The sequence below is a fragment of the Schistocerca serialis genome, chromosome 3 (assembly GCF_023864345.2).
Source record: "Schistocerca serialis cubense isolate TAMUIC-IGC-003099 chromosome 3, iqSchSeri2.2, whole genome shotgun sequence".
Taxonomy (NCBI): Eukaryota; Metazoa; Arthropoda; class Insecta; order Orthoptera; family Acrididae; genus Schistocerca; species Schistocerca serialis.
The window spans coordinates 109196904-109718216 of record NC_064640.1 but is presented as its reverse complement, the minus strand read 5'-3'; the positions used below and the strand labels follow the sequence as shown (position 1 = coordinate 109718216).

The 521313-nt window shown below is 43.5% G+C and overlaps 1 protein-coding gene and 1 pseudogene across 3 annotated transcripts; both read left to right on the top strand.

Annotated features, from left to right (window-relative positions):
- Positions 1 to 77737: 77737 nt before the first annotated feature.
- On the top strand, positions 77738 to 77855 carry LOC126471966 (5S ribosomal RNA; annotated as a pseudogene).
- Positions 77856 to 101249: 23394 nt separating this feature from the next.
- LOC126471539 (UNC93-like protein) lies at positions 101250 to 519130 on the top strand. 3 transcript variants are annotated; one of them, XM_050099764.1, is made up of 7 exons: positions 101250 to 101397; positions 349180 to 349415; positions 402424 to 402710; positions 424052 to 424265; positions 424770 to 424905; positions 437069 to 437336; positions 518378 to 519130. In XM_050099764.1, the coding sequence occupies exons 2-7, from the start codon at positions 349204 to 349206 to the stop codon at positions 518596 to 518598; spliced, it is 1338 nt and encodes a 445-aa protein (XP_049955721.1). In that variant the 5' UTR covers positions 101250 to 101397; positions 349180 to 349203; the 3' UTR covers positions 518599 to 519130. The 3 variants fall into 3 exon arrangements, with proteins under 3 accessions (XP_049955721.1, XP_049955723.1, XP_049955722.1); XM_050099765.1 differs by lacking the exon at positions 101250 to 101397 and adding an exon at positions 204062 to 204140; XM_050099766.1 differs by lacking the exon at positions 349180 to 349415.
- Positions 519131 to 521313: the final 2183 nt, after the last annotated feature.

The following is a 521313-nucleotide window of genomic DNA, read 5'->3' as shown; positions in this document are numbered from 1 at the left end:
CATGAGCTGCATCTAAAATGTTTAGTTACCAAACTATTATTAGGGCATCGAGGTCATCGTCAGTGGCATCTGATGCAGAGGACAAACAAACGTATGTACTCTTATCGACATCCCATCGGCCCTGATACCTTTGTTCCATTTCTTTAATCTCTTGATGAAATCTTTCCCCCTATTTCTCATTCACAACATCTAGATTTTCTGGAGAATAACTGGTGTAATAGTCGAGGAAATGCAGATTCCAGCTCTTTGAGGCATCCAGTACTTTGATGTTATACAGCATCTTTTTTTACTACATTATCGAAATCACGATGTTTGTAGTTGTCATGAAACTTTTTAATAACCTCATTAAAGGATATTCCAGCTGATATTTAAACGTCTTTAATTTTATCTGCAAATGAATCATCGTCTCTCGTTAGACTCCGAATGTCATGGGTGACGAAAACTTCCAGTTTGACTCCTGATAGCCTCGGAAACCTACTTGTCAGGTACCTGTATGGGTCAGCATTTTTCAGTAAGACTTCAAGAAATTGTTTTATAATTTCAGGTGTTATGTAAAGCGGAGGCTAGTTTTTTTGTGCGTGTGGGATCACCGAAAGTGTCGGATAGTGCATTTTTCCTTCATCTTTTGGCGTTCTACTTGGCCAGATTTTCTGGATCCAGTGCTCGTCTCTTGCACGACTGTTCCGTAGCGTGGTAGTTGTATTACAGACTATAAAATAGAACACATTTTTGTAGCGGGTAACACTGCAAAACACCGCAAAAGGATTCTGACGTTGTTATGATGATAACGTAGCTACGTTTTGCATACCTCAAAGAAATTCTAAGTTTCTGTAAAAACTGCATGTAACTGAATGTTTTACGTACTTTACCTGAAATCAACAAACAAAAAGACACCAGAATGACTTTTTAGCTTTAAGGAATAAATCTATTGCTAACCAGTGTATCCAGTCGTGAAAGATGATGACAGTGGTGCATCTGTGCATGAGTATTTAATAGTGAGCGAAATGGCGAAGTGGTTGGCACCTTTTACTCGTTTTATGGAGGATCTGGGCTTAAAACCCCATACCGCCATCGAGATTGAGGTTTACGATGCTTTCCCTAAATCTATTATGGCGAGTGTTAGGATAGATGCTTCGCAAAGAAGATACTAGAGTCCTTTCCTTATCATTAACTTATTCGAGCTTGTACAGGGTGGGGCAAACAAAAGTGGCCAGGAGAACAGAGTTCCAGGGTATAAGGAAACACAGCAGAGGAAAGTAATACAGTACTAACATGACTATGCGCCCTGGTCAGCAAGTTCCTGAAGGCGGATCGTAGCTGCACTGTTGGAGTTGCTCTAATCTCATTCGAAATGTTCTGCTGCAATTCTTGAAGACTGTTAGGACTGTTGCGATACACCTTAGATTTCCGGGCTTCCCACAGAAAGTAATCGCACACAAGAGATCAGGTGACCTTCTAAAATCTCTGTCATGCGTGAAGATTGTGTAAATGTGCTCCAAGGTTCGGCCGTTGTACGGGCAGTTGCTCCATCCTGTTGGGAGTAACTGTAGGTCTTTTCCTCCTTCGTTAATGCTGCCACAAATCGTATCCACTCGTCCGGGCCACATTTATTTGCCCCACACTGTACTTCATCTCTAATAACCTTTTTGTTGTACGGGACGTTAAACCGTAGCCTTCCTTCTTTTTTCATTTGCGTTTAACAGGACATGAAATACGATAGTAGGCTCTAGCGTAAGCTACTGTGGTGGCACACGATCCGGGTGAGACCAGTTCGAATCTGGTTGGAGGAGGAAACTTTAATGACAAGTATTTGACCTGTAGGGCGAGGTGAAGTGTTGCCGAAATTAAATTTTCTAATATCTAAATTTCCCACTGTTGGCCAGGATTATATCCCAAATCTAATGGCCGTGTCGAGAACGTGTGACGCTTTTGAGGAAACCTATACAGAAATCTTATTCCTATTGGGAGACTTACGAGGGGAAGTCATAGAGTTTCAATTATCACCTCGAACAAAAAAAAATGGTTCAAATGGCTCTGAGCACTATGGGACTCAACTGCTGTGGTCATCAGTCCCCTAGAACTTAGAACTAATTAAACCTAACTAACCTAAGGACATCACACACATCCACGCCCGAGGCAGGATTCGAACCTGCGGCCGTAGCAGCAGCGCGGCTCCGGACTGGAGCGCCTAGAGCCGCACGACCACAGCGGCCGGCACCTCGAACAAATCAAGTTACTAATTAATTGTTTGCTTGTATTCAGTCCTCCAGAGTTCTACCACTCTCCAAATCTCTGGAAGCCATTCACTTCGTTTTACTTACGGCATATGCGTATCCTCAACCACCATCAATCGCCGACCAACTTATTAAATTCTTATCCATCCTCGACAACTGTGAACACTTAGGAATTCTGGAGACTTAACACAAATCGTTCTCTGTATAATTTACGATACGGGTGTTATACTCCACCTATGCAAATACTCACCCCTTCAAATTTACGTTAACACCACTCTTCCTTTTCTAATAACCTGCTCTCCCCCATTAAATTTACAACGTAGGTGCAGCAACTCACCTAAACAAACACTCCCCCTTTCAGCTATGGACACTGAGGTTACAGAAGTCATGGGATACATCCTATTATCGTGTTGGACCTTCTTTCACCCAGTGTAGTACAGTAGCTCGACCTCGCATAGACTGTACAAGTAGTTGGAAATACCCTGCGGAGATACTGAGCCATGCTGCCCTATGGCCATCTATAATCGCGACAATGTTGCCGCTGCAGGATTTTGTCCCATAAATGTTCGATGGGATTCATGTCGGACGATTTAGGTGGCCAGATCTTTCGTCCGAATTGTCCAGAATATTCTCCATACCAATGGCGAACAATTGTGGCCTGGTGACACGGCGCATCTGTACGAGGTGCATTCAAGTTCTAAGGCCTCCGATTTTTTTTCTAATTAACTACTCACCCAAAATCGATGAAACTGGCGTTACTTCTCGACGTAATCGCCCTGCAGACGTACACATTTTTCACAACGCTGACGCCATGAATCCATGGCAGCGGCGAAGGCTTCTTTAGGAGTCTGTTTTGACCACTGGAAAATCGCTGAGGCAATAGCAGCACGGCTGGTGAATGTGCGGCCACGGAGAGTGTCTTTCATTGTTGGAAAAAGCCAAAAGTCACCAGGAGCCAGGTCAGGTGAGTAGGGAGCATGAGGAATCACTTCAAAGTTGTTATCACGAAGAAAATGTTGCGTAACGTTAGCTCGATGTGCGGGTGCGTTGTCTTGGTGAAACAGCACACGCGCAGCTCTTCCCGGACGTTTTTGTTGCAGTGCAGGAAGGAATTTGTTCTTCAGAACATTTTCGTAGGATGCACCTGTTACCGTAGTGCCCTTTGGAACGCAATGGGTAAGAATTACGCCCTCGCTGTCCCAGAACATGGACACCATCATTTTTTCAGCACTGGCGGTTACCGAAATTTTTTTGGTGGCGGTGAATCTGTGTGCTTCCATTGAGCTGACTGGCGCTTTGTTTCTGGATTGAGAAATGGCATCCACGTCTCATCCATTGTCACAATGGACGAAAAGAAAGTCCCATTCATGCTGTCGTTGCGCGTCAACATTGCTTGGCAACATGCCACACGGGCAGCCATGTGGTCGTCATTCGTAGCACCCACCTGGATGACACTTTTTGCATTTTCACGTAGTCATGCAGGATTGTGTGCACAGAACCCACAGAAATGCCAACTATGGAGGCGATTTGTTCAACAGTCATTCGGCGATCCCCCAAAACAATTCTCTCCACTTTCTCGATCATGTCGTCAGACCGGCTTGTGCGAGCCCGAGATTGTATCGGTTTGTTGTCACACGATGTTCTGCCCTCATTAAACTGTCGCACTTACGAACGCACTTTCGACACATCCATAACTCCATCACCACATGTCTCCTTCAACTGTCGATGAATTCCAATTGGTTTCACACCACGCAAATTCAGAAAACGAATGATTGCACGCTGTTCAAGTAAGGAAAACGTCGCCATTTTAAGTTTTTAAAACAGTTCTCATTCTCGCCACTGGCGGTAAAATTCCATCTGCCGTATGGTGCTGCCATCTCTGGGACGTATTGACAATGAACGCGGCCTCATTTTAAAACAATGTGCATGTTTCTATCTCTTTCCAGTCCGGAGAAAAAAAATCGGAGGCCTTAGAACTTGAATGCGCCTCGTATAAGTTCATTTCGCTATACCACGACATTTGTCACCTCAGTGTATCTACACCGTTCTTTCTCTTCTAATACCCCCACCCACCACATGTAAATGTTCCTTACATCCATATTGGCTCCTCTAGATCTTAAGTAACCCTCCTATTCCTTATGCTTATGTTGTAAAACATCAACAAAATCACCTCTTTTAACTTTAAAATTAAAGTCATCAGATTCTTATGCAGAGAACTGCACACTCTTGAATCATTTTCAAATTTCGATATTGAATCCTTTTACATTTCTAATCTCTCGAGCCAAAGAACCTGTACTGCTAACTGCCTTCACTCCCTCCCCCATCACCCCATTTCCCCTTCTCCTACTAAGAGAGAAGTGGATAGTATTGATTATATTTTGTATTCTTTTTTCTGGCGACGCATGTGATCAGATATTTTTCTTTTGGTTTAATTTTTTATGTGCTTTAATCCTGTTTCATTAATTATAAAATGATGAAGAAGGTAGTGTGCCAAGAACCAGAGAAGTCCCTTTTAACAATTTACAAGACCGAACTCCAGTCTCTAGCTCGGTGCTGTTAGAACATAGCCAGTAACGCGATTTTACCCTGATAAATTATGACCACCTGTTTAATAGCTTGTTTTTCCGTCTTTGGAATGAAATACATCATTGATTCTGCGTATCACGGATCCGACAGTTCGTTGGTAGGTTTGTTGAAGTGTGTGGAACTACAGTAGATGTCTACGCACAGGTCACGTAATTCGCGTAAATAACGGGACGCTGATTTGCGTACACGGTGATGGTGCCCGATAGCGACCCATATGGTTTCTATAGGATTTACGTCAGGTGAATTTTGTCGCCAAGACATCAATGTGAGTTCTCTGAAATGCTTCTCAAAATCACTGTAACACGGTTCTGGCTCCGAGAAACGGATAATTATATTGTTGAAAGATGACATCGCCGTCGGGCAAGACATAAGCATGAAACGATGCAGATGGCTCGCAGCTGTCAGCGTGTCTTCGATTACTACCACAGGTGCCATACAAGCGCAGGAGAATGTCTCCCCCAGCATAGTACTGCTCCCATTAGCTTACATCCGCGGTGCGCTGCACGTTTCGAGCCGTCGGTCATCTCGATGACGGCGCTTGTGGAGACGACCATCATCTACATCTACATCTACATCTAAATCTACATCCATATTCCGCAAGCCACCCGACGGTGTGTGGTGGAGGGTACCTTGAGTACCTCTGTCGGTTCTCTCTTCTATTCCAGTCCCATATTGTTCGTGGAAAGAAAGATTGTAGGTATACCTCTGTGTGGGCTCTAATCTCTCTGATTTCATCCTCATGGTCCCTTCGCGAGATATACATAGGAGGGAGCAATATACTGCTTCACTCCTCGGTGAAGGTATGTCCTCGAAACTTCAACAAAAGCCCGTACCGAACTACTGAGCGTCTCTCTTGCAGAGTCTTCCACTGGGGTTTATCTGTCATCTCCGTAACGTTTTCGCGATTACTAAATGATCCTGTAACGAAGCGCGCTGCTCTCCGTTGGATCTTCTCTATCTCTCGTGTCAACCCTATGTGGTACAGATCCCACACTGGTGAGCAGTATTCAAACAGTGGGTGAACAAGTGTACTGTAACCTACGTCCTTTGTTTTCGGATTGTATTTCCTTAGGATTCTTCCAATGAAACTCAGTCTGGCATCTGCTTTACCGACGATCAACTTTATATGATCATTCCATTTTAAATCACTCCTAATGCCTACTCCCAGATAATTTATGGAATTAACTGCTTCCAGCTGCTGACCTGCTATATTGTAGCTGAATGATAAGGGATCTTTCTTTCTATGTATTCGCAGCACATTACAATTGTCTACACCATGCGTGAATTCGCTGCAGATCCTCTTGCAATTCAGTACAATTTTCCATTGTTACAACCTCTCGACATACCACAGCATCATCCGCAAAAAGCCCCAGTGAACTTCCGATGTCATCCACAAGGTCATTTATGTATATTGTGAGTAGCAACGGTCCTACGACACTCCCCTGCGGCACATCTGAAATCACTCTTACTTCGGAAGACTTCTCTCCATTGAGAATGACATGCTGCGTTCTGTTATCTAGGAACCGAGTGTAGCAAAAATGTGATTCACCCGGAGAGCCGACACGTCTCCATTGATCGACGGTCGAATCCCGATTGTCTCGTCCCCACTGCAATCGTAATTGACGATGTCTTTGTGTCAATATGTGAACACGTAGGGGCGGTCTGCTGCGGAGCTCCATTTTCAACAATGTAGGATGATGGTGCTCTCAAAAGCACTTGTGCGTGCATCAACACAGTGTTCTTTCGGCAGAGATACCACAGATCACCATCTTTTCTACTTTACAGAGTAGAGAGGCCTCCGAACTCCACGTTCTGTGAAGGCACGTGGACGTTCAACCATTTTGCGCGTATGCTAGTTTCACTGTCTTTCTACCTCTTTCCGTAGATGCTGACAACAGTAGCACGTGAACATTCGACTAGCTTCGCCATTTTCGAGACACTCTGCGCAGTACTAATCTGCCCTTTGCGAAAGTCGCTTATCTCAATATATTTCCCCATTTGCAGTCCATATCTTTGCTAGGGTGATCCCCCGTCCGTGCCCGCTCCGCTTACACACTTTTGTTAACGCGTCACATGCCCGCAACGCCACCACGCGACATCCAACGTCGCAGTGGGTAGTGGTCATAATGTTTCGGCTTATCAGTGTACTTAAGCATTAATTGCAGTCTGTATACAATTTTCACCGCGTCATCATGGCAACTGGGCGATTACTCCGATTGACTACAAGCACGAAATGTGTTTTAAGTACATTGTTAATAGGGGACAAAGGAAAGATTGAATAGTAAAATATACTAGTGTCAGAACAAACTAAGAAAACGTGCGCAGTTTCTAACAACCCTGCCACAACAAAGGTCAAAAATTAATTATGATTTGTAGTGTTGTTCACGCTGCTAAATATTGCATTTTCGGGCAACAACAAAGCTATATTATATGGCAGGTGTCATTAGAGCAGAGTTAATAAAGTCATTTCATGAAATAATGGATAAACTAGGCACTCGTCTTTTCGTGTTTCCCACGCTGGTCTCGTTGTGAATTCGTGGCTCTATCGTCGAAAATCTAGGTAGTGATGATTCCAAGCTCGGATGCAAAGAGGCCTAGGTGTTATTCTGCGATATTCAAAAGTTTTATGGATGTGTTTCACAAACCACTCTTGAAGATTAAAGTTGAAAACATCTTCCTCACTGTTAAAGTTCACATATTATAAACTGACTACAATTTGCGTCTTTCCAACATGACGTCCAAGACTTGACTTTCCTTCTAATAACCGCTTAAGCGCCCAAAAATCAGAGTTACAAGTACGACAAAGGTCATAGTGACAAAAAGAAAAAATACACATAAGAATAACATCATTGCAACATAAACATATCGATGTATCAAAGTACCTCTACATTAATGAAATCAGATCTGAATGTTGTCTCAGAAATATGTCAACTACTTTATAGAAACAAAGTAGAATATTGCTGGTATCGAGAGGTTGAGGTGAGCTGCCGTAATGGTTACGTAATTCAAGTACGATTTCAAGTTGAAGACTTGGCGATACCGCTAGAACTACCAATGACGTGGAAACAGACAGTCAAGGATATGTATTGGACAAACCCACACAAGGTAATTCACTATCAGTGAACACGGTCGCAGGTTCGAATCCTGCCTCGGGCATGGATGTGTGTGATGTCCTTAGGTTAGTTAGGTTTAATTAGTTCTAAGTTCTAGGCGACTGATGACCTCAGAAGTTAAGTCGCGTAGTGCTCAGACCCATTTGAAATATAACAGCTATGACGCCTTGCATATTATTTGTTCCAATAACAGAAGTACGAGAATGTCCACCCGCGGTAGCTGAGTGGTCAGCGCGTCAGAATGTCAATCCTAATGGCCAGGGTTCGATTCCCGCCTGGGTCGGAGATTTTCTTCGCTCAGGGACTGCGTGTTGTATTGTACTAATCATCGTCATTTCACCCCATCGACGCGCAAGTCGCCGAAGTGGCGTCAAATCGAAAGACTTGCACCCGGCGAACGGTCTACCCGACGGGAGGCCCTAGTCACACGGCTATATAGTACGAAAATGGAAGATATCGGTTTAGGGATGGGTGTAGACCAAAATAGATAGCAGAAATAAAGTTACAAAGAAGTAAAAACGAGTTCGCACTGTGTTAAAAAAGATTTAGAAGACTCTTACGCAAGAAGTAATTATGAACATAAAATAAGTAAAATAGAGCACATCGAAGCTACAGTAGTGACTGATGGTGAAGCAAACAGGTCTAACAATAAACATACTACCTCGAAACAAAAGAACTAGATCGCTCACATAACTGAGGAACTATTTATCGTCGTCTATTAGTGCGCCATTCTTTATCGATCTTCAACTGCATGATCACGCAGTGACAAGTTTCATCAGAGTCAATAAATTCAGTAGCAGTGGTTGAGCAGCTTACTACAGACATGTTCGTCATGTTAGTGCGCTCTGCCAGGAAATGTCGGGAGTGGGAATTAATATCAAATAAACGAGACCGATTCAGCACATTTGTGAACTTAGCAAATACCGGGTGGTCATAATTAAATTGCAGCTACTCACAAAGGTTCATTGTGGACTGTAATTATCGCATGGCAGCGATACTTTGTAGATATTCTATTGGGTTAATGCGGAACCGATTTACTCTGAAAAAAAAAAGGATGTGTGCCAGTTCTGGCCTCCAGGTGCAAATATGGCACTATGAATGTCAGATAGATATATAGAAATGTCCCCATATGTAATGGATTAGAATCGGGCCATGGGCAGAAAATGTCAAACAAGTGAGAAATACATAATGTTGATTTTATTATTAACTACCGATTGCACAATTTGTTGAATATGAGTATCTGAGACGTCCACGAGATGCTGCATCTGTGAAAAGACGCAATAAACAGTTGCTCGCAGCTGAGCAACATGTTTCGTATATTGGCCTTCACATCAGGTAGAGCGAAAGTGTCCCTGGTAAACGTTTTCTTTTAGATATCCCCAAAAGGTCACATGGATTCACATCAAGTGATCTTGCAGCCTATGCGTCTGACAAACCTCTGGAGACAACACGTTCGTGGAAAGTTGCATTAAACAGATTTTTCACTGGACAGGCGACTTGATGTAGTCTACATCTACATCTACATCCATACTCCGCACGCCACCTGACGGTGTGTGGCGGAGAGTACCTTGAGTACCTCTATCTGTTCGCCCTTCTATTCCAGTCTCGTACTGTTCGTGGAAACAAGGATTGTCGGTTTGCCTCTGTGTGGGCTCTAATCTCTCTGATTTTATCCTCATGGTCTCTTCGCGAGATATACGTAGGAAGGAGCAATATACCGCTTAACTCCTCGGTGAAAGTATGTTCTCGAAACTTCAACAAAAGCCCGTACCGAGCTACTGAGCGTTTCTCCTACAGTCTTCCACTGGAGTTTATCTATCATCTCCGTATCGCTTTCACGATTACTAAATGATCCTGTAACGAAGCGCGCTGCTCTCCGTTGGATCTTCTCTATCTCTTCTATCAACCCTATCTGGTACGGATCCCACACTGCTGAGCAGTATTCAAGCAGTGGGCGAACAAGTGTACTGTAACCTACTTCCTTTATTTTCGGATTGCATTTCCTTAGGATTCTTCCAATGAATCTCAGTCTGGCATCTGCTTTACCGATGATCAACTTTATATGATCATTCCATTTTAAATCACTCCTAATGCGTACTCCCAGATAATTTATGGAATTAACTGCTTCCAGTTGCTAACCTGCTATATTGTAGCTAAATGATGAGGGATCTTTCTTTCTATGTATTTGCAGCACATTACACTTGTCTACATTGAGATTCAATTGCCATTACCTGCACCATGCGTCAATTCGCTGCAGATCCTCCTGCATTTCAGTACAATCTCCCATTGTTACAACTTCTCGATATACCACAGCATCATCCGCAAAAAGCCTCAGTGATCTTCCGATGTTATCCACAAGGTCATTTATGTATATTGCGAATAGCAACGGTCCTACGACACTCCCCTGCGGCACATCTGAAATCACTCTTCCTTCGGAAGACTTCTTTCCATTGAGGATGACATAATGCGTTCTGTTATCTAGGAACTCTTCAATCCAATTACACAATTTGTCTGATAGTCCATATGCTCTTGCTTTGTTCGTCTTGCCCCATCTTTCATGAAAACAGTGGTCTCCACACAGTTGAGCTCTTCCAAAACAGGAATCACATGCTGTACAAGGGTGTCTCGATAACGTGTAGACGTCACGGTGCATCTGATAGACCATCTAGGTGTATTCTTTTCAAACAAGAACGGACCGAGAGTAAACTTGCTTGTGAATCCACACCACACAGCCTAATACGGCGAGTTCAATGGCTTTTCGTCCACAACACGCGATTTAACAGTACTCCAAATTCGGCGGTTTTGTGTATTCACTACCCCCTGCAGTGTAAAATGCGCCTCGTCACTCCATAGAATTTTGCCCCGCCACATGCCATCAGCTTCGATATGTGCCAAAAACCAAAGAGCAAATTCAGGACGTAGCTGCCGGTCACGAGGTTCCAGTTGCTGCATCGTCTGGATCTTGTACGGGTACCAGTGTAAAATAAACCGCAAATCTTTTCATTCTGTTTACCATGGGAGGGACATGCTGCACGGTCAGTTACGGCAACTGCATTCTCATCAATAATTTCCACCGCGATAGGACGCTTTCCTCTTCCAGGTGCCACACCAAGCTCACCCGTGTTTTCGAATTTCATTCTCATCTTCTTTAAACCATTTAATGACGTCGGGCTCCCCTCAGACCTTTCTCGCAGTACAGCACGGTAAATGCTGCCGTTCGCATAAAACAGTTGCACTAACAGCGCATGGTCTCTCCTCTCGATTGTCATACGGTCCACTCATGTTATGGTCTGTCAAATGACAGCGTGGATGTCATACCGTCATACAAGCGGTGTACAGCGCCAGATCTGCACCTGGTGGCCACAGTAGGAACTAATTTTTTTCCAGCGTAAATCGGTTCCGCATTAACGCATTAGCATAAAAAAATGGTTCAAATGGCTCTGAGCAATATGGGACTTAACTTCTAAGGTCATCAGTCCCCTAGAACTTAGAACTACTTAAACCTAACTAACCTAAGGACATCACACACATCCATGCCCGAGGCAGGATTCGAACCTGCGAGCGTAACGGTCGCGCGGTTCCAGACTGTAGCGTCTAGAACCGCTCGGCCACCTCGGCATATCTGTCCAGTTTCGCTGCCATACGATAATTACAGCACATACTAGAACCCCGTGCACTTTAATTATAACCACGCCGTATGTTCAGTTCATGGTGATTGCATTCAAAGTTGTCTCACACACGTCCTCATTACTTTATTATATCGCTCAAAACATTTCATAAAGTAGATACGTCATTTCTGCCTTGACAAATCTGCGTTCGCCATAGTAATCTGCTCTTCCTCTATCGCTGAGATGACCATTTTGACGGAGATTGTTCCACCTTACTAATGTCCTAAAAAGGTCTAGCATTAATACAGTATGACAAACAGTTCCTTAAAAATTTGAGCATTCTCGTTTTTTTTTATGCTAAGGCAGTATACATTGACAATAGAATGGACCCTGACATTACAGGTAGAATTCGAGATCATGAATCTTGTAGTACCTGTCATCTCGCAATTAATGCTGGTAATCGCTCATCTGCTTGATACTGAAGGTGTTAGCGAATCTGAAAAGTAACTTTACGAACGAGTAATCTGCATGAATAAAATAAGTGATCGGCACGATTGTTATCTGGTCTTTTTTTTTTTTGTATACGCCAGAAATATGCCTCAACTTCAATTCCAAGCGTAGCGATGGCCGAATGTATCTAATATCGGAAGCCAAATTACTCAGTGATGACGTATCTGAAGTCATAGGTCCATCATCAAAATATTCACAAAAGGCAAAAAACTGTGAATAGACTAAGATCAAATTATCACTGTGGATGGTCAGTATATGAGCAATTGGAAGCAAACCTCTTTAGTGTTTCACATAGAGCCATTATGTGTGAGCAAGAAAAGTACTGATTCGAAACATAGATGCCAATCTAACCGATAAAGAGCAGGCAGGGGAAATGGGAGCAGAAGTATAAACTACTGACCTACGTTGTGTCTTTAGAAAGGACTCACGAAATGTGATGATTAAATATTTCCTGAGACAGCTGACTAGAATTGCTTTCGTTGGCCACAGTCTTTCCGTGAAACACAGATTTTGGGTACGAGGTTCGTTGTAGCACCGTGTGTTCAGAAAGTCATTCATCGCACTATCCACAACAAGATAAATACAATGAAGCACCAAAGAAACTGGAGTGGGGATACGTATTCAAATAAAGAGATACGTAGACAGGCAGAATATGGCACTGCGGTCGGCAACACCTATATGAGGCAACAAGTGTCTGGCGCACTTGTTAGATCGCTTACTGCTTCTACAATGCCAGGTTATCGGATTTAAGTGAGTTTCAGCGTGGTGTTATAGTCGGTGCACGAGCGATGGGACACAGCATATCCGAGGTAGAGATGAAGTGGGGATTTTCCCCTTACGACCATTTCACAAGCTCACCGTGAATATCAGGAATCCGGTAAAACATCAAATCTCCGACATCGCTGCGGTTGGAAAAGGATCCTGCAAGAACGGTACCAACGACGACTGAAGAGAACCGTTCAACGAAACAACCGAGCGAGGTGGCGCTGTGGCTAACACACTAGACTCGCATTAGGGGGGACGATGGTTCAATCTCGTGTCCTGCCATCCTGATTTATGTTTTCCGTGATTTCCCTAAATCGCTCCAGGCAAATGCCGGGATGGTTTCTTCAAAAGTGCACGGCCGACTTCCTTCCCCGTCCTTTCCTAATCCGATGAGACTGATGACCTCGCTGTCTGGTCTCCTCCCACAAAACAACCCAACCCTCAACGACACAGAAGTACAAACCTTCCGATAAATTCTGCAGATTTCAGTGTTGGGCCATCAACAAGTGTCACCGTGCGAAACATTCAACGAAACATCAATGATATAGGCTTTCGAAGCCGAATGTCCACTCGTGTACCCTTAATGACTGCAGGACACAAAGCTTTACGTCTCGCCTGGGCCTGATAACTCCGACAGTGGTCTGTTGTTGACTGGAAACATGTTGCTGTCGTTTCTGCTTGTCAGCAGGGTCAGCATGAGACCCCTGATACGTTTAGATACGACTCTGACAAGTGACACGTACGTAAACATCCTGTCTGATCACCAGAATCCATTCGTGTCCATTGTGCATTCCGACGGACATGGGCAATTCTAGCAGGACATTGCGACAACCCACACGTCCAGAATTGCTATAGAGTGGCTCCAGGAACGCTCTTCTGAGTTTCAAAAAATGGCTCTGAGCACTATGGGACTTAACATCTGTGGTCATCAGTCCCCTAGAACTTAGAACTACTTAAACCTAACTAACCTAAGGACATCACACACATCCATGCCCGAGGCAGGATTCGAACCTGCGACCGTAGCAGTCTTCTGAGTTTAAACACTTCCGCTAGCCACCAAGCTCCCCAGACATGAACATTATTGAGCATATCTGGAATGCCTGGCAAATGCTGTTCAGAAGAGATCTCCATCCCCTCATGCTCTTACGGATTTATGGACAGCCCCGCAGGATTCATGGTCTCAGTTTCCTCCAGCACTACTTCAGACATTAGTCGAGTCCATGCCACAACGTGTTGCGGCACTTCTGTGTGCTCGCAGTAGCCCTACACGATATTAGGCACGTGAGCCAGTTTCTTTGGCTCTTCAGTGTAACAATATGACCAGTTTTTGTTACCGTCGCCTTTCAGCATTGGTGGCTAGGAACGCCACCATTAGTCGTTCCACCTTTCGTCACGTCGCCAGAAAATCTCTAAACGACTATACTTCCTGCACATAATTCACTGATCTGTATCCAATGATCGAAATGCTGCTGTCTAAGCGTGGCGGCCTCAAATCATCGGCTTTTATTTCTTCTATAACTAAAGGATGGAGGCCAGAAAGTGACACTAGAAAATGCACTGTCTGATTCAAAGTGGACATTAATTAACGGTGTGTACAGCCTTCGCCTTCATAACGTCTTTAATTCTGTTGAGGAAACTTTGAATGAGGTGTCTGAATGTCTGTGGAGAAATGGTAGCTCATTCTTCCTCAGTAGCCGAAACTAGAGAAGGTAGTGATGTTGGGCGCTGAGGCCTGGACCGAAGTCGGCGTACTAACTCATCCCAAAGATGTTCCATTTGGTTCAGGTCGAGGCTCTGGACAGGCCATTCCATCTCAGAAACGTTACTGTCCACAAACTACTACATCACAGATGCTAATTAACAACAGTGTGCATTGTCATAAACAATCATCGCCCCTGAACAGTTCCTCTACTGTACACAAGGCACAACACTGTAAAATGTGTTCATATACTTCCGAATTTAGCGTTTTCTGAAGCTAATTGATGGCACCACACCAAAACCACGAGAAACACCCCCAATACCTAACACCGCCTCCTCCGTATTTCCCTGTTGGCACCCCTTGATCGCATTGCCACAGCGCATGGTGTGAGTCATTGCTCCGAATCACTCGTTTCCAGTCATCCACTGTCCAGTGGCATCGATCTTTACACCGCCTCAATCGTCGCTCAGCATTGACTACAGAGGATTGGGTTGGGGTTGGGTTGTTTGGGGGAAGAGACCAAAAAGCGAGGTCATCGGTCTCATCGGATTAGGGAAGTATGGGGAACCATCCCGGCATTTGCCTGGAGCGATTTAGGGAAATCACGGGAAACCTAAATCAGGATGGCCAGACGCGGGTTTGAACCGTCGTCCTCCAGAATGCGAGTCCAGTGTGCTAACGAGTGTGCCACCTCGCTCCGTCATTGACTACAGAAACGTGGGGTTTATGAGGAGCTGCTCGAATATTGTACCCCACTCATTTTAACACCGTACGCACAGTCATTGTGCTAACTGGATTGCTGGTAGTACTTTAGAACTCAAGAGTGGTTCCTTCAGATACTTTCATGTGATTTTTTAGAATCAAGCTCAGCAATCCTCGGTTGTTCCTGCCTGTCATGAGGTCTGCCTGTTGTTGATTTAGCTGTGGTTGTTCGTTCGCACCTCCACTTCACAATCAGGTCACCAACAGCAGACTTGGGCAGCTTCAGAAGGGTTGAAATGTTCCATATGGATCAGTCGCTCATGTGACATCCAACGACTAGGCTACGTTCGAAGACACTGAGCTCTCCTGACCGACCTATTCTGTTTCTGCTTCTCGAGTGACACCACATCTACATCTACAAATATACTCCACTAGCCACCAAGCGGTGTGTGGCGGAGGGCACAATTCGCGTCAAAGTCGTATTTCCCACCTCTGGTCCTCTCGCGGATCGCGCGAGGGAAAAACGACTGTCTGAACGCCTCAGTACGAGCTCTAATTTCCCTTATCTTTGAATGGTGATCGTTGCGCGATTTGAAAGTTGGTGGTAATAATATATGCTCTACATCCTCGGTGAAGATCGGATTTCGGAATTTAGTGAGCAGCCCCTTCTGTTTAGCGCGCCGTCTATCTGCAACTGTGTCGCACTTCAGACTTTCTACGATGTTTGTAACGCTTTCGCGATAACTAAATGTACCAGTCACGATTCTTGCCGCTCTTCTTTGGACCTTTTCAATCTCTTGAATCAGACCCAACTGGCAAGGGTCCCATACAGAGGAACAATACTTGAGGACTGGACGAACTAACGTGTTGAAGCTATTTTCTTTGTTGAAGGACTGCATCGCTTCAGGATTCTACCAATAAACCGCAATCTAGAGTTTTCCTTGCGCGTTACTTGTGTAATCTGATCATTCCATTTGAGATCATTTCGAATAGTAACACCCAGATACTCGACGGATGTTACCGCTTCCGAAGACTGGGCGTTTATTTTGTACTCGTACATTAATGCGGATTTTCGCCTTGTAACACGCAGTTGGTTACACTTACTAATATTGAGAGACAACTGCCAGTCATTACACCACCCATTTATTTTTTGCAAATCCCCATTGATTTGTTCACAACTTTCGTGTGATACTACTTTCCTGTAGACTATAATCGTCAAACAGTCTAATGCCGCCGTCAGTACCATCAACCAGATCGTTTATGTAAATCGTAAAAAGCAGCGGACCTATTATGCTGCCCTGGGGCACATCTGAAGTTACACTTGTTTCTGTTGGAGTCACCCCGTTCAGGACGACATACTGCTGCCTGTCTGTTAGAAAACACTAAATACTACGTCAGCCATCCTTGCGTTTGTTCGGTAATTGAAAGGGGGAATGCCGGCCGGAGTGGCCGTGCGGTTCAAGGCGCTGCAGTCTGGAGCCGAGCGACCGCTACTATCGCAGATTCGAATCCTGCCTCGGGCATGAATGTGTGTAATGTCCTAAGGTTAGTTAGGTTTAATTAGTTCTAAGTTCTAGGCGACTGATGACCTCAGAAGTTAAGTCGCATAGTGCTCAGAGCCATTTGAACCATCTTTGAAAGGGGGAATGGTGCTGCAGTCCTCTAACTTAACGCGTTTTTGAAAGCTAGGTTTAGAATTTCGGCCTTCTGTTTATCATCATCACTTACATTACCCGTACTGTCAGCAAGAGACGGTATTGAATTATTTGTAGCGTTCATAGATTTTACGTATGGCCAAAATGTTTTGAGGTTATTTTTAGAATCTGCAGATAAGATATTGCTTTCAAATTCGTTAAAAGAATCTCTCATAGTCCTTCTGACAGCTGCTTTCATTTCGCATAATTTCTGATTGTCAGTGGGACAGTGACTACGTTTAAAACGACTGTGCAAAATTCTCTGTTTCCTCAGCAACTTCCTAATATGTTTGTTGTACCAAAGTGGATCCTTTCCCTCCCCGGTATTTTTGCTAATCACATACTTCTCTAGCACATGGTGGACAATATCTTTAAATTCTGACTAAAGATGCTCAATATCTTTGTGTCCCGCGGTGAATGCTTGGAGCTGACTATGAAGATATTCATTAATGACACTTTTATTTGCTTTCCCAAACAAGAAAACTCTACGCTGTTTCTTTGGTTTTTTTGCAACTTCCACTGACATAGAAGCCACAACGACATTGTGGTCGCTAATACCTCCAATACTCGCGTCCTCAATTTATACTGTCAGATTCGCCTCTCATGACATAGAGTGGTCAATTCAGCATAACATACAGGTGCCTAGATAACTCTGATTAGATGGTGTACTCTCTGACTCTGCACCGGCGCGAGCCTATTTCAGCGAATTTTCGAAATTTTTATGGAAGAACAAAATAAAATGGGAACACGTAGGGATCATCTGTGGCGGAGATTCAGTTCCAACAATGTGCGCTGAATGGTGTTCCAAAACATTTGTGTCTGCACCAGCATTGTACTCTGCCGTCAGATATGCCAGATATCGCCACCTACATTGCTTTACAGAAAAGGCAAACTTCTGACCTCCATGATCTCTGATTCGGCTCGGACGTCTAACTATTGTAAACTACGTGGTTACACCGTGCTTCAACAAGTTTCGAAACAGTAGCATGCCAACAGCTAAACAGCTTCACCGTTTCGGTTCGCCGGCACGTTGTGACAATCTGCTGACTGCTGTCCATCGGCAAAGGCAGGAATTTGCCCACCCGTACCGCAACTGCACGTCCAAAGAGTGGCGACGGATGGCCTTTTCATATGAGACACGTTTTTATGCTCCAACTGACAGATGGCCGTTGGCGGGTAAGGCGCGAAACGTCTGAAAGCGAAGGAGGGAGCGTTGTGTCCTGGGAAATGTTTTTGTAGCATTCTCTGATTGGTCTCTATTCTCAAAGGCACAATGGATCAACGCAAGTATGCATCTGTTGCTGGGGACCATGTACACCCCTACAAGCAGTTTGTTTTTCCTCGGTACGATGGCATCTACCAGCAGGACAAAGCAACGTGTCACACTGCTCGCAGTGTACGTGCGTGGTTCGAAGAGCATCAGGATGAGTTTGCCGTTCTCCGCTGGCCACCATACTCCTCGGATTAAAACCAATCGAGACGCTATGGACCTCTATCCGTCTTCTGTTCACGCCATGTATTCTCAACCGAGAAACCTAACACATATGGCCACGGCAGTGGAGTCGGCATGGCTCCAGATCCCTGTCGGTACCTTGCGGAACCTCACTGACTCTCTTTCTGCAAGTCTCACAGTGGTCTGCGTGAAAAAGTTGGTTATTAACTGTTTTGACAGGTTATCACCAGACAGTGTACTTTCCTTGATGTGTCACGTGCTTGCATCATCATTAAGCGGCAATTAATCTCGCTGTGGGCCGTGGTCATAACCTTTTGACTCATTAGTGTAGTTCCTTACTATTTCCAAAGTAGTTTTGCGGCAGCCCTTCACCTGCGGCATCTAGTGCTGAGAAAAAAATATCATTATTGTGATCGTTTCATAGCTTTGGTTACTGATAATAACTTGACACCAGTGCCTATGAGTTTAATTTGTACACTACAGCACTGAAGATGATCACTGTATGATTGAAAATCGATTTTGCTGTCAATAAACCATCAAAATTACGCCCAACGCTGACCTTCCTTTTAATTTCACGTATATGGTCGTTGTGCACACAGCACTCTATGGAGTCGTCGATCAATAAAAATATCATTAAAACACGTGCCTTACATCCAATAACAAGAAATCGTCAAATAATGGACTGCTTCATGTAATTATCTCAGATAAAAAATGTGACTTCATGACATGTGCTTCATAATTGCTATGAAGACCCGACTGAGGTTAGGGTGGTTTTGTGTATTAATAAGCTCAACAAAGCAGCTGCCGCGTTCGGTTCTTGCGGTAATGATCGAGAAACTGTCCGCAGATAATATTCTATTATCTGATGCAATTATGTTATGTGGATAAAGTTTAGTTTTATCTGTTTTGTGCTATGTATTTTAGTAATCTCCTCCTGGATGCCTTATTATCATCTGTAATATGTAGTTTTATCTCAAGATTGTTCGGATTTGTTATTGTTTTCTTTTTATTCATATGTTTCGTAATTCATGTTCACAAAATGTGATCAGTTTTGTATATTGTGTACTCTGCTCACTATAAATTCACACAAGATCTGTGTGATAGCCTACATGTTGATATTTTGTTACTGTATGTGATGTATAGTTTGCAACTGCATTTGTTCTCTTCATTTGGTACATCAGCAGCCAAAAGAAAAGAATTATAATTTTCAGTTTTGGTTGAACTTATACGTACGTAATTTTTCACTGTAATTTTTTTTCATTTTAGCAGCTCTACTGAACGCTGTTAGCATTGAACATCTTTTTTTTAAATTGAGTAATAAGATCACATATCCATTAATTACCACGTACGACTTTAGAGTGCTGTGTGGAAGTTCTAAAACAGACTGGCAAGGTGGTCTCCTGCTCACGGCTGTATAAGAACACAATCTGATAATTCTGAATGACGGATACTCTACTACAACATCAGGATCGGGGCAAGTTCAGTCGGCAGTGGGGAGGTTTTGCAAGACAGATTGCTCCAGTGACTTACCTATGTATTTTCAGTATTGATGCTTAGGGAATTGTCAATACCTAGGGACTAGTCCTTAACTTTAGAATATTAAGAATTTGAATAGCCTCATGAGGCGAAAAATGTGAAAAGTCCTCATGTAATGAATCGAGTATATTGAGAAATATTTTAGAGGACTGGTGGAGATCATTGAAGAGGCCGCGGCTGCGTCAGTACCACGTATACCATATCAGAATGATGGCTGCTTTCGTCAAAACTTGTAGTATTTTCCGTCGCAGCTGAGTCAAGGTGGCGGAACCTTGCGGCGAGCTCGGTCACGCTGGTCTCTATTCGAGAATCCGAGGATATCTTCAAATTTTCTGTATCCTTTACAGAGCTTGAACTTGCGATATCTCGATTACTCAGTGAGTCCTTCGCGTATGACTGAAGATGCAGTCTTATGATTACTACAATTTTCAAAAAGACTGTCAACTGCTGCTTAGCTGTGGCCATCTGTGGCTGGAAGGAAGTGTTATACGCAAGGGATGACAGGGTCTTGCGGTCATAACCAAGTGGTGCTGTGGAGCGAATTAGCGAGGCGCGCACATTTGACGCTTGTGGAGATAGGAGTACGTCTAACGCACTTTCATGATCAAAGTTCCGACGTTACAATCGACAGCAAAAGGTGTTTGTCAGTCAGTTATCCGCAGTCTGTTTCAATGTCTCTCTCACTATCTAGGGATCATTTTCAGTTTGAATCAAGCTTATGTGGGGCAGACTAAGTCTTCTGTTCTGCAGAGTCGAACCAAAGCCCCCTCCAGTCTACAACTGTAGAACATCGAGCCCGCTGTGCCCTCTGTACAACCTGACGCTTTGTCAGCAGAACAAGTCAAATCGTTCGTGAAGGCAATCAGAATATGTAAAAAATTGTTATCCATCGCCAAAAATATACAGAGCATTACGAACGCTTGAGGCAAATGACTGGAAAAATCCTCGTCTAGAAAAGGACAAAAAGCCGAAACAAATTACAAGAGTTCACTAGTGTTAGAAAGGGAAACACGATGCAGAATTGCGTGGACATAGCTTCTATCATAAAACAACAACAGAACACAAATGATTAACCGGCTGAGCTCCACCAAACGTAACACAATTTCTTCAAGCACTACACGGAACCCTCGACAATACATTACCTATATGCAAGTAACTCTGCAGCATTTTCGAGCGCCTACAAACAATGTTATGCGACTTGTCTTGCAGCACAATTTAGTTCGCGGCAATATTTTTCCGAGAACCTTACTGTTTAAAAAATTATGTCGTTGGAATAGGAAGAAACTAGTATTTAGGGTACAAAATTCGAGGTACAGAGCATCAATGATCGTTTCCAACAAATTAATAGATGTCATAATCTGCATTAACTTTCAGATGAAGACACGGTGGTCTTAGATCTCACCGAAGGGTCTTATAAATTTCAACCAGCCAGTAAGTATTTGAACATAACATGAGATATAAATATTGACTTCGAGAAATTAGACATAGTTTTAAGATTTCAGTCAAAAATGTGATACGATAAAATTGCTGTATCAGGGGGAGCATATCTTAGTGTTAATAATTTTTTAACATGAACCAACAGTGTAACATTACTACATTTGAGAGCAGTACTGGAAAACTAAATACGGATTACTTACTGACTGTCTCGCACGATCATTGAATGATTGGAAACACTGAGACAAAGAAAGTTGCTCGGATTGTAGATTTATGACTTTTATTATAGGATCACCGTCACTACATCACAGCGTCAGTGATTCAGACGGTATTAAGTGCATAGTCAATGAGAAAAGTTTAACCATTTTGAAGAACATATTTAAACAAAAATTTAAATCCAATTGCAAAATGACTTTAAAATCATAGACACAGGACTGAATAGGTTGGTGGAACAAGAAACTGACATTGAGAGATTCGTGACAGACTACGAAACAATTGTTGGTATGGCATGCATGAAGACCTTCGTAGCAAAAGAACCATTACGAACTGAGCCTGAAAGGTGGTCAATTCCACGGTGAACAGCCTATTTCTCAATCAAGAGAAAAAAAGGCAATGCTGGGAGGCGGTTTTAACAAAGAACTAACCGTAGACAGCTATATCTTAAGTGGAAGAAAGAATATATAGAAACAGTTCGTGAAGAAAAACTACAATACTCGAGGAAATATTGTAGTTTCAAGTCTGGAAAGGTGAAGTAAGGAATAGCTCTTCCATGACGACTCTACAAAAACAAGCCGCTACGGGGCCATTAAACTTAGAAAATATGTTGAACTGCATGGTAGACTACATCATACCAGTAGGTAAAGGAGGAGAAGATAACGAATACCACAGATCGGTTTGCCAATTTACTGCTAAAGCTGGAAGAACATATGACGATGAGGATTTCATGCGACTCGAAATTCCTGAGCCGTCCGAAGTGGCCGTGCGGTTAAAGGCGCTGCAGTCTGGAACCGCAAGACCGCTACGGTCGCAGGTTCGAATCCTGCCTCGGGCATGGATGTTTGTGATGTCCTTAGGTTAGTTAGGTTTAACTAGTTCTAAGTTCTAGGGGACTAATGACCACAGCAGTTGAGTCCCATAGTGCTCAGAGCCATTTTTTTGAAATTCCTGAAGTACTTAGACATATGAATCCCAAAGGACGCCATGAGAAAATGACATTCATAGTATAATTTTACTTAGAATATTCAGCATCTTTCCTCAGTTTGTTACAACAGTCCACAATCGTTGCCTTAAAACCCAATCTTTCTGTAGCTGTGGAAACGCGCTTAAATAATAACGATAGCATAGAAACCAACACGTTCCGCCCAATAAGTGTTCTACACCTAGAAAAGATACTGAAAAAGCTGTTAATAAATCAAATAAAGCAGTTCATCTACTCCAAGGATCTACTACATAAAAATGAATACGTTGCCACGCCACAAGAAAGCACGACTGATGAGTTAACGGTAGTAAAAAAAAAAAAAAAGTAGACAACAATCTCACAGTCAATATTTGTGCAATCATGGTGGGTCTAGATGTACAAGGGACCCTCGACGGATCTTGGTAGTCTAGCATTTTAAAAATGTTGCGTGAATCCGAACGTCCTGGGAGTATGTAAAACTTGACTTCAGACACAGTACCGCAACGTTAACTATTAGCAACCCTAAGAGGAACAAAAACCAACAGATATCCACAAGTGTCTATTTGTGGTCCAGATCTATGGAATATGCTGTAAAATTGATTACTTTGCTAGGGTTACTCAAGGCACTCTCTTGTAATTGCTTCTGCGGACGATGTAATTCCAGATCTATGGAATATGTTATACAACTGATTACTTAGACTGACTTACACAAAGCACTCTCTTGTAATTGCTTTTGCGGACCATCGAATTCTACTAACTAAAGAAAGGAAAACTCTGGAAACTGAGAACATCTACAACACAATTGCGCAACTAATCGCGTGGTGGGTCGATAACACAAACTCCGATTCAACGAACAGAAATCAAAAGCTATACTCATCATAAGAGAAGGAGCATTTACCTTAAGTCGAAGAACTTCAGCACGTAATATCTGCGTTTCATAATAAACAGTAAGTTTACATTCACTAAAGTATTCGACACACAACAGGTAGATGCACTGCTTTCATTAAAGCTTTCTCAAGATCAGTTGAGGACGACAGGGGTGTGCGCCCTGAACCACTACGAACTACACTACTGGCCATTACAATTGCTACACCACAAAGATGACGTGCTATAGACGCGAAATTTAACGGAAAGAAAGAAGAAGCTGTGACATGCAAATGATTAGCTACTCAGAGCATCCACCTAAAGTTGGCGCCGGTGGCGACACCTACAACGTGCTGATATGAGGAAAGTTTCCAACCGATTTCACATACACAAAAAGCAGTTGACCAGCGTTGCCTGGTGAAACGTTGCTGTGATACCTCCTGTAAGGAGGAGAAATGCGTACCATCACGTTCCGACTTTGATAAAGGTTGCATTGTAACCTATCGCGATTGCGGTTTATCGTATCGCGACACTGCTGCTCGCGTTTCTCGAGATCCTATGACTGTTAGCAGAATATGGAATCGGTAGGTTCAGGAGGGTAATATGGAACGCCGTGCTGGATCCCAACGGCCTCGTATGACTAGCAGTCGAGATGACAGGCAACTTATCCGCATGGCTGTAACGAATCGTGCAGCCACGTCTCGATCCCTGAATCAACAGATGGGGATGTTTGCAAGACAACAACCATCTGCACGAACAGTTCGACGATGTTTGCAGCACCATGGATTATCAGCTCGGAGACCATGGCTGCGGTTACCCTTGATGCTGCATCACAGACTGGAGCGCCTGCGATGGTGTACTCAACGACGAATGGCAAAACGTCATTTTTTCGGATGAATCCAGGGTCTGTTTACAGCATCATGATGGTCGCATCCGTGTTTGGCGACATCGCGGTGAACGCACATTGGAAGCGTGTATTCGTCATCGCCATACTGGCGTATCACCCGGCATGATGGTATGAGGTGCCATTGGTTACACGTCTCGGTCACCTCTTGCTCGCACTGACGGCACTTTGAACAGTGGACGTTACATTTCACATGTGTTACGACCTGTGGCTCTACTCTTCATTCGATCCCTGCGAAACCGTACATTTCAACAGGTTAATGCACGACCACATGTTACAGGTCCTGTACGGGCCTTTCTGGATACAGAAAATGTTCGATAGGTGCCCTGGCCAGCACATTCTCCAGATCTCTCACCAATTGAAAACATCTGGTCAATGGTGGCCGAGCAACTGTCTCGTCACAATACGCCAGTCATTACTCTTGATGAACTGTGGTATCGTGTTGAAGCTGCATGGGCAGCTGTACCTGTACGCGCCATCCAAGCTCTGTTTGACTCAATGTCCAGACATATCATGGCCGTTATTACGGCCAGAGGTGGTTGTTCTGGGTACTGATTTCTCAGGATCTATGCACCCAAATGGCGTGAAAATGTAATCACAGGTCAGTTCTAGTATAATATATTTGTCCAATGAGTACCCGTTTATCATCTGCATTTCTTCTAGGTGTAGCAATTTTAATGGCCAGTAGTGTAGAACCCCCTGTAGTTAAGTCTAAATTACGAGAAATCCGCAGGTTCTTGCGACTTCACAAGTGTTTGTTTCTAATTTCTATGAATATCCTGCTTACTAACTGTGGTTGTACACCAAAAAACAAATAGGTCGAAAACAAAAGTCACTCACTGATGTACTGTACGCTGCGGATGAATGTACGGTCCTTGACCCAATGACCATTTCTGCAACCAGCTGCAATCGTACCAGATGCCAACACTTCTGTCACCAGATTTAACGAATGGGAAGGGGGGTTAGCAGACGTTACGTTGAACGTTGAGTGGTTTCTGCGGCAGGCCGAGAGTAGGATGCTAATGGACTACCACTCCTTGGCGTGGCTTGGCTTGGTGAACATGTCTGACGAACAATGGGCAGTAGCAAACAAAATATTTGTTGTACAACAATTCACAGATTACGCAGCGACCTTCCAGACTGTCTGTGGCAACAGGTACTAGCAGCGAATGGCCAGCCAGGAAGGTGCTGGCAGCATACCTAGGCAACTAGTCAAATCCGCTGAGGTGGCAGGTCATTCACCATACGTCAGCTACTCTGCATGGTGGCGGCTGCACAGTCCTGCACAGGGTATTCCGTGGCGTGCCGATTCAGGCTGCTGCTTTAGACAGGAGAGGCAGCTAGTAGCAACGGAGTCTGCTTACACCAGCAGAGGCGAGCAGCAAGGAGGCTGTTCACCCTTACTATGCTGGAAGACTGGCTGCACATCCAGGCTCGTGCCGGAGGCCACCAAATGGACCGCTGGTCGCAGGTGCATAAGTTCTCCACATCAGACTCAGCATGAAAGGGTGGCGCTGCGGCCAATAGCGTCCAAGCCCCCAGGGTACGACGTGCAGCGACATGGAAGCATGTAAATTGCTATGTGAGTAGACACCAGAACGACATAGGCCCCTCCTCGAGTCTGGTCGTCAGCGAACGGTGCGTACCTCCACTGAAAACGAGCAATATTTATACGGAATTGGCCTACGCTTGTTACGCTACCGTACTTGCTTTTTCACCTCACCCCATAACAGAGCTGCAGACTGGACATGGTCAAATCAGGCGATCTGAGTCGTAGACGCTCCGTCTTTCTGCTGTGTCCGTATTTTCCCATCTTGGATTGCCTGGTCTGACCATAGTGTGAAGTAACCAGCTCACTGGTGCGGCTGTAGTACTGCGATATCAGCGAACCTCCTTTATTGAAATTCCTCCCGTCTGTTATGGCTTGGCCCGCTTTCCTCGCCTTCTTGCGTTGCCAGGGAAGGCATCTGAATTCTACTCTGCTGCACGAAGCACATTATCTCGCAGTGAGACAGCGCTGTATTAAAAGACAGTTATGCTTTCCACATTTGTAGTTATACAATCATTGTCATTTAAATAACGATCAGTTGATTCCAGCGATGAGTCATTCCTCTTATTGTTTTAAAATTACACCATTACCCCTGTGGGTGTACACAAATGTGTGTTCGTCATTTAAATATATAGTTGTTCTAGTAGTAAATGTGAATGAATACTATGCTCCATACTTTCCAACGATTTGAAATAACTTTAATGCCGTAAGAGCATATATATGTAAACATAAAAATTCATATTCCATTGAGCAGAACATTTCTCTGCGCAGGTTTATTCGACAGGTTGTTACCGCGCTACGGCATAGGCAATCTCGGGAAACCCATCAAGTGAGTTTTTCAAGTCTGTGTCTAACTTGAAACACATCATTTACTGATTATCAAAATCCGGGGTTGAATCTATTGTCGATTTTATATTGCATCATTATCAGTAAACTTACTAATTATTCTATACTACATTTTATAAATATAATCGTTTACAAATACTGCACGTTCCTATAGTCTTCAAGTACTTTTATATCAATGGAAAAAATTTGTTGGATCAGAAAGCAGTAAGCGTTCATGATCCGTGACTAAACTGAATTTTGTACCCTGCAAAAGACATAGAGCTTCTTCAACCTGTAAATTATGTTTTAATCCAGTCAATTTGAGTGTAATTAGCGTTTCTGAGGTATAAGCGATGGGTCAAAAAGTGGTTCAAATGGCTCTTAGCACTATGGGACTCAACATCTGAGGTCATCAGTCCCCTAGAACTTAGAACTACTTAAACCTAACTAACCTAAGGACATCACACACATCCATGCCGAGGCAGGATTCGAACCTGCGACCGTAGCGGTCGCGCGGTTCCCGACTGAAGCGCCTAGAACCACTCGGCCACTCCGGCCGGCTATAAGCGATGGGTTTTAGCTCTTGTATAAACTCTTCTGGGAAGTTTACCATTTAGAGACGTGTCCTTTTCTAAGGTTAATTGAGCCACTGTCGGATCTAATGCTGAATCTAGTACTGAAAGCAAACCAAGCCTCAAAACTTGGTAAAAAAAAAAATTCGTTTTTGACAACCGTTTTCGACAAATATGCCTGTCTTCTTCTGGTTAGTAACATAATGCATATACATGGAAGACATCTCCTGTCATGATATATGACGTAATATTTCAGAAAATAGTTTTGTGTGGCATTAAAACAATTGAAAATTGGAACTGAGGTGCACAAAATACAGCACATTATGCAAAAGCTTGTCAGAAATAAAACAGTTACAGTTAAAAAGCACATTGCGCACACGGCCATGTCCGTATACGTAGCGCTCACAGATGACGGTAAATTATTAAAAATCACAATATACAGTAAAATGCAGATTTGCACATCCGTTTACATTTGCACAACATGTTTCATACATTATGGATCCACCTTAAACGAGGTATATAGTGCAACTGGGTGGCAGTGTAGCAAAGTTTTGGTATTTACTTTTTTACAGTATACTTCCGTGTTGTGTCATGTTCATGCCAGCAACAACGAAACCACACAATTCAAGACGTCCGTTGCATCCGCAAGCCACCATGCACGACAGGCATCTTGAAAGAAGGGGGTTGGAACGGGGGACCAGATGATACGGCCCGAACATGATACGAACATAAACAACCGCATGTTATAGCCTCCTGGCCTAGTGGATAAGGTAAGTTTGCAGTATAACTTTTACAGTAGGTATAAGTTTTTTTTTACAGTATAACTTTTACAGTATAACTTTTGGAATAATGAAGTAATGAAACACAGGGAGGATTGTCCACATTATCATGAACATTGGTAAACTGTAACTTGCAGATTATTGGTTCAGTACATTGCATCAATCTGAAAAGTATGTATAAAGCATTCATTGCAGAATATTAAAAAAAAAAAATGGCTCTGAGCACTATGGGACTTAACATCTGTGGTCATCAGTCCCCTAGAACTTAGAACTACTTAATCCTAACTAACCTAAGGACAGCACACAACACCCAGCCATCACGAGGCAGAGAAAATCCCTGACCCGGCCGGGAATCGAACCCGGGAACCCGGGCGTGGGGCAGAATATTAAAGCATTGGGGTATAAATATTCATGACTATGATGTGTAATAGTGTAGAATGAATATATTATGTAGTGGCACTGGTGAAACAACGAAGAAGAGCAATTCAACGTGATAAGTATAAATCCCCCTTTTCCGCAGACGGATTCGAACTCACAAGAATTACAAGTGATATTCTGCTGTGGAGGACTGTGCCTACATAGATGTGAACCAGGTTATACCTCAGCACTGTAAATGTATAGATATGCACTTTAGAGTAACTGTCATATAAGGAGGAGTATTTGACACGTAACCCCAAAAACATGGAGTGGATATTTTTTATGTAATGCAGATGACAACAGGGCTGATTTCATCGTAAGAACATACAAGAGCAAATACCTAAGATAAAAGGTCTCAGTAAAGCAACAGTCTGGAGTGCAAATAATTTTTTTAAACTCGTTAACTGGAGGAGTGCAATTAAAAGTAAAAACATACAAGTGTAATCCATTAAGAACAAAAATCTCAACAAATTAAAAACATAAAAGTGCAGTGATGTAAATAAAGAAGAGTCTCAGCAACATCTACACTGGGAAATATGTGGGGTAATTGCTATATCAGAATACGTATAATAATATTACAGAATACATGAACGAGTGCATAATATAACATGATGACATAGCTCTACGTATATCTGAGCAAAAACGTTATAGCAAGGCACAGCAAAGTCAGAAAGGTGTATTAGTATAACACCAAGGATATCAACACACTTCTCAATAGAAAGCTATGTTAAGTACATATTGTATTGAAATGCAAATAAAGATTAACTTCACGCTCAAATGAGAATAATGTAAGTAGGTTATCATGAAGTAAAGCACCATAAACACAAGTGTAAACTATATCGTATCATATAAGGCAAGGAAATGTAAACTACTGGTCATTAAAGTTGCTGCACCACGAAGATGACGTGCTACAGCCGCGAAATTTAACCGACAGGAAGAAGATGCTGTGATATGCAAATGATTAGCTTTTCAGAAGATTCACATAAGGTTGGCGCCGGTGGCGACACCTACAACGTGCTGACATGAGGAAAATTTCCAACCTATTTCTCATACACAAACAGCAGTTGACCAGCGTTGCCTGGTGAAACGTTGTTGTGATGCCTCGTGTAAGGAGGAGAAATGCGTACCATCACGTTTCCGACTTTGATAAAGGTCGCATTGTAGCCTATCGCGATTGCAGTTTATCGTATCGCGACATTGCTGCCCGCGTTGGTCGAGATCCAATGACTGTTAGCAGAATATGGAATCAGTGGGTTGAGGAGGGTAATACGGAACGCTGTGCTGGATCCCAACGCCCTCGTATCACTAGCAGTCGAGATGACAGGCATCTTATCCGCATGGCTGTAATGTATCGTGCAGCCACGTCTCGATCCCTGAGTCAACAGATGGGGACGTGTACAAGACAACAACCATCTGCAAGAACAGTTCGACGAATATTGCAGCACCATGGACTATCAGCTCGGAGACCATGGCTGCGGTTACTCTTGACGCTGCATCACAGACAGGAGCGCCTGTGATGGTGTACTCAACGACGAACCTGGGTGCACCAATGGCAAAACGTCATTTTTTCGGATGAATCCTGGTTTTGTTTACAGCAGGGCTTAACAACTGGCCGGTTTTGAGCGCGAGTACCCGCGTCTGCTCAGGCACGTGCTCGCGAGCAGCTGCAAGGTCGCGGAGTAGGGAGGGAGGGAAGGGAGGGGAAATGCGCGCGCACGTTTGAATGTGATCTCGCGTTCTTAGCAGATTTAACTAGCCATCTGAATGCTTTGAACATTTTACTACAAGGTAAAGATCTGCTAATTACTCATTTCATAGATCGAATATGAGCTTTTAAAATGAAATTGACACTTTGGGTGAGTCAGCTGGAAACAGGAAACCTAGCTCATTTTCCTAAATTATCATCCATGCAAGATGTTCACAAAGACTATGAACGTTATTCACATAGTTTAGTTGATCAGTCGCTTTCAAGATCTGACAGCACTAGACAGTGATTTTGATCTGTTCTCTCCATATTCAGCGAATATTTACGAGATTCGTCCTGAGCTGCAGCAAGAAATTATTGACCTGCAGTGTGACAGAGAATACAGAGACAAATTTCAGAACAAGAAAAACATTTTGGAATTCTACAGACACTTCCCTCAGGATAGATTTCCTCGTTTGCACAAACTGGAGGCTACAATAATATCAATGTTCGGTTCCACGTATGTTTGTGAACAACTGTTCTCTGCAATGAAATGTAACAAGACGCGCCTGAGAAACGCATTGGCTGATCGAAATTTAAGCTGCACGCTGAGCCTAAAATGCACAAGAACAATTACTCCGAACATAGACGCAATTGTAAAGGGCAAAAAGTACAAGATAACCGAGAATCCCACACTTCAGTGACACCTTTTATTGTGTAACAGTTCAGAAATTAATGCGAATGTAGAGGCATACACTAAGCTAATAAAATGATGTGGCATGTGTACATTCTCCTTTATTTGTTTCATTTGTCGCAGTAATAATTCGTGAGTGATATCCCTGCAGGTGGCCGCGGATTTACATTGACTGGCGGCAGCTGTTGTGTGCCCCACGTGACTTTCCCCACTCTCCGCTCTGGTCCGGTAGTGGGGGTAGCGTGCTCCTGTTCGCGCTACTCCATGCTCGCGCCTTGCTGCTCACAGCTTGCTCCGCGAGCACGTATGTTGTGAAGCCCTGGTTTACAGCATCACGATGATCGCATCCGTGTTTGGCGACATCGCGGTGAACACACATTGGAAGCGTGTATTCGTCATCGTCATACTGGCGTTTCACCTGGCGTGATGGTATGGGGTGCCATTGGTTACACGTCTCGGTCACCTCTTGTTCGCACTGACGGCACTTTGAACAGTGGACGTTACATTTCAGATGTGTTACGACCTGTGGCTCTACCCTTCATTCGATCCCTGCGAAACCTACACTTCAGCAGGATAATGCACGACCGCACGTTGCAGGTCCTGTACGGGCCTTTCTGGATACAGAAAATGTTCGATTGGTGCCCTGGTTAGCACATTCTCCAGATCTCTCACCAATTGAAAACGTCTGGTCAAGGGTGCCGAGCAACTGGCTCGTCAAAATACGTCAGTCACTACTCTTGATGAGCTGTGGTATCATGTTGAAGCTGCATGGGCAGCTGTACCTGTACACGCCATCCAAGCTCTGTTTGACTCAATGCCCAGTTGTATCAAGGCCGTTATTACGGCCAGAGGTGGTTGTTCTGGGTACTGATTTCTCAGGATCTATGCACCCAAATTGCGTGAAAATGTAATCACATGTCAGTTCTAGTATAATATATTTGTCCAATGAATACCCGTTTATCATCTGCATTTCTTCTTGGTGTAGTAATTTTAATGGGCAGTAGTGTATAAGACATAAAGTGCATCCAATACGATATAGTAGAAGAACATAAGCCAATCCACTTCAAAGCAACAGGTCACTTGTGTCGGTATTTGCGACAAAACCTAACATAGCAAAAGGATTTTTCCATCAGGAAATGCGTGCTCCTCGAACATTTTAATACGTATCCAAGGTGGGATCAAGGGCAGCATCACCCGTAATGTCTGTTTAATGCAGATCGATGTCAGCTACCTCCAGTGCAAATAAATCCAAGTCGTGATGTTATGTGTAACGGCAACATTTTCCATGTGTGGTTTTATTCACGATGAGCCTTCATGACTTGGATATAACTACAGTGAAATAGATACACAGTAGCTGAAATCAATATGCTTAAACAGATTAAAAATTTACGACCGGTACTCACCGGCCTCCCGTCGTGGATGAGCAAAAGTAGTGGGAAATAAGACATGGAGAAGAAAAGTACACACCGCTTACAACACGCTGATCGTATGAGATCTTGTGGTATAAAACATATAAGCGTAAGCTACCTGAAAATATATGCGTGTCATATTATGCTTCCAAAATTTGTAGGGTATGAGCACAAAATTACACTTTGTGTGAATAATACAGTATATACTTTGGAATGTCATATTCTATTACAAAGGTACTTGTGACAGAAAGTCCTACAAGGATAAAGATACTGTCGCTAAGTAAGATAAGTCTGTCTTTTAGAGAATTGTGTAATACAGACTTGAACAAATTGCGAGATACAGCGATAAATACTTAGGTGAAAACCACACATAGGATAAAGCTATTTAAGTTAATCTTACTTTATAGTAGTTCACACAGTCATAAGATTATATGGCAATTGTGAGCCAGTTACAAAGACGAACATAAGATGTACAATTTTAAGGGGGTATCATATAAGTAAGCTCATGTGAAATAATCACAGACCATAAAAAACGTAAGATGTGGTGGGTGGTGAACAAAAAACTCCTTCCGAACAGGCCTCGCAAGGCCCAACGCCACTGACCGACCGCCGTGTCACCCTCAATCTATGAGCCGTGCGGGATTAGCCGAGCGGTCTCAGGCGCTGCAGTTATGGACTGTGCGGCTGGTCCCGGCGGAGGTTCGAGTCCTCCCTCGGACATGGGTGTGTGTTTTTGTCCTTAGGATAATTTAGTTAAGTAGTGTGTAAGCTTAGGGGTCGATGACCTTAGCCATTAAGTCCCATAAGATTTCACACACATTTGAACCCTCAGCCTATAGGCGTCACTGGATGCGGATATGGAAGGGCATGTGTTCAGCACATCACTCTCCTGGCAGTTGTCAGTTTTCGTGACCGAAGCCGCTATATCTCAATCAATTAGTTACTCAGTTGGCCTCACAAGGGCTGAGTGCACCACACTTGCCAACAGCGTACGGAAGACCCAGACGGCGACCCATCCAAGTGCTAGTCAAGTCCGAGAGCGCTCAGCTTCGGTGATCTGACGGGAACCAGGGTTACCACTGTGTCAAGACCGTGACACTGGTGGACAAAACCTGATTTACAATTCAGTGTGAAGGTCAAATAAGGGGGATCATGTACTACATTCGTATTAGCACCAGAAGTATTACTTACAATATACATATGTTACATCTAGCTTCAGTGGCATGCAGAGTACATGTAAACATGGATATATTATAGTAAAATTATGTAAGTTTATACGTAAGTTATAGCCTGTTTCTGCGTGTCATGTGACATAATATAAGACAAAAGAAAATACTTTGAGGATGGAGGGGAAGATGGTACTGTATTCAGTATGGCAAATACAAAAAGAACATGAGTACACAAAATAAGGCCCCTTTTTAAAACGGCATATGTATCTCACTCTATTAAGACTGCCATGTATGAACATAAATGCCTAAGAAAATGGATCCAATACATCACCAATATTATAAAATGATAAGGTAGAGATATATATGTCACAGTCTGTTCCTTCTGAAATTGTTATAAATGTAAACTTTACACAAATATTTATAGTTTATAGGCGATCCTTGCAGGACAATAGCGTAAAATTTCCATGTTGTGCTGCGTATTGACTATACTATGTCAGGATTGCCTTAAGCTATCACCAGAGGTAACGGTGTTATGATTTCCAATATGACCTCTACGCCTTGTATAAAATAACGGCCTCTCCGTCCAATATAAAACCTTTTGCATTTCCCTCATTCTAATTTGTAAACACCTGTGCAATTATATTTATTCGCACAGTCATTTATTTCATGTTTTAGTCTGAATCCTAATTTATTGGAGGGGTTGAGTGAAGATAAGATATTTGATTTTCGAAAATATCTCTCAACATTATTTGACACTGTTCCTGATATGTCATCCAGATATATTTTTTTTATTTTTTACATTATTTTGCTTGTGTCTGCGTTTTTCTTATTTACTATCTTTTTTTTATTTTCTGGTATAAGTTATTACCTAGATGCGGTTGCTAACCATTTTTGTAGCTACATGTTTCAAAGTTAGTAATTTATTTTCCAAACCATCTGCATGTAACGGAAGTCTTAAGAGTCTATTTATTGTAGAGACAAAACAGGAATATTTATACATTACAGGCTGGCAACAATTTTCATTTGTTACTATATCTGTACAAGTTGGTTTTCTGTATTATAAACTTATGTTTCCTATTAACTTTTTGACAGTGAGATTGAATCTTGTATTATTTGCTCATCTCCAGATGTAAGAGCTATGATATCGTCAACATATCTTTTGAAGTATATTGCTTCACTTTCAAGATTTATATTTTCATTAAAGAATTTTTTGTAAATTCTTAACATAATAAATAATAATAATATAGTAAATATTTCTGCCATGGTCCTGCTAAGCAGTTCCCCATGGCTAGGGCATCCTGCTGGTAGTAGATCTTATTACTGATTTGCAAAGACACTTACGGAAAAAATCACAACACTAAGAAGGAGTTGTGCAACATAAACGAAAGCTGATAAGCGTGTTTCTACATCTGAAAGATGATGATTACTTAAATTTCTCGCCAGACGTGTAAGAGTGGCGCTAGGAGCGCCACTACGAGGATACAATTCAGGTTTGCTTTAAACGCACGCTTTAACGGTCGCGATCGTTAGTTACCTTTGAGATTGGACGTGGTGAGTTGATTTTAGTCAAGATCTCCCAACCACACACAACACAACGATGGCAACTACGCGGATGACACAGCCATCCTCGCACAAGACTGGAAACCATCAAACATTACGTCACGATTTCAGACCTCACTCAGAGTTGCCGTGCCTTGGTTAGAGAATTGGCGTGTTAGAGTAAACATCGACAAATGCGAAGCCATTCTGTTCACTCGAAGACCGAAGCAACTGCGCAAACACCGAGACTGCAGACCAATAACACTACATGCGCGCCCAATACGTTTGCGCGAGAAAGTCAAATACCTTGGTGTCTGGCTCCACCGGAAATTACTCTGGGGGGACCACATACAACAGAAGACCAACAGAGCAAGCGCGAGGCTCAAACAGCTCTACCTTATGCTCAACAAGCATAGCACACTGAACAGACTGGTGTCGAGGTCCATGTACGTGACACTTATTCGATCCCTGATGACGTATCAGACAAAACAACGTACTCAAAATCATAAGCAATGCTCCACGATACACACGCATCACGGATCTTCACCGGGAACACCGACTTGAGACTCTCACGGAGGTAATCCACAAACTCACCACAAGACTATACAGAAACTCCAGACATCCGCAGAACCCGTTCATTCTGAATCTTGTGAACTACGACCACAACCATAGATGGAAACATAATAGAGCAAAAAAACATACTTGCAAGGACCTAACATCTATGGCCAAGTGCACGCAAACAGATCGCTACAGGTGAGCCCCTATTTATCAGCCACCATTATCGGATTTCCAGTTGGAACACACTTGCCGAAAAACTGGCACCACCCAGCCGTACCGTACACTACATGCAGACAAGCTATACTCACCCCCCACACAGTGAGATGATCTATGGCCGATCTCCCACTAATATATAACGATCCTGATTGTTTCAGGAATGCAGCGGCAGCAGCAAACCGGGATACAGCGCCATCGCCTGCCACGGTAATGATGCGTGATACCCACACTAACAAACCTAACCTTGCATGAACTATCGCAGCTAGTAAGCCACTACTGCTCTTACTAACCATCCCACTGTCGCAGAGGTTTTTATCCCTCGGCACGAGCCTTGGCACTTTTTTCTCTCTGCTCTTCAAATCGCTACCCTCATTCGCGTTTCGTCCACAATCTATCACCTGATGGACCGTGTTAATGCGTAGTCTTACCCAGACGCACGGATAACATCACAGCCCAGCATCCTGTGGTCCACTTATTAGACAACTAAGATGTTGACGGAGGTGAGAGTAGAACTTTTGGTTTGGTCACCACGTTGGTGCGGGCGTGGAGGGGCCTCATCTCCTATTAAAAAGTCAAGAGTGCCTTTAAGGTGCCAGAGACGCCATTATCAACACCTCACTGAGTTTGAACGAAGTCGTGTAATGGGGCTACGGGAAGCTAGATGTTCCTTCTGCGCTACTGCAGAAGACTAGGCTGGAATGCAGCCGCTGAACGTGGTTACTGGTAGCATTGGTCACGGATAAGTTCGGTCACCAGAAGACCCGGCTCTGGACGGCCACATGGCACTACCGAGGGGATAGATCATCGTCTTGGACATGTGGCTCTGGCGCATCGTACTGCATCTGCAGCAGCAATCTGAGCAGCATTTGGCAGCACAAGGACACAAGGAACTGTCACAAATCGGTTACTTCATTGACAGCTCCGAGCCAGACACCCTGTAGCGTGCATTCCACCGATCCCAAACCACCGCTATTTGCTAATTCAGTGGTGTCAAGTGACAGCTCATTGCGGGGCTGTTGCGTTTTCTGATGAAAGCTGGTTCTCCCTCGGTGCCGGTGATGGCTGTGTCTTGGTTAGAAGGAGGCCAGTTGAGGGCCTCCAACCAATCTGTCCTTGCGCTGGATACATTGGACCTACACCTGGAGTTATGGTCTGGTTACACCTGGAGTTATGGTCTGGGGTGCGATGTCGTTTGACAGCAGGAGCAATTTCTCACGCACCCTGGATTCAAATCTGTGCGTCAGTCTGCCATTCATGAACAGCATTCTGGGGGGTGTTTTCCAACAGGATAACGCCCTCCCACGTACCACTCCTGTAACTCACCACGCTCTGCAAAATTTTGACATGTTACCTTGGCCTGCTCGATCACCAGATCTGTCTTCACTGAAGCACACATTGGACGTCAAAGGACGACAACTCCAAAATCATCCACAAACAGCATTAACTGTCCCTGTATTGACCGACAGGCGTGGAGCTCAAGCCCACAGACTGACATCCGGCACCCGTACAACACTGGGCATGCGCGTTTGTCTGCTCACATTTACATTCTGGCGGTCACACCGGTTATTAATGTTCCAGCATTTCACATTTGCGTTGACTTACCTCGCGCTCGCATTAACCTGTGATCTTGCAACGTTGTTCACTTAAAGATTTTACGCAGACAAGTTTATTCCAGGAAATTTCGTTACTGTACATTAAATTCATACATTCATAAAAACTTTGAACATAGCTGCTAAGGTTCAGTGACCGTGTCAGAATTATATTAGAACAAATAAGCCCTCGGTCACAAATATTAAGTCAAAATGGACCCGGTTTCGACGCTACTATGAGCGTCGTCTTCAGAATTAAACTAACTGTTATAAAGCATATTAGGTATATAATACATTAATAACATTAAAGTTTGTACTAACTGGAAAGAGATGCAGTACTTACAAATCACATTTTAAAAAATCGAAGCCGGAAAGGCGACGTCATGAATAGTTGTAAATAAGATGACGAGCCGCTAAGGGCTGCTCGTACTTGAGTGAACAAAGGTTGCAACCATTTTATTAATGTATTATATACCTAATATATTTTGTAACAGTTAGTTTAATTCTGAAGACGATGCTCATAGTAGCGTCGAAACCTGGTCAATTTTGACTTAATATTTGTGACCGAGGGCTTATTTGTTCTAATATATAATGATTCAGTTTTCTCTTCAGACCATTATTAAATTTGGTTGGTTCAAATGGCTCTGAGCACTATGGGACTCAACTGCTGTGGTCATAAGTCCCCTAGAACTTAGAACTACTTAAACCTAACTAACCTAAGGACAGCACACAACACCCAGCCATCACGAGGCAGAGAAAATCCCTGACCCCGCCGGGAATCGAACCCGGGAACCCCGGCGTGGGAAGCGAGAACGCTACCGCGCGACCACGAGATGCGGGCTATTAAATTTGGTATTTCTCAACAGTGACAACATTATTTTCAATGAAAAACTGTTCTGTTTTGGCTCTGTTTTTCTTTGCTCTGTTTTTTGGCTGTTTTTTGCCAAGTAAAACATATCGCTCCTTCTAATTTCTCAACATGAGAAAATTCATTCCCTTAAAACTCTGTAACATCTCTGTGATAATTGGAAGCTGTATGAAATAAGTGCAATATGTCTGACTACTGACTAATAGTACTTTTCAACTGCAAGCCCTACTTATAACTACAAAGTAGAACATCTGTAACTTTAAGAACAGAATGTCTATAGGTCATTGGTTGTATATAACTAACTGCCGATAGCAAAAATGAATTACCATCTGTAGGTAGTAGATGGTTTAGTATCTGCAATAATAAATGGTTAACTATCCGGTAATGTAAGTAGGTAGTCACTGAAAATGCTTCACTACTTGCAACAGTAGATGCCTAACAACCCGCATTTATACCGTTTCGTGCCATACTGTTTGGTACATTTGTTACATACAGTTAGTTTTTTATCTTTTTTACACAGCTTTTTTACTAAGTTGATAATTTATAGCAGTTCTTTCCAACCTTTTTGATTACGCAACCACTTCCCAAGTACAAAAATTCTGGCGACCCACCAGAACGGTAATAAAACTGCGCCAGTGATTTCAAAGGCAACGAATTTAATTTTCTTGCTGTTGATGCTAGACTGATCGAGAAATCAAGTGCACTGTGCATTTAGTTGCAGCGCTCTGCGGGCAGTGTTTCAATCTTTGCCGCAGTGGATACGTGGGGGTAGGAAGGGGTCAGCAGGCGCGTAGGCGCTCGCTTTCGCCCGCTTCGATCAGTTGTCAGAGTACGTCAGCGAGAATGGGCGTGATTATTGTGTCTCTGCGCTTCGTTCCGACAAAATGGAAAAGTTTTTCAGAAGGTCTGCGCCACCATCCACGTCTGATACAAGCGGCAGTGGCGGAAGTGAATCAATACCTAGAATTTATGACGACAGTTATTTGAAGTATAGTCTTACTGTCATGAATAATAAACCTCAATGTGTAATTTGCCGCGAAGTACTGTCACGTGAGAGAATGAAACCATAAAGCTTATGCGTCACCTCCCAACTAAATATTCCAAGGAATCTGATAAACCTTTGGATTTCTTCGAAAGGAGACTGATAACCCTTAAACATCTGCAAACTGCTATGATTCCGCCAATAAAATACTTTTGTTACTTCTTGATAAAAAATAATATGATATTGACTCTTTAGTTGTTTTTCTGGTTTAACAATATTTTTATCTTATTTTAGGTATCCAGTGTCAACAGGCAAACGTTATTAGCTAGCTACAGAATCACATACTCAGTCGCTAAGGTCGGAAAACCGCTTCATATTGTAGTGGTACTTGAACTACGTAACCATTACGGCAGCTCACCTCAACTTCTCGATATCAGCATATTCTACTGTGTTTCTGTGAAGTTCAAATGGTTCAAATGGCTCTGAGCACTATGGGACTCAACTGCTGAGGTCATTAGTCCCCTAGAACTTAGAACTAGTTAAACCTAACTAACCTAAGGACATCACAAACATCCATGCCCGAGGCAGGATTCGAACCTGCGACCGTAGCGGTCTTGCGGTTCCAGACTGCAGCGCCTTTAACCGCACGGCCACTTCGGCCGGCTTTCTGTGAAGTAGTTAACATATTTCTGAGATAACATTCAGATTTGATTTCATTAATGTAGAGGTACTTTGATACATCGATATATTTATGTCGCAATGATATTATTCTTATGTGTATTCTTTCTTTTGTCACTATGATCTTTGTCGTATTTGTAACTCTGAGTTTTGGACGCGTATGTGGTTATTAGAGACTAGAGAGTCAAGTCTTCGTCGTCATGTTGAAAAGACGCAAATTGTAGTCAGTTTATGAAAAAATGGTTCAAATGGCTCTGAGCACTATGGAACACCCAATCATCACGAGGCAGAGAAAATCCCTGACCCGGCCGGGAATCGAACCCGTGAACCCGGGCGCGGGAAGCGAGAACGCTACCGTACGACCACGAGCTGCGGACAGTCAGTTTATGAAATGGGAACTTTAACAGTGAGGAAGATATTTTCAAGTATGTTTTATATTGTGAAGTGATGTTGCAACAAAAGTAATAAAAAGAGAAGGGTAACTTAAATTCGGAGTGCTGGTTACTTCTTATGTCACAATTGTCTTAACTTGCAAAAGTTTAATTTTCAAGAATGGTTTATGAAACACATCTATAAAACTTTTGAATATCGCAGAATAACACCTTGGCCTCTTTGCATCCGAGCTTGGAATCATCACCACCTAGATTTTCGACGATTGAGCCATGTTTTTACAACGAGACCAGCGTGGAAACACGAAAAGATGAGTGCCTAGTTTATCCATTATTTCATGAAATGACTTTATTAACTGTGCTCTATTGACACCTGCCACATAATATAACTTTGTTGTTGCCCGAAAATGAAGTATTTAGCAGCGTGATCAACACCACAAGCATAATTGATTTTTGACCTTTGTTGTGGTAGAGTTGTTAGAATATGTTGAGAATTTTATTTTGCCAGCAGCCCTGGATACGGTAGAAGTTATGTTAGATAAGCAGGAGACAAACCAGCTAAAAAGCATGCCACTTTCTGATAATACCACTGAACGCAGAACAAACGATAAGGCCGATGACGTACGAGAACAGTTAGTCGAAAAGTTAAGGAAGAGCCCACATTTTGCTTTGCAGTTTGATGAATCTACTGATGTTTCAGATTGTGGACAATTTATGGCTTTTGTGCGCTTTGAAGCAAATGAAAGTATCATGGAAGACATTTTATTTTCCAAAGCACTTCCTGCGAACACTACTGGTCGGTGTTGGTACAACATATTTTCAGAAAGCACTCGCAACTACGATACTGATTGGGCAAAACGTATCACCATTTGTAGTGATGGTGCTCAAGCTATGACTGACAATAAAAGTGAGCTCGTTGCGAAATTAAAATCAATAATTTCACATGTTGCACACACACACTACTTTCTTCGTTGACAAGCTCTGGCAGTCGCCGTTTAACCTTCTGATTTAAATGATGTGCTTAAAGAGGAGATCAAAGTTGTGAACTCTATTAGACAAAGCATTGCCAATCGGACTGTTTAGAATCACTTACGAAGGCGTGGCTTTGTTTCATCAATATCTCCTTTACCACACAGAGGTCAGGTGGCTCTCCGAAGGAAAGGTGTTGACACAACTTCTAGAACTAAAAGTTGGATTGTTAATGTTTCTACAGTATTCTAAACGTGAATGTGCGAATTTTATTCGTGACTCTATTTTGCTACTAAAATTAGCATTTCTCGTTCGTCTTTTTAACGAGCTAAACATTTTAAAAGATAATCTTCAAGTGACAGCAGAAAACATTATAACGGTCAAGTACAAAATCCAGAGATTCCTCGCAAAACTTCGTTTGTGGTCAGTGGCTTTACAAAAGTTGATGTTTGAATCTTTCCCTTCCGTTGAGAAGATTGTAGAAGAAATTGCAATGGGCCAGTGAGTGGTACTTAAGTCCTCATATCCTTGCGTGATACAGAGCTTCCATAATTTGCAGGAGGAAATATTAAGTTACACTGCTGGCTACTAAAATTGCTACACCAAGAAGAAATGCAGATGATAAACGGGTATCATTGGACAAATATATTATACTAGAACTTACATGTGATTACATTTTCACGCAATTTGGGTGCATAGATCCTGAGAAATCAGTACCCAGAACAACCACCTCCGGCCGTAATAACGGCCTTGATACACCTGGGCATTGAGTCAAACAGAGCTTGGATGGCGTGTACAGGTACAGCTGCCAATGCAGCTTCAACACGATACCACAGTTCATCAAGAGTAGTGACTGGAGTATTCTGACGAGCCAGTTGCTCGCCCACCATTGACCAGGCGTTTTCAGTTGGTGAGAGATCTGGAGAATTTGCGGGCCAGGGCAGCAGCCGAACATTTTCTGTATCCAGAAAGGCCCGTACAGGACCTGTAACATGTGGTCGTGCATTATCCTGCTGAAATGTAGGTTTCGCAGGGATTGAATGAAGGGTAGAGCCACGGGTCGTAACACATCTGAAATGTAACGTTCACTGTTCAAAGTGCCGTCAATGCGAACAAGAGGTGACAGACACGTGTAACCAATGGCACCCCATACCACCACGGCGGGTGATACGCCAGTATGACGATGACGAATACACGCTTCCAATGTGCGTTCACCGCGATATCGCCAAACACGGATGCGACCATCATGATGCGGTAAACAGAAACTGCATTCATCCGAAAAAATGACGTTTTGCCACTCATGCACCCAGATTCGTCGTTGAGTACACCATCGCAGGCACTCCTGTCTGTGATGCAGCGTCAAGGGTAACCGAGCTGATAGTCAATGCTGTTGCAAACGTCGTCGAACTGTTCGTGCAGATGGTTCCACAACTGGCAATGGAAGCTTTGAAATCGTTATTCCATTCGCCACTTCTCACCTATGTGAATTGGCCAATGATGAACGTAAAAACTGAGAAGAGAATTAGGCTTCGATTGGAAAATGGGTTGTTTATTTGTGCCTCAAAAACAGAACCATGATTTGGTAAATTATTAACAAATAAACAGGCACAGCCCTCTCGCTGAAACTGTATTTTTATTGTAGTATAGCACATCAACTCTTTTAACTAGCTAAGTGGCACCCGTGACAGCCATCGCTGATGTTGTGCTACGAATAAAAACTGTTACAAACAGTGAAATTGTGATAAAAGTCAAGTATAATTTTAAATAATACAGATGGGAGACATTAGTTACTTGTCATCAAATTTCAGTTGTACAGGTAAACCACTGTACATTTGTGTACATTTGCTGAATCGTACCATTATTGTTATTGACTTTGATCTTGGTGGTATGACTTATATGCTCGGCGGGAAAGAAATGACAGTGAGATAACAGAAAACGTGAAAGAATAAATAGCGTAAAGGAAAGTCAGACCTCGCTTAAGAGCACCTTGTGTAGAAAATGAGTCGCATGGCGAGCAATACACAATGTAATTCTGTAAAAGGACCTCTTCAGCTGCTACACTTAGGCAATAACTCTCTTGCTGTTCTACGATCTTCCACCTTGTGGAGTAGAAACTCCGACAAATGTCAATGCCGGCCATTTCGACAAAGCTCAATTATTTGTGACGATGTTGCAAGCTCTCCCAACTTAGAAGACTCATGTTAATTCATGGCCTTGAAATATCTGTTTTGAATTCCATTTTTTTATTTGTCGTAGTTAACCAAGACGAATTCAATAAAGTTGTCCATTAACCATTTCGTATAGAGTTGTTTCATCCAACTAGCCGCCTTCGGTGTTTAGCACTGATTTTGAGGCCAGACAAAAATAAATGTCGTTAGACAACTTTCTTGTAGAAAAGGGTGTAGAGCATGGGTACCCAAACTGGGGGTCGCGCCCCCCTGTGGGGGGGGGGGGGGGGGGCGTGATGATGTTGCAAAGGGGGGCACGGGTGGAGTTTGCGTAGCGGTATAAACCTAATATTTCTTTTTAATATCGATATTTTAATAAAAATGAATGTGCAGGTATTCATGATAGATTATGGTGCTAAATGCAATCGTTTGGCGTCCCACTTCCCGCAACCCTATCTCAATAACCTATGCTAGAACATACAGCTTTTGAAGATCACGTTTAGAATGAACGTTTGGAATGAAACTCTCAAAATTACGAAGGCGATATGCGTTAATTCTAATGTATCAGATTTGTAAACAACTTACTTCTGACAATTGGAAAACAGGAAAGTCAGATATTAACTATTCCGTACATTTGTACACATGAACTGAACGTAATCATGTTATAACTTTTAGCCGTAGTAGGCTATGTTCATCAGAGTAATAATCACTTATACTGCGTAACTGCAAAAATGCCGTTTTATTACCCTGTCAACCCGCGGATCCCCATGTGATGCCATTACAGTGACTTTAATAGACTGTATACGATTCAAATGAACTGGCGGGTTCGTAATTTGGACGCGAGGGTTATGCCCTTTGTCACCAGAAAAATGTGCATGACGTGAATGCGAAACTAGTACAAGTGTTCGTTCTGAGCAGAGTACTTCACGTCGTTCTGGAAACATTGTCATGACTGCTAACAATGAAACATAACCCAGCTAGGTAGACAATGAAGTCCATTAGTGAGGCTATTTTTTTTTTCGAACAGTCAGTACTACAGCTCTTTCATTCGGATTACTTATCTGACAAAACAGTTTTTTTTCTTCTGCCTTTTTGAAATACGGCATAATTTCGTTTGAAATTAGTGTACGTTCTTTGCTGCGACAGTGGCTTCTTTTGGTACAAGTACAGAGACAACTGCTTGGCACTGTGCACAGTTTCCAGCTCTGTATGAGGTGTATCCATGACCTTACTTAATTACTGTGAAATTGGACAACTTATAACGTTTCGTTTATAAGTATGGGGCACGAAAACGATTTTCGCATAAAATCCTAGGCTACACTGCTCAGAACAGCACCGCAGAACAGGTAGCAAATTCTTAGGGTGCCTGTGGGCTGTTTCCGCCCTAAACCGGGAAAAGCCCGTTTCTCCCAGCAAGAGCCCTGCTCGGCCACTTGCAGACAGACAGTGCACTGACTACGTGCGCTGCGGCTGGGCTTCCCCGTTCTTCGCCCCACTCCTCACAGGCAGTCATCTGAGATGCTGACAGACGACAGTAGCTTTCCTTTATTTCAGTTGGTTGCTTGCAGTTCTTGACACATCTGATGTATTGGATTTTGCTGAAATCGCGTTGAATCTTTCGCAGTTGTACCTCAGTAAAATCAGAGTTAGTGAGAAATTATACTGTTAACTTCTTGTTTTCTTTTTACTTCACCGTGAGTATCGTGAAAAAACGTAAACACAATGATGATTATATCAAATACTGTTTGCTTCTATACAAAAAAAAAAATGGTGTTGACCAGCCGCAATGTGTTATTTGCTATGAGGTATTGAGCAATGATTCCATGAGACCACCTCGTCTGGAACGCCATTTGTGGGCAAAGACTGGTGCTTTGAAAGAGAAGCCGACGGAATTTTTTGCTGCAAAATGTGATAATTTGAAACGAATGAAGTTGGACACTGCTGGATCCTTCGCTCAGACAGCATAAAAGGTACTGGAAGCCTCGTATGAGTTATCGCTACTTATTTCAAAGACCAAGAAAAGTCATATTATCGGAGAGACACTAGTCAAATCCTGTTTGTTGAAAGCTGCTGATATTGTTCTTGTGTCAGAAAGTAAACAAAAACATTCACAAATACCGCTTTCTGATAATACTGTGAAACGTCGGATTGATGATATGGTCGAAGACATACAAAATCAATTAGTTACGGCCGTCAAACATCGCAGTTTTTCGCAATACAGTTAGACGAGAATACCGATGTTGCGAATTGTTGCCAACTGCTAGCTTTCGTTCGCTATATAGAAAATGAAGCAATTAAAGAAGAGTTAAAGTCGACTTCAAAAGCAATTCATATAATGGCAGCCGTCTCTGAATTCTTATGTAAAAATGAGTTATCATGGCAGAAACTGATAGGCGTATGCACAGACAGCGTCCCATCAATGCTTGGATGTCGCTCAGGATTCGTGCAGATGGTCAGAGAAAAAAACCCTAGTGTTACTGCTATCCACTGTGTAATACACCGACAAGCATTGGCAGCTAAGACACTTCCAAAGGAACACAATGATGTCTTGAAATTGTGCATCAGAAACGTGAATCATATTAAAAAGAGTGCGTTAAATTCCAGGTTATTTACGGCTCTTTGTGAAGACTTGAGAGCAGAGTATAAAACAGTTATTTCATACAGAAGTACGCTGGCTCTCAAAAGGAAATATACTTGGAAGATTATTTGAACTTCGAGACGAAGTGTTGCAGTTTTTGGAAAATAACAAACTGAATTGTATGTGGAATTTAGAAAGCTCGGTGTTCATGTTGCATTGGCTTATCTTTCAGATATTTTCGAATCTTTAAACACATCGAATTTGAAATTACAAGGTGGACAGTCAAACATAATTTTTCATCGGGATGCCATCAAAGCGTTTACTGAAAAGTTGCAACTATGGAAACGTAAAATTTTAGCCTGCAGTTATTCCTGCTTTTCCAAATTGTTTGGAATCCTGGAAGAAGCCCGCTTTCAAAACGATTTTAAGGATACTAAGAGTAAAATATCGAACCATTTGCAGCACCTCATTGATGAATTCGAACGATACTTCCCTAACAGTTGTGATGATAAAATTTATTATAGGTTAGCGACGGATCCATTTCACGTTGACTACAAAAGGAAGTCTTACAAATTAAAAATGATTCTGCAGCGAAGTATGACTTTGAGAAAATGGATAAGCCTTTATTTTGGGTGAAATATCTCACGGTGTATCCCAGCACAGCAGAACAAGCACTGAAACTGTATTTACCATTTTCAAGCACTTATTTGTGAGAAAGAGCATTTTCAGCGGTAATGGCGATAAAAAATAAGCTTAGAAGCAAACTCAGTACTGCCAGTGATTTACGTTGCGCAGTTTCTACTATTCAGCCAAGAATTCAAAACCTTGTAAAAAATATGCAAGATCATCCTTCACATTGATTTATTTGTTTGTTTCTTGCCACATGTGTGTGTAAATAATATTTTTATAATAAATACGTCAAATTATAAGAGAACTTGTAATTTTCCTCCTAACTATCCTTACATGTAGGTAATACTGTAAAATTACGAAAAACTATTTCGAAGAAACAATATAAAATAAACATAGTGAATCTGATTTAAATATAAATACTGCGTGTGATCCTTATGGATTCTGATGTTACGTGTGGTATGTTATTTCAACTAATAATAGTATTTCTTCTGGATGAAGACACAGCGAAAGTTTATCCTAGATATGGCAAGCGAAGAGTAGTCCTAAACTCGTATACTGCTGAAGAAATGGTGTGCAGCAAGGGAATGTAATCAAGGTAAGGAAGTTGTTTTATTCATATTTTTTAAAGTTCTGTGTAGTCTGCAAAATTATTTCGTAAAACTTATTTTTTATTTTTTGTCTGGTTCCGGGAACTGGGCCTTTGTCGCCGTTCGGTAACTGTTGTCGTTGACATAAATGCCAACCTATGCGCAATGACAATGGGGAGCGCTATAGGCGTACAAATCAGTGATGTTCGTTAACACCGTGAGTGAGTGACTATTTTTGATGATGAGTGAAAGTAATAAGCTACACTCAACTTAAAATAATGGCCCGCATCCACTAATCTGCAAAGTCGCAACTATTTTTCCTTATTTACCAAGGACTTTCTTTACTTTAGGAGTGGATTATAATCACTAGACTAGACTAATGACGTAATAACTGCGACTCGATACATTAACAGGCCACCGTGTTACATGACGTCACCATCACAAATTTTTCAATAGTTTCTTGATAATTAATAAAAATCTCTATCTTTTTTTAGGGGGGGCACGGAAGCTTTCTTTTCGGCAGAAGGGGGGCGTGACAAACAAAAGTTTGGGAACCTCTGGTGTAGAGCATTGTACATCATATTACTATTTTTTCCGAACGGAATGCATTACCCTATTTTTACGCAAATTTCTGCAGAAAATTATGTTTCGCATAAAGAGTGTTTCGCATTGCGAATTATGCTCGATCAGCGAGGTCCCACTGTATAGTCATATTTGTAAATAAGTACATCCTTTTTCCAATTTCTCATAGTTACTTACTGGATTTAGTTCATTTAGCTGTCGATCGGTTCCTGAAAACAGTTTTCAGACTTTGCGTTTATTGGTCGTTAATACGATGTATTTATTACAACACTCTCTACCTTCTATTCACACAGAACCAGTTTTAAACAAGGAATTACGTAATTTTAATAAAAAATGAATTAAGTTGTTTTAGTCTATGATTTCGTATTACAGAAACCCTAGTATTCATGCATGTGCTGGGCTGGTTGTTTCATTTACTATCATCTACTTTCGAACGACGTCAACATTTATTCTTAATTAATTACGACAGTATTTGGTGCATTTTACTACATATTATTATACTAGTTTCTTATAAGGTATTGTAAACCCTTACATATAGCGCTATCAAAATAACAATAATTCACTTTGTTGTGTTGGGAGAAGAGCCAACACCGTGATACAACTGGAGGCCCAAATGCACGTGTTTTAGCTCACGCAGGCTGGCGTGAGGAGGGAAGGACTATACTGACGTGAGGTCTGGAACATGACAAGGAATTAGACTTCAGAAAGCGGACGTAATTAGTTTCATATTCAACTTTAATCCATTAATGATGAACGTCGCTCTTGACGGTACATGATTTACAATATTATCTGTTCAGAATAGTAACTGAATATGGCGCCTTGCTAGGTCGTAGCAAATGACGTAGCTGAAGGCTATGCTAAACTGTCGTCTCGGCAAATGAGAGCGTATGTAGACAGTGAACCATCGCTAGCAAAGTCGGCTGTACAACTGGGGCGAGTGTTAGGGAGTTTCTCTAGACCTGCCGTGTGGCGGCGCTCGGTCTGCAATCGCTGATAGTGGCGACGCGCGGATCCGACGTATACTAACGGACCGCGGCCGATTTAAAGGCTACCACCTAGCACAGGGCCGGCCAAACGCTGCACAGTGTGCAGACGTGCGGAAGTGCTGCACATGTGCGCACGTGTGCGACAGCGAGCGACAGCGACATCTGTTATTAGACATGTGTCCCAAATGAACGGCGCCAGCTCGACTTCCCTTTTTATGTGGTGCAAGCAAGAGCGCAACATACCCAGTCTCGTTTACCCCTGGTAACCGTAACCTTAACAGAGAAGTACCGAGAAATGCCAGGCGCTGTGAAAAAGCAAAGGACGGGAGATCTGTGTTCTCAGTCGTTTAAAAATGACTGGGAACTGCAATTCTTTTTTGTATCCGTTGGTGAAAACTCACTATGTTTGCTGTAACCGAATAATAGGCGGCCAGCGTAAGTTTTCAATTGAAAGACACTACAATAAATATCACAAAGACGAATATAGTGTACTCAACAGTGAAGAACGGCAAGCAAAATTAAATGTCCTTCAGAAAATGGATGAGACACATCAACTCGATTATCAATTCTCATGACCAGTGATAAACGTGTTTGGATTTATTCCTTTCATAATTAAAAATTATTGTTTACTAACTGTGCATTATTGCCTCATTCTGCTCAATGTTACATTATTATCGGGAAAGTTGGTCATTAAATCGATTGTTCCAATATATACTTACATTCAGCGATTTTTTTTTTAATGTGTGAAGGGCTACGCTCAGCTGAAGTCGATAAAACATAACATTCATCTAATTGTTGGTTATTATGCAGATTTCAGACGTAACTGATGAAAGATATAGCAATAATGGTATTGAAATAACAGGTGATCATCGAGAGGTCTGCGGTTATTCTGTTCAGAGGTCAGTGAGACACAAATTATGTGGGTGTAACTGAGGGCACCGAGAATTAGTTATAGGACACCTTGCCTTAGTTTAATGTTATTTGAAATCATGAATAAGGTTCGTTGGAAGTCGGTAAGTGCTCTCTTTCTTAAATACTATATCAAAAACATTACGCGTATTTACGTGCCGTCAGTCAAGCTGCAATAAAAAAAAAACCACGGTTGTTAACTGGGGGTTAAACTGTTAACATAAAAGTAGACGTCTCAATGAGTAGACTGTGACAGTATTTTAAATGTTTAATACGCGAAATACCTTCCCATGGTTGGCTTGCAAGCTGTGGAAAGAGCACCAGAATGCGCCGGTACAGAGTATCCCAGCGAGTGGATAAAGCGACATCTGTGCGTAGAAACATGCACTACATGAACGTTGACGGCTGCGGCGTGCACGCTGTGACCCGGAAGTTGCACATGTGCAGGAGCACCGCACGGTGCAGAATTTCTGGCCGGCCCTGACCTAGCAAGTGTGGTGTCTGGCGGTGTCACCACACACTTCATGGCAATCGCAATTAACAACACGAAGAAAACGAGACATTAACCCCATGACAGGAAATGACGGTTTTGTGGGAATCCAGAACCAGCCACAGAGCTATGGAAATAGTAACAACGTCAACACTCGGTGTGTCGATTACAATATGAGGTGAGCCCACTCGTCCTAGATTCGCTCAGTTAAAATTGGTGTATTTCGTGCCTTCTGCCACTGCTGCCATGAAATTCTTTCAGATAAGCTTAAGCATTGTGGTATGAGTGGGACAGTGCACAAATGGTTCAATTCATATTTAACTGGAAGAATGCAGAAGGTTGTAACTAACAGTACAGATAGTCTGCAAAAATCAAGAGAGTCTTCTGACTGGGGAGGAATCAAGAACAGTGTCCCACCGGGTTCAGTCTTGGTTCCCTAATTGTTCTCAATATACAAATATAGACTTGCCACTCTATATTCATGAAGATGCAAAGCTAGTTCCTTTAGCTGATGATACAAGTATAGTAATCACACCCAGGAAACAAGAATTAGCTGAGGCAATTGTACATAATGGCTTCAGGAAATTATTAAGTGCTTCTCTGCAAATTGACTCTCACTAGATTTTGAGAGAACAGTATATGCAGTTCTGTTCATTAAATGGCAAAGCATCATTGATAAATATAGACTCTGAACAGAAATGTGTTGCTAGGGCAGAGTATTCAAAATTTCTGGGTGTGTGCACTGACGAGAAATTGAACTGGAGGACACACATTGATGACCTGCTGGAACGTTTAAGTTCAGCTGCTTATGCTATTAGGGTTATTGCGAATTTCAGTCACGAACACATCAGTAAATTAGCTACTATGCTTATTTTCATTCATTCCTTTCATATGGCGTCATGTTTTGGGGTAATTCATCATTAAGAGAAAAAGTATTCATTGCATAATCACAATAATAGCTGGAATCCACCCAAGATCATCTTGCAGACATTTATTTAAGAAACTAGATATATTCACAGCACCTTCACTATACATATCTTCACTTACGAAATTTGTTATTAATAACCCATCTGAGTTCAAAAATAATAGCAAAGTGCGTAGCTACAGCACTAGAAGAAAAGATGATCTTCATTATTGTAGGTTAAATCTGACTTTGGCACAGAAAGGTGTGAATTATGCTGTCACAAAGGTCTTTGGTCATTTACCAAATAGCATCAAAAATCTTATACACAGCCAACCAGCATTTAAATAAATTAAAGGAATTTCTGAATGACAACTACTTCTACGCAGTAGATGAATTTTTAGATTGAAGTTGTACAAAAATTATACTTAAATAAAATGACACAAAAATTTAATTATATTGTATAATGAAACCTTATGTTAAACTGTCACGTTTCACATCATTACGAAATGTTGTGTTCATAATTTATGGAACAAGTATTAATACAATGTAATGTAATCCTAGCGATCTACTGCTTGGTTCGAAGCACGGTTACTGAAATGCACTCTAGTATCCCTAGTGCGAAGCCTTGCACGTGAACTACTTGTGTATTATTGCAACCATTGTGTATCACATTTCAACGCGAACATCTTTTCAATGCGCTTTCACGAATGATTCTAGTTCCGTGTGATATTTTTATCACAGTCGACGACTGGCATGAAACATGCATTGTCAGTGGTGCACACGACGCTGGCCCCGCACCGCCGTTCCTACTTGGAAGATAATGCGGTCCTTCCCTTCTCCCATCAAACTTCTCAGAGGTGAACTGTTGAATACAGTCTGTACATGACTTAGTTACCCTCCACGCCCTAGTTCCGTTCCGCACATATCGGAAGAGTTCGATATACATCGTGTCACTTCTCGCCGCTGCAAGTCTGCGTGTTTAAATTGTTCAATGGGTTCAAATTAAATTCATATTCGTTACTACAAATAAATACCACATCTGAACCTGAGCGACATTTATAGTGTGTTTTCACGAAACCTTGTCACCCCCTTGTGACATTTCTATCAAAAAAATTGGTTCAAATAGCTCTGTGCACTATGGGACTCAACTGCTGTGGTCATGAGTCCCCTAGAACTTAGAACTACTTAAACCTAACTAACCTAAGGACAGCACACAACACCCAGCCATCACCAGGTAGAGAAAATCCCTGATGCCGCCGGGAATCGAACCCGGGAATCCGGGCGTGGGAAGCGAGAACGCTACCGCACGACCACGAGATGCGGGCGACATTTGTATCATTAAAATCGTTCCGGTGACCACGATCCTACAAGTAAGACTTTGCGACTCCCCTGGGGATCGCGACACACAAGTTGAAAAATACTCATCTATAGTGATGGGTTGTTAGGCACTTACAGCTGTAAGTAGTCAAACATTCTCAGTTCTAAGTGGTTAGCCACTTACATTATCAGGCACTTAACCATTTATCATTGCAGATACTAAGCTAACTACAATCTACAGGTAGTGATTCACTTTTGCGACAAGTGGTTCGCTATATATGTGTGGACGTTAATAAAACTGACCGACTGCAGGGAGGGATTCCTGGCTAGAAAGGGAGGAGAAAAGGTCCTGTGAACATGTGTCTGCAAATGTATCGTTGCCGTGGTAGATGGCACTGACGAATGAAAGGTCCTCTGATCACATGCCGTGTGTTCCTTGTGTATTGCAGGCTGTGTGAGTGACGCATCGTACTATGAACAGCAGAACAGTCCGGTATCCCTGTTGGGAACAAGTCGAGATGGTGTTTGTGTACGGGCAAGCAGATGGAAGCGATGGAGAGGAAGCACGGCTATGCCCAAACAAGTATCCTCATAGATACCAATCACATCACACAATATTTCAAGCCATTTTGGGCGTTTGTTTGATCGTGTATCCTTTCAGACAGGCGAACGTGCCGAGAGGCGACGGACTGTGCGTACACAGACCGGGTTCTACGGGCTATTGAGGCGAACCTTAGTAGAAGCTCCAGGAAAGTGGCCCGCCAACATGATGTAAGCCAAAGTATGATTATGCGTATCCTGTATGGCGGACGCTACTATCCCTATCACTTTCACCAAGTGAAAGGATTATCAGCAGCGGATTTCCGTCTACAGGAAGGATTTTATTGATGCCTTTTGCACCGGACGATCACAATTATGGGGTTTTGTGACACCAGTCTTCTTTACCGACGTAGCAAACTCTACCAGAACTGGCATCATCAATCTGCATAATCGTCATCTTTGGTTTGTAGACAATCATCGGGGAATGGTTGAGGCGCCTCATCAGCATTGGTTCAGCATGGTTGTGTGGGCAGGGATTCTTGATGACCACATACTTGGACCCGTTATTATTGCACAACGCCTCGACGGAGGAACGTACCGGACTCCCTACGGGGCATGGGCTGTTGAGAATGTGCCTTTGCCAATACGACAGGTTATTTGGTTTCTGCATGAAGGAGCACAGCACCACGTCCGCATTACAGTTTGCCGACACCTCTATATCATCTTCCCCACACGTTTGATAGGACACGGAGGCCCCGGATTTTTATCTCTGGGGGCATCTGCAAAGCGTTGTGTATGCTGAATCAGTTTCTGATCTGCAGACCCTTCAACAGAGTGTCCACGACGTCTATGACAATTCGGAGGGTAGCTGGGACGTGAGAAAGATTGTGGCAATCCGTGATGCGACGTGTGAACGCGTGCATTGCATCCCACGAAGGCCACTCTGAACAACTGCTGTGGCGTGGATGCGATGCAGCTCTGTATTGTGTTCCGGGGCGATCTGTTGTCGTTGCACGCTGTCCACTTCGGGACACATGTTCGTAGGACCTTTTTCCTTCATTTCCAGATTTCCAATCAGGAATACGTACTTGTGGTTTGTCGGTCTTGTTAATGCTCACTCTGTATTAAAAATGATCTACAGACATTCTATTCTTCTTGTTACAGATGCTCTACTTTATAGTTACAATTAGTGTTTACGGTTAATAAGATGGCTGGCTCTGAGCACTATGGGACTCAACTGCTGAACTCATAAGTCCCTTAGAACTTATAACTACTTAAAACTAAATAACCTAAGGACATCACACACATCCATGCCCGAGGCAGGATTCGAACCTGCGACCGTAGCGGCCACGCGGTTCCAGACTGTAGCGCCTAGAACCGCTCGGCCACTCTGACCGGCGGTTAATAAGAACTTTTGTAAGTAGGCTGTTTAGATTTTTACGTTGGTAACGCCACGTAGCGCTCTGTATGAAAATCACTGACTGTGCTGTGTGCAGTCTGTGGCTGGTTGGACTCATTTTGGAATATTCGCTTGTGTAGTGTTGGGCAGTTGGATGTGAACAGCGCGTAGCGTTGCGCAGTTGGAAGTGAGCCGCCAGCAGTGGTGGAAATGGGGAGAGAGATGCCAGAGTTTTGAGAGCGGACGATATGATGGACGTATGTCCGTCAGAAAGAGGACATTTGTAACACTGGATATCATGAAATGGTTCAAATGGCTCTGAGCACTATGCGACTTAACTTCTGAGGTCATCAGTCACCTAGAGCTTAGAACTATTTAAACCTAACTAACCTAAGGACATCACACACATCCGTGCCTGAGGCAGGATTCGAACATGGGACCGTAGCAGTCACGCAGTTCCAGACTGAAGCGCCTAGAACTGCACGGCCACACCGGCCGGCTGGATATCATGAGCTGATATATATATGATGACATCAAAATCTTTCATTTGCTAACTATGCCTATCAGTAGTTAGTGCCTTCAGTAGTTTGAATCTTTTATTTAGTTGGTGGTATTGAAGCTCACTGAATTGCAGTAATTCGAGTAACGAAGATTTTTGTGAGGTAAGTGATTCATGAAAGGTATAGGTTATTGTTAGTCAGGACCATTCTTTTGTAGGGATTATTGAAAATCAGACTGGGTTGCGCTAAAAATATTGTGTGTCAGTTTAGTGATGATCAGAATAAGTAAAGAGAGAAATGTCAGAGTACGTTCAGTTTTGCTCAGCTGCTCGAAAATCAAATAACGTAAGAGGTTTACCAGCACAGTCATTCGTAATTTTTCAAAGGGGGTGTTTCACTTTTAGTCATTCAGGGCAGGTAGCCAAACCTATTGTACTTATTTCATACAACTAATATGAAGGTCGCTTCTTATATTTACTTCACGAAGCATATTTATGACTTCCTATAAATTTCTGAACTAGTTATTCCACTGTTACGGAAGTATACAATGATGCCCACGTTTCCGTTTGGCTACTGACAAATAGAAGTCCACTGATAACCCAAGACATTATGAACACTGCTCACCGCGACGTTGCGGGCACGTGACGCGTTAGCAAAAGTGTGTAAGCGAAGCAGACATGGACGGGGGTCACCCTAGCGAAGATATGGTCTGCGAATGGGGAAATCCATTGAGATAAATGACTTTGACAAAGGATAAGGAAGAGGGAGGAAGAGAGTAGTGTTTAACGTCCCGACGACAACGAGGTCATAAGAGACGGAGCACAAGCTCGGATTAGGGAAGGATGGGGAAGGAAATTGGCCGTACCTTTTCAAAGGAACCATCCCGGCATTTGCCTGAAGCGATTTAGGGAAATCACAGAAAAATTAAATCACGATGGCTGGACGAGGGTTTGAACCGTTGTCCTGCCGAATGTGCGTCCAGTGTGCTAACCACTGTGCAACAGCGCTCGCTATTGACAAAGGGCAGGTTAATATAACGTAGAGCCTGTGAACGAGTATCTCGAAAATGGCGAGGCTGGTCGAATGTTCACGTGCTACTGTCGTGAGCATTACGGAAAGACGTAGAAGGACAGTGAAATTACCACTAGGCGCTGAATGGTTAGACGTCCACGACTCTTCACAGAACGAGGAGCTCGGAGGCTTACCTGCTGTGTAAAGTAGCACAGAGTGTGATCAGTGCCACTTTTATCGAAAGAGCACAATGCTGGTGCACGCACAAGTGTTTAGGAGCACACCATTCGCCGTACACTGTCGAACATGGAGCTCCGCAGCAGATCACATATTGACCAACGACATCATCAGTTACGATTGCAGTGGACACGGGACTATCGGGATGCGACCGTTGATCAATGGAAATGTGTCGGCTCTTCGGGTCAATCACATTTTTGCTACGCTAGGTCGATGGTCGTCACCCCAAACGCCGTCATCGAGGTGAACGGCGGCTCGAAACGTGCAGCTCGCCTCTGGCGCAGGCTGGTGGAAGCTGTATTACACTATAGGAGACATTATCCTGCGCTTGCAAGGGACCTGTGGTAGTAATCGAAGACATGCTGACAGCTGCGAACCATCTGCATCCGTTAATGCTCGATGTCTTCCCCGACGACTATGTCGTCCTTCAGCAGTATTGTCCGTGTCTCGGAGCTATAACCTGTGCTACAGCGGTTCGAGGAGCACTATAATGAACTCTTGCTGATGTCTCGGCGACCAAATTTACCCCATGTAAACCCTAAAGACCCCTCATGGGTCGCTATCAGGCGCCATCACAGCGTACGCAAATCAGCGGCCCGTTATTTACGCGAATTACTGACCTGTGCATAGACATCTAGTGCCGCATACGTCCACAAACCTACCAACGAACTGTCGGATTCCTGACACGCAGAATCAGTGATGTATATGGTTCCAAAGAGTTAAGTAAGTGGTCATAATGTTTTGGCTCATTAGTGTATAAAATTATGCCGACGCTTCCCTTACTCTGTAGTTATTTGTTGACACTTTATGAAGCTAATCATTGAGAACTGTCTCTCCACTTACTCCAGGTACAGTTTCCAGCCCCATCATGCACTTCGCGCTTAGTTTTTGCCGACAGCTTACCTGCTAGCACGCTGCTGACCTCTCTACAGCTGTTTCGGAGATTAGTTCCCAAATTTCCCATCGTTGTCGTTGACATTAAATTGTTTTATTTATAATTATGGTTTTATATATTATTTATTACACTGCTTATGCACACTTACGTTTTTTGTTTATGCCTTATTGCAGCTACAGTTGTGTAAGGTTTTGTTTTATTTCATTATTCTACTTTTCCTCCCCATGAACCATGGACCTTGCCGTTGGTGGGGAGGCTTGCGTGCCTCAGCGATACAGATGGCCGTACCGTAGGTGGAACCACAACGGAGGGGTATTTGTTGAGAGGCCAGACAAACGTGTGGTTCCTGAAGAGGGGCAGCAGCCTTTTCAGTAGTTGCAGGGGCAACAGTCTGGATGATTGACTGATCTGGCCTTGTAACAATAACCAAAACGGCCTTGCTGTGCTGGTACTGCGAACGGCTGAAAGCAAGGGGAAACTACAGCCGTAATTTTTCCCGAGGGCATGCAGCTTTACTGTATGGTTAAATGATGATGGCGTCCTCTTGGGTAAAATATTCCGGAGGTAAAATAGTCCCCCATTCGGATCTCAGGGCGGATCTACTCAAGAGGACGTTGTTATCAGGAGAAAGAAAACTGGCGTTCTACGGATCGGAGCGTGGAATGTTAGATCCCTTAATCGAGCAAGTAGGTTAGAAAATTTAAAAACGGAAATAGATAGGTTAAAGTTAGATATAGTGGAAATGAGTGAAGTTCGGTGGCAGGAGGAACAAGACTTTTGGTCAGGTGAATACAGGGTTATAAATACAAAATCAAATAGAGGTAATGCAGGAGTAGGTTTAATAATGAACAAAAAATTTGGCGTGCGGGTAAGCTACTACAAACAGCATAGTGAACGCATTATTGTGGCCAAGATAGACACGAAGCCCACGCCTACTACAGTAGTACAAGTTTATATGCCAACTAGCTCTGCATATGATGAAGAAATTGATGAAGTGTATGATGAGATAAAAGAAATTATTCAGATAGTGAAGGGAGACGAAAATTTAATAGTCATGGGTGACTGGAATTCGAGTGTAGGAAAAGGGAGAGAAGGAAACATAGTAGGTGAATATGGATTGGGGCTAAGAAATGAAAGAGGAAGCCGTCTGGTAGAATTTTGCACAGAGAATAACTTAATCATAGCTAGCACTTGGTTCAAGAGTCATAAAAGAAGGTTGTACACATGGAAGAATCCCGGAGATACTAAAAGGTATCAGATAGATTATATAATGGTAAGACAGAGATTTAGGAACCAGGTTTTAAATTGTAAGCCATTTCCAGGGGCAGATTTGGACTCTGACCACAATCTATTGGTTATGAACTGCAGATTAGAATTGAAGAAACTGCAAAAAGGTGGAAATTTAAGGAGATGGGACCTGGATAAACTGAAAGAACCAGAGGTTGTACAGAGTTTCAGGGAGAGCATAACGGAACAATTGACAGGAATGGGGGAAAGAAATACAGTAGAAGAAGAATGGGTAGCTCTGAGGAATGAAATAGTGAAGGCAGCAGTGGATCAAGCAGGTAAAAAGACGAGGGCTAGTAGAAATCCTTGGGTAACAGAAGAAATATTTAATTGATGAAAGGAGAAAATATAAAAATGCAGTAAATGAAGCAGGCAAAAAGGAATACTAACGTCTCAAAAATGAGATCGACAGGAAGTGCAAAATGGCTAAGCATGGATGGCTAGAGGACAAATGTAAGGATGTAGAGGCTAATATCACTAGGGGTAAGATAGATACTGCCTACAGGAAAATTAAAGAGACCTTTGGAGAAAAGACAACCACTTGTATGAATATCAAGAGCTCAGATGGAAACCCAGTTCTAACCAAAGAAGGGAAAGCAGAAAGATGGAAGGAGTATATAGTGGGTCTATACAAGGGCGATGTACTCGAGGACAATATTATAGAAATGGAAGAGAATGTAGATGAAGATGAAATGGGAGATACGATACTGCGTGAAGAGTTTGACAGAGCACTGAAAGACCCTAGCCGAAACAATATTCCATTGGAACTACTGACGGCCTTGGAAGAGCGAGTCCTGACAAAACTCTACCATCTGGTGAGGAAGATGTATGAGACAGGTGAAGTACCCTCAGACTTCAAGAAGAATTAATAATTCCAATCCCAAAGAAAGCAGGTGTTGACAGATGTGAAAATTACCGAACTATCAGTGTAATACGTCACAGCTGCAAAATACTAACGCGAATTCTTTACAGACGAATGGAAAAACTGGTAGAAGCCGACATCGGGAAAGATCAGTTTGGATTCCGTAGAAATATTGGAACACGTGAGGCAATACTGACCTTACGACTTATCTTAGAAGAAAGATTAAGGAAAGGCAAACCTACGTTTCTAGCATTTGTAGACTTAGAGAAAGCTTTTGACAATGTTGACTGGAATACTCTCTTCCAAATTCTAAAGGTGGCAGGGGTAAAATACAAGGAGCGAAAGGCTATTTACAATTTGTACAGAAACCAGATGGCAGTTATAAGAGTCGAGGGGCATGAAAGGGAAGCAGTGGTTGGGAAGGGAGTAAGACAGGGTTGTAGCCTCTCCCCGATGTTATTCAATCTGTATATTGAGCAAGCAGTAAAGGAAACAAAAGAAAGATTCGGAGTAGGTATTAAAATCCATGGAAAAGAAATAAAAACTTTGAGGTTCGCCGATGACATTGTAATTCTGTCAGAGATAGCAAAGGACTTGGAAGAGCAGTTGAACGGAATGGACAGTGTCTTGAAAGGAGGATACATGACGAACATCAACAAAAGCAAAACGAGGACAATCGAATGTAGTAGCATTAAGTCGGGTGATGCTGAGGGAATTAGATTAGGAAATGAGACACTTAAAGTAGTGAAGGAGTTTTGCTATTTGGGGAACAAAATAACTAATGATGATCGAAGTAGAGAAGATATAAAATGTAGGCTGGCAATGGCAAGGAAAGCGTTTCGGAAGAAGAGAAATTTGTTAACATCGAGTATAAATTTAAGTGTCAGGAAGTCGTTTCTGAAAGTATTTGTATGGAGTGTAGCCATGTATGGAAGTGAAACATGGACGATTAATAGTTCGGACAGGAGGAGAATAGAAACTTTCGAAATGTGGCGCTACAGAAGAATGCTGAAGATTAGATGGGTAGATCACATAACTAATGAGGAGGTATTGAATAGAACTGGGGAGAAGAGGAGTTGTGGCATAACTTGACGAGAAGAAGGGACCGGTTGGTAGGACATGTTCTGAGGCATCAAGGGATCACAAATTTAGCATTGGAGGGCAGCGTGGAGGGTAAAAATCGTAGAGGGAGACCTAGAGATGAATATACTAAGCAGATTCAGAAGGATGTAGGTTGCAGTAGGAACTGGGAGATGAAGAAACTTGCACAGGATAGGGTAGGATGGAGAGCTGCATCAACCAGTCTCAGGACTGAAGACCACAACATCAATTCTACTTTTAATCCCCTCCTCCTGAAACCAACATCAAGATATTCGTGTCATTATCTAATTGGCTCCCGTTCTGACACGATGACTACACTTGTTGTTTGGTTTACTTACACAATTTTTGTGCGTTCACTATGAACAACATGTAAACACTTACGATATCTTTTTGCATTAAGTCATTCATTAACGTATTATACATTGTTCTTGTATTTCTTTAGGACGACAGCAATGTACTGCATACATCTTATCTTTGACACTCGCAAATAATGCGGTAATTGTAAGTATGTACTATTGTTTTATCCTTAAATTTTTAAAATGTTTAGTCCTTATATTTTAATATTCTTACCTAACTTACGCTTATGCGTGGTATATTTTTCTGTATAGCCTTCTGAAGGAGGGCACTATGTGTCTGAAACCGGTAAAGGAAATAAAATTTATTTGTGTAGCTGGTTGCTAATTATTTCAACAAATAGAAATATAGTTGCTCAAGATGGATAAAATATTAAATGTTTAAGAAATGTATCAAATCTTTTATCTTCGTCACCTGAAGATCTCGTGTCTTACAGGTTTCACTAATCGATTAAAACAAATACCATAATGATTCCGTTGATAAGTACATTGCTGATTTCGTTCCACATCCTTCCTCAGTTTGAATTGTACTGCGTATTTGATGACCTCGTGATCAACAGACCGCTAAATCCCAATCCTCTTTCCATTTCCAGAATATTCAAATCATTATTTAGAAAAGTAATACCTGTTTAAGTTGCCATATGCGAAGTTGGCACAAAGATGGCGGTTTCACAAATACGACAGTGCTGCCATCTTTGTGTCAACTCCACATGTGGCAAATACTTTTCGGTGTGTGTGTGTGTGTGTGTGTGTGTGTGTGTGTGTGTGTGTGATGCTTTGCACAACATCGTGATATACAAATTATTTAAGTGATGCATGTATTTTGCAATATTTCAAAAATACAATCCTGAAACTTTGCAACAAAATTTCGTGGAATTTCGATGTAAGTACTATAACCACTTAACGTCACATATTTGTTTAGTCTGTATTACATCGTTTGGAGGTTAGTTGTGTTCACATAGGGCGCTTCTAACATTGTTTCCTACCGTAGGGAACCAACACACCAAGAACATTTCGCTACAGTGGGACAATAAAAATCGAAAACTGACGATTATGTAAAGTGTATCTTGTGAATCTTGTGAACAGCCGTCTGGTGATGAACTTGTCAGTTCGAAACCGGTTACGGCGCTATTTACTTAAATAAATAGCACTGTTAACAGTGGCTGGTTGCTGTCTTCTTCTTTGTAAGAATCAACCTACATTAGTTGTACACAGCCACGGTCTCACCATGTCAACTTTAGACAAAATAGCAACCACAGTTATGGCCATACGAAAGTAGCTTCATCTGGTCACAACAGTAATCAGCATTCACTTTGGGGTTTATCAGTATAGTTGTCTTCCTTTTGGAGTTGCTAGTCTGACAGCTATCTATCAGTGCGTAATTTGGATCAATCCATTTACCACATCCCTCAGTTCATTGATTGCCTTCATGACATCATTACATTGGGTCCATGTGTACACTGCAAGCTAATGGACTTAAATGTTCGATAGATAGTAAGATAGTTGGCAGGCTAGCAACTCCAAAAGGAAGACAACTATTCTGATAAACCCCAAAGTGCATGTTGGTTACTGTCGTGACCAGATGAAGCTACATTCGTCGGGCCATAACTGTGGTTTCTTTGATTGCTTGGTGAAGTGACACAAAGCAATTGTAATTCATGAAATATTAGTTCACTTTATTACATTACTGAATAAAAGATTTACTTAATTGACACACTTCTTTGCCCCAGAATAATGAATAATTTACAACTGTCACTGGCTAGCAAAGCATCAGTTGGTGGAGTAATATCTGTGCACTAGGAGGAATTTCCTTCATACAGTTCAGGAGGAATTTCTCAGTTATCTGTAGTGGCGAACAGCATACTTTACTGTATGCTTTGACATTAATTACGGAATACGATGCACCAGTATCTATAAGCAGAATTTCAAAGGTGTGCATGCATGTAAAGCGTAAGAAGCAGTTTTTGTTACAACGTTGTCTCCGGATAAATACTGGGTTCATCGAAACTGACAACTGGTTTCCAGCTTGGCTGAACATGTAGGCGTGCTTTCTTTGGCAAAAAACAGCGAAGTGGACCCGCTTCTAACAATGCACACACATTGATTGTGACGGTACCTACCAGTTACTGTTAGTATAGGGTGTTTCAAAAGGGACTTTACAACTTTGAAAATTCATATAAATTAATTCATAGTACCTACAGAGGTGATTGTAGTGTCAATTTGTAGGAAAATACATCAAGTTTTGTCTCACATAGCTCGCTAGTGCCGAATCGCACCGTAAGGAGCGCTAGCGGTAGTTGTGTTAAACATGGCTGCCTGCACTGGACCCGAGCGTGCTAGCTGTATGTTTTGGTTTGAAGAATCGAACTCGGCGACAACAGTTCAGCAGTGAAAATCCATATCAAACATTGCAACATGTTCGTGATAGCCAGAAACTGAACTTTTTTGTGCACTGAGCAAGAACAAAGTGTACGGCCCCTTTTTTTCCATGAGACAACCATCAATGGGATAGTGTTTCTGGATATGTTACAACTATTTTTGATACAATAGATCGATGACGGTGACCAAGAATGAAATGTTTACTTCATACAAGATGGTGCACCAACTACCTGGCTGATATCTGGGATTTTCTCAGTGACTGCTTTCCAGGTCAATGGGACCGAGCGAGGTGGCGCAGTGGTAGCACACTGGACTCGCATTCGGGAGGACGACGGTTCAATCCCGTCTCCAGCCATCCTGATTTAGGTTTTCCGTGATTTCCCTAAATCGTTTCAGGCAAATGCCGGGATGGTTCCTTTGAAAGGGCACGGCCGATTTCCTTCCCAATCCTTCCCCAACCCGAGCTTGCGCTCCGTCTCTAATGACCCCGTTGTCGACGGGACGTTAAACACTAACCTAACCTAACCAGGTCAATGGATTGTCCGAGATGCTCCAACTGCATGGCCCCCACGTTCCCCGGATCTGACACCACTCGATTTTTTTTTTACGGGAATTCATCAAAGATATCATGTTTGTACCCGAACTTAGAGCAAGTATTTACGCCGCCATTGAGCAAGTTACACTTGCTACGCTACAGTGAGTTTGGGAAGAAACTGACTTCCGATGGGATGTGTGTAGGATAACTAACGGAAGCCATATACAACATCTTTAGTTTAAGGTAAAAAAGATTTGATGTGTTTTCCTACTAAATAACACTAAACCCAGCTCTATATCTTATTTCAATTAATTTATACGAATTTTTGAAGTTGTGAAGTGCTGTTTGACACACCCGGTATAGTTGCTCTTCCAAACAGCAGACCTTACGAGCAAACCAGTGGCGTCCTTACTTAAAGTTACTCGTACATTAGGTACTGAAGCTATGCACGTCCGTGTGATCCCGCAGTCAAATATTCTATGCATTGATAGAATTGCGAGTTCATAAAATACACAGAAACATAAAGAAAAGAAAAAACGAATAATTTAATGAAATGGGTTCTATTCTAACGTCTGTAATTGATGAAGAAGACAGAAAATTATGTTGAATAATGTTTTTTTTAAGAAAGGACATCCTACATAAACGGGTAGTGGTCCTACGCTATTTAGTTAAAATGCAGACAGTAAATAGCCTTAACAAATGCAGCAAAGTTACGTTGAGAGCGATACGAGAATGGTAGCAAAATTCCCAAACTAAATAGTCATCAAAGGCTCACGAAAATTAAGTCAATTTCGTGATCACAATACACAAAAGATTCACCAGCTCAAAATATTTCAGAGTTCAACATCCTGATTCACAAATTAGCACAAGCATTATGAAGATTAGTAACCTATACTCTGCCTATTCTCAATTCCGTAAATCAAACGGCAAAAGCAATAGTCCCTTCCGAAGTTAAAGTATGGCAGCGGTCGTTCACCGCATGGAAACACTCACCAATACAACTGAATCATGTGCAGTACTACAGACAAGTCTTCCTTCTTCCAGAACTCGCTATAAAGTGTCCAGAATCGCTCCCTCGAGCTCTTCCCTCGAGGAGTTCTAGTCGCCACTTGACTCTCTTAGTGCTCCGCTACTAAATGTTTTTCTACTGAGTGAAGGCCATCCCATCAAAAAGACATCGTCGTTAACATGACATGACTTGATTCAAGCTGACCACATCCCGGACTAATGTAATATATTACAACACTGTTTAAATAAATAAATATCATAAACTTTCGGTTGCATTTGGATCATTTGCAATCAGTATAAGTAGTAGTCGATCCACAAATAAATAAGCCAGCACTCTCGCGCAACTGAGCTCACGATGAATGGCAACAGATTGTCTTTAAGTATTGTTCAAACCGTTATTTATGCGTTCTTGACAGAAGCGTCATTTGGTTCTCTTTTCAATTGTGGTGTCCGTTAACACATATGAGTCACCACTTTTAAATTAGCACAGTTTTTTAATAGTACTTAGACTCAATATCTGAATAAAGTTTTTGATAAAATATTAAACTGTTCATTAAATAAATACACAAGTATGACAAAATATGAGGTAATGGTGCTGTGTTCATTTGCTGTGTTAATGTGGAGAGGACGATGTTCTGACAAACATTTGCATAATGGAACAGGTATAAAAGACGTCGTAAATAAATAAATAAAATATATGCAGATATGTAGCTTCCAGAGATGGTAACTATACTGGAATGGTATCACCTGAGATATCGTCTTGAAATCGGATGAAGCGATTAAAAGTTGTTAATTCAGATTTTCATTGTGTAAATGTTCAAGCAGTGCGATTATTAACTTCTGCAGTTTTAAGGATATTGTCCGCAGCTCGTGGTCGTGCGGTGGCGTTCTCGCTTCCCACGCCCGGGTTCGATTCCCGGCGGGGTCAGGGATTTTCTCTACCTCGTGATGACTGGGTGTTGTGTGATGTCCTTAGGTTAGTTAGGTTTAAGTAGTTCTAAGTTCTAGGGGACTGATGACCATAGATGTTTAGTCCCATAGTGCTCAGAGCCATTTTTAAGGATATTGAAATACTATTATGTCACTGGATGCGCCTCATTTTTCTAAGAGTGCAGTGTAATCAGATTTGCATTGATATTTGATGTGAGTTGTTGTCGAAACTCAAAGAGTCGTAACTTGGCCATCGTTAAGGGCGTCTGACCATGGAGGTAGAATAAGGGGAGAGGGCGCTACATACTTACGCTGTACCCTGTTTTGAAGCCAGTGGGCGGGGAGTGCCGCCATCTTGGATCCCCCAAAACATTGGCAGACCATTGTTTACAATTTCTTTTTGTTCGTTATTTCTGTCGTGTGCACGTGATATTTATTTTATGTAGTAAATGTTGCACTATTTTAGTAAACAACACAGCATAAGGAAGGCAACTTCAAACGTTTTTCTGGTCTTAAATGCGTATTCGATACAGTAATACGACACGAAAATATGACGCTTATGGACTCAGTACTGTAATTCCTTTCTGTTTATGCACTTCGAATAACCGAGAAGAGAAGTATGTGCTATCAAAAGCGTGCTTTCATAATCCATTTCTATTCACTTTCATTGTGTTTGTGTCGATAATTGATAAAGCCAGAACTCCAAAAGCAATGATTGATAGTTTAGAGGCACCGATTTGTATTTGTTGCATTTCAAGTAAAATGCAAATTTAAAATGTTCAAGTTTGCAAGAAACTTGCCTTACTTCCTTTGGTGTCCCATAATTGTATGCAGATATGATATAAACAAGCCAGCTGTCATGTCAACAAAGTGAAAGATTCGTTAAATTACGAAGGAAAAGTATGGAATTTAAGATTGTCAGGACCATTGTAGTTTACATATCTGCTTTGTTTTCAAATTAAATCTACCAAGTGACATTCAGTGTGGCAAATAACAGCAATTTACAGCGTAAGACAGTGATTAATGTAATTCAGTGTGGCAAATAACAGCAATTTACAGCGTAAGACAGTGATTAATGTAATGATCTAAATAGCCTGGACATAGATAGGGAACTTTGCTTTAACAAATATGTAACCCTTTAAGTACTTATATTTTAACCACTATAACAGGTCTTCCACACATTTTACTTAAGATTTAATTGACTACATGAAGTTACATGACTTTTATATTAAATTATCGCATTTTAAAACATTGGTCCCCATTTCCAGAATATTTCTTACCAGGACTTTTCAGTTACTTGGGAATAACCAAACAATGAAAACCAAGTGTATTGCTCACCTCAAGAGAGCTCTTCGCGTTGGATTGATACGAAATCTAAAGTCAAATCACAGAAATAAAACCATACTGTAAAACTTTACAGTGCATCAGAATTTCAAGTATATATAAGAAAATAGTGCTTAAATAAGTCCACTTACGAATGAAATGTGATTTGTTTAATCATTACACTGCAATCAGAAAGATTAGTACAGCAGTAAGCGACGCAAGCTGCCATTTTTTTAATCAAAACGCTTCACGACTACACGGAATCAAACTACCAGAAGCGAATGTTTTGGGGTAGCTAACATGGCGGGTCTTCGCTTGGGTCGGCTTCAAGTTTGTGACGTCATGACAACTCCTCTTATTTTTACCTCCATGCGTCTGACACTCTTCCATTTCCTGGAGCATGGCCTGCACAAAGGCAATGCGAGCTTCAGCCGTCCATATTTCCCGCTCTGGGATTTATTGGTTTCCGGTGACGTGCTCATTGTCCCTGCACCTGGATGGCCGGAAATGAGCTGGCCACGGCGCGCCCTGTGCACTGGCCCTACTACCTTTCAGCCACGCAACAAATTCGCCTTACTCGTACAGATTCTAAGCGGCCGACTAGCTCGCCTGCAGACGCGTAACGTTACTTGGTCTCGGTGTGGACAGGTCCTACTGCTGTGTGTTTTACGACTGTCTAGAAAAGCCAAAAAGATTGGACCGCCCTTCCTGATGGAGCTATTTACACGCTTACCAGAATATGAGTAGGCTGACGGCGAGGGAAAAACGATAGTTATTAGAATGAGGAAATAACGCTAGGTTTCTGCAGCTATTTTGGCTTCCTAATCTATATGAGAACGATTAGAATGTTGGCAACGCCAGTTTATTGAGCATTCTGCTGTGTTATTGAGGTGCCTCTGTAACTTTTGTGACTTCAGGTTCAGCATGTATGAATTTCGTGTTACCTTAATGATTTTATACGACTGTACAATCGGCAAAACCGCATATAATGATGGATCCAATAATTACAGTGCTTACGACCATACCGAAGTGCCCCCAAACGTACTAAGATATAATAAAGTAACGATTATTCATACGAACACTTGTAATTCACATTTTCACCTTGACACTGGAAACGTCAGCTCAACCCTTTGAGGTCTGATGGGCAAGAGCTGTCTGGCTTGGTATATTGCATGAAGTCTAAGTCTCTGCTTAGAGAAGTGATCAGACAATCTACTGCAGATATCTGCCCAATCTTACCATCTTGATTATTTTCTGATTACTGGCATCCACAGGCCTGCAATAAGGAGTGTTATTAAATATATTTATTCACAGTCGTGTTTTCAGCCTATTACGCCATTCTTAAGTGACGATTGTAACAACATAAATTCCCCAAGACCCAGCTCAACTTTAAGACCACATTCTCTGATCAAAATTCCTTATAGAAACCAAATTAACGTTTTAAAAAATTCTGTCTCTTCCTACCTCATTATAAACTGCATCAAAGCATAATTGTCTCTTTTTAAAGGGCACTGACCTCATGTCAAGCGCGTTTACATATTACATAAGCACAGCAACACACGAGTTTCATCAGATATACACTCTAAGACAAGAAAAAACGATGCACTACTCATAAAATTATCGGAATGGCACGTAAATCGGCAGATATAATCTACATTAACAGACAAACAAATGATTAAAATTTCATAAAAAACGGATGATTTATTCAAAAGAAAGAGATTCACAAATTGAGCAAATCAATAACGCGTTGGTCCATCTCTGTCCCATGTGGAAGTTTTATTCAGCTTAGCATTAATTGACAGAGTTGACGGATGTCGTCCTGAGGGATATCGTGCCAAATTCTGTCCAATTGATGCGTTAGACCGTGAAAATCCCGAAAGGGTTGGAGGGCCCCGCCCTTAATGTTCCAAACGCTCTCAACTGGGAGAGATCCGACGACCTTGCTGGCCAAGTTAGGGTCTGGCAAGCAGCAGAAACTGTGGCCGTGTGCGGACGGCCATTATCTTGCTGAAATGTAAGCCCAGCACGGTTTGCCACGAAGGGCAACAATATGGGGCGTAGAATATCGTCGACTTACCGCTGTGTTGTAAGGGTGCCCCAATGACAACCAGAGGGGTCCTGCTATGAAATGAAGTGGCGTCTCAGACCATCGCTCCTGGCTGTCGGGTCGCATAGCGGGTAACAGTCAGGTTGGTGTCCCACCGCTGTCCAGGCCGTTTTCAGACACGTCTTCCACCTGGAATCTCATTCACTGGGGAAGAACTGTCTTCAGCGATGAGTCCCGCTTCGAAATGAGAGCGATGACCAGCGAAGAAGTGTATGGAGACACTAAGGGACTAAACGGCGAGGTCATCAGTCCCTCGGTCAAGAGTTATTTCATCTGGAGTTATGACGTCAATCAGAAAAGCGATCGGATGATGGGAGTACGTAGGAGTGGTAAAATTGAGATACTGAAGGAACTGCTGATGCCAAACCTTAGAAATAATTTGTGGAGGAGTAAAAGTATACAGATCAGGCCGATACGTAGGCCAGAGCAGACGAGAGGCCTCCAAGGGCTCGTCTGTGGAAATGGAAAGAAAGGAAGGAAGATTAGAGTTTAACGTCCCGTCGACAACAACGCCAGTAGAGATGGAGTAGGAGCTCGCATTAGGGAGGGATGCGGAAGGAAACTGACCCGTTTGCAAAGAAACCGACCGTTCTACCATTTGCCTTGAATGATTTAGGGAAATCACGGAAAACTCTGCCGCAAACGAACCGCTGCCGAAACAATTAAGGACGAAGATACACTCCTGGAAATGGAAAAAAGAACACATTGACACCGGTGTGTCAGACCCACCATACTTGCTCCGGACACTGCGAGAGGGCTGTACAAGCAATGATCACATGCACGGCACAGCGGACACACCAGGAACCGCGGTGTTGGCCGTCGAATGGCGCTAGCTGCGCAGCATTTGTGCACCGCCGCCGTCAGTGTCAGCCAGTTTGCCGTGGCATACGGAGCTCCATCGCAGTCTTTAACACTGGTAGCATGCCACCCATTGAGCATGTTTGGGACTGGATGAAGCGTCGTCTCACGCGGTCTGCACGTCCAGCACGAACGCTGGTCCAACTGAGGCGCCAGGTGGAAATGGCGTGGCAAGCCGTTCCACAGGACTACATCCAGCATCTCTACGATCGTCTCCATGGGAGAATAGCAGCCTGCATTGCTGCGAAAGGTAGATATACACTGTACTAGTGCCGACATTGTGCATGCTCTGTTGCCTGTGTCTATGTGCCTGTGGTTCTGTCAGTGTGATCATGTGATGTATCTGACCCCAGGAATGTGTCAATAAAGTTTCCCCTTCCTGGGACAATGAATTCACGGTGTTCTTATTTCAATTTCCAGGAGTGTAGTTAGAGAATAAAGGATGCTTTCTAGTCGGGAGATTCATACTAGTAAAAGAAGGGTAAAAATGTAATGGGAACCGGTTCTAGGCGCTACAGTCTGGAGCCGTGCGACCAGTACGGTCACAGGTTCGAATCCTGCCTCGGGCATGGATGTGTGTGATGTCCTTAGGTTAGTTAGGTTTAAATGGTTCTAAGTTCTAGGGGACTGATGACCTCAGAAGTTAAGTCCCATAGTGCACAGAGCCATTTGAACCATTTTGTAATGGGCACCAGTTGTTTCGCGGGAGAAATAATGAATGCAGCAGGAGTCTGTGGGTCAGGCGAGTGTCCCTTGGGGCTCTGCACGAGATGGGAGTCATCCCTCCATCAGCCACCCCATCCCCGACGGAGGGGAGGGGGGGGGGAGGATGTCATGAATTAGAGTTCTAAAACTCGATTTTACAACAATTAATTTTTTAAATCCATAGACTTTAAACTAGGCCTTATATGCATTTTATCCTGACAATGGGACTCAAAATGGCTTTAAAATGCATTCTGCACTCGTAGTCACACCCACATTTGGGGTACCGCTTGCTTCAGCGGAATTATTGTGTCTGTAAAGAGCCTTTCATCCAGATATCTTTCACTGACAGCTTTATTTTTGGATGAAATCTCTAACTTAGGCTGCTAACTTCAGTACATAGGAGGTAGCAAAACTGTGTATAAGAAACGTAGACTTCATGGGAACAATGTAGAGGCAATCAGGCAGATTGTGTAGGCAATTTTCGCAAACTATCAACCGACCAAACAGCAGTACATTGTATTAGCATGCAGGACGATTCAAGTAAATACAACATTATGACTGAAACTTGTCTACTTTTATAGTTTACACCTTTAGTTAGTCTTGCTGGGATGGGTAGGGTTTTTACAAGCTGTGTGCGGTCGCATGAAGAGCTGGCCGCAGTTTGCGAACAACTGAATGCGCTTTTGGCTATAATCACTCACCTTCAGGCAGCTGCCTCGGAGTGTAGCGCTGGCGGAGAATCTGGTGCGTCGCGTGGGACAGCTCAGATATCGCTTGTTACACATGGGCTCTGCCACCGAGGCGCTCGCTAGTGTAGCCGACGTGGTGGATCCGCCCTCACAGCAGAGAGAGTGGCGGGTGATAAAAAGTTCGCTTGGTTCGAGACGGTGGGCCAGTGTGGAGACTGTTCGTCTCAATCTGTGAGTGGACAGGAGACTTCTCCTTTAGCAGGGTCCGAGCAGGCACATGGTGGAGGACTTTACTAGTTATCGGGGGCTCCAAAATTAGGCATGTTATGGAGCCCCTTAGGCAGATAACGTTCGGGGCTTTGAAGAAAGCCAATGTGCACTCTGAATGTTCACCGAGGGGCCTCATCCGAGATGTGGAGGCTGCCTTGCCTGAGGCTATCGAGCGCGCAGGGTGCAGTCGTCTTCAAGTTGTGGCTCACTTCGGCACCAACGACACCTGTCGCATGGGTTCTGAGGTGATCCTCAGTTCTCGAAGGCGGCTGGCAGAAAAAGGTAAAGGGTGCCGCTCTCTCGTGTGGGGTGCAAGAAGAGCTCGCAATTAGCATCATTGTTCCCAAAGTTCAACATCTACATCTACATGGATACTCTGCAAATTACATTTAAGTGCTGGCAGAGGGTTCATCGAACCATCTTCACAATTCTCTATTATTCAAATCTCGCATAGCGCGCGGAAAGAATGAACATCTACACTACTGGCCATTAAAATTGCGCGCAGTCCGGAACCGCGCGGCTGCTACGGTCGCAGGTTCGAGTCCTGCCTCGGGCATGGCTGTGTGTGATATCCTTAGGTTAGTTCGGTTTAAGTAGTTCTAAGTTCTCGGGGACTGATGACCACAGATGTTAAGTCCCATAGTGCTCAGAGCCATTTCAACCACTGAAGTTGCTACACCAAGAAGAAATGCAGATGATAAACAGGTATTCATTGGACAATTATATTATACTAGAAATGACATGTAATTACATTTTCACAAAATTTGGGTGCATAGACCCTGAGAAATCAGTACACAGAACAACCACCTCCGCCCGTCATAACGGCCTTGATACGCCTGGGCATTGAGTCAAACAGAGCTTGGATAGTGTGTTCAGGTACAGCTGCCCATGCAGCCTCAACACGATACCACAGTTCATCAAGAGTAGTGACTGGCGTATTGTGACGAGCCAGTTGCTCGGCCACCATTGACCAGACGTTTTCAGTTGGTGAGATATCTGGAGAATGTACTGGCTAGGGCAGCAGTCGAAATTTTTTCTGTATCCAGAAAGGCCCGTACAGGACCTGCAACATGCGGTCGTGCATTATCCTGCTGAACTGTAGGGTTTCGCAGGGATCGAATGAAGGGTGGAGCCACGGGTCGTAACACATATGAAATGTAACGTCCACTGTTCAAAGTGCCGTCAATGCGAACAAGAAGCGACCGAGACGTATAACCAATGGCACCCCATACCATCACGCCGGGTGATACGCCAGCATGGCGATGACGAATACGCGCTTCCAATGTGCGTTCACCGCGATGTTGCCAAACACGGATGCGACCATCGTGATGCTGTAAACAGAACCTGGATTCATCCGAGAAAACGACGTTTTGACATTCGTGCACCCAGTTTCGTCGTTGAGCACACCATCGCAGGCGCTCCTGTCTGTGATGCAGCATCCAGGGTAACCGCAGCCATGGTCTCCGAGCTGATAGTCCATGCTGCTGGGAAACGTCGTCGAACTGTTAGTGCAGACGGTTTTTTTTCTTGCAAACGTCCCCATCTGTTGACTCAGGGATCGAGACGTGGCTGCACGATCCGTTACAGCCATGCGGATAAGATGCCTGACATTTCGAGTGGTAGTGATACGAGGCCGTTGGGATCCAGTACGTCATTCCGTATTACCCTCCTGAACCCACCGATTCCATATTCTGCTAACAGTCATTGGATCTCGACCAACGCGAGCAGCAATGTCGCGATACGATAAACTGCAATCGCGATAGGCTACAATCCGACTTTTATCAAAGTCGGAAACGTGATGGTACGCATTTCTCCTCCTTACACGAGGCATCACAACAACGTTTCACAAGGTAACGCCGGTCAACTGCTACTTGTGTATCGGTAGGAAACTTTCCTCATGTCTGCGCGTTGTAGGCGTCGCCACCGGCGCCAACCTTGTGTGAATCCTCTGAAAAGCTAATCATTTGCGTATCAAAGCATCTTCTTCCTGTCGGTTAACTTTCGCGTCATCTTCGAGGCGTAGCAATTTTAAAGGCCAGTAGTGTATATCTTTCCGTAAGAGCTCTGATTTCCCTTATTTTATCGTGGTGATCGTTCCTCCCTATGTAGGTCGGTGTCAACAAAGTATTTCCGCATTCGGAGGAGAAAGCCGCTCGGTATTAGCCGAGCGGTCTGGAGTGCTGCAGTCGTGGACTGTGTGGCTGGAGGTTCGAATTCTCCCTCGAGCATGGGTGTGTGTGTTTGTCCGTAGGATAATTTAGGTTAAGTACTGTGTAAGCTTAGGCACTGATGACCTTAGCAGTTAAGTGCCATAAGGTTTCACACACATTTGAACATTTTCGGAGGAGAAAGTTGGTGATTGGAATTTCGTGAGAAGATTCCGTCGCAACGAAAAACGACTTTCTTTTAACGATTTCCAACCCAAATCCTGTATCATTTCTGTGACAGTCTCTCCCATATTTCGCGATAATACAAAACGTGTTGACTTTCGTTGAACTTTTTCGATGTACTCCGTCAGTCCTATCGAGTAAGCATCCCACACCGCGCAGCAGTATTCGAAAAGAGGACGGACAAGCGTAGTGTAGGCAGTCTCCTTAGTAGATCTGTTACATTTTCTCAGTGTCCTGCCAATAAGACGCAGTCTTTGGTTAGACTTCCAAACAACATTTTCTATGTGTTCTACATCTACATCCATACTCCCCAAGCCACCTGACGGTGTGTTGCGGAGGGTACCTTGAGTACCTCTATCGGTTCTCCCTGCTACTCCAGTCTCGTATTGTTCGTGGAAAGAAGGATTGTCGGTATGCCTCTGTGTGGGCTCTAATCTCTCTGATTTTATCCTCGTGGTCTCTTCGCGAGAATTACGTAGGAGGGAGCAATATACTGCTTGACTCCTCGGTGAAGGTATGTTCTCGAAACTTCAACAAAAGCCCGTACCGAGCTACTGAGCGTCTCTCCTGCAGAGTCTTCCACTGGAGTTTACCTATCATCTCCGTAACGCTTTCGCGATTACTAAATGATCCTGTAACGAAGCGCGCTGATCTCCGTTGGATCTTCTCTATCTCTTCTATCAACCCTATCTGGTACGGGTCCCACACTGCTGAGCAGTTTTCAAGCAGTGGGCGAACAAGCGTACTGTAACCTATTTCCATTGTATTCGGGTTGCATTTCCTTAGGATTCTTCCATTGGATCTCAGTCTGGCATCTGCTTTGCCGACGATTAATTTTATACGGGCATTCCATTTTAAATCACTCCTAATGCGTACTCCCAGGTACCTTGTGGAATTAACTGCTTCCAGTTGCTGACCTTCTACATTGTAGCTAAATGATATGGGATCTTTCTTTATATGTATTCGCAGCACATTACACTAGTCTACATTGAGATTCAATTGCCATTCCCTACACCTTGCGTCAATTTGCTGCAGATCCTCCAGCATTTCAGTACAATTTTCCGTTGTTACAACCTCTCGATGTACCACAACATCATCCCCAAAAAGCCTCAGTGAACTTCCGATGTCATCCACAAGGTCATTTATGTATATTGTGTCCTACGACACTCCCCTGCGGCACACCAGAAATCACTCTTACTTCGGAAGACTTCTCTCCATTGAGAATGACATGCTGCGTTCTGTTATCTATCTTCAATCCAATTAAAGTTGTTTGTAATTGTAGTATCTAGATATTTAGTTGAATTTACGGCCCTTGGATTTGACTGATTTATCGTGTAACAGAAGTTTAACGGATTCCTTTCAGCACTCATGTGGATGACCTCACACTTTTCGTTATTTAAGATCAACTGCCACTTTTCGCACCATTCAGATATCTTTCCTATATCGTTTTGCAATTTGTTTTGATCTGCTGACGACTTTATTAGTCGATAAACGACAGCGTCATCTGCATACAATGTAAGACGGTTGCTCAGATTGTCTCCCAAATCGTCTATATAGATAAGAAACAGCAAAGAGCCTATAACACTACCTTGGGGAACGCCAGATATCACTTCTGTTTTGCTCGATGACTTTCCGTCAGTTACTACGAACTGTGACCTCTCTGACAGGAAATCACAAATCCAGTCACGTAACTGAGACGATATTCCATAAGCACGCAATTTTAATACGAACCGCTTGTGTGGTACAGTGTCAAAAGCCTTCCGGAAATCCAGAAATACGGAATCGATCTGTAATCCCTTGTCAATAGCACTCAACACTTCATGTGAATAAAGAGCTAGTTGTGTTTCACAGGAACGATGTTTTCTAAACCCATGTTGACTGTCTGTCAATAGACAGTTTTCTTCGAGGTAATTCGTAATGTTCGAATACAATATATGTTCTAAAATCCTGCTACATATCGACGTTAACCATAAGGGCCTGTAATTTAGTGGATTACTCATACTTTCTTTCTTGCATATTGGTGTGACCTGTGCAACTTTCCAGTCTTTGAGTACGGATCTTTCGTCGAGCGAACGGTTGTATATGATTGTTAAATATGGAGCTAATGCATCATCATACTCCGAAAGGAATCTAATTGGTATATAGACTGGACCAGAAGACTTGCTTTTATTAAGTGATTTAAGTTGCTTCACTACCCCGAGGACATTTACTTCTGTTACTCATGTTGGCAGCTGTTCTTGATTCGAATTCTGGAATATTTACTTCGTCTTCTTTTGTGAAGGCATTTCGGAAGACTGTGTTTAGTAACTCTGCTTTTACAGCACTGTCTTCGATAGTATCTCCATTGCTATCGCGCAGGGAGTGCATTGATTCTTTCTTGCCGTTAACATACTTCACATACGACAAGAGTCTCTTTGGATTTTCTGGGTCGTTTAATTTGGAGCTGAGTGTAGGGTCTCAACCAAAGGATTTGCCGATTTGTGACAGTCTTGGATGCAGATTTCTAGACCTGGGTTATCATGTAGCGATTTTTAGGGCTGTCCTTTGATAGGACAGGGGCGCACTACACAAGGGAAGCAGCTACTCAGGTAGCAGAGAACTTGTGGAGTGCACATGAGGATTTTTCAGGCTAAGCAGTAGTTTGAGGTACTATGATGCATACTCGGCAGTCAGTATGCAGCAAGGGAAGTCAAACCACTTCAGAGTAAAGACACTTCGTCTGTCAAAATTTTATCAGTAAATTGTTGAAATATTCGCAACAAAGTTTCCGAATGTACTGCCGTTCAAGAAAGTTCCCGTGCTCAGATTATTCTCAGAACCAAGAGCTGGCTGAAACCCGCAGTGGAGAACTCAGAGATATTTGGCCTAGTAATGGAACGTATATCGGAAAGAAAGACTAGAGGCCATAGGAGGTGGAGTGTTCATTGTAGTTGATAAAAATATTGTCTCTGTTGAGGTCGAAGTTGAGCGAGACAGTGAAGTTATCTGGTCGCGTATAACAGATCTAGGTGAAACTAAGTTAACTGTTGGATGTTTTTTGTGGTGTCACCGCCAGACACCACACTTGCTAGGTGCTAGCCTTTAAATCGGCCGCGGTCCATTAGTATACGTCGGACCCGCGTGTCGCCACTGTCAGTGATAGCAGACCGAGCGCCACCACACGGCAGGTCTAGAGAGACGTACTGGCACTCGCCCCAGTTGGACAGCCGACTTTGCTAGCGATGCTACACTGACGAAGACTCTCTCATTTGTCGAGAAGATAGTTAGCATAGCCTTCAGCTAAGTCAATTGCTACGACCTAGCAAGGCGCCGTATTCAATTGATAAGTAATATTGTGAAGCATGTATCATCAAGAGCGATGTTCTACAAATGTGGATTAAAGTTAAGTATTCCAGAAGCTACGTACTTTTCTTTATAGCATTCAGTACGTATCCTGTTTCAGACCTCACGCCAGCCTGCGTGAGTTTAAGCGCGTGCCTTTCGGCTTCCTCTCATTGTGTCTAGGCTGTCTTGTCTAGACACAACATTTTTACCGGCCACCTGACTCTGCTGTGACAGTTGTAGAGTCATTCAAGGACTGTCTGTCGTCAGTAGCCCGTAAATACCCAGATCATGCATTACTAGCCGGAGGCGACTTTAACCTACCGAGTATAGGCTGGATTCATTGCTGGGGGCACAGACACAGAGTCTTGCGAAGTACTTTTGAAAACGGTCTTGAGAAGCTATTTCGGCAGCCCACACTCAGTGGAGAGATCTTCGACCTTATAGCTACAAATAGACCGGATCTTACGGATAACGTCATTATAGATATGGGGATTAGCGATCATGATGTCGTTATAGGAACTATTGTAACGAAAGTTAATAAATCAGTTAAGAAGGCTAGGGTAGTATTTCTGCTAGAAAGGGCAGGTAAGCAGTTGTTAGCATATGAGAAAAGAAATCACTTAGCTCCATTAAGGTGGAATAGAGGAATAATGGGCAAAGTTTAAGCAGATTGCAAATCGTCGTCTGGAGGGTTAAGTGTCTAGTGAGTAGACTAAGGGCCAACGGCCTTGCCGCAGTGGTAACACCGGTTCCCGTCAGATCACCGAAGTTAAGCGCTGTCGGGCTGGGCTAGCACTTGGATGGGTGACCATCCAGTCTGACGAGCGCTGTGGGCAAGCGGGGTGCACTCAGTTCTTGTGAGGCAAATTGAGGAGCTACTTGATTGAGAAGTAGCGGCTCCGGTCTCGGAAACTGACATACGGCCGGGAGGGCGGTGTGCTGACCACATGCCCCTCAATATCCGCATACAGTGACGCCTGTGGGTGAGGATGACACGGCGGCCGGTCGGTACCTTTGGGCCTTCATGGCCTGTTCGGGAGGAGTTAGTTGGTTAAGTAGATTAAGGACGGAAAAGACTCACCACTGATTAATAACGAGATGTGGAAAATGTTGAGGAAGCAGTGGCTGTTGAACTGTCTATTCAAAAGAGAACACACAAATGGCGACAGGCAAAGATTAGTAAACAATCGTGCGTCAGCGAAAAGGTCTATGCGCGAAGCACACAACTACTATCACCTCACCAAGAGATCTGTCAGAGACTCCGAGAAAATTCTAGAACAATGTAAAATCGCTGAGTGGGTCTGAGGCTTCCATCCAGCCACTTGTTAACCAGTCCGGTGTGGCAGTCGAAGACAGCAGAACGAAAGCCGAAGTTTTAAATTTCACGTTCAAGAAATAGTTCACGCTGGAGAATCGTACAAACATACCGTCGTTTGACCATCGAAAAGACTGCCGTATGGACGGCATAGTAATAAGCACCCCTGGTGTGGTGAAACAACTGAAGAAATTGAAAACAAATAATTCACCAGGTGCGGATGGACTCCCAGTTCAGGTTTTCAAAGAGTATTCTGCGGCATTGGCCCCTTACTTAGCTTGCAATCATCGCAAATTTCTCGCCCAGCGCAAAGTCCCAAGCGGGTGGAAAAAAGAGCAGGAGACTCCTGCGTATAAGAAGGGCAAAAGAATGGACGCGAAAAATTACAGACCAATATCCCTAACATCGATTTGCTGCAGAATCCTTCAACATATTTTTAGTTCGAATGTACTAAACTTTGTTGAGACTGAGAAGCTTATGTCCACACATCAGTATGGTTTTAGAAAGCATCGCTCGTGTGAAAATCAGCTTGCCCTTTCCTCACATGATATACTGCGAACTGTCGATCAAGGGCAACAGACAGGTTCCATATTTCTAGATCTACATCTACATGGATACTCTGCAAATCACATTTAAGTGCCTGGCAGAGGGTTCATCGAACCACCTTCACTATTCTCTATTATTCCAATCTCGTATACCGCGCGGAAAGAACGAACACCTTTATCTTTCCGTATGATCCCTTATTTTATCGTGGTGATCGTTTCTCCCTACAAAATATTTCCGCATGCTGAGGAGAAAGTTGGTGATTGGAATTTCGTGAGAAGATTCCGTCGCAACGAAGAACGACTTTCTTTTAATGATGTCTAGCCCAAATCCTGTATCACTTCTGTGACACTCTCTCCCATATTTCCCGATAATGCAAAACGTGCTTCCCTTCTTTGAACTTTTGACGTACTCCGTCAGTCCTATCTGGTAAGGATCCCACACCGCGCAGCAGTATTCTAAAAGCGGACAGACAAGCGTAGTGTAGGCAGTCTCCTTAGTAGATCTGTTACATTTTCTAACTGCCCTGCCAATAAAACGCAGTCTTTGGTTTGCCTTCTCCACAACGTTTTCTGTGTGTTCCTTCCAATTTAAGTTGTTCAGAAAGCGTTTGACACGGTGCCCCATTGCAGGGTGTTAAAGAAGGTACACCGAAGGAGGTGGCGTAGTGGTTAGCACACCGGACTCGCATCCCGCGTCCAGCCATCCTGATTTAGGTTTTCCGTGATTTCCCTAAATCGCTCCAGGCAATGCCGGGACGGTTCCTTTGAAAGGGCACGGCCGACTTCGTTCCCCGTCCTTCGCTAATCCGATGAGACTGATGACCTCGCTGTCTGGTCTCCTCCCTCAGAACAACCCCCCCCCCCCCAAAGAAGGTATGAATATACTCAATAATCTCACAGATAAATGAGTGGCTCGAAGACTCCTTAAGTTACAGAACCCAGCACGTTGTTCTCGACAGCGAGTGTTCATCAGAGACAGAGAAGTAAGACAGGACCGTTGTTGTTCTCTGTATGCAAAAATGATTTGGCGGACGGGGTGGACAGCAATCTGCGGTTGGTTGCTGATGATGCTGTGGTGTGCGGTAAGGTGTCGAAGTTGAGTGACTGGAGGAGGATATGAGATGACTTAGATAAAATTTCTAGTTGGTGTGATGAATGGCAGCTAGCTCTAAATGAAGAAAAAGGAAGATTGATGCGGGTTATGAAAAACAAACCAGTATTGTTCGGATACAGCATTAGTAGTGTCCTGTTTGACAGTCACTCGTTTAAATATCTGGGCGTAACATTGCAAAGCGTCATGAAATGTATCGAGCACGCGAGGACTGTAGTAATCGAGTGGTCGACTTCCGTTTGTTGGAAGAATCCTAGGAAAGTGTGATTCATCTAGAAAGGAGACCGCTTATAAGACACAAGTGCGATCTATTCTTGAGAACTGCTGGAGTGTTTGGGATCGGTACCAGGTCGGATTAAAGTAAGACATCGAAGCAATTCAGCGACTATCTGCTAGATTTGTTACTGGTAGGTACGAACAACACGCAAGATGCTTCGGGAACTCAAATTGGAATCCCTGCAAGGAAGGCGACGTTATTTCCGACAAAGACTACTGAGGAAATTAAGAGAACTGGCGTTTGTAGGTGGCCACATAAGAATTCTGTAGCTTTCAACATACACTACTCGCCATTAAAATTGATACACCACGAAGGTGACGTGCTACAGACGTGAAATTTAACCGACAGGAAGAAGATGCTGTGATATGCAAATCATTAGCTTTCAGAGCATTCACACAAGGTTGGCGCCGGTAGCGACACCTACAACGTGCTGACATGAGGAAAGTTTCCAACGGATTTCTCATACACAAACAGCAGTTGACCGGCGTTGCCTGGTGCCTCGTGTAAGGAGGAGAAATGCGTACCATCACGTTTCCGACTATCACGATTGCGGTTTATCGTATCGCGACATTGCTGCTCGCGTTGGTCGAGATCCAATGATTGTTAGCAGAATATGTAATCGGTGGGTTCAGGAGGGTAATACGGAACGCCGTGCTGGATCCCAACGGCCTCGTATCACTAGCAGTCGAGATGACAGGCATCTTATCCGCATGGCTGTAACAGATCGTGCAGTCACGTTTCGATCCCTGAGTCAACAGATGGGGACGTTTCCAAGACAACAACCATCTGCACGAACAGTTCGACGACGTTTGTAGCAGCATGGACTATCAGCTCGGAGACTATGGCTGCGGTTACTTTCGACGCTGCATCACAGACAGGAGAGCCTGCGATGGTGTGCTCAACGACGAACCTGGGTGCACGAATAGCGAAACGTGATTTTCTCGGAAGAATCCAGGTTCTGTTTACAGCGTCATGATGGTCGCATCCATGTTTGGCGACATCGCGATGAACGCACATTGGAAGCGTGTATTCGTCATCGACATACTGGTGTATCACCCGGCGTGATGGTATGGGGAGCCATTGGTTATACGTCACGGTCACCTCTTGTTCGCATTGACGGCACTTTGAACAGTGGACGTTACATTTCAGATGTGTTACGACCCGTGTCTCTGCCCTTCATTCGATCCCTGCGAAACCCTACATTTCAGCAGGATAATGCCCGACCGCATGTAGGTGCTGTACGGGCCTTTCTGGATACAGAAAATGTTCGCCTGCTGCCCTGGCCAGCACATTGTCCAGATCACTCACCAATTGAAAAAGTCTGGTCAATGGTGGACGAGCAACTGGCTCGTCACAATACGCCAATCACTACTCCTGATGAGCTGTGGTATCGTGTTGAAGCTGCCTGGGCAGCTGTACCTGTACACGCCATCCAAGCTCTGTTTGACTCAATACCCAGGCGTATGAAGGCCGTTATTACGGCCAGAGGTGGTTGTTCTGGGTACTGATTTCTCAGGATCTATGCACCCAAACTGCATGAAAATGTAATCACATGTCAGTTCTAGTATAACATATTTGTCCAACGAATACCCGTTTATCATCTGCATTTCTTCTTGGTGTAGCAATTTTAGTGGTCAGTAGTGTATATTGCGCCTAAGGATCACGAAGAAAAGATACGAGAAGTTAGGGCTCGTACGGAGGCATATCGACTGTCATTTCTCCCACGTTCTGTTTGCGAATTGAACAGGAAAGGAAATAACCGGTAGTGGTAGGGGGTACACTCCTTCATGTGCCGTAAAATGGACTGCCGAGTATTGACGTAGACCTGTCTACATAAGCAATCACTGCCAGAACGTGCTACGAATACAATTAAGCCTACAGTCAGATTTCTTGCAAACCATGATTTACTGTGGAAGTGTCTTGCTGGGAAAACTGAGAGTGCCAATGAAAGCCTAAATAATTGAACTTGGATTAGATGCTCGTATGGGACGTTATGTGGGCTAAATATACTATAAATTGATGTCTAAGGTGCATTTTTATATTCGAATCTGGTAAATTATGGCAGAATTGACGTGTTGCAGGGAGTTGGTGCAAATGCAGGTGTGTTTACTGCAAAAGCCTTTTATGTCATCGATCAGAGCAGGATCAACATTTTCGTCTACGTCCCCCTTTAAGAGGGGCATAGCACCCACTGTTCAACAGAGCGCTGCATTGAAAACGGAAAATAGGTTGCGGCAGAGAAAGAGGCAAACCGAATCTAAAAGCAATTAAAACAGAGTAAAAGAGGGATGAAAAAGGCAGCCGACAAAAGAGGTAGCCAGGTCGTCCAGTGGGGTCGTATCGTCGTTCATTTTGGCCAACCGTTAAGCTCGTCCACAGCAGCCGAGTAACATCCCACAGACGGCAGGCCGTTAATCAGTCGCGAGGCAACTTAACTGCTGGACTGGACAACGGACACTGATTAGTACTTTCTAGAAAATGCGTACCTAAACGACACAAAGAACGACGCTAAAGCAAAATGAATTCTGGGTCAGTCCTATACCAAGCAAACGAATCCGTCTAGGAGAATTTAATCAGTTACGTGAATAACTGAGGAGGGACACAGGAAAAGCTTTTGAACTACCACAGGATGAATATGGATACATTTCAGTATATCCTTACAGCTACTCAGCATGTAATTTCAGGGAAACTATACAAACTGTGGAAGATTTCTCTTTAACATTTATTTAACTTGCATACGCATTTAACGGTTACAAATGAAAAAAATACTGTACAACAGTAGTCTTGTAATAATATTCCGAAAGTGTATTACAAAATAGTTCACGAAAAATATATAACAAAGGAGAGCTCTTTGTGGTACCTGCAACCGCAACAGATAAAGCATTTCGTTTATGAATCTGTACTGTTGCCTGCTAAATTCGACAGGTAGAGGACCCAAGTCGGTATAGAGACCGTTTCATTTGCGTCAGTGTAATGAACGTTTGCAGCATTTTTATCGCGTTGTCTTGGAGTAAATTGTTCCTTCTGACGAAACAATGCCCCCAGGAGATGTGGTAGGGGTGGTGGTTAGTGTTTAACGTCCCGTCGACAACGAGGTCATTAGAGACGGAGCGCAAGCTCGGGTTAGGGAAGGATTGGGAAGGAAATCGGCCGTGCCCTTTCAAAGGAACCATCCAGGCATTTGCCTGAAACGATTTAGGGAAATCACGGAAAACCTAAATCAGGATGGCCGGAGACGGGATTGAACCGTCGTCCTCCCGAATGCGAGTCCAGTGTGCTAACCACTGCGCCACCTCGCTCGGTACCCCCAGGAGATGTGTATACAGAACATTCACTGCTTAATAACAGAAGAAAAATGATGTAAACATAGAACGCTGGTAAACACAACACGCTGTTCTTCATCAAGAAGAGCCTGATGCAGTTTATGACGAACTGCAAGCTTTTGTAGGTAGGTATATTGTTTAAAATAGTTGCTGGCTCATCAAAAACATGTTACCGCTGTCGTCCTTCAAAGCAGCGCTGCTGGCAAACAATTCTCACGCCCGGGTTCCCGGGTTCGATTCCCGGCGGGGTCAGGGATTTTCTCTGCCTCGTGATGGCTGGGTGTTGTGTGATGTCCTTAGGTTAGTTAGGTTTAAGTAGTTCTAAGTTCTAGGGGACTGATGACCTAAGATGTTAAGTCCTATAGTGCTCAGAACCATTTGGCCCATTTTTTGGCTGGCAAACAATTTCAAATTTTCCTGCTTTATTGCAAGGAATAGGTCATCACATGTATCTAGCTGTGGTCTGCGTCTGCTGCTGCTATTTCGTGTCGGACGATTAGGTGGAGCTTCCATAGTTCTCGGCGCCGAAATTGATGGCCGAGGACAATCTGTTGGCGACGGGCTGTTGGACCGAACCTTCAAATGACGTAGACGGATTGCTCATTGGAGATGCATATGGCGTACCAGGCACAAGTTCTCCTTCTTTTGGTATATCAGGTATAAAATGGTTTTCTAGTTTAGTCAGCAGTTCGTGATATTGCTTTCATGGAAGCCACCGAGCCTTTTGTGTTCAATAGTGTCCTTTAAATAGCGTGAAAGTGTGGCCATGATGAAATTTCCTATAGCGGAGTCTCGTCTCCACCCCTTCGTCGGATTCTCTACGAAAAAGTCCCTTGTGCTGTACCATTTCTTCTTTACCACATCAACTGAAATAAAAGAAAATGAAATAAGTTCATAACTAGACAAGAGCAGTTGTTGATCTTTGTAGGCCACAAGTCTACAGAGCTGGTTCCACACCTGGGATGCAAAGGCATGCGTTCCCACGGAGGGCACGTAGCGCTCCCAGCGTTCGTTCTTACTGCACTTATTTTGTGTAGCGAGCCTTTGCGTGAATTCGGTTAAAAGTGAGGTGAGTGGTCCGTGAAGCAAGTCGCTTGAGACAATGCACGTCTCTTCGACGAACCTCGATCCTGAAAACGTGTTGCTTTGATTCAACGGCCGGAAGGGGGGGGGGGGGGGGGGGGATGCAATCTGACAGAGAAAGAAGGTGGCAGCTGAGGAGAACTATTGCCAGTTGGTTCTTCGAGGTGCCCAGTGTGATAATTGGTCCAGCAGGCGGTAACAAGGAAGTGACAGGATCACAGGAAAATGGTCAGTGTCACAAGGGATCAATTATCGGCCTTAATTTAAGGAAGAGATTTCAGAAGATGTGCGTTTAGAGCTTAGCATTACATGGAAGTATATAAAAGACTGTGGGAAAACCGGAAAATAAGGGACTCGAAGTATTTAAGATGTGGTTTGGACCGATATTGAAAATTAGGGCCGGCCGAAGTGGCTGTGCTGTTCTAGGCGCTGCAGTCTGGAACCGCGAGACCGCTACGGTCGCGGGCATGGATGTGTGTGATGTCCTTAGGTTACTTAGGTTTAAGTAGTTCTAAGTTCTAGGGGACTAATGACCTCAGAAGTTGAGTCCCATAGTGCTCAGAGCCATTTGAAAATTATGTGAAATGATAAGATAAGAAATGAGAAGCTTCTCTGCAGAATCGGCGAGGTGTGAAGCAAGTGGAAAACATTCACAAGAAGAAGGGACAGGATGATAGGACATGTGTTGACACATCAGTGGTACTTAAAGAACTATAGTGCAAGACAGAGATTACATTATATACAAAAAAAAAAAATAATTGAGGAAATCGGACGCAGCAGGTTGGTACTGGAGCTGAATTCGTGTCGAGCCGCATAAAACAAGTAAGATGACTCCACTGATGACAATAAAGGTTCTGTCAACGAGTACTTTCTCAACAAAAATACACTCCTGGACATTGAAATAAGAACACCGTGAATTCATTGTCCCAGGAAGGGGAAACTTTATTGACACATTCCTGGGGTCAGATACATCACATGATCACACTGACAGAACCACAGGCACATAGACACAGGCAACAGAGCATGCACAATGTCGGCACTAGTACAGTGTATATCCACCTTTCGCAGCAATGCAGGCTGCTATTCTCCCATGGAGACGATCGTAGAGATGCTGGATGTAGTCCTGTGGAACGGCTTGCCATGCCATTTCCACCTGGCGCCTCAGATGGACCAGCGTTCGTGCTGGACGTGCAGACCGCGTGAGACGACGCTTCATCCAGTTCCAAACATGCTCAATGGGGGACAGATCCGGAGATCTTGCTGGCCAGGGTAGTTGACTTACACCTTCTAGAGCACGTTGGGTGGCACGGGATACATGCGGACGTGCATTGTCCTGTTGGAACAGCAAGTTCCCTTGCCGGTCTAGGAATGGTAGAACGATGGGTTCGATGGCGGTTTGGATGTACCCTGCACTATTCAGTGTCCCCTCGACGATCACCAGTGGTGTACGGCCGGTGTAGGAGATCGCTCCCCACACCATGATGCCGGGTGTTGGCCCTGTGTGCCTCGGTCGTATGCAGTCCTGATTGTGGCGCTCACCTGCATGACGCCAAACACGCATACGACCATCATTGGCACCAAGGCAGAAGCGACCCTCATCGCTGAAGACGACACGTCTCCATTCGTCCCTCCATTCACGCCTGTCGCGACACCACTGGAGGCGGGCTGCACGATGTTGGGGCGTGAGCGGAAGACGGCCTAACGGTGTGCGGGACCGTAGGCCAGCTTCATGGAGACGGTTGCGAATGGTCCTCGCCGATACCCCAGGAGCAACAGTGTCCCTAATTTGCTGGGAAGTGGCGGTGCGGTCCCCTACGGCACTGCGTAGGATCCTACGGTCTTGGCGTGCATCCGTGCGTCGCTGCGCTCCGGTCCCAGGTCGACGGGCACGTGCACCTTCCGCCGACCACTGGCGACAACATCGATGTACTGTGGAGACCTCACGCCCCACGTGTTGAGCAATTCGGCGGTACGTCCACCCGGCCTCCCGCATGCCCACTATACGCCCTCGCTCAAAGTCCGTCAACTGCACATACGGTTCACGTCCACGCTGTCGCGGCATGCTACCAGTGTTAAAGACTGCGATGGAGCTCCGTATGCCACGGCAAACTGGCTGACACTGACGGCGGCGGTGCACAAATGCTGCGCAGCTAGCGCCATTCGACGGCCAACACCGCGGTTCCTGGTGTGTCCGCTGTGCCGTGCGTGTGATCATTGCTTGTACAGCCCTCTCGCAGTGTCCGGAGCAAGTATGGTGGGACTGACACACCGGTGTCAATGTGTTCTTTTTTCCATTTCCAGGAGTGTATATGTAACTGCTATTGCTACTTTAGCTGGATGTATGCAGAACTTGTTGTATATCTTCCTCCTGCCACGTTGATAACAACTATTAAATACGGAAGTTAAAATGATGATGAGACTGCGTAAGAGAAAATAATATACAACTCTGTTATGTGGAATGCGTCCTGTGCCTCACAAACTATCAAATGGCTCTGAGCACTATGGGACTCAACTGCTGAGGTCATTAGTCCCCTAGAACTTAGAACTAGTTAAACCTAACTAACCTAAGGACATCACAAACAGCCATGCCCGAGGCAGGATTCGAACCTGCGACCGTAGCGGTCTTGCGGTTCCAGACTGGAGCGCCTTTAACCACACGGCCTCACAAACTATCCATACTGCCGAGTCTGTTCGCGTGGATAATGATTACGGTGGGTTAGATAATATTGTCACGTAGAAGAAGTTATAATTAAATGAATGACGAACACTAACTTCGCTTAACGAAAGTTTATTCAGCACTTGCACATACAAGAGCGCGGAGCGAACTGCCTCCGGCCAAAACACATACAGTATATATACAGCTACGGAACATTCCAGTACGATGATTCTTGGCATTTGTGGATACTTCTAAATGCACTCGAACCGAATACAGAAATTAAAGTGGTATACTCGAGGTGAGTTTTGAAATCACGACCCTCCATTCAACAGTTTAGTATCATAACCACTACACCGCGGTACTACTCAGCATCTTCTACGACAACATATACTTCTTTGAAATAGATACATAGTGAGTATATACTCAAGGATGTAAAACATATCATAAACAAGAATATGAAATAAATATTTACAAGGAAAGCGATATACTAATATCACTTCACAGGTCTTAAGTTAAAGGGCCTACATGTATGTGGAATAAGTAGAAAACATAACTAACTAAAAATAAATAAAAAGAGAATCTGAAACATATTTTCATTTAAGAAGAACTAAAAAACTTGTCACTAAAATTGTAAATTTACAATACACTAAGGTCCATATGATAACTGTAATGCTATTGTAGCCATGCATCATCAAACAGGAAATCAGCTTGTAACATGTATTTACATTCATCACTTTACTGCACTGAACGTATGCAGAAGTTAGATTTGAGGTAGCATTCTCGTTATTTGGTATTATTAATAACATATAAACAAATGGTTCACTAAGAAATTGGTTAATGAAGTACAAGGTTATTACAAATGATTGAAGCGATTTCACAGCTCTACAATAACTTTATTATTTGAGATATTTTCACAATGCTTTGCACACACATACAAAAACTCAAAAAGTTTTTTTGGGCATTCACAAGTGTTCGATATGTGCCCCTTTAGTGATTCGGCAGACATCAAGCTGATAATCAAGTTCCTCCTACACTCGGCGCAGCATGTCCCCATCAATGAGTTCGAAAGCATCGTTGATGCGAGCTCGCAGTTCTGGCACGTTTCTTGGTAGAGGAGGTTTAAACACTGAATCTTTCACATAACCCCACAGAAAAAAAACCGCATGGGGTTAAGTCGGGAAGCGTGGAGGCCATGACATGAATTGCTGATCATGATCTCCACCACGACCGATCCATCGGTTTTCCAATCTCCTGTTTAAGAAATGCCGAACATCATGATGGAAGTGCGGTGGAGCACCATCCTGTTGAAAGATGAAGTCGGCGCTGTCGGTCTTCAGTTGTAGCATGAGCCAATTTTCCAGCATGTCCAGATGCACATGTCCTGTAACGTTTTTTTCGCAGAAGAAAAAGGGGCCATAAACTTTAAACCGTGAGATTGCACAAAACACGTTAACTTTTGGTGAATTACGAATTTGCTGCACGAATGCGTGAGGATTCTCTACCGCCCAGATTCGCACATTGTGTCTGTTCACTTCACCATTAAGAAAAAATGTTGCTTCATCACTGAAAACAAGTTTCGCACTGAACGCATCCTCTTCCATGAGCTGTTGCAACCGCGCCGAAAATTCAAAGCATTTGACTTTGTCATCGGGTGTCAGGGCTTGTAGCAATTGTAAACGGTAAGGCTTCTGCTTTAGCCTTTTCCGTAAGATTTGCCAAACTGTCAGCTGTGGTACGTTTAGCTCCCTGCTTGCTTTATTCGACGACTTCCGCGGGCTACGCGTGAAACTTGCCCGCGCGCGTTCAACCGTTCCTTCGCTCACTGCAGGCCGACCCGTTGATTTCCCCTTACAGAGGCATCCAGAAGCTTTAAACTGCGCATAACATCGCCGAATGGAGTTAGCAGTTGGTGGATCTTTGTTGAACTTCGTCCTGAAGTGTCGTTGCACTGTTATGACTGACTGGTGTGAGTGCATTTCAAGCACGACATACGCTTTCTCGGCTCCTGTCGCCATTTTGTCTCACTGCGCTCTCGAGCGCTCTGGCAGCAGAAACCTGAAGTGCGGCTTCAGCCGAACAAAACTTTATGAGTTTTTCTACGTATCTGTAGTGTGTCGTGACCGTATGTCAATGAATGGAGCTACAGCGAATTTATGAAATCGCTTCAATCATTTGTAATAGCCCTGTAGGTGTTGACCAGCAATAAATCCTTAACACTCCTTTTTAAACGGAACTTCTTTAGCAGCTAAACTTTTTATGACTGCTTGCGGGTTATGAAAATGTGTGTTTCTGAATAATTTACACCTTTCTGGACCAAAGTTCTTAATTAACAGAACTCAGTATGTTGTCTTCAATTCCTCAATGGTGAGTGTTCATTGGAGGACAGGGTATCGTCAGGAGTGTCCCAGGGAGGTGTGATAGGAGCGCTGTTGTTCGCTACATAAATAATTCATTTGACGGGCAGGGTGGGCAGCAATCTGCGGTTGTTTGCTGATGATGCTGTGGTGTACGGTAAGGTGTCGAAGTTGAGTAACTGTAGGAAGATACAAGTCGACTTAGACAAAATTTACAGTTGTTGTCATGAAAGGCAGGTAGCCCTAAATGTGGAAAAATGTAAGTTAATGCGGATGAATAAGAACAAACCTGTAATGTTTGGATACAGTGTTGCTACTGTCCTGCATGACACAGTCAAGTCGTTTAAATATTTGGACTCAACATCGCAAAGTGATATGAAATGGAACGAGCGTGTGAGGATTGTAGTAGGAAAAGCGAATGGTCGAATTCGGTTTATTTGGAGAAATTTAGGAAAGAGTGGTTCACCTGTAAAGGAGACAGCATACAGGACGCTGGTACGACCTGTTCTTAAGTACTGCTCGAGTGTTTGGGATCCGCACCAGGTCGGATTGAAGGAAAACATCGAAGCAATGCGGAGGCGGATTGCTAGATTTGTTACCTGTAGTTTGAACAACACATAAGTATTACGGAGAAGCTTCGGGAACCTAAATGGGAATTCCTGGAGGGAAGACGACGTTTTTTTTCGAGAAACGCTGTTGAACTGACTGCCGATTGCCGCCAACATATATTGCGCGTAAGGACCACGAAGGTAAGATACGAGAAATTTGGGCCCATACAGAGGCATACGGAAGTTTCTGAAGGTGTACGTTTGTAACACAGAATTGTATGTTAATGAAACATGGACTATGGGAAAACCGGAACAGAAGAGAATCGAAGCATTTGAGACGTGGTGCTGCAAACGAAGAGGGCCGGAGTGGCCGTGCGGTTCTAGGCGCTACAGTCTGGAACCGAGCGACCGCTACGGTCGCAGGTTCGAATCATGCCTCGGGCATGGATGTGTGTGATGTCCTTAGGTTAGTTAGGTTTAATTAGTTCTAAGTTCTAGGCGACTGATGACCTCAGAAGTTAAGTCACATAGTGCTCAGAGCCATTTGAACCATTTTTTGCTGCAAACGAATGTTGAAAATTAGGTGGACTGATAAGGTAAGGAATGAGGAGATTCTGCATATGCGTAGAATCGGAGAGGAAGGGAATATGTGGAAAAGACAGATAAGGAGAAGGGACAGGACGATAGGACATCTTTTAAGATATCAGGGAATGACTTCCATGGTACTAGAGGGAGCTGTAGAGGGCAAAAACTGTAGAGGAAGACAAAGATTGAAATACATCCAGCAAATAATTGAGGACGTAGGCTACAAATGCTACTCTAAGAGATGAAGAGGTTGAAACAGGAGAGAAATTCGTGGCGGGCCGCATCAAACGAGTCAGAAGACTGATGACTAAAAAGTGGATCAGGAAAGGAAATGACAAGTACAGGTGCAGGGTACCCTCCGCCACGCACCATATGGTGGCTTGCGGAGTATCTATGTATATGTAGATTATTGGTTTTGTCTTAAGCTTATTGCAAATAATTAAAGATTATTTTTCAGCAGACGTGTTTCACTTTTTTTTAAAGCATCTTCTGTGGTCATACGTAACATGGTTTTGTTCATAGTTGCAGTTCAGCAGCTGCAGTGCGCATTCTTTCAACAAAGATAAAAATCCGTCGTCATCTGCTCAAATATTTTATTGGATTCACTTTACCGGTTTCAACAGTTTAAACTGTCATTTTCCGAAGTTTGAAACGGGCTCAACTCACAGGTAAGTCGACGTCAAATAGGGATCAGACGATAGTGTTCTTTGTTATCGAATCAAGAAACAGAGTCAAATCCAGAAGACCATTACATATACGACGCATAACAAGCAAAGACTGTCAAATCGCAAATCTCACATAACATATGCGACGAGTATCAACCAACATACAAATGATTTGCACCTATTTCAAACTTGTGAAGGCGACAGTTTAAAATGTTGAAATCGCTAAAGTGAATCTAATAAGATTTCTTGTGCACCTAAATACTGATTTTCATCTTTCTTGAAAGAATACATAATATGTGTATACATTTTGGTTCAAAAATGGTTCAAATGGCTCTGAGCACTATGGGACTCAACATCTGAGGTCATCAGTCCCCTAGAACTTAGAACTACTTAAACCTAACTAACCTAAGGACATCACACACATCCATGCCCAAGACAGGATTCGAAGCTGCGACCGTAGCAGTCACGCGGTTCCGGACTGAAGTGCCTAGAACCGCACGGCCACCGCGGCCGGCTACGTTTTGGTATTTATATATTCAAAACAGTATTTCCTTATAAAATTGGCGTACAATTTAATCACAGTGTTTTTGCTTTATGTTTGCATATTCAGCAAACCACTGCTTTTTCCTTTTGTTGTTAGCGGAGGTTAAGGCCGAAAAAGTGGTTTCACAATAACTTTTGACAAGTTTTCGCCGCTTTTTCACCAACTTTTTTTTACACTGCATTGATGGTTTTTTTGTTTTGCTACATCACCTCACTCTCATAAATGTGCACTTTGTACTTCCTGCTAATCTCATTTTTATACGTTTTTCGAAGGCGAGTGCCAAGAGCTGTTGCGTATTTCTAAAAATGTGTGACGCGCAACTGTTTAGTTCTCTTTTATTGTATGTTTTGGGTTACTCTATCATCATGGTATCTCTATACGAGGGCCTGCACAAACGTAATGCCTCCGAATTTTTAGGGTGAAAACTCTTAAAACTTTTAAACAAAACAAACTTCTTGGACGTTCTACATCTCTATTCTTCACGTTTACATGTTTATTTCTCAACATAGTCTCTCTGGCGACGAACACACTTCTCCCGAAAACACACCAGTTTGTTCATACCGTCACTTTAGAACGTTCGACATTGTTGACTAAGTCACAATCTCAGCTCTACTTGTACCGCTTCATCAACATCAAAGTGAAGTCCTCGAAGGTGTTGTTTAAGTTTTGGAAACAGATGAAAATCAGACGCGGCCAAATGGGAGGATGATCGGATTGTTGCAGAGGACACAGCGCTCGTATGTGGTCCGGCGTTGTCATGCTGAAGGAGAGGACTTTTTCCTCTGTTTGAAACTCGATTAAAGCACGTTGTTTCTCAAGCACCGACATAGCTACGCTACACACCGCCATGTTACACGCTACAATTCGGAGCCGCACAGCGGCACAGTGTTGCCGTTCGCATCAGCGAAGCGGAGAAGTCGACTAAGTAATATGAGTGACACGAATACCTCAACCGATATTGAGAACAGAATAAAAAGTTCGGAGGCATTACTTTTCACCACTCCTTCGTACATCCAAACAATCAATGAAACACCTAAAAAGGCATAAATTTCAATCACTTATACATAGGTGGTATAAATTAGTATTTACAAAAGATCAAATGCTAATCATACGTCATAGCATATCATATCAATGTGGCAGTCCATATCTGAACTGCTAAACAGGAACAGATATCATTCTGCAAGAGATGGTGTGGCCAGTTTGAAATCACGGCTGTAATCGATCGACATTAGGGAGTAGCCAACCATAGATTTTTGTTATGAAGAACAAATAGAAGCAAATACATGAGTATTGCTTCTTTATGAAATTAGTGGTAAGAGTTATCATCGTATGTTATTATTAAAGAGGAAAACACTCCATCATATTCTGCAAAGAACATTAGGAAGTGTTTTGCTTTTTAAAATTATTGTCATGTTCCGTCAGGTATCGACAGAAAATTCAGTTAATGTTATACAGCATGTTATATAAAACGTTGACTCTAGACTTAAAAAGAGAATACATTTTTTTCTGAAAAATTACGTCACTTCTACAAGATCGTAATGAAAAGATAAGTAGTAACATTTCAGAACCAATAGCATACGAGGTGGTGGTGATGTATTCAGAAACCGCTAGTTATAACGGAAGACGGTCAAGAAAGTGGACGTCATGCTTTAACAAATGGTTTTTATTCATTTGTGTTCAATTTTACGTGCTCGATTTTCTACATTTTTATATTTCCTCCTGTTGTGAATTGAACATATCTCGAGTCTTACTCAAGGATTTCTGTTGAGCATTGTCTTTTTGCCTAGTTGTTCCTCTGCTGCCTTCACTATTTCATCTCTCAAAGCTGCACATTCATCTCTCATTATTTATATTTCGCCTATGCCAGCCAATCGTTGCCTAATGCTCTCTTTCAAACTTTGAACAACTCTTGCTGTCTCACCGTCTTAATTTTCCACTTTTATTCGATTTGTTCACTGTTTGTCTGAATTAACACTCTGCCGTCCGGCGACAACACAGTGGTGTCGTGCGCAAGATAGTGGTCAACGGCCGGCGACACAACAGTGGTGTCGTGTGCATAGTGTCCCTCAATGGTCGGCGACACCACAGTGGTGTCGTGAGCATAGTACCGCGCAGTGGCAGGCGACAGCACTTTAGTATCTTTTGCATTCTGTTTGATGTATTGTTTAGGTAACAATAAGTTACACACGTCAACAAGTTATTTGTTTCTATAAGTACTTGTGCTCTTTCATCCTGGCAGACGAAAGAGACAATACGATTGTTTACGGTGAAAACGTGGACGTCTTGTCTGACGTCCCGGACGACTTGGACGATTGGGAAGAAGACACTGGATATCAAAGAAATGAAAGTGAAGCAGAATCGTCGGAAGATATTGAAATACGTCCGAGAAGAATTCGGCGAACGCTGCGGTTGCCAACTGGTTCGGATGAATCAGAAGAAGAAGACAGTGCACAGTGGTCAGACTTTGATTTACCGACGACCAATAATAAATTTGAAGGATATCCGGGTCCAAACATATTTCCCAAAGATACACAGAGCGTCGGGGATATCGTAGAATTATATATTGGGAATGATCTATTTGAATATATTAGCAACGAGACGAACAAGTACTACAGTCAAAATTGCAATAGAAGGAAACTGGAGAAAAAAGATGCGAAATTTGTTGATATTATGGCACCCGAACTTAGAAAATGGTTTGGGCTTGCTATCCTTATGGGAACTGTAAGAAAAAGCAAGGTTCGATGATTATTGGTCAACGAATCCATTGATAGACACACCGATATTTCGCAAAACGATGTCCCACAACCGATTCAGACAAATATTATCATTTTTACATTTTTCCGAAAACAACAATAAACCGGATAATGCCAACCGGCTTTTCAAAGTGGATTTCGTGATTGATTATTTTTCCAAAAAGCTTAAGAAACGTTTAATCCAAGTCAAAACATCTCGATTGATGAAGGAATAATACTATGGCGCGGACGGTTAAATTTTAAAGTTTAGAATCCGTCGAAAATTACGAAACATGGCAAACTCATTCCAACGGTGTGTGATTGGAGTACGGGATGCATTTCCTCATTCAAGATATATTCCGGCGCTGGACAGCCTTTGGCAAAAGCAGTGATGGAACTATTGACACCTTCTTACGAAAAGTGACATCACCTCTACATGGATAATTATTATAACAGTGTAGAACTTGCAGAAACGTTACTTTAAAAGAAAATTCGAGTTTGTGGAACGATACCGCAAAGTAGAGGATTTCAGAAGAAATTAAAGCGTAGAAAAGTCAATGTGATTGAAGCTTGTCATCAACGGAAAGGTGACAAGCGGCCGGCGACAAGCCAAGTAATACAAATTAGCGCTGCCGGCGCCAAGCGAATAAATTTGTACGAGGTGTGCGGACGGCAAAGTGTTAAGTAACTTGTCTACAGAGTGTAAACGCCACCTGCAGTTACCGACACAATACTGTATCTGCATGCACGAACTGCAAATCGCATTGAAACTAGAGGTGTCAGTCTGGAACAACTACAAAGAGAAATTGATAGCAAAACACAAGTACCGATCTGTGCTCTGCCTTTCATCGCACATTCCCGGAATCGTCACAGAGACCATTTGGAACAGAGAACAAGTTTGCTGACGCTTTTCTTTCCATGATGCATACATGCAGACTAAGGCGACGAATGGAAATTTGTACCAAGGCTGGGATCCGAACCCAGGTGTCCTGCTAATTATACAGATGAGCTAACCACTACGCCACGCTGGCACAATGGTTTTGCACAACTGCACGGACTGCCCTAGCACGCCTCAGCCCACCTGGGATTCCCCATAAACTGGAACAGCACTCCAGAGGTTCTGGAACTGTATTAGAATAGTACCTCAGCATCGGACGAAACGGGGGATCCCGCCTGGTTTAATCAAATGAAAGCACAGATGGGTCAAGAAAAATCTAGGTACTCTTTGATAGTCAATATTAATGGAATAAAATGACATACCGTTACAATTCTTACGTGGGCGAGATGTTATTTTGTGTGTTTCAAAGCGAACCCCCCTTAGCAGCCAAACAACATCGATGCCGCTGAACTGTTGACAGAAATACGACTGTCAGTGTTGGTGGCCGTGCGGTTCTAGGCGCTGCAGTCTGGAACCGCGGGACTGCTACGGTCGCAGGTTCGAATCCTGCCTCGGGCATGGATGTGTCTGATGCCCTTAGGTTAGTTAGGTTTAAGTAGCTCTAAGTTCTAGGGGACTGATGACCTAAGATGTTAAGTCCCATAGTGCTCAGAGCCATTTGAACCATTTTTTTGTCAGTGTTGCCAGTGTGATAGCTGCACAAGATAGTCAATATTAATGGAATAAAATGACATACCGTTACAATTCTTACATGGGCGAGATGTTATTTTGTGTGTTTCAAAGCGAACCCCCCTTAGCAGCCAAACAACATCGATGCCGCTGAACTGTTGACAGAAATACGACTGTCAGTGTTGGTGGCCGTGCGGTTCTAGGCGCTGCAGTCTAGAACCGCGGGACTGCTACGGTCACAGATTCGAATCCTGCCTCGGGCATGGATGTGTGTGATGCCCTTAGGTTAGTTAGGTTTAAGTAGTTCTAAGTTCTAAGGGACTGACGACCTAAGATGTTAAGTCCCATAGTGCTCAGAGCCATTTGAACCATTTTTTTTTGGCAGTGTTGCCAGTGTGATAGCTGCACAAGATGCCTCGATGGTTTCTCCTAGCTCTTCAGTGTAGCTGGCTTCTGTTGATAAACTACATTTTTAAAGGCCTCCCATTGGTAGAAGCCAAGAGGTGTAAGGTCTAGAGACCGTGGTTGGTGCTCGACAGCTCCTCTTCGATCTATCCATTATCCAGATAGATTTTATCAAAGTAGGCTCTGACAAAAATGAAATGAGCTTATGGCATCTTTGTTGGTTGTTGTTGTTGGTTGTTTTTTGGGGAAGGAGACCAGACAGCGAGCCGGCCGCGGTGGCCGTGCGGTTCTGGCGCTGCAGTCCGGAACCGTGGGACTGCTACGGTCGCAGGTTCGAATCCTGCCTCGGGCATGGGTGTGTGTGATGTCCTTAGGTTAGTTAGGTTTAAGTAGTTCTACGTTCTAGGGGACTTATGACCTAAGATGTTGAGTCCCATAGCGCTCAGAGCTATTTGAACCAGACAGCGAGGTCATCGGTCTCATCGGATTAGTGAAGGACGGGGAAGGAAGTCGGCCGTGCCCTTTGAAAGGAACCATCCCGGCATTTGCTATGGCATCTTTGGACGGGACGCCTCATCAGGGGAAGTTCGGCCGCCAAGTGCAAGTCTTATTGCAGACGACGCCACTTTGGTTGACTTACGCGCCGGTGATGAGGATGAAATGGTGATGAGGACAACACAACACATCTACATCTACATCTACATCTACATTTATACTCCGCAAGCCACCCAAAGGTGTGTGGCGGAGGGCATTTTACGTGCCACTGTCATTACCTCCCTTTCCTGTTCCAGTCACGTATGGTTCGCGGGAAGAACGACTGTCTGAAAGCCTCCGTGCGCGCTCTAATCTCTCTAATTTTACATTCGTGATCTCCTCGGGAGGTATAAGTAGGGGGAAGCAAGCAGTTCCCAAGCGGAGAAAATCTCCAACCCGGCCGGGAATCAAACCTGGGCTCGCTTACATGGGAGGCGAGCACGTTACCACCCAGCTAAGCAGGCGGACGTAGGCTCTGACATCTCTGTTGTAGTGAGGCGGAGTGTCATCTTTTTGTAGGTAAAATCTTTTATTTCCAAACACCTCTCGGATGGCAAGTAAAGCCGGTGTCTGCAGCATATTAAGATACACCTCACCATTTACGGTAGCTTCAAAAACGAACGGTCCAATCAAACGACGCGATGGCTGACTACACCACTCATTAACGCCCGGTTGGTTAACATGTTTGTCCACGTGAGCGTGAGGATTTTCAGGAGCCCAGCACACGCAGTTGTGACGGCTTGCAGTACCGTTCAGTTTGAATTACGCCTCATTACAGCAGATAACCATCCCAGAAAACCGTTCATCCTCGCGAAGCATGCCTTCAAACCACTCACAGAGCTACATCCTTCGAACCGAGTCGTCCTCGGTTCATAGCGCGCAGGGATCTTGGAATGTACACTTTCCACTTTGTAGCCTTCACAACTCGTCGTACGCTCGATTAGCTTACCCCGCTTTCACGTGCACCTTGCTTCAAAGATTTTTGAGGTTACCTCGTAAAATGTCGCAATACAGCAGCACTTGAAGCTTGAGTTGCTGATGTTTTTGATCGGCCAAATCTTACTTTATGCACATCCTGAACAGTACCGTCGGCTTCAAATTCGTCCGAACATGATAAATTGTTGAATGTGTTGGTGGTTGAGTTCCGTACACACTATGCCATTGCCGTTGTACCTTCATCATATTTCCATACTTCCAGTAGCACTTCAATAGGGCCTTGCGTTGCTCAAGCGAATATCGGACGTCATTAATTGCTGCACTGTCGTCTGCTGGAAAACGATCGCCAAGACCTGTTGAAGAACTAATGGGCCACGCTACCACGCATAACTGCAACGATATGTCATTTTGTTCCAAAGATATTAACTACTAAAGAGTGTCTACATTTTTCTGGGCCGGCCGCGGTGGTCTAGCGGTTCTAGGCGCTCAGTCCGGAACCGCGTGACTGCTACGGTCGCAGGTTCGAATCCTGCCTCGGGCATGGATGTGTGTGATGTCCTTAGGTTAGTTAGGTTTAAGTAGTTCTAAGTTCTAGGGGACTGATGACCACAGATGTTAAGTCCCACAGTGCTCAGAGCCATTTGAACCATTTGAGCCATTTTTCTGGACCCCCCTGTATACGGTTCCAGGGATCTTTTCAAGTATCAAACATCTGTAATGTATACAGGGTGGTCCATTGATCGTGACCGGGCCAAATATCTCACGAAATAAACGTCAAACAAAAAACTACAAAGAACGAAACTCGTCTAGCTTGAAGGGGGAAACCAGATTGCGCTATGGTTGGCCCGCTAGATGGCGCTGCCATAGGTCAAACGGATATCAACTGCGTTTTTTAAAATAGGAGCCCCCATTTTTAATTATATATTCGTGTAGTACCTAAAGAAATATCAATGTTTTAGTTGGACCACTTTTTTCGTTTTGTGATAGATGGTGCTGTGATAGTTACAAACATATGGCTCACAATTTTAGACGAACAGTTCGTAACAAGTAGCTTTTTAAATTACAATACAGAACGTACGTACGTTTGAATATTTTATTTCGGTTGTTCCAATGTGATACATGTACCTTTGTGAACTTGTCATTTCTGAGAACGCATGCTGTTACAGCGTGATTACCTGTAAATACCACATTAATACAATAAATGCGCAAAATGATGTCCGTCAACCTCAATGCATTTGGCAATACGTGTAACGACATTCCTCTCAACAGCGAGTAGTTCGCCTTCCGTAATGTTCGCACATGCACTGACAATGCGCTGACGCATGTTGTCAGGCGTTGTCGGTGGATCACGATAGCGAATATCCTTAAACTTTTCTCACGGGAAGAAATCTGGGGACGTCAGATCCGGTGAAAGTGCGGACCGTGCTATGGTGCTTCGACGACAAATCCACCTGTCATGAAACATGCTATTCAGTACCGCTTCAACCGCATGCGAGCTATGTGCCGGACATCCATCATGTTGGAGGTACATAGCCATTCTGTCATACAGTGAAACATCTTGTACTAACATCGGTAGAACATTAAGTAGGAAATCAGCATACATTGCACCATTTAGATTGCTATCGATAAAAAGGGGGCCAATTATCCTTCTTCCCATAATGCCGCACCAAACATTAACCCGCCAAGGTCGCTGATGTTCCACTTGTCGCAGCCATTGCGGATTTTCCGTTGCCCAATAGTGCATATTATGCCGGTTTACGTTACAGTTGTTGGTAAATGACGCTTCGTCGCTAAACAGAACGCGTGCAAAAAATCTGTCATCGTCCCATAATTTCCTTGTGCCCAGTGGCAGAACTGCACACGACGTCTCCGCCGGCCGGAGTGGCCGAGCGGTTCTAGGCGCTACAGTCTGGAACCGCGCGACGGCTACGGTCGCAGGTTCGAATCCTGCCTCGGGCACGGATGTGTGTGACGTTCTTAGGTTAGTTAGGTTTAAGTAGTTCTAAGATCTTGGGGACTGATGACCTCAGAAGTTAAGTCCCATAGTACTCAGAGCCATTTGAACCATTTTTGTACACGACGTTCAAAGTCGTCGCCATGCAATTCCTGGTGCATAGAAATATGGTACGGATGCAATCGATGTTGATGTAGCATTCTCAACACCGACGTTTTTGAGATTCCCGATTCTCGCGCAATTTGTCTGCTACTGATGAGCGGATTAGCCGCGAAAGCAGCTAAATCACCTACTTGGGTATCATCATTTGTTGCAGGTCGTGGTTGACGTTTCACATGTGGCTGAATACTTCCTTTTTCCTTAAACAACGTAACTATTCGGCGAACGGTCCGGACACTTGGATGATGTCCAGGATACCGAGCAGCATACATAGCACACGCCAGTTGGGCATTTTGATCACAATAGCCATACATCAACACGATATTGACCTTTTCCGCAATTGGTAAACGGTCCATTTTAAGACGGGTAATGTATCACGAAGCAAATACCGTCCGCACTGGCGGAATGTTGCGTGAAACCACTTACTTACACGTTTGTGACTACTACAGCGCCGTCTATCAGAAAGCGAAGAAGGTGGTCCAACTAAAACATTGATATTTCTTTACGTACTACACGAATATGTAATAAAAATGGGGGTTCCTATTTTAAAAAAACGCAGTTGATATCCGTGTGACCTATGGCAGCGCCATCTAGCGGGCCAACCATAGCGTCGTCTGGTTTCCCCTTTCAAGGCAGACAAGTTTCGCACTTTGTAGTTTTTTCGTTTGTCGCTTATTTCGTGAGATATTTGGCCCGGTCACGATCAATGGACCACCCTGTGTATGCAGACTGAAGCGACGAATGAGAATTGGCTTCTGTCAAGGTATATAGCCTTTTCCTCTTGTAAGGTAGACAGATGCTGGTGACAGCGATGAGCGCCGGCGCGTCCTTCGTGAAACGTGCGGCAGGTGGCGTTTACTCGTGTGCAGAAGGAGGACGAGGCCCGCGAAGGTCAGTGGGCTCCCGCCTGCGCCGCGCCAGTCACAGTTGGGCTCAGTTCCTGCTGCTGGTGAGCACGTCTCCCGCGCCTACCTGAACATCGTCTCCTCCGACAGATGGTACGCCCCCCCTGTGTCCCGAGCACAACTAACAACTGTCGCGCATCTTGACCGAGTATTGGAACAACAAACGAATACTCACAGTTGGTGAGTGTTTCTATGACTTTTCATAACTGATACACATTACATTATACCATATGTCTGTCTAGTGATGCGCGCCAGAGTTGCTTGCTCATTAGACGAGGACGTTTTTCTGGTATTAGTATGACAATCTTTTTCTCGATCTGAACTTCAGTGTGTGTACTGTATGAGGATTACGCCTTCCGAAAAAATCGGAAACATCTAGAGATTCGATTAAATATTCCTATACAGTACGGGAATTTCAAACATTCAGCACACACGCTTACACACTGATCTTGAGAATGAGTAATACACCACCTGAAAAACGATAATTACTGCAATTTTAAAACGTATTTTAATGTAAGCCACTCTGTAAAACTTCTGTCGACAGTAATTGCGAATCACAGTTTGTAATTTTCAGAATGTTTCAGAACACTGTTATCGTATGAAAGTTTCAGACACTACGTATTCGCTGACATCTGCATCCATTTGATTTTCAAGTCTTGTTGCTGTTGTTGTTGTCTACTTGTCAGGTGGAATTCTTCACGTTAGTTTAGCCTATGCAAATCTCTTCGTATATGTATAACTACGGCAGACTACATCCAGTTGAACCCGCGTACTGCAAACAAGCTGTGGCCTCCTAAAATCTTAACATACCACTCTTCTCCCCATCGCCAAATTAACTGCTCCTTGATTCCTCAGGATGTATTCTATTAACCGATCCCGTTTTCTAGTCATGTTGTGTAATAAATTTTTCTCCCCATTTCGGTTCAGTACCTCCTCTTAAGTTACCCGAGAGACTCATCTAATTTTCGGTATTCTTCAGTAATACCACATTTTAAAACCTGCTACTCCGTTCTTGACTGCACAGTTTGCCGGCCACTTCCGTACAATGTTACAAGTCGGACAAAAATTATCAGACTGTCTTCTAACAGTTGGAGTTGTATGTATTGTTAACATATTTGTATTTTTCGAGGAAAGCTTTTCCTACTACTGCCAGACTCCATCTTTCATCCTGTTTACTTCGGCCGTCGAGAGCTACTTTGCTGCACAAATTAGAAAAATCGCAATAAACGTTATTGATACTAAAATACGACAGCACTGTCATAATTCCTTAACGGAACCCTCCAATCACGAGAAAAGAGGGACAAATAGTAAATATCGTTACAATAATCAAGCAAATGCAACAGTCTTTATAATAAAAGCTGCTGAAAGAATAAGTGAAAAAACATGTTACGGATCAAACTGTAATGGTGTGTATCTTCATATTTTCGCTGCTTATTGATTGATGCATTAGATTTCCGGCGTGATGCCGCAGAAATTCAACTGACATTTCAGCCGTATTCATTTCGGACACGTTCAGAGTGACCTGACAAACTGAACGGAAGCGGTCTTTGTGGCATCAGAGAGTCAGCTCATTGGGAAGATGAGAGAAAGGAATCCGACCGAAATGTCAGTTGAAGAAACGCGATTTCTGCGGCTGTACACTCGAAATGTGATGGATCGGCAAGGAAAGGGACTCGAACGTGGCTGCTCGCCACTCACGGGCCACTGCCACTCGAGTAGGCCACACGGCCGACTTCAAGCTCTGGTCTGCAGTGGAAGTATCCGTCAGCATTTTGCTGTCAGGAAACTCCTACAATATTTAATTAATGCTACGACTGGGATCAGATACCAGACGAGATGTCTTGGTTTAAGTTTTTCATGGACAGCCTGACTCAGTTCACACGAATGCTGGGATAGTTCTTTGAACAAAGTTACAATTTATTTTCTCTACGACTTTCACCTAATTATGCTGGTGATCTGTTTCGAATGACGCCACCTATGTTATAAAATACTGATTTTCTACTCCATTGAGTACCTATATTCCGAAGATCTATGTTGTTCTTAACAGTAGAACAATCTTACCTTTTCCTTGTGAGACATTTCATTCTACGTGAAACTTTCTTTGTGTTAAGCTCCATCAGTATCTTTAGCTGCACTATGTTCATTTTGATCAGTTCCTGTTTATAAGTTCCCCAGGTGACATCCAGATAAGACCGTTTGGCATACATGTTGGTATTGTGTTATATGGACATTGCATCTGTTATTATTCAGTCAGTTACTTTATTCTTTTGCAGTTTACAAGAATATCCGTGTTAATTAAGAAATGTATTCTCTGAGCACAAGGAAAATAATAGCTATTACGTGAGAAACTTTTTACGTTTTTATAAGGACTGTCTAAAGTTATGAAACTTTACAATAGCTTGACCAGCATGACGTAATCATATGGACAAGACTGGCAACCTGTTTGTACTACTTTCCGATAATGCTTCTCAGAACCGCTGCACCGTGTTAGCATTGTCACAACAGTTCACCTACGTCTTCTTTCTGTGTGCCAAGACGAATACTAAACTATAACTACTGCATAATATTGTGTTACTGACAAAAGAAAAATACGCCATCCATGGAAAGGTAGCACGTGGACCTTCAGCCATGATGAAACTACGTAGCTAGTAATCATTACAACGATAATACCGGCTGCCGATAAGAACTGAGGTACAAACAGCTGTTTTCAAAATATTGGCAGTTATCCAGTGTTCACTGCACTAAACTATTGTCTGAATGATTTTGCGGCAATATTTTAACATTTTTCCGGTCCTAGAGCAAGTTTTAATAGTAAACCCTGCGTGCAGTTGACACAGACATTTAGACACTTTCAGAAAACGTTCGGTTTGATGTTAGAGGACCGAGGAGATCAGGAACTGCTGTTTCACTATTGAGTATGTACCAAAAAGCTGTCTTCGTGACTTGGGATTTGGGCACTTCACAGGAAATTTAATAAAAAGAGGAAGTAGCTGACGCTTTGATTTACAACTAAATGCGTCATTCACATGTTTCCCTGTATTAAATGCGTTCATAAGACAATGAATGTACGTGAACTAAGCGAGGACGAATACTAACCTTTGAGAAGACTTCGTGTGTATTTGCAAACACACTTTAGACGGTTGAGAATCAGTGAGAAGAGAGAGTATCAGTTCACGATAAGAAGTTATTAAATCTTTCCTGACAAAGTCGATACAAATGTGATTTCATGGCAAGAGTGAACAGCGTTCGGATACCAAGTGTAGACGAAACCATTCTCCAGTCGACGATGTCGGCAGGACGGCGACATCGGACAGCCAGACAAGGCTACTCATTTATATCTGGATAAAATCGTTTGAAAACGACTGTAGACAGGAAATAGTAGTCATACATATTATTCAATACAAAGTATGGCATCGTCAACTTATTTACTTTCCAAAACCCGATGGGCTAACGTGGTACGTTATATATCCGGTAGGGTAACGTCTTAGAAAAAGGGGCCGGCCGGAGTGGCCGTGCGGTTCTAGGCGCTACAGTCTGGAACCGAGCGACCGTTACGGTCGCAGGTTCGAATCCTGCCTCGGGCATGGATGTGTGTGATGTCCTTAGGTTAGTTAGGTTTAAGTAGTTCTAAGTTCTAGGGGACTGATGACCATAGATGTTAAGTCCCATAGTGCTCAGAGCCATTCGTTCCTTACATACCACGTTCTGGGGGTATTTAGTCATGTTGTGCTTTTCCGATTAATTTTCACGGTAATCTGAAGTTTCCGCTCTTGCATCCGGTGTAATCAGAGGTCATTTTTAAGGTGAAACATTTTTCTTGTTGTTATTTAAGAATCGTTTGAGAAAATCATAATAGACGGACCATCAGTTCATCCAGAAAGACATTAAAACAATCGACCATACTTTTACTCTAGTATTTATTCCGATGTTAATATCAAGTGATCTTTCAAACCCGTGACTCATATTTCCAACGTCGAACTTGTTTTCATATGCTGCCGAAACATGTAGATACGATAAACTCTTCGATGAAAATGAGGGATGTCGCATAAGAACTGCGGTATAGCATATTAGCAAAGAAAAAAAAAAGGTAGGTTAAAGCCGTGTTGTAATAGTTCAGACTATTACGTTAGAATACAGGAGGAACCGCTCACAGTTTGCTCCAATTAACGAGCTTGAAATTAAAAGGAACCATTATTTAATATACCTTTCATCTACAGAGAAGCATACTTCGCTGCAACGTATTTACACACTTACTTATTATTATTTACTAAGTTAGAGGACTAGTGCTGTAAAATCGTGACATACACGATTGAGACAGTACATTAGTAATTTTGTAAGTAGAACACGTTCTTGCTGCAGTGATTTATCAGAAGACACAGGGCTCTGAACAAGCGTCCTCATTTAGTGAAGTCGTAAACGCCTGATCTCTGGCTTTGAGTTGGTGGCAGGTGTTGGCAAGGCCGCTAGTCTTTAGCCGCGATTACTGCTGGCTCTATACCGGTCTTGTCACTTCGTGCAGATAACTGCCGCTGAGCCATTCCCTCGCTCTCAATTAACAAGCGTGAAGCCGTTGGAAAATCTAAAAGGAATAAGGCACCGCGAAAACAAGGAAGCGGCATCTGTTCTTTCCTAGACGCGGGAAATGTTGTGGGGTATTTCCACCAAATTAAACGAGCAGTGGCCTAACAAACTTCGTATTTAGGAAATCAAAAGTTCTAGTGGGCTCCCGTCGTTACTGATATTGTATCTCAGGAGACTACTAGTTTTATCTACCACACAGAAGCAAATATCGAGTTTTGAACGTCTTCAAGCATATACGATGCCTGATAAAAACAATGGAGCACCCAGAAGGGTAGGAGGGAACGAAATGAAACTTCACGGGTTAAGAGTGTACGTGACGTTATTTCGGAGATTAAAAAATCGAGTCAAATTAAAAAAAAACTTGACAACATTAGCCCACTTATCAGTATGATGTTTCTGCTCACCTTCTAGCAAGGATGCATGCTCTCATTCTGTCGGGAAACATTTTTATCCTCTCTGGACGTAAGCCGTCCCACAACTATTGTATCTGGACCGATATCCTGGATACTGCCACGGGGTGTAGTTGACGTCTCATCTGATTCCACGCCTATTCTATCTGGGGGTCTTGCGAACAGCGTGAGTTCATCATCATCACGCACACAGCTCATAGAGAGATGTGCTATGGGTGGACAAGCATTATCGTGTTGGAAAGCGGTACCATGATACTGTCGCATATGGAGAGGTAACACTGTGAACGCAGTGCCAGTTCTTTCGATCACTACCAGTCGTGACCCGAAGTCATACCCGCTGGTTTTACACCCCATGACGCCAAGGGTAACACGATGTGCTTGTCCGAAACATTGGAAGAATGGGACACATCTTCAGGTAACCATGATACTCACTGACCATAGTCATACGGGATATTTTTTGTATATAATTTATTAATTAACCATTTAGCCAGATAAGTGAGTAATTACAGATCAGGTGTACTATATCACATATACAGCATACACATTAAAAATTACATTAATTCCAGGTAAACTTCATGATACATTCTGTACATTCAAGGATTCAAAACGGTTCACCTATCGTAACATCTTACGCAGGAACTTTTGAGTCTGACTCATATGCTTCTTGCAGAAACTGGGCAACACTGACATAGTCCATTGTGGTCGGCTGTCAAAACAGGTCCGTCACAGATTTAGCTTGAGGAATTCCTGCTCTCATCATGGTCTTAAGAAACCTGCGGCGTTGTCTCTCATAGCGTGGAAAAAATGGTGCAAATGGCTCTGAGCACTATGGGACTTAACTTCTGAGGTCATGAGTCCCCTAGAACTATTTAAACCTATCTAATCTACTAATCTAAGGACATCACACACATCCATGTCCCAGGCAGCGGTCGCGCAGTTCCAGACTGTAGCGCCTAGAACCGCTCGGCCACTCCGGCCGGCTCAGCGTGAACATTCTTGTATCATATGGTTGAGGTCTGTAGTTTGTTGGGTTGTCTTCGCAGTATGGAGATGCCTGAACTTTCATCCTATAAACATGTAAAGGGTAACAGCCGTGATCATGCGGATGCACGTTATGGTTGTGGTATGACGTCTAGATAGCTTGATTTGGGAAAATCAGGTTTTTTCATGGAATATTCGGCCGTATATGGCATAGTGTCTTTCTTTGGACTATTGTGAGATCTCCCATGTATGTGACCATTCTTGACAAGCTTTTTCTTCACGCCAGCAACAAAATCTGTATGTCGAAGGCAGGTGTAATAAGGCTGGCCATCAGTCACACTTTGTTTTGCCAGGTGGTCCTCCATCTCTTTACGTGAGATACCAGTGTGTCCCTTGGTCCATAATAAATGGACACGTTTATGTTGACTTTCATACTGATAGAGAAACTTAATTACATCGAGTACATGGCCATTGGTGTTGGAGCATCACTGCTGCTTTTCCAAGGTTTTCCAGTGCACTCCTCAAATCTGAGACAATGAGGATGTCGTTGAACTGATTTGCCGCATATTAAGAAGCCTCCTTAACTGTAAGGACTTCGGCAGTAAGATGCTGGTTTCTGTCAGTAGCTTAAACATAGCTCAACATAGTGGATCTCCGCCGAAGTATGCAAAGCCGGTGCCCTCTCTTGTTTTGGAGCCGGCAGTGAATATTTTGACCGATGAGGGACAGGCTGATGCAGTCAAATGGAGAGCGCCAGTAGAAGTGATGAAAGTTCGATTTGACCCTTTGGGCTGATACAAGATTGTGGACTGGTAGTTTAATAGGTCATATTCCACACTAAATGCAGGAGGCAGAGATTCTTTCAGGACGAGGGCTATCACATATTTTTGCTGCCTGAAGCTTTGAGCTAGGAGGGGTACCCTCCTCCTTTGAACTCTATCGTCGTACCAGTTGTCCTCAATGAAGAAGATAACATTTTGCAGAAGAGGATGAACTGTTTGTGCTGCTCTACGAAGGATGAATTTCTGAGCCAAGATAGTCCTCCGGAATTGAAGAGGCGTCTCCCTTGCTTCCACCAAAAGCGCATTCGCAGGTGTAGAATTCATTGCCCCAAGACAGATGCGTATGGCACAGTACTGCAGAGTATCGATCTTTCCTAGCAGAGATGTCACCAATAATCCAGTATAGACCGAATCATGCCATTGTAAAGAGTGAGTAGGATTGTAACATCATACGCGAGATACCGATCGTAGGATATTGAGTGATCGACCAACCTTGGAAATCAAATATCCCACATAGCTTGCCCATTTGTCTGTCGACAAATAGCTGCTTACTGAAAAAGTAAAAGGACCTAATCGCATCAAGGGCGTTGTTGCCGTCCATCTCTGCCATGTAAAGACAAGCACCCCGTCTTCAGGCCACGAGTGGCCATAGGGACCATCCGACTGCCGCGTCATCCTCGGTGGAGGATGCGGATAGGAGGGGCGTGGGGTCAGCACACCGCTCTCCCGGTCGTTATGATGGTATTCTTGACCGAAGCCGCTACTAATCTGTCGAGTAGCTCCTCAATTGGCATCACCAGGCTGAGTTCACCCAGAAAAACGGTAATTGGGCATGGCGGCCTGGGTGGTCACCCATCCAAGTGCCGACCACGCCCGACAGCGCTTAACTTCGGTGATCCCACGGGAACCGGTGTCGTGTAAAGACAACCGCCGAAGATTTACCATCTGCAAGATTCAGTCCACTTCTGTAAGTCTACGAATAGAGTACGTACGCCGCTCGATCCAACCACCTTAGTGCCATCCTCAAGCTGAGAGAAAACGTGTACGTGCAGACGTCATCGGCGTACAATAGGACTTTTATTGAAGGGCCAAAAACTGTGCTAAAGGCCGACGAGTACAGTCATATGGGATAGTGCAGAACCACGATTCGTTGCTGAACAAAGTGTGACGCCTTTCATCAGTAGTGCATGCTTCTCGGTCATGGCACCACTCTGAACAAAGCCATTTGCGTTGTGTTAACGACTGCCCACGCAAGAGACGGTAATTCCCTAGTTCGGATGCTGCTAGTCTTCGACCAATGGTGCGGGAAGGCCATTACTTGTTCTCTGGCCGGCCGGGATGGTCGAGCGGTTCTAGGCGCTAGTCTGGAACCGCGCGACCGCTATGGTCGCAGGTTCGAATCCTGCCTCGGGCATGGATGTGAGTGATGTCCTTAGGTTAGTTAGGTTTAAGTAGTTCTAGGGGACTGATGACCTCAGAAGTTAAGTCCCATAGTGCTCAGAGCCATTTGAACCACTTGTTCTCTGATGGCAGGCGCTCATGTGAAGGGGTTACAAAGTGTTTGGTGTACAATATGGCGATTCTACCGTCCTGTAGTCAACATCGGCGACCGAAATCTTGACGACGATTATGCCTGACCTTACGATCCCGTGCGATGGAATACTGGGCCACTGCCGAACCCGAACGCTCCAAAACTCTTAGATATTGCAAAATTTGACCAATCAGCCAAATGGAGAGCCACAATGAAGCCCTTTTCAAATCCTCTCAGGCCACTGTCTCACACGAGTACGCCTCATCTCCCTGCCCTTCACTGCGATCACTCATCATCTGACGCTGTTCATGCTTATCATATACCTGACCAAGTCTGATAAGAATAATAAACAGAAACAACACTAATAAACTCTGGTGGTCGATATGTCCCAGAAAATTGGAATTCTAATAATTTACATACACCCCAACGGTGTGTACCTGTATGAAGTTATCTACGTCTACATACATACTGTGCAAACCCCCTTAGGCTTCATGGCATAGGTACCTTGTACCACTACTGTTCATTTCCTCTCCTATTCCACTCGCATACAGATCGAGGGAAAAACGACTGTCTAAAAGCCTCTTTGTGTTGCTGGTTTGATTCAGCTATCCATGCCACTCTATCCTATGCAAGCCTCTTCATCTCTGAATAACTACCACAAACTAAATCCTACTGAATCTGCTTACCGTACTCCTCTCTTGGTCTTCCTCTAGGATTTTTACTCCCTCCCACCACACAAAAAAAAAATGGTTCAAATGACTCTGAGCACTATTGGACTCAACATCTTAGGTCATAAGTCCCCTAGAACTTAGAACTACTTAAACCTAACTAACCTAAGGACATCACACACACGCATGCCCGAGGCAGGATTCGAACCTGCGGCCGTAGCAGTCCCGCGGTTCCGGACTGCAGCGCCAGAACCGCACGTCCACCCAGGCCGGCCCCACCACACACAACACACTTCCATCCAATACTACGTTGGTCATGCGTTGATATCTCGGAAAGTGTCCTATCAACTGATCCCTTCTTTTAGTCAAGTTGTGTCGGAAATTTCACGTTTCCCGAATTATGTTCAGTACCTCCTCATTAGTTACGTGATCTATACAGCTAATCTTCAACATTCTTCTGTAGCACCACATTTCAAAAACTTTTATTCTCTTATTGTCTAAATTGTTTATCGTCCGTGCTTTACTACCATACATGGATAAACACCAAATGCTTTCAGAAAAGACTTCCCGGCATTTAAATCTATGTTCGGTGCCATTGCCAGTTTACATTTTATATATTATCTTTCTTGATTATCGTTAAGTATTTTGCTGCCCAAATAGGAAAACTCATCTACTATTTTAAGTGTGTCGTTTCCTAATCTAATTCCCTCAGCATCATCTGATTTAATTCGACTACATTCCATTATCCTTATTTTGCTTTTTTAATGTTCATCTTATACCCTCCTTTCAAGGCACTGTCCATTCTGTTCAACTGCTCTGCCAAGTCCTTTGCTATGTCTGAAAGAATTACAATTTCATCGGAGACCTCAGTTTTTATTCCTTCTCTCTGAACTTTAATTCCCACTCTAAATTTTGTCCTTGTTCCTTTACTGCTTGTTCAATGTGCAAATTCAGTAACATTGGGGTTGTGTTACAGCACTGTCTCACTCCCTCCTCTACCATTGCTTCACTTTCATGCCCTTCGACTCTCGTAAATGCCATCTGATTTCTGTACAAGTTGTAAATAGCCTTTCGCTCCCTGTATTTTACCCCTTCTACCCTCAACATTTCAAACAGAGTATTCCAGAGAACTTTGTCGAAAGCTATTTCTAAGTCTACAAATGCTATCAACGTAGCTTTGATTTTCCTTACCCTATCTTCTAAGATACGTCGTACGGTCAGTATTGTCGCGCGTGTTCCTACATTTCTCCGACATCCAGTCAGATCATCCCCGAGGTCGGGTTCGACCAGTTTTTCCATTCTTCTCTAAATAATTCGTCTTAATATTTTGCAACCGTGACTCATTAAACTGATAGTTAGGTAACATTCAGAAATGTCAGTCTGCACACGAATCCTAGTTTTCCGCATCTTGTCTTACGGTCCTTAGGCGACATGTTCGTTGACGACAATAGAATCGTTCTGAAGTCGCCCTCAACTGCTGCCTTGCCGAATAAGCACCGTCTTGTCTCCGGGGAGACATTGGAGTTCACTAAGCATCTCAGTAATACTTGTGCGCTGATCGTACCTACTGGTCACAAATCTAGCAACCCGCCTCTGAATTGCTTCGACGTTTTCTTTTAATCCGACTTGTTTGGGATCCCAAACACTCGAACAGCATTCAAGAATGGGTCGCTCTACCGATCTATGCACCATCTCCTTTATGGATGGGTACACTTTCCCAAAATTCTCCCACTCATTCCATTTCATTTCGCTTTGCAACGTTACTCGTAGATATTTAATCGAGGTGACTATGCCAAACTACCCTACTACTGCTGTATTCCAAAATTACACGATTGTTTTCTTATTCATCCGCATTAACTTGCGTTTTTCTACGTTTAGAGCAAAGTGCAATTCATCACACCAAGTAAAAATTTTGTCTAAGTCATCTTGCATATTCCTACAGTCCTTCAACGAAGACAGCGCCCCGTACTCCACCGCGTCATCAGCAAACTGCCGTAAATTGCTGCTCACCCTGTCAGTCAGGTCATGTACGTATATAGGGAATAAAATCGGTCCTATTGCACTTCCCTGTGTCACTCCTGGCGATAACCTTGTCTCTGATGAATACTCGCCGTCGAGGACCACGTACTGGGTTCTGTTATGTAAAAGGACTTCGAGCCACTCGCATAGCTGGGAGCCTAAACCGTATACTTGGATCTTCAGTCTGCTGTGAGTCTCCGTGTCAAATGCTTTCACGAAATGTGGAAGTATGGAATCTGCCTATTACCTTTCAAAAAAATGGTTCAAATGGCTCTGAGCACTATGGGACTTAACATCTGAGATCATCAGTCCCCTAGAACTTAGAACTACTTAAACCTAACTAACCTAAGGACATCACACACATCCATGCCCGAGGTAGGATTCGAACCTGAGACCGTAGCGGTCACGCGGTTCCAGACTGAAGCGCCTAGAACAGCACGGCCACACCGGCCGGCAAACCGAAAGTGCAACAGCCTTTGCTTCCTCAGTACTTCCAGAATTTCGTTGATTATCCCGTGGTGACTCTTTTCCGTCCTTAATCCACTTACTCGGCGCATACTTCTCCATAGTATGAGTTACAATCTGTTTAAACTTTCCCCATTATTCCTTTCCGTCCATCTTACTAGAACTAAATAATGTCAGTTAATTACCTAAGTGAAGTGGCAACAACTGCTTATCTGTTCTTTCTTGCAGAAACACTCACCTAGACTTTCTCACTGGTTTATTACCTTTGGTAACCATGGTCGCTATGATGACATCGTGAGCACTAATCACTTTCTCTATACTCACACTTTTGATAAGGTCTGGCCTATCTGTAGCAACAATGTCTAAGGTAGGAGACGAGGTACTGGCGGAATTAAAGCTGTGAGGACGGGGCGTGAGTCGTGCTTGGGTAGCTCAGTTGGTAGAGCACTTTCCCGCGAAAGGCAAAGGTCCCGAGTTCGAGTCTCGGTCCGGCACACAGTTTTAATCTGCCAGAACGTTTAATGTCTAAGATATTTATATTGCATGTGGGCTGCCGAACTTGCTGCAAGACGGTTTTCGGTAAACGTGTTCAAAAGTACTTCGCAGGACTATCTGTAACCCCTGCAATGGATGTCCTTTTTTTAGATTTCCTCCTAACTGTGTAGAACAATTATAGAGATTTTATCCACATTCGTTTGTTTTCACAAGGGTAAGGGCACTGATAATCTCGCCCTTGAGCGCCCATCATCTCCAAAAACAGACACACACTCACCCACTCACTCACAGTCACTGTACCCCCTGCAATGAATCCACAGACGTCTCAGTCTATACTCGGTAGATTAAAGTCGTCTCCAACAAGTATTGAATTATCTGGATATTTACGCTCTATTGAACGTGAATTACTTCGAATGACTCTAGGACTGTCACTGTGTAATCCGGTGGCCGACAAAAACATTCAACAGTTAACTTGGTTTTACCTAGGCCTGTTACACGCGACCAGACAACTTCGCTGTCACGCTCAACTTCGACCTAAATAGAGACCATATTTTTGTCAACTGCAACGAACACTCTCCCTCCTACGACATCTAATATGTCATTACGACACACGTTCCATGAATCACTGAATATTTCAGAGCATGTTACTTCGAATTTGCGCCAGCTCTCGGTCAAGAGTGTCAAGAAAGTGTCTCCACTTTTATACGCGATCGGAATTCGCTGTCTGGTTCATCAGTGGACGTCAAACTACCGATTAGCCAAACACAAAAAAAAACAAAAAAACAAAAAAAAGTGCGCTCCTCAAGTGCTCCACTACCCAAGTAGCTGCTTCCTTTGTGTAGTGCACCCCTGACCTTTCACGAGGAGTCCTACAAGTCTGCGCCTTATAACACAGGTCCACAAATATGGAGCCATGACCGTCACAGAATCGACGGAGCCTCCACTCGGCTCTAACCCAAAGGTTCCCGATCGACTCTAGGTACGATGCTGCAAACTGTGAGCTCTGCCTGCACCGCACGAGAGAGTCCAGAAGCCGTCACCATTTCTGTCAGCTGCCTGTAGAATCTGAGGTGGTCCGCAGAAACCAGACGTCATGCGTCATTGATGCTGACATGTGCAATAACTTGCAGACCACTGCACCATGCGCCCTCGATAGACGGAGGCAGGACCTCCTCCAGGTCTCGGGTGAGGCCTTCCAGAAGATACAGAGTGCACATTGGGGTTCTTGCTGGCCCTCGACATTATTTCCCTAAGGGGCTCCATTTCGTACCAGACGCTGGAGCTCCGGATAACTTGTAAACCTCTCCCCCAATGTGCCTGTTTGGATCCTGCTGAAGAGCGATCACCTTTCCACTCTTTAAGTGAATGGTTGAGATCAGGCGGTCCGCCGCCACATTCACTCTCCGATTCGAGCAACCAGCAGCCACTCTCACTGCAGTCAGCGCGAATTTTGTACTATCGCGAAATATGGGAGAGAGTGTCACAGAAATGATACAGGATCCGGGCTGGAAATCTTTAAAAGAAAGGCGTTTTTCGTTGCGACGGATTCTTCTCACGAGATTCCAATCACCAACTTTCTCCTCTGAATGCGAAAATTTTTTTTTGACGCCGACCTACATAGGGAGGAACGATCACCACGATCAAATAAGGGAAATCAGAGCTCGTACGGAAAGATACAGGTGTTCAATCTTTCCATGCGCTATACGAGATTGGAATAACAGAGAATTGTGAAGGTGGTGCGATGAACCCTCTGCCAGGCACTTAAATGTGATCTGCAGAGTATCCACGCAAATGTAGATCTGTGTCGGTTAGACGGGAAGCTGCGTCGGCAGCAGAGCCCGTGGGCGAAACAAGGGACACCCGAGGTGTCCTATGCGCTTCGCCAGTTTCTCATCTGTCGCCACACCCCAAGACAGCAGCTTGCGGACGGTTGACCGTGGCCATAAGCGCCTTCAGCTATTCACGAACTGTGACTCGCTCCTCCTGCATGCACAACCCTATCCATCGTACTGCTAGTAACCTGAGAATTAAAGTATGAAAACAAACAGAAAAAGCTAAATATGCTACTTTCTAGCCTGCTGGTGTTTCGCTCTCGAAGGGAAACGGCTGATTGTCTGTGATCGTCGGTTACTGCCCGTCCAAAGCAATAAACAAATGGAGATTGCGTGAATGTGGACGTGGCCGTTACTTAAAATGCATGCGCGCGCGCGCGCGCGCGCGCGCGCGCGCGCGCGCGCGTGCGCAAAACCACACAAACCATACACCACTGACGCCAAATACAATTCAAACTCGCGCACCTCACCCAGCCACACACGCTACGAAACAAATGAACACCACCCCCCCCCAGGGGGTCCACAACTCTTTTGTGGACACGTGCGTAGCGAGCACGGGACCCCGAGCTAATGTGGCCCTCCTTCCTTTCCGGGCTGCATACCTTCCCTTTCCGCATCCTTCCCCGTCCCCCATCTTCACCCCCCCCCCCCCTCACCTCTGGCTCTTTCCTTCCCTTTCTCCCCCTCTGGGAGTATGGTTTGTGCCTACGTCCGGAGATGGACGCTCGAAACTGTTACAAATTCCTTGCTTTCTACACTTGCAAGTCTTCGTCCTTCCTCTGTCCTTCTCTTTTCCTTCCCTCTTCTCTTTGCCCTTTTCTCCGCTGTGGCCTTTGAGACCCCTCTTCTTTCCTTTCCCTTTCTCTTTTTTTTCCTCCCTGTGCATGTCTGAAGGCCGACCCATGCATTTCCATGTGTAGCCGGTGACGGGGTAACGCGTAATTCCCCGCCCCGGGTAGACAGGTAGGACACGTATGTGCCCCCTGGTAACGGCCAGGCCCAGGGAGGGGTGATTACCCGAGCTGATACCTTCCGAAAGTGCCGATTGGTCCCTCCATCCCTTTGTCGGGAGGTGTGACCTGAGGTGTGAACAATCACCTAAGGCGGGAGTGCCCTCAGAGAGGGCCCCCACAAGGGAGGAGCGCGCCATCGGAGACGCCGGTAATCATGGGGGATTCTTCCGCAATGGTTTCCTCACCTTCCACTATGTCTGCTCACAAACGGAAGTTCACTGAGTCTCAGCCACAGACGGTTCTTCCATCGTTGCCACAGTTCCTTGTTGTTTCTCGGTCTGACGAAGGTCACGACTTCTCCATGGTCAACCCTTTCATTATTCAGAAAGGTGTCGACGCAATTGCAGGTCCTGTAAAGTCTTGTTCCAGATTACGGAATGGCACCCTGTTGTTAGAAACAGTCAGTGCCCTCCAGGCACAAAAATTGCTGCATACTTCTCTGCTCCACACCTTCCCTGTCTGGGTTGAAGCGCACCGCACTTTAAATTCCTAGCTTGGAGTCGTTTATACACGCTCCCTCGATGGATTGTCTGACGAAGAAATTCAGCACTACCTGTCTGACCAGGGGGTAACGGCTGTTCATAGTTATGAAAAGGGTTGACACGAACATCATTCCAACCCGCACTATCTTCTTGACATTTGACAAAGTTCATCTCCCATCGAAAATCAAAGCAGGCTATGAGATAATTTCCGTTCGCCCTTACGTCCCAAACCCTAAGCGTTGCTATCGGTGTCAGCGGTTCAATCACACCAGCCAGTCCTGTTTCAATCCGGCCAAATGTGTTACGTGTGGCAAGGATGCCCATGAGGGTGCTTGTCCACCTCCATCCCCTCGCTGCATCAACTGTATGGGTGACCACGCTGCTTCCTCTCAAGATTGCCCCATTTTTAAAGACGAAAAGCTCATCCAGGAAATCAGAGTGAAGAAAAAGGTGTGGACCTTTGCTGCTCGAAAATTATTCGTCAGTCGACAGCCCACCGTGCCTCAGACAGGAAAATACAGCACTGTCCTTGCTTCTCCTCGGCCAACAAAGGAGGCGGCCACGCAGACTTGCGACCTCACCTTTAGTGCCACGGTCGTCAGATCGGCTAGCGCAAAGATCGCCCGTTCAACCTCACCACTTTCGCCTGCCCACTCTATGGCTCTCCCTTCGTCGGGTTCTGCTAAATCTCGAGCCCAAAAGTCAGACACCAAGACATCGAAAAAAGAGCACACTCGTGAAGGGTTTTTACTTACCGCAACCTCCCAACCATCGGTTCCTCCTTCATCTAAACATCATACTTCCAAGAAGGCTACGAAGAAACACAGTTCCTCTCCTTCTCCGCCAAGGCGTGTCCCATCTACAGCACCACCTGCCGGAAATCGCCCTCGGCCATCTTCTGTGTCGCCGAGGCGCACTGCTGGTGGCCGATCAACCGGCCGATCGCTGGTGGCAGGAGCTGCTCCTGACCAACCTATGGATCAGGATCTTCTGCCTTCGGCTGAATGCCATTCCATGCTGTCGGTCGCAAGCTCTGAGCAGTCGTTGAGTTGACAGCACCCTTGGTCACATTCCTCCATTTTCTGTTCACCCTCTGTACATTATCCACTGGAATATCCGCGGTATTCGAGCCAATTGGGATGAATTGTCGATTCTCTTACGATCCTACTCGCCGGTCATCTTCTGTCTTCAGGAAACAAAGCTGCGTCCCCATGACCGCTTTGTTCTCCCTCATTTTCAGTCCGTCCGATATGATCTCCCCTCTGTTGAAGGCACTCCAGCACATGGAAGACTCATGATTCTTCTCCATGAAACTCTCCATTATTTCCCAATCCATTTAAACTCTTCCTTCCAAGCTATCGCCGTCCGTCTTTGCCTTTCTGGATGCACGTTCTCTCTTTGTACTGTATACATTCCATCGTTCACACTAATGGCACGAGCTGATCTCCTTCATCTTCTTGGTCACCTTCCACCCCCCTATTTGCTGGTTTGGGACTTAAATGCCCACCACCCGCTTTGGGGATCTCCACATCCTTGTCCACGTGGCTCACTATTGCTAGACGTCTTCCACCAAGCGGATCTAGTTTGCCTCAACACTGGGGTCCCTACATTTTTGTCTGCCTCCACGACAAATTTATCTCATTTGGACCTTGCGGTCGGTACTGTTCCGCTAGCTCGGCGCTTCGAATGGTTCGCCCTTGATGATACACACTCGAGTGACCACTTTCCATGTGTCCTTAGGCTGCAGCCTCAACTGCCATACATGCACCCGCGACACTGGAAGTTTGCCCAAGCTGATTGGACACTTTTTTCGTCTCTAGCGACATTCGATGACCGTCACTTTCCCAGCGTCGACGATGAGGTCACACATATTACCGACGTTATTCTTACAGCTGCGGAACATTCCGTACCACGCACCTCCGAATTGCCCCGGCGCCCCCCATTTCCTTGGTGGAACTAGGTATGCCGTGACGCAATACGTGAGCGGCGACGTGCTCTCCGCGTTTTCCGCCACCATCCTACTTTGGCCAACTGTATCCGCTATAAGCAGTTCCGTGCGCGATGCCGTCGTGTCATCCGCGATAGCAAGAAGGCAAGCTGGAAATTCTTTATTAGCTCATTTAACACCTTCACTCCCTCCTCGGAAGTTTGGAGTCGGCTTCGACGGTTCTCAGGCGCGCCTAGTTTCTCCCCGGTCTCTGGGCTCACTGTCGCGCATGATACATTAGTGGACCCCGTCGCAATTTCTAACTCGTTGGGTCAGCACTTTGCTGAGAGTTCGAGCTCTTCAAATTACCCGCCAGCGTTTCTCCCGAAGAAACGTGCAGCGGAAGTGCGACCTCTTGCTTTCTCCTCTCAAAATCACGAAAGCTACGATACTGTTTTCTCCATGCGGGAACTCCAACATGCACTCTCTTCTTCTCGCTCCTCCGCCCCAGGACCGGATGGTATCCACGTCCAAATGTTGCTGCATTTATCAACCCATAGTCTGCGTTACCTCCTGCGCTTTTATAATCGAATTTGGACCGACAGTTCTTTTCCCAGACGATGGCGGGAAGCTATCGTCGTTCCTGTTCCGAAACCTGGAAAGGACAAACATCTCCCCTCTAGCTATCGCCCCATTTCTCTCACGAGTAGTGTCTGTAAGGTTTTGGAGCGTATGGTGAATTACCGTTTAGCGTGGTGGCTTGAATCCCGCAGTCTTTTAACACCTGCCCAATGCGGATTCCGAAAGCATCGTTCTGCAGTTGACCATCATGTTGCTCTCTCCACTTATATCATGAACAATTTTCTCCGGAAACGCCAAACAGTAGCAATATTTTTTGATCTGGAGAGAGCATACGATACCTGTTGGAGGACAGGCATACTCCGCACACTATTCTCTTGGGGCTTTCGAGGTCGGCTGTCCCTTTTTCTTCGCGAATTTATGGCAGAGCGCACATTTAGGGTGCGGGTGAACACTACTCTCTCCCGTCCTTTCTCCCAAGAAAACGGGGTACCCCAGGGCTCCGTGCTGAGTGTTGTACTGTTTGCCATTGCCATCAATCCAATTATGGATTGTCTCCTTCCTGATGTCTCGGGCTCCCTCTTTGTGGACTATTTTGCGATCTACTACAGCTCTCAACGGACCAGCCTTCTTGAACGACGTCTTCAAGGATGTCTCGATCGCCTCCACTCTTGGAGCATCGAAACCGGCTTCCGTTTCTCTCCCAGTAAGACCGTTTGTGTTAATTTTTGGCGACGTAAGGAGTTTCTTCCGCCCTCCTTACATTTAGGTCCTGTCAACCTTCCGTTTTCAGACGTCGCTAAATTCTTGGGTCTTATGTTTGACAGAAAACTGTGCTGGTCCTCCCATGTTTCCTATCTTTCGGCTCGCTGTCTGCGATCCCTTAACACCCTCCGTGTCCTGAATGGTACCTCCTGGTGAGCAGACCGAGTGGTACTTCTCCGCCTCTATCGCACCTTAGTGCGCTCGAAATTGGATTATGGAAGCATAGTCTACTCCTCTGCTCGGCCGTCTATTCTTCGGCGTCTCGACTCTATCCACCACCGTGGATTACGTTTAGTGTCTGGAGCCCTGTGGAAAGCCTTTATGCTGAGACTGCTGAACCTCCGCTGTCCAATCGGCGAGCAGTCCTTCTGAGTCGTTATGCTAGCCATCTGTCTTCCATGCCTGCTAATCCAGCCCATGACCTTTTTTTGGACGCCTCCTTTGATGTAGGGTATGCAGGCCGCCCCTCCTCCCTACTACCACCGGGAGTCCGCTTCCGTCAACTGCTCCATTCTCTTTCCTTCCGCTTTCCTAAAACCTTCTTGACAACCTGGGGTACAGCAGCGCCTTGGCTCCGTCCCCGGATCTGCCAGCTCCGTGACCTTTGTCGATTTCCCAAGAATGGTACCCCTTCACTTGTTTATCGTCGGGCATTTGCTGCTCTATGTGCACAAATGACGGACGCCACATTTATTTACACCGACGGCTCGAAAACATCGTTAGGTGTAGGGAGTGCCTATTTTGTTGGCGACACCCCAAATCACTTTCGGCTTCCCGACCAGTGTTCGGTTTATACTGCGGAGCTTTACGCTGTTCTCCAGGCTGTCCACTACATCCGCCGCCATCAGCGGATACAGTACGTTATCTGCTCAGATTCTGTCAGCTCTCTCCTCAGTCTCCAAGCTCTTTATCCTGTGCACCCTCTGGTCCACCGGATTCAGGACTGTCTGCGCTTGCTCCACCTGGGGGGCGTCTCGGTGGCGTTCCTCTGGCTCCCGGGATACGTTGGTATCTGTGGAAATGAGGCGGCCGATATTGCAGCCAAGGCTGCAGTCTCTCTTCTTCATCCAGCTATTAAATCGATTCCCATCGCCGATCTACGGAGCGTTTTATGTCGTCGTGTTGTTCATTTATGGCACGCGCATTGGTCGACACTTCCCCATAATAAATTGCGGGACGTGAAACGTCTTCCTTGTGCTTGGACCTCTTCCTCCCGAACGCGTCGTCGGGAGGAGGTAATTTTAACTCGACTCCGGATAGGGCACTGTCTTTTTAGCCATTGACATCTTTTAAGCGGCGATCCTCCCCCACTATGTCCCCACTGCTCTCAGCTGTGGACGGTAAGACACCTTTTAATTGAGTGCCCCTATTTTAATCCGTTACGCTCCCGTCTACAGCTATCGCCTGATATATCGTCGATTTTAGCAGATGACACGCGCTCAGCCGACCGCGTTCTCCAGTTTATTAGTGCCAGTGAAATGACGTCAGTCATTTGAAGCTTTTTTTGGGGACAACCAACCCCTTTCTGTAGTGGATTTTTAAGCCTTCCTTCTGCTTTTAGTTTCTCCAATTTTATGACTTTCGTTGCCATTGCTGATGGTTTTCAGTTTCGGTTTTTTAATGTTTCCTAAGTGACGGACCGGGCGCTAATGACCATAGCAGTTTTGCGCCCCAAAACCAAAACAAAAAAAACAAAATGAACACCACACAGCCACAACAAAACGTAATGGCAGCGAAAACTCCGCCTGTGTTTTGAGAAATCGAAAACGCGCAGTGCCAAGCGACCATAGGTCACAAAGTAAGCCTATTTACTTCGCCAACAGCACAGGAGAACGCACCTCTACTTCAAAACTGTAAGTTACAGACGATAAACATGATATAGACTGATTTACGTTCGTAAATGCATAACAAGCAGAAAAATAAATTAAGTTTTGCTGTTTGTAGATGACAAATTGTATATTGTGTGGCAGAATAGGTACCAAAATAAATGGACAATAACAGCATGTATGGTATGTTAACGAATGCATACATCCAGTTTTTGCCGTTTAGGCTATAAATGGAACGTTGACATAATGTTATAAACAACACAAGTGTTAATATGTAACAACAATTTCACAGTTAAAAATAAAAAAGAAATTAAACCCACTGATGATAGCACAAAAGTGCTGAAACATGTATGGGTGAAACAAAACAGAAAAAAGGTGTCTCGCATAAGGCGAAACTTCTCATCCCATTTTCTAGCAAGCACGGACACAACAAGAATAACTGCACCACAAGATGATAAACTTAAACTAACTTACGCTATGGACAACACACACCCCCCGACGGGGGAAGCCGTACGGACCGTGACAAGGCGCCCAAGACGCGTTACTATACCTCCCAAATATAAAAACACGCAATGAATTTAAGAATCAAACTTTGCAAGCTCACAAAAACACTGAAGGAATTTAAGAATTAACTGAGAACCTAAACAGAAGGTAAATGTGTTATTTGGTAGCCTTCTGTTAGTGCTTCATTTACGTTGCCTTTCGAACATGTTTTCTGGGTACTTCACTTTTTCCTTCAGGGAGTCTTCTTAAGGTATTCGTAGATCATAACACTCTCCGCCGTTATATTTGTCCAAACTGAGTCAGAAATATGTCGATAAACTTAGGTCATGTGTTCAGGCCTGTTTACTGACAAGGGGAGGCCGCCAATTGTGAAATTCAGATTCGATTCATACTGCGCATAATAAAAGCTCATGGCCAGAGGTGTAATGTGGCAAAGCACCAAGATGCACTTCTCAGCCGTTGTCGAGAAAATCGACAGTTAAAAGAAACCGTTGCGGTGAAATACTCTCTACGATTAATAATTTTCTGCAGCATAGTGGCGCACCGGTAAGCGCTTGGGTTCGTAATCTGAAGGTCACCGGATCGAATCTCGCGCCATGCAGCTTTTTTTTATTATTTGTTTTTTTTGTAATTCAAATATATATATATATATATATATGTATATATATATAATCTGTGTGTGTGTGTGTGTGTGTGTGTGTGTGTGTGTGTGTGTGTGTGTACATTTGAATTACAAAAAACAAAATAAAAAAAAGGTTGCATGGCGCGAGATTCGATCCGGTGACCTTCAGATTACGAACCCGAGCGCTTACCGCTGCGCCACGACGCTGCAGAAAATTATCAATCGTAGAGGGTATTTCACCGCAACGGTTTCTTTTAACTGTCGATTTTCTCGACAACGGCTGAGAAGTGCATCTTGGTGCTTTGCCACATTACACCTCTGGCCATGAGCTTTTATTATGCACAGTATGAATCGAATCTGAATTTCACAATTGGCGGCCTCCCCTTGTGAGCGGTAAACTACTTGTGTCCATAAATTAAGGGAGATTGCAGGGTAAAGAAAATGTTACTCGTTGCGACGACTAAGCATTGGCGGTGTAACACAGGAACATAACACACGGCATACCAGGTCGACACTAATTAATGTGCATACAGCAGTGCGTGTTGGATAGTATTTGTCATAATTGTTCTGACTGCTTCTCGTGTATTTACTATCATAAACAGTCTTCATCACAAATTATTTATTCCAGTGACCGGTTTCGACCACAACTGTGGTCATCTTCAGACCAATGAGTAAGAACCCCCTTCTGGTGGTAAATCACTAGTGATTGACACTGGTGGTAAACAACAAGTGATTTACCACCAGAAGGAGTTTCTTACTCGTTGGTCTGAAGATGACCACAGTTGTGGTCGAAACCGGTCACTGGAATAAATAATTTGTGATCAAGACTGTTTATGATAGTAAATATTTGTAGTAAATATTGATCACTGTAGACTCCCACAATGTATTCAAAAGTAATTGCTTATCGTGTGTTGGAAAGCGGGTTGTCACAGCTAGCACATGAGCATAACATTACGCTGGCAAATTGTCGGTAGATCAGAGGTTGACCACAGTCGACGCGAGTGTGGGTCAGGTGCTAAAGAAATACCCACAGAAAAAAAAAAAAAATGCCTGCAGAAGCCGACCTCGGGGAAGTTCAGTTTGGATTCCATAAAAATGTAGGAACACGTGAGACAATAATGACATTAAAAACTATCTTAGAAAAAATATAAACCCGCATTTACACTAACTGCACCCGCCGAGGCCGCTGACGCACGCCTTTGTGGTAGCGTTCGATTCGGAGGTAAGCTGGTTCGAATGCTGGTGATGAATGAAATTTTCATTACCAGTATTTGGCCAGCAAAGGGAGTAGAGTTGGTGGCGTAAGGTTTCTGACCACCAGTCCGCGCCAACGTCCCGTAATAAATTCCAAACCTCTCCGTAGCGTCTCATTAAATGGGGGCATTTGACACTGTTGATGATGATCCATCGTTAAGCTCGGCATCCTCGTTGGTGTTTTTCGAGAGGAGTAGGCTATGTGCGGACACCGGTATTACCCTCTCGTTTTCCTTGACCAATAATAACACAAAGCCAACACTACATTGTACAGGTACTCATCAGTCATCCACACGACACAGATGTACACTTGATACTTTATAACGGGTCGGAGGAAGACAATGGTGAACCTTCTCCACTAGGACCGTGCCATGAGCGGCGTTGTAAGATTCCTGCATCTTCTTCCTCCACACTCATTCACTGAATATGAAACCATTTATTATTATTTCAGTATTAGAAGATTTAGAGAAAGCCCTTGGCAGTGTTCATTGCAATTAACTATTTGAAATTCTACGGTTATCAGGGAAAAACACAGGAAACGAATGTTTATCTGCAATTTGTATAGAAACGGGATGTCGTGAAAAGGAGACCGTTGCTAAGTGGAGAAAGAGACAATGTTGAAGCCTATTCCTCGTGTTTATTAATCTACACCTAGAGCAAGCAGTAATGGAAACTGAGAAGACAATTGGAAAAGGCCTGAAAGTTCAGGGAGAAGAAATGAGATCTTCGATGTTTAACAAACACATTGTAATTCCGTCAGATATGGCAAAGTACAGAGTGGTCATAATTTAACTTTCGTTACATGAGCCAGTGTAGACGAAGAACTATTTACCGCGTGGGTCTCAAACGTTACGGGAATGACGATCAGACTGTCCGCTGCAGGGTTTGCATAGTTGTTAGTTAGTTTGTTTGTTTGTTTGTTCTTGGGGGAGGAGATCAGACAGCGAGGTCATCGGTCTCATCGGATTAGGGCAGGAAGAGGAAGTCGGCCGTGCCCTTTCAAAGGAACCATCCCGGCATTTGCCTGGAGCGATTTAGGGAAATCACGGAAAACCTAAATCAGGATGGCCGGACGCGGGATTGAACCGTCGTCCTCCCGAATGCGAGTCCAGTGTGCTAGCCACTGCGCCACCTCGCTCGGTCATAGTTGTTAGTGTCATTTTCAAATGGCTCTGAGCACTATGGGACTTAACTTCTGAGGTCATCAGTCCCCTAGAACTTAGAACTACACTCCTGGAAATTGAAATAAGAACACCGTGAATTCATTGTCCCAGGAAAGGGAAACTTTATTGACACATTCCTGGGGTCAGATACATCACATGATCACACTGACAGAACCACAGGCACATAGACACAGGCAACAGAGCATGCACAATGTCGGCACTAGTACAGTGTATATCCACCTTTCGCAGCAATGCGGGCTGCTATTCTCCCATGGAGACGATCGTAGAGATGCTGGATGTAGTCCTGTGGAACGGCTTGCCATGCCATTTCCACCTGGCGCCTCAGTTGGACCAGCGTTCGTGCTGGACGTGCAGACCGCGTGAGATGACGCTTCATCCAGTCCCAAACATGCTCAATGGGGGACAGATCCGGAGATCTTGCTGGCCAGGGTAGGTGACTTACACATTCTAGAGCACGTTGGGAGGCACGGGATACATGCGGACATGCATTGTCCTGTTGGAACAGCAAGTTCCCTTGCCGGTCTAGGAATGGTAGAACGATGGGTTCGATGACGGTTTGGATGTACCGTGCACTATTCAGTGTCCCCTCGACGATCACCAGTGGTGTACGGCCAGTGTAGGAGATCGCTCCCCACACCATGATGCCGGGTGTTGGCCCTGTGTGCCTCGGTCGTATGCAGTCCTGATTGTGGCGCTCACCTGCACGGCGCCCAACACGCATACGACCATCATTGGCACCAAGGCAGAAGCGACCCTCATCGCTGAAGACGACACGTCTCCATTCGTCCCTCCATTCACGCCTGTCGCGACACCACTGGAGGCGGGCTGCACGATGTTGGGGCGTGAGCGGAAGACGGCCTAACGGTGTGCGGGACCGTAGCCAAGCTTCATGGAGACGGTTGCGAATGGTCCTCGCCGATACCACAGGAGCAACAGCGTCCCTAATTTGCTGGGAAATGGCGGTGCGGTCCCCTACGGCACTGCGTAGGATCCTACGGTCTTGGCGTGCATCCGTGCGTCACTGCGGTCCGGTCCCAGGTCGACGGGCACGTGCACCTTCCGCCAACCACTGGCGACAACATCGATGTACTGTGGAGACCTCACGCCCCACGTGTTGAGCAATTCGGCGGTACGTCCACCCGGCCTCCCGCATGCCCACTAAACGCCCTCGCTCAAAGTCCGTCAACTGCACATACGGTTCACGTCCACGCTGTCGCGGCATGCTACCAGTGTTAAAGACTGCGATGGAGCTCCGTATGCCACGGCAAACTGGCTGACACTGACGGCGGCGGTGCACAAATGCTGCGCAGCTAGCGCCATTCGACGGCCAACACCGCGGTTCCTGGTGTGTCCGCTGTGCCGTGCGTGTGATCATTGCTTGTACAGCCCTCTCGCAGTGTCCGGAGCAAGTATGGTGGGTCTGACACACCGGTGTCAGTGTGTTCTTTTTTCCATTTCCAGGAGTGTACTTAAACCTAACTAACCTAAGAACATCACACACATCCGTGCCCGAGGCAGGATTCGAACCTGCGACCGCAGCGGTCGCGCGGTTCCAGACTGTAGCGCCTAGAACCGCTCGGCCACTCCGGCCGGCCGTGTTAGTGTCATGACATGCCGTTAGGCGAGGATACCAGCGCGGCGACGTAGGGTTGAAACAGAAGCAGTGTGCATTACGATTGCAGACAGTCACATGGATCTGGACAAGGTGAGCAGGGATTCACTCGTAAAACTGTTTCATCCAAGCAACAGCAACAGTACTGCTCTTCTTCGCGAATATCGACGTCTTTCCGCACCGAGGTTGAAAAATATGATTCCGAATTTCGAATTAACTGGCGATTTGGGAGTTGCTCCTGGGAGACGCCGACCACCAATTGCGCCACAAACTGTTGAAGGAGTCACTGTTGGCATGACTGAGAATGCTGGACTCAATGTGCGATCTTCAAGCAGTGTAGTAGCTGTGTCCACGACAGCTGAACATTCCCCGTTGTTCCGGGCAGTACGATTCCAAGCTGTCGTGGATGCGTATGGTCGTCATACTGAGCAACTTATGTGAACTGAAACGCTGGCCAGTGTGCCAAGCGGTTCTAGGCGCTTCAGTCTGGAACCGCGCAACCGCTACGGTCGCTGGTTTGAATCCTGCCTCGAGCATGAATGTGTGTGATGTCCTTAGGTTAGTTAGGTTTAAGTAGTTCTTTCCAGAGGACTAATGACCTCAGATGATAAGTTCCATAGTGCTCAGAGCCATTTGAACTATTTTTTGACCTGAAACATAAACATGGTACACAGTTAACAAATGTTACCATCTCATATGGAAATCAAAATGTGTACCTTTCAACGAATTATTCGTTGTTTCTCTTCCGCCTGTCCTTACAAATGTTTCCACGAAGTTTCATTGTCCCACGATTGGGGCCCTCTCAAGCAGAAAATGTTTAATTATAGCCAACCTGTACATTGGAGATCAGTTGAACCGAATCAGTACTCATTTAAAAAGAGGTAATAAGATGAACAGCAACAAAAGTAAAACAAGTTAATGGACTGTAGTCGAATTAAATCAGGCGATGCTGAGGGAATAATCTAGCAAATGACACTAAAATGTATCCACGAGTTTTTCAGTGTTGACAGCAAAATAACTGATGATTGCCGAAGCAGAAAGGATATAAAATGCAAACAGGCAGTACCGAGGGAACAGTTTATGAAGCAGATGAATGTTTTAACAAGTCGAAAGTCCTTCTGAAAGTATTTTTACGCAGTATATCCTTATACGAAAGGAAAACGTGAGTGATAACCATTACAAATAAAACAGAATAGGTGGTTTGATGTATGACATTAGGTAAGAAGGCTGAAAATGGCTCTTAGCAATATGCGATTTAACTTCTGAGGTCATCAGTCGCCTAGAACTTAGAACTAATTAAACCTCACTAACATAAGGACATCACACACATCCATGCCCGAGGCAGGATTCGAACCTGCGACCGGAGCGGTCGCTCGGCTCCAGACTGTAGCGCCTAGAACCGCACGGCCACTCCCGCCGGCAAGAAGGCTAAAGATTAGATGAATAACTAATAATAGGGTACTGAACAGAAATGGATAGAAAAGGAATTTATGGCACAACGTCATGAAAAACAAAGGATCGGTTGGTAGAACACATCTTATCATGGCATCAAGGAACAGTCAGTTTGTTAATGGGGAGTGTGTGTGTGTGTGTGGTGTGTGTGTGTGTATGTGTGTGTGTGGGGGGGGGGGGGGGTGTAAGCAAGTTCAAGAAAAGTTGCAGTTGTACAAAGATGAACAGGCTTGCACTGGGAGGACTAGCATGTAGAGTGCGGCATCAAACCGGTCTTTGAACTAAAGACCACAACAGCAGTGTCATATCGCAGCTGCGGAGAATATTCCAGAAGGGAGAGAATGTTCAACGGTAAAGTGGGTTATGTCAACCATATGTTGCAACCTAGTGCCAGGGTCTTGCCTCAGAGGTAGGATATCCAATCAACAACGCACCTGCTCCGCCTGGAGACCTCGCATCGCGCTGTTGTTCATACATCTCCTTGCCAGAATGGGAATCGTTGACCTCTAACTACGCTTTAAGTTCACTGCAGTCTGCCCAATGTATTTCGTTCACGCGGAGGCACTGCGTGGCTACGCGAATGTGGCGTTTTGTCCGTTGTGAGGGGGCAAATATACAGTGCGGTAGTGTTGAGTTGGCAAAGGAGGCGAGGATGAGCCTCGATATTGTTTCCGTCTGTTTGTTTGGCGCGCCGCTGGCACTCGTTGCAATCCAGACAGTATTTTAATTAGAGACTCAAGTGTAGGTGCTAGATAGTGTCGTGAGTGGCTTTATGTGGACGAGTCTCCGGAACTCATCATATAAGCTAGCACGTTCACAGGAAAGAAAGGAGCAAGATTAAAATTTAACGTCCCGTCGACTGCGCGGTCATTAGAGATAGAGCACAAGCTCGCATTACGAAAGGATGAGGAAGTAAACTAATTGCGACTTTACCTGATGTTGCTCGCACCTTAGGTAATAGGGCTATGCACCGCTCTGTTTAAAAACAATACCTCGATAATCTCATAGGGTCTCCTCTCATACCCGGCAGCTAACCCGCTGTAAATATTAACCTGTAGCTATGATTAAGCAGTCTAATAGTGTATGCATTGGCTAGAATTGCGAATTAACAAAATAAACAGAAATATTGGATAAAAGGCAAATTAATAATTAATAAATAGGTACTATTCTAACGTCAGTAACTGATATATGTCATAAGCGAATTCTGTTCAATAATGTTTTCGAGAAAGTAAATCTCAAATGTACGGAAAGTGGACCTACGATAACCATTTATGATACACACAGAAAATAACCTTATTAAATGCAGTAATGCTGCGTTGAGACCGCTAGCCGGCCGCGGTGGTCTCGCGGTTCTAGGCGCTCAGTCCGGAACCGCGCGACTGCTACGGTCGCAGGTTCGAATCCTGCCTCGGGCATGGATATGTGTGATGTCCTTAGGTTAGTTAGGTTTAAGTAGTTGTAAGTTCTAGGGGACTGATGTCCACCGATGTTAAGTCCTATAGTGCTCAGAGACATTTTTTTTGAGACCGCTATGAGAAGGGTAACAAACTTCCCAAACTAAAATGCCATTAAAGATACGCAAAAAAACTAAGCCCATTTCGTGATGACCGTTCACTAAATATTCACCAGCTCAAAATAATTCAGAGTTCAATATGACAATACGTATAATACCACACGATAGACAACGAATGGAAACTCACTGTCTATTCTCAGTCGAACAATACAATCAGAAAAAGTTAAAGTCCTGCACCGGAGTACATTCAGATCTCGCTCTATTACCTACACGACTGAATACAGCGCTATGCTACAGGTAGGTCTGCCTTTTACAAGAACTCGTGTAACTAAAAAAAGAGTCCACCAAAATTACGTCGTTCTTGTGTCCTAAAGACATTATTTTGACTCGGCATGACCACTTTCCCCACTAAACTAATATACACCGAAGTGAAAAAAGTCATGGGATACCTGACAATATCGTGTTGGACCTCCTCTTTCCCTGCGTGATGCAGCAAGTGGACGTGGCAAAGAGTCAGCATGTCGGCGGAAGTCCTCCGCATAAATATTGAGCCTTGCTTCCTCTGTAGCCGTCCGTAGTTGCGAAAGTGTTGCTGGTGCAGAATTTAGTGCAAGAACTGACCTCTCTATTATGTCCCACAAATGTTAGATGGAATTCTGTTGGGTGACCTGAGTCGCCAAATCATCCTCTCAAATTGTCCAGAATGTTCTTCAAACCAATTGCGAACAATTGGTATCCAATGACACGGTGCACTGTCATCCATAAAAATTCAATCGTTGTTTGGGAACATGAAGTCCATGAATGGCTGTAGTCGGTCTCAAAGTGGCCGAACATAACCATTTCCAGTCAATGATCGGTTCATTTGGACGACAGAATCAAGTCTATTCCATGTAAACACAGCCCACACCAATATCGAGTCATCACCAGCTTGCACAGTGCCTTCTTGACAGCTTGGGTCCATGGTGTCGTGCAGTCTGCGCTACACTCGGATCCTACCATCAGCTCTTACCAGCTGAAATGGGGGGCGCATCTGACCAAGTCACAAGACCAGAAGAAGAATTACAGGCAATGTAATGCTGTTAGCAAAGGCACTCTCATCGGTCGTGTACTGCTGTAGCCCATCAACGCCACAGTCATAACGTATACAGTCGTAGTACCGTCCGCCGGCCGGAGTGGCCGAGCGGTTCTAGGCGCTACAGTCTGGAACCGCGCGACTGCTACGTCGCAGGTTCGAATCCTGCCTCGGGCATGGATGTGCGTGATGTCCTTAGGTTAGTTAGGTTTAAGTAGTTCTAAGTTCTAGGGGACTGATGACCACAGCAGTTAAATCCTATAGTGTCTCGGAGCCATTTTCGTAGTATCGTCCCACATTTATTTCTGCGGTTACTTCACGCAATGTTGCTTGTCTGTTAGCACTGATAACTCGGCGCAAATGACACTGTTCTCGGTCGTTAAGCGAAGTCCGTGGTAAGAGGTAATCCCTGAAATTTCGTATTCTCGGCACACTAATGACACTGTGGAACTCACGCTATTGAATTCCCTGACGGTTCCCGAAATGCAGTATGTTAGTTCCTGTCATGCGCCCAGAACAGCGGAAGAAACGTTTTCAAATTTTATACCTTGTGTTCTCGGCACTACTGCAATCTGTATAAGTGCATATCGCTATTCCATGACTTCTCAGTGTGTTATAACTATAATTAAAGAAATGTTATAATCAGACAATTCACATACACACACCAAAAAAGTTTTGCATCACCTAGGTTGCGAGAGTTCCGGAGCCTGTACAGAAAATTGGAATAGAGAACAACATAATCATCATTTCCGCCCTTTTTATTGCTCATGAAAACTACACATTGCATGTTGTACCACCATACAGCGAGACCTTCAGAGGTGGTGGTCTAGATTGCTGTACACACCGGTACCTCTAATACCCAGTAGCACATCCTCTTGCATTGATACATGCCTGTATTCGTCGTGGCATACTATCCACAAGTTCATCAAGGCACCGTTGGTCCAGATTATCCCACTACTCAACGGCGATTCGGCGTAGATCACTCACAGTGGTTGGTGGGTCACGTCGTCCATAAACAGCCCTTTTCAATCTATCCCAGTCATGTCCGATAGGGTTAATGTCTGGATAACATGCTGGCCACTCTAGTCGAGCGATGTGGTTATCCTCATTCACAAGATGTGCACGATGGGGGCGCGAATTGTCGTCTATGAAGACGAATTGCTCGCCAATATGCTGCCGATATGGTTGCACTATCGGTCGGAGGATGGCATTGACGTATCGTAGAGCCGTTACGGCGTCTTCCATAACCACCAGCGGTGTATGTCGGCTCCATTAATGCCACCCCGAAACATCAAGGAATCTCCACCTTGCTGCACTCGCTGGACAGTTTGTCTAAGGCGTTCAGCCTGACCGGGTTGCCTCCAAACACGTCTCCGACGATTGTCTGGTTGAAGGCATATGCGACACTCATCGGTGAAGAGAACGTGATGCCAAACCTGAGCGGTCCATTCGGCATGTTGTTGGCCCATCGTCACCGCGCTGCATGGTGTCGTGGTTGCAAAGATGTACCTCGCCATGGACGTCGGGAATGAAGTTGCGCATCATGCACCCTATTGCGCTCAATTTGAGTCATCCACTGCAGTAGTAGTCTTTGGGCGGCCTGAGCGAGGCGTGTCATCGACAGTTCCTGTCTCCCTGTATCTCCTCCATGTTCGAACAAATCGCTTTGGTTCACTCAGAGACCCCTGGACACTCCCCTTGTTGAGAGCCCTTCCTGGCACAAAGTAGCAATGCGGACGCGATCGAACCGCGGTATTGATCATCTAAGTATGGTTGAACTACAGACAACACGAGCCGTGTACCTCCTTCCTGGTGGAATGAATGGAACTGATCGGCTGTCGAACCCACTCCGTCTAACAGGCGCTGCTCATGCATGGTTGTTTACATCTTTGGGCGGGTTGTGACATCTCTGAACAGTCAAAGGGAGTGTGTCTGTGATGCAACATCCACAGTCAACGTCTATCTTTAGGAGTTCTGGGAACCGGGGTGATGGAAAACTACTTTTGATGTGTCCAGATAAGGATTTGTTCATAAATTCAACGTTCTGGCAAACATTTGCATAATGAAAGGAATATAGTAACGTAATTAATAACTAAAATATACATAACTTTCATTGGTGATAACTATGGTGCAATTATGAGATATCGTTTGGTCAAATCGCACGAAGGTTTTAAAAGTAGTTAATTTTAAGGTCCATTGTCAGAATATTTAATCTCTGTAAAAAATTAATTAATTTACTTTTTTAAGATAATGAACACATTGTTTCACTGAATGTGCCTCATATTTATGAGATCGCCGGTGCATTCATATTTGCTTTATTACGTAATTATGATTTGCTATAGAGTTTCGAAGAGTTGTAAGCAGCCATATTTCCATCAGCCATTTCTGGTGTATCGCCTGTTCTTCAGCTGAGCGACCAACTACTGTCCGAATTCTCTGTACTGGGAATTTTCCCATTTCCGGCCACACTAACTGTCATCATACTTGGAGAGGGGCCCTACCAGTTGGTTTGTTGGGTCGGCCGTGGCGCGCCATGGGGACCGGGGACACCGGCTTGCGTTCAATTGCACAATCTCATCTTACGTTGTACCAATTCTAGTGGTCGAATAGGTCACCTACAAATGTGTGACGTTACAGAAGGAAATTTTCCATGCCCTTTTCATAGGAACGAATCCAGACATTATTTAGGAAAATCACAGAAGACCAAAAGACCCCGATTTGAAAAGTCGTCCTCCTGAATGTCGCTCACTTGATTTAAATTCCACTGAACATGAATGTGATGCTCTAAGCTAGCCTTTCTTAAATTGTGTTCTGCGGAACCCTGGGGTTCTGTCGAGATCGCTCGAATGTACCGCGAAAAGTACTTGCCCTTTTTCACAACATTCGAGAAAGTAACTTAAAAAAACAGTAAAAATTAACGCCTCTGCAAAATTAAAAAGAAATGTAACAAATAAATCTCGCTTTTACAGACTAGTTTAGGTGGCTGTTAAGAATGTGACAACAACATAAAATATAACTGTATTTATCGGAGTCCAGAAGGCAAACCCAGAAATGAGTAAACGACTGCACAAAATAATGTGCGGGTGTGGGAAGTGTAGACACAGCTCTTCTTTCGCAAACTGTGATCAGAAAGTTATCTCAAGGAAAGTTAATAACTCGTATCTCGGAGCCGAAGGACGAGGTTTGTACTCCCTTTTGAGAAAACAATTTAGACTTGAAAGGACAGTTATTTGACAGAAATTGAATGTCTCAAATTGCTTGTATAAGTGACGTTTCTACAAAGCTCAATGCACCCTTAGGGGCAAACAAATAAAAGTATAAAGTGCTCATGAAAAAATTTTAGTACTGAACAAAAAGAATTTTGGAAAACTTTTCAACGATAAAAGCCTTTATAGAAGAGGAAGGGATTTAAGTAGGAGACAATTTTATTGAAGAAATTATTCAGCATTTGAATGGTTTGTACGAAGTTCTGAAGGGGACCTGGGGTCATGGCTTGTAGTTTTCACTAGTATTCTGAAATTTAATAACTCAAAACTTTAATAGATATTGGAATGAAACTTTAACTAAATAATTAGTATGTTGTGATCCTTACGTGAAAACAGTAATCTGTGGAATACATAGCGGAGTGAATACTGATTTTTATCTTACTTACTGAATTACATGTAATTTTTGTTTTAGGTACACTTTAGTTCTGTACTGTCAAAAATAGGTCAAAACAAATTCTATTCTTTTAATTATTAACTTGTTGACACAGTAAACCAGGAATATGTACCAGTTTGTTGTTTTGTTTACTTTCAAAATGTTTCTTAGAAGCCAGTTTATTCTCTTAATAATTTAAAAACATATTACACACTTCAGCTCAAAATATTTAATACATTCTTGAATAAGGTGGTTCGCTGTGTAGGCCAGCACTACATTATTATTCATGCAAAATTTTGTTTTTGTAGCTTTAATATTGGATGAGATAATAATACCTAAGTACGCAGAACGTTGATTACAGGAAACTGAAACTAAAGATTTGAATGTAATTTTCTTCTCAATGATAACGTGTCAAAACATTGAGCTCCATAGTCTTTGATTTTAAGTGTTCTTTCATCTTCATTAGTTTTTTTCTTGTATTTGTTGTTCCGGCCTCATTTGTCAAGGTTTCAACAGCTTTTTAAGATTCAGCAACACGTGGCCTGTCCATTCGGAGCAGCTCACTTTTCATATTGTCCCCAGTTTTGGTGCCTATCATTTAAAACATATTATGGCGTCCACCCCACCAATCTGGAAAGTTGACATGCCAACAAAAACAGTTTCTGGCAAGCATTCCCAAATGCAGCTATTGTAGCTTTCATTCGGATTCTGTGTTTTACCGTGCTTACATTCTTCCAGGAGTTTAGAATCAGAAGGATCTCTATACGGTATACTGACTTTAGTTCTGCCACATCAGTTTCCAGTGTAGGGCGTGCATGTGTGTTTTTGTCCATTTGCTTCACACCTGCTATACCTGCTCCTTGAACTGTTTCCTTTTGGACAGAGACCATGCTTTGGATGCTCATCAGTGAATATTCTGTGAAATAGTCGCCGAAATTGCTGTTCTCGTGTCACTGACATTTTCGCTGTTTCTCCTGAAGGCTGGACTGTAATATCCTGTGAAGTTTTCTATTTCTGATTTGGTGAGTCTGCCTTGTCCACCAATTGCTTTCTACCAGAGTTTTTTCCCTGTCCGTCCATGCAGAATTTTTTAAGTCTTGCCTCCGTTCCCTTCTGTACATATATTATACATTCCTTTTTTTTAAATTTCAGTTTCACCATATGCTTAAGCAGCCACAACTCTATTGAAGACTTTAGAGTCACCAACACTAAGGTATCGAGTGTACCACACACCACATCTAGCAATTGACATACTAAAGATAGAGACTGACCATTTGCTTTCCATACCACCACTGAAACCTTCAAAGTTTTTGTCACATTTGTTTTCATTTACCTTACTGGCACAACCTTGACAGTGTTTTGTCAGACATTCATAGTCCAGCACCTTCCCTGTATCTACAGAGGTAAGTATGACAACTCCAATCATCGATGTATGGTCTCTCTTGTGCCAGGAATCGTCCAGTGCAGCAACATAGTCAGTAGATTGACAAGTATCTAAAATTTCTTTCGCTGCCCTCTGCATATATATTTCACTAATTTTGTTAGGGTATTATAGAAACGTTTATAACACCTCTCAAATTTGGCATGTGGCGGTGGGAGATCCATTATAGCACAGAATGTCTGGGCTGCCATTCTTCCCTTCCCAATACACCTCATGGCATAAGCAAGGCGAATATTCGCATCACTCATTTCGCTACTTTACACGCTTCACATTCCATTACAATTTGGCTGGATAAGTATCTTCGCTTACCTCCTTAATAAACATGAGGGACTTTTCACTCTTACAGTATTTACATTTAGACAAAAGCAGTTACGAAATCTTGCACTTGCTAATTATAATTTTCACTATTTACAACACAAACATTTTGTTCATTTTCGGTAAGACGTTTCAACGTGCGTTTTGAAGTACTGGCTGGCGATCTCTTAGGTCTAACCTCACTTCGCTGCAACGAAACATTTTCTTCACTTTGATTGCCAACAACAAACTTGTGTTGATTACCGTAAAATTTGCGGTTTTTGGCATTTAACGATGTAAAATAGTTGAAACACGAACTCACAACAACAAGTTTACAACATGAACACACGAAAATCGTAAGTAAACACAAGTAATCTACTTGTATCGACAGAAAATTGACTGCAATAAATCACTGCTCGTAGTACAATAGATCTGTTCTTGAAGGATATTACACAAACGATTTGCTATGCAAACAACCGCGCAAAAATTAAACAGTCAGACATTGTAGGTAAAGTATTGTGTTTGACAGTACTGTGACAGCTAGGCATTCACGCGCCACATCCGCTTTAGAAATGCATTTAAACACGAAAATGATGCCGTGCTATACGTAAAGTATATATTTTTAGAATCAGGAATACTCACAGAATTTTATTAAATAAAGTGTTTCCATTTTTTGGACCTTAGGACTTCCATATTCCCTTAAGCAATATTTTCAAATGAGCAGCAGGTTAAATATCAAAATAAATCGAGTTGTGACTTAACCTATTTGTCAATATACGAACTTAGATCATGTCAGCACACACCTGATTCAACGTAAAAAAAGTTAATGCAGTTAGCAGAATTCTGCTTCAGTTCAAAAGATTAATATCCTCAACTGTAGTACATCTACATGCATACTCCACAAGCCACCGTGCTGTACATGGTGGAGGGTGCGATATATATGTTAGTTAATGTGTTATGAAACGTTTCTTTAAATACCGCACACCCATTTATGCAAATTTAATCCCGCCTAAAGCAGTAATTCAATGATTTTCCGCCTTATCATCGAATGCTCGACAAGCCTGTAAAAGTATTATTCATCTCTTTTAACACAAAATACCTCATTGTGCACTGAAATATTTTAGTATTAAGTTAGGTTCAACGTCCTATGTCCTTAAAGACGCAAACACATTACAGTAAATAAGAATGCATGCTATCTGAACTTTTTTCAGGCAAAACCGATAGTGGCACTCTCAAATGTTATTGGGAATTGTTGATTCCCGTTCTTATTAATCATTTTATTTACTGAAGTGATTGTGTTTATCATCCGATTAATTATAGATAGAATTGAGACAGATACGTGGAAAGTACGTGTTTTATCTGAGGCTATTTATATGTATTAATCATTTAATGTCTTGTGCAAGTTTTGGGTATTTCTTTCTGGAAACATATCACATAATGTGCAGCTGATTTACTTTTAATATAGAAATCCATCCATCCGGATCAGAGATATTAGGTTTCCAGTACATCACTATCAACTCATTTGTTAACAAGCCATTGGCAACCATGGTTTTCTTGTATCAAACAACTCATAAAGCCCCACTGAGCCGTATCTTTTAATATCCTCTCTGTATTTTACTCGCTAGATACCCTCTATTTACCTAGTCAGTGACATTTTCTTTGGTAAATAACAATCACGCGTATCCAAACATGATACTGAAGCTTGTTGGAGTTGCAACAGGTCCATAGTACCAGCGAGGTTTCTCACAGCGTGTCTCACAGTTTAACGTATTTGCAGCGATTACAGAAGATTTCTCGGTTATCAGCTGTGACGTGTCCTAAAAACCGCTGCAGGAGCTTTGGTGATAGCAACCCACGCCTCTCGCTTATCAGTGGGATAATTCCTAAGCTGCGTGTTGTGTGGTAGCACTTGTATGGAGCTAATGACACAGTGGAGGGAGATACAATAGAATACAGTGGCCTTTTTGGTGATAAGTACTTGGTCTATTTGTCCAGAATGTTCCTGGTGGAGTGTATACAGTATAAATTTGCTGGTATGACCAGTTCGGGAATTTCTCATAGCCAATGTGTAGAGACTAGATGTTGCTAAAGGGTTAGCTACTGTTGGTGATCGTACTGCAAACTGTCGTGTTTAGTGCTGTTTCATAAACAATATGGATTTTTGTATTCCGTAACTTGCGTCGAGTTTTCTGATCGAGACATTATTGGCAAGATATAATATACAGGACAGAAAAGTCTGTCATACAGTGCTCTCAGGAGTCCTGCAGGACGCCTAATGGAATTGTAAGTCCAAGAATTAGTAGTCGAAAGAAGTAAAGTTGTGTGGTCTGAGCTGTATAGGATAGTTGGTATGAATGGAAGGTAAAGCATTTTCGAAGTTGGTAAAATGGGAAACAGCACAATTTACTTGCGAGCGTGTGGCTGCATACTCGATCAGAATTCGAAGTGACGGCATATGCAAAGCAATAGAAGCTATTGAAGGACCACAGCGTTATTAATAAGATTCAAACAGATACGAAGCAATCTCAAAAAATATTAAATGGTTCCATAATAAGCTTCTTGTGTTTTAGTTTAAATACGTAATCTCTGTAATAAGCAGTTTTATTTATAGTACCGCAACACGTTCGAATAATTATACCCCTATGATATGTTTCCAAACAGAGATATCACATAACTGTGACGCTGTATGGCACTACGAAGCAGAAACATGGCGTTTTAGTATGCGAACGCGTGTACTAAATTTTTAAGTTTTCGATTACTGCTTCAGTACAGATGACAGTCTGATCAGAAATTCGCATAAACAAATATATACTGGAGCAATAAATAAAATAATTATTCAATGAAATTTCTATCGTCTGCGATATCATTAAAGACCAAATCGGGTCTCAATATTCACGTATATAGTGGAAAGATGCAGTGTCAGCTTCGCAAACTTACACATGTAGGGTTTCACAGAAAATTCGAGATGTTTTCATAATTTAAGGTAGAAAAGAGCAGCTGCTATGACAAATCTCACCACAGAGCAAGGAAATTCTCAGGTAACGAAAATTAAAAGCCGTCTGAAACATCTACTCTTATGTTTAAGAAAATAAATGTTCAGTCACTGACTGCATTTAAGTATAAATTGGACATTTGTGGTAAGGACTATGGGACCAAACTGCTGAGGTCATCGGTCCCTATGCTTACACACCAATTAAACTAACTTTAACTTACGCTAAGGACAACACACAAAAACCCATGCCCGAGGCAGGACTCGAACCTCCGACGGGGTTATTTAAGTATAAGGGGCGTTCAAAAAGAAACGAGCCGGAAGCATAATTGCAGAAACCAGTACCTGTGTGTTAGAAGTATTGACCCTGGCTGTTGAGACAATCGTCCCACTGTGACACAAGGCGGTGAATGGCTGTCTCATAAAATGCCCGGGGCAGCGATGTTAACCAGTTCCGCACGTACAGCTGAACGTCGTCGTCCACATGAGTGCAGGAACGGTTATGCTGATGTTCTTCTTTGACCAAGATGGCCCCCTTCTGATTCACTTCCTGCAGCACGGGACAACTGTGAATGCCAGCGTTATTCGGAAACCTTGACGACCCTTCGTCAAGTGACCAAATCAAAACGACCAGGCAATCTAACCCGTGGGTCATTTTGCTCCACGTCAATGCACAGCTTTATACGGCTAACATAGACGCAGCACTCCTGCAGAAATTCAAATGGTAGATTCTCTGCCACCCTCCATATAGTCCGGACCTCTCTCCCTGTGATTGCGTCATTTTTGGTCCCCTTAAAAAGGCTCTGAGGGGCAAACGATTCACCTCGGACGACGACGTGCAGCTGTACGTGTGGAACTGGTTAACATCGCAGCTCTGGGAATTTTATGAGGCAGCCATTCACCGCCTTGTCACAGTGGCACATGTGTCTCAACAGCCAGGGTCAATACTTCTAACATACAGGTACTGGTTTCTGTAATTATGCCTCCGGCTCGTTTCTTTTTGAACGCCCCCTTATACTAAAAACAAATATGACGTTCCGATGCAACTGGGACTACCCGGAAACCAACTGAACCTCCCTGCTACGGCGCTAACTATAGGAAATACACCATCTGATCAAAAGAATCCGGACATCTATTAGTGGACATTAATACGGGACATGTTCACCATTCGCGTTTATTGCAGCTTGGACTCTGTTGCGGACACTGCTAGTTCAAATGGTTCAAATGGCTCTGAGCACTATGGAACTTAACATCCGAGGTCATCAGTCCCCTAGAACTTAGAACTACTTAAACCTAACTAACCTAAGGACATCACACACACCCATGCCCGAGGCAGGACTCGAACCTGCGACCGTAGCGGTAGCGCGGTTCCACACTGTAGCGCCTAGAACCGCTCGTCCACCCCGGCCGGCACACTGCTAGTGAGGTGTCAGAATGTCTGTGGAGGAGTGCCAGCCCATTCTTCCTCAAGAATCGAAAACATAGAGGGTCGTGAATTTGGACGCTGGAGTCTAGAGCCAAGTCGACGTTCTAACTCATCCCAAAGGTGTTCCATTGAGTTCGTCGGAACTCTCGGCACGCCGGCCAGCATCAGTAATGTTGCTATCCCATGTCATTGCTTCACAGATGCTGCTCTATGACAAGTGTGCATTGTCATGCTGATACAACCGATCATCGTCTGTCCTTCCAAATTAACGTTTTCTTAAGCGCAGTAAGAAGACTACACCTTAACCAAGAAAAACCACCCCCATATCGTAACAACACCCCTAGTCCGTTGTTCACTGTTGGCAATGCACATGATGGAAGGTAACGTTCTCCAAGCATTCGCCAAATCCAAACCCTTCCATCGGTATTCCACAGGATATAGCGTGATCCGTCACCCCAAATTACTCGTTTCCAGTCGTCCACTGTCTTTCTTTATACCGTCTCAAGCTTTGATTGGCTCTGACTACAGAAATGGGTGGCTTATTAGGTGCTGCTCGACGATTATACCCCACTAATTTCAGCTCCCTATGCACATTGGACTGCACGTAGCACACTGGAACTCACGAGTGACTCCTTGTACTGATTTCACGAGATTTTATGCAAACACCCTCCGCAACAATCGACGGTACCTATCAGTCAATACATAAGATCTGCCTTGTCTTTGTCTAGCTGTGGTCGTTCCATTGCGTTGCTTCTTCACAGTCACATCAACAACAGTCAACTTCGGTACCTTTGAAGGGGGTTGAAATGTCCCTGATGGAATTGTTCAAAAATGTGTGTGAAATCTTATGGGACTTAACTGCTAAGGCCATCAGTCCCTAAGCTTACACACTACTTAACCTAAATTATCCTAAGGACAAACACACGCACCCATGCCCGAGGGAAGACTCGAACCTCCGCCGGGACCAGCCGCACAGTCCATGACTGCAGCGCCTAAGACCGCTCGGCTAATCCCGCGCGGCGATGGAATTGTTACTCGGGTGATATCCAATGAGTAGTGCACGTTCGAAGTCGCTGAAATCTCCTGACCGAACCATTCTGCTGCTATTCCTTCTCCACTGACAACACAATGCTCTCCGTTACCTTTTATAATGGGTGTCCGCCTCTTGTGACATCTAGTGGTCAGTTCCACATTACGTAGATCTTTCTGGCCACGTTTGATCAGATAATGTAACTCCAAGGGGGTGATCGGTGAACTGTGTTGCGTCTTGCACGGAAAAATCAAACAAATTACTCTACCGTGATCGCTTAATCCTCAACAAACCACCATCATTATCGTGGAGATGATTAGCTTTCGGGACATGACAAAAAAAGTCCATAGAATCCGTAGAGTGAGTAAAAGTGATGACTGTGCCAGTATCTTCAGATATCTATGACATCCTAATCTATATTTCAACAAAGAGTGTATTACAAGAAATTTTTTAAAAGTTATTTAAATGTATAAAAGAAGGTAAAGAAAAACTGTTGTTCGTTGAGAAAGGTAAATCAGGACGACACACATTAAAATCCACTTCGTACGAATCACAAATAACCTCAACTGGAACGATCCCATAGATAATGTTGTGGCTAGCGCAAACCAAAGACTGCGATTCATTGGCAGAACACTTAGAAGGAGCAGCAGGTCTACTAAGGAGACTGTTTACACCACGTTTGTCCACCCTATCCTGGAGTATTGTTGTGCGGTGTGGGATCCGCATCATGTAAGACTAACGGATGACATCGTAAAAGTTCCAAGAACGGCGAAATAGAGGAGATAGTGACACAGACATGATACGTGAATTGGAGTAGCAATCATTAAAACAAAGGCGTTTTTCGTTGTGACAGGATTTTCTCATGAAATTTCAATCACAAGTTTTCTTCTCTGGTTGCGAAAACATCCTGTTGGCACCCACCTTCGTAGGGAGAAATGGTCATCACGATAAAATAAGAGAAATCAGGGCTCGCACAGAAAAATTTAAGTGCTCGTTTTTCCCGCACGCCTTTAGAGAGTAGAATGGTAGAGTGACAGCTTGAAGGTTGTTCACTGAACCCTCTGCCAGGCACTTTATTGTGAATAGCAGAGTACCCACGTAGATGTAGATGTGAATCTGGGTAGTAGCTTTAAGAACATACAAAATTTGAAAACTCTTTTCAGCGACGCTACTTTGTCACCTTCTGACGGAGTACTTACTATCTTTCATCCCTTTCCTCTATAAAATGACCCCTTCTGTCAGCTAAGGACTCAATGTACCCCCTACCATCTTTCTCTAGCTGTAACTCTCGTAAACTGCGTGACAATTCAGAGTTTGTTACAGTCCACTGATTTCATGTATTCTTTGAGGCATGCCTTACGTTGCTATTTATCTATTTATTTCAAGCTTTTACTGACACTTATAACACTAGCACTGCGCCGTTTAGTATACTGATATAATATTTATAACCAATTTTAGTATTTAGATGCAGTTAATGTTACCCTCTCGGAGTATTTTTACAGATTTAACAGTGAAATGCTTAAATGATTTTGCTTATCGGACGTAAAATTAAAGTTACGTAAAACACAGAAAGTGTCAGATGTGATTTAGATAGTGTAACTAATCAAATTTACTCAAACGAAAAGAAAAAGTAAACGGTTTTGTGAAAAAAACACCTATACTCCTTTCTTACGAAAGTGCAGTGAACCCTATCACAAGCAGAAAAACGTTATAGTGGATAAAAGCAGTTATTGTAAGATATTCAAGTTTTCACAAACACAAATGACACTTTAACACTCATCAACAGTAAATACTTTGCCAAACCTGAGTTATTTCATCATCACAGCAATTACAATTCATTAATAGCAAGGGGAGGCCGCCAATTGTGAAATTCAGAATCAATTCATACTGCGCATAATAAAAGCTCATGGCCAGAGGTGTAGTGTGGCAAAGCACCAAGATGCACTTCTCAGTCGTTGTCGAGAAAATCGACAGTTAAAAGAAACCGTTGCGGTGAAATGCTCTCTACGATTAATAGTTTTCTACAGCGTCGTGGCGCAGCGGTAAGCGCTCGGGTTCGTAATCCGGAGGTTGCCGGATCGAATCTCGCGCCATGCAACCTTTTTTTTTTAGTATTTGTTTTTTGTAATTCCAATGTGTGTACACACACACACACACACACACACACACACACACACACACACACACACACACACACACATAAAATATATATATATAATTCCCGGCAATCAGTTGCAACAATTATGCATATAGTAAGTTGTTGAAAGTCGTTTGTCGTGGAAAAAACTGGCGACTTCGAACATCATTATGTTTTCCGCAAACAAAGTTGTATTTCACAAATATTATTAATTGTCTTCATAATGTTAACCACGTATAGTTAACGGAAGACGCAGAAACTATATTCCGAGACGAATACGTATAGCCTAGAAAATAGAAACCCCACGAACACAAATTTGCTGTGGCAGGTATGAAATATAAACTCCGTTACTCGCTCGTTACACTTGAAGGACAGATGTTGAATGGGCCGAAACGACCCGCCGCATAACAGCGTAGTTGCCTGCTAACTTCGAAAGAAGGTAGATGCGGTCCCTAGCCCAACTTACAACATCGTCGAAAATCAGTGCGGACGTGAGAGCTTTGGTACACCCTGTTAAACAAACGGAAAAATGGAGGCGGTACAATTGGAGAGCGATCCGCCTTCACCAACATGCATAAGCAATTTATTAATAGTTTATTTTTTTATCATATATATATATATATATATATATATATATATATATATATATATATATATATATAATAAAAAAATTTTGCATGGCGCGAGATTCGATCCGGCGACTTTCGGATTACGAACCCCAGCGCTTACCGCTGTGCCACGACGCTGTAGAAAATTGTTAGTCGTAGAGAGTATTTCACCGCAATGGTTTCTTTTAACTGTCGATTTTCTCGACAACGGCTGAGAAGTGCATCTTGGTGCTTTGCCACATTACACCTCTGGCCATGAGCTTCTATTATGCACGGTATGAATCGAATCTGAATTTCACAATTGGCGGCCTCCCCTTGTAAACTAGAAATGGACATGGACCTAGTTTTATTTCATCAGATACTTTCTACACAGCACAAATTTAATTAAAATTCACTTGCATTAAGATGCACACATTCTTTAGTAAGCAATGTTGTAACTGTTTTTGTAAATAAGGGGACTCATAGTAGCTTTACCTTCAGTAGTAAAAACAGTAAGTAGGCGGCTACCAATCTGATATTACACTTTTTATCACACAATGTGCACAAAACTCAACATAAACTTTAAAAGCAGTTGGTATATTCATTAGTCATGTAACTTTATGCATTTTGAACAACTTACAATAGGGGGCCCCTTAATCTTGTCTGCTATTATAAAGCAAACTGGATACACTTTTCTGGAGCAAATTAAAATCAGTAAACTTTGGTAACACTCTTTCATAAATTTGACTCACCTTATATGCCTTTTCAACAGTTAGTGCAGCGGATATTTTTAGCAGATATTGTATTTCAAATCTACCTTTGAAAACATTTACTGTAACTAACCTCAACATAACTTGTTAACTATTCGTCATCAGCACAATCATTTACTTTTATATACAGAATTTAAGCAAGTAATCTTTAAAACCACAAAAATTTTAAACTGAAGCAATTCAATTACTGGGAGGCTTTCATAAAAAGCAACATTTACTTCGTCCCTCAACTCCAACAAAATCCACAGTAATTTTAGGCAACTTCTTAGTACTCAGGTTTCAGCAAAAGTAATTAAACACTTGTTTTTTCACCAGTTCTCATAATCAGGGTACTCGGAAATCACTGTTTAAGAGGAGTGGATCCTAAGACATACCTTATATTTGCACATACTTTAGTAAATGTGCTGATCCATAAACTTTACAAAGATCTGACTTCTCCTCTCTGCTGAAGTGATTGCGCAATGTTGGTGTCGAGTACATAACAACAGATGGACTTCCCGTTGTAAGTAATTTGCTCTGTTATTTTCCTCTTGGCGACGATCATCAGCTATGGTATTTTCCAGCAACAGAGCAATGTATTAGAGCCATTCATCCACCCGAGACTTTTCCGTAATATCTCCAAGCACTGAAAGCCTCATTCGGCACCTGCACAATGCACCTTCCAATTAATATCTGCCGACTGTACGGTTGCTAGTCTCCGACTGACTATCGTTTCCACCTTTTCCTTCGCATCAACCACGTTTTGCGTGCGCTAACTCACTTTCGTTTCAGAGGGAAGTACACCAGGTTTCAACTCGATATAAACCAAAAGCCCTAAGTGTGGATCAGCGTGTACATAGTTACATATTCATATCTTTCGCAAAATCCTTTCATATATACATATTAGCAATTTAAAAAAATTATTGAAGTCATCCTTCTCCAAATGAGGTAAAGTATTTAAATGGTGAAGAGAAAACATATTATAGATCTTTCTATGTCTTTCAAGCATATCAAAGATTACGTATCAAAGAAAACCTACTTCATACAAAGCATAATTAATCATAAAAAATATTTGGGTTGATAACTATGGTGTTACACACTGACTTGACAGAGTACACGAAATTATGAAATACTGTTAGTTAATATATGAACGAAGATATTTTAGGCATATGTTGTACAATCTCATAATCTATCAGACGCTATTGAAGATTGATTAGTAGTATCAGGTAATCTACTTGTAACTCCTGCACCTGTTACAACAGCAGTATTGGAGGTTTGTTTTCTGCTTATTTTATAGCTGAACATTGTACATCCTAATAGCACCAGTTTCCTTTCCTGTTCCAATCGTAAATGGAGTGAAGGAAAAACGACTTTCCACTTACTTGTGTACGATCTCTGATCTGTCTTCTTTTCGCGGTCCATACGACTGATCTGTGTTGGTTGCGGAAGGATCGTTCTGCAGTCATTAGCAAATGCCACTTCTCTAAATGGTCTCAATAGAGTTTCACGATAAGAAAGTATTCTTCACTCTGGGGTTCCCATTTGAGTTTACGGAGCATTTCCCTAATAACTGCCTGGTGATCGAATCAAACAATAAAAAATCTAGCAGCACGCCTCTGAATTACTTCGATGTCTTCCTTTAATCCGGTCTGGTGGAGATTCCAAACACTCTAGCAGTACTCAAGAATGGGTCGCACAAGTGTTCTGTATTCAGGATCCTTTATACAGGGTTAGACTTCCCTAGAATCATCCCAGTAACCCAGAGTCCACCATTCGTCTTCAGTACAACCGACATTATGTGATCGTTCCATTTAATGCCACTCTGAGACATTGCACCTAGTTATTTAATCTACGTGACTGGGTGAAGAAGCGTACCACTAATACTGTATTCGAACATCACATGACTGTTTTCATACTCATCTGCATATGAGGCAGTTTTAGAATATCAGCAGTTAGTACCGTCTGTCATACGCGAATAATACAAAAAATCAAATATTAGCGAGAAAACCACAACAATTAACATATCAACAATGCCTATAAGTGTTTAAAGTTATTGCTCTATTAGGTAACGTAATTACCGTTGTAATCTGATATATCAGAACAAATTCGTCCGCCACTGTTAGCTGACTGGTCAGCGTGACGGATTGTCAATCCTCTGGGCCTGGGTTCGATTCCCGGCTGGGTTGCAGCTCCGCATTGGCCATACGTGGCTAACGCATGGTTACCTAATCCGTCGCGAGGACCCACCTCAGTGTCGCTGTGGCTCCCGAATGACAGTCGTCCACCTCTTGCTGGACTGCCCACTTTTAGCCGCTCTGCGGCAGACTTTTAACTTTCCCAGCACCCTGTCTTCGGTGTTGGGCGACAATGCCTCCACAGCAGCTTTAGTTTTACGTTTTATCCATGAGAGTGGGTTTTATACTTCTATGTAGGTTTTAGCGCATGTCCTTTGTCCCTCGGTGTCCTCCACCCTAGTGCTTTTAGGGTGGAGGTTTAAATGTGTTGCAGAGTGGCTGGCTTTCCCTTTTTATTCTCGTGGTTGATCAGCCACTGAAATCTACTCTTATGTTTTACTCTCTTCTGTTTCTAGCGTCTCTGTTGTTTTCTTGTCCTCTTTTGTTCCTTTTAGTGTTCGTTGCCTTCCCTTCGTTCTTGTGGCTTTTCCTTTCTTTCCGTTTTGTGTTGTATATTTCGTCCGTTTTATTCTCACACTTGTGGCATTGTTTTATTAGGAACAAGGGACCGATGGCCTCGTAGTTTGGTCCCTTCTCCCGCCTTTAAACCAACCAACCAACCAACCAACCAACCCGGCTCGGTCGGGGAATTTTCTCCGCCCAGGGACTGGATGTTGTGCTGTCCTCATCATCATCCTTTCATCCTCATCGATTGCAGGTCACCGAAGTGGCGTCAAATTGAAAGACTGGCACCCAGCGAACGGTCAGTTCGACGGGGGGCCCTAGCCATACGACAAAATAAAATAAAAAAGAACAAATTCGACATAAGACTTAAATTAGGCTATTTATGGGGCTCGAAGTAGTGTTAGGTAAAGCAAGCAGCATTAAATCGACCGCTGGAAGTATTTCAGTAATCACGACGGTGTTCTGATGCCACTGAACGATAACCGTTGCGGCTTATCAATAAATATACTGAGGTGACTGAAATCATGGAATACCTCCTAATTCTGTGCTGGGACTCGTTTTCTCCGGCGTGGTGGAGCATCTTGATGGGTCATTGACTAAACAAGTCGTTGGAAGTCCCTTGCAGAGCCATGCTGCCTCTATAGTTGTCCACAGTTGCGAAAGTGTTTCTGGTGCAGGATATTTTGTGGCCAAATCATTCACTCGAATTGTCCAGAATGTTCTTCAAACCAATCGCGAACAACTGTGACCCAGTCATATGGCGCATTGTCATCCATGAAAATTCCATCGTTATTTGGGAACATGAATTCCATGAGTGGCTGGAAATGGTCAACGATCGGTTCAGTTGGACCAGAGGAGCCAGTCCATTCCATGTAAACACAGCCTACATCATTATCGTGTCACCTAGTGCTTGCGCGACCGCTACGTTTGCAGGTTCAAATCCTGCCTCGGGCATGGACGTGTGTGATGTCCTTAGGTTTAAGTAGTTCTAAGTCTAGGGGACTGATAACCTCAGATGTTAAGTCCCATAGTGTTCAGAGCCATTTGAATCACCTGCTTGCGCAGGTCTTACTGAACACTTGGGTCCATGGCTTCGTGAGGTCTGCGCCGCACTCGAAACCTACCATCAGCTCTTACCAACTGAAATCAGGACTCATCTGACCAGACCACGGTGATCCAGTTGTCTAGGGTGCAACCGATATGGTGAGGGGCCCAGGAGAGGCGCTGCAGGCAACGTCGTGCTATTAGCAAAGGCACTCGCGTCCATCGTCTGCTGCCACAGGCTATTAACGCCATATTTCGCCATACTGTCCTAACGGATACGTCGTATGTTCCACGTTTATTTCTGCGGTTATTCCGCACAGTGTTGTTTGTCTGTTAGCACTGACAACTCTCGATAACGCCGCTGCTCTTGGTCGTTCAGTGTGTTGGCCGTGGTGAGAGGTAATGGCTAAAACTGAGTATTCTCGGGACAGTCTTGACACTGTGAATTTCTGAATACTGAAGTTCCTAACGATTTCCGAAATTGAATGTCCTATGCGTCTACCTCCAACTCCCCGTTCAAAGTCTATTAATTCCTGTTGTGTGGTTACAATCTTGTCGGAAACCTTTCCACATCAATCACCTGTCTACAAATCACAGCTCCCCTAATTTGCTACCGTTTCATACCTTCTGTAAGCGATACCACATCCATTTGAAAAATTTGTATATGTACATATCACTATCCTTCGACTTTCGTCACCTCAATGTGGTTCTGCTGTTTCCATTATCCTTACCAGCATATTCGTAACAAGTTTTATGTTCTGTGTCTTGTTTGCTCCACTTTTTGATGCCGATCACTTATTTCGGTTTGTGCTTACATCCTGTGTGCAGATCGTCAAAGATCTGAGATCTCTTCCGTCATTGTCTTTTCTTATCCTCCACATATCCTTCGAAAACAGTTTCTTAGAATTCCTTCACGCATTATTAGTACATTTCTAATCCTCTGAGCTCTCCGGGAGCGTTAACGCTCGACGAAAATAACGGCAGCAGCTTTCCATCATTCGGACTGTGTGCATGTGATACTGTGATCTTATTTGTGTTGTTTTGATCTTTGTTTTGAGTGAGAAAATGGCACGCCATTTAGAATGTACGAGGGCTATTCGGAAAGTAATATCCAATCGGGCACGGAATGGAAACCACAAAAAAAAAAAGTGAAGCTTTGCACAGATTTGATGGACTGTGTCTCTAATATGCCCGTCGATCGCGTCAGGTGGCCATTCTCAATTCTGAGCGTACAGTGAGCGCGTAAAGATACTTAGAAAATAGTGTCTACCGCCAAGTATGAGCGCCTGAGAGAGATTTCGCCCGATTTCAGGCAGCCCGCACAATGTACCTGTTATGCATTTACTTCATGACAATTCTCGGCCGATGGGAAGTGTTTGATTGCCTACCGTACAGCCTGGACTTGGCTCTCTCTAATTTTCATCTCTGCTCACAGGAATCGCTGGCTATGAAGACAACATTTTGGCACAGACAAGAAGCTACAGATCGGGATAGAAAATTGACGGAAAGCACAGGCAGCTAGCTGCCTTGTATGGCGAGGGTATTGGAAAGTTGGAACAATGTTATGACAAATGTTTCAGTTGTAGCGGCGACTGTGTAGAGAAGTAGCTGGAAGGTATACCTAACTGTTGCAAATAAAATCTTTGTTGTTTACATTTCGCGACCGATAGGTCCTTGCTTTCGGAATAGTCTTTGTACAAAGGAAGAAGTGATCAAGATGGTGACAGGGAATTATACCAGGTACTTGGCGTCACTGGACAAAAGGAACAGAAGTAGAGTATGAAATGCCCGTTATAAGGACCATTGCAGTATTCGTGATTGAGAGACAAGCTACAAGCTCATATCATTGCATATACCTATAATCAATTCTCCAGGTTATAAATAAACAAAAGGTCTCGAAGGAAATTGAAATAATTAAACTTTTACACTCCTGGAAATGGAAAAAAGAACACATTGACACCGGTGTGTCAGACCCACCATACTTGCTCCGGACACTGCGAGAGGGCTGTACAAGCAATGATCACACGCACGGAGCAGCGGACACACCAGGAACCGCGGTGTTGGCCGTCGAATGGCGCTAGCTGCGCAGCATTTGTGCACCGCCGCCGTCAGTGTCAGCCAGTTTGCCGTGGCATACGGAGCTCCATCGCAGTCTTTAACACTGGTAGCATGCCGCGACAGCGTGGACGTGAACCGTATGTGCAGTTGACGGACTTTGAGCGAGGGCGTATAGTGGGCATGCGGGAGGCCGGGTGGACGTACTGCCAAATTGCTCAACACGTGGGGCGTGAGGTCTCCACAGTACATCGATGTTGTCGCCAGTGGTCGGCGGAAGGTGCACGTGCTCGTCGACCTGGGACCGGACCGCAGTGACGCACGGATGCATGCCAAGACCGTAGGATCCTACGCAGTGCCGTAGGGGACCGCACCGCCACTTCCCAGCAAATTAGGGACACTGTTGCTCCTGGGGTATCGGTGAGGACCATTCGCAACCGTCTCCATGAAGCTGGGCTACGGTCCCGCACACCGTTAGGCCGTCTTCCGCTCACGCCCCAACATCGTGCACCCCGCCTCCAGTGGTGTCGCGACGGGCGTGAATGGAGGGACGAATGGAGACGTGTCGTCTTCAGCGATGAGAGTCGCTTCTGCCTTGGTGCCAATGATGGTCGTATGCGTGTTTGGCGCCGTGCAGGTGAGCGCCACAATCAGGACTGCATACGACCGAGGCACACAGGGCCAACACCCGGCATCATGGTGTGGGGAGCGATCTCCTACACTGGCCGTACACCACTGGTGATCATCGAGGGGACACTGAACAGTGCACGGTACATCCAAACCGTCATCGAACCCATCGTTCTACCATTCCTAGACCGGCAAGGGAACTTGCTGTTCCAACAGGACAATGCACGTCCGCATGTATCCCGTGCCACCCAACGTGCTCTAGAAGGTGTAAGTCAACTACCCTGGCCAGCAAGATCTCCGGATCTGTCCCCCATTGAGCATGTTTGGGACTGGATGAAGCGTCGTCTCACGCGGTCTGCACGTCCAGCACGAACGCCGGTCCAACTGAGGCACCAGGTGGAAATGGCATGGCAAGCCGTTCCACAGGACTACATCCAGCATCTCTACGATCGTCTCCATGGGAGAATAGCAGCCTGCATTGCTGCGAAAGGTGGATATACACTGTACTAGTGCCGATATTGTGCATGCTCTGTTGCCTGTGTCTATGTTCCTGTGGTTCTGTCAGTGTGATCATGTGATGTATCTGACCCCAGGAATGTGTCAATAAAGTTTCCCCTTCCTGGGACAATGAATTCACGGTGTTCTTATTTCAATTTCCAGGAGTGTAGTTACTCACAATTACGTCTTGTGATATAACAACAAACGGATTTCGATTAAAGCATAGAATATATTACATATAAATGTCTGCAATGCTACAGTATTTTTTTTTTACGAGATATTAAATGCAGTTAAAAGAAAGACATCTTTCCATCGAAAAAGTCATAGTTATATCCGTATTTAGACAGGCAGGAAAGCTTAGAGTAATAACCATAACGAAAATATACGCAACTCTTTGCGTGCTATCATTTCCAAGAATCATTTTTCCCGTGTACGGAACCGTTTATAAAATGATTACATGATTTACGTTGTGCATCGCCAGAACGCTGGACGCAACACACGTAACCCTCCCATAGATATAAAAACCAATATCTTGAGAATGGTATACATATAGCTCTGACTCAGCTTTAAAAACAATTTCAATATGTTCCTCCACTCACTTTCCGACCTGTTTCAGCAACAGTAATTAAGTTGTCAAATAAAAATGCAGCCTCTGCCTTTTATTTGACACTTTCGATATGTTAACTACATTTCATACATGGAGATCACTGACGTAAAAGGAACCATACGGAAAGTCTACGCATTGTGTTTCTACCTCTGCGAAAATCTTAAACTTCGTTAAATGTTTGATTTAGTTGGATGCACTACAGTAACTACACGTAACGAGCCAAAGAAACTGGTACACCTGCCTAATATCGTGTAGGGCCCCCGGGAGCACGTAGAAGTGCCGCAACACCCCATGACATGGACTCGACTAACGTCTGAAGTAGTGCTGGAGGGAATCGACATCACGAATCCTGCAGGGCTGTCCATAAATCCGCAAGAGTGTGGGGGGTGGAGAACTCGTCTGAGCAGCACGTTGCAAGGCATCCCAGGTATGCTCAATAATGTTCATTTCTGGGGATTCTGGTGGCCAGCGAAGTGTTTAAACTCAGAAGAGTGAGCCTGGAGCCACTCCGTAGAAATTTTGGACGTATCGGGTGTCGCATTGTCCTGCTGGAATTGCTGAAGTCCGTCGGAATGCACAATGGACATGAATGGATGTAGGTGATCAGACAGGATGCTTACGTACATGTCACCTGCAAGAGTCTTATCTAGACGTATCAGGGGTCCCAAATCACTCCAACTGCACTCGCCCCACACCATTACAGAATGTCCACCAGTTTGAATGACATGGAGCGTCCATGTATTCATGAGGTTGTCTCCATACCAGTGCATGTCAAACCACTCGATACAATTTTAAACGAGAGTCGTCCAACCAGGCAACATGTTTCCAGTCATCAACAGTCCAATGTCGGTGTTACAGGCCCGGGCGAGGAGTAAAGCTTCGTCTCGTGCAATCATCAAGGGTACACGAGTGGACCTTCGGCTCCGAAAGCCCATATCGATGATGTTTCGTTGAATGGTTTGCAAGATGACACTTGTTGATGGCCCAGCACTGGAAGCAGTTTGTGGAAGGGTTGCACTTCTGTCGCGTTGAACGATTCTCTTCAGTCGTTGTTGGTCCCGTTCTTGCAGGATATTTTTCCGCCAGCAGCGATGTCGGAGACTTGATGTTTTACGGAATTCCTGATATTCACGGTACACTCGTGAAATGGTCGTACGGGAATATTCCCGCTTCATTGCTAACTCGGAAATGCTGTGTTCCATCGCTCGTGCGCCGACTATAACGCCACGTTCAAATTCAATTAAATCTTGACAACCTGCCGTTGTAGCAGCAGTAACCAATCTAACAACTGCGGTAGACACTTGTTGTCTTGTATAGGCGTTGACGACCGCAGTGTCGTATTCTGTCTGTTTACATATCTTTGTATTTGAATACGCATGCCTAGACCTGTTTCTTTGGCGTTTCAGTGTTACTCAAATAACGAAAAGAAATACAGTTCTTTAACGAGAGAAGGTATCATACTGTAAAATGTGAAAGAACCAAATTTTTTCACATAATAGTTTTATGATAAGTATTTCATTAGTGGCCTGCATGTCTGCTCAACCGCGTCGCTGAAAATTCGTGAACCGAATCAACAAACGTGGAACAGAAATGTTATTACTATGGTTCTCAAACCTGTCGATGTGTTACAGTGATATCACTGATAGGTTCATCTTTTCCGAGAGTTATTACAGTTATGAATATACACTACTGGACATTAAAATTGCTACAACACGAAGATTGCGTGCTACAGACGCGAAATTTAACCGACAGGAAGAAGATGCTGTGATATGCAAATGATTAGCTTTTCAGAGCGTTCACACAAGGTTGGCGCCGGTGGCAACACCTACAACGTGCTGACATGAGGAACGTTTCCTACCGATTTCTCATACACAAACAGCAGTTCACCGGCGTTGCCTGGTGAAACGTTGTTGCGATGCCTCGTGTAAGGGGGAGAAATGCGTACCATCACGTTTCCGACTTTGATAAAGGTCGGATTGTAGCCTATCGCGATTGCGGCTAATCGTATCGCAACGTTGATGCTCGCGTTGGTCGAGATCCAATGACTGTTAGCAGAATATGGAATCGGTAGGTTCAGGAGTACACCGCCTGCGATGGTGTACTCAGCGACGAACCTGGGTGCACGAATGGCAAAACGTCGCTCTTTCGGATGAATCAAAGTTCTGTTTACAGCATCATGATGGTCGCACCCGTGTTTGGTGACATCGCGGTGAACGCACATTGGAAGCGTGTATTCGTCATCACCATACTGGCGTATCACCCGGCGTGATGGTATGGGGTGCCATTGGTTACACGTGTCGGTCACCTCTTGTTCTCCCCCTGCGGGTCCGGGGTAAGAATAGGCCCGAGGTATTCCTGCCTGTCGTAAGAGGCGACTAAAAGGAGTTTCAACCATTTCGGCCTTCTATGTGATGGTCCCCCTTGGGGTTTGACCTCCATTTTTCAAAATTCTACAGAAGTACGAGCCTTTTGGGGAAGGACACCTTACATGGTGTACCACTGGTCCTAAGTGCACTAAGACCTTGGCACTCAGCATTGCACTGGCGTTGTAACCATACCCACTATTCCTCAAATTGGGCCTAAACGCCTGATGGGTTGTCCAAGTTATGCCCATAGTGCATCTCCATCTGCACCAGCGATCATGATGGACTTTCCATGGCACCAGAAATCCAGCACGGTAGCCAGCCCGTTGTGGTGGGGTCGTCATGTACCCTCTAGGTTGTAGCCCCCTGACAACACAGGGATCGTACTGCCGATACCTGAGCTGCACCCTCCCCACGTCGGCCAAGGAGTAGATGCCCGTCTCCTTGGGGCATCAGGACTCCTGGCAATGGTCATCCTGCCAGGTGGCCCTTGCTGCAGCTGGGTGGCGCCTGTGGGGAGAGCCCCTGGTCGGAGTGGGTGGTATCGGGGCGGACGTTTCGCAGATGAAACGTCAACATGTATCAGGTCGCTCTGCGGCCGAGTCTTTGAAAAGAAAAGGTACCGTTTCTAGTTCTGGTTCTCCTGCCCTTTCCCCCTTGGCCACTCCATGGGAGGAGGGACAGGCCTGCCGGCTTGGGGCGAAGTACTTCCCCCGCTATTTGGTCTGTTCTCGAACCGATGGGGGGACGTTTGCCACCTCCAAGCCCATGTTCTTTGTTCAGCAGCCGGCCGAAGTGGCCGTGCGGTTAAAGGCGCTGCAGTCTGGAACCGCAAGACCGCTACAGTCGCAGGTTCGAATCCTGCCTCGGGCGTGGATGTTTGTGATGTCCTTGGGTTAGTTGGGTTTAATTAGTTCTAAGTTCTAGGGGACTAATGACCTCAGCAGTTGAGTCCCATAGTGCTCAGAGCCATTTGAACCATTTTTTTTGTTCAGCACATTGAGGACGTCTTCGGGGAAATCGAGTCTCTCAGCAAGATGCGTTCAGGGTCCGTTCTTATCAAGACCACCTCCGCCACAGTCGGGGGCGCTCCAGGCGTGCGACCGCCTAGGGGACATCCCAGTATCCATTGTCCCACATCTGGCACTAAATAGGACGCAGGGGGTTATATTTCATCGTGACCTCCTGCTACAATCTGATGAGGAGCTCAGGGCCAACCTGGAGCGCCGAGGCGTGCATTTCGTCCAACGAGTCCAGCGCGGCCCCAAAGACCGTCGCATCGGCACCGGGGCCTTTATCCTCGCCTTCGAGGGGGACGTTCTCCCAGAGAAGGTAAAGGTGATGTGCTACCGGTGTGACGTGCGACCTTACGTCCCACCTCCTATGCGCTGTTTTAGGTGTTTGCGCTTTGGGCACATGTCGTCACGGTGTGAGGCTGAGCCCCTTTGTGGCGATTGTGGACGTCCTCTTCATGAGGAACATACATGCACCCCACCACCTCGGTGCGTTAATTGTCCTGGCGTCCACTCGCCTAGATCCTCAGACTGCCCCGCATATCAGAAGGAGAAGAAGATACAAGAAATCAAAACTTTGGATCGGCTCTCTTATTCTGAGCCCCAGAAGAAGTACGACCGCCTCCATCCCATGCCATTGACCACTTCGTTTGCCTCAGTTGTGTCACTCCTTCCGCGGTATCCTCACCCCTATCCTGTCCCCCCTCCGCCTCCTCCGCCCATCAGGGGGCTCTGCCTCCGCCTCCCAAATCCCTCCCTTCCAAATCCTACTCCCCCATGGCCCCCACCCCCTCTGCCCCAGGGGCCACCCTTCCTCCTCCTCCTCCTCCCCCCACGTCACCTGAGAAGCGATCCTCTTCTCAGGCGTCCATCGGGGAAACGTTCCGGACCCCAGCTTCTGAGGTCTGGTGTTCCAAAACGGACCCCGCGCTTGAGGACCTTCTTCGGGTCCAGCCCACCATCCCTGTGCCTCCACGGCCTTCCAAGAAGGCCTCCAAGAAGTAGTCTCTATCCCCCTCTCCACCCCGGCGCGTTTCGTCTGACTCTCCATCCGTGAGTCGCTGCTCCCGGCCGTCCTCAGTTTCGCCGGGACGCTCTGCTGCCAGGCGCTCCGCCGGCCTTTCGTCGGCAAATGATGCGGCCCCTCCTACACAACCAGGGACAGCGGCCGCGGCTGGCGACGAGTCGATGGAACCGGATCCGCCTCCCGTCGGTTGTAGCGTTGTCCCCTCGCAACCTGGCCCTCCGCGGCCGTCGAGGTGACCAGCTCTTCCCCCGTCTCGTTCCCCCAACCTTTTGATTAGCGATGGCGTTGTTTCATTGGAACATAAGAGGTATTCGATCTAATCGGGAGGAATTACAACTGCTACTCCGCCTGCACTGCCCGCTCGTCCTAGGTCTCCAGGAAACCAAGTTGCGCCCGACTGACCGTATTGCCTTTACCCATTATACCTCGGAGCGGTATGACCTCACCCCTGTGGACGGTATCCCAGCTCATGGTGGGGTCATGTTGCTCGTTCGGGACGATGTTTTTTAATACCATCCCATCCCATTGACCACCCCACTCCAAGCAATAGCTGTCCTCATTACTCTTTCTGCTTTTACTTTTTCAGTTTGTACCATGTACACTCCACCGTCATCTGCTGTTAGTCGGGCTGACATGATGCACCTGATCGTTCAGCTTCCCCCGCCATTCTTATTGTTTGGCGACTTCAATGCCCATCATCCCCTTTGGGGGTCTCCTGCATCCTGTCCAAGAGGCTCACTCTTGGCGGATGTCTTCAACCATCTCAATCTTGTCTACCTCAATACCGGCGCCCCGACTTTCCTCTCGGACTCTACTCATACCTACTCCCGCTTGGACCTCTCGATCTGTTCTACCACTCTTGCCCGTCTGTTCGAGTGGTATGTCCTTTCTGACACGTATTCGAGTGACCACTTCCCCTGTGTCGTTCGTCTCCTGCACCACACCCCATCCCCACGTCCTTCGAGCTGGAACATACTGAAAGCTGACTGGGGACTTTACTCCTCCCTGGCGACCTTTCGGACCACGATTTTCCCAGTTGTGACAGTCAGGTCGAATACCTCACGGCTGCTATCATCAATGCTGCCGAACGTTCCATTCCTCGTACTACTTCTTCTTCACGTCGCGTTTCCGTCCCTTGGTGGAACGAGGCTTGTAGGGACGCTATCCGTGCTCGACGACGTGCTTTACGCACCTTTCGCCGCCATCCTACGTTGGCGAATTGTATTGAATACAAACGACTCCGAGCGCAATGCCGTAGAGTCATCAAAGACAGCAAAAAAGCTTGTTGGGCCTCTTTCACCAGCTCCTTTAACAGTTTTACTCCCTCTTCCGTCGTTTGGGGTAGCCTGCGCCGGCTGTCGGGCATTAAGGCCCACTCCTCAGTACCTGGCCTGACCTCAGGTAATGAGGTCCTTGTTGATCCTGTGGCTGTCTCCAACGCCTTTGGCCGCTTTTTCGCGGAGGTTTCAAGCTCCGCCCATTACCATCCTGCCTTCCTTCCCAGGAAAGAGGGAGAAGAGGCTCGGCGACCTTCCTTCCACTCGCTGAATCTGGAAACTTACAATGCCCCCTTTACTATGCGGGAACTCGAACGTGCACTTGCACTGTCCCGGTCCTCTGCTCCGGGGCCAGATGCCATTCACGTTCAGATGCAGGCACACCTTTCTCCAGCGGGCAAAAGCTTCCTTCTTCGTACCTACAATCGCATCTGGACCGAAGGTCAAGTCCCCATGCGTTGGCGTGACGCCGTTGTTGTTCCTATACCCAAACCCGGGAAGGATAGACACCTTCCTTCTAGTTACCGCCCCATTTCTCTTACAAGCTGTGTCTGTAAGGTGATGGAGCGCATGGTTAATGCTCGGTTAGTCTGGATTCTTGAATCTCGACGACTACTTACTAATGTCCAATGCGGCTTTCGTCGCCGCCGCTCCGCTGTTGACCACCTTGTGACGTTGTCGACATTCACCATGAACAACTTTTTGCGAAGGCGCCAAACGGTAGCCGTGTTCTTCGACTTGGAGAAGGCTTATGATACCTGTTGGAGAGGAGGTATCCTCCGCACTATGCACAGGTGGGGCCTACGCGGTCGCCTGCCCCTTTTTATTGATTCCTTTTTAACGGATCGAAAGTTTAGGGTACGTGTGGGTTCCGTATTGTCCGACGTCTTCCTCCAGGAGAACGGAGTGCCTCAGGGCTGCGTCTTGAGTGTAGCCCTTTTTGCCATCGCGATCAATCCAATTATGGATTGCATTCCACCTAATGTCTCAGGCTCTCTCTTCGTCGATGACTTCGCGATCTACTGCAGTGCCCAGAGAACGTGCCTCCTGGAGCGCTGCATTCAGCGTTGTCTAGACAGCCTCTCCTCATGGAGCGTGGAAACTTCCGGTTCTCTGAAGAGAAGACGGTTTGTATCAACTTTTGGCGATATAAAGCGTTCCTTCCGCCATCCTTACATCTCGACCCCGTTGTTCTGCCATTCGTGGACACAACTAAGTTTCTAGGGCTCACGTTGGACAGGAAACTGTGTTGGTCTCCACATGTCTCTTATTTGGCGGCCCGTTGTACACGTTCCCTTAATGTCCTCAGAGTTCTTAGCGGTTCATCTTGGGGAGCGGATCGCACTGTCCTGCTTCGCTTGTATCGGTCCATAGTCCGATCGAAGCTGGATTATGGGAGCTTCGTCTACTCGTCCGCTCGGCCATCCCTCTTACGCCGGCTCAACTCCATCCACCATCGGGGGATACGTCTTGCGACCGGAGCCTTCTACACTAGTCCTGTCGAGAGTCTTTATGCTGAAGCTGCCGAGTTACCATTGACCTACCGGCGCGACGTACTGCTGTGTCGGTATGCCTGCTGGCTGTTGTCTATGCCCGACCACCCCTCTTACCAGTCCTTCTTCGCCGATTCTCTCGACCGTCAGTACGGGTTGTATGTGTCTGCCCTGCTGCCCCCGGAGTCCGCTTCCGTCGCCTGCTTCGACAATTGGATTTTGCCCTCCCTACCACCTTCAGAGAGGGTGAGAGCCCGACACCACCTTGGCTCCAGGCTCCGGTTCCTATTTATCTCGACCTCAGCTCACTCCCGAAGGAGGGAACTCCGGCTGCAGTGTATTGCTCACGGTTTGTCGAACTTTGTGCTCTACTTGCCGGTCACACCTTTATTTACACCGATGGCTCCAAAACTGACGACGGTGTCGGCTGTGCCTTTGTTGTCGGGGCCGCCACCTTTAAATACCGGCTCCAGCTTTACGGCCGAGCTTTTTGCTCTCCATCAGGCCGTTCAGTATGCCCGCCGCCACCGCCATTCATCGTATGTACTCTGCTCTGACTCACTCAGTGCTCTTCAGAGCCTTGGAGCTCCCTATCCGGTCCATCCCTTGATTCAACGGATACAGCAGTCCCTCCATTCTTTCGCGGATAATGGTGGTTCTGTCAGCTTTCTGTAGGTTCCCGGACATGTAGGAGTGCCTGGGAATGAGGCTGCGGATGCTGCAGCCAAGGCTGCGGTCCTCCTGCCTCGGCCAGCCTCCCATTGTGTCCCGTCATCTGACGTTCGTGGGGATGTATGTAAGAGGCTTGTGTCGTTGTGGTGGGATGCTTGGTCATCCCTCCAAGGAAACAAGCTCCGAGCAGTAAAACCGCTCCCAACTGCTTGGACAACATCCTCCCGACCATCTCGGCGCGAGGAGGTCCTTCTGACCAGGTTGCGGATTGGGCATTGCCGGTTTAGCCACCGCTACCTGCTCTCCGGTGGCCCAGCCCCGCAGTGCCCTTGTGGTCAGGCATTAACAGTGCGCCATGTTTTATTGTCGTGTCCCCGTTTTAGTCAATTTCGTGTTATCCTGTCCCTGCCATCTACTTTACCGGATGTTTTAGCTGATGACGCTCGAGCAGCTGCTCGTATTGTGCGTTTTATAGCTTTAACTGGCTTGTCCAAAGACATTTAACCTTTTTACTTATTTTATCCGCATCTTTGTCAGGTCCTTCTGATGTCCCCCCATCCCCTTGAGTTTTAGCAGGTTCCATGTGCTCTAACACCAGTGACTGGGCGCTAATGACCTCAGCAGTTGAGCGCCCTTAAACCCTACCAAAAAAAAAAAAAAAAAACCTCCTCTTGTTCGCATTGACGGCACTTTGAACAGTGCACGTTACATTTCAGATGTGTTACGACCCGTGGCTCTACCCTTCATTCGATCCCTGCGAAACCCTACATTTCAGCAGGATAATGCACGACCGCATGTTGCAGGTCCTGTACGGGCCTTCCTGGTTACAGAAAATGTTAGACTGCTGCCCTGGAAAGCACATTTTCCATATCTCTCACCAAATGAAAACGTCTGATCAATAGTGGCCTAGCAACTGGCTCGTCACAATACGCCAGTCACTACTCTTGATGATCTGTGGTATCGTGTTGATAATGCATGGGCAGCTGTACCTGTACACGCCATTCAAGCGCTGTTTGACTCAATGCCCAAGCGTATCAAGGCCGTTATTACGGCCAGATGTGGTTGTGCTGGGTACTGATTTCTCAGGATCTATGAACCCAAATTGCGTGAAAATGTAATCACATGTCAGTTCTAGTATAATATATTTTTCGAACGAATACCTGTTTATCATCTGCATTTCTTCTTGGTGTAGCAATTTTAATGGCCGGTAGTGTATGCATGACAATAGGTTAATGAAAGAGAAACTACGAAAAAACGCTAGGTTACAGGGAGGAATCGAAAGTGACACTTCGCTTTCGTCATAGTCTTCTAGCATGTTACTAATAACTCTAGGAAAGATGCAGTTCTGAGGCGTGAAACAATATTGACGTACCTGTGTGTTTCTCTAGGCAGTGATTCGCTTTTAGAGGAGTTTTAAAGTGAAAAACTTAAGTTTTTACGGTAACAGTATTTATTCTGAATCGGGTGCAGTGAAACACAGAGCGACAGACGAAATTACGCCCAGGCTTTCTGGAATGTTGAGCATAAAGGAAGCGGGCCTCGTGGCAGAAACAGTTCACAGGTAGCGGCCCAAACGTGGTCTCTCGGTACCGGCAGCAGTGTAGGACGACAACAAAGCGGCGCTCTCTACGGAATGTAGCGAGCACGTTTGCCGCAGTCAAAGGGCTAATCAAATCTCTGTACGGGTGATGTATTTCAAGCTTTTCGAAGCAGTAAATCACAGACGCTAGCCAACTGTAGCCACAGCTTTTGACCGTGTATCCTGGTGAAATAGACGACACACGTGCAGTAACACTTAGCGTGCGGCTGACGTAATACTGTGGCGTTTGCTGGAAATGAGAATGTGCGGCGTATACATTGTATGCGATGATTTTCCGCGATTTCGAATGTACTTTTTACGGCTCCCAGAATCACCGGTGAGGTTTGGAGGCTTCGTAGATGACAGTAGCGGTATCGTTCGAACAATTCGTCCTTTTGAAACATTTGTTACTGTCTCTTGCTTCGTAGGCATTAGGTGATGTTAGAGTTCTCTCTGTTTCGTCCGTCTTTGTGCTTTTCTGTTGATGTTGCGTTCAAAATGTGCAGTGAAGAGGAGAAACGTTTGGGGAAAATGATTTAAAAGCTCTTGGTGAGTTTACAGATGATGGAAACGAACTTTTTGATGACGATTCAGATAGCACATCATCTGAAAATTGTAGTTTTGGGTTGCTGCATAATTATGAAGAAATATCCTTCAGCTGCGCCTGCCGGAGTGGCCGTGCGGTTCTGGGCGCTACAGTCTGGAACCGAGCGACCGCTACGGTCGCAGGTTCGAATCCTGCCTCGGGCATGGATGTGTGTGATGTCCTTAGGTTAGTTAGGTTTAATTAGTTCTAAGTTCTAGGCGACTGATGACCTCAGGAGTTAAGTCGCATAGTGCTCAGAGCCATCCTTCAGCTGCATCAGGAAATGAATGCGAGCATAGGAGTCCAGCGAATGTAATGTCTGAATATGTATATCTCTGTTTCAACTTGCGTCGCACTGTACTCCACTATTAATGCAATCTTTTGCTTTGATATTGTGTTTTGTATTTTTATTTAGATGTAAATTGGCTGTAAAAGAAGTATAAAGAAAAGATCACGTCCTTGTTTACATATTTGAATACTAGAATTCGCTTTCAAATTTTCCTGTGATTACTGTCAAATTGAAGTTTTATTGGCTATTTCGGTTTTAATATTAGCAGTACCAAGATACGTGTATTTAAAGTAGAAAGTCTAATAAACCCAAAAATGATCTGAAATTCCAACTACATATTTGTACACACGTATTATAATTTTAAAATCAATGTTTCAGCCGGTCCACAAATAATAGCAGCTACCCACGAAATGTTCAAATGTGTGTGAAATCTTATAGGACTTAACTGCTAAGATCATCAGTCCTTGTGACCGAGCGGTTCTAGGCGCTTCAGTCCGGAACCGCGCTGCTGCTACGGTCGCAGGCTCGAATCCTGCCTCGGGCATGGATGTGTGTGATGTCCTTAGGTTAGTTAGGTTTAACTAGTTCTAAGTCTAGGGGACTGATGACCTCAGATGTTAAGTCCCATAGTGTTTAGAGCCATTTGAACCATTTGAACCATCATCAGTCCCTAAGCTTACACACTACTTAACCTAAATTATCCTAAGGACAAACACATACACCCATGCCCGATAGAGGACTCGAACCTTCGCCGTGACCAGCCGCACAGTCCATGACTGCATCGCCTAAGACCTCGCGGCTAATCCTGTGCACGAAAGCAACACCGTAAGTCTTAAGTTACGTACTAAAATTTCAGAAACCGTGTGTCACAAAATAATTAAATTCTGGCAGTGAAAGCCTGGAGGGCGCGATCAATTAATTTTCTATGATATTTTCGAGTTGTACTCGATTTTGTTAATGTCGTGGTACGAGAGATGTGACGCAGGAATAACGTGGCTGAGGAAGCATGGCGGCGTGTCTCAGTATTCCTTGTACAACCGCGTTACGTGCTGTGGCTTGGAAATGTGCTGATACCGACGCATGCCAAGGGCGGCCGCAGTTGCGAAACTGAAGGACATTGCACGGTGTTGTTCTTTGATAGTTTCTTTTCATATAAAGGATGTTGACACGATGCAGACTACTTCCAAAGTCCACAAAAAAGAGAACTGAGTTTAGCAAACAAACCTTGTTTGAAAAAGAATTGACACTGACCCTTACCTGCTAATATTCAGATTACAGATTTACTATCTAATGGTATTTATACTTATTAAAACTGTATTGTATTGGTATCAACTTTCTAGTCAGTTTTGACTATTACAGGACGCCTACACTGTAAATTGCAGGACATCCTAAATTATGTCGGAATGGAACATAACAACGCTTTTCCTTGTCGTAGTCAGATATAACTGAATGATCTGTCTTTCACAGTTTGTGTCAACCGAAATATAAACCCTGAAATAAGCTCAATTTTTACGGTTAAATATAATGAGTTGGTATTAATACAGCACTTAGTCTCCGAAAACTCAAAGAAAGAACTAAAGCCACTATATACTCAGGGTAATGTAGTGTATTAGTAAAAGATATCCAGTATTGTTGCACGTCATTTGGCTCCATCGTTATGAGCTCTAGATCCCTTTGAGCAGTTGTCAGACGAAGATTGTGGGATAAAGATGACCAGCTTTCAAATTGGCTATGGAAAGTTTTGCACATTCGACATATTAAATTTCTACAATTCCTGCATATTTTGAGTCCTACGAAGCAAAGCTAAGCGAGAAAACTTGTAGACGTCGCTGCCAACTGAGCTTCATACGTATTAGGTGCAGGTATTCCAGATTGACAGCAATGTTAACTCTCTCAAAGAAGGGCTTTTTCCGTAGTTACTAACCACTGAGTATTAAACAGTGCATCTGCCTATACAGGGTGCCAAAAAAAATTATTCGGTATCTTGAGAGGTAGCAGTATGGACCAAAAAACACAAAAACGTCCAGTAAACGTGGGCTCTTAAATGTGAACCTTACGAGCAATGTGTACTTTCTCATCTTCGATACGGTGAAATACAGGTCTTCTACTGTAGTCTCTTTACTATTACAACTGACCTATAGAATGCATGCAATAGGCAAATCAAGACACATTCCTCTGTTACTGTCCATGGATACAGTATGCAGGAAACGTGTGTTTCTGTTGTTACTGTAAATCTTCACAGATTCGCGTATTAGTCGATTACAATATTACAGGAACTGGTAGCGTGGTCGTTCCAGTTCCCTTATCGTGAGTTTTTATCGTGTTATTTCACGACAAGACGCTGAACCACTTGATAGGATTGCACAACAGTCTTCAAATCATTCACTGTGTAACGCGTTTTCCTGTTCATCACTGTACTTTTTCACTGTAATGTCACGGCATGTTTCCGGTAACGACCGCTGGAGACCACGTACAGTATTGTCGTGGTTGAGGAGTAAGTGCAGCACAACTTCAGGATCTAACCGACTACCAAACACGTTGACTGGTGCAAGGTATCTTCAGTTAATACGAACGACTTGCCTGTCTACTAAAAGAGGTACCATTTTAACGACGAATGGCGATATCTTTCATGCATGATGGAGCATCAATCCATTTTCTGAGGGTCCGCAGCTCGTGGTCGTGCGGTAGCGTTCTCGCTTCTCGCTTCCCGCGCCCGGGTTCCCGGCTTCGATTCCCGGCGGGGTCAGGGATTTTCTCTGCCTCGTGATGACTGGGTGTTGTGTGATGTCCTTAGGTTAGTTAGGTTTAAGTAGTTCTAAGTTCTAGGGGACTGATGACCATAGATGTTAAGTCCCATAGTGCTCAGAGCCATTTGAACCATTTTCTGAGGAATGTCCTAGAACTCCTCAGACATTCGTTTAATGGCCAATGGATTGGACGGACGTACGTTGTACAACTGGTACGTTGAACAGCTCGTTTCTCCGATTTTAATTCGTTAGATTTTTGGTTGTGGGTACACTTAAAATCTTGGTATATGCAGTCCCAATTAATCACGTACAAACACTACAGTACAGTAAACGCGTCATCAATGTTTTCCAGCGTATCCGTGACCAACCTGACGTTTTTCAGAGAATGTGTCATTCCCCAAGGAACTGTACAGAAACATACCATACAGTGAATGAATTTGGCGATGCCTCACAAGTGCAGGTAGTATGTGATAGCAAGCAGATTACATTACCTCTTGTTTCACGGTAATAGAATGTGCTTACAGCATTCCGTTGGTCGTTAGTGATTGCAAAGAGCTTGCAGTAGAAGAGATATTTAGATTCACAAGCGACATTGTCGCGAATAAAACAGTGACCCGTATATACAACAAGTTTTCTTTAATTTACATCTGTTTTGTTAACAGATTACCGGTTTCGGTCTATAATGACCATGACATCTGTTTATAAAAACAAAGTCCTAATGTACTGCAGCCACAGTGGCATCGTCAAATGCAGCCACTGTGGCTGCAGTACATTAGGACTTTGTTTTTATAAACAGATGTGATGGTCATTATAGACCGAAACCGGTAATCTGTTAACAAGAAGTTTGTGACCATAGACGTAAATTAAAGGAATCTTAAGATATTTAGATGTTTCACAGTAGCGAAGATGAACAATTGCTCATAGCTAAAAGTAGCTTTGGTCAGTTAAGTTCGTATCGGCGTTTCCTGTACGTTGGGTGTGTTGCATATCTATCGAGCGTTACCTCATAACGAGAAGGAGATTAGTTTTTAACGTTCCATCGACAACGAGGTCATGAGAGACGGAGCATAATCTCGAATTAGGGAAGGACGGGGAGGAAATTGGCCATGGCCTTTCAAAGAAACTATCTCGGAGTTGGCCTGAAGCGATTTAAGGAAATCACGGAAAACCTAAATCAGGATGGCCGGACGCGGGTTTGAACCGTCGTCCTCCAGAATGCGAGCCCAGTGTGCTAACCACTGCGCTATATCGCTCGGTACTTCATAACGATCGCTTTCTTTATTTATGCGATGAGTGTCTTACTAGCTTCCCTAAAAACCGGAAGCGATGGACCATCTTGAACCTATGGAACGTTTTTGGTCTACATAGATATCATCCTGTCTGTTACTTAATAATAAACAGTATTTGTAGCAGAAGTGAAATTGTCAATGTTTAATTTAGGTTTCATGCACATGTTGTTTTGTGATGGGAAACAGAGGGACGTAGTAAAAATTAAAAAAATACGAATCCATCACATAGCACTAGAAAACGTAATTTCATCAACAAAAAGGTGGAATAAAAAATAAGTAAAACAAAAATGTCAAACATCGCTTCGATACTTAATTGAACTTATATAAAACATGTCTCTGTTAATCACAATCAATTTCCGATTTATCAATAATGATCGGAAACTCTTACCTTCAATCATGATGAAGTACGTTCTCCTGACTACAAAATAACACCAGTAATTATATATATTTTTTATGATTGTGCATGGAAACTGTGCTTGCATAAAGAGTAATTGCTTTGGTTACATAAAAGCGCAGAAGTTGAGAGATCAGCTAATTTTTCTTACTTGTTAAACGCAGTTTATATTCTGTAACGATAGTAAATACGTAATAGACTAACGCTGAATGATCTGCGGCTCTAATTATGTGCAAAACGAACAATCGAAGAAGAAGAAGTAGAAGAAGAAGAAACAAAAGAGAAGTTGTCGGCTGCTAGTTTTGTCTCGTACACAGTCCTACCATTTGCTAGGTCATTTATGTAGTGCACCAAAACTACCAAACCGTAGCTTTGGTTGATCGCAACTCTTACGGTATGCATTTGACAGCTAATTTTTACTGGACATTTTTCCTTGTTGTGGTCAGTACTACCATCTCTCAAAATATCTAATACATTCTTTTAACATCCTGCATAATGGCATCGAATTGAGAAGGAAAGGGGAAGGGGAGAAATAAGTCACCTGACAACATGTGCATCAGGAAGTTCAGCCAGAGCCTCGTGACAAAAAGATGAAAGGAAGATTAGGGCTTAGCATCTCGTACTCGACGAGAGAAGTAGAAACTCGTTTCGAGAAATGAGAATGCCACGAATATGATTCGCTAGGGATTGTAATCATTAAGGGCCATCTCCATAGGATCCGACGCAAGTATATGGCTGAATGGAGAGATTTGATTCCAAATAGCAGACAACATATCTACCAAAATGCTAATACTAAAAATCTGATTTGGCAGTGTATTGATCACAAGATTTTGAACATTTCTTTCGACTTCAATTTGGCGTTGTATTTTTAAGGGATTGCTCACATAGCATATCATGATATGTGATCATTCTCAATCAACTACCATCCTCCCTAGCTTATGATGAAGTGGATATGTCCCAGTACTTCTGACATGTCACTCAGACAGCATATGTTACAAACACCGTTAGTTAGCGTGAGAAATATCTAGTGGCGGCATGAGGGAGTTGCAAATATCAGCTTAGTACCACGTTCCTTAGACGAATCACTTCGTAAATTCGATGAAAATGGCGATTTTATTACGAGCTTTCACCGCCAGTGGCGTACAACCGCGCTTTCTGTCTGGTAGTACACAACACAGCGATCACTGTCTACATTCAAAGGCGCGGTATTTGTGTGGAAGACTACTTCAGGCCGGCCAGAGTGGCCGAGCGGTTCTAGGCGCTTCAGTCTGGAACCGCGCGACCGCTACGGCGCAGGTTCGAATCCTGCCTCGGACATGGATGTGTGTGGTGTCCTTAGGTTAGTTAGGTTTAAGTAGTTCTAAGTTCTAGGGGACTTATGACCTAAGATGTTGAGTCCCACAGTGCTCAGAGCCATTTGAACCATTTTTTTGGCAAGAAAAACAAATGAGACATGTCCATCCATCGCTGATTTTCGCTCAGTATTGTTTGGTGTCAGCAACATTCAGTTATTGGCCAAGTATTGTTCTTAGTAGGTGATGTGTTATAGACTCCCTGTGATCAGCAGGCTTATAAGGTATGTGTTGGAAGTGTAGAAATTTATATTTCCAGAGCCACAACTGTCAGTAGGGGGTATTTCTGATACACTGCTCATTGTCGAATGTCGCCATATTGGCGCTACCATCGTAATATTTAATTGTAATTACACTGTTAAATATGTGGCTGCTCTCCTAGGACGATTCTGCCTGGCATAGGAGGCACGTCGCGGAGGTGGGCGGAACGACTCGGAGTTTCCAGCGTAAGTTATGAGCCGTCATTATTGAATCGCCTGAACTGAGCAGGCTGGGGCACATCGTGTAGCTGGCCTAACCATGTCGCCCTCTAGGGGGGTGAATAGCAAACTAATACTCAGTATTTATTGGACACACCTTCTCATCCCGTGTGTTCAATGAATTGGAAAGTAAAGTTCTATGTACTGACTTGGCAGAAAATCCTAAGAAATTTTGGTCTTATGTAGGTGGATCAAAACAAAATGTCCAGACACTCTGTGACCAAAATGGTGCTGAAACAGAGGATGACAGACTAAAGGCCGAAATACTAAATGTATTTTTCCAAAGCTGTTTCACAGAGGAAGACGGCACTGTAGTTCCTTCTCTAGATTGTCGCACAGATGACAAAATAGTAGATATCGAAATAACGACAGAGGAATAGAGAAACAATTAACATCGCTCAAAAGAGGAAAGGCCACTGGACCTGATGGGATACCAGTTCGATTTTACACAGAGTACGCGAAGGAACTTGCCCCCCTTCTTGCAGCGGTGTACCGTAGGTCTCTAGAAGAGCGTAGCGTTCCAAAGGATTGGAAAAGGGCACAGGTCATCCCCGTTTTCAAGAAGGGACGTCGAACAGATGTACAGAACTATAGACCTATATCTCTAACGTCGATCGGTTGTAGAATTTTGGAACACGTATTATGTTCGAGTATAATGACTTTTCTGGAGACTAGAAATCTACTCTGTAGGAATCACCACGGGTTTCGAAAAAGACGGTCGTGTGAAACCCAGCTCGTGCTATTCATCCACGAGACTCAGAGGGCCATAGACACGGGTTCCAGGTAGATGCCGTGTTTCTTGACTTCCGCAAGGCGTTCGATACAGTTCCCCACAGTCGTTTAATGAACAAAGTAAGAGCGTATGGGCTATCAGACCAATTGTGTGATTGGATTGAAGAGTTCCTAGATAACAGAACACAGCATGTCATTCTCAATGGAGAGAAGTCTTCCGAAGTGAGAGTGATTTCATGTGTGCCGCAGGGGAGTGTCATAGAACCGTTGCTATTCACAATGTACATAAATGACCTTTTGGATGACATCGGAAGTTCACTGAGGCTTTTTGCAGATGATGCTGTGGTATATCGAGAGGTTGTAACATTGGAAAATTGTACTGAAATGCAGGAGGATCTGCAGCGAATTGACGCATGGTGCAGGGAATGGCGATTGAATCTCAATGTAGCCAAGTGTAATGTGCTGCGAATACATAGAAAGGTAGATCCCTTATCATTTAGCTACAATATAGCAGGTCAGCAACTGGAAGCAATTAATTCCATATATTATCTGGGAGTAGGCATTATGAATGATTTAAAATTGAATGATCATATAAAGTTGATCGTCGGTAAAGCAGATGCCAGACAGATTCATTGGAAGAATCCTAAGGAAATGCAATCCGAAAACAAAGGAAGTAGGAAACAGTACGCTTGTTCGCCCACTGCTTGAATACTGCTCAGCAGTGTGGAATCCCAACCAGATAGGGTTGATAGAAGAGATAGAGAAGATCCAACGGAGAGCAGCGCGCTTCGTTACAGGATGATTTAGTAATCGCGAAAGCGTTACGGAGATGATAGATAAACTCCAGTGGAAGACTCTGCAGGAGAGACGCTCCGTAGCTCGGTACGGGCTTTTGTTGAAGTTTCGAGAACATACCTTCACGGAGGAGTCAAGCAGTGTATTGCTCCCTCCTACGTATATCTCGCGAAGAGACCATGAGGATAAAATCAGAGAGATTAGAGCCCACACAGAGGCATACCGACAATCCTTCTTTCCACGAACAATAAGAGACTGGAATAGAAGGGAGAACCGATAGAGGTACTCAAGGTACCCTCCGCCACACACCGTCAGGTGGCTTGCGGAGTATGGATGTAGATGTAGATGTAGATTGTGAGTATCCTCTGTGGAAATTTGAGAAGATTCAATATGGACAAGTGTTTAAGCTTGACAATTATTCCCTCCCGTGTAAATTGACTGGTTGATTGCTTGTACTGCCCTTCTGCACATTTCCTGTCTATTTGGTTGAGTGAACATGGAATGTGATGTTTGTCGTGTGCATGTAGATGGTGAATAACAGGTGGAAGAGACATACGATTGTAAGTATTACGAGGGTAATCCCATAAGTAAGGTCTCCTATTTTTTTATAAGTACAGAACTCTGTGTGGCAGTTGGTCACACTGTTATGTAGAGTGCTTCACGCGCTGTGTGTAAATATGCACACGCCGCGCTGAGGCGCTCAGTCGTGGCTTGGCAGCCGTTGAGAATGGAGCTCCTGTTGGATGTTACCGCCTAGTGCCAATTGCGCGCAGTTATTCGGTTTTTGAATGCCAGGGGCACTGCGCCGATTGATATCCATCGCCAATTGATGGGAGTGTATGGTGAGGCGTGCATGGATGTCAAACATGTTCGTAAGTGGTGTATAGAGTTTGCAGCTAGTCGGGCCGAAATTCACGACGAATAAAGGAGCGGGAGACCGTCAATTTCTGAGGACCACAATTAACGCTGACAGGTACTGTGAGACTGTGAAAACACTCAAACGGGCAATTCAGAACCGGAGAAGAGGATTGTTGAGCAAGGGCGTACACATTCTCCATGACAATGCTCGCCCACACATCGCTCGGCAACCCGTGGCTCTCCTGCAACATTTTCAATAGAACATAATCACCCACTCACCCTATAATCCGGTTCGAATCCTGCCTCGGGCATGGATGTGTGTGATGTCCTTAGGTTAGTTAGGTTTAAGTAGTTCTGAGTTCTAGGGGACTGATGACCTAAGATGTTAAGTCCCATAGTTCTCAGAGCCATTTGAACCCTATAGTCCTGACTTGGCGCCCAGTGACTATCATCTGTTCCCTAGGTTAAAAGTACATTTTGCCGGAAAGCGATTCAGCTCCGCCGATGTGGTGAAAGAGAAGGTTCGTAACTTTCTGAACAGCATGGTGGTGAGTTGGTATGACATGGGCATACAAAAACTGCCACAGCGTCTACAAAAATGCATCGACAGAAATGGTGATTATGTCGAAAAATAGCTAAATGTTCAAGTTGTAAACTGATGTAAACCATTGTAGAAATAAACAGGTCTATGTACTTACAAAAAAAATAGGAAACCTTACTTTTGGGGTTACCCTCGTAGAACCGTAGTTGACTTTGTAAAGTACAAGGGTGATTTAGAATCTGTTAAATCATTGACATCGTTATTCATTAAAAAATATGAGAAGTACCATTTTCCCCTATTTTCGAGTTTTCGTGTAAGGATCTTCACAGATGAGTTAAGTTTCTAGTTACTCAGCGATTTTTAGCACATCACATATAATGACGTTGCTAAAGTTTCGGATTTCTAGAGATACACTCCTGGAAATTGAAATAAGAACACCGTGAATTCATTGTCCCAGGAAAGGGAAACTTTATTGACACATTCCTGGGGTCAGATACATCACATGATCACACTGACAGAACCACAGGCACATAGACACAGGCAACAGAGCATGCACAATGTCGGCACTAGTACAGTGTATATCCACCTTTCGCAGCAATGCAGGCTGCTATTCTCCCATGGAGACGATCGTAGAGATGCTGGATGTAGTCCTGTGGAACGGCTTGCCATGCCATTTCCACCTGGCGCCTCAGTTGGACCAGCGTTCGTGCTGGACGTGCAGACCGCGTGAGACGACGCTTCATCCAGTCCCAAACATGCTCAAGGGGGACAGATCCGGAGATCTTGCTGGCCAGGGTAGTTGACTTACACCTTCTAGAGCACGTTGGGTGGCACGGGATACATGCGGACGTGCATTGTCCTGTTGGAACAGCAAGTTCCCTTGCCGGTCTAGGAATGGTAGAACGATGGGTTCGATGACGGTTTGGATGTACCGTGCCCTATTCAGTGTCCCCTCGACGATCACCAGTGGTGTACGGCCAGTGTAGGAGATCGCTCCCCACACCATGATGCCGGGTGTTGGCCCTGTGTGCCTCGGTCGTATGCAGTCCTGATTGTGGCGCTCACCTGCACGGCGCCAAACACGCATACGACCATCATTGGCACCAAGGCAGAAGCGACTCTCATCGCTGAAGACGACACGTCTCCATTCGTCCCTCCATTCACGCCTGTCGCGACACCACTGGAGGCGGGCTGCACGATGTTGGGGCGTGAGCGGAAGACGGCCTAACGGTGTACGGGACCGTAGCCCAGCTTCATGGAGACGGTTGCGAATGGTGCTCGCCGATACCCCAGGAGCAACAGTGTCCCTAATTTGCTGGGAGGTGGCGGTGCGGTCCCCTACGGCACTGCGTAGGATCCTACGGTCTTGGCGTGCATCCGTGCGTCGCTGCGGTCCGGTCCCAGGTCGACGGGCACGTGCACCTTCCGCCGACCACTGGCGACAACATCGATGTTCTGTGGAGACCTCACGCCCCACGTGTTGAGCAATTCGGCGGTGCGTCCACCCGGCCTCCCGCATGCCCACTATACGCCCTCGCTCAAAGTCCGTCAACTGCACATACGGTTCACGTCCACGCTGTCGCGGCATGCTACCAGTGTTAAAGACTGCGATGGAGCTCCGTATGCCACGGCAAACTGGCTGACACTGACGGGGCCGGGCCACAAATGCTGCGCAGCTAGCGCCATTCGACGGCCAACACCGCGGTTCCTGGTGTGTCCGTTGAGCCGTGCGTGTGATCATTGCTTGTACAGCCCTCTCGCAGTGTCCGGAGCAAGTATGGTGGGTCTGACACACCGGTGTCAATGTGTTCTTTTTTCCATTTCCAGGAGTGTATAATTTTCACTCTTTATCTTCGGATTTATAGTGAGCAAGCGCTTGGAAACATACTGCTACGTGCTTGATATGGAGAGCTGTCGCGTTAATGGTATGATATTCTGACAAATCACGTGAAAATACATATGATCCTGTAATCCCAGTGTCTGGAGATGATGATAACACGTTGCAGGAACCATGGTATCAAGCAGGCCATATCGGAAAAAGTACCAGTAGCAGACGCCTTTGTGCTGGGGGACCAGCCCAGCCCTTGTACACCAGTTCAGAGGGTGGCTGCTGTTTGTGGAGGACGCTCTGATCACTCACCAGGACAGCATGTGCAGGGGGGGGGGGCAACTGACTCGTGACCGTTGGCCACAGTGGGTGACCGCTCAACCTCATGGGAAGTATCTGGTGCTATATACGGTGCATGTGCTTCCGATTTTTTGGGATCTGTCTGTCTTCGCGGTATATTTATGAGCGTCTGGTGGTCGATCACTATATGCAGGATGCAGAAGTGATGATTTTGTATGGTGCAGGATACGGATTGTGCATAGTACATCGATGTGATAGGGTGGTACAATCGTTTGTGGTGATATATCCTGGTTGGAGATCGCTTTCACGCCGAAAAACTCAAGCCATCCTAGACAGCAGCAGAACAGTGTAACAGAGGAAGTGCCTGTGGAGATTGGGTTGGGTTGTTTAGGGCAGGAGACCAGACAGCGAGGTCATCGGTCTCATCGGATTAGGGAAGGACGGTGAAGGAAGTCGGCCGTGCCCTTTCAAAAGGAAACATATCGGCATTTGCCTGAAGCCATTTAGGGAAATCACGGAAAACCTAAATCAGGACGGCCGGACGCGGGATTGAACCGTCGTCCTCCGAATGCGAGTCCAGTGTGCTAGCCACTGCGTCACCTCGCTCGGTTTTCGCGGTATTTTCCGTATTTCATAACCCGTAGACCTTTTTTAGAGGGTTTAACTATCAGTGACATATGACTACTGTACGTTCTTCGATCTGTAAAAAATAGTTTTCTGCTGAAAGTCTCGTTTTTTGCCCAACTGCAGAAAGTGGTGGACAGTGCTTCCACACCGGTAGCAGCAATTTGGTGAGTAAGTTCAGTAAGAACCAATCGGAATGGTCCATTCCCAGGAGGTTCCATGAGATCGGAGAGTCACAAGACATTCTTTGTGCAGTCTTCTTCGTTCTAGCGTTCAGACAAAAGTCCAAGTAGATCACTCTCTTCTGGTTTGGACAGGTGGGAAGCTGTCCCCCACCCGCCATTGTGACTTGAGAGCATCTCCAGAACAGCAGTTGTAGGGCACCGAAAATTCCAAAAATATAGTTCAAATGTCTCTGAGCACTATGGGACTTAACATCTGAGGTCACCAGTCCCCTAGAACCTAAAATTACTTAAACCTAACTAACCTAAGGACATCACACACATCCATGCCCGAGGCAGGATTCGAACCTGCAAACGTAGCGGTCGCGCGGTTCCTGACTGTAGTGCCTAGAACCGCTCAGCCACTCCAGCCGGCTGAACACACTGGATGGAACTACTAGATAGTACTCGATCAACGGCTACTCAGATTATTTAAATAAGCAATATACCTCTCTGCAGCTGGCCGTAGTGGCCGTGCGGTTCTAGGCGCTACAGTCTGGTACCGGGCGACCGCTACGGTCGCAAGTTCGAATCCTGCCTCGGGCATGGATGTGTGTGATGTCCTTAGGTTAGTTAGGTTTAATTAGTTCTAGGCGACTGATGACCTTAGAAGTTCAGTCGCATAGTGCTCAGAGCCATTTGAACCATTTTGAAGCCATACCTCTCTGCATACAAAGTAAAGACTTACGTCCAGCAGCCCAGCACAGTCTGAGTCCTTTTCCTGCCAATTTCCAGATGGGTTGGGGGGGGGAGGGGATGGAGGAGAGGGGGAGGAGTGGGGAGGGGTGGGGGTGCGGATGGGGGTGGAGTGGAGTGGAGTGAGGTTAGTGGAGGTAGCCCAGTTGACCTATTTCACCCACCTCCCAAAATTTGCATTTCCCACAATGACGTCAGTGCAACAATGTGACATCTATGGCCGCCATCTTGGATCCGCCACCTTGAATAAATTTGTCAGCAACGCAGAGTGGGGTGATGGTGCCTTTGCCCCACTACTATCATTGGTTTGTATGTACATATACAGCAAACTCTATGATTTGCGTCCCGTTCAGATAATTCCTTCGTGGTGCGTCATTTATTTATTTAGTCATTTATATTTTTTCTTTGAGTGTATGTAGATATAGATGAACTGAAAAGTAGGATGATAAAGGTAATCTCTCATTGACCTGAATGTCGTCTTAAACGGAACACAAGCCCTGAAACAATTACATTAGGGAAGGAGTTTCGTCGTGTCCGTTTTCAAAAGAACACTCCCGGCCAACGCCTTAATTAATTGAGGGGAAACTACAGAGAGATAAAGTTTGCTTCCTAGACAGGGATTTCTACACCATTCCTACAATGGCATAATCACCTCGCTGCTTCCTTCGTTAGGCTCGAAAACGCCTGTTGCAGAGGACCGTATTCCGCCGTACTGGCTTAGCTGCCTCAATTACTCTCACAGTGGTTGCAAAACCGTAGTGTTAGCAGCGAGGCCGCAGGAAGCGAGAGAATGAGAGGAGAAGAGAGAGAGCGGCCAACTGGGTCGCCTTAACAGCCGCTTCCCCCACCTACACGCCGGCTGCCGCAGCACAGGTCGCGAAGAGCTAGCCCCAAGCTTTTATACTTGCTAGTGCCTGACCCAAGTTAGTGGCCCCTGGCAAGCGGGGCACGAGTAGTCTGTAGTCCGACAGATATCATTTTCAAAATGCTTGATTTCTGCATGTTGCTCTGAAATGATGAGAGACAACGGATTTAACTTTTCTGTACAAAGTTGGCGATGTACCTAATCAGAAAAAAGTAGGACCGGTGATTTTTTTGCCCAAACATCTCTATTCGCGGCACGATTTAGCAGAATATGCAACATATTTCTTAGGATTTTTATCTGAGGTTTTCTTTTATTTCTTCTTTCCTCTTTCTCTATTATTATTTTTTTTACTTTTACCTAGTTTTTGTTTGGTAGGGATTGAAAAGTGGATTAATTACAGAATGAGCTTAGACCTTGGGCTGTGCTACAGTCCAGGCTTCTTATGGTACTCACATTCGTCGTCTTCATCAACTCGCAACCATGTTTTCACCTAAACTAACCTGCAGCTGGGGCTACGCCAACGGCGAATTCTGTATCAGGTTTATGTATCGTGCATTTGTCTTGTGTTTATATAGCCTACTCGACGTCATTAAAATCTTGCTGTACAGAAAAACGGTGTGCCTATTGCGAAGGGCATTCCCAGACGGTGTTTTCTGAGCAGTGCCCCCTGTAGTTACACAGCTGGAACTCAGGTCACATTAAAAACCAAATTATTAGTATGATCTACATCAGTCCGTGTTATCATCATCTTCAGACTAGATATAAAATAGAATAAATGACAAAGACCCTCTAGGTACATCGCATATCCATTAGTTTCCATGCGTTTCACTGTTGTTCCTGGTAGACATCGTTAATCGAATTACTAACAGCGAATCTAGCGAAGTGAGTTGAAAGGATCACGCCACATCACACAGATACGGTCAACAGTGTTGATTTCATACTGTGAACTCCGAATAAAAACGGAAGGCACCCTAGCAGCTACAGCTGCGTCAGGCTATATCGTTACGGAGATTATCGGTTGGTCTAGAGGTGTAATATCTAACTCGTGGTCTAATCCTTACAGAGAATTTAATTAGACGTAAAGCGACAGATATCTCCAGCAGTCCTTAAGTGATGTTTTAATTATCGCTCTGTCAAGCATTTAAATCGTATGGGAAGTATACACACAGAATTTTAAAAGCGGAACATCACTGAATTGGTACTAAATTCTTTGTAGTGCCCGATAATTCCAGTAAGCCTTACAAAATATGTTGTCCAGAAATCTATGTGAAGATTTAAAGAAATCGTTCAAAAAAATGGTTCAAATGGCTCTGAGCACTATGGGACTCAACTGCTGAGGTCATTAGTCCCCTAGAACTTAGAACTAGTTAAACCTAACTAACCTAAGGACATCACAAACATCCATGCCCGAGGCAGGATTCGAACCTGCGACCGTAGCGGTCTTGCGGTTCCAGACTGCAGCGCCTTTAACCGCACGGCCACTTCGGCCGGCTAAAGAAATCGTTGTTTTAATTAAGAACTTGTAAATGTATTCGGTTCTAGGCGCTTCAGTCCGGAACCGCGTTGCTGCTACGGTCGCAGGTTCGAATCTTACCTCAGGCATGGATGTGTGTGATGTCCTTGGGTTAGTTAGGTTTAAGTAGTTCTAAGTCTAGGGGACTGATGGCCTCACATGTTAAGTCCTATAGTGCTTAGAGCCATTTGTACCAATTTTAAATGTTTTCTGGCTACTTTGTCAACAAGAGATAAACATTATGCTGAGGTTTAACTGATTTTGCAATGTTTAAGTTACCTACAACGAGATTTTCACTCCGCAGCGGAGTGTACCCTGATATGAAACTTCCTGGCAAATTAAAACGGTGTGCTGGACCGAGACTCGAACTCGGGACTTGCCCGCAAAAGGCAAAGGTTCCAAGTTAGTCTCGTTCCGTCACACAGTTTTAATCTGCCAGGAAGTTTCATTTCCGTTATCTGAATAAAATATCTTACTTCATCGCATCCGTTGTCAGAATAAGGCTTTATAACGCGACTGCCTATCCATTTCAAATAATAAAGTTCGTGCATCATTTGGTCTAAAGACTATCTTACTGAGATGAGGCAACCCAAAAAGAACTCTAACACGTACTTCATATTCTTAATTTCTGGGCTGACTATCCCATCTGTGACAACTTGAACATTTTGCCTTCAGTCATCCTGTAGCTATCTTTCTATCGACTGAATAAGTGCGCCTATTTCTGTTTTCAAGTAGTCATTGAGATAACAGCTGAGAAGAAGAAAAAGTGAACAGTGTTTTGTCCTTTGGCACAGAGCAGAATCAACGGACATTCCTGAGAGACATACGAACTGGCGACGAGTGTTTTATAGCTCTGCTTATATAAGGAGTAACTGTCTGATGCAACTTCCATTTTTATTTCGTGCTTGCAAGCCACTCCTCACTCCGCTGTATATCTGACTTGTGGATGCTCGTGCAACTGGAGGTTCCGTTTTAAATTTGTTTTCCGCAATCACAAAAACAATTAATCAATAATGTATAAGAAGGGCAGCACAACAAATGGGCAGTGCTATAGATCAGTGACGTTACTTTCTATCTGTTTCAGCATACTAAAACACAGTATGCTATGTACAGAGGTTGGATAAAAATATGGAATTACCATAAACGCCTATCAAGGCATTTAGAACAACTTCCAGTCGTCTCTGAATGAATAAATATAGGACTTGCATGGTTTTCAAGGGAATCTTATATCATTGTTGCTGCAAAACAGCGGCATGTCCATGTAATGATGGTAGAGGTGGATAACGATCACACAACCATAATATTGAGATCTGGTGACTGTGGTGGTCAGGGGAGATGCGTCCGCAGCTCGTGGTCTTGTGGTAGCGTTCTCGCTTCCCGCGCACGGAGTTCCGGGTTCGATTCTCGGCGGGGTCAGGGATTTTCTCTGCCTCGGGATGACTGGATATTGTGTGTCTTTCATCATCATTTCATCATCATTGACTCGCAAGTCGCCAAAGTGGCGTCAGCTAATAAGGACTTGCAATTTCGGCGGCCGAATACCTCGCATGGGGTCTCCTGGCCAACAATGCCGTACTATCATTTCATTTCAGGGGAGATGCGATAATTCATTCTCGTCTTCATAAAAACAGTCCTGGTCGATGCGAACTGTGTGAACGCGTTCCCTATCGTTCGGAGCGAAGCGTCACCATTAAGGAACAAACATTGTACATAGGACGGATCTGATCAGCTAAAATGGTCGCATAATCCATTGCAGTATTGTGACCCTGAAGAGTAACAATGCTACCAATGAAATACTACAATATGGCTGCCCAAGCCCCCACCATATTTCACTCTCGGGACTTAAAATCGGCCAGAAGTAGGGAAATGTGTAACAAGACTCATCCGACCAAACGATTTCCTTCTATTGATCCATAGTAGAGGTTTTTGGCTTCCGCACAACATTTCCCTGTTACTGGAATTTGCATCACTGAAGAGTGATTTCAGAATTCCAGCCCGCCCTGCAATTCCCTCGTTCGGAGCTCGTATGGTGTGTTTTTGCTGCTGACGGGGTTCGCGAATGCAACATTGAGCTCTGCAGTGTCTTCTGCAGCTACTGTCCTTTTATTTTTCGTCACAATCTTCTTCAATGACTACCTGCTAAGATCACTCAACATACACTTTTGTCCGCGTTATCATTAGCGGATATGTTTTTCCTATTTCTCTGTATGCAGCATAGATCTTCGATACACTGTTTCTTAAACCACGAATCACTTCGACTCCTGTAGTTACGGAAGCATACACCATACGAGCACCAACAACTTGCCCGCCTTAGAATTCATTGATATCCGATATAATGCAGTCGTAACTACAAAGAACACTATTCTGGTCACCACCGACAGTTGCAACACTTTGAGGACATTGCACAGATGCTGTTCGTTGTTAAGTAAAACAGCACAAACTGCAAACTTGGCTAACGTCCTCATTTATGTTCAAGCATGCATTCAGCGCGATGTTTCCTTATTTTTGCCCAGCACCTGTACGGTGAGGACAACATCTCTCCAAATATCAAAACAGGTAATGAACGTGTCGTCAGTGCGCAACGAAGCTTGCGTTTTTCGTGCAGAATTGAACGAGAGTGGTGGAGTGATGAAGCTACTATTTGGACTTGCATTCAGAGGAGTATGATTAAAATACAAATCTTCATATACATATATACCCTGAAAGCTGCTCTACGGTGCATGGCAGAGAGCACATTATACAACCACTAGTCATTCACATTCCTATTCCACTCACAAATGAAGCGAGGGAGAAACGACTGCCTATGTGCTTCCATATGAACCATAATTTCACTATCTTATCTTCGCGTCCTTTACGCGAGATGTACGTTGGTGGCAGTGGAATTGTTTTGTATTCACCAGGAAATGCTGGTTCTCTAAGCTTTCTCAAAAGTGGTTCGCAAAAAAGAACGTCGTCTTCGCTCCATGGATTCCCATTTGAGTTCACGGAGCATTTCCGTAATAGTCGAGTGTTGATCCAACTTACCGGTAAATACAGCAGTCCACCTATGAATTGCTTCCATGACTTTCTTTAACACTACCCAATGAGCATCCCAAACTCGGGAGCAGTACTCACGAATGGGTCGCACAAATGAGATATACACTGAAGAGCCAAAGAAACTGGTACAGCTGCCTAATATCGTTTAGGGCCCCCGGGAGCATCCAGAAGTGCCGCAACACCACGTGACATGGACTCGACTGATGTCTGAAGTAGTGCTAGAGGGAATCGACACCATGAATCCTGCAGGGCTGTCCATTAATCCGCAAGAGTATGAGGGGGTGGAGATCTCTTCTGAACAGCACGTTGCAAGGCATCAAACATATGCTCAATAATCTTCATTTCTGGGGATTCTGGTGGACAGCGAAGTGCTTAAACTAAGAAAAATGTTCCTGGAGCCCCTCTGTAGCAAATCTGGACGTGAGGGGTGTCGCATTTTGCTCCTGGAATCACCCAAGTCCGTCGGAATGCACAATGGACATGAATGGATGCAGGCGATCAGACAGATTGTTTACGTACATGTCACCTGTAAGAGTCGTATCTAGACATACCAGGGGTCCCATATCACTCCAACTGCACACGCCCCACATCATTACAGAATCTCCACCAGTTTGAATGACATGCAGTGTCCATGGATTCATGTGGTTGTCTCCATACCCGTACACGTCAATCAGCTCGATACAATTTTAAACAAGAGTCGTCCGACCAGGCAACATGTTTCCAGTCATCAACAGTCCAATGTCGGTATTGACGGGCCCAGGCGAGACGTAAAGCTTCGTTTCGTGCAATCAAGGGTACACGAGTGGACCTTCGGCTCCGAAAGCCAATATCGATGATGTGTCGTTGAATGGTTCGCACGCTGACACTTTTTGATGGCCCAGCACTGGAATCTGCAGCAGTTTGTGGAAGGGTTGCACTTCTGTCGCGTTGAACGATTCTCTTCAGTCGTCGTTGGTCCTGTTCTTGCAGGATATTTTTCCGGCCGCAGCGATGTAGATTTGATGTTTTACAGGATCCTGATGTTCGCGGAACAAACGTGAAATGGTCGTACTGGAAAATCCCCACTTCATCGCTACCTCGAAGATGATGTGTCCCATCGCTTTTGCGCTGACTATAACACTACGCTGACAGTCACTTAAATCTTGAGACTTGCCATTGTAGCAGCAGTAACCGATCCAACAACTGCGCCAGACACTTGTTGCCTTATACAGGGTGTTACAAAAAGGTACGGCCAAACTTTCAGGAAACATTCCTCACACACAAATAAAGAAAAGATGTTATGTGAACATGTGTCCGGAAACGCTTAATTTCCATTTTAGAGCTCATTTTAGTTTCTTCCACCTACGCTCAATGGAGCGCGTTATCATGATTTCATACGGGATACTCTACCTGTGCTGCTAGAACATGTGCCTTTACAAGTATGACACAACATGTGGTTCATGCACGATGGAGCTCCTGCACATTTCAGTCGAAGTGTTCGTACGTTTCTCAACAACAAATTCGGTGACCGATGGATTGGTAGAGGCGGACCAATTCCATGGCCTCCACGCTCTCCTGACCTCAACCCTCTTGACTTTTTTATGGGGGCATTTGAAAGCTCTTGTCTACGCAACCCCGGTAGCAAATGTGAGGCTCTTCGTGCTCGTATTGTGGACGGCTGTGATACAATACACCATTCTCCAGGGCTGCATCAGCGCATCAGGGATTCCATGCGACGGAGGGTGGATGCATGTATCCTCGCTAACGGACGACATTTTGAACATTTCCTGTAACAAAGTGTTTGAAGTCACGCTGGTACGTTCTGTTGCTGTGTGTTTCCATTCCATGATTAATGTGATTTGAAGAGAAATAATAAAACGAGCTCTAACATGGAAAGTAAGCGTTTGTGAACACATGTCCACATAACATATTTTCTTTCTTTGTGTGTGAGAGATGTTTCCTGAAAGTTTGGCCGTACCTTTTTGTAACACCCTGTATAGGCGTTGCCGACCGCAGCGCCGTATTCTGCCTGTTTACATATCTCTGTGTTTGAATACGCGTGATTATATCAGTTCTTTGGCGCTTCAGTGTATACGCGGTCTCCTTTGTGGAGACCGTAAGTACTCGTTCCATTTCATATCACTGCCGTTCACAGCTCCCAATACCAAACAGAAACTCTATTCAAGTTATCCCGTAAGGTTGGTTGGATGATTTGGTGGAGGGGACCAAACAGTGAGGTCATCGGTCGCATCACATTGGGGAAGGATTGGGAAGGAAGTCGGCCGTGCCCTTTCATAGGAACCATCCCCGTATTTGCCTGAAGCGATTTAGGGAAATCACGGAAAACCTAAATCGCCCTCCCGACTGCGAGTCCAGTGTGCTAACCACTGAGCCACGTCTCTTTCATCCGGTAAGTAGATATTCAGTGGGAAGTCGGCCATGATTTTCAGGCGTGGAGATAACGTCATCGATTAGTCTCAAGATTTTTCCAACCGTCGCTCCTCCCCCTATCTGACTAAGGGCAATTGTCGTATGGAAAAAGTGTCGTAAAATTCAAATTTTAGCGGGAAATTTACATTTCGGTGGAAATTTAAAAAAATGCTGAATTGCGCTAGTGTGTTGCCTGTTGAAATAGGACTGTTTTGCTAAGTATGAGTTTTCGGGAAAGGCAGGATCGCGCATCGTGATACTGGCTGACTTGAAATACTGGAACAGGCTCTATGACGTCAGAGACAAAAAATATTTGTGTAGGTCTAGATTTGTGTGCTGACCTACCTGACGTGGTTTTCCCTCCAAGTTACTATTTTCTCAGAGGTGTATGGTGTATGTCACTGCTCCTAAATCTAAGTTTGGATCTGTCCTCTTGCGTGTTTATTTAAACAAACGCCGGTGAGAGAAGGGGAGTGCTCTCTATCCCCGCGCTGATGCCACTGCTCCCTCACCGTCCCCGGCCGTCCGTGAACATTGACGCCGCTCCTCATCGATTCGGGCCGCTTCCCACCAAATCTACACCACTGGACATTAAAATTTCTCCACCAAGAATACATGCAGATTATAAACGGGTACTCTTTGGATAAATATATCATACAAGAACTGACATGTGATTACATTTTGACGCAGTTTGGGTGCACAGATCCTGAGAAATCAGTACCCAGAACAACCACCTCTGGCAGTAATAACGGCCTTGATACGTCTGGGCATTGAGTCAAACAGCGCTTTGATGGCGTGTACAGGTACAGCTGCCCATGCAGCTTCAACAAGATACCATAGTTCATCAAGAGTAGTGACTGGCGTATTGTGACGAGCCAGTTGCTCGGCCACCATTGACCAGACGTTTTCAATTGGTGAGAGATGTGGAGAATGTGCTGGCCAGGGCAGCAGTTGAACATTTTCTGTATCCAGAAAGGCTCGTACAGGACATGCAACATGCGGTCGTGCATTATCCTGCTGAAATGTAGGGTTCCGCAGGGATCGAATCAAGGGTAGAGCGCCGGCCGCAGTGGCCGTGCGGTTCTAGGCGCTACAGTCTGTAGCCGAGAGACCGCTACGGTCGCAGGTCCGAATCCCACCTCGGGCATGGATGTGTGTGATGTCCTTAGGTTAGTTAGGTTTAATTAGTTCTAAGTTCTAGGCGATTGATGACCTCAGAAGTTAAGTCGCGTAGTGCTCAGAACCATTTGATCCAAGGGCAGAGCCACGGGTCGTAACACATCTGAAATGTAACGTCTACTGTTAAAAGTGCCGTCAATGCGAACAAGAGGTGACCGAGGCGTGTAACGAATGGCACTCCATACCATCACGCAGGGTGATACGCCGGTATGGCGATGACGAATACACGCTAATAATGTGGGTTCATCGCGATGTCACCAAACACGCATACGACCATCATGATGCTGTAAACGGAACCTGGATTCATCCGAGAAAATTAAGTTATGCCATTCGTGCACCCAGGTTTGTCGTTGAGTACACCATCGCAGGCGCTCCTGTCTGTGGTGCATTGTCAAGGGTAACCGCAGCCATGGTCTCCGAGCTGATAGTCCGTGCTGCTGCAAACGTCGTCGAACTGTTCGTGCAGATGGTTGTTGTCTTACAAACGTCCCCATCTGTTGACTCAGGGATCGAGACGTGGCTGTTCGATCCGTTACAGCCATGCGGATAAGATGCCTGTCATCTCGACTCCTAGTGATAAGAGGCTGTTGGGATCCAGCACGGCGTTCCGTATTACCCTCCTGAACCCACCGATTCCATATTCTGCTAACAGTCATTGGATCTCGACCAACACGAGCAGAAATGTCGCGATATGATAAACCGAAATCGCGATAGGCTACAATCCGACCATTATCAAAGTCGGAAACGTGATGGCACGCATTTCTCCTCCTTACACGAGGCATCACAACAACGTTTCACCAGGCAACGTCGGTCAACTGCTGTTCGTGCATGAGAAATCGGTTGGTAACTTTCCTCATGTCAGCACGTTGTAGGTGTCGCCACCGGCGCGAACCTTGTGTGAATGCTCTGAAAAGCTAATCATTTGCATATCACAGCATCTTCTTCCTGTCGGTTAAATTTCGCGTCTGTAGCACGTCATCTTCGTGGTGCAGCTATTTTAATGGCCAGTAGTGTATTTGTGCTACGCTTAAACAACCCGCCCACCTCTTCTGACATTACAGTTTAAACAGTTCACTCCCCCGCAACAGTTATAATAAGTTCGAAATGGTGAGAAAATCCACTTTCCCGAAGCTAGAAATGATGGGGAGTCTGCCGGGTGTTAAACTACAGCGCTCTGACAGTAACTTTAGAAATGACTAGCCCACTGATGCTGTCTGTATGGTTGTCAAACACTCGCAACCGTCGTATGTAGTTAGCGGGGAGGGGTGGGGTGGGGTTGCGAGGGGAGGGGTGGGGGAGGAATGGGAGAGTTATTCACTTGCATCTTTACTTAGGCACCGCTGTACCCACGCCGCGCTGCGCTGAAAAGCGATCGAGTCGCGGGCAGCGGAAAGCTACTCGGAGGCACCTTTGTGCTGCGGCGTGCCGGATCAGCTCACGCTCCGCAGGCATTCTCCCAGGTTGACAGACCGCATGTAACTCTGTACCGGTGTTGCTCGGAATGCTCCACATGACGTCACACGGCCCTCGAATTCACTGTTACAGAGATGCTTGTTTCACCTGCGGTAGATACGTATGAGAACTGGCCGGCGCCGCCTCATGCAGTTGGGAGTGCAGGCACGTGCTCGCCAAAAGTTGTGACATTCCATAGCTGGAGAATTCCATTGCTTGACGACTGCTACATGCCGCGAGTGCCTTCACTCCTCTGCGTCCCCTTGTCTGCTCGTATCAGTACCGTCACTGTGTATTTATCCCGGGCTCTCCGGCGTTTTGCGGCATGCAGTACCTTTCAATAGTAGACGTCACTTTGCAGACGTTACACAGACACGTTCCTACATTAATCTGGTCTTAATTTTGAAACTGCACAGTGGCTTATTGTGTAGGCAAACGCCCAGACCGAGCACAGGCACACGAGCGGACAGCTCTGCGAACACTGCACCTATTTTAGAAGCAGAAGCCATACTCTCTTCTTCTTCCGTGTCAGGATGCACCAATTATATCTTCCCTTCCCAGTAATTAGCAACGTAGATTGCTTTGTCATTGACTTTCAAAATATCATCTTTAGTGCATGTCATAGACATGTCTGGGCAGATCAGTAGGTGGTCCAAGTCCTGTATTGCTCCGCATTCACACCTATCGCTATCACTGTAACCCCATTTAAATAGGTTTGATATGCACCCAGTTACTCCAGTGCGCAGCCGGTTTAATGACCTCCAAGTTGTAAAAGGTAGTTGAAATCCTGCAGATCCCTCCTCAAGTAGTTCCATTGTGGAGTGTGGCACCATTTCTTCCCAGAGAGATAGTCGCCTTGCGACGGGCTTGGTGGCGAGCTCTTCAGTAGTTTCCATGAAACTCCTGCGGGATTTCAGCCGGACACGTTGTTTTCGGTGCATATACATCGGGTGTCGAGGATCATTCTTTTGTTTTGATCTTTCGATCTCGGCGGCTACTTGTCTGCGGATAGTGGGTGGTGCTATGCCTATGATGGGGTAAATGATGTCTGTGGGAGTTGGTTTGAGGCATCCTGTGGCGATACGTACAGTTTCGTTTACGGCGACGTCAACTTGCTTAGCGTGGGCAGAGTTCCTCCAAACTGGCGCCGCATATTCCGCAGCTGAGATACTCAGCACCAGACCTGTGGTGCGCAAAACATGTGGTTGAGCTCCCCACGATGAACCTGTTAGCTTCCGCAGTATGTTGTTCCTGGCACAGACCTTTTTTTTAGTGTTGTGACAGTGCTGCTTAAAAGTAAGTGCTCTGTCCAATGTTATTCCCAGGTATTTTGGGCTGTTTGTATGTTTCAGCTCTTCCCCTTGGCACATGACTCGGAGTTTCCGTTTGGCTTGGTGGCTCCTAAGATGGAAGGCGGATACTTGTGATTTACTGGGGTTTGGTTTGAGATTATTGCCGTCGTAATAGCTAGCAAGTTCTGTTAAGGCTCCTGTGAGATTCTCCTCCACTTGTTCAAAGGTTTTATCCTGTGTGGCCACTGCTGCATCATCAGCATATATGAACATTCGTGTCTGGTGGCTGATGGGAAGATCATTGGTATAGATGTTAAATAATATTGGAGCCAAAACACTGCCCTGTGCAAGTCCATTTTTCTGTGTCCTCCATCGGCTGTTTTTAGATTGTAAGGTTACATAGTAGAATTTGCATTGTTGTAATACAGTTATTCATTAGCTCTAGGATCCATGCTTGTACTTCCGGTCCAAAATGTTTAATTTGCTCAGATCTCAGATCGTCGAGGCCAGCGGCCTTATTGTTTTTCAAATCTTTGATGGCATCTTGTAGCTCCTGAATGGAGAACGGGTGAGCTAGGAAGCTAATCTCCTCGTTCAATTTTCTTTTAATTTTGCCATTCCTGACCTTCCTTTTAGTTTTTCCGTTCATGAGTAGTTGGTGAGCTATCTGATCAGGTGTAACTTCACTGTAATTTGGTTGTGGTTCTGTTGGGTCGTTGTTGAGACTTTTGACCAGTTTCCATGCCTTCCTACTGCTGTGCTTCATGTCCGTCTCTTGTAGGAGGTTGCACCACTTTTCCTTTCTCGCTTCGGAGATACCAGACATCAGTACCTCACCTGCCTGGATCGTTTCCTCTGAGAAGGGGTCCTTATTGTACAGTTCTTCGTACTTTTTCAGAGCTTCCTTGCTGCTACCATTGAGTCCAGCGATATACTGGGTGCAGCACCCTTTAGGTATGCGCCGACGAGAGATTTTCTTGACAAGGTCTATAAAAGTTTCATATGTTTGTATCTCTGGTTTAATTTCCAGGATCTCCTTATCAAGGTCCTATGTGAAAAGTTCCCAATGAGCTTTTTTGAAATTGAAGCGTCTCTTGAAGGGCATTACATCTGATTTGATTACTGCAGTAATGCAGCAAGTTATTGCTCTGTGTTACGATCTTGGAATTGGGTCCTCGATTTGCTTTACAGTTTGCAGGGATACCTTTTTGGAGACAAAGATGTTATCTGGATTATATCCTCGTTTCCATCTTCCGCTGTTAAATGATGCAGGCAACTTTGGGTCATGTATCAATTTCAGTTTAGTCTGGTCTGCCCAGGTCTCCAGCATTTCGCCATCGTCATTTGTCTCTTTATAACCCCATGCGAGACCGTGACAGTTAAAATCTCCTAGTACAACTTTCATGTTTTTTGAATGGAAATTTCCAGGCTCCGTAAATTTTAACCTCGCACCGGGTGGTTTGTACACGGATGTTACAGTACATGAATGTAGCTCAATAGTTAAAATTTCTATGTTTTCTTCGCGGGTCAGAGCACAGGAGCGTACGTCTAAGTTCGGTTTCACAAATATAGCGCTTCCGTACCTTTCGTGTGGTCTCTCAAGAACTAATTTCATGCCCTGTATTTTTGGTCTATGGCTAGTTGGTGCTCTGTGTGTTTTTTGTAACACTAAAACATCAGTTGTTTCGTTTGCACATGTCAGATAATAAAATTTCTTTATTTACAGATAAGCCTTCAATATTGCAGGAAGTTGTCACTAGTGATGGTCTTGATAAAGGCCTTTTTTGAGTCCTTTCGGAGAGTTTGTCATCTTCGGTTTTGGTGCCATATTCTCTGAAGCTAGGCATGTAACTACATTTTGAACAACTATTTGCTAGTAACTTTCTAACCAACTAGCAAATATTGTTTGATATTCCATTCTCTATTCATGCAGGTACGAAACGAGGGTTACTATACTTTCAGGTACCTAGTTTCAGCCAGTTGTCTAGATCACCCAACAACCAACTATTCCCATCCATCCCCCTGCGGGTCCGGGGTAAGAATAGGCCCGAGGTATTCCCGCCTGTCATAAGAGGCGACTAAAAGGAGTTTCAACCGTTTCAGCATTCCATGTGATGGTCCCCCTTGGGGTTTGACCTCCTTTTTTCAAAATTCTACAGAAGTACGAGCCTTTTGGGGAAGGACGCCTTACGTGGTGTATCACTAGTCCTCAGTGCACTAAGACCTTGGCACTCAGCATTGTAAAGGCGTTGTAACCACACCCTCTATTCCTCCAATTGGGCCTAAACGCCTGATGGGTGGCACACGTTCCGCCCATAGTGCGTCCCCATCTGCACCTACGATCATGATGGACTTTCCATGGCACCCGAAATCCAGCACGGTAGCCAGCCCATTGTGGTGGGGTCGTCATGTACCCTCTAGGTTGTAGCCCCCTGACAACACAGGGATCGTACTGCCGATACCTGAGCTGCACCCTCCCCACGTCAGCCAAGGAGTAGATGCCCGTCTCCTTGGGGCATCAGGAATCCTGGCAACGGTCATCCTGCCAGGTGGCCCCTGCTGAGGCTGGGTGGCGCCCGTGAGGAGAGCCCCTGGTCGGAGTGGGTGGTATCGGGGCGGACGTTTCGCAGATGAAACATCAACGTGTATCAGGTCGCTCTGCAGCCGAGTCTTTTAAAAGGAAAGGTACTGTCTCTGGTTCTGGTTCTCCTGCCCTTTCCCCCTTGGCCACTCCCTGGGAGGAAGGACAGGCCCGCAGGCTTGGGGCGAAGTACTTCCCCCGCTATTTAGTCTGTTCTCGGACCGATGGGGGGACGTTCGCCACCTCCAAGCCCATGTTCTTTGTCCAGCACATAGAGGACATCTTTGGGGAAATTGAGGCTCTCAGTAAAATGCGTTCAGGGTCCGTTCTTATAAAGACCACCTCCGCCACACAGTCGGCGGCGCTCCAGGCGTGCGACCGACTAGGGGACATCCCAGTGTCCATTGTCCTGCATCTGGCACTGAATAGGACGCAGGGGGTTATTTTTCATCAGGACCTCCTGCTGCAATCTGATGAGGAGCTCAGGGCCAACCTGGAGCGCCGAGGCGTGCATTTCGTCCGGCGAGTTCAGTGCGGCCCCAAAGACCGTCGCATTGACACCAGCGCCTTTATCCTTGCCTTCGAGGGGGACATTCTTCCGGAGAAGGTAAAGGTGATGTGCAACCGATGCGATGTGCGACCTTACGTCCCGCCTCCTATGTGCTGCTTTCGGTGTATGCGCTTTGGGCACATGTCGTCACGGTGTGAGGCTGAGCCCCTTTGTGGCGATTGTGGACGTCCTCTTCGTGAGGAACATACATGCACCCCACCACCTCGGTGCGTCAATTGTCCTGGCATCCACTCGCCTAAATCTTTAGACTGCCCCGCGTATCAGAAGGAGAAGAAGATTCACGAATTAAAAACTTTGGATCGTCTCTCATATTCTGAGGCCAGGAAGAAGTATGACCGCCTTGATCCCGTGATGTTGACAACTTCGTTTGCCTCAGTCGTGTCCACTCCTTCCCCAGTATCCTCACCCCTATCCTGTCCCCCCTCCACCTCCTCACCCCATCCGGGGTCTCTGCCTCCGGCTCTCAAATCCCTCCCTTCCAAATCCTCCTCCCTCACGGCCCCTGCCCCCTCTGCCCCAGGGGCCACCCTTCCTCCTCCTCCTCCCCCTCCGCTGCCTGAGAAGCGATCCTCTTCTCAGGCGTCCATCGGGGAAACGTTCCGGACCCCGGCTTCTGAGGTCCGGCATTCCAAATCGGACCCCGCGCGTGAGGACCTTCTTCGGGTCCAGCCCACCATCCCCGTGTCTCATCGGACTTCCAAGAAGGCCTCCAAGAAGAAATCTTTATCCCCCTCTCCACCCCGGCGCGTTTCGTCTGACGCTCCATCCGCGAGTCGCTACTCCCGGCCGTCCTCAGTTTCGCCGGGACGCTCTGCTGCCAGGCGCTCAGCTGGCCTCTCGTCGGCGAATGATGCTGCCCCTCCTACGCAACCCGGGAAAGCGGCCGCAGCTGGCGACGACTCGATGGAACAGGATCCGCCTCCCGCTGGTGGTAGCATTGTTCCCTCGAAACCTGGCCCTCCGCGGCCGTCGAGGTGACCAGCTCTTCACCTGTTTCGTCCCCCCTGTTTTCTGCCTAGCGATGGCTTTGTTACATTGGAACATAAGAGGTATTCGATCTAATCGGGAGGAATTACAACTGCTCCTCCACCTGCACTGTCCTCTCGTCCTTGGTCTCCAGGAAACCAAGTTGCGCCCAACTGACCGTATTGCTTTTACCCACTATACCTCGCAGCGGACTGACCTCACCCCTGCGGACGGTATTCCAGCTCATTGTGGGGTCATGTTGCTCGTTCGGGACGATGTCTATTACCATCCCATCGACCACCCCACTCCAAGCAATAGCTGTCCGTATTACTCTTTCTGCCTTTACCTTTTCTGTTTGTACTGTCTACACTCCATCGTCATCCGCAGATAGTTGGGCTGACATGATGCACCTGACTGTTCAGCTTCCTCCGCCGTTTTTATTGTTTGGCGACTTCAATGCCCATCATCCCCTTTGGGGCTCTCCTGCATCCTGTCAGAGAGGCTCCCTCTTGGCGGATGTCTTCAACCATCTCAATCTTGTGTGCCTCAATACTGGCTCTTCCTCTCGGACTCCACTCATACCTACTCCCACTTGGACCTCTCGATCTGTTCTACCATTCTTGCCCGCCGGTTCGAGTGGTATGTCCTTTCTGACACCTATTCGAGCGACCACTTCCCCTGTGTCGTTCGTCTCCTACACCACACCCCATCCCCACGTCCTTCGAGCTGGAATATACCGAAAGCTGACTGGGAACTTTACTCCTCCCTGGCGACCTTTCCGGACCACGATTTTCTCAGTTGTGACAGTCAGGTTGAATACCTCACGGCTGTTATCATCAATGCTGCCGAACGTTCCATTCCTCGTACTACCTCTTCTTCACATCGCTTTTCCGTCCCCTGGTGGAATGAGGCTTGTAGAGAAGCTATCCGTGTTCGACGACGTGCTTTACGCACCTTTCGCCGCCATCCTACGTCGGCGAATTGTATTGGATACAAAAGAATCCGAGCGCAATGCCGTAGAGTCATCAAAGACAGCAAAAAAGCTTGTTGGGCGTCTTTAACCAACTCCTTTAACAGTTTTACTCTCTCTTCTGTCGTCTGGGGTGGCCTGCGCTGGCTGTCGGGCATTAAGGCCCACTCCTCGGTACCTGGCCTGACTTCAGGTACTGAGGTCATTGTTGACCATGTGGATGTCTCCAACGCCTTCGGCCGCTTTTTCGTGGAGGTTTCAAGCTCCGCCCATTACCACCCTGCCTTCCTTCCCAGGAAAGAGGCAGAAGAGGCTCGTCGACCTTCCTTCCACTCGCTGAATCTGGAAAATTATAATGCCCCCTTTACTATGCGGGAACTCGAACGTGCACTTGCACTGTCCCAGTCCTCTGCTCCGGGGCCAGATGCCATTCACGTTCAGATGCTGGCACACCTTTCTCTGGCAGGCAAAAGCTTCCTTCTTCGTACCTACAATCGCATCTGGACCGAAGGTCAAGTCCCCATGCGTTGGCGTGACGCCGTCGTTGTTCCTATACCCAAACCCGGGAAGGATAGACACCTTCCTTCTAGTTACCGCCCCATTTCTCTTACAAGCTGTGTCTGTAAGGTGATGGAGCGCATGGTTAACGGTCGGTTAGTTTGGATTCTTGAATCTCGACGGCTACTAACCAATGTTCAATGTGGCTTTCGTCGCCGCCGCTCCGCTGTTGACCACCTTGTGACCCTGTCGACATTCATCATGAACAACTTTTTGCGAAGGCGCCAAATGGTAGCCAGGGTCTTCGATTTGGAGAAGGCTTATGATATCTGTTGGAGAGGAGGTATCCTCCGCACTATGCACAGGTGGGGCCTACGCGGTCACCTGCCCCTTTTTATTGATTCCTTTTTAACGGATCGAAAGTTTAGGGTACGTGTGGGTTCCGTATTGTCCGACGTCTTCCTCCAGGAGAACAGAGTGCCTCAGGGCTCCATCTTGAGCGTAGCCCTTTTTGCCATAGCGATCAATCCTATTATGGATTGTATTCCACCTAATGTCTCCGGCTCTCTTTTTGTTGATGACTTTGCGATCTACTGCAGTGCCCAGAGAATATGCCTCCTGGAGCGCTGCCTTCAGCGTTGTCTTGACAGCCTATACTCATGGAGTGTGGCAAATGGCTTCCGGTTCTCTGAAGAGAAGACGGTTTGCATCAAATTCTGGCGATATAAAGCGTTCCTTCCGCCAACCTTACATCTCGGTCTCGTTGTTCTCCCATTCGTGGAAACAACTAAGTTTCTAGGGCTCTCACTGGACAGGAAACTTTGTTGGTCTCCGCACGTCTCTTATTTGGTGGCCCATTGTACACATTCCCTTAATGTCCTCAGAGTTCTTAGTGGTTCATCTTGGGGAGCGGATCGCACTGTCCTGCTTCGCTTGTATCGGTCCATAGTCCGATCGAAGCTGGATTATGGGAGCCTCGTCTATTCGTCTGCTCGGCCATCTCTCTTACGCCGTCTCAACTCCATCCACCATAGGGGGTTATGTCTTGCGACCGGAGCCTTCTACACGAGTCCCATCGAGAGTGTTTATGCTGAAGCTGCCGAATTACCATTGACCTACCGGCGCGACGTACTGCTTTGTCGGTATGCCTGCCGGCTGTTGTCAATGCCCGACCACCCCTCTTATCAGTCCTTCTTCGCCGATTCTCTCGACCGTCAGTATGGGTTGTATGTGTCTGCCCTGCTGCCCCTTCGAGTCCGCTTTCGTCGCCTGCTTCGACAGTTGGATTTTGCCCTCCCTACCACCTTCAGAGAGGGTGAGAGTCCGGCTCTACCTTGGCTCCGGGCTCCGGTTCATATTTATCTCGACCTCAGCTCGCTCCCGAAGGAGGGTACTCCGGCTGCAGTGTATTGCTCATGGTTTGTCGAACTTCGTGCGGGACTTGTCACACCTTTATTTACACTGATGGCTCCAAAACTGACGATGGTGTCGGCTGTGCCTTTGTCGTCAGGGCCGTCACCTTTAAATACCGGCTCCTCGACCACTGTTCCAGCTTTACGGCCGAGCTTTTTGCTCTCCATCAGGCCGTTCAGTATGCCCGCCGCCACCGCCATTCATCGTATGTACTCTGCTCTGACTCGCTCAGTGCTCTTCAGAGCCTTGGAGCTCCTTATCCGGCCCATCCCTTGGTGCAACGGATCCAGCAGTCCCTCCATTCTTTTGCTGATGGTGGCTCTCCTGTCAGCTTTCTGTGGGTTCCCAGCCATGTAGGAGTGCCTGGGAATGAGGCTGCTGATGCTGCAGCCAAGGCTGCAGTCCTCCTGCCTCGGCCCGCCTCCCATTGTGTCCTGTCATCTGACATTAGTGGGGTTGTTTGTAAGAGGCTTGTGCCGTTGTGGTGGGACGCTTGGTCCTCAATTCAAGGAAACAAGCTCTGGGAAGTAAAACCGTTCCCAACTGCTTGGACAACCTCCTCCCGACCATCTCGGCGAGAAGAGGTTCTTCTGACCAGGTTGCGGATTGGGCATTGCCGGTTTAGCCACCGCTACCTGCTCTCTGGTGACGCAGCCCAGCAGTGCCCTTGTGGTCATGTATTAACAGTGCGCCATGTTTTATTGTCGTGTCCCCGTTTTAGTCAATCTCGTGTTGTCCTGTCTCTGGCATCTACTTTACAGGATATTTTAGCTGATGACGCTTGAGCAGCTGCTCGTGTTCTTCGTTTTATTACTTTGACTGGCTTATCCAAAGACATCCAACTCCTTCACTTATTTTATCTGCATCTTTGTAAGAACTATCTGGTGTCCCCCCCCCCCCCCTTGAGTTTTACTAGATTCTATGTGCTGTAACAATTGTGACTGGGCGCTAATGACCTCAGTAGTTGAGCGCCCTTAAACCCTCCCCCCCCCCCAAAAAAAAAAAAAAAAATTCTCATCCAAAATACATGCACGTAGGTCGTATATAGAGAAATTCTTAGGTTTTTTACTAGGTTGGCGAATAAGAGAAGCAGATATACTCGTACAAAATATTTATTAATTTCTGCATACATAAACAGTTACACACAGAAGGGAAACCGTTAAATATGTCTATTTGGTGTGGTTTTAATGACATCCAGCTTAATTTTTCATTTACAATTTAAATCAACATTGGAATCTTCTAATTCTTTCCCCATCCAGTACTTCCACAGGTACAAGAAAGTATGTTCTCGAATGCCAATATGTATCTAATTTTTTCCCGAAAATATCTGTTCTATGGATTTGTCAAGCAGTTCCATTCCTTGTTGCAAATCTTAAAGAAATGAGGACTCGGGGAGCTTAATTTTACCTTTTATTTCCTGCACAATTCTATTGTCATAACAGCCAACATCTTTCTGTGTGTGCTCTACCAACTCTTCTGCTGCACATTCTTGTGAAATTTCAGCGTAGAACTTTAAGTGTACAGCTTTTTCAAACGAATTACAAAAAATAGTTGATGATCCGTTGCTTTTGAGCTCTGCAAACGGATGTTCTGTTGGTAGATGAACAACATCCAGCGCAGTGCATTTAGGTACTAAGTAACCACCCTTTTTAAGCAGATACAGGTGGGAATGGAACTTCATAAACAGATTTTTCGTGTTTCCTTTAATGGAATAAATATGCTCCAATCAACCAGTTTGACCAGGAATCCAACATATGGACAGTTGCCATTGCTATTAACAGTAAACATGGATGTGTGTGATGTCGTTAGGTTAGTTAGGTTTAAGTAGTTCTAAGTTATAGGGAACTGATAACCTCAGAAGCTAAGTCCCATTGTGCTCCGAGCCATTTGAACCATTTTTTGAAAGAAAAGAGTGTGTGTGTGTGTGTGTGTGGGGGGGGGGGGGGGGTGCTGTGTGTGTGTGTGTGTGTGTGTGTGTGTGTGTGTGTGTGTGTGTGTGTGTGTGTGTGTGTGTGTGTGTGTGAGGGTGAGTGTTAGTGTTAGTGGAGACGTCATTTTGAGAGAGAGAGAGAGAGAGAGAGAGAGAGAGGGTGTGGGTGTGAGCGGAGACGTCAATGCAATGGATGTATACAGGGTATAAGAGCATGTATTTTTATATGTTGTACCTTAATATTTACGCACATCCTGTATTGGTCGTCTTTTCTCTGTGTCCAACAGTATTCCCACAAACACATCACAAACTTTGCCACCCGATGGTTTCTGCACAGTCGTACTGCAACGCAAAGCGGATTGCTCCTGTTAGTATAGACTCGCCGTTTTGCGTCCTCGCGTCCACGCTTCAAACGCCTGACATGATGCCCAGGCGAAATAAGCAGTAATGGCTTGCTGTTTCCACATGTACTTGAAGGTACTAACCAACCTAAAAACATAATTATTAGTCTGCAGAAGAAGTAAATACCTATGTAATGTTGTTCAGTACACCGTCCTCGGTGTACTGCACTGATTCATGTTACACCATGTATAGGCTAATAAGAAATACAAGTCATTTCATACATTACCACAAAAATCACACACCACAACACAGTAATCAAGTTTGAAATATTGTTTGCAAGCGAGACATTTAACACTCCATGCGGAAAACATACTGAAGGAAGAACGAAAAACTCCTGAGAAATTCTCGGCCCAACTCTGACAGAAGGGGGATACAGATTACAGTCTAGAAAAACCACGGAGAAAATTTCAAAGCTAGCAGCAGTTGAAACAAAAGGTTACAATTCTACAAGCACATCAGAAAGCTGCCAGCAACAATACTCACCAGCAGAATTCTGACATAGGGGTCAAGTCAAAAATACCATGGATCACACAGGTCAAACTTGACCTAGAAAAAGCTCAAATTGATCCACTAGAAAGTGAAGACAGAAATATATACAGCGACAAGGTATACAAGTGGAATGTGATGTCAGAGAACGAAGTTCCAAAGAAACCAGGGGCGGACTAAAAGCAGAAAGTGACTCCACGGGAAAAAAGAAAGAATCGTATAAGATCAGAAAGAATACTGAAATGAGACAGAACACGGCGCGTGATCCTATAGGATCTTGACGAAAATAATAATAATAATAATAATAATAATAATAATAATAATAATAACAACAACAAATAGAAACAGTAGATAACATCACAAGCGGATGTACAATACTAGCAAATACAGAATATCCCAAAAGACATGACAATGTAGCAAAAATAATACATCAACAGCATGCCTTACAACATAAACTTATAAAACAACACGTTCCCACATACAAGTATGCACCACAAAGTGTACTGGAGAATGATGAATTCAAATTATACTGGAACAGAACCATTATAACAGATAAAACAACGCCACATAACAAACCTGACATCATACTCACCAATAAAAAGAAGAAATTAACACAACTAATAGAAATATCCATACCCAATACAACAAATATACAAAAGATAACAGGAGAAAAAAATGAAAAATACATCCAACTGGCTGAGGAAGTCAAGGATATGTGGCATCAGGATAAAGTTGACATTATACCAATTATACTATCAACTACAGGAGTCATACCACACAATATCCACCAGTACATCAATGCAATACAGCTACATCCAAACTTATATATACAACTACAGAAATCTGTAATTATTGATACATGTTCAACTACCCGAAAGTTCCTAAATGCAATATAACACATACCATACAGTTAAAAGGAAGTGACGCTTGATCAAGGTCCGCGTCACTTTCCATTTTTAACCAGACTTAACGTCTGAGAAAGTAAAGAAATAATAATAATAATAATCCTGGATAAGTAGTAGGTAAATTCAGACCGAATATCACAAAAAATGTCGGGGAGAAGATAGTGAAGATAGGGGAAAATTGTCCATACGCTTTTGAGTACAATATCAATGCTATATCACTTGACTCCTTATTGATCAGTGACAGTCTAACGATTTGGAGCGACATGAAAAAACGTCAAGGCGGATTCTGCAAGCACCGACTGCGTAAAATGTAGTTTTCTGTTCGTTCACGAGATCCAAAAGGCTGTAGACAGCGGAGCCTAGATTAATTCTATGTGTTGTTGATTTTGGGAAAGCCTTAGCTACAACATAGTTTCTTCCAGTATATAAAATGTTCATGTGACTTACTGAAATGCAGTTGACTGTCTTCTAGAAGCGCCGATATTTCGACATGCTGCACGCTGCATTTGGTCTACTAGGGGGCGCCAGCTAATAAGTTTTGCGCAGACCGCAGTGCTCCACTCAGTCCACTTAGCCGGAACCAACAACCCCCACAGCGCAGCTCTTATGCTACGTGGCTGAGGCCGCGGTCTCTGTTGCCCTTGCAGCACAACGTGGAAGGGGGTCTAGTGGATATCTTTTGTCCTCTTTCTTTGTGCACATGGGAACTGTGTAATACTTTAAAAACTATTATACATGAGATTATAAATGAGATATTATAAAAGGGAAAAAGAAGGGACAAAAGAAGATAGGACAGATTGAGTAGTAGAGATCCCTTCAGCTGCGCTGTCCAGGGAAGAGATCTAGAAGTGTTACCTCGAGTCCGACAAACCCCTGCAGTGCCTCCCAAGATTACTTACTGAGGTATGTTGGTACGCTAGTCTACTTCATTCTAGGTTCTACATGGTGTTTGCATACTATGTGATAAATGATTACTATTGATGTATGTTGTGTATGCTGTACTCTTATTGATTGGTTAATTTGGGGAAGAGGACCAAACAGCAAGGCCATCGGTCCATAGGAATAGAAAAAGATGGAGAAGAAAGTCGGCCGTGCACTTTCAAAGGGCCCATCCCGGCATTTGTCTTAAGCGATTTAGGTGAATCACGGAAAACCTAAATCAGGACGGCCGGACGTGGATTTGAGCCGTCGTCCTCCCGAATGCGAGTCTAGTGTGCTAACCACTGCGCCACCTCGCTCGGTTGTACTCTAACTACGCTATGCGCTAAAAATATGTTTCATTACAGTAACAGGTTTGACGTGGTGCCTGATACAATAATCGCCAACGGTTAAAAAATTGTTCAAATGGCTCTGAGCACTATGGGACTTAACATCTGAGGTCATCAGTCCCATAGACTCAGAGCTACTTAAACCTGACCAACCTAAGTACATCACACACATCCATGCCCCAGGCAGGATTCAAACCTACGACCGTAGCAGCAGCGCGGTTCCGGACTGAAGCGTCTAGAAGTGCTCGGCCACACCGGCAACGGTTATATGAAAACATATAACTAATTTAGCAAGGTTTTCGTCATCCACGTTTATGATGATCAACTACTTCACGGCGACAACTACAACTTGACCTTGCCGTGGCCGTGAAGTGACAAAATATCGGCCGCACTAAATACGGCCATCACTGTAGCCGTCAGCGGGAGCACTGTTAGCACTGTCCTTTACATTCCTAGAACAATATCCTAAAACCCGTCGGCGGTATAGCGGGCCGGTCACGGCACTGCTGCGTCACTGATGTGTGTGAAGCGACCTTAATGCGGTATACGCAGAAACCTCCCGCCCCTGCCCCCAGCACACACGCAAGCTTTAACTCTGTCTCACTGCTGTTTGACGAGGGAGAGAACAGGATTCCAAGTAGAATTTAAGCAAAACCTACATTTCCTTTAATAAGGTCAGTTGCTAATTTAGTCTCAACAGCTTTGTTAATAACACCACCCCAACAGCTGGAAGTGCAAGCAAGAATGTCCGATACCAAGGCAATGTTCTGCGGTACCAGTTTTGCCCGGCTGTTGGAAGCGTGTGTAATGTTTATGCTCTGTACACTGCTCGCCCAAGGTCCTGATGGTCTGACCAGTGTGACGGGATAGGGAAGACAGTCGCATTACGCAAACTAAAATCATCCTTCATATGACATAAATGGGCAATAATCTGAGATGGAACATACTTCACACCGTGTTTTATTAGAATACGGTAATTTCGGTTGGTAATGCTGCAAATCTAGCTGTTGGAGAGTCATATAAAAAGTTCGAATTTATCGGAAAAATCCAAGAGACGAGCAACACATCGCGTGAGGAGGTCACTTAGTAAATCTTCTTTCGACCACTTCTTGAGAACTGTATGTCGTTCTGGGATCATTACCTAGCTGTATTAAGGGAGGGGGAAAGAAACGGGTATTATATCCTCCAATTTACATCACGAGTAATGGTCAGAGACAAATATTAAAGAAATTTTGGCGAGGAGTACTGAGATAGGTGGAGTAGGCGGTAAATAAAATAATGCAATTACAGTGTTTAATCTAGGGAGGTGGTTCAGTGGTAAGATTCTGCTTCTCGAATTCGAAAAGACTGTTGTTGCATTTACCACATGGCCACCAAGTGACTAGCTAAACTGTCTGCCAGACCGGGACACGAACCCAGAACTTTAGCTTCTCGCGTGTAAGACCGCAGTACTAATCACGTAAGGTGTGCGAGAGGAATTATGTGAAGTCTGGAAGGTAGGAGAGACGTACAGTAAAGGTATGGGAATCCTGCTTGCCGGCCGGAGTGGCCGAGCGGTTCTAGGCGCTACAGTCTGGAACCGCGCAACCGCTACGATCGCAGGTTCGAATCATGCCTCGGGCATATATGTGAGTGATGTCCTTACATTAGTTAGGTTTAAGTAGTTCTAAGTTCTAGGGGACTGATGACCTCAGAAGTTAAGTCCCATAGTGCTCAGAGCCATTTGATTTGAATTCTGCTTGGACAACTCAGCTGGTAGGGCATTTGCTCACGAAAGGCAAAGGTTCCAGGTTATAGTAACGTAACTTCTAAGAGAATCAACAAAAAAGGTAAATGAATTAAGAGTGAGTTACGTTTGCACCGATAATTTGTAAGCTATTGTACGGCGACATTTCATTTACTCCCCCTTTGCGGCAAAATGGTTCAAATGGCTCTAAGCACCATGGGACTTAACATCTGAGGTCATCAGCCCCTAGACTTACAACTACTTAAACCTAACTAACCTAAGGAGATCACACACACCCATGCCCGAGGCAGGATTCGAACCTGCGACCGTAGTAGCAGCGCGGTTCCGGACTGAAGCGCCTAGAACCGCTCGGCCACAGCGGCCGGCTTCGCGGCAATATTAGTGTTAGAATAATGTCCCGTTGATTGGGAGATCATTAGAGACGGAGCATAAAACTGGAACGGATAAGGACGAACTGCAATTTGAGTCCTACTGCTCCAGTATTAGTCTAATCTCTTCACCCTTAAGTACTTCACTCGTTTGCAGTAATTGGAAACTTATTTGCCATATCATTGCTTTCTGAATATCTAAAATTGACAATCGTTCTCTGACAGGACCAGAATATTATGATCATACAAATAGCAGTATGTTTGTCACAAGTTGGGAGACAAAACTGTGATAATTCGTCGAGGCACTGATTCTGCAAGTCCTTGCTACATTCGCGAAGGTAAGTGCCACAGATAATTTTTCGCTAGATTAGAAGAGTTTTTATAGGATATGTACTGGCGCTCGATAGCATCCCATTAGTGTGAGATAGGAATGACATCCAGCAAATTTTGTTCTACGAAATAGCCTGGGTTTCAGCGCTATGTATGCTCAGCAGTAGCGTAGAAATAATAGTTTACGTCGGTCTTCTGTAGCAGTTACAGGTAACAAATGAGAGGCCGGATGTACGGTACTTTTCTTTCTCCATTTCTATCGACGTGAAGCATTTTTCCATCTGAAAAAGGAAGATAATGGTACAATCGCCTCGGAGTTTCCTTCTACCGCATCCATAAGTGCTAATCAGATGATTGGGGCAACCGAGACGACTCAACACCGTAATAGGAGTGAAGTGCGACGTTTCATATTACAAAAGGTGTCCCCGATTTACTGATTAGTATAAAACTTACATTAAGGATTTTCATTTATTTATTTTTTGACGGGGGAGGAGATTTACGTAACTACCATAGAGACGACTGTTCGGAGAAGTACCAAGTGAGATGGCGCAGTGGTTAGCACACTGGACTCGCATTCGGGAGGACGACGGTTCATCTACATCTACATTTATACTCCGCAAACCACCCAATGGTGTGTGGCGGAGGGCACTTTACGTGCCACTGTCATTACCTCCCTTTCCTGTTCCAGTCGCGTATGGTTCGCGGGAAGAAAGACTGCCAGAAAGCCTCCGTGCGCGCTCGAAGCTCACTAATTTTACATTCGTGATCTCCTCGGGAGGTATAAGTAGGGGGAAGCAATATATTCGATACCTCAACCAGATTCGCACCCTCTCGAAACTTGGACAGCAAGCTACACCGCGACGCAGAGCGCCTCTCTTGCAGAGTCTGCCACTTGAGTTTGCTAAACATCTCCGTAATGCTATCACGCTTACCAAATAACCCTGTGACGAAACGCGCCGCTCTTCTTTGGATCTTCTCTATCTCCTCTGTCAACCCGACCTGGTACGGATCCCACACTGATGAGCAATACTCAAGTATGGGTCGAACGAGTGTTTTGTAAGTCAACTCCTCTGTTGATGGACTACATTTTCTAGGGACTCTCCCAATGAATCTCAACCTGGCACCCGCCTTACCAACAATTAATTTTATATGATCATTCCACTTCAAATCGTTCCGCACGCATACTCAGAGATATTTTACAGAAGTAACTGCTACCAGTGTTTGTTCCGCTATCATATAATCATACAATAAAGGATCCTTCTTTCTATGTATTCGCAATACATTGCATTTGTCTATGTTAAGGGTCAGTTGCCACTCTCTGCACCAAGTGCCTATCTGCTGCAGATCTTCCTGCATTTCGCTACAGTTTTCTAATGCTGCAACTTCTCTGTATACTAGAGCATCATCCGCGAAAACTCGCGTCCGGCTATCTTGATTTATGTTTTCCGTGATTACCCTAGGACACTTCAGGCAAATGCCGGGATGCTTCTTTTGAAAGGGCACACCCGATTTCCTCGCCCAGCTTTCCCTAATCCGAGCTTCTACTCCAATAATCACGTTGTCGGCGAGACCTTAAACACTAATCTCCTCTCTTCCTCTGCTCGGAAAATGTCTAATGTGGCGATGATACCTGAAAAACGCATGAGAAACACTAGGTTCTAGTAGAGACGCTTATTTTAGTCCTTTACTGAGTGCCGCCACTGCGCCGTTTTCTTACTGACTGCCTGTCGCTTGTCTCTTCATGCGTTACCTGAAACTGAGTGGAATGTTGTACGGCAGGTCACGTGCTTTCGTGGGTGTAAGAGGCACGCAATAAGTGCGAGGCTTGCAACAGACTCCAAGCACGACAAAGGAACGGCACATACGTTGTTTTTTTGTGTCTCAGCCTGCCTTGATATGTTTTTCGACCTTTGTGGTTACGACAAAACTCGTTAATTTTTTTGTGCTGTCCCAAATACACCAATTTTCTCGTTCGAACGAAGGGTAGGAGAAGTATAATTATGTTAGAAATAAGCATCATACAAAGTCTGCTTTGTGGCTTCATGTCCTGAAGGAAACGAGTAAATGTTGCGTGTCTCACATTCTCTTGGAAGACTTTCCATTCAACGTCACTATTCGATTTGCGTATCAAATTCACTGTATATTTACGCGAGCAGTTGCTCACTTGGGCCCAGTAGCCTGAGTGGACTTGTGTCACGCATTTCCAGCACACTCTGCCCAGGGGCGACCACCAACGATCCAACCCGGGACCTACACGTAAGTAACCAGTAGCGCTAACCACGAGACCAAGAGTTTTCGTGTCGTAATCAACACTGTGTGCTTAATGCTCGCCAGGCTACTGTAGTCTCACCTTTTTTCATCCATTTCTTAAAAAATAAACACAGACTCTTCTCCAACCACCTTCTGCTATCAGGAGAATGTTATCCATGTCTGGTTTTACCGCTGTAGTTACTTTCTACATCATTCTTTCCCTATCTCATTGCTGTACGAATTGTGTTTCGTATTCCGCCAGTTCCACTAATATAAGGATACACGCATTCGCTACGATGATGTCTTCAGCAATCTGTAATATTCCTACCACTCTACAGTCTGTTGAAGCTTTCGAACAAACTTTAGCCGCGCGGTCTTAGGCGCCTTGTCACGGTCCGTGAGGCTACCCCCGTCGGCGGTTCGAGTCTTTACCCCCCCCCCCCCCCCCCCAAGTTAGTCAGGGTAAGTAGTGTGTAGGCTTAGGGGCCGATGACCTCAGCAGTTTGGTCCCATAAGACCTTACCACAGATTTCCAATTTTCTAATGTTCTTCTCTTTCGTTTCTTACCCCGCATAGGGGTCATTAACGTGACCTACAATGCTCATGGACTGCTACGCTGTATTTCTGAGAGACTTTATTTTGTTTTACTGAGAGTATAGGTGATTTAAAATTTCTAGCGGAACTTAGAGCACAGTAATGGGTTCAAATGGCTCTGAGCACTACGGGACTTAACTGCTGTGGTCATCAGTCCCCTAGAACTTAGAACTACTTAAACCTAGCTAACCTAAGGAGGCAACACACATCCATGCCCGAGGCAGGATTCGAACCTGCGACCGTAGCGGTCGCGCGGTTCCAGACTGTAGCGCCTAGAACCGCTCGGCCACCCAGGCCGGCGCACAGTAATATATACTTGGCTTTTCTTATGATATTTCTATCTACAACTCGCGTTATAAGTAAATCACCGTATATCCTCCACACGCCTCTGTACATTGCGTGGCAGGTTAAACTCTCCCAGTATTATCGATTTTCTTTCCTATTCCATTCGCGTATGGAGCAAGGGAAAAATGACTATACAGCGCACCCCAGGAAAAATGGTCAATATACAGGGCTATGACAGGAAACACTATTCAAAGCAAAATAGTCTAGTAAACATGAGCTCTAAAATGCATACATGAACAACTATGGGCTCTTGGCCATCTTCGCTACTGTGAAACATCTCTTTTAATGAGCAGATGCTTATAGCTCTTAAGGTATGCGTTTTAGAGCCCATGTTTACTAGACATTATTGCTTCGAATGATCGTTCCTGTCATATTCTGGAATACTTATCATTCCTCCTGGGACACCCTGTATACAATGTGACAAAAGTCGTGGGATACCTCCTAATGTCGTGTCGGACCTCCTTTTGCCAGCCATAGTGCAGCAGCTCGACGTGGCACGGACTCGACATGTCAGTGGGAGTCCCCAGCAGAAATGCTGATCCATGCTGCCTCTACAGCCTTCCATAATTATGGAAGTGTTGCTGGTTCAGGATTTTGTCCACTAGCTGACATCTAGATTATATACCATAAATATTAGATGAGATTAATGTCGGACGATCTGGGCGCCCAAATCATTCACTCGAACTGTCCAAAATGTTCTTCAAAACATTCTCGAACAGTTGTGGCTTGGTGACATCGCACACTGTCATCCATAAAAATTCCGTCGTTGTTTTTGAACTTGAAGTCCATGAATGGCTGCAAATGGTCTCCAAGTAGCCGAACATAACCATTTGCAGTCAATGATCGGTTCAGTTGTACCAGAAAGCTCAGTCCCTTCCACGTAAACACAGCCCACAACATTATGGAGCCACCGCCAGTTGACAACTTGGGTCCACGGCTTCGTTGGGTGTGCACCACATTCGAACCCTACCATCAGCTCTAACAAACTGAAATCGGGACTCGTGTGACCAGGCCACGGTCGTCCAGTCTCTAGGGTCCAACCGACATGGTCATGATCTCAGGAGAGGCGCTGCAGGCAATGTCGTGCTATTAGCTAAGGAACTCACATCGCTCGTCTACTGCCATAACCCATTAACGCCAAATTCGCAGTACGTCCCACATTGATTTCTGCAGTTATTCCGCGCAGAACTGCCCTACCTGTTAGCACTGACAACTCTACGCCAATGCTGCTGTTCTCGGTCGTTAAGTGCAGGCAGTCGGTCACTGCGTTGTTCGTTGTGACAGGTAATGCCTGAAATCTGGTATTCTCGGCACACTCTTGACAATGTGGATTTCGAAATATTGAATTCCCCAGCGATTTCCGAAATGGAATTCCCCGTGCTTCCAACTACCATTCCGCGTTCAGAGTTTGTTAATTCCCGTTGAGGGGCCATAATCATGACGGAAACCTTTTCACATGAGTCACCTGAGTAAAAATGACAGCTCCGCCAATACTGCCCTTCTGTACCTTGCATACGCGATACTATCGCCATCTGTATATGTGCATATCGCTAACCCATGACTGCTTGTCACTTCAATGTATGCTCCTGTAACCGTCCTAATCTCTTACCTTTTCCTCATGATCACTATACGAGATACACGGTGACGACAGGAAGATGTTCGCACAGTCAGCTTCTAATACAGGTTCTATAAATTTCTCGAGGGGAATCATTGTACTGCGTAGGCTCCTTTTATTTTTAAAATAAACACTTTATTTCATGATTTTTCGCTATTAGCAGCTTACGCTTAGTTTGGCATTTTCTGGCTACCTCCGTCACAGTGAAACGTATCTTATCTTCAACACATTAGTGGCAGGAAGCTCCGTCTAATGGTATCTCTAATGAAGGTACTTGTACTTGTGAAAGTGATGGTAACGGTCGCAACACATTTGTGAATTCCGTATGTAAACTGATTTTTAGACTTTTTTGTTTCAAATATGAAATACTGATTTTAATATTCGCAGACACAGTGACAAAGACTTGCGTTATGGTTCCATTTGATCATTTTACATATGGAATTAACGTGTATGTTGTGTCCGTTGTCACTATGTCTTAAGTAGCATTTATTAGAGACATCATTAGAGGAAGTTCTCTCCACACTAATGTGTTGGATACGTGACTGCAGTGTTTCAGTTTGACAGAGGTAGCTTGAAAATGCCAAACTGGGCAAAATCAGCTAATAGCAAAAAAGGATGAAATAAAATGTTTAGTTCAAAAGTAAAAACAGCCTACACACGACAATGAATTCCCTCAAGAAATTTGTAGCGACTGTGCAGTCATGTGCGTAAAAGACGATTCTCTAAATTTCGCCAGCAGGGTTTCGTGAGAATTAGGACTTTTTTCTTCCAAGGATTCCCTTACAAGTTCCACGAGCATTTCTGTTAGATTTTTCGTATTGTCCATGCCAGCAGCGCCCCTCTGAATTCATTCGACGTTTTTTGTGATGCGCCGGTCGCGGTGGTCTAGCGGTTCTAGGCGCTCAGTCCGGAACCGCGGGATTGCTACGGTCGCAGGTTCGAATCCTGCCTCGGGCATGGATGTGTGTGATGTCTTAGGTGAGTTAGGCTTAAGTAGTTCTAAGTTCTAGGGGACTGATGACCTCAAATGTTAAGTCCCATGGTGCTCAGAGCCATTTGAACCATTTTTTTTTTTTTTTGTGATGCCTACTTGATAAGGACTCCACGCACTGGAATAATACTTTTAGAATTGGTCACACTAGCGTCTTTCATGAGATTTCCTTAACAGGTGTGTTGCATTTTCCCAGAACCTTTCCAATAAATCGAAGTCTTTCCTTCATCTTTTTTAATATTGACTTGTGCGATCGTCCCGTTTCGTATCACTTATTAATATTACCCTCTTACAACGTAATGTGAGCGAGATTTTCAGTACCTACCTTGGAATCAGATTTATTGTGTTCTTGTCTTTGTCACATGCATTATCTTCGATTTAAAGAGAGCTGCCATTCTTTAAACGAAGTGGAATATTTGTCGAAGCAATCCTGCAATTCCTCACAGTCGTCTAAAGACGCTACTTTTTCTGTAGATCACAGCATTTACAGCGAATAATCTTATAGTACTGCTGATCCTATCTAATAAGGCGTTTGTCTAAGCTGAAAATATTGTAGATTATGCTACACGTACCTGGGGGACAACCAAGGTTATATTCCTTTCTGTGGTGCATTCGCTGTCCAATATAGTGTATCTGGCTCTGTTAATCAAATATTCTTCGAGATAATCAGATATTTGTGAAGCTACTCCGTAGTCGGCGTTGTTGCACAGTGTCGAACGTCTCTCGAAAATATAGGAGGACAGAATCTGTGTACGTGTAGTTTGGAAGATGTCGTGTGTAAACAAAGCAAGCTGTTTTTCACACGAGTCGATTTTTCTAAATGCATGCCGATTCTATGAGAGAAACTTGATTTGCTTCAAGTTTGTTATAACTTTTGAGCTTAGAATACGCCCTACGATTATGCAGCAGACGGACATCAGGTATAATTCTATATATTCTACCTAGTAGCCTTTTTGTGAACAGGAGTCACTCTGTCTCATTTTCAATCACACGAGACGATTCGCTAAGCAAAAGGTTCTTGATAAATATTAGCCAGAAGAAAGGACCTAATTCCGTGGTGTATTCAATGTAAAATTTGACTGGAATTAGGACAGAGCCTAGTGCGTTGTTCATTTTATGTAGTCCTACTTGTTTTATGTAGTCCTACTTGTTGTTCAATGCCGCGGATGCTAATAGCGCTATCTATCATTTGTGAGTTTGTGTGTGTGTGTGTGTGTGTGTGTGTGTGTGTGTGTGTGTGTGTGTGTGTGTGTGTGTGCACGCCCGCGCGCGTTTGTGCGATTAGCTTCGAAACCTGGTCTTAATAGAAAAAATGGGTATTTAACTCTACAAAAACTGTGTTCTTTTAGATTTTTGGGGTCGCTGATTATGAATCTGATGTTACAATTACAAAACTCAAAATGACTGAACTAATATGGCGGATCAAAAATTATAAGTTTAGCCGACCTGAGTAAAACATCGAGATAATGTGTTCTGAGGTCGCTAACAACGAATTAAAAGTCTGTTTTGCCGTGTTGAAATGTTTTATTCAATATTTAACATTTTTCTATATTATTAGATTTCCAGAAGGCTTTCGACACCGTTCCTCACAAGCATCTTCTAACCAAGATGCGTGCCTATGGAATATCGCCTCAGTTGTACAACTGGATTCGTGATATCCTGTCCCAAAGGTCACAGTTAGTAGTAATAGACGGGAAGTCATGGAGTAAAACAGAAATAATATCTGGGGTTCCCCAAGGAAGTGTCATAGGCCCTCTATTGTTCCTGATCTATATTAACGACATAGGAGACAATCTCAGTAGCCATCTTAGATTGTTTGCAGATGATGCTGTCATTTACCGTCTTGTAAAGTCATCAGATCACCAAAACGAATGGCAAAATGATTTAGATAAGATATCTGTATGGTACTAAAAGTGGCAGTTGACCCTGAATAAAGAAACGTGTGAAGTTATTCACGTGAGTACTAAAAGAAATCCGCTAAATTTCGATTGCGCGATAAGTCTCACAAATCTGAAGGCTGTAAATTCGAGTAAATACTTAGGGATTACAGTTACAAATACTCTAAATTGGAACGATCAGATAGATAATGTTGTGGGTAGAGCCAACTAAACATTGCGATTCATTGGCAGAACACTTAGAAGGTGCAACAAGTCTGCTAAAGAGACCGCTTACACCACGCTTGTCCGCCCTATTCTGCAGTATTGCTGTGCGGTGTGCGATCCGCATCAGATGGGACTGACCGATGTCATCGAAAAAGTACAAAAAAGGGCAGCTCGTTTTGTATTATCGCGAAGTAGGGGAGATGGTGCCACAGACATGATACGTGAATTGGAGTGGCAATCATTAAAACAAAGGCGTTTTTCGTTGCGACGGGATCTTCTAATGAAATCTCAATCAAAAATGTTCTTCTCCGAGTGCGAAAACATTCTGTTGGCACCCACCTACACAGGGAGAAATGATCATCATGATAAAATAAGAGAAATCTGGGCTCGCAAAGTAAAATTTAAGTGCTCGTTTTTCCCGCGTGCCGTTCGAGAGTGGAACGGTAGAGAGACAGCTTGAAGGTGGTTCATTGAACCCTCTGCCAGGCACTTTATTGTGAATAGCAGAGAAATCATGTAGATGTAGAAGTCGTAATCACATTTGTAACTATTTGTCGCTATGAGAAGGGTCACTTTCAGGTTTACATTGAGGGATGGTTCGAAACGCGGGTATTTTACCTTAGGTGGCATCTGTTATCTTCTTCAATTGTCATTTTCTGCAAGTTCAAGACGATTAGATCCGAAGATGCCAGAAGTCAATAGAATACGTCATGCATCGTTTTTTCACTGGAGTATTTGCTCGTAAAATTTTCTCGGCAACATCGCATATTCTTAATCAGAGCCATTCTCAAATGCACAATTAATATTACCACACAAACATAAAGCACAAGGTGTTGAAATGGACGATAATACGAACACGGGTGATGTGTGTATTGCGTATTGTGTGTATTGAACCGGGGACCTAGAAACGACTGAGAGGCTTCGTCCCGCCGTAGCCCTCAGTGGTTCACAACCCTACAACAGGCCACAGCAGTCCACCCACCCCACCGCCGCCCCACACTGAAGCCAGGGTTATTGTGTGGTTCGGCCCCCAGAGAACCTCCCCCCCCCCCCCCACCACGTCCCAAGGGAACGTCTCATACCAGACGAGTGTAACCCCAAATATTTGCATGGTAGAGTAATGATGGTGTATTCATACTGGGGGCACTGTTTGCGCAGCAATCGCCGACATAGTGAAACTGAGGCGGAATAGGGGAACCAGCCCGTATACGCCGAGGCAGATGGAAAACCGCCTTAAGGGGGTAGGACGTCAAACGGGCCGTCTTGGAGCGGGAGAGACACCACAGGACATTTTAATTTCCACTGTCTATACTTTTACGAATAAATTCATAAAACTTTGTCAGCATGACCAGGAAGGATTAAGGATTCACAATCATAGCAGTGGAAGTTAAAAAAATAACAAAAGAAATTTTTTTACATGTGAAAGATCATCATTTTTTTCACTTCTGTTGTCTGCGTTTGTTGCTATAGGTACACGTTTCTTCATAAGTAAGAGAGATTCTTCGATGAATTTAGCACAGCATACAAACCATACTTACAGGTGTCTGAAACTCTAGAAATTATTTAATTTATGAAAAAAATGAGTGTGCTGTTATATTTTAAACTTCATGTTTAGAAAAAAACTCAAATTTTATAGTTAATTATCTCAATTTTTACCACAGTTTTTAATAGATCTGAAAAATTCTAGAGTTTCATACACCTGTAAGTATGGTTTGTATGTTGTGCAAAATTCATCGAAGAATCTCCCTTACTTATGAAGAAAAGTGTACCTATAGCAATAAATGCAGCCAATGGTAAGTGAAAAAAAAGGTGAAATACATGTGTCAAAAACATAAATTATTTTCTTATATTTTTGAACTTCCACCACTATAAGTGTAAATCCTGGATCCTCTCTGGTCATTCTGACATAGTTTTATGAATTTATTTTTAAAAGTACAGACAGTGGAAATTAAAATGTCCTGTGGTGTCTCTCCTGCTCCAAGTCTTCCCGTTTGACGTCCTACCCCCACTTAAAAACGATCCATAGGCTGGCGGCACTCCGCACCTCGACACTAATCCGCCTGGCGGGTTTGTGCCGGAGATCGGCACGCCTTCCTACTCGGGAAGCAGCGTGTGAGACCGCGCGGCTAGCCAGGTGGGCAACTCGGGTGGTACTCTCCATACATGTAATTCTTTCGTCCAATCACTTTTTATTTCCAATGTGAGATACGTCGCATTTCGGTTGGGCCTTCTTCCACGTCATCCACAAATCCGACAAATTTAATCGCACTTGTTTTTCATTAGCAGCAGTCAGCTGAAACGGATTGCCTACGTCCTCAGACAATTTTGATCGTACAGCTGCGACTTGGCTGTATTCACCTGAAGCCCGTGCATGTCGCACAAAGTCAAATATTTGTCTAAGTGTGTGTAGGTTTTTGAATGGGAAGTGCCGGCCGATGTGGCCGAGCGATTCTAAGCGCTACAGTCTGGTTACCGCGCGACCGCTACGGTCGCAGGTTTGAATCCTGCCTCCGGCATGGATGTGTGTGATGTCCTTAGGTTAGTTAGGTTAAGTAGTTCTAAGTTCTAGGGGACTGATGACCTCAGAAGTTAAGTCCCATAGTGCTCAGAACCATTTGAATGGGAAGTAGATACTGAACTAGACATCATCCAAAATGTTCACCAGTGAGCTATCGACAATACAGTGTTCACTGATTAAATTTCAATTCTGTACTTAAGCAAATGTTTGATTGTTAATTTACTAACTGTTGTGCATTATTGCAGAAAAACTTCCACAACATCATGCAGTATTGCTGAATATTGTGCATTACTGCACAATAATTGTCTACCGCTTGGCACTGCCGCAGGGTAGAAAAATTGTCGTCAGCTAAAAACGAGCAAATCTGCTCACGCAAATACATTTGAACTCTTGAACTATACTATCATGGTAGTGGGAGAGCCAGTTACAAACGTGGAGTTTTAAGTCGACATATGTGACTACACTGGTTAAAAATTTCATAAACAGACCTTCTGGCGTGCCCCCTATGTACTTTTATCTGGAAAACCGGGAAATCATTCTGTCATATGTTAAACAGGCCACACAATCAGTATCTGTAAAATGTGTCGTCAGATTCATTGTTTACCAGCAACTGCCACGAGACGTACCATACCGACTTGTGACTGAAATGCCACCACAGCGTTCGGTAAGTGTGCATCAATACCATGGATTTGATGGGACTGAAGTCGGAACACACACCTTTGGCTATTTGTATTTTTCCCATGTTTTAATCGACTTGGCCCTCTGGTCAACCTGTCACCAGGATCTGACTATGCTACACTCCTTCCTACGGAAGAACGAGTTACTATTAATTTTTCTCTATCAGTATCTGTACAACCTGTTTTGTAGTGGGAGTGTAATAGTTTCTGTTCCTGCAGTATTGTACAAACGGTACCATTAAATCGGGGTGGACTTTTATTTTCTTCTATTACTTTACTTGGGTTATAACGTCTTTCAGTTTTAAATTGCTAGATCTGAAGTTAATGTCCTCAGTTCATTCTTTAAATAAGCTGATAATGGCACTATCAATTCAAATAAATTTTACAGCGCCTAAATTTCTAGAGTTTTAATAATAAATCAAGTACAACTTTCCCATAGGGCAATCATCTGGGTTACATAATGCAAGCTGGATCCTTTCAGGAAAGTATTGCTTGTTGTACCAGTTCAGCATAACGAAGTCTAACGCGATCATATTTTTATGTATCCTGTGGCAACCACCTCAGTTTTTTTTTTTTTTTTTTTTTTTTTTTTTTTTTTTTTTTTTTTTTTTTTTTAAGGAAAAGAATCTGCGCATCGCAGTATTGTACAAAAATCGGAAAGACATACATCCCCAACAGCCTTTTCCGTTCATATAATGTCTGCATATAACGGTGGTTGGTCAATAAAGACTTTACTGGCAGCTTCACATTTATCTTCTACGTCATCGTTATTTTGTATCTCCTGAGTATCAGCGTATTGACTGGGCCTACAACAAATTGTAATCTCAAATTAATTGCTCCGATACAAACGCTTAGACCTTCCATGATCTTAGACATGTCGAATCAAAAGCACGACATGAAAGTGGTGGATACTTCTTACTAAACACTACTTTTGGTTTCTTCCTTTATCTCTGTCAGTTTCGCCGGTTAAATGTGCGAAACAAAGGTTTGCATTGCGTATAATTGACTTCGTCGTACTGATTATTTCATTTTAACAATTATCTGGAAAAATCTCGATTCAATGCCGATAGTAAGGAAGTACTATAAGAAAAGCCTTTGCAGTATCTTTGTAGCCGGCCAAGAGGCAGAGCGGTTCTAGGCGACTCAGTCCGGAACCGCGCGACTGTTACAGTCGCAGGTTCGAATCCTGCCTCGGGCATGGATGTGTGTGATGTCCTTAGGTTAGTTAGGTTTAAGTAGTTCTACGTTCTAGGGGACTGATGACATCAGATGTTAAGTTCCATAGTGCTCAGAGCCATTTGAACCACTTTGTTTTAGTAGTTCTGTAGTCGTCAATTACCAATTCCACTGCATTTACTCAGTACTGGTAAATGGGAAAAATCACTTGTTCATTGACAAATAATATGGAACAGGCATAATATTTCGATGAGTTCTTCTAATCCATCTTCAATCTCGTCATCTCCTATATTTCTAGTTCCATTTAATACAGGTATTCATCATTTGACGACGTTCAAAAATGGTTCAAATGGCTGTGAGCACTATTGGGCTTAACATCGGAGGTCATCAGTCCCCTAGAACTTAGAACTACTAAAAACCTAACTAACCTAAGGACATCACACACATCCTTACAATCAATGTATAGTATGACAATTTCCAAGACTACAGAAGGAGAACAGACGCGTCAATGACCTGACGGATAGTTCATAAGTTTGTGAAAGAAAATGGGGCACGAGAGAGATAGGAACACGCATCTCTCGCTTTGCAGTCCAACACCGTGACCACAGAACCACGGCGCCGTGATTCTGCTGTTGTCTCGATGTTGCAAATCTTGAGTTTGAACCGTTCACTGTGGCGATTTTGCTTTTTTCACAGTCCAGTACACCTTCTTCCTGTTTTCAAGCTTGATCTGTGTTCAGTTTTTGACGGACTGTCCACAAGGCCATTTTACCTCAAAATCTGAGGGGGATGGGATGAGGAGTTTCCCTTGCGAGTTGTTGTCTGCTTTTCATCAGAAGATAGGTAGCACTGATAATTTTTCGCTTGTTGCTGTTATTTTCTCACACTTTAATTACAGAATCGCAGTCGTCAGATGTTGAAAGTTAGTTCTCTGGGAATTTCTCACGATACGTCGTTAATAATGCAAGTTTATTTTTTGAAGACTTCCTATTCTCTTGCGAGTAGCTTACTGCAAAGTGCTCCCTACTGCTGATCGGGATCCTCGTAACATGATGCTTCTAAAATTCTATGATCGCTTGTATACCGATGTGTAGTTAAACCATAAGGGAAAGCCGGCCGAAGTGGCCGTGCGGTTAAAGGCGCTGCAGTCTGGAACCGCAAGACCGCTACGGTCGCACGTTCGAATCCTGCCTCGGGCATGGATGTTTGTGTTGTCCTTAGGTTAGTTAGGTTTAACTAGTTCTAAGTTCTAGGGGACTAATGACCTCAGCAGTTGAGTCCCATAGTGCTCAGAGCCATAAGAGAAAGAAGGATGTATGAAACGAGCCATTTCAAGATAAACTGACAGTGACACTGAAACTTCCTGGCAGATTAAAACTGTGTGCCGGACCGAGACTCGAATTCGGGACCTTTACCTTTCGGGGGCAAGTGCTCTATCAACTGAGCTACCCAAGCACGACTCACGCCCCGTCCTCACAGCTTTACTTCTGCCAGTATCTCGTCTCCTACCTACCAAACTTTGAGGACAGGGTGTGAGTCGTGCTTAGGTAGCTCAGTTGGTAGAACACTTTCCCGCGAAAGGCAAAGGTATCGAGTTCGAGTCACGGTCCGGCGCACAGTTTTAATCTGACAGGAAGTTTCATATCAGCGCACACTCCGCTGCAGAGTGAAAATCTCATTCTGGCACTGACACTGTTAGGGAACAGTTTAAATACAGTATAATAAGCAGGTCTAAGGAAGATGGGGTTTAATGACTCAGTGACTTAGAGATCATCAGAGACGAAGCACAAGGTCAGATAAAACAAATAGGGGAGAAAAAAATATTTCAAGGGCGCAAGTATAGAATTTTTCTGTATCGGAACCCAAATCTCGATGGCTGGATCAGGATTTGAACCCTGACCCTCCGGAACCCGTGGACCATCATCTCGCTCGGATTGTTCAGAACCGTTGAGAATAAATTCCTGCAGTGGTGTTACAGTGTGTATATCTTTGTCTACCAGTTATTTATTACAAATTGGAGAAAAATTTCTTCAGGTACATAAGTTGCGTGATAAGTCTTTCACCGAGAGACAACACAACAGCACAGCTTAGAAACTGCACCAAAATATGTAGGAGAGTTGTACATTGAATGACATATTAAGTTTGGAAGCCCCTTGAAATTAAATATATTTAGTTCAATATTCATTAAATTGTGGCTGGTAATGGTTTACGAGTGGCTATTACCCTAAATAAGGATCTTCCCGAAAGTATGTGGATTTATACTTGGCATTTTACTGAATTGCACCGCAACTTTCGATCAGTTGAGTCACTTAAAACAGCTGCAGTACTTGGTCTGATCATTGCGCTTAGCTTGGATACTGCTTTACGTACCGGTACTTAACGTGTTTTGATGAAGAGGAACTAGCTCCTGAGTAAGTCCAGTATCACTATTAATTTCGTTTCGTATTTGTGTATTTTCAAGAGTTAAGATCACATGTAACTATCTCCAGTACATGTGGATGAAGATTCTGACCGCTGACGGAAATTGTTGAAAGTTAGTTGTTGTCTGGTTGCTGAGTGAAAAGTGTCTAGAGACTTCATATGGCTGTTGCGCATTGCGCCGGTGGTGAAATTGTAAGGTAACCTTTGGATGCCACATAAGCGTTTGATGACGTGATATATTATACAAAACCCCAAACTGGCACCACACTGTCACCTGTGGACGACTGATGGTTCATATCAAAATGTGACAGGATAAAAACGTACGTGGACTGCGGCCTAAATGTTACCCGCAATACATTTAATGAACGGGTTTGAGGCATTGCCTCCCGTTGTTAATAATGAATCAGAGCCAGCGGGCGTTCTCTCCCCTGTCCGACCAATGGTCGAGATCTGGGTAGTATGCAGCTCTAACGCCACGGTCCGCAGCTCGTGGTCTACTGTTTAGCGTTGATACCTCTGGATCACGGGGTCCCGGGTTCGATTCCCGACCCGGTTGTGGATTTTTCTCTGCCCGGGGACTGGGTGTTTGTGTTGTCCTCATCATTCCATCATCATTCACGAAAGTGGCTAAATTGGATTGTGTACCGATTGGGAACGTGTACGGGCGCTGATGACCGCGCAGTTGAGCGCCCCACAAACCACTCATCATCATCATCATCATCATCATGTAACGCTAGGCGGGTGACAACCTCCTCAGGGAAACAGTACCACATGTGGAGAAACAACGAAATTTGTGTTGGTCGTGTATCCGTAGAGAAATCGTCCATCAGTCAAGAGGCCACCGCGGAATCAAAGGAAAGAACGGGTTGCAGTCAGGTGAAGATCATGGTGAACAGAGCAAGTGGGGTTTCAGCACAGAAACAGGGAAAATTGCTTGGAAAATTGGACTCGCATTCGGGGGAGCGGGTTTCAGAACCGGTTCCGCCTACCTGATCTAGAATTTCCATGGTTGCTTTACATCAATTAAGATGAATGCCGCAATGGATTCTCTGAAAAGGAGGACACGTCCAGTTTTCTTCCCCATCCGCTCCTCTCGAGCTTGGGTTCCATTGCCGCCGGCCGCGGTGGCCGAGCGGTTATAGGCGCTTGAGTCCGGAACCATGTGGCTGCTACGGTCGCAGGTTCGAATCCTGTGTCGGGCTTGGATGTGTGTGATGTTGTTAGGTTAGTTAGGTTTACGTAGTTCTAAGTCTAGGTGACTGATGACCTCAGATGTTAAGTCCATAGTGCTTAGAGCCATTTGAACCATTTGTTCCATTGCCTAGTGGCCTTATCATCGGGGGTACATTTAACACTTAATTTCCTTCTCCCTTGAGCATGACTGTCGATATGCAGTATCATCTCGGAGACTGACAGCAGTCCTCTGCTCTGCAGTAAAGCTGATGGTTCTGAATCATGGGCTGTATCAGTCCTGTGCCGAGCTCGGGTGTGATCCCCCGACTTACACTACAGATGGAAACTTGTTGAGTCATCCTTGACATATCAAGTGTGCACTACATACCCGAAGCAAACACTTGATTAGAGAGTATGTGTGTAACGCACAGGAAATTGAAGGGGGAGGGGATAGTTACTGGATTAGCCAAACCCAGAAATCCAAAGACGAAACCCACCACCTAAGAAACAATTTATTACTACTGGTCGGATAACAAATGAGGAGACTGAGAATATTGATAGACTAGTTCTTAACAGCTGAAAAGTTCACAGTAAAATTTCGAACACAATCCTCTCAAAAAAAAAAAAGAAAAAAGAAAAAAAAACTGCAGTCCTTTTCACGTAGTACTAAGAACTTAGAGCTAGTCGAATCCGACTGTAGAGACGTAAATTGTCAGTGTTCGGAATACTCATGAAAAAGAAAGATGACGCAGGAGATGTACTTGAAACAATAACCGAGAGATTAGGTCTAGCGAGGTACAAAATAAACCAGACTTTGAAATGTTTTGGCAAAAAAACAAAGAATAGAAAGTTGTGGAGTAATCCTGAATAATTGTGTATTTGTACTGACCGCCAGTGTCACACATTAGTCGGAGAGTAACTCAATAGAGCATAATTTCGATGTTACAGAAATATCTCGATCATATGACAATGATAACGTATGAGACAGGCGAAATACCCTCAGACTTCAAGAAGAATATAATAATTCCAATCCCAAAGAAAGCAGGTGTTGACATATGTGAAAATTACCAAACTATCAGTTTAGTAAGTCACGGCTGCAAAATACTAACGCGAATTCTTTACAGACGAGTGGAAAAACTGGTAGAAGCCGGCCTCGGGAAAGATCAGTTTGGATTCCTTAGAAATATTGGAACACGTGAGGCAATACTGACCCTACGACTTACCTTAGAAGCTAGATTAAGAAAAGGCAACCTACTTTTCTAGCATTTGTAGACTTAGAGAAAGCTTTTGACAATGTTGACTGGAATAGTCTCTTTCAAATTCTGAAGGTGGCAGGGGTAAAATACAGGGAGCGAAAGGCTATTTACAATAAGTACACAAACCAGATGGCAGTTAGAGTCGAGGGGCATTAAAGGGTTCAAATGGTTCAAATGGCTCTGAGCACTATGGGACTCAACTGCTGAGGTCATTAGTCCCCTAGAACTTAGAACTAGTTAAACCTAACTAACCTAAGGACATCACAAACATCCATGCCCGAGGCAGGATTCGAACCTGCGACCCATTAAAGGGAAGCAGTGGTTGGGAAGGGAGTGAGACAGGGTTGTACCCTCTCCCCGATGTTATTCAATCTGTATATTGAGCAAGCAATAAAGGAAACAAAAGAAAAGTTCGGAGTAGGTATTAAAATCCGTGGAGAATAAATAAAAACTTTAAGATTCGCCGATGACATTGTAATTCTGTCAGAGACAGAAAAGGACTTGGAAGAGCAGTTGAACGCAATGGACAGTGTCTTGAAAGGAGGATATAAGATGAACAGCAATAAAAGCAAAACAAGGATAATGGAATGTAGTCGAGTTAACTCGGGTGATGCTGAGGGAATTAGATTAGGAAATGAGACGCTTAAAGTAGTAAAGGAGTTTTGCTATTTGGGGAGCAAAATAACTGATGATGGTCGAAGTAGAGAGGATATAAAAAGTAGACTGGCAATGGCAAGGAAAGCGTTTCTGAAGAAGAGAAATTTGTTAACATCGAGTATGGATTTAAGTGTCAGGAAGTCGTTTCTGAAAGCATTTGTATGGAGTGTAGCCATGTATGGAAGTGAAACATGGACGATAAATAGTTTGGGCAAGAAGAGAATAGAAGGTATACTTGAAAAAAGAGACAGGATTGGTCGTGTATTTTTTACTATTACAAAATCGATTTTCTGTCACTGAGTGACCATCTTCAGTGCTATATTGTATAACTTAAATTGGGATGCACTGTTGTCACTAAGCTTACGGCAATCACATCTATGTGATTGCCGTAAGCTTAGTGACAACAGTGCATCCCAATTTAAGTTATACAATATAGCACTGAAGATGGTCACTCAGTGACAGAAAATCGATTTTGTAATAGTAAAAAATACACGACCAATGCTGTCTCTTTTTTCAAGTATACCTGTTATCTGGTCGTAGTGCACAAGACAACATGGAGTCGCCAATCAAGAGAATAGAAGCTTTCGAAATGTGGTGCTACAGAAGAATGCTGAAGATTAGATGGGTAGATCACATAACTAATGAGGAGGTATTGAATAGAATTGGGGAGAAGAGGAGTTTGTGGCACAACTTGACTAGAAGAAGGGATCGGTTGGTAGGACATGTTCTGAGGCATCAACGGATCACAAATTTAGCATTGGAGGGCAGCATGGAGGGTAAAAATCGTAGAGGGAGACGAAGAGATGAATAAACTAAGCAATTTCAGAAGGATGTAGGCTGAAGTACGTACTGGGAGATGAAGTAACTTACACAGGATAGAGTAGCATGGAGAGCTGCATAAAACCAGTCTCAGGACTGAAGACCACAACAACAACTGTGGGGGGGTTACTTAAACCCGCCTGGTAAAGACTGGGAGAACAACTCATACATGACCACGTCTAAAAACAAAAGATCCTATGAAGTAATACTGAGCACGTTAACAGATTACTATCTCCAGTAATTAGTCCGTTAGTTCACACATGCGAGAAATACTTTAGATTTCCTGACCTATAAAGAGACCGGATATCTTCGAAAGTTTCTGGGGGTGGTGTCAATGCTCTCAAAGTTCGTGTTATTTTCGATAAAGCCACACGCGAACCCACGGGTTTTTCTAAATGGTGAACCCCTCAGGGAACTCAGGATTTGTTTGCTGGTTATCTGCTTGGCAAACCAGGGTTTCCTGACCTGGGGCCGGTGAGCGCAGCTAGTCCTCTGTAACGCTGGACATTGACACAGGGCATGCTTCAGCGACCATCGTGCTCTGCGGCGATGGACCATTGTATGTCACAGAGAACGAGGATGGTAAAAACCTCTAAAAATCCTCCAATCTGTTCTGCATGCGCATGAGATGCATGTCAAGGCAAAACAATCATTAGTGGCCAACCTCTGGAGGATCTGTAGCACCTCAGCTGTATAAGGCTTACACAGGTAAGTCGACGCTTACTTCCCAAGCTCTTCGTGGAACTTCCATGAAGCCTAAATCATTTTTTCCCTTTTCCCAACGGTTTGAGTGATCCGTTAGTCAGTATTAGTACGCAAACCCCAAAGAGACCCCATGTGGCAAGTCCACCAGAGACGTCTGTGGATATGGGTGACAGCGGTAGTCGTAACGAACCACAATGTGCGGTAAATAAGGTGTTTATTGTTATTAAACGTACTGAAGGGTCTTTACAAAAACTGGCGCCTTTCTACGTCCATAAAGCTATTGAGGGACTTGCAGGGCATCTTAATTATATTGAGAAGATGCAGGTTGCTAAACTCCTCACCAAGACACTGAAAGATGCCGAAGTAAACAAATTGTTAAATGTCAAACAACCGGGTGGTTATAATTCAAGTACAGCTACTCACTGAGGTCTGATGTAGACTGTAATTATCGTACGGCAGCGGAACTTGATAGATATTCTAATGCGTTAATGAGGAGCCGATTTACGCTGGCAAAAACTAGTTCCAGTTGTGGCTTCAGGTGCAAATCTGGTGCTTTATAGTATTTGTGTGACGGTCTGGCATCTACATTGTCATTTGACAAATTATAATGGGAGTGAATAGTATGTCTATCGGGAAGAGAGACCGTGCGCCTTTAGTGAAACTGTTTTGTGCGAACGTCAGAAATTACAGAGCTGCATTGAGAGAGTATCGCCGAATGAAAGGTCTGTGGAGAGGCTCGATGCCATAAAATGGTTTAAAGAAGACGATAATGAAATTCGAAAACACTGGTGAGCTTGGTGTGGTACCCGAAAGAGGAAGGCGTCCTATTCAGTGGAAGTTATTGACGAGGTAGCTGTTGCTGTAACTGACGGTGCCACGAGAATAGCCCATTCCTTGGTCAGCAGTACTGGAAAGTTTTGCTGTCTGTTTTACACTGGTATCTGTGAAAGATCCAGACGGTGTAGCAGCTGAAACATCGCAACGTTCTCAAGTTGCTCTTAGGTTTCTGGCACGGATCGAAGTTGATTATATGGTGCCGGGCAATATGTTGTGGAGTGGTGAGGCACATTGTTACAGCCGCGCCGAGAGGCCGCGTGATAGAGGAGCCATGTCACGGATTGCGTGGTCTCTCCCGCCTGAGGTTAGAGTCCTCCCTTGGGCATGTGTGTGTGTGTGTGTGTGTGTGTGTGTGTGTGTGTGTGTGTGTGTGTGTGTGTGTTCTTTTTCGCATAAGTTAGTTTAAGTAGTGTGTAAGACTAGGGGCCGATGACCTCAGCAGTTTGATCCCTTAGGAATTCGCACACATTTTGAACATTCGCATATTTTACACTACAGGGTGCAGTGAATACACAGAACTGTCGAATCTGGGTGTGAGGCGGCGAGTAAAAATTATTAATACCATCTCACTCACGTAAGCCTGGCAACTAATTTTGTGGTCAGTCAGAAAGCGAAGGGAAACATCCTGACCTTAGTTTCCAGTCTGCACGGCCACATTCTGGTCCAGCTCACTGAAAGAAAAGTTTCTATTCCCTTATTTCTTTGCGGGATCAAGGCTATGCTCTTAAATAAAAGTATAAAGTTCCAATCAAAATTTATATTACGTAAAGTTTCTCCCACACAACACTTAGAAATTCACTATTGTCAACTGAAAGCAAGTCTTTCTATTCTAACAGCGCATTCTAACAGCGCATTTTAGCAGTTCAGAGGCGACCTCTACGGTACGTTCCTACCAGATTGTTTCTCACCCTGACTAAAATTACTCAATGAAAGTTTGCAATAAATGTTCCAAATCAATGCTCGCGATGAAAGTGGAAATAGTCAGCGCTTGCCACGCGGAATTGTAATTCTCACGGATGGCACACTAAAAGTTACTTTAGCGAATTCTAAGCGATCCAGGGCGGTGTAAAGTCCTCACGACTTCACTATCCGTTTTCACCGCAAAATACGAGCTTTGACACAGTTCGGCTCTGACGTCATCCGAGGCAGAGCGAGATCCGACGTTTGACAGACGTGGATCTTACCGTAGCCGAGTGCAAAGTGAACCTTCCTACTGCCTCTCGGGCTGCATTAATATAGGTGCCGGAGCGGACGGCCGAGGAAACATCTGTTGTCCACGGCTATCTGCATACTGCAGCAGCCTCCGAACGACCGCTCTCTCGGGCACATAAACTTCCATAACATGGTTTCAAATTATTCAGAAACTTCTTCATTTTTATTTGTATTCAGTTAAGTTGTTTGAAATCATCGAAAACGTTTCAGCTCGCTAGAATGAAAACTTTGCCTTCTAGAATAATTATAGTGGAACTAACGGTAGATCGTTACCTCTGAACCATACCTTTACTAGAACTTAAGTCAGCAGTTATTTATACTACAACTCTCAAATTTTGTATAGCCCCATCACTTGGTATATTTTATCATCCACTTTAACCAAAATTCTCTATCATTAAAATCACAGGTACATTTTAGTTACAAAATTGGTTTTTTACTTAATTACTCAAAAACTATAAGAGGCAGCTTAACGTGGAATTTCAGTTATTATTTTTGGGGTGAACTAAAGCATAAAACACATTTTCATGTTTCTAAGTCCATTATTTAGCGCCTCTGATTTTTCCTAAAAATGTGGATTCCGGTGTTCATTTTTGTTATATGGGTTTGGAAACCACTTATTTATGAGCACTAATTGCACATTCTGACCAAATTCTGGCTTTCTAGTTTCATTATTTAGCGCCAATTATTTTTCTCTTAAAACGGTATTTCTACGAAAATTGTTTAGTTTAGAACTTAACGACTTGGTATTTGGAACATTATAGCACTAAACTCTATTTTAACAAAGTTTTAAACATAAATTTTGCATTTTAATTTCATACTTAATTGTGGTGCAACACTTGCGCGCTACGCGCAGACGCGTAAAGGTGGTGTGGCGCTACTAGCAGTGAACCGGGGCAAGTCCCGGTCGCTCGCCCCTGTATCTCACACACGATACAGCGCTTGGCTTGCTTCATGGGGTACCGTTAAACCGAGTTTTATGCACGAAGAGCCATTGCAATCGCCGTACGTGACCCCGTGTTGTGGATCATAAGCACCTTTATTCTCCGTCCAGTCTTCCTTAAAGGGAATACATCCACAGGGTCTGTCAGGTGTACTGTGATGTGTCAATGTTATCGGGACCTATATGTACAGCACATGATTTCTGCTTTGGAAGGGCACAACTGCGTGGAGACAACTGTTTTCGTGCAAGATGGGACAACACTTAATGTCGCTTGTCCAGTGAAAAATCTGCTTAATACAACCTTCCGTGAGCGTGCTATCTCCAGAGGTTTTCCAGATGCATGGCCTAAAAGATCACTTGATCTGAATCCATGTAACTTTTGGCTCTGGGGATATCTAAAAGAATACGTTTACCAGGGACTTGTTCGGTCTCTACCTAATCTGCAGGCTGGTATACAGGAACAAGTCGCTCATATTCCACCGGAACTGCTGCGAGCGACTATTGACTACGTAGTTTTACGGATGAAGCATCTCGTCGACGTCTCTGGTTCTCGTATTGAACGAATTGTGTAAGCGGCGGTTAGTAATAAAATCAACATTGTGGTTTTCGCAGTTGTTTGACCTTTTCTGCCGCGACCGTTCCTCATCCAATACATATGGAAACATTGCTACACGTTTTTCTTGCATTCATAGCCCTAAATTTGCACCAGGTGACCAAAATTGGAACTAATTTTTTTCCAGCGTAAATCGGTTCCACGTAGACGCATTACAATATATACCAAGTTTCGCTGCCATACGATAGTTGCTGCCCACACTGGGCCCGTGTGAGTAGCGGAACTTTAATTATGAACACCCGGCACTTGGAGAATTTGCTGTCAACAGTGAGTTCCACATTAGGCTAAATTACTGTAAAAGACACATCTGAATAATAACCGCATGGCTGCTCTTTTAAGTCACTTATTTTACGACCTGTGTCGTAGCTTGGAGTACATACCAGCAGGTTGCATGTTTTAAGTCATAACATTAAACTTTAAACACTGACAGGACTGACCATTCTTTGAATAAATGACGCAATTAACGATTCGTCAGGTAATCAGAAACATGGGTCCACGGTTGATCAAGCATTCAATGAATCCGGAAAGGTTGATAGCAGGCCGCACATAACTGGTTAATAATTAGAGAGGTCACAATCCATCAACAGTGCCATAAATATAGCAGACCGCAATACATGAAGATGCGGGCAAGTGTGTTTCTAGAGTCCATAGCTGAACATCTCCATACATCGCTGTCTGCTGTACCTATAGCACTTTTGATGGATTGTAACTCTCAGTCTAATAGTTAACGGTTATGTGGGCCTATTGTCGTCCTTTCCAGATTATGGCATGCTTGAGAAATCGCGTACCCATGCTCTGTGCTTACCTAACGAATCGCTAATTGCGTCATTTTTACATGGACACGGAATGTTCGGTCCATCAATGTCGCAAGTTTGTCATTACTTAACATATGTAACCTGATGACGTGGCTTCTAGGCTACGAAACCGGGTTAAATAAATTATTTACTAGAGGAGCCAAGCGTTTATTATACAATATGTCTACTTATGGCTGCGGTTGTCCTTCGTACAAGATAGTTTGTATTGTAAAAGAGTTATAACATGCCAGGACGTTATAGATATAGACACCAAAAAATTCAGATAGGCATGGGAAAGCGAAAGGGTCACTGAAGTTACGAATTCCATGAAAAAGGTTGATGGTGTGCTACAGAAGTCAACCTCTTTTGTCCAAACATTACATTTACCAAAGTTGCCTGAATATACTGTGGCAGACTTTATCCACATTTAAGTTAGACCCTATGTGCCTAATCCAATGCACTGCTTTAATTTTCAACACTTAAGTCATACCACCATGGTTTGCAACGGTCAGGTTACATGTGCCAGACGCGGCTTCCTTACCCACGAACCTGGTATTCAATGCACTGCCCCCCGCCCCTCCCCCTCCCCCCCCCCCCCCATGTCTGTCAACTGCCTCCAAGCCCATCGAGTTTAAAGCAAAGAATGTCATGTCTTCGCAGAAGAAAAGAAAATCGAGGAGATTAAAATGATACGACGCATCTCATACTCTGGTCCGAAGATGATGTTTAAGGCCTCACAGCCACCCACTTTCGTGCAGTTGTTTGCCTCAGCGTTTAAGCAGCCTGTACAGAAGACAGGTGCTGGCACCCAGACGCTGACAGCTAAGCAGAACTCGTGTACCTTGTGAAGCTAACGAATCAGTGGTATAACAAAATATGGCTGTATCATCTCGAGCAATAACACCTCAAACATCGACTGAGCTAGAACCGACTGTGTTCAACTACTTGGACTGACAATACACCGATCTATCTCCTTCACTTTCTCCCGGAAATTTTAAGCCAACTGAAACCAGTAATAGTCTACTTTTTTCTCAATTTAACTTAACAGACACTCACGCAGACAAGTAATTAACGAAAAACCATAACTTTGAGTGGTCAACCATTATTCCATATTAAACAGATTGTCACTGATAAGATATTCTCTTAAACAAACTGAACAATTCGTGATGTGCTACTGCCTGCTAATATAATGGCGGATATTGGATAGCGGGAATACTCCATCGCCACTTTACATTAATCGACACGAGATTAAATGCAAAATAGCAAAACATGAAAATGTAAATAAACACTTAGAAACTATAAAAACAAAGATGCATAGGTAATTAAAACCAAATGAAAAGGAATAAAACTATTTATCTCATTAGTATCGATAGCAACTGTTTGCAATAATGACTGCCGGAAATTAATGGGTATGCAAAACTACTAGGATTATGGAAAGAAATAATTAATGGATGAAACCAGATTTTAACTATTATTATGAACGTCATTATTGAAAAGAAACCAACATATCGTTGCAACATGACAGTTTACAGTTACGTAAGATTGACCATGAAAAGTTACTGTTCCTTAGGCATATTGAGCTTTTACATCACTAATTAAAACAGTATAAATCGCGGTGTCTCTTAGGCAATGTTCCCCTAGAAAAGACTCCACTTATCTCATGCTTCCCGGAGTCGTCGATGGCGGCATCGTTAGTCAGAGATCCTTGAGCGTACATTCGCATAACAAGTGTCATCTTGCGGATCTCCTTTATTTTGGGCGCTAAATGCGCATGTAACATTAACGCTCGTTGCCTGCAGAATCATTTCCAATTTGTGTGTCTGCATGCAACGACGATTATAAGACACGCTTCCTTCTATTAACGCGTGACATAACCCGACGTTATAATGTTTCTTAGACAGCTTAGTCACAGTTTCCAGATTTTTTTTGTTACTGTTAGACCGCGGTGCGGCACTTTCCACAGTGTAACCGTCTGCTCTACGGAAGTATATCACGTTAATTGTATCATGAATCATTAGTCCGCGGTTTATACCGAACAATCCGTGTCGTGCACAATTGTTTACGTAATCACTTCAATCACGCGGCGATCAGCACACCGTACAAGCAGCTAGTTCTTTGTATCAGTATACAACATGAAAATGCGTTACCGTATTTTCGATTTCATTTCACAGTCCGTGGTAAGCAAAAACAGTCTGTACTGTCTACACGGCGTACACACAACTTACCGGTCTGTACATCAAAGCTTTAAACTTAATGAAACAAAGCGTAGTTCCGGGCTAATGAGCAACGCGACACGTAAAGTCACTAGTTCTTTAAACGCAGTATACATCGAAATCATCTGTTCAGACACTGATATTTTTTAACAGCCACAAACAGGCTCTTTGTTAGTGTCTTCCTCTGTCGACCTATCGATATAGTTCCACATCGCTTATGCATCTCACTTCACATAACAATTCCAACGTTTCTAATTACATCGATTTACAGTTTTATACAAAAACTACAATTTCATATTACTCTGTCCATAGAAAAAGGGTTCTAAATACGTGTTAAGAAATAAGGAAGGATACAACATCAGAACAAATGAAAATTACAATCATAATAACTGTATTACGTAAGCAGAAACAATTGTGCCAAGAACTAAATTTACAAATTTATATCTTACTGTAGAGTTACGTTCTTCACAATCTGCAGTTGTCAGTGTACGTGCAAATCTGCAGAGCAAGTGGAACAATCAAGCATTCGGAAATCTGAAATAATGGTGGCAGCAGAAACCAATGTCCGAAAGAATAAGACTCTCACAACAGTGAGAAGGGAACCAAAAATATATTTGTTAAAATGGCCCTACAACTGTCACAAAAATCCAAGATGGGGACGAAAACTGATAGGCCAAAAGAATGAGGCCCGAAGCCATCTGACGTCTGATGGATCAATATGACCATACATTAGATGTTATGGACGTCGACGTCTACCTGAAGGAACCGGCGAGCATCCCCCGGCCCCCTTCAGCTACGATCTCGCCACCACGGAGGAACGACAGGAGGAAGGAGAGAACCTCACCGTTAAGATGGCTTCCTCACTTCAGTGGAACTTGAATGAGAGCAGAACACATTTGGAAGAACTACGTTCATTAGCTCAGGGTAGACCAACGTATCTCTGTCTTCAAGAGACACATTTTTATTTCTCTGACGTCCGTGAACTTCGTGGCTACATTCTGTACAAAAAGAAGAGAGAGTTAAAGGAGGACTGGCTAGTTGCGTAAACAACGCCTACCACTCCTCACTTCTCTCCCTCACAACCAGCCTACAGGCAGTTGCTGTATCGGTGCAGACAATGTGTTCGATCTACCTTCCCCGACGCGAAGCGCTACACGAAGAAGCTCTTCGTGTATTCCTTATTCAACTACCCCAATGGTACCTCCTCTGGGGTGATTTTAGGACACGCAATGTGCTTCGGGGTTCTGCAACCAACTGGCGCAGGGTTAGAGCAACTGAAAGCCTACTCATGTCCTCATGAGCACGTTTGTTGATCATGGGGCAGAACATGTATTTCAGCACTGCAGCCGGATCGTTCACTACTATCGGCCATCGCACACCCTGCTCCGTGGGAAGTGGTCGATGACCTACACTCAAGTGATCACCTTCCGATCTGGATTCACCTGCCCAAAAGAAAGCCGCCGCTATGGGTACTCGGTAGGGCAGACTGGATGCTTTACAGTCAACTTGCTGCGTTTGAACACCGTAACACCTAACAGCGTTCATGAGTAGGTGGATCGCATTTCCAAAATGATCGGAGATGCCACTGAAGCATTTATCCTGCTGTCTTCAGGCCAGCTGAAAAGGCAGCCTGTCCCTTGGTGGAGCCACGAACGCTGCTATGCAGTCAATACTAGGTGGAAAGTTCTGCATAGGTTTAAGACCCAGCCAATTGCAGAGAACCCCGCAGCTCTTTGGGTAGGGTAGGGGGGGGGGGGGGGACGAAATGCCGCAGAAATATTAGAGACAGGAAGAACAGATAGTGGCAACAGTTCCTGGCCATCATAAACCGTTCCACTAAAAGTACAGTCGGATGGAAGATCATCAGAAGGCTATCTGGCAAAGGGAAAGGGGGGGGGGGGGTAGGGGAGGTGCTCAGTGGCTGCTGTATTGGGGAACAGAAGAAAAGAAGTTTACAGACCAACCTGCAAAACACTGTCCAGACCATGGCGGCCTATTTTCCCCACAGTTACAGCCACAGTCAGTCGGGATTTACCTTCCCGTCGCTATGGAGTGGCTACTGAGAGGACATTGGGACCGACGATCCGCTACTGATGGAGAATACAACTGCCTAATCTCCATGTGGGAATTCGATTCTGCTTCATCTACAGCACGTGTAACCTGGTAACGACAGGGTTCATAGTGTCTATAGTACGTTACAGCACCTCACAGGGCAAAGGGAAGAAACCCTTATCGTCCCTTTTAACTTCCTTTTGGCTTCAGGACACTTTCCCAACTCGTGGCGAGAGACAGTTTTAATTTTACTTAAAAGACCGGGAAAGACCGCACATATCAGAGTAGTTACCGTAGTGTTTCCCTCACTGGCTGGGTGGGAAAGATGTTGGAGCATGGAGCGGATGGTAAACTGCCGCCTTGTCTGGATCTTAGAATCCAGGCAGCGCCTTAGTTGCAGTCACTGTGGGCTCAGAAAATATCGCTCCACGTCTGATAAACTAGTCCTCCTGGAAGTGGCCACACAACAGGCTTTTTGCGCTGGCATCACATAGTGGGTATAATTTTTAACATTGAGAAGGCCTAAGATAGTACTTGGAGGCATATTATCCTTGGACAGCTCCATAAATGGGGTGTCAAAGATGTCTTCCCATCTTTGCACGATCCTTATCGAGTCCGTGTCATTGTATCTGACCGCTTTTGATACGAGAACGGTGTCTCTCAAGGTAATGTTTCACTTGCTAAAGGTATTAATTGTATCATGTGAACCGTTAAATGTCCTGTCCAGACGACGACGTCGTCGTCTTTTCCTCCTCGAGGCTTGTAACAACAACTCGTCAGTGGCATCTGACTATTCAACGATTGAAGGAACAGGCGGAAGAGAATTTTTAATTTCTCCACCGAGGAATTTTTTAAAACTTTCACGTTATGTTTTAAACTTTCCCGATTTGGGGATCGGCGACACTGCTCTTAATTTTAAAGACAGGGTGAGGTTTCTGGGCCTAACGTTTGACTCTAAACTTACATAGTTGCCACATCCTAGGGACCTGAAAGTGGGTCCCTGAAATCACTCAATATTTTAAAATGTCTTACTCACAACTAGTAGAGAACTGATCGACTTTGTGCGCTCCAGTTTCACAGATGCTTTGTGCAACATCGTCTTGATTGTGGGTGCATGGTGTGTAGGACTGCATGGTCCTCTTCTTTGAAAATGTTGGACGTCTTGCGCCATGAAGAATTGGGCTGACCACTGGGACCTTCAGGACCAACCCCATACCGAGCCTTTGCGCTGAGGCTAGTCAGCTGCCACTTCACATCTGTTGATTCTTAACAGGACTATAAAACTCTATCAATGCCCTACACACTTGCATCTTACTCGGCACCCAATGGAAAGACTTTTACATAATCGACAAGGTGCGATGAGTCCCTATAGAATTCGCTTGACAGGTTGCTTGCTAGAAATGTGTGTAGCTTGTTCGAAAGTTTTTTACCAAGACTGGAGCAGATCCCCACCCTGACTCCTATAGAGGCCATAATTTTTTAGACTTGACGAACTATGAGGATTGAACTCCAGATTTTAGGTTTCAATCTCTCTTTTTTTAACATCTTAGATGTATATCACAGTTTCACAGTTGTATACACTGACTGACCGAAACAAGGGGACTCCCTCGGCTATACAGTTGTGTACCTCGAACTTGTCTTCAGGATTCACCATCACCGTGAATATATTGTATTTATCTCAAAGCTCTGTGTTCCTGAAGGTACTCGAGCTTCTGAGAGGTCTTCAAGGATAACAGTTCGTCATTTGCTCTGATTGCCTTAGTGCCTTGCAAAGCATGTATCCAGCAGGGAAGCTGGTCCAGCTAATACATAACGTACTGTACTTCCTTCAACGGTGGGGGAAGCAGGTGTCATTCTGAAGGTACTGAGGCATGAACAGACAAAGCAGCCAAGGAGGCCTGTAGGGAACGTGACGTGACACAAAGGGCCATTCCCCACAGGCTGTCATTTTACTGTTGTCAGAGATCCAAGCAACTATGGGGTAAGGAGGGGTTGGCAGTGACCGACAATAAGCTGCACTTGGTGAAGCCAACTACACAGCCGTGGCGGACCTCATGCCTGTCACTCAGGTGAGATGAAATGACATTGATCCGCCTCCGAATTTGGCACCATCCACTAACACATAGCTTCCTACTCTGTGATGCCTGAGGCGGAAAAATCACTGTACGCCACATTTTAACCGAGTGCATTTCCTATTGTGATGAGAGAACAGTAGTGAATTTCGGTGGGGATCTGCCTTCTATGTTACCTGATGACGAGACGAGTGTGGTGAAGGTCTTAAAGTTCTGTGGTATGACTGGACTTCGGCATAAGCTTTTTGGGTGGAGATTTTAGTATGTTGCGGAGTGGCTGCTCCATCACTTTTTTTTCAGCTATCGTCGAGAGATAACCGTCTGCTGTATCCTTTTTCTTTTCTCTTTTGCTTTTGCGTCTTATTGTACGTTTTCAATCTAAAGATTTGCGTGATTTTTGTATTCTTGTCTGTCTGTGTGCGCACACGCGTGTGTGTGCGTGTAAGTGTGTGCGCACTAGTACGCAAATGTTCTTAGAGCGTTATTAATTAAAAGTGTCATAAAAAAGTCATGAGCGTCATGCTACTAGCCTGAAGAGCCAAAGAAACAGGTATACCTGCCTAATATCGTGTAGGGCCCCGCGAGCATGCAAAAGTGCCGTAACACGATGTGGCATCGACTCAACTAATGTCTGATTGGTGCTGGAGGGAACTGACACCATGAATCCTGCAGGGCTGTGCATAAATCCGCAAGAGTACGAGGGAGTGGAGATCTCTTCTGAACAGCACGTTGCAAGGCATCCCAGATATTCTCAATAATATTCATGTCCGGGAGTTTGGTGGCCAGCGAAATATTTAAACTTAGAAGAGTGTTCCTGGAGCCACTCTGTAGCAATTCTGGACGTGTGGGGTGTCACATTGTCCTGCTGGAATTGCCCAAGTCCGCCGGAATGCACAGTGGACATGAATGAATGCAGGTGATCAGACAGGATGCTTACGTACGTCACCTGTCAGAGTCGTATCTAGACGTATCAGGGGTCCCATATCACCCCAACTGCACACGCCCCACACCGTTACAGAGCCTCCACCAGCTTCAATAGACCCTCGCTGACATGCAGGGATTCATGAGGTTGTCTCCATACACGCACAAGTTCATCCGCTCAATACAATTTGAAACGAGACTCGTCCGACCAGGCAACGTGTTTCCAGTCGTCAACACCCCAATGTCTGTGTTGACGGGCCCAGGAGAGGCGTAAAGCTTTTGTGTCGTGCAGTCATCAAGGGTACATGAGTGAGCCTTCGGCTCCGATGTTGTTTCGTTGAATGGTTCGAACGCTGACATTTGCTGATGGCCAAGCGTTGAAATCTGCAGCAATATGTGGAAGAGTTGAACTTCTGTCACGTTGAACGATTCTGTTCAGTCGTCGTTGGTCCCCTTCTTGCAGGATCTTTCGCCGGTCGTAGCGATGTCGGAGATTTGATGTTTTACCGGATTCCTGATATTCAAGGTACAGTCGTGAAATGGGCGTACGGGAAAATCCACACTTCATCGCTACCTCGGAGATGGCCGGCCCGAGTGGCCGTGCGGTTCTGGGCGCTACAGTCTGGAACCGAGCGACCGCTAGGGTCGCAGGTTCGAATCCTGCCTCGGGCATGGATGTGTGTGATGTCCTTAGGTTAGTTGGGTTTAATTAGTTCTAAGTTCTAGGCGACTGATGACCTGAGAAGTTAAGTCGCGTAGTACTCAGAGCCAAACCTCGGAGATGCTGTCTCTCACCGCACGTGCGACAACTATAACACCATGTTAAAACTCACTTCCATCTTGGTGACCTACCATTGTAGCGGCAGTAACCGATCGAACAACTGCGCCATTACTTGTCTTATATGCCGACCGCAGTGCCGTATTCTGCCTGTTTACATATCTCTGTATTTGAATACGCATGCCTATACCAGTTTCCTTGGCACTTTAGAGTATAACAATGGTTGTCAGTAACATTCACTAAGATAGCTAGGAAAGTAGATTATAATCAAGTGATCTGTAACACTCACTCCAATCCTAATAGATAAAGAAACTGAGAAAACTCATTTAAAATCCGAGTAACATAGAAGATTCGTAGTTAAGACCCAAATACGTTATCTCGCGGTAGATTAGGACAGTAACAAATCAAAGCCAACTTAGTTCAATGCTTTCGGACAATGTTGCAATTAAAGGGATTGTTATATTCCCATTAAGAATGATAATGCAGGGAAACAGACGATAAAAAAAAACTTGAAGGTAACTCGTGTTTCCATAAGACCGGCTATACGTGAAAAATGCAATAACTTCCACAGCCAGTCCCGGCGAAAGATTTATTAGAAATTCCTACAAGTTCTTCTTCTGGCTTTTACATTGAACTCACAACGAAATATTCCCTTTCCTAGCTCATATGTCACCGAGCGAGGTGGCGCAATTCTTAGCACACTGGATTCGCAATCGGGCGAACGATGATACGAATTCCCGTCCAGCCATCCAGAGCTGAGTGTTCCGTGGTTTCCCTAAATCACTGGAAGAAATAACGGGATGGTTCTTCGAAGAGGCATGCTCGATTTCCTTCACCATCCTTCCGTTATCCGATATTGTGCTACGTCTCTGATGACCATGCTGTCAACGGGACGTTAAATTCCAATCTTCCTTCTTGTCTCAGTCTGTCAGGAGGCAAACAGCCTCGCACAGGCTACTCCGGTTTATGAGAATAAATTCGCAGAATTCCGTACTATTGTGCGCGTCGCCCGCCTCCTGAAGGATCCTATACCGTATTATAAGTCAAATGGTTCAAATGGCTCTGAGCACTATGGGACTGAACATCTATGGTCATCAGTCCCCTAGAACTTAGAACTACTTAAACCTAACTAACCTAAGGACATCACACAACACCCAGTCATCACGAGGCAGAGAAAATCCCTGACCCCGCCGGGAATCGAACCCGGGACCCCGTTATTATAAGTCCAAACATTACTAAGCACCTGATAAAGGATCCACATGGGACGGTGATCACCCACGCTTATGGAACACTGCCAGCTTTTTCTCATACACTGTATTTTGTACGATATATATGCAGGTGAACGGGTAGATGCCGCCTTTCCAGATTCCGAAAGACACATACACTATAACACATCGTCCGTATTTACTGTGGTGTCACCGCCAGACACCACACTTGCTAGGTGGTAGCCTTTAAATCGGCCGCGGTCCGTAGTATACGTCGGACCCGCATGTCGCCACTATCAGTGATTGCAGACCGAGCGCCGCCACACGGCAGGTCTAGAGAGACTTCCTAGCACTCGCCCCAGTTGTACAGCCGACTTTGCTAGCGATGGTTCACTGACAAATTACGCTCTCATTTGCCGAGACGATAGTTAGCATAGCCTTCAGCTACGTCATTTGCTACGACCTAGCAAGGCGCCATTACCAGTTACTATTGATGCTGTAAAACATGTGCCGTCAAGAGCTATGTTCACCAATTATGGATTAAAGTTAAGTATTCCAGCAGCTACGTACGTTTTTTTGTTAGTCTCATTTCCTTGACCTGTTCCAGACCTCACGCCAGCCTGCGTGAGCTAAAACGCGTGCCTTTCGGCTTCCTCTCATAGTGGGTTGGCTGTCTTGCCAATCCACAACATTTACCATGTTATTGGCAGAGGGCAACAGTGAGCAAATTACTCTTACGCTGAAAGTTCTTAGTCTGATAGTTAAATTGTGAGTTAATGCGAGCTCACGACCAACTTATAATTATAGGAGAAATAGACTTAATTCTCTCTAGTTAATAAAACCAAATCGTAGTAATACAAGACGAGCGACTGTAATGCTCGTTGCTTTCACAAAACAATAAATGAATTATCCTCGTACGTTGCCACTTTGCACAGTGACAACGCCGACACAGTGAAGTTAACTAACTGGGTATGCAACAGGATATATTTATTTTTAATTGTGTCGTCTAACGAAGAAAAGTTGCAGGAAAAGTTAAAGGATTTTGAAGCTTGAGTCTGAGTAGAACGGGAGTTTACTTGCTGTGTATGCTTCAAGAAATTGTCAACAAATTGTCAGAGAGCAAAGTTAACTGAATATTAAATGAAATTGACACAACATGACCCTAACTGTTGGGAAGTACCAAAATCTACGTGGAAGGCAGCATGAAGAATAAAGCGCCAAGATCCTTAAACGACGCAAAAATACAGAAAATATATCAGTACCACAAGTTGCGTATTAGAAAAACACACAACTATGTGAGCAGCGTAGAATACGGATCAAGCTGCCGCAGATTCCAAACTTACCTTTCGTCAAGGACAGGAAAGTTGGCCGAATAGCACCAGACAGCTGCTAGGATGCGATCCCTGCAAATTACGGAAGCCAGTCGCCGATTCCCACCAACTTACTTGCTCCTTCCCAACTTCCCATTTCAAAAACTCTACATGCAGGAGGTGACTATCCTGCTATCAGTGTGATGGAAGAGAATTGTTGTCAAATTCATGAAAAAGTAGAGGAAAGCTCACGTAACTTTCGTGTACAATACGTACATTTTTAAACACAAAGTTGACACTGGGCGGAAGCAGTGTCTTCCCGATTGGTCAGTCCTCCATCCCACGAACACGGTCTAAAGCAACGTGATTCTACTGTAATTACCTGACATTTGTAGGAGGAGAGCGATCTCTATATCAGCGTATTTTGTAGACTGGCTTCTTATCCATTAATCTGTTGCGTATAAGGTTTTACTATTACCTTGGTTATGTACGGTACTTGGCCCTCTTATTATGTAAGCAACAAGTTTTACATCAATTTTATAAAGTGTAATAACTATTTTATATTCAGCACTTTAGGTAAATTCGCACATTAGCATAGCCCAGTTCAGACTTTCATGAAACATATCCTGCTTTACTACAGCTTATGTTATAATTCTGTTAAGAGCCTTAATACATTTTTAAAAATCTTTTCTCGTCGTCTAACGCTGGTTTGTAGTCACTATTACAACGTGATGCAGCTGGTATAAAATGTTTGCCACCAAATCATGGATTTAGCCTCTGTGCATATTGTCAGTATTGTAATATACATGGTCATACTCATACTGTTCTATCATCCTGAAGATTTTGTAATTTAACGACGTCATGTACCTTAACATGCTTTAATTTAGTACTATATATATAAAATTGACAAAAAGTGTATATGTATATATTTGTATCACTGTGTTTCATCTTCAGATTGTGCTATTCCTTGATGCTGGCACATTTTTTTCAAGCGCCACGAAAACATAAATTATTTTCTCTAAATATTTTTTGATCGGTACGACTGCAAAAATTACTGAATGCTCTATAGTTCTGCAATAATTTTGTAAGCTTGGTGTTAATGTGAACAAATTTATATTCTTTGTATACAGCTTGACTTTGTTCCTACATTATATGGTTTGTCGAGACTGCTGCCACTTGGTGGGGCTCTGTAGTATTATGTAGTTCGTTTGGCAAAATTTCGGCAGTACAGAGCCGGTTATCAACATGCACTCATGTGACAGTGGTGCGTGTGCTCTATTTGATGTATTTGACGCCCCTGTGCCTTGCTGATGCAGTTATGGCTTTCCATTTCTACATCTACATGACTACTCTGCAATTCACATTTAAGTGCTTGGCAGAGGGTTCATCGAACCACAATCATACTATGTCTCTACCATTCCACTCCCGAACGGCGCGCGGGAAAAACGAACACGTAAACCTTTCTGTTCGAGCTCTGATTTCTCTTATTTTATTTTGATGATCATTCCTACCTATGTAGGCTGGGTTCAACAAAATATTTTCGCATTCGGAAGAGAAAGTTGGTGACTGAAATTTCGTAAATAGATCTCGCCGTGACGAAAAACGTCTTTGCTTTAATGACTTCCATCCCAACTCGCGTATTATATCTGCCACACTCTCTCACCTATTACGTGATAATACAAAACGAGCTGCTCGTTTTTGCACCCTTTCGATGTCCTCCGTCGATCCCACCTGGTAAGGATCCCACACCGCGCAGCAATATTCTAACAGAGAACGAACGAGTGTAGTGTAAGCTGTCTCTTTAGTGGACTTGTTGCATCTTCTAAGTGTCCTGCCAATGAAACACAACCTTTGGCTCGCCTTCCCCACAATATTATCTACGTGGTCTTTCCAACTGAAGTTGTTCGTAATTTTAACACCCAGGTACTTAGTTGAATTGACAGCCTTGAGAATTGTACTATTTATCGATTAATCGAATTCCAACTGATTTCTTTTGGAACTCATGTGGATCACCTCACACTTTTCGTTATTTAACGTCAACTGCCACCTGCCACACCATACAGCAATCTTTTCTAAATCGCTTTGCAACTGATACTGGTCTTCGGATGACCTTACTAGACGGTAAATTACAGCATCATCTGCGAACAACCTAAGAGAGATGCTCATATTGTCACCCAGGTCATTTATATAGATCAGGAACAGAAGAGGTCTCAGGACGCTTCCCTGGTGAACACCTGATATCACTTCAGTTTTACTCGATGATATGCCGTCTATTACTACGAACTGTGACATTCCTGACAGGAAATCACGAATCCAGTCGCACAACTGAGACGATACCCCATAGGCCCGCAGCTTGATTAGAAGTCTCTTGTGAGGAACTGTGTCAAAAGCTTTCTAGAAATACGGAATCAACTTGAGATCCCCTGTCGATAGCGGCCATTACTTCGTGCGAATAGAGAGTTAGTGGATTACTCCTACTACCCTTCTTAAACACTGGTGCGACCTGCGCAATTTTCCAATCTGTAGGTACAGATCTATCGGTGAGCGAGCGGTTGTATATGATTGCTAAGTAGGGAGCTATTGTATCAGCGTAATCTGAAAGGAACCTAATCGGTATACAACCTGGACCTTAAGACTTGCCCGTATCAAGCGATTTGAGTTGCTTCGCAACCCCTAAGGTATCTATTTCTAAGAAACTCATGTTAGCAGCTGTTCGTGTTTCAAACTCTGGAATATTCCATTAGTCTTCCCTGGTGAAGAAATTTCGGAAAACTGCGTTCAATAACTCCGCTTTAGCGGCACAGTCGTCTGTAACAGTACCATCGGCACTGCGCAGCGAAGGTATTGACTGCGTCTTGCCGCTTGTGTACTTTACATACGACCAGAATTTCTTCGGATTTTCTACCAAATTTCGAGACAATGTTTCGTTGTGGAACCTATTAAAGGCATCTCGCATTTAGTGTACTTGGTATTGCATGGGAGCGTATTTTCTGTGAGGTAAATATTATTTTAGTCGATGACGTTGGAGTTATCATATTTTTTTCTTTAGGGCTTTCATTTACGTAATATTTTTAATTTCACAGTTTACCTCCATGTTTCCAACGGCCAGATGGCATTGTCACATGTGGTGGCTTTAAATTCACGTATCATATGGTACGTAAAACTGAATTAACGTTTTTTTTCTAAGTTACGTGTGAAATTTATAAACTTTGTAACGTATTTGCAATATTTACAGATCTGAAGATGGAAATATAGTGTTGCTGAAACTAGTAGCCGCGCAGGATTAGCCGAGTGATCTAAGGCGCTGCAGTCATGGACTGTGCGACTGGTCCCGGCGGAGGTTCGAGTCCGCACAGCACCTCGCAGCAACTGAACATGAGGTCTCAAGATCTTGTCACAATACCTGACAGCAGTTAAACCTTTCCTATTCACCCGTAGAATTTCATGAATAGGTGTTCGAGTGGTCAACATAATTCCTGCCCACACCATTAACAATCTTCCTCAATATCGGCCTCTTTCCACAATGTTCGGGTCTCGAAATCGTGTTCCACATTCCCTTCAGATGCGAATCCGTCGAGAATCGCTCTTCGGGCTAAATCGGGACTTACCTGTGAAAAGAACATTGGCTCACTGTTGGACTGTCCAGTTGACATGTTGACGACTCCGCTCTAGACGTTCTCTTCTTTGGAGACGCGTCTCCGACAATACAGGCTACTCTGGCGAAGCCTTCTTACACCATTTGCCTCGATACAACACGTCCAGTGGATGCTGCGACGTCAGATCCCAGTTGTTGCGCAGTACTAAACCGGTACCGTCGTGCACTTACAGCCAAATAACGGTCCACTCTTTCTGCCTGGTCTTCGGGATACAGTTTCGGTCTCTCTAAACTGTCGCCACATCCGAGAAACAACAGAACGACTCTCGTTAAGCCATCGGGCCACATGAGTTTGCGACTGTCCCATTTTTCATATGCCCCCCCCCCCTGCTCAGCCCCACCACCCACCACAGAGTGTCTGGTAGGCATCTTCCCTGTCCTATACTGCACCGTCTGTGACACTGTACACAGCGATTGTGGATGTCGGACTAAATGGCAAACACTAGTCCGTTTGATATGTGCCCTGACATCATTGTTGGCGTGGTTTTCCGTTGGCCGAAATGCCATCTTCCGTGCAGAACACGATCGTACGAACATTTGTTGACAGTTTGTACGATTATATCGTGAATTAGACACAGGATAGAAAATAGCGGTTTGTTGCTTTAATTTTTGACACCAGTGTAGATAAATACAAGGCAGTGCTGTCTGAATGAGAAAGAATTCAACAGTATCCGATTACAGGAAAAAAGGTAAAATTTTTAGTACTGTCCTATAGAGTGTAGGTAGGAGTCTGGTTCTCTGCAGAGAGAACCACATGCTAGACTAAAGCGACCAGCGGCAGATCATCGTGAAATGTCGGTACAGCTCATAAGAGAATGATCAGAGAAGGGAAATGGGAATCGCAGAGAGAAAAATGACGTTATCACGAATACTGTTGGATTACCTTAGAGAAACTATGTTACTTCAAACGTTTTGTACAATGAAGCTTTGTAAGTTAACAGTAAATTACACTCGTACGAAGTCTCGGGTGAAGCAATAAATAAATACCAGAGAAACGCTGGAATTCTCAGCTAGTCTGAATTAAACTCTTTCATCGGAGGGCTCTTCTTACGCAGCTGAGCACGTGGCGGAGTCGTTAGAATTACTGTCACACTAGGGTGTTCTCTGATTAAAGTTCCAGCAGTCGTAACTTTCACAATTGCTCACAATCCCTACGTCAGAAACGCGCTGGTGGCAGCATAATAGTAACACAGTCTCCTTCGAAAACGGAGAACTTCTGTTGCACTTTCGTATAGGTTTCACCGACCTGTCGCGATCCTAATGGCGCGCCTGCGAATTCATTCCATGTCTGCCGTCATTAATTTTTAATAACTCATCCAAACAGTAAAACAATATTCTAGAATTTTTCGTACCAGCGTATTGTATGCGATTTCATCAACACATGCGTTGCATTTACCTAGAACGTTTCCAGCTCGAAATCTTCAAAATGGTTCAAATGGCTCTGAGCACTATGGGACTCAACATCTGAGGTCATCAGTCCCCTAGAACTTAGAACTACTTAAACCTAACTAACCTAAGGACATCACACACATCCATGCCCGAGGCAGGATTCGAACCTGCGACCGTAGCGGTCGGGAGGTTCCAGACTGAAGCGCCTAGAAACGCTCGGCCACACTGGCCGGCTCGGAATCTTCAATTTGCCTTCCCTAATACTGATTTTACGTCCTAGTCCTGCTTCATATCGCCTTTTAATATTACCGTTAAATACAATCTAACAAGGGAACCTCAGATTTAGTTATAAGTTGGCACAGTGGGTAGGCCTTGAAAAACTGAACACAGATTAATCGAGAAAACAGGAAGAAATTGTGTGGAACTATGAAAAAATAAGCAAAATATACAAACTGAGTAGTCCATGTGCAAGATAGGCAACATCAAGGATAGTGTGCGAAGGAGCGCCGTGGTCCCGTGGTTAGCGTGAGCACCTGCGGAACGAGAGGTCCTTGGTTCAAGTCTTCCCTTGAATGAAAAGTTTCATTCTTCATTTTCAGTTTATGTGACAAACTCTTATGTTTTCATCACTTTTTGTGAGTGATTATCACATCCACAAGAAAACCTAAATCGGGCAAGGTAGAAGAATCTTTTTACCCATTCGCCAAGTGTACAAGTTAGGTGGGACGACAACATATTGCTGTCATATGACACACATGCCGTCACCAGTCTCGTATAGAATGTATCAGACGTGCTTTCCTGTGGAGGAATCTGTTGACATATGACCTTGCGATCAAATGTTTTCGATTCCCATTGGAGGGGCACGTCCTTTCGTCTACTAATCGCACGGTCGCACGAGTTTGCGGTGCGGTCTCAAAGCACAGACACTAAACTTATTACAGTGAACAGAGACGCCAATGAACGAACGGACAGATCATAACTTTGCGAAAATAAATAAAGTAAAATTTTCACTCGAGCGAAGACTTGAACTAAGGACCTCTCGTTCCGCAGCTCCTCACGCTAACCACGGCACCACGGGGCTCTAGAGCCTACGTTATCCTTTATATTGCCTATCTTGCACATGGACTACTCAGTTTGTATATTTTGCTTATTTTTTCATAGTTCCACACAACTTCTTCCTGTTTTCTCGATTGATCTGTGTTCAGTTTTTCAAGGCCTATCCACTGTGCCAACTTATAACTAAATCTGAAGGGGTTGCGATGGGGAGGTTCCCTTGTAAGACTCTCTGCCAAAATTTCAGCTTTTAGGCGAAGCCCGGGCTCGAGTGCCCTAGTGCTCCGCCTCGCTTTTCCCCCACCGCCACGCCGCGCTCGGGCTGTCTGAGCGCTAGGAGAGGGAATCAGGGAAAACAGCGAATGCACCGCATTTAAATAAATGGCAGTACAGTACAACTTGGTTTAATATTCCGCATTTATCAACAACACAGATCACAAGCAAAAGAAGTTTTCAGTATCAATTAATTATTTTTGTAGTTCTAGAACATAATATAATTTTTATATGTCAGCATGTGGATATACGCAGACAGTTTTATAGGGTTTTGCATCCAAGTTGCGACGTAATTGGGACATATTAAGTTTCATAATCGAAGAAAGGTCTTCCACATAAATATGTCTATCGAAATATTGCAGCACCATTGCAACTTCATTATGGAAGAAATGTAGATATCATGGACAATTTCAAGGCAAAATGATTGATAATTAAAACTGGGATTGCCGGCCGGAGTGGCCGAGCGGTTCTAGGAGCTACAATCTGGAACCGAGCGACCGCTACAGTCGCAGGCTCAAATCCTGCCTCGGGCATGGATGTGTGTGATGTCCTTAGGTTAGTTAGGTTTAATTAGTTCTAAGTTCTAGGCGACTGATGACCTCAGATGTTAAGTCCCATAGTGCTCAGAGCCATTTGAACCGTTTGAAAACTGGGATTGATCTGCAAGATAAGTTACATTAGCATATGTACAGGGACGCTTTCAACTGAAACAGCAAACGGTCTGAGCACATCTCAAAATCAGATGTAAGATTGGCAGTGTCCTCTAAACCTTTATAAAACTATCGTTGTAACTCTTGCAAGGCAACAATGAATTGCTCAAACCTTGCGCTTTCTTTAACACCAGTGAACTAAGGAAACTGGGTTGCCTTTGTCATGCGAAGGTACCTTTCAGTTACTGCTGAGTAGTTGCTCTTCCTAACAGCATCCCATACGAGCAAACCAGTTGCGACTCTACCTGTGATTACTCGCTCCTAAGGTACTGGGGCTATGTACGGCTCTGTTTCAAAATAATAGCTCGATGTAGTTACAGGTTCGAACCGTGCAAGTCTGCTTTCATGCCTCGAATGTACACTACTGGCCATTAAAATTGCTACACCACGAAGATGATTTGCTACAGACGCGAAATTTAAACGCCAGGAAGAAGATGTGATATGCACATGATTAGCTTTTCAGAGCGTTCACATAAGGTTGGCGCCGGTGGTGACACCTACAACGTGCTAACACGAGGAAAGTTTCCAACCGATTTCTCATACACAAACAGCAGTTGACCGGCGTTGCCTGGTAAAACGTTGTTGTGATGCCTCGTGTAAGGAGGAGAAATGCGTACCATCACGTTTCCGATTTTGATAAAGCCCGGATTGTAGCCTATCGCGATTGCGGTTTATCGTATCGCGACATTGCTGCTCGCGTTGGTCGAGGTCCAATGACTGTTAGCAGAGTATGGAATCGGTGGGTTCAGGAGGGTAATACGGAACGCCGTGTTGGGTCCCAACGGCCTCGTATCACTAGCAGTCGAGATGACAGGCATCTTATCCGCATGGCTGTAACGGATCGTGCAGCCACTTCTCGATCCCTGAGTCAACAGATGAGGACGGTAGGAAGACAACAACCATCTGCACGAACAGTTCGACGACGTTTGCAGCAGCATGGACTATCAGCTCGGAGACCATGGCTGTGGTTACCCTTCACGCTGCATCACAGACAGGAGCGCCTGCGATGGTGTACTCAAAGACGAAACTGGTTGCACGAATGGCAAAACGTCATTTTCTCGGATGAATCCAGGTTCTGTTTACAGCATCATGATGGTCGCATCCGTGTTTGGCGACATCGCGGTGAATGCACATTGGAAGCGTGTATTCGTCATCGCCATACCGGCGTATCACCCCGCTTGATGGTATGGGGTGCCATTGGTTACGGGTCTCGGTCACATCTTGTTCTCATTGACGGCACTTTGAACAGTGGACGCTACATTTCAGATGTGTTACGACCCGTGGCTCCACCCTTCATTCGATCCCTGCGAAACCCTACATTTCAGCAGGATAATGCACGACAGCATGTTGCAGGTCTTGTACGGGCCTTTCTGGATACAGAAAATGTTCGACTGCTGCCCTGGCCAGCACATTGTCCAGGTCTCTCACCAATTGAAAATGTCTGGTCAATGGTGGCCGAGCAACTGTCTCGTCACAATACGCCAGTCACTACTCTTGATGAACTGTGGTATCGTGTTGAAGTTGCATGGGCAGCTGTGCCTGTACACGCCATCCAAGCTCTGTTTGACTCAATGCCCAGGCATATCAAGTCCGTTATTACGGCCAGAAGTTGATGTTCTGGGTACTGATTTCTGAGGATCTATGCACCCAAATTGCGTGAAAATGTAATCACATGTCAGTTCTAGTATAATATATTTGTCCAAAGAATACCCGTTTATCATCTGCATTTGTTCTTGGTGCAGCAATTTTAATGGCCAGTAGTGTAATTCGCTGCAAGTAATAACGTGTAACTGCGATCATGCAATCAAACAGTCTATGCATTGGCTAGAATTGCGAGTTAATAAAAACACAGAATAACACAGAAATACAAAGTAAAAGTTAAAGGAATAATTTAATAATTCTAATGTCTGTAATTGATGTGGTCCAGAGAGAATTATGTTGAATTATGTTTGTTCAAGGAAGACAGCTCAAATAAATCGGAAGTGGTAGTAAGATATTCAGTTAAAATACAGACAAAAATATCCTTATGAAATGTAGTTAAGTTATGTTGAGGATGTTACGAGAATGGTAGCAAAATCCCCACACTAAATTATCATCAAAGGCACGCGAAGACTGTATCCATTTTGTGATCACAATTCATGAAATATTCATGAGCTCAAAAAATTTCAGAGTTAAACATAATGGTTCACACAGTGACCCATGTCATTCAAAGAACAGTGACTCATTCTCTGTCTGTCTTCAGTTCTTTAATACAGACGGAGTAAGTTAGAGTACTACTCTGGAGCACAGTCAGACATGTCGAAATATAAAGTCCCCTCAAAAATTAAAGTATTGTAGTGGTAGTTCATTGCTCAGAATCAATCATCTATATGACTGAATCACACATGTTACCATATGCAGGTCTTCCTTCTTCCAGCACTTGACACAAAATGCCCAGAAGCGCTCCGTTCAGCTCTTCACTCGAAAAGTCCCAGTCTCCACTTGACTCCCATAGTGTTCCACTAATTTGTGCTGGCCTTTGTGACCGAGCGGTTCTAGGCGCTACAGTCCGGAACCGCGCAGCTGCTACTGTCACAGGTTCGAATCCTGTCTCTGGAACGGATGAGTGTGATGTCCTTAGGTTAGTTAGGGTTAAGTAGTTCTAACAAGGAACCTCCCCATCGCACCCCCCTCAGATTTAGTTATAAGTTGGCACAGCGGATAGGCCTTGAAAAACTGAACACACATCACTCGAGAAAACAGGAAGAAGTTGTGTGGAACTATGAAAAAAATAAGCAAAATATACAAACTGAGTAGTCCATGCTGAACACAAGCAACACTAAGGAGAGCTCGAGCTCAGGAGCGCAGTGGTCCTGTGGTTAACATGAGCAGCTGTGGAACGATAGGTCCTTGGTTCAAGTCTTCCCTCGAGTGAAAATTTTAATTTTTTATTTTCAGACAATTATCAAAGTTCAGGCACTCACACACAATCAACTTCGCTCTCCAAAATTCCAGGACATGTTCAGATTTGCTTGGACATATGCAGGATTTGACGGTCTACACACGGAAAAATTTGAAAACGTAAAAAACATATGTTTTGACAGAGAACAGGGAAAACTGTGCGACTGTGAAACTGTTGCATTCATTTGTTGCAGTTTATGTGACACTCTTATGTTTTCATCACTTTCTTTGGAGTGATTATCACATACACAAGAAAACCTAAATCGGGCAAGGTAGAAGAATCTTTTTACCCATTCGCCAAGTGTACAAGTTAGGTGGGTCGATAACATATTCCTGTCATGTGACGCACATGCCGTCACCAGTGTCATATAGAATACATCAAACCTGTTTTCCTGTGGAGGAATCGGTTGACCTATGACCTTGCGATCAAATGTTTTCGGTTCCCATTGGAGAGGGTCTACTAATCGCACGGTTTTGCGGTGCGGTCGCAAAACACAGACACTAAGCTTATTACAGTGAACAGAGACGTCAATGAACGAACGGACAGATCATAACTTTGCGAAAATAAAGAAATTAAACTTTTCACTCGTGGGAGACTTGAACCAAGGACCTCTCGTTCCAGAGGTGCTCACGCTAACCACGAGACAACGGCGCTCCTGATCTCACACTGTCCTTGTGTTGCCTGTCTTGCACGTAGACTACTCAGTTTGTATATTTTGCTTATTTTTTCGTAGTTCCACACAACTTCTTCCTGTTTTCTTGATTGATCTGTGTTCAATTTTTCAAGGCCTATCCACTGTGCCAACTTATAACTAAATCTGAGGGGGAGTGCGATGGGGAGGTTCCCTTGTAAGTTCTAGGGGCCTGATGACCTCAGATGTTAAGTCCCATAGTGCTCAGAGCCATTTGAACTACTGTCTGCTTTTCCATTGCCTGAAGGCCATCATCACCAAGAATACCTTATTCTTAAGCTCTACAGACATGACATGGCTCGACATGGCCACTTCCCAGACTAAACTAATATATTAAAACAATATTTAAATAAACAAATGACCGAAACGTACAGTTATTCAGATTATATATTGCAAATAAAAGTAATACTTCAAAACATGGCCCAAATGGCGCTGAGCACTATAGGACTTAATATCTGAGGAAATCAGTCCCGTAGAACTTAGAACTATTTAAACGTAACTAACCTATGGACATCACACACATCCATGCCCGAGGCAGGATTCGAACCTGCGACGTAGCGGTCGCGTGGTTCTAGGCTGAAGCGCCTAGAACAGCTTTTTTTTTTTTTTTTTAATCTCATTTTGTTCGTTTCTGTTCGTTGCATCTGCTCGGGGTGGACGTCGTAAGACATCCTTTTATGTTCGTTGTTGGTCGATTGACTCAGTTTTTTTTTATTACAGAGGGCAGCTAACCCTCTGACCGAGCACGCTGAGCTACCGTGCCGGCGACTGGCAAGTAATAGTTGGTTTATTAATAAATAAGCTAGCATTCTTGCGAAAATGTGCTCACGCTAATTACAACAGATTATCTTCGCACATTGTTTAAACAGTTATTTATGCCTCCTTGAAAGAAGTGTTTTTTCGTTCTCTTTCCAATTGTGGTGTCCACTAACACATGCGACTGACTGCTTATAAATTGGAACAGTTTTTTAATAGCACTTGCAGTCAACATTTAAATAAAGTTACTGGCAAAATAGTAAACTGTTTTGTAATAGCTGCACATGTATGACAATGGGGTATTGATGCTACTATGTAATTGTGGTGGATACGATGTCCTGATGAACATTTGCATAATGAAACAGATATGAAAGATTCCATAAATCCATAAATAAAATAGATACAGATATGCAGCTTTCAACGATGATAGCTATAATGCAATGATATCATCTGAGATGTTGTTTGCCGAAATCGCATGAAGCGTTTGAAAGTTGTTAATTCAGACGTTCATTGTGAAAATATTAGGCATGTAAATTAATAACTTTGGTTGTTTTAAAAATATTGAAGTTACTATCGTGTCACTGGATGTGCCTCATTTATCTGAGATCTCAGATGTATTCAGATTTATTTTAGTACTCGATGTGAATTATTATAGACTCTTGGAGAGCTGTAAGAAGTCATCTTTCAGTTTGTCTCAAAGCCCACCGTTGCTGGCAGGACAGCCGGCTGTCTGAGCGATCGACGCGTCATCCAAATTCCGCATATCGGGATCTTCCCGTTTCGGGTGACGCTGCTCGTCTCTGCACTTGGCTGGCCGGAAATTGTCAACTAGTCGGGTTGGCCGCAGCGCGCCTGTGCCATGGGCGCGCTAGTGTTCAGCCGTGCAACAAATTCATCGTACCTCGTACCAATACTGGGCTGCCAATTAGCTCGCCTAAATATACGTGACGTTAGTCAGAATGTGTACCTTCTAGTACGCAATTTTTCTTTTAAATGCTTCTTCATCAAATGAGAAAGAAGTTACCTTGCAATGTCTAACTGTGGGTAGTGTGCAGTCAACTCCCCTTGAAATGCCAAGTCAACAATCCAATCCAGATGTTCTAATTTTCGTTTCTGCACTCCTTCTTCCCTCATAAATTCAACAATAGCAAGATAATACACGAACAGTCATTAGAGGCATGCCCGTTGACTTAAGCAATGCACTCTGCAATAATATTGTATACGAAGTCTCCTTACTTTTTTCATTCATTTCCTCTGAAAACTGTTACAGCTGAAAATGGAGTAATGTGTGCGTTTTCAGAAATTTTACTATTCGTACTAATAGTTTCTTCAGCTGCTCCATGCCTGAAAATTAAGTGTTTTTCGATGCAGAGAACAATGAACCCTGTCTGTCACTGCTCTTTCATTGTCTAAAAGTTTAAATTCTTTCTCCATTATACCTTAATGTCGCATCATAGCAAATAAGCAGTACCCGATGCTTATGCAGACTGAGACTCTCATCCCTCTCTTCTGCCATTCCCATTCATTTTTAAAGGATTGTGACGCCAGACTGCCTCTTTTTGTGCAAACAGCCACTGGACCTGTGAACGTCCTTGATGCTACGCACAAATAGCTAAGAGTAAACAGCGCTGACACCACGACTCTGCCCAACCCTGAGTTGTGGAGACCGCAAAATGCCACACAACAATGATAAATGGTTCAAATTGCTCTGAGCACTATGCGACTTAACTTCTGAGGTCATCAGTCGCCTAGAACTTAGAACTAATTAAACCTAACTAACCTAAGGACATCACACACATCCATGCCCGAGGCAAGATTCGAACCAGCGACCGTAGCGGTCGCTCGGCTCCAGGCTGCAGCGCCTAGAACCGCACGGCCACTCCGGCCGGCCCAATGATAAATGAAATGTCACTTTGTTCCAGGTATTTCCGAGAACGACCGAGCAAATCCGAATGATAGGCCGAGTCTTGGCCAGGAAATGGCCCGCACACGCTTTACCTGTGAAGTATGGCACGCCGTGGCCTGGCCTGCTCCAAGACAAAAGAAAACGACACGTCACGAAGGAATTATCCGAATGGGATGTAAATCGGTTGATGTCATGTACATATACAGAAAAAAAGATGATTACTTTTGTATCCCGCCTGGGAGGCGGCGCGTAGGTAGGAACGAGAAAAAAGTAATAAAAGTCGCCGGGTTCCCGGGTTCGATTCCCGGCGGGGTCAGGGATTTTCTCTGCCTCGTGATGACTGGGTGTTGTGTGATGTCCTTAGGTTAGTTAGGTTTAAGTAGTTCTAATTTCTAGGGGACTGATGACCATAGATGTTAAGTCCCGTAGTGCTCAGAGCCAATACAAGTCGGCACTCCAAGAAAATGGTTTACTGGTGCAAAAACAAGGTGATAAACGATTACATAACTTTGTACGTAGGTGCGTTGCTGAAGCGAAGTGTCCTGGCTGGCCGCACCTGATGAAATGGGGTGAAGCAGTCGCGGAGCTCGTAGACCTCGACAGCACCGGCTAAAGGGCGCTGTCGCCTGTCTCTCTCTCGTAGTGCCAACTTCAGAAACTATTCCGTGGCATCGTTGCTATCGATACCAAAATTACAATTTCAGAAAAAATTGGATGATTCATTGAAGAGGAAGAGCTTCACGAATTGAGCAAGACAATAACACATAGGTCCACTATTGATTCTTATGCAAGCAGTTATTCGGCTTGGCATTGATTGATACAGTTGTTGGGTGCCCTCCTGAGGGATATCGTGCCAGCTCTGTCCAATTCGCGTGTTAGATCGTCAAAAACCCGTGCTTGTGGGAGGGCCCTGCGTGTAGTGCTCCAAACGCTCTCAAACGGGGATAGATCTGGAGACCTTGCTGTCCAAAGTAGCGTTTGGCAAGCACGAAGACACGCAGTATAAACTCTCGTCATGCGCGTGTAGGCGTTATCTTGCTGACATGCAAGCCTAGTATGGCATGCCACGAAGGGCAACGAAACGGGGCACAGAATATCGTTAACGAGCGGCTGTGCTGTAAGGGTGTAGCGGATGACAACCAAAGGAGTCCTGCTATGAAAAGAAAAGGCGCCCCAGTCCATCACTCCTCACTGTCAGGCCGAATGGCGGGCGACACACAGGTTGGTATACCGCGCGATCCAGGCCGTCTCCACACACATCTTTGCTGATCATCGGGCCTCATTTGGAAGCGGGACTCACCACTAAACACAGTTCAGCTCCAGTCAATGAGATTGAGTGGAAGACGTCATAACACTGCAACCGTGTTTACGTAGCTTGTTCAATCAAATAGCAAGTTTGGTTTATTACGCACTATTCCCGAACAGATCAAATACTCCTGTCACGGAAAAGCCACAGCTATACCATAACCCTAAAGTTGGAAGCAGATCGTAAAAAGGAACCATCTTGTTAAAGTAATTATGGTATAAAGCAACAGAGCAGTGTCACCCTCTGAGAGGAATTTTGTTATGTAGACCGTGTTGTACCTAACGGAGGTGGCTTATCGGAAGTGAAAGTCAGAATTACGTAAATATTTAAACAGTAGTAAACAATATTTTACCTATCTACACTGTTCAAAGAATAAAGAAAACGGTCGCCAGCCTAATTAGGCATAATAATGAGTAACATTCTTGTTCAAGAAAATAGATGTGAGCAATTTAAATGGACAAACACTGCCTATACTTTTGTCACTCTTGAGTGCAATGAACTCTGACACCTGCATATGTTCACGGTAAGGTTGGAGCTGACAGAGCAGAACTAACTATTTGCATAAATATAACAGATAACAATACACACTATTACTTTCAGGGCTTATTCAAACTGAATGGTGTTTATAACATTACTATAAATATTCACTGTAGAATCATAAATTAGACATAGATTCAGTAGTACTTTTCAAACATTTTCCTACCTGACAAAAAATTGTAAATGATGTTCACTGCAAAATTATGAACTGGTCATAGGTTAAGTCTCTCTCAGCTAAATATTTTTTTTAGAATTAAAATTAAATGGAATTCACTAACAGATTACTTCTCACTGTCTTTTGAATAAAGAAATTATTGTTTTCATAGATAGTGGTCTTTCTATTAATCGTTATCTAGCATGAGCACAATAGACAAACTGTTGATCCTGTTACACCATTAATATGCACTTTTAATACACAAGGGGAGTCCAATATTGTACAGAAGTTCACTTGAATAGGAAGAGTAATTGAAACTTGCTATAATTAAGTAACTTTGTGCATTTGAACTACTTTCAGTGGAGGGGGCCCTTAATCTTGACCACTGTAGCAGAGCATAATAAACACATTTTCAATACACTAAAGAAACAAGCCCTTAACAAGTATGAACATGTACCCTTCAACAGTATTAGTTTTCAACTGTTACAGCAGTAGAACACAACTTGATGTGGTTATAAGACAATAGCTCACCTTTGGTTGATTTTCAACAGACTGCACTGTGATCACTTACTAAGCAAAACTTTGTAAGCCTCAGTTTTGAGAACTTTCACTTTAGAAGTTGTCAACAAAATTTTAATAAGCAGTTTTAATAGAAGATTTATTTTCAGCAAGCATTATTCACTATATTACTCAGTTCTGCTAAAACACTGAGCTTTAATGTTCAAAAATGGTTCAAATGGCTCTGAGCACTATGGGACTTAACTTCGGAGGTCATCAGTCCCCTAGAACTTAGAACTACTTAAACCTAACTAACCTAAGGACATCACACACATCCATGCCCGAGGCAGCATTCGAACCTGCGACCGTAGCGGTCGCGCGGTTCCATACTGTAGTGCCTAGAACCGCTCGGCCACCTCGACCGGCGAGCTTTAATGTTCTTTCAATAAGGACACTCGGTAATCACTTTAGCATGGGAAGGGCCCTAAGTGGTTGTGTGACTAGGGATAAAAAAATCAAGGTAGGTATAAGATTTCGAGTATAAGTTACCTTATATTTGTGCACACTAAAACATCCAATGGGCTGATCCTTCACTGTATATTACTATAGTGTTCCATTACAGTGATTGCGCAATGTGGTGGCGATTGCATGTTGGTAGGTGTATTTGCAGGTCGAGCTGCTGGACTCTGTCATTTCTTGGTGGCGATGATAGATACCAATTCCAGAATAGTTCCAGCTCTTTATCCATCCATCCGAGGCATTGGAAAGCGTCAGGAAAAGCCTCTCTCGGAACCAGCACAATACACAACTTTTACATGAGCAGTTGATAGTTTGGTAGCTCATCCCCGACTGACTCTTAATCCACCTAGTCTACCTAGGGCAACGACAATTTGCGCGCGCTACACAGTTCCGTTCCCGAGGGGAGCCACAACACCATTTACATACAAAATAAGTAAGAACCCTAAGTGAAGGTCAGCAGTTTACATAACAGCAACCAAACATATTAAATAAGACAGAACATTTGCACATATTGACATTTCTACAAAAAATTATTCACGCAGAGATTACAATTATATACAGTAAGTTTTGTCTCCCTCCAACTGAGACAAAGAATTTAAACGACAGATATACTACCTTGCATAGAATCAAATGGTGACATCAAAGTTTTTACAGAGAAAGGAGTATACAATTTTGTGTTATCTATTCAATCACACATTTACAGAAGCTCAACGATGTAACATTAAATAAAACAAAAGGCAAAAGAAATCAGTAGAGCATTAGAGCTATGATGTTACAACGTGTCTGGAGACACCACCGACAGCGGAGGGATACCAAGCTGACTGTCGCTCGCCATACGATCCGACAACGGGGGAGTGATGGTCTAGAATGCCATTCGCTTTCATAGCAGGACGCCTTCGGTTGTCATCCAGGGCACCCTTACAGTACAGAGATGCGTCGACTTTATTGTACACTCTGCTTTGTTGCCCGTCATGGCAAGATAAGGCTCACCTCCACGCGATGAAAATTTCTACTGCTTGTCTTCGGCTTGTCAAATCCTGTCTTGGCCAGTGAGTTCGCCAGATCTCTTTCCCATTGAGAAAATTTGGAGCATTTTGGGTAGTGTCCTCCAACCAGTTCGGGATTCTGACGATTTAACCCACCGATTGGATAGAATTCGGCACGATATGCCTCCCCAAGGAGAACATTCGACAACTCTACCAATCAATACCAAGCCGAATAACTGGTTTCATAAGGGCCAGAGCTGCAGCAACATGTTAGTGACTTGCTCAATTTGAGAAGCTCTTTCTCTTGAACAAATGACCTAATTTTTCTGAAACTATAATCACTTTTGGCCTTTACATGTACATAAAATCTACCAATTTCCGTCCCATTCGAATAATTACTTCGTGGTGCGTGTTTGTTAGTTCTAATGACTCGCCGGCCGAAGTGGCCGTGCGGTTAAAGGCGCTGCAGTCTGGAACCGCAAGACCGCTACGGTCGCAGGTTCGAATCCTGCCGCTGGCATGGATGTTTGTGATGTCCTTAGGTTAGTTAGGTTTAACTAGTTCTAAGTTCTAGGGGACTAATGACCTCAGCAGTTGAGTCCCTTAGTGCTCAGAGCCATTTTGAGTTCTAATGACTCGAAGCACTATGGGACTTAACATCTGAGGTCATCAGTCCACGAGACTTAGAACTATTTAAACCTAACTAACCGAAGGACATCACACACATCCATGCCCGAGCCAGGATTCGAAACTGCGACCGTAGCAGCAGCGCGGTTCCAGACTGAAGCGCCTAGAACCGCTCGGCCACAGCGGCCAGCTTGTTTGTTAGTGCTTTTCTTTAGGTGTGTTAATACGATGTTCACCACTAATCTTTTAATCAGATCATGTCGGGTACGTTCTCGTCTTCTCATTATCTGTTAAAGTCAATTGCCATTCATTACAACAAGTGAAAATTCTGTCAAAATCTTTCTGCAGTTCCTTATGATCGTCCGACGTCTATACTCTCCTGTACACAATGGCATCGACAGCAAATAATCTTATACTGCTGCTGATCCTATCTGTTACATCATTAATGGAAACTGAAAACATTAGAGGTCCTATTAGACTTCTTTGGGCGCACCCGATAATAATTTAATATCTGCGAAATATGCAATACTATATGCTAATAAAACTAAGACAGCCGTTCATATGCTACTTTTCGGCCGTTCTATGCATTATTGCCTTTGTATAGGCCCTTTAAACGTTCCACGTTGCTTTCACTGTCCTTCAACTTCCATACATCAGCACGATTGCTTCTTGGTAATAAGCGTATAACGAAAAGCATGGAGGAAGAAATATGTGTGTTTGTGTAGGGGTAGACGAGCTGGAATACTTTTCGGCACTGTACACATTGACAACTTTTTCTCTAGCTTTGTCAAGTTGTAAAGAGGCTAGCTGTTATTTGTTTTAAGTGTGTAGCTGAATTCCCCAAGTGCTGCCACGGTATTCAGTTAAACTATGCAAGTAAAGTAGTGTTTTGTTTTTCAGGAACGCTCCATAGAAAGTCATGTTCTGTCTGTTTCTGAATCGTATTCTGTGTGTTGTTGTATTTCAAACATATTTAATAGTATTATAACTATTTGTATGTTGTTTTCTGAGGTAGAAATTGGGAACCAGCTCGACATTTTTCTAACACAGCTGGACTGGCCGGTACAGCAGAGCTCTGGTCATTAATCTGGGTCTGGCTCACCTCTTTCTCTCTCGAAAGCTAACCCGGTGGGCGCTGAGCTGTGCGATTAGGTCATTTGTATCCGCTGACAGCGAGTTTTGTATTTCGCGACTGACGGATACCTACAGCACCAGAGACCTCACTCATGATCGATGAGGCGGCATCGCAAGTCATGTAGTTGGGTGTTACGTTGTCCTTCGTACAGCGTCGTGGCCGACTGCTGTCACGGCCATTACCGAACCTGAACGAATTATCCGTCTATAAGAAAAGGTCTTGCGGTTGCGAAGTCAACCGCTAATGTACAATAAAAACAGCGGTCTTCTGCTCGTTGTGTGAACAGTTTGCGGTTATCCTAATAACCAATCTTTCGTCTCTTAACAATTCTGATTTAAAGAAGGAAAAAGACCAGTACGACACGTATGTATAGAAATCAACTACACGTATTTACATGCACAAAAGATTTAAGGATGAGATCGTATCAAGTATTGTGTAAAGTCAGCTAAATATTTTTCCCTGTACGTACTGAAGAACAAATACTTTTAAAGTATAACATACTGAGTATACTGGCGTAGTATGTCTGTCATTCTTCTCTTCCCAACTCAGCACGATGGATCAAAAATTAGCAAACATACCGCAACTGACCCCCTCCGCTAAAGCCATGGCTAACACTACGTCTTACTTGCGAGGCCTGAAACGAAGGAATTTTGTTATCCGTTTCTGAGGGAAATTTTGTCATTCTGTAAGGAAAGCTACCTCCAGCCCCAGAAGCGACATGCTAACCTTGCCCTTAACTGTAATGTCTTTAGGTCGAGCTCTATATTTATTCAATATGATTCATACCTGGGAATTAAATCAGTCAGAATGTTCGAATAAAACCTCACCTAGAAGCATTTCATCTCCTGCAGAGCTCCCTGAGAGTAATAGATCGTTTATGATTACGAATATTTACCAGTGGTATCAGCATATTCCAGAACAAAAAATTGTCCAGATACCTGAGAATCTTCAAGAAGCTGTATGAAGTATATGGTGGACTGTGCGTGCACCATTGATGATGCCTGGCCTTGACACGAGTTTTGGTGGTTCCCGCGCACAAATAAGTCTGTTCCAGGCTCGACGATGATTCATGACTCGTCAGAAAAAAAACTAGCTCCATTTGATGCGCCGCCATCTGGGACACTTTTCCGCCAGTCTTCGTACACTACGCTGTCACATTAAACATTAATTAGTGCACATGGAGCCCTCCTTCCGGAAGAGGACTACGAACAGAAAGATATGTGTCATCGTGTTGCTGCTCATAATGCTCACATTCTGCAAATTATTCTGACGGATCGTGGATTATGGACTACGAAAGTACCATTCGACTGGGTGAAAAATTTAACGACTTTTTGTTTGAATAATAAATATGGCTATCATCTACGTGTAGCCAAACAGTCGTCGCAGTATCCAGTCAGTTCTAGCTCACGATACTGGAATGAACTGAATGAATTGATTTCTACACACATAAGTTAAGTTTTCACTAAAGTTGTTGGCGTCTGGATATTAATGCTCGACACACAAGTTAAATATCCTTGGAAGCTCAAATAAAATCGCTCACGGCGCACACAATATTTCAAGAAATATTCTAAACCTGCCAAAGGACCTGAATATTCAGAGTTAAAGTCCACAAAAGCGACAGCCATATTACTTCTAGGTTCGTAACACAATCGAAAACGAGCCCTAATCGAGTCGTAGCCAAGATTTCTTTTAACTTTATCAGAACGCGACAAGGCCGCTCTTTGACGAAATCCCACAACCACTGATCAGCCACACCGGTTGACCAACCTCGGTTCAAAATTGCTGCCCTCTTTTATACCCTGTGATCACAGTGTCTATCGTCATAATGAATATCATTTTTTTTTACAGTGCAGTTAAATTTATGTTCCTGAATACTGCTCAAATATGAATTCTCGTCAGACCAATAGACTGGTAATAAAATTCTAATTGGACGTTTTACAATATGCCCTCCCAATTACAATTAGAGAGAAACAGACTGAATATCGTCCGAATGATATATGGCCTTTAACAAACATAAAAATTACGCTAAAAGCTGTATACATTCCTGAGAAAGAGGGTAATGGCTCCTCGACCTTTGTTTCAGTGCGAATACACAAATATCGTCCGAACTCATACGAGAATCAGAATTTGCGAATGGAAGAGGGACGCTGCATGGCAACTTGTGATGGTTTGGAAATTTGAGTCAGTTAGGGATCGTGTCCGTATGCAGCAGCGGTTAAGGCAACAGCTCACGAGAATCGATAAATCCGGGTTCGAGTCCTGGTTCGGCACAAATTTTCAACTTTCGCCATTGCATTACCACAATGCTTTGTGCAACTAGCAGTCAGGTTATCCCGCTCAGCCGTTTACTTTCCTTCCCCTTTGCTACCTTTCATGTTTACATTCTAAGGCTCTAAGAACTGTGGGACTTAACATCTGAGGTCACCAGTCCCCTAGAACTTAGAACTACTTAAACCTAACTAACCTAAGGACATCACACACATCGATTCCCGAGGCAGGGTTCGAGCCTGCGACCGTAGCAGTGGCGCGGTTCCGGACTGAAGCGCCTAGAACCGCTCGGCCACCACGGCCGGCTACATTCTAAGACCTATTGTTAATTTACAGCGACCAACCCAAACATTGACCATTGCCCACCGAGAGATTGAACGCTACCTAGTAGCACTGGGGGCACGTGACGCGATGAGGAAGGAAAGTATATAAGTGTAGCTGAGACGAATGGGAAAACAGAAATGATTGGAGACCCCCAACTTTATCATCAAAGTGCTGAAAGCTTCTGTACTGGATTCGAAATCTGATAGTTAAAATCCACTCTCAAGTGCAATGGAGTATCATCGCCGTCAGTACATCTATCCCCAGCAGTCATCGCCACGCCGACATAGAGAGGTTAGCTTCTGCCATAGACGGATGCTACCTCCATCGGCAGACCGCTTGCGACGACCAGACCACTAGGGTGAAGACACCGTCCGGACAGTTGCTACGACGACAGCAGTCGCATTCTCCACTACACCGCCTGCTATTTGAACAACAGCAAGGACGACGATTTCCTGCGACATGTTCGCAGGACCTCTCCACAACACTCTAGCATCACCTACAGTGCTACCGACCGCCCAGGCAACAACACCGTCACCACTAGGAATTACAGCATCAACCGCAACATCGCCAGTTACGACATGAGCCGCAGAGTCGCCAGCAACAGCAGCAGTCACGTCATCACCAGCAGCTACCAGCCACAACGCCGCCAGCAACAACATCAGCTACAACGCATGCAACGGTGCCTACACTTAAACTCTCCCTATCCACAGTCATCCCACAACCTCCCTTTGACACTCAGCCTAAACCTATTAAAAAATTTAACAAAAGGTCACAAGAAAAGTGAGCGTCAGGGTGAAACCAAAAGGACTCAGCTAACCTTGCTAGACACTGATGACATGCAGGTCGAAATAATTTCTGAACCTCAAAACCCAGTACCTTCCTCTTCCTTTCATTAAGCAGATGTGATCCAATATTTCTAAACCCCAAGATGTTCTTGAATCATATTTAACGATATACACCCTCTAAGACAAAAAAAGGCCTTTCACGAAGGAGTTACCTGAATGGCCTGGAATCTCGTAACATGTAGAACTGTCTTCAGCGATGAGTCCTGCTTCAAAATGACCCCCAATGGCCAGCAAAGACGTCTCTGGAGGCGCCCCGGATGCTGGTGTGATACCATCTGGCTGTCACCTGCCATATGGCCCGGCGACCAGGACGGATGGTCTAGGGTGCCTTTCATTTCATAGCAGGATACCTTTGGGTGCCATCCTTTGCACTCTTACAACACAGCGGTACGTAGTCGATGCTATACGCCTCGTTTAGTTGCCGTTCATAACAAGCCATCCTGAGCTTGCATTTCAGCAAGATAATGGCCGGCTGCACTCGGGAAAAGTTTATACTGCTTGTCTTCGTGCTTTCCAAACCCTACCTCGACCAGCGAGGTCGCTGGATCTCTCTTCAGTTGAGAACATATCCAGCGTTCTCCAACCAGCGCGGTATTTTGAAGATCTGACGCACCAACTGGACAAGATTTCCCACGATATCTGGCAAGAGGACATCCAACAACTCTGTCAATCAATGCCAAGTCAGATAACTGCTTGCATAAGAACCCCAGGCGAACCAATTTGTTATTGACTCGCTCAGTTTGTCAAGCTCTTTCCCTTGAATAAGTCATCTGTTTTTCCTGAATTTGTAATCATTTGATAGTTTTTATGTGTACACCACTTCTACCGATTTCTGTCACATTTGGATAATTACTTAGTGGTGCGTCTTTTTCTTCTATTTTTGTCTTAGATGGTACCAGCATTGGAAATCTACACTACTGGCCATTAAAATTGCTACACCAAGAGGAAATGCAGATGATAAACGGGTATTCATTGGACAAATATATTATACTAGAATTGGCATGTGATTACATTTTCAATCAATTTGGGTGCAGAGATCCTGAGAAATCAGTACCCAGAATAACCACCTCTGGCCGTAATTACGGCCTTCATACGCCTGGGCATTGAGACAAACAGAGCTTGGATGGCGTGTACAGGTATAGCTGCCCATGCAGTTTCAACACGATACCACAGTTCATCAAGAGTAGTGACTGTCGTAGCCAGTTGTTCGGCCACCATTGACCAGACGTTTTCAGTTGGTGACAGATCTGGAGAATGTACTGGCCAGGGCAGCAGTCGAACATTTTCTGTATCCAGAAAGGCCCGTACAGTACCTGCAACATGCAGTCGTGCATTATCCTGCTGAAATGTAGGGTTTCGCAGGGATCGAATGAAGGGCAGACCCACGGGTCGTAACACATCTGAAATGTAACGTCCACTGTTCAAAGTGCCGTCAATGCGAATATGAGATGACCGAGACGTGTAACCAATGCCACCCCATAACATCACGCGGGGTGATAAGCCACTATGGCGATGAAGAATACACACTTCCAATGTGCATTCACCGCGATGTTCCCAAACACGGATGCGACCATCATGATGCTGTAAACAGAACCTGGATTCATCCGAAAAAATGACGTTTTGCCATTCGTGCACCCAGGTTCGTCGTTGAGTACACCATCGCAGGCGCTCCTGTCCGTGATGCAGCGTCAAGGGTAATCGCAGTCATGGTCTCCGAGCTGATAGTCCATGCTGCTGCAAACGTCGTCGAACTGTTCGTGAAGATGGTTGTTGTCTTCCAAATGTCTCCATCTGTTGACTCAGGGATCGAGAAGTGGCTGCACGATCCGTTACAGCCATGCGGATAAGATGCCTGTCATCTCGACTGCTAGTGATACGAGGCCGTTGGGATCCAGCACGGCGTTCCGTATTACCCACCTGAACCCACCGATTCCATATTCTGCTAACAGTCATTGGACCTTGACCAACGCGAGCAGCAATGTTGCGATACGATAAACGGCAATAACGATAGGCTACAATCCGACCTTTATCAAAGTCGGAAGCCTTGTGTGCATGCTCTGAAAAGCTAATAATTTGCATATCACTGCATCTTCTTCCTGTCGGTTAAATTTCGCGTCTGTAGCACGTCATCTTCGTGGTGTAGCAATTTTAATGGCCACTTGTATAGCATGTCATCCCCAGAAGAGACTCTATCGTTAGCATCAAAATTGACTCATACTTCGATTTATCCCCTCTTTTGGAGAAATTGCGTTTATAGCACCCCTCAAAAATGATCCGTCGTAACAACCACAGACTCCACGCCGACCCCTCGAATTCACAGCAGTAATTAAAAAGTTTGATTTAGAATACACAACCGAAGAAATCGAAAGTGAACTGAACTCGCTACCAGGAATTAGGGCTAATATAAGCAATGTACTACGCATTTGAAATAATCGACCTTATCTCCCTACTCAGGAAGAATGTTTTCGGAATCACCCGACACCATAAACTTATGTAATAAAAAAACGGGCTTTGATTTACTGCAGAAAGTATTCTATAGAAGTGCTGTGTGAGGGTGCCACAGTCTAGCCAGTCTCAGCGAGGCATCGCACATAGAATGGTCAGTCGCCTCCTAGATGGCGCACATACCAGGAACTGGTGAAACCACGAGTAGGCGGCAAAGTGTTGGATGGCCTCACCTAATTACAGATCGTGAAGTTCGGAGGTTTTTCCTCACTGTAAAGCAAGATAGGCGCCGACCTGTTGTAGATCTGACTACAAAGTACAACGGTGGTGGAAGCAGAAGTGGTTTCGGACCACACCGTTGGCACACCGGGGCCTCGGCATCTGACGACCCCTCCGTGTCCCATGTTGACACATCGTCAATTATGATTACAGGCGGCATGGCATGGTCGATATTGGACCGTAAATCAGTGGCATCTTGCTGCCTGTTACGATGAATCACGTTACTTGTTGCACCAGGCCGATGCTCATGTCTGGATACGCAGTGGTCCAGGCTGACTGCTGCGCAAAACATGCACTGCGCCACGAGTTCGGAATGGAGGGAGCAGTATTGTGCTACGGGGATAATCACATGGGCTTCCTTGAGACTTGTAGTAATCGAAGGTACCATGACAGCTGTGGACTACGTGACCATCAATATGGACCACTGGAAAACCCTTCACCCTTCATGTCTTCCACGACGGTTATGGGATTTTCCAGCAGGATAACTGCCCCAGTAATGACGTCAGAATCGTGATACAGTGGTTTGGGGAGGATGTTAGTGAAGTCACGTTGATTCTTGGCCACCAAATTCGCCTGATTTGAACGTAATGGAACACATCTGGGACATTACTGGGCGCCAGCTCCACGCCCACAAACCGCTGGCCCGTAATTTACGGAAGTCAGTGCCCGGTGCTCAGACGTATAGTGCCACATATCTTCATAAACCTACCAAGGATTTGTCAGATCCATGCCACTGAGAACTGAATAGGTGGACCTCGTTTTTACACGTGGCACTTTCTTTTTCTTTCTGCCTTTCTTTTGAGACACTTGGTTTGGAAGTTATTAACTAGGTATCAGATTCATTAAGCAAGATTATCAGTATGTAAGTTATTAGTATTGTACTGATAGTGAAAGCAAGTTTTAGGTCTACAGATGCCTAGTCTTATATTCTATCCCATGCCTTCGTCATAAATACTTTACACTCTAGTTAGATGAGTCTTAATTACTCAGTTATTAATCAGAATGTCTTGGCTTTTTAGTAGTCGAGTATGAGTTCAAAGAAAATATTACCGCAGCCGTGCAATGATTAACGATTACTGCAACTTTCCTGCCTCTCTCAACTCTGATAAGGTGGCCGACCAACAGTCACTGTTGACTGGGAGGTCACTGTAATTCTTTCGCCTACTTACTAAGTTACACTCTTCGGCTTAATTAATGCGTTTTCTTTTCCATCAATGGTCTGCGACCCCATAAGTATGCCACCAGCATGTAAACTGATGGCTATTACTGAAAGTGCCTCTCCACGTCACGCTTGCGCAGATCCTGCATGTTCAAAAATGGCCGTCTGATAGTGCATTCTAATGGACGACCTCCTCCTAAACGCCATAGTTTGCCTACTTTTTGGAATTGAATCCGAAGTTGTGAAATCACATTTTGTGGCGCTTCATCGGTGTTTGTTACGTCACATGTGACTACCTTCCGTCTCAATGGAAATGCCGTGTGGCTAGGGCCTCCCGTCGGGTAGACCGTTCGCCTGGTGCAAGTATTTCTAGTTGACGCCACTTCAGCGACTTGCGTGTCGATGGGAATGAAATGATGATGATAAGGACAACACCCAGTCCACTAGCGGAGAAAATCTCAGACTCAGCCGGGAATCGAACCCGGGCCGTTAGGTATTACATGCCATCGCGCTGACCACTCAGCTACCGGGGGTGGACTCCGTCTTAATATTAGGTTGCTACGACACAGATTAGGATATAATATATTGTCAAGGAATTGTATTATTATTGAAATCAAGCACCGAACACAGATTACTACCGAAACTCAAACCGTTAAGAAAACTCAGTCAGTCACACTCGACGTATCCGATATCACTAAGACACACTAGTTTGAATGCACCACCGGTCCGAATACTGAAGATGAAACGAATTTTTATAAATAGTAGGTGGCCAGTAAGCGGAGGAGAGGTGGTGGTGTTACGTCTCAGATCACCAGAAACTGTATCAGTGACTTGGTAAAATCTCGTACCTCTCCGTAGAGTCTTGTGGGGCAAGTCATGATTCATTGGTGATTTTATTACACGGTCCAGTCGAATTCATGAGTCCATCGCCTATGTTCGACATCAACTTGCGCCCGCGGGCGACAGGTGGCAGCACTAGCAGTGGACGGTATATAAAGCCGGTCGGGGGACACGAAAATACTGCAGTCGTTGTAAAGCGGAATCGGAGCGATTCATCAGACGTCCGAAAGGGCATGACCATTGGCTTTCAGGTCACTGGTGGAAGCATTTCCGTAACCACTAAGTTTGTAAACTGTTCGCATGTCACCGTGGTTAAAGTATACCATGCATGGCATCAAAAACCGGCGCCGAGGCAACTATTGTGCACTACGGGCCGTAGATGACAGGGACGAATGGCTGCCGCGGAGATGTACAACTGATGAGCTACCAGGGTTCTTCGAGAAGTATCTCTTCAACGACCGTTCAGCGAACGTTGCTGCCTATGGGCCTCTGCAACAGGCGCCTGGTTCATGCATCCATTCTGACTGCTATTCGTCGGTGACAAAGGTTGGAACTTGCACGCAATTTCGCAGCTGGACGTCCACAGAGTGGCGATAGGGGGTCTTTTCAGGTGAATCAAGCTTTATGCTCCATCGGGCAGATGACCGTTGGCGTGTACAACGTGAAACGTCTGAAAGCAAATACCCTGCAACAATCGTCGTAAGGCGGATATTTTCGTGAGGTTCCCTAGCTGATCTTGTCATTCTGGAAGGTGCAATGGATCAGCACAAGCATTCATGTATCTTTGGGGAACAAGTTCATACCTACTTGCAGTTTGTTTTTCCTCGGCACGATGGCATCTACCAGCAGGACAGTGCAACGTGTAACACAGCTCGCACTGTTCGTGCGTGGATCGAAGATAACGCCGATGAGTTTACCGCACTTCCCTGGCCACCAAACTCTCCAGATTAAAACCCAGTCGAGAATCTATGGGACCACCTTGCTCGGAATGTTTGCACCATGGACCCTCAACCGAGCGCCGCTGACAATGGCACTGCCGGCCGGTGTGGCCAAGCGGTTCTAGGCGCTTCTGTTTGGAACCGCGCGACCGCTACGGTCGCAGGTTCGAATCCTGCCACCGGCATGGATGTGTGTGATGTCCTTACGTTAGTTAGGTTTAAGTAGTTCTAAGTTCTAGGGGACTGATGACCTCAGATGTTAAGTCCCATAGTTCTCAGAGCCATTTGAACCATTTGAACAATGGCACTGGAGTCGTCATGACTCCACATCCCTGTTGGTACCTTCTAGAACCTCTCTGTCTCCCTTCCTGTACATCTCGCAGCGGTACGCGCTGCAAAAGGTAGTTATTATGATTTTGACAGATGGTCACATTAATGTCAATGGACAACATATCTGCCCGTCAGACACGTATGTCAGGCTCTGCGACCGACTCAGTGCTATTCGAGAGTATAACTTTATGATCATACTGGGGTTCACACTCTCTTATGTGAGCCGTGCACGGCTCGTGTTCATCCCATTAATTATTTGTCATCTTCTATTACGGTAGTGCCGCCTCGTTTTCTTATTCCGTTTACTGGTGTCGCTAACTTCCTGCCTTACTTGCCCGTGAGTGTCAGCAGCAGCGCGTATCGATAAGGGCACTGTCGTACCATCTCTGGAGCGACCAATAGTATTTCCGGGTCGTCGTGTGTCGGGTAGTCAGTGAGTGGAAGACGCACCAGGGGTGCAGTCACGGACGGACCAGTGGTCCAGTTAGTTGGTTGGCGTGGAGCAGCAAGTGTGGAGTCAGGCTGGAGCCGCTGGCGGCGTGCACGCGTGGTTAGTGTGTGAGGTGAGGTGCTGCTTGCGAGTGCTACAAAGTTCGTCGCCCACCAATCTTGGACATGAAAGTTGAGACCTCACTTAACTTACTATCGAGCCTCAACTGTTTACTTTTCTTCGTTTGATCCTGGTTGTCGCTCTTGGGACATTCCCGCGAGCAACAATGTGTGTGTATTTATGTCGGCTAAGATTCCAGCCATCTTCCTGTGAAATTTAACTTAACTAAATTTGAAACTTCCTGGCAGATTAAAACTGTGTGCCGGACCGAGACTCGAACTCGGGACCTTTGCCTTTTGGAAGGTAGGAGACGAGGTACTGGCAGAAGTAAAGCTGTGAGGACGGGGCGTGAGTCGTGCTTGGGTAGATGAGTTGGTAGAGCACTTGCCGGCGAAAGGCATAGGTCCCGAGTTCGAGTCTCGGTTCGGCACACAGTTTTAATCTGCCAGGAAGTGTCATATCAGCGCACACTCCGCTGCAGAGTGAAAATTTCATTCTGCTAACTTAATTTATTCCCTGTTATGGAAGTTCACCAGCGGTAACTTCTGCCTTGTGGCCATTGACGTTCCGGTTACCTACCCTGGTCGTTGACGTAATTTTGGGTGGTTAATTTTCCTCGTCGTGTTGTTGCTGTTCAGCGCGTCGTGTAGTTCGACAGCTGAGGTGTTGGTCATCGTGGGCGCCAATATTGTGTGTGTCGTGTATTGAAGTCTTCTGGTCTCTTTTCTGGTTGCGTGGAGCGGAACTGATTTGGTTGATTGGTCGGTCGGCTGTCTGTCGGTTGGGTTGCCTCCAGATTAAGAAGTCGTTGGTCCTTGCGTGTTACGTAGTACTTTCCCTTTTATTTTAGTTATTTGGTTGATGTGTGGCTTTCAGCCGAGTATCAATATCTCATAAATTAATCTTCTTCTCTTGCCCTTAAGGCATAAGATTGTTATGCTTTTGAATGGCGCCTTCAGCCCAATTGCATGCAATGCTTTAAGATAAGGCCTTCTGCCTTTTGATTGAAACTCTTCTCATTGCTTAATATGCGACCTCCAGCCTAGTTCCATTAAAATTAAATTGCTAAATACTTCACCCGATTAAATTGAAGATTTAGAAAATATTCTTGGGTGAAAACTCTAGAAGAACCTTGTATTTCAATTTTGCTTAAGCCTTGTGTCTTGGATTTTGAATGTGGCCTTCAGCCGATCTAAAGTGAATCAATGGACGTTGACCAAAGTTTTGAGTGTTTTGCATCCTTGTTGTAATATTGTGTGTTGATAAATAAAGTTTGAATGTTGAGTGCAACTGACAGGAACTCATTTTGGCCCCTTTCCACAACTTAATCGACTCAGTCCTACTATCCGAGGCATTTCAATATGCTTTCCATCGTCATCAATACCATTTAGACCATGTCATAACTCATTTACAAGATAAAGGTCGCAATATAACGAAGATAGAGCAAATAAAAAACCTCTTTCCAATTTGGTTGGCCTAAAATGAAATGATCGTATGGTACTATTCGCGGCAGTTGTTTGCCCGTCTGGAGCAAGTATGTCTGTTTGATGCTACTTGCGCAACTTGAGCGTCTTTGTGATAAAGATGATACGAAATCATGAGGACAGCATAACTATCCAGTCGCCGAGTGAAGAATAACTCAAACACAGTCAGGTATCAAATTCGGGACCCTGAAATCTAGAGACGTGACGCTATTTGCAAGACTGCAAGCTGCGGACTAGTCCGCCTAACTCCAGTGGAAGATGCCAGTTAACATCACTATGTCATTTATATTTCTACCACACTATATGTGAAGTGTTTAGGTATGTAGGACGACCATTTTTCTCATCTTGTATTTATGCTGAGCGACTGTACGAAAAGTTGTTCCTAACGGGAAGTTCCATCCAGTTTGTCGCAGCCTATCCTGGCGTACACGCGCACTACTAGGATCAATGTACATAAGCGAAATGCAGCAGCACAGAGGACACTGCTCATCCAACCCAAGTAATTTTACTATGCACACAGGACAAAAAATGAGTCATCCCCCAGGAGACATCACACTAATACCGCCCTTAACGTTGGTGATGACCTCAGTTAGGCGAGGCACAGGGTCTACAACTTTCTTCAGGTATCATTGGTTATTTGATTCGGTAGAGCTAGTAAGTTGCGGGTATATTGATTGCTACGATCCAGTCGTTGCTCCGAATAGCCCAGACATTTTCTATAAGATTAAGATCGCGTGATCTAGCTGGTCAGTCGAGATGTGGTAGGGTAGCTAAGTGTTGGGCAAACCAGGAACGTATGCGTGCTGCCCTGTGAGCACGGCTGTGACCATCTTGGAAGACGGCAGTGTTCACCGCATGGTCATCATGAAGATATAGAAGAAAGGGCGACACGTGACCACTGGCAATATTGAAATAAAACACCCTGGTGGATATTCACAGTGACTTAAATGGATGGGCGAAAGTCATGCTACAAAGAATGCCTCAAACACACAAAAATCCACCTCTAGCCTGAGCTACAACCTACACTCACTAAGAGTAAAAACACTCCACTGGGCCATTGGTGCATTCGAAACCTTGCGTAATTTGAAAACGGGCAAAATGACGACTCGTCGGCCTGCGCTACACGTCTCTAGTCAGCTACTACCCGCTGAAGACGTTCTGCTTTAGGTACCCAGTACGAAATGGTCTCTTGTCAGGTACTCCACTCGTAATGCCCTTGATGTACAGTTGTCTATGCAATGTTCGTTAGTTAACTTTTTGAGATGGATCTGCAGCCACTGACAACAGGAATTCCAGTTGACTTTGAAGCCGAATGCCACTGACAAGGCTTGAAACTCTGCTTCCATCCTTATCCTTAGGATCTTTCTACGGCCACTGTGCTTACTTACTCCGTGTTACATGGCTGCGAGGGGTGCACCATTCCTTGTAGACACGTATACAGTCTACGGTGAAACACCAACAAATCAGGCCACTCCGCGTAAGATGTGGTCATTGGGAACGTCCAGACACAATAGTTCCTTTCTGCCACGTTGTCACGACTCCACACAGTCTCATTTTACTGCCCATATTCCACAAAACTCAGAGGCACATAGACATCAGTTCACTGCTATATCTTACGTCAGTGGTGGGTGGCCACATGGCCGCATGACATCAGTTCTACATCAACAGCAGCGCTCCAGTTCGATCAGGGTACTGTTTGAATGAGGCGCCTAATATTTTACCCACTGGGCTTACTTATTGTTACATATCACAGTCTGATTTGATTGACTTATAAATTTCATACAGTTAGTGTGGTGCCTTAGTGCTTTCTCAGTTTCATCTAGTCGGTGATACGAACACGTCGTAAATTAGAAGAAATGTTAGAGACATTTATTTAGTGAAATGGGAACATAACACGTCTGGGTTTGAGCTGTGTTTCCATTGCCTATCTTGTGTTTGGTATTTCACAACTGTTGGCGTTATCGTGTGGGCGTCGTTACATGTCAGAGTTAATGAGTCGATGTCCTTGAAATGCGGTTACGGCTAACTGCTTCTACGACTCTTGTTGAATCTGAGTAAGTACCTTGTCTATAAAAGGTGCTTGTGGTTAAAATGTGAAGTGGTGATGTGAAGAAAAAGAAGGAAAGATAGAATTACGACTTTTTCTCCTTGTAAATAGTTTGTGGTTTGTTTAATAACCAGTCTGAATGACTGGCCTTAAAAGAGTGGAAAGGACACTAGAAAGCATTTACCTGAACTCGAAATAAGATATTTTATTCTTCTTTTCATTAACACTTGAAGAACAATGCAGTGAAGAGATGGGTGCATGCTGCTTATAAGAAAGTTTTTGATTGTGAAAATTTAGATATGTATTTCAAGATTTGAGCCCGTGCAGTGAGTCTACCGAAGCTGAAAACAGGAGCGTGGGAAGTGTGAAGGGAAACAAGTGACAATACTAAACTTTGAGCTAGTTGGGAAGACGTGTACAGCTAGCGCAATTTTTGTGCGCTTCCTGTTAAATACACGCCGACAACTGACGCTCTAAACTTGTCGCAGATGTTCAAAGCACAAACTGCAAATGTTTCCTAGTCCCCCAGATATAAATCTTCTACACATACAGCTGAGTTTCAGAGCTTCCTATTTAGATTGTGTTGCCCTCTACGCTAGCTCTCATGGTGGTTCACAACTCTTGTGAATACGTGAACGATAGACATGCGGCCCCGAACCATTGCAGCACTTCTTACTTTTCTGTTAAGTAATTTTACGTTCTGACTGTAACTTCCATCGGACGTTTTTTCTCTAGAACAAATTCCCTGCCGATAACCCAACTCGCTCGTAGGACGTAGATTCTAACGTCTCCAACTTCGTTTCTTTATTTTACATCACATATTTCGGCTAATTTATACTTGCTCTCACATGCTGGATTGCTCCACACCTTTTTCAAAAAGATTTATAAAATATGTGGCCCGTGCAGCGAAGGTCGCCAAGCCAGTCCATGTGCGCACTGGAGAGGGGAGAGGGGGTAGATCGTCAGGCAATGGTTCGGAAGTAGCCCCCTGACCATGCGGGGATCGTACTAAAGTCCAGCATACACAGTCGCGACACTCACTACTGTGAAAGTTATCGTCTGATTGTTGTAACGACACTAAAATATAGTGCCCTTATCAGCGATAAGGCCAACCATAATATTGTTTGTTTATTACTGTATTTCTACTTAGTTGACGAAATAGTTGTTACGCTTTTGTCTTCCAAGCATCAGTAAATTATCGAGATACATGAATGATCGTGAAACAAATGTGAAAAGAGCCAAAAGTCACTGATTCAGTGACACGAGGAACAATTTATTCATGAAGAAATACTTTCGAATATGTATGTAATTGCAGCTTACTTCACTGAAAGCAGTCAAATATAAATACAGTACTTCATTGGTGAGAAGCATAGTTTCCTTCTGTTCTCTGTTCTTATTATGACAATCATTTTTCTTGCCACGTAACAATTTTGTATAGAGTCAAATGATTCACACTTTCTTACACTTCGATCGAATTTCTAATACACGAATATTTTTGTAAATGTAACTACTTTATCTTAAAAATACGACTGAAATGAAGATCCTTCCCGTTTGTGGTTCTGTGGTAGCAAAAATTTCAGAATTGGTTTCTTCTCTGTCTGGAAACAGTTTTATTACCACGTGGATGTGGTTTATTTTACAGCTACAGTTGTGATGGCTTATTTCAGACGTATTATGTAACGTATTATGTAGGTATTGCCTTTCGTACGATATTCCTACATTCGACATTTGCTATACTTTTTTCTTATTGAGGGAAAGAACATTCTACAGTAAATATCTGTACCTTAAAAGACAATCGTAAATACTCTGAGGTGACAGAAGGTATGGGACAGCGATATGAAGATATACAAATGGCGGTACTATCGTGTATACAAGGTATAAAAAGGGCAGTGCGCTGGCGAAACTCTCATTTGTACTCAGGTGACTCACGTGAAAAGGTTTCGGACGTGATTGTGGCCGCACGACGGGAATAAGACTTTCAACGCAGAATGGGAGTTGGAGCTAGACGCATAGAACATAGCTTTTCAGAAATCGTTAGGGACTTCAGTATTCCGAGATCCACAGCGTCAAGAGAATGCTGAGAATACTCAATTTCAGCCATTACTTCTCACCACGGCCAACACACTTAACGACCAAGAACAGCGGCGTTTGCAGAGAGTTGTCAGTGCTAACAGACAAGCAACTCTGCGTGAAATAACCGCAGAAATCAACGTGAAACGTACGGCAAACGTATATGTTAGGATAGTGCGGCGAAATCTAGAGTTAATAGACTACAGCAGTAGACTACCTACGCGAGTGCCCTTGTTAGCAGCACGATATCGCCTACAGCGCCTCTCCTGGGGTCATGACCATATCATTTGGATCCTAGACGACTTGAAAACCGTGGCCTGGTCAGATGAGTCTCGATTTCAGTTGGTAGGAGGTGATGGTAGGGTTCGGGCCTGGTGCAGACCCCACAAAACCATGGAGGCAAGTTGTCAGGCCACAGTGCAAGCTAGTGGCGGCTCCATAATGCTGTGGGTTGAGTTGACATGGAATGGACTGGGTCCTCTGGCCCAGCTGAATCGATCATTGACTGGAAACTGTTCGGCTACTTCGAGACCATTGTCATTCATGGATTTCATATTCCCAAACCACGATGGATTTTTTATGGATGACAGTGTGCTATGTCATCCTGCCACAGCTGTTCGCGATTTGTTTGAAGGATATTCTGGACAATTCGGGGGAATGATTTGGTCATCCAGATTGCCCGACATGAATCTCATCAAACATTTATGGGACATAACAGAGAGGTCAGTTCGTGCACAAAATCCTGCAACGTCAACATTTTCTCAATTATGGACGGCTATAGAGGCAGTATGGCTCAGTATTTCTGCAGGGGACTTCCAATGACGAGTCCATGCCACGTCGAGTTGCTGCATATTAGGAGGCATCCCGTGACTTGCGTCACCTCGGTGTAGACTGTTCTGTAACGCACCGTTTAATATCTCCCAGGTTCCTTAGGAAACTACAGAAAGACAAGTCTGGTGTAATTCTTTAATTGTTGTCGATTTTTATTTCACTTCGTACGACACCTTTCCTAAAAACTATGTTACAATTCCACGTAAGTGATACAACTCTCACTCGTCCAATATCGTATTCAGAAGTGTAGTTGACAGTTCGCTTGGAGCGCAACTGTCGCAGTGTATCATAAAAATGAACAGGAGTGTCGTGACTATGTGCTAGACTGTGATACTGTTGCCATCTCGCGCGTACCTAAGTTTAGATCCCTGTCCATTTGGGGGCACAGAGACCCCGGGCACTGACCACCACGCCAGGTGGTTTTTGCTTTGGCTGGGTGGCGTCTGTGGAGAGATCCCTCGTTCGGAACAGACGGTATTAGGCAGATATTTGACGTCACGAAACTATCAAAGTCATCAGCTGGTACCCGCGAGGCCCCAGCATTCTCTTTACGCAGAGCGTAATTCAATGCCCTTCGTTATGATTCTAGGAATTTTCCCTACTTGGCTGGGCTATGAAAAGAACTCACAACCAAGCTACTTGCGGACCGTTACTTCCCCCATTTCCTGGTTTGGAGTCCTTTCTATCTACGAAATCAATGTTTTGTGTAGAATATTCAAAACGCATTTGGCGACATCTCTTCCATTAGCTAATTTCGAAGCAGTTCGATCTTAATTAAGACCGCAAATTCTACCAAATCCAAAGCATTACTATCTTGTAAATACCTCGGTGATGTAAATTTTAACATCACATCCCATAATAACCTCGACGTTCCACAGGGATTAATTTTTCATCGGCACCCAATCTTGCAAACAGACGAATAACTACACGAACATATGCAGAGGTTAGGGATCCACTTCATACGTCGAGGTCCACTGGACAGGAAGGTACATACTGGTATATTCATCCTCGCTTTTGAGGGGAACTCGAATTCAGAAAAGGTCAAAATCATATGTTACGCAGCTATGTGAGACCGTATTTTCCACCTCCCCCTACCCCATCCCATACAGTGTTTTGAATGCCAGCACTTTGGGCATGTCTTCCCAGTCTACATGCTACCCGATTTCTGGAAACTGTGGCCACCTACTTCAAGAAAACTCACGGTGTACCTTACCAACTGCCTGTGTCAATTGTGGAAATCCTCCGTGTCAAAAATTGAGAAAGAGGAGACGATGAAACTCTCTGGAGAAGTTTACTTAGGTGAATCCGAAGGTGCCATCTCCCCCTATACTGTCAAACTCGGAACCAATGTTTGCTGACAGTGGCAGGCACTGATGCTGTGGAGTTGCCTACCCTCCTGACCCCTTCACACCTAACCAGGCCACCCTCAACGTGATGTTCCAATAGGACTGAAATGGTTATTACAGTCACCTACCGCAACAACAACTAATTACCTTTTGTTCTGTTATCTATGTTACTCTCCAGCAGACAAACTTTCACTTATGACCATTCCCCAACCCCTCGAGGTTACCGTAAATTCTGTTGGAATCAAAATGACCCAGAGAGACCATCTGGTTCACACAGACGGCTTCAGTGAATGGATTAAACTCGATACCGTATTGGAAGGAATAGCAGTGCGAGTGTACATGACCTCAGCGATCACCATTTGCAACGTTTGTTTGCCCCCAGGTATGTCCCTTACCCTCAGATGATTACCTTTGCCGGCCGGTGTGGCCGAGCGGTTCTAGGCGCTTCAGTATGGAACCGCGCGACCGCTACGGTCGCAGGTTCGAATCCTGTCTCGGGCATGGATGTGTGATGTCCTTAGGTTAGTTAGGTTTAAGTAGTGTTAAGTTCTAGGGGACTGATGAACTCAGAAGTTGTCCCATAGTGCTCAGAGCCATTTGAACCATTTGATTACCTTTATAAAACTACTCCACCCCCGCCCCCTCCTTTTCTACTACTGGTGCATTACCCTTATTGGGGAGTGCCATTTCCTCTGGTGGGGCCTTCTAATTGTCCAGTTTCTTTCTGATCTTTATCTGTCTCTCCTCAATGACGGTACTCCTACCACTTTATAGCTGTCCTTGGTACCTCTGTGGCTATCGACCTTACGATCTTTTTCCCTAATCCAGTGACTATGCTACAATGGCCATTATACAACGATCTTTGTGACTGTGACCACTTCCTGGTGATTCTGTCACTTCTGTCATAGCCTGATGGACCTATTATGACGCTGGCCTCTTGGACGACCCAACTGACAGTTATATAACTCATCTTCGTCCCCTCTGTCAGATTGCGTCGTCGAGGCTGTGTGAGACGTCTCTGATGCGATTACCCAACCCTCCAGGACCGCTATTCGACTTCCTGCAGGCCCGCTCTGCCACCACCCTGTTCCCTGGTGGATCAAAGACTCTGTAACAGCTATTCAGGATAGTCGAAGGACCTTGCAGTGTTTCGAGTGACATCGTCAACAGACCGCCTGTCACGCTATTAAACGACTTACCCTTAAGACTCATTATCTAAATAAACACTCTAGGAAAGAATGCTGGGAGCTCTACATCCACTCCTTAGGAACGTATGCCTCTTCATCCCACATGTGGGGTAAAGCTCCATAGTCTTCTGGGCCACCAAACATCATCAATTGTTCTTGGTCTTTCCATGGTGGTATTTGTACCTATGTGATGGATCTCGGTGAACACCTCGCGACACATTTTGCTACAGCATCTGGGTGTTCTTCTTACCTGGCTACCTTTCTCTCTCACCCAAATTTTATAACGAACCATTCACTGACTGGGCACTGCTTCGTACTCTTGATTCGTCACATGATACGACCCCAGGTTCCTATTCGATTCATAATCAGATGATCCAACATTTGGATGTTATTCAAAGAATCCATCTTTTCAGGCTCTTCAACCGTATTTGACTAGAAGGTGTTTTCCCTTCGCAACAGCGAGATAGTTATCAACGTCCCAATCCTTAAGCCAGGAAGAACCGAATGTCCATCTATAGCTACTGACAAATTAAGCTCGCCAACGTGTTCTACAAACTCCCGGAAAGGACGGCAGTACGACGATTATGCTGGATTATCGTATTACGGGGTCTATTGTAAGTAAGTCAGTAAGGTGTCCAGGAGGAACGATACGCAACTGACCATCTGGTTAAGTTGGAGACGGCAATCTGACATGCTTTTCTAAGCCCCAACATGTCACTGCTGATATTTTTGACCTGCATAATGGACCCCTAAGCCACCCCCCCCCCCAACCCCCCTCCCCGCGCCATCCCAAGGGGCTCACACAGTTTTTTTTTAGAACGTCAATGGGCAACGCCGGGCCCCAGCCCATACACTGCTACTTCCCTTTCCGCATTGCAAGTTACGATGTAATTGTGGTAATAATTGCGGTGAAAATGTTTGTTTAAATGTTTTGCTCAATTTGGACGATCCCAGACGACACCAACGATACGCTATAGTACGGAAATTTTTGGGGATGTGGAATGTTAATGCAATGTTCACAATGCTCTTCTTGCTGTGTGCTGTCAGAAGAACAAATGACTGATGGAGAAGTTAATCATTGTTGTTTCCACCAGAGATCGACTCGTGGACCGCCAGGTGCATCTGCACGAATAAAAAATTGAGTAATGCAAGAAACTCACTGTTCATATGACCTCCAAACGCGTGGTTCCATTTTAAAATAGTGACTGTTTCATTTTTCAGGGACCAACCAACTCATACGTCGCATTAACTCAAATGAAATCAGTCACAGCTTTAATAAATTAATCCTGTGGCTGATTTCATTTGGGTTAATGCGATGTATGCATTGGTTGGTCCCTGGGCATTGACGTAGTGAGTATTTTAAAATCCAGTCTCGCGTTAGGAGACCCTATGAACAGTGATTTTCTTGCGTTGTTCAACTTTTTATTCGTGCAGATGCGCCTGGGAGCTCACGAGTTGATCTCTGGTGGAAACAACAGTGGTTAACTCCACCATCGGTCATTTAGTCTTCCGAAAGCCGGCAACAAGAACAACAGCGTGAACATTGTATTAACATGTCATTTCCCCAAATATTTCCTTACCGTAGCATATCGTTGGTGTCGTCTGGGATCATCCAAAGTCAGCAGAACATGTTACCAAATATTTTTCCCTAAATGAAGGCAGGTAGGAATTTGCGGTGAAATAATGTTCACTTCTCAGCTTTCGCAGACTGAATTTATTGGAGAAAATTTAAAAGCAATACCTTTTCGCATTATTCACATTAGTTTATCATTAAGATAATGTTTGCTTTTCATTACTGCTCGTAGTTTTTGTGCAGCTTTAATTTTTTTTCACAAATAGTGTTTTTGCTCATACGGATTCTATTTTTCTTCGTTATGTCACTAGTAAATAATAAACAATTAAACTAATCACAATTGTGCATCTCTAATTACCTCTCTTTTCTAATTCTGTCGCTACTTTCACTGTTCCATCTTTCATTTACTAAAAAATTCACTGTTTTATGTATGGAATATGCAGCACGGCCTTTAATTTGAAATAGGAAATATTTAAAAAAATATCTATTAGAAGTGTTCGATAGGACTCACTGAACCTTAACCATTGACACTGCGTTTGTCTGAATCGCTCAAGGCGTTAATGAGCTATTAACTTTTAAAGATCATTTTATATCCAAATTATTTAACATTTAATAACTTGTAAAATAAATCTCGAGCCAAGTCTTGTCTTCATTCACTCAATCACCTAATTTTTGTCTTTGAAATCATGTGACTTGTTTCTGTGACAGGTTTGGTTTGGTTTTTATTTAGTTTCCCGTAATTCGTATTTTCTTTATTCATTTGGTTTGGCCATGGCAGCTACCTCCCCTGCTCAACTCAAACGGTCGGTTTTTTCCCACCACGCGGTGTGTGTCTCCGGCTAGCTGACCTGCAGTCAGGATTTCGTATATGTAAACATAGGCTTCCGCGCCTGTTATCACAGTCAATAAAATTGTCCATAGTATATAAGTAATCAAACTAGCGCCCATTCAGCAGTTAGCAATACACCCTGAGGAAGGCATCTAGCAACAGTCGCCGAAACGTCGGAATTTTATAGTTGACAATGTGGTCACAAACCCAGAAGAATTTTATTGACAGGATTTCTTATACTTTGGGCTCTGCCAGTCACCGCCCTCAGTCTGAAGGTGTGCTGTGCGACGAGTAGACGTATGGCTGTTGAGGTGGAGCAGTCGTTAGCGGGCAACCTCTGGGGAACCTGCAGCACCTCAGTTGTATAAGGCTTACCCAGTCAAGAGACTCTCTGTCTGAGTTGAAGTTACATCCATAGTTGCACACTGGAACGCCGTGAAACGATTCAAACTTTCTTCTGCCAGTGGACGCAAGGCCTCAGCATGCTCTGCAGATGGAAAAAATTTCTACAATGCAGAGAGATACGACCCCACAACTTTTCTTCCCTAGCTATGCCAAGGGAAGGAGGACAAGCCAGACATTCTGGAGTGCAACACTTCACCCAGTACTTGACATGTACTCAGACTTATGTGGACACTTTTACTGCAACAAAACTACTGTTTTTTGTCGAAAGCTTTGGAGACCAATTTGGCGAAGCTGGATCTCTGAGAAAAATGCAGAATGGTTCGTTATTAATTAAAACTACTTCTACTACCCAGTCTTCAGCTCTTCAAGGATGTGATTGTCTAGGTGACATACTTGTGACCGTTTCCTCTCGCAAAACGTTTAACATGGTCCAAAGAATCATCTTCCGTAAAGATATTATGTTTCAAACAGATGTGGAGCTCCAGGCTAATCTCCAGCAGATGCATACCAAAAGGGTCCAAGGAGAATCATACGGATACGGGCGCCTTTATCTTAGGCTTTGAAGGGAATGTCCTTCTGGAGAAGGTTAAAGTCATGGTGTACAGGTGTGATGTGAAACTGTATGTCCCACCGTCTATGTGGTGCTTCGAATGTTTACGCTTTAGCCATATGTCATTCTATGTACAGTGGTCCCAAAATGCGGCAACTGTGGACGATCACTCCATGAAGGTAGTCCTTGTGAACATACACTTTGTGCATCAACAGCATGGATCCTCGTCCTACGCATTCGCCTATTTGAACAGTTTTCGAGAAAGAACGGAAGTTCCAAGAATACAAATTTCTTGGCCGCCTGTCGTATACTGAGACACAGAGGAAATATGAACGTCTAAGCCCTGTGGACATGACGTTCAGTTACCCAATAAAATCATGTCAATCGCACCCTAACCTCAAGTTTCCTCAAACCAGAACTCCCACCACCCTCCTTTCCCATAGTTCTCATGGTACCTTCGTTGGGAACTGCTTCCTGCACCAAGGTGGGATAGCATTCTTCTTTGGTGTCCACCAGTGACAGACCCCCGTCTTGGGTCCTCTCTTCCTGGCTATTCCCAGACCAGAGGGCCAATGCTAAGAAATGGCTGAATGAGTCACAGCTTGTGGTGCCCAGGACTGCCTGCTCTTCATCTGTCCCTGTGCTCATTGCATATCTCTCCTTGAACGAAACCGACCCACAAAAGGTTGCAAAGGGAAAAAAAGAAGAGGAAGAAGAATACAAATTGGGACAAGGTTCCTCCAGCGTCTCTAGAGCCACCAGATTCCCCCCCCCCGCCTCCCCCCTCCATACAGTTGGATTTTGAGATGATGATTGTGGATGTTCTTCCACTCCCAATGGTGACACGCAGTGATCCTGCGATGTGACTGGTCTTCATGCCCCCTTCACGTCTAACCTAGCTATCAGTCACGTGATCATTCAGTGGAATTGTAATGAGTATTACTGTTACCCACAGGAACTGCAACACTTTATTTCCTCCTCTTCTGCAGTTTGCATTCCTCTCCAAGAAATGCGCTTCACTGGTGACCATTCTCCAGCATTGTGCGTCTATCATGCATTGTGTTGGAACTGTGCTGGTCCCAATGGGGCATATGGAAGGGTCTGTCTATTAGTTCACGCAGATGTCGTCAGTAAACTGATTTCATTTCATACCACATTGGAAGCAGTAGCAGTGGAAGTGCAAACGACCTTGCAATAATAATTTACAACGTTTACCTACCTCCAGGCAAGCCATTTATGTTGAATTTGCCGCCTTAATCCCACTACTTCCCTCCTTCCTTTTCTCATACTTTGGGACTTCAGTGCACACCACCCCCCTGTGGGGGGAGTACCACTTCGCCTGGTAGGAGCCTTTGGTTGACCAGTTTTCACAGACCATGATTTATGCCTCCTGAATGATGGTTCTCTTACTCACTTAAGTGCTTCCCATGGCATCATTTGGGCTATGAATCTAATGATCTGTTCCCCTAATCTTGTGGTTTCACTATATTGGTCACTACACGACGACCTTTGTGATAGTGACCACTTTACAGTGATCCTGTCGTTTCCTTGCCGCTGTCAGACAAACCAACTACCATGCTGGCCGCTTCAAAGAGCCAACTGGCCTTCGTATGCCTCTGCTGTTACATTCGCCAGCTCTGTGGTGTGGTATTGATGAGAGTGTGCAAGACGCCTCAGATGTAATCATCCATGCTGCCCCTAATCGTTGGCCAGTGCTGTGGTTCACCAAAGACTTTGCAATAGCTATACAATCAGGATCGCCTATGAGCCCTGCAACGATTCAAAAGACATCCTTTGCAGACCAACCTTTGCACTTTTAAGCGACATTGTGCTAAGGCTCGCTATCTAATCAAGCGCAGTAGCTGGTTGTGCTATGTCTCCTTCCTCAAGATGTATGCCTCGTCTCAGATTTGAGACAAGCTCCGTAGTCTCCTGGGCGCCGTCGATCCACAGTTGTTCTGGGTCATGTCCTACAGGGTGGTTTCGTACCGATTCATCGGTTCTCGCAGAACGCCTTGTGACCCAATTTGCAACAGTCAGCGTCTTCTTCCTATCCAGCTGCCTTTCTATTGCAGAAACGACAAGTTGAAGGCACACTTTTTGCTTCACTCCCCACCAAGCTGATTCCTATAATGAGCCCTTTACTGAGTGAGAATTACTCCAGGTTCTTCTCTCATTCCACTACACAGCTCCAAGCCCTGATTCAGTTCACAATCAGATGACGCAACACCTTAACATTCCCCAAAGCCAACATCTAGCCAGGGTATTCAACAGCATTGATGTCTTCCCCTCACAATGGCGAGATAGCGTAGTTGTCCCAATCTTTAAACGAAGCAAGAATCTAACGTCTCTCGACAACCACCAGACGATTAGCCTGATGAAAGTGCTCTGAAAGCTGCTTAAAAGAATGATTGCCCAATAGATTATGGTGTATTCTCGAATCTCGAGGCCTTTTGTCCCCTGATCAATGTGGTTTCTGGGAGGGGCAATCTATAATTGAACATTTGCTTAGGTTGGAAGCAGAAATCCGAAAGACTTCTTCTAAAAGTGAACACGTTCTCTCAGTTTTTTTTTGACCTACATAAGATGTATGACACAGCTTGACGTGATCACATTTTACTTACCCCCCCTCCCCCATAACTGGTGTTTTCGAGACCCCCCCTGCCGATCTTTATTAATTAGTTATCTCACCAGCTGTTTCCAGTGATGGTCGGCAATTCGCTCAGCTCCCCATGAGTCCACGAAGGCGGCATCTCACAGGGCTCTGTGATGAGTGTCACTCTCTTCCTCATCGCCATCAGTGAGCTAGTGATGTTGTCGATGATTTTTGCATATGTTACAGCTCCCACTGGGTAGCCTCTGCTGTATACCAGCTCCAGGGTGCCATACAGCCAGCCTCTGCATAGGCTGTTTCCCACGGTTTCCAATCCTCTCAAAAAGAAAAAAAAAGGTGGCTCACGCATTTATGCATTTCTGTCATCGTACCACGGTCCATCCTGATCTAGAACTCGGGCAGCAAGGACTTGGACGTTGTAGCACAGTCCCGTTTCTTGAGCTCCCGTTTTGATAAAAAGCTGACTTGGCTGCCTCATATTCGTCACCTGAAGCCTAGTTGCGTGTGGAAGCTTAACGCTCTCCGCTTCCTTGTCCACACGTCTGGGGATGCGGATCATGCTACTCTTACCTGAATTTTCCAGGCTCTGGTTTTATCCCCACTGGACGATGAGTGTCAGTTTTATGGCTCAGTGGCTCCTTCAGCTTTGACTGTTGGACGCAGTCCACCACTGTAGCATGTGTCTGGCCATAGGTGCCATTTGGACTAGTTCCGTAGACAGTCTCTTTTCCCAAGAGGGGATCTTCTTTCTTCAAATTCGATGGCACCAGCTATTGACCTCATGTGCAGTCACCATTTGACAATTCCCTGATCATCCCACGTATCCCATTCTCTTTGCCTATGAGAGGTGTCATCCTCCTGACACCTTCTCTCGGCTTCCCTCTGTCAAGATCTCCGTCTCCCCTCCCTGGGCTGTGCCTTTCGTGCTTTCTCGCGAACTCAACCTTGGATGGTACTGTGATGCCCAGGTCACGGATTAGGACCGATCTCTTCCATAGTCCTAAAATCTCGGTCGTTCCTATGACCTTTCGGTGCCTTCCATTTCTTAAAGCTTTCCAGCGTACTACCACCTTTTAAACCGATGCCTCTCAAAATATGGATAAAATGGAATGTGGTATTGCATCTACTGCAGGTATTGAGCCCCATTCACTGCTGCGAACATTTAACGTGTTTACAGGAGGGCTTACGGCCGTTAGCACAGGCCTAAATTTTATTACACGGGCCTCCTTCTACTATGTTTTAATATGCACGGAGTCAAAGAGCAGTATGCGGCAAGATGGCCGCCGTGTCTGTAGTGGGTTAATGTCCACTCCGTTAGTATTACGTATTTGCTGTGGAGAGCGGAATTCACTAACGTTCGAGTTCGGTTAGTGAGTGCATATAATGACATCATTGTCGCTGTGAGTGTTTGTAATCCTTGCGGGCGTTACTGTGATAATAAGACGTATGAATACTCTTCGTGTATTCGTCTGCGTGTAACAGTCGTTGTTCGCTGCCCGTGCCGCGTCGCACCACGTCAGATGGCGAAGCGTCAGCGTTCAGGCCAAGTGGGGCGCAGCTTACATAAGCAGCGACGGCGGAGGCGGCGTGTGACGTCGGCGACTGCGGACACTGCAGAGGCGTCGGCGACAACGGCATCTGTACGTATACACGAGTGCCAACACAGCAAGGCCTAGCTATCTCATCCACACATTATGAAATATGGATGAGACAAAGTGACACAGAGAGTGCAACAAAGCCTTCCACAAAACCCCCGAGCACCCAGAAACGAGTAATTCACAGTCGGACGAACTTCAGGACATAATACACTACATTGTTGAGGAATTCCGCGTAACCACCATGGTTACTGCCGCAACTAGAGTTGGAATACAGACTCACTGAATGTACAATATAACACGCAAAACTGACTGCGGGCATAGAACAATTAGAAAAAGGAACTGCAAGGCTTAGAGAAGAAAACAAAAACATGACCGTCCGTTCGTTCGCTAGTGTGGCTGCCACTGCTCCACTCGTTCAGGCGGTCGCCACAAAATCAAGGACGAGAAAGATGAAAAGGAAATACAGACACGTCTGACAGAGCTAATTGGCCCTAAGAAAGAAAAGACGAGATTCAAGGAAATAGAGAGATCAAACTATGTAGTCATAATTGAACCTGACACAGAAGAGGAAATCAGGAAGCTGAAACAGAATTCGGAGCTAAATAGAGAAATGATATTCGAGGCACCTAGGAAGTGTAGGCCGAAAGTGATAATGCCTGACGTCCCAGTTACCGTGCCAGGAACAGAATTACTTGAGTCACTATACTAACAGAACTTGGAGGGCACGACAGATTGGAAGCAATTGTTAGAAGAATTAAGAGTCAGATTTAAAACAGGCCCACGGGAGGAGCTGACAATAAATTATGTAGTAGAGGTGAATCCAAAAGTCAGAGCACAAATGGTTACGCAGAAAAGTATGTGCATTGGATTTCGATCACCCACTGTCAAGGAGTACGTTGCAAACACCAAATTCTATGACTGCCACGATTGTAGGCACTTTGCAAAGTACTGTAAAGGACATGCTCGCACTGTGGAGAGTGTGACTACACTACGTGTTCAGAAGTCTCCGGACACCCCAAAAAACATGAGTTTTTCGTATTAGGTGCGTTGTGCTGCCACCTACTGCCAGGTGCTCCATATCAGCGAGCTCAGTAGTCATTAGACATCGTGAGAGAGCAGAATTGGGCGCTCCGCGAAACTCGCGGACCTCGAACGTGGTCAGGTGATTGGGTGGCACATGTGTTATACGTTTGTACGCGAGATTTCCATATTCCTAAACATCCCTAGGCCCACTGTTTCCGACGTGATAGTGAAGTGGAAACGTGAAGGGACACGTACAGCACAAAAGCGTACAGGCCGACCTCGTCTGTTGACTGACAGAGACCGCCGGCAGTTGAAGGGGTCGTAAAGTGTAATAGGCAGACATCTATCCAGAACATCACACAGGAATTGCAAACGGCATCGCGATCCAATGCAAGTACTATGACAGTTGGGTGGGAGGTGAGAAAACTGGGATTTCATGCTCGAGCAGCTGCTCATAAGCCACACATCACGCCGGTAAATGCCAAATGACGCCTCGCTTGGTGTAAGGAGCGTAAACATTGGATGAATGAACAGAGGAGAAACGTTGTGTGGAGTGACGAATCACGGTACACAATGTGGCGATTCGTTGTCAGGGTGTGAGTATGGCGAATGCCCGGCGAACGTCATCTGCCAGCGTGTGTAGTGCCAACAGTAAAATTCTGAGGCGCTGGTGTTATGGTGTGGTCGTGTTCCTCATGGAGGGGGCTTTCACCCCTTGTTGTTTAGCTTGGCATTATCGCAGCTCAGGCCTACATTGATGTTTTAAGCACCTTCTTGCTTTCCACTGTTGAAGAGCAATTCGAGGATGGCGATTGCATCTTTCAACACGATCAAGCACGTGTTCATAATGCACGGCATGTGGTGGAGTGGTTATATGACACCTTTGGGACGTTTTTGGAACGCCGAATTCGTGCCAAGCCTCACCGACCGACATCGATACCTCTCCTCAGTGCAGCACTCTGTGAAAAATGGGTTGCTATTCCCCAAGAAACCTTCCAGTACCTGATTGAACGTATGCCTGTGAGAGTGGAAGCTGTCATCAAGGCTAAGGGTGGGCCAACATCATGTTGAATTCCAGCATTCCCGGCCGGGGTGGCCGAACGGTTCTAGGCGCTACGGTCTGGAACCGCGAGACCGCTACGGTCGCAGGCTCTAATCCTGCCTAGGGCATGGATGTGTGTGATGTCCTTAGGTTAGTTAGGTTTAAGTAGTTCTAAGTTCTAGGGGACTGATGACCTCAGAAGTTAAGTCCCATGGTGCTCAGAGCCAACCAATTCCAGCATCCGGTGGAGGGCGCTACGAACTTGTAAGTCATTTTCAGCCAAGTGTACGGACACTTTTGACCGTGCAGCTAAGGGAGTAAAACTGTGCGACATGCCAAATGTTCTTGGAGAGGGAAATTCAAAGAACCGAATATCGATTCTGAACCACTGTGTAATGCACTGGCGAATATCACAGGAAACCACAGAGAAAATACAAACGCTGACAAAACAATGTCGACAGTCAAAGAATATGAAACACTGTCCAGGAAAAAAACTATTAAACTCGAGCCCACTGATCAAACGGATTAGAAAATTACCTGTCATCCTTTAAGAAAAGGAAGCGAGATGCAGAAATAGCCAAAATATCCTGGTCACTGTGAAGGGCAGAACTAGAAGAGACTTAGCGACACACATGACTTACCATGTAGACAAGGGCTATGGACCATGAAAAGGTCAATAGTAAGAACAATGGAGAGGAGGAGTGGAGTTTCTGAAAGTTGCTAAGAAGAAAGGAAAACAAGGAACGGACAGCATGCCTAACTCTAGACAAGAGAGATGTTGTAGTAGCGGAGTGTTACAGCACGCAACAGCTAATAGAGGAATATTACGAAAATACACAGATCATAAAACCTACAGGAATTACGAAAAGGATACAAAAAGTGATGGGCATGAAATGAAAAATAGAATAGGTTTATGGCCGGACCCGCGACCTGTTTACGAAAAGTGTGAAAATGCAATCAGAATGGCTAAATTAAATGATATGCATGTGTTAACCATAGGAATCAGACATCTGGTTAGCCACAGTCATCCAAAAGGCTGTACCACACATTTTTCTGTCATGGAGAGAGTTGATCGTATTCAGCTCAGTGTCAACGACTTGCAACAAATATGAAGAATGGTTCAAATGGTTCTGAGCACTATGGGACTCAACTGCTGAGGTCATTAGTCCCCTAGAACTTAGAACTAGTTAAACCTAACTACCCTAAGGACATCACAAACATCCATGCCCGAGGCAGGATTCGAACCTGCGACCGTAGCGGTCTTGCGGTCCCAGACTGCAGCGCCTTTAACCGCACGGCCACTTCGGCCGGCCAAATATGAAGAAACCGTAGACTCTACATGACGTCGTCTTGAAGAGGTAACGGAAGACACTTGGTATTAAAGGCAATTAATGTTGACACATGACAAATTATATATGATTACAAGTTACACTGGCCCCATAACTGTGTGTCCACTAACTTCTCGTAGCATTCACGTGCAATCAAATCGCACCCCAACGACAATCGAATAGACACAAATGATTAAAATCGGTCAGATAAATGTGATGCGCAGTGCCATGGTGATGCAAGAACTCGGGAAAGTGTTAGAGGAGTTGGACCTACACATACTATGTGTACTGGAGGCGTATTGCAGAAACGGGGCATTACCCCACATACCAGTTGCAGCACGGATCGTAACTTCAGGCCAACACCAAGGGGCTGCGATTGTGATGCCAGAAAAACATAACAGTGACAACGATATATCAACTCTGTGAGGACACACGCGGTGACAACAGAAATAATGACTGCTTTAGGACAATTTTACATAACTAATAAATATTCTCGGTACATTCAGGGGATACAACCACACAAAGAACTTAAAAACAGCAAAAATACTGAGTCGACACGACAAACACAATTTCGTAATGGACGCAAATGCGAAATAAACATTAAGGCATAGCAGAGTAATGGACGAAAGAGGATTCAGCCTTTAGGAAACTGTACAAGAACATGACCTTCATGTCATGAATAGGCCACTCAACTCACTTGCTTTCCAAATTGGTGTAGTTGCGACAACAAATATGGATAACACACTCGCAAACTCGAAAGTCAGTGATTGTGTAGGTGGGGCAAAAAAATACAGAAAACACCCTTGCAAACTCGAAAGTCAGTGACTGCATTGCTAACTGGATGGTCTGTGATGGACTTAATACAAGTGACCATGATCTCATTTATTTCACAATTACAAACGCAGATAATGTCTCAGACACTAACATCAAGCCTGAACCACTATTCATTCTACGCAAAGCGAATTAGGAACTTTTAAAGACAAAATTCAAGATTCAACCACTGCGAGGAAGCGGATTTGATATTGACGCCAGAGCGGACGAATTGGTGCGAGCGCTGCAAATGGCGCAAGACAAGGTGATCCCGACATTAGTTAGGAAGTCAAAAGGGTTTAAAATTCTCTAGTCCCTCCCCAGAGTCCTTAAGATGTAGAGCAAGGCAGGCAAGGAGATACTACCTAAGATCTCTAGGGGAATAACAAAGAAGGCTGATTTTCTGTCGAACAGTCAAACAACAAAATACGAACTACTACACCAAACTAGCATAGAAAAGTGGGAGACGAACATTAACGATCAAATGGTAACAGATGTTTGGGGTTTCCCATACAAACTTGCAAGAAATTATTTTCGATCACCCACTGAAGCATCAGTTCAGTACCTACTCAAAACTTTGTTGGCAGACGATACAACGATGGAAGAGCAGAGTTCCATCAGCATCTTCGATCTGAATTACTAGAGCAGCATGTGAATAACAGTGTTGTGAATCCATTTTCCCAGAAGGAAGTGAGACTGGCAATAACGAAGTTAAAGAAGAAGAAAGCACGAGAACCTGATAGTATACTGGCAAAAATGCTGCATCTGCAAGTGTACCAAATTGTGCCATACATAAGTGTTATTAAATGAATGTCTTTCGCAGGGTCGAGTGCCCAGAATCTGGAAAATCTCGAATATCATTGTAGTAAAAAAAGTGGAAGACAAAGACCCGAAATCTTACAGGACGATTTGCTTGGTAAATGTTCTAGGCAAAGTACAGGAAAAGCTTCTATGCCAAAGCCTGAGGGACCATAGACAGCTGGTAGGCACGAGACCCCTGCAGGACGGTTTCAGGAAAGGGAAATCCACCGAGGATGCGATAGATCACGCAATGATTATTGTGAACACCTCAGATAACATAATTATTGATATTGCTGGGGCGTTTGATAATTTGTGGTGGCCTTCCCTCTTCAAAAGACTGAAATAGATGGGCTGTCCAAGGTGTCTCTCTAACAGTCTACGAGATTATTGGACAGGCAGACAGGTACAGTTAGAATGTCCTGGGAAGAAAATTGTAAAAGACATCAACTAAAGCTGCCCACAGGGCTCTGTTCGTGGTCCACAGTTCTGAGCTTCTAAATTCTAAATAAAATAGCAACAACTGTCCAAAAAGTTGTCAGCTGTCACTAAGTACCAGAAGAACGTACCACAACGCAAACGTCCTTGTTACTGTGGGCTACGGGTCGAGCGTTTGAACTCGTAGAGCTAGGAAGGTAAGGACAGCACAGGCTCTACAGCGAGCACAGAGCAGTATACTCCAGCGCCTGACAGGCACGTATAGAAAAACACCGACTGAGGCGCTGCTGGTGATATTAAGCTTGCTACCACTAGAGCGAGCAGTAACAAAGAGAGGTGCGCAATATTGGCTCAAGAAGCACGAATATGGTAAGGTAAAGGAGACACTGGGCACAAAAGCCGTATCGAATAAGGAAATATAAGAAAGTCATGGCAAGAAATCTGGGGTAGGGCAGAAACAGGGAGGAGAACCTACCAATTCCTTCCTAACGTAAAACAAAGAATTAGAATGACACACCTTCTTCCCACCAAGGCGCTGTGCACTATCTGTCGGCACATGGTCCGTATCCCGGCTACATACAAAAGATACGACAGCACACCACAGACACTTGTGAATGTGCATCAATCGGAACCCCGGATCACGTCACAAACCAGAAGAGGAATGCATCTGGAAACGCAACAGTATATAATATAACAAGGAATGAGGAACTTTGGCATAAGATGAACTCGCTCACAGTTAAGATACCACCTTATGAACTTCAAGCCTACATGGCTGAAAGACAACCAAGAAGACACAGAACATGATGATAACGAGACGCGCCACGGCAGAACATCCATCTACACCAACCCTCTGGAAGCAGTGATGACATGAGCCTTGGGGAGGACCAGGACGGACTGCCTGAGATGCTGACAGCCATCATCCAATTTGTGGCACAGAAGCACAACCCCATGAATCCTGAGTTGCACCTCAGTGGGCTGGGGGCTACCCATCCAGACAAATGAGAGATCCAGCTTGATTCTAATACCAAGTACCGTAATGAAGTGTTGTGCCGTGTAGTGCTGTGGAGTATCGTGTTGAAGTAGTGTAGTCCAGAATTATAAATTACAAAATTTGTGATGTACGAGCGGCGTGGTGTAATAAACCAGTAGCGTGTGTCTTCGGTATTCCGGATGAACAGATATCTGCGCGCCAGATGACCAAATGGGAGAATGCAGGCTTTTTAGTTATTAAAATTATTTTTGTTTTAATGCAGTTATTCTATATAGATTTCCCCCACCTTTAAACAGCATGATGCTTAATTATTACTAACAAATTTGAAATTACGTTAATTTATGACACTACTGGCCATTAAAATTGCTACACCACGAAGATGATGTGCTACAGACGCGAAATTTAACCGACAGGAAGAAGATGCTGTGATATGCAAATGATAAGCTTTTCAGAGCATTCACACAAGGTTGGCGCCGGTGGCGACACCTACAACGTGCTGACATCAGGAAAGTTTCCAACCGATTTCTCATTCACGAACAGCAGTTGACCGGCTCTGAGCACTATGGGACTTAACATATGTGGTCATCAGTCCCCTAGAACTTAGAACTACTTAAACCTAAGTAACCTAAGGACATCACACACATCCATGCCCGAGGGAGGATTCGAACCTGCGACCGTAGCGGTCGCGCGGTTCCAGACTGTAGCGCCTAGAACCGCTCGGCCACTCCTGCCGGCCGAGAGGACGGCCAAATTCAAGGTGAACAGATGACATTAGAAAACATGTAGGAACAGCAAGGGTATCTAGATAAAGACCGTAAGGTAGACGAGGTCTTTAATCAGCACTCAGTGTTAAATGGAAAGAAGACAAACTGCTACGCAACACGAATAACGACTGTGGTGAGCTGTTACGACGTCCATTTCGCGGGTATCACCGTAAATGCAACCTTATACAAATGGAAAAGAATTTTTAGATTACTTCAGACTCTACTGGACAGTCAAACTCAGTCCTTGAGTCAAATACTTATATGCTATTTGATGCGTGAAATATGGGTTTTTCTCGATAAATACAGCCAAGACAGGATGAAACTTTCACTCTGCAGTGGAATGGGTTCGTTCAATGAAATGACAGGTAGCGGAAGTCGAACACTTTTTATTTTGAGCTGACTTTTCTTTATTTTTCAATTTTATATTATCTTTTTTCTTTTCTCAAATTCCATAAAGTGTTCCCAGGATGCGACGCCTATTTGGGACGGCCGACGTCCCTTGAATGAGCCAGGCTTCACAAGTGTGGCTCCTTACAGGCCGGACAAAAGTGGCGTCTATAGCAATGACGTCTCGCACCTCATCGACTGCCGGGAGAGGGTTGTTGGGGTTGTCCGGGGGAGGAGACCAAACAGGGAGGTCATCGGTCTCATCGGATTAGGGAAGTACGGGGAAGGAAGTCGGCCGTGCCCTTTCAGAGGAACCATCCCAGCATTTGCCTGAAGCGATTTAGGGAAATTATGGAAAACCGAAATCAGGATGGCCGGACGCGGGATTGAGCCGTCGTCCTCCCGAATGCAAGTCCAATGTGCTAACCACTGCGCCACCTCGCTCGGTCTGACGGGAGAGCAAGAAAGCGAAATGCTCTTCCTCTGCAACAGAAATCTGAGTAATCGACCAGGTCCCACTGCAAGCGACAACATCACTGTTCGACGACACTTAAAAGCAGACAAAAAAAGAAGAATAAAAACAGCCGGTTGAGCCCTATCATAAAATAATCCCTAGAAAATTAATAAGGGTCTGACCTAAATAAGTATCAATTATGAAAACAACGGTCACAGTGGGTAAGAAGCGAGTATCCATCGCCAATTAGCGGCATAGTTGCTAGACATTAGTAGACGCAGTAGCAGCTACTGCCAAGCTACTTAAACTGGAGCGCTCACAATTAGTCCACCTTAACGAGCCAGGCGTCGCTTATAACCTTGCCAGGGGGTCCTTATGATGAACTATGAGTACGCTAATGGATACTAGCCGTAACGTGAGCTTGCAGTTTAAGGAGGGCTCTAGCCTGACTGACAGTAAAAATCGCCTTAGGCTAATTAAACACTACAGAATGAGAACATTTCTCGGTGTAGAACTTGCAGATAAAACATTAAGAGGAGGTTTACTATCTTTCGCCCGAAAACAGCATGAAATTTGAGAATTTTTTTCTCGGGATGTCTTATAGGTTTCAATGTCAAATTTGGTCAAAATGTTTGATATTTCCTCTACAAACTGGAATTTCTTCGACCGGAAATGTCGAAGAGCAAAGGCGGAAGTGCCGTCGGAACGAAATAAAATGTCGATACAGACCTCCACGCGCGGTATGTCACAGGTCAGCCGACTAATCTGAAATCAAAATTGAGTTGACGTTAGCGAAGTATATAAGATTCTTTAGGAGTTGTACCTCACTTAAGTTATTTGGACCATAGGAAACAAAATGGCCGCCATTTGAAAAAATTAGGATTTTTTCATCGATTTTTCGATTTCGCCGTCCATATAAAAAAATTGTAGTTGATGGATCGGAATAAAAGTGGTACAACTCCTAGACAATTAAGTTAGCTTCGTCGGAAACAAAGAATCATGCCAATCGGTTTAGTTTATTTGAAGTTACCCTACCGCGCGATAAAAAAAAATGTCATTTCGAGAAAAACGCGTTTGAAGTTTTGACTACATACAAATTCAATATTATGCAACTTACGTTCAATCTGCTATTCCGGGTGCATAAACTAGTCCTTCCTTTTCCTCATAGAGGGCGTTCTGCTCGATCTGGGCCATCCTGCGCTGCTCCAGAGCCGCTCGTACGGCCGGTGACAAGCGGTTTTCGGCCGCTTGAATCCGGTGGTCGTCCGCATGCTTGGTGAACTGCGTCGAATAGAGTCCTAGGGTGACGTCCATCGTTGTCATGGTCTTCAGAATTGCTGAATACCCTTCGTTGAAGCTGCTCACTGCCAGGGAAGTCGCAATCTCCACAGTCAAAAATGGCTCTGAGCACTATGGGACTTAACATCGATGGTCATCAGACCCCTAGAACTTAGAACTACTTAAACCTAACTAACCTAAGGACATCACACACATCCATGCCCGAGGCAGGATTCGAACCTGCGACCGTAGCAGTCGCGCGGTTCCGGACTGAGCGCCTAGAACCGCTAGACCACCGCGGCCGGCCACGTATTATATGGCAAAGTTTAAATATGGACACGTCCGTAAAATAAGTTGACGAACAAATACAGAACATGTTCATAAATCGTGGAAGGCAAAGGTTCCGAGTTCAAGTCTCCGGCATACAGTTTTAATTTGTCAGGAAGTTTAGAAAACTAATATACACGACCTGTTTTAAAATATCTGGTGAAAGGTCTTTAAATTTTCAGTGAATAAATAAATATATAAATAATAAATATGTCACGGAACGGGTAAAATAGCTTGTATTAGGAATCTTTGATGGTCGGAAAAAGCTACATTTTGTTCTCTTATTTCACTACTTTTCTAAACATTTACCTTACCATACCGATAGAATGAACACAATCCACCACACAGCAGAATAGTGGAGTATAAGTAGAGAGATTCGGATCTATCTTGTAACGAGCTACCGTTAGTTACCAGCACGTCCTCGCCTGTACAGAATACATGTTGTCGCCACGTGTGGGTGTGCATTGGGGAGTCATAGGTGATCTTTGAGCTGTGCTGTGATACTCAGGTCAGTTCTGAAACTCTTGCTTATGAGTTTTCTCATATAACATGATTTAATGGAGGAATTTCATGTTTATATTATTACAAAATGTCTGAGGGTTCTGAGGGATAGCCAGTTAACCAGTTCAGAATTCATTTCATCGCATGTGGAGGAGGTGCTTAGGAGGAGGGTAACGCAATAACACCTCAATGAAGGTAGTCAGAGCCTCTCACTTAACACTCAGGGATTAGGCCTTAATATGGGAATACAAAGAAAGTTAGTAGTCAGCTGACATTTTACAGTGTCAATCGCACTCAGTTGCGCCTACAGGTGCATACAGACAGTCTTGGCTGACCCGCCAGTCAGTACAGCAGTTTTGTAGCACCAGCAATGTGTCGAGTGCGTTCCACCTGCTTTGTATTAGTTTTCAAACAACTGTACAGAAAACAGTCGCTAAAAAATAGATTCCTCCGTTACTTACAGCCTTAGGTCAGCTTCATGGTGCACTGCCTGTCTTTTTTATAATGGTTATCGTCGTTGCAATACTTAATAATTAATCAAGGCACAGGACGATATTCCATGAGTTTGGAGTGAAAAATAGGGATCACTACGATTGTAGGTTTGGTGCGAATTAGAACATACACTCCTGGAAATTGAAATAAGAACACCGTGAATTCATTGTCCCAGGAAGGGGAAACTTTATTGACACATTCCTGGGGTCAGATACATCACATGATCACACTGACAGACCCACAGGCACATAGACACAGGCAACAGAGCATGCACAATGTCGGCACTAGTACAGTGTATATCCACCATTCGCAGCAATACAGGCTGCTATTCTCCCATGGAGACGATCGTAGAGATGCTGGATGTAGTCCTGTGGAACGGCTTGCCATGCCATTTCCACCTGGCGCCTCAGTTGGACCAGCGTTCGTGCTGGACGTGCAGACCGCGTGAGACGACGCTTCATCCAGTCCCAAACATGCTCAATGGGGGGACAGATCCGGAGATCTTGCTGGCCAGGGTAGTTGACTTACACCTTCTAGAGCACGTTGGGTGGCACGGGATACATGCGGACGTGCATTGTCCTGTTGGAACAGCAAGTTCCCTTGCCGGTCTAGGAATGGTAGAACGATGGGTTCGATGACGGTTTGGATGTACCGTGCACTATTCAGTGTCCCCTCGACGATCACCAGTGGTGTACGGCCAGTGTAGGAGATCGCTCCCCACACCATGATGCCGGGTGTTGGCCCTGTGTGCCTCGGTCGTATGCAGTCCTGATTGTGGAGCTCACCTGCACGGCGCCAAACACGCATACGACCATCATTGGCACCAAGGCAGAAGCGACTCTCATCGCTGAAGACGACACGTCTCCATTCGTCCCTCCATTCACGTCTGTCGCGACACCACTGGAGGCGGGCTGCACGATGTTGGAGCGTGAGCGGAAGACGGCCTAACGGTGTGCGGGACCGTAGCCCAGCTTCATGGAGACGGTTGCGAATGGTCCTCGCCGATACCCCAGGAGCAACAGTGTCCCTAATTTGCTGGGAAGTGGCGGTGCGGTCCCCTACGGCACTGCGTAGGATCCTACGGTCTTGGCGTGCATCCGTGCGTCGCTGCGCTCCGGTCCCAGGTCGATGGGCACGTGCACCTTCCGCCGACCACTGGCGACAACATCGATGTACTGTGGAGACCCCACGCCCCACGTGTTGAGCAATTCGGCGGTACGTCCACCCGGCCTCCCGCATGCCCACTATACGCCCTCGCTCAAAGTCCGTCAACTGCACATACGGTTCACGTCCACGCTGTCGCGGCATGCTACCAGTGTTACAGACTGCGATGGAGCTCCGTATGCCACGGCAAACTGGCTGACACTGACGGCGGCGGTGCACAAATGCTGCGCAGCTAGCGCCATTCGACGGCCAACACCGCGGTTCCTGGTGTGTCCGCTGTGCCGTGCGTGTGATCATTGCTTGTACAGCCCTCTCGCAGTGTCCGGAGCAAGTATGGTGGGTCTAACACACCGGTGTCAATGTGTTCTTTTTTCCATTTCCAGGAGTGTATGTCGCTACGTATGAAATGTAGCTAACATATTGAATTTTTCTTTAAGTTTGGGAGAAGGTCTAAATTTATGTCCATATTTCCAGAAAATGGACTCACGTCAACCCACCCACATGCATTGCAATACAGCATGAGTAAGTAATTCTTAGAATCAATTATACTCCATTAACGGTTCAAGAAATCGAAACAAGTTTTTACCAAAAGGTAGTGTAGAAAGGAGAGAATATTATGGTATTTGTAATTTTGGAAAGTTTATATAAATCACAATAGAAGTAACTACAGTTTTTTTTTGAAAGCAGTAATTTTTTAAAGGACTGTCCATAGCTGGCAAGAGGCGAAATTGTGTGGGTGCGCAAAAACATACGCGAAGAGATTACACGTTCGTTATTTTTCATACAAAAAAAGAGCTGTTTCATAATATATTGAACTGTATTGCCTTCTTTCACTTATTTACAAACAGACAGAGATCTGGGTTCCGTTGCATTTACAGCTGCATTAGCACTTTGATGAAGTTACGTTGTGTAAACTGTACTGTTTTGGTAAAAGAAGCCTAATTTTACATGGCAATAAGAGAACTGTAAATCAGAACTCGCTACTGATGACACTTCTTTCACTAGAAGAAAGAAAGGCTAAAAAGTCTGATGAAAATAGATCACCACTTCTGTTGCAATTTTTGTGGAATCACGTAAATATACACAGGTTGTCTCTCTTACAAGTCATCAGATGCAATTTTTCTGGTACTTCGGCAGATATGTTCAATTTCGTTTGTTGCAGCGTGTGACTAGAATCAGCTCAAACACATTCTGCTCATCATGTCTTTCATTAAACTTACAGCATCAACGGGAAACTGTTTTGCATTACAAATAAAATATTTTCAAAGTGGAATTTTACCCGCCCATTTGATAGAGCGGTCCCAAATAATGTAGTGGATTATTCGGCTTAGGGATGTGTATTAACAGGGGCAGTAAAACACAAGGAATAACCAGTACTCCAACAGCGACAAAGTAGAGCTGCTGCATGGCGGCAGCAGACAGTAAGAAGCAGGCCGCCATTCTCCGTCGTTGCTGGAGTACTGGTTATTCTTCTTGTTTAGCTCTCCCTGTTAATACAAATCGCTAAACCGTCCAGCCCACTGCACTAATTTGGGCACTAAACTAATTTGGGACCGCTATATCGAATAGAAACCTAAAATCCCACTTTCAAAATAATTTTATTTCTAACAGGAAAGTGCAGAAACAAAGACGAAAATATCTGCCGAAACACCAGAGAATTGCACTTGATGACGTAGGAGAAACACTCGGTGTGTGTGTGTGTGTGTGTGTGTGTGTGTGTGTGTGTGTGTAAAAAGCACTATACTGCTTTTAAGCTCCAAAACAGAAATTATCATTTACGAACTATATGATATTTGAAGTGGAGAAGCTGTCCTTCACTCTGCACAGGCACGTAAATAAAAAGTTGGTACGTGTTTGCTTTGTGTGTGTGTGTGTGTGTGTATGTTTTTTTTTTTTTTTTTTTTTTTTTTTGCTGTAAGTTATTTACCCTTTTCACAATTGAAAGTGACTTTCGTATAACTAATTTATAAACACTCTGTATTTCACAGATCATTGAGGTGCCGAGAGAAACTTTTTTTTTGTAAGTTTCAGTTCCAGGTGTTCATTATCACAAATCATTGGGCTACAGGATTTCCCCGCAATTATAACAAAAGTGATAAATTGGTATTGCTTGACTTGTTAACACATTTTTCTTCTTACCATGATAAATACGGATTGTTTTGCCAAAACATAGTGGAGTTCACACAGTTTAGCTTCACTAAGATACTCATGCAGTTGTAATTGCAACGATATCTTGATCATGGTCTATTAGAAAACAAACAACTTTGTTAGTATAAAAACAAACGTCTAATCTCTTCACTTATGTTCTTTCACACCCGCACAATTTTCCGTTTCACTCGATATCGACTGTCAAAAATATTGCATTGAAAAACTCTGTAGTTACCTTTATTGTGATAGATATGAAAGTTCTTCATATTAATCACGTGCGAAAACACTCTTACTTTTGTGTACTACAATTTATCAAGGACTCGTTTCGATATCTTGAACCATTTATGAAATATGACAGATGTTAAGAATAATTCACTATTATTGCACACCTGGGCGGATATGAGGGCGATACATAACATTCATTTTCTCGCGACTGGAGACAGATACAGGCTTTATCCCAAGCTTAAAGGAAAATTTAATATGTTAGTTACATTTCCTTTGCAGAATTGTGTGGTCTACCATACACCAAACGCAAACTCATACCACCCACTAATTTTCATTTCAAACTATTCGAATTTCGCACCGTGGCGTACTTAATTTAAAAGTATCACAATACCCGTGAATATTAAAAAACAGCCATTTCAGCATGAAGCTGACAAGGCTTTAAGTTACGAAACAATCAATTTTTTTTATCGAATAGTTTCTATAAAGTCGTTTGAGACATATTCTACCTTTACATACATACTCTACAAGCCACCAAATGGTGCGTGGCAGAGGGTACCCTTTATTACTACTAGTCACTTCCTCTAGTGAGGAATCTTAAAGAGGCAGTTCAGAGGTCATGTCTACTGTCGGTTCCGTTCTAAAAATTCTAGCCGTAAAAGTTTAAATACAGTGGAGTTAAAACTTTTTCTATAACTAAAGCCAACTTAACTTAATTCATATAAAAGTAAGAAATTTGTGAGCTATTAAACGACAGAGTTATTAATTAATACATGTCCGAGAAAGGGTCTATTTACATGCTGCTACCTGAGCCTAGAGTGGTTGATACCAAACTTTCCATTTGGTCGTCTGCCGCACCCATGTATAGATAAGGCCAGAGACGCAGTGAGAAGAGACGCTTCACACTAAGATAACGACGTGTCCGCATCAGTTAAACGTCTGCATATGCTGTGCCTCGGATGACGCCATAGCCAGATAGATACCAAGAGCGTTTTCGGTAAAAGTAAGAAGTGAAATCGAGAGGACTGTACACCATCCGGGATTGCTTAGGTTTCACGGAAGTAACTGTTTTTGCGCCGCCCGTTATGTTAACAAAACTAGGTTTCAAGCGTTGAGATTATATACACTTATAAGGCGAAAAATTACCTTAGATGACTAGAAGTTATGGCGATAGACCATTTTACCTGGAACTTCCCGTAGAGGTTGACTATGAACTGCAAATAGTGCAGGTTCCATTAGGGACATTATTATTGTACAGTGTGCTTGTGAACTTTTACGGGATATATCAATCAGTTGAAACTCTAAACTTTTATTTATAGTCATAGTTCCTAATCCTGCTGAGTAAATAACAAGTACGAATATTTTCATTCAGTGAATATAATGAGTAATGTGGACTTTCAGACTGGAGATTATGGTCAGGCTGCCCCCAGAAATGGTTTTCAGGCTCCTGCAAAACGGCAAAGATAAATTTACCCACCGCCTCGCATATAGTTTCAATCGGCCAGGAAACTGGACTGTGAAAGTGAGTGCAAAACATGTAACTCGGTAGGCACTAACAGCATACCGAAGTGAACAATGTTAAGATTTGCTCGTGAGTGAGGGAACTAAATTGTGAATGGTGGCACAGTAACCTTGAATGTGACAGAGGGGAGCGTTAGAAGAGGACGGTGCATCATCACAGAGCTGCAATGACCTGCAAGTTAACTGCAAACTACTGAGCACGCTCAACAGTGCTCCCAACCCCCCCCCCCCCCCCCCCCCCCCCTCCGCCCCCGCATCCGCTCACTGGACGTCGTGCCACGTTTGCTGCTACACCGCATCGGCATCGCTCGTTGAGGTTAAGTTAATCCAAGAGTGTTTAAAGGCTATTAAAAATGGAATCTAATGCTAAGAATGATGTGAACGTTAAGATGGAACCAGTCTCTGACGATGAATCATCAGAATTCGAAATTGAAATTAACAAGGATTGTTCGTCAAAGTAATAAATCCAAGATCTGAGGTGATTTGTCCGAAGTAGAATCGGAGGTAAATTTCAATGTTACTGCGAAATTAGAACTAGTTTCTGCTTACAAAGTAATTGAAGCTGAAGTCAAAAAAGCAAAAGTAGAATTAAGAGTTATCAAATAGTAAAACTGAGTTCAATATGTCTGAAATTCAGCTAAGTTAGGGAATGCTAGAAACTCCTTTAAAACTGGTTGAAATACCAAGTGGCAGGGTAGAGGCACCAAATTAGATTCAGTTACTGTTTTTTAACCTTGAATCGCATCATAAAGAACTGAACAAGAAGATGGAACCCAAGAGTAAACAATTGAGTGATAAGATTGAGTCTAGTAATAAAGAACTGAATAATAAGATTGATTCTAATCGCCAAGATCTGCAAGTCAATGTCAGGCAACAGCAAACTAAATTGCATAGTATATTCAAAACCGAAACTGGTGAAGTTCGCAGTGATTTTAAGGACGTAGATGACCTTATGGAAGGGAGGTCGTCAGAAAAAATAGGCAACGAATCCGAACTTTGCTCTAACCGATTTAAGGACGTATATCATAAAGTAAATGCTTGTCAAAAGGAGATTAAGAAAGTGAAATTTGACTGTGTGAAATAATGTGAGGACGTTGATAACAAACTCTCTGACAGAGTGGAGGGAGTAGAACTAAAAGTAGAGGAGCTTAATACTAATATTACTAACGTAGAAAATAGAGTAACCTCTCGTGGCTCTTGTAATACTACTGTACAACCATGTTGCTTCACTTGACGCCGCTTTCAACGGATGTCGTCAATTATTACGTTTTGATCCATACAAACAAATTCACCCCCTAGAATTCTGGAATGATTTTGTGTATGTTTGCCAAATACATGGTCAGAGCGTGAGAGAATTTCTTTCATAAGAAGACATTTGTCAGGAGATGCTTTGCGATGGTCAACTGAATTTTAAACTACATTTCGTAATGAGTAGTGGTCACACAGCAAACAAAACGATATTTTGAGAGAATTTTGGAGTAGTAAAACGTTTACTCATGAATCATTTGAAGAGGTCTATACGAAGCAGATTTCACGGCTGTACATGTGACAGAAAAGATGAAACCGGAAATGATGATAATGGGACTAGAAGGTAAGCTGCCACGGTAGTGGCAGAGAGGAATCATTTCCGCACCTGGAGATAAGGCAATAGGTTCACTGAGTATCTGGAGCAAGTGAAAAGAGTACCTGCTGTTGAGGAAAAGATGCAGGATAATAATCGGTCTTCTAACGGTCCTGTAAACAACCGAAATAATTACAGCGGGAAAGTGAAGTTAGAAGCATGGAGGTTCGGAATACACGATCTAATTATCATGTTGGAGGCTGTGGTAGACGAAGAGAAGGGAGACAGCGACCGCACTTCCGCAATAATTACTATGACTAAGGCAGAAATATAAGCAATGTACTGTTGAGACAAGACTGAGAGCCGAATGCTTCCCGACCGATACTAAATCGAATGACCACAACAGGCCGCATGTGGGAAACTAAGTCCCGTATATGAGCAAAATGGCGCTGACAAAGCGGAAACAGTAACACAGCCAGCAACGAAAACACAGACCACAGTTAGTCAGCAAACCAATAACAGGGATGATGAAATAGGAACAGGCCGTAGTATTGATGTGCTAAACCACTCATTATATAGCTAACAGCATTTTGGACACGTTAGAAGAATGGGTCAAGAAGTAAATAGAAAACCGCTACAGATAATAGAGAGGAACAAATTAACTGGTTTGAATCAGATGAGGACGAAGATGAATTAAAGGTTTACATCCTAAACGATGATGGCAATCTGAAGACTAAAGTTTCGGTGGAGGAAGTAGTCAGTTTTGCAAGGTTCTGAGGTGGAGGAGTCGTTAGGTGAAGTAGGTAACAATAATAATGAGGTCAGGGAACCTATTAGGTGTACTGACTTGCTACAAACTGTAGAAGCAGACAGGTTATAGATAGCAATCTTGTCCAGGCACGCAGTTGCGCAGAGGTATGGAATAGATTAGCTGGTGTGCAGCAAACGAAAGTAGAGGAAGTAGTCCTGTGTTTCAATTTAAAATTGGTGGACTGGTTTGAAAAGGCAGCTGCGGATGTAGAGGTTGATGATCCCGTGAATTTAATTGAAAATGTTCTGGAAACTGAACAAAATTACTTTAACTGGAAACAGATTGAAAAGGATTTATTAGAAGACTTTTATGAGGAACCTGTCCAGACTAGAATAACTCACCCTATTATAAAAACTTACATCTCAGGAGTAACAGTACGTTGTCTTTCTGATAGTGTCAGTGAAGCTAGTGCTTCGTCCCGAGCATTTTTTTGATTCTATTCCTATTAAGAAGGAGCTAACTGTCATGAAAGTAAGTGCTACTGGAAAAGTTTCTAGACCAGTACAGCACGAAGCTTTGGTGCCGATTAGTATAGGTAACATAATAATAGAGCATCCTTTTTTAATCGTGCTTGGTTTGAGTACTGAAATCTTAATTGGTACAGATGTTTTAAAGAAATATCAAGGAAAGGTTGACTTTGATCAGAACCACTTAGTATTAACTTTACAAGATTCTCGAGTGATTACAGAGCCTTTCATTGAAAATTATGTAGGCAGTAATAATGAAGTATGGGAACTGCCCGTTAGAGTAATGAGGAATAAGGGATACTTTCAGGAAGATACTGAATTCGAGAATAATATACAAGATGCCAATGCGGGAAAGAACTGTATCTTGGAAGAGATAGTCTAAGGTACAGTCAACAAATCAAGTTACTGATAAAAGACCTCTGGACAGAAAAACGTGGCATGACGCAAAATCTACCCCCACTAGTTTTAACATTGGTGAAGTAGTGTTAGTCAAAACTAAGGAAAAATCTAAGAAAATTTCAGCAGACAAAGAAGTTTATGTATGTTTATCAAGGACTATTCAGGATAATAGGTAACGCATTTTGTCTGGAATACCCGGAAAGTAAGAAAGAACTGAGTCTACGAAACATTGTAGATATGAAGCTTTTCAAAACTGACAGTAACTAAGTTCTGTAGGCAAACAGCAACTCTTTGGCAGATACACAGTTTGGCGTACTGTGCAGACCCAACGGGATGAAACTTTATTTTTCTTTAAAGTTTCATTCTCTTCTTCTGTTCTATCCATAGCAAGTCACTAATATATGCCTTCATCCTGTACATATGCTCTTATTTGTAATGTCTTTCTACTAAATAAGAATGATTCCCAAAAACTACTATACCTGAATTATAGCCTACAAGAGGATATGAGCGGTAGTTTGCGGTAGTAGATTCAAAATGTTAAAATAATGATGGGTAACTTATGAGCACCAATGACAGAAAAATAATGGCTAAAATAAATAAATAAGAAATGAGATCCACAAAAATGATTATTAACAGTAAAATACAGATACTTCGCATTAAGGGAAGTAATTGACGCTGGAAATTCCTAAAGTCTGAAAGAATAAACTTTGCATAAATTAATAATTTTCACTAGGTAGTACGATTGTCTGTAGGTAAGAGAGGGTAATAAAATGGTGCCACTATAGGCAAGCCGAAGCGTTTTGATATTAATTAAAGGAGGTATGTGAAAGTGGTGCGAACATCACATAAAAAATGTAGCTAAATACTGAGATCCGTAGGCTGACGAAGATAAAAGGGAGAAAGAAGCGTAGAAATATGTAGGACAGTGAAATACATGAATAAATAAAAATAGGGAGAAATAGAAGAAATGAAGTCAGTGGACTGACGTATAAAGCAAAATGGTGGAAAATTGGTGTGTGATTCCCTCACGTATAGTAAAAAGTGTTGAGAAACGCATAATCTTGCTTAAGGCAGATGGTCAATTAACAGATAGATATTGCCACATACAGACAACACAGATAAACGAAGAGGTTAAGAAATGCAGTTTGTAGAGTATTGGTATGTTACAATAATAATAACAACAAGAAGTTTTAAATTGTGTGTGTAGCAAAGCAAAGTAACTGTTGTCGAACAAATGACCACTTTAGCATACTGATCTGTACAGTGACTGAGCCGTATGAAAATAGAACTTAGAAAGGTTACTCGATTTTCTGTGTAAAGAAACACCTAAGGTAATGAAATAAATTGTAAACGAGCCCAAAATGTGACTATTTAAAAAACGTATGTTGATATTCAGAGCATAATAGCTATGGCGAAGAAAAATTGCAAAGTTTGTGATTCAAGCTTAATAATGAAGTGGCTATCAAAAGTGGATTAGAGTAAAGTCACGAGTTTTTGAATGTACATATTGCTATTAATCATTTAGAAAAAGTTAATAGATGTTTTCCAAATAATAAAATTTTAAGAAAAAAAGAAACATTCTTTCTGGTAACATCAACTGTTTACTTAAATTGTAGAAGGAAAATAAAATATAGAATGTGTTTCGCCCTCCCTTAGATATAAGTAGAGAACAGAAGCTTAGGCTATGTTACTCAGGGATATAGAGGCTTCATGAAAGGCAGCCTACAAGCTCATGGAGAAGGAAGAGAGGACGACACGTGGCACAGTGACCTCTGACCTTTCCCTTTTTGTAATAGTGCCGTGAAGAACGCTATGGATAGTAACTTCCCACCCTCTACCTTAAATGTCTTAGTGAAAGTGGTTCATAAGGACAAACACAGCAGTGTCTACGCTTGTGATTAAATGAGTTGAGCGCTGAAAAGCGAACTGTTTTTGTGTGTTTCTCTTTCAGGTAAAGACTGAAAATTCTAAATCAGTAAAACCATTTTGTGATAATCGAAAACCGGTACTAAGAAAAATTTAGCTAAAATCACTTACATTTGAAAGATGTCACCTGTAGTAACATCACTTGTTTCTAATATTTAATTATGCTCAAAAAAATTTTTTTCGCAAAATAAATTGGGGGTGATGTGGCCAAACAAGCTCTGTATCATTGTGAGAAATACAGAGGCGAGTGAGTGTGCTGGGACTTACCCCAGTTCACTACTACTACCGACACCTCATCATAACAAGCCTGTGCTTAGCATACAGAAGATTGCACCATAATCTAAGCGTGAAGCTAAAAATTAAAATAACTTTTCCAGACTTTATCAGCTTTTCTTTCAGTATATTAATGTTAACATTGCGAAGTCTCAGAATGATCTACTGAATATATTTCGCTAAATATATTATTTTAATAAAAAATGTGGCTCTAAATTACGAAGCTAGAAACCTAAAACTTGTGCAGAATGTGAAAATGTACGTTGCAATCCAAAGTTACAGGTCTCAATCCTATCGGGGCAATATTTTGTTTTAACACAGCTTTTTGACGAAAATTTGAAGGCGCTAAATATTAGAAAGATGATTACTACAAACCAAATTTGAAACAAAAACATCCTTACCCATGATAAAGTAGCATTTGTATTTGTTATAGAAATTTCTAATTACTGCACTTGATTACATTTATGAAATAATATGGCTGTATCAAGTTTCAAGACTTTATTATAAATAACAACTATTACAAGGAACTTCGAAAAGGCAGTTCATAGGTCATGTTCTACAGTCTGTTCCATTCTAAAAATTATAGGCAGAGAAATTTAAATGCAGCGAGCTAAGACTTTTTCAGTAACTAAAGCCAACTTAGCTCCATTCATATAAAAATTAAGACAATTGTGAACTATCAAACGGCAGAGTTATTAATGAATACATGTCCGAGAATGCGGTGATTTAGATGCTGCTACCTGTGCCTAGAGCGGTTGATACCAGATGTTCCGTTCGGCAGTCTGCTGCGTCCGTATATACACTCCTGGAAATGGAAAAAAGAACACATTGACACCGGTGTGTCAGACCCACCATACTTGCTCCGGACACTGCGAGAGGGCTGTACAAGCAATGATCACACGCACGGCACAGCGGACACACCAGGAACCGCGGTGTTGGCCGTCGAATGGCGCTAGCTGCGCAGCATTTGTGCACCGCCGCCGTCAGTGTCAGCCAGTTTGCCGTGGCATACAGAGCTCCATCGCAGTCTTTAACACTGGTAGCATGCCGCGACAGCGTGGACGTGAACCGTATGTGCAGTTGACGGACTTTGAGCGAGGGCGTATAGTGGGCATGCGGGAGGCCGGGTGGACGTACCGCCGAATTGCTCAACACGTGGGGCGTGAGGTCTCCACAGTACATCGATGTTGTCGCCAGTGGTCGGCGGAAGGTGCACGTGCCCGTCGACCTGGGACCGGACCGCAGCGACGCACGGATGCACGCCAAGACCGTAGGATCCTACGCAGTGCCGTAGGGGACCGCACCGCCACTTCCCAGCAAATTAGGGACACTGTTGCTCCTGGGGTATCGGCGAGGACCATTCGCAACCGTCTCCATGAAGCTGGGCTACGGTCCCGCACACCGTTAGGCCGTCTTCCGCTCACGCCCCAACATCGTGCAGCCCGCCTCCAGTGGTATCGCTACAGGCGTGAATGGAGGGACGAATGGAGACGTGTCGTCTTCAGCGATGAGAGTCGCTTCTGCCTTGGTGCCAATGATGGTCGTATGCGTGTTTGGCGCCGTGCAGGTGAGCGCCACAATCAGGACTGCATACGACCGAGGCACACAGGGCCAACACCCGGCATCATGGTGTGGGGAGCGATCTCCTACACTGGCCGTACACCACTGGTGATCGTCGAGGGGACACTGAATAGTGCACGGTACATCCAAACCGTCATCGAACCCATCGTTCTACCATTCCTAGACCGGCAAGGGAACTTGCTGTTCCAACAGGACAATGCACGTCCGCATGTATCCCGTGCCACCCAACGTGCTCTAGAAGGTGTAAGTCAACTACCCTGGCCAGCAAGATCTCCGGATCTGTACCCCATTGAGCATGTTTGGGACTGGATGAAGCGTCGTCTCACGCGGTCTGCACGTCCAGCACGAACGCTGGTCCAACTGAGGCGCCAGGTGGAAATGGCATGGCAAGCCGTTCCACAGGACTACATCCAGCATCTCTACGATCGTCTCCATGGGAGAATAGCAGCCTGTATTGCTGCGAATGGTGGATATACACTGTACTAGTGCCGACATTGTGCATGCTCTGTTGCCTGTGTCTATGTGCCTGTGGTTCTGTCAGTGTGATCATGTGATGTATCTGACCCCAGGAATGTGTCAATAACGTTACCCCTTCCTGGGACAATGAATTCACGGTGTTCTTATTTCAATTTCCAGGAGTGTAAATACGGCCAGAGAGGGAGTGAGAAGATACTCTTCGCATCGAGATATCAACCTATCCGCGTCAGTGAAATGGCAGCGTACGCTGTGCCTCGGATGACATCACAGCCGGATAGCTACCATAAGCGTTTTCTGTAAAAGGAAGTGAACTCACGAGGACGTACGCCATACTGGAACGCTTAGATTTCACAAAAGTAACTGTTTGTGTGCCAACTGTAAGGTTAACAGAAGTGCGTAGCAAGTGGAGAGATTATTTTACACTTTTAAGGCGAGCAATTAACTTTGATGATTAGAAGTCAGGGCGAAAGACCATTTTACCCGGAACTTCCCGTAGAGGTCGACTCTGAGCTGTTGATGACGCCGGTTCCTATAGGGACATTATTATTATTATTGGCTCTGAGCACTATGGGACTCAACTTCTGAGGTCGTTAGTCCCCTATAACTTAGAACTAGTTAAACCTAACTAACCTAAGGACATCACAAACATCCATGACCGAGGCAGGATTCGAACCTGCGACCGTAGCGGTCTTGCGGTTCCAGACTGCAGCGCCTTTAACCGCACGGCCACTTCGGCCGGCCTATTATTATTATTATTATTATTATTATTATTATTCCTATTACTATTACTGTTGTTATTATTATTAGGGATATTATTAGATATTGTGTGTGTGATATTTTACTGAATATATTAACCAATTAAAACTCTAAACTTTTATTTATAGCCATAATTCCTGATCCCAATGAGTAAATAGGAAGTAGGAACATTTTCTTTCAGTCAAACAATGAGTAATGTCGACTTGCAGACTGGAATTTATAGTCAGTATATTCTCCATCGCTTCCTGGCGTACCGCAAAAATCATTTTCAGGCTCTTGTAGCCGTCGAAGGTAATTTACCCGCCGCCCCACAAGCTTCCTCTTAAAAAAGTAAATATCTGGAAACTTCGCACTGCAAAGTAAACAGAATCAAATTTAAGTTCACTTATCCATTACGAATTTCGTACAACACATGACTGTGTATTAACAGGATGTAAATATAAATAACTGCGATCGGCCACTTACGAACTATTTCTAATTTATTAAGGTTTCCGTCACAGTTGCATATAATATTTTTATTTGTGACTAGTTTCGAACATTTTCGCTCGTTATCCCACCATTACCTACGTTAGGAGGTACAACGATATTAACAAAAGGTGAAATACAAAATTTTCAGACCTTTTTTATGTACAGATTATGGTAGTACAATAAATCTTTTATGAGACACCTGCGTTTGTAATGTTTTACTCTACATAAGAGATTCGTTTTTACAGCAGATCAATGCAACAAATGCTATTTGACCGCACTATGATTGTCTTGGTTCATTCAAAACTTCGTGGGCGTTTCGCTGTTTAAACATTAAAATTTGACTGTCACCTCCTATTTTCTGTGTGTTCACGTGCTCTGTCTCTCCAGAGACCATAATGTTCAAACTAAATACGCAGATACTGTACTGATGAAAGTCTCAGACACTATCGCATTGTTTATAAATCACTGATATGTCATCGGCTGACGATTTTTCTAACCTCTTAAGATTCGTCTTCAGATGGATCATGTCGAAGCTTTTCATTTTATTGACTTCCCACGCAGTCAGCTCTCAGTGGAATGACAAATATGACGAGGTGAACATAAGGAAAACACTCAGTCTCCGAGCGCACAATAGCTCCGACCCGGCCGGGAATCGAAGGGCTCCTTCGTTTGGTAATCCACTGCGCCGACGGTGTAGGTACCTAGGCGGACACGTGGAAGGTTGTTATTTTCGTAGCGTCATCATGGATTTCCCCCCCCCCCCCCCCTGAACCATGGACCTTGCCGTTGGTGGGGAGGCTTGCGTGCCTCAGCGATACAGATGGCCGTACCGTAGGTGCAACCACAACGGAGGGGTATCTGTTGAGAGGCCAGACAAACATGTGGTTCCTGAAGAGGGGCAGCAGCCTTTTCAGTAGTTGCAGGGGCAACAGTCTGGGTGATTGACTGATCTGGCCTTGTAACATTAACCAAAACGGCCTTGCTGTGCTGGTACTGCGAACGGCTGAAAGCAAGGGGAAACTACAGCCGTAATTTTTCCCGAGGACATGCAGCTTTACTGTATGATTAAATGATGATGGCGTCCTCTTGGGTAAAATATTCTGGAGGTAAAATAGTCCCCCATTCGGATCTCCGGGCGGGGACTACTCAAGAGGACGTCGTTATCAGGAGAAAGAAAACTGGCGTTCTACGGATCGGAGCGTGGAATGTCAGATCCCTTAATCGGGCAGGTAGGTTAGAAAATTTAAAAAGGGAAATAGATATGTTAAAGTTAGATATAGTGGGAATTAGTGAAGTTCGGTGGCAGGAGGAACAAGACTTTTGGTCAGGTGATTACAGGGTTATAAATACAAAATCAAATAGGGGTAATGCAGGAGTGGGTTTAATAACGAATAAAAAAATAGGAGTGCGGGTTAGCTACTACAAACAGCATAGTGAACGCATTATTGTGGCCAAGATAGACACAAAGCCCATGCCTACTACAGTAGTAAAAGTTTATATGCCAACTACCTCTGCAGATGATGAAGAAATTCATGAAATGTATGACGAGATAAAAGAAATTATTCAGGTAGTGAAGGGAGACGAAAATTTAATAGTCATGGGTGACTGGAATTCGAGTGTAGGAAAAGGGAGGGAAGGAAACATAGTAGGCGAATATGGATTGGGGGGAAGAAATGAAAGAGGAAGCCGTCTGGTAGAATTTTGCACAGAGCATAACTTAATCATAGCTAACACTTGGTTCAAGAATCATAAAAGAAGGTTGTATACATGGAAGAATCTTGGAGATACTAAAAGGTATCAGATAGATTATATAATGGTAAGACAGAGATTTAGGAACCAGTTTTAAATTGTAAGACATTTCCAGGGGCAGATGTGGATTCTGACCACAATCTATTGGTTATGATCTGCAGATTGAAACTGAAGAAACTGCAAAAAGGTGGGAATTTAAGGAGATGGGACCTGGATAAACTGAAAGAGCGAGAGGTTGTAGAGAGTTCCAGGGAGAGCATAAGGGAACAATTGACAGGAATGGGGGAAAGAAATACAGTAGAAGTAGAATGGGTAGCTCTGAGGGATGAAGTAGTGAAGGCAGCAGAGGATCAAGTAGGTAAAAAGACGAGGGCTTATAGAAATCCTTGGGTAACAGAAGAAATATTGAATTTCATTGATGAAAGGAGAAAATATAAAAATGCAGTAAATCAAGCAGGCAAAAATGAAATCGACAGGAAGTGCAAAATGGCTAAGAAGGGATGGCTAAAGGACAAATGTAAGGATGTAGAGGCTTGTCTCACTAGTGGTAAGATAGATACTACCTACAGGAAAATTAAGGAGACCTTTGGAGAGAAGAGAACCACTTGTATGAATATCAAGAGCTCAGATGGCAACCCAGTTCTAAGCAAAGAAGGGAAGGCAGAAAGGTGGAAGGAGCATACAGAGGGTTTATACAAGGGCGAAGTACTTGAGGACAATATTATGGAAATGGAAGGGGATGTTGATGAAGACGAAGTGGGAGATAGGATACTGCGTGAAGAGTTTGACAGAGCACTGAAAGACCTGAGTCGATACAAGGCCCCGGGAGTAGACAACATTCCATTAGAACTACTGACAGCCTTGGGAGAGCCAGTCATGACAAAACTCTACCATCTGGTGAGCAAGATGTATGACACAGGCGAAATACCCTCAGACTTCAAGAAGAATATAACAATTCCAATCCCAAAGAAAGCAGGTGTTGACAGACGTGAATCTTACCGAACTATCAGTTTAATAAGTCACAGCTGCAAAATACTGACTCGAATTCTTTACAGACGAATGGAAAAACTGGTAGAAGCGGACCTCGGGGAAGATCAGTTTGGATTCCGTAGAAATGTTGGAACACGTGAGGCAATACTAACCTTACGACTTATCTTAGAAGAAAGATTAAGAAAAGGCAAACCTACGTTTCTAGCATTTGTAGACTTGGAGAAAGCTTTTGACAATGTTGACTGGAATACTCTGTTTCAAATTCTAAAAGTGGCAGGGGTGAAATACAGGGAGCGAAAGGCTATTTACAATTTGTACAGAAACCAGATGGCAGTTATAAGACTCGAGGGGCATGAAATGGAAGCAGTGGTTGGGAAAGGAGTGAGACAGGGTTGTAGCCTCTCCCCGATGTTATTCAATCTGTATATTGAGCAAGCAGTAATGGAAGCAAAAGAAAAATTCGGAGTAGGTATTAAAATTCATGGAGAAGAAGTAAAAACTTTGAGGTTCGCCGATGACATTGTAATTCTGTCAGAGACAGCAAAAGACTTGGAAGAGCACTTGAACGGAATGGACAGTGTCTTGAAAGGAGGATATAAGATGAACATCAACAAAAGCAAAACGAGGATAATGGAATGTAGTCAAATTAATCGGGTGATGCTGAGGGAATTAGGTTAGGAAATGGGACACTTAAAGTAGTAAAGGAGTTTTGCTATTTAGGGAGTAAAATAACTGATGATGATCGAAGTAGAGAGGATATAAAATGTAGACTGGCAATGGCAAGGAAATTGTTTCTGAAGAAGAGAAATTTGTTAACATCGAGTATAGATTTAAGTGTCAGGAAGTCGTTTCTGAAAGTATTTGTATGGAATGTAGCCATGTATGGAAGTGAAACATAACTAGTGTGGACAAGAAGAAAATAGAAGCTTTCGAAGTGCGGTGCTTCAGAAGAATGCTGAAGATAAGGTGGGTAGATCACGTAACTAATGAGGAGGTATTGAATAGGGTTGGGGAGAAGAGACGTTTGTGGCACAACTTGACTAGAAGAAGGGATCGGTTGGTAGGACATGTTTTGAGGCATCAAGGGATCACAAATTTAGCATTGGAGGGCAGCGTGGAGGGTAAAAATCGTAGAGGGAGACCAAGAGATGAATACACTAAGCAGATTCAGAAGGATGTAGGTTGCAGTAGGTACTGGGAGATGAAGAAGCTTGCACAGGATAGAGTAGCATGGAGAGCTGGATCAAACCAGTCTCAGGACTGAAGACCACAACGACAACAACAATGATGGATTCTGGCGTTAAGTCAAAATAAGATTTCCTTTCTATACTTCAGCATGACGGCGGTATAGTTGCTGATATTCACTTGGCAGCAGTCGAAGTGGAAGCTGACGTGTGGATATTAACAATAATAACTGCCACGATAACTAAACAATACAATAATCTACCACCTTCTGAAATCTTAATTCGTCGGACGAAGCAGCAGCAAGGAAATCGTCGGCCGAGCGGTTCTAGGCGCTTCAGTCTGGAACCGCGTGACCGCTACGGTCGCAGGTTCGAATCCTGCCTCGGGCATGGATGTGTGTGATGTCCTTAGGTTAGTTAGGTTTAAGTAGTTCTAAGTTCTAGGGCACTGATGACCTCAGAAGTTAAGTCCCATAGTGCTCAGAGCCTTTTTTTAGGATATTGTCGATCCGATGCATACTGGATTGTACTGCTGCTACAGTATCCACGAAATCTAGGAATGAGGCCACAAAAGATTCCACTACTCGACACTTGGTGAAGTTCCGATGCATTCGAAGTACCTTAAAGACGGATCCGACTGATTCGAGCTCTCAGTAAAGATAATTAGCAGGAATGAAAATGCAAGCTTCAAGGTGAATATTAACAACACCGCCCGCTCTCCCGCAGTAATGAAAGAAATTCTGCTTTCGTCACAGCTTCCCATATGACTATCACCCATGGCGATACCGTACATAAATGTGTTTTCTATCTTATTGTCAACAGTCTCAGTATCCAGGATTACACTGCGAACATAAATTTCTAGCTTCTGCATGACCCATCTGAAGATGAACCTGAAAAGTCTTGACAACAGGTTAATTGAAATAAATTAATATTTCTCTGAGTGGCTGCAGTTATCAGTATTTATATTCCATAATCACGTTTGTATTTAGCACTCTGTATTTAAAATGCTGAAGAGCATACGTTTTTAAAAGTTGTTAATTTATTCGGGATGAGACGTGACCTGCACTGCAGCACTCTGCGTGTAATGAACGTTCCGTCGTCAATTTGTTTGAAAATCTGACCTTATAAAGTTTCTAAACTCTATCGGGTTTACAGTGACGTTGTTATCCCGCTCGATATACCAAATTTTCCACCGACAGTACTGAAATATCTCGATTAATCAAGCACAATATGTTTTCCTGCCACAGAAGACTCGTATGGCCCTGCCGGGCCTGTAAACGCTTTTAAAAGCCTCGCTCTCGTTCGTATGACGTCACTGACATCGGCCGCTGTTTAACTAAGTTACGTCTGTCGGCTGTAGAGCATGGGATTAATAATTTTTCGATAGATTGGCTACATGTGCGAGATAATTGCATTATTTGGTGTGACTGCGTTCATAACACAAGTTCCGGAGCATCCGAGCGACGTGCCTTGCTTCACTGGCGTACTGCACTGCGTCCTACATAGTAAAACAAAAGAATTTTCAGTTTTTTTGTTCACATACGGCGTATGTTAGATAAAATAAATTAAGTGTCCGTTGATGTAGTTGTATTGAAATATCTTAGTTTTACTAATGCTCGTACTGAAATCAATCCAAAGGATTTTTCAGAGGATTGTGGAAGACTCTAATAGTACGAATTCCCTTAAAGAATACTGAATCCTCAGGCGTTCACCTTTTTTCCTTGTAATTCAAGACAACATTTTCGAGGAAAGTAGTTACTAGAGAACTGCGTCCAAATTCAACAAAAATTTACACAGAGCACTATTTAGTTTCGTATCTTAGAGTGGCATAACAACTTCGTGTTTGTGAGTGTAATTCATATTTGTAGGTGAAACACACACAACGTCAACTACTTCTGATAGCCGACATTATAGCAAGGTAAAAGAATTTTTAAACAACTAATGTAAATCATTTCTACAAACGTGGCTTTCACGCGCAGATACAACGTCCAAAAAGGAATGATGTCTCTCAAATGTGATCAGTCTGGCCTGGCAACGGAAGACAGCAAAACGAAAGCTGAAATTTTAAATTTAGCACTTGAGAAATCTTTCACGCGGGAGGATCGTACAAACATACCACCGTTTGAGTCTCGTACAGATTCCCGTATGGAGGACATAGTGATACACATCCCAGGGGTTGTGAAGTAGCTGAATGGGTTGAAAATAAATAAATAAATCGCCAGTTCCTTATGGGATTCCAATTCGGTTTTACAGAGAGTACTCTACCGCATTGGCTCCTTACTTAGCTTACATTTGTCGCGAATCTCTTGCCCAATGTAAAGTCCCGAGCGACTGGAAGAAAGCGCAAGTGACGCCTGTAGATCAGAAGGGTAGAAGGACGGATCCTCAAAATTACAGACCAATATCCTTAACATCGGTTTGTTGCAAGATTCTCGAACATATTCTCAGTTCGAATATAATGAATTTCCTTGAGACAGAGAAGTTGCTGTCCATGCATCAGCACGGCTCTAGAAAGCATCGCTCCTGCGAAACGCAACTCGCCCTTTTTTCACATATCTTGCCAACCATGGATGAAGGGTATCAGACGGATGCCATATTCCATGACTTCCGGAAAGTGTTTGACTCGGTGCCCCACTGCAGACTCCTAACTAAGGTACGAGGATATGGGACTGGTTCCCAAGTATGTGAGTGGCTCGAAGACTTCTTAAGTAATAGAACCCAGTACGTTGTCCTCGATGGTGAATGTCCCAGGGAAGTGTGGTAGGTCCGCTGTTGTTTTCTATCTACATAAATGATCTTTTGATAGGGTGGATAGCAATGTGCGGCTGTTTGCTGATGATGCTGTGGTGTACGGGGAGGTGTCGTCGTTGAGTGACTGCAGGAGGATACAAGATGACTTGGAGAGGATTTGTGATTGGTGTAAAGAATGGCAGCTATCTCTAAATATAGATAAATGTAAATTAATGCAGATGAATACGAAAAAGAATCCCGTAATGTTTCAATACTCCATTAGTAGTGTAGCGCTTGACACAGTCACGTCGATTAAATATTTGGGCGTAACATTGCAGAGCGATATGAAGTGGGACAAGCATGTAATGGCAGTTATGGGGAAGGCGGATACTCGTCTTCGGTTTGTTGGTAGAATTTTGGGAAGACGTAGTTCATCTGTGAGGGAGACCGCTTATAAAACACTAATACGACCTATTCTTGAGTACTGCTCGAGCGTTTGGGATCCCTATCAGGTCGGATTGAGGGAGGACATAGAAGTCATTCAGAGGCGGGCTGCTAGATCTGTTACTGGTAGGTTTGATCATCACGCGAGTGTTACGGAAATGCTTCAGGAACTCGGGTGGGAGTCTCTGGAGGAAAGGGTGCGTTCTTTTCTCGAATCGCTACTGAGGAAATTTAGAGAACCAGCATTTGAGACTGACTGCAGTACAATTTTACTGCCGCCAACTTACATTTCGCGGAAAGACCACAAAGATAAGAGAGATTAGGGCTATTACAGAGGCATATAGGCAGTCATTCTTCCCTCGTTCTGTTTGGGAGTGGAACAGGGAGAGAAGATGCTAGTTGTGGTATGAGCTGCCCTCCGCCAGGCACCGTATGGTGGATTGCGGAGTATGTATGTAGATGTAGATGTAGGTGGTCGTTTAGCCTGAAAAACATGACATGGTCTATACCACTCGTCAGGTGTACAAAGAATCTACATCTACATCTGCACTATACTCTGCAAGCCACCTAACTGTGTGGCTGTGGGTACTTCTGGAACCACTTACTGAATCTCCTCTCCCCCTCCCCCCCCCTCAAAAAAAAAAAAATAGTCCGTATTCCACTCGCGAATGTCTGGTGGGCACAATGATTGTCGGTAGGCCTCTACATTAGCTCTAATTTCTCGAATTTTCTCGTCGTGGTCATTTCGCTTGATGTATGTGGGAGGAAGTAATAAGTTGTCCGACTACTCCCGGAAAATGCTCTTCCGAAAATGCGTTGGTAAACCTCTCCGTGATGCACAACGCCTCTCTTGTAGCGCCTGCCACCGGAGTTTGTTGAGCATCTCTGTAACGCTCTTGGATGGAATAAACGATCTTGTAACGAAACGCGCTGCTCTTTGTTGGATCTTCTCTATCCCTATAAGGCCCACTAGGTAAGGATCCCAGACTGATAAATAACACCCAAAACCGATCGAACAAGCGTCTAGTAAGTCACTTCCTTAAGATTCTTCCTATGAATCTCAGTCTGACATCTGATTTTCCTACTATTTGTTTTACATGGTCATTCCGTTTAAAGTTGATCTGGATAGTTACTCCTAGATATTTTGCGGTGTACACTGTTTCCAGCAATTTGTCATTAACAGTTTAGTTGAAGAGTTGTGGACTATTTTTCCTATGTATAAGCAATATGTTAAATTTATTTATATTGAGGTTCAACTGCCATTGACTGCACCATTTATCAGTCCTTTGCCGGTCAAATTGCAAATTGATATTGTCTTCTGGCGTTGCTAATTTGTTACAGACAACCACATCAGCTGCGAAAAGTCTTAAAGAGCTTCCGATGCTTTTTACTAGATTATTTATACACACTGTAAAGAGTAACCGTCCTATAACACTTACTCGGGGTACCCCGGAAATTATCTTTACATATGTCGATTTTGTTCCATTAAGAGTAACGTATTGAGTTCTATGCGTACGGAAGTCTTGTCTACAGTCGCAAATCTGGTCCGATACTCGGTAACCAATTACTTTTTTTCACTAAACGGCAGTACGGGACAGTGTCAAATGTCTCCCTGAAGGGGTAAGGAATCACCTATCCCCGAAATGTTAAATTATCCCTACTATAGGGAACATTTTCTCACAAGTTACTGGTGCTAGAGAGATAAGATTTTTACTGTACGTACATTGACATGTTGTAACAATACTGAAACAATAGTTTTTCGTCAAAGTAATTATTTCCACAGGTACTTCACATTTACCTTACAGTAAATTTTTTCCATCACTTTTCACTACATTATTACCTCTAAATCTTTTTTAAATCAACTAATTCCAAAAATTCTTCTTCCAGTATGTACAAATAAGCCATGTGACTATGTCATAAAGATTTCAGACTTTTAGGTTCAACAGTAGCTGAGATAATGTTCCTAGAAGAAGTAAAAAGTAAACTGACGGGAAGCGGAGAAAGAAGTTTAAAACATTGCCGATTCATAGTTAATATCCTCTTCACAGACTTCATAATCATCTTCAAGTCCTCATTTGGCACCCCTTTGCACCTGTCCTCTTTTTTCACTAACGTCTTGATTATATTGTCTGCATGCCTTAGTCTGTGCCGATATAAAGTCAACATAGCACGTACTGTGTGGGAACCAACACGCAAACCCAACTTTTCAACGACCTGGTATTTAGGAATATTGCCAAGATTCAAGGTTGTCACAGCGTCATACACTCCAAAATGCAGTGTCTTAATTTCAACAAATTTGGGGGTCTATGCCATATCACACTATTCAAGAACTCGCTGGGGTACAACGTTCTTCCATGAAGACATTTCATCAGAAGGCTTCTGTCAGCCAAAATTCTGAAGATGGGCTTTATTATATCCATTGTGGGTGCTGATAGACTCTGGTTATGACTGTATTTCTCCCCATTTATTAGTCCCCTATTGTATTTACACCAAATCTTTTCATCTTTGGGGCACAAACCGTGTTCCAGGTGCTCATTTGTGGATGTGATGTAGAAATACAAAACCCATATAGCTTTCCTCATTTCTTCAAGATTGCATATATTTTGCCTGATTGCTAGGCTATAGCAACTTTGAATGTCGTCTGTCATGGAATCAGTCAATGTTCCTTTCCCGTCCAAGGTCTACATCTACTTGGATACTCTGCAAATCACATTTAAGTGCCTGGCAGAGGGTTCATCGAACCACCTTCACAATTCCCTATTATTCCAATCTTGTATAGCGCGCGGAAAGAACGACACCTATATCTTTCCATACGATGTCTGATTTCCCTTATCTTATCATGGTATCATTTCTCCCTATGTAGATCGGACCTACAAAATATTTTCGCATTCAGAGAAGTAAGTTGGTGAGTGGAATTTCGTGAGAAGATTCCTACGCAACGAAAAACATCTTTGTTTTAATGATGTCCATCCCAAATCCTGCATCTTCAGTGACACTCTCTCCCATATTTCGTGGTAATACAAAATGTGATGTCCTTCTTTGAACTTTTTCGATTTGCTCCACCAATCCTATCTGGTAAGGATCCCACACCGCGCAGCAGTATTCTAAAAGAGGACGGACAAGCGTAGTGTAGGCAGTCTGCTTAGTAGGTCTGTTACATTTTCTAAGTGTTCTGCCAATAAAACGCAGTCTTTGTTTAGCCGTCCCCACAATATTTTCTGTGTGTTCCTTCTAATTTAAGTTGTTCGTAATTGTGATTCCTAGGTATTTAGTTGAAATTACGGCCTTTAGATTTGACTGATTTATCGTGTAACCGAAGTTTAACGGATTGCTTTTAGCACTTATGTGGATGACCTCACACTTTTCGTTATTTAGGGTCAATTGCCAATTTTCGCATCATACATATATCTTTTTTAAATTATTTCGCAATTTGTTTTGATCTTCTGACGACTTCACTTGTCGATAAACGACAGCGTCATCTGCAAGCAACCTAAGACGGCTGCTCAGATTGTGTCCCAAATTGTTTATATAGATAAGGAACAGCAAAGGGTCTATAACACTGCCGTGGGGAACGCCAGAAATCACTTCCGTTTTACTCGATGACTTTTCGTCAATTAGTACGAACTGCGACCTCTCTGACAGGAAATCACAAATCCAGTCACATAACAGAGACGATATTCCATAGACACGGAATTTCAGTACAAGCCGCTTGTATGGTACAGTGTCAAAAGCCTTCCGGAAATTCACAAGTACAGAATCAATTTGAAATCCCTTGTCGATAGCACTCAACACTTAGTGCGAGTAAAGCGGTGGTTGTGTTTCACAAGAACGATGTTTTCTAAATCCGTGTTGACTGTGTGTCAGTAGAATGATAGGTATGGAGCTACTGCATCAGCATACTCTGAAAGGAACCTAATTCATATACAGTCTGGGCCAGAAGACTTGCTTTTATTAACACCGTTGTCCGGCGACACCACAGTGGCGTCGTGCGCGAAATAGCGGTCAACCATTCTGTTGGTGTTTTGTTTAGGTAACAATAAGTTACACACGTCAACAAGTTTTTTTGTTTATATAGGTACTTGTGCCCTTTCATCATGGCGGATGACAGAGACAATAGGATTATTTACGATGAATGCGCGGATTGCTTGTCTGACGTTCCGGACGACATGGACGATTGGGAAGAAGACATTGGATATAAAAAAAAATGAAAGTGAAGCAGAATCGTAGGAAGATAGTGAAATACGTCCAAGAAGACCTCTGCGAACGCAACGGTTGCCACTGATTCGGATGAATCAGAGGAAGATAGACAGAACGTCGAGGATATCGTAGAATTATATATTGGGAACGATCTAATTGAATATATTAGCAGCGAAACCAACAAGTACTACAGTCAAAATTGCAAAAGAAGGAAACTGGATTTAAAAAATGCCAAATTTCCGACGTTACGGGACCCGAACTTAGAAAATGGTATGGGCTTGCTATACTTATAGGAATTATAAAAAAAAGGCAAGGATCGATGATTATTGGTCAACGAATCCGTTGATAGACACACCGATATTTCGCAAAACGGTGTCCCGCAACCGATTCAGACAAATATTGTCATTTTTACATTTTTCCAACAGCAACAATAAACCGCATAATGCCGACCGGCTTGTCAAAGTGCAATTCGTAATATTTTATTTTTCCAAAAAGTTTAAAGAAACATTTAATCTAAGTCAAAACATCTCAATTGATGAAGGAATGATGCCATGGTGTGGACGCTTAAATTTTACAGTTCGTCGAAAATTACGAAGTACGGCATACTCATTCTGATGCTATGTGATTAGAGTACGGGATACATTTCCTCATTCAAGATATATTCCGGCGATAGACAGCCTTTAGCAAAACGGAAAGTGGCATCACCTCTGCATGGAGAATTATAATAACAGTGTAGAACTTGCAGAGAAGTTACTTCAAAAGAAAATTTGAGTTTGTGGAACGATACGGCAAAATAGAGGATTTCCGGAAAATTAAAGCGGACAAAAGTCAATGTGTTTGAAGTTTGTCATCATCGGAAAGGTGAAAAGCGGCCGGCGACAAGCCAAGTAATACGAATAAGCGCTGCCGGCGCCAAGCGAATAATTTTGTAGGGGATGTGCGGACGGCAAAGTGTTAAGTGATTTAAGTTGCTTCACTACTCCGAAGATACCTACTTTTACGTTACTCACGTTGGCAGCTGTTCTTGATTCGAATTCAGGAATATTTACTTCGTCCTCTTTTGTGAAGGAATTTCTGAAGGCTGTGTTTAGTAACTCTGCTTTGGTAGCACTGTCATCGATAGTATTTCCGTTGCTATCGCTCTGAGAAGGCATTGATTGTTTCTTGCCGCTAGCATACTTTACATACAACCAGGTTTCGAGAGGAAGTTTCATTGTGGAAACTATAAGCATCTCGCATTGAAATCTGCGCTAAATTTTCCCATCTTTTTTTTTCCCTTTTATAATTGATATCAACCTTCTCAGCCTGGCATCGATTCTCTTCTGCACATGTTCTATACATTCAAGCATTCAAGTTTGCTTATATTTACACTCTTTCTATATGTTTTGCATTCCAGAAACTTCTTTGAAAGCTTCAAGGTCACCATCTCCCAGATACTGGACATAGCGGACATTATATCACTCAGAAGAGTGATGGAAACTTCTTTTCACCCCAGTAACTTCCATGCCACCATTATTATTATAATAATTAGCAGAAAAGTCATCACCATGTTCATTTTTCAGATTGTTTATCAGAATATAGTATTTGGACGTTATTGCAACGTCAATAACCTTACCAATGTCAACACTAGTTGCTGTGACAACAACATTGTTGGAGGTGTGACACCTTTTTCGCCATGTGCCATCAAAAGCTACTGTGCGGTCACGGTTCTAGTCATTTTCTTTCACTGCTTCTTCCATTGCTTCCTACATTGACTTCTGTGTTAAAGCATCAACTGCAGATCCTAGTTCATAGCTGTAAGCATCAAATTTTGAAGGTACATCGGATAGATTTAGAATACCACGTAGCATATCACCTGCTGCTTTGCCGTTACCAACTGCTCGCAAACCATGGGATAACCTAATATTTACACTACAAAGCTCAGTTTTCTTGTATCCATTATTTACAGTTACTGAAACAGAAATTTACAGCTGTATTTACAAATACTGCATATTAATTTAAACTGGGAAGCAAGGCCAACGTGGGACTCTGCTTTCAGAGAAACATTTCCTTGACATTTTTTGCAGCACACACTGTTTTCAAGAGCTTCGCGCAATATACTCGTTTCAATGAGTTCAAAAACTTCTTTTCTTTATCAAATCAATTACATTGCTCTTCCAAATCTCTGAGTTTTTATGAATAGCACTGTTTTCATTTGGAGCAAGTTCGTTCTCTAAATCAGAAGTGGACTCACATTTTCCAACAACAACGATGGTGATGAAATGCTTCGGTTTGCTGGTGAATAATCGTTTCTTTTCTTTTGCCAGTTCACTCGCTTTTTACACACTATTGCCGTAGCTGTAGGCGTCTCCACTGCGGAAAATGAAGCACTAAATACGAAAAAACTCGACACAGCTACTATCGTATTGCACACTGTTTACAAACAATCCAAAGTCAAAAAGAAAGATTAACTTCATGAAACCAGAATCAAACATTTTCGGAGAAGTAGTGGATAAAGATATCGCTGGAAAGTGGGATATTTGAATTCATGTCACATGGATATACTACCAAAAAGTTTATGGGCAGCCATGACAGAAGTGTATCACAAAAGCGGAATACCAGATTTCACAAATCTATAAAAATTAAATAGTTATGAATCTAGTAGAGCCATGTATGATACGTAATTTTAAGCAGAAAACCTGAAGGAATCTAATAAGCCAATAAAACGAATATCGATTTTTTTTCACCCAAAATCCGATTTCGTATCCCCTGAAATGAAGGAACACGGCATCAACTAGGGCGCCGTTGTCTGCAGCGCTATGAATCTTGTGGAGAAATAGAGTGAGCTGCGTTTCTCAAGACCTCTATTACAGGAGTTTTATGGCGGTTATTTTCGTTCTCTAAAACAACATAATCCTTGAGCATAAAACATGCACATAATTCTACAGCAGATTGACCTCACCGATATAGGCCTATGATTGTGTGTATCCGTCCTACGACACTTCTTGAAAAAGAAAATGACCTGCGCTTTCGCCAGTCGCTAGCTACCCTTTGTTTGCTCCAGTGACCTGCGATAAACTGCTGCTAGAAGGGGAGCAAGTTCTTTCGCATAATCTCTGCAGTATCTTACAGTTACCTCAGCTGCTCCTGACGCCTTCCCCCTACTAAGTTACTGTAATTGCTTTTCTATTCTGCGATCGATTTTCTCAAGATACGCCATTTCGAAATAAGTACGATAATTAAAATGACGGATCGCTTTACGATCTTCCACGGTGAAACAGTTTCGGAAGACCGAATTCAGTATTTCGGCCTTCTCTCCGTTGTCTTCCACTTCGTTGCCAGTATGGTCATAGTGAATGATTTCGAACCGCTTACTGATTTTATGTAAGACCAGAGTCTCTTAGGGTTTTTACTCAGGTTGACCGGCAAAATTTTACTTCCAGAATCAATGAACGTTTTTCTCATAGCTCTCCTTATGCTCATTTTCGCTCCGTTCATCTTTCGTTTGTCTGCTGGGTTTTGACTTCCCTCGAATCTGTGATAAAGCTCTCTTTGTTTACGTAGCATTTTTCTAACGCGGTTATTAAACCGCGGTGGGTTTTTCCCATCCCTTAAGACCTTGCTCGGAACATACTTGTGTGTCCAACAGTGGTCCCTCTATTGAAAGTTCGAACGTAGTTTCTGCAGTTGGAGGAACTTAAGGACAAATGACTCGTTCTAGAATATTCCACAGATCTTACTGTGGTATCGATAGCTACGATGCCACGGCGTAGTTGCAAGTTCATTAAGTTGGCACTACGAGATACCGACGACAGCGCCCTCTAGCAGGTGCTGTCCAGATCTACGAACTCCGCTCCAGATTCACCCCATTTCCTCAAGAGCAGACGGCCGGGACACTTCGCTTCAGCAAGAGACTTTGCTCTACCTACGTCGGGTCTAAGGCTTCGCACCTACGTACAAAGTTATGTATTCAGTTATTATTGTGATATAGTAAAACCATTTCTAAGAGCGGTACCGAGAGATTTTCACCTTTTCCTGCTCCTACTCACTTCCTACATTCGGCCTACCCATTTAGTTTACAGGAGAAGACCCACGCGCCGCCTTCCAGGCGGGATACAAAAGTTACGACGGGACATAAAAAGTAAGTTACACATTACTATCGCAGACCCAGTAACTTTTACTGAATAGTGCAGTACACTTCAAACCTGAACAGCTAGACGAAACTATTTTTCTACCGAGTCGCAAAGTCCCTCGAAACAACGACCGGCGCATTATACTTGTGGTATATGCAGGGCTGGTGGGCCCCTGTATGGTCGACCACCATATTTTAGCATATGTTTCGCGGGCCGGGCACGGCCCCTGCCGGACCTCGGAGGTCGTTCGTAAACAGTCACGCTACTGCGCATAATCAAGCTAGCTGAAGCCCCCACAGCGTCCGCGGGCGCCAGCCTCGTCACTACGTGGCGTGTAAGTGGTAGGGCACACAGCTTCGGTCGCGTGTCCTCCACCGTCATGTGACCACGTGGGTGTGTCCTTCCGCAGGCATCTGCTTACAAGGGAAACTCCCCATCGCTCCCCAAGGTAGTGTTACAGGCCCTATGCTGTTCCTTATCTATATAAACAATTTGGGAGACAATCTGAGCAGCCGTCTTCGGTTGTTTGTAGATGACGCTGTCATTTATCGACTAATAAAGTCATCAGAAGATCAAAACAAACTGAAAAACGATTTAGAAAATATGTCTGATGGTGCGAAAAGTGGCAGTTGACCCTAAATAACGAAAAGTGTGAGGTCATCCACATCAGTGCTAAAAGCAATCCGTTAAACTTCGGTTGCATGATAAATCAGTCTAATCTAAAAGCCGTAAATCTTACTAAATACCTAGGTATTACAATTACGTACAACTTAAATTGGAACGAACACACAGAAAATGTTGTGGGGAAGGCTAACCAAAGACTGCGTTTTATTGGCAGGACACTTAGAAAATGTAACAGGCCTACTAAGGAGACTGCTTACACTACGCTTGTCCGTCCTCTTTTAGAATACTGCTGCGCAGTGTGGGATCCTTACCTGATAGGACTGACTGGGAACATCGAAAAAGTTCAAAGAAGGGCAGCACGTTTTGTATTATCGCGAAATATCGGAGATAGTGTCACAAAAATGATACATGATTTGGGCTAGACATCATTAAAAGAAAGGCGTTTTTCGTTGCGACTGAATCTTCTCACGAAATTCCAATCACCAACTTTTTCCTCCGAATGCGAAAATATTTTGTTGACACCGACCTACATAGGGACGAACGATCACCACGGTAAAATAAGGGAAATCAGAGCTCGCACGGAAAGATACATGTGTTCGTTCTTTCCGCGCGTTATACGCGATTGGAATAATAGAGAATTGTGAAGGTGGTTCGATGAACCCCTCTGCCAGGCACTTAAATGTGATTTGCAGAGTATCCATGTAGATGCAGATGTAGGTTAGTGGTAAGAGAGCCCAGTGGGCAACCCGTCAAAAATTGAATACAGATCAAGCATGAAAACAGAAAGAAAGTGTACTGGACTGTGGAAAAAAAAGAAGCAAAATAGAAAGTGAACGGTCCAAGAACAAGAAGTTCAATATAGAGCATCCGGGAAGAGAGATAGCGTCGTGGTTATGTGGTAGCGGACGAGCAGTGAACAAACCTCCGTCGTGCCCTTCTTTTTCTCCCGTGTTCAAATTTGTGTCTGTGTCGTGCTGTAACGTCCGTTTGCAACAGCAAGCTGTAAGGTAAGGACCTTTAATGAAGTTGATTCTGTAAAACTGCTCTATTAGCAGCTGAAAGGAAGTGGCTTTCGAATGGGAACTGTAAATGTTTGTCAACAAGGCGACAAGTCAACCAAATCCTCCACCAAAAAACACTCGTGGCATTAGTGACAGTACGTGTGTAATATGACAGAAATCTCTCAACGACGCACCTAACTTGTACGACAGGTAATTGAGTGAAATATGCCTCCTTACCCGACATTGATACTCGTATAAACGTGAATGTTATCACTCTCAAGGAAATGATGAAAACATAATAGTTTATCTCACAAATTGCAACAAATGAACGCAATAGTTTCACAGTCACGCAGTTTCTCTGTGGCCTATCAAAACAGACGTTGCCAACGTTTTTGAAGTCTTGGCTCTTGAGTTCCATTATTGTAGCATAGTTCACACCCATTTATTTGTGGTTTTCATTTCTGTGACACGTCTGTGTGGTATCTTGCCTGCCCTCACTATTCATCACATTTACTTGCGACGGTAAAGTATTCTTAAAACATGACTACAGAAAGAGACGAAACATTTCAGAAACCGGACGGCCAGTTGATAATGATGTGAAAAAAATTAAAATAAAGCGCAGGAGGGAGGTTCGAACCCGGCTCGCTTTCTTGGTAGTTCAACACGATGACCACCTACCCACGTCCGGCCCTGGCAGCTGAATGGACGCCGGCACGGCAGCTCAGTGTGTTTGGCCAAGAGCTGGTTGGCCTTTGTAATATAAAAAAAAAACTGAGTGCAAGTATCAACAAACGAACTTAAACGGATGTCATGTGACGTCCGCAACGACCAAACACAACGATCAGCAACGAAAAAAAAGGGGGGTCAGCGTGACGGATAGTCAATCCTCTGGGCCCGCGTTCGATTCCCGGCTGGGTCGGAGAATTTTCTCCACCCAGGAACTGGGTGTTGTGCTGTCCTCATCATCATCCTAACATCATCATCGACTGCAGGTCGCCGAAGTGGCGTTAAATTGAAAGGCCGGCACCCGGCGAACGGCCTGCCCGACGGGGGGCCCTAGCCATACGATTAAATAAGTAAACCAATTACTCACGACGCCGTCGCTGATCTGTTCTGCTTTTTCTTGCACTTCCTGTTCTTGGACGTTCACTATTTCTATTTTTCTTCTTTTTTTCACAGTCCACTACACCTTCAATCTGTTTTAATGCTTGATCTGTGTTCCGATTTTAACGGGATATCCAGGTGCGATGTGGAGTTCCCCTTGTTGGGAGAAGATCAAGGCAATTACCATAAACTGATTTCATTCGCTAACAAGGGTACTGTACGAACTTCCCCTCACCGACTTCATTGGTATGGACAGTGTGTAGAGCACAACAGGGCTTCAACATATGTAAACAGCAAGACGCAAATCTCAACAGTTTTGGAGAAAATCGAGTTTGAATATTTTGGACATGCTTATGCATTTCGCGCCGGCACGGCAGCTCAGCGTGTTCGGTCAGAGGGTTAGCTGCTCTCTGTAACAAAAAAACTGATCAACGATGGACCTGAACAGGTGTCATGGGAAATCTTCCCTTTCAAATGCAACGAACAATAACGTACAAAATGAGATAAAACAGAGAGTAAGCGCTTAGTTTCGTAACTGCGAGGTCCCTGGAACGAATGTCATCGCCGGTATCTTTTTTTATTTCCACGTTATTCTATCACTTTCATTATGAGTGTGAAAATTATCAGTATTTAATTACTGAATTATTATTTTTGTAATCTTTATCCTCAAAGAAGGAAAAAAAATTTCTACTGCTGGAGATTCGAAATAAAAAAGAATATACTAGAACTTTCAAATCAGTATGGCCATTTCAATTACATTTATTGTATCTACATTTGTAACAAATGTAGAACATAACCTATAAAGAACAGCACGAATCAGGGTGATACTGATAGAAACATGGAAAAGGATAATTATTGCGATGTATACACTCCTGGAAATTGAAATAAGAACACCGTGAATTCATTGTCCCAGGAAGGGGAAACTTTATTGACACATTCCTGGGGTCAGATACATCACATGATCACACTGACAGAACCACAGGCACATAGACACAGGCAACAGAGCATGCACAATGTCGGCACTAGTACAGTGTATATCCACCTTTCGCAGCAATGCAGGCTGCTATTCTCCCATGGAGACGATCGTAGAGATGCTGGATGTAGTCCTGTGGAACGGCTTGCCATGCCATTTCCACCTGGCGCCTCAGTTGGACCAGCGTTCGTGCTGGACGTGCAGACCGCGTGAGACGACGCTTCATTCAGTCCCAAACATGCTCAATGGGGGACAGATCCGGAGATCTTGCTGGCCAGGGTAGTTGACTTACACCTTCTAGAGCACGTTGGGTGGTACGGGATACATGCAGACGTGCATTGTCCTGTTGGAACAGCAAGTTCCCTTGCCGGTCTAGGAATGGTAGAACGATGGGTTTGATGACGGTTTGGATGTACCGTGCACTATTCAGTGTCCCCTCGACGATCACCAGTGGTGTACGGCCAGTGTAGGAGATCGCTCCCCACACCATGATGCCGGGTGTTGGCCCTGTGTGCCTCGGTCGTATGCAGTCCTGATTGTGGCGCTCACCTGCACGGCGCCAAACACGCATACGACCATCATTGGCACCAAGGCAGAAGCGACTCTCATCGCTGAAGACGACACGTCTCCATTCGTCCCTCCATTCACGCCTGTCGCGACACCACTGGAGGCGGGCTGCACGATGTTGGGGCGTGAGCGGAAGACGGCCTAACGGTGTGCGGGACCGTAGCCCAGCTTCATGGAGACGGTTGCGAATGGTCCTCGCCGATACCCCAGGAGCAACAGTGTCCCTAATTTGCTGGGAAGTGGCGGTGCGGTCCCCTACGGCACTGCGTAGGATCCTACGGTCTTGGCGTGCATCCGTGCGTCGCTGCGGTCCGGTCCCAGGTCGACGGGCACGTGCACCTTCCGCCGACCACTGGCGACAACATCGATGTACTGTGGAGACCTCACGCCCCACGTGTTGAGCAAGTCGGCGGTACGTCCACCCGGCCTCCCGCATGCCCACTATACGCCCTCGCTCAAAGTCCGTCAACTGCACATACGGTTCACGTCCACGCTGTCGCGGCATGCTACCAGTGTTAAAGATTGCGATGGAGCTCTGTATGCCACGGCAAACTGGCTGACACTGACGGCGGCGGTGCACAAATGCTGCGCAGCTAGCGCCATTCGACGGCCAACACCGCGGTTCCTGGTGTGTCCGCTGTGCCGTGCGTGTGATCATTGCTTGTACAGCCCTCTCGCAGTGTCCGGAGCAAGTATGGTGGGTCTGACACACCGGTGTCAATGTGTTCTTTTTTCCATTTCCAGGAGTGTAGCACATATAATGAACATCGAAGTTTTCCATGTGCATGATTTTTTCCCAATGTGTCTATTGCAAAATAAATGTGGATTACGTTATTAACAGTTATCAGTCGTCATGCAATTTCGTAGCATGCCACGCATATCGAGGCAGAAAACAGAATGTTGGTGCAGATAGCTTACAAAAAGCGTAGTACCGGTAGCGAGATTCTATTCAGCGACCTCGCACTTACGAAACTAAGCGCTTAATCTCGCGAGTGCGGATCACTTGAATACTAGCGATCCTACAACGTATGTGAAGACGTGCATAATTTTCAAACTCGGTTTTCTTGAAAACGGTAGAGAGTTATATTTAAATTGAAGGTGGGGGGAGGGGGTAGTAAAGGAAAGGAAAGAACTATCGATGTCACCTGCAGAGGGACTTTACACAGAAGCAGTGGCGACGAGCGAAAATGTGTGCTCGACTGGGATTTCAATCACCGGATTTCCTGTTTACTAGACAGTTGCGATAACCAGTGCGCCACCCGGACACAGTGTTTATCGCAATCGCGAGGACTACCTCGACACGCCTCTCGGCCGACCCACATTATCACCCAGCGCCACCTACCCACAGTCCCTGTCCATGTCTTCCATGCTCGCTACTGTGAGATTCCTGCAAGAGGTCAGGCGTAACTGTGCATCCGCACTGAAGAAGGTGGATTCGAGCTCATCGAGGCGAATCGATTATATGAAAGCGTGGTGTCTGTACTTTCGGACAAGACACAATCACCCGATTGAGTGTTGCGCCTTCCTGTTAACATATGTTGACGTCCTAGTCGTACCGTACACACCCAGGCAATATGAATCAAATATGTGAGGGGCTGTTCAAATGTGTGTGTATTCCTAAGGGACCAAACTGCTGAGGTCATCGGACCCTAGACTTACACACTACTTAAACTAACTTACGCTAAGGACAACACACACAACCATGCCCGAGGGAGGACTCGAACCTCTGGCGGGAGGAGCTACGCAGTCCGTGACATGGCGCCTCAAACCGCGCGGCAGGGGAAGTACGTATGATCTCCTTGTAAGTGGAAGAGTGTCAAAATAAGTGAAGATTTGTCTCTGCTCCTACATAGATACTTTCAGACAAGAAAAACTCCCCATCGCACCCCCGTCAGGTTTACTGGTGAAATGACCGAGTGGTTAGCCCGTCAAAAACTAAACACAGAGCAAGCGTGAAAACAGGAACAAGGTGTACTGAAATCTGAGAAAAAAAGCAAAATAGAAACAGGAACGGTCCAAGCTCAAGATGCGCAACATCCAGCGACTTTGGTTAAGTATGGCGTCTTGGTTTTGTGGTCACGGTGTTGGACTGCAAAGTGCGAGATACGTGTTGAAGTCTCTCTCGTGTCCCCTTTTCTTCTCACAAAGTTATGAAGTTTCCGACCTGTCATTGACGTGTCTGCTACCATTATGCAGTCTTGGCAATTATCGTACTATACATTGGTTATAGAATATCAGTCATATGCCCGGCAGTGGGTGGCCGAGCGGTTCTAGGCGCTTCAGTCTGGAACCGCGCGACCGTTACGCTCGCAGGTCCGAATCCTGCCTCTGGCATGGATGTGTGTAATGTCTTTAGGTTAGTTAGGTTACGTAGTTCTATGTTATAGGGGACTGATGACCTCAGATGGTAAGTCCCATAGTGATCAGAGCCATTTGTACCATTTTTCAGTCACATGGTAAGAATACACTACTGGCCATTAAAATTGCTACACCACGAACATGACGTGCTACAGACGCTAAATTTAACCGACAGGAAGGAGATGCTGTGATATGCAAATGAGTAGCTTTCAGAGCATTCACACAAGGTTGTCACCAGTGGCGACACCTACAACGTGCTGACATGAGGAAAGTTTCCAACCGATTTCTCATATACAAACATGCGTTTACCGGCGTTGACTGGTGAAACATTGTTGTGATGCCTCGTGTAAGGAGGAAAAATGCGTACCATCACGTTTCCGACTTTGATAAAGGTCGGATTGTAGCCTATCGCGATTGCGGTTTATCGTATCGTGACATTGCTGTTCGCGTTGGTCGAGATCCAATGACTGTTAGCAGAATATGGAATCGGTGGGTTCAGGAGGGTAAGACGGAACGCCGTGCTGGATCCCAACGGCTTCGTATCACTAGCAGCCGAGATGACAGGCATCTTATCCGCATGGCTGTAACGGATCGTGCAGCCACGTCTCGATCCCTGAGTCAACAGATGGGGACGTTTGCAAGACAACAACCAGCTGCACGAACAGTTCGACGACGTTTGCAACAGCATGGACTATCAGCTCGGAGACCATGGCTGCGGTTACCCTTGACGCTGCGTCACAGACAGGAGAGCCTGCGATGGTGTGCTCAACGACGAACCTGGGTGCACGAATGGCAAAACGTCATTTTTTCGGATGAATCCAGGTTCTGTTTACAGCATCATGATGGTCGCATCCGTATTTGGCGTCATCGCGGTGAACGCACATTGGAAGCGTGTATTCGTCATCGCCATACTGGCGTATCACCCGGCGTGGTGGTATGGGGTGCCATTGGTTACACGTCTCGGTCACCTGTTGTTCGCATTGACGGCACTTTGAACAGTGGACGTTACATTTCAGATGTGTTACGACCCGTGGCTCTACCCGTCATTCGATCTTTGCGAAACCCGACATATCAGCAGAATAACGCACAACCGCATCCCGCATGTCCTGTATTGGTCTTTCTCGATAACAGCACATTCTCCAAATCTCTCACCAATTGAAAACGTCTGGTCAACGGTGGCCGAGCAACTGGCTCATCACAATACGCCAGTCTCTACTCTTGATGAACTGTGGTATCACGTAGAATGTGCATGGGCAGCTGTACCTGTACACGCCATCCAAGCTCTGTTTGACTCAATGCCCAGGCGTATCAAGGCCGTTATTACGGCCAGAGGTGGTTGTTCTGGGTTCTGATTTCTCAGGATCTATGCACTCAAATTGCGTGAAAATGTAATCATATGTCAGTTCTAGTATAATATATTTGTCCAATGAATACCCGTTTATCATCTGCATTTCTTCTTGGTGTAGCAATTTTAATGGCCAGTAGTGTACTATGCAATTTATTTTGCTGTTGCCTGACATTGAATTGCAGATCTTCGTTACACCACGACACAGACACCAATTTGCATACAGCGAACAGACGCGTCAGAGACCTGACGGACAGTCTATAATTTTGTTGAAAAAAAGACATAAAAAATTGGGGCACGAATCAGATTTAAACACGGATTTCCCACTTCACATTCCAATACCATGACTACATAATCACGACGCCATGGCTGCCCAAACTCGCAGGATTTTCCTCATATTGAGTGTCGACGGTTCACTGTTTCTATTTTGCTTCTTTCTTCACAGTTCAGTACACCTTCTTCCTGTTTTCATGCTTGATTTATCCCCTGTTTTTGGCAGGCTGTGCTCTGGGACATCTTACCACTAAATCTGTGGTGGTGGGTTGCAATGGTGTGTGGGGAGGGGGCTATCCCTTGCAAACAAACGACGGTCAAAGTTTTTCAGCTACGTCATGTGCCTTTTGTCGAGTAAGCTGTTAAACCGAAGCAATGGCATAGTGGCTGGTATCGCGGCGTGGTGGTGGTAAGTTCTATGGGACCAAACCGCTAAGGTCATCAGTCCCATTGCGGCGTCATAGTTTGGCGCCCCATATTCGAAACCCTATTATTATTGTAAGTTTTATTTTTCATTTATCGATCTATGTCCATAGAAGATTACAGCACAAATGTTTTCCACTGGCTTTTGGAATAACGTTGTCCTTATTGTTCTATTAACTGTGTGTCTGGTGCATGAATTAAAAAAAAACAGTAAATGAATGACGAAATTATATGAAATTGTTTTGGGCCAAATTTCTGTAGCGTGTCTTGATTAGTATTCAGTTTCAAGCCCCAGTTTTCGAAAAAGTGATCCGTTAGAGTGGTTTATCGCGAAATTACTGACAACGCGTGAACTCATCAGCAATTTTAACGATATTTCTTTCCTGATGGAGATTCTTAGCCGGCCGGAGTGGCCGAGCTGTTCTAGGCGCTACAGTCTGGAACCGCGCGACCGCTACGGTCGCACGTTCGAATCCTGCCTCGGGCATGGATGTGTGTGATGATCTTAGGTTAGATAGGTTTGAGTAGTTTTAAGTTCTAGGGGACTGATGACCTCAGCAGTTGAGTCCCATAGTGCTCAGAGCCATTTTTGGAGATTGTTAAGAAGAAACACCACAGTTGGAAACCTGCCTTCGCGCAGTGCTCCTGGTGTTCGGAATTTCTGTGTTTCGAATGTGTCTACGATCGGTGTCATCCAAGGGAACTCACCAAATATTCCTGAAGAATAAACGTAAGAATAAAATGAGAGAATTGATATAGGAATGTAATATGAGAATACGCAAATTTAAAATGATTGTAGCCCCTGAAAACTTCCGTACATACGCATATATAGGGTGAAGAAAAATTCGCGCACTCCGAGTTTGTAGCGCGACTCCTCACATACTAGCAATACAAAAATGTGTGTCTCAAAATAAGTCCTGCGCATTTTTCCGGCAGTTCAAATGGCTTCAAATGGCTCTGAGCACAATGGGACTTAACATCTGAGGTCATCAGTCCCCTATAACGTAGAGCTATTTAAACCTAACTAACCTAAGGACATCACACACATCCATGCCCGAGGCAGGATTCGAACCTGCGACCGTAGCGGTCGCGCGGTTCCAGACTGAAGCGCCTAGAACCGCTCGGCCACCACGGCCGGCTTTCCGGCAGTAATTGGATGTTAGACTGGCAATCTGGCAACACTGTATGCTAACCTAAAACGCTGTCCACTGCACCAACTGTACAGTACTACTCGCATATGCTGACAGAGGTAGTTGCGGTATGTGTGATTACAGTGTTGCCAGCTTGCCAATCTTTGACGTCTGTTTACTGCCAGAAATATGCTCAGGATCAAATTTTGTGAGAGATATTTTTGTATTGGTAGTATGTGAGGAATCGCGTTGCGAAGTCAGACTACAAGAAGTTTTCTTCACCCTGCATACCATAATAAATGTATGCTTCTTATTCTGAAATCCAGTTGTAGTTTTACACTTAGTATAAGGCCTTGCATCCGCTAATCTGATAGGAAACACTTATGTAGTAACCTTCTACGGACTTGGATAGATAAATGAAACAAATCAAAATAAAATAAAGTGAAGTAAAAACAATTATCGTTTTTCAAACACGGTACACAGAAGTGAGAAGCCACGACGCTAGTCACTGTGCCACCATTTCGGCTGAGATAATTGCGCGCTAAAAGGCACATAAAGTACTTTGAAAACTTTGACCGTCGCTTTACCTGAAACGGTCGAATATCTACGGTTAAGCCGGGACACGTGTTCGCTTTTTTCACTCCCCTTCCACCGAGCGAAGTTTCTGGGAAATCGGATTGTTGCACGCGCCGTGTTCTCCTCGTTAGGTCGGCGCTCCACGCTTCGAAAGCCAGTTACGAACCGGGCTCCGAGCAACCAACAGGCGCCCTAAGTCTCCCTACGAATCCCCGATGCGGATCCCTGCCTGCCACTGCCCGCCGAGGTGTCGCCTCGGACTCGCCGTGAGCCGCGTCCGCCGCTGCACTTTCGCAGCCGCTCCGAGGGCCCCGCATCGCAGGATTTGCCAACGAGCTCAGCGCCTCCTAGGACTGTGTCGTAGTTAGTCTTACTTGCTTTTCGAGGCAATGCTGTTCTCAAGTTGTGAACCCATTATTGTCAGAAGTTGTATTTAGTCTGGCTCTTGTCATAAACAGTTGTTATTTCAAGTAGCGCAAAAAAAAGTGTGTGAAATCTTATGGGACTTAACTGCTACGGTCCTCAGTCCCTAAGCTTACACACTACTTAACCTAAATTATCCTAAGGACAAACACACACATCCATGCCCGAGGGAGGACTCGAACATCCGCAGGGACCAGCCGCACAGTCCATGACTGCAGCGCCGAAGACCACTCGGCTAATCTCGCGCGGCAAGTAGTGCATTTCAATGCTCCAGTCACTCAGTAATTTGATAATTCGCAACCAGTCGCTGAATTCCTCGAAGGTAGAAGTCCGCATCTTGGTCACGGAGCCAATCTAGAACCGCTGTGTGAACGTCTTCCTGGTTAGAAAATCTCGTTCCGCCCAGAGTTTCCTTCAGTTTGCTGAAAAAATTATCTAGACATTGTCGTCAGAGGTCGATGTCAGTAGCCTTCCTTCTCGATCAGCCAATCAGCGGCCGTGGTCAAATCGTTGGCACAATTTCATACGGCTAGACTCGACAATAGGCAACGGCCACCGAGCGAGGTGGCGCAGTGGTTAGCACACTGGACTCGCATTTGGGAGGACGACGGTTCAATCCCGTCTCCGGCCATCCTGATTTAGGTTTTCCGTGATTTCCCTAAATCGTTTCAGGCAAATGCCGGGATGGTTCTTTTGAAAGGGCACGGCCGGTTTCCTTCCCAATCCTTCCCTAACCCGAGCTTGCGCTCCGTCTCTAATGACCTCGTTGTCGACGGGACGTTAAACACTAACCACCACCACCACCACCACCACCACCCCAACGGCCTTGTCGCCGTGGATACACCGGTTCCCGTGAGATCATCGAAGTTAAGCGCTGCCGGACGTGGTCGGCACTTGGATGGGTGACCAACCAGGCCGCCATGCGCTGTTGCCATTTTTCGGGTTGCACTCAGCCTCGTGATGCCAATTGAGGAGCTACTCGACCGAATAGTAGCGGCTTCGGTCAAGAATACCATCATAACGACCGGAAGAGCAGTGTGCTGATAACACGCCCCTCCTATCTGCATCCTCCACTGAGGATGACACGGCGGTCGGATGGTCCCGGTAGGCCACTCGTGGCCTGACGACGGAGTGCTTTTTTAGACTCGACAATGCACTTGGGCCGGCCGGGGTGGCCGAGCGGTTCTAGGCGCTTCAGTTGGAACCGAGCGACCGCTACGGTCGCAGGTTCGAATCCTGCCTCGGGCATGGATGTGTGTGATGTTCTTAGGTTAGTTAGGTTTAAGTTCTAGGGGACTGATGACCTCAGATGTTAAGTCCCATAATGCTCAGAGCCATTTGAATATTATCAGTAAAATTAAAATAAAGTGTTCTTCTAAGGAACGGCAGTCAGGAAATAAAATCGGTAGAACGATGGGGTCGACCACTCCAAGTCCTATAATTAATATATTATGGAACGTTCTTCATCACGACCAAAAGCAAGAGTTTCCTGTTACCATTGGTAAGAGCGAAAGTTAGTCATAAGAAAAACACAATCATTGTTTGTACAAGCTCGGCGAAGTATTGCAGCGATGTTTGATAGGCTTTTGTTTTGTTTCTTTTTTTAATTTTACCTTCTTTTTGCGGAAATAATCTTTTCTAGCGTTACATGAGAAATCTGTATTGCTTTTTATAATTTTGCTGCAACAACCCTCTGTTTCACAATCAAAATCATTTTTTAATAAAACCTGAATTAATGTTGTAAATACTGTTTATTTTTAAATAACAGACAAGAGGATAACTATGTAGAATACAAATGTTCCGTACGTTAGGCGGCCGTTTATATATATTGTCACTCAGTTTCTAGACGGTTCACCGCTTCCGGTCTCTAGGGGAATCTGCTAAGACGTAAACAAAGCGATCGCAGTGAGGTAACGCCCGATACGCAAGCAACACAGCTAACGTACAAGTAACGTGGTTATGATCTTAACAGACCAAGGCTGCTAGGAAATCTAGCTTAGTTACGCTCATTTCTGGTAGCTTCTGGTAGTTTTGCAACTCTACAGGTAGTGCAAAGGCTTACCGACAGTCATTCCTCCAATGTTCCATTTGCGAGAGAAACGGGGCTGGGGGGCGGGGGGGGGGGGGGGGGGGGCAGTTGTTGGTAGCTGAAGTACCCTCCGGCACACACCAGCAAGTGGTTTGCGGAATATTGATGTAGATGTAGAAGGCACATGCATACAGTGCTACTGCAGTGACGTCTAGAGCAAAACGTCGACAGCTCCCTTAATAAAAAACGCAATCGAAATCAACGCTGCTGACGGGCTTCTGAACATTCAGTTGGACCGCATGTGACATGATGTTTGAAATTTCATTTGCTGCTCTAAAATGTCATCCACCACCTCTGTAATGATAGCAAATTGTAGGAAATACACAGTTACGTGATTTTCAAGCATGAGAAAAGACACAGTTACGGGTTTAACTTTGCAGAATATTCTGGCATCTGACCTAGATGTTTTCGTCAGATAATGCGATCAGAAATGTCAGACGTGCTCGTTGTCTGGATTTCGACAAGTATAAAGCAAAAACAAGGAGATTACCGTCTGACGTCCCGTCGACGACGATATCGTTAGAGACAGGTTGTGAAGCAGAAGAACTTGGATACTCGTCGTCAGCAGCAACACCACAGAGTTCGACAACTTGGCTTCCGGCTAATTCTTAAGGATCTGTGAGTCGAATCCCACTCAAATGCTTTGTGAGATGACGCAGCTATTTTTAATGGACTCAAAACTGGTTTAGTCCTGGCCACTGTACTTACTGATTCTGTACTACTTAACGCGTTTCAGTGTTACGCCATTCTCTAAGGCTCTACAAGAGAAATACATGAAAGGGCGTCAGTGAAAAAAGCATTTGTACAGTTTCATAAAACGTACTTAGAATTACTTAAACCTAACTAACCTAAGGACATCATACACATTCATGCTCGAGGCAGGATTCGAATCTGCGACCGTAGCAACAGCGTGGTTTCGGACTGAAGAGCCTAGAACCGCTCAGCCACAGCGGCCGGCTTAACAATATTGCGTCGTCCATTTAACCCTGGTCTGGATTTTACATCACTTGATCGTGAACACTCTTGTCCGTTATTTACTACGTCTTTTTTTTACTTGGGCAGTAAACAGTATCTATTTTTATTTTTCCCCCATTTTTCTACTCACATGTATACGTGAGAATGCAGCTCTAAGCTGCGAAACTGGTCGTTTCAATAGAGGATCATTGAACAGTTGTTGCGGTTCTTTTTGTATTAAGATCATTTAATAAGGCTTCGACCTGACAGCGTCAACGGTCTGTGTAGGACAAGTCTGGTTAAGATGTGAGTGAGCACTATAAGCAGATGTGACCAATGCGTTGTATATGATACTGAGCGATGCTTTCAAGATCTGGCATTCTCTTCTCACTGTAGGTAGAGAAAACTTCCTTCCAACTTAGCAAAGTGAGACACATCGCTGAAAACATTATTCCATTGTAGTAAGATAATTAAATGGACCCCTCGAGAATCCATATGGTTCGGGGAGCCACTCAGCTCTTGAAATTCACTTTGATTGATGAAGCTGGGTCTGAGGTACCCGCATGTACGTCAGCGGCGTCTTACATGTGGTTAACAGGATTAATTAAGGTCAGATAACCTGGCAACTTACATAAGCAAACTTATGTGCGCGGAGTGTTTCTCAATTTGACTGTGATGAGAACGTGGGCACATATTGGGTACTGACTGAGTTATTCAGTCTTTCAAGTGAAAACCAGTCTTCAGTTTTTCTGTTGGTTGACTCATGTATTCACTCGATCTTTCCACTGAAACCATTCTTGAGTGGTTTAGTTGACTGGGGTACTCAGTTATTCTTCTGAGTGGAACCAGTCTGTGTAGTACAAACTGGGTATATATACCCCAGAGGTGCCCCCCCCCCCCCACTTCCCCCTCCACCCGCACCCCAGCTATAACCGAAGCAATGAATGACATGGGTACGCCAAAGTTAAAATAAGCAATAATATATATATATCATTCTTTTCACCAATTAAAATTGATAAATACATTGCTGTGTATTAAACTGTTCCAGGTGCAGTTACCACATACATAACTAATAAAGAAAGAGCTCCATCCAGCTCACTGGGAGTACAGAGTTGCGCAAGCGTAGTGGTCTTAGGGGGTAAATGAAGATGAAAGGAACATTGCTAAATTTTGCGACTGTTTGCAATCCGTTTTACTGACAAGGTGTGAGTGACGTCCATTAATTAATTATAAATAAAAATTAAAAAGTGCCCGACGCCTGCGTCGCACACGCTCCATTTCGGCGTCCTGCAGGGCCAGGGCGACAGACAGCGGGAGGAGATAGTACGTCCCAGCATACTCCCCTCGCCCCGGCAACCGCGCCACCTTCTCGCACCGGCTGTTTTCCTATGCTTGGCCCCAGCAGGGGGCGCGCACCGACCCGCCGCTCCCCACACAGAGGTTAAAAAAGTAAATCACTCAAACCCTTAAGGCTGAGTGGAAAACATTCATATAACTGACGTAACCCATAGAGTATGTATATCTATGGAGTGAGCGATGTCTGCTGCACGTGTTCTCAACATCAAACTGGACTAGTCACATGATGTTGGGACGACGCTGCTTGGCTACAATTTGCGATAACAGCAAAACTTGAATAATAGACTTACTCGTTTTATGTATCGTTTTATACACTTTTCTACTCGTTATAGTAACAGCTCTTGTGAAATACTGGCGTTGCTACGGATGTAAAGAGAAGTATGTCAAAGGAGGACCAGTTAGTTACTTTTCATAGTGCAACAAATGTCATATTGATATGAGGAACTTTGTATGTCGAAAAATATATGGACACGGATGTATGAAGTCCTGTATTGCAGAGATAACTGTTGTGATTTTATGGCCATATGTTAATGAGACAAGTGCTAGATAAATTTGCAAGTGTGTTTAAGTAAACTTCCAGTCAGTTATACATATTGATGCTATGCTTATACGCAGATGACGTATGTACATGATAGTCTGATTAATTTCCTTCAATTTATGCAGGTTCTCAAACTCTAGTGTGTATCTCAAAATACGTACTTCTGCATCAGTTTATATATATATATATATATATATATATATATATATATAGTTGTCTGTCACTTCTTTTAATACACCAAAATTTGTTGATTGATCTTTTATTTTTTTACTTTTTTATTTTATTTTATTTATTTTCTTTTTAGTGAGTAGCGTATGGTTCTGCTTTTCTAGTGAGATGAGGAAAAATGTAATAAATATTTTACTTGTCTATAAAGCAGGATGTAAGTAAAGAAAAACTGAAATAATAATGGACAAGCAGATGGTGAAATTGCTTACCATATTTTCTGTAACAGTTTCATGGTTCCAAATGAGTTCTTTTTTCATTACACTTCGACATCGTTTACAGTGTCATTGTAACGTAGTTAATTAGAACAGAGATTCTATAATATGAATAAGTGAAATGGAAAACGTAAAAAAATTATTGTTGTCTGTCACTTCTTATCCCGTTACCGAAAGCACACAAATAAAATGAAATTGGAGCTATGATACTGTGGCAAAAAGCACAATACCGCTGCTCCTCGCATCTTTAAGCCAACTTCATCAATTCCTGGTGTGAAATTGTTAAGATGTCTGTAAAATGCGAATACGAAGTTTCACGGTACTTCTAAATGTGATCTATCTGTAGCAGCGAAGTAATAACAATCAAAATGCGCTAAGCGCTAAACCGGTTGAAACGCACCGTTGCAAAATCACGTGACTTGAGCTGCAGGAGGTGTTGCGGGGACAGTTCTCGTTCCGTGCATCCAAATGCTCACTCCATACATATTATACTCTTTGACATAGCCGACAGATGCTTGCGACAATCGGTTGCCCCACATTAAGTTAAACCACTCAAACCTGGACAGGGACGAGGCCGTACACTACTTTTATTCTGTTGTTTCATTCGACCGAAGGAAAAAAAAAAAACTGAACGAAAAAAAAAAACCGAATGTCCAATCGCTTGTTGAAAATATTCGGTTGTACGATCTCTAAGCGTCGACTCATTAAATCGATTAGAATGATCTTCACGTTTCTTTGCAACCTCACTGGATCTTCTGAAATCGTGCTTTGATTTTGTTTCTCATTGATTAAGTGACGTCATTATTTGCGCAGCTTCTGTTTTGATACGTCCTCTGTATACATGCGAGACCGTTTTTACCTTACTTTCTAACAGATACCGCAGTTTGACCTTGACATTTTCTTTGGTAACGCGAGTTAACAGGCGTCAGCTTGGTAACCTCGTTCTTGTGACACTACACAATAGGAAAGGCGTGCCTGTGTGAACTGATGTAAATTACTGCGTGATACAATATCTGACATTCTCTTTTATACTAAACAAATGATCTCTCTCTCTCTCTCTCTCTCTCTCTCTCTCTCTCTCTCTCTCTCTCCCCCTCCCCCCCCTCTCCCCACTCCTCTCTCTCTTCCCCCCCCCCCCCTCCCTCTCCCTGTGTGTCTTTTGTGCGCGCGTACGCCGACTGCACAGCGACTTTTATGTTTCTAAGTGCTTGTGACAATCTTATTCTCTACGAATTACGAGTAACTTAGATTGCAATGGTCACACAGATAATGTTGTCGGGAAAGCAAACCAAAGACTACGATTTATTGGCAGAACGCTGAGAAAATGCAACAGGTCTACCAAAGAGAACCACATCACTCTTGTTCGCTATCTTGGGAGTGACGGAGGACATCAAAACAGTTCAAACAAGGGCAGCTCGTTTTGTATTATTTGAAATAGAGGACAGAGTGCTATGGACATGACACGTGAATTGGGCTGGCAACAAAGGCGTTTTTGGGTGAGGCAGAATCTCCTCGTGTAATACCAATCACCAACTTTCTTAGATTGTGAAAATATTCTGTTGGCGCCCATATACATAGGGAGAAATGATTATCACGATAAAATAAGACAAATCAGAGTTCGCACAGAAAGGTTTAAGTGCTCGTTTTTCCCGCGCGCCGTTTGAGAGGGAACGGTAGAGAAATAGCTTGAAGGTGGTTCGATGATGCCTCCTCAAGGTACTTAATAGTGAATTGCAGACTAATCATGTAGAATTTAGATTAAGGGTACTGGTTCGTGAACACAAGGGGAAATCTTGAAAAATTGGTCAGTTATCTAAACGGTGTAAGTCAAAGAATAAGAGTTGTAAGCCCACTTAATGCTGAACACCTTTTATGAGATATTTTGGGAACTATTTGACATATGAGTCATAGAATTTAGTCAAACACTTTTTTCTGCATTGTATTTTGTGTAACAATTGAAATAAATCGTGTTAATTATTTATGTAAGGGATAGATGCGCATTTCTCGTAATAAAATCAAAGTAGAAGCTTTATATTTTTTTCTGGAAATTCCTTTCACTTTTAAGCTTAAAGTAGAGATTTCAAAAGGATGTTGCTGTCATAAATTAGAGTTCAAAATTTTTTACATAATGAACGTCTATAATTTCAGTAATTAACTCTGTATTTTCTTAAAAAGGTCTTTAATTTTCAAACCTAAGTCATATGAATCGTCTGCTTTTTATTTAAGGGGGAACGTATGCGAAGCTGCAATACTTGGAAGAAAACCTATAACATCCTACGTTTTCAAGGCAATGTGACTAAATTTGGCACAGTTGTTGAGGAATGTTATATGGATACATACATAAGTTTTCATGCTTATTGAAGTTGTGTGTTTTTAATTATAAACAATTATCGTTTTTTCAAGAGAGTGAGTACAAATATTCGTCTTTTTAAAAATCTGGTACAACGAAATTCATGTATTTTTGTACAAAGTTTGATATACCATTTTTACAAATATCTGTGGAACAGAATATCTATATCTTCTTTTCCTAGATTTTTACAGCTATCCTAATTTCTTTGAAAAAAAATATACTCAATCTTAGGGCCATTCTCTTACAGAAATTTCTCACTATTGCAGTAAATGAAACTTCCTTCCACAGAATGTTTCACTATAGTAGTAGCTAATTGCATGCTAAATTTAAGTACTATAATGTCAGTGATTTGTGTGGAAAAGGTACACAAAGTTGGCAAAATGTAAGTTATGAGAAACCTGAAACAAAGATTTGACAGTGTTTCTTTTACGCCTCACCTTATCTATGTGAACTAATGCAAATCATATGCATTGTCCTCCTCTTCCTCCTCAAGCAGTCTTTTCTTTACATGCCCTGATAGGTTAACCTGATTTTCAAATTGAGTAACAATAATGCTCAACTGCATCAATTCTCCTGTTATCGATTTCCTTCAATATCGACAGTGTGAAAGCATCTAGTTCAAGTGCTAGTCTATGTGAACAAGTGCTGTCCTGGGGGAATGGTTTTCCTATCAGAAAGTTGTGATTTTCATTATGATTTTGAATTTTTGCATTCACACACTTTTGTAGAAGTTATGGGTCTGATAAACACTGAAATATTCCCCACATTGCATAAAATTAGAAGAAAACACCGCAGGAATAAATGTGAGGAAATACAGAAAAACAAAGGGTGTGGTCTCGTGCAAGCTTTTGTTAGTTAATATTTTTATCACTCTTAGAAGTGGAATTGGAATGTGAAATTTCAATACCATGTAGTAAATGAAGATCCAATAAAGGTTTTCACAATTTTGGTAGCTTTCTTCGTAAGTCACCCCCTAAGTATGTTTTACGACAGTATACAAAATTTCAGTCCTCTGTCCCTAGTAGTTTTTAATCTGCGTGTACCAAAACATCAAAAAATGAACTTCTGGGAAATTCAAGTTAAAATTTAAAGCATTTCTCACTACCTGCCCTGCGTAACATTGCGTCCCACGTCCATAGTCATCTAGTTTCTGATGTTCCCTCGATTTTATTTTCCAGAGTTCTTCTTATTCTTACTTCCAACACTGATCTCTCCGCTTGGAAGAGTCTCCTGCGGTCGATGACAATTAAAATTATTTGCATATTTAGTGCACTAGTCCCATCAGTTCCATAAACTTAACCTTGACACTTCACCATCACTGAAACATAGCAGGGCATCCAGCATACCTGTTTTCAATGTATGAAGTCCTACCAGAGAAATTTTTGGTGTACATTCCAATATAGAGTTGTTAAAACTCTCACTTTGGTTTTGAGTCCTAACATGTAATTACTTCTTTCACTAGGGATGGCCTGCAGCTCAACAGGTATGGGAAGGGGAGGCTGGCAGAGCTTATAGGTGACAGTTACTGGGTGGTGGTAGGATCACTCATGGAAAAATTCCTGTAGTAGTTGGCGTTAGAGCTGCACCTTTTTTAAATTGAAGTCAGCAGATAGGTATACCAGCTTAAAGGAATCCCCTCTAACTAAGAACTCACCTTCAGAGGATATCATGTTTCCAAGTAGAGAAGGAATTAGCACGTTTCATCAAAATGTAAGAGATATTAGAGATAAAGTTAGTGAACTGCTTACAGATATTGACTCTGGAATTATAGATATGTCGGAGCACAACTTAAATAATTAGACAATTCAGAGGCTTCCTTTACCGGGATACAGATTAGCTGGCTGTTTTTCAAGGAGTTCCTTGCGTGGTGGGATAGTGGCTATGTACATAAAAAACATTATTCCATTTGAGTCCATAGACGTATCATAGCACTATGCTGAACAGATATTTGAAAGCTGTGCAGGGGCAGTTGAATTTAGCGAAACTAACCTACTAATTGTTGTTGTTTATAGGACCCCTAACGCTGACTTCAGTGAATTTCTGCCCAAGTTAGAGATGGGTCTTGATTCACTTTGTAGGAAGTACCAGAAATTGCTTATATGTGGTGACTTCAGTATAAATTTTGTATATGATGGTGGAAGAAAAAGGATGTTAGTAAATCTCCTAAATTCATGTGATCTGATGCAGACTGTGTTTTTTTCCAACTAGGGTGCATGGTAACAGTAACACAGCCATAGACAATATTTTTATTCATTTCTCATTACTAGATGGACATTCTGTTAGTAAAAGGGTGAAAGGACTTTCAGACCATGATACACAAATTTTAACACTAAAATGCTTTTGTACTCAAACAAATGTCACATGTTATTACAAACTATGTAGGGAAGTTAATCCAACAGCAATAGAGAGTTTTTTTAAACCTTCTCAAGCAATAAGAGTGGCAGGATGTTTATAGTGCCAATAAGATAGATGACAAATATAATGCTTATCTTAACAGATTTCTCATGGTCTTTGAGAGTTGCTTTCCATTAGAACGTTCTAAACGGGCTACTAGCAGTAAAAGGCAGCACGGGTGGCTGACTAGTGGGATAAGGATATCACTTAGAACAAAGAAGGAATTATATCAAAATGTTAGTAGTCACAATCACGCTACAGTATCCCAATACAAACAGTACTGTTAGGTGCTTAAAAATGTTATTAGGAAGGCAAAGAGTATGTGGTATGCAAATAGAATAGCTAATTCACAGGATAAAATTAAAACCATATGGTCAGTTGTGCAGGAAGTGTCAGGTCAACAGCACAAGGTCGACGATATAAAGTCAGTTCGTAGTAAAAATATTTCTGTTACTGATAAATCGGATATATGTACTGTATTTAACAATCATTTTCTGAGCATTGCTGGTGAATTAAATAAAAATTTAGCTTCTACAGGGAATCATATAACTTTCTTGGCAAATGCCTTTCGAGATTGATGTCTGAAATACTCCTCTGTGACACAGAGAAGGGGGAGGCTGAGTCAATAATTGAATCATTGAAGACTAAGGACTTTCATGGTTATGATGGAATGGCTTGCAGAATATTTAAGTACTGGGCTGCACATATTAGCCCTTTATTTACCCATATTTGTAATTTTTCCTGTAGGAATGGTCAGTTTCCTGAACGATTAAAGTACTCAGTAGTAAATCTACATATAAAAAAGGAAGAAAGGGATAATGTAGACAATATTAGATCTATTTCTATGCCATCAGTATTTCTAAAGTTATTGAAAAGGCTTTGTATGTAAGGATAATTGATCATTTTATATAACACGATTTGCTATCAAATATACAGTTTGGCTTTAGAAGTCGTTTAACAACTGAAAATGCTATATTTTCTTTTCTCTGTTAGGTACTGGATGGGTCAAACAAAAGTTTCCGAACGCTAGGCACATTTTTTGATTAACTAAAGCGTTTGATTGTGATGATCACAAAATATTGCTCCAGACGTTGGACCATTATGGAATATGGGGAGTAGTTCACAACTGGTTCACCTCCTACTTTAACAACAGACAATGTTGAGAATGGCTGTGATGTGGGGTCTGAGTGAGATACGGTCAAGTGGGGGGTGCCCCAGGGATCAGTGTCGGGAGCACTCCTGTTCCTTATTTATATAAATGATATGCCCTCTAGTATTATGAGTAACTCTAAAATATTTCTGTTTGCTGATGACACTAGTCTGGTAGTAAAGGATGTTGTGGTGTGCAAAATTGGCTCGGTTTCAAATAGTGCGTTTCATGACCTAAGTTCATGGCTTGAAGAAAATAATCTAACGCCAAATCACAATAAGACTCAGTTTTTACAGTTTCTACCATACAATTCAACAAAACCTGACGTTTTAATTTCACAGAAATGGGTATATGATTAGGGAAACTGAACAGTTCAAATTTCTAAGTGTTCAGATAGATAGTAAACTGTCGTGGAGAGCCCACGTTCAAGATCTTGTTGAAAGACTTAATGCTGCCATTTTTACTATTCGAACGGTATCTGACGTGAGTGATAGTTCGACACGAAAATTAGTCTATTTTGCTTACTTTCATACGCTTATGTCGTATGGTATTATACTTTGGGGTAACTCTTCCCATTCTAAAAGGATATATTTGGCTCAGAAACGGGTGGTTCAGGGAATAAGTGGTGTAAGTTCATGAACCTCTTGCCGGCCCCTTTTCGCGAGTCTGCGTATTTTGACATTGACCTCTCAATATATATATTCCTTAGTGTCATTTCTTGTTAACAATATTAGCTTATTCCCAAGAATAAGTAGCTTTCACTCAGTTAATACGCTGCAGAAATCAAACCTACATTTGGATCGGACTTCCTTAACTCTCGTGCAGAAAGATGTGCAGCATACCGCTGCATCCGTTTTCAATAAGCTACCACTCGATTACTTAGCAGTAATCCATGCGCTTTTAAATCGCAACTGAAGTGTTTCCTCATGGGTCACTCCTACTATTCAGTCGAGGAGTTCCTTGAAGAATTAAGCTGATTCTTGTTGTAGTTTTGAATAAGTTTATTTAAACTTATGGATTGACTTTTTTCGGGTTCATAAACATTTTATTTTTATCGGTTATTACTTTTATGTTGTAATTTCATGTACTAACGCGTTCCATGACCTAGGAGATTTGCTCCTCAATTTGGTCCTACGGAACTTGATTTGTAAATAAAAAATAAAAATAATCTTGTCACTAAGACATTAGAGACTAAAAAGTCATAAAAATAACAAACAAGTGAGAAGAAAATTATTTTTTTAGCAGATCTGTCTGCGTGACATGAAGGCGTCGTTATGTGCCCAGACGGTTTTAAATTCCTCTAATTTATGGGATTTCTTCGGTGCGATTTTCTCGAAGTAAACTTATTTTGGTTAGAAAATTATAAAGAATTTTTTAAGACAAAAATTAAAAAGGCGATATTTTGGCAGTTACTAATGCACAGCCGGCCGCGGTGGCCGTGCGGTTCTAGGCGCTGCAGTCCGGAACCGCGGGACTGCTACGGTCGCAGGTTCGAATCCTGCCTCGGGCATGCATGTGTGTGATGTCCTTAGGTTAGTTAGGTTTAACTAGTTCTAAGTTCTAGGGGACTGATGACCTAAGATGTTAAGTCCCATAGTGCTCAGAGCCATTTGAACTAATGCACGTAACTCAGTAAGGTACTGAAATAACACTGAAATTATCGTTTATATGTTCCACAGCGTTGAAAAATTTTCATTTTTTCTTCATTTGCGTGGCCATAGTGTCCGTAGTTGCTTTACAGTTCTTGATGGTATTTTTGTTCTGTCGTTGCAGCTACAAAAATGCATGATTTTTTTCGCCAGACGTGTTTCGCTTTGAGGTAAAGCATCATCATCATCAGTGGTGGGGATTTTCGGTTTATTTCTCGCTTACATCGGGAAATGCCGCTTGCTATCACAACGTTGTTCTTGTTCGTTACACACTATGATTTTGGTCTAATGTTTAGTTGTTCTGCAGCACTATGCACTTCTTGTGTTTTTCGCAACCCACTTTTATGCACACCACTGTATTCTGTGTACAGAAACGAACAGAATGCAGTGGTGTGCATCAACGTGTGTCGTAAAAATAATAAGAAATGCATAGTGCTACAAAGCAATTAAAAATTAGACCAAAATTATCAGTGTCTAACGTAGAAAAACAGCGATGTGCTAGCAGACGGCATTTTCCGATGTAAGAGAGACATCAACCGAAAATCACCACCACTCATGATGCTTTACCTCAACAAAGCGAAACGCGTCTGGTGAAAAAACTCACTAATTTTTGTAGTTGCAACGACAGAACAAAAATACCCTCAAGAATTTTAACTTTTTGTGTTTTGAGCTAGTTTGAAATATCTTGTCCTATATTTTTAGTGGAAGGTAGATATTTTTCGTTGAGTATATGTTTCCTATCCACGAATGCTGTTTATTGCACACATACCTCAATACCGTGAGGGTTAACCATTCGCTTATAGCCCTGATAATAAAAGTGTAATTTTGTTAAGAAACCCAAGAATTACGTACTAACCGACACAAGTTGCTGTGGGCCCGGTAAGTGTAGCAGTAAATCCATGTTTACATCTAACAAGGAGACGAAGACAGAAACTAGGTACAATGCGATATTCTCAAAAGTGGAGCGTTGGCGCAGGCTATCGGATGAACTGACTGCCAGTTTTCCTCAAGAGCATAAAAGAAAGCTAAAGTTATTTCCCCGATCCGACTTAATGGCCATTGTAGCAATGTGGCGATGTGATCTGCGACAGTGAAACTTTCTTCTGACTTTTCATTCACGGATGATGGAGATGATTTTTCCCAACGTACCGTCTTATATTTCTGTATTGTTAGCTTCAGTGCCCTTCAAAGCTCATACCGAACAATTTGGGACAGTGTTTTCTCTACCACTGCAAGTCCCAGCTCGCCCAACCCACACTTCCCTTTATTACCAGACCGCCGACTCGTTCAAGCCTCAGTATGTGCTCTATCATCCGATCTCTTCTTTTAATCAAGTTGCGCCATGAATTTCGTTTTTGCTCAGTGTGATTCAGTACCTCTCACATGTTATTCGATGTGGCTGTCTGATCTTCGTCATTCTTCTGTAGTACCGCATTTCAAAACATTCTGTTCTCTTCCTGTCTGCGCCACTCATCGTTCTCGTTTCAGTTCCGTATCAGGCTACACCCCAGACAAATACTTTCAGGAAACACTAGAGAATAACTCCTTGTAAACTCTCTTCCCTTAGCAATACTATCGAAACATTTTAAACATGTTAAAAATTTCACAGTAATATCCACAAGTCACGTAAATTTCAGTTTGTGGAAGTGTCCTTCTAGGAGCACGTTAAAAACTATTACAGCACGTAATGATCTTAGCAGGTAAGGTAAGTTTACAAAAAGTAAATATTTTATGCTCATACTTTCTTGGGGGTAAGAGTAGAAGACTAGGACGTCGTCGTCTAGTACGTCCCATGAACTATCCTCCATTTAAATGAAACAAATAGCTGTTTATTTCTCGATATTTATTCTTCATGTTTTTTTTGTACAGTATCCTCACAAAGCCTTACAAACTCATTTCAGTTACTTTGCTGACTTCTGAACATGACAAAATACGATCTTTAGATGGGCTAGCCAGAATTTACTCAAAATGCCCCTGGACTTACGAGAACTGAAGTCAGAGTAATCACAATAACATCTGAGAACCAGTTGGCTCGCTTTTCGCGTATTTATAATTTCTATATTTACGCCAGAAGCTTCTCGAAGGTTACAGTCTCTTAATTACAATAGTTTAGCCCGCATCTCGTGGTCGTGCGGTAGCGTTCTCGCTTCCCACGCCCGGGTTCCCGGGTTCGATTCCCGGCGGGGTCAGGGATTTTCCCTGCCTCGTGATGGCTGGGTGTTGTGTGCTGTCCTTAGGTTAGTTAGGTTTAAGTAGTTCTAAGTTCTAGGGGACTTATGACCATAGCAGTTGAGTCCCATAGTGCTCAGAGCCAATTACAATAGTTTCATAATCGGAGTATATATTTAAATAAAAGTGCGTATTTTCTTGTGCAGAAAACTTAGGTTTTCAAATTAATTGCATTTTTTGATCAGAAAAGCTGGATTAAAAGCCACATACCCCCGAACATACGAGTTTTTTTGACAGAACAAAATTTTTGCTTGCTTGCAAGCAGATATGAATTTTCAAAGTTGGTGTGTGACAATGTCCATAGTTTTTATCCTGATGCGTAGTTGCGACACACACGACTGCTTGCTGACGCAACTACATACATTTGAAGATGACCCAGGAAGATCGAAAGTAGTCATACATTTAAAAAATGTGCAACTGGAACTGAAAAATGAGATGCGAGTATAACAGGATAAAATTTTTCTTTGTAAACGTTACGTAATACGATCTGCTTATTTTGTAATTTTATTTTATATTTGTTTCAGTAAATTGTTTTTAATAAAGCTGTTTATGTAATTCCAATCGGGAAGTTGAAAAAACTGTCGAATAACAAATTTCTACTTAATACTGTTTAAATTACGATTTTCCACAAGATCGTTAAACACCAAGTGCCTAATGATATATTTAACAGAATGTATGAATAAAGAAACCCATTACTAACTGCAGAGACATTTACTATTGTTTCCTTTTAGTGTGTGTGTTTATTTCATAATTAATAATAGGGTGACGAGCTTCGCTAAAAAAAAAAGTACTGTGTTTACGTATTACTAACTGAAAGGAATGCTCACATTAATTGCTGAAATCTTTAGATATAGTTTTTACTGTCGGGTGGTTATAATTAAAGTGCAGTTATTCACAGAAGTCCAATGTGGGCCGTAATTATCGTGTGGCAGTGGAACTTGGTAGATATTTTAATGCGTTATTGTGGAACCAAATTAAGTTGCAAAATAATTAGTTGCAATTTCGGTCACCAGGTGCAAACCTGGCGCTGTGGTTGCAAGAAGGACGTACAGAAATGTTCCCATATGTAATGGGTTAGGAACGGGATGTGGGCGGAAAAGATCAAACAAGTGAGAAAGTCATAGTGTTCATTTTTATTATTAATCTCCGCTAACACAATTTGTTCAGTAAGAAGACCAGGGACATCGAGGAGACACTGTACAGCGCAAGATTTGCACCTGGTGGCCAAAATAGGAACTATCTTTTTTCCAACGCAAATCAGTTCCTTATTAACGCATTAAAATATATACCAAGTTTCGGTATCATACGATAATTAAAGCTCACACTGAACCTCCGTGAGTAGCTGAACTTTAATTAGAACCACCCGGTATATCTGTCCAAAAGTATTGCGTTATTCTATCAACGTGTATCTAAAGATACGCACGAAACCAGTATGCAACACTTCGTAATTGAAATTTAGTATTTCCCCTGATGCCTTACAACCTTGATAAATATAACAGCTAATGACGGTACAAATGTGCCGAAACATGTTTAAGCATAAAATCGTATAGTTGCTTGTTTGTAGACGGACGTGAATTCCCGTAAGAAAGCGAATGTAGTTCATACTGTATCATTTGGTAAATTACGTTTCTTGGCGTTGCAGAAGCGACAGTGAGAGACGGCGAAAATGTTGCGGCTGAAGCTGAGCGACTCTGCGCGGATGCTGAAGAACATGGTGATGCTGGGCGTGTCGTTCATGGTGCACTTCACGGCGGTGCTGGGCGCCACGCACCTGCAGAGTTCGATCAACAAGGCGGGCGGCGTGGGCACGGCCGCACTTGCAGCCCAGTACGCCGCGCTCGTCGCTTCCAGCCTCTTCCTCTCCGTCTTCCTCATACGGTGCGTCTGCTTCTCTCTCATTCGCCTTTACAGCGTTTGAGTACTTATGTACACTGACGACCCAGAACATTACGACCACTGCCCGCCGCGACGTTGGATGACGACTGGTGCCGTTGCGGGCACGCGGCACACTAACAAAAGTACACTACTGGCCATTAAAATTGCTACACCAAGAAGAAATGCAGATGATAAACGGGTATTCATTGGACAAATATATTATACTAGAACTGACATGTGATCACATTGTCATGCAATTTGGGTGCATAGATGCTGACAAGCGAACCTCCCCATCGCACCCCCCTCAGATTTAGTTATAAGTTGGCACAGTGGATAGGCCTTGAAAAACTGAACACAGATCAATCGAGAAAACAGGAAGAAGCTGTGTGGAACTATGAAAAAATATGCAAAATATACAAACTGAGTAGTCCATGGGCAAGATAGGCAACATTGAGGACCATGTTAGCTCGGGAGCGCCGTGGTCCCGTGGTTAGAGTGAGCAGCTGCGGAACGAAGGGTCCTTGGTTCAAGTCTTCCCTCAAGTGAAAATTTAATTTTTTTATTTTCGCGAAGTTATGATCTGTCCGTTCGTTCATTGACGTCTCTGTTCACTGTAATAAGTTTAGTGTCTGCGTTTTGTGACCGCACCGCAAAACCGTGCGATTAGTAGACGAAAGGACGTGCCTCTCCAATGGGAACCGAAAACATTTGATCGCAAGGTCATAGGTCAACCGATTCCTCCACAGGAAAACACGTCTGATATATTCTATACGACACTGGTGACGGCATGTGCATCACATGACAGGAATATGTTGTTGACCCACCTAGCTTGCACACTTGGCGAATGTGTAAAAAGATTCTTCTACTTTGCCTGATTTAGGTTTTATTGTGTATGTGATAATCACTCCCAAAAAGTGATTAAAAACATAAGTTTGTCAGATAATAATTGTCTGAAAATAAAAAATTAAACTTTTCTCTCGAGGGAAGACTTGAACCGAGGACCTCTCGCTTCGCAGCTGTTCACGCTAACCACGGGACCACGGCACTCCTAAGCTCACAATGTCGTTAAAGTTGCCTATCTTGCCATGGACTACTCAGTATGTACATTTTACTTATTTTTTTCATAGTTCCACACAACTTCTTCCTGTTTTCTCGATTGATCTGTGTTCAGTTTTTCAAGGCCAATCCACTGTGCCAACTTATAACCAAATCTGAGGGGAATGCGATGGGGAGGTTCCCTTGTGAGTAATCAGAACCCAGAACAACCACCTGTGGCCGTAATAACGGCCTTGATACGTCTGGCCATTGAGTCAAATAGTGTCTGGATGGCGTGTACAGGCACAGCTGCCCATGCAGCTTCAACACGATACGACAGTTCGTCAAGAGTAGTGACTGGCGTATCGTGACGAGCCAGTTGCTCGGTCACCATTGACCACACGCTTTCAGTTGGTGAGAGATGTGGAGAATGTGCTCGCCAGGGCAGCAGTCGAACATTTTCTGTATCCAGAAAGGCCCGTACAGGACCTGCAACATGCGGTCGTGCATTATCCTGCTGAAATGTAGGGTTTCGCAGGGATCGAATGAAAGGTAGGGCCACGAGTCGTAACACATCTGAAATGTAACGTCCACTGTTCAAAGTGCCGTCAATGCGAACAAGAGATGACCGAGACGTGTAACCAATGCCACCCCGGATTATCACGCCAGGTGATACGCCAGTATGGCGATGACGAATATACGCTTCCAATGTGCGTTCACCGCGATGTCGCCAAACACGGATGCGACCATCATGATGCTGTAAACAGAACCTGGATTCATCCGAAAAAATTACGTTTTGACATTCGTGCACCCAAGTTCGTCGTTGAGTACACCATCGCAGGCGCTCCTGTCTGTAATGCAGCGTCAAAGGTAACCGCAGCCATGGTCTCCGAGCTGATGGTCAATGCTGCTGCAAACGTCGTCGAACTGTTCATGCAGATGGTTGTTGTCTTGCAGAGGTCCCCATCTATTGACTCAGGGATCGAGAGTGGCATAAGAACAGTGGTCGTAAGAAGATCCGAACCGGAGACAGAAAACGGAAACGAGTGGTCACGCCGTAAGTGACGGTCGGTTTAAAATCCGACAGGAATTGGTATTGTCAATTAATGCAGGTTCTGTTCAACAAGTTTCCGAGCGAACGTTGCGAAGGAAACCTCTGGCAATGGTCATTTGGAGTCGGGTGCCTCGCAAAAGGCCATTGATAACAGCCGCCACATTAAACTGCACGTCTTCCATGTGTCAGCCATCACAGAAGCTGGACAGTGACTGATTCCAGGTGTGTAACGCGGTCCGAATCGTCGTGGTTTTGCCTCTTTGTAATTGATGGCAGGCGCAGAGTGCATCGAAGTCCGATTGAGGTGTTTAACCCGCAGTGTGTGGACGTTGTTGTACAAGCCGGAAGTAGTTTTGTGATGTTTTTGGATGCTTTTCGCAGCATGACTTCGGCCGTTTGTGAACATGAACCGGGATGTTTATTTCAATGTTCGCGGTTATCAAGAATGTCCCTTTCTTCTACATTTTCTCGACGAGTATGCTGTAGACATTTATGTATTATAAAAAACAGTGTTGTTCACGTTCTTGTTTTGTAGAATATTCGTGTACCGCATCGCACCTGGACCGGCCGGATAAAACCCAACCTAAATTAATAATGTTTGAGACTATTTGTAGCACCAAGTGAATAGTACGTAGAAAATCAGCATCCCTGCATTTTAGTAGCACTAAGGTATGTAACTATCAGTGAGTTGCTTCAAATGGTTATAGCATACCTAAAGATACAAAATAAATGTCTTCTTGTCCATTATCAAGGATAGAGGCGGTGTTGCATGGTCCTCGTGTCCCCTGGGTGGACTTTTTGGTCTGGCCTGCGTATTTGAGAGTTGCAGACCTTGGAAAAGACATTGGACAAATACAAAGCAAAATAAAACGCCCAGACCTTCAGATGTGTAGGGTCACACTAACTTCAGAAGGAGCAGATGAAAAGATGTATTCTATAATGTGCGACTAGGAAAGGCCATGTGCAAACAGTTGAACTGTAATTTGTGCATTAGACCTACTATCATCAGGGGAAAGACGAGATTCCTTATGTTAGTCGTTCACAGAGTTTTTTCAGTATGGGTTTACGAAAACGAAAAAAAACTGAATTCAAGAAGAAGCAACTTAGATAATATTTATGGAGTGTGGGAATTGAAAAACAAAGGGAGACGCAATTATCACGGAATGCTCAAGTGACGCAGTTACTGGAGGGAAGGCTTAACCTGGAAATGGATCCCTGAGAAGAGAAAAACAAGGTAAACCTAGGAAAAGATGGACGGAGGGAACAACAGCTGCTCGGCAAGAGGCAGCTTACAGGAGGAGCGGTGGCAAAATAAGAAGGGGCTTAAGGTGCGACAGATGGCGTTTGATGCCGTCAAGATGGTCGCCTCATAGCTAGATAACGTAGCTGCACAGCAGAATGCTAGATAAACTGCAAGGAAGTCTAATTATTTTAAAAGCAATTTTCATTAGAATAATAAACAGCTATGAATTTTTCCTCGCAATATTTAACCCGAGGCACAAATGAGTTGAAAGGGAGGATTAATCAATTTAATGGAAGTGAATGTCATACTATTTTAGTTGGGGGAGAGAGAGAGAGAGAGAGAGAGAGAGAGAGAGAGGGAGTGAGTTTGTCTGTGTGTGGGCGGGCGCGTGGACGCACACGTGCGCCCGCCATCATGGACGTTTGATGCAACTAAGAAACACACAGTGTAGCAATCTGTAATACTGTTCATACACTTCAGAGTAATACTAGCTGACAAACGCAGTATTGCCCGGGTATCCTTTGTGCCAATTTTCTATCAGAAACAAAAAAAAATTAAACTGTAGTGAAGTATCGAAAAAATTTCATTTCCATGTTTTCATGAAAACACCTTTGTGGCTATGAAACAGTCGTAGAAGCAAATACGTATACTGTATGAGCATAAAATCCAAATACCATGATCCCGCCCAGATTCTGTACGCTGGGCGCAGCTTCGCGTGTCTACAACGCGGTTTTGTAAATGTCTCTATGGCAACGCCTCTTTATAGCTCTATAGACAGCTGTCGTTTTCGCCCACAGCCGTTTGCGCTACGCAGTTGAAAGCTGTCAAAAGCGCTGCCAGATGTTATGGATTTCCGTAAGTTGGCTCACCTGTAGAAGTGTCTTAGTAGTAAAGAACAAATGTATTAAAACTCCACACATAATGCGGCAGTTTTTCACAGTTCTCAGTGTTTATGACGTCATGTCACCTGAACTATGATAGGTAGGTGGATCTTGACCCCCTCCCCCTCAACAGCGATTGTTGTCTGACAAGAAGACGTATGCCGGAGTGGCCGTTCGGTTCTAGGCGCTACAGTCTGAAGCCGACCGTCCGCTACGGTCGCAGGTTCGAATCCTGCCTCGGGCATGGATGTGTGTGATGTCATTAGGTTAGTTAGGTTTAATTAGTTCTAAGTTCTAGGCGACTGATGACCTCAGAAGTTAAGTCGCATAGTGCTCAGAGCCATTCAAGAAGACGTACGTGTACGATGTTTGGTTGAAATCGGTCCAGTTTTTTAGGGGAAGATGTGGATCACACACACACACACACACACACACACACACACACACACACACACAAACACACACACGTTTTTATAATATCTATAGGTGCCATTGTCATGTTGTATGCCACAACCACAGACACCGGCACTGGATTTATCCTGAAACTACATTATGCTGTTCTTTCATTCTTAGTTACCCATGATTCAAATTAACAAATGTTGCAGACAACTAAAAATCTTATTACGTGCAGGCCTCATCAGTTTTTTTACATGTGATTAGGAGCCACAACTAGTCTCATCTTTCACATTGCGATCTATCTGTCTTAGGCATAACTGACTCAGAGAGAGAGAGAGAGAGAGAGATAGACAGAGAGAGAGAGAGAGAGAGAGAGAGAGAGAGAGAGAGAGATAATTGCATGTTCTGGTTATTCTGGTTGTTCCGTAGCTCAGTGGTAATGTCACAATGTAATGTGGAGGCCGCGTTACCTATTGGTTCGAAACCAGCTGAAGACAAGATGTTTGTTTCTCCGTTGTAGCAGAGGAACAGGCAGAGACGGATATTCAGTAAGAAAATGTTAAGAAAAATTGTGCATTATGTTTAATTTCGCTATCTTGATTCAGTGTCCCATTGATCTAATGGTGAAAAGTGTGTGATATTGGAGCATTGTGCACATGTTAATGGTTGCAGTTTTCTCCTTCTGTTCGGATAATTTTTAGTTTATTGTGAATACATAATTGTATTGATCAAACTGTGGTACATTATTTTGTTAGTTAGGTACTGTAATATGCCTGGTCTCACTGCCACATTTCCATATTGCCGTGGAAGTACTATAATGCTAACAGAATACGATACAGAATTTCACATAGAGGCAGACCATTTCTGAATCCAAATTGTTAATATATCATAAATTCGTGATGGTTTGGGAACGCTTATGTTATGCGACAGTAACTTCTTACCTTAGACACGGCATTACCGATACTCAAGAGAAAGTTACTTGTGCACGAAATTACATCGCAAACTTGTCATTAATCTACTGTGCTTTGTGGCATACAGTTGTTACTACCTGTCATGTGGGACCTCTTACCGCAGCACCAGGATATCCTACAAACTGCTGCAGTTGTCTCAAAACCAAAATTACATAATCTCCCTGTCGCAGCAAAGTGGTTATCAGCGACGATACAGTCACAACACTGAGGCAATAGCAACTTACCGATAATGAACTGAAGTGATGTCATTGCGCCTGGCATATACAATGCGCATTGTCTGACGTCATCGAAATCTACGTAAGTCACAAATCAAAATATGTTTTGGCAACACCAGACAAATTCACTTCGTACGTGACTACTTGCTGAGACATTACTGACCTAACATGCACAAAAACAAAGCTGTTTGAGCCGTAGCTGTGCAGCTGACATTCGCAACGTGTCAGTGTGTTCCAAGTGTCAGCCGCGTTCTTTCTCACCACGGCGCGTCTCCTCCGCTGCTGCCGGTTCTGGGAAACAATGATGTCACACCATCTATTTTAAGGATGGTTAATGATTTTAATGTTATAATAACTTACACTGATTGCTTCATCGTAGACACTCTCAGAATGCGATCCGACAGAATTTCTGGTTCAAAATGGTTCAAATGGCTCTGAGCACTATGAGACTTAACTTCTGAGGTCATCAGTCGCCTAGAACTTAGAACTAATTCAACCTAACTAACCTAAGGACATCACACACATCCATGCCCGAGGCAGGATTCGAACCTGCGACCGTAGCGGCCGCTCGAATTTCTGGTACCTCCTAACTATAACAATACGTAACTCTATAATGGATTATTTTTCCTCTAGCCTTCTACGCTCCCCTGGACTCGTCCACCCGGTCGTACCGAAAGGGTGTCCGTTTCTGTAAACTGTGCCGTATTTTTGCTTCGGAACAGTCAGTGTAACTCGAGCAACATTGAACATCTCCCGACGGCGTGGGCTTAGAGCACGTCACCAGTTCTTGCGGCCTACATCGCCCTTCTGCGAGACCGTGCTGGTCCACAGTCACCTCTGGTTCGCGTGAATTGAGATCAATAATCAGTTTCTAAGCAAACTTATTCTAATGAAATTTTCTATACCTCTAAATACACTCCTGGAAATTGAAATAAGAACACCGTGAATTCATTGTCCCAGGAAGGGGAAACTTTATTGACACATTCCTGGGGTCAGATACATCACATGATCACACTGACAGAACCACAGGCACATAGACACAGGCAACAGAGCATGCACAATGTCGGCACTAGTACAGTGTATATCCACCTTTCGCAGCAATGCAGGCTGCTATTCTTCCATGGAGACGATCGTAGAGATGCTGGATGTAGTCCTGTGGAACGGCTTGCCATGCCATTTCCACCTGGCGCCTCAGTTGGACCAGCGTTCGTGCTGGACGTGCAGACCGCGTGAGACGACGCTTCATCCAGTCCCAAACATGCTCAATGGGGGACAGATCCGGAGATCTTGCTGGCCAGGGTAGTTGACTTACACCTTCTAGAGCACGTTGGGTGGCACGGGATACATGCGGACGTGCATTGTCCTGTTGGAACAGCAAGTTCCCTTGCCGGTCTAGGAATGGTAGAACGATGGGTTCGATGACGGTTTGGATGTAACGTGCACTATTCAGTGTCCCCTCGACGATCACCAGTGGTGTACGGCCAGTGTAGGAGATCGCTCCCCACACCATGATGCCGGGTGTTGGCCCTGTGTGCCACGGTCGTATGCAGCCCTGATTGTGGCGCTCACCTGCACGGCGCCAAACACGCATACGACCATCATTGGCACCAAGGCAGAAGCGACTCTCATCGCTGAAGACGACACGTCTCCATTCGTCCCTCCATTCACGCCTGTCGCGACACCACTGGAGGCGGGCTGCACGATGTTGGGGCGTGAGCGGAAGACGGCCTGACGGTGTGCGGGACCGTAGCCCAGCTTCATGGAGACGGTTGCGAATGGTCCTCGCCGATACCCCAGGAGCAACAGTGTCCCTAATTTGCTGGGAAGTGGCGGTGCGGTCCCCTACGGCACTGCGTAGGATCCTACGGTCTTGGCGTGCATCCGTGCGTCGCTGCGGTCCGGTCCCAGGTCGACGGGCACGTGCACCTTCCGCCGACCACTGGCGACAACATCGATGTACTGTGGAGACCTCACGCCCCACGTGTTCAGCAATTCGGCGGTACGTCCACCCGGCCTCCCGCATGCCCAATATACGCCCTCGCTCAAAGTCCGTCAACTGCACATACGGTTCACGTCCACGCTGTCGCGGCATGCTACCAGTGTTAAAGACTGCGATGGAGCTCCGTATGCCACGGCAAACTGGCTGACACTGACGGCGGCGGTGCACAAATGCTGCGCAGGTAGCGCCATTCGACGGCCAACACCGCGGTTCCTGGTGTGTCCGCTGTGCCGTGCGTGTGATCATTGCTTGTACAGCCCTCTCGCAGTGTCCGGAGCAAGTATGGTGGGTCTGACACACCGGTGTCAATGTGTTCTTTTTTCCATTTCCAGGAGTGTATGATTTCACAAGATTCTTTCTTTCCCTAATTACGTCAATCTCTTAAATTATTGACGAGGAGTGTGGTGTCCGTGCACAGTGGACAGACATACCACTGCCACGTCTCTGTAGATTACATTCCTCTTCCATTTACACTAATGTTTTACTTGCCACATCAACCACAAGTGTTCAAACTAGGAGAGACATTCAGTCCAATGATTCAGAGTGGTCTGACTAACGTAACCTTACCGAAGCATCTCAAGTGTTTTTGCTGTCTTCGTTCACTGAATCTTCGACAACATGGATGTAGATAAGAATGTGTCTGTCGTGAAGTACGTAAAACGCTATGGGAAAAATTAAATTGCAAAGAGGTTGAAAATCCGTTATGAGGATCATGCCACAAAAAAAGAGAAGAAACGCTTATTGCGAAAGACGTTGTATTACTGGCTGTGATACTTGTAGATCACTCTTTTCCTTCCACGTGCTATGACAGAAGAAAATTGACCTTTCTAATATGTTTGTGCTTAAAATTCGTGTTTTATTAATTCGTATCAGCTCAAATATCGTTATTTGTTTCCCGTAACGTAAACTTGGGACACATGTGAATTGAGAATATGGTGGTAACACTGCAACTCCTTGCCTGTTATGCCGTTGAACAGACAGCATATCTTTGCAGTCTAGCATAACGAAAAGGCGGCGGGCCTCTCAATTTCTATCCGTGACGGTACAGGCTGCACAAATGTACGATCTGGAAGTCGATTTATTTTAAACACGCCAGCAAAATACATTTATTTCCATATTGTCAAATTGTCACATTAGATCTGTCACCGCAAATAAGCAATCTCTCTACACTAGTCCAAGTCAACACTAAACAATACGCTGTTGTAAACATTTATAATATCTACCAACACTATTAGCAATTAACCGTTGTTAGTTTCAACGAGGGTCAGTTAAAAATGTTTCTGAAATTACCAAATTAGTTCAATGTTTTAATGGCTCAAATGGCTCTGAGCAGTATGGGACTTAACATCTGAGGTCATCAGTCCGCGAGGACGTAGAACTACTTAAACCTAACTAAGCTAAGGACATCACACACATCAATGTCCGAGGCAGTGTTCAAGCGTGCGACCGTAGCGGTCGCGCGGTTCCAGACTGAAGCGCCTGGAACCGCTCGGTCACAGTGGCCGGCAATGTTTTAATCAATTTTATACTAGGAACTATACAGTTGTTTTGTGCCCATTACCGAAATCTCTTTGATCAGACAAGAAAACTTCTGTTGACACATAAGCCCTTCATCAGTAGGTGTGATAAACCTATTCTGACGGTACTGACGTCCTCATATTATTTAAAAGTTTTTAAAAATAGTTTCCAACTACCAATAAACGACCTAACAGATTTTTAGCTCCAGGGGAACTATCTTTATTATAACCAAGTCTGATACTAAGTTCTACAAACAGAAAAACACCACTGTGTACTTAGTTCTCGATTTACGCAATTGGGAAATCTTTTGTCAGTTACTCCGCTGAGCCGTGAGATAATAATCGTTGAGACTTTAACTAGCGCTGTCAGATTAGCAACAACGGTATCATGTCGTCATGTAGAGCTACTCTTTACCACTCATGGATCGTAGAGATATATCTGTTAAAGCGGCCACAGAAATATTCCCTGTCTTCCCATTTTTTGTTGTTGTTGAAGAGTCGCCTAACCATTACCCGTATTAAAGTGAGAGTCTGAGTTACGATTCTAGTTCTCCTTAACTGGTTATGTTTTTAAAGGCTGCCTTACTCTTCAACCCCGCTTTTTAGTATTTATTCCACCACGCTGGTACTGTGTACATCGGAGTGTGGGATGCGATTTTTCCGGAGGTGATAATGTAGCCACGCTCCGAACGAAATTAATGACATTACCGCTACCGTCCGACCAAGATCTTCAAGCTTTTAAATAAATTATCCTCTTACTTGTTCACGCTTCATACTTCAAGTAGAGTCTATTAACAAGGTTCTAACAAACTGGCGTACATGACGACCTATTATGGATGAGAATCTCAACTGGAGAAAAACGTTGTCATCACGTGAAGAAAGACCTCCACTTTCGTCTTTATTCAAAGATCACGATACACATTTTCACAGAATGTAAGTAACGCTTTCTCCAGAATCTCCAATATTGAACGTAATCAGTCACTGCAACAGTATAGAAACTTTACACTTTTTGGACTAACCACAAATTCTTGCGTGCATTACGTATGCAAAATTCACCCACTTGACTATATCAGTGCCCCATACACCTACTTTGGATGGTTGCTACCAGACACGGTACGTGATTACCACACGCTATGTCCACTTCATCGGTCGCTCAATGTACACATCCCTCAATATCTCGCATCACACACAAAACTGATATCCTCTCAGTATAATCACAGCACAATCTCTCACATAACTACTAACCTAACTTTATCCACCTGTAAAATCAAAATTCAGTCTCTGACTCGCTAGCTGCTGTTCCTCTGGAAGAAGACGCCCTGCACTCTACGCAAAATTCAAAACTTTGTTGCATTTAAGAAAACACCAACGCACGTACTTCTGTGATTCTTAGAATTTTCATCACAAACATTAACATAATGAACATTTTAGGTCCAAATTATACTGAGGACCGAACATACAGATTAAGAGCAAATTACGAAACTGAATAGTACAGCAATATGTATTTGGGTATAAAAACGTAGGGTTAAATCTATTTGCATATTAAAAGAATGAAACCAGATGGATTAGATAGGCAGGCTGTGGAAAACTACGAATGTTGCAGTAAAGCCAAAACTGAAACAATACAATGGATCGTTGCAATAGAAGAAAACCTAAAGAAAGTAGATATAACACAACTTGGTACAACAGACAACAATTTTAAGGCATCAAACTCATGATCGGACACTTGGCTTGACAGGAAAACCTAAGAAAGCTGAAACCACTTGGTCTATCGACTGGAAAAGAATGACAGTAATATGGTCACAAGTAAAAACTAATACTAAGCTCTAAAACGTCATTTGTTATACATGCGTGTCCTGATAGGACCTAAATGTGATTAATAATAATAACAATAATAATAATAGCCGCTAATCTCTGACTATGAAGCAAAAACTCATTTCATGCACCAGTTGCGCTTTTTTCAAGTCGAGTTATTATTCATGGTTAGCTCGAAAAGTCTGTAGTTGTTACTGTTTGTACTGCGAGAACTACACTACAGCAGAAGTGATTCAGAAGTAGTACTGACTGGACTGTTTTTGTTTCCCTTTAAGTGAAAATATTTTGTAATTTTTCGGATTACACTTAGAGATTTCCGGCATATTGTGAGAGCGTATTCTCAATTTGGAGGTCAATTCAGGATTATGTAGTTTGGTTAACACTTTTTGGTAGGAAAATGTGGTTCTCTGAAGGAGCAAGAAAGGCTTTGGCTTTGCTGATCAACTGTTTGCGTTCCTGTGACTTCTTAAGGGCTAGTTTGAAAACCACATGTTGTGATTATCTCAATACTGTTCGTTCCACATCATCCATACCTGATATAACAGTAGCAATAGTTTTTGGGGCTGCCGCTTAGAAGCAGCTGAGTGACGACAGCATGAATATTTATATACATGAAGAAAATCATCAGTCTATGGATTGAGTCCGCCCGCATCTCGTGGTCGTGCGGTAGCGTTCTCGCTTCCCGCGCCCGGGTTCCCGGGTTCGATTCCCGGCGGGGTCAGGGATTTTCTCTGCCTCGTGATGGCTGGGTGTTGTGTGCTGTCCTTAGGTTAGTTAGGTTTAAGTAGTTCTAAGTTCTAGGGGACTTATGACCACAGCAGTTGAGTCCCATAGTGCTCAGAGCCATTTGAACCATTTTTTGATTGAGTCCTGGGGAGTACTCAGAGCACATTTTTTTCATGATGACTTCGCTAATGCACAGATGACTATTTGAGAAACTCAGTTGTTTAGGTACTAAAAATAAGATACAGAAATCGACGACAGTAAACGCATTGCTGAAACCAAGCATCTTACCATGGATCATTTGGGATCGTCAATCAATTTGATTAATCCAGTTGCTGCTGCAAAATTTGTCGGACTTATGCTATCTTTCTTCACGCGTTTCTGTATTGAGCATCCATATTTCAGTCATCATATGTAGTTGATGGAACAATTTCAAAAGTAGCAATTGGCTGCAAACATAAAACATTCGTCATCTGCCCAGTTATACAAAGTATCAGTTAACCCTTTAATATGCAATGAGGGCAAGGAAATATATTCTACGTTGACGCTCTGTACTTAGGTGAAAACGTATCTATATTACGATTTGAAAATCCGGACGCCTTCAGTATAGACCTGCGTCACCTTGTGGACTCACTTCCTAACCGAATTCAGGCGATTATAAAGTACAGGGGCGGAATTACACGGTACTAAAAAATGCTTGGAATGATTCTTCTATGGATGATTAATTTTTTGTCATGTGACCTTACGGGCTGAATGCTATTATCCGGATCCGTGGTGGGAGGTGATTCTGATACCACTTCTCAACTCAGGAAAGAACAGGTTATCTCCAGATAACTGTATAGGAAAGACCGTACAGAGGATGATACGTCGACTTTTCGGAATTCTGCTCTTCTGCAGTCTCACGAAAGGTTGTGCTTAAGAGCTTATAGGATTCGGCTGGTACAACTGGTTTTAAATCCACTATAGGAAAAGCTGTTTGTGTGGATTTTAATAGTTCGTGTCAATCTTTTACCTTCCCAGAACCCCAGCTGCGGAGCACCATCTTCGATTTTAATACCTCAGTGCGATTCTTGAGCCTCATTTTTGAGCACATGTTAACATAATTACTTCCATGATCTACAACTTATGGATCCGAAGTCTCTAAACATTTTAAAATGTCTTTATAGTAAGAATTAGAGAACAGATCAGACCAGTCTGCTCACATTCTTCAGAACTGCTCGCGGCTTGACAACGGCAGCATATTGTATAGTTTGGCTAGGCCTTCCAATTTAGAGATATAGGATGCTGTCAACCATGAAGGTATTAGACACTCCTAGCCTCTGTGCAGAAGCTGGTGAGCCGCCTCTTAGCATTCGGCGAGATCTGATCATGGTGCGACATGTATAAAAAGTGAAGTCCACCTCCAACTAGGCTGCTGTCGGTATTGGGGCTGAACAACCCATACGACGAAGGCTTACCAGTCGCCGGGCTACTGCGCCTTCTTCAGTATGTGCGGAGGACTATTTCGAGCAACCTGGTGTAGCACACATACTAACTCTTGAACAGGGATGGAGCTAATACCCTCCCCAGAGGTTGACAGGACTACTTTTAATTTAGACATGACAGTGTACAACAAGCTCGCCACTCCGCCTATAGTTTTAAAAAGGATTTTATTTTTTTGTGTGTTGTCTCATTGTCTCTGTAGGCTTGTGCCAAGGGAGCAAAGAGAAGATGTTATTTGGTGGCCAGTATCCTCTTTCTGTGATACAAACTGCACACACATACATTAACTGGGTTCTTTAATCCCAAGAATAAGAAATCTGCTTAACTATGATAGTCGTTGTGGTACAAGTTCTCTGTAATAGTCCACTATGTATGCTTCTCCAGTCGCTATGTGCTGCCTGTCCCTGAGCTAGCGACGGAGCTAACCGCTACTGCGACTCCCACGGTGTGCGGACATTTGCCACGCCGGACATCTGCCACGATTTTACCTGTTCCGAATGGTTGGGACCCTTGCCTCCTCCTCCTCACACGGCACCCGACCCCTGGAACTGCATTCAGTAACTCCACTTTAGTGGCAATGTCATCAGTAACCTTACCGTCGCTGTCGCGCAGTATAGGTACTTACTGAGCCTTTCCACTGGTTTACTTAACATAGGACCAGAACCTCTTTGAATTTTCCGCAACATTTCTATATAGAACTTCGTTGTGGAAACTATTGAATGCATCTCGCGTTGAAATCCGCAGTCCGCGCCGGTAGCTGAGTGGTCAGCGTGACAGACTGTCAATCCTAAGGGCCCGGGTTCGGTTCCCGGCTGAGTCGGAGATTTTCTCCGCTCAGGGACTGGGTGTTGTGTTGTCCTAATCATCATCATTTCATCCCCATCGACGCGCAGGTCGCCGAAGTGGCGTCAAATCGAAAGACCTGCACCCGACGGGAGGCCCTAGCCACACGACATTTCCATTTCCATTGAAATCCGCACCAAATTTTGAGCCTCAGTAAAACTTCGCCAATCTTAGAGATTTGGCGTTCGCCTAAATTGTACGTGGCTTTTTCGGTGCTCCTGGTGTGTTTTATTAATTTATTTGGTATGAATCTCTCGAGTGCTGTTGATACTATTTCTTTGAACTTAAGCCAGATATGGTCTTCACTTGCATAGTTCGGAAGGATTGGAGACTGTTTCTTAGAAAGACGTCAACCGAATTTTTAGCTGCTTTTATAAGTAGATATATTTCACGTTTAGTTTTGGTGAATTTCTTTGTTACGAAATTGAGCCTTGATACGACTGCGTGTTCCACTAATCCATATATCCGTCGTGATGCTCAGGATTATTTGTGGCTAAGAGGTCAAATGTGTTTTTGTAACCATTTACAATTTGAATGGCCTCGTCAACTGATTGTTCAAAATAATTTAAAAAAAAAGCATTTAGAACAATTACAGAAGTTGTTTTCTATCTACATTAGGGTCTGAAAATGTATTTTTGTCAACATACGAAAGGTAGATTGAAGTCACTGCCAACTATAATTGTATGAGTAGGGTACCTATTTGTGCCGGCCGGTGTGGCCGAGCGGTTCTAGGCGCTACAGTCTGGAACCGCGCGACCGCTACGGTCACAGGTTCGAATCCTGCCTCGGGCATGGATGTGTGTGATGTCCATAGGTTAGTTAGGTTTAAGTAGTTCTAAGTTCTAGGGGACTGATGACCTTAGAAGTTAAGTCCCATAGTGCTCAGGGCCATTTTTGAACCTATTTGTGATGAGACTCAAGTTTTCTTTGAACTGTTCAGCAACTGTTTCATCTGAGACCGGGGTTCGATAAAAGGAGCCAGTTATTAATTTATTCCGGTTGTCGAATATAATCTCTGCCTATATCAAGTCGCAGGAACTATCTGCTTCAATGTTGCTTGTGAGATGGAACACACATTACATTATTTTTCCTTAAGTTGTGCTTCTTGTTCCTGTTTGTAGTGCAGACAATTACAATTACTGTTTTTCCCTCCAAAACCTAGGATGCTTTCTCTGTGACCATGTAAATACCAAGGCTAAACAATGTAGAACAACAACGTACGTTACAAGCATAGCATTCTGTATTACTTCATTTCCTTATTTCTAACATTTTAAAATTGTACGTCGACTTTAGATGACATGTCAATCATAGATGTTCTTATCTCTATTTAGTGAACGTATTTCCAGTCGTGTTTTGAACATTGTCCCGCCACACTTTATCAACTAATGTTTCGCCGCAAGGGATGTCGGATTTTAGATAGTAAATTAATATGGAGTATGTCGTTCTTCTTTTCAAACATTCACATATCCATTTCTTCTTTACTTATTGTCTTTTGGGCATGCATTTGTAGTAATTAAAGTAGGCACAAATGTTGTGATCAAGAAGAAATGATTAGCATACATTCGCATTCTTTACATCGTTCCTTTCTTGTTGCTTCCATGGCGATGGACTGTTTCCATCGCAATCAGTAAGCGTGAAAGGAAGCTACCATAGAGACAGAGGCATCTATATTTGTACTTGGCAGAACTAATTACATACTGACCTAATCGTCGGTATTGCTTTCGTTTCCCCAAAGTTATAAATGTTCCGATTTCGGAAAAGAAGCTCTGTATTTCGCCAAGATGTCTAAGAAGGAGGTCCCTTACGGTACTGGTTGTATCGAGTAAGATGTGGGAACGGCGGTTTGACAGCGAACAGAAGTAGTACGAGGAAGGGCGTCCCTTACCTGAGGGATCGTTACTCAAGCTACCTAGCGAAGGGGCATGTGTGGCAAATGTCCAGCGTGGCAAATGTCCGGCATTCGACTCCCACTGGGCTACGACTGATGACAGACTGAAACTCTCTCGGTGTGACAGACTGCGACAGACTTGCCCTCCGGTCCGTGTCGACTATCTAAATACTGGCGGCTGAGAAGGCGCTGGCGTCACGTTTCCTGCGAGTCTGTCATTGGTCTCTATCGATCTTCTCGCAACCTCTTTGCCACCTGGTGTGCTGGCGCCAGCTTACGCCAGCGCACTTTTAACAGAATTTTATCGGAGTATCGCGAGCATGTTGTGGTTTCACGGATGTATCAAAGTAAGGCTACAATGTCAGGTTTTCTTTTATCTTCTTACATTTTATCATTAAAAGTGCCTACCAAGACATTTCTCTGTTATGCAGAGATCTGGGCGATCATGAAGGCATTACAGATCGCGAGACTTCTTGGAGGGAAATTTGTTGTCTGCATGGACACTCTTAGTGTTCTGCAGGCTAAATGTTCCCAGCAGATAAGATAGTTCAGTTGGTCCAGGACACTATCCACCTCCTGCTGGGTCCCTGGACGCATGGGCATCAAGGGGAATGAGAAAGCTGACAGATCAGCTAAAAAAGCATCTGCCGGGAAAAGCCGCAGTTCACCTTACTGTCCCACTACAGGTTGACATGTCATGCATGACAAAGAGTATGTTGGCTTAGTCGGAAAGGCAGAGTCTGGAAATCGTCAACAAGATGCCATCAGTCAAACCGACTATTCGACCATGGCGCACTTTCTTTCGAACTCCGAAATGTGTTCTTCCCTCGACTTCATATCAAGCACTGCCCAATGATGCATACTTATCTCCTACGGCATGAAGACTTACTGGAATGCAATGTTTGGAGCGTCACACTCATGGTGCATCTTGTTTTACGTCGTGTGCTTCGTAAGCTGATAAGAGGGAAGTCTTTCATCTCCAGAGGGACGTACCCTCTATTTTAGGCGATAGAAAGACAATCGTTGAAACTTTACGAGGCGTCAGAACTCCTGCGCAGTTCAATTCGACGAATTACATGAATTTGTGGTTTCTGTTTTTCTGGACGTGTCCAAAACAACAGACACCACGTGGAATCTGCAACTGTGATACATATTACATAAACTGGTGGTGGAGGGGGAGAAAGGAAAGGGAAGGAATTCGAGGGGAGAAAGGAAAGGGAAGCAATTCGTGTAGTCATCCGCATTGGGATTTATGTGGTGTCAGCGGCGACCAGTGAAAATGAGTGCTGGACTGGGATTCGAAGCCAGGATCTCCTGCTTGTTGGGCAGTTGTATTAACCATCGCGCTACATGGACACAGTGTTTATGGCAATTTCGCGGACTATCTTGGTATGCCCCTCGGCCGACCGACATTCCCACCTAACGCCACCTATCCGCAGCCCCATCCATGTCCCCTTACTCGCTACCCTGAGATTCCCACAGTAGGTCGTACGTGATCGTTCAAATGGCTCTGAGCACTATAGGACTTAACATCTGAGGTCATCAGTCCCCTAGAACGTAGACCTATTTAAACCTAACTAATCTAAGCACATCACACACATCCATGCCCGAGGCAGGATTCGAACCTGCGACCATAGCGGTCGCGCGGCTCCAGACTGTAACTCCTAGAACCGCTCGGCCACTCCGGCTGGCAACGTGATTGTGCATTCGCACTGAAGGTGGTAGATTCATAGCTCATCGAGGCAAATGAGTTATACGAATGAGAGGTGTCTTTTCTTTCGGACACGTCCGAAAGAACACTTCCAATTAGTACGTCACAAGAGAAGTGGGTACGGTTAGGTTATGGTTAAGAGAGAATTCTGCAAACTTGGATATAAACTGTTCCGTATACCCATTTCCCTTATAACGGTCACTAGTAATCAGACAGCAAGATCTAATTCGATCCCATGGATGACTAAGAGTTACGCTGACGAAATCTCTTGCACCGAAATGAACTTCTGTCCACCACTGTTCTTCGAAATGACACGGCTCCCAGTAACGTACCCAACAATCATTGCATTCTAACAAGACAGCTGTCCAATCAGACATTTATACAGGAAGAATACACCAAAACAAACTATTGTCAAAACGACACACTTAAAGTATTTTTTTAAACGTTGAAATTTTCCGAATTCCTAGTTCGCCGGGCGGCTGGAGAAATATACTCCCCTGCCACAACTGTAGCGGACAGAGTATGCACAACGCAATGGGCCCACATCCTTGATTGGTGGGACACTGGTAAACAGAAAACATGCCACAATGCGATCATAATTTATAAAGGTCGCTCGAATTTGCAAGTCATTGAATCTCCACATTAATTAGCAGTTGCCATTGCGGTATCGCTAATTGTTAACAATGGAGATAACAATGAATTGAGTTTCTTTGTGATTTCTTGGCATATGCTTCCTAATAGCATTTATCTCTGTGCAGGTTCCGAAGTTTCACAGTAATGTGAAATCCAATTAATGTTTTCAACCTCACAGAGATAAAATGACGTGATAAGCAATCGAAACCACCTACGTCTCCTTAATACTTACATAAGCTACTTATTTAGTTAATTTCCTGGACTTTCATTTCAATGATGTCGGGATTTCGCTAGAAATGTGCGAATATTGGAAGTAACAGGAAATAACTTGGACAATTCGGTTTGCCTCGATGCCTCGACGGGACGTGAAACACTAATCTCCTCCTCCGTATTCCAAAAGTTGACGAGTTGAGACGTTTTTGGTATGGTTAAGTGCTTCAAATTCACCTGGGTGCCCAATGGGTTTCGCGTTTCGCGGCGCTACGTCCTCTTGTCACGGCTACCTCTGCTAATTCGCCAATTCGAGCGCTAGACAGGACGGGCTACACAAACCGCTGTTATAAGCGGTACCTCGTGCGGCAAAAATTAATAGCATCTTAAAAAAATACTTGCAGTGCGCTTTAGCAGGTAAAATTTTGACGGATGATTTCTTTAGGTGTATTCTGACTGCCCGAAAAATTTCGGGGTCGGTTCGACAAGTTGCAGTGGACCATTCCCTTGTAAGTATGCATCTGCTGCAGCCATTGTGCAGAATAAAACGTAACTGTGACAAATTTTGTCCTCGTAATCAATAGTCAGCAATTGCTGAACGTTCTTTTGCATCTTTCCACAATATTTGCACAGCTTCTCCGTGTTTAAAGCAGCTGAACGCTAAATATGCAATAGAATATTTTAAAAATAAGTGTACCTCCGGTCGTTTATGAAGATTAAATACGACAAAGAAACTATTATCAGACTTAAATATAAGCAGGCCAGAGGATCAACAATTGTCGTGAGAGTACTTCAGTCTCACAGAGGAATCACACTCTCATTCGGGGGAATTTGGATTCAAATGCCTGACCACTGATCCAGATTTAGTTTTAGCGAGGGTTTCCTAAATCTCTTCAGCTGACTGTCGCGACGGTTTATTTGAGTGGGCTATAGGTGATTACGTGCACAGCCGTTAATAAGCTGAGCTTGTGATCCGTCTCTTATGACACAAACATCTTCTGTTTATTTCTTTTTCATTCAACTATTCGGTTTACTGTTAGAATGAAGACCTACGTTACATATGAAACATCGATAAAAACGAGAACCACAGCAAAAATTAAAATTTGCACAATAAGGTAACCAACAACAAAAACAGGCGAGCTTGTACCCCTCCGTGCCTAAATTGTTTTGAAGCAGACATTAAAAACTTGATAATTAAAAAACACTTGAAGTGAAAGGTAATTAACGACTAGTAACTGCGTAAAACAAAATCCTGATCGCCTCCTACTTTTTCAAGCCTCGAATAAGTGATACACAGATTAGTTAAATTAATATACCGCCTATGTTATACCGTGATGTAGAAGTGCAGTTCATCGGTTCATGGTCTCTAGTTTCTTTGATGTATGGTTTTAGAAATAGAACGCAAGGAGCATGAAGAGCTGATTTGTAAGATGTGTGATGGCGTCCAATGACACAATAGTAAGTACGTTTTTAACATTTGATGTTCGGACATCAACTGGCAGTCTTCTATAAGCTTGCGTAACACATATTCTGTGAGAACAGAAAAATATCCACAGTATACACCAAGGATCAAACACATGACATAAAAGTTACTGATCACATGCCTGATAACTTTCTTCACCTTCTTCCCAAAAAAATTTATTTCACTTGAAGTAACAATTTAGCGACAGCTTTTACTCTCTGGCCAAAGACTAAACAGTATGGCAAGAAATGCACACTCACGTACGCTGACTGTCGTTTGGACGCGGACCTTACACCACTTTCTCACCGCTACAGTTACAAGGATTCTTCTTCTTAATTATACCTGCAGTGGTTCGAAATCACAAATTTTTAAATTTCTAGAAAACTTGCAGATAACAAAATTTATTTATTTTCGAATATTATAACGATTACACTTGGTGCGCAACAGATCTGGCGTCTTGATTTTTGACCTAGAGTCCTTAGAAACTGGAAGCGTTACCTTAAAAGGCCAGCTTATGCGACATGTGATAAAACAGGAAAGGAAAATATTTCATGCACCTAAAGATAGGCAACCCAACTTATATCTTTCGCTCCAGCTGCGGATGATGTAAGATGAGTTGCCGTCTTTAGGTGCATGAAATACACTCCTGGAAATTGAAATAAGAACACCGTGAATACATTGTCCCAGGAAGGGGAAACTTTATTGACACATTCCTGGGGTCAGATACATCACATGATCACACTGACAGAACCACAGGCACATAGACACAGGCAACAGAGCATGCACAATGTCGGCACTAGTACAGTGTATATCCACCTTTCGCAGCAATGCAGGCTGCTATTCTCCCATGGAGACGATCGTAGAGATGCTGGATGTAGTCCTGTGGAACGGCTTGCCATGCCATTTCCACCTGGCGCCTCAGTTGGACCAGCGTTCGTGCTGGACGTGCAGACCGCGTGAGACGACGCTTCATCCAGTCCCAAACATGCTCAATGGGGGACAGATCCGGAGATCTTGCTGGCCAGGGTAGTTGACTTACACCTTCTAGAGCACGTTGGGTGGCACGGGATACATGCGGACGTGCATTGTCCTGTTGGAACAGCAAGTTCCCTTGCCGGTCTAGGAATGGTAGAACGATGGGTTCGATGACGGTTTGGATGTACCGTGCACTATTCAGTGTCCCCTCGACGATCACCTGTGGTGTACGGCCAGTGTAGGAGATCGCTCCCCACACCATGATGCCGGGTGTTGGCCCTGTGTGCCTCGGTCGTATGCAGTCCTGATTGTGGCGCTCACCTGCACGGCGCCAAACACGCATACGACCATCATTGGCACCAAGGCAGAAGCGACTCTCATCGCTGAAGACGACACGTCTCCATTCGTCCCTCCATTCACGCCTGTCGCGACACCACTGGAGGCGGGCTGCACGATGTTGGGGCGTGAGCGGAAGACGGCCTAACGGTGTGCGGGACCGTAGCCCAGCTTCATGGAGACGGTTGCGAATGGTCCTCGCCGATACCCCAGGAGCAACAGTGTCCCTAATTTGCTGGGAAGTGGCGATGCGGTCCCCTCACGCCCCATGTGTTGAGCAATTCGGCGGTACGTCCACCCGGCCTCCCGCATGCCCACTATACGCCCTCGCTCAAAGTCCGTCAACTGCACATACGGTTCACGTCCACGCTGTCGCGGCATGCTACCAGTGTTAAAGACTGCGATGGAGCTCCGTATGCCACGGCAAACTGGCTGACACTGACGGCGGCGGTGCACAAATGCTGCGCAGCTAGCGCCATTCGACGGCCAACACCGCGGTTCCTGGTGTGTCCGCTGTGCCGTGCGTGTGATCATTGCTTGTACAGCCCTCTCACAGTGTCCGGAGCAAGTATGGTGGGTCTGACACACCGGTGTCAATGTGTTCTTTTTTCCATTTCCAGGAGTGTATTTTCCGGGCCAGTTCGATTTTGCACTAAAGTGCTGTAGAAATTAGGTAGTGTGGGAGTATGTTTCCAGCAAATTCCTCGGTTGTATATCCATTTCTAGCAATGTTCATTTGCAGTTAATATTTACATAAGACAGACTAAGCCATTTCCTCTGTATTATACAAGTTTCCAAACCAATATGTGTGTTTTGAAGTACAGCAGGAAGCCATTCTACTAGTATCAACGGCATGGGAAAGTTTGTATGATTAATATTTTGGTTTTCCCTGAGGATAAACGGGATTTCCAAATATGGAAGCAGCAAATAAAAATGGGAGAACGCTGCCACTAAAGATATTCCAGTGTGAGCTTAAAACACTTTACATGAGAATGAAACTTCCTGGCAGATTAAAACTGTGTGCCCGACCGAGACTCGAACACGGGACCTTTGCCTTTCGCGGGCAAGTGCTCTACCAACTGAGCCCGGTACTTACAGCTTTACTTCTGCCAGTACCTCGTCTCCTACCTTCCAAACTTTACAGAATCTCTCCTGCGAACCTTGCAGAACTAGCAGTCCTGAAAGAAAGGATATTGCGGAGACATGGCTTAGCCACAGCCTGGGGGATGTTTCCAGAATGAGATTTTCACTCTGCAGCGGAGTGTGCGCATGTCTCTGCAATATCCTTTCTTTCAGGAGTGCTAGTTGTGCAAGGTTCGCAGGAGAGCTTCTGTAAAGTTCGGAAGGTAGGAGACAAGGTACTGGCAGAAGTAAAGCTGTGAGTACCGGGCGTGAGTCGTGCTTCGGTAGCTCAGATGGTAGAGCACTTGCCAGCGAAAGGCAAAGGTCCCGAGTTCGAGTCTCGGTCGGGCACACAGTTTTAATCAGCCAGGAAGTTTCATATCAGCGCACACTCCACTGCAGAGTAAAAATCTCATTCTGGTTAGCCGGCCGGAGTGGCCGTGCGGTTCTGGGCGCTACAGTCTGGAGCCGAGCGACGCAACGGTCGCAGGTTCGAATCCTGCCTCGGGCATGGATGTGTGTGATGTCCTTAGGTTAGTTAGGTTTAATTAGTTCTAAGTTCTAGGCGACTGATGACCTCAGAAGTTAAGTCGCATAGTGCTCCGAGCCATTTAAACCATCATTCTGGTTACATGAGAATGTTAAGATCAGGGGAAATTTACCGGTGTGTGTGTTGGGGGAGGGGGGGGGGGTGTAAAAATCAATAAAAATATATTGTAGCGTGTCTTTAATAAATTTGAAATTCGATTTTTCTCTGGACGTTCCCAAAGCCATTTCGCAATACGACAGTACTATCAAATTCAGTATAAAACCTCAAAATAACGAAGGCTATCCCGTACTCTTCTGTGTAAAAAAAGAAAGAAATGGCAACAGCCAGTGACGTGACTAGCGCGCTCTCTCTCTCTCTAGCGCTCGCGCCCTTTAACTCTCTCTCTCTCTCTCTCTCTCTCTAGCTCTCGGCGGTCGGAAGGGAGCGTGTCCATCCGAGGGTAGACTAGCGCGCTCCAGTGGAAGTAAACAAGCAGCGCAGCTAGGTAAATTGGAGTGACTAAAAGCAGTCAGAATGCACAGCGCAGTTTCTCGGTATACCTGCCGTGGACGCAGCCCAGACGGGGTGGTGAGCGAATAGCCAGTGGACTGCATGTATTTTCAAGCCGAGAGCGGTTGGCGCGTGTAACGATGGTCGCTTTACTTGAACGCAGGGAAATGTTGACGTTTCATAATTCCTAGGATACTAATGAAGACTTGGGAACGCAACCAAAATATATATTTAACAATAAAGAGCACACTCTGAAACAGAAATCAGTCCAAATTTGTGAAATATATATCCATTATGACAGAGAAATAGTGCACTAAAAGGCCTATATCTGTAAAAATAACAGACACGCTACGTGACTTGCAACAGGCAAATAGGTATTGATGGACCACGCTTATCAATAACCACCTTATGATGTAATTTGATTATTGGTTCAAATGGCTCTGAGCACTATGGGACTTAACTTCTAAGGTCATCAGTCCCCTAGAACTTGAAACTACTTAAACCTAACTAAGCTAAGGACATCACACACATCCATGCCCGAGGCAGGATTCGAACCTGCGACCTAGCGGTCGATCAGTAATTTGATTAGTCAGATGTACGCACATTTCTTTAGCCGCCAGGCGCATTTTTCTTATAATTATCATTAATGAGTCTTTAACACAAGACGCAAGTGTATAGCAAATATGAACCTATGCAAATAGGTTAGAGTCAGTGTTTAGTTAGAGGTTACTACTTTTATCGGCTGGTCCCGGCGGAGGTTCGAGTCCTCCCTTGGGCATGGGTGTGTGTGTTTGTCCTTAGGATAATTTAGGTTAAGTAGTGTGTAAGCTTAGGAACTGATGACCATAGTAGTTGAGTCCCATAAGATTTCACACACATTTGAACGTACTTTTATCGGTAAACATTGATGTATTTTTAGTGAGTTCTACAAATGGCAATCATTGCCAATAATTAGTATTCAGTGCATAATGCAGTATTGGTGTGAGCACCAGTGGATAGAGGTGGAGAAATGCAATGAAATGTGTACCCCGTGTGATTATTTGCTGTTATTTGTTACAGAGTTATACATAAAACTTGCTGATAATGATAGAAACATTACAACTGCTTATTATGAATAGATTAGGCATCATACATAAAAAGGGTTCAAATGGCTCTGAGCACTATGGGACTTAACTTCTGAGGTCATCAGTCCCCTAGAACTTGAAACTACTTAAACCTAACTAACCTAAGGACATCTCACACATCCATGCCCGAGGCAGGATTCGAACCTACGACCGTAGCGGTCGCGTGGTTCCAGACTGAAGAGCATAGAACCGCTTTTTTTTTTCTTCTTCTTCTTGATCTCATTTTTGTTCTTTATTGTTCGTTGAATATGTTCGTGGCGGACGTCCGATGACACCCGTTCCGGTTGTTCGCTGATCCGTTCACTCAGTTTTTTTATTACAGAGGGTAGCTAAACCCTCTGACCGAACACGCTCAGCTACCGTGCCGGTGTTCCGCTCGGCCACTGCGGCCGGCCAGGCATCATACATATTTAGTGTTTGGTATCGTTAGATGTACTATTCCTACATGTACAGTTTTATAGTTTTAATTTTATGTAAGATTTATGATACAAGAAACAAGTTAACTGCTTGTTAGCTCGAATTGTCAATGTTCTGACTAGTGGAGGAGATAAAGTATTTAAGATGGAACATGGAAGCAAAACGTGCAACTTTGGCCAATGTGTTCAGGGGTTTCCCCTGGCTGTAAGGTGAATAACAGATCTGGCCCTAATAATGCCCTCAGAAAAATATTCCCCGTTGGGAAATATAAGAATCCTTTTCACCTGGCATAATAATCGTCTTTTTCTTGGCCTTATTCCGCATCTGCACGGGGTTGGCAAGTCAATATGGAATAGGCTATCTTACGCTCTGATTAAAATTACTTCGTGACTGACAGACTGCAGTGTCGGGGGCGGTGTTGGCGGCGTGCGGACAGCCACGTTTCTCAAGGCACTGCACGTACAGCCGGTGACAGAATTCGCCAGATCCCTTGCCTTATCCTTATACTGAACTATACAGCTGTACTGTCTGTTAATACAGCGTAACACGCAAGGACACTAAGTGGTTCTAACACTTTGTCTACAGATGTTGAGTCCAAAAACTGTCAGAGCACTGTCAGGCTGTTTTAGTTAATGTGAGACCATATATTGGTACTAATTAATTTCTCTCTCATGTCTATCTGCTGTGTCCAATAAACTAACGAAAGAGCGCTGTTTAGTATGCACTGTACTAATACAATTGAATTACAACTTATCACGGTAACTTTAGGATTAAAAGTATTTTTAATAGAACAAAACATCCCAAATTGTCACCACTTAGCGTTCTAATACATACTTTCGGCTTCGAAACGGTCTGTGTATACGTTCATTCCACAGTCATACTGAAGAAGCGTTAAAGGACTCCGAAAGCTTTCAAATATAGTAATAGGAATAGAGACATAGCGAAATCCCGCTAACAAACCATTTAGTGCCACAATTACGTCAGTACGATTGACAGAAGAAGGAAAATCATGTACTATCAAGTGTACTTTCCAGCAAGTTTTTCCACCACGGGAGAAAAGTTATCTTAGGATTTCTTTATTGAGTGTCGATCTGCCTGATGGTTCAAATGGCTCTGAGCACTATGGGACTCAACTGCTGAGGTCATTAGTCCCCTAGAACTTAGAACTAGTTAAACCTAACTAACCTAAGGACATCACAAACATCCATGCCCGAGGCAGGATTCGAACCTGCGACCGTAGCGGTCTTGCGGTTCCAGACTGCAGCGCCTTTAACCGCACGGCCACTTCGGCCGGCCGATCTGCCTGATAGTGGTTCTTATACAGAAGAGGTAAAACATCTTGTCTCTAGAGAGATTAGAACCGAAAACTAAAACAATCTTTTGCTTGAAGGGCGAACACCTTACCGCGAAGCTAACATAAAACTGCGTCAAACAGCGCTTCCTTGTTGTCCCAAAGATAAATAAGACGAGGAGAATTCGCAACGTAAATGGCGAAGTAAGCCGCACTTTTCGTTGGAACGAGCATCTTGGACTCAAAAACATAAATTATTACTTCTAAGTCATCCCTTAAATGAGATTAATTCAGAATATTTAATGTAAGTCACATAGCTGCTTGGTCGACGTGTTTCTTTAGCTGGCTAGCGCTGGGGAAGATAGCTCTTCGAAGACGCTCCGGCGCCGGCTGCCACTGATGGGAGCAGAAATACCTAGTGTAGGCCAACGAGTCTTATACGCAGTTCTGTAACAATTATTCAGGTCTTACGCGTAATTACGAACGATATCCAGATGCACCGATTTCAGTTAGAACATCATAAACAAAGAGCAGGAAAAATTATTTTGGCGGTTCATCCCTTCAGGAACTATAGTAGGTATTTTCGTTTTTCACTGTTAAGCTTACAGCAAACTAAAAACCTCGTTCATCAAAAGCGATTCTCATTTTTTAGAATTAACAGATACTATTAAGTTTTATCTGTAAATAAATCATTTTAACATTATATCCTTGAAAAGAGTTTTCCTTATGAATACTTATATTGGCACGACCTCTAGTATACAGTGTGATTTTTTTCCATCCTGCCCAAACTCTATGGACTGATCGATGACAGGATACGGAACAAAAAAGGTCTAATGAACTTAAGTGCAGAAATGCATGGTTTCAATGCTAGAGACCATTTATTCAATCATACATTGTTATACTGACAGGTTTCAGGTAGATTATATAATGATAAGACAGAGATTTAGGAAACAGGTTCTAAATTGTAAGACATTTCCAGGGGCAGATGTGGACTCTGACCACAATCTATTCGTTATGAACTGTAGATTAAAACAGAAGAAACTGCAAAAAGCTGGCAATTTAAGGAGATGGGACCTGGATAAACTGACTAAACCAGAGGTTGTATAGAGTTTCAAGGAGAGCATAAGGGAACAATTGACAAGAATGGGGGAAAGAAATACAGTAGAAGACGAATGGGTAGCTCTGAGGGATGAAGTAGTGAAGGCAGCGGAGGAACAAGTAGGTAAAAAGACGAGGGCTAGTAGAAATCCTTGGGTAACGGAAGAAATATTGAATTTAATTGATGAAAGGAGAAAATATGAAAATGCAGTAAATGAAGCAGGCAAAAAGGAATACAAACGTCTCAAAAGTGAGATCGGCAGGAAATGCAAAATGGCTAAGCAGGGATGGCTAGAGGACAAATGTAAGGATGTAGAGGCTTATCTCACTAGGGGTAAGATAGATACTGCCTACAGGAAAATTAAAGAGACCTTTGGAGAAAAGAGAACCATTTGCATGAATATCAAGAGCTCAGATGGAATCCCAATTCTAAGCAAAGAAGGGAAAGCAGAAAGGTGGAAGGAGTATATAGAGGGTCTATACAAGGGCGATGTACTTGAGGGCAGTATTATGGAAATGGATGTAGATGAAGATGAAATGGGAGGTATGATACTGCGTGAAGAGTTTGACAGAGCACTGAAAGACCTAAGTCGAAACAATGCCCCGGGAGTAGACAACATTCCATTAGAACTACTGACAGCCTTGGGAGAGCCAGTCCTGACAGTTCTCTACCATCTAGTGAGCAAAATGTATGACACACTCGAAATACCCTCAGACTTCAAAAAGAATATAATAATTCCAATCCCAAAGAAAGCAGGTGTTGACAGACGTGAAAATTACCGAACTATCAGTTTAATAAGCCACGGCTGCAAAATACTAACGCGAATTCTTTACAGACGAATGGAAAAACTGGTAGAAGCCGACCTCGGGGAAGATCAGTTTGGATTCCCTAGAAATGTTGGAACACTTGATGCAATACTGACCCTACGGCTTATCTTAGAAGCTAGATTAAGAAAAGGCAAACCTACGTTTCTAGCCGGCCGGGGTGGTCGTGCGGTTCTAGGCGCTATAGTCTGGAACCGAGTGACCGCTACGGTCGCAGGTTCGAATCCTGCCTCGGGCATGGATGTGTGTGATGTCCATAGGTTAGTTAGGTTTAATTAGTTCTGAGTTCTAGGCGACTGATGACCTGAGATGTTAAGTCGCATAGTGCTCAGAGCCATTTGAACCATACGTTTCTAGCATTTTTAGACTTAGAGAAAGCTTTTGACAATGTTGACTGGAATATTCTCTTTCAAATTATGAAGGTGGCAGGGCTAAAATACAGGGAGCGAAAGGCTATTTACAATTTGTACAGAAACTAGATGGCAGTGATAAGAGTCGAGGGACATGAAAGAGAAGCAGTGGTTGGGAAGGGAGTGAGACAGGGGTGTAGCTCTCCCCGATGTTATTCAATCTGTATATTGAGCAAGCAGTAAAATTCGGACCAGGTATTAAAATCCATGGAGAAGAAATAAAAACTTTGAGGTTCGCCGATGACATTGTAATTCTATCAGAGACAGCAAAGGACTTCGAAGATCAGTTGAACGGAATGGACGGTGTCTTGAAAGGAGGATATAGGATGAACATCAACAAAAGCAAAACGAGGATAATGTAATGTAGTCGAATTAACTCAGGTGATGCTGAGGGAACTAGATTAGGAAATGAGACACTTAAAGTAGTAAAGGAGTTTTGCTGTTTGGGGAGCAAAATAACTGATGATGGTCGAAGTAGAGAGGATATAAAATGTAGACTGGCAATGGCAAGGAAAGCGTTCCTGAAGAAGAGGAATTTGTTAACGTCGAGTATAGATTTAAGTGTCAGGAAGTAGTTTCTGAAAGTATTTGTATGGAGTGTAGCCATGTATGGAAGTGAAACATGGACAATAAATAGTTTCGACAAGAAGAGAATAGAAGCTTTTGAAATGTGGTGCTACAGAAGAATCTGAAGATTAGATGGGTAGCTCACATAACTAATGAGGAGGTACTGAATAGAATTGGGGAGAAGAGGAGTTTGTGGCACAACCTGACTAGAAGAAGTGATCGGTTGGTAGGACATGTTCTGAGGCATCAAGAGATCACCAATTTAGTATTGGAGGGTAGCGTGGAGGGTAAAAACCGTAGTGGGAGACCAAGAGATGAATACAATAAGCAGGTTCAGAAGGATGTAGGCTGCAGTACGTACTGGGAGATGAAGCAGCGTGCACAGGATAAAGTGGCATGGAGAGCTGCATCAGACCAGTCTCAGGACTGAAGACCACAACAACAACAACAACAACAACAACAACATTGTTACAGAGACTGCGGGCTAATACGCGCTGTACCTTGCAGCCACAGTCACAGTATGTGTTGAAAATCGTTTCCATGTGCCGCAACGCATGCGTGTACGCGCCGTAGCATATCCTGTCTCACATGTTCAAATCGGCCAGGCTGCATCGGAACAGCGTCAGAGGCAGCACGAATGCGCTGCTCCGGTGTCTCCACATCTGGAATGGGCTCTGCGTACACGATACTTTTGAGATGGCCCCATAACCATAAATCGCACGGGTTTAGATATGGTGAACGAGCAGGCCATGCAACTGGACCTACTTCGTCCGATCCATCGACAAGAAAAGACACGATTGAGATGCATCCGGACATTAACGGCGAAGTGTTCTGGAGCATCATCATGTAGCAGCCACATAACACTTCGAATCATCAGTGGTACTTCTTCCAGGAAGGGAGGCAAAGTCCCCCGTAAGAAACTCCGATAGTTCCTGCCTGTTAGGCAACGTGGAACGAAGACTGGTCCCAAAATAAGGTTGTCAATTATCTCGGTCCACACATTCCGGCTGCACCGATGCTGAGGAGTCGCTGTCTCCATACCATGAGAGTTCTGCATACTATCTCACAGATGACTGTTATGAAAGTTCAAATGTGTGTGAAATCTTATGGGACTTAACTGCTAAGGTCATCAGCCCCTAAGCTTACACACTACTTAACCTAAATTATCCTAAGGACAAATACACACACCCATGCCCGAGGGAGGACTCGAACCTCCGCCGGAACCAGTCGCACAGTCCATGACTGTAGCGCCCTAGACCGCTCGGCTAATCCCGCGCGGCATATGAAAGTTCAACGTACCACTCCACTTATAGCTGGCCTCCTCTGCGAATAGGATGGATGACACAAATCCCGGGGGGTGGTTGCCTGGTGAACAAACCAGTGACGAAACTGCTCCCGATGTGGAAAGTCTGTTGCTACTAATCCCTGCACACGCTGTAAGTGATAAGACTAGTAACAATTGTCATGGAGAATGTCCCACACAGTTTTCTGGCTTACCCTGTACTGGCAGGTCAATTGCCTGGTACTGACACGGCGGTCGCCTTCCACAGCGTCAATCAGATTTTATTCCAAGTCTGATGTCGGGACATTTCTGGTACGTCCTTCATGATTTCCCGCTTCCTGAAGCGACCCTGTCTCAGACAAACGGCGAAACACTGTTGCAAAAATTGAATGCTGTGGTTGTTGTCGATAAAGATACGTCCCCTGATACAACCTTGCTGCCCGCCGCCCGTTGACATTTCCTTTCCGTTGGTAAACACCATGTCGGCGAGCTCTCTATTCGAATACGGTGCTATTGTATACAACGCTGTATACATCCACTACAAGCTGAGTCAGCAAGAAAACTGAACCGGGCACAACACTACCAATTATTATGCAGGAGAGTGTGCTAGGGCATGATGTATCGCGAGGAGTACCACCCCCTAGGAGGAAAGCATGCGTACTGTAACAGTCACTGCATGGTACAGCGCGTATTAGACCGCAGCCTCTATAACGAAGTATGATTGAATGTATGATCTCTAGCATGGAAAAATGCATTTCAGGACACAAGTTCTTTAGACCTATTTTGTTCCTTATCATCTCAACGATCAATCTGTAGAATTTGTACACTGTGGAAAAATATAACACAAATGAAAAGATAACACAACACTGGGGATATTCGTACGGTGCGAAGAACATATAGTTTCACATCACAAAAGAAAATTTTTTGCAGTGACCGTAAAACAGGACTCAAAAGCCATGAAGGTGACTAAACAAGTGCATCACTGCAGTGTACGTTTAATTGCATCTGATGAAAAGAAAGGAGAAGCTGTTATTGTGAGAATGTGAAACAAATAACAAAAAGTACCGAGAGTAATGTGTCGAACGTGTCATTCTTAAGCATAATTGTCATCTCTATGTATATCAAAGGAAATGTGCTGATTGATTCACTGACTCAGCATCGCCCACGCCAAACTGCTAAGGATAGAAACTTCAGGTTTGGCGTGGTATTTGATCTTAGACTGTAGGCACAGTTGGAGAAGCAATTTTTCGAAATTCAACTCCTAAGTTGGTGAAATATGGGATAAAAGTTTTTTTTTGAAAATATTTCGCTCTCAAGACAGTTAGAAGCTAGAAATACGAAAATTGATAATTGGTTTCTCCATCAGAATACAAAAAATTACGTGTTTCAGCGTTTTTGGAAATTCAGTCCGTAACGGGGTGACATAATGGGTGGAAGGTATATAAGAATTAATCATTCTTAAAGATCAGCTAAAGCATTTTTAAACCCATGTCTATGAAAAGCGGGGTAATTTCCAAGAACACTTAAAAGTGATATGTACCGAACGTGTGACAATCACGGCACCGTGGATTTTGTTAACAGCGTTGACAATTACAAAGACTAAAGCTGAAAGATACCGTTTTCGCTTACAGCTTTGGCAGCAGCAGCAGCAGCAACAACAACGACAAAAACAAAATATCAGTGTCCTCCAACGATGAAATAAAATTTAATTCTACTTACCTTACTCGTCATCGACATCTTCATCCTGGACAATTCCATGTGTTGTGAATGCAGCTGGCCGCAATCTTTTTTTTCCCTACCTACACCTGTCAAGAGCATTAGAAGAGTCTCGCAGAGAAGTTTCTTGCCACGCAAGCACAAATTACGGAAGCACAGGTAATGAAAAATGTACAGTTCATCTTTGTCTCATGATCTGCCTTTTCTTTTGATAAAGGATTTCAAATAGTACCACAACTCTCAATATTATGCGTGTGCATTTTCGTAAGACACGAATTCCACTGAATGATTCACAATTTATTGGTCAAATCCTATTTCAGGACTTCCAGCCGTCGATAATTACTTTGGTTCCTGGTAACATGAAGTGCTTCATAAGGGCAACCAACGCTCATTTCTACATCTACATCCATACTCCGCAAGCCACCTGACGGTGTGTAGCAGAGGGTACCTTGAGTACCCCTATCGGTTCTCCCTTCTATTCGAGTCTCGTATTGTTCATTTATCTCTCGAATGCACTTTAACTATGAAACACTTCCACAATCCCTTTCATATACTTTCAGACGCCCATATCTGTTAAGTTTAGTTCTTCAAAAGTCGTCCTTACCGGCATTTACGAGTTGTGATGTGCGATTCATGTACTTCTACAACCTTGTTTTCACCACCTGCAGGAGCACTTTCATTTGTCACAATGACATAACATACCTCACGGCAGAAACGACAGTACTCGCGAAAAGTCTTAGTGGATAATCCAGTCGCTGTAACTCTGTTTTCCAGTGTATAGTCTTTTGCCCAGCAAGAAACTAAAATGACACCCTGCTGTATCGTTTATTTACATACACCGAATGACGTGTATTTTCTAATCGTAGTTCTTCTGCGAAATTTGATGGAATATAATTAGAATGGGAAGTGAACATCGCTCTTTCTGTACCAAGTTTGGCAGTCTCCCCACGACATTTTGCGCAGTTCCTACTCTCCTTAGACGGCAGTGAAAGTTATTCCCAACAGAACTGCAAACAATTTTGCACAGTGCTCAGTCACGGAATTATCTCATGCTGTGTGAGAATATTAAAAATTGAAACTGCACTGGCTTCACTCATCTCTATAGTACTACTGAAATCAGATATTTAGCTGTCAACAAGTTCTGTATCATAAAACGAAATCGATATCTGGAGCCGTGAAAGTCCCGCGTTCGATAAATATCGTTTGAACGTGTTCTTGGAAATTAACAAAAATGGTATTTGAATTTTCAGCTAGAAATAAACATACGTTTTTCAAGGTGAAAGTTTCTATTGAAATAATATCACAAGAACTCAGAAACTACCAGAATCGTTTTTTGTTCGGAAGTACGTTCCGAAAAGATCATGCTTCTATGGCCTTAATCAACGTGAAAAAGTTTGGTATTGCAATTTGTGAACTAAATCAAAGAACGCTGTTTAACACTCACCACGACATATCAGCCTTGTCAGAATTGCATAGAAAAAGAAAGGAATCTTTCATCATCGTCATCATCATTTAAGACTGATTATACCTTTCAGCGTTCAGTCTGGAGCATAGCCCCCCTTATACAGTTCCTCCATGATCCCCTATTCAGTGCTAACATTGGTGCCTCTTCTGATGTTAAACCTATTACTTCAAAATCATTCTTAACCGAATCCAGGTACCTTCTCCTCGGTCTGCCCCGACTCCTCCTACCCTCTACTGCTGACTCCATGAGTCTCTTGGGTAACCTTGCTTCTCCCATGCGTGTAACATAACCCCACCATCTAAGCCTGTTCGCCCTGACTGCTACATCTATAGAGTTCATTCCCAGTTTTTCTTTGATTTCCTCATTGTTGACACCCTCCTGCCATTGTTCCCATCTACTAGTACCTGCAATCATCCTAGCTACTTTCATATCCGTAACCTCAACTATGTTGATAAGATAACATGAATCCACTAAGCTTTCGCTCCCATACAACAAAGTTGGTCGAAAGATTGAACGGTGCACAGATAACATAGTCTTGGTACTGACTTCCTTCTTGCAGAAGAGAGTTGATCCTAGCTGTGAGCGCTCACTGCATTAGCTTTGCTACACCTCGCTTCCAGTTCTTTCACTATGTTGCCATCCTGTGAGAATATGCATCCTAAGTACTTGAAACCGTCCACCTGTTCTAACTTTGTTCCTCCTATTTGGCACTCAATCCGTTTATATTTCTTTCCCACTGACATTACTTTCGTTTTGGAGATGCTAATCTTCATACCATAGTCCTTACATTTCTGATCTAGCTCTGAAATATTACTTTGCAAACTTTCAATCGAATCTGCCATCACAACTAAGTCATCCGCATATGCAAAACTGCTTATTTTGTGTTCACATATCTTAATCTCACCCAGCCAGTCTATTGTTTTCAACATATGATCCATAAATAATATGAACAACAGTGGAGACAGGTTGCAGCCTTGTCTTACCCCTGAAACTACTCTGAACCATGAACTCAATTTACCGTCAACTCTAACTGCTGCCTGACTATCCATGTAAAGACCTTTAATTGCTTGCAAAAGTTTGCCTCCTGTTCCATAATCTCGTAGAACAGACAATAACTTCCTCCTAGGAACCCGGTCATATGCCTTTTCTAGATCTATAAAGCATAGATACAATTCCCTGTTCCACTCATAACACTTCTCCATTATTTGCCGTAAGCTAAAGATCTGGTCATGACAACCTCTAAGAGGCCTAAACCCACACTGATTTTCATCCAATTGGTCCTCAACTAACACTCGCACTTTCCTTTCAACAATACCTGAGAAGATTTTACCCACAACGCTGATTAAAGAGATACCTCTGTAGTTGTTGCAATCTTTTCTGTTTCCATGTTTAAAGATTGGTGTGATTACTGCTTTTGTCCAGTGTGATGGAACCTGTCCCAACTCCCAGGCCATTTCAATTATCCTGCGTAGCCATTTAAGACCTGACATTCCACTGTATTTGATGAGTTCCGACTTAATTTCATCCACCCTAGCCGCTTTATTGCACTGCAATCTATTGACCATTTTTTCCACTTCCTCAAATGTGATCCTATTTCCATCATCATTCCTATCCCATTGTACATCGAAATCTGAAACATTACTGATCGTATTTTCACCTACATTGAGCAACTCTTCAAAATATTCCCTCCATCTGCCCAAGGCATCCACAGGATTAACCAGCAGTTTTCCTGACCTGTCCAAAATACTTGTCATTTCCTTCTTACCTCCCTTTCGAAGACTGCTAATTACACTCCAGACTGGTTTTCCAGCAGCTTGACCCATAGTCTCCAACCTGTTTCCAAAGTCTTCCCACGATTTCTTCTTGGATGCTGCACTTATCTGTTTGGCTTTGTTTCTTTCTTCAATATAACTTTCTCTGTCTACCTGGGTTCTGGTATGTAGCCATTTTTGATACGCCTTCTTTTTCCTTTTACAGGCTGCCTTGACTGTATCGTTCCACCAAGCTGTTTGCTTCATCCTACTTTGACACACCACTGTTCCAAGACATTCTTTAGCCACTTGTAGTACTGTGTCCCTGTACCTTGTCCATTCCTTTTCCAATGACTGTAACTGACTACATTCAACTAACTGGTACCTTTCTGAGATCGCTGTTATGTACTTGTGCCTGATTTCCTTATCCTGAAGTTTCTCCACTCTTATCCTACATATGGACCTGACCTCCTGCACTTTCGGCCTCACAATCCCAATTTCACTGCAGATTAAGTAATGATCAGTGTCATCAAAGAATCCCCTGAATACATGTGTGTCCCTCACAGCCTTCCTGAACTCCTGATCTGTTATTATATAGTCAATGACAGATCTGGTTCGCCTGCCTTCCCAAGTATACCGGTGAATGTTCTTATGTTTAAAAAAGGAATTTGTGATTACTAAGCCCATACTGGCACCGAAAGCAAGAGTTGTTTCCCGTTCCTGTTGGCCTCCATATCCTCTCCAAATTTACCCATAACCTTTTCATACCCTTCTGTTCGATTTCCAATCCTGGCGTTAAAATCACCCATGAGCAGAACACTGTCCTTGTCCTTTACTCTAACAACTACATCACTGAGTGCCTCATAAAAACTATCCATCTTATCTTGATCTGTCCCTTCACAATGCGAATATACTGACGCAATCCTAATTTTTTTGCTAGACACTGTCAAATCTATCCACATCAGTCGTTCGTCTACATACCTTACCATCTTTAATATATGAAATTTTCAGTGGGCCTAGTATACGTTTATAAAATTATTTTTGTTGTAGTTACTACGGACACAAATCATTACTGATGGAGAAAATAGGTAAATTGGATCCCATGTACAGCAATATCCGTTTGAGAGGATTCAGTACTGGGTGCAAGACTGGCGCTAATAACTATAGAACAACGTATCCGATTTGTCTTTCTTTTATTAACTCGTTGTATGAAATTAAATTAAACCCGTTGGAACGCTTTAATTATGCAAAAAGTGTTAGCCAAGTGAAGGGACAATAACTGTTTTATGAAATATTAGTACCCTGTCTGCATCTTAGTTTGCGTAACTAGACACAGTGTTTGCACAGAATGTAACTTAACACGTGACCCATGGGCGTCACAACATACAAATTCGATAAAAAAAGAAATAAAAAAAGTCTGTGCTGACCACACAGTGTAATTCACTGAAGCAGCGGGCGCTAAACTAGTTCATTCTGTAAAACCCAAACGGATGAAAAGTACCGTTTACAAGTAATGATTTAAATATAACTGCTGATACTGCTTTGCCAATAACAGAAAAGCGCCTGAAGACTGAGCTTTTCAGGTAGAGAAAACTTGAGACAGAGAAAAACCAAAGTAAGAAGAAGTTACACTAGGTGAGGGTGGGACGGAATTTCTATGCAACAATCCCTCTGGGCTATAACAACAGTGATAGGAAAATTATCGAGAAGTGATTGCAAAAACAGACTGTTATTTTAAATATTATGCTACTTGGGGCAGGATCTGACTCAGTGGACAACGCTAACTGTGATTTCATTTCACGCTTAATAACACCTTTACTCTTGGTATAATTGCTCATCGGGTCTTGCTTAACTAAAAAGTTGAGGGTCACATAAATAGGGTACAACCAGAAGTACGAACAGGCTTGAAGACTACACACCCCACTCTTTACAACACCGTGAACTTGAAAAAGTTGAACCTTGGTAAGGCAACTAATTTAAATGAAATAAAGTTGATTAAATAAAGTTGATTAAATAAAGTTGATTAAATAAAGTTGATGAAATAAAGTTGATGAAATAAAGTTGATGAAATAAAGTTGATGAAATAAAGTTGATGAAATAAAGTTGATGAAATAAAGTTGATGAAATAAAGTTGATGAAATAAAGTTGATGAAATAAAGTTGATGAAATAAAGTTGATGAAATAAAGTTGATGAAATAAAGTTGATTAAATAAAGTTGATTAAATAAAGTTGATTAAATAAAGTTGATTAAATAAAGTTGATTAAATAAAGTTGATTAAATAAAGTTGATTAAATAAAGTTGATTAAATAAAGTTGATTAAATAAAGTTGATTAAATAAAGTTGATTAAATAAAGTTGATTAAATAAAGTTGATTAAATAAAGTTGATTAAATAAAGTTGATTAAATAAAGTTGATTAAATAAAGTTGATTAAATAAATTAAATATTTCGAGATGAAAACTGAATCATTTCTTCCGTAGCAGATCCGTTTTGAAATAGCCCATACACAGCAAACAAACGCCAATTATATGTAATTGAAGACGTCTTCGAGTCATTTTAAACACTTTGGTAACTCGAGGCTGAAGTGGAGAGTGTCCGCCACCCGATACGGTCGGATCCTGTCCCAGTGCGATGCAAACCCCAACTATCACAGCGGGAGATTCCGGGCTCGAATCGCAGTCCGGCACACATTTTCACCTGTCGCCACTGATTCCTCATAAAGTCCCAATTCCTTTCCTTTCTCTCTCTCTTTCCCCTCCCCCCTCCCCCCTCCACATAATACTCTTCTTATTACTTTGATTCCTCTGTCTCAAGTCGTCTCTTACAGAAAAGTTCAGTCTTCGTGCACTTTTCTCTTTGATTAATAAAGCATCATCAGCAATTCTACTATAGTCGTTACTTGTAGACGATACTTTTTGTCTCTTTGGTTAATATAAAATAAATGACAGTTTTGGTTAAGAATGACACATTCAACGTGTTACTGTCGGCATTTTCTGTTCCTTGTTTCACATTCTCACAACTGCTTCTTTGTTCACGTTATCTGGCGCTGGAATGAAATTGCACTGCAATGAGTCACTTGTTTTATTATCTTCGTCCCGAAAGATTTTCTTACGCAGTTTGCTTTTGTGGTCTGAAACAATATGTTATTCGCAGCTTATGAAATCTTATTACAAAACGACAACATCCACAAACGGTGTTACGTTTTTTCCATATGTGTTCTAATATAATAAAGATAGTGCCAATGCAAACATTCATAATGAAACTGTTTTTAAGTATATCATATTAAACTTAATGCTATTTCGTAATAAAGGTTAATAGCGTCTGGTGATGCTAAAAACGAGAATCACTTCCGGTGAATGATTTTTTGTAGTTTGCAGTACACTTAAGTCAAAAAACCGAAAATATCTACAACAGTCGCAATACTTGGAAATTTTCTTGTGGGTGCAGTCACGTGAACTTGCTCGTAATTTATTTGTGAACTCACATACGGTGAAGTTTAACCGTTTTGAAGAAGATTTCCGAAAGACTTTAACTTGTAGTGGGTGGCCATCGGCACTGGACGTTGGTGCAGTGGCAGAACGCGCATGATCTGATGAATCCCGATACCGTCTTCATCATGCCGATGGGAGGGCGTGAATCCGTCGTTTTCCAGGGGAACAACTCCTTGATACCTGTACTGCGGGACAGAGACAAGCTGGCGGCGGCTCCATCGTGCTCTGCGGAACATTCACCTGGGCGTCCATGGGTCCAGCAGAGCTCGTGCAAGGCTCCATGACAGTCAAGGAGTATTGTATGCTGGTTGCACACCAAGTACACCACTTCATTATAATCATGTTTCCTGATTGCAGTGGCATTTTTCAACAAGATAATGCACCATGTCACAAGGCTAGAAGCGTAATGGAGTGGTTAGAGGAACACAGTGGGACGAGTTGCAGTTGATGTGCTGGCCCTTCAACTCGTCAGATCCGAAACCCGATCGAACACATCTGGGAAGTGGCTGAACGTAGCATAAGAGCTCTTTGCCTACCCTCGCCGGAATTTACCGGAATTAGGTGACTTGTGTGTGCAGATATAGTGTCAGCTCCCTCCAGAAGCCTAGCAAGGCCTCATTGCTTCCATGCCATGACGCATCGCTACTGTTATCTGTGCCAAAGGTGGATACACGGGTCATTATGAAGGAGGTCATTATGTTCTGGCTGATCAGTGCCTGTCTTCAAAGCATTGAACCACATTCGTTCCAGGTATCCGATGCAAATTTTTAAAGGTGTTTGAGACACACATGTGCAAAATACGTTTTACCTTTGAAGATTATCTATAGTTGTTATGATGTAATCTGCATGCGCAAACATGCGCCCCACAGAAATCTTGCGATACATGAGGGAATGGATGTCACACTTATCACAATACCACGTGAATTTTATGTTAGTTTCTAAAAATTACTTATTTCAGGCATAATTGTGGTCAGTGGTCTTCTAAACACGAGCTGATCATCATTTAAAAATACACACTATGTGATCAAAAGTATCTGGACACCCACAAAAAAATACGTTTTTCATATTGGGTACATTGTGCTGCCACCTGCTGCCAGGTACTCCATGTCAGCGACCTCAGTAGTCATTACACATCGTTAGAGAGCAGAATGGGGCTCTCAGCAGAACTCACGGACTTCGAAAGTGGTCAGGTGATTGGGTGTCGCTTATGTCATACGTCTGTACGCGAGATTTTCACACACCTGAACATCCATAGGTCCACTGTTTCCGATGTGATAGTGAGTGGAAACGTGAAATGACACTTACAGCACAAAAGCGTACGGGCCGACCTCGTTTGTTGACTGACAGAGACTGCCGATAGTTGAAGAAGGTCGTAATGTGTAATAGGCGGACATCTATCCAGACCATCACACAGGAATTCCAGACTGCATCAGGATCCACTGCAAGTACTATGAGAGTTAGGCGGGAGGTGAGAAAACTTGGATTTCATGGTCGAGCGCTGCTCGTAAGCCACACATCACGCCAGTAAATGCCAAACGACGCCTCACTTGGTGTAAGGAGCGTAAACATTGGACTATGGAACAGTGGAAAATCGTTGTGTGCAGTGACGATACACGGTACACAATGTGGCGATCTGATGGCAGGGTGTGGGTATGGCGAATGCTCAGTGAACGTCATCTGCCAATGTATGTAGTGCCAACAGTAAAATTCGGAGGCGATGGTGTTATTGTGTGGTCACATTTTTCATTAAGGGTGTTTGCACCCCTTGTTGTTTAGCGTGGCACTATCACAGTAGAGGTCTGCATTGCTGTTTTAAGCATCTTCTTGCTTCCAACTGTTTAAGAGCAATTCGAGGATGGCGATTGCGTCTTTCAACACGATCGAGCACCTGTTCATAATGCACGGCTTGTTGCGGAGTGGTTACACGTCAATAACATCCCTATAATAGACTGGCCTGCACAGAGTACTGACCTGAATCCTATAGAACACCTTTGGGATGTTTTGGAACGACGACTTCGTGTCAGGCCTCACCGACCGGCATTTATACATCTCCTCAGTGCAGCATTCCGTGAAGAATGGGCTGCCATTCCTCAAGAAACCTTCCAGCACCTGACTGAACGTATGCCTACGAGAGTGGAAGCTGTCAGCAAGACAAATGGTGGGCCAGCACAATACCGAATTCCAGCATCACCGATAAAGGGCGCAACGAACTTGTAAGTCATTTTCAGCCAGGTGTCCGGACACTTTTCATGACATAGTGTAGGTGTCGGGATGCGACCCTACAGTGGTGCGTGAATTTGCTGCTGACGAATCAGCATTCCCCTGGCTGGATGTGGGCTGCGGATGTGGTGTGTGATGTCACCGTTCGGTTCAATTTAGTTTATCCTAATTAGGACGAAATGATTGATTTATTAACCGTGTGTGGCAATCTGACTCGTAAATTACGGGAGACAGTCGCGTGCAGTAGATGTTCAGGAATGTGATGGCTTATCGGTCCGTTTTGTCTGTGAGAGTTCGAAATCTACCACGCGAATTAGTTTAAATAATAGTAAACAGATGTTAACAGCAAATGGTCGTAGACGAAACCTAGTAATTTTAATTTAACTACCTTTGAGGTGACGATCGTATAGGGTGTTAGTTCAATATGGAGCACTTAAATTCACGGAAATGCCTAATATTAATGTGCCTGTACTCACAAATAAGTAATTACTTTTAGTAGCACAGCACTTATCATCGAAATTAACCTGCTAAGCATTGAAGATACTTATCTATTGTGGTGGTAAAATATTTAACGTTAATATTATAAAAATATTACAGACTAAGTATGAAAAAAATTGTCACTTAGCAGTGTGTAATCAGAAATTACATAATGGGTCTCAGTTACTGACTTTAATTTACAAAAGCTCAGATTTCGTCACACGCCCCTGGTTAAGATTTTCAAAGTACACAAGCCACCACATTTCTCTGAAGAAAAGAAGTAGAAGTTTCACTCTACCTTGTGATGACTTCTTCTCAACAGCGAAATACATGATCCATTTAAAAATTTGGCTGGTTTATAATTTATATATGAAATCTTTGAGCAATTTGGCGAACGATTTCGTACTCAAATAAATACCAGCTTTATATTTGGTTTAAAACATTGAAACAATAAGGATGTTGATATATAAATACACAAATAAATATACGAGATAAGCATTTCCTTTATAAATAACCGATATATTATTACTCAACTTGCAGTTCCAATTATGTCGAGGCTTTTACACGTTGTGCTAATATGGCTACCCTACTCAAAGTCCACTTTATCTCACTATTTATGAAATAGTAGCATTATCTAAATTTAGTAACCCTGGTAATAAAGATTTTTTAGTGTTTTAATGATTCCTGTATCGTTACAGGTGGTGACTGGAATCATGTGGTGAACCGTCAGTAAAATATTCCTCATAATAACAGTCCTTCATTCATGTCATTTATAAAGGTGAAGCTGCTGATAGAGGGCAAATTGTCACCCACGGTGATGTAGGAGTGCATGATGTTCCGGCTAGTGGTTTACCTACCTGACAGGCAACACTTGGAGGAACCCACATCTCTGGGCATCAGTATGTCCACAAAGACCTAACGCAAGATGTCTTCTAATCAATGCAGAAAAGTTCATCCCCCCCAGCGAAGCCTTGGTGCACCAGAAATTAAAAACAAAGTTTCAGCTTATGTAGTCCTGTCTTCCTCAGTTGCGTGTAATATTACGGTATATTGATAATTTCTAATTATGGTCCGTCTGACAGCAACTGACTGAAACACAATTTTAGTGCCATACGCGTTTCGCCTTTATTTTCTGCAAGGCATCTTCAGTGGCCTGGAATATGTACATATGTCTGCTATTTAATTTATATTTTGGTCACTGTGCCTATAGGTTATAAATAGTTCTGGTGGTTGGTATTTCCTATTAAGTAGTAATATTTTGATCTGTACTTACAGGTTGCGTGGCCGATTTCCTACATATTACGCACCTGTTGCATTTTTGGTGTTCTTCTTCTTCTTCTTATAAATGCCAATTTGCGGTTTCCTTCCCACATTTCACAGCACCATGGGCTGAACACTTGTTTCGATGCAATGTTTTGGTTTCTGTTACCGACTGTCAGATGTTTCTGCCAACGATCGAATGTTATTGCCAAACTTTAGAGTGCAATTATTGAAGCATCCGTGACCTGTTCCTGTATGCATTTGTGCGTGCGCGCGCGCGCGCGTGTGTGTGTGTGTGTGTGTGTGTGTGTGTGTGTGTGTGTGTGTGTGTGTGTGTGTGTGTGTGTGTGAGTGTGTGTGAGTGTGTGTGTGTGTGTGCGTGTGCGCGCGTATGTTTTGGTGTGTGATTTAACTTTTTTTGTTGTGGACTGTGTGTGTGTGTGTGTGTGTGTGTGTGTGTGTGTTTGTGTGTGTCCAGAAGGTGAAGGGGGAAGAGTTTTTTTTATTATCTTACCATTTCTTCTATTAAGTGTAGTGAGGAGCCTGTGCTGATTTGTGTGTGTGTTAGTTTATCACATATTTGTTTTTGTGCGATGGCTTTCTGAATGAGGAAGTTTTCTTGCATTTGTATAAGATGTTTGTCATGGTTGCTTATTCTCATTATTTTCATTTCTTGTTCTATGTTTGAACAATGACAAAACCACACACAAAAGAACCAGATGGTACACCATGACCTACACACATAAACTAACACACAGAGTTGCAAATATCCTAAAGAGACAGGACTTCTAAATAGCATATAAGCCTGGGTAAACCCTCCAATCACACCTAAGCCAACCAGCTACCAAGAGGGACAAATTCCAAAAATCAGGAATATATAAACTTGAATGTCAAAGTTGTGATGCAGTGTATATATAGGCATGACACGCAGGAATTTTAAAACACGATACAAAGAACCTATCAGGTGTTGGAAGTACGAAAGAAACCATTCCACATCTGCAGAACACCTAAAACACCATAAACACCATCCTACAAACAAGGAACACGAAACGAAAATAATGAGAATAAGCAACCATGACAAACATCTTATACAAAGGCAAGAAAACTTCCACATTCAGAAAGCCATCCTTGAAAACAAATATGTGATAAACGAACACACACACATCAGCACATGCTCCTTGCTACCGTTAATGAAAGAAATGGTAAGATAATAATAATAAAAAAAACTCTTTCCCCTTCTCCTTCTGGACACACCCACCCACCCACACACACACACAGAGATGCACAAATGTATACACGAACATATCACAGGTACTTCAGTAATTACACTCGAAAGTTTGGCAATAACATTCGATCGTTGGCAAAAACGTCGGACAGTCTGCAACAGAAACCAAAACATTGCATCGAAACAAGTGTACAGATCATGTTACTGTGAACTGTGGGAAGAAATCCGCAAATTGTCATTTTTAAGAAGAAGAAAAACACCAAAAATGCAACAGAAGTGTAAGATAAAGGGAATCGTCCACGCAACCTGTAAGTGCAGTTCAAAACATTACTACTTAATAGGGAATACCAACCACCAGAACTGTTTATAACCTATAGGTACAGTGACCAAAATGTAAATTAAATAGCGAACATATGTAACATATTCCAGGCCACAGATGATGCCTTGCAGAAAATAAAGGCGAAACGCGTATAGCACTAAAATTGTGTTTTATTCAGTTGCTGTCAGACGGTCTGTGAGTAAAAATTATCAATATAGCGCAATAAAAACAAAGTTTATTAAACCTTTACTTAATTTTCGTGAGAAATACAACTGATGTTAACTAGCTAGGTTACGAAAGTACATACTCCGGCACACCACTTTGCTGTTCAAAGCTCAAGTTGACAAAGGTAGATAGAAAACTGACTAGTCCAAATGCACTGTTGCTACGAGTTATTCCACGAAACTAGCTGTAGGAAAATTCACAAGTCCAAACATCATTCTGCCCAGAATTCAGTAAGCTACCTGTCGCCGCGCGGGATTAGCCGAGCGGTCTGAGGCGCTGCAGTCATGGACTGTGTGGCTTGTCCCGGCGGAGGTTCGAGTCCTCCCTCGGGCATGGGTGTGTGTGTTTGTCCTTAGGATAATTTAGGTTAAGTAGTGTGTAAGCTTAAGGACTGATGACCTTAGCAGTTAAGTCCCATAAGATTTCACACACATTTGAACATTTTTTTTAAGCTACCTGTCGAAACTTTGCTAAGTTTCAGATATCCTGCAGAAAGTTTTAAAGTTAAAGAGACTGTTCCCTCAACACTTGCCACTTACACTGCGACCAAAATGCCGTTCATCAAACCAAACATCCACCCTCGGTAAACTCTCAAAGCAAACTCTCCACACCTAACATTCCCACTGTACTGGAGCAGACGCAATCTGTCACAGAGAAATTTTAAAATTTGCGTTTAACATACTGCTGCTACACATATTACACATAAATTATGTGGTGGAGTTCTTGGATTTCTCATTTACATCTTAAACAGTGTTAACTTACCTATATTTTCTAGTACTTATTATATCAAAATGAAGAAATTTGCATGTTAACAAATGACTATGACCGTTTACAGTCTTATGTTACCACATACTGCCACTAATACTTTTTAGTTTCGTTTTGAGCAACCAAGATCTCATAACTAATTTAATTACTCTTCTTTCTTTGTTGCTGTTTCCTTGTTTCTCCCGTACTCTCTCATTTTCTCCTCATGTTGTCTTTTGGTTTCTTCTTCCCACGTTGTTCAGGATTTCCTATATCTTCTTCTTTGAAAACCATCTAAGTTAAGTATCTTGTTCTTAAAAAAGTGTATCTTCAATTCCTTGATGATGCTTCTTTCTAGTTCTTATCTTAATGATGTAGTACATGCTAGTATTGATTTCTTGTTCCAGAAATACTAGACTATTTGTTTTGTCGGCCTGTTCTCATTCATTCGGTAGAGGTGTCCGAAATAAGATAATCTTCACTTAGTCATTAGGCCTGATATTTTCTCTACATTTTTGTAGATCTCATCATTACTACTCTATTTCCAATCAGCTGTAGTTTGTATCATATCCACTATTTTTTTAACAATCTGTCTTTCAGATATTTACAGTCTGTTCAACTTATAGTTCATCATGAGGCACTCACATCCCTATAAACACTCTGGTTGTACCACTGCGGTATGGTATTTTAGTTTTGTTTCTTCTAGCTATGCATTTCTTGTTCTAAGTATTCATTGTCAAACCTATGCTCTTCCATTTTGTGAACCCTTACGTCTGCCGCAAATTTTTGTAGTTCATTCTGTTGTATAGTTTCTCCAAGACCTTTAAATTTGCTTGCTCTATTTTACCTATTTGTGTTTCTATTAATTTTGGAGCATTTTTTATATTTGTCGTGAATTTGTTTTTTCAGCTGTAAATTTGATACCTGTTCCATTTTCTATCTTGCCAGATGATTTATTTGAATAACTGCAATTGTCAGATATTTTGAAAGCAGTGGAAAATCATCTGGAAAAGCAAGCAGCTTTTCATTCCAGTTGCTTTCCTCCCCAGAATTATTGGTTTTAGCTCCAAATTTCAGATCCTTACAGTTTTTTCTGCAATGTAGTTGAACAGTAAAGAGTGATAAACTCTCCTTGTCTAACACCAGATTTTCATTTCAAATGGCTTACCACCTGCTTTGGTGTTTTTGAGTGCTTTGATGACTCCATGAATGTCTAGCTCTTTTGGTGGGAAATATTTCTCCAGATTGTGAGCCTGTAAAAAATTATTGCTATTATTTCACAATTTCCTGTATTAATTTGATCCTATCTTGTTATTTTCATCTTCAAAACAAGTACTTGCTGGTTGGTACCCTTCAAGTATATGTTTAAAAGTCGGACAGAAGTTTCTGTTATTAGTTTTGGCAAATGTTCTTGTAGTTTCATAAGCTGAAATTATACATAGGCTTTTTATTTTTCTCGATTGTTTTTTATCTTTGTTTCCTTCGTTGTGTGAATTGTTCCTAGTGTTCTTCTCCATTTAAGAGCTCTTTATTCTGATGTTTCTTCACATTCCGCTTTCCACCACGTTTTCGTTTTATTCTTGGCCAATACTAAACTTTTCTGTGCTGCTTCAGTAATTTGTATCTTGAATTCAAGACAGTCACCTTTTCATGTTGTCTCCTTTTTTTCTCTAACTTTTTCTGTATTTTGTGTTGTAATATTGCCTGTAGTGGAGCTACATCTTATTACTTTCTTGACTGTCTTTTTTTATTTTAGGTGGGAGAAATCGTATTTTAATCTTAGACGTATGACGATATGAATCAGATTATCACTAAATTTAGTGATTTGAATTGTTTTGCGTTCAAAAATGTTTTTGTTCTCGCAATTAACATGTCGACTTGCAATTTAAAACGTATTACATTAACAAAAATTCTGAAACTGTATTTCAGTAGTGCTGTTCTAGCAATGTCTATGGACACTTCATTCTTTAAAATCTCTTCAGGCGTTTATAAGTTAATTTCTTACATCAATAGGTATTCTCAAATCTTACGACTTCAATATCTTAAGTGCTATTCTATCTGTCGAATGGGCGTTTAGACGCACTTTTTCATCTCATTTTTATCTTTCATTTGGAATCATTTTGTATTTTGTAACTTTCTTGCTTTAGATTGTACATATTGTTTCCCTGCCGGAACGCTCACACCACGGGCAACGAGCAACGGCCACGCGCTGGGGTAAAACCCATTTGCAGTAACTCTCCAGGCTACCTGCTACCTTTCTGTTAGCCGGATTACTTCGGGGATTGTCTTTCCGCCAATTGCAGTCTGCTATCTAGCAGACAGCTCCACTCGCTACCTCCTCGCGAGTTACGCTTGCCTGTACCAGGACTCGCGTCACCTGCCGAACGTGCCAAATGTCTTACTGCCAGAATTGGGCTCTACCAAAACTAGGACTCCGTGGTTTTTGTACAGTACACACGTGACATAATAAGTGGTGGGATTAACGGTTGTATTGGTGACATTGAGAGGGAAAGAAACATAACTGAATGTGTGAGAGATAAATTGGGAGCCGACGACTTCTCTTTGTTGTTTGTTTGGCACATAATTCGAACCGCACATCGTTGAGTATTTTATATCCTTAACAGACGTAAATTGTATTTTATAAGTAACAAAACTTAGTTGACCGCGTAACTTCAGTGCTGTTATGTAACCAGAGCAAGTATTTTGGATGCATGTACAGTTCACATGCACAAATATATAAAAATCTATACAATTATTGTCGTTTTTTTTACTGAACGGAAGGTTCATCATCATGATCCAAGGCAAGAGTTTCCGGTTATTATTGATAAGTGTGAAACTTGTTTATCTATAACAGAAAAATGTTTTATACAATCTCGACAAAGTATTGATGCGATGTTTGTTTTGCTCTTTTTAATTTTACTTTTTTTCAGGAAACTGTCTTTTTTAGCGCTATGTGATAAATCCGTATTGTTTTTTATTTTTAATACAACATCTCTCTGTCTCTCGTTACACATCAACAATTTTCAAATGAAACCTGAATTAAACTTCTTCAGTTTAAATTTTGCTACAAATACAGTTTATTATTGATTAACAGACTGGATGATAACCACGCAGAACAAAAATGTTCAGTAAATTACGCGGCCCTTTACATACCCCCACCCAGTTTTTGGAAGGTTTACCGATTCTGGTTTCAAGGGAATCTAGTAAGATCGCGTACATGAACAAAGTGATCGAGATGAGGTAGCGATCAATAGGTGTGCAACAGACTTAACCTACAGATACCGTATTTTACGGACGATAAGGTGCGTCTTATAGTCCGTAGTGTCTTATAGGACGTAGCGTCGTAATTTCTAAGTATTTTTTTTAATGACATTTTTACTGTTTTTTATCAGAAGGTAGCAGAGACAGTCTAAAAAAAATTATTAATTTATGAAACCGAACTGACCTTTAAAATCATCATCTGAACTTTCTTCTTCTTCTTCTTCTTTCTTCTTCTTCTTCTTCTTCCTCCTCCTCCTCTTCATCGTCATCGCTGTCCTCTCCATATGTAAGATGATATTAGCTGCCATTGAGAGCGTTAATTATACCGTACTTCCTGAAAGGTTTAACAATAATGTCTTTTCCCACTCTAGACCACGACTGTTTTATCCACTGACACACTTGCTTGATTGTGGGTCGTTTTAAAGCTCTCTTCGGCATGAATTCATGTTAGGATTCATCTGTCATCCATTTGTTGCAATCCTCCGTCATATACACTATAAATCGTTTATTTATCGATACATCAAGAGGTTGCAGTTGTGAAGTAAATCCTCCCTAAATAACAGCAGGCTCTGCAATTCCCTGTCACAGTTTCTCTTTCACAGAATTTTTCAAATGACTACTAAACTGATCGAGCACAAGGAGAGAATTATTTTGCAATACAGCATATTTCCTTATCGCCCACATTCTATTAATCCATATTTTCATACCAGCCTCGTCCATCTAACCCTTATGATGTACGTGAACATCACATGCCGGTATGTCAGAACGTTCTGGCATTGTTTTGGGCTTGAAAATGATTATTGGTTTGAGTTTAGTACCGTAAGCACAGCATGAAAGGACAACACTGTAGTGAATTTTTTCACGTCCACTTTTTTTATAGTTACAGTTTTAGCACCTCTCAAGGCAACAGTTCTGTTACTTGGCACATCGAATGTCAGAGGGGTTTCGTCCATGTTCTCTATTTGGCTTATTTCCATACTGGTTTTCTTTCGATGTTGAGTAATAAATCGACGGAAAGATAATATTTTCACTTCATACTATTGTGACATTTTCTGAGATATTTTGGTTTTGGTTCGCACGCTAACTCCATGACACTTCATAAATCTGTAGCACCAACCAACTCTACCGTTAAAGTCTGTTAAGTTCCACTGTAGCGCTAGCTTACGAGCGTGTATTTAAATCATTTTTGTATTAATTCCAATGATATTTTGACGGTGTCCTTGAATTTATTTCAATACATCTTCTAGTTTTGGCCACTTTGCATTCATTCCTCTGTTTGCACATTTAATCTTCCTTATTTTTTTCAGTTCTTCTTTACTAGGCCACCAATCGCGGATGGGTTTTTCTGTTGGCGGAAGACCAGAATGCCATTCAAAATGTTCAAATGTGTGTGAAATCTTATGAGACTTAACTGCTAAGGTCATCAGTCCCTAAGCTTACACACTACTTAACCTAAATCATCCTAAGGACAAACACACATACCCATGCCCGAGGGAAAACTCTAACCTCCGCTGGGACCAGCCGCACAGTCCATGACTGCAGCAGAATGCCATTCAGTTGCTCTGTTTCCATATTCTTCCAGATATGGTATTACTTTCAATTTATAGCCCGCATCGTATAATGCTGTGTAACTGTTTTGTTTATATAAAATGTTTTCGATGTTTAAAAGTGTACAGAAGTTGTGTGTGATGTTTAGTGTGTGTGAGACTCCGGACAAATCGACCACAAGGAAACTTAAAGTCAACGAGATGAAGAAGAATCCCAAACATCGACAGTATCACATAGGAATGACATAACAAACACAAAAAACGCATTTGAATCATTTCCCGAAACGTGTCATGCGAAAAATAAAATAAAGAAAATCGTGACTGGTAGCAGATGAGTTATTTATAAACAAACCTATTGTTTTCACAGTCGCAGGCTATCAGAACAATTTATAATGGATCAAATCAGATAAATACTTTTTATTTTTTCCATTACTAAATTAGCTACTAACAAAAATATTGTACTGTTACCGATAACATAGATCAGTTTCATTCAAGGCTACTGGTACTGTAGACGACAATGAGGTATCGTAGGCTAGACAGTGTTCTGGGTTTTGTAATGACGGGGCAGGAGGGAGACAGTGTTAGCAAGCTTGAGAATCCCCACAACTCATGTTCACCGCCTCGGTGCACTGATGTTGAATCCATTGTTGCCAGATAGAGATAGGCATCTAATATATGGCCAGTTTTAAGACTGGTGGGAATATTTAATCAAACACTGGATAATTTTAGATTATCTTCGAGTATGAGACGCACGTAAATTTTGGAGACAATTTTTCAAAGACAAAAGTGCGTTTTATAGTCCGTAGAATACGATAACGCGGTTAGATCTTAACTAACCAATGCCACTGGGAAAACTACCGTAGTCTACCCTTACTTATGATAGTGTAGAGCTCTAGTTTTGAAGCTCTGCTTACTTCGCATGTGAATACTCAACCCATAGATATTTGTAATCTGACAAGGGGAGGCAACGACGTTTGGAACGCGGATTTACTTCAAACTTCATACACTCGTAGTACTCCATTAGGACAACAAAATGTGTAAGCAGTAGCGCGTACCTCTCAAGCGTTATTGAGAAAATCGAAAGAAAATTTCGGTCGTCAAATATATACCTTTGCGTGGCCGTTTTTACCAGGAAGCGGTGGCAGCCGAGTGGCATGCCGGCACGGTAGCTCAGCGTGTTCGGTCAGAGGGTTAGCAGCTCTCTGTAAAAAAAACTGAGTTAATGGATAAACGATAAACTAAAACGGGTGTCTTGCGACGTCCGCCCCGAGCAGATGCAACGAACTAAAACGAACAAAATGAGATTAAAAAAAAGTGGGTAGCGTTCAGGCCCCGTAATCGCTGGATCGAGTCCCGTTCGTTGGTTTTTTTATTCCTAACACAGTCATTTTCTTTACTATTTATATTTCTATTAATATAATGAGAAAAATACGTGTAATCGGATGAACTTTTATTAAATTTACAAATTAATTGACAGTCTACAAATTTTTATCATCAGAAATAATATAATATTCATAACTATCGACTAGTAAACTACCAAACGTATAAAGTGATACTGAAAATATATGCTTGTCCGTGTCTTTAAAATTGTTCGTGTTTAATCGAAAAAGAACGAGAAATTGCTTCTCGTGAAGACGCTATTAAAATACACTCGATGCTGCATAATCAATTATCAGCGCCGTTATTTGAGGAAATGCTACGTTATGCATGGTTTGCTTCCAGATTATCGGCTGAAAGAGAGGTTTTTGAAAATGTTAACGAGGTTTGTTTTTCCACGGAAAACCTCAAAAGACCTTGCGTATGCGGAAACAGCATTTATTCAATGAAGCTGGTGCCGTTTAACTGTGTTTTTATAAAAAATACCATCCTACCATTGTACTCGTAATGCCGAAAGGGACGATAAATTGTACATATTTCGAAAGCCGTCTGTGCCGGTTAAAACTTGGAGGTAACAAGTCGTTTCGGGCTCCTTCCAGGTATAAGGGATTTCTCAAATCACGGACAAGCATACATTTTCAGTATTACTTTATGCGTTTGGTCGTTTACTGTCGATAGTTATGAATATTATATTTTCTGTGATAATAAAAATTTGTAGACTGCCAAATAACATTGTAAATTTAATAAAAGTTCATCCGATTACACGTATTTTTCCCATTATATCAACTGTAATATAAATAGGAAAGAAAATGAGTGTGTTAAAAATAAAAAAAAACTATCGAACGGGACTCGATCCAGCGACTACGGGGCTTGAACGCTACCCACTCGGCTGCTGCCGCTTCCTGGTAAAAACGGCCACGCACAGGCATATATTTGATAACCGTAATTATCTTGCGATTTTCTCAATAACGCTTGAGAAGTACGAGCTACTGCTTGCACATTTTGTCGTCCTAATGGAGTACTACGAGTAGACGAAGTTTGAAGTAAATCCGCGTTCCAGACGTCGTGGCCTCCCCTTGTGAGTGCAGCCCCCCCCCCCCCCTCAGTCCACAGCTCGTGGTCGTGCGGTAGCGTTCTCGCTTCCCGCACCCGGGTTCGATTCCCGGCGGGGTCAGGGATTTTCTCTGCCTCGTGATGACTGGGTGTTGTGTGATGTCCTTAGGTTAGTTAGGTTTAAGTAGTTCTAAGGTCTAAGGGACTGATGACCATAGATGTTAAGTCCCATAGTGCTCAGAGCCATTTTGCAGCACCCCTCCTTGTGTATACGGCCTGTCAGTGTGTACAGCTGTAGGAGTGTGTTGGCTTTGCAGACGCATCGGCTGCAAGTGGACAATGGCGGTGTGCATCCTGTGCTACCTGCCGTACATGGGCGCCCAGCTGTACCCCCGCACCTACACGCTGGTTCCCACCGCTCTGCTGATGGGCCTGGCGGCCGCGCCGCTGTGGAGCGCCAAGTGCACCTACCTGTGCGTCATCGCAGACGTCTACAGCCGCGCCAGCGGCGCCAACCTCAAGACTGCTCGCGACCGCATTATCGGCTCCTTTTTCATGATATTTCTCTTCTCCATGGTATGGGGAAATCTCATTTCGTCTCTGGGTAATTATAAATACCATTACAAGCACAACCTAGAGCTCTTAAACAATTGGCGAGGCTGTAAACTTAAAATGCAACTATTCACTTGTAGAGCTGTTAATTAAAACAATAGCATTGATACCTATTTCAAACCGAAGTCTTCAAGACCAGACAGTTATTCAAGCTTATTTCTCTCTCTTAAGTTATGCTAGTAGTGACTTCAGAAAATACACTACTGGCCATTAAAATTGCTACACCACGAAGACGACGTGCTACAGACGCGAAATATAGCCGACAGCAAGAAGACTGCGACTGGATTCGTGATTTTCTGTCAGGAAGGTCGCAGTTCGTAGTAATAGACGGCAAATCATCGAGTAAAACTGAAGTGATATCAGGTGTTCCCAGGGAAGCGTCCTGGGACCTCTGCTGTTCCTGATCTATAAAAATGAACTGGGTGACAATCTGAGCAGCTCTCTTAGGTTGTTCGCAGATGATGCTGTAATTTACCGTCTAGTAAGGTCATCCGAAGACCAGTATCAGTTGCAAAGCGATTTAGAAAAGATTGCTGTATGGTGCGGCAGGTGGCAGTTAACGCTAAATAACGAAAAGTGTGAAGTGATCCACATGAGTTCCAAAAGAAATCCGTTGGAATTCGATTACTCGATAAATAGTACAATTCTCAAGGCTGTCAATTCAACTAAGTACCTGGGTGTTAAAATTACGAACAACTTCAGTTGGAAAGACCACATAGATAATATTGTGGCGAAGGCGAGCCAAAGGTTGAGTTTCATTGGCAGGACACTTAGAAGATGCAACAAGTCTACTAAAGAGACAGCTTACACTACACTCGTTCGTCCTCCGTTAGAATATTGCTGCGCGGTGTGGGATCCTTACCAGGTGGGATTGACGGAGGACATCGAAAAAGTGCAAAAAAGTGCAGCTCGTTTTGTATTATCACGTATTAGGTGAGAGAGTGCGGCAGATATGATACGCGAGTTGGGATGGAAGTCATTAAAACAAAGACGTCTTTCGTCGCGGCGAGATCTATTTACGAAATTTCAGTCACCAACTTTCTCTTCCGAATGCGAAAATATTTTGTTGAGCCCAGCCTACATAGGTAGGAATGATCATCAAAATAAAATAAGAGAAATCAGAGCTCGAACAGAAAGGTTTCCGTGTTCGTTTTTCCCGCGCCCTGTTCGGGAGTGGAATGGTAGAGACATAGTATGATTGTGGTTCGATGAACCCTCTGCCAAGCACTTAAATGTGAATTTCAGAGTAATCATGTAAATGTAGATGTACAAGATGCTGTGATATGCAAATGATTAGTTTTACAGAGCATTCACACAATGTTGGCGCCGGCGTCGACATCTACAACGTGCTGACACCAGGAAAGTTTCCAACGATTTCTCATACACAAACAGCAGTTGACCGGCGTTGCCTGGTGAAACGTTGTTGTGATGCCTCGTGTAAGGAGGAGAAATGCGTACCATCACGTTTCCGACTTTGATATAGGTCGGATTGTATTCTATCGCGATTGCGGTTTATCGTATCTACATCTCCATCTACATTGCTGCTCGCGTTGGTCGAGATCCAATGACTGTTAGCAGAATATGGAATCGGTGGGTTCAGGAGGGTAATACGGAACGCCGTGCTGGATCCCAATGGCCTCGTATCACTAGCAGTCGAGATGACAGGCATCTTATCCGTATGGCTGTAACGGATCGTGCAGCCATGTCTCGATCCATGAGTCAACAGATGGGGACGTTTGCAAGACAACAACCATCTGTACGAACAGTTCGACTACGTTTGCAGCAGCATGGACTATCAGCTCTGAGACCATGGCTGCGGTTACCCATGAAGCTGCATCACAGACAGGAGCGGCTGCGATGGTGTACTCAACCACGAACCTGGGTGCACGAATGGCAAAACGTCATTTTTTCGGATGAATCCAGGTTCTGTTTACAGCATCATGATGATCGCATCCGTGTTTGGCGATATCGCGGTGAACGCACATTGGAACCGTATATTCGTCATCGCCATACTGGCGTATCAACCGGCGTGATGGTCTTGGGTGCCATTGGTTACACGTCTCGGTCACCTCTTGTTCGCACTGACGGCACTTTGAACAGTGGTGCGTACATTTCAGATGCGTTACGACCCGTGGCTCTACCCTTCATTCGATCCCTGCGAATCCCTACATTTGAGCAGGAGAATGCACGACCGCATGTTGTAGGTCCTGTACGGGCCTTTCTGGATACAGAAAAGTTCGACTGGTGACCTGGCCAGCACATTCTGCAGGTCTCTCACCAATTGAGAACGTCTGGTCAATGGTGGCCGATCAACTGGCTCGTCACGATACGCCAGTCACTACTCTTGTTGAACTGTGGAATCGCGTTGAAACTGCATGGGCAGCTGTACCTGTACACGCCATCCAAGCTCTGTTTGACTCAATGCCCAGGCCTATCAAGGCCCTTATTACGGCCAGAGGTGGTTATTCTGGGTACTGATTTTCAGGATCTAAGCACCCAAATTGCGTGAAAATGTAATCACATGCCAGTTCTAGTATAATATATTTGTCCAATGAATAACCGTTGATCATCTGCCTTTCTTCGTGGTGTAGCAATTTTAATGGCCAGTAGTGTACTCACGGCGTTAATATGAATGAAAGAAAGAGGTGGAAGACAGTCAGAGTGGCCGAAACTAAACTAACAGCAGAATGTGGCCAGTATCCAGTGTAATATGCCCGCTCCATATTGACTAAATCTTTCCCCCCTCTGTATTAACATACATAAGATGTAACTGTTCCCATTCCTACTGGAAATACAGAACATGGGAGGGGCCTATGTGTGTTCTATCGCATCAAGGTAGAATGCAGAGATTCTGTAATGATTCACCAACCTGATGTCTTCTAAAAGTGCCTATGTCCCATCGCAGATACTGCACTCAGTTCGCGAATCCGTTGTTCGTAAAGTGAGGCTGCAAGACGCTTGGGTTATAATTAAGGCCCTCAACATTACGAAATAATCTGTCAAGTGCCAGTTTTGAGAAGCCAGATACATTTTATTTATTCACGCGAATCATGTTGCAGACAAAGCATCGGACCGCAGACAACCTGTTTCACAAAAGGGCACGCGTACCGAGTCACACGTATTACAGTTCATTCTAGCAACACTTATAATTCCGGTAGGTTCAGCATATTGGAGAAATTACATTCACAAACTAAGTTACAAAAAAATGGGTCTGAGCACCATGGCACTTAACTTCTGAGGTCATCAGTCCCCTAGAACTTAGAACTACTGAAACCTAACTAAGGACATCACACACATCCATGTCCGAGGCAGGATTCGAACTTGCGACTGTAGCGCCTAGAACCGCTCGGCCACTTCGGGCGGCAAACTAAGTTACACATTTACTCTTATTTTCTCTGCCTTGTACGCAGAATCGCGATTGTTTAGTGCTATTGTATACCGATCGCAACTCTTACTTTTATAGTGAGGCTTGTAACGCGAACTGAACCGTGTGAGCCATAGTACCCGACTCGATTATCTGTAACATACTCCTGCATCAGATGAAATCAGTCAACACGAATCACTTCACTTCGGGACTCACTTTTGGCAGGAGCCGAAGATGTAAGAAGTACTTCGTATGATTACCGTTATTCTAATGTTAATGAAAATTATTAAAAAAATGATATTTGAAATGTTGGTTTTCCTTCAGTATCCTTCACAGTTGCAATAGTAATCATTTCTTTGTCGTGACTAGTTTCTGACAATCACGTTCATTTGCGAACCATGGCGTACAAAAGATTTTATGGTGTTAACAAAGGCAAAATTACAATGTACTCCCATACAATGTACCATCATACAAGTTGAACTTTACACAAAGCAATACAAAAAATTTTACATCTGTTAAATACATGTTTTCACGTATCTTAGACGTACAGTTCCCACCAATGTACATGTAAGTGACCAGATATGCATTATTCCTTATCATTAACCGTTACACAGATACAATATGATAAACCTCGTATGAGCATAGAATGTGAATCCTGCCCAATCGAACGCAGCAAACTGAAGTGCTTTGTTACCCAAGTCGCCTCGTAACCTCGGTAGAGGCTACTAACAGTGATTTTCGATGGCCTCACACGTAATTGAAAGCAACACATGCACTTTTAATCAATGGTATCAAACAACTCTTAACGGCATAAACTTTTGTTACAGTTAATTGAATGGTACCTTACTATTGAGATGGTTCTTAGCTTGACAGACAGATTTGGGTGGGCCCACATGTCACTACGGTTGTTTAGACTACACTAAAAAGTTTCGCTGCGAAGCCCTTACACCTGCTCCGTACAGTCCAGATCTCTGCCAATGCGATTTCCTTATTTTGCAACCCTGAAGAAAGACATTCGTGTTCGTCGATTTGCTTCATACGAAAAGGTGCTCACCTGCGTACGATCATGTTTCCTTAGGCAACCACAAACATCTTTCTATGAAGGCACTGACTGTCTTGTCTTAAAGTGGGACAAATGTACTATCAGTTGTTGCTAGTCCTTTTGAAATAATACAAATATGTGTAAAATCTTATGGGACTTAACTGCTAAGGTCATCAGTCTATGACTGCAGCGCCTTAGACCGCTCGGCTAATCCCACGCGGCGTGAAATAATAAACAGTTTACTTTGTTCCGTCTGCTCGTTTTCATTTGACTGTCTTATACTTCCTCCCACACACTAGCTCGCAAAATGAGCATGACGGGAGGAAACAGAGAATCTATAACTCATTCTAAGGGTTTCTGATAATCATACTTCCCTCGAATCATTCGTGAATGGCACAGAAAATGGGGAAGAGATAGCAGAAACCTCCACCACACACCTCAAGGTGGCTGCTGTAGCGTAGACGTAGTTGTAGAAGTTAGTGTTTTCGCTAGAGTGCCACTCGACCTGTCCTACAGTGACGACCACGCAGTTTTTCAATAGCCGGCCGCGGTGGTCTCGCGGTTAAGGCGCTCAGTCCGGAACCGCGCGACTGCTACGGTCGCAGGTTCGAACCCTGCCTCGGGCATCGATGTGTGTGTTGTCCTTAGGTTAGTTAGGTTTAAGTAGTTCTAAGTTCTAGGGGACTGATGACCACAGATGTTAAGTCCCATAGTGCTCAGAGTCAGCCAGTTTTTCAATACCACCGCGATGAACGTATTCTTGAAGGCTACATTGATGAACATCATAGCTGAAAAATCGCCAAATGGTTTGGAATACTGCTGCTTTCAACATGCGATATGTTAATAGCAATCTGAATAGCATCAGGTACGTCAGAGGATTTCGAAGAGACCTTACTCCAGATACCCCATAACAGTACGACAGTACCTCCCAATATGTGGCGTGGAACGTGCAAGCCTTTCTCGAATATAGTAGGATACCATTGCGTGACATGTTGCCCACCAAATATGATGGCCAACAGTTTGTTGGTCACGTTCCTCTAGCAAACACCACTGATGCTCTGTGGACCTGGATACAAGTCGAGTTGAGGGAGGTTCGTGGACAGGCTGTATGACCAGCTTCGACACATTTTTAGGCATACGTAGAAATACATCTTGTAAATGTGAGTACAGTAATATAATCAATACATTACGGGAAAATATTTGTGTACGTATTTTGAAGGCTCTGTCTTGAGCAAAATACTATTTAGTTTTCTTTGGTACAAATGGTTCTGAGCACTATGGGACTTGACCGCTAAGGTCATCAGTCCCCTAGGACTTAGAACTAAAAAACCTAACTAATCTAAGGACATCACACACATCCATGCCCGAGGCAGGATTCGAACCTGCGACCGTAGCGGTCGCGCGGTTCCGGACTGTAGCGCCTAGAACCGCTCGGCCACTCCGGCCGGCAATTTTCTTTTTCACACATACATGTTTCAGCGGTATTACACCATAATCAGTAGCTTTCTTGAAAGAATCTTCCCTATGCAACGGAGAGTGCACCGTATATGAAACTTTCTGGCAAATTAAAACTGTGTGCCATGCTTACGATCAAATTTTTGACCTTCACCTTTTGCGACCAAGTGCTCTACAAACTGAGCTACCCAATCACTACTCACGACACACAGCTTTATTTCCGTCAGTACCTAATCTCCTAACTTTCCGATTTCACAAAGCTCCCCTGTGAAGCTTACAGGACTAACAGTCCTGGAAGGAAACGTATTGCCGAGATATGGGTTAGCCAGAGCCTAGGGAATGATTCCAGAATGAATTATCACTCTGCAAGTTTCGCAGGAGAACAGCTGTGAAGTTTGGAAGGTAGGAGATGAGGTACTGATGGATGTAAAGCTGTAATGAGGGGTCGTAGTCGTACTTGGGAAAGTTCAATTGGCAGAGCATTTACCTGCGATAGACAAGGGTGCCGAGTTAGAGTCTCGGTCCGGCACACAGTTTTATCTGACATCGTTTGTTTTCTACGTTTTCGAGACTTTTTGCGAAAAATACACCTCCATGCTAGTTGAGAAGACGTGCTTCAGGCAAAAACTTCGAAGTGTATGTATTGTGCAAGTAAACACGGACGCGAACTGCTTTCCTAAAGAAAAATTGTGAGTTACTGCTGAAAAATAGTTCACTTCTTTTTTACTGTTTATGAGAAATTGGGAATTCCTGCTGTGATATGTCAGACAGCAGCAAGCAGCAATCTGTGGTGGTACCTTATGCGGACAAAGAGAGTAGCTCCTTAACAGATGTTACCTGTTATGAAGCTCAACACAGGAAAATAACTGCATACTTGGTAATAAATGCTCTCTCTCTAATAATAATGTATAGTTAGTAAGGGTAAACAAGATAATGCTTTATGATATTGATACTCTTCAGTGGAAATCAGAATAATTAATGATAGCAAAACAAATGTTTTAAGAATATTTTACAAGAGATGACCTGGGATGAAATTTATAATGAACCAAACGCTGACTTAAAATTTAATGTATTCCATTACCATTATTTGAAAATAACTTTCGGCGTAAGCTAGTCCGAAAGGACAGTAACGAGCCGTGTAAACTTCCATAGATCTCTAGAGGAATAGAAGTATCAGCTGAAATGAAGAGGGAAACGTATCTGTTGGCAAGATCAAGTAGAGATCCTGCAGTAACAGCATACTGCAAAAACTACTCAAAATTACTAAGAAAAGTTATCAAAACAATGAAGGAAGCTGCAAATTGTCAGAAATCAGTAATTGCGACAACACACTTACGGCTACATGATATGTAGTGAAACGAGCGATAGGACAATAGGCCACAGAACGGGATAACACGTCTGTCGAATTAAATGAAAGTGCTATAAATAAGTCACAGGAAGCATATGTGTTTAATGATCATTTCTTAATCGTAGCAGATAATATAGAGTCAAACAGTTCAAATGAAAAGTAACATCTATTTGTTGAGATAGCAACTCTAATAAAATTTAGTCGTATGAATGTGTCATCAACTTCTCTCTGAAATTAACAAAACTGTATATTCTCTCAAAAAATTAGAGTTCACGTGTATTTGATGGTGTTTCCAACAGAGGACTAAAAATATGTTCTCATATAATATGCCCTATCTATTCTGAAATATGTAATGTATTACTGACACAGGACATTTTTCCAGAGAAGTTTAAACATGCCATTGTTAAGTCCCTCTATAAGAAAGGTTATAGGAGAGACATCAGTAACAACTGACCTGTTACACTACTGACATATTTCAAAATTTTTGAGAACGTGATGCATTCTAGAATAGTATCCCACCTGAGAACCAATAATATCCTCACTAGATCACAGTTTAGATTTCAGAAGAGTTGCTCTACTGAGAATGCCATTTACTCACCAAATTTTACAAGTAGTAAAGAACACAGTAGCACCGGTTGCTGTTTTCTTTGATCTGTCGGAGGCATTAGACTGTGTGAATGACGATACTCTCCTACTTAATCTGAGGTTTTATGGAACTGATTGTATGGCCAACCAATGGATAATGTCATATCTAACCAAAGGAATGAAGAAAGCTGTTCTTAGTAATTCAGCCAATGTGATCAGGGAAGACTCTTCCGTCATAAATAACGTACGTTTTTCTCCAAGGCTCCATCGTAGATCCGCCATTGTTCTTCACATATGTTAACGATCTTACGCCTAACACCCATCAATCAGAATTAGTCCCTGAAGTTTTTTTAAGATTTCATTGGCTGTGATCTAGCACACGTACGCTATTTAATTACAGGACGTATGTATACACGGTGTATCATAATTAATGGCGTAAGTGCATACAGTTGAATGTAGACGATACTAGAAGCAAAAAAGTCTCAGTAAACATAGGGTCGAAAATGCATACCTTAAGAGCTACGAGCAATTTTTCATCTTCGACACTGTGAAGCAAATCTCTTCTACTGAAAGCTCTTTGCTTTCCATATTTTGCGAAATGGTAATGTGGATCAAAACAAGGAAAAAAAGTTCAGTAATCATGTGCTCTAAAATGCATACCTTAAGAGCTATGAGCACGTGCTCCTCTTCGCTACTTGGAAACACAACTCATCTAATAAACAATTGCTCATTAATTTTAAGGAATCCATTTTAGAGCAATGTTTACTGGACTTTATTTTTGTTTTGGTCCATACTACTACTACTACTTCCAAAATATGGAAAGCAAAGAGCTTATAGTAGACGAGATTTGGTTCACAGTATCGAAGATGAAAAATTGCTCGTAGCTCTTAAGGTATGCATTTTCGACCCTATGTTTACTGAGACTTTTTTGCTTCTAGTATCGTGTACTTTCAACTGTATGCGTTTTAATTATGATACACCCTATATACAGCCACTTCGGCTGCACAAAAGAAGTGCAACCGAAGTGGCTGTATATACCTCCTGTAATTAGAATTTGTTCCTTTTTGCAGTTGACATTAGTATTGTGATATACTATTTGAAAATATTCAGTTCTGTACAGGTAAGCGTACTGCGCCAATCATAAGCATAACATATTTTGAGGAAATAATAAAAAACATAAATTTCAAGAATTATAGGTGTCCACGTTGGTGAGAATATAACATGGAAAAAACATATTCTGGGACTCCTAAACAAACTTAGTTCAGCTTGATGTGCAGTTCAAATCGTTGTAAATCCTGGTGAGAGAGACAAATCAGTGCGTAGAGATATTGTGCATATTTTCACTTACCGTCTTAAATAGTAATGTTCCCGGGTAACTCATCTTTAAGAACGACTTCATTTCGGAGAAACGTACTGTAAGAATAATACACTCCTGGAAATGGAAAAAAGAACACATTGACACCGGTGTGTCAGACCCACCATACTGGCTCCGGACACTGCGAGAGGGCTGTACAAGCAATGATCACACGCACAGCACAGCGGACACACCAGGAACCTCGGTGTTGGCCGTCGAATGGCGCTAGCTGCGCAGCATTTGTGCACCGCCGCCTTCAGTGTCAGCCAGTTTGCCGTGGCATACGGAGCTCCATCGCAGTCTTTAACACTGGTAGCATGCCGCGACAGCGTGGACGTGAACCGTATGTGCAGTTGACGGACTTTGAGCGAGGGCATATAGTGGGCATGCGGGAGGCCGGGTGGACGTACCGCCGAATTGCTCAATACGTGGGGCGTGAGGTCTCCACAGAACATCGATGTTGTCGCCAGTGGTCGGCGGAAGGTGCACGTGCCCGTCGACCTGGGACCGGACCGCAGCGACGCACGGATGCATGCCAAGACCGTAGGATCCTACGCAGTGCCGTAGGGGACCGCACCGCCACTTCCCAGCAAATTAGGGACACTGTTGCTCCTGGGGTATCGGCGAGGACCATTCGCAAGCGTCTCCATGAAGCTGGGCTACGGTCCCGCACACCGTTAGGCCGTCTTCCGCTCACGCCCCAACATCGTGCAGCCCGCCTCCAGTGGTGTCGCGACAGGCGTGAATGGAGGGACGAATGGAGACGTGTCGTCTTCAGCGATGAGAGTCGCTTCTGCCTTGGTGCCAATGATGGTCGTATGCGTGTTTGGCGCCGTGCAGGTGAGCGCCACAATCAGGACTGCATACGACCGAGGCACACAGGGCCAACACCCGGCATCATGGTGTGGGGAGCGATCTCCTACACTGGCCGTACACCACTGGTGATCGTCGAGGGGACACTGAATAGTGCACGGTACATCCAAACCGTCATCGAACCCATCGTTCTACCATTCCTAGACCGGCAAGGGACCTTGCTGTTCCAACAGGACAATGCACGTCCGCATGTATCCCGTGCCACCCAACGTGCTCTAGAAGGTGTAAGTCAACTACCCTGGCCAGCAAGATCTCCGGATCTGTCCCCCATTGAGCATGTTTGGGACTGGATGAAGCGTCGTCTCACGCGGTCTGCACGTCCAGCACGAACGCTGGTCCAACTGAGGCGCCAGGTGGAAATGGCATGGCAAGCCGTTCCACAGGACTACATCCAGCATCTCTACGATCGTCTCCATGGGAGAATAGCAGCCTGCATTGCTGCGAAAGGTGGATATACACTGTACTAGTGCCGACATTGTGCATGCTCTGTTGCCTGTGTCTACGTGCCTGTGGTTCTGTCAGTGTGATCATGTGATGTATCTGACCCCAGGAATGTGTCAATAAAGTTTCCCCTTCCTGGGACAATGAATTCACGGTGTTCTTATTTCAATTTCCAGGAGTGTATGTGGCGTTCACTCACCCACGATCACCTTATAGACATCTGTTTAGAGAGCTGGGCGTTTTGACTACTGCTTCACAATACATTTACGTCCTCATGAAGTTCTTTGTAAATAATCCAATGAAGTTGAAAAGGAACAACGATTTACGTAATTGCAATAACAGCAGAAAAAATGACATTCATTACTTTATATTAACCCTAGGACGCCTAAGCCTTTTTTTTCTAACTTGGATGCCTAAGGGGGGGGGGGGGGGGGGGTTCGACAAGCCCACAGGTATTAAATAAGTTTACTGACGAAAAATTACAACTTTCAGAATGGTTTATGTATTTTAACTAAGGCATCGGTTTATAAATGTTGTTTGTTGTTATAAATATTGGATTGAGTGAATAAAAAATTGACATATTACAATACAAAATACAGATGCGTTCATATACAATAGACTACTCTGAGTCCTCAACTTCAAGGCAAGAGACACACTTCACAATTTTTTCTATTTGTGCGTTACACACATGTTTATGACACTGTCCACAATACTGTTTTGGTTTACTTAGATGGTTGTACTTCTGCTTCTTTGTTTTAGCTTTTCTTACACAAATACGGCACCGACCTTTCCCTGCAGGAGGCTGACGTGCTTCTGTTGTCACTTCTTTGAGTTTCTTTTGTAGAATAGTCTCCATTGATTGAAAAATTTGGTTAGATAACCCTCTTGCATTGGCACTTCTTTCTTCTCCCTGCAATTTCACTAGTTCCATTCCAGCTTGCAGAAGATAAAGTTTCCATTTGATGTGTTTCTTTTTATTCCATCTTGGATGTTGCTGGATGAATATGGTAGTTGCATAGATAGCACAAATGCCGATGAGAGAGTAAAATACAGATAGAGGCCATCTATTTGTTCCCCTCTTGCAGGTGTACATACGCGCCATTTGATCAATGGTATCAAGTCCACCTTTAGTGGTTCAAATGGCTCTGAGCACTATGGGACTCAACTGCTGAGGTCATTAGTCCCCTAGAACTTAGAACTAGTTAAACCTAACTAACCTAAGGACATCACAAACATCCATGCCCGAGGCAGGATTCGAACCTGCGACCGTAGCGGTCTTGCGGTTCCAGACTGCAGCGCCTTTAACCGCACGGCCACTTCGGCCGGCTCCACCTTTAGTGGAATTATAATAAGAATTTATCTCCATTTTATTCTTCTCTCCTCCAACAGTGCCTTTATCTTGGTGCATTGTTGACAACATCAGTAAGTTTTTCTTGGTTTCGTTTTTGCTGTGTAGGACACCAAAGTTAGTGGAGGCCTACGTGTTGGGAACTGCACTAACTCACTGCAAGTTTACAAGATAAATAACAGCTGACTGACATCAACAATCACTTCCTCTGAAAGTAAACCGATTGTTGTGAATATCAAGAATACCAACTAACAAGAAACTAACTTGCATTGTTGTAGAGATGAGAAATACGAAATCCTACTAAGGAAAATTTTCTATAGCATGGAAGCCTAAGGGGGGAGGGGGGGGGGGGGGGGTGGTTGGACCTGAAGTGTTGGCAGAAGAGCCAACACCGTGTTGCTAGAGGAGGCCGAAATGCACGCTTTTAAGCTCACGCAGGCAGGCGCGAGGTTACGTCGTAGCAAATGACGTAGCTGAAGGCTATGCTAACTATCGTCTCGGCAAATGAGAGCGTATTTGTCAGTGTAGTATCGCTAGCAAAGTCGGCTATACAACTGGGGCGAGTGCTAGGACGGCTCTCTAGACCTGCCGTGTGGCGGCGCTCGGTCTGCAATCACTGACAGTGGCGACACGCGGGTCCGACGTATACTAACGGACCGCGGCCGATTTAAAGCCTACCACGTAGCAAGTGTGGTGTCTGGCGGTGACACCACAGGACCCATAACAAGTTTTTTTTATTTTTTCTTTCAAAGCAGGAATTTTCTGTAAAATATATTGACACTAACGTCTCGTAAAATAGCCAACAAACAATAACTCAAAGGGAATATGTAGTATGAAAGTTACTTGGGCACAAGCAGGGGACATAAAAAAATTGTGCGTTCAACGAACCCCTCCCCCCCCCCCCCCACCCCTTAGGCGTCCTAGGCTTAAGGGGTGCCAAATGCTGCATCAAAAATTTTTTGTTCACTTACCCAGCGATATAAAATGTCTGGCAGCGAAGTAAAATTAGAAAACAAACTGAAATACAGGGTGTCTCACTAAAGACGCCCGGGAGAGGCCCGCGAGTCGCGCGGCGCGGTTACCGGCCATCGCCACCGCATCCGCGGGCCACCGCCGCGCCCGACTCTCGGACACTAAACTGCCGGTAATCGGCTGCGCGCACACCTCCCCTCAGCTGCCATCTGATAAACTTAAGCTTACCTTTATTTACAGTAGGTGCTCAAAATGATGTCTCTCTGTGGTAAGAGCAGCCCGACATCTCTTCAATACATTAGGAATCATGTATTCAGTGAATTCACTGAAATATGTAACGTATTACTAACCCAGGGCAGTTTTTCAGAGAACTTTAACCATGCCATTGTTAAGTCCCTCTATAAGAAAGGTTATAGGAGAGAAATCAATAACAACTGACCTGTTACACTACTAACATATTTCAAAACTTTTGAGAAGGTGACGGATTCTAGAATAGTATCCCACCAGTGAATTCGAAAGTAAAATTCTATGCACCGACTTAACAGAAAATCCTAGGAAGTTCTGGTCTTACGTTAAATCAGCAAGTGGATCGAAACAGTATATCCAGACATTCTGGGATGATAATGGCATTGAAACAGATGATGACACGCGTAAAGTTGAAATACTAAACACGTTTTTCCAAAGCTGTTTCACAGAGGAACGCCACACTGCAGTTCCTTCTCTAAATCCTCACACGAACGAAAAAATCGCTGACATCGAAATAACTGTTCGAAAAATAGAGAAGCTACTGAAATCATTCCACAGAGGAAAGTACACTGGGCCTGACGGGATACCAATTCGATTCTACACAGAGTACCCGAAAGAACTTGCCCCCCCTTCTAACAGCCGTGTACCGCAAGTCTCTAGAGGAACGGAAGGTTCCAAATGATTGGAAAAGAGCACAGGTAGTTCCAGTTTTCACAAAGGGTCATCGAGCAGATGCGCAAAACTATAGGTCTATATCTCTGACATGGATCTGTTGTAGAATTTTAGAAAATGTTTTTTGCTCGCGTATCATGTCATATCTGGAAACCTAGAATCTACTCTGTAGGAATCAACATGGATTCCGGAAACAGCGATCGTGTGAGACCCAACTCGCTCTATTTGTTCATGAGACCCAGAAAATATTAGATACAGGCTTTCAGGTAGATCCCATTTTCCTTGACTTGCGGAAGGCGTTCGATACAGTACCGCACCGTCGCCCGATAAAGTAAGAGCCTACGGAATATCAGACCAGCTGTGTGGTTGGATTGAAGAGTTTTTAGCAAACAGAACACAGAATGTTTTTCTCAATGGAGAGACGTCTGCAGACGTTCAAGTAACCTCTGGCGTGCCACAGGGGAGTGTTATGGCAACATAGCTTTTCACAATCTATATAAATGACCTAGTAGATAGTGTCGGAAGTTCCATGCGGCTTTTCGTGGATGATGCTGTAGTATACAGAGAAGTTGCAGCATTAGAAAACCGCAGCGAAATGCAGGAAGATATGCAGCGGATAGGCACTTGGTGCAGGGAATGGCATCTGACCCTTAACATAGACAAATGTAATGTATTGCGAATACAAAGAAAGAAGGATCCTTCATTGTATGATTATATGATAGCGGAACAAACACTGGTAGCAGTTACTTCTGTAAAATATCTGGGAGTATGCGTAGAGAACGATTTGAAGTGGAATAATCATATAAAATTAATTGTTGGTAAGGCAGGTGCCAGGTTGAGGTTCATTGGGAGAGTCCTTAGAAAATGTAGTCCATCAACAAAGGAAGTGGCTTACCAAACAATCGTTCGACCTATACTTGAGTAATGCTCATCAGTGTGGGGTCCGTACCAGGTCGGGTTGACAGCGGAGATAGAGAAGATCCAAAGAAGAGCGGCGCGTTTCGTCACAGGGTTATTTGGTAAGAGTGATAGCGTTACGGAGATGTTTAGCAAACTCAAGTGGCAGACTCTGCAAGAGAGGCGCTCTGCATCGCGGTGTAGCTTGCTGTCCAGGTTTCGAGAGGGTGCGTTTCTGGATGAGGTATCGAATATATTGCCTCCCCCTACTTATACCTCCCGTGGAGATCACGAATGTAAAATTAGAGATATTCGAGTGCGCGCGGAGGCTTTCCGGCAGTCGGTCTTCCCGCGAACCATACGCGACTGGAGCAGGAAAGGGAGGTAATGACAGTGGCACGTAAAGTGCCCTCTGCCACTCACCGTTGGGTGGATTGCGGAATATAAATGTAGAATGTAGAAAGATTCGGCGAATTTCGGCTGCCGAAATGTGGGAACTGACTAGCCGAACCCTGCCTTCCACCTCTTCGAGCGTATGGCGATTGGTTGCATACACCTTGTCTTTTAACATTCCCCAAACGTAAATATCCCACGTATTAAGATCTGGAGAACTAGGAGACCAGTCAAGTATCCTATCATCAAAAACACCTTGTATTGCTGTCATAGATGCATTGGCGATGTGTGGTCTTTCACTGTCCTGCGTGAAATAACCGTACATATTTTCGTTAGGTGTAGAAAAACGATGCAGTTTGTTCACACACCTGCCAGAACATATTGTTTGGTGGAAAAAGATTGGCCCAATAATTAGTCTTGCACTAATTGCACAGCAATCATGTTTTCACATAATGCAGAGGTTGTTGTTGTAATTCGTGAGGATATTCGGAACTCTAATGTCGATTGTTCTGAGACTTTAAGTACCCTGACAAATGCAGCCATGCTTCACCAGAACAAAATGCATCTCAAGATCAACTTCATCATCATGTACAGACTGTAACAGCCAGTTGCTATAACGACATCGAGCGACAGTATCTGAGTTCCTCAGTTGATGCGCTACCGTTATTTTGTATGGTTTCAGTCTCTGCTCTGTGAGCAGATGCTCTTGACACACTAGTCTGAAGTGCCAAACGGCGCAGAGATTTTCTCGGACTTCTTTCCAAGGCCTCCCCTATCTCGTCTAATTTATTTTCGGTTGAAACACTAAGTTCTCTAGGTCCTCGCTGTGTAACACAAATTCAGTCTGAAATTTCTTCACTCATCTGCATATCATCGAATCATTGGAAACATGTACAACGGGAAATTTTCATATGAATTCAAACCGACATTCCAGATACCATTCTGCTTTTGCATAGTTCAGCACCAGAAATACCCGTTGATCCTTAGTGTATACTATACCGAATGGAAACTCAATAGGAAACTCAAAACAAAATACCCGAACACTCGGTCGCAATAGTATAGAAGAGACGCGTACTGTGTTTCTCTCAGGACCGGGCCCAACGATATACGGGCAGGAAAAGCCTCGGATTCGGCGCAGTTGCAATAATGACGTCCAGCAACAGTATTTGAAGCGATTAAACTTGACAAAAAAGCAAAAGAAAACACCGGTACACTCAGTCGCACAGTGTAGGAGGTACGCGCGACGTACTGGTGTCGGAGAACTGCAGACCCAGCGGCAACAACCGGCAACCGCACCGCGCGACACGCGGACCCCTGCCGGGCGCTATCGTAAGCCATCCTGCAGTTTCTCCTTGACAACTACTCCTACTCCGTAGCCGAATTTTTATTATTATAATGTTTAAAATGTAGTGGGAAAGAAATGCTAACTTAAGTAAGTACATAGAAAAGCATGTAAATGTTCAGCATGTAGCAATATTTGCAAATTAATTTGTGATGTGAGTGTAAAATGTCTCCTTCCATATCATTACGATTTACCGTGCAAATGATCCCTGGAACATGAAACTAACTAACGAACTTCAGTATGAACTTCGCTTGTAACCTCCCCCTCACATATCGACCTTAATGTCAGTGAAAAATTGAACCGCGTGTACCTAATGGAAATTTGGGAAAAGCAATCGTCACCGAAGTTAATCTGTCGGTAAAGAGGGAGGAAAAGGTTACATCTCAATGGAAGGAAAAATGCAAATGAAACCGGTGGAAATCAATTTTGAAAAAGGGTAAAGTTAATAAAGAAAGTACATGTGCGGTCGTTACGTTAACAATTAACTGGCGTTAATTAGATATTTGAGATTTGGGGAAAATTTCGGTCGCCAGTCCTATGGACAATTATTATAATAACTGAAAATGAAAGATTAATGCACATATAATTAGTATTAGAAGCGTGGCAACTGAAGGTTGACACGTGTTGTGTGAAAACTGAATGTTTGTCAGAAGTAATAAATTTCGCTACATTCTGACCTAATTTAGCAAAAGAATTAATAAAACCGGAAAATTGAGAGTTAATTTAGTGACTGAAATTAATAGTGAGCTTTGTTTCTGAAGCACTACGAAATTCAATAAAATAAGGTTAGTCTTGGGCTACCTCAACAATCATTTCAAAAGCTACTTGAATCTACGCAATTTAGAATTAAGATATTTAACTTTGAACTTGAATTTAATGATTCTGAACAATTAACAATAGTAAAATTTAGTACGTACCAAGCTGAGCTGTAGTCACAGGTAAGCTAAAATATGGTAACAAAACTCGCACTCATAATTTGTGCTTGTATAATCTAAATATCGTAGCCAGCTATGAATACTTTAACTGAACTTTGAAATTAAAGCAGTGAAATGGAATAATATTACTTTAATGCTGGCGTTTGAATTTCAACGACACTCGGGTTCATTTCGGAAAAGGAAGGGACCCTGCATGGTAATGCAAATGGGACAATGAGCATCAAAGGTTCATGCTAAGTTGCTGTAATTTTGTGATGCAGCAATTTTAAAAGCTGAGGTCTGCCATACAGTTCTAAAACTTCACGTGCTTCTAGTCTTCCATGTTGGTTGATTGAAGGTTTTGCAGTCGCCGGTCGAGCAGGTGACGACAGTCACTCATTGTCGGCCGTCGCTGTTGCAGAAGCTGGATGTTGGCCCGCCTTCTTCTCGACACGGTCACCAGGCGAAACGGGCTCTTGATGTGCGCCAGCTAATGCTTCCCGTCCCCGACACCGTGTCAGAAACTATCATAGCAATTCGAGCGCAATTGCATGCTGCCAAACCCCGAAAGCGCGGCAACTCGCGGGAGCGTCACACAACGCACCTGCTCCGCCGCCCTACCCCAGTCAGACTCTCCCTGCCCGCTCTCCACGCGGCAGAGTTAACACTACCAAAGATCCTAAACACTTTGGTTCGCCACACGACCTATCGATGTAATCGTTCGATAACATAGTTTTCCCTGGGCCAGACCCAGCATAAAAATACAAATAATATTCACAAAACAAACCAATTATACATCGACATAAATGCATATATATATATATATATATATATATATATATATATATATAAATAGTGAAACAATTACAATATATAAAGACACAGAAATGTCATATCTTCGGGTAACAAAATAAGGAAAAATCTATAGTACAATAGATGGAAATAGGAGGATATGCATTTCCGGCGTTACAAGTTTCATTGAGTAGTGTAGACTCTGTTTGAAGAAACACTTTCAACATGTTAAGTGATTATTTTTTAAGCACACTAGCTCTTCAAGCCAACATGGCAAACATGTCACCAACGTAAAATTTCTAAGAAAAACCATCTAGCAGATGAAAGCAGCGCGCACACATCTGGATCACATGACATTTATTTAATAAATAATGCTCATTTTTCTGAATGAAAGAACGGCTCTATCCCCATCAACATTTGCGTCAAAAGGCATTTCGAGTAACATCATTGTTGGCTGAAGACCAAATTCAGACGTAAAGAAGACGACAACAATTTTATCTAGATTCCCTCACAGACTGCTAGTTATTTCGGCTTGCAATTACTATTGATACCTATGTAATCAAACTGTGTTCGCAAGAAAATAATGTGGATGACATTTAACTGCTGTACTTATCCCCCAAACGGAACGGCCTTGCCGCAGTGGCTACACCGGTTCCCGTCAGATCACCGAAGTTAAGCGCTGTCGGGCGTGGTCGGCAATTGGATGGCTGGCCATCCAGGCCGCCATGCGCTGTTGCCATTTTTGGGGTGCACTCAGCCTCGTGATGCCAATTGAGGAGCTACTCGACCGAATAGTAGCGGCTTCGGTGAAGAATACCATCATACCGACCGGGAGAGAGGTGTGATGATCCCACGCCCCTCCTATCCGCATCCTCCACTGAGGATGACACGGCGATCGGATGGACCCGGTAGGCCACTCGTGGCCTGAAGACGGAGTGCTTTACTTATCCCCCAAAATATAAAACTACAAGAATAGTTACATGAAAAATCTTATTCAGCTGCTTTTTGTGTGTGAAGGCTTTTTCTGTCATTGAAAGACGCCTGTGATGAATATTTATGAAATAGTTAACGATTTATTACCTTTATCTTAAATAAGTCCTCCTTGATATAACTGTAGTATTTTATCTCGAATGAAAAACAGCCCACAGTTGTACTAAATTACGTTTATTTTAAACCCTGACCATGGTTTCTACTATAATAATATAGCCTTCTTCAGAAGTCACACACACCAATAAATGAAAAATGTCAGCCCAGCGGCTGCGTCAATACCAATAAAATAACTTCAACAAACATAAGCCTGTTTCGAACATAAGTAAAATTACATATAGCACCGTACGTCCTCTGCCCCCTACCTCTGTTATTTTATTGGTCTTGACGCAGTCGCTGGGCTAAGACATTTTTCATTTATAAGTGTGTATGATTTCTGAAGAAGGCTATATTGTTATAGCAGAAACCATGATCAAGGTTAAAAATAAACATAATTTAGCGCAACTGTGGCCTGTTTGTCATTCGAGACAATTTCGTAACGGTTGCTGTTGTCGCTGCTATGATGAAAGTACACCACTGGCCATTAAAATTGCTACACCAAGAAAAATTGCAGATGATAAACGGGTATTCATTGGACAAATATATTATACTAGAACTGACATGTGATTACATTTTCACGCAAGTTGGGTGCATAGATCCTGTACCCAGAACAACCACCTCTGGCCGTAATAACGGCCTTGATACGTCTGGGCATTGAGCCAAACAGAGCTTGGATGGTGTGTACAGGTAAAGCTCCCCATGCAGCTTCAACACGATGCCACAGTTCATCAAGAGTATTGACTGGCGTATTGTGATGAGCCAGTTGCTCGGCCGCCGTTGACCAGACGTTCTCAGTTGGTGAGAGATCTGGAGAATGTGCTGGTCAGGGCAGCAGTCGAACATTTTCTGTGTCCAGAAAGGCCCGTACAGGACCTGCAACATGCGGTCGTGCATTATCCTGCTGAAATGTAGGGTTTCGCAGGGATCGAATGAAGGCTAGAGCCACGGGTCGTTACACATCTGAAATGTAACGTCCACTGTTCACAGTGCCGTCAATGCGAACAAGAGATGACAGAGACGTGTAACCAATGGCACCCCATACCATCACGCCGGGCGATACGCCAGTATGGCGAAGACGAATACACGCTTCCAATGTGCGTGCACCGCGATGTCGCCAACCACGGATGCGACCATCATGATGCTGTAAACAGAACCTGGATTCATCCGAAAAAATGACGTTTTGCCACTTGTGCACCCAGGTTCGTCGTTGAGTACACCATTGCAGGCGCTCGTGTCCGTGATGCAGCGTCAAGGGTAACCGCAGCCATGGTCTCCGAGCTGACAGTCCATTCTGCTGCAAACGTCGTCGAACTGTTCGTGCAGATGGTTGTTGTCTTGCAAACGTCCTTATCTGTTGACTCAGGGATCGAGACGTGGCTGCACGATCCGTTACAGCCATGCGAATAAGATGCCTGTCATCTCGACTGCTAGTGAAACGAGGCCGTTGGGATCCAGCACGGCGTTCCGTATTACCCTCGTGAACACACCGATTCCATATTATGCTAACAGTCATTGGATATCGACGAACGCGCGCAGCAAAGTCGCGATAAGATAAGCCGCAATCGCGATAGACTACAATCCGACCATTATCAAAGTCGGAAACGTGATGGTACGCATTTCTCCTCCTTACACGAGGCATCACAACAACGTTTCATCGGGCAACGCTGGTTAACTGCTGTTTGTGTATGAGAAATCGGTTGGAAACTTTCCTCATGTCAGCACGTTGTAGGTGTCGCCATCGGCGCTAACGTTGTGTGAATGCTCTGAAAAGCTTTTTGCATATCACAGCATCTTCTACCTGTCGGTTAAATTTCGCGTCTGTAGCACGTCATCTTCGTGGTGTAGCAGTTTTAATGGTCAGTAGTGTAGATAATGGTAGAAAATTCCTTTCATTCACGTGTACCCTCTGTCTTGCAGTTTTTGAGAAATTTTAGTTTACATTACTTTATTACTGTGTTATTATTTGACGTCTATTCGCATCCTGTTTTCCACTTTATTTTGTGCATCTTCTAATCCTCACATCACTCTTTCGAGCTCGCTGAGATTCAGAACAGAAAATTTTCCACAGTGGGTGAGGATATTAGGTTGGAGGTCAAACACGCACTGACACTTATATTACGCTCCTTTAGTATGTAGCCTTAAAAATGAAGCGTTAATCAGTTAACGTACGTACTTACCAAATGTTAAGTTGAAATGTTCTTGCTTTCAGTGTTAAATTCTGGGACAAGCAGTGTGAGTGCTAACGTATCATCAGAGCTGCTTCATTGCGGAGCAGACTATTGTCCAGCAAGTGGCGAAACTGAAACCAATCCAAATCTGGCACGTCCAGATGAAGACAAAATCAGTATTATAATGTATATATACATCGGCTGTATAGTTCTCGCAGCGCTGATTATTCTCCTTGGAATTGATCAACATGAGAGGTATGTAACATCAACTGGCACTCAGAACTTCAACACGCAGGTCCGAACACTGTTTACAGCCTTTGTAGTGCAATATGCTTGTTGTAGCCTTGTTTCATCAACAAAGGAAATAAAATTTTATAATTCGTCTTTTTTAACAATCAAGTGTGATGTAACATCTATAACTACAAAAAAATGCAACGTACTATTAAATTTTACCATGGATCTTATAAGCAATTAACTGTATTATATTCGCAATAGTTATGTTTTCTTGTCCCTATTTAAGATAATTTTGGTATGGTGTCACTAACTAAAATATTTTTGTCTCAGATGACAATTATTTCAAAGTACTGTAAAACGGGTAAGTTAGATTTTGAGGCGTCATTCATTAGTTCACTTGTTATATTTCTAATGTTGATGAAAATACTCGATGTGTTAAGTTATTCGTTTCTCAAAAATATTTATTTAGTTTGATATCAGCCTCAGCTGATTTATCCTCCAGAGATTTTTAATGATCTTTTACAGGTACGAGCAGAAAAGCGTTTGGTCTCAGGTGACAGCAACCTTGAGACTTCATGTTGATCGGAAGATGCTTCTGATTTTACCTATCTCCCTATGGCTTGGAATTGATTATGCTTTTGTTGAAGCTGAGTATTCTGCAGTAAGTGTCATAATTTCAGTATTTTATACTTCATACTTTTTTAATTGTTGATATCTTACATAAATCTTCAGACGAAATTGGTATCTCGTGTATTTTTGTTTAAAACAAGTCCGTATTTAAATATCTTAAACTGAAAAATATCGTGATTTTAAGTTGTATAAATTCGCTTCAGCAAGGAGGAAGAGGGATGTTATCGCTTGATTTATTTAAGAAATACACTCTGACGGTTGAATAATGATGAGAGATCTTTCATTTTTTTTCTTCTGGTGATAAAGATGTGGTTTTAATTAAGAGTCGCTTGTACAAACTCGCTGCCATAGTCTCAGTGGCTAGGTAGGCATTGTGTTTAATTGTAGGCATCGATTTCAGAGCTGATTCAGGCCGTGCAAAATCTCGCAGTGCATACAACCTCTCGTATTCAAGCCGCACCTTTTTAAGATTGAAGTCAGCTGATTGGTATTCCTGCTTAAGGGAAGTCTCTCTAACAAGGGAATCACTTTTGACAAAGCTTAGGTATCAGAGTAATGAGGGAATTAGTATATTTCATCAAAATATACAAGGTATTAGAGATAAAGTTAGTGAACTGCTTATAGATGTTGACTCTGAAATTATTGGTATATCTGAACACTTCTTAAATAAGGAGATAATTCAGAGGCTTCCTTTACCAGGATACAGGTTGGCTGGCAGCTTTTCGAGGAGCTCTATGCGGTGTGGGGGAGTAGCCATGTATGTGAAAAACGGCATCCCATTTGAGTCAATTGATGTTTCAAAGTACTGCACTGAAAAGGTGTTTGAATCCTGTGCAGGTGTGGTTAAATTTAACGGAGCTAAACTTCTAACTGTTGATTTATAGATCCCCAGACTCCGATTTCACAACATTTTTGCTAAAGCTAGAGGAGGTTCTTGGTTCACTTTATAGGAAATACAAAAAGTTAGTTATATGTGGTGACTTCAATATTAATTGTATAAGTGATTGTGCAAGGAAGAGGATGCTGGTAGACCTCTTTAATTCATATAATCTAATGCAAACCGTATTCTTTCCAACGAGAGTGCAAGGGAACAGTAGAACAACCATAGACAACATTTTTGTTCATTCCTCATTACTAGAAGGGCATTCTGTTAGCAAAAATGTGAATGGCCTTTCAGATCATGATGCACAAATTTTAACTTTAAAAGATTTTTGTGCTGCAACACGTGTTAAATATAGTCATCAGCGGTTCAGGAAAGCTGATCCAGTTGCTGTAGAGACCTTTGTAAACCTTATAAAGGAACAAGAGTGGCAAGATGTTTATAGCGCTGATACAGTAGGCGATAAATATAACGCTTTTCTCAAGACTTTTCTCATGCTCTTTGAAAGTTGCTTTCCGTTAGAACGTTTAAAACAGGATACTAGCACAAACAGGCAGCCTGGGTGGCTGACTAGAGGGATAAGAATATCTTGTAGAACAAAGTGGCAATTATATCAAAACGTTAGAAACAGTCAAAATCTAAATGCAGCAGCCCATTACAAACAGTATTGTAAGGTGCTTAAAAATGTTATTAGGAAGGCAAAAAGTATGTGGTATGCAGATAGAATAGCTAAGTCTCAGGATGAAATTAAAGCCATATGGTCAGTCGTAAAGGAAGTTGCTGGTCTGCAGAGACAGGTCGAGGATATAGAATCAGTGCGTAGTGGGAGTGTCCGTGTTACTGATAAGTCGCATATATGTACAGTATTTAATAATCACTTTCTGAATATAGCAGGTGAACTAAATAGAAACCTAGTCCCAACAGGGAATCATATAGCGCTCTTAGAAAAAAGTGTTCCGAGACTGTTACCTGAAATGCTCCTCCATGATACTGACAAGAGGGAGATTGAGTTAATAATTAAATCACTAAAGACCAAGAACTCACATGGGTATGACGGGGTATCTAGCAGAATACTGAAGTATTGTTCTATGTATGTTAGCCCAGTTCTCAGCCATATCTGTAACTTTTCCTTTAGGAGTGGTCGGTTTCCTGACCGATTAAAGTACTCGGTAGTGAAGCCACTTTATAAAAAGGGAGACAGGGATAATGTTGATAATTATAGACCTATTTCTATGCCATCGGTGTTTGCTAAAGTTATCGACAGGGTTGTATATACAAGGTTACTGCCGCATTTAAATTCACATAATTTGCTGTCGACTGTACAGTTTAGTTTTAGAAATGGCTTAACAACTGAAAATGCTATAGTCTCTTTTCTCTGTGAGGTTTCGGACGGATTAAATAAAAGGTTGCGAACGTTAGGTGTTTTCTTTGATTTAACGAAGGCTTTTGACTGTGTTGACCACAAAATATTACTGCAGAAGTTGGACCATTATGGAGTAAGGGGAGTAGCTTACAATTGGTTCTCCTCTTACTTTAAGAACAGAAAGCAGAGGGTAATTCTCCGCAATATTGAGAGTGGTAGTGATGTTCAGTCCCAATGGGGCACTGTTAAGTGGGGCGTTCCCCAAGGGTCGGTGCTGGGGCCACTGCTGTTTCTTATTTATATAAATGATATGCCTTCTAGTATTACAGGTGATTCAAAAATATTTCTGTTTGCTGATGACACCAGCTTGATAGTGAAGGATCTTGTGTGTAATATTGAAACAGTAACAAATAATGTAGTTCATGAAATAAGTTCGTGGCTTGTGGAAAATAATTTGATGCTAAATCACAGTAAGACTCAGTTTTTACAGTTTCTAACTCACAATTCAACAAGAACCGATATTTTGATCACACAGAATAGGCATATTATAAGCGAGACGGAACAGTTCAAGTTCCTAGGCGTTTGGATAGATGGTAAGCTGTTGTGGAATGCCCATGTCCAGGATCTTGTTCAGAAGCTAAATGCTGCTTTATTTACCATTAGAACAGTATCTGAAATAAATGACACTTCAACATGAAAAGTAGTCTACTTCGCATATTTTCATACGCTTATGTCGTATGGTATTAATTTTTGGGGTAATTCTTCTGATTCAAAAAGGGTATTTTTGGTTCAAAAACGGGCTGTTCGAGCTATATGTGGTGTAAGTTCGAGAACCTCTTGTCGACCCCTATTCAAGAATCTGGGAATTCTGACATTGCCCTCACAGTATATATTTTCTTTAATGACGTTTGTTGTTAGCAATATCAGCGTATTCCCAAGAGTTAGCAGCTTTCACTCAGTTAATACTAGGCAAAAATCAAATCTGCATGTAGAATGCACTTCCTTGACTCTTGTGCAGAAAGGAGTGCAGTATTCTGCTGCATCCATTTTCAATAAGCTAACACAAGAACTCAAAAATATTTTCAGTAGCCCAAACTCTTTTAAGTCTAAACTGAAGAGTTTCCTCATGGCTCACTCCTTCTATTCTGTCGAGGAGCTCCCGGAAGAGCTAAAAAATTAAGCAAATTCCAGTGTTACATTGTTGATTTTCTTCATTTAAACCTACGACTTGTCACCTGAATGTTTTTTTATATTTCATTTCATCTGTTTCTAATATCGTGTTACAATTTCATGTATTGACTCGTTCCATGACCATGGAGACTTCTCCTTAATTTGGTCCCACGGAACAATAAATAAATAAAAATAAATAAAAAACGGGCATTCAATTTCACGTCCTGCAGTGCTAAAGTAGTATCTACCTAATTTTCCTTAATCACTCGGGGTGGATACAGAGAAGTCCAATTGATTTTTCCATTCTTGGATAATTTATCTGATTCTCAGTCTCTAATAAACTCGACTTCGAGAAGATGCTATACTCGAACTTTCATTCCTTCATTGCTAATTCAGGTTCGTCCTGATTTTTATCAAGAGTGATACTAAAATACCTTTTTTCCATGACTTTCACAAAATGTCGATTCCTCAGTCTTTGCTGAACAACTCTGTTCTCCTCACACTCAACGGATATCACATCCTAACAAACAAGAAGGGTTTTCTTCTACATTTACATACATACTCCGCTAGCCACCAATCGGTGTGTGGCGGAGGGCATTCGCGCCAAAGTCCTATTCCCCCCCCCCCCCCCTTCCACCTGTTCCATTCGCGGATCGCGCGAGGGAAAAACAACTGTCTGAACGTCTCAGTACGAGCTCTATTGTTCCTCATCTTTGAATGGTGATTATTGCGCGATTTGAAGGTTGGTGGTAATAATATATGCTCTACATCCTCGGCGATGATCGGATTTCGGAATTTAGTGAGCAGCCCTTTGTTTGTGTTACAAGTTTTAATTTTCATTTATAATTAACAAAACTCTTTATTCTTTTCAGATTATCTTTTACTACGATTCATTGATTGTCGAGTGTCATCAAACATTTGGTAATGCTTTTACTCACCGCCATAAGCAATTACTCTGATACTTTGCAGGGAGAATGCGGTCAAAATCAACAGTGGTCTGTGTTCGGTATTGGTGTTCTCTTCTGTGAGCGCAAAGGTGAAAAAAATTCTAGATAATTTCAGAGGCAGAAACAGCGAGCCAATGTGTATCGACCACCGTTGCCAGCTTTTAGGAGAGATAACAGATAGGTCACGTGCCGAATGACGGAGGCAGAGCGCAAGCAAATTATCTGCCTAGCAATTGAATTAAGTTAATGGAAATGAGTGGAATCAGGGTAGATGGAATCAATGAAATGTACCGATGACAGGTAAATACGTTCAGAAACGGCGGACACGTAATGTAATTAATTTCTGAACAGATAACATTTGAAGAGTGGAAATGGAAAACATCCTCGTGATATTTTTTTTTTTACAAATCGCGTTTTCAGAGCTATCGCGTTCTCCGAACTGTGCCACATATCCCTAGATTTAATGCATATGTCAATCCAGGGAAAAATACTTTCAAAAAAAAAAGTGGTTCAAATGGTTCTGAGCACTATGGGACTTAACATCTTAGGTCATCAGTCCCCTAGAACTTAGAACTGCTTAAACCTAACTAACCTAAGGACATCACACACATCCATGCCCGAGGCAGGATTCGAACCTGCGACCGTAGCAGTCGCGCGGTTCCGGACTGAGCGCCTAGAACCGCTAGACCACCGCGGCCGGCAATACTTTCAACATGCGTCAGTAGGTGATGCACGCTCTTTGTATCAAGTAGTGCTTTTCTTTGGAATTCCAAAATTTAAAAGATATGAGAAGTGGTTTTTGTTGACTACTAGTTAAAAACTTATTACTGTATTTCTGTACTTCTATTATGAAAAATAAAACGAAGTGCCTCAGAATTAGTGGCATTTGTAACAAAAACATTCTTCCTGCTATTTTGTCGAAAACTGACATTCTTGAGACTGATGCTGTGTACAAAATACAAAGTGATTCATGCAAAGAAGAAAACATTAATTAGTCACTGTTTTAACGCTATTTATTTAAACAAATAGCGCTGTTACCTGTTTAGAACTGACAGGTTCATCTTCAGACGGCTGTTCACACTTATATTACACTAGTTTACATTAGTTGTTGGCGAAAAAGGCAACGATTAAAGTAAACAACACCAGACTTTATATAAATGTGAACAGTCGTCTGAAGAATGACCTGACGATTTGGATCCGGTAATAGCACTATTTATGTAAATAAATAGCATTTTTAACAGCGGCTTGTTGCTGTTCCCTTCTTTCCAACTATCAAATTGTAAAAAATTTCTTATTGGCACTCATTAACACTGTTTCTTGGTATGTCAAATAGAATGTTCTTAATAAAGCATTTATATTCTAATTTTTGTAATTATTTTTTGTGGTAATTCAGCGAAAAACATAAATCTGTGTTATCAGACTATCTTCCAAATGTTTGGATACAAATCAGTTGTACAGAGATACACTGTTTTTTCATTCACCTGACGAATGTCAGATTTGGCATTTCCACTCTTCATTTAATATCACTGAGTTGGGCTGTCTTCATCAAAAATGGTTCAAATCGCTCTGAGCACTATGGGACTTAACATCTGTGGTCATCAGTCCCCTAGAACTTAGAACTACTTACACCTAACTAACCTAAGGACATCACACACATCCATGCCCGAGGCAGGATTAGAACCTGCGACCGTAACGGTCACGCGGTTCCAGACTGAAGTGCCTAGAACCGCACGGCCGTACCGGCCGGCCTGTCTTCATCCTCATTGATTCCACGCACCTCAGTACAGCGAGCGTAATTCATCTGATATACGTCCCTGTGGCAGGGTACCCACGGTTTTCCAGCAAATCTGTTCCCAATGTCTGCAAGTGGTACGTTCTCCACATACACCATGTGAGGATTTCTGATTGTACTGTTCGGAAATAATAGGAGAAAACATCAGTGACACTAACAATTTGTGTCAGGCCTAGAGCCATACCCAGATGCGCTAATAGTTTAGGTGACTGCTACCGATAAGTGGAGATCCAGGTTTGAATCCCTGCCTGGCAAAAATTATCATTTGTGACGTCGTATTTTTATGTGTCTCTTTGCCATACTATATCATGCACTCACTTAGTTACGTGTATACTACCGTGCCAGCCCTTCGGAACACCTGACTCAACGTAAATCTACTAATGCGAGCCTCTAAAGCACAAACAGGACGCACAGTACCTCTGCAGACACTCGATAGTCGCACTCCTGTAGATTGCTTCTGTTCAGATTAGAGTACAGTGTTTCCATTAACAATGTCATGTAGCAGTTCCGGGAGACATTAATGTGAATAACATAGAAAAGTGTGCCTATGTTGCAGGACTCCAGTTCTGATGAATAAATACAGGATTAGCTTGGAAAATAAATGACAGCAAGTTCAGCATCTCCCACGACTTTACATGAACTGCCTATCCTTTATGTTTAAAATCACAAAAATTCTAAAGATTCATTGGGCCGACAATTCTAGAATAACAGATGAATTTGACAAAAGACTGCTACACCCAATAGCGAACAAACGACATAAGAAAAATCTCTGTAAGCCTCTCATTATTGTTAAGAAAGTTATGCGTTTTACTAGGTGATATTGTCAAGTTCAATTTGAAGGATTTTCTGGGTGCAGGATTACCTACCACAGGATTATTTAACTGCTGGTGTTGCTATAGTAAGCTACTCAAACGAAATTTCTTGCAATTACGACTTGAGATTGTTACCTTGTCTAGTCATCCTGATTTGTATTTTCCTCGAGTATTCCGAGTAATCTAAAGTGAAATCAGGGATGATTCATAGTGGATGTACCTAGCACAATTCTTGCTATTATTATTATTATTTTATTACTACTATTTCTGCGGTTATTGTTGTTCATACAACATGGTAGTCTTCCAAATCAGAGTCTTAGTTATGAAAACGTTCTTATATGTTGTTAATGATCACTTGATGCCATTTGCTTCCAGTTCAGTCGTTATTTCTATGATACGTGCTATCGGCAACTTCTCGTCGCAGAACTACGGCGATATTTCAGTTTTAGCGCGTCCTCTTCCATTCGGTATAGATGTCAAAAAAAAAAAAAGAGTAAACTTCGCATTGCCATTTCCTTCATTATTTCATACTGTATAGACAGGGCGTTTCATAATACCTCTTACAGGCTTCTAGAGCATGTAGAGGGGACTTAGTAGTCAGGTTTTGATAAGGAACTCATGTCCGGGGATATACCGTTTGAATGTATATGAGTTTGAAGATCGTATCACTTTTAAATCTCCCGCTTCGCTGTACGACACAGCGGAGGCAACGAGCTCGGCCCTGGGTGCCCTATAGGAGCGTGGACAATATTTCGAGGAGTCGTCGTCGTCTCGTTATGTCCGACGAGACGGACATCCTCTTCGAAGTGGAGACTGCGGCTCGTCCGTGGCGCACCACAGTCAACCGTCCTAGTTGCAAATGCGCCACTTGCTCGGAACGGTTGTTGTCGTCGTCGTACGAACATGGTATATGACGTCATTTTTTCAACAGGGAGTGACGATGGTGCCCTCTTCACAGTTTGTGTGCGAGAGATTTAATAGTAATCTAACCTTTGAACTTATTTTACTAGCAAACTTTACATTTCCAGATATGAGTTCCTTACCAAAGCCTTGTCTGCTAAATCCCTTCTAAAACCTCTAGAAGCCTGCAATACCAATTGTGAAACGCACTGTATACAACTCGTTATTGCGTCTTATTATTTGCTCGTGTTTTGTTTGTATTGCGCCCATTAATTTTCTAACTATCCGTCTTTAGAGTATCTCTGGTCCGTCCAGCTTGTAGTTCAGTGTTCAGCATTCACCAGCATACAAAAATTCTGGATTGAACATCATAGTTTCGTATTTATAGAGATACACCCCCTGTAAATTTTTTAGTTAACCGTATGCTATCCAGATTTTGTAACTGTTACGTCCACTCTAGAGCACTCTAATTCATTCTGTTTCCTCCAAGATATTTAAATATACTAGCTCTTTCTGTCTTACTTATCGGATTTTCTACATATATTGGTGAATTTTTTAAAAATTTGTCACGAATTTAGTTTTCTTCAGTTGAAATTCTGAGACAGGTTCCTCGAATTTTCGCTAAAAGATATACTTGAGGTATTGCTACCGTTAGATTTGCTGGAAGTACTGCAGAGACGGCTACAGATGATAAAAAGTTGAGCGTGATTTCATTTGATTTACTCCGTAGAATATTTGTTTCAATTCTATAATTTTTGAGTTCCAAATTCCGGACCCTTACACTTTTTTCTAAAACACACTTAAACAGTAAAGATTATAATCGTTCCCCTTGTCTTTTTATTTTTAATGGAGCAGATATTTCGCCCTTAACTTATATTGCATTTGTTAATGCAGCACGCGTTATTTTGCTAATTAAATTTAGTCTCCGAATTCGCTATTGTGTTCTAGGTCATAAGAAGTGTTTGCTCCGTTATAGATAATAATAGGCACATATAAATATAACCAAGAGAAACTTTAAAATATATACGTATAAGTGAAAAAAAAAAAACAATGGCCACCACTCACACGCGTATGCATAGACTCGACGATTGGTGTGTCACGCATATACCAGTTTGGGCAATGTATAATTGTGAAGTAATAATAGGCAGAGAACTGGGTATAGTTGCAGTCAGTCGGCAAATCTCGAGTTCTTCCGAAGCTTCCAATAACATATCGAGTAATATAAGGTGGAAGTTATTCGCTGAGAACTTGAATTAATTCCTTTTATTTTCTTATTTGATTACATTTTGAATTGTTTTACTTCTACATCAGCATTAAAAACAGTTGCTGGTAATGTAATTTATATACAGGGTGTCCCACAAATGTTGCGACAAGCTTCTAGGGGTGGTTGGGCGCATTATAAGAATTGAGAATTGTGGTAAACGACGTCGTACGCCGCACCTAGGAGCATTTCATGCAAAACATTGTAAAAAAAATTAGTATTTGGTATTTTCTGTACTGTGAGACCCTATAGAACATATTTGTAGGGTAATAATGTATTTACATATTTTGTAACATGAAATAAAACAAATTTATAGTATTTACATTAGATTTTTTATTTCTTAGCTGCAATACTATATATTATTCAGACGATATCTACAAGTCTTGTTCATCTGACAATGAACAATGTTTTTATTGGGAACACCTCTTCATTAGCATTTTCAGTTTGGGGGACCTGCCTAATCCTTCCTTCGCTTGAGAGCAGAAAATGTAATATTTCTTTTTAGAAAGTTTTGCTGGTTTTCTTTAGCTTTGGTCTTACACCCGCTATTAATGTATGAGATATCAGTAGTGGCCTGTTTATTACGTGCAGACCGCATGCTTCTCGTGAGAATTTCCTGGCAAATGCTTGTCTGCACATACGAAAGCATTTATTGGGAGCCTCGGCTGGTTCTTCTGATAAACTACCTACTGGTAAGAGAGCACATTCAGTGACAGTGGGGCCATGCACTAAAATCTTGTCTATTGTGGGAGACGTAAAATGCCATGGACATCAGTCAACATACAATCTTGCTGTTTCAACAATATTAGCAGAAAATTTGTCTACGTCTATCTTCTGTCCACTGGAAATATCTTCAAGAATAACGCTGAATCGACAGATTAGCTATTTCTGATGATGTTTCAGGTCTGTAAAAATCTTTTTCTGGCATTTCCGTCATTACAACTTTCATAGCCTCGCTTGGGAACATCTACAATTAATTCCCATCGATTTCTTAACATTTCTTGGGTGCCTTTTTTCCCCTTTTGAACAAGTTTCTTTTCCTATTTTGAACGGATCTGCCACTTTTTGACGTTTGTTTTATAAGACAACTGCAATAAAAATTAGAAAAATCTAATTCGGGCGTAGAGTATAGACAGGCCGGACTGAAGAGTTTCTGTATTTACTACTTTCGTTTCTCACAAGTCATTCAAGTCTTCTGAGGTAGCCTTGCTAATGTGGCATCTCATTGTCTACACTGTCTCTGTTGCTGTATTGCAGACCTTTGCACCTGCTATAGTCATTAGCAATGTGTGTGTTATTGATAAATCACACTCTGTTCTTGTAATTTTTGTTTCTTGAAATGTTTCAATTTGCCTGTTGATACAACCAATTTCTTTATTTGTAACATCAATAGTTTCATGAATATATCTAATTCTTATTGGTATGCAATAGCGATGGGTTGATGCTGTAGGACTTTTCTAAACAATTAGGTCTTCATTTGTGCGACTAGTAAGTTGCAGAGGCACTAAAGATGACTGAAATATGTTCGCATGGATATTTGCAAATTTTTGTTTAAACTGAATTTGCTGTGAACCATCATAACCTATTTATAGACAAGTTCCCACGCATTTTTGTCGTCATTTGTAAGATCATTTAAAAACTCTTCTAAGTATAATATTAATCGCTCACATGTGTGATTAAGCACGGATTGAAGTTGAATATCCAAACATATGGCAGTCACCTAATAGGATTCAGTCACGGGGCAACATTGCTTTTTAACTTCTTGAAGGGTACTGTAACAAGGATAGACCCTCTTATCAGTTGTTGGTATTATTTCGTATTGTTTCCCTGTCAGTGAGGCTTCCACAAAGACTGATAAGGTTTCGATATGTAAAAGCCCTCTTTGTTTTAACTCTCAGCTGCTCAGATCTAATACTTGTCCATATTTTGCTCCTCGTATAGGTGATGAAGTAATACCTTTAACCACTTTGGAATTCTCAACATTTCCTGATTCACGGAGCTTCTTTTGACTGGCATACTTTAATTCTGTGCCCCAAAAATTGTTTGTCAATCGCTCTGTCTTAGGTCTTTTACTGCGTTCGTTTAACTATGCGAACGACTCTGCTTTCAACTTTGCGTGAAGCAAACCATCGTTTCGTTAATTGTGACTTTATATAAGACAGTATATTCTTAAAACCTTTCCTTTCTTCAGCAGGGACGGTAGGATCTGATATATAATTTTCCATAAAGTCCAATTTTTTTACAAACTCTTTTCCGGAACATTTCGGGCTAAGGATATAGAGGCCTTTTCTTGCCTTAATTTTTCAGGCCGCTGTGGCCGAGCGGTTCTAGGCGCTTCAGCCTCGGTGTGAGATATGCGTGGCGTGTGACGGTGCAAACTTTGAGCATCTGTTGTAATGCTAGAGCAGTATTCATGTCGTACACCGTGTGTACTCATTATGTCCGATAAATGCTTCAAACCAATCACTGTCTTCTTTCCTTTTCGATCTTAGACTTCCGCCGGTCTGTGTGGCCGAGCGGTTCTAGTCGCTTCAGTCTGGAACCGCGCGACCGCTACGGCCTCAGGTTCGAATACTGCCTCGGGCATGGTTGTGTGTGATGTCCTTAGGTTAGTTAGGTTTAAGTAGTTCTAAGTTCTATGGGACTGATGACCTCCGATGTGAAGTCCCATAGTGCTCAGAGCCATTTGAACCATTTGAACCTTAGACTTCGTCTACCAGTCCACCCTGGCGTTCGTGCCCATGGGTTGCTATGCAGTTATTAATCCTTATGATGTGCTCCACCTCCCCTAGAAGTTCGTCGCAACATTTTTGAGATACTCTGTACATAATCTTAAACATTGCATGTTACCCTTAGTACTGAATATGTACGACCTGTTTAGGGTTTCCGGATGACAGGTCTAAAATTCGTGACATTGAATTGTGCATCTCTGGCCACTGAGTCATACGCTTTGTTGAAATAAATAAATGATAAATAATAGCTTTGTGGGTTAATGTCTTGTGGCGTCGATCGTATCAAACATAACAGTGAAACAAAGGAAATACACATATGTGACTGTTTGTGTTACAGGCTTTCGTCGCGTGCGCGTGGGGTATCTCCCAGATTGGCTTCGTCATCGTTGTGTATGGCTTGCTGAACTCTGGGGGCGCGCTGGTCACAGGCTGGCTGATGGAGAAGGTCGGCTCCCTGCTGCTGGTGTGCGTAGTGGGCGTGGCGCACTTGGCTGTAATGATTGCCATGCTGCTTTGGAAGCCAGCCGCTTCGCACACGGCAGTCTACTTCATCATAGCGGGACTGCTCGGCGCAGCAGACGGACATTGGGCTGTTCAAATAAACGGTTGGTGCCTTCTAGACTATTCGCAATGTTCGCACAACAGTATATCTGCTGGTAGAATAATATTTTCTTAAAAAATTGTTTTTACTAGCTACTATCTAGACAAGAGAAACGATAAGCAATTAGTAGTTGCGCCGGCCATTGTGGCCGAGCGGTTCGAGGCGCTTCAGTCTGGAACCGCGCGACCGCTACGGTCGCAGGTTCGAATCCTGCCTCGGGCATGGATGTGTGTGATGTCCTTAGGTTAGTTAGGATTAAGTAGTTCTAAGTCTAGGGGACTGATGACCTCAGATGTTAAGTCCCATAGTGCTTCGAGCCATTTGAACCAATTAATAGTTGCAGTCAAAAATAATTCGCAGCTTACTAAAGGCTGGGGAAATCACTTGGCTTTTCATTAAGCCTTTGTTGTTGTTGTTGTGGTCTTCAGTCCAGAGACTGGTTTCATGCAGCTCTCCATGCTACTGCATCCTGTGCAAGCTTCTTCATCTCAAAATACCAACTGCAACCTACATCCTTCTGAATCTGCTTAATGTATTCGTCTCTTGTCTCCCTCTACGATTTTTACCCTCCATGCTGCCCTCCAATATTAAATTTGTGATCCCATGATGCCTCAAAACAGGTCCTACCAACAGATCCCTTCTTCTAGTCAAGTTAAGCCACAAATACCTCTACTCTCAATTCTGTTCAGTACCTCCTCATTAGTTACGTGATCTACCCATATAATCTCCAGCATTCTTCTGCAGCACCACATTTCGAAAGCTTCTGTTCTCTTCTTATCTAAACTGTTTCACTTCCATAATTGGCTACACTCCATGCAAATACTTTCAGAAAAGACTTCCTAACACTTAAATCTATACTCGATGTTAACAAACTTCTCTTATTCAGAAACGCTTTCCTTGCCATTGCAGGCTACATTTTATATCCTCTCAACTTCGACCATCATCAGTTATTTTGCTCCCCAAATAGCAAAACTCATCTACTACTTTGTGTCTCATTTCCTGATTTAATTCGACTACTTTACATTATCCTCGTCTTGCTTTTGTTGATGTTCATCTTATATCCTCCTTTCAAGACACTGTCCATTTCGCTCAGCTGCTCTCAGAGATCTTTTTCTGTCTCTGACAGAATTACAACGTCATCGGAAAACCTCAAAGTTTTTATTTCTTCTCCATGGACTTTAGTTCCTACTCTAAATTTTTCTTTTGTTTCCTTTACTGCTAGTTCAATATATAGATTGAATAACATCGGGCATAGGCTACAACCCTCTCTCACTCCCTTCCCAACCACTGCTTCCCTTTCATGCCCCTCGGCTCTTATAACTGCCATCTGGTTTCTGTACGAACTATAAGCTGCCATTCGTTCTCTGTATTTGACCCCTGCCACCCTCAGAATTTCAAAGAGAGTATTCCCGTCAACACTGTCAAAAGCGTTCTCTAAGTCTACAAATGCCAGAAACGTAGGTTTGCCTTTCCTTAATCTATCTTCTAAGTTAAGTCGTAGGATCAGTATTCCATCACGTGTTCCAACCTTTCATCGGAATCCAAACTTATCTTCCCCGAAGTCAGCTTCTGCTAGTTTTTCCATTCGTCTGTAAGGAATTCGTGTTAGTAATTTGTAGCCGTGAGTTATTACACTGATAATTCGGTAATTTTCACACCTGTCAACATCTGCTTTCTTTGGAATTGGAATTACTGTATTCTTCTTGAAGTCTGGGGTATTTCACCTGTCCCATACATCTTCCTCACCGGATGGTGGAATTTTAACATGGCTGGCTCTCCCAAGGCTATCAGTAGTTCTAATGAAATGTTGTCTGCTCCCGGGGCCTTGCCGGCCGGTGTGGCCGTGCGGTTAAAGGCGCTTCCGTCTGGAACCGCGTGACCGCTACGGTCGCAGGTTCGAATCCTGCCTCGGGCATGGATGTGTGTGATGTCCTTAGGTTAGTTAGGTTTAATTAGTTCTAAGTTCTAGGCGACTGATGACCTCAGAAGTTAAGTCGCATAGTGCTCAGAGCCATTTGAACCCGGGGCCTTGTTTTGACTTAGGTCTTTCAGTGATCTGTCAAATTCGTCACGCAGTATCGTATCTCCCATCTCATCTTCATCCACAACCCCTTCCATATCAATAATATTGCCCTGAAGTACATCGCCCTTGTGTAGACCCTCTATATACTCCTTCCACCTTTCTGCCTTCCCTCCTTTGCTTGGAACTGGTTTTCCATTCGAGTTCTTGATATTCATAAAAGCGTTTCTCTTTTCTTCAAAGGTGCCTTCAATTTTGCTGTAGGCATGATCTGTCTTACCCCTAGTAATATATGCCTCTACATCCTTACATTCATCCCTGCTTAGCCATCTTACACTTCCAGCTGATCTCATTTTTGAGACGTTTGTACTTCTTCTGCCTGCTTCATTTACTGCATTTTTATATTTTCTCCTTTCATCGATTAAATTCAATATCACTTCTGTTACACAAGGATTTCTACTAGTCCTCGTCTTTTTACCTACTTGATCCTCTGCTGCCTTCACTGTTTCATCTCTCAAGACTACCCATTCTTCTTCTACTGTATTTCTTTCCCCCGTTCTTGGCAATCGTTTCCTAGTGCTCCCTCTGAAACTCTCTACAGCCTCTCGTTCTTTCAGTTTATCTTGGTCCCATCTCCTTAAATTACCGCCTTTTTGCAGGTTCTTCAGTTTTAGTCTACATTTCACAACCAATAGATTGTGGTCAGAGTCCACATCTGCCCCTGGAAGTGTCTTACAATTTAAAACCTGGTACCCAAATTTCTTTCTTACCATTATATAATCTGTCTGAATCCTTCCAGTGTCTCCAGGTCTCTTGCACGTATACAACCTTCTCTCATGATTCTTAAACCAAGTGTTAGCTATGATTAAGTTATGCTTTGCGCAAAATTCTGTCTGGCGGCTTTCTCTTTCATTCCTTACCCCCATTCCGTATTCACCTACTACTTTTCCTTCTCTTCCTTTTCCTACTATTGGATTCAAGTCCCCTATAACTACTAAATTTTCGTCTCCTTTCACTATCCGAATAATTTCCTTTATCACATCATACATTTCTGCAATCTCTTCATCATCTGCGGAGCTAGTTGGCATATAAACTTGTACTACTGTTGTAGGCGTGGGCTTCGTATCTATCTTGGCCACAATAACGCCTTGACTATGCTGTTCGCAGTAGCTTACCCGCGCTCCGATTTTTTATTCATTATTAAATCTACTTCTGCATTACCCATAACTGATTTTGTATTTCTAACCCTGTATTCTCCTGACCAGAAGTCTTGTTCCTCCTGCCACCGAACTTTACTAATTCCCACTATGTCTGACTTTAATCTATCCATTTCCCTTTTTTAATTTTCTAATCTACATGCCCGATTAAGGGATCCTAAGAACGCCAGTTTTCTTTCTCCTGAAAACGACGACCTCCTGAGTAGTCCCCGTCCGGAGATCCGAATGGGGGACTATTTTATGTCCGGAATATTTTACCCAACAGGACGCCATCATTATTTAACCATACAATACAGCTGCATGCCCTCAGGAGAAATTACAGCTGTAGTTTCCCCTTGCTTTCAGCCGTTCGCAGTATCAACACAGCAAGGCCGTTTTGGTTAATGTTACAAGGCCAGATCAGTCAATCATCCAGACTGTTGCCCCTCAACTACTGAAAAGGTTGGTGCCCCGCTTCAGGAACCACACGTTTGTCTGGCCTCTCAACAGATATCCCTCCGTTGTGGTTGCACCTACGGTACGGCTGTCTGTATCGCTGAGGCATGCAAGCCTCCGCTCCACCGGCAACGTCCATGGTTCATGGGGGGGCGGGGTTTAAGCCTTAGTAATGAGAAATAATAGCACGGATAACCGTCTCTTCATTAGCCTAATTAGTAACAGCTATCGTATTTTTAATCAGATGGTCTGCAGCAGAATGGATTTGTGACTACTTCAGCAAAGTAAGAAGCAGGATAGGAGCGTAGTGAAAGAGAGATGTGTTTGTAAATGTTACTTATTATGCTGCAGGTAAGTTAAGTCAAATTCAATCCTCAGTTCATCGTGTTTTCTGTATACGTCTCGAATGCTGATTTCATCAGACACAATATGACTGATGTGTGTCGAACATTTAGCACAGCAATCTTAATGTAGAAGCACTTAAACATATTTTGGTTTGGTAAGAGAACCAGTCTGATTCGTGATATTAGAAAACTATCTAACCTTGTTTAAATGGTGTATAAAATGATTAATCAATAATAATAATAATAATAATAATAATAATAATAAGTGTGAAAACCACACTTAATACCCAAACAAATTCAAATAATATTAGAGCACAGCCAATACAGATTAAGCGTGGAATATACCAAGGAGACTCATTAAGTACTTTCTGGTTCTGCCTTGCTCTGAACCCACTATCCAACATGCTAAATAATACAAATTATGGATACAATATTACTGGAACACACCCACACAAAATCACACGTTTGCTATACATGGATGATCTAAAACTACTGGCAGCAACAAATCAACAACTCAACCAATTACTAAAGATAACAGAAGTATTCAGCAATGATATAAATATGGCTTTTGGAACAGACAAATGTAAGAAAAATAGCATAGTCAAGGGAAAACACACTAAATAAGAAGATTAGATACTGGATAACGACCGCGACTGCATAGAAGCGATGGAAAAAACAGATGCCTATAAATATCTAGGATACAAACAAAAAATAGGAATAGATAATACAAATATTAAAGAAGAACTAAAAGAAAAATATAGACAAAGACTAACAAAAATACTGAAAACAGAATTGACAGCAAGAAACAAGACAAAAATAAATACTTATGCTATACCAATGTTGACCTACTCATTTGGAGTAGTGAAATGGAGTAACACAAACCTAGAAGCACTCAATACACTTACACGATCACAATGCCACAAATATAGAATACATCACATACATTCAGCAGCAGAAAGATTCACATTAAGCAGAAAGGAAGGAGGAAGGGGATTTATCGACATAAAAAACCTACATTATGGACAGGTAGAGAATTTAAGAAAATTCTTTATAGAACGAGGAGAAACTAGCAAAATACACGAAGCAATCACTCATATAAATACATCGGCTACACCATTGCAATTTCATAACCACTTCTACAACCCTTTAGATCACATAACATCAACAGATACGAAGAAAGTAAATTGGAAAAAGAAAACACTACATGGCAAGCACCCGTATCATCTAACACAGCCACACATCGATCAAGACGCATCCAACACATGGCTAAGAAAAGGCAATATATACAGTGAGACAGAAGGATTCATGATTGCAATACAGGATCAAACAATAAACACCAGATATTACAGCAAGCATATTATTAAAGATCCCAATTCCGCAACAGATAAATGCAGACTTTGCAAACAACAAATAGAAACAGTAGACCACATCACAAGCGGATGTCCAATACTAGCAAATACAGAATACGCCAGAAGACATGACAATGTAGCAAAAATAATACATCAACAACTTGCCATAAAACATAAACTAATAAAACAACACGTTCCCACATACAAGTATGCACCACAAAATGTACTGGAGAATGATGAATACAAATTATACTGGAACAGAACCATTATAACAGATAAAATAACACCACATAACAAACCTGACATCATACTCACTAATAAAAAGAAGAAATTAACACAACTAATCGAAATATCCATACCCAATACAACAAATATACAGAAGAAAACAGGAGAAAAAATTGAAAAATACATTCAGCTGGCTGAGGAAGTCAAGGACATGTGGCATCAGGATAAAGTTGACATTATACCAATTCTACTATCAATTACAGGAGTCATACCACACGATATCCACCAGTACATCAACGCAATACAGCTACATCCAAACGTATATATACAACTACAGAAATCTGTAATCATTGACACATGTTCAATTACCCGAAAGTTCTTAAATGCAATGTAACACATACCGAACAGTTAAATGGAAGTCACGCTTGATCAAGGTCCGCGTCACGTTCCATTTTTAACCAGACATAACGCCTGAGAAAGAAATAATAATAATAATAATAATAATAATAATAATAATAATGATAATAATAAATGTCTATATGGTTTGAGATCTATAATAAGTCACCTGAGTTTAAGGAAAATGGAATCTACTCGTCTGCAGAGATACCGTGGAAAAGGGTATTAAGAAGCACTTTGAGTAAAGAGGCTTACCTTGCGTATCGCTACTATCCGCAAAGATTTAATTCTCTTAACGGAAAGGATCAATGACATTAATATCACAACGAAAACTAGTTTCAAAATTCTGGATAATGAACGAACGCATAATATTACTAGAAGTAATTACGGAAATATAGCCGCTGAAAAAATTATGAAAACTTTGTAGCGTATGCTCAGAGAATTAGGAGACACAAATCAAATCAGATGTTCCGTAAGCATAACAGGTTTTTAGGATCGGGCTTAATAGAGATTTTTCCAGCTCGGTTATCTCGCATTTAAGAGGTAGAGTAGTTCTGGGTGGACAGTTAGAACTCTCAAAGCTTGAACAATGTAACTAAATGGGAACAAAATGCAATTTGCAATATTTCTTTGGTCCTGAGCATAGTGGATAGGATCACCGAAGGAAATTTGATGAAAGAAAGTAAATAATATGAGAACTAGAAATCCCCGAAATCGATAAAATTAAATAAACTAATATAGTTAAAAAACCGACGCCTGTGCACTAATGCTTAACAGCAGCGTTAATTCATGTTTTCAACAAGGACAAATAGATTTCTGTGTGACTGAGCTCTGTTGTGATGTAACTACTTTCCAAAGCGCATGCAGCCAATTATATAAGAATACCCGCCTACCACTGATGTAGCCTACAAACTCATCACAGCGGCTGTAGGAAATGAAACAAAATATACCAACATGACCAACCGGTGGAACAGAAAGACTGTAATAAGGAATAACATTTGTGACAGGAAATATTACTCTTCATTAAAATATTGTCAGAGGTTGTCAACCAACACAGGCTACACTCAAGAGTAGCGTGGGTAGATTACAGAACGTAGGTCTATGATATGATGCTGGATACTGAAACTCTACAAGGTCCAACAAAACTGTTACAATTCTGTAAATATAGTGTGGAACAATGGAGCAACAGTCTCTAAATAAACAACATAAACATTGGACAACCACATTTGTAGTCACGAATTATTAAGATTAAAAGGGAATGTTCAGGATAAGCCTTTGTCTCTGCTCTTATATTGCATTTGCACGGTTTCTCTCTTCAGACAACTTATTACACTACTGGTCCTTCAAATAGCAACACCATGTTGGTTGCTTGTGAGAAGATGGAATTATTTCTCGAGTAAGGTGGCTTCTAATGGCTCTAATCACTATGGGACTTAACATCTGAGGTCATCAGTCCCCTAGACGTAGAACTACTTAAACAAAACTAATCTAAGGACATCACACACATCCATGCCCGAGGCAGGTTTCGAACCTGCGACCGTAGCAGCAGCGCGGATCCGGACTGAAGCGCCTAGAACCGCTCGACCACAGCGGCCAGCTCTCGAGTAAGGAGGAGATATTTCTACCAGTACGAGTCGCAATTCGATAGCGACGGGGTCACGGCTCGTCAACACTCCGATTAATGATTCCACAATATTGCTGCTCGCTTTGGTTGGGATCCTCAGACAGTCACTTGAATATGAAATCGATGTTTTCGGGAGAGACATACATAGCTCCCTGCAGGATCTCATGGGCTCCAAGAGACTAGCGCGAGAGAGGAGACTAAATTGTTCCTTTGACCTCACAGGAACGTCACGAGCATTTAGTCAGAAAATGGCTTGCTTGCAGCGAGACTAATGTCCATATGAACAGTGAAATGACGTCTGGTTCACTACGGACTCTCAGCACCGTGACTATTGTTCTGGATTCCCTCAACACGGCAGAGGAGAGAAGTGCGCCAACAGTGATGTGCTCAACTACAATACTGGACGCCGGAGTGGCACCACGTTGCCTTTTCAGACGAGTTCCGGATCTGCCTACACCATCACGATGGATGAATCCGCATCTGGAGGCTTCGAGAAGAACAAACTTGGCCACCGTTACACGGTCCCACCACCTTATGTGATTACATATGGTACCTATGTGTACACAACACTAACGCTTCTCGTTGTCATAGCCCAAAATTTGGACAGTAGCTGCTACATATTTGACCCATCTTCCAAACCTCCTTAACGTCATCTGCCAACAAGATAACGCAAGACCACGCAAAGCGAGTGCCTCCTGACGTGCTTCAATAGAGAGGGTGTTCGACTGTGCACTGTCCTGCACAGTTTCCAGATCTCTTGCGTACTGAAAACATTTGTCATGGGTTACCGAGAGATCAGCACGCCACCGCTCGTCATACACTGCGATCGATGAACTCTGGCATAGAGTCGAAGATGCATGAAGCACTGCACCCTGGTCTTTCATCCGAGCTCAAACAGATTCGATACCCAGCCAGGCTCGAGCAGTGGTTGCTGCTATAAGTATCAGCTCTGTGTACTAATTTTTGCACTCTGTAGACGTCCAGATCACCTACAAATTTAATCGTGTACTATTCCTACTATGCTGATATGCACAATAATTAGAACTCCCTTATTTTTCATTCTTCGTCATGTTGCAATTTTAATGGCCAATAGCGGATATACACTGCCGGAAGAATGTTTATAGTTCACTCAAGATTTATTGTTGCAGCAGTCCATATGGAGTACATGAAATGATTACAATTACAGATCAATAGCACACGCTGTTGTGAGGTACCATCCATGTTGGTATGTGCAATGCGGCAATGCAGGCGCTGACTGTGGAATCCAGTCTATCGTACAATTCTACATCTACATTTATACTCCGCAAGCCACCCAACGGTGTGTGGTGGAGGGCACTTTACGTGCCACTGTCATTACCTTCCTTTCCTGTTCCAGTCGCGTATGGTTCGCGGGAAGAACGACTGCCGGAAAGCCTCCGTGCGCTCTCGAGTCTCTCTCATTTTACATTCGTGATCTCCTCGGGAGGTATAAGTAGGGCGAAGCAATATATTAGATACCTCATCCAGAAACGCACCCTCTCGAAACCTGGACAGCAAGCTACACCGCGATGCAGAGCGCCTCTCTTGCAGAGTCTGCCACTTGAGTTTGCTAAACATCTCCGTAACGCTATCACTCTTACCAAATAACCCTGTGACGAAACGCGCCGGTCTTCTTTGGATCTTCTCTATCTCCGCTGTCAACCCGACCTGGTACGGACCCCACACTGATGAGCATTACTCAAGTATAGGTCGAACGAATGTTTTGTAAGCCACCTCCTTTGTTGGTGGGCTACATTTTCTAAGGACTCTCCCAATGAACCTCAACCTGGCACCCGCCTTATCAACAATTAATTTTATATGATCATTCCACTTCAAATCGTTCCGTACGTATACTCCCAGATATTTTACAGAAGTAACTGCTACCAGTGTTTGTTCCGCTATCATAAAATCATACAACAAAGGATCCTTCTATTTATGATGGTCGAAGTAGAGAGGATATAAAATGTAGAATGGCAATGGCAACGAAAGCGCTTCTGAAGACGAGAAATTTGTTAACATCGAGTATTGATTTAAGTGTCAAGAAATCGTTTTTGAAAGTATTTGTATGGCGTGTAGCCATGTATGAAAGTGAAACATGGACAATAAATAGTTTGGACAAGAAGAGAATAGAAGCTTTCGAAATGTGGTGCAACAGAAGACTGTTGAAGATTAGGTGGGTAGATCACGTAACTAATGAGGAGGTATTGAATAGGATTGGGGAGAAGAGAAGTTTGTGGCACAACTTGCTCCCCAAATAGCAAAACTTCTTTACTACTTTAAGTGTCTCATTTCCTAATATAATTCCCTCAGCGTCACCCGACTTAATTCGACTACATTCCATTATCCTTGTTTTGCTTTTGTTGATGTTCATCTTATATCGTCCTTTCAAGACACTGTCCATTCCATTCAACTGCTCTTCCAAGTCCTTTGCCGTCTCCGACAGAATTTCAATGTCATCGGCGAACCTCAAAATTTTTATTTCTTCTCCATGGATTTTAATACCTACTCCAAATTTTTCTTTTGTTTCCTTTTCTGCTTGCTCAATATATAGATTGAATAACATCGGGGAGAGGCTACAACCCTGTCTCACTCCCTTCCCAACCGCTGCTTCCCTTTCATGTCCCTCGAATCTTATAACTGCCATCTGGTTTCTGTACAAATTGTAAATAGCCTTTCGCTCCCTGTATTTCACCCCTGCAACTTTTAGAATTTGAAAGAGAGTATTCCAGTCAACATTGTCAAAACTTTCTCTAAGTCTACAAATGCTAGAAACGTAGGTTTGCCTTTCCTTAATCTTTCTTCTAAGATAAGTCGTAAGGTCAGTATTGCCTCACGTGTTCCAACATTTCTACGGAATCCGAACTGATCTTCCCCGAGGTCGGCTTCTACCAATTTTTCCATTCATCTGTAAAGAATTCGTGTTAGTATTTTGCAGCTGTGACTTATTAAACTGATAGTTCGGTAAGTTTCACGTCTGTCAACACCTGCTTTCTTTGGGATTGGAATTATTATATTCTTCTTGAAGTCTGAGGGTATTTCGCCTGTCTCGTACATCTTGCTCACCAGATGGTAGAGTTTTGTCAGGACTGGCTCTCCCAAGGCCGTCAGTAGTTCTAATGGAATGTTGTCTACTCCCGGGGCCTTGTTTCGACTCAGGTCTTTCAGTGCTCTGTCAAACTCTTCACACAGTATCGTATCTCCCATTTCATCTTCATCTACATCCTCTTCCATTTCCATAATATTGTCCTCAAGTACATCGCCCTTGTGTAGACCCTCTATATACTCCTTCCACCTTTCTGCTTTCCCCTCTTTGCTTAGAACTGGGTTTCCATCTGAGCTCTTGATATTCATACAAGTGGCTCTCTTTTCTCCAATGGTCTCTTTAATTTTCCTGTAGGCTGTATCCATCTTACCCCTAGTGAGATAAGCCTCCCCATCGTTACATTTGTCCTCTAGCTATGCCCGCGTAGCCATTATGCACTTCCTGTCGATCTCATTTTTGAGACGTTTGTATTCCTTTTTGCCTGTTTCGTTTACTGCATTTTTATATTTTCTACTTTCATCAATTAAATTCAGTATTTCTTCTGTTACCCAAGGATTTCTACTAGCCCTCGTCTTTTTACATACTTGTTCCTCTGCTGCCTTCACTACTTCATCCCTCAGAGCTACCCATTCGTCTTCTACTGTATTTCTTTCCCCCATTCCTTTCAATTGTTCCCTTATGCTCTCCCTCAAACACTGTACAACCTCTGGTTTAGTCAGTTTATCCAGGTCCCATCTCCTTAAATTCCCACCTTTTTGCAATTTCTTCAGTTTTAATGTACAGTTCATCACCAATAGATTGTGGTCAGAGTCCACATCTGCCCATGGAAATGTCCTACAATTTAAAACCTGGTTCCTAAATCTCTGTCTTACCATTATATAATCTATCTGATACCTTTTAGTATCTCCAGGATTCTTCCATGTATACAACCTTCTTTTATGATTCTTGAACCAAGTGTTTATATATATATATATATATATATATATATATATATATATATATATATATATATATATTGTGAAAAGCAATGGTCCCATAACATTCCCCTGTGGTACGCCAGAGGTTACTTCAACGTCTGTAGACGTCTTTCCATTTAGAACAACATGCTGTGTTCTCTTTGCTAAAAACTCTCCAATCCAGCCACACAGCTGGTCTGATATTCCGTAGGCTCTTACCTTGTGTATCAGGCGACAGTGCGGAACTGTTGGCGAATATTGTCCTGGGATTCGTTACTCCACGCCTGCTCGACCTGATCTCGTAGTTCTGTAACAGTTGACTAGTCACTTCTCGTCCGATCATATCACACGCGTACTCGATTGTAGACAAATTCGGAGATCGTGCTGGCCAGGGAAGTTGTTGCATGTCTTGCACTGCACCTTGAGTTTCACGGGCAGTGTGTAGGCGAGCATTGTCCTGTTGGAACAACACATCACCTTATTGTTACAAGAGCGGCAAAATAACGTGTCCAACTTCATTCTGCACGTACCGTGCGCTGGTTAGCGTCCACTCCAGAAACATCAAAGGTGAAAAAGAGTTACAGCTTACCATAAGGCTTGGTGTGAGACCAGTGTGTCTAGAACGAATGCACTCTACGAGACAGCGCTCATCAAGTCTACGCCGTAAACGTAAATGACCATCACTTGCGCGCAGACAGGATTTACTTTCATCGCTGAAGATCGGGTGCACCATTCCTTCTTCCAAGTGAGCCTCTGATGGCACCAGTCAACCCATGCGCCTCGATCCTGTGGCGTGAGCGGGAAGGGGACTGGAGATCTGCGCGCCTATTGTGCCACTGCTAATAACCGGTTCGCAACAACTTGTATTGACACAAGCCCTCTTATCTTGGCTGTGGTAGCTGTCAACGCTGCCCTTACAATATGACGAACCTGGCGGGCGTCTGTGCTGCGTGAACGTCCAGAAACTCGTCTACGGGTGTGAAAATGTTCACGTGATCGGAAGTTCTCAATTTGATCCAATTCAAGCCCGCTCAGTTGATTGTAGGAAATGCGAGTGCGTCTCCGTAGCATGCTTACCTGTTTACCTTACATGGTGGAACCACTCTAAGCCTTCTGGCTGTGAGCATTCCCTATTAAAGGGTAGACAGGGCTCTGGTAGCTACGCCACTACGCTATCTGTTCGCAGACGACGTTGAAACAATCATCAGTACTTCTACACAGATTTTACTATATATCAGAGTCATCTTCTTTCCTTAGATATTTTGTATTGTTTTATTGCTGTAGTAAGCTAGTTTCATTCCTTGTTTCTTAAAGATGTTAACAATTGTGTGTGTCAGTTTGTTTCCGAATGTGAGTGTGCACGAGCTTGTCTGTTGAGTTTTGGTGTTACGTCCGTGTGGTGTTGGTGGTGGTGTGTGGTGCGCATTGTGGGTCGCATTTTTATGGATTTTCTTATTCAATAATGAAACTGGAGCTTCTTTGTATCGATTATCTTTTGCTGTTTGTATTATTTCGCCTAGTTCCTTATTGTAGCTGTGTGTTTATCGAATGGTTCTATGTTCAAATTGTGGAGCATGTATCGCAGATCTGCTTGTTTTTGGGACTGTGGATGGTTAAAAAAAATGGTTCAAATGGCTCTGAGCACTATGGGACTTAACTGCTGTGGTCATAAGTCCCCTAGAACTTAGAACTACTTAAACCTAACTAACCTAAGGACAGCACACAACACCCAGCCATCACGAGGCAGAGAAAATCCCTGACCCCGCCGGGAATCGAACCCGGGAACCCGGGCGTGTGAAGCGAGAACGCTACCGCACGACCACGAGATGCGGGCGTTGATGGTTAGATGACTGGTGTAGTATTATGTCCATTGTGGTGATTTTCCTATAAAAGCTGAACGAGTGTTGGTTATTTTTCTTTTGTGATTGCTGTATCCAAGAAGCTTTCATTTTCTTTACTTGCACTTTCCCCAAAGTGTTCAAGCCAAGCTATGCCAACCCAAGCAGTCCAAAGGAGTCTTACATCCCTGCCCGTCTTCCCGCTGTACTACTCTGCGTAGCAGTTTATCCTGTGCGCTTTGAATGTAGTGTTACGTTTAGGATTCGTAATTTGATGAAATGTCTTCTTTCACCCGAATATCACACAACGTGTCTCAGTGAAATATATATTCATTTCGGGTCTTTCTAGGCCAGAGAACGGTGGATTCTATTTGTCCTTTTTTTCTTTTCCGCGTATTCCGGTCTTGCTTATTTATTTCGAAATGAACGGTTTTGCCTGGAACTTCACACTTTCTCTATTAGATCTGGCTATTGTCAGTCGAACTGTCATCAGACACCTCTAACACACATTTTCTGTAATAGGCAGTACCATCTCTAAAAGTCGAGATCCTTCGCACTTAAGAACCTGAAGATGTCTGTTACACTGCAACGCGAAGTAAAGCAAGGTTTCGAAAGTCCAGTTTCTGCAACCTTAGCGTGTTTCAGCCAAATATGACCACAATTATACTAATTTTAATTACTTTTTTCAAGCTGTGTATTGCGGTTTCGCTGAATTAATTCTAAGTGGCCAAAACAGTTTATTCTAAATTCCCAAAATGCATTTTAGCAAACACTGAGTTCGCTTTTCATTCTAACTTAATCTAAAAAGAACATTTGTGAATGGAGAAGCTTTTCTTTCATCGTAAGCTTTCTTCGCACTACTTTGCATACCACCAGATTGTGGTCTTTTATATCCACTGAGCCACATTTCTTTTCGTACTTCGTTCTATGATAACCCTAAATTTAGGAAGCCTGTATTTTGCTAAATGGCTTCAACCTTTGGCACACATTTCTACACACTTGTCAGCCGCTACCGCTTTGTCCTCTTTCAAAATATTCGTGGAGTGAGGAAACAGCTGGTCAAATGTACAACATGTATAATATACTTGAGGTTCCCGAATGAGTTTTTAGTAACTATTAACACAACTTGCATTGCTAGACACCTGCCGATTTGTTTGAAGCTGGTTCATAAACACACGAATCTTTTCCCTTGCATTACTTAGGCTTTGTTTCGTGACTGGTATACGTTCTCCGATTCTTAATTCCTCCTCAGTCTCCTTCACGTCTGGTTTGTTCATTTTACTGCTCTCGCCATTGTGATAAATGAGCTGCAATGAAGCTACCTACGCTTATGTATATCTGGCTGGTCACGTTGGATCGATAGAACTACCTGTTGTCATTCGCAGCAGGCTGACCTGGTTCCGTGAAGTTTGCAAGGCTCGTAGAAATCCAAGCTGATCTACTTTAACCACCGTGCTTCAATATACATGTATTCTTGCGTCTCCGTGGCGGGAGGCTGAGCTGCTTCAACGATTGTGAAGGAGGAAGGGACAGGCGGGCTTGGAAAGAGATTTCGTATACCTCTGGGGTTGACAAGCCAGACAAGTGCGATGGGTGTGCTCGGCGCATGTATAGGTTGTAACAAAAATGTACGGCACATTCCTCACACGTAGACGAAGAAATTATGTTAGATGAACTTGGGTCTGGAAACGCTTTGTTTCCATGTCACAACTCATTTTCTCCAACTCATTAATCATGGGAAACACACAAGAAGAAATAATTAGAACCATGGGGAACATGCACTTTTGGTGACGTCTGGTTACGTTGTGCAGCGCCGATGTTTTGTTTTACATGTCCCTGTCGCCATACGCCGTACGTAATTGCTTGTTTACAGATAACAGAAACTGTTCCAGCGATCAGTACGACCGTTACAATCACACTGGTTACTACGTATAGTTGATCAAAGACTTTGCTCATGCAGTGCCAACGTACACTAATGCAGAAATGGCAGATGCCCATTTGATGTATGGATTGGTTCAAATGGCTCTGAATATTATGGGACTTAACTTCTAAAGCCATCAGTCCCCTAGAACTTAGAACTACTTAAACCTAACTAATCTAAGGACATCACACACACCCATGCCCGAAGCGGGATTCGAACCTGCGACCTTAGTGGTCGCGCGGTTCCAGACTGTAGCGCCTAGAACAGCTCGGCCACAACGGCCGGCTGATGTATGGATTAACGGACGGCAATGGCCCTCGCGCTGAACGTTTCGAGAGATATTTCCAGGACGGAGGTGCCCGGACAGGAAAACGTTTGAAGCCACTGTTCGTTGTCTCAGGGAACAAGGGGCATTTAAGCTTGATACTCGCGCGGATGAGGCCTAGAACGAAGGGAACACAGCGACGGGGGGCGGCAGTTCTTCCTGCAGTTGACAACGACCCTAGTGTCAGAACAAAACATGTAACTGCAGCATTGAACGTTGACCACATGACTGTGTGGCGAGTGTTACACGAGGAGCAGCTGTATCCATACCATTTACAGCGCCTGCAGCCACTGTCAGCAGCTGACTTCCTGCACGGGTACTCTTCTGCGAATGGTTTATTCAACTAAGTGTCAACCCTAAATTTAAGGCAACAGTGCTGTTCGCAGATGAGGCGTCGTTTCAGCTAGATCAGATTGTAAATTTCACAATCGGCGTGTATGGGCAGACATCAATCCTCTCGCAACTGTTGAACCAAGTTATGAACAAAGATTTTCTATCAGTGTTTGGGCCGGCATTGTTCTTGGTGATCGTTCGGTAGGGCCTCATTTTCTTCCACCCAGGCTCAACGGACGAAGTTATCGTAATTTCGTACAGAATGTTCAACCTGATGTGTTAGCGGATGCGCCTTTAGCTGTGCTACAAAACATGTACTTCATGCACGATGGAGCAGTTCCTCATTTTAGAGTTAATGTCTGTCGGCTTCTAAATAACAGATACGGTGACAGATGCATAGGTAGAGATGGACAAATTGCCTGGCCTCCACGCTCTCCGGACCTATACCCACTGGACTTTTTATTTGTGGAGACATCCGAATGCTATTGTGAATGGAGCCCCAGCACAAGATGTTCTGAGTTTCCGTGCCCGTACTACGGAAGGCTGCGAAACCATACGCAATAATAAAATACTCCAGGGATACAACAGCGCATCTGAGATTCATTACGACTGCAATACGATGCATGTATCACTGCCGACGGAGAGCATATTAAATATCTCTTGTGACCAAGAAATGAGTTGTAACATGGAATCAAAATGTTTCTAGACCCATGTTCATATAATATAGTTTCTTCGTCTAAGTCTGGGGAATGTGTCCTGCAGCCGCCCGTTGTGGACGAGCGGTTCTAGGAGCTTCAGTCCGGAACCGCGCTGCTGCTACGGTCGCAGGTTCGAATCCTGCCTCGGGCATGGATGTGTGTGATGTCCTTAGGTTAGTTAGGTTTAAGTAGTTCTAAGTTCTAGGGGACTGATGACCTCAGTTGTTAAGTCCCATAGTGCTCAGAGCCATTTGAACCTTTTTTTTTTTTACACACTCTGACCTCAGATCTAAGGTCTTTCACACGTTGAACCCTAATGAAGAAATATCTGCGGAAGTGCTTAGCTGACGTCGTCAATAGGCCACCAGAAATCACCACAGTGATTACCATCCAGTCGGAATAACATTTACATCAGTGTCAATACGAGTACCTCATCGTAATGAGAGACACGAACATCGACATACTGAGACACACGCCATCCGCAATGAACTTAAGAGGACTGTCTACTTACAAAAACATCAACAATTTTCCAGGGGCTTAGATGGCGGGGAGGAAGCGTGGGGGAGGCAGTGTGAGTAATTGCCCTAAGTGAGAATTATTTCATTTCAGTTCAGGGCTCTGATTTTTAAGACGTAATTTACCTGGAGAATTATCGCTAAAATGACCTGAAATTATGAGTAAAAAGGCGTAAAAATGATAGGAAAATATGTAAAGCGTGTCATAAAACGAGCTAGTGTAATGAAAAACTTCATACGAACTTGGAAGTAAAAGTACAAAAATGATGATTTGAAATCTCTGTTTTTCTTTACTAAAGATGTGCTAAAGATGCACGAATATTGAAAAATCCTAGAGCTATTGCAGTGTATGATAATCACAATTCAGAAGTTCTCTAAAGTAAGTTGTCTGTTGTTGTGTTGGACAAGATGTGGTGGCAGTTAGAAAATCTTTCAACATTTGTCGAGGCAACTGGAGCATGCACTTTAATATTTTGGTTTAGTTTCAAGCACGAGTCCAAAAAAAGTGACATGAATATCGATATTTCATAAATAGATATCACGTTTAGTGCAATATCGATACAAAATATCGATCTCTTTATTTCAGTACCTGTACCTGATCCAAGTGAACAACAGTAAGTGATGTGACAATGAAAATAATCAGAAAAACCATCAGTATATTAACATTTACTAATACATTCTTGAGCAGCAACGGTGCGTTTTTCCTAGAGACAACTACATTGATTGTTCTTTTCAACATTACAAAAATTAATTGCTGCGACATAGACGTTAAAGACAAACATTTAAAAAATGAAGTAAAATCTTAAAAAGAACAACATCCTAGTAACATTAAATCAGTATGACGAAAAATATAAAATTAAATTAACATTTGTACAACTAGAATATTCGGGATGTTAGTGCTTGTGAACAATGCATAGCTCATAAGGAAAGAATGAGTACATGTCAACAAATTCCGGACAATACTAAGAAGCTATACTAAAATGAAATCATGCTCTCGATCGACTGAATGACGGAACTGCTACATGTGTACGCGGTCTCATTAAGAAGAAATTCCATGGTGGGATTTACACCTTGGAAATGTGGCCTTTCTAGGGTACGAAAGTCCTCCTCCCAGTCCATACGTCACAAGGTGCGCACATATTCGTAAACTTCGAATGGTTATTGTTATAACAATTCAGTTGCACGAAAAACACTCTCGACAAAAGCTTACTACTTCAGTATTCAACTAATGGTCAACAACTGTGAAGCGCTATTTTAAAGCAGTATATTCTGTTAGTATTTTTAATCATTTTATGCACTGTTTGAACGCTGATTGGTACTTGCCGGTAGAAGTAGAAAGTCGGCGTCATTGGAACTACCACCAACCTATGCCATCTCACAGAGGATACACTCATTGGGTAAATGTTATATAACAGCCTTAGTTTGTTTAATTTCCCAATCGCTGCCGCCAGAAAGCACCACAGTTGAGCATGAACGTTTCTACAACGCGCCATTACGAAACTCAGCTAACCGGTACGGCACAAGTGTGTTGTTGGCGTTCAAAGTAGTTTTCTCTAAGTGTTTCCACAGTCGACAATAAGCTGTATGTCAGCAGTGGTGCAAGAATGTGGTTTACTTAGAATTTTGTGCATTATCAGATATAAAAGCGTAGTTAATACTCAAATATCTCGATTAGAAATCCTAGTAATTGCGCTGACGGAGGATATAAACATTCATGTTCAGAAAAAAACAGAACACATTGAACGACTAGAGATAGGACGTTCATATTCACAGGACATGCACATCAGTATGTTCTGCAAAAGTGATTGAAATGCTAATCACCTCGGCATGTGTCCTGTTGCCTAGTAGGCACAGAGTCCGCCATGAGCTCTGATAATTTGTTCCATGCGTGATGGCATCGACGCGTATAAGAGGTGAATGGCAGCCTGTGGTATAGCCATCCATGCTGCATTCACCTTGTTCCAAAGTTCATCTGTGGTGGTTGGCATTGGGTCACAGCGCTGCACCCGTCTTTTCACCATATCCCACACATTTTCTATTGGTGACAAGTCTGGTGATCAGGCGGGACAGGGCAAAAGGATGACATCTTGAAACACCAAGAAGGACGTGTTCGTGCAACAACACTTGCTCATGCGTTTTCCTCCTGAAAATTGGCGCCTGGGGTGTTGTGTAGAAAGGGTATGGCTACGGGTCACAGGACGTCATTCACGTAGGTCACACTGTTCCGTGCCCTGGACACGAACCAACTGAGATTTGTGGTTGTACCCAATAGCACACCACATCACACCATAAAGCCTTGAGTTGGCGCTGTATGCCTCGTGCGAGTGCAGTCACTGTGTTGCCGTTCCTCTTATCTGCGCGAACCAAAATGAGACCATCGTTTTCAAACAAACAGAACCTGGATTCTTCCGAAAACACTATCTGAATGATGCCATTGATGTCCACAGTGACGTCGTTCCATATACAGGGATATTACAAATGATTGAAGCGATTTCATAAATTAACTGTAGCTCCATTCATTGACATATGGTCACGACACACTACAGATACGTAGAAAAACTCATAAAGTTTTGTTCGGCTGAAGCCGCGCTTCAGGTTTCTGCCGCCAGAGCGCTCGAGAGCGCAGTGAGACAAAATGGCGACAGGAGCCGAGAAAGCGTATGTCGTGCTTGAAATGCAATCACATCAGTCAGTCATAACAGTGCAACGACACTTCAGGACGAAGTTCAACAAAGATCTACCAACTGCTAACTCCATTCGGCGATGGTATGCGCAGTTTAAAGCTTCTGGATGCCTCTGTAAGCGGAAATCAACGGGTCGGCCTGCAGTGCGCGAAGAAACGGTTGAACGCGTGCGGGCAAGTTTCACGCATAGTGATGTGAAAGATTCAGTGTTTTAACCTCCTCTACCAAGAAACGTGCCAGAACTGCGAGCTCGCATCAACAATGCTTTCGAACCCATTGATGGGGATATGCTGCGCCGAGTGTGGGAGGAACTTGATTATCGGCTTGATGTCTGCCGAATCACTAAAGGGGCACATATCGAACATTTGTGAATGCCTAAAAAAACTTTTTGAGTTTTTGTATGTGTGTGCAAAGCATTGTGAAAATATATCTCAAATAATAAAGTTATTGTAGAGCTGTGAAATCGCTTCAATCATTTGTAATAACCCTGTACTATTGCCGCCTAGCATGTTTCTGCATATTCGTCGAAGGTAGGCGGAGACATGGACTACGTGCACGCAACCCATGCCGTAATAAACGGACTGTCACTCATGATAGCGTACGACGTGTTAGGCTGTTCCTCTGTTGCGCCAGATCTGTCCTGCATTGTCATTCGGATGAGGTTCGTTGTCGGGGGATGGTCTGGGTGGTGCGAGCTGACCCACCTCGTCTTGTTCTACAGCCTACCGTGAACCATTCTGCAAACACCCGTTGCACTGCCGAAGCACTTCGTCCCACACGAGTAACAATTTCCCGGATGAATGCATCTCATTTTCTACTGGCAACAATGAGCCCTCTTTCATACTCACTGATTTGACGGTACGGTTCCCACATACGTATGCGAGGCATCCTGCACGTTTGCTCAAGTCACACTGATCCATTACCTTCGGTTAATAGAGCTAACGAGAGCCGCTGGCAACTTTTACCGATAGGTGGTGGTGTGCCGCGATATCGATGTTGACCTTGAACCCGCTGGCCGACACGGTTCAGATGCTAATCATTTCTGCTGAACATACTAAGGTACGTGTCCTGTGAATATGAACGTCCTATCTCAAATCGTTCAAGGTTTTGATTTTTTCCTGACTTAGCCTGTACTTTTTCTGACTTAAAGTGCTTTTGATGAGAAGGATAGTAGTCTCCTGGTCACCATTTAAATATCGGAAATTCTGTTATGAAAAGTGACTGACGTTTCTCTAACTGCAAACAAAACAGATACTTATTGATTACTTCATGGAGATAAACGACGGTATCTCCTAGAAATTCTGGCTGAATCATGCAAATACCGTCGAAAAGCCATCACGCTTATTGGATTATCATATACTGGAAATCACGTTTTCACAGTCAAAATGATGAAGCTTATTATTCACCCACTACTGATTTTTGTAACAGATATCTTCAACTGCTCCTCAACGAGAAGTGTCTTCCCTGAGACTTGTAAATAGGGACTTGTTAAGCCACTGCCTAAAAAGGACGTGGCCACTGCACTCTCGTTAACAACCTATTTGAAGTCTTCCGACACTTTCCAACGCCTTAGAATATATAGCCCAGAATCAGCTAGCCAACTAGACTTCTGTAAACAGCGCAGCATAACAAATGCCTTAATAAAGGTAAAATAAGCTACATGAAGCATGCCATGGATAGACAAGAGGCAACTATCATGTGATTCTTAGACTTCAGCAAAGTCTCTGGCAATACATAATTCGACACTGTACTTGCAAAACTTAGCAGTCTAAAATTTCTAGCCTAGTGAAGTTTAATGGTTTCTCTCGTACCTGACATCTCGGCAAAAGTGCATCGTGACCTGCCCCACAAATTTGTAATGGAGATAGGTAGCATGAGGCATTCCCCAAGATTTGGTAATAAGTCCTGTAGCTTTTCGTTGTATGTTAGCGATGTGTCATCAGTTTTGTCCTACTGTGAATACCACATGTATCCTGTCGACCTCCAGATGTAGACAATACGGTAAATTTCAGTACTGTGTGCACTATCGAAATGGACGTAGATTATGGGATTAAAGCTCAACCAAGCGGTCCTGGTTAGTCATTTTAGGCTCATTAGCCCGAAATATCGGGAATCAAAACCATCTTTAATCCCAATAGGGACAAATATCAACTTCTCTCTCTCTCTCTCTCTCTCTCTCAGCATATTGTTCAGGAGCAATAACAGATGAAAATCTGAGCACATAGCTGCACTGTGCAAGAGGGTGTCCGCATCTGTTGTTGTACGTGTGAACCATACTGTGTGTACGTCGCACATTGCTAATAGAAGTACCTCATCATGAAAATCACTTAAGAGCTGTGCATATGAAGACCAAAGATTATCCTGGAGTCGAACGTCAAAGATATATCGAAAACAGGCGTTCATAACCAGTTCCAGGCGCAGTGAGATTTCCTGCGAAAGACTTTCCAGGATAACATCGCTGTAATCAACAACAGGAAGTATAAATGTTTTTACAAATTTCTGTATTATGTCTATATGGGAGAGCTATTTATATTTTTTGTACAGATCGTTGAATTAAGACGCCTCTGTTTTCGATCGATTCCAGTTGTCATTCCTGCTTTACAATAACTCCAAAAAAACCTCTAAAACTCCTCATAATAGCGTCTTCTATGCTTTTCCAGTTACAGTATGCAACAGGACCCCACTTCACCTAAGTAACGAAGATGGTTCAAATGGTTCAAATGGCTCTGAGCACTATGGGACTTAACATCTGTGGTCATCAATTCCCTAGAACTTGGAACTACTTAAACCTAACTAACCTAAGGACATCACACACATCCATGCCCGAGGCAGGATTCGAACCTGTTACCGTAGCAGTCACGCGGTTCCGGACTGAGCGCCTAGAGCCACGAGACCACCGCGGCCGACTAAGTAACGAAGACATCGAAACAATTTGGAGATGTACAGGTTTTCTTTTCGCAAGATATTGCTGAGAACGATTTGATAATAAATGTGGGGGGGAAAAAAAGGCACAATCGACAGCTGCATACATGTGATGCTACCTCACATCTGTTACGATTTCACCTGCCGTAGTGGCCGAACGGTTCTAGGCGCTACAGTCTGGAACCGCGCGACCGCTACGGTCGCAGGTTCGAATCCTGCCTCGGGCATGGATGTGTGTGATGTCCATAAGTTGGTTAGGTTTAAGTAATTCTAAGTTCTAGGGGGACTAATGACCTCAGTGCTCAGAGCCATTTGTTACGATTGCAAGTTGATGAATAACATCGATGCAAGCAGCAAGAACACAGTGCGCAGCTAGCAACACAAACTTCTCCAGTACATCGACATGCCAAATCAGTTAACTTGTGCTTAAATTGACGAAAATTGTACCTAAGGAGCTGAATTTTGGGTCCTAGCGCTACACTTTCGTCTGGACTATAAATAAATGTTATGACGCTAACATGATATCTATGATTTTGTACGATATGTCGTGCACTCTATAATTGATGGTACTGGCATCTTCCTTTACAGTACATGTCATTTTCCGAGATCCCTTCCACCAAATCTAAATATCCATGTACTTCTCCTATACTTTACAACATCAAAGAACAATTGATATATTGAAACAACTGTACGGCACATCAGCAAACTTAAAGACCCATCGACGTGCAAGCGCGAGACCTCAGCGATCGTGGGGCAAACGCGACCGTCTACATTTACGTGATTACTCTGGTATTCACAATAGAGTGCCTGGCAGGGGGTTCAATGAACTACTTTGAAGCTGTCTCTCTAACGTTCCACTCTCGAACGGCGCACGGGAAAAACGAGCACTTAAATTTTTCTGTTAGAGCCCTCACTTTTTCTTATTTTAACGTGATGATCATTTCTTAAACTAGAGGCTCAGACGATTCTGCGGAGATCTGGGGTGCAAATTTCTCGACCTCCGCAATCGGGTGGAGAAATGTAGGGTCCCCATGAATAGGTCAGGCGTGCACTACACGCAGGAAGCGGCTACAATGGTAGCGGAGCACGTGTGGAGTGCACATGTGGGTTTTTTAGGTTAGAGAATTCCCGCCCTAGCCCCGACAAGACGCCTCCTGAGACGCGGCAAGGTAGGAGTAGGCAAAACGCAACAGGCAATAACAATATTAATGTGGTAATAGTAAACTGTAGGATCGTCTATAGAAAGGTCCCAGAAATGCTCTCATTAATAAACGGTCACAATGTCCACATAGTACTAGGGACGGAAAGTTGGCTGAAACCAGATGTAAACAGTAATGAAATTCTAAACTCAGATTGGAATGTACACCGCAGAGACAGGATGAACAGTGAAGGGGGAGGCGTGTTTATAGCGATAAGAAGTGCAATAGTATCGAAGTAAATTGACGGAGAACCGATATGTGAAACATGAAAGTCAAGGTTAAAGCAGGCTCAAACATGGTAATTGGATGTCTCTATAGGCCCCCTTGCTCAGAAGCTGTTGTGGCAGAGCACCTGAAGGAAAGTTTGGAAACTATTTCGAGTAGATTTCCCGATCATGTTATAGTGTGGACACTTAATTTGCCATATATAGACTGGGTGACTAAAACGTTTATAACGGGTGGCAGAGACAAAGAATCCAGTGAAATTTTTTTTAAGTGCATTATTTGAAAACTACCTTGAGCAGTTAAACAGAGAACCGACTCGTGGCGATACAGACCCGAACTATTTGAAACAGTTAACGCAGAACAGGGAATCAGCGATTATAAAGCGGTTACAGCATCGATGATTTCAGCCGTAAATAGAAATAGCAAAAGTGACAAAAAGCAGATTTCAGAGTACTTGACGGCTCAGCACAAGAGTTTGGTCTCAAGTACAGATAGCGTTGAGGATCAGTGGACAAAGTTCCAATCCATCGTGCAGTATGCATTAGATAGGTATGTGCCAAGCAAGATCGTAAGAGACGGAAAAGAGCCACCTTGGTACAACAACCGAGTTAGAAAACTGCTGCGGAAGCAAAGGGAACTTCACAGCAAACGTAAACACAGCCAAAGCCTTGCACACAAACAAAAATTACAGGAAGCGAAATGTAATGTGAGGAGAGCTGTGTGAGAAGCGATCAATGAATTCGAAAGTAAAGTACTATGTACTGACTCGGCAGAAAATCCTAAGAAATTTTGGTCTTATGTCAAAGCGGTAGCTGGATCAAAAAGAAAAAAAAAATATCCAGACACTCTGTGACCAAAATGTTACTGAAACAGGGGATGACAGACGAAAGGCCGAAATATTGAATGTGTTTTTCCACACCTGTTTCACAGAGGAAGACTGCACTGTAGTTCCTTCACTAGATTGTTCCACAGATGACAAAATCTCATATATCGAAATAGATGACAGAGGGATATAAAAACAATCAAACTCGCTCAAAAGAGGAAAGGCCGCTGGACTTGATGGGATACCAGTTCGATTTTACACAGAGTATGCGAAGGAACTTGCCCCCTTCTTGCAGCGCTTCTAGGCGCTACAGTCTGGAACCGCCCGACCGCTACGGTCGTAGGTTCGAATCTTGCCTCGGGAATGGATGTTTGTGATGTTCTTAGGTTAGTTAGGTTTAAGTAGTTCTAAGTTCTAGGGGACTGATGACCTCAGAAGTTAAGTCCCATAGTGCTCAGAGCCATTTGAACCTTCTTGCAGCGGTGTACCACAGGTCTCTAGAAGAGCGTAGCGTTCCAAAGGATTGGAAAAGTGCGCAGGTCATCCCCGTTTTCAAGAAGGGACGTCGAACAGATGTGCATAACTATAGACATATATCTCTAACGTTGATCAGTTGTGGAATTTTGGAACACGTATAATGTGCGAGTACAATGACTTTTTTGGAGACTAGAAATCTTCTCTGTAGGAATCAGCATGGGTTTCGAAACAGACGATCGTGTGAAACTCAGCTCGCGCTATTCGTCCACGAGACTCAGAGGGCCATAGACACGGGTTCCCAGGTAGATGCCGTGTTTCTTGACTTCCACAAGGCGTTTGATACAGTTCCCCATAGTCGTTTGATGAACAAAGTAAGAGCATATGGACTATCAGACCAATCGTGTGATTGGATTGAAGAGTTCCTAGAAAAGAGCACAGCATGTCATTCTCAATGGAGAGAAGTCTTCCGAAGTAAGAGTGATTTCAGGTGTGCCGCAGGGGAGTGTCGTAGGACCGTTGCTATTCACAATATATATAAATGACCTTGTGGATAACATCGGAAGTTCACTGAGGCTTTTGCGGTTGATGCTGTAGTATATCGAGAGGTTGTAACGATGGGAAATTGTACTGAAATGCAGGAGGATCTGCAACGAATTGACGCATGGTGCAGGGAATGGCAATTGAATCTCGATGTAGACAAGTGTAATGTGCTGCAAATACATAGAAAGATAGATCCCTTATCATTTAGCTACAAAATAGCAGGTCAGCAATCGGAAGCAGGTAATTCCATAAATTATCTGGGAGTAGGCATTAGGAGTGATTTAAAATGGAATGACCACATAAAATTAATCGTCGGTAAAGCAGATGCCAGACTGAGAGTCATTGGAAGAATCATAAGGAAATGCAATCCGAAAACAAAGGAAGTAGGTTACAGTACACTTGTTCGCCCACTGCTTGAATACTGCTCTCCGGTGTGGGATCCGTACCAGATAGGGTTGATAGAAGAGATAGAGAAGATCTAACGGAGAGCAGTAGCTCGGTACGGGCTTTTGTTGAAGTTTCGAGAACATACCTTCACCGATGAGTCAAGCAGTATATTGCTCCCTCCTACGCATATCTCGCGAAGAGACCATGAGGATAAAATCAGAGAGATTAGAGCCCACACAGAGGCATACCGACAATCTTTCTTTCCACGAACAATACGAGACTGGAATAGAAGGGAGAACCGACAGAGGTACTCAAAGTACCCTCCGCCACACAACGTCAGGTGGCTTGCGGAGTATGAATGTAGATGTAACGACATAGCGTTTCGGAAAAGATGGTTCAGGGTGCCTCAACCCTTCTATGCACTGCGCAAAAGCACTTGGGTGTTGCAGATCAAAAAAATGGTTCAAATGGCTCTGAGCACTATGGGACTTAACATCTGTGGTCATCAGTCCCCTAGAACTTAGAACTACTTAAACCTAACTAACCTAAGGACATCACACACATCCAGGCCCGAGGCAGGATGCGAACCTGAGACCGTAGCGGTCACGCGGTTCCAGACTGAAGCGCCTAGAACCGCTCGGCCACACGGGCCGGCTTATTGCAGATCACACCAAACATTTTTCCCAGCCTTATGTAAAATTTTCCGTTTTACGATTCAGTTCTTCTGGTGTGTATGTTAACCGTTCTCGCTTCTGTAATGTGTCTACGTCCTTCCAGAGACAGAAGACGCCTCCATCAGCCGCTTTCCCCATATGAGATGATTTTGCCTTCTGACATTACGCGTCGCTGCTCGCTCTAGTGTTTGAAAGAGATCGCCCGATATGTCTCCTGCTCTTTATGTCTTCTCCAATTGCAAACCTATAACACTTACCTCTGTTTGGCTTGTATGCAACAAGGCACGAATTTTACCAATAAAAAAGGTTGCTATGTTATGTCTAGAGCTATGAGACATACATGCTTCTTCTGCTAAGCTACAAACTGTGACCTTAGAAAAATGAGAATAAGGACTGTGATTGCTTTAGGTGGGATACAAACAGCTGGAGAGCCTTGTTCAACATTAAATTCCTCGATTTTCAGCACATAACTGAGAAATCGAATTGCATTCGCTATTGAAGTTGGTCTACCAAACGTAGAAACGATTGGGGGTGGGGAAGGATGTGAAGCATACTGTTTCTGTTATGTCTGGTATATTTACAAAGCGTTGATGAATTTCTCCAAATCCACACGCACAACTGTTTCACATGACATCTCCTGACACTCATACCACAGCATTTATATAAGGAGCACAAAAAGATTTTGTGAATGTGTGGTAAAATTCTTTATCTTGAACAACAGCAGTATCAACAGCATATTCATTATGCAGATTTTGACCGAACGGCAACACTTGATCATTCAGAAAGTTTAAAGAAACATGCTGGTTCATGTCACCTTAGTGAGCTGGCCCAACTCGTGATAAGAGAAACTCCACCTAAAACTTCCGGCTTGCACCTGACTGTGTACACAATCAGGATGAAATGCTTGATTTGGCTTTGTGCACTCGACGACGTGTGTCAATTGAATGTAGGCAAAGACGTGATTTGTCAGACCACATTAAATTCAGCCAGTCAGCAACTGTCCACGTCCGATGATTTCCAGCCCACTGAAGACACGCAGCTTTATGTGCCTATGTGCACAATGACCTGTTGTAAGATGACAGGCTCAAAATGTTCCTTACCAGTGGGTCTCGTCGCATTGTTCTCTCGCTAACAGGTGGAGATTGACCTTCATTCACTCCCTGCAGGAATTCCTGTCGAGTTTGAAAGCGATTTTTATTCACAGGCCTTGAAACGTGTCTCCCGTTCTTCTCAGTGAGGACCTCTTTCCGACTACAATTCTGACGACGTGCTTCGTGGTCATGTGTGCTACACCACTGCGTGTAGACAAGCTGAAAAGTCCACCACGAAACACCAACAAGTTCAGCAACTTACCGTATGGCCATGGGCTCCGCCAAGCACGATCGCCGCTTTTTGCTGCTCTGTCACGTCCTTACGTGTACGTACAGAATCAATTTCCGCTTGGAACATTAATGTCTCACTGATCGCTACTTCCTCATGCTCTGTGAGTGCGGTGAAGCCTGTGAATCGATCCCTGCGCCATCTGTAAAGGCTTAACGATTCATCTGTGCGTGTGCGCTGGGATGACTAATTTTTTGTCCGATGAGCTTCTTTTTCACACTAAGAACGAATATCTGTTACGCAACCTATGCCGTATGCTTCTGTATGATGTAAACTGTGAAACACTACTCTGTTTCATCTACAAGGTGAAAAGTGGTTTCCTGAATTTTAAAAACTGATGGAATAACTGCATTTAACAACAGTTGGTTTGCTGTACTGGTCAACTTGCGTGTAAACTACGCGGAAATCGGTTACACAGATTCTACATCTGCATCAATATTCTGCAAGCCATCGTACGGTGCGTGGCGAAGGGTACCGCTACTTGCGATTTCCATTCCTGTTCCACACGCAAATACAGTGAGGGAAAAACGACTATCTACATCTTTCCGTATGAGCCCTAATTTCTCTTAGGCTGTCTTATCTTCGTGGTCCTTACGCGCAATGTATGTTTGCCGCAGTAGAATCGAACGGGAGTCCGCTTCAAATGCCGGTCTTCTAAACTTTCTCAATAGTGTTTCTCGAAAAGAACGACGCCTTCCCTCCAGGGATTCCCATTTGAGTTCCCGAAGTATCCTCCAGATAAACCGAAGTCGACAATTTGCCTTCCCTATCACGGTTTTCGCATGCTCGTTTCATCTCTTATCGCTTTGCAACGTTGCGTCCAGATATTTGGACGACTTGACAGTGTCAAGCAGGACACAAGTAATACTTTATCCTAAGATTTCAGGATTGATCTTCCTACTCATTCGGATTAACTTACATTTTTCCACATTTAGGGCTAGCTGCCATTCATCACACGAACTGGAATTTTTTTCTAAGTTGTCTTGTATATTTTTACAGTGACTCAACTTCGACACCTTGCCGTACACCACGTCATCATCAGCAAACAGTGATGCCTTTCCTGTCCGCGAAATCATTTATGTGTACAGAGAATAACAACGATCCTATCAAACTTTCCTGGGACACCTCTGACGATACCCTTGTCCCTGATAAACACTCGCTGTTGAGGACAACGTACTGGGTTATATTATTTAATAAGTCTTCAAGCCACTCAGATATCTATAAACTTATTCCATATGCTCGTACCTTCTTTAAGAGCCTGCAATGGAGCACAGTGTCAAATGCTTTCCGGAAATCTAGAAATATGGAATCTGCCCATTGCTTTCACCCATAGTTACCAGTATATTATGTGAAAAAAGGGCAAGCTGAGTTTCGCACGAGCGATGCTTTCTAAAACCATACTGAATCGTGGACGTAAGCTTCTCAGTCTCAAGAATGATTAATATGTTCTAACTGAGAATACGTTCAAGGATTCTGCAGCAAACAGAAGTTAGATATATTGGTCTGTAATTTTGCGCGCCGGCTGGTGTGACCGAGCGGTTCTAGGCGCTACAGTCTGGAACCGCGCGACCGCTATGGTGACAGGTTCGCATCCGGCCTCGGGCATGGATGTGTGTGATGTCCTTAGGTTAGTTAGGTTTAAGTAGTTCTAAGTTCTAAGGGACTGATGACCTTAGAAGTTAAGTCCCATAGTGCTCAGAACCATTTGAACCGTTTGTAATTTTGCGGGTCTGTTCTTTTACATTTTTTACATACAGGAATTACCTGCGCTTCTTTCCCGTCGCTTGGGTCTTTGTGTTGGGCGTGAGATTCACGATAAAAGCAAGCTAGGTAAGGGCTAATACCGTATAGTACTCTTTCAAGAAAGGTGTTCAAATGTGTGTGAAATATTATGGGACCTAACTGCTAACGTCATCAGTCCTAAGCGTACACACTACTTAACCTAAATTATCCTAAGGACAAACACACACACACACACACACACACACACACACACACACACACACACACACACGCCCACACACATGCCCGAGTGAGGACTCGAAACTCCGCCGGGACCAGCCGCACAGTCCGTGACTGCAGCGCCTGAGACCGCTCGGCTAATCCCGCGCGGCGGAGTACTCTTTGTAAAATCCAACTGGGGTTCCGTCCAGACCTGGTGAATTATTCGCTTTAATATCTTTCAGTTGTTTCTCTACGCCAGGTACGTTTATTACTATGTTGTCCATATGGGAGTCTGTCCGATGGTCAAATGACGGCATCTTTGTATGATTCTCCTGTGTGAGCGGTTTCTTGATCTTGAAATTTAAAACTTCGGTTTTCGTTTTGCTATCTTCAACTGCCGCAACTGACTGGTCAATAAGGGACTAAATGGAAGCCTTAGACCCTCTTAGCTATCTTACATAAGATCAGAATTTTCTCGGGTTCTCTGCAGAGTGCAGCGGCAGCCGCCGAGCCGAGAGGACGCGCAGCAGAGCAGCAGCAGCAGCAGCACTTGTGTGATAGACTGTAAACTAATTTAGTCTTTGTTTTTTGTTCACGTGCTTCTGCAAAGAAGTGAACTGTACGTGTGTATTTTACTGTGGAGACTAGTGGTTAGAAATTAATAGTAGTTTTTGTTTTTGCGCCAGTCTTGGGAATAGCCTTGTGTAGGGAGGCTTCCTAGTGTAAATTTACCGTGTAGAGAAATTTATTTCTGTTTAATAGCTTGCGGTCTCAGAGTTCAGTGAGAAATCTGCACACCAACTTTTAGTGTTACTTTATTTACTTTGGTATATTTTCAAACTCAGTAGCGCCATTTGAGACCTCATATCTATTTTACACACAGTACGATATGGCTAGGGACTGTGCTTGTTGTGAGCGGGCCCAAGGAGAGTTGGCTGCTGTCTGTAAACAGCTGGAAGCTGCGCTGGCTACCGTCGACAAGCTTCTAGCTAATGCTCGAGGTTGTGGTGACGTCGGGGCGCCAGGAAAAGACCTTCGACACCTTTGGTGTCACTGGAATCCCCTGGTGGCCCGGACGTCACTGCGGCTTCCGATAGCCAACATCTGACCGGTCCGTCCTCACTCCAGAGTGGGTGGCAGGCAGTTGTGGGTTCACGTGTCACTGGGCGGAAGGCGAAAGAGGGAGCACGCCGTGCTGCTGAAACTTCCTGGCAGATTAAAATTGTGTGCCGGACCGAGACTCGAACTCGCGACCTTTGCCTTTCGCGGGCAGGTGCTCTACCACTTGCCCGCGAAAATCAAAGGTCCCGAGTTCGAGTCTCGGTCCGGCACACAGTTTTAGTCTGCCAGGAAGTTTCATATCAGCGCACACTCCGCTGCAGAGTGAAAATCTCATTCAGGTACGAGGTGCTTCCCAGTGTTGATGATAACTCTGAGCCAGCACGGGATGCTTCTCCTGTTCGGCCAGCGGTCGATTCTCCTGCCCAGTCCGGACAAGTACAGAGGGTAGGTATGATAGTCATTGGGAGCTCCAATGTTAGGCGGGTGATGGAACCCCTCACGGAGATAGCAGGTAAGGCGAGAAACAATTCCACTGCACATTCGGTATGTTTGCTGGGAGGCCTCATCCGTGATGTGGAGGAGGCCTTGCCGGCGGCTGTCGAGCGCATTGGGTGCAACCGGCTGCATGTAGTGGCACATGTCAGCACGAATGACGCCTGCCGCTTGGGTTCTGAGGCCACCCTCACCTCCTTTTGGCGACTGGCTGACTTGGTGAAGGCAACTAGCAACGCACGCGGGGTGCAGGCTAAGCTGTCTATTTGAAGCATCGTACCCAGGCTTGATCGCGGTCCTCTGGTTTGGAGCAGAGTGGAAGGTCTAAACCAGAGGCTTAGACGGCTCTGCGACGGTATCGGTTGCGAATTTCTCGTCCTCCGCTATAGGGTGCAGAATTGTAGGGTTCCCCTTAATAGGTCAGGCGTGCACTACACGCAGGAAGCGGCTACTAGGGTAGCGGAGTACGTGTGGCGTACACATGGGGCTTCCTTATATTAGAGGACCCCTCCCTTGAGAGCAAACACGATTTGCCTGCTAAGTCAGTGACAGCGACCTTAGAGAATCTTGGTCCTCGCAGATCAGAGATAGAAAAGGTTAATATGATTTCAGAAAACTGCAGGCGCATCCAAGGATAGGTCCCAGAATTAGTATCGCTTATTGAAGGTCATAATGCACAGATAGTACTTGGAACAGAGAGCTGGTTGAAGCCAGACGTCAATGATAACGAAATCCTAAGTTAAGACTGGAATGTTTATCGTAATGATAGGTTAGTCGCCAATGGTGGCGGCCTGTTTATTTCAGTAAAAAATTCGATAAAGTCTAGTGAGGTTATCATGGAGTCCGAATGTGAATTAATCTGGGTGAAATTGAGTGTGAAAGAACGGTCAAAAATGGTGAGCGGGTGCTTTTATAGACCACCTGGGTCGGATCTGTAGTTGTAGAGCGCTTCAGACAGAGTTTGCAGAATATCATTGGTAATTTTCCTGATCATGCCGTTATAATAGGGGGTGACTTCAACTTGCCAGGTATAGATTGGGAGTTTCACCTCTGCTCACATGAACCGCTGGCTGCGAAGACAACATTTTGGCACAAAGAACGAGCTGTAGGCCAGCGTAGAGACAGGGAATCGTGTGTCATTATTCTGGTTATCTTGTCCAAAAATTACCTTGAGAAGATAGAGAACCAACTCGTGAAGGTAAGATCTTAGACCTCCTGGCAACAAACAGACCTGAACTCATCGAATCAGTTAACGTAGAGGAAGGTACGAGGGGTGTCCAGAAAGTCAGTTCCTATCGGTCGCGAAATGGAAACTACTATGAAAATCCTATAAAGCTTTACACAGATGTGTTGGGCAGGGCCTAGTAAGAAATTTCGCCTGAAACTATGCAGCCAACATTACATAACTGTCGTGCGGTTTCTTCTTCAAGACAATTCTCAGCCTCATTCTGCAGGGGCAATGAAGATGCTCCTGCTTCGTTATCAATTGGAAATGTTTGGTTACCCACAATACAGCCCATAATTGTCTCCCTCTGAGTTTCACCTCTGCTCACATGAACCGCTGGCTGCGAAGACAACATTTTGGCACAAAGAACGAGCTGTAGGCCAGCGTAGAGAATTGGTGGAAAGCACTGGCGGCTGTCTTCTATGATGAGAGTAATGGAAAATTGGTACAATTCTACGACAAATGTCTAAGTCAGAACGGCGATTACGTGGAGAAGTAGCTCGAAGGTGTAACTAATTGTTACAAATAAAACATTAATGATTTTCGCTGTAGTTTTCATTTCGCTATCAATCGGAACTTACTTTCTGGACAGCCTTCGTATCAGTGATCATAAGGCTGTGAGAGCATCTATGACGACAGATCCTACAAGGAATGTTAAGAAAGGTAGGAAGATATATTTGCTCAGCAAGGTTGACAGGATAAAAATTTCAGAATATCTCGGCAGTCAGCATCAAATATTAGGTGATGAGGACGAAGGTGTGGGGAACAAATGGAAAAAATTCAAATGTATCGTTCAATGTCCCCTAGAAAAGTATGTTCTGAGTAAGGTTTTAAGGGATGGGAAAGATCCACCATGGTTTACTAGCCGTGTTAGAAAAGCACTACGTAAACGAAGAGCACTTCATCTCAGATTCAGGAGAAGTAAAAACCTAGCTGACAAGCCGGCCGGGGTGGCCGAGCGGTTCTAGGCGCTACAGTCTGGAACCGCGCGACCGCTACGGTCGCAGGTTCGAATCCTGCCTCGGGCATGGATGTGTGTGCTGTCCTTAGGTTAGTTAGGTTTAAGTAGTTCTAAGTTCTAGGGGACTGATGACCTCAGAAGTTAAGTCCCATAGTGTTCAGAGCCATTTGAACCAACCTAGCTGACAAAAGCTGAACGAAGATGGTTCAAATGGCTCTGAGCACTATGGGACTCAACTGCTGTGGTCATAAGTCCCCTAGAACTTAGAACTACTTAAACCTAACTAACCTAAGGACATCACACACATCCATGCCCGAGGCAGGATTCGAACCTGCGACCGTCGCGGTCGTGCGGTTCCAGACTGTAGCGCCTTTAACCGCTCGGCCACTTCGGCCGGCAGCTGAACGAAGAGAAAATGAGCGTAAGGAGAGCAATGAGAGAAGCGTTCAATGATTTCGAAAGTAAGACGTTGACAACTGACCTGAGTAAAAACCTCGAGAGATTTTGGTCGTATGTAAAATCAGTAAGTGGGTCAAAATCATCTATTCATTCTCTCAGCGATCACACCGGCACCGAAACGGAAGATAACAGAGAGAAGACCTAAATACTGAATTCGGTCTTCTTGAAGCTGTTTCACCGCAGGAGATGATAACACTGTCCCTCCTCTCAATCGTAGTGCGAACTTCTAAATGGCAGTAATTGAGATAACCGATCGCGAAACTGAAAAGCAGCTACAATCGTTTAGTAGTGGAAAGGCTTCAGGAACAGATGAGATCCTGTAAGATTCTATAAAGATTATGCGAAAGAACTTGCTCTACTTCTAGCATTAATTTATCGTAGATCGCTTGAGCAACGAAAGGTACCTAACGACTGGAAAAAAGCGCAAGTCATTCCCGTTTTTAAGAAAGTTCGTATAAACCTATATCGTTTAAGTCAATCTGTTGTAGAATTATGGAACATGTTTTATGCTCAAGAATTATGACGTTCTTGGAAGATGAGCACCTCCTCTATAAAAATTAACATGGATTCCGCAAAGAGGGATCATACGAAACTCAGCTCGCTCTGTTCCTCCATGAGATTCACAGCGCAGGTTCACAGCTCAGGTTGGTGCCGTCTTCCTTGATTTCAGTAAGGTAGCTGACACCGTCCCGCATTGCCGTTTAATGAAAAACATACGAGCTTACTGAGTATCGGAGGAGACCTGCGATTGGATTCAAGACTTTCTTGCATATAGAACTCAACATGTCTCCCTTAACGGAACTAAATCGACAGATGTAAAGGTAATATCCCGAGGACCACAGGGAAGTGTGATAGAAACGTTGCTGTTCGCAATACAAATGATCTAGTAGAAAGCATCGGATGCTCTTTAGGGCTATTCGCAGATGATACAGTTGTTTATACCAAAGTAACAACGCCAGAAGATAGTAAGAATTTGCAGAATGACCTGCAGAGAATCGATAAATGCTGCAGACTCTGGAAGTTGACCCTGAACGTAAATAAATGCAACATATTTCACATAGATAGGAAAATAAATCCACTAACGTACAGCTGGAGACAGCTTCCGCCGTAAAACATGCTATCCAGAGCGACCTTAAGTGGAATGACCATACAAAACAGACAGTGGGAAAATGGCTCTGAGCACTATGGGACTTAACTTCTGAGGTCATCAGTCCCCTAGAACTTAGAACTACTTAAACCTAACTAACCTAAGGACATCACACACATCCATGCCCGAGGCAGGATTCGAACCTGCGACCGTAGCAGTCGCGCGGCTCCGGACTGAGGGCCTAGAACCGCTAGACCACTGCGGCCGGCCAGACAGTGGGAAAAGCAGACACAAGACTCAGATTCATCGGAGGAATCTAAAGGAAACGTAACTCATCCACATGTAACAAATACATGCACATGAGAGTATTTTAGGCTAGACAGTAGTTTAAGGTGCTCTGATGAACATTCGCCAGTCGATATGCAGGAATGAAATCAAATGGCGTTAAGAATAAAGAAACTTCGACTGTCACAATTTTGTCAGTTAACTGTCGAAGTACCGGTATTCGTAATAAAGTCCCCGAATTTACTGCCCTCCAGGAAAGTTCTCGATTCTTGGGACCGAGAGCTGGCTGAAACCCGAAATGGAAAATTCTGAGATATTTAGCTAGTCTTGCAACGAGTATGGGAAAGAGAGATTAGTGGCCATAGGGGGGAGGCGCTTGTTCGCCCGATTCCTGAGTATTGTTTATCTATCTGGGATCCTCATCAGGGAGGGCTGATAGAGGAGATAGAGAAGACCCAACGAAGAGCGGCTCGTTTCGTCACGGGATCGTTTAGCTGTCTAGAGAACGTTACGGAGATGGTAAGCAAACTCTACTGGCAGACGTTACAAGAGAGACGTTGTGCATCACGGAGAGATTTACCACAGAAATTTCTGGACAGCACTTTTCAGGGGGACTCAGATAACAGATTACAGGGCTATTACAAATGATTGAAGCTATTTCATAAATTCACTGTAGCTCCATTCATTGACATATGGTCACGACACACTACAGATACGTAGAAAAACTCATAAAGTTTTGTTCGGCTGAAGCCGCACTTCAGGTTTCTGCCACCAGAGCGCTCGAGAGCCTTACCGTTTACAGTTGCCACAAGCCCTGACACCCGATGACAAAGTCAAACGCATTGAATTTTCGGCTCAGTCAGTGATGAAGCAATATTTTTTCTTAATGGTGAAGTGAACAGACACAATGTGCGAATCTGGGTGGTAGAGAATCCTCACGCATTCGTGCAGCAAATTCGCAATTCACCAAAAGTTAACGTGTTTTGTGAAATCTCACGGTTTTAAGTTTGCGGCCCCTTTTTCTTCTGCGAAAAAAACGTTACAGGACACGTGTATCTTGACATGCTGGAAAATTGGCTCATGCCACAACTGGAGACCGACAGCGCCGACTTCATCCTTCAACAGGATGCTGCTCCACCGCACTTCCATCATGATGTTCGGCATTTCTTAAACAGGAGACTGGAAAACCGATGGATCGGTCGTGGTGGAGATCATGATCAGCAATTCATGTCATGGCCTCCACGCTCTCCCGACTTAACCCCATGCGATTTCTTTCTGTGGGGTTATGTGAAAGATTCAGTGTTTAAACCTTCTCTACCAAGAAAGTGCCAGAACTGCGAGCTCGCATCAACGATGCTTTCGAACTCATTGATGGGGACATGCTGCGCCGGGTGTGCGAGGAACTTGATTATCGGCTTGATGTCTGCCGAATCACTAAAGGGGCACATATCGAACGTTTGTGAATGCCTAAAAAAACTTTTTGAGTTTTTGTATGTGTGTGCAAAGCATTGTGAAAATATCTCAAATAATAAAGTTATTGTAGAGCTGTGAAATCGCTTCAATCATTTGTAATAGCCCTGTACTTCCCCCCACATACATCTCGCGTATTGACCACGAGGAGAAAATTCGAGAAATTAGATCCAGTACAGAGGCTTACCGACAATCATTCTTCCCACGCACTATTCGCGAGTGGAACAGGGTTGGAGGGATCAAATAGTTGTGTCGAAAGTACCCTCCGCCACACACCAATAGGTGGCTTGGGGAGTATGATGTAGATGTAGTTGTAGATGAGGTCTTTTGCTAAGGTGACCATAAATCTTTTCACAGACGCACGAATCTCTACTAACCTTCGCTTATCGCCATTTGTACGTTCCATTTTCAACCGAGAGTGCAACAGCCTCTGCTTCATCGGCTGATTTTCGTTATTAAACCATGGTGGGTCTTTTCCATCCTTTATCCACTTACTAGGCACATTACTCTCCTGACCACGATTTAAAATCTGCTTAATGGTTCCCCATAACTCCTCTACATCCATCTTACTGGAACTAAGTGATGCTAGTTCACTTTCTAAGTGAGATGCTAATAACCGCTTATCGGCTCTCTCTAGTAGAAACACTCTCCTAACCTTCTTGACCGGTTTATTAACTTCCGTAATCATAGTTGCTATAATGACATTATTATCTCTGATCCTCGTTTCTATACTGACATTGTCGGTAAGGTCCAGCCTATTTGCAGCTACAAGGTCTAAGTTATTTCCATTGCGTATGGGCTGCCAAGCTAGTAGCTCAAGACAATTTTCAGAAAAGTTTTTGTACGTCTTTCCTTGTGCCAGGAGGTCTGGGGCATTACGGCCATTCACTATTGTAAGAAAATGAAACACCAACAGCCGTTCATATCATGTTTATTGTGTAGCTACCAGTTTCGGCGCTGCGCAGACTACCTGTAACTGTGATAGCAGTTACATGTAGTCTGCGTAAACCAGTTGGTGGTCACTGAAGCATCGTACATATGGATCGTGATAATCCCTTCAGCATCAACTAAGTCCTGAAGATTGCGCACTGAAGCACCGAAACTGGTAGCTGCACAGTAAATGACATCATAAGGACGGCTGTGGGGTTTCATCTTCTTACAATTTTCAGAAAACATGTTCAACAGTATTTCGCTTGACTGTCTGTCTGTATCCCCCGCAATGATTATATAGACATCCATGTCTATACTGCGCAGGTTAAAGTCGCCTCCAACTACTATTGCATGATCTGGGTATTTACGCGTTATTGTTATATGACATATGAACATACAATTTTTACATGTTCATTCAGTTCTGTTATCCTTCACTCATTTCACACTACTTAGGTTTATATTTACGACATCCGGGGCAAACAAAATTGTCTTCTGTGACACAGCAACCTTCGTGAGCCCAGCGATAACATTTCGTGCACTGTGCCCATTTCTCCCCGTGTCTGTCTTCAGGAAAGCGCCCAGTACAAAAAAATGTTCAAATGTGTGTGAAATCTTATGGGACTTAACTGCTAAGGTCATCAGTCCCTAAGCTTACACACTACTTAACCTAAATTATCCTAAGGACAAACACACACACCCATGCCCGAGGGAAGACTCGAACCGGGACCAGCCGCACAGTCCATGACTGCAGCGCCTTAGACCTGTAGACTTTCTTTGAGTGATTCTAGAACCATAACAGCGGAATCGGGTGGCTGGTAAAAACATCCAGCAATTAAATTAGTTTCTCCTAGACCTGTTATACGCTACCAGATGACTTCATTGTTACACTCAACTTCGACCTCAATAGAGACAATATTTTTGTCATCTGCAATAAACATCCCCTCCTCCCCCTCCCCCCCCCCCCCCTATGGCCACTAATCTGTCTTTCCCATACTCGTTACACGACTCGCTAAATATCTCAGAATTTTACATTTTGGGTTTCAGCCAGCTCTCGGTCCCAAGAATCGAGAACTTTCCTGGAGGGCAGTAAATTCGGGAACTTTATTACGAATACTTCGACAGTTAACTGACAAAATTGTGACAGTCGAAGTTTCTTTGTTCTTAACGCCGTTTGATTTCACTTCCTGCATATCGACTGGCGAATGTTCATCAGAGCACCTCAAACTACTGTCTAGCCTAAAATACTCTCATGTGCATGCATTTGTTACGCATACTATGCCATGTGCTTCGGTATGATGTAACCTGTTAATAATTCTATAGTGGACTTACCGATTTTATGAAGTGTATGGCTAACGAAGGAGATACGATTTATAACTACAGAATGTGCCTCTACACGAGTAAACACTAACAGAGCTATAGGAAATGGTGACAGATAAAAACCCAACGACTACAGACAAGGGATCAGATACCGAGACTTTCTGATCCATGGAGTGGTAGTCTCCAACACAGTGACTGTCTGGTAGCGCTGTCTGCATTGCCGTGACCGGGATAACTATTAACAAACCGTATCTGTCCGCTCGGTGTGTGAGCAACGCGGATCTACCGTGGTGGGGTCGCTGTCTGCCTACAGCTTTCAGGCAGTCATGACATTCGAATGTCAATACGGTGCGGTTCGTTCATTAGGTGCCGATGTATTTGATGCCCCGAATGACGTCTGCTGGTGTCTCGTGCACTAGCGGAGCGACTGTAGCCTGCGGCGGCAATCACTCTGTCAGGTTGCAGCGCGGTCAGTTCTGCTACTGACGTTTGCGTTCGGTATATGATAGTGGTCATCTCACGTCTGCACTTCGATGAATGTTGCTGTCTGCTAATGTCCCCTACAGCTGTTTCAATATATTAATCGTTATTTACAATAAGTGTTGTGTACATAGTTCCGCGTAGTCAGCGCGTACACAACTTTCCCACTAGAGCGCGCCCCGCTAAGCACAACAGCGCAGGCGCAGCGCTCGTCCGTCTCCGCACTACGAGATGGCGCTGTCTTAGAGACGTACCAAATTCTGCTTCCGCCGATCCACGTATTAATATGTAACGCAGCCATTGAGATTGCTGCTAACGTAGAACCTTTTATCCTCGCGGATCACACTCGCGCAGTGATACCTGAACGCTCGAGGTATTATAACTAGGGTACAGACTTCCGATTAGTCAGTCTGCATTAGCCTGTACCAGTCTGTAGTCAAGTTTCAGTCTGCACCTAATAAGATTACCGGTACCATATTCCTGTACATAGCCATGAAAATAAATGAATGGACACTTTGTCAAGCATCAGAGATATGTGAGAATAAGATTAACGTACCAAGACCAAAGGAACTTCGGATTGTCAGTTGTAAACAGCATCCAGAATCAAGTTACGTAATATCTATGCTTTTTATTATTTTAATAAATGTGTGTGAAAATTAATCAAGTTCTGTTTAAAGTTGGTCACCGTCAATCTGCTACTCTAAGCGTGCAAGTGGCATTTCTATCGTCTGACCTAACGGCAGAAGACAAACACGCCACGATAAGACCACGAGACATATTGCTGACACTCGCCTACTTCGTTAGAGCGACAAGTCAAATAATCTGATGGTGTGTGTACCGAAGGTCTTACAGTACGCACACCACAATAAGTTTCGGGAAAAGTGGATGGAGATTTAAGTTGGCTGGAGGGGTTCTCGGAAAATGTCATGTACTGTAAAGCAAAACGCTAGTACGATCAGTTACAGAGTGTATGACAACATATACTGAAGGAAATCATAGAGATCCTGCTAGAACCATAACATTTATGTGTAGTCCAGACGAAGTCTAGCTGTATGAAGCAAAATTCACTTCCTTAAGTACAATTTTCATCGATTTAAGCACGAAATTCTCCCATTTGGTTCGACGGTGTACTGGAGGAAGTGTAGAAGTTTGTGACGAGAGCTGTGCATTCTGTTCTTGTTTCCTGCGCCGATGTTTTTGCTCAATGTATAATCGTGGCAGTGCGAGGTAGCATTATTTGTGTGCTGTTGAAGATTGTGCCGTATTTGCCCCCATATCTACGATCTAACCGTTCTCAAAAATGTCTCACGAAAAAAATGCCTGCGCACTTGCAAATTGTTTCGATGTCTTCGTAACTGGTGCAAAGTGGGGCGCTGTTGTGTGCTATAAAGGGAATAACATAGAAGACGCTAGTATGATCAGTTCTGGAGGTTTGTTTGGAGTGACTGTGAAGCAGGAATGATAACTGGAATCGATCGAAAAGAGGCGTCCTAATTCAACGATTTGTTGCTGTACGTATGCACTATTCTATATGTATGTCCGACACTGCTAACAGAGCTACCTGTCCATGCCAATCGCTTACGAGCACTATTGATAACCATGGTCGGAGGGATGTGTGTTGTCATCATTTGCCGGTCACATGAATCACACGAATGCGACGTATTTATAGACGCGCTCGACATTGTCCCGTCCTGGGTCGTGTCATCAAATGGCTCTGAGCACTATGGGACATAACATCTGTGGTCATCAGTCCCCTAGAACTTAGAACTACTTAAACCTAACTAACCTAAGGACATCACACACATCCATGCCCGAGGCAGGATTCGAACCTGCGACCGTCGCGGTCGTGCGGTTCCAGACTGTAGCGCCTTTAACCGCTCGGCCACTTCGGCCGGCAGCTGAACGAAGAGAAAATGAGCGTAAGGAGAGCAATGAGAGAAGCGTTCAATGATTTCGAAAGTAAGACGTTGACAACTGACCTGAGTAAAAACCTCGAGAGATTTTGGTCGTATGTAAAATCAGTAAGTGGGTCAAAATCATCTATTCATTCTCTCAGCGATCACACCGGCACCGAAACGGAAGATAACAGAGAGAAGACCTAAATACTGAATTCGGTCTTCTTGAAGCTGTTTCACCGCAGGAGATGATAACACTGTCCCTCCTCTCAATCGTAGTGCGAACTTCTAAATGGCAGTAATTGAGATAACCGATCGCGAAACTGAAAAGCAGCTACAATCGTTTAGTAGTGGAAAGGCTTCAGGAACAGATGAGATCCTGTAAGATTCTATAAAGATTATGCGAAAGAACTTGCTCTACTTCTAGCATTAATTTATCGTAGATCGCTTGAGCAACGAAAGGTACCTAACGACTGGAAAAAAGCGCAAGTCATTCCCGTTTTTAAGAAAGTTCGTATAAACCTATATCGTTTAAGTCAATCTGTTGTAGAATTATGGAACATGTTTTATGCTCAAGAATTATGACGTTCTTGGAAGATGAGCACCTCCTCTATAAAAATTAACATGGATTCCGCAAAGAGGGATCATACGAAACTCAGCTCGCTCTGTTCCTCCATGAGATTCACAGCGCAGGTTCACAGCTCAGGTTGGTGCCGTCTTCCTTGATTTCAGTAAGGTAGCTGACACCGTCCCGCATTGCCGTTTAATGAAAAACATACGAGCTTACTGAGTATCGGAGGAGACCTGCGATTGGATTCAAGACTTTCTTGCATATAGAACTCAACATGTCTCCCTTAACGGAACTAAATCGACAGATGTAAAGGTAATATCCCGAGGACCACAGGGAAGTGTGATAGAAACGTTGCTGTTCGCAATACAAATGATCTAGTAGAAAGCATCGGATGCTCTTTAGGGCTATTCGCAGATGATACAGTTGTTTATACCAAAGTAACAACGCCAGAAGATAGTAAGAATTTGCAGAATGACCTGCAGAGAATCGATAAATGCTGCAGACTCTGGAAGTTGACCCTGAACGTAAATAAATGCAACATATTTCACATAGATAGGAAAATAAATCCACTAACGTACAGCTGGAGACAGCTTCCGCCGTAAAACATGCTATCCAGAGCGACCTTAAGTGGAATGACCATACAAAACAGACAGTGGGAAAATGGCTCTGAGCACTATGGGACTTAACTTCTGAGGTCATCAGTCCCCTAGAACTTAGAACTACTTAAACCTAACTAACCTAAGGACATCACACACATCCATGCCCGAGGCAGGATTCGAACCTGCGACCGTAGCAGTCGCGCGGCTCCGGACTGAGGGCCTAGAACCGCTAGACCACTGCGGCCGGCCAGACAGTGGGAAAAGCAGACACAAGACTCAGATTCATCGGAGGAATCTAAAGGAAACGTAACTCATCCACATGTAACAAATACATGCACATGAGAGTATTTTAGGCTAGACAGTAGTTTAAGGTGCTCTGATGAACATTCGCCAGTCGATATGCAGGAATGAAATCAAATGGCGTTAAGAATAAAGAAACTTCGACTGTCACAATTTTGTCAGTTAACTGTCGAAGTACCGGTATTCGTAATAAAGTCCCCGAATTTACTGCCCTCCAGGAAAGTTCTCGATTCTTGGGACCGAGAGCTGGCTGAAACCCGAAATGGAAAATTCTGAGATATTTAGCTAGTCTTGCAACGAGTATGGGAAAGAGAGATTAGTGGCCATAGGGGGGAGGCGCTTGTTCGCCCGATTCCTGAGTATTGTTTATCTATCTGGGATCCTCATCAGGGAGGGCTGATAGAGGAGATAGAGAAGACCCAACGAAGAGCGGCTCGTTTCGTCACGGGATCGTTTAGCTGTCTAGAGAACGTTACGGAGATGGTAAGCAAACTCTACTGGCAGACGTTACAAGAGAGACGTTGTGCATCACGGAGAGATTTACCACAGAAATTTCTGGACAGCACTTTTCAGGGGGACTCAGATAACAGATTACAGGGCTATTACAAATGATTGAAGCTATTTCATAAATTCACTGTAGCTCCATTCATTGACATATGGTCACGACACACTACAGATACGTAGAAAAACTCATAAAGTTTTGTTCGGCTGAAGCCGCACTTCAGGTTTCTGCCACCAGAGCGCTCGAGAGCCTTACCGTTTACAGTTGCCACAAGCCCTGACACCCGATGACAAAGTCAAACGCATTGAATTTTCGGCTCAGTCAGTGATGAAGCAATATTTTTTCTTAATGGTGAAGTGAACAGACACAATGTGCGAATCTGGGTGGTAGAGAATCCTCACGCATTCGTGCAGCAAATTCGCAATTCACCAAAAGTTAACGTGTTTTGTGAAATCTCACGGTTTTAAGTTTGCGGCCCCTTTTTCTTCTGCGAAAAAAACGTTACAGGACACGTGTATCTTGACATGCTGGAAAATTGGCTCATGCCACAACTGGAGACCGACAGCGCCGACTTCATCCTTCAACAGGATGCTGCTCCACCGCACTTCCATCATGATGTTCGGCATTTCTTAAACAGGAGACTGGAAAACCGATGGATCGGTCGTGGTGGAGATCATGATCAGCAATTCATGTCATGGCCTCCACGCTCTCCCGACTTAACCCCATGCGATTTCTTTCTGTGGGGTTATGTGAAAGATTCAGTGTTTAAACCTTCTCTACCAAGAAAGTGCCAGAACTGCGAGCTCGCATCAACGATGCTTTCGAACTCATTGATGGGGACATGCTGCGCCGGGTGTGCGAGGAACTTGATTATCGGCTTGATGTCTGCCGAATCACTAAAGGGGCACATATCGAACGTTTGTGAATGCCTAAAAAAACTTTTTGAGTTTTTGTATGTGTGTGCAAAGCATTGTGAAAATATCTCAAATAATAAAGTTATTGTAGAGCTGTGAAATCGCTTCAATCATTTGTAATAGCCCTGTACTTCCCCCCACATACATCTCGCGTATTGACCACGAGGAGAAAATTCGAGAAATTAGATCCAGTACAGAGGCTTACCGACAATCATTCTTCCCACGCACTATTCGCGAGTGGAACAGGGTTGGAGGGATCAAATAGTTGTGTCGAAAGTACCCTCCGCCACACACCAATAGGTGGCTTGGGGAGTATGATGTAGATGTAGTTGTAGATGAGGTCTTTTGCTAAGGTGACCATAAATCTTTTCACAGACGCACGAATCTCTACTAACCTTCGCTTATCGCCATTTGTACGTTCCATTTTCAACCGAGAGTGCAACAGCCTCTGCTTCATCGGCTGATTTTCGTTATTAAACCATGGTGGGTCTTTTCCATCCTTTATCCACTTACTAGGCACATTACTCTCCTGACCACGATTTAAAATCTGCTTAATGGTTCCCCATAACTCCTCTACATCCATCTTACTGGAACTAAGTGATGCTAGTTCACTTTCTAAGTGAGATGCTAATAACCGCTTATCGGCTCTCTCTAGTAGAAACACTCTCCTAACCTTCTTGACCGGTTTATTAACTTCCGTAATCATAGTTGCTATAATGACATTATTATCTCTGATCCTCGTTTCTATACTGACATTGTCGGTAAGGTCCAGCCTATTTGCAGCTACAAGGTCTAAGTTATTTCCATTGCGTATGGGCTGCCAAGCTAGTAGCTCAAGACAATTTTCAGAAAAGTTTTTGTACGTCTTTCCTTGTGCCAGGAGGTCTGGGGCATTACGGCCATTCACTATTGTAAGAAAATGAAACACCAACAGCCGTTCATATCATGTTTATTGTGTAGCTACCAGTTTCGGCGCTGCGCAGACTACCTGTAACTGTGATAGCAGTTACATGTAGTCTGCGTAAACCAGTTGGTGGTCACTGAAGCATCGTACATATGGATCGTGATAATCCCTTCAGCATCAACTAAGTCCTGAAGATTGCGCACTGAAGCACCGAAACTGGTAGCTGCACAGTAAATGACATCATAAGGACGGCTGTGGGGTTTCATCTTCTTACAATTTTCAGAAAACATGTTCAACAGTATTTCGCTTGACTGTCTGTCTGTATCCCCCGCAATGATTATATAGACATCCATGTCTATACTGCGCAGGTTAAAGTCGCCTCCAACTACTATTGCATGATCTGGGTATTTACGCGTTATTGTTATATGACATATGAACATACAATTTTTACATGTTCATTCAGTTCTGTTATCCTTCACTCATTTCACACTACTTAGGTTTATATTTACGACATCCGGGGCAAACAAAATTGTCTTCTGTGACACAGCAACCTTCGTGAGCCCAGCGATAACATTTCGTGCACTGTGCCCATTTCTCCCCGTGTCTGTCTTCAGGAAAGCGCCCAGTACAAAAAAATGTTCAAATGTGTGTGAAATCTTATGGGACTTAACTGCTAAGGTCATCAGTCCCTAAGCTTACACACTACTTAACCTAAATTATCCTAAGGACAAACACACACACCCATGCCCGAGGGAAGACTCGAACCGGGACCAGCCGCACAGTCCATGACTGCAGCGCCTTAGACCTGTAGACTTTCTTTGAGTGATTCTAGAACCATAACAGCGGAATCGGGTGGCTGGTAAAAACATCCAGCAATTAAATTAGTTTCTCCTAGACCTGTTATACGCTACCAGATGACTTCATTGTTACACTCAACTTCGACCTCAATAGAGACAATATTTTTGTCATCTGCAATAAACATCCCCTCCTCCCCCTCCCCCCCCCCCCCCCCTATGGCCACTAATCTGTCTTTCCCATACTCGTTACACGACTCGCTAAATATCTCAGAATTTTACATTTTGGGTTTCAGCCAGCTCTCGGTCCCAAGAATCGAGAACTTTCCTGGAGGGCAGTAAATTCGGGAACTTTATTACGAATACTTCGACAGTTAACTGACAAAATTGTGACAGTCGAAGTTTCTTTGTTCTTAACGCCGTTTGATTTCACTTCCTGCATATCGACTGGCGAATGTTCATCAGAGCACCTCAAACTACTGTCTAGCCTAAAATACTCTCATGTGCATGCATTTGTTACGCATACTATGCCATGTGCTTCGGTATGATGTAACCTGTTTATGATTCTATAGTGGACTTACCGATTTTATGAAGTGTATGGCTAACGAAGGAGATACGATTTATAACTACAGAATGTGCCTCTACACGAGTAAACACTAACAGAGCTATAGGAAATGGTGACAGATAAAAACCCAACGACTACAGACAAGGGATCAGATACCGAGACTTTCTGATCCATGGAGTGGTAGTCTCCAACACAGTGACTGTCTGGTAGCGCTGTCTGCATTGCCGTGACCGGGATAACTATTAACAAACCGTATCTGTCCGCTCGGTGTGTGAGCAACGCGGGTCTACCGTGGTGGGGTCGCTGTCTGCCTACAGCTTTCAGGCAGTCATGACATTCGAATGTCAATACGGTGCGGTTCGTTCATTAGGTGCCGATGTATTTGATGCCCCGAATGACGTCTGCTGGTGTCTCGTGCACTAGCGGAGCGACTGTAGCCTGCGGCGGCAATCACTCTGTCAGGTTGCAGCGCGGTCAGTTCTGCTACTGACGTTTGCGTTCGGTATATGATAGTGGTCATCTCACGTCTGCACTTCGATGAATGTTGCTGTCTGCTAATGTCCCCTACAGCTGTTTCAATATATTAATCGTTATTTACAATAAGTGTTGTGTACATAGTTCCGCGTAGTCAGCGCGTACACAACTTTCCCACTAGAGCGCGCCCCGCTAAGCACAACAGCGCAGGCGCAGCGCTCGTCCGTCTCCGCACTACGAGATGGCGCTGTCTTAGAGACGTACCAAATTCTGCTTCCGCCGATCCACGTATTAATATGTAACGCAGCCATTGAGATTGCTGCTAACGTAGAACCTTTTATCCTCGCGGATCACACTCGCGCAGTGATACCTGAACGCTCGAGGTATTATAACTAGGGTACAGACTTCCGATTAGTCAGTCTGCATTAGCCTGTACCAGTCTGTAGTCAAGTTTCAGTCTGCACCTAATAAGATTACCGGTACCATATTCCTGTACATAGCCATGAAAATAAATGAATGGACACTTTGTCAAGCATCAGAGATATGTGAGAATAAGATTAACGTACCAAGACCAAAGGAACTTCGGATTGTCAGTTGTAAACAGCATCCAGAATCAAGTTACGTAATATCTATGCTTTTTATTATTTTAATAAATGTGTGTGAAAATTAATCAAGTTCTGTTTAAAGTTGGTCACCGTCAATCTGCTACTCTAAGCGTGCAAGTGGCATTTCTATCGTCTGACCTAACGGCAGAAGACAAACACGCCACGATAAGACCACGAGACATATTGCTGACACTCGCCTACTTCGTTAGAGCGACAAGTCAAATAATCTGATGGTGTGTGTACCGAAGGTCTTACAGTACGCACACCACAATAAGTTTCGGGAAAAGTGGATGGAGATTTAAGTTGGCTGGAGGGGTTCTCGGAAAATGTCATGTACTGTAAAGCAAAACGCTAGTACGATCAGTTACAGAGTGTATGACAACATATACTGAAGGAAATCATAGAGATCCTGCTAGAACCATAACATTTATGTGTAGTCCAGACGAAGTCTAGCTGTATGAAGCAAAATTCACTTCCTTAAGTACAATTTTCATCGATTTAAGCACGAAATTCTCCCATTTGGTTCGACGGTGTACTGGAGGAAGTGTAGAAGTTTGTGACGAGAGCTGTGCATTCTGTTCTTGTTTCCTGCGCCGATGTTTTTGCTCAATGTATAATCGTGGCAGTGCGAGGTAGCATTATTTGTGTGCTGTTGAAGATTGTGCCGTATTTGCCCCCATATCTACGATCTAACCGTTCTCAAAAATGTCTCACGAAAAAAATGCCTGCGCACTTGCAAATTGTTTCGATGTCTTCGTAACTGGTGCAAAGTGGGGCGCTGTTGTGTGCTATAAAGGGAATAACATAGAAGACGCTAGTATGATCAGTTCTGGAGGTTTGTTTGGAGTGACTGTGAAGCAGGAATGATAACTGGAATCGATCGAAAAGAGGCGTCCTAATTCAACGATTTGTTGCTGTACGTATGCACTATTCTATATGTATGTCCGACACTGCTAACAGAGCTACCTGTCCATGCCAATCGCTTACGAGCACTATTGATAACCATGGTCGGAGGGATGTGTGTTGTCATCATTTGCCGGTCACATGAATCACACGAATGCGACGTATTTATAGACGCGCTCGACATTGTCCCGTCCTGGGTCGTGTCATCAAATGGCTCTGAGCACTATGGGACATAACATCTGTGGTCATCAGTCCCCTAGAACTTAGAACTACTTAAACCTAACTAACCTAAGGACATCACACACATCCATGCCCGAGGCAGGACTCGAACCTGCGACCGTAGCGGTCACGCGGTTCCAGACTGAAGCGCCTAGAACCGCTCGACCACAGCGGCCAGTTCTCGAGTAAGGAGGAGATATTTCTACCAGCGGCCGGCGGGTCGTGTCACCCTTGACTCCATATTACGTCCAGTAGATGGTGGTGGCAGTTCAATTTTCTTATTGAAATGTGGTGTACAAGTGGAGTATTTACCATTACTCTAGTAAAAAGACCGAGCGAGGTGGCGCAGTGGTTAGACACTGGAATCGCATTCGGGAGGACGACGGTTCAATCCCGCGTCCGGCCATCCTGATTTAGGTTTTCCGTGATTTCCCTAAATCGCTCCAGGCAAATGCCGGGATGGTTCCTTTCAAAGGGCACGGCCGACTTTCTTCCCTGTCCTTCCCTAATCCGATGAGACCGATGACCTCGCTGTCAGGTCTCCTTCCCCAACACAACCAACCAACCAACCATCTAGTAAAAAGTAACCTGTTTTCTCGTCATGTGTATTTGCCAGATTTTTGACAGTTACTATTCGACTTGTAAATGAGTGTAACTGTGTTTCTCTCTCAAATATGTGTTAGATACGTGGCTGCATATAAGAATGTTGACGTCGTGGGAGTACTGGGGTTTACTATGAACAGTGCATATTATTGCTTGTTGTAATAGCTGTTACTTATCCCACACAATCGTTATCCGTGGTTAATTTTGCAGGTATAGTACCTAACCTTACATTGCACAAGTACTGCCAACAGTACGAGCGTGCACCACTTACCCTCATAGATTTTTAAATTTCTCCGGGAGGACGTGCGTGTTAGCTGTACTTCATTTTGAACTTGCAACGTTTTTTCAATAAAGTTTGAAGCATATGTGTGATGCTCGCATTCTCACATTATAAAAAAAAAAATGGTTCAAATGGCTCTGAGCACTATGGGACTTAACATCTGTGGTCATCAGTCCCCTAGAACTTAGAACTACTTAAACCTAACTAACCTAAGGATATCACACACATCCATGCCCGAGGCAGGACTCGAACCTGCGACCGTAGCGGTCACGCGGTTCTAGACTGAAACGCCTAGAACCGCACGGCCGCACCGACCGGTAGAAACATTATAGAAGTATTACAGGAATGATATGAATATAAAATTTCCAAACTGTATTCGGAAGTGTATTTCGTGAACAGTTTCGTTATACACCTCCGGAAACCTATGAATCGTTTGTGTCAGACACAATCGATAGTTTATTTGATGTACGCAGTAGTAGCTTCATCTTCTTGAAGTTTCCGACCTTTATGCTAGCAAGAGAAACATTCTAAGTTATTTATGTCAGGCACTATAAATAGATTTGCTGCTATAGAGCGCACGGATTGTGGCGGTGAACGCACAGCTCGTATGGGACAACAGGCGAGTTTCTGCTACCATTCGAAGTGTATGTCGGGACGTCAGTGCTCGATTCCCGTCTCATCAGGATGAAGTAGTCGGTCGCGGCATGAGGTGGAGTACACTTCGTGAGGCACCTGCAGCGCTGAGTACAGCACCAACAGGCCTTTCCAGTGATAGCACTCGGCGGCTTGTTGCTTATTTGTATGACGTTATGCGGGCTGCGGCGAGCTACGAACGGGCAATCTGCGGAACCATGTAGGCTACTCTAGCTGTAGAATGCCGGAACCGTTCCATCGTCTTCCTGTAACCCAATAGGGCGTCGTCCCGTTCTATAGTTAGACTATGTTTAAAGTACAAAATCCTGTAGTCTTGGGAGCACGTCAAGACGCTGACAGTGGTGTGCTCGCACTGCCTTAGCGGACAATAGCGAGCATGTTCCTGCATATCTAACTATGTTGTCTTGGCATAATGCAGATAGAATCTGGTTCACTTGGCTATGGCTTCTTGGTTGTGGGCGAGGGGGAGGGGCGCAAAGACCGCGGAGAGTCGTCCCCCCCTCCCCCCTCTACTTCTGCTGTTTGTTTCAATGTAGGCGTTATTGTTCCTACCACACGGCGCATAGTTTTTATGTTTGGACTTTAACTTAGGGGAATTGTTTAACTTAGGGCAGGTAGTATGGAATTACACACTTAGGACAAGTTACCAGACTGCTTTAAATAGCCCTACAGGTCTCCACAAGACTGGGCACTTTCTAGCAGGCAAGTTACTTCCCTTTCTCCTAGCATATTGTATTCTTACGTCATGGGCTACCTCAGAATCCACTTGGCGCAAGTGACGTACTTCCAATATGAAGTCAGGGAAAAACCAAGAGGCCATCTTGAATGCTATATTTATCAGAAGTGACTAATTCCACCAGCACGACAATGCGCCATCTTTGATATTTGAATTTCCTGTCAATTCATACTTAGGACAGCAGCCCTATGTCATAGGAGTGGGGTATAATCCACACCAACATTTGAATTTCCGACCATTTTATAGGTAGGGCAATTGGCCTTTGTCAGACGCGTGGAGAGAATAGGGGTGAGATAATCCTATACTCATCGGTGACGTCATCTTAGGTCTAAGCAGGCCAAATTGGCACTTTTTACCTACTCCTGCCCCCTTTACTTTCTAAGCAATGTACACTATCCCTCATATCTCTCCTAGACCTTAAAGCTCTTGTCAGAATAACATGCAGTAACACCCATTCCATCAGAATAAAATTCTTTCTGTCCCACTGCATCACCAAGCCACTTCCTCGAAGTCCTTTTCATTAACAGGAACCCAACTCTGGGTTAACTTCCCTCATAATATACCAAGCGAGGTGGCGCAGTGGTTAGACACTGGACTCGCATTCGGGAGGACGACGGTTCAATCACGCGTTCGGCCATCCTGGTTTAGGTTTTCCGTGATTTCCCTAAATCACTCCAGACAAATGCCGGGATGGTTCCTTTGAAAGGGCACGGCCGACTTCCTTCCCCATCCTTCCCTAATCTGATGAGACCGATGACCTCGCTGTTTGGTCTGCTTCCCCAAACAAACCAACCAATCCCTCATCATACCAGACACCTGAATAACACCTCCAACCTCAAAACACTTGGTGACATACCTTGTGAAGCAACGACAATGTCTACCGCCGTGCCTGTACGCACTCCTTTCGCCAATACATGCTGCTTTCCAACCATAACTTCCTCCTTTCCCAGTACTCATAACTTTAGCAGTCTCCCTCAGCACTCCATATATAAGAAAATATCAATTTTGTACATGTACAAATATTTTATCTGCTACTATCACTGTTTTTTTACTATTAGTATAATTATTGGTGGTAGTATTAGTAGTAGTATTGCCAGTATCAACTTTTAGTTTTTAGACAGTACTATTTTCATGCATAGCCTCTACATACATTAAAATGATTTTAAATTCTATTAGTGGCATTTTATTACTATTCGTCATATTAAAAATATTGTTATTCATTAGATGACTATGACGAATAATAAAAATGTATGTGTAAAACCCTGGTTCTATGTAAGAGAGGCTCTGAAGGCCCAAATATGAGGTGGTTAAATAGATAAAAGTAAATAATGTTTTGTTGAATACATGCCAAGCATTCCGTCTTCAGGCCACAAGTGGCCCATCGGGACCATCCGACCGCCGTGTCATCCTCAGTGAGGGTGTGGATAGGAGAGGCGTGTGGTCAGCACACTGCTCTCCCGGTCGTTATGATGGTTTTCTTTGACGGAAGCCTCTACTATTCGGTCGAGTAGCTCCTCAATTGACATCACGAGGCTCAGTGCACCCAAAAAAATGTTAACAGCGCATGGCGGCCTGGACGGTCACCCATCCAAGCGCCGGCCCCGCCCGACAGCGCTTAAGTTCGGAGATGTGACGGGAACCTGTGTATCCACTGCGGCAAGGCCGTTTCCCAAATACTTCTCGACCATACAAAAATTATGGTTTCAAGAATGACGTGGATGGCGGAAAGAGAACATTTCTATTGGCCTGGATGTCGTTATAAAAATGGTTCAAATGGCTCTCAGCACTATGGGACTCAACTGCTGAGGTCATCAGTCCCCTAGAACCTAGAACTAGTTAAACCTAACTAACCTAAGGACATCACAAACATCCATGCCCGAGGCAGGATTCGAACCTGCGACCGTAGCGGTCTTGCGGTTCCAGACTGCAGCGCCTTTAGGATGTCGTTATATCCATGGTTGGTTTCTTCTAAAGCAGTTAAAGGTGCGCTCTGCAAGTTTCTGACGCTTGGCAGTCGCTGTAGGTCATTCATAAACTGTCCATTCATCTGATTCAAAAAGTATCATGGGTCTGGAAAAATGCACATACGTTCCGAAAGGCGTAGAGATGCGGTTGAAAAGTCAAGTGATTTTTTTTTTTTTTTAATGTTACGACAAACAAAGCTAAGACTGTAAAAATAAACGTGCAACGAGGATCTCTGCGAAATTAATACAAACTAATCGCGGTACCTCGAAATCAAATGTTTCTTGGGTATTGTTTTGTGCATAACGTGACTTGGCATTAAGAGGAAAAACAAATTCAGGTGTGGTATTTCATCATTCATTGCATTAATATTTCGAAAGGGACCCTAAAAGTGCCACCTATTTTTCTCTTGGAACACAAAATGACGTAGATTTGGAAACAAGCTGTGCAGTTTTATGTAATACATAAGCCTACAGGTTGTGCATGAGGGGACACGATGTAGTTTCTACATAAATCGATTTCAGAAATCGATGCTGATGCTTGTGGTGGTGGTTCAAAAGCGCAAAAAGTGTGAAAATGTTATCCATAGGACATTTATAATGGCAGGAAAAAAAATTGACGGATAGGCTATGGCTTACGACAGAACCAACGGCAAATAACATGGAGTGCGGAAAAACGTAAAATATGGGAGTGTAGAAACAAGTTTCACCGTAATTATACTATTAGCTTATTTATATTCGTAGCATTGACTTTTGAAAGATGATGTTTATTCACATTTCGCGAAAGTCGCCTAAGAGTGCCGTTAGTAGTGCCGCTGTGACGATGCAAATCAATTGTTAGAGTAGATACGCCAAATACAGTAGTTGCTTATAATAAGTAATCTTTATTTACGACAGACTGTTTCAGCTTAATCGCGATTTTCAAGTACGTGCAATTACAATTTTGGAGAGAACAGGTATGGATGCCAATGTCGTAAATCAAGGTTACTTATTATAAGCAGCTATTTGGTGTATCTACTCTAACAATCAGTCGTTATCAGACATATATTACGCTGCTGGCTCTAAAGAAGAAAAATTTTTACAAATCAAGTTTGCTTTAAATACACGCTGTAACGGTCGTGAGTGTTAGTTACCTTTGAGACTGGACGTGATGAGCTGAAGCTAGTCAAGAATGAATTTAAGAAGATAAAGACCCCATTATCAACACCTCACTAGATTGAATGAGGCCGGCTAATACGGCAACGAGAAGGTGCATGTTCCTTCTGTGATATTTCAGAAAGACTTAGCAGGAATGTAGTCACTGCACTTGATTGCTGGCAGCGGCGGTTACAGGAAAGTATGGTCGCAGGAAGACCAGGCTCCAGATGGCCGCGTGACACTGCCGAGGGGGGGATGGTTCAAATGGCTCTGAGCACTATGGGACTAAACATCTGAGGTCATCAGTCCCCTAGGCTTAGAACTATTTAAACCTAAGGACATCACACACATCCATGCCCGAGGAAGGATTCGGACCTGCGACCGTAGCAGCCGCGTGGTTCCGGACTGAAGCGCCTAGAACAGAGAGGGGACACCCCTTGTTCGCCGTGTGGCCCTGGAGCATCGTACTGCGTTTGCGATAGCAATTTGAGTAGTAGTTGGCTTGACAGTGATACAACCAACTGTTATAAATTAATCACTTCAAGAACATATCCGAGGAAACCGCTTGCAGCGTGCATTCCACTGATCCCAAACCATCCTTAAGCCGTCGGCACACGGACCGTGCATCCGAACGTTGAGCGTTGAGCGTGCCGAGTTTCTGACGTCATAGCGTGGAATAGCACGTTCGGGAGTCTTTCCGAGCGTGCAGAGCAATATCTGGCATGTTAGATATTTTGAGCGTGTGTCTGAGCGTTGACCAATGAGATGGCGCAACGCCACCTACGTCACACATACGCCGTCTCCCTTCAGTACAGAGTTGTGAGGCGCCATATTGGCATTCATTTCAAGCCTGTATGTATATATGCCGTTTCTGAGCACCAGAAAATTGAGAATCACTAAAAAAAAAACCGTTGTTAACTGTGTGATTCGTTCCAATAAAATAATGAGAAACATCATATTCGTGGCAAAATAATTGTTGTAACTTGCGTATTATGAGAGTAGGCTATTTGAAGCCAGCGACACACTGAAGATCTACTCAAAAGGCATTGTTCTTGGTACAATTTGTTATAATTAAACTTCAATTAGGAACGTATCTACGATTAAGGTTTTCTGCACGCGCTAAGATACTATGATTAGACATCTGGAGTACGTTATTGCTGTAGCGTAGTGACTAGCGTCGTTGCGTTGTAGATTATTTTGATGGGACGGTGGTTCGTGTCTTGCCACTTCCAAATTTTTTTCCTAACATTAGCCTTTTTATTGGGTTCTGATACTTTATTATTAGTTTAATATAAGTATATACTATAATATTTGATGTTATGTAAATATAAGTTCACCTTTTTTTGAGGGGTGGCTTTGTTCGATTGGCTTAATCTACAGGACAGCTTGCGCTACTTGTATAAAGATATTTTGCTCCTTTTTCTTTTTCGCTTCGTAATTCACGTGTTGCAAAGATTCTGCTACTGGGTAGGAACACTGATCAAGTAAGACTGACCTTGGGGTCTTACTAAAATGTGGGAATGATGAAATAATTTTTATGTTATGCGCAGAAATATTACAAATTTGTACCGCACTCTTTGTAATGGAACTTTTATAAACCTGTGTCCTTACTGATTGGACATAGAACTTTCCTTTTCGTGGACGATGGAGGAATTTTACGCGAGCGCGTTGAGTAAACAGTGTGATTTACGAACTAGAAACATCCCTCAACTGCCGCTGGAGTGCGTTGCGATCGCGTATACCACGTTGGGGCCCACGTACCGTATGCACGAGTCGCATCGTTCCTGAGCGTTCTGCAGCACGTTGAACTTGTCACGCTCAACGTTAACGTTCGACAGCACGGTCCGTGTGCCGACGGCTTTATTAGCGACTTCAATGCTGTCAAGCGAGAGCTCATTGCAAGGTAGTGTGGAGGTTTGTTGTGTATCTGATGAAAGCTGGTTCTGCCTCGGTGCCAATGATGGCCGTGTGTTGATTAGGAGGCGGCCAGTTGCGGGCCTGCAACAACGTGTCTGCGTGCTAAACACGCAAGACTTACACTTGGAGTTATGGTCTGAGGCGAGATTCCGTATGACAGCGTCAACACTCTCGTCGTTATCCCACGCACCCTGACTGCAAGTCTGTACGTCAATCTAGTGATTGGACCTGTTGTGTTGCCATTCATGAACAGCATTCCAGTGTGCGACGAGGCGGTAAATAATGTGCGGTTGAAGAGTTCACACGAACTTGGATATACATATGTTGTTTCAAAAATGTATTTGCAAATTTTTGGCTCTCACGTAAGTCTCAGGGGATGATTTCCAGACTTGGTACATTAGTACACTGTTCCTCACCTGCGCATTTGTTATAGTTTTTGAATTAATTATTCACTCAGACATGACTACAGTTTATGCTAGGAAACAAAAATTAGGCGATTATTAGAGCAAAATCAGGTTTTCACTACACAGTTCAATCACTATTTATTGGCGTTGTCCTTTTTATTCACACAATGAAATTAGCACTGGTGAGACGGTTTACAGTTTTACTTTAATAATAATTTGACTCCGAGCCCCCAATAGCAGTAATGTAGGCTGCTATAAACGAAAATTACTCAATCAATTTGAACAGAACCACGAGCCCCACTGTCCTCTTTGTTCTAACAGTTTTGACGCGAAATCACAGTTCGCCACGACGTATACCTCGTAAATCGTACTAACACCAATAATCTTAGCACTTCCAGTTCACCAAATATATGCTTGCAAACTTGCACTATTAAACAATACTCGTTGTCGAAATAAATCGGCGCGAAAAAGAATTATCAAACGACCACATGGCCCACCCTCCAAAACGATTGACCAACGACTGACCACTGGACATTTTTTTTTTCTTTCATATAGGATGGGGCCCCTCCACGCCCACACCAACGTGGTGACCAAACCAAAAGTTCTACAAGTTGTTATTTACTATTTTTATTAATCTTTCAGTTTTCGTGATATTAACCGATTTTGAGGTTACTATAACTTTTGCGTCTCGTGACTTGAAGTAAAGACCAATCTTTCAGAAGGTGCGTATTGCTGACCGCAATCCACTTCTGCATCGTTCTTCACCTTAAGTTACATAGTTTTCACGTAATGCGCGAAAAACCAAATAATGCCCCAAGCTGCGGGCCACGTGGCCGCCCGGCGGCAGACACATCACACCGATCGTTTCAAATCTCGCGCGGGCGCGCCACGCGCTTCCGCGAATCGCGCACCATGTCGCGCGCTCGCTCTCCACAAAGCAGTCCTTGCATACTAAACCGATTCACCTAGCAGCGGGGGTTTGTACCGTCACAAGTGGGTGCTTTCCAATTGGATAACGCTCGTCTATGTAACTCCGCTGTAACCCACCGTGCGCTCCAGCATCATCCACAAACAGCACTAGCCGTCCCTGTACTGACCGACCAAGTACAACAGGCCGGGAATTCCATCCTACAAACTGACTTCCGACATCTGTACAACAGAATGCATGAACGTTTGCATACTTGCATTCAACAATCCGGCGGTTACACCCGTTATTAATATACCAGAATTTCACATTTGCAGTGGCTTATCTCGCGCTTACATTAACCTGTGATCTCGCAATGTTAATCACTTGAATATGTTGCCTATATAAATGTATTATTTTTTGTGTAATGACATTTTTTCCGTCAGTGTAGATCGTGACTTTGACCCGACCGTGATCGTTAGCATGTCGCTTTGGGGTTCGGGGAAGTGAGCGAGCACCGTTTCGAATCCGTCCGTCGGACTAACGGTGAGGGCCTGTGTGTCGACAGCTTGGATGTGATTATTAGACGGTTACACGCATCCGAACAAGTGAATACCGGGCTGATATCCACATCTTGCCTCGGGGAGGGAAGGGTGGCGACGGGAAAGACATCCAGTCACCCAAATCGAGGTGAACATGCCGACTACTTGAATAGACGGGATAAGGCCAGGCAAGAAAAGAATAAGGAAATCGTGAAGCTCTAAAGGCTGACTACTCGGAAACTCTATAGCACCAAATAATCAGTGAGGGCCCAATAGACGGCAAAATTCATGAAGTCGGTGATAAATATGCCGCTCCCTACGGCAAAACGTACTTTTATGTGTACAGTGCGAGTAAGAAACACTCAAACACAGTGACTGCCAACGAAATTACATCAGTTGATAAACACGGATTCTACTCACAGACTATTCAAGTCAGAAGCGAAGCCTGAATGCTATTAAGAATACAGAAAAGGGCAAAATATAATAAAGCAACATGTTTACCATGTCAAAATCAGATTAAACAGTTGTGTGCTGCGATTCGAGGGCTGCAATTTTATGATTGGTTGAAGAAATAGCAATATCAGGTGCTGAAGTAAATAAATAAAATAAAATAAAATTCATTTCGTCAGCTGAGGCCAGAAAACCGTTCATGTCATCCCCCATGCTGCAAAGTGCTCTTACGCGCAAAAACCTCCAGACCGTACAGTGCTAGTATATTGGTAAGCCAAAACATTACGATCACCTGCTTAATAGCTTGTTTGTTCATGTTTGTAACAAAATACATAACTGATTCTACGTGACAGGGATCCGACAGTTTGTTGGTAGGTCTGTGGAGGTATGTGACGTTAGATGTCTGAGCACAGGGCATGTAATTCGCGTAAATAACGGGTCGCTGATTTGTGTATCTGATGATGGCGCCCTATAGCGACCCAGATGGGTCCATGGGATTTACGTCAGGTGAATCTGATGGCCGAGACATCAACGTGAGTTCACTGCAATGCTTCTCAAATCACTTTAGCACGGTTCTTGCTCTGAGACACGGAATATTATACTGCTGAAGGATGACAGCTTTGTCGGGGGAAGACATCAAGCGTGAAGGGATGCAGGTGGTTCGAAGCTGTCAGCGTGTCTTCAATTACTACCGCAGGTGCCATGCAATTGCAGTAGAATGTCTCCAAAAGCAAAATACTGCCCTCGCCAGCCTGCGTCCGTGGCGCGCTGCACGTTTCGGGCCGCCGTTCACCTCGATGACGACGTTTGTGGAGACGACCATTGACCTAATGTAGCAAGAATGTGAGTCACCCGAAAAGCCTACGCGTTTACATTGATCGGCAGTCGAATCCCGATGGTCCCGGGACCAATGTGATCGTAATTTCAAAAATGGTTCAAATGGCTCTGAGCACTATGGGACTTAAATTCTGAGGTCATCAGTCCCCTAGAACTTAGAACTACTTAAACCTAACTAACCTAAGGACATCACACACATCCACGCCCGAGGCAGGATTCGAACCTGCGACCGTAGCGGTCGCGCGGTTCCAGACCGTAGCGCCTAGAACCGCTCGGCCACCCCGGCCGGTGATCGTAATTTACTACGTCGTTGGTTCAACATGTGAACAAGTAGAGATGGTCGGCTGCGGAACTCCATGTTCAACAATGTATGATGAACAGTGAGCTCCGAAACAATTGTGCGTGGACCATCAGTGTGCTCTAACGGCAGAGATGCCACAGATCACCATCTGTCCTACTTTACAGATCAGACAAGCCGCCGAACCCCCACGTTCTGTGAAGAATCGTGGACGTCCAACCGTTTAGCGCTTAGTGGTAGTTTCACTGACCCTCTAACTCTTTCCGTAGATGCTCACGACAGTAGCACGTGAGCATTTAACCAACTTCACCGTTTTCGAGTTACTCGTTAAAAGCCTCTGCGTAATAGTGATCTACCCTTTGTCAAAGTCGCTTATCTCAATGGATTTCCCCAGTTGCAGCCCATATCTTCGTTAGGGTGATCCCTCTCCGTGTACATACTGTTGTTATCGTGTCACGTGCCCGCAACGCCACCAGGCAGCATCCAACCTCGACGCGGGCAGTGCTTTTGACTTATCAGTGTATCTCTAATCTTGTCACATTCCACCTAAAACAAGTTACAGGTAACCACAACGAGAAAAGCAGTAATGAGAATCTCTTCTGCGGCGACAGGCATCGAACATATCAGCATTAGCAAACTCAATAAGGTTGCGGACTGCGTAGCACCGTCCTCTAAACACGTACTAACTTTCCTCTCGTGAGTGGAATACACGCTGCTCAATGGAAAAGCATGGTCTGACCTATTCCGAAGATAAAATCTAATAATCACTTTCCGGTTTCGAGCCAATTAGTATTATCCGCCGTATCCAAAGCCCTCCAATATATTTTTCCAAATGACTAAACACTTACGCAAATTCATCTTACATCAAAAATATAAATCCAGTTTTCGAAAACATCATAGCACAAACACTGCACTAATAAATACAACATATCACGTGAAATATGCCACAGAAAGCGGCAGGCCACAATATTAACACCGCTAGACTTCAGAAAAGCATTTGATTTTGGAAATTTGTAGTAAGTTCCTTTGGGACCAAACTACTGAGGTCATCGGTCCGTAGGCTTACACATTACTTAATCTAACTTAAACTAACTTACGATAAGGACAACAGACACACCCATGCCTGAGGGAGGACCCGAACTTCCAACGGGGGGAACCGTGGCAAGCCGCCCTCGAGCGCTCGGCCCAGCATTAGATACTGTCAGCTTTGACATAGTGCTTAGTAAAATGCGACAGATAAAACTTTCAGATAGTGCGTTTCAGTGGTTTGAAAGCTGATAGAGAAACACAGTAGCGTGTTGTCTGTGGGAATGAAAAGCCGTCATGGAAGCATATTCTCTCTGGAGTACTGCAGGGTTCATTGGCGGTGCCACTGTCCTTCTTGTATGTCAACGATATCTCGTCGAAATGGTTCAAATGGCCCTGAGCACTATGGGACTTAACATCTGTGGTCAACAGTCCCCTAGAACTTAGAACTACTTAAACCTAACTAACCTAAGGACATCACACACATCCATGCCCGAGGCAGGATTCGAACCTGCGACCGTAGCAGTCGTGCGGCACCGCACTGAGCGCCTAGAACCGCGAGACCACCGCGGCCGGCGACATCTCGTCGACTCTGTCCTCCAAAAAAATATCATTTCTGTGCCGGACAACATCCAACTTCCAGTGAGTGCCATCGTTCAGGTGAATGGTGATATGTCTTCAGTCATCAGATAGGAGCTAACCTGGGAGGTAGACTTAAATACAAAGAAGTCACAAGTAATTTTCGTATCTCATCAAAAACTAGGTAGTTCTGAATTCCGCAAAAAATTGCCCATATTCTTCTTTCCGGTATCTTAATACCATGTCAGAGAACAGTGAAGAGTTTGGGTACAGCTTTGGATAAGCTGGGCGGAATATACTTTCGCAAAGTGCAGGAAGACATCCGCTCCTTAAGTGTGGTTAAGTTATTCACGTATGACTCCGAAATAATGGTGCCACATCTTAGCATCACGTCGATGAGAATCACACTTTCGCAGTCACAAAACGCAATCATCGTGATCTTACCGGCATAAGCAGTAGCGTTGAATTTTTTCTTATGTTTAGTGTGAGGGTAAGGCCGATCGATTGTATTTTTATTTCGGGCTGAAAATGTTGTATTCAGGCTTCATCACCTGCCACAATCCAGCACAATGTGATCTCCCCCTCAGCTTCAAAACTTTGCATCACCTCTGAAATTTTTCTTCTCTTGTGTGAAATTTGAGTTCCACCATAGGACAGCTCCTTTGAGTATCAAAGATCGCGGTAGTTGCATTCACTCATCTTTTGCTGATTGCCTAGTCATAATGGGTCTCTCCTTGCGAATGAGAACGTCAGAACAGATCAAAATATCACGTGGGGCAGCTTGGATTATCTCCCCACTCGCTGAATATCGTGGAGCTCCGCCGAACAGCCTTCTTGTTTGCCTGACCCTCTGTGCCCAGTGACCAACTACACTCTTGTCGACTGCGTAGGTACCATAGACTCCACACAAACGCTGGGAATACTCCCCACAGTTTCTGTCTCTGCAGGAATGAATTGAGTGACAGAACGCTGCTTGTAACATACACTGATAGAGCAAAAACATTATGACCACCGATTTAAAAGCGTGTTGGTCCAGTTCTGGAACGCAATTCAGCAGTGATTCTGCGTGCCATGGATTCGACACGTACTTGATAGGTTTCCAGAGGTTTGTGGCACCCGATCCTATGGGCAGGTCCGTAATTTACGGGCGGTTGGTTTGAGCTATCGACCGATAGCGTGCAAGTTCGGTGTCATCGGATTCAGATAAGCCGAATCTGATGGCCAATAGATCAACGTGATTTCACTATCATGCTCCTCAAACCACTGCAGCACGATTCTGGCCTTGTGACAAGGGCAGTTATCTTGCTGGAAGATGCCATTTCTGTTAAGGAAGACGTCAAGCATAAGGCGTTACAGATGGTCTCTAATAATGTTCACGTAGTCCACAGCTGTCATGGTACCTACAATCCCAAGTGCCCATGGAAGCCCAGGTGAATGTCCCCCATAACCTAATATAGTTCCCACCGGTCTTTTTCCGTGGCGCGCTCCATCTTTCGAGCAGTTGTTCCCCTGGGTGACGGCGTATCTGGACACGACCATCTATGTGATTAAACAATAAACGGGATTGATCCGACCAGGCAGCACGATTTCATTGACCCGCAGTCCCACCTTGAAGATCCTGTGCCCACTATAATCATAACTGACGATTTTGTTGGGTCAAAATGGGAATACGTTGGGGTCCTCTGCTGCAGAACACCATGTTCAACACCGTGCGCTGAACGGTGTGCTCCAAAACACTTGTGCCTGCACCAGCACTGTACTCTGTTGTCAGATCTGCCACAGATCAGCCGCCTGTCCCGTTTTAGAGAGCAGGAAAGCCTCTGATCCCTGTGTTCTTATCGCCTACACGTGGTTTCAGAATTCTTAAACCACTTTCCACAGATGCTCACGACAGTAGCACGCGAACAGTCGACCAGCTCCGCCATTCCCGAGACGCTCCCTCCCAAGAACTGGGCCACATCAATCTGGCCTTTGTCAAAGTCGCTTAAGTCGACGGATTTCCTCTCTCACCTCGTCACGTGGCGTCGGCGGCACCAGGCAGCATATAATCTTGCGGTGGTCCGCCCCCGGTAGCTGCGTGGTCAGGGCGACAGAATGTCAATCCTAAGGGACCGGGTTCGACTCCCGACTGGGTAGAAGATTTTCTCCGCTCAGGGAGTGGGTGTTATGTTGCCCTAATTATCATCATTTCATCCCCATCGACGCGCAAGTCGCCGAAGTGGCGTCACATCGAAAGACTTGCACCCGGAGAACGGTCTACCCGACGGGAGGCCCTACTCACACGACCTCGAGGTGGACAGTGGTCATAATGTTTTCCGCGCATTGGAAACCACACACCCTACCTTCCCCACGCAATCTCCTCCAGTTACAGAGTTACGAACGCCGTTTTGAATCATTGCTAGAGCTACGCTTTCCATCGGTTCAAATGGCTCTGAGCACTATGGGACTCAACTGCTGAGGTCATTAGTCCCCTAGAACTTAGAACTAGTTAAACCTAACTAACCTAAGGACATCACAAACATCCATGCCCGAGGCAGGATTCGAACCTGCGACCGTAGCGGTCTTGCGGTTCCAGACTGCAGCGCCTTTAACCGCACGGCCACTTCGGCCGGCCTTTCCATCGGAGGGAAACGGAAATTTTACTAGCGCACTCAGGAAACTTGAAAAAATTCACGACCATTTTCTGTCCACAGGATGTGAAACGTCGGCCTGTACAACCACCGCTACGGTCGCAGGTTCGAATCCTGCCTCGGGCATTGATGTGTGTGATGTCCTTAGGTTAGTTAGGTTTAAGTAGTTCTAAGTTCTAGGGGACTGATGACCGCAGATGTTAAGTCCCATAGTGCGTGCGTTACGTCGGTAACATCAATGTATTTGATAATGTCAATATCTCATAAGCGCAGTAAGGATTTTTACGGCCAGACAAGTTACATATCTAACATACTTCATTGGCTTCTAGTGTGCATGCGCCCCAGTCCCTCACATCAAAGGTCCGGCACCTGTCGCGCCACATCATCGCAACACAAGGTGTCACTTACCTAATACCCATCCATGAAAGAAAAACATCCGCAAACTACTTCTTTATTACTGCTGTACGCCTTTGTAAGAAGCTGCCCTGCACTATGCGCACAATTCGGTGCCCTCTTACTCCCAAGAGAGACGCTGAGGAAGCATTTAGTTTTGTCAACATCATAACTTTTCCCTAAAAATTAGCCTGTATGGCGAGTTTTCTTTCTGTCAAGCAGTAAAGAAAATCACTTCATCTTCTTCCATTCAAACTGCTTTTCTCGTTTCGTTTTTCAGTCATTCAAGTCACTTTTTTGTTGTTCTACTTTCCATGAACCAATGTAAACTCTACTTTTTCCCTATAACTATTACTGTGTTTCACTATTTATGTTACAGTTACTTCTAAGTGTTGTATTGTATATTAAATATCTTTTTGTAACATGTGTGTCGTTATGTGAACATATTGTAAAATATGTAGAATGCTTGGTAAGATATGGCGCTAATTTTGCCACCATAAATAACTCAATAAATAAAAATAACGTTGATAACATTAGAAGTTAGTGGTTGCTGCAGATCATTCACCTTCGAAGGAAGAAAGGAGTTAAATGTTCAAGGTCTAAGTTCCAAACGACATTGGGGTCATTCACAACAGAACACTGGAGGAGTTAGACATGTGAAAGAATTTAGTCGTCATTCGTCTCAAGTGATTCAGAGAAACTTGAAGTTGAACACCATTCCCCCGAAAATCCTGTTTTCAAATAAAGGATTCAGTCACGGATGATGTGACCATCACTGACAATACATTATAGGGATCATTCGTGTCTGATGTGGTAAGTTAAAGCACTAACAGTCCTGTCACAAAAGTTTCACTGACATCAGGGAATAAATGAAATCCTGGAATGAGCAGTAAAGTCGCAATAGTTAACGAAATTAGTTTCTATTTGGAAAGAGTTGGACACAGATCATGGTACGGTGATCCTGATGTTCTTCATTATTAAAAAATAGCTTCAAGTCAGTTTTAGCGTGGTTTCATCAATAGACAAAGTTCAATGTATTCCTGCAATCTTAAACTGAACTGTTGTGTAGGCAATAATAATCTCTCCGCGAACGAGACGTTGGTTTCAAATTTTCCTTCCAAATTCCAGAATACACTAATGAAACTTACGTGGGAGACACAATATTATTCGGAACTGAACGCTGTGTACGATGAAACTACAGGAATCACAAGAGCTACTTCTAGGAAAGTTGTGAATAATGTGACACAGATTGAAGTTTACACCTAAAAATGGAGACACTATAATGTGAGAAAAAAGCCAGAACTACCATTATTATTATTATTATTATTATTATTATTATTACTCGTAGAGGCAAAAGCATAAGAGTGCTGACATCCCGAAACTTTTATCTGATATTGTAAATGAGTCGATGGTTGCGTGTAAGAGAATAGAAACGCAGATTTTTTACGGCTAAAGTGCTTCTCTACTTTTTGTTTACAAGAAATAATTATTTTATTTTATTTATAGCTATAAAGGCCACATTAAACACATTCCAGATTTAATTAGAGGTAACTGATGTATTGAGGAGTCTCTCTCTCTCTCTCTCTCTCTCTCTCTCTCTCTGTGTGTGTGTGTGTGTGTGTGTGTGTGTGTGTGTGAGTGTGTGTGTGAGAGAGAGAGAGAGAGAGAGAGAGAGAGAGAGCGAGAGCGCGCGCGTTCCTGTCTCCATGGTGACTGGGATAGGTCGATATGTTAGATGACTGGCATGCGGTCAGCTCTTGTACTGGCCGTCAGCGGGATAGCTGCTCAAGAGCTTCTGACCTACCGTCATACCTACATTAGGGGACAACCGTCTTTGCTACCATTGCGAGGGCATAGTGACTGCAAGGGCCGCTTTCGGCTATCGCAGATTGCATCAGAACATGGACAGGCCGCAGTACAACTACATAGATACTCTGCAAATCACACGTAAGTGCCTGGCAGAGGGTTCATCGAACCACCTTCACAATAGTTCTCCATTATTCCACTATCGAACAGCTCGTGGACTAAATGAACACCTATATCTTTCCGTGCGAGCTGTGATTTCCTTTATTTTATTATTATGATCGTTTCTCAAGTCGGCGTCAACAAAATATTTTCGCACTCGGAGGAGAAAGTTGGTTATTTCGTGAGAAGATCCCTCCACAACGAGAAAAACCTTTGTTTTAATGATGTCCATCGCAAATCCTGTGTCATGTCCATGATACTCTCTCTCCCCTATTTCTCCATAATACAAAATGTACTGCTTTTCTTTGAACTTTCTTGATGTACTTCGTTGATCCTATCTGAAAAGGATCCTACACCGCGCAGCAGTACTCAAAAAGAGTACGGACAAGCGTAGTGTACGTAGTCTCTTTAGCAGATCTGTTGCATCTTCTAAGTGTTCTACCAACAAATCGCAGTCTTTGGTTCGCCTTCCCCGCAACATTTTCTATGTGTTCTTTCTAATTTAAGTTGTTCGTAATTGTAATTCCTAGGTATTTAGTATAATTTACGGCCTTCAGATTTGACCGATTTATCGTGTAAGCGAAGTTTAGCGGATTCCCCTTAGCACTCATGTGGATGACCTCACACTTTTCATTATTTAGGGTCAGTTGCCAATTTTCGCATTATACAGATATCTTTTTTAAATCTTTTTGAAATTTGTTTTGAATTTCTGATGACTTTACCAGGCAATAAACAACAGCATCGTCTGCAAACAACCTAAGACGGCTGCTCAAATTGACTCCTAAATTGTTTATATAGATATAGAACACCAGAGGGCCTATAACACTACCTTGGGGAACGCCAGAAATCACTTCTGTGTTACCGTATTCAATGACTTTTCGTCTGTTACTGCAAACTGTGACCTCTCTGACGGAAATCACGACTCCAGTCGCGTAACTGAGACGATATTCCACAAGCACGGAATTTGATTACAAGCCGGGTGTACGGTACAGTGTCAAAAAAGCCTCCCGTAAATCTGGGAATACGGAATAATCTGAAATCTCTTGTCAATAGCACTCAACACTTCGTGTGAGTAAAGAGCTAGTCGTGTTTTACAAGAATAACGTTTTCTAACTCTGTGTCAATTTGCCGCTTTCTTCGAGGTAATTAATATGTTCGAACTCAATATGTTATTGTTGTTGTTGTTGTTTTGTTGTTGTTGTTGTTGTTGTTGTTGTTGTGGTCTTCAGTCCTGAGGCTGGTTTGATGCAGCTCTTCATGCTACTCTATCCTGTGCAAGCTTCTTCATCTCGCAGTACCTACTGCAACCTACATCCTTCTGAATCTGCTTAGTGTATTCATCTCTTAATCTCCCTCTACGATTTTTACCCTCCACGCTACCCTCCAATACTAAATTGGTGATCCCTCGATGCCTCAGAACATGCCCTACCAACCGATCCCTTCTCCTAGTCAAGTTGTGCCACAAACTCCTCTTCTCCCCAATTCTATTCAGCACCTACCCATTCGTTATGTGATCTACCCATCTGATCTTCAGCATTCTTCTGTAGCACCACATTTCGAAAGCTTCTATTCTCTTCTTGTCCAAACTATTTATCGTCCATGTTTCACTTTCATACATGGCTACACTCCATACAAATACTTTCAGAAACGACTTCTTGACACTTAAATCTATACTCGATGTTAACAAATTTCTCTTCTTCAGAAACGCTTTCCTTGCCACTGCCAGTCTACATTTTATATCCTCTCTACTTCGACCATCATCAGCTATTTTGCTTCCAAAATAGCAAAACTCCTTTACTACTTTAAGCGCCTCATTTCCTAATCTAATTCCCTCAGCATCACCCGACTTCATTCGACTACATTCCATTATCCTCGTTTTGCTCTTGTTGATGTTCATCTTATATCCTCCTTTCAAGACACTGTCCACTCCGTTCAACTGCTCTTCCAAGTCCTTTGCTGTCTCTGACAGAATTACAATGTCATCGGCGAACCTCACAGTTTTTATTTCTTCTCCATGTATTTTGATACCTACTCCGAAGTTTTCATTTGTTTCCTTCACTGCTTGCTCAATATACTGATTGAATAACATCGGGGATAGGCAACAACCCTGTCTCACTCCCTTCCCAACCATTGCTTCCCTTTCATGTCCCTCGACTCTTGAAAGGTCTCGACTCTTCGAGGTAATTCATATGTTCGAACACAATATATGTTTCAAAATCCTGCTGCATATCGATGTTAATAACATGGGCCTGTAATTTAGTGAATTACCCCTATTGCCTTTCGCCGGCCGAAGTGGCCGTGCGGTTAAAGGCGCTGCAGTCTGGAACCGCAAGACCGCTACGGTCGCAGGTTCGAATCCTGCCTCGGGCATGGATGTTTGTGATGTCCTTAGGTTAGTTAGGTTTAACTAGTTCTAAGTTCTAGGGGACTAATGACCTCAGCAGTTGAGTCCCATAGTGCTCAGAGCCATTTGAACCCTATTGCCTTTCTTGTTGCTTCAGTCTGAATTTCACGCTGTTCTTCATTGTGTGTCTAACCATGGAGTCCTTTACTGCTGCTCAGCGTGTGCTAATAGTGACAATATTTTATCAGAACGGATGCAGCAGTTTTGAGACGTCTTCTCACGACTCTAGGGCGCAGTGAGGCATCGAATGACTCAACAGTTCACAGACTTGATTCAGAGTTTAACAAAACGGCTTCAACAGTGAACATTAAGGGTTCGGGCGCTCTCGTTGTGGCCGACCTCTGTAAAACATTGCGGTGATTCGTGACGCTGTGGCTGTTAGTCCAGTGAGGGCGGTTCTTCGTTGTTCCCAAGAATTGGGCGTAGGATGTTCGTCAGTACAGCGAATTCTCCGATATGATATCCATTATTACCCTTACGGAATTCAGTTACCGCAGCAGCTGGTTTCTGAGAAGACGACAGGAAGACGAAGATTTTTTGAGAAGCACCATAATTAGTGACGAGTCACATTTCCTCTAAAATGGATTTGTGGATAAATATAATTGCCGTATCTGCGGGTCAGAAAATCCTTACAAGAGAGCGAAATGCGTCCACAACGAGTGACAATTTGGTGTGGCTTTTGGGCCGGCGGCATCAAGATCTCTTCATTTTTGAAGGTGAGGCGGGACAAACTGTGACAGTTAATGCAAAACCGATAGCACAGGATGATAAGAGATTTTTTGTGCCCTCATTCAAATGGAATGGACGTTCTAGAGTTGCGGTTTCAACAGGATGACGCCACCTGTCACACTTTCCACGAAACAATTGAGTTGCTCCAAGAGTTGTTTCTGGACCGCCTTATGTCGCGTAATGTTGAACAAGAACAGCCACCAACGTCATGTGACTTAACCACTTGCGATTTTTTTCTTTGGGGTCACCTTAAATCATTGGTATATGTCAACAAACTCCGCAACATTCGCGAGTTAATAGAAGAAATTCGACATGTATTTTGCGAAGTACTAGTGGAGTCTCGTGAGGCAGGCACAGCGAATTTCACAGAGAGAGTTCTTGCGTGACAGCACTGCAGATGATGTCATATGCCAGACATCACATTCCATACCTGAAGTGGAAAAGGGTGGTGGTCACGTTACTGCAGAATACTTCTGTGGTAATTGTAAAAGTCTACAGATCCCCTCTAGGACACTTTCAGCTGTTTATGAGAAATCTAGACGCATCATTGAGCTACCTGTCAGACAAGAAGAAACAGTAGTTTGTGGAGATTTCAGTGCGGATTTCTTAAAAGATACGGACAGTAAAAAGATGTTTCAAACTAATCTCAGTAGCCAACTTTTCAAATCGTGTGCAACACAAATAGCAGGACAGTGGTTGACAACATTTTTATAGACAATGCTCAGTCTGAAACACTTATTGTATACTCAGTAGTTAAGGGACTGTCTGATCATGATGCACAATTAATGAAAACAAACGGTATGGCATCTTGCAACCGTGAGGCAAGTTAATACAAAACAGTGAAGCTTATTAATGAGAACACGACACAGCGTTTTAAGAGTAAGCTAAAACGGGTGGTATGGGATGAGGTACAGTATATATAGAAAGAGATGCTAATTTCAAATTCAGTTTACTCCATACCAAATTTTTAACAATATTTCAAAATTGTATTCCTAAAAATTATCTAGAATCTGATTTGATCCATTATAAATGGTTTTTGAAAGCCTGCGACTGTAGATACAATAGGTTTGTTTATAAATAAATAAATCTTCTGCTACCAGTCACGATTGTGACTGGTAGCAGAAGATTTATTTATTTATAAACAAACCTAATTATCTAGAAGATCATTAAATAAAGTAAGCTGTGGATAACTAAGAAAATTAACATCTCATGTAAGAGGAAGAGGTAAATTTATGTAAAAGTTAGAGTAAGTCAAGATCTGACATTACATGTATTTACAAAAATTCTATTACATTGCAATGGAAGTAATTAAAATATCCAGAAGCATGCAGTCCTAATAGAAATAAATAATGCCGCTAATGAGATTAAAACTATATGAAACGTTGTCAAATGGGAGATAGGACAGCCAGTCAGTGTATTAGATCCCTTAGCAAGTAAACTGAGGCGGCCGGGGTGGCCAAGTGGTTCTAGGCGGTACAGTCTGGAACCGCGCGACCGCTACTGTCGCAGGTTCGAATCCTGCCTCGGGCATGGATGTGTGTGATGTCCTTAGGTTAGTTACGTTTAAGTAGTTCTAAGTTCTAGGGGACTGATGTTCTCAGAAGTTAAGTCCCATAGTGCTCAGAGCCATTTGAACCAATTAAACTGAATGTCGATGTTGCGACTGATAATGCGCAAGTTTCAAGCACGTTTAACAGTCACTTTCTACAAGTAGCAGCAAATATAGGATTAAATGGTTCAGTTGAACAAGCAAGAGAATACATAAAAAAAAAACATTTCATAAAACTTTAAGTGGGTAGAAGTAGCACCAACATGCTTCACTGAAATTAATACAAATATAAAAATTATAGAAAACAGAAGCTCATGTGGGGTAGAAGGAATTTCAAACATAATTCTGGAAAGTTATTCCAGCTTAATAAATACTGTCTTTAATGATATGTGCAATCCATCACTGGCACAGGGAATTTTTCCAGACAGGTTAAAATATGCACTTGTTAAACCACCTCATAAGAAAGGTGACAAGACAGACTTAAACAATTATCGCCCAGTTTCCCTACGGACATCTTTTTCCAAAATATTCGAAAAAGTAATGTACTCAAGAGGGCATACAGAAGGGTTGCTCGGCTGAAAATGCTACTTATACATTCACTCATCAAATAGTACAAGAATTAACCATAATATACGCCAGTTTGTACTTTTTGTGATCTTTCCAAGGGGTTCGATTGTGTAAATCAGAGCCAACTACGAGATGCCAAACTTCACACGGGCAGAGTGTGTGGGCTGCATATGGGTCACAGTGCGGCCTTTCTCCGCTTTGCTCGTTCCTTCCCAGAATTACTCGGTACACCGTGACATTTCATTTAGTATTGCTGTGCGTCATTTTTCGATCGGCACAACTCTCTCCAGTTCGGCAGAATCGTGGTGACTGCGCTGTTTACTCTTCGCTATATTTTGTTTCCAATGGGCCATCAGCTCGATATAAGTCGTATAAAGACATTATGAATTAAGTTCAAAAAGCTACTTTTTTTTAGACGTTTATTTAATCATGACTGGCCCGTTTCAGCACTATGGAATCATCAGGCGATCTGAAAGTAATGGTTTTATTACATATTATTTTCTAGGGCAGACGGTAGCTTACTTGTCATATATGAGATTGACAACCACACATTTATGGAATTCTTAACTCATCTATAACATCGCTGGTTCGTCACTTAAGCGTTTTTCTTACGTCTTTTAAAGTTATTTTATGACGTAGCTTTCATATACTATATTTGTTGGAAGTTGTAGCCTGAATTTTATGTGTTGTGTGTGACAATTCTTTGTTTGACGTTTGACGAACGATGTTATACGTTTACATCAGAGCAGTTACTTATCGATTTCCCTTGGTTACCGTGTTGTTTATTTTTATCTGTGAATGTGTGATTGGTTTGGCTTAGCTTATGTCTTTGGTTGTTTATCCGTTTTCATGATCGATGATTTGAATAAAGTTTTCTATCTAGTGTTTATGTTTTAGATCTAATTGCTCGTTGAGTATTTGTTGTGGATATTTGTGTGCATGTGTGCAGATTTCGACCTCTTCCAGAATATGGAGTAAGCGACCTTTAGGTGTTACATGCAAAATTTGGATTGCTGTTTCTATATTGCCTGTGGTATGTTGTTCTATCTGTAGGTGTTGAAAGAGGGTTGATGGGTTGCGTTCAGTGTTTCTAGTGTGTTCTCTGTATCTGACATTAAAGTTCCGGGCTGTCTGACCTATACAGAACGTATCACAATCTTTACAATGAATTTTGTATATACCTGGATTCGAGTGATTGGTAATTTAACTTTTCCCGATCTAATTTTTAATTTAATTAATCATTTCGACAAAATAACAGTGCAAATCATCTACGAAACATGTAACTAACCATCTAACTAACTAAGAATATGTATCTTGTTAATATGTTTTGAAAAATTAAAATTCGTAGTTTCATATATGAAAATTGGCGCACTTTTTGAAGAACCCTAAAGAAGCCTCTTCGCTATGAGCAACACCAAAAAAATGCAGCCCACTCGTGTCTCTCTACTCAAAGTACATCGTAGGAAAGAGAAATAAGAAAGGGCGCATGAATAGATAGAAGAATATCTTGGACTGATGAATCACTGTACATCTTGGTAAAAGCAAATGGCAGTCCGATAGGCGTCATTGGATGTGGATGTGGTGAGCACATCGCTCTCCCGGCCGTTGTCAGCTTTCGTGACCCAAGTGCTAGCCAAGGTCGACAGCGCTTAGCTTTTGTAATCTGACGGCAACCGGTGTTAATACCACAGCAAGGCCATTGGCAATGATAGGGTGTGATTATATCGAAAACATGAGGCGATGCGCCCATCTGTCAACACATCGCCGTTAAGGCAGGTGCCTGAATGTATTATCCAGCAGGGATGTTTACAACGGATGGCGGAACCTGATACATCTGCCATCGTCTCGCCGGCAAACGATAACGTACCTGCTCTTTTCCTAAAAGACAGCCTAATTGTGTGTTTTGGACAGACTAACTTTTGTAAAACTGTTCCTGCATCCCATCGAAGTGTATGTGTGTTCAGCTGACTGTTTTGTTTGTCATCTCTGCGTCGTGAGCATTCACGGGTGTGTTTCGAGCCTAGCTCACTTCCGAAGCAAGTTAGGCCACCTGGTGGTTCCGTCGTCTATGCTGCTGGTTTCCTACACTTGAAACTGAGTCTCCCGTCGGATCATGTGAATCCGTTGGTTTAGCGATAGCATCCTGCAGGTAGTATGTACTTTTAACGAGTCAATGACTCACATCATTGTTCCGAAAAGGTCGGATGAGTTTAAAAAATATTCAACAGATCGCGCCTTCGAAACAATTCTGAGCTCTGACCAAACTTGGCGACGTTCTGGCGGACGGTTCAAATGGCTCTGAGCACTATGGGACTTAAACCTAACTAACATAAGGACATCACACACATCCATGCCCGAGGCAGGATTCGAACCTGCGACCGTAGCGGTCGCGCGGTTCCAGACTGAAGCGCCTAGAACCGTTCGGTCACCACGTCCGGCATCTTGCGGACGTTTCAGCGGTCATAGACGAGGTAGGCTCTCCTCAATTTAGAGTGTCTTATGGGGTCCATACCACGCAAGCCCTGTGCATGGATGAGGGTGAGGGAGGAGGGTGTCATGTTGGTCACGACCGCCCCTCCCCACAACATCATTTTAGGAAAAGGGTTTACATTTTTACAGATGTCCGCCTCTAAATTCCACAGCTAACTTTCGTGGAATAAAATTGCATGAAAACTAAAGCGTCTCGAAAATGGCAAGGAATTCTAGAAATTTCGAGACACGTATAAGTCGCTTAAGTGAGGGACTGGCCAAGTGGATCAGATTTGGACCTGACAGGTAACATTTCAGCCGGCTAAAATCGCACTTCCAAGGCTGATCGTACCTACAGTCAACAAAACATCTAACATGATTCGTGAGACCACAGGATGAACTGGCAAACCACAGTAAGTTGAGTAGCTGTAGATAGAAAGAAAAGATCTTAAAAACAAACGGACAGATTTTCTCAAATGTAGGCAGAAACAAATGAGGTAAACAGCAATTTCAAATTTAGCGCTTTCATAGCGATAGACAACAGACCTCTGTTCACACCTGTAGTGAGTGAACACATCAATTTTATATCATATAAATTATCACAATGTTTGGGTTGTGTGAGTTTGTAGCTTTTAAGTTTCTTAAATCAAAGGTACCTCTCAAATTTTCTAAAGAATGCCTTTCAAGTGTTACATGAGGGTGGACAAAATATGGAAAAACCAAAAACACAAAACTTACCCACGCATAGCACAGTGTAGGAAAACAGTTGCTATTGGTTCAAAATGGCTCTGAGCACTATGGGACTCAACTGCTGAGGTCATTAGTCCCCTAGAACTTAGAACTAGTTAAACCTAACTAACCTAAGGACATCACAAACATCCATGCCCGAGGCAGGATTCGAACCTGCGACCGTAGCGGTCTTGCGGTTCCAGACTGCAGCGCCTTTAACCGCACGGCCACTTCGGCCGGCAGTTGCTATCGAAAACAGTTTCCACTCATCTCGGAATGGGTAAATGCAGGTCATGTATGGCTTTCAGGGGAATCTTATAGCTGGCCGGTATGGCCGTACGATTCTAGGCGCTTCAGTCTGGAACCGCGTGACCGCTACGGTCGCAGGTTCGAATCCTGCGTCGGGCATGGATGTGTGTAATGTCCTTAGGTTAGTTTGGTTTAAGTAGTTCTAAGTTCTACGGGACTGATAACCACAGATGTTGAGTCCCATAGTGCTCAGAGCCAGTTTTGGAATCTTACACCATTCGTGCCGGCCGCGGTGGTCTCGCGGTTCTAGGCGCTCAGTCCGGAACCGCGTTACTGCTACGGTCGCAGGTTCGAATCCTGCCTCGGGCATGGATGTGTGTGATGTCCTTAGGTTAGTTAGGTTTAAGTAGTTCTAAGTTCTAGGGGACTGATGTCCACAGATGTTAAGTGCCATAGTGCTCAGAGCCATTTGAACCATACCATTCGTCTCGCAAAATATTTGCAAGCGGAGGTAACAGTGGCGGAGGTGATTAGCGATAACGCAACATTGTCTCCAAAATAGACCGCAAAGGCTCAGTAATATTGAAATTATGTGACTGCCGTGGCCACAGGAGACGAGACGCGAGAATTCATCCACGTGATCACAAAACCAGACATAGGAAACGCGAGTTGTGTGAACATTTGCCGTGTCGTATTGGAACACAGTATCATCATTGAGGAAGGGACAGTGTACCATGGGACAAAAGGAGCACATAATCATTGGCAGTATTGCGACTTTGCAGCGTAACCACGGTGTCCGTGGAATACCATGATATCGCTACCCAAATTGTCACCGAACCGCCGCCATGTTTCACTCGTGGGACGAAAACGCCGCTAAGAGTTGGAAACAGTGTGCAACAAGACTCATGAGACCAAACTAATTTCTTCTATTGCTCCTGTTATGGGCATTTGCATCACTGATGATTCGTTTTGGGATTGCGAATCGCCTTGCAATTCACTGCTTATGGAGCTCTCTTCCTGTTGTTTTGGTGATGACAGGGTTCGCGAGTGCGACATTCAGTTCTGTAGTGACTTTTTTAGCTGTCGTTTTCTTACTTTTCATCACAATCCTCTTCAATAACCACGTGTCACGGTCACTTAACAAACACTTCCGTCCGCGTTTTGACTTAGCGGATGGTGTTTTTCCGCTTTTCCTGTAAAATCTCCTACATGGTGGCTCTTGAAACAACAAACACTTTGGCTAGCTCGGTGACGGAAGCACTCACCGTACGAGCATCAACAGTTTGCTCGAGATAATGTACTCACAACTACACAGAAGACTGTTCTGATCACGACTGACACTTGCGACGTGGACATTGCACAGGCGCCGTTCTGATCAAATACTAGGCCCAACCCGCACGGTTGGCTAGAGTCTGCATTTATTTTGGAGCATAGGTCTGTTGCGGAGGTGATCAGCGATAACGCAACCTTCTCTCCTAAGTAGACCTGTATATCTGCCTGAACATTATGCTAAAACAATGTAGTAAGCACTGTTGTAAACAAATGAGTATATATATTATGATTATTTTCGATTATTCCCTTTTGAGAGAGCGATTGAACTTAAGCAGTCACGATTTCTTCTTCTTTCTTCATTCTTGCCAAATTCTCTTCATACGTTCACTGTATTCTCTCTTGCGCTCTTCCGACCATCTTTTTCCCGTTCTGTTCTCCTTATGCTCTTGTTTAAGTGTGTGTTTCTGTAAGATGTTTCTGAACTGTTATTTATTGTTCATGTTGTCTTGTGTGATCCACAGTTCTTTGATGTCTTCTTCTGCTTCAGTGATCCACTTTGTCTTGTTTTTGCTCTTGTTTATTATCTCAAAGGTTTTTCTTGTGATCCTGCTTTTATTCATCCTGCTGATATGTCCATAAAATTTCATCCTTCTCTTTCTAATGGTGTCTGTTATTGTTTTTATTTCCTTGTAAATCTCTCTAGTTGCCCTCTTCATCGAAATTCCTTCCCGTAACACTGGTTCATATATATTCCTCAAAATTTTTCTTTCCTGCTTTTCAATCTCTCTGATCTTAGTATGACCATGAATCACTGTAGTTTCTGCAGCGTAAAGTGCTTCTGGTAGGACTACTGTGTTGTAATGCCTTAGTTTCGCATTGACAGAAATAAATTTCTTATTATATTGATTCCAAGTGAGCTTATATGCTTCTTTTAATCTGGAGATTCTGTCTTTATTGGCTATTGAGTTCAGTCCTGATGGTTGGATTATCTCTCCCAGATATCTGAAGTGGGCAACTTGTGCCACTTTCCCGTGTTGAGTAGTAATGGGGAGATTGTCTACAGGTTTGTTTTCCATATACTGTGTTTTCTCATAGGAGATTTGTAGCCCAGTTTTCTGTGAGATTTCATGTAGTTTTTCCAATGCAAGTTTGGATTCCTCTCTATTGTTCCTTAGAAAGGCAAGATCGTCCGCGAAAGCAAGACACTTCACCCTAATTCTCTGCTCTTTTTTAATCTTCCAAACCGCTGTATAAATAACTTCACTGATCAGAATGACGTCAAATTGCAACGGAATATTATCGAAGAAGGGGGAAAACGTATGGCAGAAGACAAACAGATAGTTACAAAATGTAGTCATAGATGTCACTGCAAATATCATAATTTAATAGTGGTCGACTACAAATGACACACTGGACTCGCATTCGGGAGGACGACGGTTCAATCCCGGGTCCGGCCATCCTGATTTAGGTTTTCCGTGATTTCCCTAAATCACTCCAGGCAAATGCCGGGATGGTTCCTCTGAAAGGGCACGGCCGACATCCTTCCCCATCCTTCCCTAATCCGATGAGACCGATGACCACGCTGTCTGGTCTCCTTCCCCAAACAACCAAACCAACCAAACAAATGACAAATCAAACAACAATGCCTAAGGGGTAAGTCTGACGTTAAACAAACTGTACTACTCAGTGTGCATGGGTGTACAGGTGTGATACTGTTAGTTACGTAAGCCCATCCTCCACGGCAAGGTTATATCACATCGGAAGTGAAAAACAGGTTTTTAATTGTCCTGAGGCCAAACACCGTATAAAAAACATCACTAACATCGGTTTTTAATTGTCCTGGGGACAAAAAGGGCAATAAAAGCATCAATAAAAATCTAATCGGATCATCAATTTCCTTGTGACTAGCGCAAAAAATGTTCAATATGAACAAATTTACGGTAGTCTGTTAGAAGTTAAGTTATGCACATTTTCAAAGATAGTGTAGCTTTGGTACCCATCACGACTGGTTCGTTTTGAAGTTAATTAAGTCCAATGTTGTATTTCATTACCTTGCAAAGTAATTTAAGTGAATGGTTAGCTTTTAGAGTTAGTTTTTACTATTGCAATAATCAAAGATCCACCTATTAAGAAAAAATTGAACTGTTACCGTTGCTAAGGAAAACTGCTACATGCAGGGGAGCTTGAAAAATGTATATAAGATGTTATTCATCTTTATTTGTATTTTTCATGTCATTCAAGATCGAAACCCCTCATGTCCAAAATTAGTTCTGCTCTTCATGCACTGATGTTTCAGTATTTGATTAAGTAATGCCTTTCAGTGTTGCTCCCCATAATTTACTGGTATATATATATATATATATATATATATATATATATATGTATGTGTGTGTGTGTATTTTATTGGTAACTGGTGCTACACACAGTACAGAGTGCATTGTGGCAGTTTGTATCCTGTTTGCTATTCAAAGGGAAATCTCAACAAAAGTAACTTCAATAACAAATATCCAATTTTCTCAAATACACATTTCCAAATCAATGTGCCTAATTAGGCTGGCGACCGTTCATTTTCTTTCATTCATTTATGATTTTACCACTTCTGTTAATTCCCAAGGTTAAAGCCCTTTTGTTTATCTGTTAACTTCACAAAATTCGAAATTATAGTCAGATACCCTTTTCCGTTAGACACACACACACACACACACACACACACACACACACACACACACACACACACACACACACGTTCGAAGTTTGAAGTCCTCTCAGAGGGTATCATTAGCGTGTTTCACGGCACGTTAGTGTTATAACACGAGTAGTGATGTGCGAACGTGTAGTGCACGGAGAATTGCCCGAACACTGGACATACCCGTGAGCACGGTGCGTAGCTGTGAGCAAGAGAGACCTTTGCTTTAGAATTTATTGCTCGCACGGATATGGACAATGATTGGCTGTGGAAGATTTTGTGAATAGACGAAGTCCACTTCCATCTGACAGGATATGTCAATACACAGAATTGTCGAATATGGGCAACGGAAAATCCACACGCAAAACAACCAGTACCACTTCATCCTGAAAAAGCCACTGTGGTGGCGGTTTTATGGCATCATTTATCATAGGGCCATATTTTTTCGAAGAGACAAGTGCTTCCTTCCGGTCCTGTTACCTTTACAGTCACTGGTAAGCACTATGCGTGTCTTTTGCCCAACCACGTCATTCCAGCTCTCCAACAGCGTAGATGTGTGGACGGGATCACTTTTATGCAAGATGTCGCTTCTCCGCACATTGCAGATTCAGTTAAGCAGCTGCTGAAGCGCCATTTCGGAAATGCCAGAATTACAGCCGCCATTTCCCTACCGCCTGGCCGTCCCGATCACTTGATCTTAATCCGTGTATCTTCTGGCTGTGCGGCTATCTGAAACATGTTGTGTTCAGTGTTCCGATTTCAAACTTAGCTGCACTGAAGTCACGCATTGTGCAACACATTCTAAGCGTGACCCCGGAAACACTTCGATCAGTAGTGGAAAATGCTGTTTCTCGATTTGAACTTGTTGCAGAAAACATACGTTTTCCCCCATCTCCGATAATATTCAGTTGCTATTTGACGTCATTCTGACTAGTGGTGTTATTTCTACAGTGTTTTGATAGTTTAATTATAATCACCCTGTACTAAGAAATTTAAAATTTTAGTCTAATAATTGTGAAAGTCATATGCAAATGTTGGACTTTGAAAGTGAGCCTGGCGATATGTTACATTTGTGGGAGGGGAAGTGGGGAGAGACGGTAGAAAACGATATCCCCAGCCCCAGTGTACATCCGTGAGTTACAGCACGGCGCGTCAGAGCGGACGGGGTTACTACTCACTTATATGACGAGAGATAATCTCTGACAGCTAGCTGCGCTGTTACCAGCTATGAACTGCAAACAGCATCTGCAACACAGAAATCCACACCCCCCGACATTGTGGCAACACTGTTGCTATAGAAATGTAAACAAGATAGAGTTACATGATTGCTCGTTGAAGTGGCCGCGCTAAGTCCGTTTCAGCTGTCAGGGATCTTCTCTTGACATATGGACAATGGGCAGCCGTCTCTAATTGGTCACGATCGTGTAGCACAATACTCTCTTCCGTTTTGCTTAATATTATGTGAAGTTAGACGTAATACATTCTATAAAACACAATGAAATGTAAATTGATATCTTATTGGCTAATTAAATTCTGTTTTGTTTCCACAGCACTGTACGCCATAGTGTTCCCTGGCAACGAAGATGCCGCTTACAGTAACTTCCGACTATGGCAGTCCATTGGGTTTGTGGTTGCCTTCTCCTACAGCCACTATCTGTGCATCTCTGCCAAAATTTATGTCATTATGGCCCTGCTCGTGGTTGGTGTGGCTGCATGGATGGGACTTGAGTTTTGTGTTCTGAGGAAATCGATTCTGCCTGGCAAAGTTTGAAAGGAAGCGATGTTGCAAGATACATCGCGGTGCAGCGTCTCTTGGCGATCAGCCTGCTGCCATTCTGGACAGCTGATAGATTCTGTGAACAGAAATTTGTGACCTATATTCTTGTTCCAGATAAATAATCCGATCCATCTCAGAAGGGACATTTGAAATAAAATTAGTAGAAAACTTGGGCATTATTTCGAAAAATAAAAATAAAGATGCGTCCGTGTAGATTCACAAGCAGATAATGCTGTTTTATTCTACAGGAAAAACTTATTTAAGAAATAATCATCTTTACTTATTTTAACTAATCTTCTCAGGTTTCCTTAGTATTAGCTGTGTCTATGCACTTTTTTGAGATTGTAATCTAAATATGCAAGTACGATTGTTGTTCTTTTTTCATGGCAATGTTCCTGAATGTTTTAACGCATTTAATGTATATTTTTCGGTTAAACTTTCGTAAAGGAAATTTTCTTCTACTTGTTTTATAGGGTTTATGATTTTAATTTTTTGATAAATACAACTACAAAAACATGAATATCTATTTTTTAAACAATGCACTTGTTTAGTCTTTTAAGTTCACTCACCTTTAACGCACTGTGAAACTACAATAATTGGTGTTTTTTACAACAGGCAATCTATGAAGATAGTTCAGCTCGTCTTCCACGAAGATACTGTAATGAACTGACCAATCGTAATAGCGAAATGTTGTATGAATATGGAGTTTTCAATGCAGAGTGGTGACTGAAAGCAATGGAGATGTAGTCATAACGATAGGTAGAGCTACATTACCCGAGTTAGTAAACTGTGCCATATATTCTACTCGAAATTCAACACATTTATCTCTGGTATAAATGACATGTATTAAATGCACCCTTCTCGTTCTTTCGGGTAAGTGTCACTACTCTTTACAAAAACTTCGTGGAAGGAGTCGATGTGACATCCAAGGTAAATCTCACTTCCAAAGGGTTTTATCACTCTCGTGTGTAAGAATGCACGTTGACTTCAAAGTCTTCTGTAATATACCACACAGATAGATAGAGAACGCTGTTCAGAATTACGCAGAGCTGACGTGTTGCTTCACATATCGCTCAAGTACTTCTACACTTTCCGGATACACTTAGTTTAGTCAGATTAATTCATTCTCTGAATTTGAAAATAGAAAGTGATACGCTTTTTCATTCCAACACAATATGTGAAGAAGAGTTTTTCCTGTGGTTTCTACCTACATGCATCATGAGACTACTACATTGCGAACTGTGGAGCGTCTTAGTGATAGCTACTATCTGCCCCAGACTGTGCGCCCCGGCAGGAAATCTATCTTACCATGTTCTAGTGATGCCTGCGCGAGAAGCACAACGCAGTCAGTAGCATAGTTGCACTCTCCTTCAATGCCGGATATCTAAATTTGTGTGAGTGGGTGTGACGAAAATAACGTCATTTTCCTTCCAAAGATTTCAGTTTCGTAAAGACTGTACTAAACTTTTACGATGCTAGCAGTACATTTCTGAATACATTCGAAGTTCACTGTCAAGCATATTTGTCACAGACTGTAAATCTTGGGGCAGTAGTCTATAATTAGTTGCAATAACGTCTTTGTGCGGTTTCTGGTACAGATGCTTATAACTTTTCCGGAAGCCTTCCAAAAAATCTAAGTCCATTCTATTCGTATTCATCACTGCTGACTTCACCTGTTTGTTACTTTTCATATTGCTTTACGGTATTACCCTAGATATTTAAATGATAGGACAAGGTTTTGGTGATTACCACTGATCTTGTAATCGACTACTATGGGGTTCTTTTACTCTGTTGTGGATACTACCTATTCCAATTTAAATAGAGTTGACAAACCTGTAGGCAACCCTATCTGCCGCTGTGTCTATCACCATATTCCCGACATACGAGGCCAGTTCAAAGAATTCCAGAACATTCGTAATTTCACGCCAATGGTGTGTTGGGGCGAAATGCAATTGGCATCCCAGTACACACCTGTGTTTAATGTGTAACTGCCGGAAGTTTCATTGTTGTGTGTCTATAGTTACTGTTCAGTGCTGTATTGAACGTTGTGTCTCACAGTTTGTGAATTTCGAGACGGCAAAGCTAGAGGAACAACGCCTCTGCATCAAATTTTGCGTCAAACTCAAGAAAACCTTTACAGAGACACACCAAATGACGAAGGAAGCTTACACAGGTGAGTGCTTAAGCAGTACTCGGTGTTACGAATGGTTCGCACGGTTTAAAAATGGCCAGACGGAAGTTAAAGATGACCCTTGCCGGACGTCTACCGACGACTTTGAAGGATTAGTTCAACATGAATTCGCACCACAGGGAAAAACTGTTAATCTGTGATACTATAGGGACGTGTTGTGACGCCTGCGAGAAAATGTGAGAAGGAAACGGACTGAAATGTAGCGAGATAATTCATGACTCTTGCATCATGATAACGCACCTGCACGTGCATTCCTGTTGGTACGTCACTATTGCACAAAAAACGAAATCACTGTTCTGCCTCATCTTGCGTACTCTCCAGACCTGGCATCTGCTGGCATTTTATTTTTCCAATTTTGACTTAACTTCAATGTCGGAAGCAGCAGACCAGCCGTCAAACAACACCTAAACGCCAAGGCCCAACCGGAAGTCACTTCCCACTAGACGGCACGTCACAGCTTCCGTGCACCGAAGCGGGACGTGGCGCCGCACCCACGTACTCCCACTCGCAGAAACTGG

What these genes read in the sequence shown, in the direction of transcription:
- LOC126471539 (XM_050099764.1), top strand. Translation starts at nt 349,204, where the DNA reads ATGTTGCGGCTGAAGCTGAGCGACTCTGCGCGGATGCTGAAGAACATG. An exon ending in AAATCTCATTTCGTCTCTGG is followed by an intron (nt 402,711 to 424,051) that starts GTAATTATAAAT and finishes TCTTGCTTTCAG; the next exon opens with TGTTAAATTCTGGGACAAGC. An exon ending in TTGGGCTGTTCAAATAAACG is followed by an intron (nt 437,337 to 518,377) that starts GTTGGTGCCTTC and finishes TTGTTTCCACAG; the next exon opens with CACTGTACGCCATAGTGTTC.